General features: G+C 46.0%; 2 protein-coding genes and 2 long non-coding RNA genes across 8 annotated transcripts; 2 read left to right on the top strand and 2 right to left on the bottom strand.

Annotated features, from left to right (window-relative positions):
* Positions 1-168,564: 168,564 nt before the first annotated feature.
* LOC142007504 (uncharacterized) lies at positions 168,565-196,950 on the bottom strand. Its single transcript, XR_012643959.1, has 4 exons — positions 196,870-196,950; positions 180,257-180,344; positions 170,747-170,926; positions 168,565-169,562 (listed from the first exon to the last, which is right to left on the bottom strand). It is a non-coding gene; the product is annotated as an uncharacterized LOC142007504 (long non-coding RNA).
* Positions 196,951-201,635: 4,685 nt separating this feature from the next.
* On the bottom strand, positions 201,636-321,289 carry LOC142025061 (uncharacterized). Its single transcript, XR_012648590.1, has 4 exons — positions 321,271-321,289; positions 299,940-300,008; positions 295,636-295,838; positions 201,636-201,663 (listed from the first exon to the last, which is right to left on the bottom strand). It is a non-coding gene; the product is annotated as an uncharacterized LOC142025061 (long non-coding RNA).
* A 328-nt stretch (positions 321,290-321,617) lies between these two features.
* LOC142025045 (uncharacterized) lies at positions 321,618-450,589 on the top strand. Of its 5 annotated transcripts, none has more exons than XR_012648589.1 (5): positions 321,618-321,854; positions 329,296-329,341; positions 329,422-329,605; positions 341,514-341,726; positions 350,626-351,473. XR_012648589.1 is itself a non-coding variant. In XM_075017455.1 (5 exons), exons 1-5 carry the CDS (start codon positions 321,830-321,832, stop codon positions 415,132-415,134), a joined length of 915 nt encoding a protein of 304 aa, XP_074873556.1. In that variant the 5' UTR covers positions 321,618-321,829; the 3' UTR covers positions 415,135-415,250. The 5 variants fall into 5 exon arrangements, 1 of the variants encoding a protein (XP_074873556.1); XM_075017455.1 differs by lacking the exons at positions 341,514-341,726; positions 350,626-351,473 and adding exons at positions 363,152-363,242; positions 414,566-415,250; XR_012648587.1 differs by lacking the exons at positions 329,296-329,341; positions 329,422-329,605; positions 341,514-341,726; positions 350,626-351,473 and adding exons at positions 363,152-363,242; positions 450,188-450,589.
* Positions 366,338-376,476, top strand: LOC142025056 (uncharacterized). The gene is made up of 2 exons (XM_075017486.1): positions 366,338-374,830; positions 375,648-376,476. Exons 1-2 carry the CDS (start codon positions 374,197-374,199, stop codon positions 375,722-375,724), a joined length of 711 nt encoding a protein of 236 aa, XP_074873587.1. The 5' UTR covers positions 366,338-374,196; the 3' UTR covers positions 375,725-376,476.
* Positions 450,590-576,716: the final 126,127 nt, after the last annotated feature.

Below are 576,716 nucleotides of genomic sequence, written 5' to 3'. Positions count from 1 at the left end.
TGGGTCTGCCTGGTTAGAACACCATGGAATTTCTAATGGAAACACGTGCAATTGATCAATTTGGAAAACCTCTGGCTGTGGAATTGATGAGACTGCATGATGAATTCCATAGGGCCCTTTCTATGACCTGTTCAGTAGAAGTTGTAAGAAAAGGTTTCCAGAAAACTTAGGCTGCACTTGAAGTTTCCCCAATGACCCTAAGATCCAACACAGCATTCTCCAACTGAGGCTCCCAACCCAAAAGTCTGATTGTAGTGGGGGTTGTGAGTAGGGTCACTAGCTATCCAGGTTTTTCCAGCCCTGACCTCTTTTTTTTTTGCTCTCAAAGCATCCTCTGGCCAGATTTTAGAAATATTTAAAAGTTTCGATTTTTTCACCCCACCTTTCCAATTTAAGTGGCTGGAGAGCAGAGGCCGCTGTCTGGGTATCTAATTCAAATGGCAGTGCCACTGCCAGCAGCAGCAGAGAAAGAAAGTATGAGAGGCCATGTAACTCCTGGGCCCCAGTCCTCTGCTCAGGCCCCAGTCCCGCAGCATGGGGGCCCGGTTGCCCCTGCCAGGGGTACAGGCTCTGGTTTTAAGACCCAAAGTGCAGCAGACAAGAGCCCTGCCTGGATCAACCAGGCTCAGCCCCCAGTCCCCTCAGCCTTTGGCTGAGCCCTCAGGTTATCTGCAGGGGGCCACTCCCAACCTCCACGGGCTCTGGGGTGAATGCCCAATGTTTCCACCACTCTCTAACTCCCTTCTAAATCTGTCTGTCACTCTCAGTTCTGTACCATTGATGGTGGTGGCACTGACTTCCCAGCTTGGTATCCTGTGGATGGCCAGGACTTCTCTGGCCACCCTGTTTGGACATCAGTGCTGCTACCAAATAGGAATACAGAAGGATGTGCCACCTGACATGGTATTGTAATGCTTCCTTCTGCACCACGGCCGGTGGCAGCACTGCCTTCCAAAAGGGGTGATCAGAGAACACGCACTGGCCAGGTGTCTACCTCAGATGGCAGTGCCACCACCAGCAGAAGTGCAAAAGGAAGGGTGTCACTGAATATTTATTGCATCTCTTTCTTCTGTTCCATTGCTGGCAGCAGTTCTTCCTTTCAAGCTGGACAGATGGAAAGTCAGTACAGTCGCCAGTAGCGGCAGGGAAGGAAAGGTGGCCTGGTGTGGTAGTGCCCCCCTTCCTTCTCTGCCACTGCTGGTGGCAGCATTGCTTTCTAAGAGGGGTGGCTGAGAATCAGTGCAAACTGGTCAGGCACCTGGCCTGCACGACAACGCCGTCAGCAGCAGCTGTGCAGAATGAAGGCAGCATAATCTGTTACTGCCGACTGTCCTTCTGTGCCACTGCTGGGGGCAGTGCTGCTTTCCACACTTACAGGCTGGAGAGTGGCACTTACTGGTAGCACACCCAGCTCAGAATTCAACTCTGCCACCAGCAGCAGTGCAGAAGGAAGGGTGGAATGGTACATTATTGCCACTTCTTTCTGCAGTGCCACGAGTGGTGGTGCCACCTTCTCAGTCAGGTGGCCACAGAGCAACAGGGTCTGGTCATGTGCCTTGTTCGGAAGGAAATGCCACTGCCAGCAGCAGCACAGAAGGAATCATGGTGTGGTATTGCCACCCTTCCATCTTCACTTCTGCTGTTGGCTCTACTGCCTTTGGATCTGGGCTGCAGCAGAGCAGTGGCTGCTTGTCAGATCACCAGCTCAAAAGTCAGTGCCTTATCTAGCTGCTGTGCAGCACTGAAGGGTGGAATGATATGGTATTGCCTCCCTTCTTTCTGCGCTGCTGCTGGTGGTGGGTGGCCAGAGAATGGGTGTCGCTGGCCAGGTACCTATCTCAGAAGGCAGTGCCACTGCCAGTAGCAGTGCAAAAGGAAGGTGGTCATTGAATGCCAATGACACTCTTCTTTCTGCACCATAGCTGGCAGCAGCTCTAATTTTCAAGCGTTGCAGTTAGAAAGGCAGCACCATCATGCACAGCAGGGGAGAAGGAAGGGTGGCCTGGTATTGAATTATCAAGCTTTAGCTTCTAACCTGGGCAGCTGGAAAGGCAGTGCCAGTATCAGCAGCAGCGGAGAAGGAAGGGTGGCATGGTATAGTATTGCCACCCTTCCTTCTGTGCTGCTGCTGGCGGTGGGTCTAACTTCTAAGCTGGACAACAAGAGGTTGCAGGTGCAAGACAGTCTACCACCACCAGCAGCACAGAAAGTCTGCTACTGCCACCTTCCTTCTGTGCCAGTGCTGGTGGCAGCCCTGCTTTCTCAGCTGAGCAATGAGAGAGTGGCAGCTGCTGGTAGGACACCCCACTCAGAAGTCAATGCTGCCAACAGCTGCAGCACAGAAGGAAGGGTCATGTGGCATGTTATTGCCACCTTTCCTTCTGCACTGCTGCTGGTGGGGGTTTCAACTTCTGATCTGGCTGGTCACAGAGCAATGGCCTCTGGTGAGGGGTCCAGCTCGAATGACAGCTGTGCTTCTAACAGCAGCTAATAAGGAAAGGTGGAGTGGCATGGTATTGCCACCTGTCCTTCTGTGCCATTGCTAGTGGCATCTCTACCTTCCAAGCTTGGTGGCCAGCAAGAGCAGGAGCCCAACTTTGAAGTCAGTGCCACCAGCAGCAGCAGTACTGAAGGAAGTGTAGCAATCTCTGGTACTGCCATCCTTCTGTGCTGCTGCTGGCACTGGCAATGTTTTCCAGATTGGGCGGCTGAGAGCAGCTGCCACTCCAGCCACCCAGCTTTGAAGGCAAGAAAAAATTAGGGACATTTTTTTAATATTTCTCAAGTCTGCCTGGATGGAGATCAGAGGACTAAAGAAGAAGTAATAGCTGGGAAAATGCGAATGGATGGTGACTCTATGAGTGACCCTCCTGCACTGACCCTTTTGAGGCGGAACCCCCAGTCTGAGAAACGCTGCACTAGGGGATTACTTCATGACCCCAAGGTCCAATGCTGTAGTTCTTGGCAGACTCCTTTCCCACAGCTTCCATGGAAATAGTTGTTGATTCTCACAGAATTTTTTTCATTTTTCTAACATCTGTCTGAATGGAGACTGAAGGACCAAAAAGGGGGTTGTGGCCAGGAAAACCCAGGTGCATGGTATGCCTGTAATAGATCAGCTTCCCTTTGTAACAAAACACTATTGCCAGTGTGGTTTTGGATGTCTGTTCTGCTCCCTTCTGTGTTGATAACCTTTGGCCATGTGCGTATTTGCCCTCTCCCAATGCCACTGCTGGCTCTGCACAGTTAGCTTGCACTTCAGTCTTCTGAGGGTCCCCAATAACCCAAAATCAAGTGAGGTACGAAGGAACTGGAATCAGGTTTATTGTCGTTGATGCGTGGGCTCAGCACCCAGGGTATTCCCAGCTTGGACGCTAACAGTTTTACACTAGTGCATGCATAGGCCACGACAATAGACTTGACATGGTACCATCAAAACAACACTACCCATGAAGTTGTCATAACGACCCTGTTCTGAACCTGGGTCACAATGTACCTGATGCTAAGCTGTTATCTATGGGGAGGGTCCTGGTACCATACAACATGTCCAACCTTACTAGAATGTATTTATGTGTATCACTGAGTGCCTGGTGTTTGGTGCTCTTAGATACTTTTAGGTCCTTTTTAGGCACTTTTATCAGCACTCTGTCTCTTGCTGCATTCCTGTGAGCAGAATCTACCTAGCTCACAGTTTTTGCTTTAATCCTATGGTGTTCAGGCTTGAGGTACTTTTAGCTTTAGTCTTCAGGCCTTTAGCTTTGGTGTATGTTAATAAAGCATTGGCTATCACTCAGGCCTTATGCTTTTAGGATGCGCAGAGGCCCTCTCATGACTACACCCATTTATTAAGTGGTTATATACTTCTTTTTACAAATAAACCTGTTACTTACCCAGGAGCAAAAATACTGCATCTACATGCCACTTGTGTCAGCCAGAATTTATACAACCCTCTACTAACTCTGTAGTCTCCTGCCACCTGCTCCCTCCTCCTTAATTCCCTGGAACAGCAAAAATAAAACTTAGTCTCCCAGAGATGCTATGTCCATGAAAAATTCTTTGTTCTGGGAGCATGGCCAACCTCAGGAGGACCAACCTCAGGAGTCAAAGGAAAATCATGAGACAGGCTTAAAATAATGAGATGAAAGAGAAATAAACAATTCAAGTCTTTTTACGTCTTTGCTTTCTGAGCCTTTAGGACACACTCAGATCATGTTTTCAGCCTTTTCTCTACAAACCTGAGGGCTTGAAACACTTTTTACATGAAAGCTGAGGGTGTGTCCGCCCTCCAGAGGTGACTTTTAACTGGCCACCGCCAGCCCCCACCAACCAACCACTGCAGCAAGCAGTCACCGTTGTCTAGAAATGGAAGTGGGGGGAGGGGGAAGGGAACCTGCTGGCCAAGAGGAAGCACTGCAGAAGGGATTACACTGATGGACAAGCAGGGAGAGCCACTGCCCCACCTGCTACTGCTGTGCCAAACCACCAGGCTTGCACTCCCAACCCCATCGGCTGATGCGCTTCCCTCTCCAACACACATATACAAATATCGTGGGGGGGCTTGACAGCTGATGATCGAGGATTTGTTGCGCAACAGGGCCCACAAGAACTGATGGGAGGGGAAAGACAGAAAATACTGGACAAGTGGCCTATTTAAAAAAAATCTGGACACCTACAGGTGGGCTTAAATACAGGACTGTCCCTTTAAAAAAGGGACTTCTGATCACTGAAATAGTGCTGGATTTCTATAAGCTTCTATTCCTAGCTCTGCCGCTGTCCTTGAGCAAGTCATGTCAATGCTTTTTGCCTCAGTTGCTTCATCTATAAAATGGGCTTTAGATACAGGCCTCCTTTCTAAAGTGCTTTGAAATCTGCTAATGAGAAAAGACAGCTATCTTTATTAGTACCTAAGTCCCATTGACCTTCTGTGAGATGTACACACTTAAGTCTTATTTAAAATTACATTTTGGGTTCATTTATATGGCAGGTTCCTTCATGGCAAAGCAGGGTGTGAATGTAAGTACACAACATATTGAGCACCAGCTCACTATGTGGACACTGCTCCAACACAATGAAAACCCCGTATGCTGCTAAATCACATAGGCGTTTAGGATAAAGTTACCTCAGACTTCAATTCCGAATACATAACATGGTTAAAAAAGCAGTAAAGGCATATACTCAGGGATATGCCAGTTCCCATTATTGGATCTTAAAAGGTTTTATGGTTGCAATTTGGCTTTCGATCCTATGTGTAACAGATAGATTTAAACCTTTTTAATTCATTTCAGAAACAAGGACAAAAGCTAATAAAATTAAGAACATAAGAATGGCCATATTGGGTCAGAGCAAAGGTATGCTGTCTTCCAACATAGGGAGTGAACAAAATAGGTAATCGTCAAAGTGATCCTTCTCCTGTCATCCATTTTAATTCTCTGACAAACAGAGGCTAAGGACACCATTCCTAGCCATCCTAGCCAATAGCCATTGATGGACCTAGCCTCCATGAATTTATCTAGTTCTTTTTTGAACCCTGTTAAAGTCCTGGTCTTCACAATATACACATGCTGCCATACTGATGTTCAGGCCAGGAGATAATAACTGTAGTTTCTTCACCCTTGAGATCTATAGCCTGGACAAAAACAAAGAGAAGCCCTGTGGCACCTTACGGACTAACAGAATTTTTAGAGCATAAGCTTTTGCTAGCAAAGACCCACTTCATCAGGTACATATATGAAGTGCGTCTTTGCCATGAAAGCTTACACTCCAAAAATCTGTGAGTCTATAAGGTGCCACAGGACTTCTTTCTGTGAATACATACTAAGGCTGTGTCTACACGTGCCCCAAACTTCGAAATGGCCATGCAAATGGCCATTTCGAAGTTTACTAATGAAGCGCTGAAATGCATATTCAGCGCTTCATCAGCATGCTGGTGGCAGCAGCGCTTCGAAATTGATGCGCCTTGCCGCCGCGCGGTGCGTCCAGACGGGGCTCCTTTTCGAAAGCACGCCACCTACTTCGAAGTCCCCTTATTCCCGTGAGCTCATGGGAATAAGGGGACTTCGAAGAAGGTGGCGTCCTTTTGAAAAGGAGCCCCGTCTGGACGCGCCGCGCGGCGGCAAGGCTCGTCAATTTCGAAGCGCCGCTGCCGCCCGCATGCTAATGAAGCGCTGAATATGCATTTCAGCGCTTCATTAGTAAACTTCGAAATGGCCATTTGCATGGCCATTTCGAAGTTTGGGGCACGTGTAGACGTAGCCTAACACAACTATCCCTCTGATACATGGCCCTGACAGACTCTCTGGATTTGTGCCTCTGATCAAACCACTCTGACGGTCCTTTACTGACTCCTCCTCTCTCTGGAAGCTTCTCCATGGGGATGTCCTGCATCTTATGGTGGAATTGACTGCCACAGGCTGCTGATGATAGCGTTCTGACAAAGGCTGTGTCTAGATTGCCGAGAACAGTTGGCAGATATATGCAATTTGTCCAATGCATTTGCGTAGCTTTTGCTAACGGTTCTGTTGGGAGAAGCTTTTCTGACATTTGGCCCATCCGCACAGGGCCAAATGTCAGAAAAAAAACCCTCTGTAGAAACATCCTTCTTCCTTGTGGAACAAAATTTACAGGGATTTTAGCAGAACACTCCCAACTGGCAGCTCTCTTCTGAGAGATCTGCAGTCTGGACATGCTCTCTGTTGACAAAACTTCTGTCAACAGAAGCCTGCACTCTAGACATAGCCAATGAGATGAGTAGGTCTGGGGGCAGAATTGCCACTCAGGCTGTGTCTATTCTAGAGCATAAAGTTGATTTTAAGTAAGTTAGGTTGATTTTACAATGTACCTGTCTTCACTACAAATAACATTAGGTCGTTTTTAAAGGGTCATAAGATTGACTTTTCTACTTCAGCTTTTTCATGAGGAGTACCATCAAATCTGAATCCAAATTCTCTGTCTTGACCCCTCACACCATGTGGCTGCCAGGTTATCCAGCTGCCTCCTGCACCATGCAGCTGCATTTCCCCCCCACCCCTCATGGTTGCCAGGTCAAAACGAAATTAATCAAAATAACACTGTCAAAATGACACATTTCAACAATACCAAAAACCAACTTTTCAATAGCGTCAGATTGAAACTTTTCAGATTTTTATTTCTTCATTTTACATTTCTCAGGACTGGCCTGCTAGTCTTGCCATGGCATGTGCCAGGGCAAGCAGTAGAAAAGTGGTGAGAAAATGCATTTGACAGTTTGTTTTCAATAGGAGTGGGGCGTGATGGCAGTACACTCTGGTCTGATGACATCAGACACCCACAACCCAGTTGTAGTGCATTTTTTCCCATAACACACTGGTGCAGAAGCCCAGAATGCAACAGGCACGCAGGAAATGTGGGATAGGTACCCACCATGCACTGCTGCCCCAATCAAACTTAGCAAAGGTAATGAGGATACACCATGTCGCCTTTCTAAACGTGTGGACACTCACCATTGACTTTATAAAATTTAGTGGCATAAAGTTGACTTTAATAAATTCAACTTATTTTCCTAGTGTAGACGGAGCCTCTGACTGGGTAGAGAAGAGAGAACTTGGGACAGATCCTCAGTCAGTGCAAATCAGTGTACCTACACTGACTTCAATAGTAAAAGATTAAACATTAATGGGGATCAAGAAGCAAATTTCAAACGTGAACATCCTACTGAACTGAGCCCTGTATACTTTCTGCCTAAGCTTTTATTTCCTTCAAGCTTCTTTTCTTAAAAATTTAATTTGTAGTGGGCCCTGGGACAGCCCTTTCTGATAAGGAGTGACCCACCTGTTTTCCTGTGCAAAAATATACAGAGGGGAACCAATAAACACACAAACTCTGGGGCTCTAGTCCCAGAGCATCTCTTTGAGATACAGAAGTGCATGCCTAACTCTAAGCAGATGCAAGTCCCAGCGACATCAGCATGCTTAAAGTCCAGCAATGTCTTTAAGCACCATGTTTAAACCAGACCTTTCACTGTACAATGAAAGTTTCTGCCATATTTAAGATATTATGCCCAACACATAGCCCCTCTCTGCAAGGGTATTATGACACTTTTATATTCATAATAATGTCAAGTTCTTTTCTATGTATGCAGTGTTGCAGCCATGTCAGTCCCAGGATGTTAGAGACATAAGGTGAGTGTGGTAATATCTTTTCTTGGGCTTATTTCTGTTGGCAGAGCTGTCTTGTCCATTAGCTGGTTTGGGACATTTGCCACAAGCCCTGTGCTTTGGGTTGACAAGCGGCTTGGGCCAGCAGCAGCCCCACAATCCCAGCTCCACTCCACCCTGCCTTGTCAGCTCCCAGAATTGCTTGGGTGAGGAAGGGTTGGTGGCTTTGAAGAAGGGGCATAGTGGGGGTGGGGCAGAGATGAAGAGTGGGGTTTGGGGAAAATGGTGGAGTGGAACAGGAGGAGGCAAGGCTGAGGTGGGGCTTCGGGTGGAAGGGGTGGTTGTCCTGGGCCCCACACCCTCCTAAGGATGGACCTGTCTGTTGCATAAAGAGACACGCCATCAAGCTGACCTAGCACTCTTCTTCAGCTCATCTCTCGTACCAAGGAAAGTGGGTCAAATAAAATACATTACATCATCCACCTTGTCTCTCTAAGCAAGGGCTTTTCATTAGTACATCCCAGGGCTCCTGACAGGGATGGAGAGAGGGTAAAAGGAGCAGCTGCCCCAGGGCACTACTGTGGCAGGGGCCAGAAGCTCCAGGTCCTGTAAATCTCAGTGAAGGCCAGAAAGTGCTGATGGGTTGCTGGGGAATGCGAGCTCTCACTTTACCCCTTCTACCTGAGGCTCCACCCCTCCTTTGCCCAGGGGCCTAGCTACTCTGAGACAGCCTTGGTAGGTCCTTAAGCACTTAATGAAGGATGAAAAATGAAGGCAAAGAGAGGGAGCATAACTTACCCTAGTGTGCTAGCCATGAGGCCACAATGCCTGTAAGAGCCAAGACTATCATCTGAAAGGTGCTAAGTGCGCTCCTCACCCACTGATTTCAATCACAGTTCAGTTTACTTCACTTGTACACTCTTGTGATTACATATATTTAAAGTGCCTAGCACCATAGGGTGCTGCTCCCCAAATGCAGCTTGCAACAGCAACACAAGACATAACAATAAAGGGTGTTCAAAGTTTTTGGAATTTGTTATTTCCATCTATTGTATCCACCGTGTAAAGTCCTGGGCTCAAAAATTCATTAGGTGCCACGCTAAATGTTGGAAATGCCTAATGGGATTAACCTTCAAAAACTAATTACTGAAAAGATCAGCAAATGGCAGCAAGCATCAATACTGGCTAACAACACACCAGAGCTCTGGCATCAGGACTTGGTGCCAGGAATGAAAGATTTCAATATATATGGTCATGTCTGTATGTCATATTATACAGCTATAGAGCTTAAGACATGTTTATTCTAATTTATACTGTTTTTATGTAGAAATGTATTTAATTATTAGGTGTTTATTCCTGGTTATAAATGTTTTCTCTGCTGTATGTAACCCTCAGAATGATAAAGATACGACAATCTATTTACCAAAATAGGTTGCAGTTGAGTGGGCCCCTCTCCTCATGGGAATGGCTGAAAAACATGTCAGACTTCATGATTGATCTAAAAACTCATGAGACATATTCCCCGCTGGCATAAAAAGGGGAACCGCTATTGGCTTCAATAACACTGTACTTGTTGAACCTGTGCCTGTAGACACGTACAATGTAGACAATTGTTTGAAAATGTAACAGGCAAAAATGACTTGCTCTAGAGGAAATTTGTGACAAAGCTTGGAGTTGATGCCTCAAGATGGTATCTTATTCACAAGTCTCTCTCCTTTCACTCTGTGCTGCTGTTACATCTGTGGTGCAGTTCTGCGATTAAAGCACATCTGGCTCACAAAAGCATACGGACCATGCTTGAGTTTCTTTCAGGGAGCATTGACAGAAATATTCATTTCAAACCAACTATACCCAACCTGCTAAACACCCAGGCTGCGTCTACACGTGCACGCTACTTCGAAGTAGCGGCAGTAACTTCGAAATAGCGCCCGTCACGTCTACACGTGTTGGGCGCTATTTCGAAGTTGAAATCGACGTTAGGCGGCGAGACGTCGAAGTCGCTAACCCCATGAGCGGATGGGAATAGCGCCCTACTTCGACGTTCAACATCGAAGTAGGGACGTGTAGACGATCCGCGTCCCGCAACATCGAAATAGCGGGGTCCTCCATGGCGGCCATCAGCTGGGGGGTTGAGAGATACTCTCTCTCCAGCCCTTGCGGGGCTCTGTGGTCACCGTGGGCAGCAGCCCTTAGCCCAGGGCTTCTGGCTGCTGCTGCTGCAGCTGGGGGTCCGTGCTGCATATACAGGGTCTGCAACTAGTTGTTGGCTCTGTGTATCTTGCACTGTTTAATGAAAGTGTGTCTGGGAGGGGCCCTTTAAGGGAGCGACTTGCTGTTGAGTTCGCCCCGTGACCCTGTCTGCAGCTGTGCCTGGCTCCCTTATTTCGATGTGTGCTACTTTGGAGTGTAGACGTTCCCTCGCTGTGCCTATTTCGATGTTGGGCTGAGCAACGTCGAAGTTGAACATCGACGTTGCCAGCCCTGGAGGACGTGTAGACGTTATTCATCGAAATAGCCTTTTTCGATGTCGCAACATCGAAATAAGCTATTTCGAAGTTGGGTGCACGTGTAGACGTAGCCCCATTGTCAAATAATTTAAAAAATCTCACAGAACAGAAACTCATATCCCGCTTAAAGACAGGCTATAAAATCCTCACCAAGACATAATTGCTATGTACTGTTGTAGTTATTTCTTTGTTATTTTTACAACTGTATCTTGAAGACCCATTCATTCAATTTAGGCATTGTGTGCTATTAAGAGTAAGGATTAGACATCCAGAAAGGTACAGTCTAAATAGATGAGGCAGAGAAAGGAAGAAAGAATTATTATCCCTGTTTTACAGTTGGAAAACTGAGGCACAGAGCAACTAAATATCATTCTTGTAACATCTCTTAATTTCTCTCCAGGAGCTCTGCACCAGCCTGAATGAAGTCAGGCAAGATGTTGAAAAGTTGTTTGGTAGTCAGTCTCTTCCTGTTCTTATTTCCTTGCCTAGTGTCTACTCTTAACACATCACAACAAACATCTTTCCATCTCTAGACATAGATACAGCCAGGCTTTTTTGGGGAAAAAAACAAACAAACAAACAAGCAGAATCAACTCAAAATTTCATCAGGTTAGCAAGGAAATCTCAAATTTCCCATACGCTTTCAGGCAGTCCGCATAAAACATCCAACAGAAATGATATTAGCCTGCAGACATGCTAGGAAAGCACAAACACTGTAACATATAGATCTAAAAATAAGGCTAGAAATGCAGATAGTTCCATCACAAGCTGCAGATCAGTTTGAGCTATTACATCTGGGCAGTCTTTAGTTCAGTGGCAGTTCCAACAAAAGGAAAAAATAAAGTTTGGTCCAAATCAAAAAGTGCTGAAAATTTCAGTTAATCAATAGAATCATGTTTGGATCAGGTAAAATGATTAATTTGATGAGAAATTTTCTTTCTGGGTATTTTTAAAGTGCTTGAGTCAGACAAAGCAGGCACAGAAAATCTAACAGATTTTTAAAAAAAAAATGATCAAAACTATTCAGTGACTTCATACCAAATTTTAAAATAGTTTCAGATTAACTGAAACTGCAATTTTAGATAATAAAATAACCATCTGAAAATGTTATCCTGCTTTAACTCTCAAATTAAAAACACACATTATTATTATTATTATTATTAATAATAATAATAATAATAATAATAATAATGAGAATGCATATATTTTTGCAAAATAGAAGTAGAAAAAATAAATAAACTTGGCTATCTGATCCTTTAAGTATAATATATACATCAGACCTTGAGTTCAGCACTTCTTCAGTGAGGTTGGCTAGCAATCAGAGCATTTAATTACCTTTCACATGTTCCCAAGGAAATAAATGGCTATTGAATTTTACCTCCAGTTTAAGGTCCCCCCAAATGCGATTAAATTTTAATTAAAATGAGCTTGTTTTTCCATTTAGTATTTATTTTAGCTTGATTTTTTCATTATTTTTAGAACTGAATAAAGATGCTAATTAAGCATTAGTTTGCAATAACAGCTGACAGGCCCTGAAGGCCCATTCTGCAAACTAATTGCATATGGATGCAGAACAAACCATACGCTAGCTTGAGAAAACCAATCTCCACCTCCAGAAGCAATCAGCTTTATGCATAAACAGCTAGACTGCATGCGACCAGGAGATTTCTGCTGTGATATTCCTATTAGTCAGGCACTGCACACGAACATTTTTCAGATTCCTATTGTTCAATTTGACCCAATGACGTCAATGGGAACTTTCCTACTGTAAGTAAGTCCAGGCTCTCTGTTGGAAATCTGTGCTACTTTATCCTGTTTTAGAATCTGAAGGACAATGTGTCTGATGCTGCCTGCTAGTTATCTCCGTCTCTTGACTGCATTACAGCTTAAGGGCTTTAGAGGTCTTTGGAGTATGAATAAGAGTCAATGTTTCCCTTAGGGGGAGAACACATTAAAACCTTTAATCAAGTCAAGTGGTCATCAGACTTTTCACTTCTCTGAGGAATGCTAAGGAAAGGATTCCAGGCATCTTTATACATTTTTAAAGCATATTTGCAGCTCAGAATGCGGGGAAGAAGGCAGCAACAGGTGAGCAGGCAGCTTCTTAAAGGCCCACCAGTGAATGATGTGTGGACTACATTATAGGAACCTCTGATTCAACATCAGAGGTGTAGCCGTGTTCGTCTGGATCTGTAAGAGCAACAAAGGGTCCTGTGGCACCTTATAGACTAACAGAAAAGTTTTGAACATGAGCTTTCGTGAGCAAAGACTCACTTCATCAGATGCTGGACCAGCATCTGATGAAGTGAGTCTTTGCTCATGAAAGCTCATGCTCAAAACTTTTCTGTTAGTCTATAAGGTGCCACAGGATCCTTCGTTGCTGTTCTGATTCAACACTTACTTCTCAACCTATGACTACACTACCTCAGAAAGTTGACTTAAGGTAGGTTGGAATAAACATAAACCTATAGGGGAACACTCTAACCACTCTGGACATTCAATAATCGACTATAAAATTAGCCATATTCCTATGCAAGAACTTTACCACAGAAGGGCTACGTCTACACGTGCACCCAACTTTGAAATAGCTTATTTCGATGTTGCGAAATCGAAATAGGCTATTTCGATGAATAACGTCTACACGTCCTCCAGGGCTGGCAACGTCGATGTTCAACTTCGACGTTGCTCAGCCCAACATCGAAATAGGCACAGCGAGGGAACGTCTACACGGCAAAGTAGCACACATCGAAATAAGGGAGCCAGGCACAGCTGCAGACAGGGTCACGGGGCGGACTCAACAGCAAGTCGCTCCCTTAAAGGGCCCCTCCCAGACACACTTTCATTAAACAGTGCAAGATACACAGAGCCAACAACTAGTTGCAGACCCTGTATATGCAGCACGGACCCCCAGCTGCAGCAGCAGCAGCCAGAAGCCCTGGGCTAAGGGCTGCTGCCCACGGTGACCACAGAGCCCCGCAAGGGCTGGAGAGAGAGTATCTCTCAACCCCCCAGCTGATGGCCGCCATGGAGGACCCCGCTATTTCGATGTTGCGGGACGCGGATCGTCTACACGTCCCTACTTCGATGTTGAACGTCGAAGTAGGGCGCTATTCCCATCCGCTCATGGGGTTAGCGACTTCGACGTCTCGCCGCCTAACGTCGATTTCAACTTCGAAATAGCGCCCAACACGTGTAGACGTGACGGGCGCTATTTCGAAGTTACTGCCGCTACTTCGAAGTAGCGTGCACGTGTAGACGCAGCCAAGGAGGCATCTGAATTGGAATACATTTGCAAATTTGACACATTTAAATTGGGCCTTAACAGAGATCTCAGGGGTATCTTATGTGTTCCAAGGGCTATTTGTCCACTGTTGATAGTCTCAGGAATGGGACACATTGTACTTAACTGAATTTGCTTCATCTACTGGTCCAACTACCTTTTTCTTTTCTTCCTCCCTTTACATTCCCTTCTCTGTCATATAAATACTGGGTTCTAAGGGTCTACTCCAATCATTTGAAAAAGCAACTCTTACCCATGAAAACTCATGACCTCATAAATTTGTTAGTCTTTAAAGTGCTACAGGACTGCTTGTTATTTGTGAAGCTACAGACTAACATGGCTACCCCTCTGAAATGTAGTTTTAGTTATATATATTAGGCTGAGTTACCGTGAGGTCTAAACTTAGGGGAGTCAACAGGAGAAACTCCTGACTTACTCTCCTCATTAGGGTAGAAAAACAGTGATGACTGCAGAGCAATCTGGGTTCAGTTTGGGTGGACTTCTCAAGACCTGCTTAATCGACCTCTGGTGGATCGATCTCAAAGTGCTGATTTGCACTGTAGCATTGATATAGCCTCAGACTGTAAACTTCCTCTTGTGACTGTCAGAAGAGGCAGGTCTGAAGCAGGGAAGATTCATCCATGCCCTAAGCCCAGCAGCTAATGTGAGTTGGGCTGTGGTAAAAATTGTCACATTGATTCCACAGACAATTCCAGATTCCAATGTGACAATTGTCACATTGGCTACGTCTACACGTGAAGCCTACATCGAAGTAGTCTATTTCGATGTTGCGACATTGAAATAGGGTATTTCGATGAATAGCGTCTACACGTCCTCCAGGGCCGGCAACGTCGATGTTCAACTTCGACGTTGCGCAGCCCAACATCGAAATAGGTGCAGCGAGGGAATGTCTACATGCCCAAGTAGCACACATCGAAATAGGGCTGCCAGGCACAGCTGCACACAGGGTCACAGGGCGGACTAGCGCTTCCAGGGCAACAGCTAGCCACTCCCTTAAAGGGCCCCTCCCAGACACACTCAGCCTGCACAGCACACGGTCTGAGGACCCATAGGCACACAGACCCCAGGCGCCGCAGTCATGGACCCCCAGCAGCAGCAGCAGCAGCAGCAGCAGCAGCAGCAGCAGCTAGAGGTCCACCCAGCCCTCCCGGCAGGAGCAGGGCTTGCCCTGACCCATGCCATGTGGGAGGCAGCTGAGCACCTCCTTGCCCCAGGGGAGGAGATGCCCCCAGGGCAGCAGGACTCAACCCCTACCCCTGCAGCACCCCGCTCCACCCCCCGCCTCACACGCCGGCGGCTGTGGAGCTACCCCACCAGCACCGACTGGTGGGAGCGGCTGGTGCTTGGGGAGTGGGACGACGACCACTGGCTCAGGAACTTCAGGATGACCCGGCAGACATTCCTGGAGCTGTGCCAGTGGCTCACCCCCGCACTCAGGCACCAGGACACTGCCATGCGGCGTGCCCTCACAGTGCAGAAACGGGTCGGCATCGCTGTCTGGAAGCTGGCCACTCCAGACAGCTACCGATCCGTGGGACAGCAGTTTGGTGTCGGAAAGGCCACCGTCGGGGCTGTCTTCATGGAGGTAAGCGAACCCATGGGGGGAGGCCAGGGCAGGGGGGCCAGAGCAGGGCAGGGCAGGGCAGGGCAGGGGGGCCAGGGCAGGGGGGCCAGAGCAGGGCAGGGCAGGGCAGGGCCACGCACACCCTGCTCACCCCTCATTGGTGCCGTCCCATGTGCTTTCTCTGCAGGTTGTGCATGCCATCAACGCCATGCTCCTGCACAGGCTCGTGAGGCTGGGGGACCCAGATGCCACCATCGCCGCCTTTGCCACCCTGGGCTTCCCCAACTGCTTCGGGGCTCTGGATGGGACTCACATCCCCATCCGCGCCCCGCATCACAGTGGTGGACGATACCTCAATCGCAAGGGCTACCATTCTGTCGTCCTGCAGGCCTTGGTGGACAGCCGGGGACGTTTCCAGGACATTTACGTGGGCTGGCCTGGCAGCACCCACGACGCCCGGGTTTTCCAGAACTCGGGCCTGTGCCGCCGGCTGGAGGCGGGGACCTACATCCCCCAGCAGGAGATCCCTCTGGGCGACACCACCATGCGCTTCTGCATCATCGCAGATGCGGCCTACCCCCTCCAGCCGTGGCTCATGCACCCCTACATGGGCCATCTCTCCGCTAGCCAGGAGTGCTTCAACGAGCGCCTGAACCGTGCGCGCCAGGTGGTGGAGTGCTCATTTGGCCACCTGAAGGGACGCTGGAGATGTCTCGTGACCCGCCTGGATGCGGGCCCCAACAACATCCCCCAGATTGTGGGTGCCTGCTGCGCCCTGCACAATTTGGTCGAGAGCAAGGGGGAGACCTTTCTCCAGGGCTGGGCTGTGGAGGCCGGCAGGGCACACGTCCAGCCATCTGCTGCCCCCAGTTGGCAGGTGGACCCCAAGGGGACCCGGGTCCGGGGGGCCCTGCGGGCCCACTTCGACGAACAGGCCGCGGGGTGAACTCTGCCCAGGCCCCCTACTGCCCGCCCCTTCCTCCCCCACACTCCTGCCCCAACGCCCACACCATGGAGCACCCCACCGCCCCCACCCCCACTTGTCCTGGACAAATGACAGCACGCACTTGTGGCTGAACGTAAACTTTTTTTTTTCTTTCGGAACCTTTTTTTTTTTTTGGCTGTAAATAAATATGTGAACCACAAACAGAAAACTAGCTACAAACGTTCAACAAAAGCAATATGTACAAAAATAAAACAATCCAAAGAAACAACTGTGTGCTATAAATAATAAAAAGAAAACCAGGGAGGATAAAGGGGAGAACTATTTACATGGGGGGACGGGGCAAACGGGGGGACCAAAATAACAGGGTCCAACTATATACAAGGGGGGGGCCACATCCCAGGCCCCTCGCCCCTATAGCCCGGCACTGGGCGTGGCCGGCCGGGAGCCCCGCCGCGCTTGCAGCCTGGTCTGTGGCTGGGTGGGAGCGGGCTGGACCGGAAGGTATGGGGGCCGGCGAGTGTCAGGTGGCTCCAGGGGTCCCTCGGCGCTCTGGCCCTCGCGGGTGGGTGGCGGGGCGACGGCGGACGGGCCGGCGACGGGCGGAGCAGCTGGTGGTGGGGCTGCAGGAGCGGGCAGGGCGGGCGATGGTTCGGTCGGCGCGGCATGGGGGGCCAGGTAGTCCACCAGGCGGTTAAATGTCTGCATGTAGGCCCCCCATGCCTCCTGGCACCAGGCCAGCGCCCACTCCTGCAGCTGGAGGTGGTGCTCTGCGACCTCCAGCTGCCGACAGAGGATGGCCAGCAGCTGGGGGTCCGTCGCCGGCGGCGGTTGTAGGCGCGGGGTCCTCCGTCTAGCCCGCCGCGGGACCGGTCGTTCCTCGGCCGAGGGGCTGCCCTGGAGCGATGGTCCCGGAGGGCTCTCCGGGACGACTGACGCCTCGCCGGTGATCTCTTCCGGTCCTTCTGATGGTGCAGGTGCAGGACACAGGAGAGGAGGGGGGGACGAAGAATGGAGACAGGCGTTAGTGTGGGCCCCGAGCCATGGCCTTTGTCCCCCCAGCCCTGTGCTGCAGGTTCCCCATCCCCGTCCCCGGGAGATGCTGCTGTGATGGATGGGGTTCAGGGGTCCCCCTGCCCTGCACCCCATCCCCTGGTGGGAGCGACTCTCACTTCACCCCGCAGGGTCTGAGAGCAGGAGAGGTTTCTTAGGCCACAGATGCCCAGTTTCTGGCAGGAGTGACAGCACCAGCTGTCGGAAGAGACAGTCCTTCCAACCCGTCGTGGGGAGAAGACCCCAAGGGGGGCCCCTCTGGGATGCAGCTTTCCCCCTCCTCAGGCTGGCTGCCTACCAGCTCTCCCTTCCCCTAACCTCTATCTGTGGCCCCCGCCCTCGCCCCCCAATTCCAAGCCAGCTCGGCTCCTCCCTCCTGTTTGTTCAGGGCAGAGGTGTCACCTGCCAGCTGTAGCGCCAGGATCCTCCTTTGGCTCTGGGAGCTCTTCGGCTCTTGTGGCTCATATGTAGCCTGAGTCTCCCTTTGGCACTTCCCCAACTCCATCACATGCTGCTGCTGCGGGGTGTCCCACCCCCTCCTCCCGGGGGCCCCTCGAGTTTCCGCTCCCCCCTGGCCCGGGGATGGGGCATGGCACTGTCATGCGGGGTGGGGGGGGCACGGGCTTATGGCTGCAGTGCTGTGAGGGCCATGGCCCTGGTGTCCTTGGGGCCATGGCCATGTGAGCATGTGGGGGGCCCAGGACACATATGTCTTACCCCCGTGCCTCAAGCCCAGGGGTGTCCACCAGAGAGGGGTACCTACCTGTCGGTCTGCTCCCACGGTCCAGAGATCCCCGGGGGTCGGAGGCCCTGCTGCTGCTCCGGGATGGCAGGAGGAGGATCTGCAGGCTGGATTCTGCGGAGGAGGAGCCCCCCTCCTCCTCCTCCTGCCGCGATGTCCTGGGGGTGGCCTCTGGAGGGGGCCCCCGGGGTGCGGGGCTTGCCTCCGGGGCGGACTCCGTCTGCAGGGCCTGCTGGGGCTCGTCAGCCGAGGTGTCAAGGGTGGCCGGAGGGGAGGAGGTGTGCCGGGAGCCCAGGATGTCCCTGAGCTCCCTGTAAAAGGGGCAAGTGACGGGGGCGGCCCCAGATCGGCTGGCCGCATCCCGGGCCCGGGAGTAACCCTGCCGCAGCTCCTTCACCTTACTCCTAACGTGGTCAGGAGTGCGGGCAGGGTGACCCCGGGCAGCCAGGCTGTCGGCCAGCCGAGCGAACGCATCCGCGTTCCGCCTCTTGCTCCCCATTACCTGGAGCACCTCCTCCTCGCTCCAGAGCCCCAGCAGGTCCCGCAGCTCGGCCTCCGTCCAGGAGGGGCCCCGCTGCCGCTTCCCAGCCTGGCTGCCCCTCTGGCTGGGCTGGCTGCCCTGGCTCCCCTTGGGGGGGGTCCCCTGGGGGCGCTGGGGGGGCTGCCGGGCGGCCATCGCAGCTCTCTGGGGCTGAGGGTGGTGCAGGCTGGCCACGTGTGCAGGCTGCAGCCTGCACGTTCCCTCAGCTTCCTGCAGAGGCAGGGAGGGGGAGGGGACCTTTAAGGGGCCGCTCCACGCGGCCACCAGTGAGCTGAGGGGCTGGAGAGAGCATCTCTCAACCTCCCAGCTGATGGCCGCCATGGAGGACCCAGCAATTTCGACGTTGCGGGACGCAGATCATCTACACTGTCCCTACTTCGACGTTGAACGTCTAAGTAGAGCGCTATTCCTATCCCCTCATGGGGTTAGCGACTTCGACGTCTCGCTGCCTAACGTCGAAGTTAACTTCGAAATCGCGCCCGACGCGTGTAGCCGTGACGGGCGCTATTTCGAAGTTAGTGCCGCTACTTTGAAGTAGCGTGCATGTGTAGACACAGCTATTGATTCCTCTAACTTAGGAGGATTCTGCTGCTGCCTGTTAAGGTGGCACTCTAGATAGTTTTGGACTGGTAGAATAATACATAGTAGCCCCTACGCACCTCGGTATCAGAGCCATTGTTTATAATTAATAGTTTGACTACCTCATTTATCCTGCTGATCCTAATCTTGCAAACACTTAAACGCATGCATAACTTTATTGAATTCCGTAAGCAAAATTATGCACAAACTTACTACTCTGCTCACACATAAGCCGAGGGAAACAGGATCGGGCCCACTAGTTTATTGACTCTTCCACACAGTCTTCCCACCTATCCTATTTGCAAAAAATAAACATATAAGACATGTGGCCTGAAGCTCTAAAGAAAAGGGGAGATCATTATAGACACGTTGGTGAACATGGACTAGAGTAGCCCAGAGCTGCTAAAGAGCTCCGGATAGACAGTTGCTTTATGGTGTAGGAAGATCTCTTCTGGATCTTGCTGGCTAGCAAAAGAAAATGACTGAGTGGGTCAGGCGTCATTTGCATGTCAGTTATATGACAGTTTGAGACATTTTGGTTAAAATATAATTAAATTTTGAGATTGGAGAAAACAAATAGCTCTTATCACCGTCTGGAAGTGAAAGAACCACAGAACTGTACCAAACATGCCTGGGTCAGGCAGCACCCTGATTAAGACCACAGTTGGGTAAGGCAACCTGGACAGTGCTAAAGAGAGAGAGGGAATAAATATACAGACACTGTCTTCTAGGACAGTGGTTCCCATCCTTTTCAGTAACATGACACACTTCAATGAGACAAACAATTCCACAGCACACCCACTTTTTTTCAGCTGAATTGATTGCTCATAAATGTCACATATACTCCCATTTACTGTGGTTACAGTCGTACTAGAGAGGTTTGCGACATAGTAGTGCCTACAACAAGCTAAACAAGGTTCAAATGCATTCATGGTTCACATCCACCACAGAATACACTGTCTTAGACAGCGAGCACAGATACATTTTCAAAATCTACTCAGTGTCAAGCTAGGAATGTTGAGTAAGTGAGTAACCACTGAAAATTTCACTGGGTACTCGATTACTTGTGGATCGGTGAGGTGGCTCCAGAAAGCACCGTTCCCTCCCCACCTGCCTCTTGGAGCAAGAATGCAGCATTTAAACTGCAACCCAGTTCCAACAAGCTCATGCCCTTCCTTCCTCCCCCTAGCCATAGCAGGGTGTGGGTGTGGGGTCTCCCCACTAGGTCGTTCAAGCCAGGAAGTGACATTTTAGTTACCTCCCAGCATGAATGGGATCCTGCAGAATTGGTATTTCCCCTCACAGTGACTCTGCAAAGAGCTGTCGGGGCAGAAATTGATGAACCCTGCACCAACTGGGATGGAGGCAGCCTTCCTGCTTGAGCCCCATCTGGCATGGAGTCATCAGTCCCCTGCCCCCCCCTCACAAACACCCTGGTGGTGCTGCAAAAGCTGCAGTGAGGGGAAGTTGATGAAATTTCAGGGCACACTTGGACATTTCTCATGGCATACCAGTGTCCCATGGCACACTGGTTGAAAACCATTGTTCTCAGAGTTCTTCTGTGGTGACAAGGAGAGGTTCTGCATGCTGCTGATTACTGTAAAGATTCAGCCTGGAGGCAGTGTCAGAACAGATGGCTTTGAGGTAGTGGACAGAGCAGGAATGAGGTGTTTTCAAGGTGGTGGACTTTATGAGCTGGGGTGGCTTCCAAGTGTCAGTCCGGGAAGGAGCAGCGCTGAGGCAGTTGACACTAGTTAGGTGACTTGATCTGAAGTCACAGAGGAGAGCAACCCAATTGAGAGATGCTACTGTGGACTTCCTCACCTGAATCACTTCAGGTAGGTCAGGTGAAAGACTCCCCGGAGAAGCCCAGGCAGCATTTCTTTTAGTGGCTGGAGACTGGCCGGCCTTCTCCATCCCTAGAAGTTTTTAAGTCCTGGCTTGACAAAGTGCTGTCTGGGATGACTTAGATGGAGTTGATCCTGCTTGAATCAGGGGGCAGGACTAGATGACCTCCTGAGGTCCCGCCAGCCCTATGATTCTATGATTCTTGTACTCCACCAAATTCAGACAACAAATTGTGAGTGGGGAGCTTGAGAGAAGTGGTGAGATAATGCATTAGCCACTCACAGACGCAAACGTGCAGAGGTTGGGATTGATATTTAAACATCTGGGCAGTGGTGTTTATGCATTAATTGCTGGCTTTCCCAACTTTACTCTGTTGTCCTGTCTACCTTTCCTCTGTCATATCCCTCCCTTGCAGTACACCTCTGTTTGTTTCAGCTCACAGGACTTTTGCTTTCAAATGGGAAAGTGTTGTTTATCAAAGGCACTCAGGCTGGGAAATAAAGTTTGCCAGGTTTTTGGTTTGGGCTTGTGACAGAGTTGTATGAATTTTCAGAAGAAACCTCTAGAAAACAGAATCCAGCCCTTTTTATTCAGAACACCACCTGACAGAAAGGTTACAGATCGCTTGCAGCATAAATGTGCTCTCTTAATTAGGGATGCTTACACTGAAAGGAAAATAAAAACCACAAGAAAAAACAAAGGTAGACTGATCCATGCTATTACCTCTTTTGGGTTTTTACTCATTTTTCCCTCTTCCCAAAATTTGTATGAGGTGTATTTCAGGGATAGCATAACTGGGTTAATTTGTGTTTTGTTAGATTGGTAAGGAGAAACGTGTTATGCTAAACTGAGGGTTAGATTTGTTTTCCATAATACAATGTAAGGAGTAAACAGAATTCTTACCCCGAGGAGCTGAAGACAGATAAATCATGCAAAATATTCTGAAACAAAGGTGGTTTGCAGAAATGTAGGTTGATTCAGTTTGCAGAAAAATTTGGTAAGCGCATGGGGTTCTGAGCTAAATTCTATGATATGCTTACACCAAACAGTACTTTACTTATCAAGTAATCCCATTGATTTCATTGGGGCTGCCAGAGGGAGAAGGTGCTAATCAGCGTGAGTAAGAGTGTCACACTTTAGATCTGTGTGTTGACAAAACTCTGGGGACAGTCATATTGATGGACTGATGACAGGTCCCATTTTCAGAAGTAACTGAATTTCCTGTTCCAAATGGAAGTGTTACAGTAGACCACCCTGCTGTCAAGTAGCCGGCCTGCACCTTTCTTCTGTGCCATGTAACGATTAGATAGCTTCATTTAACCACTTCATGCTTTCTCCAGTGCTTTGTATTGCTGAGACTCAAGAAGTGAAATAAACAGCAGGGTTTATTTTTTATTTTTTAATTTCTATTTTTAAGCATTTTTAATTTTTAAGCATTTTTAATTTTTCAATTTAAATTTTCACAGTTGTTTAAAATTATGTGTTTTAAGCCTTTTTTAAAATTTCAGTTGGTTTAAATTTTCACCTTTTTAGAAAATGATGCGGGGGGGGGCAGACAATAAGTATTTAACATCAAAAGACTCCAAAATATGAAAAGATAAAGCTTCTAAAGCATTAAAACTCATTGTTAACATCACAGGTCAAAATATACAATGTAAATATTCTGACATTAAACTCTAATAAATTCTCAAGCAACAATTTTCTTCCTTTGATTAGGATACAATGAGGTCCAAAAAAAGGAAGTAAAAGTTAGACAAACTGAGATTAGAAATTCAGGGCCATTTTTTAACAGTGAAGGTAACTAACAACTGGAACAATTAATCAAAGGATGTGGTAGATACTCCATCACTACAACTTTTGAAATTGAGACTGGATTTTTTTAATAAAAATTATGCCATACTTCAAACAGTGATTAATCTAGGGAATCCTATGGCTGGATTATGCAGGGAGTCAAACTACATGAATAACAGTGGTCCCTTCTGGCCACAGAGGCTATTTCTGCACTGCAATTAGGCATCCATGGCTAGCCATCGCTAGGATCGCACTCCAAGCAAGACTGCCTGCACTGTGGTTAAGCAGCCCATTAGTCCAAGCCCTACAAGCTCAAGACAGCGGGCATGGGACAGCCATGAGTGCCTGATTGCAGGACTGATCTACCCGCAATCTGTCAATCTATAATGCTGTGGAGTTCACTGCCGTGTGAGTCTTGCTGTTAAATATACCTAGAAGAAAATAAACATTAATTCATGTTAGTGTTTATAAGGGTATTTGAGACATTGTAATAATGATAATGATACTTGCCAGCTTTATAAAGATCCACTGATGAAAGTGCTACATAGGAGCTAAGAATTAGTATAGGCTAGTTCCTCTCTGTAATAGCTTCTTGCTTGACTAAATCACATTCCTTTAAATACCATCATTATCATAGTTCAATGCTGCATTAATTTTTTTATTATTTTGAAATTCCCATAAGAGAGGCATTGGAAAGATCTGAAAGCCTGCATACTTAATATGCATGCTGGTAGGACAGGTAAATTTGAAATGCCTATTATCCCTGTTTAAATAGTTAAAAACCTAATATTTATAGAAGCAAAATAAATTAACCAAATTATGCAATGAAGCACAAGGAACACTCATTCTCAGTTGGCAATGCCAAACACTCCAAACCATGCTCACATGAGTATATCTTTGCTTATGTGATTAGTCTCAGAGACTGCACATGTTCGCAGGATCAGGATCTGCAATTGCTGCTAGGACCAGGAATCTAGCTTTAATTCATACATATTTTGCAGCTCTAGAATGGATATTGAAATATGGATTTATGTATCTCTCGAATCAAAGAGGAAGCCAAAAGACAAAAATTGCATATGCTATGCAGTGCCCAGAGGAAAGCAGTTAATCATTTGAATCAGATTTCATATGCCTCTGGCATGCAATGGGACATATATCACTGCAAAATGACAAGTCTATTGCTTTATGCATACTCATTCTTCTCACATTCTATTTTTGTTTAAGGCATACGGGCTGTCTAAAACTGTGCTGGATGTGGCTCAAAACAATGAGAAACTTGGGGGTTGTTTTGTCCATTGGGTGACTGTCTGCAACTTATGGGGAATTAGGACTCAAGGTTTTCTGTGATCCATAAACCCCACAATGCCATCTGAGAAGGAAGTACAAGAATATTCTGATCCTGGTCTATACAGTCCAGTTCATCAAAGAATATCATGTGAGGTGTTAACTGAAAGTCAGGGTCTTGCTGGTTATCCGTATAATTGTGTCAAGTATGTACAGGTATTAAAAGCAGAGTTATATATTTGTACAGAAAATAAGTTATTGATATCTGTGCCAAGGCAGAGCTGACACAATTGTTTTTTGCCGGAAAAAAAATGGTTGTAAACCAACATAATGGATGCCTCATTTATGTACAAAGTCACTGGGGAAGTATGAAACCAAAAGGAAAATAGCACGTTGGAGAGTAAACCATATAGTAGGCTCTGGGGGCAGACAATGAACTGTGGGGACATAAGGACAGTAAATGAACAACATATTGATATTCATGAAAACAGTATATCTTGGCTGAAAATGCTGCAGAAGACGTTGGGCATGTGATAAAGCTATTTAGATTGGAAGTTGGCCTATGAAGTGCAATCTCCAGAAAGTAAATTATAATTTTATGGTTATATGTAACCACTGTTTCCATTTTCCTTGCTCATTGTCTCCTGAATATTTGATAATAAACTTTTCACTATAAACATAGCCATGTGCTGTTGTATTAAGTGCTGAGTCTGTGCTGAATCCCACAAGCTGGTCTGTACACTGCTCCCTCTTGTACAGAAGAACTGGTACTTCCATGAGTGTTCAGTGAAGAAGAGATGGGACACTATGGCTACGTCTACACTAGCCCCAAACTTCGAAATGGCCACGCAAATGGCCATTTCGAAGTTTACTAATGAAGCGCTGAAATGCACTTCGAAATTGACGTGCTTCGAAATTGACATGGCTCGCTGCCACTTGGCTTGTCCCAATGGGGCTCCTTTTCGAAAGGACCCCGCCTACTTCGAAGTCCCCTTATTCCTATGAGCAGATGGGAATAAGGGGACTTCGAAGTAGGTGGGGTCCTTTCGAAAAGGAGCCCTGTCGGGATGAGCCATGAGGCGGCGAGCCACGTCAATTTCGAAGTGCCGCGGCCGCCCGCATGCTAATGAGGCGCTGAATATGTATTTCAGTGCTTCATTAGTAAACTTCGAAATGGCCATTTGCATGGCCATTTCAAAGTTTGGGGCTAGTGTAGACACGGCCTATGGGGGACTTTCCAAAGTGGCCTGGAAACCGGGATGCACCTATTGTTAAACTGCAAGGCCAGGTGAGGGCTGAGATGACCCAGAAGAGCTTGTTTGGGTGATTAACATGCTGATGGTGACAGGGATCAGTCAGGAAGGCACAAGCAATTCTCTCTCTTGATGGGGGTTGGATGGGTAACAAGGTAACTCCCATTCCCAAGTACCCCCAGAACCATCATGGTGCTACTCATAGTTCTGTCAATGGTTTGCTGAAAGCTTTATGAAAGCCATAGAGAACTAAGTTGTGCCAGGGTGCTGGGCTGAAGCACAAAGGTGGCGGAGGGTGCAAAAAGCCTTGTGGTTTTATGTGGGCAGTAGGAGTCATTTTAATCCCTGAATTCCCTGGCTTTCAGCTCTGCAGAAGAGATGATGCTACAGCGGAACTATATGCTAGGCTGGTCTGTGGTGCTGGCTCCAAGCCAGCAAAGTGCATCCTGCACCCTCTTTAAGGTTGGGAGAAGAATCTGATTATTGTAACTCTAATAATGGTTATTAATGAGGGGACCCCAGCTACACTGTGCATTAGTTAATTCTTTTTTCCTTCTTTCCCTGAAATTCATCAGGCATTCAGAATAAAGGTATCTTAGTGGCTTAAAAAAGAGCATATTTTATACCATGCTTTGCCAAGATGCACTGTTCTAATGGTATCAAAACAGAAAGCAGTCCAGTAGCACTTTAAAGACTAACAAAATAATTTATTAGGTGAATAGCTTTCGTGGGACAGACCCACTTCTTCAGATCAAAGAAGTGGGTCTGTCCCACAAAAGCTCATCACCTAATAAATTATTTTCTTAGTCTTTAAAGTGCTACTGGACCGCATCTTTTTTTGATAGTGTATAGGCTAGCGCAGCGCTCTCTCTCTGTTACCGTTCTAATGGTATTTAGGTACCCTCCGTCAACATGTGAATCATAGAAAATAAGGGTTGGAATAGCCCTCAGCAGATCATCTTTGTCCAACCCCTGCACAAAGCAAGACCATCACCAACTAAATCATCCAATCCAGGGCTTTGTCAAGAAAGGCTTTGAAAACCTCTAAGGATGTAGATTCTATCACTTCCTTAGGTTACCCATATCAGTTCTTCACCATGCTCCTACTGAAATAATTTTTCCTAATAACCAAATTAGACCTTACACACTGCAACTTGAGACCATTGTTCCTTGTTCTGTCATTTGTCACCACTAAGAACTGCTTCATTCATCCTCTTTATAACCCCCCCCGCCCCCGCAACTTCAGGTGATTGAGGGCTGCTATCAAATCACCCCTCATTCTTTTCTTCTGAAGACTAAATAACCCCAGTTCCCTCAGCCTTTCCTCATGCACCTCCCAGCTCCCTAATCATTATTGTTGTCCTCTTGTTGGATACTCTCCAATTTGTCCTCATGTTTTCTGTAGTCAGGCCCCTGGACTCCAGGGCTATGTCTACACGTGCAGCCAACATCGAAATAGTCTATTTCGATGAATAACGTCTACACGTCCTCCAGGGCCAGCAACGTCGATGTTCAACTTCGACGTTGCTCAGCCCAACATCGAAATAGGCGCAGCGAGGGAACGTCTACACGTCAAAGTAGCACACATCGAAATAGGGATGCCAGGCACAGCTGCAGACAGGGTCACAGGGCGGACTCAACAGCAAGCCGCTCCCTTAAAGGGCCCCTCCCAGACACAGTTGCACTAAACAACACAAGATACACAGAGCTGACAACTGGTTGCAGACCCTGTGCCTGCAGCATAGATCCCCAGCTGCCGCAGAAGCAGCCAGAAGCCCTGGGCTAAGGGCTGCTGCCCACGGTGACCATAGATCCCCGCAGGGGCTGGAGAGAGAGCATCTCTCAACCCCCCAGCTGATGGCCGCCATGGAGGACCCAGCAATTTCGACGTTGCGGGACGCGGATCGTCTACACTGTCCCTACTTCGACGTTGAACGTCGAAATAGGGCGCTATTCCTATCTCCTCATGAGGTTAGCGACTTCGACGTCTCGCCGCCTAACGTCGAAGTTAACTTCGAAATAGCGCCCGACGTGTGTAGACGCGACGGGCGCTATTTCGAAGTTAGTGCCGCTACTTCGAAGTAGCGTGCACGTGTAGACGCAGCTCAGATGTCCTCAATGGTGCTGAATAGAGGGGAGTGATCACGCCCCTCAATCTGCTGGGAATGCTTCTTCAAATGTGGCCCAATATGTCATTAATCTTTCTGGCAACAGGGGCACTCCTTTGACGTCCATCTAGGCTACAAGTGTCCCAGAAAAGAAGACAGGACCCAATTACACTGTAGGTTAGAGATGTTTGGTTAGGAAGAAATCAGTAGATGGATACTCTCCTCCCATTGGGAAGGGAAAACTGGAACACTTCTGATGCATTGACACCTCGCCATCCCCAACTTCTCCTTAGAGGCCAAAGTGGGCACTGTATGGTTTTGGGGGGAAGAACAGGTGAGCTGGGAATGCACACACATATCCTCCCATACTTATCCTCCACAGCTCGTGAGAGAAAGGTAATGCAGACCTAGATTTGCATTTTCATATGAACATAATTTTGGACTGGGAAAATGATAACTTGTCTCCAGCTCGTGATTCACTTATAGCCCGGGGCAAGGATATTTTTAAGATTGTAGGAGAGGGAAGAAATAAGTTTTCACTCTTTTCACATTTGCCATTATAAAAAGGTAGGTAAATGCTCATCTTGTCTTGGTTCCTACCTCCCTGCCCCCTTTTCCCACTAGTAATGTGTATTGGGGTGGGAGGAATAAAGAAAAATTAAGTGAGAAAAAGTAACACTTTCACTTTTAAGTGTTAGTGTTGAAAGTAAAGGCAACATTCCCTCTCACTCCCGCCACCCCCTTTAAGTGGAGAAAATAACACTCTGAGTTTCCTCTTTGAAAATAAAGTGGTGTGGTTTTGTACTCCATTTTGTCTCACGTTTTTAATCCCCCAATCCTCTTTTAACAGTAAGGAACATAAAAGAAAGAGGCAAAAGAAATTAAACAGCAAGAGTGGTATTTTTCAATATCAGCATTCACCAGTGGTTTTTTTTAAGTTTGACTGAGAAACATTTTCAATACAAAGTGGAAATTTCACTATGAATAAATATGGACAAAATGTAAACGTCTTTATAAGTTACATAACAGCAGCAACCATTTTCACCAGCTTTGTTCAGGACTACTAGGCTATGTCTACACAATAACTTAACCTTGAAATAGGCTATTTTGGCATGTGGCACTGCCCAAACAGTGCCCAATGCCAAAATAAAGCTCTATTTTGAGACATCCCTGTTTTCATCATCTGATGAGGTGCACAGGGATGCCAGAATGGTGCACCCATTATTTACAAAACTGTTTCAAGACAATGGGTACCTTTCTTAGACATGGGTCACTGTTTCAGGATACCATTGTATCCCTAAATAGCAACCACCATGTAGACATAGTCCAACAAAGAGTTACATATGCCAAAGATGGCTACACTTTTCTTTTCTTTCAAAAGTTTTTATGTGGGTTTCTGACTCCTTTGATGGCCTTTTATTACTTTGCTGATCTCTCAGATGCTCTTTCATGTCTGCCCTCACCCTTCAGACATATTTGTCTAACATCGATGGCTCCTTTAAATGTTCTTTTCAGAACCTCTATCCTCATTTTTATATCTCGTATCTACTTGACTTATTAGATCTTCTGTTTTTATCTCTCCTAGTATGTATTTTTATGTAGCTTTCACTGTATCTGTTCCTTCTTGTTTGATGCTTCATTGTAACCCAATTGGTTTAAAACTTTAGTTACTCTGCAGTGGAAATGCCCTATTATCTCAGAGGCAGTGCTGCATTCATCATTCCCCAGCCTTGTACCCTGAAACAGCATACACACATTCAGGTTGATTTTGGAAGTTAAGAGACTTCTGGTGATTTTACAGTGCAACGGTCAGGTGGAGGACAAAATATGGAACAAAGGGCCAAAGCCAATTCTTGTACATAAAATATAGATTTTCAAATCAGCTATGAGACCAAAGCCATTAGAAACCAACAACTGGAACCAAAAGAATGAAGTCTGTGTCTTTCAGTCATCTTGGTTAGAGGTGAAAATGGTTGAACTTTCTCTACACACAAACTACAGTACAACCAGTTTCATTAAACCTGATTGGTAAAATCTGTGCAAACCTGTGCCAACATTCTTAGGGCTTGTCTTCTCATCCAACACTGGAGCAGTGCCACTGCACCACTGCTGAATGTTAGTGAAGGTGCCCCAAACCAATGGTACAGCTTCTTTCATTGGTGTAGTTAATCCACCTCTGCGAGCGGAGGTAGTTACTTTGGTGGGAGAAGCCTTCATTGACATAGCACTGTCTTCATGAGGAGGGAGGGGTTAGGTTCATATAACTGCGTCATTCAAGGGAGTGGGTTTTCATGACAATCAGCAATGCAGTTATATCAAGATAGATATATAGCATAGACTTTCCCTCTTTCAGGCTTAATAGTGGCTGATTTTGGTTTAGCTTAACCCTGTTCCTAATCAACTTCACGTAACCCAAAGCAAAACTGGTTTAAAGTGAAATAAGAGCATTTCGAGTGGATCTAGAGAAGTGGTTGTTCCCCTCTATTAGGCACTGGTAAGGCCACATCTGGAATATTGTGTCCAGTTTTGGGGTCCCCAGTATAAAAAGGACGTCGATTTGCTGGAGCAGGTTCAGTAGAGGGCAACAAGAATGATTAAGGGGCTGGAGCACAAGACCTATGAGGATAGGCTGAGGGATTTGGGGTTGTTTAGCTTACAGAAGAGAAGACTGAGGGGTGATTTAGTAGCAGCCTTCAACTTCTTGAAGGGGAGCTCTAAAGAGGAGGGTGAGAAACTGTTTTTAGTGGTGTCAGATGGCAGAACAAGGAGTAATGGTCTGAAGTTAAAGAGGGAGAGGTGTAGCCTGGATATTAGGAAAAACTACTTAACCAGGCAGGTGGTGAAGCATTGGAATGCATAGCCTAGAGAGGTGGTGGCTTCTCCATCCCATGAGGTTTTTAAGTCTTGGCTTGACAAGGTCCTGGCTGGGATGACTTAGTGGGGGTTGATCTCGCTTGAAGCAGGGAGCTGGACTAGATGATCTTCTGAGGTCCCTTCCAGCCCTACGATTCTAAGAGGGTTCACACCCTCTTTGCATCCATTCCAGTGAAGCGGTTTAAAATCACAAGCTTAGTTAAACAAGTGCTACTTTTCATGTAGACCAGCCCTTAAATCAGTTAGAAAAAGGTTTTATGAAAGCAGAAGAAAAACCTTGTCTGAATGTAATACTTCAGTTTGTGACTGCTTATTGCAGTTTAGCCTGAAGGTAAGGATCTACCTTAAGCTAAATTGATAAAAGCAACTTCTAATTAAAATTGAGAGCAGTGAAAGGCTGATTTAGAGGTTAGGCTACTAATTTACACCTTTGGTGTTCAATTCCCTGCTCCAACATGGGTTTCGCCTGTGACTTTAGGCACACTGTTCTGGACCTCGTTTTGCCTTCTGCAAAATGGGGAGAACAGCAGGTCCCTGCCTGTTAAGGGCATTATGCAGTGCTCAGGCCATTATGTGCCGATAATGCCTTGCCGCTATGTACGTTGGACAGACTGGGCAAAGCCTTTGACAAAGAATAAATGGACACAGAGCAGACATCAAGACTCTCAATACACATAAGGTGGTCAGTGAACGCTTCAATGGAGTGGGCCATTCCATTAAAGACCTGATAATTTGCGTCCTAGAGCAAAGAGACTTTAAAAAAAAGATTACAGTGAGAAACTTGTGAATTGGAATTCATATTCAAATGCTACACATTAACACGTGGTATGAACAGAGACATGAAGCACCTCACGCATTACAAGCACTGCTTCCCTTCCTTTGATACTCGTAATTATCTCAGGCAGGACACTTAACATCCCCCATTCATCTGCCACCTACTTCAGTCCTATGTACCCGATTTGTCAGTTTTTATTGCAATTTTTTTTTGGTCCTCTGTACTTATAAATGTCAGGTCCGTATTGGAAATCAGATTGATCTGATGAAGTGAGTCTCCCCACAAAAGCTCGTCACCAAATAAATCATTTTGTTTGTCTTTGAAGAGCTACATTTCTGCTGTTTTGTTTTGTTGGAGTACAGACTCAAATGGCTACCTCTCTGTTACTATTCAGCAAGGAGAGCATTCATGCAGCAGGATTAGGGAACCTTTGGCATGCCGTTCATCAGATTTAGCTGCTGGCATGTCACGAAGAGGGTCTTTGCTCACGAAAGCTTATGGTCATACATTTCTGTTAGTCTATAAGGTGCCACAGGACCCCTTGTTGCTTTTGCAGATCCAGACTAACACGGCTACCCCTCTGATACTTGACACCAGCTGGTTGTTTACTTGAGCATCCTCAGGCCCAGAGATATGCAGCTGGTAGTGGCTGCAGTTCTCTGTTCCCAGCCAACTGGAGCTGCAGGAGGTGTCACAGGCTGATCCACCATTTCCTTCAGCTCCCATTGGCCAGGATTGGTGCACTATGGCCACAGTGAGTTGGGGCTGCATGAAAGCTGCTTTCAGAAGTGCAGGTAAAGACACCATCTGCCAATTGCTATCTCTGACAAATCGCATATGGCTCATGGGCTGGATATTCCTCACCCTTATCTTACAGGGTTTTGTACCATTTTATGTTTGGTTACACCGGTGCAAGTCTGTGTATAGTCAGGCCTATTTATTAGCAACTCAATGGTACTATAAAGTTATCTTTTGCTAAGAGCCAAGAAAGAACAGCAGCACCTCAGAACAAAATATATCCATGCTGGAGAACTCAACATTGGTTAGCTTAGACTGGGTAGACATTAGAAATAGCAAGCCTATGAAAATATAGCAAAGGGGTCTGAGCTGAGATGTTTGCACTGAGATCTAAAATCCCGCAAAGTATGAGGAGGCTACAGTCCTGTGTCCTAGTATAGACCAAGCCACAAAATCAACAATTCTCCATGACAGCATCTTATGTGAAGAAACCAGAGTCTGATGCAGATGGATGCTGAATTCTATGTACAAGAAACAGGCTGACTCACCTCCAATAAAACTTCGTGGTGTATGGTTTGTTTTGGTTTGTAATTGCATTAGCCAGTAACCCCAGGTTGGGTTTGCTCCTCAGCATCTCTAGTTTCAAGGGACAGGAAATAAAATATTACCTCTCAGGCAAATGGTAATATTTCCCTTTTATTACCAACCTCACAGCCAACAAATCCTTTAAAACTCTCAGGCTAAATAAACACAAACCAGAGTCCACAATATAATGACAGGCTGGCCCAAGAGCAAGTCATATGTTGCTTCTTCATCTCTGATTCAAAACAGCATCACTGGACTTTGTGAATCATTTTGGTTGTGTCCAGGATTCAATACCAGCAAAGTGCAGCCATGAAAGTTTCTTTGATTGATAAAGGTGCCTGCGGATGTTGGAATGTTGCTGTGATTGTCAGTTTCACCCTGGTAGGCACATACTAACATATAAAAGAGTCAGTCTTTGCCCTGATGACCTTATAATCTAAGACCACAGACAACAGGCTAAAAAACAGGTTGAAACAGGTTGAAAAAAAAACTGATGCGGGAGAGCATAGGGAATGAATGAGGCTAAACATACAGTATGTTTCTTTTATATTGTACAAAGAAACAAGGATCAAATTTTTGAACTTGAATGGGCAACTAAAATTGAGGTCTCTCATCCACATTTTCTTAGACTGTCTTTTTCTGTTTGTACAGGATCAAGCACAATGAGGCCCTAGTCCGTGACAATATCACAGTGCAAAAATAAACAACATTTAAACACAATAACAAAAATAACCTTGTTACCAAAGACGCTAAACAGTCACAACTCTCATTGAAGTCAGTAGGAGCTATTTATGCTTTAGCAACTCTGAAAATCAGGCCACTTATTCTGATGTCCAGAAGTGGTTTTAAATGCCTGATTTGAGACATCTAAATCTGATCTATTTCATCTTCCTTGATTTGGCGAGGCTGCTTTGCCACGGATGAGAAGCAGATGTAAACCTGGCTTAGCTGGCCAATTATGCAGAGATAAGTGGCTTGTCATAGAAGATTAAGCAAATGATCATGCAAAGCACAGGAAAACATGGGAGTCCAAATCCTGTACTACAGAGAATGAGTCACTCTGCAGTTCAGCAAAGACTTTATGCACATACTTATGGCACTGTTGCCAATCCTGGTGATTTTATGCAGTACCTGGTGATATTTGATAGTCTGCATAAAGCTCCAACTCGTGAATCCCATAATCATAAGAACATAAGAACATAAGAACGGCCATACTGGGTCAGACCAAAGGTCCATCCAGCCCAGCATCCCATCTGCCGACGGTGGCCAATGCCAGGTGCCCCAGAGAAGGAGAACAGAAGACAATGATCAAGTGATTTATCTCCTGCCATCCATCTCCTGCCCTTGTTCTGAGAGCTAGGGCACCATACTTTATCCCTGGCTAATAGCCATTTATGGACCTAACCTGCAAAAATTTATCAAGCTCTTTTTTAAACCCTAATAGAGTCCTGGCCTTCACAGCCTCCTCGGGCAAGGAGTTCCACAGGTTGACTGTGCGCTGTGTGAAGAAAAATTTCCTTTTATTAGTTTTGAACCTACTACCCATCAATTTCATTTGGTGTCCCTTAGTTCTTGTATTATGGGAAAAGGTAAATAATTTTTCTATATTCACTTTCTCCACACCATTCATGATTTTATATACCTCTATCATATCGCCCCTCAATCGCCTCTTTTCCAAACTGAAAAGTCCCAGTCTCTCTAGCCTCTCCCCATATGGGACCCGTTCCAAGCCCCTAATCATCTTAGTCGCCCTTTTCTGAACCTTTTCTAATGCCAATATATCTTTTTTGAGGTGAGGAGACCACATCTGCACGCAGTACTCAAGATGTGGGCGTACCATAGTTTTATATAGGGGAAGTATGATATCTTTTGTCTTATTATCGATCCCTTTTTTAATAATTCCTAACATCCTATTTGCTTTACTAACTGCCGCTGCACACTGCGTGGATGTCTTCAGAGAACTATCCACTATAACTCCAAGATCCCTTTCCTGATCTGTCGTAGCTAAATTTGACCCCATCATGTAGTATGTGTAATTTGGGTTAGTTTTTCCAATGTGCATTACCTTACACTTACCCACATTAAATTTCATTTGCCATTTTGCTGCCCAATCACTCAGTTTGCTGAGATCTTTTTGTAGTTCTTCACAATCTGTTTTGGTTTTGACTGTCCTGAACAACTTGGTGTCATCTGCAAACTTTGCCACCTCACTGCTTACCTCATTTTCTAGATCATTGATGAACAAGTTGAACAGGATCGGTCCCAGGACTGACCCCTGGGGAACACCACTAGTTACCCCCCTCCATTGTGAAAATTTACCATTTATTCCCACCCTTTGTTTTCTGTCTTTGTTTTCTGTCTTTTAACCAATTCGCGATCCATGAAAGGATCTTTCCTCCTATCCCGTGACGGCCTAATTTACATAAAAGCCTTTGGTGTGGGACCGTGTCAAAGGCTTTCTGGAAATCTAGGTATATTATGTCCACTGGGTGCCCCTTGTCCGCATGTTTATTAACCCCTTCAAAGAATTCTAATAGATTAGTTAGACACGACTTCCCTCTGCAGAAACCATGCTGACTTTTGCCCAACAATTCGTGCTCTTCTACGTGCCTTGCAATTTTATTCTTTATTCAGAGAATCAAAGGACTTCAAGTGACCTGGAGAGGTCTCCTCATCCAGTTCCTTGCCCTTATGGCAGAGCTAAGTACTACCTAGACCATTCCTGACAGGTGTTTGTCTCACCTGTTTTTAAAAATCTCTAATGATGGAAATTCCACAGCTCCTTAGGCCATTTGTTCCAGTGCTTAACCAAGTTTTTGGTAATGTCCCACTTAAACCTCCCTTACTGCAATTTAAACCTCTTGCTGCTTGTCCTAAACTAAGAGATGAATGAAAACATTTTTTCTCTCTCCTCCTTGAAACAGTTTTTTATGTACTTGAAAATGGTTATCGTGTCCCCTCTTGTTCTTCTCTTTTCCAGACAAAAGGACCCTGATTCTTTTAATCTTCCCTCACGGGTCATGTTTTCTAGACCAGTAATTTTTTTTGTTTGTTTTTGTTTTCTTTTCCTCTACTTTCACAGACTCATAGAATACTGGGATTGGAAGAGAGCTTGAGAGGTCACCAAGTCCAGTCCCTTGAACTCACGACAGGATCAAGCACCATTTAAGCTACCACTGATAGATGTTTATCTAACTATTCTTAAATATCTCCAATCATGGGATTTTTACCATCTCCTTAGGCCAGGGGTCTGCAACCTGGTCCAGAGCCACATGTGGCTCTTTAAGGACTTCTTTGTGGCTTCCAACACTATAATTGCAAAGTAAATTGCAAAGTAAATCCCCCTTCTGATTATTTTCGATAAATGGTGAATGTCTAAAAGCATCTGCAACCCCTGAGAGTTCGATCGTGCACACCTCTACCAGACGTGCAAAATCGAATCCCAGCAGCTCAACCCTGAGTGGATCAATCTTCCAAGCTAGTGCAGACACAGCCCAAGTACATAAGTGTGTCTAGTTTTGCGGCAATTCAAGAGACTGTGAAACAAGGAAAGCCATTCAAGGATAGTGAATATGTAAAAAAGTGCTTTATCAAAGTATAAGAGCAGCTGTACAATGATTTCAAAAACAAAAATGAAATTGTTCTGAATCTAGTTCCTCCTGTGAGAGAGAAGGTTCAGGAGTGAAAATCAGGAAGACAGTGGTACAAATACACATGTGAAGTGTGAGGAAATAGAATATGTAAAAAATCTGTGAATGCCCTGCAGTAAATATGTCTCATGTTACAAATCATTATGAGTGCACTGTTCTTAAAATAGGGGTTACAAAAAGTATGGTTTAACGAATACTGTCTCATATTCACATGCATTGTGGCTCTTGAAATATTGAATTTTTTTAATCAAATTTGAAAAAAATAGGCTCTTCTTGCTATTTTGGTTGCCAGGCCTGGCCCTTGGCAATTTACTCCAGTACTTACCCACCCCTGACAGTTGGAAGCTTTTCCTAGTGTATAACTTACACCTCTTTTGCTGCAATTTAAGACCATTGCTTCTTGTCCTATCAACAGAGGTTAAGGAGAAAAATTTTCTCCCTCCTCCTTGTAGCAGCTCCTTCCCTCAAGGAGCACAGCTTTTGTCTGGATCTTCTTGCTTTGCACTGCAGTGTATATATTAAGTGGCAGCTCCTGCTCTCTAAACATAATGAATGGAGTGGCATCCTGAGTTCAAGAACAGTGTAATTTTTTCTCACTAGGACACATTAAATCCCAAAACAAATCTACAATTCAGCTTCTTTCTGTGATACAGTTTTAGTTAATGAATCACTAAGACAGAAGCCCTTTGTTACTTCCTTTCAGAATTAGGTATGGGAGCACTGTGGGAATTGTATCATAGACATATTATATTCAACAGCCTTGAGGTACATCTAAAAATAGCTGTGTAGGTGTGGCTTAGGCTGGAGCTCAGGCTCTGAATCCAATTCCAGTGCGAGACATTGGAGCCCAAATTCCAGACGTAGCTGCAACTTGTATACCCCTATTTTTAGTGCCATAACATGAGCCTATGTCTGTGAGTCCAGGAGAAGACTCGCTGCTGTGGGCGACATGGATGTATCCTTAAAGCCTTGCTTTCACTGTGGCCGAAAGTGGCATTTGTCCATAGCACACAGAAAAAGGGATGTATCTTCAGTACAATGAGTGGAACCAGCCCGGAAGATGGGGTTGGGGAGAGGCAAAGGGGGTAGTTGCCACATTCCCAGGGTTTCAAAAGGGCCCAGAGCTCTGGCTGCTGCCACTGCTACTTTGGCAGCAGCCATGGCTTGCGCTCCAGACCCCTTTGATGTGCTGTGGCAGTGCTGCTCCAGCTGCATGCGGCTGTGAGGAAGTGGTGGGGGGGCCTAGTGTTGTGGTCCAGGCAGCACTGAGAGCTAACTGTCCTCGGCCCCACCCTTTCTGGAGTCAACTTTTGCCTCCTCCTAAGGATTTCTTGCCCTGACTGCTGAGTGAGGATGTATGTCTCCCCCGTCTGTATACAGCTTTGCTGACTGGGTTGGGCATACATGTTTTCCTCTCAGATACTGTGTTCTCAAGTCCCACAGTCTTGGGTCAGACTAGATTGGGGAATAGTAACAGAGAGGAAGCCATGCTAGTCTGTACACTATCAAAACAAAAAGCAGTCAAGTAGCACTTTAAAGACTAGCAAAATAGTTTATTAGGTGAGCTTTCGTGGGACAGACCCACTTCTTCAGACCATAGCCAGACCAGAACAGACTCAATATTTAAGACACAGAGAACCTTACTGTATTTGGTTCTCTGTGTCTTAAATATTGAGTCTGTTCTGGTCTGGCTATGGTCTGAAGAAGTGGGTCTGTCCCACGAAAGCTCACCTAATAAACTATTTTGCTAGTCTTTAAAGTGCTACTTGACTGCTTTTTGTTTTGATTGAGGAATGTACGTCCTCCCCCTTTTTGTCTTCCCTTTATCTCAGTATACAGCTTGTACTGTGAACTTAGTGCACACAATGCTGGCCTTAAAGGGACTTGTACTATTCGAAAGTGTTTATATCACGTGCCCATCGGGGGGCTTCTGTCAGGGCTTGCAATGTTACATGCAATGAGGAACTGGACCACCAGTTCATACTGGCTGCTGCCTTGCATGCCCAGCCAGTCCTGGGTTCAACTTACAGCTCAAATGATCCTTGGTGGTTTATCCAGTCCCTCTGTAACAAACCCCTTAGCTTAAACAGTATACTTCCGTCTTGCACTCATCCCCCGCTAACCCTATGCTCGGATCACACACATCCAAGTTCCTCCGGGTTTAAATTTGGAAAAGCGGAACCAAGATGCATCTGCAGGAGAGAGACTTCCATGCTGGCCTAGTGGGGTGGTAAAGTAAACATAACTCACCCCATGTTGAACATCAGTCTCTGGATCCCATGCAGCGCACAAGCTTGAATTGTGGATGAGCCCCCCATTGTTGGAACAAAGTCTGGACACCACGTATGAAGCAGGCAGGAGGGTTTATTACACACAGCACTGGTGAAGTGCCACTTTGCCCATCAGGACTCAGAGGAGCTCTGCCAGACAACAGGTTACACAATTGCTTATACAGATTATTGGTGGGCTGGTGGGAGTGGGGAGGGGGGAAACTATGACATGGACTTCACCCAAGCCTGGCTAGGTCCTAGCAGCAAGATGAAATGAGCACAGTAAGCCAATAATTTGAAAAGGTTACATTTTATCTCTAGTACAAGTGGTTTTCCTTAACAAGTTACTAAAACAAAGCAGACACTAAATGACATCTATGTGTCTAATTGGATTAATGATGCATCTACAGGAGTAATGATAATGCCTTCACACGGGCATATCTAGGGGTGCTTATCTTCAAGATTAAAGCAAAAGAGACAGGAACAGCATAAAGCAATAACACATTTGTTTTGAGTACCAGCCTGGGATAGCAAATGGACTAGTGCTACATCCTGGTTCTCACTTGCCTGGCCTGTTCTTGGAATGTGGTTGCTGGGGCAACTGCCCCTCCCTCCGAACCCCAAGGCCCTGTCTGAGCTGGGACATCCTTCACTGCGTCTTGTGAGTGAGATATGTATGTGTTGGTGGGATGGTGGGGGGAAGTGGGAATAACCTTCCACTCATGCTGACTGCATTTCTGAGCTATAGGACTATAGCCCTACTCTGGACTTTAGGATTCAAATGGGGAATCTTTAGCAGAATACCATAACCTGCCTCAAAAACTTCCATCCTACACTCTCAAAGATCAGCTGCCCCAAAAATATTATTAGCATCCTCTGGCTGCTTCATGACAACATGACTGCCACAGTATTGATCAACCATGGATCCCAAAACAACCCCTTTAAGGTCGAAACAGGAGTCAAGCAAGGCTGTGTCATTGCCCCTCACTCTTCTGCATCTTCATCGCCATGACCCTTCAGCTCATTGAAAGCAAGCTTCCAGATGGCATAAGATTGTCTATAGAATGAACAGTGAGCTTTTCAACCTCAGGAGACCGAAAGATAAAAGCAAGACCACCACGACCTTAATCATGGAGCTCCAGTACACGGATGACAATATTATTGCTGCTTTTTCTCCCACAGCCCTTCAGACTATCTTAAGTTCCTTTTCTGAAGCATATGAGAATCTCAGCCTCACAATGAATATCAAAAAAGATCAAGGTGCTCCACCAACCCTCACTAATGCGATAATCTCATGTACCTTCTATTTAAGTCAATGGAGAAATGTGGGAAAATGTGGAACACTTCCCTTACCATGGAAGTCATCTTTCGCTAAAGTTGACATGGATGCAGAAATCCATCATTGTCTGAGCTGTGGACGTTCTGCTTTCACCCACTTGAGACAAAGGGTCTTCAAGAACCGGGACACCTATCCCAAGACAAAACTACTTGTATATCATGCTGTGGTTGTTCCAACACTACTGTACACATGTGAAACCTGGACAACTTACAAGCATCTTTTGAAGGTACTTGAACAATATCATCTACGCTGTCTCCGGAGAATCCTAAATATCTCTTTGGGGGAGAGGGACATGTTGGACTGGTCATGTGGCTCAGATGTTGATCAATGTGTCCCAAAACATGTTCTGTTTTCCAAGTTGGGGGAAAGACAGAGGAGCATTGGGGGCCAGTGGGAGCGACATAAGGGCATGCTGAAGGCACACATTAAAAAGTGCAGCATGGATGCTGACACTTGGGAAAACCTTGCCCATGACTGTCCCCAGTAGAGAACAGTAATCTGTGAAGGGGTGGCACAATCTGAGAGGTCCCATCACAGCACAGAGAAGGAGAGGCAGGGAAGAGGAAAAGAGCATCAAAAACTGACTGGTGCCCCTCCAACACCTGCCCCTTCTGTGAGAAGACCTGCAGCTCCAGAATTGGCCTGATCAGTCATCAACACATTCACAAATAGTAGGGTGACATGGAGACATCCTACTCATTATTGAGTGACTACCGAGAGAGAGATTGAAACAAAGCGAGAAAGCCAAGGGATCTGCTTTGACACTTTCTCATTAAAAACTGCATCAAAATCAGTATGTTCCTGAAAATCAATTAAATATCAATGCATCTTCATTTTCCATCATGATTGCTCAATCAAAAAATTGTGACTACATGCTCTAGTTTTCAACAACTAGATGTTTCCAGTTTATGCAGATGCTTCAAGCTCCCTAGGAAACAAACACAAGCACACAACTCTCCGGCATGTGAGGCAGAATTGTTGCTCGGTGTGGAACATTAGTGTTAATTCATTCCTGATGTAGGCTATACCAGAGGGGTTAAGTTTCTTCCTTTCATTCATTGATATGAAGCTTCAAAACTAGCAGGGAATCAGCAATTATTCAAACATCATGGATTTAAAGAAAGTTCAGTTTGAATAAGAATGATTCTAATGGCATTAACATCACTTAGGAGAGGCTGTGAAAGAATCAGAGCAGAGAAAGAGTCGGAAACAAATAAATTAACATGAATGCAAACTATGAACTTGTAGAGTGCCCACAGAATACAATAACATTTAGGGGTGGGAAAACTCTCATCCTCACTATGTAACTTAACAGATGGAAGGGCAGAAGGGATCATCTAGTGTTTCTCAAACTTTTTTTATCAAAAAAAATTAAGTACCTCCAGTACCTACAATTTTCACACACACAATGTGTTTTCCACCAGTGCAACACAATTTGTTTAAATAACTTAATTGTGACTGGTTGATTGGAAGAAATTGCCCATATGACCGTGAGAAAAGGGTAAATAAAAATTAGATGAACATAAAATAAGTGCAGTGTTTTTTTCTTCATAAGACATTTTAAGAAACACTGAGTTAGTGTACCCTCTGGAAGAGCTCTGCATAGCCCAAGGGTTACACATACCCCAGGCTGAGAACCACTACTCCACAATGCTGTTCTCTAAACTTGGCCCAGATGTATCTTCATGGTCATATTTTTGCTGCCTAGGCTGTAGGGCAGGGTCCTTTAGGTATCTGCAGAGGCTACCAACAGGGTTTGAAATGTGATATTCTGCATAATATGCACTGTAGAATATACCTGTCTCACAGAAGTGGAAGGCACCTTCAGAGGTCATGGAGTCCAGTTCCCCTGCCCTCACAGTAGGACCTACCACTATGCTTGACAATTTCTTTTAATCTGTTTGCCCCAGACCCTTAAATGGCCCCCTCAGGGACAGAGCTCACAACCCTGGGTTTAGCAGGCCAATGCTCAAACCACTGATTGTGCTGCGCTGCCATTTGAAAAAAATCAGACCCCGTTACTAGGACACCTCATGTTGAGCACCTAAAAACTCGAGCTCCCAATACACCAGTCACTTTGGAAACTTTTGGCCATACATAATGCAATATTTTCTCCCTATTAACTTAATCTTCTAATAAGATGTCAGGCTCTTGAATGAATAAGATGACTTATTGATTATATATTTCTTAAAGTAATTTGTTTTAATTTGGTTCTTTTCTGCATGCTCTCTCCCTTATCAACAGACTGGTGCAGTAATATACGTTATTTCATTTTCATTGCATTGTATTTGTGTCCCACTTCATTAAATATGTAGTAGCTGAGCTGTTCAGTGCATTGGCATCTATTTTTGGATTTTTAAATAGTGATATTAGAAGGTAATGTAATATTAGAGTGTCAGTATAACCCATAAATTTGTGAATAAGCCAGATGGGCAATTGCAGCTAGCTCCTAGGGTTTTATCATGAGTGTGCAGCTCAATGAATTATTTTACAGCAGTCATTTCAAGACACAACCATTTTGCACTGAGAACAACTGCTAGCAATGTAGAGCAAGACGATTTATAGAGAACCAAATACTGTTATCTCTCTGACACATATGTAAATCTGGACTAGATGAAGATGAAGTAAAGCAGTTGCCTTTTTCAGTGAATAGATTTCAACCAGCTCCACTTTACATTTATTGACATAGTAAAAATTTCCACAGTCTCCTTTTCTCAAGAATTTTCCATTTTATTGGAAAGTCCACAATGGGTAATTTAGACTATTTTTAAACCTTTGTAACAAAAATTAAAATTTTCTGTTGAAATTTTTTTTTTCATTTTAGCAAACATTTTCTATGCACATCAGGGTGATTCTGATCAGTTCCATTAAAATCAGTTAACACACCCCACAATTATAATATACAGAAATTTGACAATAATCTATTCACAAGAGGTTACCACAGTATCCCAGATAGCTCATTCCAACTCTTAATGAAATATTACTTTAACGGTTGCCATTCCTGTAGAGAATTCATTGCCTGAATTATGAAATGAGGAGCTTTCAACATAAATATATTTTCTATAAAGAGGATCAATTTTTCATGTGAATTAGGTTGTTTGCTGAAAAATGTCTGTGGCACTCAAGACTAAGGCAAATTCTATGCCAAGGGAAATTCCTAGAACCTTTAAAAAAGTTTTAAAAAATCCAAAAGCTAATGAAAAGTTTAAATTTTGAAATTTTTCACTCTATAGGACTTACAAACAGTCAAAATGTTTCCTAAATGCTTTGGAGACTTCAAAAGCTCCCTGTAGGCCTAACAGTCCATCCAGCAGGAAGACCAATACTTTGGGGAGCCTAAGAATTGATGTCCCTGAAGCTTCTGGGTGCCCAGGAGCTGGATACTCTAGAAATCTGAGCTCCCCAGCAAGGAGGCTGCTGAACAGCAGGAGAGCTGTAGAGCTGAAAATTATTTTCCTCAGGAAAGTTTCCACGTTGAACAAAGTAACTTTACTTGACAACCATTGTGATGGAAAATTCCCACCCACATCTGGTAAGTACCCCTCTAGGCCTGCTCTCTCTTATAGTAGGCACCATTTTGGGTCTCCACAGCTGACTGGAATCCATGGCTGCATCTACTCTAGCAAGTTCATTTGGAAAATCAGGCCCTGTTTTGAAAGAATGCACAGAGCGTCCACACACAAAATGTTCTCTTTTGATCCAAAATCAAAAAAAAATGTGGCTCTTCTTCTGGCTCTTGGCTCAGGAAAAGCGCCTCCTTAAGAAAGCTTCTTTCAAAAAACAAAAAACAAGCATGCTCTGCAGGCCATTTTTTTGAAAGAGCAGTCCTCATGGTGCTGAGTTTTTTGATCTCTGGCCCGTTCGTTTCAAAGAGCAGGGGCTGTGTGGATGCTCTCTATTGAAAGGGTGGACTGATCTTTTGATCCACTTTTTTGTGTGTGGACACACTCTTTTGAAAGACGATCTTCTGGAAGAGATCGTCCGAAAGATCATCTTCCGAAAGATTGCTGTGGTATAGACATAGCCCATGTAGAATAAAATCAGAGTAAAGCTACCTTTGCCCTGCAAACTCCCAGGGCTGTGCTTTTTGCACTGAATGTCTCAAGAGATGCCAGACAGAATCTGGCCCTGAACTTCCTACTTTCAAGACACGTGAGTGAAAAGCTAGTTTCACAAACTCATGTTCCAGTGAGATCAGCAAGAGTCCCGTGTGTGAATTGGAGGCTAGGATTTAGCTTCTTCGTGCATGTACCGGAAAGGCCTTTTAAAGGCAAATGCTACCATTTCCTTTGAAAGAATTATTTCTCACAAACAAAGCACAGGAAGAATATAAAAACCACACAGGGTATCCACAGCAACTTGCTACATTACAAAAGACTCTTGGAGAAGTCTATTATTTTTAATCTTTTTTGTCCCTATGTCCAACCCACTTTAAATTAGAAGGTGGTGTCTTTTATGTCACTCTTTTTAAAGACACCATCAATAACACTCCCCACTGCCTGTCCCAGCTCTTAAATGCAAATTCTGTCACAGCAAGCCCTTGATTCAAAGGTCTTTCAAAGGGACTTTAGAGTGGACGTATTAGTTGCCAAAAGGCAATTATGGAAATGCACATGAAAGAAATAGTTTATTTATTTATACAGTGCGATTTAGAGCAATGTGAGGAAAAGACCAGCTAATTGAGAGTCTTTTAATGTTTTTTTAACGAACATCCAAGAAACGAAGACCAGCAGCAAAACTGCAGCACAGTTCTAGCCCAACACTTCATAGCAGGATGAGGCCTTGTCTTCCTTCTTCAGCTCCCGTTCCCACAAGTATTTAGTACTGCATCAAACCCACCTCTCTGCTGTCACCAAAACAAAAGATGGGTCTTTGAATATTGCCTCTGGTTCTGTGGATGTGGCCAGGATCTGCAGTTCAACTTTTTGCCAATATTCATTATTTTAATTGCAAAGATGATTCAATACCAAAGCATTGCACTTATTCGGAAAGGTGACTGCAAGCAAAAAAGAAAAAGTAGTTGGGCACTGCAGCTTGGTAAACTGTTTGTAACCCACACACCTAGGGGTGTGGTTCACTGGCCCATGTAGTGGCACCTAGACCACTTACATTCTCCCCTACAGCCTTAGCTGAGAGCCAGCTGGCTTTTAGCTCAAACTGTAGAGACTCCTGCACTGATCAGCAAAGGAACTAGATTCAAGTCTGCCTGTAGGTGGCTACAAATACATAAGGATTGCTAGCACAAACACTCCAGGTACCTGGAGATGGAACATCCCAGACTAAAGAAGACATATTAGCATAGAGCAGCAGTTCTCAGACAATAGTGTGTGTCTCCCAGGAATGTGTCAAGGGATGTCCAAGCTGTGTGCTTTTTGTTTTTACAAGACTTCTATGAGTCTCAGGTGGCTGGGCTCATGTAAAAGAGCTATGCACAACTGGAAGGCATGGATAAAAGGCATGGAGCCCTGCCACTTGGGCTTTCCATCCCTGCCCTTCCTATCCTTCACCAGGAGACAATGAGCCTCTAGTTTCCAGTACTCAGTGTAGCTGCAGAACAGAAGGGTGACAATGGGGCATTGCCTGTTGTAAAACATGATATTGACAAATATCACTTTTCACATTGATTCTCTTACTGCTGTGCTGCTGCTGGCACAGAGTCGACTTCAGAGCTGGGCACCCAACCATCAGCTGTTGCTCACTGCTCTATCTTCAGAGCTGGGTGGCAGTAAATGTACTTAGGGGAGGAGCATGTAAATCAATACAGACACAGAGAAGTTGGACTTGATCAAAATAAATTTGACAACCCCTGGCATAGAGCACTGAGGGCATCTAACAGGAACCCTTCCAACTCTCTCTCACCAAGAGAAGGAAGCTCAGTCCAGAGAGGAGCAATCTTCACTGAAAACTATCAGCCACCAGATCACTTTTCATTATGTAACCCTTCTGCCAGAAGCAGTTGGCAGCAACCAGGGCAAGGTTCAATATCTAGGAGTTTCTTTTCATCCATTTCACATTGAACAGGCTTGAGCCCTCAGCCAGTAGCCTGGGAAATTCACACACCCCTGGGTGCCTCCAAGAGGCAATGCTTCCCCTATCACAAACACAAAATCTGTGTAGAAAAAAACTTTTAATGAAAGAGGCAGAGAAGTCACATGGCATTTGCTTGGGCAAATACCACCCCCAGATTTCTTAACCAACCCTCAAGTAATTGTCCCAGCTCAAATGGCTTGGGCACTCTCCTTTGCCTGTCAGGCTTACCAATTCCATACACAAACTTTGTCCATAGCCCCTTTCAAATGCCCCACTTGCAACTCTGTCCAGTCCAGGCAGGCCCTGACACATCACCCTGATGCATTCCCTCACTGAGCTGGGGCAATGCCACCTTTCTGGTGGTCCAGTGTCCTGCTTGCTCCTGACAGCTACCCCACCAGCCACCTACCTGCTGTATTGCAGGTTTCACTATAGTGATTCCAGCTTTTCGTGGCTTCAGCTCTGACGCTAGCCACAGCATCTATCAAGGTGGATTCTCACAAAATAACTATAGACCCCAGATTTAGATTTATGTTTGAACAGGAGAAGAAAGCTAGTCAAACCAGTCTTACTACAATATAGCCCAAAGACTCCCAGCCACCCAGTTCAACTACTATTTCCCCCTCCCCCTATGATGCTCAGATGGAGGGGATCCCTGTGTGATCCATATCTTACAGAGCAATGATGACTGCCATGTATCCCCTACAACAATTTCAAGCATTGGTGAGACTCCACAATTGTTACACTGGTTGGTAGCATAAATTGTGACTTTACAACAACATGTTTTTTACAACAGATGAAATTTCATTGCTTCACCTGCTACCGATCAGGCTTTGTTTATAACACATTACATGCACACACCTTTTCATTTTCATGCAACGGATCTCTAAAGGACACTTTCCCCACATCCTTCAGCAGTATTGAACTCCTGCTGGCACATTCCTTACAACTGTAAAGCAATAGTTAATGTACACAGCCAGCCAGCTTAATAAAGATGACTAGAGCAGCAGCATTCTGGGTTCTGCTTTCCAAAAAGCCCAAATGCAGTTAACCTTCTTCTGGCTTGGGCTACACAGAGCCATATTGCTGGCAGCATGATGCAAAGAGGGGTTTTGAAAATGTAAATGACCACTCATTTGCATATTTATGCAGCTAATTTGCATAGTACTGCAAGATTGCCTTGCTGGCAGGGGCTGCTCCCAACAGAAATCAAGCTGTGTAGCTGTAGTTCTGTCGGAGAAAACCCTCTTTGTCAGCAGCCCCTTATGTATGATTTTTTTCCAGGGTTAAGGGACTACTGACAAAGGGGGTTTTTGCTGACAGAATCATGTCTACACAGCTTCGAGAACAAAAAGAAGTCTCAGTAAAAGGGAGAGGCAGAGCTGACAAGGTCTATTCAGCAAGGTGGAAACGTTAATGTACAGAAGCCTGTGGGGGAACACTTCAATCTCCCTGGACACTCAGTTACAGATTTAAGGGTGGCAGTCCTGAAACAAAGAAATTTCAAAAATCAAATGGAGAGAGAAATCTCTGAGCTTCAATTTATTTGCAAATTTAACTCCATTAACCAAGGATTAAATAGAGACTGGGAGTGGCTCGCAGCTTACAAAAACAGCTTCTCTGCTCTGGGTGTTAATATCTCCCCATTGGACACTGACAATGGCTCATATTCCCCTTCCTGATCTGACTTGTTCTTTCCTCTTTTGATTGATAATGGGCCATTTCCACCCTGCTGAATAGACCTTGTCAGCTCTGCCCCTCCCTTTTACTGGGACCCCACTCTTTAAATACCCCTCTGAAACCACCACCTCCACTCATGCATCTGATGAAGCGGATCTTTGCCCATGAAAGCTTATGTTCCAAAATATCTGTTAGTCTATAAGGTGCCACAAGACTTCTTGTGGTTCTCGAAGCTACAGACTAACACGGCTACCTCTCTGGTACTTGTCCACACAGCTTGTTTTCTGCTGACAGCAGACTCTGCTGGCAGGTTGATCTCTGAGGACCATGCAAATTAACCACACTAGTATGCAAATGAGCATCCATTTATATTTTCGAGACCACTCCTGTGCATCACGCTGCTGGTAGTCTGGCACTGTGTAGCCCTAGCCTCAGTGTTTAAATTTCCCTATTTTCACAAAGCATCTGCCACACCGTCGTAAGGTGGGACCCTGCCTCACTCGCCTCAAGTCTTGTTTGTAGGGCTAAGGGAATGAGTACTGCTCTGTCATGGCTCCTTCCCCACTCTAGCAAGATAAATGCAGAAGTGGGGGTCAGCAAAAGTACCTCCAAAACCTTATCTACTAGGTTTTGGTATAAATTTCCCCCCTCAAAATCCTAAAAACCTTAGATTTAGGGGATAAAATTCACTGCCACCACCCAAGTAATAATAAGGAAACCAGGGAGAGACTACTTGGGAAATCTCAGCCCCCAAAGTAAAAACCAGGACACAAACATTAACCAATCCCAGGTTAATAAAAAGAAAAAGAAAGAACTTTTGTTATTACAACAATATTCGTGTTGCAAGCCTCATGACTAGATGGAAGAGTCACAAAGTAAAACACATGGGGAGTCTCCACCATGGGCCTAGAACTTAATTCCAAGGAGAGTAAAAGAACATTTCTAAGAAGTGCACAGACATCAGACCCCACTTCCCAAACCATAAAACAATAAAGCCTAACGGACTTATCTAAACTTTACCCTACTTACAGAAGATTGGAGGGCCTGTTCTTGGAGGGAGATATTCTGTGTCTCTCTCCCTCATGGCTGGAAAGAAGAAGAAGAAAAGACAGAGAACAGAAGAGGGAGGAGCCAAAATTCAATTCTTACCTACATTCCTATAGGCCAACCCCACCTGGCTGAGGAGGTTAACCCTTTTACTCCCAGGCTGCTGGCTAACCCTCATGATCATGACATGCCCTTTCACTGTAGCACGTCTTACTGCCTTGCAAGCCCCAAGATGACTGGAGTTGCTTCTCCACATATTACATTTTGCTGAACTCACTGGCTGTGCCTAGATTGCTGAGAACTGTCAGCAAATATACGCAAATTGTGCAACACTTTGGTGTATCTACTGCTGACAGGTCTGTGGTCAGAAGCTTTTGTGAAATATGTCATAAAAAAACCCTCTGTTGAGACATCCCTGCTTCTGTCTGGAGTCTAGACATAGTCACTGAGTCTGATCATCAGGTGGTATAAAGAGACATGTGTCCATTGCTTTCATGCATGGCGTCGTTAGTCACAGCCAGTGCTCTCCATTCAGTGGTGCTAGGCTAGTTTATACTAGCAGAGAATCTGGTTCATTGTGTTTAGTAAAATGCAATATGCAGAGAAGCTCCCCATATCTGCCTTTAAAAACTTCAATGGAGTTATGCTAATTTGCACCAACTGATCCTGATTCAGTGAGAAAAATTAATCCCAAGTCTAGCAAGGATTGGTGAGGTGTTTTCTGATCTCAAAGAGAGTTACCTGCATAAGTGTCCCTGCACAGAAGTAAGAATAATGTATACCCAGGTAGGTTTTCCTTTGAAAGATCAGTATTTAAAGGGATTTCTCCAGTCCGCAAGGATCTCAGTGAATGATAGCACTTCATAACTTCTCTCTTGCTTGCTGCCCAATTTAATTAGAGTGTGCTGCTTGCTTTGATGAAAAGAGATTTCTATATTGATTAAAAAGCTTCTGTGAGTAAATCATTTTGTCTAGACAAATTGTCAGTAGCAGTATTAGTACTAGTAGTAGTAGTAGGAATAGTAATAATAATAATAACAATAATAATAATAATAAATAAAATAAACTGGAATCATTTTAGAGGAAGATTCTCGCCAGCTAACAAGCTATTCGTTCACTTCATCACAGTAACCCAGGGGTGCAGAACTTCTAGTGCACTGGCAGGATGCATGCTCCCAAATACTTTGTTTACCTGAGCACAGGGGTGACTCATGAAGGTGACAGGATGGAGGCCTTTGCCATGTAAGCCCTCCTCCCCCAGCCCAGAAAAGGGCTCAGACAATCCACCTCCACTTCAGATTGTGCCTCTCCACACCCCTTCCTACCTCCTCCTCACCCCTGCTCTGCCCTCTCTCCACCCTTCATCTGCCTCAGCCCTTGCCCCACCTGTTCCCCCTCCTCCAAACAATGCAGGCTAGAGGCTAGGGGGGCAGGTTTGGCATCACAGTAGTGGCTAGCCCCACTGAACTCACTGGCAGTGGCAGGGAAGTGGAGCAACATGGCCCCAGCTCACTTTGCCTCTCCAGCTGCATTGAGTGGCTTCCTGCCAGTGAAGGGGGAGGCAGTCCCATCACTCCCCCAAGTGACACAGATGGAGGAGGCCAGAGAGCTGCTGCTATTTTGCTGTGCTTGTACTACCACTGCCAGTGAGTGCAGAGGGGGGCACTCAACCTTTGGGGACATGTAACTCCTCATGCCCTCCACCCTACCATGCGTTGCTCAAACCTAAGCAACAGGCACAGCTGCTCAGAGCTCCCAGTGGCTGTGGTTTGCTGTTCCTGGCCAATGGGAGCTGGTGTAAGTGGCACAGGCTGGGCCACTGCTTCCTGAAACTCCCTTTGGCTGGGAATGGCAGAGTGTAGCCACTGGGAGCCATGAATGGCCAAGCCTCCTCAGCTCTTCAATGCTTCCTCAGCTCTCGTTCCCTAGCACCCGTCTTCTACTTGAGCTACATTGATGACATCTTCATCATCTGGACTCTGAGGAAAAAGGCACTTGAAGAGTGCCACTGGGATTTCAACTATTTCCACCACACCATCAGCATCAGCCTGGACCACTCCACACAAGAGATCTACTTCCTAGACACTACATTGCAAATAAGTGTTGGTCACATAAACACCACCCTATACCATAAACCCCTGGATGGCTATGTTTACCCACATGCCTCCAGCTTCCATCCAGGGCACACCGCACAATCCATTGTCTACATCCAGGCACTAAGGTAAAACTGAATTTGCTACAATCCCTCAGAAAGAGAAAAAATCCTACAAGATCTTTACCAAATTTTCCTGAAACTACAATACTCCATCCTAAAGAAGTGGAGAAACAGATTGACAGAGCCAGCTGTGCACGTTCATCCCTTGCTATATGAGCACAGTTGGTTCCCAGCTTTCTGTTTGTAGGTGAGAACTCATAAGAGGGACACTAAATTACCATTAAAATACATGTAAAATTCTCTCATTGCTTCCTAGTGCTCCTAACTCAGGAAGGAGTGGCAGCAGGTGGCACTGCTTTTGAAAGGTAAGTGAACCTTGGATTGGAAGGGTTAAAGGCTGGAAACTCTGCCATGAAGCCTCTGTGAGCTCCATGCCAGTCCCAAGCCTAGATGAAAGAGGAGGGTTGGACAAAAAGAGTGTCGATGCGCTGACTGTGAAGGCAGACCCCACAGAGAATGGGTAGATGATATAGTAGATTGGTGCAGAGCTAGTCTACAGAAACTAAGCCACTCTGAACCAGATAGGGAACAATGGAAAGAAATAGTGAGAGAGGCATCAGACACCAACAGGCGCTGAGCCCATGGTTATTGATGATGATGATGATGATGATGATGATGAAGGCTGGGGGCAATTTGGGGCTGTGAGAGGGAGGGAGGATTAAAATCTAGTCATTGGTTGGGTCCATGGGAGGGGAAAGGGTGGGGGGGTCAGGATGCTGTGGTATGGGGCCATGGGGCCAGCAGGGGGGTCTGGCTGCCATGGTATGGGGCCGCAGGGCAGGTCAGGCTGCTGTGGTTTGTGGCTGAGGGATTGGTGGGGTCAGGCTGCGGGGCTGGTGGGGGTGTCTGGCTGCTGTGGTTTGGGGTTATGGGGCTGGTGGGGGCGTCTGGCTGCAGCGGGTTGGGTCTGTGAGGCTGGCGGGAAGGTCAGACTATGGGGGTTGGAGCCAGGGGGAGGGGGTTACTCTCATATTAGCGGGGGAGAGTTCACTCATTGAGTGAACTAAGGGTGGTATATGTGTCCTTTGTTTAAGCGAGTACTCGTAAATAAAGTACTTGTTTAACGAGGGATGAGTATACTTAGAAGCCACCTGCTACAAGACAGGTCCATCAACGCAAATAACCGAATCTACAGACCCCAGCTAAAACCTCTCCAGTGCATCATCAGTAGTCTACAGCCCATCCTGGACAATGATCCCTTACTCACACAGGCCTTGGGAGGCAGGTCTGTCCTCACCTACAGACAGCCTGCCAACCTGAAACAAATTCTCACTAGCAACTATAGATCACAACACAGTAACTCTAACTCAGGCACCAATCCCTGCAACGAACCTCAGTGCCAACTCTGCCCACGTATCTACACCAGCAGCACCCTCACAGAACCTAAGCACATCAACCACAACACAAGGGGCTCATTCACCTGCACATCCACTAATATAGTAACAGAGAGTAAGCCGTGCTAGTCTATACACTATCAAAACAAAAAGCAGTCAAGTAGCACTTTAAAGAATAGCAAAATAGTTTATTACGAAAGCTCACCTAATAAACTATTTTGCTAGTCTTTACAGTGCTACTTGACTGCTTTTTGTTTTGATCTACTAATATAGTATAGGCCATCGTGTGCCAGCAATGCCTCTCTGCCATATACATTGGCCATACTGGACCATCTCTAATTAAAAGAATAGATAGACACAAATCAGATATCAGGAACGGTAACATACAAAAACCTGTATGAGGACACTTCAATCTCCCTGGACATTCAGTAACAGATCTAAAAGTAACTATCCTGCAACAACAACAACAACAACAAAACCTTCAAAAACAGACTCCAAAGAGAAACTGGAGAGTATAATTCATTTGAAAATTTGACACCATCAATCAAGGACTGAACAAGGACTGGGAGTGGCTGGCCAACTACAAAAGCAGTTTCTCCTCTCTTGGGCTGTGTCTACATGTGCCCCAAACTTCGAAATGGCCATGCAAATGGCCATTTCGAAGTTTACTAATGAAGCGCTGAAATGCATATTCAGCGCTTCATTAGCATGCGGGCGGCAGCGGCGCTTCGAAATTGACGAGCCTTGCTGCCGCGCGGCGCGTCCAGACGGGGCTCCTTTTCGAAAGGACGCCACCTTCTTCGAAGTCCCCTTATTCCCATGAGATCATGGGAATAAGGGGACTTCGAAGAATGCGGGGCCCTTTCAAAAAGGAGCCCCGTCTGGACGCGCCGCGCGGCGGCAAGGCTCGTCAATTTCGAAGCGCCGCTGCCGCCCGCATGCTAATGAAGCGCTGAATATGCATTTCAGCGCTTCATTAGTAAACTTCGAAATGGCCATTTGCATGGCCATTTCGAAGTTTGGGGCACATGTAGACACAGCCTTGGTGTTCACATCTACACATCAGCTGCTGGAAGAGGGCCACATCCTCCCTGACTGAACTGACCTTGTCAACTCTGGCCTGCCTCTTGATTGGTACTCCCTACTCTTCATGAGCCTGTATATTTAGAGCTCCCTCTGGAACCTACACTCATGCATCTGTTGAAATGGATCTTTGCCCAAGAAAGCTTATGCTCCAAAAATCGGTTAGTTTGCAAAGTGACACAGGACTTCTTGTTGTTCAAGCCTGTGGATGCTCAGGTAAATGAAGCATGTGGTGGCCCAAGGGAGACTAAACCTGGTGAATTGAGCCTAGACCATAGGCCCCAACCTGTAGTAACTCATTACTGCCCCAAATGTAAACATTTTCAATTTTCACTTTCAATTTCTGTAACACTTTCAATCTATTATAACATAATCAGTAATGTACCATAGTATGCTTCAGAGACAGATCAATATAATCCTCATATTATGAACGAGGAAACTGAGGAGAGTTAAGTTGCAGATTTAACAACACAAGACTGGCTGTGGCTGTAGTGCAAAGATTGTGTTGGTCTCATCAGTCCTAGACTTACATTTTTACTACTAGACCATTCCTCCAACCTTGCTGTTAAGAGAAACGTACTAATATTTGAGAAATATTTATGTATTACAGCGGCAGTCACCTCTGTGGTACCCAAGACAGACACTGACACCTTAATGTTCGGCTGATTGGCACTATGTTGGTCCTTAGAGAATGAAGAAGGATAGCTTCTAACTGGTGGAAGTTAGGATTGCGTGGGGTTCTTATGCAAGGTGGCAGTTTTGCTTGGGGTAATTTGAGTTTTGAGGATGTAATTTATGCGCCATGTCCTGATCTTAGATACAAAAATGCTTTCCTCCTCCAATCAACATGGACTAGTCCTAAACTAGTTCTTGTTTTTTAAAGTTTTATATAAATGGATATTGCTGTTCCTAGATTCAGAAAATTTGACAGGAGAAAGAGAGTGGGAAGGAATTTTGTGGTATATTAAGAGTTAGTTCTTGGTTGGGATATCACAGCTCATCTGGGGACTAACTGCTTCCTTAAGCTTGTTTGATCCTGGTGTTTTTGAAGCAAAGGCCACAATATGAATGAGTGACAGCCTTTTGTCCCGTGGAGGCTGAGCTAAAGTTACCAAGCTGTGATCGATGGCAGATTAAAATCAAAGGTATCAGATAATGAAGTGCTAGACCAGGGATTCTCATCTCTACCTTTTTCTTTCTAAGCACCCTTCTCCATAAAGCTCCATGGCTCCCAGTGCCACAACTGTTTTTCTGCATATAAAAGCCAGAGCTGGTGTTAGAGGGTAGCAAACTGGTCAATTTTCTAGGTCCTCACACCACAGGGGACCCAGCAAATCTAAGTTGTTCAGGCTTCAGATTTAGCCTCAGGTGGCAGAAATCTGATTTTATGTCCTGGGCCCCAGCAAGTCTCAAACTGGCTCTGCTTGCTGAACTGCCTGAGATATGTTCATCCCCCAACCTCCAGGAGCCTTAGACTCTGGCAGAGTATCATTGTGCCAGATCACAGTGCCAGTCACCTTTCTAATGTCAGATATACAATCAGGTGACACGGGGGGGGCGGTCAGGGAGGTAAAAGAACCATGCTATTTTCTCTTGACCACTTGGATGCCTTAAAGTAACGCAGTTTGTGCCTATATCTAAACCACAGCCCAGAACAACACTCTGACTTCAATCCACTGGTGGTTGATTTAGTGGGTCTAGTCAAGACCCATCAAATTGACTGCAGATTGCTCTAAAATCAACCCCTCTATTCTATCATGGATGAGAAGAGTAAGAGAAGTCAACAGGAGGGTTTTTCCCTTTGACTCCCCCACCTCATAGACAATGTGGTAACACAACCTAAGGTACGTAAGCCCAGGCTATGTTATTAATGTAATTGGAGCTGTGTAGCTTAGATTGACTTACCATGGTAATGCACATAGGTGATGTATGGGGGGTGAATAGGTGGCCACATGCACCTCCAGTGTCAGTTCCTCCACAACCACTCGCTACTCACCGTCAACCCCATGCCAGTTCTGATGAGTGCAGGGGCTTTCCCAGCATGCACAGAAAGTGTTGCAGTGCTTCCAGGGGAAGAAGCAGGGAGTGGAGGGCATGAGTGGAGCAGGGGTGGGGCAGGGGCATGTGTATAGTGCCTCCCCACTAATCCCTCTGGGAATGAAGATGTAGCCCAAATTAGGCACGTTTTGGTAGACAGGAAAGGAGTTGCTTTGGTAAGGGCAAATATCTTTCTCACATAAATTATGGCAATTAATATTTGCACTTGATATACTAGATATTTACCAAGTAATCTGCAGAATTCTATAGTGGCTGCTTATTGCTATGCTATTTTCAAATAAAATTTCAGCAGAGTTTTTATATGACAAATTATATGCTTGCTGAAGGCATCTGCATAACAGATCTCTTGGGACATGTAGGCTACGTCTACACGTGCAGCCAACATCGAAATAGTCTATTTCGATGAATAACGTCTACACGTCCTCCAGGGCCAGCAACGTCAATGTTCAACTTCGACGTTGCTCAGCCCAACATCGAAATAGGCGCAGCGAGGGAATGTCTACATGTCAAAGTAGCACACATCGAAATAGGGATGCCAGGCACAGCTGCAGACAGGGTCACAGGGCGGACTCAACAGCAAGCCGCTCCCTTAAAGGGCCCCTCCCAGACACAGTTGCACTAAACAACACAAGATACACAGAGCTGACAACTGGTTGCAGACCCTGTGCCTGCAGCATAGATCCCCAGCTGCCGCAGAAGCAGCCAGAAGCCCTGGGCTAAGGGCTGCTGCCCACGGTGACCGTAGAGCCCCGCAGGGGCTGGAGAGAGAGCATCTCTCAACCCCCCAGCTGATGGCCGCCATGGAGGACCCAGCAATTTCGACGTTGCGGGACGCGGATCGTCTGCACGGTCCCTACTTCGACGTTGAACGTCGAAGTAGGGCGCTATTCCTATCTCCTCATGAGGTTAGCGACTTCGACGTCTCGCCGCCTAACGTCGAAGTTAACTTCAAAATAGCGCCCGACGCGTGTAGACGCGACGGGCGCTATTTCGAAGTTGGTGCCGCTACTTCGAAGTAGCGTGCACATGTAGACGCAGCTGTAGACTTCCAGATGCAGCTATGGTTCCAATAAAACCTTCAATCTACAAACTTAAATAATGAAAAGCAGAAAGATTTCCTCACTCGTTCAGCTAGATAGTCCCTCCACCATTTCTTTTGGTTGACTCTCTTCCAGGCCCTCAACATTTCCTCTCAACATTGTTACAGAAATTTTGCTCACTACTCCACAGTTAATGCTGAACCTAGACTTCCATTGTCCAAGGAGGTTTGCACTCTTCTATTTTGTGTTGAGTTCATTTGTTTCAACCAGAACAGAAAACATATATGCCCTGTGCTCACCCTTGCACACTTAATATTAGTTCTTTTTTGTTTTCCCCTCATTAAAATGAATTAATTTGGATTGAAATTCAGTGGCTGTTTTTCAAGCCCAGTAAAACTTGATGAGAACCCCTAAAACTAATGATGTATCTTTGAAAAAATAATTAATGGTATATTTTTATAACACAAGATATGGAATATAAGAATTATGCAAAATTTGTGTATGCTGCAGTGTCCTATTCATGTTGCATTTTGTCGCACATTACCAGGGTTAAAATGTACCCTGCCAAAGAGGCAAGGCTTCTCTTTTGTTTCCCTTCAGACACTTCATTAATCTACTGCTTATTAAATTTACTCCCTTCCTACTGAGAAACCATTGCTTTATCACTAGCTTAAGTAATTGCATTTGTCGGGAAGTGCACTGACTTTGATATACACTGATTTAATCTTAAGTCTTTTCTTTGTGTCTGTGCTCATATGGGAGAGTCTTATTAGCATCTTAGAACATTAGTATGGCCCAACGGGTAGGGTACTAACCTCAGCGCCGAGCTCGTAGCTTCAATTCCCTGATGTACCAGGGAGTTTGTATGTGAGTTTAGGTACATCTATGCTTCAATTTCCCCTACATATCCTCCAGATAGTGTGAGGATAAATGCATTAAAGATGATGAGATACTCAGACATTACAATCCCAGGAGCTACACAGGTACATATAACAGGCATGTCTTTTGACTTTCACTTATCAGGGGTGGTATAGTACTGGCATGAGAGTCAGACCCAGTCCGTCAGGGTTAGTCACTGGCAGACCCACACCTGCATCTTCTCAGGTATTGGACAATCTCAGCTCCTGTTGGCTGCATTGCTGTTTTCAGCTAAAGGGAGAGGTGGGAAGTGGTGTACCTTTCTGTGCCACTCTGGCTGCTCTTATTGCCTGCGAAAGGCAATCTGCAGCCAATGAGAGCTGCAATTGTTCAATACCTGCAGAGCTATGGGTAAATATAAAGAGGTCGGCCCACCAGGGACTAGTCCACATGGGACGCTGCTTTTTTATTGCTCACCCCTGTCCTAGATGCGCACAGTAAAGAGTTATGACGACACTAAGAATTCAGTGAACATCAATTCTAAATTATTAGACTATGTCACTTGCTTGAGAATACCATAAGCTCAGAGATCTACTTTTCCTCAGACATAATATATTACAGAAGCAAATTCTGGGTTTATTTTTTGTTTGTTTGTTTGTTTGTATTTATAACTGCACAGGATTTACCTCACCGATAACTAATGGCTGTTTAAGGTTACTTTTTTGTCTTTTCTCTTGCATTTTATTGAAGTCCTTAATCTACTGATCTTTTTGTCATGAGAGCACTTTACAAAGATAGATTCATTATACAATCTCATCAATCCCATGAGATAGGTAATCATCATCCTTGTTACAACAGAGGGTGTTATACTATAATTAAGTCTTGGGTGAAATCCCATAATTTAATTTGGGAAACTCTGCTTCCAGGAACTACTTGAGAGAGGTATGTATACGTGGAGGAAGGGTTAAACCCTGTATATGACACAGTCTTGACTCTCTCTCTGTGTTTGAATCCTGAATAATTTCCATTTTACAGACAGGTGAACTAAATTCCTTCCGCAAGTCACAGAGCAAGTCCTGTCATTAGAACTCACTAGACCACATGTCTTTGGAATGTTTATGACCATGAGTAGCTAGGAATGTTAACAGACCTCTAAGCTTTGCAGATATTTAAAGCTTCCTAGTCTCGCCAATTTTGAAGTTTTTGCTTGGGATTGATAAGAGTAGAATAGGTAAACACTAGAGCATACCCACTGTTGGGTGGGGTGGGATTCAAAACACAGCTGTTCTCACACTGATTTGAACCACCATTTTATCCAAGATAGTACAGATAGTCTCCGATTTATGAATGGGTTACTTTCCGAACATGGGGTCATAACTCAATTTGGTCATAAGGTGGAAATATCCTTATACAGTAATACCTCAAGGTGTGCAAGGGTCATGTTCCACACAAGCCTTAGGACCTTGAATTTCACCTGGGGGAGGTGAGCTGGGGCATGGGGGTTGAGCTGGAGGTTGGTTGTAAGTAAGAATGGTCATAAGTCGATGTATTCATAAGTCAATGACCGCCTGTATTTGAAAACTCTGAAGATTTTGTAAACCTTACAGTACAATGAGTGGAAGTAAAGAAAGAGGGTCACATTTCAGGAAGGATGTCTTTGGTAAAGCACCAGAGGCTCACGAACACACACAGGGATCAGGCTACCTGCGAATAGAACTCTACTAAGTATGCTGAGCAAACGCAGTGAATATGGTGAAGCTTAAAGACTGTTTTCTCACAACTCTGCTTGGTTATTGAAATATTTGTTGCCAAGGAAACACATCTCGGGAAGGTAGATTTTGCTGAAAATTCAGACTAAAATTTCATTACTTGCTAGCACTCTATTGTTATGTTCATATTTAAAATTTTCCAATTATCTAATCAAACAGCATATCATCTGCCTCAGTGTACAGTCAAATGGAACCCAAGGACAGGAATGGGCTTGCATAAATTCTTCAGTCAATTCCTGAAGTCAACTAATTCACAAAAGAGTAAACATGGGTCCCCAACAACACAAATAATTCACTTTCAATAATGTGATCATTTATAGATCATTCTCATTTCCTGCTTATTACATTTTGCTGCCTGTTTAGATTTTTAACTTTCCCCATAACTGGAATCTACAAAGGGTCATAGGTCCTGCAATGCTGAGTGTCAAAGTGTGTAACTTTTAGGCACCTAGAAAGTGACAGGACCAACACTGCAATACACAAAACTAAATTAGGTGCTTTAGCTCCCTTTGCGGGGCTGTCCTTACCCATACACAGTATACACAGATGTGTAGGATGCCCAAAAATTTGGGGCAGCACTGGATCTTCATGTCCACCTGTATGTCTTTTCCTAGCCCTGTTCTGTGGCTCTGGAGGGGATCTGGTTGACTTAAAAGTAAAAATGCCTGCAGAATATTGAACCTATGAAAGAGCCATTCAAGTAATAACGAAGGCATTTAACAAGCATTTGTCAACCTCAGGTATACATAGTCCATTTCTGACTTTACTCTGTTAGTCTATGGGCCCCTCTAAAATTTTTCTTTAAAAATGTTCCATTAGTGTGTTTATAAAATCACATCTATAAAAAATCCTCCTCCTCCTGACCCCTGAGTGGCCTTTGAACTAGGGGTATTGCTTTGATAGCATTGTACAGAGCCCCATAAATCCTAAGAAGTCCCTACTCTCTAGTACAATAAATGGGGAGAGGCAGGTATGTTAGAATCAGAGCTATGGAAGCCAGCCTGCTAAGGCAGGGAGTGTCCTAAGCTAGTCAATGGGAGATGCCAAGGAGAGGAATGTGGGCTCAGTTAATCCCCTCTTGTGGTGATGGGATTCTAAGTCCAGACCACAAGGAGGCATGTATCTGTGGTCTGGTCTATACTATCGACTTGCATTGGTGTAACTACTTCATACGAGAGTGTGGATTTTTCACACCCTTGAGCAACATAAATATACCAGTTTAAACCCTGCTGTAGACAGAGTGGTGTTAGTGGGAGATTTTACCCTCTCAAAATAACTGCCACTCTCAGGGGGGTAGATTAATGTTGAGAGATCTTTCTTCTGTTGGTGTAAAGGGTCTTCATTAAAGCTACGCCAGCAATGCTGAATTGGTGCCACTACGTCAGAGCAGCCTTGTAAGTGTAGAGTTGCCCTCTGATAATAATCCCTCAAAGGGAACCCAACACCTGGAATCAGACACTTTAGCTGCGTCTATCAGGAATGAATTAGGCACCTACTTTCTTCTACATAGATTACTGGAAAAGGAAGTCACCTGGTAACTTTTCAGCCCACGGTTAGAGCACTTGTGAGAGATCCATGTTTAATTCTCACCTCTCTGCCAGAGGAAAAGAAAGGATTTGAACTGGAAGTGGCCAATTATCAGAAGACTTGTGTAAGCTCTGTTGAATGAGAGATTCTGATGGGGGTGGAGCACCTTCACTCTATCCTAGTGGAACAGTTTGAACTGGAGAAAGAATGAAAGCGTGTTGGGAGCAAGGGGACTGGATCTGGGGTCTCCCACCTTAAAGGTAGCTGCTCCAGTCATTGCAATGCAGAACCATTCTTCCTGTGGGCCTGGTCTCTGCTGCAGTAATTTTACCCACAGTGGAACATTCATGAAGTCAGAGAGAAAGAATAGAATAAGCGGAACACTTCACTGTGGATAATGGGAGAGAATGACTGAAAGGTTCTGTGGGGGAGTGTGACCCCCCGCCACATGTTCCCTCAGCCACCACCCCTGAAACTTGCTATATACACTAGCAAATAACATCTCCTCCTGTTGTCTGTCCTGTGGCTGCCAAGCCATGTGCAGAGCTTGCAAGTATCCTGCCTTGCCTGGACTATCCTGAATCTATCTAGCAAGAGTCCAAACAAGAGCAATTAAAGAGTCAATGCACTTGGGGTGCCCTGTTCTCCAATAGCCATCAGGGCAAGTGGCACGAGTGTGGGATGGTGCTTGGGGCTGGATCATCTCCATTAGCAAAACGTTGGAGATCATCAGCCATCTTTTACTGGAGGCAGAGAATGACACGCCCAGGTTCCCTTATCCCTGCTAGTCACATTGCAGGCTGCAGCTGTTTCACTTCACCCCCTGCACAGCATCCTCATGGGGTCTGTCCCACCTCTCTCGCCCATTCCCTACATGCCTGCTTCTGTCCCTTGGGCTATTGGGTGGATTGCAGTGGGGCTGTACACAAGGACTTGACTCCCTCAGTCAGGAGCCCAGGTGCCTCAGTTAGTTTGTGCACCTTGTCCAAAGTGCCATGCTCCTACAATCCCTTCACTACCCCTACAATGCATCAGATGAATAAGGGCTCAGTTCAGCTACAATTGTGTCAGTTATAAAAAAGTGCCACTTTTAGTGAGGCAGGATATGCTGAACAGCTTTTTCTGTATAAATATGGGAGTTCTTCTCAGGCCAGTGCCACCCACAGCAAGTAACAGGCACTCCTTTAAAGAGCCTGCCTTTGACATGCCCGGAGGCAAAGCACTGAATGGCTTGTGCTTGGAACCCACGGTGTTACAAATGGTAAGTTTCTGCCTGAAGCACGTCAGCAGGTGAGAAAAGAAATTAACTAGTTTATTGTTTTGCTGACTCATGGAGTTGGGTAGGGGCAGTGTTGCAAATATATCAGATACTTAAAGAAGATGCCTACCTTTGAGTTTTCCCATCCTAGAGGAGATGTCAAATTCTAGTGCTATTAAACGTATCCATTTTCTCTTTCTTTCTGAATCTCACAGGCATCTATATGAGAAAATCTTGATGTAAAATTACACAATCAGTGCTTTCATTTCCTTCTGGTCACACAGTGGACATACAGTCCTGTACATCAGACACATTTACTTGATATCCCTCATTTGCTTTGCCCTTCTTTTTCCTGCAGCTTCACTTCTCAGTCGTTCTTTTTATTCATATAAGTGGTGCTTTTTATCTTCTACTGTAATATTTATATGGGAACAATTCACTGAGGTGTGAAAAGTATTTTCAGATGAGAGCTGTTTCATGTGTCTTTTAAAGGTGCAAGGCATATTATACTTGCTGGATTTGAGTAAACATTACTATTATTATTTGTGTTACAGTAATACTTGGACTACATCTACAAGTGCAGCATCTGTCGAGAGAGGTCACTGTTGAAAGAGAAAACCTGGCAAAACTTCTGTTGACAGATAGTGTCTACAAAAAAAAAAAGCAGATCAACAGAGCAATCCACCTTGGTGACAGAGAGCAGCCAGACTGCCTTGCCCTCTCTCGCCACAATGGCTGACCGTAAGCTCTGCAAACAAGTCTGTCTGGGGAACCGGAAGCCCACTCTGTTGACAGAAGCATCTACATGGGCACTCTGTGGACAAAATACTGTCAACAGAGGCATTATACCTCATCAGTAACAGGTATAATGCTGCCGTCTGAACAGCTGAGTTTTGTCGACAGACTCTCGACAGAGAGCTTTAACCGTGTGGACACTTGGCGAGTTTTGTTGACAGAAGCCCAGTTTTGTCGACAGAAGCTACATGTGTAGAGGTGGCCTTGGAGGCCCCAGACTAGATCAGGCCCCATTTTACTAGGCGTTGTACAGCGGTAGATGGACAAGCCCCATCTCAAAGTCACTACAGTCTACAGAGTCTCCTCCTGACCCTTCATCCCTATTATGGAGGAACCAGGAGCTTGGTCACCTCCGTAAATTGGAGGACGACAGACATATACATCCCTGTGAGCCACACATTCATGGGCTAGTTCTTTAGGGCAGTATTTATCATTAGTTTCTCCAGTGGGGACGACAGGCGTCACGGGCCCTGGGGGAAGATGGGAGGGGTCTTGGCTGCATGCTCCAAGGCAGGGCCAATAGAAGAAAGGGAGGAGCCAAGGGCAGTCAGCTCTCAGCACCACCTGGACTGTGAGGTTGGGCCCTCCTTCCCACTCATTCACAGCTGTGTGCAACTGGAGCAATGATACTGCGGCACTTCAAAGGGCCTGGAGCTCTGTCTGCCCCTGCCGCCAAAGTAGCAGCCGTGGCCAGAGCTCTGGGCTCCTTCTGGGGTCAACTACCGCTTTTGTCTCAACCTCCCCGTCCCTGGGTCAGCAGACCTGAGCTTCCCAGAAAGGCCCATGGGACAAGATGCCAGCATTGCTATGGTTACAGCCAGGTGTGTGATTGTGAAGCCACAGAACTGCAGGTTTTTCCCATCACCCAGCAAACTGCTTTCTGGAGTTCTGGCTTTAAAGAGTTACTGAAAGGAAACATGGTTGATCCTGACCATAAACTTCCTTCCATACAGAGATGATGAAAATGTCCCATAGATTCAATCACAGCTAGGAGTTTCTTTGGGGTGGTAAAATAATTTTTCTTAGGAGAATTTAGACTTTTGCTATAATAAGCTACCACCCGATCTAGTGCTTTGTATTCTTGTGTCAACACTGCCCCCAAACCATAAGCACTAGCATCTGTGTCTGATACGAAAGGGGATTTTGAAACATAGCTAGACCAAGACAGGAGTAATCACTGGAGACTTCGTCAACTCTGAAAATGCTGCTATCACCTTTTGCTGACCGATGGAGGCCACTGGTACGGTTTTCAACCAGACAATCCTCCTTCAGAGTAGTCTGTCTTCCACCAGGTACTGAGCCAAAACTAGATAGGGCTTTGTTCTGTTTTGGACAGGTAACGCATCTTTAAGAGCACACTGCTCTTCCCTCTTGTGACCTCAAACCATGTGTGCGTGAGGTCACGGCTGCAGAGGTGGAGTGTCAGGAGACGTTGTTACGCTGACATAGTTACGTTGATCACAGGAGTGTGTGTGTGTATTTACACTTTCTCCTATCATCACACAGTGTCTTCACCAGATACACTGCAATGATGCAGCCGTATTGGTGGAGCTGCACTGCTATTCCACTGAACTTGTAGATTTGGCCAAGACAGAGGGTTGAAGAAAGAGTTGTCAGTGTGGTTCTTGGTAGCTTCTGTAATACAGGGAGAATAGGTTATACCATGCTGTCATAGGTCATTTGCCTCTTGTTTGTGCTTCCTGTAAGATGGGTGTGATGCTTCAAACTTTCTCCACTCTGGCACCCCCTACATGTCTTTGACCTCAGACCATCCAAACTGATGAAAGAACTCCGACTGAGTAACAAATGTTCAACACATAGTCTGCCTTTACCACGTCTTCTGCTCTGCCTCTGGGCCCCTGCCCTTCACTTGGTCTTCCCGACAGACCTTGGTTTCCTCCTTGAGGTTTAGACCTCTTCACTAGTGGCTGGTAGAGGGCTAAGGACCACTCACCAATGTTCCCCCAATTTTTTTTGCATTGGTGTTCAGGATAAATGTGCACTGAGGCATGTGTAGATGTGCACAAGCAGAAGAAACACATGTGGGCTGTCTGTCAATCAGCTGGGTAACACTTGAATCTCTCCTAAGGGGCTTCCTAAGTGCACAGCTTACAGGGTACGTGACCATCCCCTACATCCAGACCCAGGCCCGGCACCCTACACCCAGTAATCAAATACTATCCTTCAGTTTGCTGTTGCTATTCCCTGGGCTTTTTCCCACATAGCCCCTTTCTCTTCACCCTAACTTCTGGGGTGAAGTTCTCAAATGGTCCTGTCTAAATGCAAGTACCAACAACACCTTCCTTCTGCTATTCTTCATGACAGATTCCATGTCCCCGGGGTCCTCATGTCAGTTGTGTCTGGTACTTGTAGTTCAAGGACATACAAGTGAAGGCAAGTGAGGCTAGATCAGAATGAAGGGGAAAAGGAAACACAAAAGTTTAAAACCTGACTCAAGGAAGGGGAGACTATTTGGAGGTGACATTTACAGTACTAAGGACTGCAAATTAAAGTATACTCATACTCAGTCATTTTCTGTTTGCAGCCTTTCCCTAGTTAAAATTGAGTGTGTTAATTTAAGTGATAGTATCTCTAATAGTTGTATTGTTTCTTTGTAGATAGTTGTGTTTGAGATTGCTGAACTGAACTGTGCTTTCTTTCTTAGACAGGAATGAGAGCTGATTCAGAGCCAGGAGGACAACTTTTGTCGAACTCTTTTATCCATTGAGCTTCAATTACAAGGCAAATATTGCACATAAAAAAAAAAAGAAACAAAAAAACCAAAACTGACACAACCTGCAAAAAGGTAGCAAACAAGCAAAACAAAAATTACATGCCTATTGTACAGACTCACTGTGTCATTATACATGGACTCATAGTTCTTTAAAAGAAGCCAGTAATACAACAACAATAATTATGATGGGCATGAATAGATACACAGCTTGAGTTCCAGCTCATGCACATTTGTTTACCAAGGACTGCATACAATCTGTAACTCTATAAAATGCACAGAAACAGCTAATGGCTGAACACAATATTGCAAACATACTGCAGAAGAGTAACAGAGAGTAAGCCGTGCTAGTCTATACACTTTCTAAACAAAAAGCAGTCAAGTAGCACTTCACCTAATAAACTATACTGCAGAAGGGGACTGTTAAAATATGGACTCCTGAAAAAGAGCAGTCTTCATTACTTACATTTTGACTTTCAAAATTTTATGACTCATTCTATTGATTAATATTATTGCTGTATTTTAATACCAAAAATAGAGAGAGGCACTCAGATTACAACCTTATAAAATTCAAACATCTCTAGACTTTAAGGGAAACTTCAACCAATACTGTGATCTAGAGTTGAACTTTTCAGGAGATGATATTGTGATAATGGGTCAAATAAAAACTCCAGCACTGGACACCTGCAAATTCTGGGTCTGTATATGTACCTGCATTTTGCACATCAGGACCATCTCTACTAATTTGTACTGCTAACAACAGAATGTTACATACATTTATGTAAATTGATTTTGACTGGGATCTCTGGCAGCAGTTACCACCGTGGGAGGAAAAACTGCCTAGTACCCTGTGACTACGTGAGACCTGGCCCCACTTTGATTGTTATAGAACATTATGGCTGGACAGGTGGAATTTGAAGTCCAAAGACATATTACTCTTCCTCCCAACACACAAAGACTTTATTTTTCAGAAAGATCTCCATTGTTGGGCCAAACTAATGATTCTATAGGTATCTGATTCATGACTTTTGAGTCTGTGAATTCTATCAGCTAAGGCAATAGGTAGGGCTAGAGGGAACTGTCTCAACTTCCTGCACATTTAAGCCATCTTACTGACCACATGCACTGCTCAAGAAGTGAAGCCCTGCCTTGGCATTGCCAGGACCTAGGAGCAGGAAAGCAGGGAGAGTCAGTGGAGCCTGGCAGCAGTTGACAAAGTGAGTTCACAAGGCCCTGGTCTGGTGCCAGGTCACCATGCATCTGAATACTGGTGTGAGGACCTAGTGTGTCGACACTGTGGGAGAAAAGGAAACACTCAGTGTGCCTGCAAACAAAAGAAAGAGGCCTGTGGGCTGGTGGACCAATAAGAAAAATCTGAATGACCTCAAGCAGACCGAGGACGATCAAGGTGACATCCTGTCTGGAGAAGAAGTGCCATTCCAAGTTTCGTTTTTGGCCGTGGGCTCTCACGAATACAGGGCAAGCCTGTTGTTTGGATGGCAAACTTGTATGCATGGAACTGGATGCAGGTGCAGCAGTTTGACTGGTCTCACACACTGTGGGTAAGGAAAAGCTAAAGCACCTGCTGCTTAAGGCAATAAAGATCATTCTGAAGACATATACAGGAGAATCTGTACCCCTGTTGGGCACTACTGATGCTAAGGTGGAGCTCAAAGGACAGAATGCTGAATTGCCACTGTTTGTGGTGAAAGACCATTACCCAGCCTTAATGGCTTAGGACTATCCAGCTGAACTGAGCAGGAGTCCACCAGATGGCTAAAGAAGAAACAGGCCTGAGTGATCTATTAAACCAGGGGTCAGCAACTCCCAGCACATGTGCCAAGAGTGGCACACAAGCCAGTTTTCATTAGCGCATGTGGCAGGAGCTCAGCCCCACCCCTCTTCCCCTATGTGGCTGGGCTCTTGCTCAAAGCCATGCCACCTGTGGATTGACACAAGGCCAGCTAATATCACCTACCACCTAAATGGTAAAGCTCTGCATCTTAACTTATTTATTAACGAAGCTGTCATAAGCAGGATTATTAGTGACTTTAAAAAGCATCACTAGCGCTCGGACCATACATGGAGATTCAAAAGGTCAAATTTCAGCACCCCGCCTTGGAAAGGTTGCTGACCCCTATATTAAAGAAATGTGCTGCTGTTTTGGGAGATGATCTGGGATGCGTGAGAGGAATCACTGTGAAATTGAACATTAAATGTGATATCCAACAAAAAAACTGAAGGCCAGAACTGTGCTATATTCTATCTGGCCGAAGGCTGAAGTGGATCTGGAATACCTAGTTAAAAATGGAGCCCTAATATCAGTTACCCAGAGCACATCGGCAACTCCAGTCATTCCTCTATTGAAGAAAGATGGCTACATTTGGATTTGCAGAGTTTTTAACTTTAGTGTTAATCCAGGGGTGTGTGCAGAGCAATATCCTTTTCTAGGCATCAGTGACATCTTTGTGGGCCTGGCTGGGGGACAAAAGTGCAGGAAGGTTGTTCTCAGTCACGCACATTTACAGATGTATGTTTATGAAAAGTCCCAAGAGCCATTGACTATTGTGACACATAAAGAACTTTACTGTGGCTGTTGCTTATCCTTTGGAATAATGTCTGACCCAGCTTTAGGGACAGGATAGCCCAGTGGTTAGATCATTTACCTTGTAAACCCAGGGGTGTGAGTTCAATCCTTCAAGGGCCTTTCAAGGGTATAGGGGCAGGTCACAGATGGTGATAGGTCCTGCTGTGACTAGAGGAGACAGGACTTGATGGCCTCTTGAGGTCTCTTCCAGTTCTGTTATACGACAGGTGCCTTAATTCCAGAGGGCTATTGACCAGAGCTGGAGTGGCTTGCCAGGAGTCCAGCACTATCTTGACAACACCCTGGTGACTAGTAGGAATGAGGAGGATCACCTTAAGAAATTTAGTCTTCTGTTGAATATTTGGGACACTTCATTAATGCTACTGGCCTTCTTAAGGCCTCTAAAAAAGTTAAGACCATTGTGGTGGCTCCACCCCCTCAAAATGTTAGTCAAGTCTGCACATTTCTAGGACAATTGAAGCATTATGGAAAGCTTTTCTCACAGCTGGCCACCCTGCTAGAACCACTTCATGGACTACTTGCCCAGAACAAGGCCTGGAAGTGGACTGAAGCCCACAATGTTGCATTTAACAAAGCTAAATGTGCATTGCTAAATACGGAGGTCCTGACACATTTTGATCTATCCTTACCTTTACTGTTTGCCTGAGTTGCCCCCTCTGATGGAGGTCTCAGGAAAAAAGAGACCAATTGCTTTTGCTTCACATATGTTAAGTAAGGCAGAAGCTAACTATGCACAAACTGAGCATGAAGCATTGGGAATTATTTTCAGCCTACTGGGGCGCATTATTAGTAACATTGCCAACAGGTCTTGGGAAGTGATTAGTCCCCTTTGCTCGGCACTGGTGAGGTTGCATCTGGAGTATTGCATCCAGTTATGGGCTCCTCATTATGGAAGGGATGTGGCTGTACCAGAGAGTCCAGAGAAGGGCAACAAAAATGATTAGAGGGCTGGAGCCCACGAAAGTGAGACAGGGTCTCTTTCGTGCCTCCCCTCCCCTGGCATGTTCTTTCCATGCTGGGCTGTGATAAAAAGAGCAGTGTCCCCTTCTCACCCGCCCACCCCAACATCTCCCTCCCCCCAAGAAAGCAGAGCCTGACAGCTCCTCACCTCTCTCTCTAATCACGTTTTTGTTAGCTGCCTACAGACATGGGGAGTTGTAGGTGCTCACTGCACTAAATCATTATTGGGATGTGTGCTTAAGAGCAGGACCCTCTGCAGCAAGAGTGTGGATGCAGGTCTCCTGCTTTAGTGCCCTTGAAAGGGACCTATCGGATCCTAACTGTCTGAACGTGAGCACAAAATCTAGTCTTGGATACTGCACCCTTTGACACTGCTGAGGGAGGGGGACTGAGAGAAAGGAGGGACAAAGGGGAGCTGGAGGAGGGTGTAGTTGGGGTACAACAGGGGACACCATCAGCAAGAATATATACAGTGTTTCTCCACATCACTGTATCAGAGCAGCTGGTACAAGTTCAGGAGGCATCAACAGTCATCAGTCGGCACTTGTCTGTGGGACCCTGGGAGCGGGGTCCTAGGTGGGTGGGATCCAACAGCTGTGGCTGCAGAGGACTGGACCAATAAGCTGTGGATGGAAGGGAAAGACCAATCAGGAAACAGGTCAGCTGGGGTTCTTTGAGCTGCAGCATTTGCTCTGAAAATATCCTAGACATTGTCCGTTTAAAAAATCCACCTGAACAGAGGCCAGAGCATCAAAAATGAGGCAATGCCCAGCAAGGTGGGAACCCAACTCTTGGATGAAACCAAAGGATTGGAGTGGAATTCTCTTACTTTTACCCTGCCTCGTCAATTCGACTTCTGATGCTCAGATCTATAATACCCACAGGCAGTAATCTTTGGGCCCCATGCTTGCCCCTGTAATCTTGATGTGATAAATATATTGCTATTGCACTATGGTGTTGTGACTCTTTAAGGCAAACTGAAGAGCAGAAGACCACTGAATAGGAGGCTGCACATGCACTTATGAGAAGACAGTCAGTTGTCCGTGGCAGACGACCACATGGGCCCGTAGGGTCTGTGCCCAGGGGCCCTGGCTGATTTTTATACTTCTTCCAGAGACTGAATAAAAACAGAGGGGGAGAAGGACTTGTTTTGGAATGGTGGCCCTGCCCTGATCCTCCTTTTCCCCCAACCATGCCACCACCCACTGAGGCTCACTACTCAAAGCATGGGGAGGGGCCAGGGCTCCCCAGAGTGACCAAGGTTCCCTTGGCAAAGAAGCTCTGGCCCTAGCTCTAGCTTTTGGCCATGCCAGAAGATGTGACCTTGACAGAAGAGCAGCAGGGAGGAGGGCCCCATGGCAAGCAGGGGAGGGCAAAAGTTCTTGGGGCATTTCTGACATCATTCCCTGTCTCTGTGTACTTGGCTCCAAATCTGCAGAGGTATTTAGGTTCCTAATTCTCTATGCGCCTAAATACCTCAAAGGAGTCAAACTTCCATCTTTCTCTCCAGAGCCTTTGGCCTTCAGGTACCAGCAGGGACTCTATGGCTGCGTCTACACGTGCACGCTACTTCGAAGTAGCGGCAGTAACTTCGAAATAGCGCCCGTCACGTCTACACGTGTTGGGCGCTATTTCGAAGTTGAAATCGACGTTAGGCGGCGAGACGTCGAAGTCGCTAACCCCATGAGCGGATGGGAATAGCGCCCTACTTCGACGTTCAACATCGAAGTAGGGACGTGTAGACGATCCGCGTCCCGCAACATTGAAATAGCGGGGTCCTCCATGGCGGCCATCAGCTGGGGGGTTGAGAGATACTCTCTCTCCAGCCCTTGCGGGGCTCTGTGGTCACCGTGGGCAGCAGCCCTTAGCCCAGGGCTTCTGGCTGCTGCTGCTGCAGCTGGGGGTCCGTGCTGCATATACAGGGTCTGCAACTAGTTGTTGGCTCTGTGTATCTTGCACTGTTTAATGAAAGTGTGTCTGGGAGGGGCCCTTTAAGGGAGCGGCTTGCTGTTGAGTCTGCCCCGTGACCCTGTCTGCAGCTGTGCCTGGCTCCCTTATTTCGATGTGTGCTACTTTGCCGTGTAGACGTTCCCTCGTTGTGCCTATTTCGATGTTGGGCTGAGCAACGTCGAAGTTGAACATCGACGTTGCCAGCCCTGGAGGACGTGTAGACGTTATTCATCGAAATAGCCTATTTCGATGTCGCAACATCGAAATAAGCTATTTCGAAGTTGGGTGCACGTGTAGACGTAGCCTATAAGTGGAAGAAGGCCTGCAGTGCTACTCTGCCAATGCTTGGCACTACTGAGAGACTTTTCCCTCCAAAAGGACAGTACATTTTTGAAGCATCTCATGTAAAAAACATCCACGGGCAGATCTGCCTTGCCTAGAGCCAAAGTACAGCTAAATCCTGAGCAGGCTTCTACTATCAAAGCAGATGAGTAGCCTAAAGCCTGTGTTTATCCATTATCATCACTAAGGGAATTACTCCCAATGGAGAGCATTAGAGCTTGTCCATCCTATGCTTGCTGATCTGTGGCTAAGGCACTGGCCAGAATAGACTCAGCCCTAAAATGGATTAACTTTCACGGCAGTAGCTTGTGCTTGACTGAACTGGGAGTGTTGTCAGGGTCAAACCCTTAAAGATGAGCTTTAGAAAGAAGCCCTCTCCTCTTGCCCGAGGTTGCAAGCCCCATGAAATAGCCTCAGATTTCCTTCAGGGCTCTCACATCTCTTTAGCAGCCGTTCACTTTCAAATGGGTTGCACACAGTATAATGATGCCCTTAGGACTAGGGTGTCCTCTAATTATTTTTCATCCATGGGAGGAATATTTTTTGTTGTGTGCACCAAGGCATATGTGGATGTGCACCAGCAAAAGAAACATATGTAGCCCACTGTGAGTGCTCTGCTGATCAGCTGGGCAGCATCTGGATCTCTCCTGGGTGGCCACCCTGCTTAGGACAAGAGGCTGAAGCTGAAGAAGCATGTGCTATAGACACTGTGCTGCCATGTTAGTGAATCCAAATTAAGATCATGTCCTGCAAGATGATATGTACTCAGAACTTCTGTTAAAATCAGATGCACATCTTGGATGCTCAGCTCTTTGCAGGAATTGTCTAATCGTGTGATTTGCAATTTAGGGCATGCTGGTTTAATCATAGGGGTAGATCCTTGGCTGGAGTGAATCAGCATGGCTCAACTGAAGTTAATGGAGCTCTGCTGATTCATACCAGTTTAGGATCTGGCCATTACTTTTGTTATGACAGATAACTGGTTTGAATCCAAATCTCTTGCTGTTTCTGCTTCCAGGGCAGTACAAAAGCCAGGCTTACTAACAACCCTTTCTCTCTAGGATAAAGATTTCCTCAAAACTCTGCATCAGCTACCTGTTCTCTTACTCCCAGTTAAAGACTGTCCCACTGTGTACAGCATGTTAATTGTTATGTTTCACTTGTTTAAACCTCCGGTTGTCAAAGAAAATGAAACACACGCAAAACGCAACACCTTCTACCTTGAAAAATACACAGCAATTGGAAAAATCAGTGGGAATGTATGAGGGGGTGTGAGAAAGTGGAAGGACTTAAGAACTGAATTCCCAGGGATTTGGTAACTGCTAAGAGAGCAGTTTTACACGACAGCCCCAAAGCAAGAACTGTAAATTTCCATTTGATTTTTTTTCTTTCACTGGAAGCTTAAACACTGCCAAATGCTGATAATAATAAATCCAAAGAGGCACAACCTTTGCAAAGCAATTTTTATCAATAGTAAGAGGATGCTGCCTCAGCAGCCTGAAAAGCTAGAAAATGCTCAGCTTCTTGTCACAGACATGGTAATTTTTGCTAAATTTTGAGTGGTGGATTTAGTGCCTGTCTATAGATTTCCAGCACCATTTTACATTGCTCTTAATTAAGGAATTCCTTAAAACAGGAAACAAAACAAAACCAGGATTAAAAATACTTAGCTCTTATGCAGCATGTTGTATCCTGGGATAACTGCTGAAAGGTTAACCACACAACAACCCAGTGCAGCATGTGCAGTGCCATTAAAAGAACTTGTATTAACAACATGAACATACAGTTAATGCTGACATGACTTGGGCTTTTGGCAAAGCAGCCAGGCCAGCGTTTTAAACTTTGAGGCTTCAGTGGGCAACAAATCCATTGTTAGGTACCTAAATAAAAGTGATTCTTTTTCAGTGATGCTGAGCAACCGTAACTCCCACTGCAGCCAGAAGCAGCTGTGACTGTGACACTGCACCTCATATTCTTTATGGAAATATGCTTATAAATAGGAATATGACATAACCTGCGTATGCTTTGTGCAAAATACACCTTGTAACACTGGAGAGCTTGTAATCTGCTGAACGTGTGTATTTATTTCCTGTATTTTAAGTTAAAAAGTATAAAGTATAAAACTATTAATTAACCTCCTGCTAAGTGAGGGCTGTTAGTAGCATTCATTGTCCCAAGTAATGGGCCATTCAGTTCTTTGATCAGCGTGGGACATTTTTTGGATTCATTAGCTGGTCCTACTAGCGACCTGAAACCTGGCTTTTCCTCTTCCTTCCCCACTTCCCTTTATAAAAACCCTGGATTCTATTTTCCCACTCCCTTCATCTGAGGAAGTGGGCTTTGCCGAGGAAAACCCTACTTTTTGTGCTTAATAAAATCACTTTTATTTATTAATAAATCCAGCGTAAATAATTGTTTGTGGGAGGGGTGGGGACAACAGCTGTACCTGTCTCTCTTTCTTTGGTAAGTGGACAAAGAAGTTACGAGCTTGCTCCGTATCAGACTTTTATAGAGAGTAAGATGGGCTTGTCTGGGATTCTGGTCCTACTAGGGGTGTGCACCTGGGTGCTGTGTCAAGTCACTTTGACAGAGTCTTCCCAGAGTTAGGTTGATCTCTGTGTCTGTGTTGTTCTGTGGTGGGCTGTGACCCCAACTCTGTGCCACTGCTGGAGGAGACCAGAGGGTCTGGCTTGGCAGGACAGGGTTTTAGGGGGCAGAGGGCAGGTGTTGGGGGGACTCAGTGGTATTTTTAGCACATCAAGTGACAGTGTCAAGGGCATCTCTGTGGCTGGACCCAACACACTGAAAATTCAGCATCTCTGAAAACAGGGCTGTTTTTGTTATGATGGAATTTGATGGAAGTTCTGCATGTGCTCCAGAACTTGATAGTACTGCAGTCAGCCATTTTGTATGCTCAGTCACTTCCAGCCGAAAACTAAACATCCCGCAGGCTTTTTCCATTACAAGGTCAGACAGCTGCATACTTGTCGGTTGTAAATTAGAACGGGAAGATGGGAGAGAAAGTTACAGAATAGAAAGAGTGAATAATGACCTTGGATTTAGGTGCCCCTTATGTCTTTTTGTTCTAGCTAGAAATGTTTCGCGACTATGAGCACTTTGTTGACATGGGGAGAATTGGTGAGTAGAGGTTATTATGGTACCACCAATAAATTGTGTGCTTTATTAGTTAGCTATAAAAGATCAGGCAAAAGCAAATACCTTGGTGCAATCTTAGGCAGTGGCAGTGCAGCTGACATGGGACCAAGGGCAAGGTGGGAAGGAGGCCCAGCTCCGCACGCTGGAAGGGGCATAGTCAAGGGTGGAGGGGCTGGGGCCAAGGGCATTTGGCCTTCAACACGGCCCAGTCTGCAGTGCTGGCCCCTCCTTTCCCTCATAGCCATGGGCAGTGATATGTAAACATCCAAATTAGCTGGAAAGAGGCCCTCTGGAAGCCCTCCCATTCATAGGATGAACGGTGGTGGCCAACTCAGGCCCCATGCTTTTGGTGGCTCTCTGGCAGCTGTCCCAGCCATCGCACAGATGGCCACATGGAAGATTACCTGGGGCAGGGTGTAGCAGTGCTGGTGGAGCATCATCTCCCCTGGTCCTCCCGGTCACTCTTCATGCAGATGGCATGAGCTGCAGCTTGCTGTGCTCCACCCTGCCACTCCCTCCCGGCCCAATGAGCTCTGCTTGTGCATAGCTGTGGGAGGCTCCCTGCCACCAATGGAGAAGCAGGTCTCAGAAAGCTGGAGGGTTGCAGTGTGGTGGAGTGGGACAAGCTGCAGCTCACACCACCCATGTGGTGAGCATGAGGGGAAGTGGCCCCCCGCTTTAGCTGCTGCTGCCATGACCTACCCCAGCTAACGCCGTGTCTGGTTGTTTGGGGAGGGGGGTAAGGAAGCAGTGTGGCACCACAGTGGGGAAGCAGCAAGATCTGTGGCATAGGAGGCTTGCTCTGGTCTCCATGTCTGGGGTCTCTGGGGACAGAGGGAGCCTCACATCCTGCCCCCCACCATCCAGGATGGCCCTGCCAGCTAGTTATCACTGAAAAGCATTTTACACTGTGGGTTATTATATCTGGGATGTTAACCTACTGCGTATGTCTCTCTATGCTTAATAGCTAATACACAATAGTTTGAGATAAATGATTGATATAAGCATGCATGCTCTTATCAGACAGAAGTGCTGTGTTCCCATTGATTTATTTCCGACACCACCTGGAGTTCATTTACCACTGTTTTAGCTTCCGAAAATCCTGGGTAACATATGATACATGTTCAGCTCTGGGAGCAGTTATGAATAATCGGGAGGTGGGGTCTTGGGAAAAGCAAGACATGATGGTTCTCAGAGTCTCTAGGACCATAGTTTCCTCTATTTTTTCCATCCATGAATACATTTTGTTACATGCACTAAGGCATGTGTGGATGTGCATCACCAGTAGAGACACATGCTGCTCATTGTGGGTGGCTCCCGGAACTCTAAAATCAGCTGGACAACACCTGAATCTCAGCTGGGCAGCCACCCAAGCACTCAGCTTACAGGAAACACTGCCTAGGACTGTTGGTTACCCCCTGCTTCTATGTGTTCACTCACATGAAAACGAGCTCTCAAACAGTCTTGGTTGAAAAGGTGCCAAAGACACTGGGTACAACCAAACTTTTTTAGACAGGAAGTTAACCTGTTAAAGTTTAGTCTTTAGGAAGCATGTCATGATTTTGTTTTGTGTGCAATCATTTGTTTACATGATCCTTGCTCACTATCAATCCTGAATTTGTGATAATATACTTCTCTTTTTTTTCGCTATAAATATATTTCAGTTGTGTGGTATTAAGGAAAGGTGTTCAACATGAGTTATATCATACAAGCTGGAACATGTACTGTTCCTTTGGGAAAGGGGTCAACAAACCTGGTATTTCTGTGAGTGCTCACTGGATAAAGGGGCTGGATCTACAGAGGAATGCTTCAAAAGAGCTTGAGGGCTGGGGTGCATCTCCAGTGAGCCTGGCATTGACTAGAAGAGAGCATTTGAGTAGTTAACAGGTTGGTGGTTTCAGAGGACTGATGGACAGCCAAGTATAAGCAACACGCCCTCAGGCTGGGTACTCCAAGAACTGTCACAATCGGGAGTTAGTCATATGACATGAGGAAGGACACACAAGTAAAGGCCTGTTGCTTTCGTTGTGAGGTGCTGGCCTAGGACTTGTAGAGCTAAGGCTAAGACCCTACACTGTCACAAACATTTGTGTGTGTGTGTGTGGGAGCAAATCACATGGGGTAGATCCACAAGGGGCCTTTGGTTTAAGTTTAGCCATCCTGCCCCTAGTGGAATCCAAAGCCCCACGTTAGCTGCTTGGGCTCCCTACACAACGCATAGGCACAGCTAAGTGTCTAAAAATGAGATCCATAAGAGCCAGCATGCAAAGAAAGTAGTTGCCTAAGCTAGCCAATCAGAATTGACAAGGAGCAGGGTGAGATCTAACCTCTTGTCCTGGCAAAAGGAAGGTTCTTATCTTGACTTGGGATTTTTAGATGTGTACCCTTTCCTGGAGAGAGGTGTCTTTAACTGGGCAGCACTCACTTCTCGCACGCACCTCCTCTGGCTGGGTATGTGCCTGTACTTCCTCTTCTTTCAAAGCCTCTTCAGAGATTCAGCCCTGGCCGAGTCACATGCCCAGCCTGTGAATCATAAAGCCCTTCCAGGGTACAACTCTAATGGGCTGCATCTCAGTGCCTTCACTAGTGTCTCTGACTCTGTTCCCTCAGTCTGTTCCCCAGCTCCTTTTATAGGGCCTACCTGGCCCCAGATTGGCTGCAGAGGAAGCAGCCTCTTTAGTCTTCTCAGAGGACTTCTGTATGCCTTCTCTGGGATGGGGCGTGGCAAGGCCTGAAGCCTCCACTGGGAGCTACACAGCCTGGTCCACCCCATCATAGTGCCCAAGAAGATCATTCAAGTAAAAACAACAAGGTGGAGGTCATGCTGTCCTGACCACTGCAACCCTCATGTTATATGTTTTTAGTTCACTGGTTAGAGCACTCTGAATTTCTCTATTTTTAATTTGGAAGAGGGAAATTAACCCAGCTCTTCCACCTGTGTCTTGGGAAGTTTTCTTCCAATCCCCAAGTTCCCTTCTTCTGCTGGGTTTTCTGAGCCAGATTAAACAATAATGAGCAGCCCAGCACGAGTCAAAGTGGCCAACTTTCAAGTTAATATCCTTCACTTTCTGCTGAGAGTCATCTCTCAGTTCTTGTCCCCCTTCCTGATGATCATGCTATGGAATTAACTCAATATACATGTACAATAAACCTTTGGCTATCCAGGTCACATAGTGCATTTGTAAATTACAGAGGAGCTCCAAGTCCATCATATCCTTTTCAAACTGAGCGTGTTCATTGGGTTCACTTAAGTATTACTATACTTACTCCTCTGCTACCAATCCATCATCTTCATTACCAGACACTCCCAAACTTGTAACAATGTTCTCTGTCTAAGAGGATAGCAGTGCTCTTCTGCAGACTCTACCTGTTGACAAGTGTTGACTCTGTCAGATGATGAATGAGTTCTGTTGATAACTGCTACATGTGTAGCTCATTAAACTCTGCTTTGGCTACATCTGACTGGAGTGTCTTTTTGGAGTGAACAGTGGTTGGGGGTCAGCTTTAGGAGCTGCCAACCAGTATGAGGAGAAAGATGAGGTTAAATTTGAGTAAATTATTCATATAGTCGAATGACAGAAGGATGTGGGTGGGCAGGGTATATTGCGACCCCCATGCAGCATATGAAGATTGTGCCATGGTGCAAGTTGTGGAAAATTATGCTTCCAAGAGGATATTCATTTGTATCAAGGGGAAGAAAGTAATAAATATGTGCAATGTTAATTGCTGTTGTACTAATGTATGGCACGCTTGGCAGATGATGTTTCCAGGGGAGTCAGCATTAAACGTGTCAGCAGTCATTGTTGACTGGGACCTGCAATGCTGGTTTATAAATGCAGAAACTGAGGCAGTATGTCAATGTTTTCCTTCAACCAACCTGAAATCAGAGCTGGGATTTTACTGAAGAATTCTGGTCTCCTAGGCCTCCACCAGAGGTCATCTTTCTCTCTTCCAGATATTAACAAGGTTATAGTATTAATTTATATTGGGGCTGTCAATTAATCACAGTTATCTCATATGACTAACTCAAAAATAATAATGATTCATCTCAGTCTGGGACCAAAAAAAAAAAAAAGCCATCAAGACCTTCAGCTTTTTCCACAGCATCTATCACTAGGTTCATTAAGGGTGCCATGTTTTCCCTAACCTTGTTGCTAATGTATATTTTCATTGTAGGGTTTTGAAGCTTTGTTGAGTGTTGCTGGTTTCTTGATTGCTTCAACGGGCTCACACCAGATGGAACACCAACTTTTGTGAAGTCTCAGAGCTGTTGGCAAATGACTTTCTAACAGTGACAGAAACTAGCTGTCTACAAGTAGCAGAACATGGGCTTGATAAGGAGGCTTTCTTTTTTATGTGTGCTTCAGGAAGGAAAAGAGCCTTATAAACACTGTTAGACGTGGAAGATACACTGAATAGCTTCCAGTAATGGCAACTTCTTATAAAAATCTTGACCTGTTACAAGCTGAAGTTTTTATATGTAGCAAAGGGCCATAACATCGTTGTGAACCTCTTGTTCTCTTGAATCTTACAAGTAATGTCCTCTAGTGTATCCTCTTGTAGGGGAGATAATCAGGGCAGGGGATCTCGGGGGGGTTGGGGGCGGAGCATGATGCAACAATCTCTGTAAGAAGTTTAAGTGTGTGGTGAAGGGCTCAAGGCAGGGGGCTGGAGGTGTGGGGGGCTCAGGGCAGGGGGAGGAGGGTGTAGGGGGAAGTGCAGGAGTCAAGGCAGAGGGTAGGGAATGTGTGGGGAGGCTCATGGCTGGGTGTGTGCATGGGTGGCTCAGGAGTCAGGTCATGAGGCTGGGAGTGTGAGGGGACGTGCAGGCAGGGGTCTGAGGTTGTATGTGGCATGCAGGAGGGGGATGACATGTTGGGAGTTGCAGGAGTCAGGGCAGGGGGCTGGGTGTGTGTTTGGGTGTGAAGGAGTCAGGACAGAGGGGTGGGTTGTGTGGGACAGCTTAGAGCAGGGGCTGACCCGAGGGGGTGTGTGTAAGGTCAGCGTGAGGTGTGTGTGGGGGGGTTCTCTTTTACCTTATCTGGCTACTATGGTGCTCTTGTTTTGCTGCCAAAGGAACTGTGGGACAGCTGTGCATGAACACTGTGCTGCTTCCTTCTCCTGGCTTCTGCTCAGGGAATGCCAGTAGCAGTGCACGCTGGGGAGTGAATGTGTGCTACCCCGCATCCACTGAGAGATGGAGCAGCAGGACAGGCATGGACGCACCAGGAGCCTGGCTGGGAGTGCACACACTTACCCTACAGCATTCCCCCAAGCTAGCCCCTTTCACCTGCTTGCCTCTTCTTGCCTGTGGTGCACGGGGCTGCTAGTGTGAACCTGGAGCAGGAGGTGGCAAGAGCATGGCTGGGAGACCATATCGTAAGCTGCTCCACACAGCCCACCTCCAGCAGAGCAGCTCAGCTGGCTCTTAGCAGAGTGCCGTACCAGGGTGCATGGGCATACTTTCACATCTGCTCTTGTCTAACAAGAATATTGTGCTCCTCTTCAGATTTCTGGGATTCAGTGCCTAACGTAGCTGATCTGAAGAATATTTCTGTCATTGCTTTTTTCTCTACTTTGCAATAATTCATGTGAATTTATCAGTGCAGTTGACCAAATCCTGGGTAATGAGATTTGACTACAGACTGAACATCTCTCATCCAGCATCTTTGGGACCTGACCAGTGCCGAATGAGAGAAGTCGCTGAACCACAAGAGGTCAATATTTTCTAGCACTTTTCCAACATTTCCACTCCTTACTGGGCTCTTAGAAGACATTTAGTGGTAAATTACAGCTAACAACAGCACAGAACACTGAGAGCTAGGGCTGGTGTCTGTAAACAAACTTTACAGGACCATGGAAAACTTGACTGCACCCACGATAAGTGGTCATCCGGCTAACTAAAATCATATCAGATTACAGAGTTTGCCAGATGAAAGAGTTCTGTGTTAGAGAGGTTCAACCTGTACTATGTACTGTGTGTTGTACTTTACTACACTCACGTCAGAAACCCATGAATCATGAGAAGTAAAAGGATTAATGTGTTGCAGCACTCATGGAATTCCACAAAGAATAGGGAGCAGCTTGGGGTAATTCATGGTGCATATACTTTAAGGGGTACACAGTCTTCTTTTCGGGTACAAAGAGCCTAGAATGACTTATTGTCTCAAGGACCATTTATTATATATTGTATATTAGAAATATTAGAAATGCTGGGGAGCAGGATCTTATCTGGTCATCCGTGGGAGGGAGTTAAAGCTGCTGCTATAAGCTGCCTAACTTCTGGGTTGCCAGCCAGATGTTATTCTTCATTTCACATAATTGCATTGGCACATTTTGGGTGGTTTCCCCAGTAACATAGTAATGAACCCATTCACCAGCACTTGGCTGGATGGAACAGTGAGGGCCTGGTCCCCCTACCCCACCCATTCTCCCTTTAGCGGGCAGCCCACCAAACCTCTCTTACTGACTCTGGCCATTGGGTCACACTCCTCTGCAAACTAAAGGGAGCTCCTATTGACTCTGGCCATTGGTCAACGGGGACCTCAGGATAAGGAGAGCCATACTGAGGTAACTGTGGGGCTAACACCCTCTGGCTCCTACCCCTAGGGTGATGGGATATATTTCCTTCATGCCAACCAGTTATTCAAAAACAGCCTAACACAAGGTCTCTTGCACTTTGCTTATTTTCTCCTTTGTTCCTTGTATTGTGCCTTTTTTACTATTTGTCTGACTCAGTAATGTACCATAAACGCAACGTGATTCACTTCAAGCCATCAACCTCCTCTCATGCAACGTTTCCCTTTTTTTTTTTTTCCCCTCCAGGTCTGGCTGTATTTCATGACCTTTCCATCTGCATGTGTTTATCTTACTGATGGGAACAGAATGCTTATGAATCCAGGGAATAGTACTGTCAGCAACGTGCTCTCAAATGTGAACAATAGGTCTCAAGGCCCATCTTGCAAGACACAAGCCTGTTACACAAGTCTCACATGAGTGTCAGGGGCGGAAGCAGAGCAGTGGCAGATGCCTGTCATGCTTATCTTCCTATTGAATCCCTGGGAGCTGTCTGACAACACTGACACTATATCTTACTCCACAGATGGCCCTATTGATTTTGACTGCTCAGTAGAGCCCGATTCTTATTTACACTAGAGGTCTTTTGTATTGCTACCCCAGACAAGCAAAATTGGTTCCTAAAGGAATTTAGCTCATTTGTGGCACTGTCTGAGAACAAAGCAAGCGAGCTGTCAGTGGAAATCATCTGATAAAGATATTATTATTATATATTTTAGTATTAAAAGCTCTGCTACCATCCGTGGTGATTTATGAGCCTGTCATGAGCCGTGGACAGCTGCCTTTTTATTTTTATTAAACAGAACTTTGCCAGAGCCTGGACATTATACCAGCACCAAAGCAGTTTCCTGCACTTTATTTACTTGCCCACTTCCTATTTATCAGGGCTTGTCCACCCAGCTAGGTCTTGGAGGTGAGATAGAGCATCATTAGCATTAGGGAGGAAGCAGAGTGAGAGGGATAGATGTGGCTGCTGTCTGTTTATTTACATTGATTTTTCTTCACTGGTTAAGATCAGCTACCAAAACCAAAAGAAAGGGGAAAAGAGTGTGAAAACACTTTTTAAAGAGCTATTTAGGTTTATGTAAGTGAGAGCTGCAAGATCTGAGCCTGTTGCCATTGAAAATAATGATGGGTTTGCCAGGGATTTCAAAGGGAGGGAGAGGAGGAAAAGACCGAGCCAATCAAGCGTGTCTTTGTTCTGTAGATGAATTCTCAACTGGCCATCAACTGAGTGTTCCCCCTTCCATGATTGCATCCGATCCCTGAAAATAATACAGGGACCCAAAATAGCTTGAAGAAAGAGAAGATAGGAAAGTTTTTCAAAAAAGATAGTTGCTGAGGGGAGAGTTTTAATAACAGCATTGCCAGCAGTCTTACCACAAGTGTGCAGGTATTTGTGCTCTTAAAGCCCCAGCTTCTAAAGTCCTGGGACTGTTTCAAAATACTCAGTTTCTACCCTTGTGATTGTAGAGAAAAGCTTGCATACGGGAACGCTAGAGGCTTAAAAAGGTGATAGCAAATAAAAAGAATATATTACTTTTAGTCCAACTTAATAACTTTGGGGGGCCTGATTCATGAGTTTCGGATGGTTGGACTTGATATTTGCGTACAAACAGTGAACTCTTTTTGTAAGATTTGAGAAGTTGTAGGTCAGCCTGGCTTCTCCAATTGAAAGATTTCCACTGACCTAGGCCAATGTACACCAGCTGCAGATTTAGCCCTATAACTGAACTTCCCCTATGTCTTTCCTTCTACCTGTGCCTTTCCTCTTCCTGCACTCCACATTTCCTTTGTTGTCTATGAAACTTCTCTCTACTTAAAATTTGTCCCTCTTCATTTCAGGCCAATTTTCCAAATGCTTCCTGTTTTTAAAATGTTTCTGTCTCTAAAACCCTTCAGTGCTCTTCCTACAAGACAAAGATTATTTTCACTTGCTCAGCTCTTCTCCCCTTTCATATTTTGCCTTTAAATTTATCTTTGCTCTTCTCTGGCCTCAGACCTGTGATTGTTCATTGATGTCTTTCTCTTCCACCCCAGTCCTCTTCCTTTCTCTCCTTTCATCTGATGTGTGTGTATTACAGACAGCATCTAGTAACAGACAGGTAGCTGTGTTGGTCTGTATCCTACCAAAACAAAAAAGCAGTCATGTAGCACTTTAAAGACAATTTGTCCATTGTCCACATATATATTCTGGAGACACCATCACTGGAGCTAACTACATTAGTTACAGCATTAGGGACACACACTCCTGTACCTCAGCCAGTGTTACATTTTAGGACCGGTTCTGTTCAATATCTTCATTAACAATTTAGATATTGACATAGAAAGTACACTTATTAAGTTTGCAGATGATACCAAGCTGGGAGGGGTTGCAACTGCTTTGGAGGATAGGGTCATAATTCAAAAGGATCTGGATAAACTGGAGAAATGGGCTGAGGTAAACAGGATGAAGTTTAATAAGGACAAATGCAAAGTGCTCCACTTAGGAAGGAACAATCAGTGTCGCACATACAGAATGGGAAAGGACTGCCTAGGAGTGAGTACAGCAGAAAGGGATCTGGGGGTTATAGTGGACCACAAGCTAAAGATGAGTCAACAGTGTGATGCTGTTGCAAAAAAAGCAAACATGATTCTCCCTCTCTACTCTGTGCTGGTTAGGCCTCAGCTGGAGTATTGCATCCAGTTCTGGGCACCGCAGTTCAGGAAGGATGTGGAGAAATTGGAGAGGGTCCAGAGGAGAGCAACGAGAATGATCAAAGGTCTAGAGAACATGACCTATGAAGAAAGGCTGAAAGAACTGGGCTTGTTTAGTTTGGAAAAGAGAAGATTGAGGGGGAACATGATAGCAGTTTTCAGGTATCTAAAAGGGTGTCATAAGGCAGAGGGAGGCAACTTGTTCTTCCTTGCCTCTGAGGATAGAACAAGAGGCAATGGACTGAAATTGCAGCAGGGGAGGTTCAGGCTGGACATTAGGAAAAAGTTCCTAACTGTCAGGGTGATCAAACACTGGAATGAATTGCCAAGGGAGGTGGTAGAATCTCCATCACTGGAGATATTTAAGAAGAGATTAGATAGATGGCTTTCAGGGATGGTCTAGAAAGTGCTTGGTCCTGCCATGAGGGCAGGGGGCTGGACTCGATGGCCTCTCGAGGTCCCTTCCAGTCCTACTCTTCTATGATTCTATCATTCTATACCCCAGAAATGCTATCCCAGCAATGCTATCCCACTGCTATGTATATTGGACAGACTGGACAATCACTTCTCCAAAGAATGAATGGACACAAAGCAGACATTAGGAATCTAATTACACATAAACCTGTCAGTGAGCATTTCAATGGAGTGGGACATACTGTTAAAGACCAGAGAATACGCTTCTTACAAAGAGACTTTAACAGAAGATTACAAAGGGAAACATGTGAACTGCAATTTATGCTCAAATTCGATACGTTGACACTTGGCCTTAATCACAATAGCAACTACCTGATGCATTACAAAGACAGTTTACCCATCTTTGATATTTGTAATGATCTCAGGCAGGACACTTACAGTCTGTAATTTGCCCCTGTCCTCTGCCCCGCCCTTGCTCCTCCTTTTGTCATATGTATCTGATTTGTCAGTTTTTATTTCAGTTTTTTTTTTTACTCTGTGTTATAAAACCATCATGACATTTCCAGTACAGCACAATCTTCAGCCCTGAAGAAGTGGGTCTATCCCATGAAAGCTCATCACCTAATAAATGATTTTGTTAGTCTTTAAAGTGCTACATGACAGCTGTTTTGTTTTGTGAGGCAGTGGCTGCGTCTACACTAGTTGATAAATTTAAATTTATTAATACCAATTTCGTAATTCTGGCATTAATAAGTTTGAATTTGACCATCCTCACCTCCTCATGTGCTCCTCACAAAGTCAACTTATTTCTGCCACCCTCAATTGGCATACATCGACTGTTGCAGCAGTGCATTGTGGGAACCTATCCCACAATTTCCTCATCCCCGTAGCATTCTGGGTATGCTCATTGGTCTTTGACATTATCTTCCCACATTGCATTTTCCTCATTCCCCTCCCATGCTAAACAAACGTCCACAGAGGAAACATCGAGCTTCCACAGAGATGGCAAAAAAAGTTTACAGAAATGTCTTTGTTTTGTAGTTGAATTTTCAGCTGGCCATCCACTGAGTGTCCCTCCACTCATGACTGCATCTGATTCATGAAAATAATGCAGGGGCCCTGTAGGAAGTCCTACACTGTCCGGCCCTTGGCCTAGGGCGGTCGGCAACCAAAGAGGGGTTATAACACCGGCCCGCACTCAGTTGGGGCGGTCAGCAGTTCCCAGTGCAATACAATACAGGCCCCAGCCCCTCAGTCCAGGGCGGGGCAGCAGTTCACAATAGCAGTGCAATCTCAGCCCAGCCCTCAGTCCAGGGCGGGGCAGAAGTTCACAATGGCAGTACAAGCCCAGCCCAGCCCTCAATCCAGGGGGGGGCAGCAGTTCACAATAGCAGTGCAATCCCAGCCCAGCCCTCAGTCCAGGGTGGGGCAGGAGTTCACAATGGCAGTACAAGCCCAGCCCTCAGTTTGGGGCGGGGCTGCAGTACAAGGAGGTTTAAGCACAGGCCCAGCGCAGGCTGGCCCTGTCAAGGAGGGGGTAGGGGGTCGCAGGCCCTCCCACTCCACTGCGACTCGGCCCAGGGCCCTGGGGGTCGCTCACACACGACCACGGCAGTGGGGATCCAGGCCGCAACACACTGCCATGGGTTCGGGAGCGTTGTTCCCCGGGCCACTTCTTACCTTTACCTCCGCTGGCAGAAGGTCCCAGTCCATCTGGTCAGGGGGTCCCTCTAGGTCGGTCTCCTCCAGGTCATCCACCTTCGGGGGCTCCGGCCAGTCGCCCATCTCAATGTCATTGGGATAGTTGGGCGGCGGTAGCACAGGGGACCCGAGGCGATCCTGGGCCTGAGGGCTGTAGGGGTCCGCCGGGACTCTGGGGCAGACCGCTCCCAGGGCTCCTTCCAAGGCAGGGCGTCTCCGCCGGCGTGAAGGTCCTGGCAGGTCTGGGAAGTCTGGGTAGTCCCCCTGGGGCATCTGGATTCAGGGTTGTTGGGAGCCGCTGGGGGCTTGCTCCTCCAGCCTGGCTGGGCGGCGACAGGCCCTCTGCCCTTGGCGCCGGGGAGCTCGGGCAGGCACATCCTCCCTGCCCGGAGGCCCAGCCTTTAATGAGCCCTGCGCCCCGCCCTGGGCTCTTCTAGCCCTGGGCTCCGCCCTCTGAGGGGCGGGCCTCTGGTATTGTAGCTCTGGGCCCGCCCACCAGGGCCTCTGCGCAGCCTCTTCTGCCTCTGAGTCTGCGAGAGGCCATACTGACTCACTACAGGCCCTGAAAAGCTTGAAGAGAAGTCAGGAAAGTTTTTCAAAAATGAGAGTTACTGAGGGGAACAGTCTTTGGCTCTTTGGTGCACTATAAGGCTTCTGTGCAATGGCTGTGTTCACAACTGGTTCCCACACCTGAGATTGCATCTGACCCCTGCAAATAACACAAGGAAAAGACTCTCAAAGTTAGAAGAAAGAGGATAGAAAAATGCGGGAAAGAAGATAATTTGCTTCCCTCTTCACTACACAGACATTGCGAACACAGAGATTCTGGTGGGGGGGCTGCTTCCTAGGAGCATGAATGGGGTTCAAAGGGGAGTTTCCCCCAGGGTGACAGAAAGCCCCTGAGTCTCTTAACAGCCGTGGGACAGTTCCCCTGGTGGCAGCTACCACACAACATTGTTTTCTGTCAGGGCAGACTTACTCCGGAGTCATAAAGCCACTGAAGATATTGTTGGTGGGGGGCCAGTTGCCAGAGGCATGGGAGTGGGTTCAGGGGGGGCTTCCCCTAGCACCAAAAAGCCCATGACTATTGAAGCCACTAGTAGGCATCCTTCAGTCTGCATAGACTATGGATCGCGCCCTTTAAAGTTTCAATTGAGGACTTCATTTACAGCGTCTATTGTGACTATAAAGACCCACACGAGAGTGACAGTCCTTGTTGCATCTCTTGCAGATGTAGTGGGTGTCTGGCAAGTCCTTATTGTGCTTTCTGTGCGCTCACTTCTCCTCTGCTAGCTGTCTGATCTTCAACTCGCCCTTCTGAAGGCCCTTGTGTAACCCCTGCCTCCATCTGCTGTGGTCGTCTGTTAGATCTTCCCAGTTGTCCAGCTCGATGTCTACCTCTGTGAGGTCTCTCTTGCAGACATCTTTGTAATGCAACTGGGGGCATCCGGGAGGTCTTTTGCCAGAGGCTAGCTCACCATACAGGATGTCTTTTGGAATCCTTTCATTGTTCATCCTGTGGACGTGGCCAAGCCAACGGAGTCGACGCTGCCTGAGGAGGGTGTGCATGGTTGGGATTCCAGCTTGTTCGAGGATGGCAGTGTTGGTCAATCTGTTCTTCCATGATGTTCCAAGGATGTGCCTGAGGCAGCGCAAGTGGAAGACGTTCAGCCTCTTTTCCTGGCGGGCATACAGGGTCCAAGTCTCGCTGCCATAAAGGAGGGTGCTGAGGATGCAGGCTCTGTAGACTTGCATTTTGGTGTGAGTGTACAGCTTGTTATTCCACACTCTCTTGCTGAGTCTGGACAGAGTTGTGGCCGCTTTTCCGATCCTCCTATTTAGCTCAGTGTCCAACGACAGGGTGTCAGTGATGGTGGACCCGAGGTAAACGAACTAGTGGACAACCTCTAACGTATAGTTGTCAATGCTGATTGATGGGGATTCAGCAACATCCTGACCGAGTACATTTGTCTTCTTTAGGCTGATGGTAAGCCCAAAGTCCTTGCATGCTTTGGAGAACCGATCCAGCAGTTTTTGAAGCTGGTCTTCTGTGTGAGACACTACAGCAGCATCGTCTGCGAACAGCATGTCTCTGATGAGGACTTCTCCCACCTCAGACTTTTTTTCAGCCTTGCAAGGTTAAACAGTTTCCCATCAGATCTTGTGTGCAGCAAGATTCCCTCTGTTGAAGATCCAAAGGCATGCTTCAGGAGGAGTGTGAAGAAGATCCCAAACAATGTCGGAGCAAGCACGCATCCTTGTTTGACGCCGCTCCTGATTCTGAAAGCATCTGATAATGCACCGTCATATTGCATGGTTCCTCTCATGTTTTCGTGGAATGATTGGATCATCTTCAGTAACCGTGGAGGACAGCCTATCTTGTGGAGCAGTTTGAACAGACCATCCCTGCTGACCAAGTCAAAAGCCTTGGTCAAGTCGATGAAGGCTATGTAGAGTGGCTTTCTCTGCTCCCTGCACTTCTCCTGCAGCTGCCTTAGAGAGAAGATCATATCAACGGTAGACCTCTCTGTGCGGAATCCGCACTGCGATTCGGGGTACACCCTCTCAGCAATCTTCTGAAGTCTGCCAAGGATGATGCGAGTGAACAGTTTACCAGTGACGCTTAGGAGGGAGATTCCAAGGTAGTTCTTGCAGTCGCTTCTGTCTCCTTTGTTCTTATACAACGTTACAATGTTAGCGTCATGCATATCCTGTGGAACCTCACCCTCTTTCCAGCACAGGCACAGTAGCTCATGCAGGGGTTCCAGGAGTGTGTCCGTGGCACATTTGATTACCTCTGGTGGTATCCTGACCAGGGGCCTTTCCTGCTGCAATGCTGTTGATGGCTCTCTTCATTTCATCCACAGTAGGTTCTTGATCCAGTTCATCCACTACGGGTAGGAGCTCGATGGCATTGAGGGCTGCGTCAACCACAACGTTCTCGTGTGAGTACAGCTTGGAGCAGTGCTCAACCCAGTGCTCCATCTGTTTGGCTTTGTCAGCGATGACTTCACCAGATTTGGATTTCAGAGGTGCCATCTTGTTCTGGGTGGGTCCTAATACCTTCTTCATACCCTCGTACATTCCTCTGAGATTACCAAAGTCGGCACAGGTCTGAATGCTGCTGCATAGCTGGAGCCAGTGGTTGTTGGCACAGCGCCTGGCTGTCTGCTATACTGTTCTTCTGGCCTCTCTCAGTGCTTCCTGGGTACTCTGGCTCAGTGACTGTTTGTACTCCAGGAGTGCAACGCACTTCTTTTCAATGACTGGAATCATCTCATCAGAGTTAGCTTTGAACCAGTCGTTTGTATTTCTAGCTCTTCTTCCAAACACCGACAAGGCCGTGTTGTAAACTGTATCCCTCAGATGTTGCCATTTGGATGTCGCATCGATGCCCCCAGGGCCGCTGCGCAGATTTTCCTGGAGGGTCTCTCTGAACTTTTCAGCTTTCTCCAAGTTTGCTGTCTTTCTGGCGTCAATGCGGGGCCTTCCAGCAGGTTTAGAGCGGTACAGCTTCTTGGGTCTCAGCTTGAGCTTGGAGCAAACTAGCGAGTGATCTGTATCACAGTCAGTACTATGATAGCTGCGTGTCAGAAGGACGTTTTTGAGGTTATTACGCCTAGTGATGACCACATCTAGTTGATGCCAGTGCTTCGAGCGTGGGTGTCTCCACAACACTCTGTGCTGTGGCTTCATTTGGAAGAATGTGTTTGTGATGCACAGATTGTGGTACGTGCACAGTTCAAGGAGATGCTGTCCATTGTCATTCATTTTTCCCACACCAAAGTGCCCTGAGCAGGAAGGCCATGAGGCCCAATCAGCTCCAACTCTTGCATTAAAGTCAGCCAAGATGTACAGTTGTTCATGAGCAGGTATTTGCGCTACAGCAGCACTAAGCACGTCGTAGAACTTGTCTTTTACTTCTGGTGTGGCGTACAGGGTTGGAGCAAAAGCGCTGATCAGGTGGACAGGACCGGCGCAAGTTTGAAGCGTGATCCGAAGAAGTCTTTCTGATCCGTCCATCACTAAATCCACCATTTGTAGAAGCCACTGGGAGACACATTACCCCAGGAGCAGGAAGTGCCTCTAGTCCCTTGCTAAGGCTGTAGGGGTGGCTTAGCCACTGGGAGAGACTTACCCCTGGTAGCCTCAAGCCCCTGACTATGTTAAACGCTGTGGGAGACTTCCTCTGGGTGTCTGCAAGCCCTCGATTATCTTTGCTGCTGGGGGAGACTTCCCCCCAGTGGATGCAAGCCCCTGAAATTCTCTCCTGCCCTTGGAGCCCAAAATGTGCACAAGCTATGACATGGTGCTGCCTGGCAGCATGGTCAGCACCGAACAGCAGGCACATCCTTTTATTGGGTCAGGGGCTACCCACATGATGTGGCTGAACATGGGAAAGACCCCAACTGCGTGACGCCTGTGGGAGAGGGATGGGGGTTTGTGCACAAATGTAAACCACAGAGAAGAAGTTTCTCAGTGTCTTATGCAAGAATGACCCCCACAATAGCCTTGTTGCCACACAGTGCGACATGGCAGTGGCTGGCACTAGGCAGCACAGAGAACAATAATAAGTGCAGAGACAGAACCATGAACTCCCTGCAGGGGCTATTTGTAATAGGTAGATGTGCTCACAGTGCTAATTGCAAAAAAAGAAAGACATTTCTCAGGCTGTCGTACAGACATGAGCCCACAGCCACAGGCTTGCTGCTCCTGCTTTGAAATTCATAGTGTTCCAGTTACATAATTCCAGCGCACCTGGAGAGCAGCGGCCAGAGCAGAGCAGTGAGAGGCATTGTGGGTTACATACAGGACGCCTCTGAAGGGTAATAAATTTGATTTTAAGATGTGGCACTTCCACACTGGGCTTTCATCAAACTTTTGAATTCGAGCTTGACACTATACGTGTCAGGTAACGGAGATCTTGTAATTTCAAAATTAATGCTCCCTAAATCAAGCTAATGGTATTTAAAGGGAAGAAAGACTTGTTGTAATACCAAGCTAACAGCCTTAAATTCAAATTTATCTTGTACTGTAGATGCAGCCAGTGTCTAGATTACAGTAAAATGACACGCTGTTAGAGCAAATTAAATAGCTGGGACTTACATTTAGGGTTTAGCATGACCAGTTTAGCACATTATGGCAGTGTCTACACTAGCCAAAAACTTCGAAATGGCCATGCAAATGGCCATTTTGAAGTTTACTAATGAAGCGCTGAAAGACATATTCAGCGCCTCGTTAGCATGCGGGGGGGCCGTGGCACTTCAAAATTGATGAGGCTCACCACCGCGCGGCTCGTCCAGATGGGGCTCCTTTTCGAAAGGACCCCAGTTACTTTGAAGTCCCCTTATTCCCATCTGCTCATAGGAATAAGGGGACTTCGAAGTAGGTGGGGTCCTTTTGAAAAGGAGCCCCGTCGGGACGAGCCGCACGGCGGTGAGGCGCGTCAATTTCGAAGTGCCGCGGCCTCCCGCATGCTAATGAAGCGCTGAATGTGTATTTCAGCACTTCATTAGTAAACTTCGAAATGACCATTTGCATGGCAATTTTGAAGTTTTTGGCTAGTGCAGACATAGCCTATGAAGTACAACTGCTTTGCCTTGGCTAATTTTAGTTGTTAGAGTTCGCTAAACTGATCTAACACCACACTGTCTAAAGAATGACAGAGAAGGAGGTGGAAGTGGGGGGGGTGTTATATTACCATTAATGTTGAAATATATTTTAGATTTGAAACTTACCTACGCGCACACACACGCACACACACTGAGTTTAAGAACACTTCCATGCCAATTCACAAAATGTTCACTGATCTGCAATGGTGACTCCTGACAAACTCACTGCTCCTGCACATTGCTTGTGGTGTGTTTATCCAAAGAGGACCGAGTGAGGGAGCTAATAAGTGCTTATGTCATATTCATAGACTTTGAGGTCAGAAGGGACAGCCAGGATCATCTAGTCTGACATTCCACACATTGCAGGACACAGCACCTGAGCCCACTCACTCCTGCAATAACCTCTGGCTGAGTTATTGAAGTCCTCAAGTCATGACACAAAGGCTTCAAATGACAGACCCTTCACCTGGGTAGGGTTCCCTAGGGTTAGAGGTCCTATGTGTAGGGTACTTGGAGCTAGAATCAGGGTTTTTATAGGTAAGGAACCTGGACCTATGGTAGGATTTCTATGAGTAGGGCTACCCATTATAGAGTTAAGGTTCCTAGGAGTAGACTATCTGCTTTAGATTTAATGTTCCAATGGGTAATATTCCCAGCTCCAGCATCAGGGTTAGCATTAGTAGCCTACTCAGATGTATAGTCTGATTTCAGGCACTAGGAATTAGTAGCCCACTCAGATGTATAGTCTGATTTCAGGCACTAGGAATTTGTGGCCTACTCAGATCTATCGTCTGATTTCAGGCACTAGGCACCTATTTCATAGAATCATAGAATCATAGAACAGTAGGACCGGAAGGGGCCTCGAGAGGCCATCGAGTGCAGTCCCCTGCCCCGACGGCAGGACCGACCACTATCTACACCATCCCTGATAGACATCTATCTAATCTATTCTTAAATATCTCCAGCGAGGGAGATTCCACAACTTCCCTTGGAAACTTGTTCCAGTACTTGACCACCCTGACAGTTAGGAACTTTTTCCTAATGTCCAACCTAAACTTCCCTTGCTGCAGCTTAAGTCCATTGCCTCTTGTTCTCTCCTCAGAGGCCAAGAAGAACAAGTTTTCTCCCTCCTCCTTATGACACCCTTTAAGATATCTGAAAACCGCTATCATGTCCCCCCTCAATCTTCTCTTTTCCAAGCTAAACAAGCCCAATTCTTTCAGCCTTTCTTCATAAGTCATGTTCTCCAGACCTTTTATCATTCTAGTTGCTCTTCTCTGGACCTTCTCTAATTTCTCCATATCTTTCTTGAATTGGGGTGCCCAGAACTGGACACAGTATTCCAGCTGAGGCCTAACCAGCGTAGAGTAGAGTGGAAGAATGATTTCTCGTGTCTTGTTCACAACACACCTGCTAATGCATCCCAGAATCATGTTTGCTTTTTTTGTAACAGCATCACACTGTTGACTCATATTTAACTTGTGATCTACTAGAACCCCTAGATCCCTTTCTGCTGTACTCCTTCCTAGACAGTCTTTTCCCATTCTGTATGTGTGAAACAGATTATTCCTTCCTAAGTGCAGCACCTTACATTTACCTTTACTAAACTTCATCCTGTTTACTTCAGACCATTTCTCCAATTTATCTAGATCATTCTGAATTATGACCCTATGCTCCAAGGTAGTTGCAACCCCTCCCAGCTTGGTATCATCTGCAAACTTAATAAGCGTACTTTCTATGCCAATATCCAAATCATTAATGAAGATATTGAACAGAACTGGTCCCAAAACAGACCCCTGCGGAAACCCACTTGTTATGCTTTTCCAGCAGGATTGAGCACCATTAACAACTACTCTCTGGGTATGATTAGCCAGCCAGTTATGCACCCACCTTATTGCAGCCCCATTTAAGTTGGACTTGGCTAGTTTGTCGATAAGAATATTATGCGAGGCTGTATCAAATGCTTTATTAAAGTCTAGGTATACCACATCCACTGCTTCTCCCTTATCTATGAGTCTCGTTATCATGTCAAAAAACGCTATCAGGTTGGTTTGAAATGATTTGTTTTTTACAAAACCATGCTGGCTGTTCCCTATCACTTTACTACCTTCCAAGTGCTTGCAGATGACTTCCTTAACTACCTGCTCCATTACCTTTCCTGGCACAGAAGTTAAGCTGACTGGCCTGTAATTTCCTGGGTTGTTCTTGTTCCCCTTTTTGTAGATGGGCACTATATTTGCCCTCTTCCAGTCTTCTGGAATCTCTCCTGTCTCCCATGACTTTCCAAAAATGAGAGCTAACGGCTCAGCTACCTCTTCTATCAGCTCCTTGAGGATTCTAGGATGCATTTCATCAGGCCCTGGTGACTTGCAGACATCTAATTTTTCCAAATGGTTTTTAACTTTTTAACTTTATTTGTGTAACTCAGTGCTCCCATTGGTAGCTTAGGTGTCTCCTTTTGCAGTATTATCAATTTTTATAAGCTTCAGCACAAACTGTATAGATTATAGGGGGCTTTACCTATTGCTTACCATCATGTTGTCTGTAGTAATCAAAGAGCACCCTGAAGAGAATGCAGTTGGTCCAGAACAGCACAGACACATCAAACACTCCTCTAAGGTCAGGACATATTAATGCTGCAGTGTCCACTTCCTCTCTTACACCAGCAACTTTTTCGGGCAATTCCAGATGCATGATGACGTTACCTTGGTAGGGATATTCATTCAAGCCAAGGCCACACAGGCCGAGTCCCATCAGTGGTTGTGTAGGCAGCTAGGTATCTGTTGGTAAAAGGACTGAAACCTAATAGTCACTTGAGGTAGTCACTTGAGCACTGCTTTACATTCTTGTCTCTTCAATCTTTACAGTGACCTCTACTTAAGGCCCTATCTCTCTTGGGCTGTGCCTACACTAGCTCCCAACTTCCAAGGGAGCATGGTGAGTAGGATGTTGGGAGATTACTAATGAAGTGCTGTGGTGCATATGCAGCACTTCATTAACCTAATTCTCCCTCGTGGCAACTTCGAAGTGGCAAACAGTGATGCTAGGCCACTCAACGAGAGTGGATGGTCTCCTTTTCCCAACCCTTAGTGGTTGCAGAATCCAAAAGGACCCTACTAGAACATCAGAAAAGATTGTTTCTCCCTCTGTCCCTGGGAGTGGGGCCCTTTCCTCTGCCTTTATCTGTGCTGTGTCTATGCATAGGGGAGTACAGCATGTAGCCCTGTGTTTTTACTTCCAATTGAAGAGAACATTGGGCTGTGAAGAAAATATGGCAGCAAAGATGTTCCTTAAGAAATAGAACTAGGTCAGACTCTAATGCTAAGGGTGAAACATTAGTCATTTGTTTTTCAGGGAACTGCAGGAATTGGTGTGACCCAAGGATCTGTTGAGGCTCCTGGGACAGGGCACAGAGATACATAGCATTACAGACATCCTCTGGAGTCACCAAAAGGGGCCATGAAACCTTGTGTCTTACTGGTCATAACAATCACTGCAAGGGCATGTGCAGATAATGTGCAAGGAGTTATGCTTATATACTGAAAATTCTGTTCTCTAGGCTTTGAAGTAACAGCAGTGACTTCAGAGGCAGAATTCACTGGGACAAACTTCTCCAGTCATGAGGTGACAAGTATCAGAGAGGTAGCTGTTTTATTCTGTATCTGCACAAACAGCGAGAAGTCCTGTGATACCTTATAGATGAATACATTTTTGGAGCATAAGCTTTCATGGGCAAAGACCCACTTTGTCGGCAAAGACCCACTTTGTCAGAAAAGACCCACTTCGTCAGACGTGCATTTGCAAAGTGGGTCTTTGCCCATGAAAGCTTATGGTCCAAATCTCTGTTAGTCTATAAGGTACCACAGGACTTCTCATTGTTTCGACAGGGAGTGAGAGGTGCATAGCTCTGAGGTTGACCCTTCTGTGTTTTACAATGCAGGTCTATTTGTATATGGAATTAAATGCTAATGAACAGATTGGGAAGACTACAGGAAAAAGCACAAAACCAACCAGTGGTATCCCTTTTATGCATAATAACATACTTCTTTTAGAGGGTACAGAGCTACACCATGGGTCCCTCAATCAGCAAAGACAAGCTCTTATGAAAGGAGGATCTCAATGATCCTGGTTGAAAATGCTGAAAAAAGGACTTGGGGTAAGCTATCCTGAAGGAGATTGGGAATGTCTTATGAAGTAAACCTCTATCAAGAGTGGTATGATGTTGTTTTACAAATAACCATAGGTTTGCAATATTCTGACTTACTATCATTCAAATCACTTTTCTGTGATGGGAACCTTATTCTCGTTCTCGCTGTAAATCTATCCAAATGTTGTGGGTTAAGCACAGTGGTGAGCCTAAGGATAAACTGGTAAAACAGGTGCACATTATAGCTGTGGCCACACTTGGCTAAAACTTAGAAATGGCCATGCTAATGACCAAATCGAAGAATCCTAATGATGCTCTCAATTGAATATTCAGCAGCCCATTAGCATTAGCATACTTCCAGCCGCAGAAATGTGCAGGGTCCTTTCAAAAGCGAACCCCATATAGCCGCACTGAGCTGCACACTACCTCGTTAGTATTCTTTGATTTGGCCCTTGGCATGACCATTTCGAAGTTTTGGCCAAGTGTGGCCACAGCCTATCCCTTTGGGAATTTGCTGCAAGTGGTCAATGCACATAGTCTTGGAGTCTGCAGGGAGCAATCTGAGCATCTGGGATTTGGTGTGTGCCTCTTAGTAACCTTTGCAGCAGGGATGGGGAAACTTCTTTGGGTTGTCAGCCATTGACCCACAGAAAAATCAGTCAGGGTCACATAAAAGTGAGAAGCAATTTACAACAACAACAACAACAACAACAACAATAACAACACACTGATGTGGCCCTGACTGAGACAGCAAAGGGCTGGAAGGTAGTGCTTGCATTGTCAAAGGATGACGGAATCTGGGGTATGATCCACAGCAGATACAGACAAAATTTCCTCATGCTAAGGACAGGTGGTTACAAGTTGCCTCACAAGCCAGAGAACCTCTGGGAAGCATCATATACGGTCCCTATGCTGCTTTGGGCTTTAGCTGGCTCCCATTAAAACACTGGAAACCCCATTGCTAAAACCCAATCTGAGACAGTTTGAAGACCTCCTATAGCAACAGGAAAACTAATAATTCTGTTTTCCTTGGACACCTTGGCTACGTCTACACGTGAAGCCAACATCGAAATAGCTTATTTCGATGTAGCAACATCGAAATAGGCTATTTCGATGAATAACATCTACACGTCCTCCAGGGCTGGCAACGTCGATGTTCAACATCGACGTTGCGCAGCACCACATCGAAATAGGCGCAGTGAGGGAACGTCTACATGCCACAGTAGCACACATCGAAATAAGGGTGCCAGGCACAGCTGCAGACAGGGTCACAGGGCGGACTCAACAGCCAGCCGCTCCCTTAAAGGGCCCCTCCCAGACACAGTTGCACTAAACAGCACAAGATACACAGAGCCGACAACGAGTTGCAGACCCTGTGCATGCAGCATGAATCCCCCGCTGCAGCAGCAGCAGCCAGAAGCCCTGGGCTAAGGGCTGCTGCACATGGTGACCATAGAGGCCCGCAGGGGCTGGAGAGACGGTGTCTCTCAACCCCCCCAGCTGATGGCTGCCATGGAGGACCCCACAATTTCGACGTTGCGGGACGCGGATCGTCTACACGGTCCCTACTTCGAGGTTGAACGTCGAAGTAGGGCGCTATTCCTATCTCCTCATGAGGTTAGCGACTTCGACGTCTCGCCGCCTAACGTCGAAGTTAACTTCGAAATAGCGCCCGACGTGTGTAGCCGCGACGGGCGCTATTTCGAAGTTAGTGCCGCTACTTCGAAGTAGCGTGCACGTGTAGACACAGCTCTTGTGAGATGTAGTCAGGTGGCACCAAATACTTTAAAAAATCATATTGACCCAGAGAAACTGATGTAAATTGATGTAGATTCAATTGCTCCAATACCACTACAATGATTTACATCAGGTGAGAATCTTGTCTGTGCTCTTTCCACAGTATTTGGAGAGAGGTTTCTAGACCTGTGACCTAGGAAGGACAAAAGCTGATGTTTATTTGTTTCTGCCAGATTCTTCTCATTAATATCACCCACAAATCTGCATAAATGAAAGACTGCTGCTCCATAGAGGTAGAGATTGAGAAAGTGACAAACAAAGCTGCTTTTGCTAACAGAGCAGACTGTCAGCCAGAAGTGAGTGACGATACCAATTACTGGTCACAAATAAGCTAGTGTTCATAACTATCACTTATTTTTTTCAAACCCATCATTGTCAAAATTTGCTGCCATTCAGGACTGATTCTACACTTGGTTAAACCCTGTGGAGCTGTAGGTTTGATGAGCCTCTGTAAATCTTTTTTTAGATTTGCAAAACTTATTCATGTTTGAATTCCCAGATTGTTCTTTTTCCCAGAGGAAAACGCTCAGTACCTTTAAAAAGCAGACGACTTATTTAAGTTTTCCAAGCAGAGACACAAGAATTGTCATATTGGACCTAGTCCAATAACAGATGCTTCAAAAGAAGAATGCAAAAATCCTTGCAGTATGCAGCTATGTGATAATCTGTCTCCTGGGAAAATTCCACCTGGGGATCAAAACTGATACATAACTAGGCACTAGAGTTGTGTGAAATTTTTCAGATAAAAGTTATTTTTTGACAAAAAATGCAGATATTGTCCACATGGAGGCATTTCACAAATCCTCACTGGTTCCAAATTATTTGTGTGAAACCTTCTTTTGGTTGATGTTCAGATGCAAAATTTGTGTTTTCTCTGTGTTCTTTCTATGCTCTGCACCAGCTCTGTGCACATACCTAGCACAACAGACCTTGAGCAACCACCCAATGACCACAAGTAGACTCTACAAGACCATTAATACATATGTGCCTGTCACAATGAACCAGTTCAATGAGCTGTGTCACTTTGCATTCCTCCCTAGGCCAGACAATACACTTTATAGCTTTACATTCCATTACAAAGTATTGCCCCTCTGACAGAGGTAACAACAAGAAGTCCTGTGGAACCTTATAGACTAACATATTTTGGAGCATAAGCTTTCGTGGGCAAAGACCCGCTTCACCAGATGAAGTGACAAAGTGACAAACAAAGCTGCTTTCTTTCTTTGTTCATCTGATGAAATGGGTCTCTGCCAACGAAAGCTTATGCTCCAAAATATCTATTCGTCTATAAGGTGCCACAGGACTGCTTGTTGTTCTTGAAGACACAGACGAACATGGCTAGCTCTCTGATACTTGTCTGACATAGGTAATTACTATCCCCTAACATGGCTAGTTGTCACCTATTATTTGTACATGTTGGTTCAATTAAAACAGCTTTATTTAGGAATGTCTTTCTGATCTTATCTATCAGCAGGGATCAGTGTTCCTGTTATATTTGGGGAATAATTTTGTACTAACTTTGATATCAGGATGTTCTGGTACAACTTGATATTGCGATGTGTTTGGGTGAGTACTTTGTGCTTACCACATTTTATGAGTGTGTATTTTTGCAATATTAGCTCTGTTCCTGCTGGATTCTGTGAGCAGGTTCTCCTCTTGCTTACAGCTTTTCTTTGATTTGACTGCTACTTTAGCTCAGGCCTTAGACCTCATAGTAGGATTTTGATACAAGGACTCATGTCTCAGGGCAGGTCTACGCTAAAGGAGAAGGTCAAATTAAGGTACATGACTCCATAGTTTGAGTTGATGTACCTTAATTTGGGCTTCCATGACATTTCAACTCTGGGAGGTCGACGGGAACAAAGGCTCCCATCAACTTCCCTTACTCCTTACAAGGGGTTGGGGAGTACTAGTGCTGACATGGGCTCCCTGTGAGGTTGATTTAATGCATCCCTACCAGCTGCGCTAAATCGAGCTCCAGAAGATCACCTGCAGCGGTATCAATTTTCCTAGATGTGAAGATGCAGCAACTTATGGTGCTTTCCTCCAAAAAGAAAAAAAAACCCAAACGTCAAATGTTTCATTTTGACATTTTGAAAACATTTTTCTTTTTTCAATCTACTTTGTCTTGAAATTTTCTACAAAATTCTTTTTAAAAATGTAAGCCAGAAAAGATGTTCATAATCTAAATGAAACATTTCATTTAACTTCAAATGATTTTTTTCAATTCACTGAACATTTTGAAAAACAGTTCTATGTAGAGACAAATTTGTACAAAAAACAAACCAAACCAAACCCAAAACGTTTGACTCCTCTGATAACACACAACGTGAAATCTTGGACCTGCTGGAGTCAATACCAGAACTCCCATTGACTGCAATAGGATCAGGATTCTACCTCAACTGTCCCCAAACTTTAAAATGGCAAAAAAAGTCAAGCTGCCATGTTGTAGATTACCACTGAGAGAAAATGGCATCCATGTGAATTTCATGCAGCTGGTTCACTTCAACTTCATTCATACTTGTTAACTCACATGCAAATATTTGCCCACATAAACATTTGGCAAGTGGCTTTTTGACACAAATACCAAAATTCACACTTATCTAAATATAGTCTTACATGAATAACACTGTTTCCTAGATTACTGTTTAAGGCATTTCATTTGTATAATAGAGTAGCAGAAATAATATAATACCATGAAAAACTAGCAGTAACGTGGCACTTTAAAGATTAACAAAATAATTTATTAGGTGAATAGTAACAGAAAAATAGCTGTGCTAGTCTATATACTATCCAAACAAAAAAAGCAGTCCAGTAGCACTTTAAAGACTAACAAAATAATTTATTAGGTGATGAGCTTTCATGGGACAGATCCACTTCTTCAGATCTGAATTATTTTATTAGTCTTTAAAGTGCTATGTGACTGCTGGTTTGTTTTGTTAGAATACAGACTAATGTTGCTACCTATCTGTTACTATTAATGCCATGAGTGTGTCTTCACTGCAGAATTAACTAAAGTCATCTATGTTAGAATTTCTCAAGTGTTCAAGTTACTCCTCTGGAGTTTAGGCAGGCTTCAGGGAAAGTAACTATGATGTGAAATAGCACTCCAGTTGCTGTACCCAATCTGGCTAAATCTCTTGGATAATTTATTTCAATCATTCACTCAACCAGCTCATTGTACAATAAAATGACTGTTAAAGTAGGTGCCTGAACTGAACAAAGGAAGTTGAAGAGAGCAACAGTAAGCTACTGGTCCCCAGCATATCCGTACAAGCTCCTCAGAAACCGACTAGCCATGTGATTGATTAACATGGCTGGTTTAATTAACAAATGACAGAAGGATGAATTTTCCTGTTACATTAATTCAACCCCATGAACTTCAGTGAGGTTACACTGGTGTCAGTGTCGGAACAATTTGACCTTCCGATTTTATGACTCTCTAGGGAAAGTAAATAGGACCGGTGTTAAAATTTTGAACCTGTGACTATTATTTATCATTTATGTGGAGCAGCTACCTGGACACAAGCCTCAGGATACAGCTGTGCTAAGCTCTACATACATTTATAATCGTAAGCTGACCCTTGCCCCAGAGAGCTGATACTCTAACAGCTAAAATGGAAGTTTTTCCCCAAGTGGATAAAGAAAGAGAACACATTCTAAGAATCAGATCTGAGTTTCTCTTATAACAGGGCAGGTGCTGCTATATCCCCCCTTGCTGGCCTTCCTCGATGTTTTCTACTGTAAGAAAGGAAGATAATTGGCACCGGAGCAAAATTGTGAAAACTGTAACTCATTTATGAAGTCATTGTCAGCTGTTCTCTAGCAACATTAGAGCTGAGTATATTTCACTGCATGCCGCAATGTCTGTATTTAGTAGATGCAATCCTTCTGACTAACCAAGTGATGGAAATCCTAATCTGTGTGTGCCATGCACTATGCATCATCGTAAGGGGAATCTCTAGGGACTCATTATTAAGGAGAGGAAAGCAACAGCATTATTACTATTATTTATGACTTATATTGAACCACAGATGTGCACTCCCCTTTATAAAGCAAATGAACATGGGGTCTCTGCCATAAAGTGTCAAATTCAGGGGTCAGATTGTGTCCTGCATTTCTGAAGGGGCACAAGGGGGAGGAAGGAGAAAGGTGACAAGAAGTCAGTGGGGGTTCCAGTTAGGGAGGACAGGTGGCACTTGTGACACTGGTCTTCCCTGTATTGGTAGAGAGGGGAAGGGGGGCAGTGCCCCCCAACTGGATACATTGGAGAGGTGATGCACGCGGGGAGACATCCAGAATTCTGCCTTCCATTTGGTTCTTCTCTGGCCCTGTGTCCCCATAGGGGGGCTTGTCTCAGACAGAGCCCCCAGGGGTTATATAAGAAAGATCTGGTGTCTGGGGAGGCGGGGAATTGGCAACACCAGATGCTCTGTGGATCCAGATAAATTTCCATATTGGGACTTGGAAATGGCAGCTGCTCCCACTTGGCTAAGGTAGGTGTAGTCCTCTGTGCCTCTTGGTGCCAGTGGCTATGGTGACACACGCACACACACACACACAGAGGCCAACCAGGAGCAGAGCTGCCCCCATTGGGCTTCTAGGGGCTGAGTACAAAGCTAGACTGGCAGTGGCAGAAACCCCTCAGACATAGCCCCTACTAGCATTGTCAACCCAAATTTTCAGAAATCATAAGTGTGGCTTTAAAATAATCATGAGCTTATGTAAAAGTAGTGGATTTGGTTTCCTTTCGATTTGCCTGCTGCTGTCTGAGCCTTTGGAACGCACTGGGCTCATCTCGTGAAGCTTTTCCCATAGCCACAAGGGCTAGAAACTTACTTTTTCTTGAAGAATGAAGACTTGACTTCCTGAGCTGAGGCTTGAAGTAAAACAATAATTATCAAGAGACTCATGGTAAAACCCTGAGAGGTGGCAAAAATGTCCTTTCTGTACCCTCAGCTCCCTGCCTCTCTACAAACTCCCTATACCTTCCCTCTGCCTACACCCTGAGCTACATCACTCCTGCCACACAGCCCCTAGCTCAGGATGATACTGACCTCCTGAGCACTCCATGGGAAAAACATGGGGGTGCTGAGCACCCACCAGCTATCCCCTATCATCACCTCCCCAGTGCTTTCACAGTGCTGGTCAGCACCTCCACCACCCCCAGCACCTTCTACCCAGCACCATGAGCTATTCTGTGGCATGTAGGACGTGCTGGGGCCAGGGCTACCTATGAGGAGGGGATAAATTGGGAAGTGACTTAAAGGCCAGAACCCTGGGGTCCTTTAAATTGATATTAGAGCACCGCATTGTGTGTTCCACAGCACTCTCAGGGCTGGTGGTGGGGGTTGTCTCGCAGTCTGGGCACCACTCAGGACTAGCTACCCTGGCCCCACTCCTACTGGGGAATGGAGCTGAGGCCCCTCCCCTGCAACTTGCCTAGAGGCCTGTGGAACCTGTCATACCCACCCAGCTGGGGGGCAATGGGAGAGGAGTGAGGGAAGAGCGCACTCAGGGGAGAGGACAGAAAGAGGGGCAAGGCTGGGGTGAGGCCTTGGGGGCGGGGGGGGGTGGAGAGTGGGCTGAGAGTTGGCACAGACCTGGGAGGCAGAACAAACCCTGGAACATTAGAAAGTTAGCACCTTTGTGCTAGCTACTCTCCTGTTTGCACCCTGAGCTACCCCCTGCCTGCACACAACCCCTAGCAACCTCCTGGCAGAATGCTGAGCTACTCCCTCCCCGCACACAGCTATAACACCCCACTACCTGCATGCTGGACATTTACATGGTTTCTGAGCTGAGTGCCCTCTTTGAGATATACTTGTGGGTTGTGGCCCACCCCAGTCGAGAGAGGCTGAGTGTTGAGTGAGTCAGAGATGGAGTGACACTCCCTTCCCAGGCTTCCCTTCCACGTGCATGCCTGATGTGAACTCTACTAGATCATACCCCTTCAAATATCGATGTCAGAGTATACGTAGGTTAAAAAAAATTAGAATTTGCATTGCCTAAGTAGCCACTGTCCCCCAACGGATCACTACCTTGTTGCGGTTGTTAGGGCTCGTGTGTCTCAGTGATCCCTAGAGCTATGTACCTACCAGTATCACAGCTAAAATCAGCATGGTATTGCATCAGTCTACACAAAGAGCAGTGAGGCTTGTCTGGGTTTCAATGATAGGAAGAAGAGGAAGGAGTGGATCAAGCCTGATAATGGAAAGCCATCAAAGAGAGATGGGACATAGAGAAGAGACTGACAGATGTTAAATCAGCCAGCATTCAAGAAAGATAGAAGCAGAATTAGAGAGAAAGAAACTGAAAAGTGAAGATGCTAGTGAGGGCAGACAAACAAGCTTTCATGGAGTACCTTGCAACAAAAGCTGAAGATACACCTAATCCAGGGGAGCAAAGAAATGTATAGAATCACCAAGCTCGTTGTGGCAGGTATCATGGCAGGACAAGTGCTCCTATCGAGGACAAACAAGGGCAGTTATTGACAACAGTGAAAGAGCAAGAATCACCCTGGACAGAACATTTCAGAGAAGTTCTTAATAGACCACCACCTGAAGAAGAAGTGAACATCCAGCAACCTGAGGAGGACCTTGATATGAACATTGATCCACTAGAGAAAGGAGGAATCAGTGCAGCCATCAAATCCCTGAAAAATGGCAAAGCTCCAGAACTTGACAACCCAAACGCGGAGTTGTTCAAAGCAGACTCTACTTTGCAGCCACCATTCTCCAACCATTGTTTACAGCAATTTGGGAAGGACAACAGATACCCAAGGACTGGACCAAATGAGTCGTCCTCAAGATTCCCAAGAAAGGAGCACTCATAGTGGCATGGGATCACCCTTCTATCTGTACCCAGCAAGATCCTAGCCAAGGTCATCATCCAGCAGATCTCAGATACCGTCAACAAGTCTCTGAGGAATGAACAAGCTGGATTTCACAAGGGAAGAGGGTATGTAGACCAGATTTTCACTCTGAGAGGCATCAAAGAGCAGTGCACGCAGTGGCAGAGACAGTTGTACATGAACTTTGAGAAGGCTTTTTACAGCATACACAGAGAAAGCCTTTGGCACCTTCTGAAAGCCTGTGGAATCCCTCTACAAGTGTTCCAGCTCATCAGAAGTTTTTAAACCAACTTCACATGCAGCTTGGGATGCTGCAATCTGTCTTTCAGAGTCAAGATTTGGATCAGACAGGGATGTGTCATGTCTGCACTATTCTTCAACATGGTGATCAACTGGATGATGTGGAGAACAACAGCAGATGCGTGAAGGGATATCAGATGGACACCCTTTTCCCCAGTGGAAGACCTTGACTTTGCAGACAACCTTGCATTGTTTTCCCACACCCATCAACAATTGCAGGAAAAGACAGAATGCCTATGCACCTTCGGATGCCAGGTTGGACTAAGAGTTAACCAAAAAATAAAAATAAAACAGAGATTATGACTCTCAACATAGAGTCACCAGCACCAATCAAGATAGATGATGCACACTTACCTAGCACAGACAGCTTTATGTACTTAGGCAGCATCTTCCACCATGATAGAAGCACTAAGAACAACATACGGTGCAGACTAAGCAAGGACAGAAATGTCCTCAGAAGTATGAACAATGTATAGAGATCTACACGGTGCAGTGTCCACACCAAGCTTAAGGTGTACCAGAGCTGCGTCAGACCAAGACTACTATACGACTCAGAGTGCTAGAGGATGACAGGGTGCCATGTTGTTGTCAAGCTGTCGTCCTTTCACAGCACTAACCTTCGTAAGATACTTTCCATCTTTTGGCTAAAGACAATCTCCAACCACAACCCACGCCTGTGATGCCATAAGGAGGCTATGACTACTATCATCATGAGAAGACGCTAGAGGTGGATAGGGCACATGATGAGAACAGAGGCAGATGCCATTGTAAAGATAGTACTTCATTGAATGCCTGAAGTACGATGGAAATGTGGGAGTCCCAAGACAACATGGTGACATACTGTTAAGGCAGACATGAAGAGAATGAACTACAACCGGGACACGCTGGAGAAAATGGCCAAAGACAGAGGTGGATGACCTTCGTTGCTGCCTTACATGCCAGCAGGTGTAATAGGCTTCAACTACCTAAGTAGCCACTGCAATTGAAGTTGAAGTTGTGTCCCCTACCAAGATTTGAAATGGTGCCAAAAGCTCGAGGTCCAAAGGAATAAAGGTCCACTGAAATCAATGAAGTACACAGGGTGGTATGGGGAAGCCATGTAACTTCTCAGTGAGGCTAATGAAAATAGAATACCTGCCTCAGAAAGCCAATGAGGAAGTTGATGAATGAGAACAACAAGGTTATAAGGCTGAACTACAGTCTCCTCTGGTCAGTTATGTATACAGATCACATTTATCAACAGAGTGGAGAAAACGATTTGTGTAAGTTGCTGCTGGAATTTTAACATTAGACTAAATTGAGTATTAGCTGTGAAAGTTGTAAAATGCATAAAATTAACACAAAATACAGCTCCATACCTTACAAACTACCATGAAGGGAAAAAAATATTCAGCTGAGGCAGATCACAATTGTCTTTGTTCTCAGGACTGTCCCTTATTCCAGTATGAGCCACAAGACAGCATATCTCAGGTGTTGTAGGCTTATTCCAACTTAACTTTATCCAGCCCTGGTAGCAGAGCTGCTCCAAGCCCTGGTACTATGGAAGCCTATAGGGATACATAACACCCACTCTTGAATTTTCACATGACAATACAGAGATAACCATCTGACACAGAATGTCAGTATCGGAGGGGTAGCCGTGTTAGTCTGGATCTATGACAGCAACGAAGGGTCCTGTGGCACCTTATAGACTAACAGAAAAGTTTTAAGCATGAGCTTTCGTGAGCACAGACTCACTTCATCAGATGCTGGACCAGTGGATTTTGAAGTCTGTGGATCCTTTTGAAAAGGACACCCGTGTAGCTGAGCCACACGTATGAGCGAAATGCGGCACGTTCGAAGTGCTGCAGCTGGCAGCATGCTAATGAGATGCTGAATATTCATTTCAGCACCTTATTAGTATCCCCCGATTTGGCCATTAGCATGGTCATTTCAAAGATTTGGCCAAGGGTGGCCACAGCTATGGTGGTGTAGCTGGGCCAAGGCAGAGTTTTAAGTGTAGACCTGTCCTCCAAGAAGCCAGAATTATGTGAGATCAGGAGGTGGGACTGATTTCTCATGTCTGGACAATGGTCTTGGGGATTATTGTATATTCACACAGGGCCTGATCCAAAACCAAGTCAATGGCAGACTCCCAGTCACTTCAGTTAGCTTCCACACAGGCCTTAAATCACAAGCAAAATCAAACACAGGGAAAACGGACCCAAATCTTTGCAGAATCAGAAGGGTTCTAGGGCCACAGTACACTCCTGGTGTATTAATTAGGATCTATACTAAGTGGGGGCTGCTGATCACATCCCAGGAGGCTGAGCACATCCTGCACAGACAGGCCTGCCAACAGGGGTGGGAGTAAAGAAGGTAGTTGCTCTGGGGCCTGGTGATATAAAACGTGCAGAAGCTCCTGGCTGCTGCTGCTAGTACAGCACTAATGGTGGCTGGAGGCCTGGGCCCTTTAAATTGCTGTTGGAGAGCTACATGGTGCACTGTGGACAGCTCTGTGGGTTGTGAGAGAGGGTCATGCCATGGGCCCCCAGTCCTGCTCCTTCTTCCTGATACCCTGCCCCTTCCAGGGGTGCAGAGTAGGACCTCTCAGCCATCTTGCCCAGGAACCCAGAAAGACTGTCGGCCCCCTCGGCACATAGGATAAGGAGCTTCCTGTTTCCTTTGTGCCTGGAACTCTCTCACCATACAATTGAATTCCATTGTAGCAGCAGTGTGTTTTCTAACTGTCAGGGTTAATTCTCTATTTCCAGCAGACCAAAGGCCAAATTCTGATCTCGGCTCCTCCCTTCTACCCCCCTATGTCACCCAGGTCTCTCCCAGTGAAAACGAGCACAATCTGGCCCATGGAGTTTAGATCCCACTCCCCTTTGAAAGGTCCCAGTTTTAACACTCACTTTCTGTCTTTCTTCATTCCATAACTCTCCTGCGTCAAAGAAATCTAAAGAGCAAACTCACCTCCAGTGGAACGCTTCAGAGCTGTGCCAGAGATGAATTTGCCCCTGACTTTTTGCCTAGGCTTTGAGTTAGTCTTTGACTGTTATTTGATTTATTTATTTTTGGAGTGGGAGGAAGACTGAGGCTAGGATTTTACTGAGATGTGTGAAAGCCGTGTTTTAAAAATATATTAAAGAATGCAGGGAAGTAGCTTTGACTACATGGTCTGAGAACAAAATGAGAGGATTCAATTTTTAAGCACAGTTCTTTGATCCTCCCTTTGTTCTCACTTTACCGAGATTTAATTGGTTGACTAATGCATATTTAGAAAGGGTTGGTTGCACATCTGAATCAGAGAGAAGTAGAAAGTAGCTGGCAGCCTTCTTTCTGTTATTCTCTCTGGATGGAAACAAAAAGCTTCAACAATTGGGGTTTAATTGACTAGTTAAAGAATTAGCCTGGCATCCTGATCATTCAGCAGAAGGACAAGTCATTTATACATCTGGTTACTCAATCAAGCCATTTAACTTTTGCTACTCATAGTAATCCCTTGTAACCCAGAAAAACTATTAAAATAGATATAGAGATGGCTTCTCTGCTGAAGCCCATGCAGATTCCCTGCACAGTGAGGTGAGTGTGGAGGGTTGGGGGACCATCGCTGTGCTGCCTGAATCCTGGGCGGCTCTGGGGACTTTGGCAGCTGTACACTGGCTGCGTATGGGGAAGCTAATATCTTTTATTGGACTGGTTTCTGTTGGTGACAGAGAGAAGCTTTTGGGCTTTGTCTGCATTGGCAGATGTAAAGCCCTGGCAGTTACAGGGCTGCTCCCAGAGCACTGCAGGGAAACCAGTGCTATGTGTCCACACTGTCAGCTGCCGGAACAGTAGCATGACCACACTTGCAGCGGCATTTGAAGCAGTGCACTCTGGGCAACCACTCACTCACAGAACACCTCTTCCTCTTCTGTCAATGAGACTTGTGGGAAGGCAGAGGGGGTGTCCAAGTAGTGCTCCCTCCAATTTTTCCATCAATGTCCAGGATAAATTTTGTTATGTGCACTGAGGCATGTGTAGACGTGCACCACAAGTAGCAATACATACTTAGGTGGCTGCTGCTATCTGTGGGCACTCCGGTAATCAGCTGGGAGACATTTGACTCTCTCCTGGGTGGCCACCGAAGTGCACAGCTTACAGGGATCACTAGTCACAGTACGTCCTGGGTCCTGTTCCAATGCCCCGTGGTGTATCTCTTCGTACTCCAGAAACCCATCTGCTTCATCCACATTAGGCATTGTGAAAGGGCATGTATGGAATGCAGAGGGTGATGGCTGGGGACAGGATGATGGCTCAAATGTGTTGGAAGTGATGGGGGAGGTGGTGCATGGAAAACACTTTTGGGACGTCGGCTGCAGGAGGGCAGGCAGTTGCAAAGCTGTTCTGTTTGCAGTGTAAGCAGCCACTGGATTGTGTTAAATTGCCATTCCATAATGTTTAAGAGATTCTCCGTGGCTTCATTCAATTGCTTAGCATTCTTTTTCCATTCCTTCCTCTCATTGTCCCTCAGCTTCTTCAGTTGCTTCTTTTTGTGGCAGCCTGTGGCATATCATTACGCAGGAAGTCCTCTTTACTTTTCCAAGACTGCTTCCTCAACTGGCAATCAAAAGGAAGGCTTGGATCTCAAGGTTATAAATTTGTGAAGCCAAAATATAACATTTTACAGAAGGACCATTGTTGACCGTAGACAGAGCACAGGCATGACCCAGTTTAAACCCAAGCAGTGCTCACGTATCTGGCTGTCCCAGTGCGAGTGTACATAACACACAAGACTCTTAAAATGGTGAGTTAACCATGGAGGCAGGGGGATTCATTGTTGTAGGGCTTTACGGTAGTCTGGGAAGGTGAGTATTGTGGGGAGCCAGCTCTGCAGGAAGGATGAGGGCTATAATCAATAATGGCCACACATTTGCCACAGACTATGTTCATCCTAGAAGATACCTCACCACTGAGGGTGAGTAAGGAAGCAAGTGGGAGTTTTCTGCAAGACTGCAACTTCTGTCCTGACCCTTACACACCTTGCCTGTGTGCAGAAATAACACTGCCTTCTCCCCATGCTCCTTATAGCATAGTGGCATGGAAATGCTACTCTTAATGGGATAATGAACACAGAAGCTCTGCAAAAGAACCTGCAGGGGTGAATAGCCTAGCATGCCCATGGCAATTCTGAGGAGACCTGTGAGGCTGATTACAGTGAAGTGAGAGAGTCTAACATCACCCTGTTCTGTATCTGACTAGCTCTGTGTGGGCACCAGCACTGCACAGACCCAAACTTTCTGCAAACTACTTTCTGCAAACTTTTCACTAACAAAAACTTGTTTCAGAGCTTCCAAGAATAAAAGTTACTTCCCAGGACAAACTCTGCTGTCTGTGCTTCCCCAGCCTCTGACTGCTGTGAGACTGGCCAGCTTCCCCTGGTGTAGAAAATAGGTCCTGACTGAATGCACCTGTGGCTGCCGAGTCATCCCCCGGGTCTTATCCCCTGCAGCATCCTTATTCACTATTTCCTCTTGGTTTGGCCCATTCTGGGAGAGCTTTGAGGCCCCGAAATATCCACAAGGGTCTTTGAAGTGGAGGTGGGGTCACCCCCAGGAAAGCCATCCAGATCTTTGCAGAACTGGCAGCTTGTGGGCTCAGCACAGGAGCAATGAATTACATCACTCACTGGCTACGTCTACACGTGCACGCTACGTCGAAGTAGCTAATTTCGAAGTAGCGACATCGAAATAGCCTATTTCGATGAATAGCGTCTACACGTCCTCCAGGGCCGGCAACGTTGATGTTCAACTTCGACGTTGCGCAGCCCAACATCGAAATAGGCGCAGCGAGGGAACGTCTACACGCCAAAGTAGCACACATCAAAATAGGGCTGCCAGGCACAGCTGCAGACAGGGTCACAGGGCGGACTAGCGCTTCCGGGGCAACAGCTAGCCACTCCCTTAAAGGGCCCCTCCCAGACACACTCAGCCTGCACAGCACGTGGTCTGAGGAGCCATAGGCACACAGACCCCGGGCACCGCAGTCATGGACCCCCAGCAGCAGCAGCAGCAGCAGAAGCAGCAGCAGCAGCAGCCAGAGGTCCACCCAGCCCTCCCGGCAGGAGCAGGGCTTGCCCTGTTCCGTGCCATGCGGGAGGCAGCTGAGCACCTCCTTGCCACAGAGGAGGAGATGCCCCCAGGGCAGCAGGGCTCAACCCCTAACCCTGCAGCATCCCGCCCCCCACCGCCTCATACACCGGGTGCTGTGGAGCTACCCCACCAGCACCGACTGGTGAGAGCGGCTGGTGCTCGGGGAGTGGGACGACGACCACTGGCTCAGGAACTTCAGGATGAGCAGGCAGACATTTCTGGAGCTGTGCCAGTGGCTCACCCCCACACTCAGGCACCAGGACACCGCCATGCGGCGTGCCCTCACAGTGCAGAAACGGGTCGGCATCGCTGTCTGGAAGCTGGCCACTCCCGACAGCTACCGATCCATGGGGCAGCAGTTTGGTGTCGGCAAGGCCACCGTCGGGGCTGTCTTCATGGAGGTAAGAGAACCCACGGGGGGAGGGCAGGGCAGGGGAGGGGGGCCCGAGCAGAGGAGGGCAGGGCAGGGCAGGGCCACGCACACCCTGCTCACCCCTCATTGGTGCTGTCCCATGTGCTTTCTCTGCAGGTTGTGCGTGCCATCAACGCCATGCTCCTGCACAGGCTCGTGAGGCTGGGGGACCCACATGCCATCATCGCGGCCTTTGCCACCCTGGGCTTCCCCAACTGCTTCGGGGCTCTGGACGGGACTCGCATCCCCATCCGTGCCCCGCATCACAGTGGAGGACGATACCTGAATCGAAAGGGCTACCATTCTGTCGTCCTGCAGGCCTTGGTGGACAGCCGGGGCCGTTTCCAGGACATTTATGTGGGCTGGCCTGGCAGCACCCACGACGCCCGGGTTTTCCGGAACTCGGGCCTGTGCCGCCGGCTGGAGGCGGGGACCTACATCCCCCAGCGGGAGATCCCTCTGGGGGACACCACCATGCCCTTCTGCGTCATCGCAGATGCGGCGTACCCCCTCTGGCCGTGGCTCATGCACCCCTACACGGGCCATCGCTCCGCTAGCCAGGAGCGCTTCAACGAGCGCCTGAACCATGCGCGCCAGGTGGTGGAGTGCTCATTTGGCCGCCTGAAGGGACGCTGGAGATGTCTCCTGACCCGCCTGGATGCAGGCCCCAACAACATCCCCCAGATTGTGGGTGCCTGCTGCGCCCTGCACAATTTGGTGGAGAGCAAGGGGGAGGCCTTTTTTCAGGGCTGGGCTGCGGAGGCCGGCAGGGCAGACGTCCAGCCACCTGCTGCCCCCAGTCGGCAGGTGGACCCCGAGGGGACCCAAGTCCGGGAGGCCCTGCGGGCCCACTTTGATGAAGAGGCCGCGGGGTGAACTCTGCCCAGGCCCCGTACTGCCCGCCCCTTCCTCCACCACACTCCTGCCCCAACGCCTACACCATGGAGCACCCCACCGCACCCCCCCTCCCACTTTTCCTGGACAAATGACAGCACGCACTTGTGGCTGAACTTAAACTTCTTTTTGTTTCAGAACCTTTTTTTTGTAACTGTAAATATTTGAACCAAAACCAAACTATGTACAAACATGTGGAAAAAAACTAATATGTCCAAAAATAAAACAATACAAAGAAACAAGTGTCCTCAATAATAAAAAGAAAACCAGGGAGGATAAAGGGGAGAACTATTTACATGGGGGGGACGGGGCAAACGGGGGGCAACAAATAATAACTTTAAACTATGTACAAGGGGGGGGCCACGTCCCGGGCCCCTTGCCCCCATAGCCCGGCACTGGGCGTTGGCGGCCGGGAGCCCCGCCGCGGTCGCAGCCCTGTCCGGGGCTGGGTGGGGGCGGGCCGGACCGGAAGGTAGGATGGCTGGCGTGTCTCAGGTGGCTCCAGGGGTCCCTCGGCGCTCCGGCCCTCGGTGGTGGGTGGCGGGGCGACGGCGGACGGGACGGTGACGGGCAGAGCAGCTGGTGGTGGGGCTGGTGGAGCAGGCAGGGCGGGCGATGCGGTGGCCGGTGCGGCATGGGGGGCCAGGTAGTCCACCAAGCGGTTAAAAGTCTCCATGTAGGCCCCCCATGCCTCCTGGCGCCAGGCCAGCGCCCGCTCCTGCAGCTGCAGGTGCTGCTCCGCGACTTCCAGCTGCCGACGGTGGATGGCCAGCAGCTGGGGGTCCGTTGCCGTCGGCTGGTGGTGGCGCGGGGTCCGCCGTCTAGCCCGCCGCGGGGCCGGTCGGTCCTCGGCCAAGGGGCTGGCCTGGAGCGATGGTCCCGGAGGGCTCTCCGGGACGACTGAGGCCTCGCCGGCGCTCTCTTCCGGTCCTTCTGATGGTGCAGGTGCAGGACACAGGAGAGGAGGGGGGGAAGAAGAATGGAGACAGGCGTTAGTATGGGCCCCGAGCCGTGGCCTTTGTCCCCCCAGCCCTGTGCTGTAGGTTCCCCATCCCCATCCCCGGGAGATGCTGCTGTGATGGATGGGGTTCAGGGGTCCCCCTGCCCTGCACCCCATCCCCTGGTGGGAGCGACTCTCACTTCACCCCGCAGGGTCTGACAGCAGGAGAGGTTTCTTAGGCCACAGATGGCCAGTTTCTGGCAGGAGTGACAGCACCAGCTGTCGGAAGAGACAGTCCTTCCAACCCATCCTGGTGGAAGACCCCAAGGGGTGCCCCTCTGGGATGCAGCTTTCCCCCTCCTCAGGCTGGCTGCCTTCCAGCTCTCCCTTCCCCTAGCCTCTACCTGTGGCCCCCGCCCTTGCCCCCCGATTCCAAGCCAGCTCGGCTCCTCCCTCCTGTTTGTTCAGGGAAGAGGTGTCACCTGCCAGCTGTAGCCCCAGGATCCTCCTTTGCCCCTGGGAGCTATTCGGCTCTTGTTGCTCCATATGTAGCCTGAGTCTCCCATTTTGCACTCCATCACATGCTCCCCCACTCCATCACATGCTGCTGCTGCGGGGTGTCCCACCCCCTCCTCCCGGGGGCCCCTCGAGCTTCCGCTCCCCCCTGCCCCGGGGATGGGGCATGGCACTGTCGTGCGTGGGGGTGGGGGGGGCAGGGGCTGATGCAGTGCTGTGAGGGCCATGGCCCTGCTGTCCTTGGGGCCATGGCCATGTGAGCATGTGGGGGGCCCTGGACACATATCTATTACCCCCCGCCCCTCAAGGCCAGGGGTGTACAACAGAGGGGGGTACCTACCTGTCGGTCCGCTCCCACGGTCCAGAGATCCCCGGGGGGCGGAGGCCCTGCTGCTGCTCCGGGATGGCAGGAGGAGGATCTGCAGCCCGGATTCTGCAGAGGAGGAGCCCCCCTCCTCCTCCTCCTCCTCCTCCTGCCGCGATGTCCCGGGGGTGGCCTCTGGGGGGGGCCCCCGGGGTGCGGGGCTTGCCTCCGGGGCGGACTCCGCCTGCAGGGCCTGCTGGGGCTCGTCGGCCGAGGTGTCAAGGGTGGCCGGAGGGGAGGAGGTGTGCCGGGGGCCCAGGATGTCCCTGAGCTCCCTGTAAAAGGGGCAAGTGACGGGGGCGGCCCCAGATCGGCTGGCCGCATCCTGGGCCCGGGAGTAACCCTGCCGCAGCTCCTTCACCTTACTCCTGACATGGTCAGGAGTGCGGGCAGGGTGACCCCGGGCAGCCAGGCCGTCGGCCAGCCGAGCGAACGCACCCGCGTTCCGCCTCTTGCTCCCCATTACCTGGAGCACCTCCTCCTCACTCCAGAGCCCCAGCAGGTCCTGCAGCTCGGCCTCCATCCAGGAGGGGCCCCGCTGCCGCTTCCCAGCCTGGCTGCCCTTCTGGCTGGGCTGTGAGCCCTGGCTCCCCTTGGGGGGGTCCCCTGGGGGCGCTGGGGGGGCTGCCGGGCAGCCATCGCAGCTGGGTGGGGGGCTGAGGGAGGTGCAGGCTGGCCGCGTGTGTAGGCTGCCGCCTGCACGATCCCTCAGCTTCCTGCACAGGAAGGGAGGGGGAGGGGACCTTTAAGGGGCCTCTCCATGCGGTCACCAGTGAGCTGAGGGGTTGGAGAGAGCGTCTCTCAACCCCTCAGCTGATGGCCGCCATGGAGGACCTGGCAATTTCGACGTTGCGGGATGCGCAATGACTAAACGGTCCCTACTTCGACGTTGAACGTCGAAGTAGGGCGCTATTCCTATCCCCTCATGGGGTTAGTGACTTCGACGTCTCGCCACCTAACGTCGAAGTTAACTTCGAAATAGCACCCAACGCGTGTAGCCGCGACGGGCGCTATTTCAAAGTTAGTGCCACTACTTCAAAGTAGCGTGCACATGTAGACGCGGCTACTATGTGGTAGGTGTTCCACAGAACCTTCTATTGCATCCCAGTCCTGACCCCTTTCCATCATGCATCTCAATATGTGCCAAGAGGTATCATAACTCCTACAGCTTGCATGCAGCTGGAAGTAAATAACTTCCTCTCTCTAAATGCAAAGAAAGTCCTGAACTTCGGCATGGCTCCAAGGAGTGGACTGCTTGATGTGTGGAGCAGGCTTGGCCACCTGGAGAGAGATACTGAGAGCCCACCACACACCACCGAGCAAACAGGAAAAGGAGTTTCAAAATTCCCACGACATTTAAAGGGCAGAGCTAAGGATTGGTCATCTGAGGGCAGGGCAGTACAATTCAAACAGGTGACCAGAGAGGTGAGAATAGGCATTGTGGGACAGGTACCAGAAGCCAGTCACAGGGCTGTAGTACAACAGGGCATTAAAACAGTGCTGTAGTCAGAGTGCAGCAAACTTCATGCCCCTTGTTGAAGCAGTATACCTAGAGCATAGCAACTATTGAGCTACTGTGCGCTCAGTGCCTTGTCAGTATGGATACCTCTGGAGTTACAGTGCTGGGAGCTGATTTACTGCACTGTAACTTGCCAGTGTGAACAAGGCCTGATGCACCAGGACCTCCGTGCTGGTTCAGGATCCACAGATCACTGTTCTGCCCCTCCACCACCCCACACTCTTAACATGCTGCTTCCCCTCTCTGCCCGGATATTCCTTCAACAGCTCCCTGCAGCTCCTGAAAGGTGAAAATCTTGGTCGTGCCTTCAGGGCAGCTGTGTTACTGGAAGGACAAATAGCCATCAGCATCAGGAAATCATAGGGTTAGAAGGGATCACAATGGTCATCTGCTCTAATCCCCTGTGAAGATGTAGTGTTTGTTTGGTCTAGACCATCCAGATCACATGGCTTTCTAGCCTTCTTTTGAAAATGTCCAGTGATGGAGATACCACAACCATTGTCCTCCTGCGCTTACAGTTAAGAAGTTTCTTTTTCCCCCTGAAACTTAAACCAAATCTGCTCTGCTATAGTTTGAACCCACTGCCCTTTGTCCTGCCCTCTGAGATGAGAGAGAACAATTCTTCTCCATCTTATTAATTGGCAGCCTTTGAAATATTTCAAGACAGCCGGCCTGTTCCCTGCACCCTTAAACACCTCTCTTCCAAACGAAACATAACTTGCTCCTCCAGTCTTCGCTCATGTGGCTTGAAATATATCCCTTTGATCATCTTGGTCACTGGATTTTTCCAGTTTCTCTACATCTTTTCTATACATTGCTAAGCAAAATTGGACACATTACTTCAGCTGGGACCTGACCAGCCTGGAGTACAGCTATAGTATTACCTCCTTTGCATCCTGTGATCTGCATGCTCTGCCTCTATTAATGCAACACAAAAATGCTTTCTTTTTTTTACCACTTTGCCACATTCTTGGCTCAGGACCAAGACCCTGGTCCATAAGATTGAAATATAACTGTAAAAGTTCCTGCAATAACTTTCTCCTGCGTCATCACCCTAACTCTTTGATTTTTCACATTCAGTGGTTATATACTTAAACATCCTTCAGCCGCTCAATAATCTTTTTAAACAATCTTAGATGAAGTACCTATTTTCCAAAAGTCATGACACACCTGTGGTGCTTATATCAACGTCCCAAGTACATCTGACAATGCTAATGGACTGCTTTCCCATGGGGAGTGCTGCTTCTTGAACTGCTAATTGAAAGTGAAGATTAAAATATTTTGTATAGTTATTAAAACCCATTTTGTATATATTTGAATATTATCTCTGCCATGGAGCAGAATTGTTTTAAAAGAAACACAGGAATTTCCAGATCAATGGTACACCTCGTCCAGTATCCTTGTCTCTTATATCAGTGTTTCCCAATTTTATTTGGCAAGGAACCCTTTTAAACTCAAAAGCATTTTGCGCAGCCCCAGATAACTGTCTTATATATGGAGCTGAAAAAGTAAACTGCAAATAAGTAAAGATAATAATAAACAAATGCTAAACAAGGTCATGAGTGCAACATTTAATGTAATTGAACATATTTTAAAAACAAAAATCACATATAATTTAATACATTTAATAGAGTGAGTACATAGATTTATGAACAACACAAAGTTTTGTGGCACCTTATAGACTAACAGACATTTTGGAGCATAAGCTTCCGTGGGCAAAGACCCGCTTCATCACACGCATCTGATGAAGTGGGTCTTTGCCCACGAAAGCTTATGCTCCAAAATATCTGTTAGTCTATAAGGTGCCACAAGACTTCTTGTTGTTCTTGAAGCTACAGACTAATATGGCTACCTCTCGGATACTTGTCTACATGGATTTATGGTGGTATATAACAGGTGATCTCATCACTGACTGACTGTGTGAGCACAGCTGATTAGTGACATCATCCTCCCCACCCTCTGGCTAAGCTGGCATTACACAGGGACACTTATTGTGGCAAACACACCAAGAGAGTGGTGAAGCACTGGAATACATTACCAAGAGAGATGGTGGAATCTCTATGACTAGAGGTTTTTAAGTCCCAGCTTGACAAAGCCCTAGCTGGGATGATTTAGTTAGGGTTGATCCTGCTTTAGGCTGGAGGCTGGATACAATGACCTCTTGAGGTCCCTTACAGACTTATGATTCTATGGTTCAATAGAAAATTGTTTTTTAAGAAAATACATAAATGCTTAAATATTAATTAGATTTAAAAAAACATAATATTGCAATGGAGTTTTCTGGCAGAACCCTTATTTCCACTTCATGGAACTCCAGGATTCTGTGGAACACCTTTTGGGAAACACTGTCTTATATTGACCTCAGAATATATAAAAACCCTGCAATTGGGGGAGACACTGTGAATAATTTACCAAGGATTATGCTGAGTTGTCCATCACTGGCAATTTCTAACACAAGTGTGGATGTTTTTCTAAGATATAGACTTAGTTCAAACAGAAATTGGTCCAGAGCAGTCCTATGGCCTATACTATTAAAGGAGTTCAGATCAGATGTTCACCATGGTCCCTTTGGACTTATACTCTATTAAATAATATGCCTGACCTAGAACTTCCTCCTCCTCCTCCACCTTCTTGTGGCTGTTTATATCTTCTTTTGCTCTTCTCCTTCTGCAGCAACCATACATCTTACTTCTCCTGCCTACCTCACAGTACTTTCTAAAGGCAATGGGAGCAGTTCTTTTATGCAGAATCTTCTTGCAAATTCTCATTAGTGCTTTTGACATGTTTGTTTTCAGTGAACAGTTTGGTTCTCTGAGGCTATGTCTACACTAGCCAAAAACTTCGAAATGGCCATGCAAATGGCCATTTCGAAGTTTACTAATGAAGCGCTGAAATACATATTCAGCACCTCATTAGCATGCGGGCAGCTGCGGCACTTCAAAATTGACGTGGCTCGCCACTGCGCGGCTCATCCAGACAGGGCTCCTTTTCAAAAGGACCCCACCAACTTCGAAGTCCCCTTATTCCCATCTGCTTATAGGAATAAGGGGACTTCGAAGTTGCCGGGGTCCTTTTGAAAAGGAACCCCATCTGGACTAGCTGTGTGGCGGCAAGCCGTGTCAATTTTGAAGTGCCGCGGCCACCCGCATGCTAATAAGGCGCTGAATATGTATTTCAGCTCTTCATTAGTAAACTACGAAATGGCCATTTGCATGGCCATTTCGAAGTTTTTGGCTAGTGTAGACACAGCCAGCATGACTAAAATTTTAGTACTGAAAGCAGCCGTGTGGACACAGGCTGATTCTTCTCTGCCTTAGCCATTGGTGGATGTACTATTGTTTACAGCCTTAAAGAAGAGCTTGGTATCAGCTGGACGACTTGCCTTTCTCAGCCACAAAAGTTGGTTCAGTGAAAGATATTACCTCACTGACCTGGTCTTCTCAAATTACCCATTGATGGTCATTTGCACAATGCATGCTTGGTATCAAGCACTAGTTTGGTAGCTTTTGAGGGCAACTCACTCAGTTTGTATTCACATGTCCAGATATAAATACTTGCATAAAATGCCAAGTAGTAGCAAATCATATCTTTGAACTTTAAAAACACTGCTGGGTGGCCACAGGCCTCTGAAAATATGACAATCATAATTTATTTTCTGTTACTGTCACCCGCCATGAAAGAAGCCCAGTAAACAGCAAACCAAGTAGTGGACAAAGCACAGTGATGCTCATTGGGTATAAATTGGAGCACTTCTTCTAAGGTCAGTGAAGCTCAGTGGAACTGACAGCCTCACTGGGCCCCTGAGCAGAGCCTGAGGCAGAAGGGGTGGGGCTGGGGCAACCAGCCTCAGCACCACCTGGACTGCAGTGGGTCCTCCCCAGCTGTCGGTGCTGCCCAGCGCATGCTGTGCTGTGCTCCAGCAGAGATTTAAAGGGACTAGATCTCTGGCCACTGTCACAGTAGTAGCAGCAACAGCCATGAGCTCCAGATCCTTTTGTATCATCAGGCCCTGAGGCAGTTGCTTCGTTTGCTTCCCTTGTTAACATTCCTAATAAAGCTATGGTGATTTATATCAGCCAAATATATATGTACCCGGTTCACAGCCTTTTAGGAGCCAGGGGTGGGATACACCAATCCATCTTTCTGCCGATGGAGGATTGTTTCCTACAGAGCATTTTTAGTGCTTTGTAACCACATGCGTAACCAAATCTAAATATAGATATGGCTTGCAATATAATGAAACAGACAATGGAGCAAGGCAATGCTAGATGCAGGAACAGTCTACATTACATCAAAGTATGTTAGATTACTTTGTCTTACTTTTACTTTAGTCCTCTTTTTCCTTTTTTCCCAGTTTTGTTTTAAAATATGCAAAATGAGACATATTTTCTTCAAAAAGAAATCAACCCAGAAAAGAGAATCCCTTAAGCTCCATGACATTTTTTAAAAAGTGCTTCTTCTCTTCCCCCCTCCTGCCCACTGTTTTTTTGACCAGCCTGAGGCTGGGACTTTGATCTATATTTCAGTCACCAAGGTCCTTATCACAGAAAACACAAGAAAGGGAAAGTGAGAGCTACAGACAGAATGACAAATAGACGCACCCTGAGTCTCCATGGGGAGACTTCTGAGCACTTCAGTTTCTATCACACACAAATTCAATCTGAACAAAAATAAAGAAAATATACCTGCAATAGGAAAGCATCTGAGGGGCAAAGACAGCTCTGCCACAAGGTCCGGTCTAACCTCCTCAGGTTTCAAGGAGCTTCTTTTAGATACAAAGAAGATTGACTCATGTAACTACAATAGGACAAAAATTATATGTATTTTATTGCAAAGCTTTATAGATACACCTCTTCCTATTTCTTCACTGCCAAGCACAGCCCATTCTCTCTCTTTCTACTGTCATCATCATCAACAACCATGAGCTCAGCACATGTTGGTGTCTGATGTCTCTCTCACTGTTTCCTTCCATCTTTCTCTGTCCACTGCAGGGAGGCTTAGCTTCTGTAGACTAGCTCTGCACCAATCTATTATATCATCTCCCATTCCCTGTGGGGTCTGCCTCTCCTATTCAAACCATCCATTATGCTGAATACCAGGGTCTTGGTTTTTCATTCACTTCACCTCAGTACGTCTCCGTCTCCTCCTGAAGCAGCTCTAATTTTCCAGTTTGTCCACAGTGTTTGGACATTCCATGTTCCAATTGATAGTATATTTGTTAGTTGTAATTATCTTTTGGTAGCCTACTTATCAACCAATAGCTCGATTGGTGTCACAAACCTTATTTATCCAGGTGAAGTCCGAGCTGGCATCTTTTGTTATTTAGTCGTAGTGGTATCAGATTTCATTCTTATTGTTGTTTCATGGTCAGCATATTGTCACTCATCTGACCAACCGTCCTCCTTAATCCAGGAGTGGCACAGGCCGGAAACCCCAGAGGCTTCATGGTGGAGTTTTGTCTACTCTGCCTACTTGGAAATCTGTCGCTGGGGTGAGCTCAGCCAATGGCTCCAGGAATTTGGTCTTGTGTGTCTGAAAGTTTGTCAGCCACATGGGTGGCTGGTAAAGACCCCCTTGGGGAAGGCAAGTCCCAGTTCTGTCCCTTCCACCCCATGCCTCACCCCTTCAGGCCTAAGACCTGCCCTGTCAGCAACCTCCCCCACCCCAGATCCAAACCCATCTGATCCTAGCCCAGTCTTTCCTGGTCACCTGAGGGGCCAGAGCTGCTACACTGCATCCCCCACCCTTGCAGGTGCCCAGGTACCTGGGCTGCCTCACTGCCCTGTGGTCCGAGACTTCTCTGGTAGCCAGGAGGTGTATGCAGTTTAGGGAAGGCAATGCCTTCCCTTGCATATGTTACCTGCCACCCATGCTCAGCCACTGCTTATCCTCCCAAAGCCTGAATTAAAGTGCAGTCCCACCAATTAGTGTGGTACTTCTTGTGCCTCTGCACATACTAGAGGACCAAGTTCCCTTTGCTTGCAATGCTCAGGAACTGTGCAGAGTCCCTGCTTCTGGTCAGTTATGGCAGACAGTGACAAGTCCACTGTGCATTTGTGAGAACATGAAAACAGGCACAAAAATTATGAGCTAGAGATTCCATGTGAGATGGAGAACACTGCATTATGGGAAGTTGACCCCTTCCTCCAATTCCCTCCTGAGTCACGTGCTTTTTCCCTAATAGGCATTGTCTAAACCACCCAAAACAAAGACCATGAAATCGTGGTGGGTTGTACATAGGGATGCCTACCAATGGTACATCATACTGTACATCAGAATAAACACCCCTGGTGAATACACGCAGCACCAGTGCAAGGAGCCAAGTATGAATGCGCACAAGTGATATAATAACTATGGTGGTGGTAAGACAACTCAGTGGTGATGGCAAAAGTTTGTACTGTAGATATTGCTCAGTTACCATGATTTCTTTAGGTCTTTTAGGACTTCTGTATAGTCCTTCTGATCTTAACTAACCTCAGCATTTTTGTGACATTAGCATATTTAGCCACTTTACTATTCACTCCTTCCAGATCATCAATAGAGGGCCAAATCCTTCGATCCTTTTTTCAGTCTGAGACACAGACTTCCATTGATTTTTCAGTGTGAGCTGTTCCTGAGTACGGACTTTAGGATTTGACATCAATTATAGTACTGATCCCTTAGCCACTGAACTATTAACCTCTTTCCATTACCCCTTCTTTTTATTTCTTTTCTCTTAAACAGATTTTAATCTAGGACAAGCCTTATGTCCCCTGGTTACCATGTTTGCTTAATAGCTCCTTGTAAAGGTCTTTTTTGAAAGTCTTTTGAGAGCCTGAATAAATTTCATCCATCATTTTGCCTTCATTCAATGTTTTGTTAATGCTAAATGAATCCTAACAGCTTACAGAGGTACAATTCACCCTAGTAAAAGCACTTCTTTTTGTACCACACATTTACTTAATTTATAACTCTGTATTTAATCATTTTCTCAACTGTTTTTACTGAAGTAAGGGTCACATGTCTATAACACAGACCATCATCCTCAATTCTTTTAAAAAAATTGATAATGCTGTGTTGATTACATCGCAGTTCTCCAAAACAAAAAAGCAGTCCAGTAGCACTTTAACAACTAACAAAATAATTTATTAGGTGGTGGTCTGCTCATGGGAATAAGGCGACTTTGAAGTAGGCGGGGTCCTTTCAAAAAGGAGCCCCGTTGGGACAAGACGTGCGGCAGCGAGGTGTGTCAATTTCGAAGTGCCACAGCCACCCACATGCTAATGAAGCGCTGAATATGTATTTCAGCGCTTCATTAGTAAACTTTGAAATGGCCATTTGCATGGCCATTTCAGAGTTTGGGGCTAGTGTAGACACGGCCTTGGTGTCCAAGACTCACTTACAGACTATGCAATTGCTTGCTGTTATGCCTCTTTTACAGGTGACAAATTTGGTTCTGCTTGTGTAATATTTGGTTTGGTTTAGCGACAACTGTTTGAGGATGTAAGAGCTGTGTGGAGGTAAACAGGAAGAATTATCTCTGAATGTTTTCAAAAGGCTCATCCTTAATGCTTCTAACAGCAAAGGCAGGGTTGTTATAGTCAAAAGCTCGAGAGGATTAGTGGGGATTCTGCAGTGCACAGTAAACCATCCTTATCACTCTCAGAATGTCAGGGCATTTTCTATAGTACAGTTAGTTCAAGTACTTTTTAAAGAATGTCGATTTTCAGAGGCTTGTAAATGCTGAAATTTGGTCTTAACCATTTTGAGACTAAAAATTGGCTCATATTCAGCTGGTACATCACCTGTGAGACTGGTGAGAATGGCTGCTTGTTAAAAGAACCAAAAAAGCACTGTTACACTTCAGTTTCATCTGGGTGTTTGATCGTTGTCTAAGTTTCCCCAGTGTAAACTGAAAGTCAGTCCAGAGCAGTTTATTGAGCTAAGCAAGTGGACAGCCAGTATGAGTGAGATCTGTCCAGTGCAGTGAATTTCAAGCAGGGGCTCAAGTTTTTCAAAGCACTTAAGCACATGCTTAAAGTTAAACATGTCGTTTGTGGGTACACACACACACACACACATTTCTTTGTAGGAATGGAATACAAAACAGCTAAACCAAAAAAAAGAAAATTTTAAAGGAGAAAAATTTTGAACCTACCCACACAGTTTTCTCTCTGGGGAAAGTGAGAGAGAACAAAGGAATGGGCAGAATATGATAGATGCCACTCATGTCACTTCAAGCACTATTGGAGGTGCTCATATACCTCGGTTATCAGCCTAGTTTGAGAGGCTGAATGGAACAGAAAGCCCCAGTTGTACAACTGGCTGTGTACAGGCAGTCTTCTGAGTCCATGCATAACCAGTTTCAGGATTGGATTCCCTGAGCCAGATTGTCCAACAACTTTTATCCCGCCACTCAGCAAGGCAGAGCAGAGCTCAAAATAGAACCAGTGCTCTAGTGCTTGGGGTGGAGGGTGCAGGGGGGCGGGAAGTGGTGATAGTCTTCAAATTCATCTTCCTAACATATCCCCCCCAACCCTTTTTCTTTACTTGCACCACTCAAATGTGAGGCTAACACATGGCGAGTCAAAATTCAGAAACAGAACAGTATGCAGAAGTTCTGACTCCAAGATCAAGGCTCTGCCTCTTAGAAACTGTTCTCTAGTAACAAAGGCAACACCCACCCAGTCATATGAATCCTTAATTTGTTCTGGTTCCCAAGACAAGTGCAAACTTCTGCTTTGTGGTGAGACAACTTTAGGAAATTGGTGGTACTGGAGCATAATTATGGTAATTGGAAGTAGAAGTATGGTAATTGAAAACTTCTGTGACAGGTATTTCTAAACCTCTAGGATTCTGCGACTGCTCAGTATCACGATGTATGGTAATTAGTGTTATTTTTGCAAAAATGATTGAAAGGTCATGCAAATGTTACTGTTGTTTGTATAATAAACTTGTTACACTTATAGACGGAATTTATTTTTTAAATGTGTGGTTTGCAGTCCGGTGAGAGGTGCTAGCCCGACAGTCATAACGGGACAAATTGCTGTTCAATGTACAGCATGAGCACTGCAATATTTACCCATAAACTATGTCTACATCACAAAGTTTCGTTGACAGAAGAGGCCTTCTGTTGATAAACCTGGGGAGCATCCATACTACAAATGCTTTCTGTCTGGAATCCATCGACAGACCACAACTGTTTTCCACAGAGTTATGCCTTGAAATTTTGAGGAATAGCACCTCTGTTAACAGAGAGGGCTTCCAGTTCACCCGGCACCCCTATTTGCAGAGCTTCTGGTTGGCTGTTCTATCAACAGAGGGCTGGGCAGTCTGGCCACTCTCTGTTGGCAGAGGGTGTTGACACAGGAAGCCCCTATTATCAGGTGTGCATGTGATCTGTAGGTGGAGGTTCTGTCAGGAAATATCTGTTGACAGTGACTTCTGTCGACAGAACTCTGTAGTGTAGACACAACTTAAGTGTGCCAACCATGACCGGGAAAGAGCACCTCAAAGAAGAAATGCGTAATTTGAGCCTCATGTATGTTTACACTGTAGCCTTTTGTCTGAGACTACCAGCAAAGCATCAGTTAGTGTCAATGGTGGAAGTCTCTGTGATGAGGACATTTGTGTAATAGGAAAAAGTCTACTGTATTGTCTACTCTTGAAAGTGCACTGGTTTAATTGTAGTTAAAGCAGTGTATAATGGGGTGCCCACACCCCACACTGGACAGGAAGGGGTTAAAGAGTGGATCCTGGCCTTGTCAGGTCCTCTACACCACACCAGTGATCTGTGCACAGACTGAATACAAAGCTTAGAAGGGAGATCAGAATGGAAGAAGACAGCCAGGGGAGAAGAGCAGACCCAGAAGGCTCTGGAAAAGGAGTGCTGTGGGAGACGCAGCTACCAGTGCACTGGACTATTGATGGTCTACCTGCCTTGTTGAAGGCAGAGCCCTCTGGGTATTTGCAAGAATGGAGACTTCTTAAATTTTGTGTATAAGACTTTGCTTTTTCCCCTTGCATAGTGAGGCTGGGAGGCATATTTGGGCCATGGGTCAGAACCCAGTGAAGTGGGTGGATCTGGAGTCCTCTACCCACCACTGATGGGGCTGGAGGTAAAACTTATCCCTGATACCAGAGATTCAGGACTAGGAAGATCCCTTCCTAGGGAACCCAAAGTCTTTGATTTTGCCTAGGCAGAGCCTGAAGCTCCTTGGTGGGCAATGCAAGGTCTGGATCACAGAAGGGAACAGACCACCACAGGATCAGAGTAACTATCCACAGAGGGTGCCACGACAGAAAAGCACTAGTTGTATCCTTGCCTGACCACTAGGCAGCACCTGTGGGAAATAGATCCTTTAACACTGTACAACCCTTCCACCTTTACACACAGTTGTTATCAGTATAATATATATCAGTGTTGCTATTCTCACACAGAAATAGTAACAATCTGTATCCATACAAACCGCCTTTACTTCAGTAAAATTACTTCCAGGCTAGTGTGTGTCCAATACAGTGTGGCAGGACACCTCCTTGGCCTCACTGGGTGCAGTAGTTCCTTCTAAGGCAGTAAAGGCCTATGGTAAATCACTAGTAGCAGTGTTAGTCTGTATCCACAAAAACAATGAGAAGTCCTGTGGCACCTTATAGACCAGCAGATTTTTGGAGCATAAGCTCTCATGGGCAAACACTCACTGACGTGGTCTTTGCCCATGAAAGCTTATGCTCCAAAAATCTGTTAATCTATAAGGTGCCACAGGACTTCTTGTTTTTGGTAAGTCATTCTCACTCTGCAGAATTTTTATTACTCCATATTTACAAAGAGGGCCTCTGGGTCAGCCCAAGAGAAAAGTACATGCTACAGAAAGCGATTGTCTTCCCTCCCTGTGGGGTGTTGACTTGTTATGCTGGCCTCTCAGTGCTCCCCCCAACAGTCCATGGGATTGCTTCCCCTGCAAGAAGGAGAGCCACCTTCCACGAAGAAGAAACCTTTCTCCCAGCTGCTACTCACCCTTCTTCAGTTTGTCTCCCATCTCTCCCCTCTCTTACCAGAAGGGGAGCTTTTAAAAGTCACTGGCAGACCTTAACTGGCCTCAGGTTTCTCTAGTTAATCAGGAGTAACCATTTTCTTAGATCCTATGGAATATTCCTTTCACTGTTACAGTCGTGATATATCTGCCCTTCATTAGTCTCTCATGTTTCTCCAGACTGTTTTTGCCACAATAGCTATACTGGTTTAAAAAAAAATCAGTCCTAACTGCCACAGTTATACTGGTACAAAAAAGGTGTGTAGATAATGTGTGATACTGTATGATTAAAATGTGTCCATTTGTCTCCTTAATATTGCCCTGTTAGACAATTGCAATAAATCTTGTACAAAGAATGTCATGTAAGATTTGAATGGAAAAGTTATAATCTATCACATACGATTTTGTATGCATTTATCATCTTTGTACCTGCAGATATGAATATTGACTCTACAGCAATATTTCAAATATGTTTTCTGCTGGGGTAACACCAGCTGACATCCAGTCTAGCCAGCACATTGTGAATAGACCATTCAAGTTGCTGGTCCATTGAAGAATACAAAGTACCATAGAAGAAGCTTGTCCCCCCACTGAGCCTCACTGTGGATGTGCTAGCCCAGATATGCTAAATAGCTTCTATAATGAGCCATGCAAGCATGCAAGGGGATGTAACTAATTCAGGTGAACCTGGATGGATTCCATCTTGCGTCTGTCATTTTCCACAAAGTAAGACTGAAATCATTCTCTCCACATAGTAGAAGATATAAAGTACCCTGAAAACATCTCCATTTTGCTGGTTTGCTGTTGTGATCTCTGAACATAAACTAAAAGGAGCCTATTGACTATGGACTGAGGACCTTCCAATCTTTTGGATATTACCAGAAATTTGACAAGCAAGCAGTCTGTAACATCACTGCTACAAAACTGATCCAAGGACTTTGCAAAGACTCTGTATAATTCCTTTGATTATTTTAACTCTTTTCTTCTTTTCTGATACAATTAACCCTTAGATATTAAATATTAAAAGATTGTGAAGAGCATGATTATTGGGTAAGATCTGATTCATCTGGCTATGTGGCTGATCGTTTGAGATCAGAAGACCTCTTTATTTGATGAGGTTGCTTTTCAATAACCGCTCATTATAAACTTTAGAGTAGGGATGGTGAAATAAAGGCTGAAATGCCTACTCAGACTGCATTTTTGATGTCTTGTTAAGCAGAGTAGTGAGAAAGAAGTTTATTTTTGTTTCTGGCTTGCTGTCTCTAAGAGGATAACCACCAGCTTGGGATGAGTATGCCCTATTTCTCAGCAGTTGGCCTTTTACCTAACATACTCAGCTGTGACCCAATGAAGCATGAGGACAAACAAATCAACAAACTCATTTTAATCACATGTATTTGTGAACTCCTTTGCAGATTGTCTGGAATGCTATATGATAACAAATGTATAAGTCACAGCCCAGATCCTCTTGGAATCAGCAGCACTTTTGTTGTTGTCGTTGTTAAAATAATGTTTAGCAACTAAGCAATTTCTTCCATCATACAATTTCAAAGAATGCTTATAAACGTCGGTGAAAGTAGTCTCACAATACTTATTTATTCTTCCAGGGTACAGTATTTTTAATAGTATTATTCCTTTGAAAGAGGGGGAAACTGACACCAGGATAGGTTAAGTGTCTTGTAGGAAGTGATGTTGGGGTAATTTATTTAGGCTTGGGATGATTTAGTTAGAGTTGATCCTACTTTAGGCAGGGGGCTGGACTTGATGATCTCTTGAGGTCTCTTCCAGCCCTAGCATTCTATGATTTGATAAAAGTAATGTAGGAAGTTTATGGCAGAGTTCAGAAAAAATTAGTAATTGTCTGGATTTCCATTCCTGTGCCTTAAACAAAAGACATTCTTTTCTTGCCATTAGTGTACCTTTGCACACTTTCCATTGATCTTTGGTAGACACAAGGGTTCAGTATCATCTGCCTGAAACTAGGAAAACTGAGGTGACTTAGTGGTGACACTTCATCCCAGTATTCATTTAGCTCTGTTTGATTTTTTGGTGACTCTCAGGCTCCTTGGGACAACCCAGCAAGCAGCAAAGTGTTTATTCACATCTTCCATATTTTGTATGATGTTTAGCCAGCCTGTAAAACATCTCCTTGTGGTGATCATCTCCAGATCCGAATTGGTAATTGTCAGGTTTGTAAAGCAGGTGTTTGAAGGGTAAAGTCATTATCTCCTTACCATTAACAAATACGATTAGAGCTGTCTGCTGGATGACAATTCCATTTCGCATCAATTTTTGAAACATTGCCTGGCTCTGCTCCCCAGGGCTCACTGAGTCGTCCCTCCCCCTCTGAGTCAGTAGAAAGCTGCTCCACCTCAGAACAGGTTTGAAATGTTTTGCAAAAATGGAATTATGGTAAAAAAGTCTGTTTTCAGATCAAAACCTGACCTTGTTGATTTCCAGAAGTGAAAGATTATGTTGCTTTGTAGCCTCATGGTTGGGGCATGAGCCTATGATGTGGAAGACTCAGACACAAGTTTTTCTTTTTTTTTTTTTTTTTATCCCAGATCATTCTGAAACACTCAGAGCAGAGTTATTCACCATATCCAAGGCCAGTTCCTTAGCCAAAGTCTATAGAGTGTCAATGAATGTTTCTCTCCGTCTCCCATACATGATGCAATTTTGATTGAAACCTGTACATTTCAATGGAATGTTTCACCTTTGATGAAAACGTGGCTTTTTTTCAAAGCTTTCTGACCAGCTCTAGCAGCTACACACAACTGATCACTTCAAATACCTTATTATTGGTCAACATATATGAAAATTTTTCAGGTAACAATTGCCATCTACTTCCTGGTTTTTTTATTTGTGGAGGAAAAGTCTTATCTAACTGCTGTGCTCCATGCTAAAAGTTAGCTACAATCATATGTCATCATAGGTGAAGTCCATGACATTCTTGACTTGAAGGTACTTGCCCCATAACTTTCAGGGTAATCTAATAATCCATGGTATCAAATAGTCTATGCTGACTGTGTTGGTTGCCTCCACCTAAAAGACAGTGGACATTATACCTAAAAGACAGTGTTACATTTTTAAAGCCGTGTCTACACGTGCACGCTACTTCGAAATAGCGGCACTAACTTCAAAATAGCGCCCGTCACGGCTACACGTGTTGGGCGCTATTTCGATGTTAACATTGACGTTAGGCGGCGAGATGTCGAAGCCGCTAACCCCATGAGAGGATGGGAATAGCGCCCTACTTCGAAGTTGAACGTCGAAGTAGGGCACATGTAGACAATCCGCATCCCGCACCATCGAAATAGCGGGGTCCGCCATGGTGGCCATCAGCTGAGGGGTTGAGAGATGCTCTCTCTCCAGCCCCTGCGGGGCTCTATGGTCAACCTGTGCAGCAGCCCTTAGCCCAGGGCTTCTGGCTGTTGCTGCTGCTGCAGCTGGGGATCCGTGCTGCATGCACAGGGTCTGCAACCAGTTGTCGGCTCTGTGTATCTTGTGTTGTTTAGTGCAACTGTATCTGGGAGGGGCCCTTTAAGGGAGTGGCTTGCTGTTGAGTCCGCCCTGTGACCCTGTCTGCAGCTGTGCCTGGCACCCTTATTTCGATGTGTGCTACTGTGGCATGTAGACGTTCCCTCGCAGTGCCTATTTTGATGTGGTGCTGCCCAACGTCGATGTTGAACATCAACGTTGCCAGCCCTGGAGGACGTGTAGACGTTATTCATCGAAATAGCCTCTACATCGAAATAAGCTACTTCGATGTAGGCTTCACGTGTAGACGTAGCTTAAGTGTTACCAAAAGATAGTCAAGATAATAGTAGAATGCCATCTTTATTGAACATAGGTGATCTGCTTCTCTTTGGACCCAGGGATACTTACCCATGTCTTTCCGGCTACTTACATAGTTCTAAAGGGTCTGGCTGTTACTGCAGTGTCCTTGACATGCACTTCTGCAGACTGAGACAGAGGGTGCTGCATTATTTGACACTCTTTAATGTTCCTGAATACTTAATGTCTTTTGTAGCCTCTCATCTCCTTAGAATAGTGTTGAAAATGGAGGAATATATCCAACAGCAATTCTTAGAGATGTAATTGCCATTGTTTCCTTTCATGTTGGCAGCATCTGCTTGCCAATCGACAAAAAATAATGTAGGTCAGATAATTTCTTCCGTGCTTGATGAAAAGAAACAAATTGTTTTTATTTCTCATAATACTGCAGTTGTCATCAGTGCAGAATGTGACTTTATTTCAAGGTATATTTTTGTCTTGTCAGTGGTAGCAAAGGTGTTCACCTCTAACATGTCAGAATGTCTAAAATCTAGCTAGTGTTTGACCTATATCTTTCTCACAGAGTTTCACTAGAATTACAAATTCTGTCTCCTGTCTTTGATCACTGCTCTCATCCGTCATTGGACAGAATAACACATCATTTCTGATGTTCTGCTGGACTAACGGAGCTTTTTCACTGACTACCATTGTTTTCATGCATCCGTATCTAAAATCTTTAACAGCACTGCCGGGGAGTGTTTCTTCAGTGTTTAAGATTTTATATAATACCTATCACCATGGTATCTAAGATTACACAGTTTTGTGAAATGATCAACGGCTGCAGATGGTGAGTTATGTTTGGCGACACAATTTGAAGACGGTACTTCTGTTTTTACTTCATTTCCAGCACTGACATGTTTATCAAGTACAAAGACCTTGATTATCTCAATCAATAAAGCAAGCAAATCATAACAAAGAAGGGAAGTGTGGTGCCATATTTAGAAAAGGCATCTGTAAACTATTCTCTGACTTGCTGGGTATATTGGACAAGCCACTTAACCATTCCATACCTCACTTTACACATACGTACAGCGAGGATTAGTGAGCTTTATATTTATTTATATTACAATAGCACCTAGAGTCCCCAGTCTAGGATTAGCATTGCATTGTGACAGGCACCAAACCTACAGAGACTGCCTGAAGAGGCTTACACGCTAAGCTGTATCTGAGCTTTACCACTGTAATGTGATCTGAGAACCAATCATAGAGAATGGTATGTAAGTGGAAAATATTACCATATTTTGGCTTGTTCTGGTTCATAACTTGCATGGTTGCTTTTATCACAAGAGGCAGGCTGCTGTGCACATTCAGGATCAAAAATAGACATTCAGTTTGCCACATTGACTTTTGCCGCCCCATAGGAAACGATTCACCAATGTTTCATTGTTGTCCTTGTATTGTACCCTGCTCAAATGGCCCTACGCAGCCCCAAGCCCCTCTTTGTTGGTTGTTATTCCAGGAGAAAAGAAGACAGAGCTCTGCACCAAAAAGCAGAACATCTAGTTTAGAGCAGGCTTTTATTTCCTTTTCCTTTTGCTTCCAACAGCAAAACTTATGTGTGTGTCAAAACCATTTGTCTAGCTATTTATACCACACTAGTGAAAATACTTATGACTACTTTGTGACTGGTGAGTAGTAACAGAGAGGTAGCTGTGTTAGTCTGTACTCTAACAAAGCAAAACAGAAATCATGTAGCACTTTAAAGACTAAAAAACATGATTTATTCGGTGATGAGCTTGACGAAGTGGGTCTGTCCCACAAGAGCTCATCACCTAATAACTCGTTTTGTTTGTCTTTAAAGTGCTACATGACTGTTGTTTTACTTTGTGGCTGATTCAAGATATCGCTACTGTCTTACAGAAATCTGCACATCTATGGCCATTTCTTTAAATACAATCCAGATGGGAAGTGACCAGATTCTGCTGCCTTCTGATCGGTATGTGATAGTGTATGTGAGATAAGTTAGTGACCTCAATCCATTTTCTAGGGGATAAGTGTGCACTTTCTGAACACATCACTGAATGGATATCCTAACCCTCTTGTTAACACAGATAATCCTTTCTAAACACAGCGGAGGTGCCAGGTCAGGGCAGTGTGATAAAGCTTGTAATTTCACTGGCCATGATGTATCTGGACTGTGGCTAAACACGAGACTTTGATCTCTGGGGGTGTCATTCTAGTACTGTTCACAACCACTGACTTTCCAGGGCCATGCATTTTGCATCATCATTTACACCTGGGCAATATGAGTATACAGTTCTACTATTCAGGTTTAGCTGTATTCACTTTCATAGACATCAGCTGCCAAACTAGCAAACTGATTAATGTTACAGCTATATTGTAAAAAGGAGAAAATCAGCAATTTTTCAATAATAGTGCATTGTGACATTTTTGTAATTTATAGCTGATTTTGTAAGGAAGGAGTTTTTAAGTAAGGTGAAACTTGGGCTAAGTTAGACAAATAGATTCCTGAAAGGGGTACTGGAGTCTGGAAAGCTTGAGAATCACTGGTATACAACTAATTATAGAAAAATGAGATTTTAAAAGTCCCATTCTCTGAATTTGCTACTAATGGGCCGTGTCTACACGTGCCCCAAACTTCGAAATGGCCATGCAAACAAAAAATCAGTGTTCCATTAAGATGTGTTATAACAGACATTTTAATTGTAAATTGACATTTTGAAATGTTAATTTTTGTTTCAACTTAAAATGTCTTTTTTGGTTTAACAATTAAAAAAACAAAATGAATTGATGACATTTGATTTCAGAAGCTCAGCTTAAGGTGAAAATTTTGCATCAGGTTATGGGTCTTTTTGGAATATTTCATTACACGAAAGTTTTCAGTGTTCCAACTTTCCATTCAGATTCAGAACTGAAACTAATTCCAAAATATCAAAATTTCCCATAACTAGAAAGGTCAATTTTCCAAACAGTATTGATTTTAAATGTGTAAGTTGGTAATATCGCCAATCAGCACGTGTTCCGCAGAACGGGCAAAGTATAATAGTGTTGTAAGATATTAGAGTTTGTTAGATACCTGCATTTTTGAAGCTGAAAATTATGGCAGAAGTTACTTTTGCTGAGAACCACGTGAAATGCCTGGGTGGGGAGGATCATGCAGGGTCAACTGCATAACCCCAGATTTCTGCTTGATCTGTCTGTGGGAGAAGGATGGGAGAAAAGCTCCTTTCTCTCACTGTGTCTGCATTCCAGTGTGCTCATCTCTTGTGCCTGGTATCCAGGCCTGGGGGAGGCATGGAAGTGAGGGCCAGTTGATTCTCATGCTCTGTGTAGTGGGGCATCAGCGGTGGCACACCTCCTCTGCTTGTTGCCTGGCCCTGGTTGTTGGAAAAAGAGGCCAACTGAGCCAAAGTTCCCAGCCTGCGGAAGATTTTTGGCTTGCTTGGCCCTTGATCCTGGCTGCTGGGTCCAAGCAGGGAGCGGAGGTAATGGGGTGGAATGATTCCCCAGCCAGGGTCTCTCTCAGGCATCTGTTCATCTGCATAGACTCTGCAATGGAGAGACCAGCTTTAGCCAGCATGAGAAGCAGCTTTCTACTTGCTCCCAAGCTGCCAGGGAGAATGACCAAATATTGGGTGGGCCAGGTGTTCAGGAGAATGAGAGAGCTCCCCTACAGGTAACTCTGAGGAGGACAGCACAACAGCCCCAGGCTGGGCACAAGATGGGGGATCTCTGTGAGTGGCCCAGGGAAGAGGATCCTTGGCCCTACAGCCTGAGGTAGTGGCACTGCCCATGCCGTGTTCCTCTACTGCTGAGGTGTCCACAGGCTCCTGAGAGCACGCTAGTGTGATGAGTCTATCCTGGCCAGGTTTGGCCCCACCAGTGCGCAGAAGCACATGGTCCCTGCACCTCAGGCCCGAGCCCCCTCCGGAGCTGGAGGTATTGGCTGCCTTGGCTCAGGGAGGTGGGACTGACATTTTCTCCCAAAGGAGTCACGCGGTCAACTTTCTAACTGCTGGAAACCAACAAAACAAAGCAGCAGAAATGTAGCACTTTAAAGACTAACAAAGTGATTTATTCGGTGATGAGATGTCATGGGACAGACCTACTTCTTCAGATCAAATTCGTGGCTCTGTACCACGAAAGCTCATCACTGAATAAATCATTTTTTTAGTCTTTAAAGTGCTACATTTCTGCTGCTTTGTTTTGCTGGAGCACAGACTAACAGAGCCACCTCTCTGCTACTGCTGAAAACGAGACATTCTTGCTCTGCTCATTCCACCAGTGATCCTCTGCCCCGGGCTCCTCCATGGTCGCTCCCGTTCCAAACTCCCTCCATCCTTTGCTCCTCTCAGCTCATTGTGTGCCCCACACCCTCTCCCTCCATCCTGCAACTCACCTACCACCTGCAGAGCCAGACTGGGAGGGGGCTGTCTGTCTGCCCAATTTGGGCATGGTGGGATGGAGGAGGGGGTCCATCCCTGGGGTGAGAGACTGAGGTGTGAGCACTGTAGGAAGATGGGGAAGGGCATCATTCCCTGGAGCTGGGTCTGGGAGCCAAAAAACCACTTATTTCCCTCAGCAGCTGAGCAGCAAGCAGTCCCTCCAGGCTCCAGCATCTGCTGCTGCTGTTCCTGCACTCTCAGTGGGAAGAGATAATGGTTAATCCGGTAACCAGAGATTTAGTGTCTGGTCAGCCGTACTGACCAGACACTGTCAGATTGCCTTTTCAGCTAGACTTTCTGGTTGAAAACTGGACACCTGTGGGTAGTCACATGTATTCCCCTTAACATTGTGCACCTCCAGTAACAGGAGGCAATTATGGTGTCTATACAGACAACTGAAATGGACAATTATGACATGCCCTTTTTCAAAATTAAATGTCAGCTTCAAAAATGGGTCATTAGTCATCAATATACTATGTAAATCAGACTTATTTAAACAAGGGTAATAAATAATAATAAATAATGAAATGAATAATGAGAACACTGTTTCTCATCCTCCTTTTACAGTCCCTTATTTCCTATATTTCACATGTTTTTCTCTGTGATACAAATCAGAGTTTAGTTTATTCTCTTTATATATCAGAATTAAATCTCTAAGGGCTTGTCTATAATAGCTCCCTCCTTCGAAGGGGGCAGGTAAACAAGCCCGAGCAGTGAATAGCAATGAGGTGCTGTGCTGTATGTGCAGTGCCTCATTAGCTTAACTCTTGCCATGGGAACTTTGAAGTTGCTAACTTTGAAGCACCAGCAAGCCATGTAGCCAGGGGCACTTCAGGGCCAGATGAATACCCAGAGGCCAGTTGCTCCAAGATAGGCCCAAAAAAGCCAAGAACAGCACACCACTGGTCATTTCCTACATCCCCCCAGCTCAAACCACTGCAATGCATTATTGAAGACCTACAACCCATCCTTAATCAGGATACAAACTTCAGAAGTCCCTAGGTGATAGGTGTTCTCTCCTACAGACAACCTCCCAACCTTATGAGGATTCTTACCAACAATCACAGTCTATACCTCAGGAACACCAGTTCTGGAACTTTTCCTTGCAATAAAGCCCGTTGCCAGCCTTGTCCACATATCTATTCTGGAGATACCATCATTGGACCTAACCAGGTTATTCACAGAATCACGGGCACATTCTCATATTCCTCAACTAACATCATATATGCCATCATGTGCCAACGACGCCCAGCTGCTTTGTATATTGGACAGACTTCAAAATCTCTTAGACAAAGAATTAATGGGCTCAGAACAGACATAAAAACACTCTTGGTCCACAAACTGATAAGCCAGCATTTTAATGGCGTAGGCCATTCTGTTAGTTACCTGAAGGTTTGCATCTTACTGAAGAGGAATTTTCACAACAGATTGGAAAGAGAGGCTGCTGAACTCTTTTATATTCAAATTCGACACATTAATATGTGGTTTGAACCGGGATGGGAATTTTTTAGGTCATTATAGGGGCTCTTTTGCATACGTGGCTTAATCTAATTCTTCACTCCGCCCCCTTCCCCCACCCCTTCTACCCCTCTACTCTCTGATTTGCTCACCTTGATAATATTTTTCTGATTTGTCAACCTTGATTACTATTTTTGGTTCTCTGTGCCTTAAATATTGGGTCTGTTCTGGTATGGCTATGGTCTGAAGAAGTGGGTCTGTCCCATGAACACTTGTCACCTAATAAATTATTTTGTTAGTCTTTAAAGTGCTACTTGACTGCTTTTTTGTTTTCATAGTATAAAGACTAGCATGGCTATCTCTCTGTTACCATTCAAAGTACCTGTGCAACTTTAAAGTGCCCTTACTCTCAAAACCTTTTGAGAAAGAGAGTGTCCCAATCTATAAAAGAAAATATCTTGTAATCTAAATAGTCTCATATACATGTATCTGTTTACTTATAACCTTTAGGAAAAATATGGATTTTTTGTCAATAATATTAAGAGACAAGTTTCAAAGGAGTAGCTGTGTTAGTCTGGTTCAGCAAAAACCATGAGGAGTCGATTTTATTAGGCCATAAGCTTTCTTGAGCTACGGCTCATTTCATTAGATACATGAATGGAAGGAAAAAAGCAGTCAAGTAGCACTTTAAAGACTAACAAAATAATTTATTATTACTGTTACTGTTATTGTTATTATTATTACTGTTACTATTCATGAATGGAAGGCTTCAGTTAGCAGGGATCTATACATACATACAAAGATGGGAGTGTTACAATAGTGCTAATGAGGCTAATTCAATCAGAATGGATGTTGTCCACTTCCAAAGGTTGCTAAGAAGGTGAGAATACCTAAAGGGGATAATTACTTCAAGAGAAAATATTTTCAATTGATCTTCATGCTCATTTATAAAACACCCTCCAAATGCATGGACATGCATGCACATTCTTAGGGTGTGTCCTCACTACTGAGAAGATCGACTCACTCAGGGTTGATCTTCCAGGGTTCAATTTTATTCCCTTCATGGGGATTCACGAAATCAAGCTATCAGGGATCGACTGTAGACTCCTATAGTCTTCAATCTCGCCAGGAGTAAGAGAGGTTGACAGGAGTTTCTCCCATTGATCTTCCTCAGTGAGGACGGCCAGGTAAGTTGATTGTAGATGAGTCAATTCCAGCTATGCAAGTGTCGTGACTGGAACTGTGTATCTAGGATTGACTTTAAGGTCTAGTGCAGACCTGGCCTTAGCCTCTCTTGAGAGGATAATTGAACCCTTTCTCAGAATCTGCAAAGTGGTGTCAAACCCCATATATGACCTGTCAGCTCTCCAGAGCGAAAGGAGGAATAATTGTGTCAATCTTTTTTTCTTTTCAGTTTCTTTATGGGCCTCTATATGTCTGTCTGTAATTCGCACAGTCCACAGCCAAGCCAGTCCCACTCTTCTTTTCATCAAGGACATAAGGGAGCTCAGATAGAATCTGGCTGTCTCTGTGTCATGACCCACCCAGCTGATCTTTCAGATTTATCTCCTTCACTGAGGATCCAATCCAGTGTTCCAGATCCTTCTCCTCAAAGGCTCCCTCACAAACCCTCACCAGGTTTCTTGCCCACAAGGTGTTTTCCAAAATAGCCTCACATCACTGCAGAGCTTTTCAGGGTTCACCCCACCCATCTTCTTGATTGTGGTAGCCCCTTCAAGCTGATTCTCCACTGTCTGACTATGGCTGATCTGCAGGGACTAAAAGCATTACAACACAAAACAAGGAAACCACTGTATTCCTCCTGCCTTCTTCACACCACTACAAGCTGAATTGTAAGCTTGTGGGTTTCAATAGCACTTCCTTAAATGGAAATTTCTGAATCAGTGAACTGTTATTTCATGCCTAGGAATGGTTATTTCATGTTTTCTAATTCCTTTTGTCTTATAGCTGTGTAGTTCAGTAAAAGGGTACAGTCCATAGTATGCTGAAAATCTCTTGTAATTAAATATAATCAGCTTTTAAATGTGTAATTTTAAACTGCATCCAATTTTCTTTACCATGTTTTAGCTCAATAAAGTTACATTATTATGCCATGTGTATTTAATTTAGAGCTTGGAGACAAAGGAAGTGAAAAAAATTATGCAGCTGGAGTCTCTCTCACTGGCCAAAGATCCCTGGATCTGTTTAGGAGTGAGGCACCCTGTGAGCCAGAAATAAGATTTAAGGGAGGCATAGAATTCATGCTGGCTCTCTTCACAAGTGTGGATTTCACCCTTTGTTAATGAAACAGAATTATGGTGCTGGTAGGGTGAGAGGGTGTTTCTGGGCTCATCCTAAGGGTGTAGCTATTTCCAGACGGGAAGGATCCCTGTCTCAGAGAGGATCTGAGATGAAGTTTGGGGTGTGCATGTGCTCCCTACTTTGGGGAGAAAGCAGAACTGGTTTTGTTCAGCCACACCAGTTGCATGAGGGGAGATGCATTTGTACAGCCTTCCTGTAGTAAGTGAAGGTAGTTCTGTAGTGCCACTGTCATTCTAGCTCACCAGTAAGGACATTTCAGGGTTATGTACCAAAACTAGGGTCTTAGGGGATGGACCCTAAATAGGTACAGCTGGTCAAAAAATTGAATTTCCACCCAGCAAGAGCTGGAACAAAATAAAAGCAAAACATTGATGTTTTTTATGTAAATGCTGAAAAAAACTGTTTTGGAAAAAAATGACTCGTTCTGTATTAACTGCATTATTTTGTTTTACTAACCCTGCTCAGGTCATGGAGATGTGTTTCTCTGGGGGGAAAAATCCCTCTGCTTTCCTAAGTGCCGTTCTGCCAGGCTGATCTATGGACTGCATGTTGGTTTGATGGAGGGGCAGGGGGCTATGGAGAGGGCTCTTTGTGCTTCCCTCCCCCCTTTGCTCACAGGGCTGTTACAATCTGGTCCTTTATTAGCCAAGTAAGGATGTACACTGTAGATATTCCCCCCCACCCCCCCGGTGTCCCCCAGCAGGATTGCAAGTTTAATCCAGGAGGCCAGGAAGGCCACTAGCTGGGCGGGGAAGAAATTGGAACAAGTACAAAGGAAAGGGGGGGAAAATTGGCTTGATTTAAAAGTCCCAAACATCCCAGCTCTAATTAAATCTTCAAATGAAGGGGAAGGGCAGAATGTGGGGAGGAAAACAGTCAGATCTGAAGTGACCCTAGAACCTCCCCTTGAAAAAAACCGTGTCCCAGGGAACCTATTCTTCTTTAGGCCAACATTCATCTTTCACCCCTTACAAAGCTAGCCCCCTTTGGCACCAGTCTTTACAAGTCCTTGCTGCTCATTAAATCTCAGTTGAGCTGCTGAATGACCTTGTGAGCTGTGATTGAAGGTATTTTGGCATAGCTGCGTGTGGTAGCTCCTGCCGCTCCTGCCTGTGCTGTAATTGACAAAAGGGAGTATTGCGGGTGCCTGATTTTCCAGAAACTGCTTCTCGTCTCTCAGATATTCATTGAGTTCCAGTTCTGAGGTTGTTATTGTCCCCCTACTGTGGGATAACTCCCCTGAAATCACTGGGCAGATGAAGGCCAGATCCTGCTCTCTCTGTCTGTGACACGTATTCTCTGTGCAGATACATAATTGGTTACAGACAGTCCAAGCTGATGCTAAGGAAAGACAACTCAGAGCACAAGAGGAAGAAGCAGTATTTCCAACAGCCACTGTGGGCCCTGGGGAAAGGTGAGGGGAGGCAGCTTTGTACCCTGGAAGGGGCGGGGCCAAAGGCAGAGGGGTGTGGCTTAAGACAGTCAGTCCTGGCTCCCCAACGCTCTCTAAGACCTTCATGTGGAATGACAGCACAGCACTTTGTGGTGTTTCAAAGGGGCCCAGAGCTCTGGCTGTGGCTGCTGCCAAAGTAGCAGTGGTGGCAGCCAGAGCTCCAGGCCCCATTGAAAGGCCGGGTCCAGAGGCAATGGCCTCTTTTTCCCCATTGCTCCTCCATATCAGAAGGTCTGCCTCCACTAAAGGGACTCAGAAAAGAACCCCTCAGCAGGGGTATCAGAGAGGTAGCCATGTTAGTCTGTATCTGCAAAACCAACAAGAAGTCCCGTGACATCTTATAGACTAATAGATTTATTGGAGCTTAAACTTTCATGGGCAAAGTCCCATGTCTTCATATGTGTGAGTTCTCCCTCAGCAGGGGAGAACTCATGTAAAGCAGTTGCTCCCCCTCCTAGTTAGTCATTAGTCCTTACATGAATGTTTCCTGTAAATTGTGCAGCTGCTCAGAGGAGCATAAAATGCTTCCCACTGATTAGCTGAGCACTCACAGCTGGGTTGTTGTTTCCACTAGCGATGGGACATTCTCACTGGCTTCGGTGCACATAAAAATGTGTTCTACGTGTGGGTGCTAAAAATCCACACTTGGATGGAAAAGAGGAGAAGGAACATTACCTGACAACCCCCCTCTTTCTGTCTGGAAGAGGAAGAGAGGGCATGGGATTAGCCTGGTCCTATAACCCCTGCAAGGCTCAGTTAGGCATGAGAGAGGTGGGATCAGAAGGGGTTGCTTTCATTTGGAAAGGGGACTCTAGTCTCCTTTAGTCTCATGGAGCTATGAGCACATGTGTTGCCTCCCTGATGTCATAAGCCAGGGTGAAAGATGACCAAGAGATATCAGGGAGGCAGTGCCTCCTTCCTGGTTCCAGCCTCTCCATGGCTTCTCAAGGTACTTTGAGTGAAGAACTGAATTTCACCCTGCCCTGTGCATGAGGTCTAGAAACGAGAAGGCTCTTTCTACTCCCTTCCTGCCTTTACACAACTATGCACGAGTAATGCACATATGGGAATTTGGACTGTTTAGTCTGCAGAAGAGAAGACTGAGGGGACACTTGATAACAGCCTTCAACTTACGGAAGGGAGGTTGAAAAGAGGCTGGAGAGCGGCTGGTCACAGTGGTCACGGATGGCAGAACACGGAACAATGGTCTCAAGTGGCGGTTGGGAAGGTCCAGGTTGAACATTAGGAAAAACTTTTTCACTGGGAAGGTGGTGAAGCATTGGAATGGGCTAACCAGGGAAGTAGTGGAGTCTCCATCCCCAGAGGTGTTTAAGTCTTGCCTCAACAAAGCCCTGGCTGGGCTGATCTGATGGATTTGGTTCTGCTTAGAGCAGGGGGGCTGGACTCGATGGCTTTTTTAGGTCTCTTCCAGCTCTATTGTTCTATGATTCTATGATTCTATGGCACAATCTAGACCAATGCCTAATAAATGTATTTCTTTGTGTTACAATATCACTTTTCAGCTGAGTTGAGGTCTTTGCTGGGCTAGGTGCTGTACAAGCATATGGTAAAAATCAATCACAAAGGGCTTACAGTCTAAATAGATGAAATATTGATATTTTTCAGGAAAGAACCCCTAGGATTGGTTGATATCTTTTAACGGCCTATGATGCATCTTGTCTGGAAAGCTGCAATTTAAAAAAAAATTGCATTCTGAGCTGTCCTTAGAATTCAATATTAAAACAATAATAAAAAAAAGAAAAAAATGTGTAGAGAAACTTGCCCAGGCTTAGGCATGGCACACTTACTTGCTACTTACTTCTTAAACCCTTGTGTTCTGAGTAGAGCATAGTTCAACTACACATCCCCTCCTCTTCACTGTCTTGGGACAAAACCACCAGCTGACTCCAGGAGTACCTCAGTTGTGCTTCAGTCTCAGTAGATCTTCTCCACATTGTCTGAGGTCTTCCTTTTTTGCATTTTCCGTGCGGGTTCCATGTGAGGACTTGACAGGTTATGCTGCATGATGGTTTTCTGAGAGTGTGGCCCAGCCATAGCCACTTTCTTCTCTTGATTTGAACATCAAGTGGTTCTTGCCCTGCTCTGTTCCAAAGCTCTTCATTTGTGACAAAGTCTTGCCATTTGATGTGAAGGATGTACCCCAGGCATCTGTTTATCAATGTCTGTAGCTTGTGATTTGAAGAGGTTTTAGTATGCCAGGTCTCACTACCATACATGAGCACATGCTTCACATTTGTTTCATCTTTGCAGATATTATCTGTGAACTCCATATAGGATGGAGAGTCCTGAATGTGTCTTTCTCAAATGTCTGTAGAAGAGGGGTGAGTAAACGTTTTGCCTGGAGGGCCACATCAGGGAATTGAAACTGTAGGGAGGACCATGAATGCTCATGAAATTGGAATTGGGGTGTGTGTGCCAGGGTGAGCGCTCTGGCTGAGAGGGTAGGCTCTGAGTTGGGGCCAGAAATGAGGAGTAAAGGATTCAGGAGGGGCTCTGGGATAGGGCAGGGAGTTGGAGTGTGTGTGTGGTGGGGGCGAGGGATCCAGTTGAGGGAGTGTGGGCTGGAGTAGGGCTGGGAATGAGGGGTTTGGCATTAGAAGGGGTGCTCAGTGCTGGGACCGAGGGGTTTGGAGGGCAAGAGGGGGATCAATATAGTGCATAGGGTTAAAGTATGTTAAGAGGTAAGAGGGGAGGCCTCAAGAGTGCAGTATCTCTGCTGTGCTTACCTCCTCAAGCAGCTCCCAGAAGCAGTGGCCTGTTGCTCTTCTGGCTGGCTCCTATGTAGAGGTGCACCCAGGTGGCTCTGTGTGGCACTGCCCCTACAGCTCCCATTGGCTGCAGTTCCCAGCCAGTAAGAGCTGCAGAGGCTGTATTTGGGGCCATGGCAGTGCACAGACCCCTCTGGCTTCTCCTATATGTAGGAGCCAGAGCAAGGACATACTGCTGATTCCAAGAGTCAGGTGGAGCCATGACATGCAAGCAGCAGGGCAAAACCCAGACTTCTTTCCCCATCAGCAGTTTAAGGGCTGGATTAAAATGGCTGACAGGCCAGACGTGGCCCAGAAGCATTAGTTTGCCCACCCCTCTTTATTGCTAAATTCAGTATAGACACATGATGATAGTGTGTATAAGAGAAATATAATATATAATAGTTTTTTCACTATGTGCAAAAGTGCAGAGTCCTAACACTTGGAATGGAGCCTGAATCAGTCACGATTCTCTTAACACTATTTCTATGCAGCTTTTTAACAGTTTTTAACTTCCTCCACAATATGATTACTCCATCCCACCCTTCATTAGCACCAGAGCGCTGCTTAAGTGTGTGAGAAGATGAGACAGCTGGTTATGGGTTACTCAGTTGGTGATGTTAACAAACTCCTTTTAGCTACAGAAAAATGGGTCATGTTGTGAACATTAACATTAATTCTCACCCAAGGCTATGGGAGGATGTAGGTCACTTGACAAGGTGTTTATACCAAATATGCTACAGCACTAATAACAACTGCTAGCAAGGATGATGCCTGCTTACCACAAAGAATTTTATTATACACCACCTCTCCGAACATTACTCAAGAAGACTGAAAACTAGCAAGCTTGGCCAGAAAGCTTTTCAGAGGGACTGACAATATAGGAAAACTTTTGTTCAGTTTCTCTTTTTTTAAAGGCATCTCCTTTCAAAAAAGCCACAGAATGAAATCTCCCAATAATGCTATTGGAGTGCCTTATCGGTTACATATCAGCCTCACTGCAAATAAATTCTTAAATCTAGTGGCAAAGGTCTAGTGCTAAAAAAGACAGCTTCACTTCACCGAAGATATTTTAACACCAGTATTTTCTGATAAGTACATAATCCAGAAATTTAGAAATGGGTATCATGTACAAACAGGACTGTCTTCTGATGGAATCTTCCATTGGAGACTTTCAAAGAGCTTTACAAATATTATTCATTCATTTTTACAACCCCACTGAGCTTCCATTTTACAGACACACAAAGAAGTGAATCAGACTGTGAATCTGTGGAAGACTCTTAGCTTTGAGCTTTAACTGTGAGATCAACCTCTCCTCCCTAGAAGTGTCCCCACATACAGGAACAAAATCCGAAGATGAAGTGACTCATTCAGCTGTGGACAGGTTTATTTGCTTGTAATTATATATGTTTGCAAACAAACAGCTGTGTAAATGCAAACTTCTGTCTGTTATCTAGATATCCTGCTATTTAAGTGATCCAGAAAGGGTGTGCATCTGCATATGCCTTCAGCTACAATTCTAGAGGCTCAGGTTCTTAGGTTGTGGGCTCAATTGCTGAAAGTAATGACGATGGCCAGAGTTGTTGCATATGTGCAAATTAAAGAGCTCCTCTCCAAACATTCATGTGTCAAAAAAAAAAGTTGTGTAGACTTGTGTCAAAATTAATTGAAAAATGTTTGAATATGATTGGATTGACACTGTGCTTGCAAATAAGTTAATATTGATACAATTCTAATAGCTTAATTCAATTCGGTGTCATTATAGCTCCAAATAGAAATACAGATTAAGGGCATAGTCCTGATAGACACTAGGCATCCACCTCAAAGGTTGTTACAGATATTCTGCACTTCTCAGGAACAGACCCTATAAATCAGGCTTGGCAATGCAGATGGTGTAAGAGATTTTATTCCTTGTCTTTAAATTATATCTTAGCAAGAACATAGCCAGTGTGTTTTATAGTCTCTGACTATAGCAAACTATTCTTTAGCTTTTTTCTTTTTAACTGTTACCTTTTTATGGAAAACAAAAATCAACACAAACCTTCCAAACCATCAGATGTGCAGTGCTGACACTAGATGACCAGAGGGGGTATAGTCGAAACTGCCCAAAGGCAAAATTATCCGCCAGAGCCTATTATTAAAAAAGAACCTTCTCATGTTGAAGATGCGGCTTCACCTCACGTTCCTATTAGAACCCACAAGGGTACCATTCAGACGTGTAATTACTTGGCTGCAAGTGCAATCAAGTGTAGCAAGCCTGGATTGGAATGTATCCTTAAATGGAAACTTTGTATTACTATGTATCCCTGTATCACCCTGTATCTTTTAACAGGAGCTTTGGCTCACTTCAAACCTTTGCAATACTCTTTATATTTGTTATTTTATACAACTTTCTATCTTTGTATTATTCTTTATAGTTGTTATTTTGCATTCATAGATATTTTGTACCCAGCTCCATATTGTATCTAAGACTCCATGCTCTGCTGTATTAGTCCATAAACCTCGTGCTATCTCTGTGTGAAGATGGGTTTGTGTGAGATGCATCTGGAAGGGTGTGTCTACACTTGCATTCCTCTTGTCTTACTCCTCTTAAAAGATCCTGTGTGCTTCTTATAAGCATGACACAACTAGACTGATATCTAAATTGGTACAACTCACCAATAACTGTGCCAAAAAACCTGAAGCTGCAGATAAGGACCTGCTAAAAATCAAGCCCCCAAAATGTTCTCTTTAAAGTCCCCATAACTTACAACCTTAAACACCAAGGCCCAGGCCAGGAATGGCCTCTCTGTGGGAACAGGGTTAATCAGAATTCTCCATTCTTTTTCTTGCGTGATTGTGCAGGATCCACTTGCCATTGGCATCCCAGTGCTCTGTGGAGGAAAGGGGCTGCCTGTTCTAGGAGTGGAATGCTGAAGAGAGGACAGGAGGGATATGGTCAATAGCCTTCCCTTTCCACATCAGCCCACGCAATGGAACTGACATGACACATCAGCAGAAGGATTGGTGCCCACCTAGTGGCTAGTTGTATGAGCCGCACTGTGGGAAATGTGCCTGGCAAAGGTAGTGCAGCTCTACACTACCCATTACTCCAGACTTGTAGGGTGATAGCTGAAATTCATAGCACAGGCAGGAAGTTCACCAGTACCATGCTTTGCCCATCATCCATACCACTGCATGGCTGCATCATCAAATATGGTTATGCTGTCAGCATGACAAGCCCAGAGGCTCAGCTTGTCCAAGTTCCTTCTGTTTGCACATGCAAAGCATAGTTCAAATAGTCAGCTAGCTTGGAACTGCAACCCAGACTATTCTTTCCCGCAAGACATTCCCAGTCTGTCCATAACATCCTCCTCCTTTCTGCCTCTCCCCAGGTAATTTCCACTCTCCTACCTCTCCTGATGTCTTGGGGCAATGTGATATATTTCAAGGGTCTGCAGGTAGGAGGCTACTCCAGTAGGCGAGCAGATCTGCTGCCTTACATCACCTCAGCTACTACTGACCACAACTTCTGCATAAAGCTTTCCCCATGCAATGGCTCCTCTCACTTCGCTACTCAGCTTCATTTCCCTATGTTGCCTGCTGCGGCAGGCTGCGTTACCTAGCACAAGAATCACCATTATAAGGCTTTGTTAGTATAACAGGTAAGAATGGGGAAATGTTAGAGCCTGTTCTCATCCCTTTCTGAGGGACAAAATCCAGGGCCTGGAGATGAACATCCACATCAGCTGGTCAGAAAAAACAGGTCTTAGCACCATTCCTGCTCAGCAAAGGGGGCACAGAGGGACAAGCAGCAGGGCTCCATGCTGAAGTGGCCTATGCTTTTCTGGTGACATCCCATGGCTAACAGTTACACCCAGCAAAGTCCTGTTTGTTACTAAAGCTCTCGATTCAGAGATCCAAAGGAAATATTAACATGTAGATGAAATTTGAGTATAATCATGTTATTGTTTATATTTCTGTTTGAAGTTCTCTTTGAACAAGGAGAAGTGTAGAGTCCTGCACCTGGGTTGGAAGAATCCCAAGCACTGTTATAGGCTGGGGACCAACTGGCTAAGCCGCAGTACAGCGGAAAGGGACATAGTGGTTAAGGTGGGTGAAAGACTGGGCATGAGTAAACAGTGTGCCCTTGTAGCCAAGAAGGCTAATGGCATATTGGGGTTCATTAGGAGGAGCATTTTGACCGGCTCTAGAGAAGTGGTTGTTCCCCTCTATTCGGCACTGCTGAGGCCACATCTGGAATAAGGTGTCCAGTTTTGGGCATCCCAGTATAAAAAGGATTTGGATATGCTGGAGCAGGTTTGGATATACTGGAGCAGAGGGCAACAAAATGATTAAGGGGCTGGAGCACAAGACCTATGAGGGATTTGGGCTTGTTTAGTTTACAGAAGAGAAGACTTAGAGGTGATTTAATAGCAGCCTTCAACTTCCTGGAGGGAAGCTCTAAAGAGAAGGGTGAGAAACTGTTCTCAGTGGTGTCAGATGGCAGAACACGGAGTAATGGTCTGAAGTTAAAGAGGGAGAGGTGTAGGTTGGATATTAGGAAAAACTACTTCACCAGGAGGGTGGTGAAGCATTTGAATGTGTTGCTTAGAGAGGTGGTGGATTCTCCATCCCTTGAGGTTTTTAAGCTCTGCCGTGACAAGGTCCTGGCTAGGATGACTTAGTGGGGGTTGATCCTGCTTGAAGCAGGGGGCTGGACTAGATGACCTCCTGTAGTCCCTTCCAGCCCGATGATTCTATGTCTGTGAACTGAATGCTACCTCGACCTTCAAGTGCCACCTTGTCAGTTCCAATTTGCTGTGGCTCCTAGCTAATGAAAGCTGTGAAACCAGTGCTTGGGGTAGGCTGGGGACAACATGGAGAGCCTCATGGATGCACCTCTGCCAGGTGCTGCAGCTACAGATCACCACTTGTAGGGAGCAACTCAAGGTGAGAGCCCTCTGGATCTGGCACTCTAAAACCTGTCCCATGCCCCAAACCTGTGCCTCAAGCCCCCTCCCACACTCCAAATCCCTCTTAGCTGTTCTTCCACCTTAGAGTTGCAAGGTTGTGTCTATTCTTCTTTCCGGGAGTCATGTAGAGTCAGATAGGGAGATTACCAGCCCCGCACCAGTCAGACTACAAACTGGATTTTCTATGAAGCTTATAAAAGCTGGTTTATAGAGATTTCCTATTGAAACAGAGCTGGATAACACAGCTCTTCTGGTACATAAAATAATATTAAAATTGTGTTCAGCTTTAACAGGCTGTTATTAATTACATTCCTCTGAGGTGATGCAGAAAGTTGGCAATTTTGTCTAGGATATTCCATGAGAGAAGGCTGACAAATGACTGCAAAAACTATAGGCTATGTGGATGTTTGAGACAAGAGGCTTAAAAATGAGGAAATGTTCATTTTGCTAGATTGCAGCTCTTTGTTTGCAAATATTGAGGAAGCAATCAGCGAAATGCATGGGAAATTTTTGTTAAGGCTTTGGAGATGGAAATCCAAATACTGCTTGAATAGCAGAAATGTCCCATTAATTTATTAATGTCCCACTAGTTTATTTCAGCCTCCATCTTCTTCACGTCCTTTGAGCTTGTCCACAGAAAACCAGAAAAACCTCACAAAATCATCTCATATTTTCTATGTGTAATGCTGACAGACCTGGGTCACCAGCAACAGGGATGGAACCTGCAATCATAGGGGCTAAAGCCCTGTGCCCTATCATGTGAGTTAAAGGCCTGTTGGCTCATGCAGTAGTGCACAGGGCTTTTAGCTCCTATGATTGCAGGTTCCATCCCTCATGCTGGCAATGTGGGTCTGTTGGTGTTACTTGGTGCATTGGCTGGAAATGAACTTCTGGGAGGTCTCAGAAGCTCAGGACATGCTTCGTCAGTCCAGGGAAGCATGTAGTACCCGGAGGCACTGAGACCTCTTATTAGGGTGAGAGAAGTCTCTGCTCTACAGGCTTGTCTAAGAGCTGGCTGGCCTTTCACTCATGAAGTAGAGTACAGGGCTTTAGACCCCTTGCTTGCAGGTTCAGTCCCTGGCATTAGTGACCTTGGCTCTGTCAGCATTACACATAGATCACCCACCTGGTAACAGTATTCAAACTGTAAGGCCTAGGTTAGATTTGAAATATTTAACTCCACCTAAGGAATATGTACTTACCCTGATGCATAGGGATTCGGATATATGCAGTTACTACTGGTACCCAAAAGCATTAGATAAAGTGAACTCTGTAGTAATAGAGGCCTGGTGTGAGGCCTAAGGCCTGAACAACAGTTAATGCTTTCCTAACATAAAGAAAAGCTAAGCTGTGAGCAAAAGACAGGTTCTGCTCACAGAAATTTGGCAAGGACAGAGCTGCTGAAATTGCAGAAATACACATACCTAGGAGGTACTAAACACATAAACATTCCAGGAGGATGGTAACAGAACAGCTTGGTACCAGTACACTCCCCATAGATAACAGGGACATACCAGCACAGGTTTGGGATGACAGCATGAAGGACAATGGTGTTTGGATTGAACAACCATGTACAAGGTAATGGGTGGTATGCAGGTATGTCAAGGGGTGTCAACCTAATATGTTTAAGGGTAACCCATTCATACATAACTTATTTGAATCTGTGTATAAAAGTGTATCTCAGAGGGCCTGCCTTGTCCAGCTGAGGGGATAGCGAAAACTCCTGTCTGCTAACTGAGCTGCACCCATTGCCACGGTGTACACATATACTAGTGTAAACAGTTGACATCTGGTCTAGATGCCCAAGATGCTAGAGACTGTATGTTGTTTGACAATAAACCTGGTTCCTTTACCTTCGCACCTTATCTGATTTGTCGTTGTCGGAGACTCTCAGAAGGCTGTGGTGCAGACTACCTGCACAGAGACTGCACATCATTCAGAGAGAGAACATGCACGCAGCCAAGCAGCTATCCATACTGAAGGGCAGAACAGATATCAGAGCACCACTCCAGTGGCAGCATCTGACTGCAAACACTTCGCATTAGACTTCTAAGAACATGTTAACTTTTCCAGAAAGCAAAATTACTTTCCGGAAAAACAATAAAATATCCTTTCCATTGCATTTGACTCTGCTATATAATTCATATAAATGGTGTGATTCTACTTTGATTTCTGCTGGCTTATTGAATTTGGTCTCCTACAACACAACAAAGCCTTTTGCTGCAAAAAAAACCAAAAAAAAAACAAAAAAAAACCCATGTGTAACACCCTGGTGAGTGTATGTTGTTATAGCCAGGAGCTACAGAGGCTTGCCTTTCTAGCTCGAACTGTGCCAGACTGTGCTTTTAGCTCTGAAGGTTCTTTCTTTAATTCCCAGTGTGCCCTCTAAAAGGGCAGCCACCACAGACACATCATAACTATCCATAGCAGGTCAACAGCAAAAACATTTCAAAGTGACTTTGTAAATAAGAAAAAAATAAATAAAACACAGACCCCCCAAAATACATAGAATTTAGGCTAAACAGGAAGACAAATCTTAAATAATAAAATACACTTATCAAAAGTACAAATCATGCCTTATTAAAAAGAGCAGAAATGCTATATTTAAAGCAGTAAGTCTTTAAAGTTCCAGTTTCCTATTAAGGTCATCAGACCACCCATGCAAATATTCAGTATAATCCTACCATATTGTCTCAATGATGTCTTGATGACTTCAGTAGTGCTGCACAAATGAACAGTAAAGCTCTGTTATCTGGCATTTCAGGTATCGGTTAAATGAATTTCCTGATTAACTGAACATAAAGTACAACTGTACTTTACCTATGGATACCTATTTTTAAGAAGTGGAATCAAATAACATGAATAAATTATGAAATAGCACAGCTTGAACCTCTCTGGTCTGGCACTCTGCCGTCCAGCAATATCTGCAATCTGGCATGATTTGACCACTTAACATGGGTGTGGCGAATTTCCCCTTAGTCTTTGTCTATAATAAGTCACAGAAGACAAGAGAAATTCAAGAGGACTGGAAAAAGACAATTAGAGTTTCAGTCTGTAAAAGAGAAAATAAAGAAAACCTAGGGAATTATAGACCAGTGATCTTAAATTCAGGAACTGGAAAGGTAATTGAGCAAGTAATTAAGCAATCAATTTGCAAACACCTTGAAAATAAGATGATAAATAAGAGGCAGTATAAATTTGTCTAGAATAAATTGTGTCAATCACTCTAATTGGGTTCTTGAAAAGGGTAACAAGCCTTGTGAGGGGGTGAAGTGGTAGTTGTGATATATCTTGGTTTTAATGAGGCTTTTGATACACTTTTGTATGATCTCATAAACAAACTAAAGAAATACAGTTGATTAGAAAACTATTCCCACAAAGTAGTTATTAGTGGTTCCCAGTCAAGGTGAAAGGGCATAACGAGTCCTTCAGGGATCAGTTCTGGGTCCAGTTCTGGTCCATATTTTTTATCAATGTTTTAGATAATGGCATAGAGAGTACACTCATAAAGTTTACAGGTGATGCCAAACTGTGCAGAATGAAAAATGCATTGGAGGCTAGGACTGAAATTCAAAACGAACTGGACAAACTGGAGAAGTGGTCTGAGGTAAATAGGATGAAATTCAGTATGCACAAATGCAAAATAATTCACTTAGGAAGGAGCAATGGATTGGACACATAGGCTGCATCTACACTCGCAAGTATATTTGAAAGTAACATTGAAAGAAGGATTTCTTTTGAAATTCCATGTAGAGCATCTACACAGACACTGTGGTCTTTCAAAATTAACTTTGAAAGAACAGGACCATTCCATCAAAGTCAGTGCTCTATTCCCACAGTGGGACGAGCACCCCCTTTCGAAAGACTATTTTGAAAAAGAGCAAGTGTCTATGCTCCATGGACGGCTCTTTCAAAAGAGGGAGTCCTTCATGGTGCCAATCAGCTGGCAGGCAGTGGCACTGCTCACAGCATAAGCGGAGCTCTACGGCTCCAGCATTTGTCCATGTTTAAAGATGCAGGCTCTCACAAACCCCCAGGCAGAAAGCTAAAAGTGTGCAGGCAGCAGGTAGCCCATACTGCTACGCTGACCACTGCCAGACGCAGTGTTCCAGCCAGCCCACTGCCCTCACAGGACCCATGGCCAGTTAGGCAGACCCCTGTCCATCCCAGGAACTCCCCCAAAGACACTGGGGAGTCCTCCCAAGAGGTGAGCCAGGCCATGAAGGATTGGGCACTCTCCTCGACTGAGGCCAAGCTCCAGGACCTACTCTGCCTCTGAGAGGTTGAGGAAGTCTTGCATCAAATAGGGGTCTGGTGCCACAATGCTGCGGCCTTTGAATGGCTGTCCAAGGGCCACATCAGCCAGGGCTGCCCCACCCACACCCTGGACCAGGTCCACTCAAATGTTAAAGAGCTCTACCAGGGCTACTGCAAGGTCTGGGACATGGCTGGGCAGTTGGAGGTAGTGCCCACCAGCTGCCCCTCCTTTAAGGAATTGGATTGCCTCCTTGGGCCCAAGGAGGTGGGACCTCTGGCCATTGTGGTTGACATGGCTGAGTCTGAGCCAGAGCCAGAGCCAGAGCCAGAGCCAGAGCCAGAGCCAGAGATGGTGATGGAAGGTAAGGATCACCTGGGACCAGCGGCTGGCACTAGGCAACCAAGGAGGCCAGGGTTGCTGGAGACCATCAGTGATGATGGGGGCTCAAGAAGGGGTCCTTGGCATTGATGTCGTGTCCGGGCCTTTCTGCCAGGACCTCTCCACCCATGCCTTTTCTGAGTTCCTGCAGGGACCCCCAGGTAGGTGTCATTCATGCCAGTTGCCCCGGGGCCTGGGAGGGGGCACTCAGTCCTGCCCAGCTCTGCCCACACAGCTGCCTGCCCTGGTGCACGTAGAACCCCAATGGCCATGCTCACTGAACACAGGGGGGCCAATGCACAGCACTCAGCACCACGCAAATGAGACAGCACCAAGGGCCTCACAGCTGTGGAGGGACCTGCAGAGAAGAGGGAAGTCTGTGCCCACACTACCCATACAGGAAACCCTGGGATGCAGACATCACAGGACTACCAGCACATGGAGTAGAGGGGCGGGGATGCAGGGGTGATGGCACAGGAATAATGGACCGTTCTGCTCTCCACTTTTGTCTCCATAGCTCCAGCATCCAGCAGCCAGACAAGCCTTATCCAGGGGCCAGGGAGCCCGACTTCTGAGGGCAACGGGGAGCAGCATGGACCATGACTGGGGACAGCCAGGGGTCACCACCAGGATGTCTGCCAGTGCCACCAGACCAGAGAGGAGGAAGTGGGGGACTCATGGATGTGCTGCAGGAGGGTCTAACCATGGAACAGCAGGCCAGGGACCAGGTGGTGGCCAACTTGGATGCCCTGACCCAGGCCATGACCAGCCACCTGGCCCAAGCTACTGCCCCCTCGTGAGCCACTCCCACCCCTCCTGCCCCTACCTCACCATCCTTTGTCACCTGGCCACCCTCCCATTCCCCCTGACTCCCCCTTGCCCCAATCCCCCTGTCACCCTCTTCCTCTCTAATGTACCACCTGCTACAGTCTCCCTATCACCATCCCCCCTCTGATATCCCCCGCCATTCCATCCATTCACTGATCTCTCACCCTACACTGCCCTCCCCACAACAAGCCCAACCTCATTGTCCTGGTCCCAACCCAACTTCCCCTGGCCAGCTCCATGCAGCTGGTCTACATGCGCCTGGCCAGGGCTGGCCATGAGGAGGAGGCTGGGTGTGACCCATGTATGGCCTCATGAGCCAGGCCTCCAGTGGATAGGCTGCATCCACCACAATGCCGGGTGGCATTATGGTGTCCCCAAACTGCTTTGGGGCACTTGATGGCACACACATTGCCATCTGGGCCCTGGAGCACAGCAACCCTCCGGTGGCCCAGCCCTGAGTTCCAGAACACCCTGGCTTCATGCGCACAGCTAGACCAGCCCACACAGATGTCCTGGAACTGTCCCTTTGTGTTTGTGAATGCATGAAGGACCAGAGAGTGGTAGCCCTTTTCATTCATACAGATCCATTGCTGTGCTCTTGGGCCCAGATGTCAGTGTGTGCCATCAAGTGCCCAAAGCAGTTTGGGAAGCCCAGCTCCTTAAAGCCCCGGATGGCATTGTCCAGGTCCCTGATGTAGATCAGCTGCCTCAGAAGGACCTTGTTGATGGCCCAGATGACCTGCGGAGGACGGGGTGTGAAAGCGCTCGTGAATGTGGGGTGGGGAGCAAAGTGTCCACCCATGCCCCCCATCAACTACAGGGCATGCCTCCCTGGGGCACTGTCCCCCAGCCCCCTGCTTGAATGCCCACCCTCGACCCCTCCCTCATTCTCTAATGGGGGCCACCCTCCCAGTTCCTGACAATGCCCCCTTCCCCCTGCTGTTGGTGGGAGTGTGACATGGGCAGTGCTTACCTCATTCAGGATGGCCCCGATTGTGGCCCTGCCTACCCCAAACTGGTGGCTGATGTATCAATGACTGTCCAGAGTGGCCAGTTTCCATAGCGCGATGGCCACCCACTTCTATAGTGGGAATGGTGGCCTCATGCAGGTGTTGTGGTGCTGGAGGGCCGGGACGAGCCAGTGGCACAGCTCCAGGAATGTTCCCTTAGTCATCTGGATGTTCTGTAGCCACCAGCCATCACCCCAGTCCTCCAGTACCAGCTGGTCCCACCAGTCATTGCTTGTGGAGAAGCCCCACAAGTAGCAGATGACTCAGGAGACCAGGTGGGGGTGTCGTGTCCTCAGGATGGCCTCTGGTGTGTGGCCAATGCTGCTGGAGCACTGTGGCCAGCACTGCAGCCAGTGCCCTGGCCACGGCCTTGATTGGAGGGGGGGGAGCTCATCAGGGTTCAGGGGACCCCAGGGTGCCTCCTCCACTCGGACTCCATCTGCCTGCCTGCCTGGGGACAGCTAGCCGGCCCTCTGTGTGTGCAGGCCAAGGCTCTGAGGCCCCTTTAAAGGGACAGCTGATGATGGCCCCGGAAGGGCTTGGCCACCATGCCATCCTGCCCACAGCGTTTCCTGGCCCTGTACTTTTCAAAGGGCACCCTGGGAAGTGTGGATTCTCTCTTTTGAAAGTGTGGTGGGGTCTTTTGAGGGGATTGGTTGGATCTTCACTCTCCATTTGCCAACATGGATGCTCCTTTTTGAGAGGCCAACTTTCGACATTTATTTTCAAAAGCCATCCTTCAAAAGGGCATTGTAGTGTAGATGCAGCCATAGAAAGTGGGATATTACTACTTAGGAAGAAGTACTGAGGAAAGGAATCTAGGGATCATTGTGGACCACAAGCTAAAGATGAGTCAATAGCATAACACATTTGTAAACATAGTTCTGGGATGTATTAGTAGCAGTGTTGTAAGTAACACATTAGACATTCAGCTCTTCCCCAGGCTGATTATGTGTCGACTAAAGTATTGTGTTCAGTTCTGGATGCTGCATGTCAGGTAAGAAATGGACAAACTGGAAGAGAGTCCTAAGAAAAATAATATGAGCTACTAAAAATCTAGAAAACACGACTTAAGAGAGATGATTGAAAAATATTGGGTTTGTTTAGTCTGGAGAACAGAAGGCCGAAAGGGGACAGTTTTCAAAAACATAAAAGTTTGTTATAAGATTGATGAAAAAAAAGCAATGGACATAAATTGCAGAAAGGGAGTTTTAGCCTGGACAGTAGGAAAATCTTCCTAACTGTTAAAGTGGTTAAATACTGCAATAAATTGCCTAGGGAGGTTGTGGACTCTCTATCGTTGGGGACTGTTAGCCGGTGGCTGGGTAATGTGCGGTGAGGTACCAACTATGCCCTTGTTACCATCCGAGTCTTTAACTGCTAGAGCACCGAGCTCCGTGCAGCGGGCAGCCCAGGCCAGGCTGACGGATTCCCCTGGGTCCTAAACACCCCAGTTTTTTACTGCTAGAGCAGGGAGCTCCTAGCAGTCTCACCTATGGCCAGGCTGTGGTAACCAAATGGTTAAAGTTCTTTTTATTGTGCCGGCTGTGTTGGAGTGACAAAGAGTAACAGCAGTCAGGCTTAGATCTTAACTAGTTACAAGTTTATTTAAGTTACAGTTATAAGCATGCGGTTACAAAAGGCTATTGTCTACTTCTTATATGCTAGCAGAGTACAGGTGTTAACAGGTTACGTTACAATCCAATACAAAGATATCTGTTACCATCTAACAAAATGATATCTTAATACAACAACATCTAGTTACAGAGCTCTAATTCTTTATCTGTGTACACTAAAAGGAGACCTTGATGTGGGTGTATCTTACCCTCCTTGCGTCTCTTGATACCTGCGTAACCAAGCCAGGATCGGTCACGCAATTCCTCAGAAAGACGAATACAAGGTTGGGCATCCCCTTTGTGGACCTCGGGAGGCAATCACCTGATCTGACCTGTAGGTAGTTGATGGAAATGCACTCAGAGTCAGAGTGCTGCTGGGCCCATCTTTATACCCCTTGGGTCACATATCCTCTTTCTTATCTGTGGTGCCAGATCGTACTGGTCTGTCTTTTGTGATGTCCGTTTTCACAAGGGCAATTCTTATTTAATTTGCACTTGTAAGACAGGAGATAAGCAATTTGGGAGTACAGGACATTCTTTTACAAGGGCAGAGATTTCTCTTCTGGGATGGCTGTGTGGGTGCGTCAAACCCATCAATTGCAGCTGGGGTAATTTCCTGAGGCCCCCCCTTATTGACAGTTAGCCTGCTAGCCCTCTATCTGTGTTTTCAGTTCCTCAGGGTCACGATGAGCCATCACATCTGGGCCCCTTTAGGAAGGCATCGAAGACTGTGCTGTTGAACTGCTGTTCAGTGCTCTGTGTGCTCTGAGGCAACATAGAGGGGAAGCAAAAGCTGGTCTGGGGGTGGGAGGCAGATTTTGTCTGGCTACAGGGACTGAGATAAATATTACCTTACACATAATGTCTCTCTAGTACAACTTTCTGGCAGTAAGTGATATGCATTGAAACCTTAGTGGCCTTCAAAACCACTGAAAAATGATGTCCAAAAGTGAAGGATGTGGAAATTTTACTCTTTTTGTTTATGCTGAGTAATACTTTACATTTGTTTCAATGGTACAACTTCTAGAGTAATGTTCTAGTTAATGTGTGAAATCCATGGTCCATTGAAGACAATGGCAAAACTTCTGTTGAGCTCATCAGGGCTAGACTTTCATCAAAGTGATTATGGGAGTCAGACTGGACCTACAGTAAAAGTTATGATGTAAAAAAATTTATTCAATAAAATATGTAACCAAAAAAGAAAAATACAGCAAAGAACACTTTCCTATCAGCTGTTTAGAATCCATGCCATGATGAATGAAATCTGGATCTAGTTAGGTGAGGGACCAGTGGCTCCAAAATACAAATCTGCAGGGTGACTGTTGAGAGACAAGGAGCTGAGCTGCATGGTGTAACCCTGAGCTCTCATCCTCTTGAGTAAACCTCTGTTTCTTGCAACTCTGCCTGTCTGTTTTGCTATATATTGCAATGTAACCAGATTTCACAGGAATATTGGGATGTGGAACCATATAGAAGTAATAATACCATTCAGAAAGGAAGATGAGGAACATGTGGGATTTGTTTTTGTATAAGGATTTCCCAAGACACATATGTTCAAAGCTAATATAGATATAAGTTCATTATACTAATTATATTCTCCTCTAGAAACTGATTATGTATGTTCTTTCATATGAAAAACCCATCAGGATCACAGGACCAGGTCTAGAGAGACATTTTTGGGTATTACAACATGACCAAGGTTGGGGCAGTGTAGGACTGTATCTTACAGATAGGCATTCTCATTTACATACAAGTACATTGGCATAATTTGTTTTTGACATAGTGGGTAAAAATAGGACACAGTATGTGTGGGCTGTATTAGTGAGAAATCCAAAACAGACATATTTCTTGTTTTCCTTTCAGCAATCTAATAGTCATTTTTATATCCAATAAAATAATCTGCAGCAGTGATAGGAAATGGCTTTCATACATATTCTGGTTGCTGAATTGCTCTGTTTCATTACACTGCCCTGTGGATGACTGACAGCTCTGAAATCAACTCCAGCTTGGATTTAGTTATTCCACAAACTTTTTTTCTCATTAATTATTAAAGACATTTTTCTCTGCTCAGAATGGCTGACACTATAAAGGTCACCAGTATTCCATGAGGTCCTAACTGCATTCAACAGCAATGCTGTGCCAGGAATTGCTGCTAATACTACTACTACTACTACTGATAATAATAATAATAATGTAGATTTGCAAATATATTAATGAACGGATGAGCCAACTTTACCCCACTGCTGTTTGAAAGATTGGATTATTTATAATTTGCCAGTGTTTGGCTGACAGCCAAATAGTTGCAAATATCTTGTTGCCTGAAAGTTTTGCAGATTTTATCATAAATATTTATTTGAAAATTTGTATCAGAAATGCATCCATCACCTCCATCATTGTGTATTTCCCTGTTTTAATTAGCCATTCAGTCCAGAGGCAGGAATAATATTGTGTGACTGAGGGGATCAATACATCCCACACAAATAACACAGAATCAAAAAGGGATAGAAAATGAGACCTGGAAGTGAACTCAAGGGCTGTTACTACACACACCACTTATTTTGACTCCAAAACAACGTGTAGAAGCACAGCTCTCAGGGGCCAAGCTTTCACAAGCTGTTTTGGAGTCTGGAAGAGCTTCTTTTAGGCTCTGAATCATGTGACCATATGCTAATAAGGCACCAAAATTTACTTCCATTCCTCATTAGCATTTTCCCGGCCCTTTATTAGCATGCCACTTTCAGAACAAATGGTATGTGTAGAAATGGCCAAGGAATCAAGTCCAAACCTTCTGAGCCAAGGGTGAAATAAACCAATATGAGATCTGTCAGGTATTTGTCCAAGCTGTTCTAAAAATCTGCAAGAAGGAGAATTCCAGTTTCCCTCAGAAGTCTAGTCAAGTGCTTAACTACTCTTTAGCTAGACTATTTTTTCTTACTATCTAATCTAAATCTCCCTTGTGACATTATTTCTTGCCCTACATTCAGTGAACATGGAAAAGAGCTGATCACAGCCTTCATTAACATATTTGAAGACAGTTAGAAAGTCCCTCGTATTCATCTTTACTCAAAACTATACATGCCTGTTTTTCAAAACCTTTCCTGACAAGTCACTTTTTCTAAAGCCTTTAACTGTTTTGTTGTGCTCTTCTGGAAGCTTCCCAATGTGTTCAAATCTTTGCTAAGGTGTGGTGGTGCCTAGAGCTGGATACAGTACTATAGCTCAGGACTCACCAGTGGCAAGTAAAGTGGAATAATTACTGTCCTTCTCTTACCTGCTGTTAATACATCCCAAAATAGCATTCACCTTTTTTACAATATCACCTTTTTACTCATATTCAATTTGCAATCCACCATAATCCCCAGGTCCTTCTGAGCAGTGCTACTGCCTAGCTGGTCATTCCCCATTTTGAAGATGTGTATTTCATTTTTCCTTCTAAATGAAGTAGATGGCACTTTTCTTTATTGAATTTCATCTTACTCTTTCCAGCCTAATTCTCCAATTTATCCCGTTGGTTTTAAAATCTAAATCTAAATTGTCCTCCAGTGTGCTTGCAGCCTCTCCCAGGCTGGATTGTCTTTTGCAAGTTTTATATGCATACTTCGCACTTCATTATCTAAATCGGTAATGACAATATTGAATAGTACAAGATCAAGCACTGGGAGTGGCTGGCCCCTTAAAAAAGCAGTTTCTCTGCACTGAAAGTTCACACCTCCACATTAGAATCTGACAATGGGCCACATCCTCCCTGACTGATCTGACTTGTTTTTTCTCCTCTCTTGATGTATACTATTGATAATGGGCCGTTTCCACCCTGACTGAATAGACCTCATAAGCTCTAGCCCTCCCTTTTACTGGGAACCCACTCTTTAAATACTCCTCTGAATTCCACCCCCACACCCATGAATCTTACGAGGCGAGTCTTTGCCCACGAAAGCTTGTGCTCCAAAATACCTGTCAGTCTATAAGGTGCCACAGGATTTCTTCTTGTTCTCACATAATATGAATAGTGAACCAGTCCCGATATTCAAAGTGAGTTGCTTATAGACACCTGGTATCCTGAAAGTGAGTTTCCCAGACAATTCTATGAATAGGAGTGATGTGTACCTGAAACTTGGGAGACTGGGGAGACTGATGATTAAGTTACTGATAGAATAGCTAATTAGTAGAGGGAAATAGCCAATGATGTGGGTGAATGATTCATTTCTGACATGAATTTTCAGATGAATAATTATGATGCAATTTATAAAACTTTCAGGCAATGAGAATAAGTTTTCAACTAGTTGGCTGTCATCCAAACACTTGCAAATAATGAATATTATGATCTCTTGAATGGCAGTGGTGAGAAGTTTGCTCATACATTCATGACTATACTTGCAAATATAAATTATTATTATTATTATTATTTATTGTCAGTTCCAAGCGCAAAACCTTTACTACTACGTATAAGTAGAATGCAAATAGAAGAGTGTGGAATACTGATGACCCTGACTGCATCACTCCTTCTGAGCAGAGCAAAATGATTTTGGTAACTAATATGGGAGACAGTTGTGAAACCACCAAATTCATCCAGAAGTTGATTACAGAGCTGTCAGTCATCCACAGGGTAATATAATGAAACAACAACTGGGCAGCCAGAATATGTATGATGTCCTTTCCTATTTCTTTCTCTATTCCTCAGTGTCCCATCTGTATTCCTCAGTCTACCCAATGGATGTTGAGAGAATAATTAGTAGCCTAGAATGAAGAATGAAAATTCCATTCTCCAGAGAATTTCAAAATTTCAAAATCTGTTATTTCAAAACCACCAAATTTTGAAAATTTTCACCAAAGAAAAATCAAAAATACTGATTTGGCTCAATGGAGCCTTTCAATACGACAAAATCAAAACTTTATCTTTTAAAATTATTTATATTGAATGTAAGGTAATAACTTTTCTAAAAAGTGTTGAGATGAAAAGTCATTACCAAAAAATGAAGAAATATTTAATTCAAAAATATTCAAATGGTACATTTTGATATTGTCATGACTTTTTTTCCATTTTCAGACTGCTCCATCAAAGTTCTATCATCTATAATGCATACATTAAAGATTGTGAAGTGATTAGTCATCATAATAATGGGGCCACATAACAACTTAAGATAATTAAAATACTGGACCCATGGGAAGGAGTTACTGAACTCAGTAACTTTATCCTCACACACAACTATTTCAGATTTGACGACAATATATACCTTCAAATCAGCGGCACAGCTATGGGTACCCGCATGGCCCCTCAATATGCCAATATTTTCATGGCTGACCTGGACCAGCGCTTCCTTAGCTCTCGTACACTAACACCCCATTTCTACTTATGCTACATTGATGACATCTTCATCATCTCGACCCATGGGAAGGAGACTCTGGAGGAATTCCACCAGGACTTCAACAACTTTCACCCCAACATCAACCTCAGCCTGGAACAGTCCACACAGGAGACCCACTTCCTGGACATCACGGTGCTAATACACGATAGCCACATCAATACCACCCTGCACCGTAAGCCCACTCACCGCTATGCCTACCTTCATGCCTCCAGCTTCCATCCCAGACACACCACACGATCCATTGTCTACAGGCAAGCACTGAGATATAACCGCATTTGCTCCAACCCCTCCGACAGAGGCAAACACCTACAGGATCTCTACCAAGCATTCTTGAAACTGCAATACCCACCTGAGGAAGTGAAAAAACAGATCAAGAGAGCCAGACATGTGCCACAAAGCCTCTTACTGCAGGAAAAGCCCAAGAGAGAAACCAACAGAACACCACTAGCCACCACCTACAGTCCTCAGCTAAAACTTCTACAGCGCATCATCAGGGATTTACAACCCATCCTGGACAATGATCCCCCACTTTCACAGGCCTTGGGAGGCAGACCAGTGTTTGCCCACAGACAACCTGCCAACCTGAAGCAAATCCTAACCAGCAACTATACACCGCACCACAGTCACTCTAACTCAGGGACTCATCCATGCAACAAACCTCGTTGCCAGCTCTGCCCACATATCTACACCAGCAACACCATTACAGGACCTAACCAGATCAGCCACACCATCGTGGGTTCATTCAGCTGCACATCTGCCAAAATAATTTATGCCATCATGTGCCAGCAATGCCCCTCTGCTATACACATCGGACAAACTGGACAGTCTCTACGTAAAAGAATAAACGCACACAAATCAGATATCAGAAATGGCAATATACAAAAACCCATAGGGTAGCACTTCAATCTCCCAGGCCACACAGTAGCAGACTTAAAAGCAGCTATCCTACAGCAAAGAAATTTCAGGACCAGACTCCAAAGAGAAATTTCTGAGCTACAATTCATCTGCAAATTCGATGCCCTCAGCTCTGGCTTAAACAAAGAGTGCGAATGGCTGGCTAAATACAGAAGCAGCTTCCCCTCCCTTGGTGTTCACACCTCCAGATCAACTGCTGGTAGTAAGCCTCGCCCCTGCTGACTGAGCTAACCTTGTTATCCCCACCCTTGCTCTGGCTTATTTATACCTGGCCCTGCAGATTTCCAAGACCAGCATCTGATGAAGTGAGTCTGTGCTCACAAAAGCTCATGCTCAAAACTTTTCTGTTAGTCTATAAGGTGCTACAGGACCCTTCGTTGCTGTTACAGATCCAGACTAACATGGCTACCCCTCCGATACTAGTCACCCATATTGGCACTCAGTGCTCTGTGTGGTTATTTAGCTCTAATATACCCCTAATTAAAAGTCCAGTAAGTACAGGAAGTATTGGAGATGCTGCTAGACAATATTGACCTCACATGGTTTGGCAAATTCTCTGGTTCGGCACTGGTCAGGCTGGACTAGAGATGTTCAACCTCTATTGAAATCTCTGTCAGAAACAAATCATTTCATTTCTTAAACATTAACATTAGTTTGGAATGAGGGTGTAAGAAGATAAAGCATCTGTTTCCCATTGCTCTCAGACAGGAAAAGCCTTATTTTCACTGGAATGCACTGTTGGAGGTCCCATTCTGCATGGCTGCACCTACACTACAGAATTCTCTCCAAAGATGATCTTCTGGAAGATGTTCTTTTGAAAGAGCATATCCACACACAAAAAAGCAGATTGAAAGATTGATCCACTTTTTTGAGCATCCATACAACCCCCAGTCTTTCAAAAGAATGGGCCTGGGATCAAAAAACCAATGCCATGAGGACTGCTCTTTCAAAAAAAGGGACCACAGAGCTTCTGCACATGCCTTTTTTAAAAAGAAGCTTTTGAAAGGAGGCGTTCTTCCTGATCGAGGAGCAGAAGAGAGCTTCCAGAAGTAAAGTCTTTCTTTCAATTTTGGATCAAAATAGTGGATTTTGTGAGTGGTTGCTCCACACGTTGTTTCAAAAAAGGGCTGGGTTTCTGAACGAACTTGCTAGTGTGGATGTGGCCCAAGTGTATTTCAACTCCTGAATTACTACTGCCTGAAAAATGAATTCAAACATAATTACACAACAGTAGGAAAGTCATACTAATAAATGGGAAGGCTTTGCTAATCTCACTTTGATTTCTCTGTATTGCTAGTGTCATGTTAAAAAGCAATTTACATCCCTTTGACCTTAGAATAATTAGCACATTTGAGAGCTTTGTAGCAAAATCATTACTGACTCTTCAAGAATCTTTACAAGTGGTTTTCTTAATGGATTTCATACACAATGAATAATACTCCCTTGGGCTTTAAAGAAAGAACAGCAGATCCTACTGGAATGAGTCCAGATCAGAGGTATACCCTGAGAATGTAACTAATGTTTTAGAGAAGAATGGCTATAGGATCAGGTAATGCATAGCTTGTTTATGAATGTTTGTGTCTTGTGTTTCAGAAAAATCCCTTGCAAAAATCAATGCACCCAACTTTGTACTGGGTGCTACCTGGCTTAATAAAAGCATAATGATGGAATTCTCTCGTCTGTAATATAAAGTGAACAGTGATCTGCACTGGAGAATTCCCTGAGTTTATATAGAGTCTGTGCTGGATTAAAGCCATTTTCTGCCTATACCCGTGTCAGTTCTTCCACATGGCTCCTCTGCCTTCTATTGGAATTGTAAGTTCTGCTACAGCAGAAATCAGAATCCATATTATCCCAAAAATGCGCATGGAAGTTGAACAACCCTGATTATATTAGAGACATGCCCATCAAAATGGTTTGCTTGCATTAATTTATATTTGTAGTAAAGTTAAGAAATGGAGCTTATCCCTATGATCAAGGTACCCTTGATGTAAATTAAAAATATATCAGTATTGCAGCCATACAATTTATTATACCCATCACCCACTCATTGGGGAATTTAAAGACTCCATGGCTGTGTCTACACTAGCCCAAAACTTCAAAATGGCCATGTAAATGGCCATTTCAAAGTTTGCTAATGAAGTGCTGAAATATATATGCAGTGCCTCATTAGAATGTGGGCGGACGTGGCGCTTCAAAATTGCTGTGGCTCACTGCCACGCGGCTCATCCTTTTCAAAAGGACCCCGGCAACTGCGAAATCCCCTTATTCCTATCAGCAGATAGGAATAGAATATGTATTTCAGCACTTCATTAGTAAAATTCGAAATGGCCATTTGCATGGCTGTTTCGAAGTTTTGGGCTAGTGTAGATGTAGCCCCCGAGTTCCATTGTTATGCCAGCCTAGTGCACTGTGTAGACACAGCTCAGTTGACAGAAGAGGGCTTGCTTTTCAAATTCAGCTTGAAACAATCTAAAACACACATCAAACAAGAAATTCTCTGTCACAATTTATGTTTACTTAATTACCTTTAATTTCAAGGAAATGGAAACCTATGTGCTATAGAGACCACATCTACACTGCAGCACTATTTTGAAATAAGATATTTCAAAGTTGCTATTTAAAATATTTTATTTTGAAATAAAACAGCTACACACCATGTGCATTTCAAAGTGGCACCCAGCTACTTCAAAATAGCTATTCCAGACATATTACACTATTTCAAAATAGTGCCATTGGAAACTATGGCTACGTCTACACGTGCACCCAACTTCGAAATAGCTTATTTCGATGTTGCGACATCGAAATAGGCTATTTCGATGAATAACGTCTACACGTCCTCCAGGGCCGGCAACGTCGATGTTCAACTTCGACGTTGCTCAGCCCAACATCGAAATAGGCGCAGCGAGGGAACGTCTACACGCCAAAGTAGCACACATCGAAATAAGGGAGCCAGGCACAGCTGCAGACAGGGTCACGGGGCGGACTCAACAGCAAGTCGCTCCCTTAAAGGGCCCCTCCCAGACACACTTTCATTAAACAGTGCAAGATACACAGAGCCAACAACTAGTTGCAGACCCTGTATATGCAGCACGGACCCCCAGCTGCAGCAGCAGCAGCCAGAAGCCCTGGGCTAAGGGCTGCTGCCCACGGTGACCACAGAGCCCCGCAAGGGCTGGAGAGAGAGTATCTCTCAACCCCCCAGCTGATGGCCGCCATGGAGGACCCCGCTATTTCGATGTTGCGGGACGCGGATCGTCTACACGTCCCTACTTCGATGTTGAACGTCGAAGTAGGGCGCTATTCCCATCCCCTCATGGGGTTAGCGACTTCGACGTCTCGCCGCCTAACGTCGATTTCAACTTCGAAATAGCGGCCAACACGTGTAGACGTGACGGGCGCTATTTCGAAGTTACTGCCGCTACTTCGAAGTAGCGTGCACGTGTAGACGCAGCTTATGATGGCCTATTTTGAAATAGTGATATTCCACGTCTTACTAGCTCTTCTTAGCTACGTCTACACATGAAGTCTACATCGAAGTAGCCTATTTCGATGTAGAGACATTGAAATGGGCTATTTCGATGAATAACGTCTACACGTCCTCCAGGGCTGGCAACGTTGATGTTCAACATCGACGTTGCGCGGCACCACATTGAAATAGGTGCAGCGAGGGAACGTCTACACGCCAAAGTAGCACACATCGAAATAAGGGTGCCAGGCACAGCTGCAGAAAGGGTCACAGGGCGGACTAGCGCTTCCGGGGCAACAGCTAGCCGGTCCCTTAAAGGGCCCCTCCCAGACACACTCAGCCTGCACAGCATGTGGTTTGGAGAGCCATAGGCACGCAGACCTTGGGCGACACAGTCATGGACCCCCAGCAGCAGCAGCAGCAGCAGCAGCCAGAAGTCCACCCAGCTGCCCCTGCAGGAGCAGTGCTTGCCCTGCTCTGTGCCATGAAGGAGGCAGCTGAGCAACTCCTTGCCACAGAGGAGGAGATGCCCGCAGGGGAGGAGGATGCAACCCCCAACCCTGCAGCACCCCGACCCCCCCGCCACCTCATATGCCGGCAGCTGTGGAGCTACCCCACCAGCTCCGACTGGTGGGAGCGGCTGGTGCTTGGGGAGTGGGACGACGACCGCTAGCTCAGGAACTTTCGGATGAGCCAGCAGACATTTATGGAGCTATGCCAGTGGCTCACCCCTGCACTCAGGCACCAGGACACCGCCATGTGGCGTGCCCTCCCTGTGGAGAAATGGGTCGGCATCGCTGTCTGGAAGCTGGCCACTCCAGACAGCTACCGATCCGTGGGACAGCAGTTTGGCATCGGCAAGGCCACCGTCGGGGCTGTCCTCATGAAGGTAAGAGGACCCACGGGGGGAGGGGGGAGAGGCAGCCCTGGCAGGGCAGGGCAGGGCAGGGGAGAGGAAGGGGGCCCTGGCAGGGGAGGGCCACGCACACCCTGCTCACCCCTCATTGGTGCTCTCCCATGTGCTTCCCCTGCAGGTCGTGCATGCCATGAATGCCATGCTCCTCCACAGGCTCGTGAGGCTTGGGGACCCAGATGCCACCATCGTGGGCTTTGCCATGCTGGGCTTCCCCAATTGCTTCAGGGCTCTGGATGGGACTCACATCCCCACCGCGCCCCGGAGCACAGTGGAGGACGGTACATCAACCGGAAGGGCTACCACTCAGTGGTCCTCCAGGCCTTGGTGGACAGCCGGGGCTGTTTCCAGGACATTTATGTGGGCTGGCCTGGCAGCACCCACGACGCCTGGGTATTCCAGAACTCGGGCCTGTGCCGCCGGCTGGAGGCGGGGACCTACATCCCCCAGCGGGAGATCCCTGTGGGGGACACCACCATGCCCCTCTGCATCATCGCAGATGCGGCTTACCCCCTCCGGCCCTGGCTCATGCACCTGTACACGGGCCATCTGTCTGCCAGCCAGAAGCGCTTCAACCAGCACCTGAACCACGCACGCCAGGTGGTAGAGTGCTCATTTGGCTGCCTCAAAGGGCGCTGCAGATGTCTCCTCACCTGCCTGGATGCGGGCCCCACCAACATCCCCCAGAATGTGGGTGTGTGCAGCGCCCTACACAATCTGGTGGAGAGCAAGGGGGAGGCCTTCTTTCAGGGCTGGGCTGTGGAGGCCGGCAGGGCCGATGTGCAGCCACCTGCTGCCCCCAGTCGCCAGGTGGACCCCGAAGGGACCCGGGTCCGGGAGGCCCTGCGGGCCCACTTCGATGAGGCCGCAGGGTGAATGCTGCCAGGCCCCCCACTGCCCCCCCATCCTCCACAACACTCCCTGCCCCTACGCCCACACCACGGAGCACCCAACAGCACACCCCCCACACACTTTTCCTGGACAAATAAAAGCAGACACTTGTTTGTGAAATCAAACTTGTTTAGTTGGAACTCTGTTCTAACTAATACTAACTATATATAGGAACTTCTAACTAACTTAATGTTAAATATGTATGTATATATTAACCAAAAAAACCCCAGGGATAACAAGGAAGCGGAGAACTATTTACATGGGGGGGGGGGAAGGATCAGACTGTGCAAATGGGGGTCACAAATAAATAAATACAAGCTATATACAAGCCCGGAAAACAAAACAGTGGGGGGAATATATACAAGGGGCGGGGGGCACGTCCTGGGCCCCACGCCCCTATAGTCCAGCACTGGGGGTGGGCGGCCGGGATCCCCACCTCGGCCGCAGCCCTGTCCGGGGCTGGCTGGGGGCCAGTCGGACTGGTAGATACAGCCGGCAAGTGTCAGCTGGCCCCAGGTCTCCCTCGGTGGAATGGCCCTCGGTAGAGGGTGGCGGGGCGACGGCGGACGGCGCGGCGACAGGAGCAGCGGGTGGTGCGGTGGGTGGAGCACCCAGGGTGGGCGTTGCTGCGGCCGGCGCGGCATGGGGGGCCAGGTAATCCGCTATGTGGTTGAAGGTCTCCATGTAGGCCCCCCATGCCTCTTGGCGCCAGGCCAGCGCCCACTCCTGCAGGTGGAGCCGGCATTGCTCCACCTGCAGCTGCTGCTCTGCGACCTCCACCTGCCGGCGGTGGAGGGCCAGCAGCTGGGGGTCCGTCACTGGCGGCTGCTGCTGGGTCCACCGTCTTGCCCGCTGTGGGGCCGGTCGGTCCTCCGCCGAGGGGCTGGCCTAGAGCAATGGCCCCAGAGGGGATTCTGGGACCACTGACGCCTCGCCAGCACTCTACAGTCCTTCCGATGGTGCTGCTGCGGAACACAGGAGGGGGGGAAGAAGAGTGGAGACAGGCGTTAGTGTGGGCCCCGAGCCGTGGCCCTTGTCCCCCCACACCTGTGCTGCAGGTTCCCCATCCCCGTCCCCGGGAGATGCTGCTGTGATGGGGTTCAGGGGTCCCCCTGCACTGCACCCTGTCCCTTGGTGGGAGTGACTCTCACTTCACTCAGCAGGTCTGACAGGAGAGATTTCTTAGGCAACAGATGCCCAGTTTCTCCTAGAAGTGACAGTACAGCAGTCAGAGACAGTCCTTCCAACCCATCCTGGGGAGAAGACCCCGAGGGTTGCCCCTCTGGGGTGTAGCTTTCCCCCTCCTCAGGCTGGCTGCCTTCCAGCTCTCCCTTCCCCTAGCCTCTAACTGCGGCCCCCGATTCAAAGCCAGCTCGGCTCCTCCCTCCTCTTTGTTCAGGGCAGAGGTGTAACCTGCCAGTTGTAGCCCCAGGATCATCCTTAGCCCCTGGGAGCTATTCAGCTTGTTGATCATATCTAGCCTGAGTCTCGCATTTGCACTCCCCCCACTCCATCACATGCTGCTGCTGCTGCTGCTGCTGGGTGTCCCACCCCCTCCTCCCGGGGGACCCTAGAGGTTCCGCTCCCCCCTGCTCCGGGGATGGGGCATGGCACTGTCGTGCTCGGGGGGGGAAGGGGCTGATGCACTTGTGTGAGGGACATGCCACTGCTGTCCTTGGGGCCATGTTCATCTGGGCATGTGGAGGGCCCTGGCCACATATCCACAGGGCATGTGGAGGGCCCTGGCCACCCTCAACCCCGGGGGTGTATACCGGGGGGGTACATACCTGTAGGTCCACTCCCACAGCCGGGGGACACCCAGGGGGCGGATGCCTGGCTGCTGCTCCTCGATGGCAGGAGGAGGATCTGGAGCCCAGTCTCAGTGGAGGAGGAGTTCCCCTCCTCCTCCTCCTCCTGCTCTGGTGCCCTGGGGGTGGGCTCCAGGGGGGGCCCCCAAGGTGCGGGGCTTGCCTCCACGGCAGACTCCGCCTCTGGGGCCAGCTGGGGCTCCTCAGCCGAGGTGTCAAGCGTGGCTGGAGGGGAGGAGGTGTGCCAGGGGCCCAGGATGTCCTTGAGCTCCCTGTAAAAGTGGCAAGTGACGGCGGCTGCCCCAGATCGGCCGGCCGCATCCCGGGCCCGGGCGTAACCCTGCCGCAGCTCCTTGACTTTACTCCAGACATGGTCTGGAGTGCAGGCAGGGTGACCCCGGGCAGCCAGGCCCTCAGCCAGCCAAGCGAACGCATCCGCATTCCGCCTCTTGCTCCCCATTACCTGGAGCACCTCCTCCTTGCTCCAGAGCCCCAGCAGGTCCCGAAGCTCGGCCTCTGTCCAGGGGGGGGGCCCCGCTGCCGCTTGCCAGACTGGCTCCTGCCCTGGCTGCCCTGGCTACCCTGGCTCCTCTTCGTGGGGGTTCCCTCAGGGCGCTGGGGGCACTGCCGGGTGGCCATCGCGTTGGGTGGGGGTGTGGGTGGCTGTGGAGGAGCGTGCAGGAGAGCCGCGTGTTATTGCTGCTGCCTGCACGCTCTCTCAGCTTCCTGCACAGAAAGGGAGGGGGTGGGGACCTTTAAGGGGCCGCTCCACGTGGCCACCATTGAGCTGAGGGGCTGGAGAGAGTGTCTCTCAACCCCTCAGCTGATTGCCGCCATGGAGGACCCCCGCAATTTCGAAGTTGCGGGACGCGCAACGACTACACGTTCCCTACTTCGACGTTGAACGCTCATGGGTTTAGCGGCTTCGACGTCTCACCGCCTAATGTCGATGTTAACATCGAAATAGCGCCCAACACATGTAGCCGTGACGGGCGCTATTTCGAAGTTAGTGCCGCTACTAACGACACGGCTCTTATGAACTAAATATTTTGAAATAGGCATTATTCCCCCTGAAATGAGGATCACCAGTTTCAAAGTAATGTACCTACTACTCAAATTTGTTTTGAAATGATGTGTGCATAATCTAGATGCTAGCAAAGTTGTTCTGGAATAACAGCTGTTATTTCAAAATAACTCCATAGTGTAAACATAGCCAGAGACCAGCATTGATACTAAAACCAAGTCTATTCTAATGTGGGAGATCGAAGTAAGATGATCATCTCCAGCTGTATTAATGATGTGCCTGGAGTCGATGTACCTTAATTCATACTTCTGCACACACTCCACTACAGGAGTTCGATAGTAGTGAACACTCCCTTTGATGTCCCTTACGCCTCACAAGGAGAAGTAGTACTGGTGCCAATAGCTGTTTCTACACTAGAGAGTTTTGTTGACAAATCTAGGGTTTTGCTGACAAAACTCATGGAGCGTCTACACACAAAACGTGTTTTGTTCACAGAAATTGACAACAAAAAAGCTATGTAGACACACCAGGGGGCCCTTTTGTTGACCCAATGGATCAAATGATCAATCTGGTTTTATGAGTAGATGCAATTTTTTTGACAGATATTTTGTTGGAACATCTCTTCCAACAGTAACTTCTGGAGACAGATGCTTCTATTGTAGACATAGCCCATGGGAATGCCCTCTGAGTTAAATTTAGCATGTCCCTACCAGAAATGCTAAACTGAACTCTGGAAGATTGACCACAGTAGTGTCAATCTTTCACTGAGTGTAGACAAGCCCTTAAGATGAGAAGACATTTCATTTTACTTTTTCTATAGAGGTATTTGGTACACAGCACAAAGACTTTGAGTTCCTACAAATGGTCAGTCTAGACTTATACTTACTTCATTATAACAGCTTCACTCATGAGTGTGAATTTTTCCTTATCCACCATGAAAAGAGAAGCTCTCCTGTTTGTCTTCATCAAAGTGCTACAGCAGTACAGCAGCATCATGCAATATTTGTAGTGTAGATCTGCCTCACCTTCTGCAATGAGTTTTCCTTCTGTTCAGAATTGTTGAGTACTATAAATCATACACAGTAATCATTATCAGAAAAGGACCTGAGTCACAATCTTCATATATAGGGCAGTGGCAGTGTTATACTTTCCTCAGCTTTGGAGATGTCAGATATCAGGGCTTTGGTTCAGACCATGACAGACATATGGAACAGTTGAAAAATTCAGGCCTGGCTGCAGGTGATTTGGATACTGGCAAATACTGCCAGTCAGAAATCCCAAATGAACCCAACTCTGTTAGAAATAGCATAATTCTGAGTGATCGACACTGGCCCAGAGTGACTGGTTTTGAAGATCCAGGTTTTCTGACCTGTGTTCTTCTCTAACCATTGAAGTCTTCGTCAGCAACATCCATTACGGCCTAATGACTTCAGAAGAAAAATGACTATTCATGGAACAGGTTCACTCTGAAGAACCACGTTGATGAGTTCCAATGTAGATCAGGTAACTCTAGTTTCATGCATCTAAATTAAGTATTATTGAGATGTGATTTTACTTCCTCATTTAAACTGGTTTGCAGAAGTACTGATGGATTTGTCAGATCTGGAGAAGTGGGTCTGTCCCATGAAAGCTAACAAATTGTTTTGTTAGTCTTTAACTTGCTACAGCTCTGCTTTTTTTCATTTTGTGAACCTATAGACTAACATGGCTACTTCTCTGTGACTATTCATGGATTCAGTTGTTCTCACAGGGCATCCATTGTATTGAGAGTTTAGTTGTACTGAGGCTGGTCCCTGGATGCTAACAAAATATCTGCCATGACCAGTATCTTTGAAGGAAACCCCTTCACCGTGCTTTTGATAGCTTTAATTGTAACTAGTGGATACGTATACATTTGGCAGGGAAACAAAACATTTGTTTGTTTTATGCCTTGCTGTGTCTGAAATGACCACAATTATACAGGGTATTGGTAACATATACTCCCTTTTCAGGGAATACAAAACAACATGCATCATGCTGTAAAAACAAACGTGTTTCTTGTTATGCATTGGCATTCATTAAAATTGGAAAAAATGTGCATTGCAATCAAATTAATTTTATAACTACTGTACATCAAAGATAAGCAATTACACATAAAACCAAACCACCGAGAAATTTAATAGGCATTAGATGAAGGCGATCCCAAGACTATACTATCTGCACTAACTTGAATATTGGCCAACTGACAGTAAAATCCATTTACCTTCAAGGCCACAAACCTTTCCAGTATGTCCTAGGGGAAATATGTAGTTTGAAGACTTTCATAATCTAAATAATAAATCTTCTTGTGTTCTAAAGCAGCCATTCATATGAGTAATTGTATTAGTCTTCTTTATGTTAATGATGTGCCTCTTTTAGGCTTGCTGTTTCCCTGCTTTAGCTAATGCAGTTTCTTTTCATTATGAGGGGGTAATCTGGAGATTTCAATTAAAATGTTTTCTTTTCCCTTCTTCAGAGAAATTATTTAGCTCCTTTGTGTTGTAATTTTGTGTGGAAATTTTAGAAATTCCAGACTTGTAGTAACTTTATCTTGATGTAGATCCTAAAAGCTGGATCCTAGAATATTTCAGTCTCAATCCTAATAGATTGTGAGGAGTTGCATCTATACTGTAATTAAAGACTCACGGCACAGCCTTGGCTGACCTTGGCCAGTTGACTTGTGGTTATGGGGTTCAGGCAGCAGAGCTATAAAATTGCCATATAGATATATCTTTGAATGAGGGACTGTCTCTCACTGTGGCTAGGGTTACACTATAATGGTCCTTTGAAAGAAGTTCTTTCAGAAGATCTCCTTGGAAAAAAAATCGTTTGAAAGACTGTGGCCACACACAATAAGCAGATTGAAAGAGCAATCCGCTCTGTCGAGAGGGCAGTCTGGCTAATCTTTTGACAGAAAGGACAAGTGGACATTCAGGAAACAGGTGTGCCTGGTGAACCAGAAGCATCTTCATGCATTTTTTTTAAAGATTCTTTCAAAAAAAGCACTCTTCTTCACCTGGGAAAGGAAGAGGGTCTCCGGAAAAAGCACCGTGTCCTTTTGATTTAATATCAAAAGGACACATTTTGTGTGTAGATGTGCCACAGGTTTTTTCTAAAAAGATCTTTTTTTTTTTTTTTCAAAAGAACCATCTAGTGTAGACATAACCTGTATGTTTGTACAATGAACGTTAGGGTCATTACTTGCTACAGTAATACCACTACTACCAAATTCTTTGGATATGCTTATAGGATTTGGTTTTCTTTCTATAGCAGTCTCTTTACGCTCTCTGTTATCTCTCGATGTTTTTAAGTTGTTATCTCTCTGTAACTTCCAGGGAAACTTGCTTCTAGTGTTCCATCCACATGTCCCTTTCAACTCCAAGTCATCATCTCGCTCTCTCCCCACCTTCTGCCACACATTGGAATATAGAGGGCGGGAGAAAATAGTATTTTTCACGACTGGTAAAGTCAGTACAAGAGATATTATGGGCAATATCTGTGAAAGGCCAGTCTCAGTGCATCCATTGCAGATGCAGAAGCAGCAGAGGAAATGAGAAGCACTCACAGTAGTGTATAGAAATTGGATAGTATCCCTTTAAACACTATGAGCCTTACAGTACCATTCAGTGTGTTCCCTGTTTTAGAACTTGCCAAAAGGTAGACAGAGCAGTGGTACATCTGTAGCTATGGCCTTGTCTATATACACAGTAGATCAACGCTGCAGCAATCGGTCCACTCCCCATCAATTTATCAGGTCTGTTGTAGATGCAATAAATCAATCTCCAAGCTCACTTCTCTTGATGTTGGTACTCCACAAAGATGAAAAACAGCTCCCTCCCCACCCCCTGCCCACCAACCTAACTACATACAAGACATTACAATATGTCGAGTTCAACTATGCTATTTGCAGAGCTGAAGTAGATTAACAGTGCTGGTAAGTATAGACAAGGCCTTGGCCTGGGATCTTTGTGCATATTTAGAAAATGGCTATTATCTCGGACTCAGCAGTGCCCTTGTGATCATTGTTGTACAAATTAAGACAAATTCAACATCATCAGGAAACAAGTAGTGCACAGTTCAGCACAGGAGATGAAATTCATGATATTTTATTTTAAGTCGTGATTTATAATTTTTTTTAAATTAGGTTTTTACTGATGCTAATTCTTTACTTTGTTTCCATTTTATATTCTGAAATTGTGGAAGTGAACATATTGTACTTATTTATGCAATTAGTTTCCTAGACTTTTTCACAGAAGAAGTTTCACACTTAAAATGCTTACATATGCTGAAAACGATAAGTCCAGAGCCTCACTGAAAGCCTTACATTGAGAACAACACCAACTCAGACCCAAAATAGACAAGCAAATAGTCGGTGCTCTCTTTGCAATCAACATAAACTACCAATACATTGACATAAGTACATTGACATTACACGAGTCAAGAAAGTTCCAATGCTTTCATCATAATGTCATCCTCTAGGACAGGTTGCAGTGGAAAGTCAATGAGAATTAGGCTCCTTTATCATTTTGGGGTACCTCTAAACACCAAAGAAAAATCTGCAGCTGACTGAAGCCACCCAACTCGGGCTCACAGCACCCAGACTATAGGAAAGTTTTACTGCTGTGTAGATTCATGGGCTCAAGCTGATGACCATGCTGTAGTATGCTGTGGGATGGGAGGGTCCCCGGCCTCAGACTCCAGCCAAAGCCGAGAAGTCTACACTACAATGAAACAGCCCCTGAGCCCTGTGAGCCCAAGTTGGCTGCATGGCATGGGCCAGCTGTGGCTTTTTCTTCATTGTGTAGACATACCCTTAGTTACTTCTGAAAATCTTATGCAGGGCTCCAATTACGTGGAATGAAGTAGTGGGCAGGGGGCAAAAGTCAAGTGGCTTGCCTTAACTAAAGAGTACTGAGCACTAAGAAGGCCATAAGCCAGACTTGAGGCCAACCCTAAGGGCTTGTCTACATTGCCACCTGCCTTCGAAGGAAGGATGGTAATTAGGGTGTTGGGAGTTTACTAATGAAGTGCTGCCATGCATAGGCAGCACTTCATTAAGCAAATTCCCCCTGCGGCAACTTTGAAGTTTTAAACTTTGAAGTACCAAAACATGTCTAGCCGCGACTCACCTGCCAGTACTTCAAAGTTCTGGGGCAACTTCAAAATCCCTTTACTCCTAGTAGACAAGCCCTAAGAGTAATACAATTCCTATTTTCAAGCCCTCCCATGATTCAAACACTAATATTGTTTTTTTTTCTTTTGTTTTTCTGCCTAGATGTGGGTTTTCTGTGTCACAATGCTGGTCATATTGAAAGTTTAAACAATTTTACATTGTTAACAGTGAATCAGTTGTGTTTTGAAAAATGTGATGAAGTGTACACATCCTACTCTGGGCAATGTGGGGATCATGAACTCATTTGGGCTCAAGTGTCTCTGCCCCTTCACATCTGCAGGAGACTTAAGAGGGAGAGTCCCAGCTCAGTTGATTGCAGACATGGAAGGAGAGGAGACTCCAGTGCTCACCCCTGAAGAGACAGGCGACAGAAGCAGAATCTTTCCAGATGACTGTTCTTCAATCACCCTGTCAGAGCTGGTCTAGGTGGTGCATGGTCCTACCATGAGTACAGGGGACTGGACTTGATGACCTCTTGAGGTTCCTTCCAGTTCTCTGATTCTATGAAATATAGACTAGACAGAGTGACTATAAGGTGGGTGAATAACTGGTTGGAAAACTGTATCCACGGTGTAGTGGTTCTTAAAATCCATTTCACCAGCTCCACACAGATCCTTGCAGGCCCCAAAGGGTCCAGCCACAGTCCCCGATCAATATATACTTAGATTTTACCCAAAAAAAACACTCTTACCAATCCTTCAGATCTAAACATCTAAAGATATATTAACAAAAAAGAAATAACATGGTTAGAAAGAAAAATTGTCAACATGATACTTTATGTGCATCAATTACAGCTATCGATGCAGGCCAGAGATATTATATGCTGATTCTTGAAAGCCTCTGAAAGTTCATCCCATAAGGGATATAATTCCAGGTCACATATCTTTAGTTACTGGAGAAGTGGAGATCTGGTGAGCTGACGTGAGCATGCTAGAACACTGATCCTTTGAAACAGGCACAGAAACAAAAGACAAAGGTCCAAGACAGATGCTGCTAGGTCCACCACATAGTTCGCCCTTGCGTCCAGGGACCAAACCCTTTCTTCTTCCCATCAGGCCCATGAAACTCAATGTCATGTGACCCAGGTGAGCTGCTGTGGCAAAAGCCATTGGTTTCTGGTTTTGCAAGCACCCCCCAGTCATTTACATGGCAGGTGCAGTGGATATCTGGGTATCTGATTTCAATTTCTTTGCTCCGCCCAGGTTGCCTGACAAGTGGGCTACATTGCATTGGCAAGTCCTAAGTTTTGGAAATGTGGATTCAGCATTTGAGTATCTGATTTCCGTCCCATTGTTCATCCCAGTATTCTGGCTGGGGCTGAGTTCACACCTCCTGTTGTGAAGCTTAGTACTAAAACATTGCTAACACAACTACACAGCTAAAATCTATAACTTTACCTCCCAATGGCTGTATTTACACTTGCCAAAATCTTCAAAAAGGCCATGCTAATGGCCAGATCGAAGAGTACTAATGAGGCGCTGAAATGCATATTCAGCGCTCTATTAGCATGCCGCCAGCTGTGGCACTTCGGAAGTGCTGTGGTTTGCTTCCGTGCAGCTCGTCTACACCGGGGTCCATTTTGAAAGGACCTCACCAACCTCGAAATCCCCTTACTCCTAGAATAAGGGGATTTTGATGGTGGTGGAGTCCTTTTGAAAAGGACCCCGGTGTAGACGAGCCATGTGGAAGTGAACTGCGGCACTTCACGACATGCTAATGAAGTGCTGAATATGCACTTCAGTGCCTCCTTAGTACTCTTCGATCTGGCCATTAACATGGCCATTTTGAAGTTTTTCCTATGTGTAGACATAGCCAATATGATACAGACACATAAGTAGCACATACAGATTCAGGACATCATTAGCTTTCATTAGACACTACACACGGCACCCCGGCAAACTATTTGGGGACAACAGATACAACAGACACATCAAATGGCTTCCATACTCAATATAAAAATCCAGTCATGTGACCGTCTCCTATTACTAGTCAGGACTAAATTTAAATAAAGATTGTGGGAATTTCAGGAAGACAAAAAGAATATTCTGAGGTAAATATCAATGATTTGCTCTATTATGGTACAAAGAAAACACCTGAGCATCTTAACAGAGGAGGGAAATGGACAGACGTTTGCTTCAGGAAAAAGGTGTCTGAACCAGGCTTGCTTGAAAAACAATGAAGAAAACTTTGAGCGAGATAATTTTTTTAGATGGGAAGTTAGCCTTTTATTTAATTTCAGTTTCAAAGTGTGCTATGATATTTTTTATGTAGCCATCTGTTTCAAATATTCTCTCTACCACATATGCTTGTTTTCACTACAAATATATTTAACTATTATGGTGTTCAACAAAATGGTGATCTCAAGTTAAATCTTATTAGCTGGTGTGTGCTGTTCTTTGAGAACAATAGGTCTGGTAATTCTGTGAGGGTTCATTGGATAAGATGTTGGAGATTTCAAGGAATAGTCAGAGGACTCCAGGTTTGATGTGTGCTTATTATTGCCTGACTCTCAGCTGTCACTCAATAACAAGTAGGATGTCTACATGTCACCCTCCTATTCGTGAGTCTGTTGATGGCTGATCAGCCCAATTCTGGAGCCACAGATCTTACCATAATAGAGAGAGGTGTTGGTAGCTGTTGGAGGAATGTGGGGCAGTTTTTGATGCTCTTTTCTTCATCTCCACCTCTCGTTGTCTGCAATGTGGTGGACATCTCAAATTATGCCACTCACTCACAGACTGCAGTTCTCCATGGGGACGGTCTTGGGCAAGGTTTTCCAAAGTGTCGACACCAATGGTGCACTTTTTCATGTGTGCCTTCAGCATGTCCTTGTATTGCTTCCACTGGCCCCCAATGATCCTCTGTCCTTCCTCCAACTCGGAAAACAGAGTCTGTTTTGGGAAGTGCTGCTCAGCCATCCAACCTACATGACCAGTCCTACTCAGTTGTTGATGAATGATAATGACATCAATGCTGGTCATGTTTGACTCTTCCAGGATGTTGGTGTTCATATGCCTATCCTTCCAAGAGATATTTAGGATTCTCCTGAGGAAGTATTGATGATATTGTTTAAGTGCCTTCAAACAACGCCTGTATATTTTCCAGATTTCACATGCATATAGTAGCACTGGAACAACCACTGAAAGATGTTAGGGTCAGAACAGGGTCCCTGTTGTCCCTGTTGTCCCTGGCCTCTGATTGTAAGAGGCTGGAGATGGATGACAGGAAACAAATCGCTTGATCATTGTCTTCGGACCACTGCCTCTGGGGCAACTGGCACTGGCCATTGTCGGCAGACAAGCTACTGGGCTGGATGGACCTTTGGTCTGACCCTGTATGGCCGTTCTTATGTTCTTAAGGTATACAAGGGACTTTGTCTTGGGATACTTGTCTCAGTTTTTGAAGACTTATTGTCTCAGGCAGGCAAAAACAGAGCTTTCACTTCTCAGACAATGCTGGATTTCTGACTATAGCAAAAAGATGACTTCCAAGGTATGGGAAGTGCTCCACATTTTCTATCAGTCCTCCATCAATTATTATCTGTATATATAAAGAGAGGACTGCAGAGGCACAGGAGGTAGAGCTTCTGCTGTCAAAAAGCTGGTGGTTTCAGGGAAATGATCAGGCACAGACAAAACTGCTTCACAAAACTGCTTCACACTGATGCTTATGACTTGCCTTAAAGATACTTATGGGGTGTATCTTTTCCAAGGATCAGATGTAATACATCCATCAATGAGACTGAGCTATCTAAATTCAATGTCATAGGTGAATATACAACTGAGCAAGACTCAGGACTTCGGTATTGGATAGATGGAAACCATGACAATTCTTTGGTGCTGGGTGAAAAGCTGCAAGATCACTACTAATACTGAATGATGTTTCCTTAATTATTTGGAGGACTAATGCTTGCCTAATGGTGGGAAGTAGATACATTTTTCCTTCAGAAGATATCCTTTATTAGCAGAGACCTCAGATACTTTTACATTTTTGGATGGGTCTGCTTAAGTTTCACAGAAGGTATCTTGGATCTGTGTTCGGGCTTTAAAGACTTCCTTCTTCAATACTCTCCCGGTTGTTTATCTTAACCAAGAGAAGGTTAAGGGATGACTTTTTCTATAAGTACCTTCCTGAGGAAGAAATATTTGTGTAGGTCTCATATCAGCTTCATTGCCTCCTTTAATTTTCTTCTCCTTATGGACTTGATGGACAGAATGAAGTCCATCTAGGTCCTGCCTACAGCTCAGCATGGTTTTAACTTCCTTATTTTCATCCCATAGGAATGTATTTGGCAGTGTGTTCACCGCTGTTGCTTCTACCTGTCACCAAAGCAACTAGGAAGGAAAATGCTAACAACATTTACTTGCCAGATAGTTGGAGACTCACAACATATTCAGTAGAATAATGATATTAAGCAGGAAGTAAATATAACACAACGGGTAAAACACTGGTCACAGGCACCATTGCTCAGACTGAAAATGCCCATGAATTTCCCCAGTCATATCACCCAATAGAGAAAGGGTAAAATTTAATATCCCATTGGTACATATACTTCCTAGGAGCCCTTGATGACCTGTGACAATGATTTATTTTGTAGCAGCAATAAACGTCCACATGGTTCAGTACAGACCAGAGAACTCCACGTAGGATAAGATGGTGAGTGCCTCTATCAGTGTAACAGGAAGGAGGTGTACTCTGGTTTCAGCACACATTTCGAAGAACAGGGGGTCTCCCAAACAATTCCCCTGACTATCCCACTAAAACTGGTACATATACAACTATGTGAATGAGATAGATCTGAACTCCTCAGCCAGGCGGCTGACAATCACAGCCAGCAGGGATCCTCTTTGTGCAGGGTCAGGCTGCTTCTGATACCAGGATTTCCCTTTACCACAAAGGGATGCAGGGACCAGGTGCAGATATAGCAACTCTGCTAAAAATCCTAATTCCCAATCTCCTCCTGGAGCTAAGAGATACTCACAGCAAACAGTCTTGAGCTAGTAGTCAGTGGAGAACTTGCCAGGTGGTAACTGATTTACTGAGAGAGTTGGAGGGCTAACTCAGTCTGGCTGAGTGGAGAGCACTGTTCCCAGTAATCTGAGCACTTGGGTGGTCACACGAACCAGGAGAGATTCAAGTGCCGCTCAACTGGTTAGCTGAGTGCCATCGTCACTGTTTCTCAAGCAGCAGGTATTGTCTACTTACTCATCTGAGCTCTCACAGCAAAATTCCTTAGATGTGGATTGTATCAGAGGGGTAGCTGTGTTAGGTGTGGATTGGCATCCATTAAGACCTTGAATAGTGACAGAGAGATAGCCGTGTTAGTCTGTATTCTATCAAAACAAAACAGCAGTCATGTAGCACTTTAAAGACTAACAAAATAATTTATTAGGGCTACGTCTACACGTGCAGCCAACATCGAAATAGGCTATTTCGATGAATAACGTCTACACGTCCTCCAGGGCCAGCAACGTCGATGTTCAACTTCGACGTTGCTCAGCCCAACATCGAAATAGGTGCAGCGAGGGAACGTCTACACATCAAAGTAGCACACATCGAAATAGGGATGCCAGGCACAGCTGCAGACAGGGTCACAGGGCGGACTCAACAGCAAGCCGCTCCCTTAAAGGGCCCCTCCCAGACACAGTTGCACTAAACAACACAAGATACACAGAGCCGACAACTGGTTGCAGACCCTGTGCATGCAGCATGGATCCCCAGCTGCCGCAGAAGCAGCCAGAAGCCCTGGGCTAAGGGCTGCTGCCCACGGTGACCATAGAGCCCCGCAGGGGCTGGAGAGAGAGCATCTCTCAACCCCCCAGCTGATGGCCGCCATGGAGGACCCAGCAATTTCGACGTTGCGGGACGCGGATCGTCTACACGGTCCCTACTTCAACGTTGAACATCGAAGTAGGGCGCTATTCCTATCTCCTCATGAGGTTAGCGACTTCGACGTCTCGCCGCCTAACGTCGAAGTTAACTTCGAAATAGCGCCCGACGCGTGTAGACGCGACGGGCGCTATTTCGAAGTTGGTGCCGCTACTTCGAAGTAGCGTGCACGTGTAGACGCAGCTTAGGTGATGAGCTTTCATGGAACAGACCCACTTCTTCAGATCATAGCCTTACCAGAACAGACTCAATATATAAAGCACAGAGGTCCAAAAATTGTTATCAAGATTGACAAATCAGAAAAATTATTATCAAGGTTGGACAATCAGAAGAGCAGAGGGACGGTGGGGGGTTTGGGGTGGGGAAGTCAAGAGTTAGATAAAACAAACAAAGTATGTAAAAGAGTCCTTATAATGGGTAAGGTAATTGCTGCCCCTGTTCAAACCATGTGTTAATGGTTCGAATTTGAATATGAATGTTAGTGCTGAGCATTCCCTCTGTAGAAGGTTGTTAAAGTGCCTTTTCAGTAGGACACAAACTTTCAGATCTTTAACAGAATGGCCCACTCCATAAAAGTGCTGGCTGACAGGTTTGTGTATTTGGAGTTTTTTGATGTCTGTTCTATGTCCATTCATTCTTTGTCGAAGAGTGTTTGCAGTCTGTCTTATATACATGGTGTGTGGGCGTTGTTGGCACATGGTGGCATATATAATGTTAGTTGAGGAACAGGAGAATGTGCACTAAGACCTTTTGTTAGTTAAGTATAGTTATTCCCCTGACAAGCCATCATCTCACAATAGGCAAGCCACCTCTCTTGCTGAGGTCTTCACAAAAGCAAACATTTGGAATGGGATCAAAACAAAAAGCAGTCAAGTAGCACTTTAAAGACTAGCAAAATAGTTTATTAGGTGAGCTTTCGTGGGACAGACCCACTTCTTCAGACCATATCCAGACCGGAACAGACTCAATATAGCTGGTCTGTTACCTGTTATCAATATATCTGGTCAATATCTGGTCTGGATATGGTCTGAAGAAGTGGGTCTGTCCCACGAAAGCTCACCTAATAAACTATTTTGCTAGTCTTTAAAGTGCTACTTGACTGCTTTTTCTTTTGATAGTGTATAGACTAGCACGGCTTACTCTCTGCTACTATTTGGAATGGGGGTAGGGGTGGGGGTGGGGGTCTGTCACACTACTCTCTGAAGAGATTATCTTGAATGCACTTACCTAGATACCTAGTTTTCTGACTATACTAATCAGAAAATGCAAGCACAGAGACTAGGTGATTTGCCATTGGTCAGTTTGGAAGCAGAATAATGGTCTCCTGACCTTCTTTTTCCAGCTAATGCTATTTTCTCAGAAAGCAATATGGATAGAGCGGTTTGCTACATTGTATCTCCTCACAGTTGTCACTGTGAATTATGGTTGTCCATGAAAATGAGTGATTGATATTGATCAAGTGAGGTCTTTGCCCAGCAGGTCTTCAGCTGTAAAGTGTCCATATAAAATCTTATTTAATACACAATGAGTCAGACTTTTCAGATCCTTTAAACAAAGAATCACTTAACCTATACAAGCAAACCATCAACCATGAGGCTATAAATCACTTGAGTGTAAAGCTTTGATCTGTAGACTCCTTCAGTCCTGACTGCCCACTGTTATATTCATTGTTCAGCTTTCCTGTGCAGAAACTGCTGTTAACACACTCACCTCTTTTCTCCTCCAATCCAAGAAGACTGGGACAGAGAGTTAGTGCAGGGTGAACTCTTTTGCAATTTATTTCACACAACTTTCCTTTAGAAGCAAAGTGCTGTAAGAAATGTGGACAACTTTACATGTTTTCTTAAAATGTCATCAAATTATGTTTTTTCCTAATCATTGAAAATGAACAGAAATTATAGAATGACCAAATCCTCATTTTTAGGGATTCAGAATCTTCTTCTGTGTCATTCAAAGGTGTCATGTCCCATATTATCTTCCTTTCACAGCCTCATGGCAGGACTTAGGGGATTGATATCTACACAGAGGTGATTTCCCCCCTTAACAACTTATCCAAAGAACTGTCAGCCAAACAATTCAGTCAACATTGAAAAAGTTCTTTGTATTCTGCCAGGGCTCGCACAATGAAGTAAATATCCTTTAACAGTAGGTGCTAATTCTGCAGATGGATTTTACATTCACCCCACAAATTGATCTTTAATCTCTTTTGACTGGAGATCTCTTAGTAGAAATCAACAATAATCAATATTTTGCTGTTAGGCTTGAAAGGAGTAGGATGTTTGACCATGTTTAATAAATTCAGCAGGCACATCAGTGTACAAAAGTGGATTTTATTTCAGTTCACACTGGTTCATCAAATGTTGGGCTGGACCTTGTGTTCTCCAAGCTGCTGGTGTAAATCCAGACTGACTCCTCTGAAGCCAAGTTCGCTAGAGTCAATGGGCTTGGATCTGCAGTTGAGTGACTCCTGGTTTACTTTAGTGTCATTGATGACAGAATGAAGCTAATTGATTTGATTTGTGTAGCTTAGGGAGCTGTGTTTGGACTCATGGCCAATTTTACCCAGCTTTGCTGAACATTTCATTCTGGGGCAATGTAAATGAAAAGTTGCCTCCAGAAGTGAATGTATATAAGTTTCTTACAGATACAGTAGTATCATAATCCATCCTGGGGGGCCCCTCAGGGCGGGAGGTTGGGCAGGGGGTTGCGATAGAACCAGCGCTATTTTTATGCTGGCAGTTGCTGGTACTAAGTACCAGCCCCTCTGCAGTCCCAGCCATGGGATTGGCTAGTGGGAGGGAGCAGGGAGCCGTATGAGTGCTGACACCTCTTTATTCTTACAAAAAATGCACTGGATACAGCAATACCTGTAAGAAATGTGAGCATAGGGTGGAGCAGGGGGAGCTCAAGTCAGCCGGCTGGGGAGTGTTGGTGGTAGGGGGCTTAGGGCAGGGGTCTGAGAATGCAGGGGTGTGGGAATCAGGGTGGGGGTTGAGGAGGGGCAGGGGGCTGAGAGCATGCAGTGCAGGAGTCAGCATTGGAGATGAGGAGGGGATGGGGTGTGTGTGTGAAGGGGGTGATCAGGGAGGCAGGAAGGCTGAAGCCTCCTGCCCCCAGTATTTGTGTGAGGATGCTGCTTTCTCTTCCCTTCCTATGCTGATCAGGGGGTGAGAGCAAAGTGCACAGCTCATCTGTCCCCTTCCCTCCCCAGCCAGAGTGAGAGAACTGCAGCAAACTAGGGAGACAGTTTACAACACGGCCTTGTCAGTGTTTGGAAGAAGAGCTAGAAACACGAACGACTGGTTCGAAGCTAACTCTGATGAGATGATTCCAGTCATTGAAAAGAAGCACGCCGCATTCCTGGAGTACAAAAGCTCACCGAGCCAGAGTACCCAGCAAGCACTTAGAGAGGCCAGAAGAACAGTACAGCAGACAGCCAGGTGCTGTGCCAACAACCACTGGCTCCAGCTATGCAGCAGCATCCAGACCTGTGCTGACTTTGGTAATCTCAGAGGAATGTACAAGGGTATGAGGAAGGCATTAGGACCCACCCAGAACAAGATGGCACCTCTGAAATCCAAATCTGGTGAAGTCATCACTGACAAAGCCAAACAGATGGAGCGCTGGGCTGAGCACTACTCCGAGCTGTACTCACGCGAGAACGTTGTGGTTGACGCAGCCCTTGATGCCATCGAGCTCCTACCAGTAATGGACGAACTGGATCAGGAACCGACTGTGGATGAAATGAAGAGAGACATCGAAAGCATTGCAGCAGGAAAGGCCCCTGGTCAGGATGGTATACCACCAGAGGTAATCAAGTGTGCCGCAGACACACTCCTGGAACCCCTACATGAGCTACTGTGCCTGTGGTGGAAAGAGGGTGAGGTTCCACAGGACATGCTCGACGCTAACATTGTAACGTTGTATAAGAACAAAGGAGACTGAAGCGACTGCAACAACTACCGTGGAATCTCCCTCCTAAGTGTCACTGGTAAACTGTTCGCTCGTGTCATCCTTGGCAGACTCCAGAAGATTGCTGAGAGGGTGTACCCCGAATTGCAGTGCGGATTCCACGCAGAGAGGTCTACCGTTGACATGGTCTTCTCTCTAAGGCAGCTGCAGGAGAAATGCAGGGAGCAGAGGAAGCCCTCTATATTGCCTTCATCGACCTGACCAAGGCCTTTGATTTGGTCAGCAGGGATGGTCTGTTCAAACTGCTCCACAAGATAGGCTGTCCTCCATGGTTACTCAAGATGATCCAGTCATTCCACGAAGACATGAGAGGAACCATCCAATATGACAGCGCATTATCGGATGCTTTCAGAATCAGGAGCGGCATCAAACAAGGATGCGTGCTTGCTCCGACATTGTTTGGGATCTTCTTCGCACTCCTCCTGAAGCATGCCTTTGAATCTTCAACAGAGGGCATCTTGCTGCACACAAGATCTGATGGGAAACTGTTTAATCTTGCAAGGCTGAAAGCTAAGTCTAAGGTGCAGGAAGTCCTCATCAGAGACATGCTGTTTGCAGACGATGCTGCTGCAGTGTCTCAGAAAGAAGACCAGCTTCAAAAACTACTGGATCAGTTCTCCAAAGCGGGCAAGGACTTTGGGCTTACCATCAGCCTAAAGAAGACAAATGTACTCGGTCAGGATGTTGCTGAATCCCCATCAATCAGCATTGACAACTATACATTAGAGGTCATCCACGAGTTCGTTTACCACCATCACTGACACCCTGTCGTTGGACACTGAGCTAAGTAGGAGGATCAGAAAAGCAGCCACAACTCTGTCCAGACTCAGCAAGAGAGTGTGGAATAACAACAAGCTGTATATTCACACCAAAATGCAAGTTTACAGAGCCTGCATCCTCAGCACCCTCCTTTATGGCAGCGAGACTTGGACCCTGTACGCCCGCCAGGAAAAGAGGCTGAACGTCTTCCATTTGCGCTGCCTCAGGCGCATCCTTGGAATATCATGGAAGGACAGAGTGACCAACACCGCCATCCTCGAGCAAGCTGGAATCCCAACTATGCACACCCTCCTCAGGCAGCGTCAGCTCCACTGGCTTGGCCACGTCCACAGGATGAATGATGGAAGGATTCCAAAAGACATACTGTATGGCAAGCTAGCCTCTGGCAAAAGACCTCCCGGACGCCCCCAGTTGCGCTACAAAGATGTCTGCAAGAGAGACCTCAGAGAGGCAGACATCGAGCTGGACAACTGGGAAGAACTATCAGACGACTGCAGCAGATGGAGGCAGGGGTTACACAAGGGCCTTCAGAAGGGCGAGATGAGGATCAGACAGCTAGCAGAGGAGAAGCGAGCACACAGAAAGCACAATAAGGGCTTGCCAGACACCCACCACATCTGCAAGAGATGCAGCAAGGACTGTCACTCTCGTGTGGGTCTTCATAGTCACAATAGATGCTGTAAATGAAGTCCTCAATTGAAACTATAAAGGGTGCGATCCATAGTCTATGCAGACTGAAGGATGGCTACTACTGTGCACTTTCCCCTCGCTCCCTGATAGGGCCAAAGGGGAACAATGAGCAGTATCCCTGTATGAATCTCAGGTGATGGGAGTTTTAGGCCTCCCACTCTCCCTAAATGGCTCCTCTGCAGGAGGGCTCAGGGCCTGGGCAACCACAGATTGGTGCAGGGCATACATGCCCAGCCAGCTCCTTTCACCTGCCTGGCTACCTGCTGCTTGGTGTGGCAGCCTGCAGCAGAGCCCTGGGAGTCAGGCTGGGGTCATGCACTGTCTCCCTCTGTAGCTGAGCAACCCCACCAGTTGGGTCCTTCTTACTGGATGCGTGCACCATCTTACTTCACCTCTAGTTCCCCAGACCAACCCTAGTCCTGAGCTGATAAGCTATTGGCCTCCATATACTGTAGTTTGCTGAGTCTGAGAAAAATTTGCATTCTCTTACTTTAGTTTGCATAGAGGAAATTTCTTGACAGGTTAGAGCAATGAAAGAAAGTGGAAAATAGATCAATTAATTTAATTGGCATCCTCTTCTCAACTAGAAATGGAATCATTTGTAACCGGCCTAGCACTTTAGGCAGGGAGTTCTTTTTTTGTCACTGCAATTCTGTTGAAGCACAACAGCAGTTGCCACCGGAGGGCTGCAGCTTTCTTCGCTGCAATCATTATATTGAGCACAGATTCCTCTAGACAATTTAAATGTAGCAGAACCTTACCAGCATGCTGTACACAAACCTGAGTTTTGCTAACCTGGTCAGGAATGCTTTGGACACTTGAAATCAATACTTTCTTCCAGATGAAGATTATTCAGAGCTCAATGTAGGCATTTGAAAACTCAAACTGTTTGAATTCATTGAGCCAGCAGAGATCTGGGAAAAATCAGTCCCCCTTCCTCTAATTGATAAAACTAATACAATCACGCTCCGTCTACCCTTGCATTACTTTTTTGAAAGAGGAATGACAATGAGAGCAATGGAAAATGCAAATGAGGCATTGATTTATATATCTTATGTTTTATTTGCATAATCTCTTTTTGGAAGAGATTCTTTCAAAAGAAAAAAGACAACATATATGGGGTTCATTTGAAAATAAACCCCATCTTCAAAAGAACACTTCTGCCTATTTTGTTTCCGGAAGAAGGGTTCTTTCAAAGCTGAGGTTTATTTTTGAAAGAACCCTGTCTACACTGCTTTTTTTCTTTTGAAAGAACGTCTTACAAAAACAGATTATGCAAATGATGCACAAGATATGTAAATTAGAGCACATTTGCATTTTGATTGCCCTCATTTGCATCCATCTGTCGAATGAGGAATGCAAGTGTAGACATGGTGTCTAGGCTGTGTCTATACTTGCCTTCCTCTTTCGAAAGAGGTATGCAAATGAGGTGTAAATATGCATATCTGACACCTCATTTGTTTATTCTAATTTTGAAAGAGCTTCATTCGAAAGAACAAAACACCTGTGTCTACATGATATTAATGAGCGGGTTTGAAAGATGCTAATGAGGCGCTGCCATGAATACACAGCACCTCATTAGCATAATGGCAACCACAGTGATTCAAAGTGCAGCTGGTGTTAGGAAGAAGGGGCTTTCAAAAACTGGGGACGGGTCCTTTCGGAAGGTTCCCATCTCCATGGGTGGCATGTGATTCAAAAAGCTGCACTTTCAAATCACCGCGGCCGCCATTATGCTAATGAGGTTCTGCATATTCATGGCAGCGCCTCATTAGCATCTTTTGAACCTGCTCATTAGCATGCCCCCTCCAAAAGGTCTCATAGACCCAGCCAACCAGTGTAGACACTGCTCTTTTGAAAGTAAACCCCATCTTTGAAAGAATCCTTCTTCCCACAAAAAAAGGGAAGAAGGTTTTTTTCAAAGATGGGGTCAACTTCTACTTCTACACTGGTTTTCAAAAGAAGCTCTTTCGAAATTAGACTATGCAAATGAGGTGTCAGATATGCAAATCCACACCTCATTTTCATTTTCAATTTTCCTCATTTGCGTGCCTCTTTTGAAAAAGGAATGCAAGTGTAGATAGAGCCCTAATGTTTAATCACCCTGGTAGGTAAAAAGTTTTTTCTAATGTGAAACTCAGATCCCTCCTGCTCCAGTTTAAGCCTATTGGTATTTCTTCTTCCTCCTTGTAACAGTCTTTCATGCACTTGAATACTGTTATTATGCAGTCAAGTGGCACCTATGAGATTTACAAATTTACGAGGTCATGATGTTTTGTGGGTAAGACCTACTTCTTCAGATGCTAGGAGTAGAAAACAATAGAATCCATAAAGTTTCATAAAGTAGGGAGGGAGGCGAAGGGAAATGTTTTCGAACCCTTTAGTCATGTTTGTTGCTGTTCTTACCACTTTCTCCCTTTTGTCCATATCTTTCCTGACACGTGGAGCTCAGAACTGGACATAATACTCCTACTGAGGCCTAACAGCATGGAGGAAGGCAGAAGCATTTCTTCTCATGTCCTGTTGCAACTGTACTGCTAATATATCCCAGAATTATGTTTGCTTTGTTTTCCATCAGTGTTACACTACTGACATATAATTAACTTGTTATCCACTATGACCTTCCAATCCCTTTCTGCAGTCCTTCTTCCTAGATAGTCATTTCCCATTTTGTAAATGCACAGTTGATTGTTCCTTCACAGAGTACTTTGCATTGCATTTACTTCAGACTGTTTCTCCAGTTTCTCCATATCATTTTGAATTTTTATCCTAGCCTCCTGTGGACAGCTTTTCATTATTTAAATCACAGATGAAAATATGAAACAGAATGGATCTCCACTCCTTATGCCCTTCCAGCTTATCTGTGATCCACTAAAAACTACCCGCCGGGACTGATCCTCCAACTAATTATGCACACATCTTATCATAGCTGCATCTAGATTGTACTCCCCATTTTTTATGATAAGGTAGGCAAAACAGTATCAAAAGCCTTATTCAATCAAGATATACCATATCTACCACTTCCCACCCCACCCACAAAATTCATTACCCTGTCAAAGAAAGCTTACTAAGCTGGTCTGATTTTAGTTGTTTTCGACAAGTCTATTCTGCCTGGTACTTACTGCCTTATTATCTTCCAGGTATTTGGAAATGGATAGCTTGAAAATTTGCAATATTGTCTTTCCAGGTACTCAAGTTAAGCTCATTAGTCTGTGAGGGTATGTCTACACAGAAGCCTTATTTTGAAATAAGCTATTGAGGAAGAGCTGTTCTGGAATAGCTTATTTTGAAATAACGCTGCTACACACATTCCCTTTATTTAATGGGAAAAAGGATTCTTTTGAAGATGGGGTTTACTTTTGAAAAAGCAGTGTTTACACTGGCTTTCTTCTTTCAGAAGAAGCTCTTTTGAAATCAGGATATGCAAATGATACATCAAATATGCAAATTTATACATCATTTGCATTTTCTATTTTCCTCATTTGCACACCTCTTTCGAAATAGGAATGCAAATGTAGATGCACCCATAGACCCTATTTTGAAATAGAGCCATTGGATGCACTATGGCTTGTTTCAAAATAGTCTCTATTACCTTTTCCAAAATAGGCTCTGTTCTTTCAGAAGAAGCTGGGTCTAAACATGCCCAATCCATTCAGAAAGGGGGAGGTTAATGAGGCAGTTCAGAAGATGCTAATGAGGCAATGACATTAATATGCAGTGCCTCATTAGCATAATTGTGGCTGAGTGTGATTTGAAAGTGCTGCTTTTGGAATGCATGTCGCCTGGGTAGATGGGGGCCTTTTGAATGGACCCCTGGACTTTGAAAGTTCCTTCTTCCTGTTGGGTTTTAGGAAGAAGGGGCTTTCAAAGTTGGGGGGGCCTTTCAAAAGGCCCCCGTCGACATGGGTGGCATGTGTTCTGAAAGCGGCACTTTCGAATCGCACGCAGCTACCATTATGCTAATAAGGCACTGCATATTTATGTCAGCACCTCATTAGCATCTTCTGAACTGCCTCATTTACATGTCCCCTCCAAAAGGAAGGGGCATGTGTAGACTCAGCCAGAATGAGTTTAACTATTTTGAAAAAAGCCAACCCCCCTTTCAAAATTATTTGGAAATAGAGGATGCATTGTGCAGATGCTAGCACAGTTATTTTGAAATAGCTTTGCTATGTAGACCTACCCTAATTGCCTGTTATCCTTATTTCTCTTTTTATGAATTGGTTTTATATCTGCCCTTTTCCAGTCCTATCATGTGCTCTACTTGAATACACAAAACAAAATAATAATTATTATTAGATGTGCATTTTTAACTCCTTCTCTACAAACTCTAAAAAATCCAGAGTACTTAGGCCTTATCACTTGATCCCATCATCATCAGCATTATGCTCTGTCAAACTCATGGAAAAAGCAAATTTGTGGTTGACAGCTTTCCACTGAGAATACCTAACATCAGCATTCTTTCTGACAAACAAATCTAAGGATTGCCTGAATAGAGAGAGAGATGGTGTCTAAAACATACACAATTCAAGCCATATAGAACACAGCAGAAATCAATGAGAAAGTCATGCATATGGTATGATGGTGTCAGATGCACCCAATGGCTGTTTCTACACAGAAGGAAGTGGCATGCTAATACCCAGAGTGAAAGATGCTAATAAGACACAGATGCAAATTCCCCATGCTTCATTAGCATAACATCACATGATTTGGAGTCTGGAAGACCATTCTTCTGAACTCCAAAACTCCGTGTAGAAGCAGGTGGTGGGGGGTGCTTCTGGAAGGAAGGCCTTCTTCCGGCAGACCCTTCTTCCCGAAAATTTTTGGGAAGAAGGGGGCTCTGGAAGGACAACTTCCGTACGGAAGCCCCTCGGGGGCCATGCTTCTACACAGTGTTTTGGAGTCTGGAAGAACAGTCTTCCAAACTCCAAATCACATGACATTATGCTAATAAGGCACAGGGAATTTGCATCCATGCCTCATTAGCATCTTTCGCTCCGTGTATTAGCATGCCACTTCCGAAAGAAGTGGCCTGTGTACAAAGGGCCAATGTGAATAAATTGCCTAGGATGCTTCTAGAATCCTCATCATTGGGCATCTTTAAGAACATGTTAAATAAATATGTAAGAGATGATACAGATGGTGCTTGGTTCTGCATGAGGGCAGAGTACTGGACTTGATGACCTTCAAAGGTCTCTTCCAGTATTAGTGTTCTATAGCTCTATGAAACTGCAGAAAACAAGCTGCATTCTATACTCGCTGATTTTTTTCCACGTAATCCTCAAAGAAAGAAAAAAAAGCAGAGTGCCCTGCAATGATCTAGTCTGGAAGTGAAGGCAAAAGTAGTTCAGAAAATCCTAAATATATTGGTATCCAAAAGATTAAAAAGTAACCAGAAGTATCAAAATGAATACAAGAGAATTGAATATTAAGGCACAATGAGACTAAGCAAAATTCACATAAAAAGCCTTCAGCAGAGCCAAAAATTGACGCTATATGCTGGGTCCCAGTCCAGTACCTTTACCACAAGTTCATCCTTTCTCCAACTCTAATCTCCTATTTGTCTTCTGTAATTTAAGAATTAACAGACACTCCTCATCTGACAAAGCAGGTCTTTGCTCACTAAAGCTTATGCTACAAAATATCTGTTAGTCTATAAGGTGCCATAGGACTTCTTGTGTTTTTGAAGATACAGACTAACTCAGCTACCCCTCTGATACTTGTCAGTTATATTGAAAGGCAAAAGAAATACTTTTTATCACAATGTGCAGCTGACCTGTGGAACTCATTGCTGCAAGGTATTATAAGACCCCATTAAGATTCAAAAGCTAGACAATGATGTGGATAATGAGAACATCCATAGTTACACAAACTTGGAACTATCATCCAATCAATGACAGAGAATGTTAGGAAGAAACAGTGTGGACAGAAGATCTCTGTTTTGAATCTTAGAATACTGGTTCCTCTGAGACAGGGTATTAGTCTGACCCAGCATGGCAAGTCATATGATCCTAACAGTAACTACATAGCATCCATGCTTACCTTATATCAGAGTTTATCAACCAAATGTGTGGCTCGCCATCCAAGACTTCCCCCTGCTTTTGATATCCCTGGCAATGCAGTTAATGTTTAAAAGCAGGGTGAGAGTTACAAATTCACACATACAATGTGTTCTTCACACCCCCCAACTTGATAGTTTAGGTTTTTCTTAGGAATGTCAGTTGTGAGCAACTTTAGACAGCAGCTCTCAGTGTATGTCCTGATTTCAGTCAGTGAACAAATGACATGGAAAACACAGATACTGGGAGGACAACCATACGACAGGAATTGTTAGGTCCATGGACATCACAACCCTGGCCTCCTAATTTCACTTGTGTGCCTCCCAAATCTTATCTACCCATTTGGCTCCATTATTTTCCTTTTCTCACCAACTTTGTCCAAGTTCAGTAAGACTTTTCTCCATTTTTGGGTGTTTATAGGAAGCAGAAATTCAGATTTTAAAGTTTACCTACAACTTTCCATTCATGATGTGGATTTCATTTCATTTTGTTAAGTGGACAGTGGCGAGGTGGCAGCACATGCAGCAGCAGTACAACTTCCACGTCCTCCTCCCCACACGTCACTGTTCTTCACCAGGGCCCATTTCCACAAGATGGGTTAGTTCAGTTTTCATGTTAATTCTGCCCTTGGCATTTCAGCTATGGCTTCTCTTCATTAGATTAAATATGTCCCTGCTAGAATGATTAATTGTGTGTCAAATACATATACACATTTCTTGTGGCCTGTTTTTTTTTTTTTTTTTGCTTTCCTTTATTCTCTTTTGGATTTAATTAAGCTCCTTGTTTTGGCTAGCAAACTTGAACTTGACGAGGAAAGAGCTTGATGATCTCAAAGTGTTAATGTATATTCTAGTCAGGGTGAGTGAACTTTTTACATCAGGCCCCACTTTTAGTCCCTGCAACTAGTGCCCCCCCGCCACCTGTCTAATATAATCCAAACCTGTGAAAATTTCAATTATGGTCATATAAAAAGAAATCTTCTTGGCACGTGTAAGAAATATGTATGTAGAATGTAGAAACTTTAGTAAACAATATAGAAATGTGAATATACATACATAAAAACAGTAACATAGTTCAACGTTTTTAATGAGGTAGGTGAGCCTGAGATCCAGCAGCCAATCATGCTGCACCCATTAGGAAATGTTATGCCTCCTAAGGGGGGCCCACCCCCCTACCACTTTGCACCCACCTGCTCTAGTCTTTTACCAGTGTGGGAAGAGCTGTAGTCTAACAGTTAAGGTACAAGCCTGGGAGATGAGAGCCTTGGATTCGATTCCTGGCTTTGCCACAGACCTGTTGTACAGGAAGTCACTTCATCTCTTTGCCACTTGCTTCCCCTCCCCACATTTTGTCTTGTCAATGTAATAGGTTAAGCTATTTAGTACCGGGTTTGTTTTCTGCTATTCACTATACATTGTCTAGCACAGAAAGGATCCAGATCTCAGCTGGGGCATATACAAGCCAATGGGATACAACTATAGCAATTTTCTGGTTTCAGAAAATCAGAAACTTCCATTCTTTGTTTGTGGCCAATTTGAGTGGGAAAATTTCTGACCCCACAGCCAGGGCTGAGGGATTGACCCTTAATTTCTTTTACATAAGAAAAGGATTCCAAAGCAGACTGAATGAAGACTTAGCTGCTGCCATTGCCACCTGGCAAAAAAAGATTGATGTAGCTTATTTCTGCAGGGTAGAAATGAAAACACAAAGAAAAATGGGTGTGCAGTATTATGTCAAGTTCAGGGAGTAGATTTTAAAGTGGTGTAAACCAGGGTAGCTCCACTGACATCACTTCTACTGGAACAGTCATTGCTAATAACAATTGATGAATAATTATTAATACCCATGCCCTGTGCAGCCAGAGTTTCTGTTAACCACAGTAGGGGTTATCCGCAAACTGCAAAGTCAAGCCCAGGCGAAGTGTGAATATGGTTTATTGACCATGATTATCTCAAATTCAAAGACTGATCTCTTGAAAAATGCAAACAAGCAATAAAGTTTGCTCATCCTCTCTTTTAGCTTTCTAGTCCTGTTGACTTGTTTCTCTAATTGATATTACTTTACCATTTGTGGGGGTCTGTAACTAATCCCTTTCTGACACACATTCAGCTTTTCAAAATAAACACAAAATTTTCAGGAGTTTTTCTACACTTCCTAAAGCTCATATACAAAGTAAAAGCTATAGCCTTCTAATAAATGAGACAAATGAGCAAAACTCTGGTATTCTATTAAGTGAGGTGTGCTAGGAGAATGGGGAGTATTTGGGTTATTAATGAGCAAAGAAAAGACAGTTAGCTTGTGACAATTATTTGCATTCCATGACCAGGATTGTGAGTGGGCCTACATACAAATGTTCCCTCTAAACTTTTCCATCCATGTATGTATTTTTTTCATCCAAGTGCAGAAGAAATTTTTATGTGCACCAAGGCGTGTGCAAATGTACACCACCAATAGAAATACAAAACCTCGCTGTGGGCCTTCTCGTAATCAGCTGGCTGACATCTGAATTTCCATTGAGTGGTCACACAGGTGCACTGCTTCCAGGGAACACAGCTGTACACCCATGCAAAGGAATACAGGAGAACAAGCTGCTTTACTCTTTCTCCACTTTCCAGGGTTACTCAGTTGTGGCACTAGATGCATATGAAGAAACACGTGGTACGTGATTCAGAGTAAAGAACCGAATCCAAAGCCAAACGATCCTGTTAGCTCATCTAGTGTGAACTCCTGTGCATCACAGACCACAAACAACACCCAGCACCCACACACTAAGCCTGATAAGCAGACTTTAACTGAAGTATTGAAGCCACAAAGGGACTCGACTATTACGTGTCTATAATAGTTCTTGAGCTATCTCGTTATTCTCTGCCTCCAGCAAGGAGTCATCTAGTCCCAGTAGCTAGAGAAGTGTGCCCCAGTTGACCTGTTATACCTTAAACCACTGCTCCTGTATCCACTGCTCCTGTATAACATTCCTCACTTGTGAGCACAACAGGGAACAAAAAGATTTATTTTGGGAAGAACAGAGACTCAGCAAAAGGTGACCAGATGTCCGGTTTTTAAAGGGACAGTCACATATTTAAGCCCTTCTGCAGATGTCCTGACTTTTTTTTTAAATGGGTTAATTGTCCTGTATTTTCTGCCTTTCCCCTCCCATCAGTACTGGTGGGCCCTGTTGCTGGCTATATCCTTCATCACTAGCTGCCCACCCTGCAGTGGTGTGGGGCTGGGGAGGAGTCCAGTGTCTGATGAGGTTGGAGTGCAAGGCTGGTGGTTTGGCACAGCTCAGAGTATGGGGCCCGTGGCTTCCCCCTGCTTGTCCATCGTGCAGTCCCTGCTGTAGTGACTCCTCTTGGCCAGCAGGTTCCCTTCACCCCACATCCCATTTCCAGTCAACAGTGGCTGCTTGTGGCAGTGGTTGGTGGGTGGGGCTGGCGGTGGCCAGTTAAAAGTTGCCTCTGGAGGGTGGACACACCCTCAGCTTTCATGTAAAAAGTATTTCAAGCCCTCAGATTTGTAGTGAAAAGGCTGAAAACATGATCTGAGTGTGTCCTAAAGGCTCAGAAAGCAAAGACATAAAAAGACCCCAAAGGAATTGTTTATTTCTCTTTCATCTCGTTATTTTAAGCCTGTCTCATGATTTTCCTTTGGCTCCTGAGGTTGGTCCGCCTGAGGCTGGCCATGCTCCCAGAACAAAGAATTTTACATTGACATAGCATCTCTGGGAGACTAAGTTTCATTTTGGCTATTCCAGGAAATTAAGGAGGAGGGAGCAGGTGGCAGGAGACTGCAGAGTTAGTGCAGGGTTGTATAAATTCTGGCTGAAACAAGTGGCAAGCAGACATAATATTTTTGTTCCTGGGTAAACAACAGGTTTCTTCATAAAAAGAAGTATATGACCACTTGTCAGGGGTCCCTTCCCCCACTCCACACTCCGAATGCAGACAGTTGGGTCCCATGGAGACAAAAACACCTTGCTTTTAAATAGGCTTTACCTTAACCCTTCCCAGGGTCAAAGATTTCCTGGCCCTTGGGGCAGTTCCGCTGCCACCACTGAATGAGAAACCTCCTCTTGCTCCCAAAAGACACACTCGGATGTCTTCCTCTGGGGGTATCACAAGCTCTTAACCCTTCCTCTGGAGAGAGCTCAGACACAAAAAAACTGCAATTGAAGAGCTGACAATTTGTCTTCTCAGGACACAGAGATCAGATTAGTTGCTTAAAAACAGAGATTTATTCATAAAACAAGAGGAAATAAATCATGGGTTGCACACAGAGAAAAATACCTGAGATTTAGCTTAAAAGTTACAGGGGAAAACATGAAATCAAACAACAGCATGAAACTGAATACAGAGCAGAGAAGTCTAACCAAATTTCAAATAAAATGTAACTTGAACGCATCAAACTACACTTTTCCCTCGTACTTACACATCTATGGCTGATGGTCAGGGTATTTCTGATTTTTCTTTGCAATTCCCTAGGAGACATTTTCTTCTGTGTCTTTCTCCCTGTCCCATGCAGACACAAAAGGTCACTGCAATTGTTCTCAGTTTAAACAGAATTACTTCACTCCCATTCACTTACCTGGGATTCAGGTTACCTAGATGATTAACCCCTTCCCTGCACTTATTCATGACAACACTTAATACAGGGGATGCTGATGTATTACAGGCATACCATGCACCTGGGTTCTCCTGGCCATAACCTCCTTTTTGGTCCTTCAGTCTCCAGTCAGACAGATGTTAGAAATATGAAAAGCTTCCCCGAGAATCTACAGCTACTTCCATGGAAGTAGTGGGAAACAGTATGCCAAGAACTACTGGCAGTGCTGGACCTCAGGATCATGGAGGTATCCCCTAGTGCAGTATTCTTCAGAGGTCCTACCTCAAGAGGGTCAGTGCTGGGTGGTTGCTTGTAGGGTCACCCAACTATGACCTCTTTTTGAGTCCTCTGATCTCCACCCAGGCAGATTTTGGAAATATGAAAAAATGTGCATGAATTTCTTTTGCCTTGAGAGCTGGGTGTCTGGAGTGGCAGCTGCTCTCAGCCACCAAGTCTGGAAAACATTGCCAGTGCCAGCAGCAGTGCAGAAGGAAGGGTGGCAATACCAGAGCTTGCTCTACTTCCTTCTGTGCTGCTGCTGCTGGTGGCACTGACTTCAGTGTTGGGCTCCTGCTCTCTCTGGCCACCCATCTTGGAAGGCAGAGATGTCTTAGTAGTGGCACAAAAGGATGGGTGGTAATACTATGTCACACCACTCTTCTTTCTGTGCTGTTCCTGTTGGCAGCCTTGACTTCTGAGCTGGGTGTCCTACCAGTAGCTGCCATTCTCTCGTTGCTCAGCTGGGAAAGCAGGGCTGCCACCAGCACTGGCACAGAGGGAAGGTGTCAGTAGCAGCCCACTGTGCTGCTGGTGGTGCCAGACAGCCTTGCACCTGAAATCTCTTGCTGCCCAGCTTGGAAATTAGAGCCACCACCAGCAGCAGCACAGAAGGAAGGGTGGCAATACCATACCATGCCACACTTCCTTCTCCGCTGCTGCGGGCGCTGGCACTGCCTTTCTGCTGCCCAGGTTTGAAGCTAGAGCTTGACAATGCCACACCAGGCCACCCCCTCCGTTGCCACTGCTGCTCATGATGGTGCTGGCTTTCTGACTGCCCAGCTTGAAAGGTAGAGCTACTGCCAGCAATGGCACAGAAAGAAGTGTGTCTATACCATTCCGTGACTGCCTTCCTTTTGCACTGCTGCTGGCAGTGGCACTGCCTTCTGAGACAGGCACCTGGCAAGCAACAGCCACTCTCTGGCCACCCAGCACCAGCAGCAGTGCAGAAAGAAGAGAAGCAATACCGTGTCATTTCATCCTCCCTTCTTTTTGCACGGCCGCTGGTGCAGGATGGCCAGAGAGTCCTGGCCACTTGCAGGACACCAGCTGGGAAGTCAATGCCAGCACCAGCAGAGGCACAGAATTAAGATTGACAATACCATACCAGCTGGGAGCCCCAGGCTCCTAGCAGCCTGGGAAGATAAGATTACATCATGCAGAGCAGATTTCATGGTCTGGGACACATTTTTCATGTCTGTGAGATTGATAAGGCCCTAGTCAGATTCTCAAGGACCTTTTTCCCTGTTATGGTCTGCACTGGGTGGTAGACTCTGTTGGAGTTTTCTGGCAACGCTACAAACACTTTCAAGTTTGGCAGCAACAATGAAGCCTCTCCTGGTTTAAATTTTCACTTTTGGGTCCCATTGTTGTCACCCTTTTCCTGATTCTGAGATTTCAGCACATTCTCCAACAACAAATCTGCTGGGGTTCAAAGTTTTCCCTCTGAGAGAACATAGATTATGGAGTGTTGGTTGCCCTTATGGACAAGGCCTAGGATCCTGTGGTGGCTGCCTCTCATATAGCAGCTCCAACGGGGTTAAGGGGAGGCATAGGATCAAACAGGCTTAGTGACAGGTATCTGATGCCTTGGCCTTCTGGCTGGTCCTCAAGTTGAGTTCCAGATTACCAGAGTGCAACAGAATGTACAGTTCAATGTCCCCATAAAAAATGCGTTCACAGCCCACATCTTGTTCATGTGAAGAGCTCAGGGCTTTACGTGTCTCTAACTTCTCCTCCTGAATGGATGAAAAAGGGTTCCGGGTCCCACCTTCACTGGGCATATGGACACATGCCTCACCCAGGATCCTCCAGATATGAGAACTGTTATTACCCTGTCAGTCAGCTGTGGTTAGCAATGCCTGGATTAACCTTTTGGTTTCCAAGCTACTGCATGGGAACTTATACCCCACAACAGGCTCCCTTTGAAACTCTTCCTCCAGCTGGAGCAGTTTCTGCAGGGATGGTGGGGTGGGATCCCAGCAGCCCAGGCCTGCTTTCTAAACCTTCCTGGCCCAGTATGGGGCTCTACATCTCATCAGAGGCTCCTAAGATGTGCATCCCCTGCAGAGCTTTGGACAACTGGTGACAGCTTCAGATGGAGTGGAGCTGGTACAACACCATGGCCATGATTCCTCCTTTCTGAAGAGAACAAGGATGTGTCAGATACTTAGATGCTCCCAGGCATCAGGGAGGATTAATGGCAACTGGTGCTCTGGGCAACTGATGCTCTCTAGTGACTTAATGCCAGACTTCCCCACATCATTGTAGGAGGAGCTTCTGCCTCCATTTCCTCCTTCTCCTTATGCCAGCTGCTCCTTAGCAGCTTATCACTGTCAGATTGCTGTGTGTGGTTTTGGTATGTGTATTCTTCCATTCTCATTGGGCTGCATCTCTGACCCCACAGAATAGCAGGGCTCCCTACAGTGGGTGGAGTATCCTTGGTGCCTGTGGGTGGGTGGAGTTGAACCTAAAGGGAGTTGGGAGGAAAAGAAAAGAGAAACTCATCCTCCACTTAGAGCCAGTCTCAGAGGATTTGGTGGACTTCAGCAGGGCTCCCCTTACCCAAGGGGGGACAGTTTCAGATGGGAGGTGGCTCATTTCTTCAAGGGTCCCTTTGCCTGCTTCTGTCAGTGTCACTTTTTTATTGGGTCCCATTTACAGGCTAGCTTCTTTGCCTCTGCACAGCACCAGTTTGTAGAGCTGATAAATCCCCTCCCCAAACTGCTGGCCAATGTCCTTGGGTGGATCACTGATTAAGAGCTGCAGTTAAGCCACCAAATTCCCTCATTTGGGGCATTCAGCTGAGTTCTAATGGAAGGAAGGGAGAAGGGGCTTCATCAGCATCCTCTTGTCAGCTTCCAATTTCCCCTTGGCCAGGAGTCTCTATCCCAAGTCCCTCTGCTGTGGGAGAGGAGCTAGTGTTAGACCCTCAGCTCTTTCTGCCTCAAGGGATCATAGACCCAAGGGATGGGGGGCAGGCCCTCCACAAGGACTTGCACCCCCAGCTACTCCAGGAGGATGTGAATGGACCCAAGGCCAGGCATGAATCCGGATGTAGCAGGAATTGGAAGATGGTCCCCTTAAAGTCCCAGGATCTCCACTGAACCAGGAGAAGAGAAACTTGAGTCAAGTTTATCTCATTCCCTGCTCTGACTTTGCTTTCCTAGGGGGAACACTTCCTCCACATAGCCCCTGCAGCTGCAGGTCCTGCAGCCTATCAGAGCCAGCCTGCCTCTATCTGGCATCAGGTAGCCAGAGTCAGAGATCACTTACATCAAATTCAGGAAGGACAATGGTGAATCAGAATGGAGCTCTGCTGCTCCTGACAGCCTTTGCTCTCTCCTTGGACTCTCTGGATCTGATATATAAGCTGTCACACTGTGGGGGAAAGAGTCAGGCCAGGATCAATAAACCTGTGCACAAGTGCTCAGTGTGGAATATCCTATTAATTGGTCATGGTGCTTGAGAAGAGGATTGTCACAATTTATCTTTATCTCTCTAGAATGGGACAAAGTTTAATACCTGGGTGGGTCCAATCCTTTCTGAACTCCTGATTCATGAGCAGCTCCTCAAGGTGGAGACGGACCCAGGCCTCTTGCTGGCTCAAAAGTCAGAGGAAAGGAATCACTGTGAAGACAATTTCCACATATACCCCCTGTGAATCTCAGAGCTGGTAGGAGAGAAGAGCTGATTGCCTTTAGGCCCTCTTGCTCCTCTAGGAAGGAGTCTGTGATTCTTCTGTAAGACCCCTCTCCTGGATCTCATGGCAGGAGCAGGGGAGGTTAGACAGGGGATCTGAGGCTTTCATGAACAGCTAGGACCCTGAGTTGAAGTTCCATTTCCTTCCCTTGTCCCTGAAGGAAGATGGACCCAACATAGTGTAACTTTCCACAGGTGAACTCAAACCTGGGACCTCAGGAGCTTAGTGCAGGAGGCTCCACTGTTTAAGGTAAAAGCCAGCTGGCTCTCAGCTAAGGCCCTAGAAGAGACTCATTCTTTCTCTGTGAAAGTAAAACCACATTCAGTATGTGTGTGGGTTCCAATAGCACTGCCCTGACCTAGAATGGCCCACTGGGGTGCAGGTTAGCATGATGGACGGGAAAATGAATGTCCTGTCTCTCCCTCAGTTCTCCCCAGCACTAAGATAAAATCATCCCCTGCCCCTCCTGACCATAGAATCACAGAACACTAGGACTGGAAGGGACCTCGAGAAGCCATTGAGTCCAGCCTCTCTCACCATGCTCACTTCCAAGATGTATTGGAGCCTGTCTGTGTCTGGGGATGCTGCCAGAAGGTTCCCCAGCACGGCATGGCTGGGGTCAGACAATCCTTGTGCAGAGGCTGCAAAGAAAAGGACAGTCAAGGGTCACAGGTGAGAAACTGGGAAAACTTCTCCTCGTCAATAGCCCCTTGAGATGTGTCAGCAGGTCTCTCAAAGGTCACCACCAGAGTGGATGAGTCTCAAAGCAATTCCAGTCCCACCTCTTTGGGACGGCCTCCCACAAAGCCATAATGGGGGTTTCTGAGATTGCCCCTGCCTGGCTGCTCTCTGCTGTCTGTCTAATGTCAGGGTCTCTGTGAGGTCAGCACCACTCCAGCACTGTTCCCCAATAGGTTGACATCCTGCAACTGGCCTTTGTGATGTCATTACCACACCCACCCCTCCCCAGCAAGGCTGAAGTCCTGCCCGTAGCCAGCCCCTTGGGATGAACCGCCTGATCAGAGTAAAGTTCTCACAAATGAGTTTCAGGCCAACAACAGTTCATAGTCATTACTGATGAAGTATTAGAGAAGAACTGGAACATCAGAGAAAATCAGGACCTGCGCAGATACAATAATTGCAGAGAAGCAGCACCATCAATCAAATCCATGGTCAGATGATGCTCCCTATTTGGTCTTAAAAGAAAACAAAAGGACCTGAGTCTTGCCAGTCAATAGCCACCTGCTTGGCCAGTCACCATTGAGACTCTGAAAGTGGGAGGCAGAGGGGTCTCAGCAGAAGTCCAAAAGGATGGCCCAGGTCACCACAGGTGGGGATCAGTCTCTGAGCACTTTTCCAACCCCATCTCTTTGTGAGGGCCCTCACAGTGACAGCAACCTCCCTGGCCAATGCACAAACCCTTCCTTGGTGGAGGAAGGGAGGAATGGAAAAGGGGGAGAAAAAGCAAGAGAAGATGAGAAAGAGGGAGTGAAGGAGGAAATGGGAAACCTAAAAGGACAAACTCCCAGTGCCCTCAGTGATTCTATGAGATAAAGTCCTTGGTAGGAAATAAACCACCTTAATCTAGTGATCTCTGAGCCTAGCATTCAGCTGGTACCAAGTGGATCAGACTGAGCAGATTCCAATCCTCTCTGATGTTCTTACCTTCTAACCAGGGACTACAAAATCAGTAGTTTGGGAAGAAGAAAACTCTCAGGTTCCTCCTCATGTTCATGCACATGAATTCTAATTCTCCCTCAGTCCTCAAGGAAAGACGCAGAGAAAGAGTCTTGCTGCTGCAAAGCCATGGAAGTCTCTGAGGCTGCCTCTATTTTGCCCCTCTGCTCTTCCTGGCTGATGCCAGGGTCTGTCTGTGAAGTCACCACCTCCCCACCACTGTCCTCCAATTGATCAAGCTGGTTGCACGGTAAAGCCCGAGAGGATGTGCCCTTGGCCACACTCAGCTTTCCATTAAGTAGTAGACTTTCAGTCCAGAAAGGACCATTAGAGCATCAAATCTGACCACCCGCATCTTCCAGCCTTCTGGTATATCACAATAACTAAGTTTTGATCCAAGCACGCACCAGAAAGGCATTGAGTCTTCATTAGAAGACATAATCTATCACTTGCTGTCGTAGTTTGTTCCAGTGGTGAATCATCCTCAGCATGAAATATTTGTGCCTTATTTCTAGTATGAATTAGTCCGTTTTCACCACCGTGGCCTCCTTGTACCCCTGCCCTGAACATCTCCCCCATATCTTCCAACGCTTGCCTTGACTCCTGCACTCCCACACCCTTCAGTGAACCCCCCTGCACCTCCCCACCCCCTTCTTGATTCCTGCACTACCCATTATTCCCTGCCCTGAGCTTCCCACAAGTAAATGTGCTAGTACCCTATGAGCAATGAATTTGATGTGCTGCGTCTCTGGGTCTCTAAGGCCTGAGACAAGACCTGTTTCCAAAGAACAAGGGACACTGTCAAGCGGACTTTGTATCGTCACGCCACAGACAGAGAATAGGAGGGACTTAGGTGCACCAGTGCCTGAAACTCCAACAGCAGCAGGGAATTAATGAAGTATGATATAAATAAGTGGTCCAGGCAAGTAACTCACACCCCATGTTGTGAAAGAAGAGACCTGCCCCCCCTTCCCGCCCGAAGGTCACAGCCCATCTGTCCTGAGGGGAGAATTCCTTCCTGACCCAACATGTGACATGGATAGGAAGGAGTGGACACTGCATACAGCCCTGTGCTGGCTATGTCATAATTTGCTGTTTTAGGCCAGTAACAATTTCAAACAAAAACCTGTCTCCCCTGAGCCAGGAGGAAGCAGGGGCTGAACTGTCTATGGCTACGTCTACACATGAAGCCAACATCGAAATAGTTTATTTTGATGTAGCAACATCGAAATAGGCTATTTCGATGAATAATGTCTACACGTCCTCCAGGGCTGGCAACGTCGACGTTCAACTTCGACGTTGCGCAGCACCACATCGAAATAGGCGCTGCGAGGGAACGTCTACATGCCAAAGTAGCACACATCGAAATAAGGGTGCCAGGCACAGCTGCAGACAGGGTCACAGGGCGGACTCAACAGCAAGCCGCTCCCTTAAAGGGCCCCTCCCAGACACAGTTGCACTAAACAACACAAGATACACAGAGCCGACAACTGGTTGCAGACCCTGTGCCTGCAGCATGGATCCCCAGCTGCCGCAGCAGCAGCCAGAAGCCCTGGGCTAAGGGCTGCTGCCCACGGTGACCATAGAGCCCCGCAGGGGCTGGAGAGAGAGCATCTCTCAACCCCCCAGCTGATGGCCGCCATGGAGGACCCGGCAATTTCAACGTTGCGGGACGCGGATCGTCTACACGGTCCCTACTTCGACGTTGAACGTCGAAGTAGGGCGCTATTCCGATCCCCTCATGAGGTTAGCGACTTCGACATCTCGCTGCCTAACGTCGAAGTTAACTTCGAAATAGCGCCCGACGCGTGTAGATGCGACGGGTGCTATTTCGAAGTTAGTGCCGCTACTTCGAAGTAGCGTGCACGTGTAGACACAGCTTATGAGTTCCATTACTTTCATGGGCTACTCCTGAGCTGATGCAGGTTATGCAAGTCCCCTTGCCTGAAGTCACAATTTAGCCCTAACTTTCTTTCAATTATTAGAGCAAACAGGATGTCTGGGGCCAAAAAATCTGAAATACTACAGTTGGCACCAACAGTATTTGCTTTCACACTTCCAGGGACATTTCTGCAGAGATCTCATTCCTTCAATATTACTACCTTTTATTTTTGCTTGTGTGTAATTGATCTCATTTTCTTAGCCATACCTTTTGTTGTGTTAATATTTCTGAGTGCAACCCTATCTTAACTGCCTGTAATGTTATTCACTTTATTTCTTTGCATTTCTTGATAGAACACAAGATAATTGATCCCATAAACAACCTGGCTGTGCCTGAGGGCTAAAAGAATTATTCTGTGGTGTACTTGAATAATAGCAACATTTAACAAAGACACAGACTTTCGTATTTGTTATTTAATTGAAAAAGTCGGAAAACCTAGGGTGTGAAAATGGAGTTAAACTCCTTTTTAAAAGTATTTTTTTTAAATCACAGATTTCTTTCTGTAGCCTTTGCTGTTTGTTTTATGACTATTATGTTTTCCAGATTTTCTCATAAATAATTGAAAAGCAACATGCCTTTCTAAAACAATATGTTCGGAGTTCCTTGTTGAATGATAGTTCAGTAAGTAAGAGTGGGCCTTGCTTAGCAAGTGCGTTGGAAACCTCGTTTCTCAATGAGCCACCAATACATTTCATGTTGAGGTAGTTTTAAAACAATAGGCTCCATACCTCCAAAACCTCCATGTTAGTGGGAGAAAAGGGAAACATAAAAGGAACTCAGCGTTTAGCACAGAGGGTAAAAATCCATTGCTCTTGTACCTGCCCTTTGGTGATGTAGTTAAGTCACATGTTACTGATGAGGAAATTTATTTTTTTCTGTTGGTGGGAATGGATCTTTTTGGGTACACTATGGAACTAAAGTCATCTCTCATATAAATGGTTCAATTCAACTGACTTCAAGAAAAACAAGGAGTTCTGCATTTTAAAGAATAAGAATTTTATTATTGCATAAGCTTTTGTGAATTCAGTCTCACTTCTTCAGATGCATGAAGAGAAAGAAAAGAAAAGAAAAGAAAAGAAAAGAAAAACAGATCCTAGGGACAGAGAGATGGGAGTGTTACATCACAACTAATTCTATCAGGGAGGATGTGGATAAAAAGGTGAGAATACCTGAAGTGGAAAATTACTTATTGTAATGCGCAATCCCGTGGCACCTTAGAGACTAACAAACTAATTAGGTCATGAGCTTTCATGGATGAAACCCATTACAGAATGCAGGATATATACAACAGCAAAATATGTCAATTGTGGGGCCAGTGTTAATTAAACAAATTAAGTCCGGCTGGACATGTCTCATTCATAGCATGTGACATGGAAATATGAATGTCAAAGGAGGGGAAATTGCCTTTGTAATGCATTAAGCCTAAATTGATGTGTTGAATTTGTAAATGAACACCAGTTTAGATCTCTCCTTCTATAACTGGGTGGTAAAATTATTTTGTAGAAGAATGGCTACTTTGAAATACTTTAATGTCAAGGGAAGTTAAAATATTACGCTACAGGTGCAACCATTCCCGATGTCTGATTTGTGTCAGTTAATTCTTTGGCTAGGGAATATCCAATATACATGGCAGAGGGTCATTGCTTCCACCTGATGGCATATATTACATTCGTGGGTATGCAGATATATGAGCCCTTGATGTTGTAGCTTATGTGGTTAGGTCCTGTGGTGTATAGATATGTGGACAGAGTTGGCAACAGGGTTTGTTTCAGAGGTAGGTTCCAGCGTAAGTTTAATATCTGTGATGTAGTATGTGGCTGCTCACAAGTATTTGCTTCAGGTTGGTAGCAGTCTCTAGACAAGGATTCATCTGGCTAAATAGGTCTGAGAGCGTGCCTCTAACCTGGAACTCTCTTGTACAGCAACATCTGTAATTCAGCATGATTTTAGTTAGCAGGATGTAGCAGGATGACCACTTATCATGGGAGTCACCATGTTTTCCATGGTCCCATGTGTGTATATATATATATATATATAGCCATCATTCCTGGCACTTATTGTTCAGTGCCATTATTTAGCTGTAATTTACCCCTAAGTGTCTTATAAGAGCCTAGCAAGCAGTGAAAGTTTTGGTGATGTGCTAGATAATATTGAACTCCTGTGGTCCAGCAAATTCATCCAGCACTAGTCAGGTCCCAAGGGTGCTGGATGAGAGAGGTTCAAGCTGTACCATGGCTACTTGAATAATCAGTTTTGTTCAATGAACTTTGCTTACAGATAAAAAAATTGGGAGAAAACAGTGACTCACCTTCTGTTCTACTTGAGTTCTTACAAAGGTGCTTGAGCATTTCATACAGCCACTGTACAGATAGAGCCAGATTCTACCTCGGTGAAACCAATATGAGTTTGCATTGCCTTCAGAGGGACCACAATTGGGAACATAGTTCCTGATCCAAAGCCCATGACAGTCAATGGAAAGATGCGTATTAAGTTCTGTAGCTTTGGATCAGACCCATGAAATGTTCATATAGCTGTGACTGAGCTTCAGTAATTGGTTAAATTACAAATATGGACACATTATTGGCTGAACCTGAAAGGAGATTTTTTCTAAGAAAAGACATTTAATAATCTCCTCAGCTCTATCTGCTTAGGCATTTCTATGGAAAAATAATAATCTTTCTTTGATACAGTACAAGCAGACCTTCACCTTTTGGAGTAGAAAGAAATTCAGCTCATGAAATCTGTGAGATTTTATGAAGCAGTTTGTAATTCAGAAATGCTTGTAATGCAGTGTCTTCAGTGCAATCATTTTCTAACTGTACAGTTTTTAATTGGCTCCAGCCTACATACCTTGGAGAAACATTCTGGAAACTAATAAGTATACCTATTTCTCAAGAAAAATGAAAGGACAAAAATGCAGTCCTCACATGTCAATTTTTTATAAAATGAAATTAATTGGCTGGGAAGAGCATCATACCTTCCTCCTTCCTAAGTTAAAGACCATACACTTTCTTTGCATTTTCTTCACATCTACTGTGAGCAGTTGTGTTAGTTCTACCCCTAAGAAACGTGTGTCCTTTCTCAAACCGACAACTGCTCCAACACCCAGAGTTTTTTTCTTCTTGTTACTTTTAGTGCCTGGTTTTCATCCTGGCTTTGATTCCCTGTGCTTGATGTCTCCAATGGCACACCATTTTTGTCATGATTTTGTTAATAAAATACCAGGGCTGCTTGGAAAAATCTGCTGTTCTTTGCAGGCTGTTGCCTACATTTCCAGCCTGAGTGGGATCTTTTGTCACCTTCTATCTCACAGGTTATCATGTTTTATAACTAACTTGTCATGAAAATCATGAGTCTCTCTGGTCCTGCTGCAACTGTGTTTTCTCATATATCCTCTCATTGTCTTCTCCCTGTCCCACGACCTTGTGTAACTTAGCATCAAACCATCACCTTACACCAATGATAACTTTCATCTATATTCTGTTTCATAGTAATAGATAAATAACAATTCCTGTTTATATCTATTTGTAACCAAGTGCCTCTGTTTCCAACTCTTCTATATCTTGTTGGGTTGCAGAGAGTGTTACCTTCTATCTTTCAATCAGGTTTTCCTCATGTGGTTATCTACCAGAACCTATTCCTCAAACATTTTTAAGTTAATTGTAGATTTACCAGGAAAAAAGAGGAAAAAAACATTAATTTCTCACTTGTTTCACATTTGGTTGTGTCATACATACGCAGGTTGAACATCTTCCATCAGGCACTCTTGGGACCTGACCAACGCTGAATGAGAGAATTTGCTGGACCATGGGAGGTCAACATTATCCAGTAGCATGGCCAATAATTTCTCTGCTTACTAGGTTCTTAGAAGACATTTAGGCATAAATTATAGCTAAATAACAGTACAGACCACTGAATTGCCACGACTGAAGACTGTAAACAAACTTTGTGGGACAATGGGGAATTTGGACATATCCATGATTAGCAGTCATCCAGCTAACTAAAATCATGTCATATTATAGATGTTGTTGAACAAGAAAGTCCCTGAGTAGAGAGGTTCAACGTGTGCATTCATTTTCCAGTTTATCATGAATACTTTGCCCACTGGAATAGCCATTAAAGGGTGGGGCACATCCTCTAGCAGCCTGTAAGGCTGTGGCCACACTAGCAGCTCATTTTGAAAATTATTTCAAAATGAGGGGCAATTTTGAAATGAGCAGGAGAGCGACTACACAGCAATTGCTCATTTCAAAATTAATTTCAAAATTAAAAGGCGTTCATTTTGAAATGGTTATTCCCCTCCCGTTTCGGGAATAATGCCTCCTTTCGATGTTAATTTTGAAATTAAATGTGTATAGCCACATCCTAGCTGCCATTTCGAAATCAAAAGTCCTCCACAGAGCCAGCCCCTCCCACCAGCAGCCAGAGCTCTATGGCTGTCAGCTGCGGGTGCCTTAAAGCTGCAGAGACACAGAAACCCCATGCAGGAAGCTGAGAGTGTGATGGCAGACGTAGGAGCATTAGGTGGCCAGATGACACTCCCTAGCAGCCTCAGAAAGTGACACCCCACCATGGCTGGACCAATGGACAGCAGACAAGACCCCCACGATCCTCGTGGAGCCAAGGGGTCTGAGCGGCGGGGCTCCCAGGGCTCTGGGCAGCTCCCAAAGAGGAGGGGGGCCCTCTGGCTGGAAGCTGAATTCCAGGACCTGCTGGCTGTCTGGGTGGAGGAAGACATACTGCTCAGCATGGAGGGGTGGAAGAAAAATGTGGACGCCTTCGCCCAACTCGCCAACATCCTCACCTCAAGGAGCCACCCCCTCCAGACCCATGACCAGGTCTGCTCCAAAGTCAAGGATCTGCGTCAGGGCTATGCCCGAGCAAAGGACTCAGCCAGGCAGTCAGGGGCAGTGCCGGCCACCTGCCCCTACTTCAGGGAGCTCCACCAGCTGCTGGGACCCAGGGAGGCTGCACCACTCAAGGAGACTCTGGACACGGTGGAGCTGGAGGGGCAGGGCAAGGAACCCCAGCCAGGACCCTCAATGGCCCCCACTACTGCGGGCCCCGAAGTACCTGATGGCACCAAGGACAGCGACAGCAGGAAGGAGGGACTGCTGTGCATGGCCTAGCCCTCCGAGGACCCTAGCCGGGCTACCTTCACTCGGGCCTCCCTGAACCACTCGAGGAACCCTCAGGTAGGTCCGAGCATGGGGTGCCCTGGTCATGCGGGAGAGGGGGCAGTCCCTGATGCAGCCGGTATGGGCCTGGGCACACGGCCACAGGCCAGAGACCCAGGGATGGCCATCATCGTTGCTGGGTGGGGTGGGGGCTGCATGGGGCCATGGGCTGCCATGAGACTCAGAAGCCTGGGAGGGCTGGAGCAGCCACTCTAATGGCCCCGCATTGACGGACCCCACAGAAGACAGGCCACCCCAGAGCCCCTCACCACAAACAGAGTGGGATGGTGGTGGGGACAAGGCCACTGGCCCATGGTACCCGGGCTCATGACTGACGGGGCACCACCCTCTCGCCTTATGTCTTCACATCCTTGGCATCTGCCAGCCACCCCAGCCCCCTGGATGTTCCCGGGAGCCCTGCACCACCAAAGGAGGGTGAGGGGGTGATGCCTTCCTGAACTGGGCACCGTGGTGAGAGGAGCCGCTGCTGCAGCTGGGCAGATGATCTGGCGGCAACCCACACAGCTGCATGGCGGGAGCAGAACTGCTTGCTGTGGGCATGGCTCTTCATGGAGTGGATGGCCTTGGACCGGTTGGCCGAGTATCTCAACTCCCTGACCCAGACTATCGGCAACTGCCTGGCCCATCCACCTGCGCCATGGATGGCCTTTCCCACAGCACCCCCCTCTGCCCCAGGCCCCGCTTTTCTCCGCTACCCTCCTCTTCCCTGGCACTCCCCTCCACCCCAGCCTCCCCCTCTTCCCCCCCTCCTCAGCTCCTCCTTGTTCCCCAGCCCCCTTACACCCCTTCTGCCCCCACAGCCCTTGCAGCTCGGCTCCCAGCTGACATGACCCCGGCCGAGTGGCGGGAGCTGGTGTGCTGGCTGTGGCCAGGTGAGCCCTGCCTGTTTGTGGCTCCCCCTCCGCCTCCTCCCTGTGAGTCTGAGCCCCTAGATACCCTGGTCCATCCCTACCTCCCTGTCCCACCTGCCCCATCCCTGCTCCGCCATGGTCCCCGGACCCAGGGTGGTCATGGGTCCAGGAGCCATCATGGCTCCCGACCAGCCACTCTGATGGAGGATTGAAGCCCCCCCGCCTCCCCATGTATATAGTTCACTCCTGCCCCCCATGTAAATAGTGCAACCTGCCTCCCCCCGTAAATAGTCACACATTCTTTATGTTCCAAACATAGCAGTTAAATTTATTGAATGGTGTATGTGTCCTGCCTCAGGTGGGGATGGCAAGGGGGGTGCTGGTGGGCCAGGGGTGAGAAAGGGGGTTGGGGGTTGCATGGAGTGAGCCAGGCCAGGTCATGGGGGCCCCCGGGCAAAGGTCTTCTGGAGGCACTCCCACATGCGCACCCCATTCCGGTGCACCTGGCGATATGGGACTGCACCTGGCTGCTCAGAGTGTGGAACGGCCTCGGCTGCCCAGTGTGTCACAAAGAGCTCCTGCATGCTCTCCACGATGTTGTGCAGTGCACAGCAGGCACCCACGACCGCGGGCATGCTGGGCAGGCTTACCTCCAGGCACACCCAGAGGCACCTGAAACGTGCCTTCAGATGGCTGAATGCCCACTCCACGCTGTTCCTGGCCTGGTTGAGGCGGGCATTGAAGAGGTCGTGGCGCTCATTGGTGTGTCCCATGGAGGGGCAGATTAACTAGGCCTGGAGTGGGTAGGCAGCATTGTCGACGATGCATGGGAATATGTTCACGTCCCCCGCTGGCAGCTCCCGTGGGGGATGTAGGTGCCTTCTGCCATCCTTTGGCCAAGCCATGAGTTCCACAGGATGCGGCATCGTGGGCCCTGCCCAGCCAGCCCACGCAGATGTCCGTGAAACATCCTCAGGAATCCATGAGGGCCTATAGGATGATGGAGTGGTATCCCTTTCAGTTGATGTACCATCCCTGGCTGTGTGGTGGGGCCCAGATGGTGGTGTGGGTGCTGTCCAATGCATTGATGCTTGATGCACTTGGGGAATCCCAGCTGTTGGAAGCCGGCCATGGCAGTGTCCACGTCCCTAAGGTGGATCAGGCACTGCAGGAGGATCCTGTGAAGGGTGGCGACAACCTGTAGGGTAGAGGGAAGAGGTGCCCATGATTGTGTGGTAGTATATGGGGGGTCCCTTTCCTGGGACCCCACTCCCTGGGGCCCCACACCTTGGGACCCCCCTTCCCAGGATCCTGCTGTGGGTGCGTGGCCCCCGGTGCCGTACCTCAAGGAGGACGATCCTGACGGTGGCCTTCCCCATGCCCAAAGTTGTGGCCAACTGAGAGGTTGCTGTCCAGGGTAGCCAGCTTCCACAGAGCGATGGCCACTCGTTTCTCCAGGGGGACCGTGGGCCGCATGCAGGTGTCCTGGTGGTGAAATGCTGGTGCCAGCCAATGGCACAGCTCAGTGAAGGTGGCCCGGGTCATCTGGAATTTGCGGACCCACTGGTCATCATCCCACTCTCCAAGGATGATGTTGTCGTACCATTCCCCACTGGTGGGGTACTGTCAGAGGCGACAGCAGGGCTGGAACAGGGGGTACTCCGGATGCACTGTGGGGGAAGCCTGCAGGAGGCTGGCCACATGTCGGGCAGCACGTAGCCTCATATGTCATACTGTCAGGATGGTCATCAGGCTGGTCACGATGTCCAAGGTGTCCTCGTCAGTGAAGTGCTGCTGGTGCATGGCAGGCAGCGGTGTGGTGGCTAATTAAGGCTCTGCCGAGTGCTGTGCTGGAGGTCGTGTGCTGCAAGCAGCCAGGGTCATCAGCATGTGCACAGGAGATGTGTTTGGGAGGAGCCCTTTAAGGGGTTGGCTCATCTGTGCTCCAGGAAGGGCTTGTCGGCCATTTGACCCTGCCCTCGCCATTTCCTGCCCTGTTATTTCGAAATGAAGCTGTGGCTGTGTAGCCGCTCCCTTTCGAAATGACTGGGAGTCTTTTCAATGTTGTGGATCGCAACGTCAATCCGTATTGCGTGTGTAGTCGCTTCCGTGCCACTTATTTTGAAATAGCTTATTTCAAAATAACAGAAAGGGTAAGCCATTTCGATGTCACTCTCTAATGTGTCCACAGCCTAACTGTGTGGGTGCATCTACACTAGGAACTAACTTTGAAGTTAAGCACTACATCAAAGTAGCCAGCAGAGAGTCTATACACATTTTCTCTTATTTCAACGTTAACTTCGAAGTGGGGAGCCCAACTTCGAAGTCCTTACTCTATTCCTGGGAAAAGAGTAGTGCCATACTTCAAAGTTTAACTTTGAAGTAAAAAACTTCAAAATTATTTCTGAAGTGTAGACACAGCCTATGGGGCCGTGTCGACACTAGCCCAAATCTTCAAAATGTCCATGCAAATGGTTTCAAAATGGACATGCAAAACGTTTTGCTGCTGCGTGGCTCATCCAGATGGGGCTCCTTTTTGAAAGGACCCCACCAACTTCAATATTCCCTTATTCCCATCAGCAGCAAAATGCCACAATTTTGAAGCTCTGCGGCTGGCAGCATGCTAATGGGGTGCTGAATATGCATTTCAGTGCCTCATTAGTAATCTTCAAAACGGCCATTTGCATGGCCATTTCAAAGATTTGGGCTAGTGTAGACGTAGACTTTTCATCTTTTCAAGCACATCATGTGACTGAGAAAAGAAGGGGTATAACACACATTTTCACATGGCACTGGATACTATGCCCACACTGCACGCACACCCAGCAGAAGCAACTGCTGTCCCATTGGCTGGGCCTGGTTTCCCATCTAGCTGAGAATGCCATAGAATGCCATAGATGCCTTAAAAGACCCATCCCTCTCCACTACACTCTACAGCTTCAGCAATGAATCCACAGCCTGTAGGTATAAATATAGATAGGGAGCAATGTAGAGCATTGGGAAGTTTTAAGGAGAGAAAGAGTGTTCATCATCTGGTTAAATTCCCTTCCAAAACTTACCTGGATTTCCCTCCCTCTCTTTAGAAACCTCCGTCTCTCACTGAGACTATCCTTTCATATCCCAGGGGAGATGCAGCTGGGGATCAATCATGAAGCAACAGGCTGCTTTAATACATCAAAATAGTGATGTTTCAGCAACCACACACAGTCTTTCACTAACCCCTGGCAATGCTTTGTCACTCAACAGCTATTGCAAAAGGGTGTGAAAAGCCAAGCAGTTTCAATTTTCCTCACAGAATTTCTGACTAAAGGGTTCTGTCACATCCCATTATCATTTTGCTCTGTTACATTTACTTTGAATAGATTATAGGAAGCATACGTGGAAGTTTCAGTTTAAGATTTACCTACATTCACAATACATTTCAAATGGCATTTCACTAATGCTATGTCTATACTAGCCCCCCCTTTTGAAAGAGGGATGCTAATGAGACACTTTGGAATATGCTAATAAGGTGCTGCAATGAATATGCAGCACCTCATTAGCTTAATGGCAGCCACAGCACTTTGAAAGTGCCGCTTTCAATCTTGCATGGCTCATCCACTCAGGGTCCTTTTCTTTTCAAAAGGACCCCACACACTTCAAAATGCCCTTACTCTCATTTGATGATAGGAATAAGGGCATTTTGAAGCGTGCAGGGTCCTTTCAAAAAGGACCCCATGTAGACGAGCCGTGCTTGATCAAAAGAGGCAATTTTGAAGTGCTGCAGAGCCCATTATGCTAATGAGGCACTGTATATTCATTGCAGCACACCATTCGCATATCCCAAAGTGTCTCATTAGAATCCCCCCTGGAGGGGTGGCTAGTGTAGACAGAGCCTAAATGTCTTGAGTATTTGGAGCATTGGAATTTCAGAGCCTATTGTCCACCCGCTTCTATTGGAATCAGTGGGCATTGTGGGTTCACAATACCTCTGAAAATCAGACTATTTAACTTGGTGCCTAAGTAGGCATTTTGACTAACAGATACTTTGGAGCATAACTATCCATGGACAAAGACCCACTTTGACCATGTCTACACTAGCTTAAATCTTCATAATGGCCATGCAAATGACCATTTTGAAGATTACTAATAAGGTGCTGAAATGCATATTCAGAGCCTCATTAGCATGCTGGCAGCCACAGCTCTGTGAAATTGTCGCTTTCCACTGCTGTGCGGCTCATCCAGACAGGGGTCCTTTTCGAAAGCAGATTGGAATAAGGGGATTTCAAAGTTGGTGGGGTCCTTTTGAATAGGAACCCCATGTGGACAAGCTGCGCGGCAGCGAGACATGGCAATTTTGAAGAGCTGTGGCCACTGGCATGCTAATGAGGCACTGAATATGCATTTCAGTGCCTCATTAGTAATCTTTGAAATTGTCGTTTGCATGGCCATTTCGAAGATTTGGGCTGGTGTAGACACGACCTTCCTCAGATGCATGAGATGTCAATCCAAAATATCTGTTAGTCTGTAAGGTGCCACAGGACTTCTTGTAGATTTTGAAGATACAGACTAACTCAGCCACCCCTCTGATACTTTTGGTTCTTTGTGTTTAATCTATAGCTCTGCTGTCTAATTTCCTCCATAAAATGGCTCACATGCTTGTTTATGTCGCCTCTGAACTTGCCCCTGGTCTCATACTGAGGACTGAGAGAAGTTTTGAAGTTTTGGCTGAACGATATATTTGGCAATTATTTTTGAAGCTAATGACCAGTCAATAGCTTCTATTATTTGCTAAATATATTATCTTATGATTAGCAGAAATGTTGGGAAAAGATGCAGAAAAAATATTTTTTGACTGTTTGACTAGTTGTTAAGTTGAATTTTGAAGGGCCCACTTCAAAACCTAGAGAAGTCTAGTCAAAACCTGACATTGATTATATTTGGGCTTTGGAGCAGGCTAAGGCATGCATATTGAAAGGTATCCAAAGGTACGGTTGCTATTTTATAATTAACTGCTTTATCTTCCTCTGTTTATAATTTTTTTAAATGTATACTACATAAAAGTGCTTCTGAAGTCTTTGACCTCCTCGCCCAATGATGGATCAGCCTATGTCACCATACCAGCCACAGCCTGGTGGAAAATGGTTTTCTTATTCTGGGAAAACTAGAGCTAGTTTTAGGGAAAAAAGCAGCAAAGCACACATTTCAAATCAGAATGAAAAATCAAGCCTTGAAAAGTTTCATCAACCATCAATGAAGAAAAAAAATGGTTTGGGGTCAGTCAACATATTTCATGGTAATTTCAAAATATTTTAATTTTGTATTTTGACCATTTAAAATGTTGATAGCCTTTTTATTTTAATTAGCTTAATTTTCCAAATTAAAAGCTGCTTTGAAAAACAGAAAAATGGATTTTTTTATTTCAAAAATATCACAGTGGGCAATTTAAACAAGTTAATTTTTTTTCCAATTTTAAAACGAGAAATTTGTCAAAACTCTCCCTTTCTTGCAAACAGTTTTGGTCTTGATGAATCACCATTTTAAGATGAAAAATAGTTCACCAAAAATTCTTGAGAAGCTGTAATACCAACAAAGCCTTTGACAATAAAACGTGACCCAGATTTGTTCTCCAAAACACTGAAAAAGTCATATCAGGAGTTACGGCAACATCACTTTATTCCAATTGTGTGCTAATATGAAGGCTGAACACATGCATGTTACAATCACCTGTCCATGTGAACACCCTCTACTAGGAAAGGATGGCAAGAAGCAACACCACCACCCAGTGGTGAAAATCACATTGTAGCATTTTGCAGCAAAGACACAGGGTTAAGAGCTGGTAGCCTTTGAAAATACCCTGGGGAAGGAACATTCCTTTCCTGAAACTGGTGCTCATTTTACTTGTCCGAATTCTTTCATCATAAGCAATGCCTGTATACCTGCAGAACACTGGAATCCCACGCATGTGCATTATTTACTCTGACATGCAATTTACTTTAGTTTTTCTGTGAAGTGTCTGGCATAGTGGGGTCTTGGCCCATAACCACTACAGATCCTAGGAACTACAATAAAACAAATTATTTTTTACTATTACAGGAGCATGTAGAGGCCCCGGCCAAAAAAAAAGTTCCCATTGTGCTAAGTGATATAAACACAAAATAAGAGACAGGCCCTGCTTCAAGGATTATGCAGTCTAAATAAACGAGCCAGGTGGACCATAAGGAAGCACTATTATCTCTGTTTTGTAGATGGAGAAATGCAGTGCAGACCCGTGAGCTGTCTTACTCAACATCACAAAGCTTGGAACTGAAGGCAGGTCTGCTGAGTTCCAGTCCAGTGCCTTAACTACATGTTTGGTGCTCCCTGTTCATTCATGCCACTATAAATGCGGTGTATGTCAATCAACGCTGGATTTGCAAACATTAATAGAATTGGAGAGGTAGCTGTGTTAGTCTGTATCTTTGAGAACGATAAGTCCTGTGGCACCTTATAGACTGACAGATATTTTGGAGCATAAGCTTTCATGGGCAAAGACCTGCTTCATCAAATGCATGAGAGTTGGGGGGTTTCAGAGGGGTATTTAAAGAGTGGGGTCCCAGTAAAAAGGAGGGCCAGATCTGACCATGGCCTATTCAATCAAGTTGGAAATGTCCCATTATCAGTTGTATGTACCAAAAGAGGGAAAAACAAGCCAGCTCAGATGGGGGGAATGGTCCATTGTCAGAGTCGAATGTGGAGCTGTTAGCACCCAGGGCAGAGAAGCTGCTTTTGTAAGGGGCCAGCCATCCCCAGTCTCTGTTTAATCCTTGGTTGATGGAGTCAAATTTGCAAATAAATTGCAACTCAGAGATTTCTCTCTCCGACTTTTGAAATTTCTTTGTTTTAGGACTTCTACTTTTAAATCTGTTATTGAGTGACCAGGGAGATTGAAGTGCTCTCCCACAGGTTTCTGTACATTACCATTCCTGGTGTCTGATTTGTGTCCATTTATTCTTTTACACAGAGACTGTCCAGTTTGGCCAATGTAAATTGCAGTGGGGCATTGCTGGCACATGACGGCATATATTATATTAGTAGATGCGCAGGTAAAGGAGCCCCCAGTGCTATGGTTGATGTCAAGTCCTGTGATGGTATCGCTGGTATAGATATGTGAGCACAGTTGGCAGAGTGGTTTGTTGCAAGGATTGGTTCCAGGTTTAGGGCTACTGTGCTGTGATCTACAGTTGCTGGTGAGAATTTGTTTAAGGTTGGCAGGCTGTCTGTAGGCAAGGACAGGCCTGCCTCCCAAGGTCTGTCACAATGAAGGATCATTGCCCAGAATGGGTTGCAGACCCCTGATGATGTGTTGGAGAAGCCTTAGGTGGGGGCTGTATTTGATGGCCAGTGGTGTTCTCTTGTTTTCCTTGTTAGGCCTGTCTTGTAGCAGGTGGCTTCTGGGTACCCATCTGGCTTCGTCAGTCTGTTTCCTCACTTCCTTAGGTGGGTATTGTAGTTTGAGGAAAGCTTGGTAAAGGTCTTGTAGATGTTTGCCTCTGTCTGATGGATCAGAGCAAATACTGTTGTACCTTAGTGCCTGGCTGTATCCAATGAATCGTATAGTGTGCCCTGGATGGAAGCTGGAGGTGTGTAGGTAAGCATAGCGGTCCATGGGTTTTTGGTATAGGGTGGTGTTTATGTGACCATCACTTATCTGTACAGCAATGTCCAGTAAGTGGATCTCTTGTGTGGACTGGTCCAGGCGAAGGTTGATGGTGGGGTGCAAACTGTTGAAATCAGGGTGGAACTCTTCAAGAGCCTCCTTTCCATTTCCAGAGGCTGGGTCAGCCTGGGTCCAGATGATGAAGGGTCCAGATGATGAAGATGTCATCAATGTAGTGCAAGTAGAGGAAGGGTGCTAGTGGACGAGAACAGAGAAAGTGTTGTTCCAGGTCAGCTGTAAAAATGTCGACATATTGTGGGACCATGCAGGTGCCCTTAGCAGTGCCACTGATTTGAAGGTATATATTGTCCTCAAATCTGAAATAGTTGTGGGTGAGGACAAAGTCTCTACATAAAAGAGTAAATGGTTAAATAAATAAAAACTCCACATTTGACCCTGACAATGGACCATTCCCCCTGTCTCATCTGACTTGTTTTTCTCTCTTGTGATACATACTACTGATAATGGGCCATTTCCAACTTGATTGAATAGACCTTGCCAGCTCTGGCCCTCCCTTTCACTGAGACCCCACTCTTTAAATACCCCTCTGAAACCCCACCTCTCCATGCATCTGATGAAGTGGGTCTTTGCCCACGAAAGCTTATGCCCCAAAATATCTGTTAGTCTATAAGGTGTCACAGGACTTCTTGTTGTTCTCATTGCTCTCCTAGCCCCTTACTGGAGCTGTTGTTCTCTTCCCCATTCATCAGCACTCAGGAGGCATTCTGGAATGGACTGGAGACCACAGGTGCTCAGCTCTGTTGTTGTGTGATCAGCTTTTATGGCAGTGCCCCTTTTAGGAATCTGAAGCCTAAGCCCCACTGCACTGGTCTGAAGCATGTAATTTAGCTTTGTGGGGCTCCTTGTGGCCTGGGGCCCAGGCGACTGTCTTGATTGCTACCCTCTAATACTGGCCCTGCAACTGTGATGCACCTTAAACCCATTCCACAACCTCCTGTGTGTTTATGATGCTCAGGTAGAGAAACACAGATTTAAATGTGTTGACACACCCCCTTGGAGGACCTCTGTGTATCCTCAGGCATACTTATATCGCTGTTTGAGAACCACTGTTCTGTCATGTTTCACTGGGAAACAGAGAGTGATTTAAATAAGAAGCATTAGGATAAATTCAGCTCTCTATTACCTTGCTGGAAATCTAGAGTCAATGAGAAATGGAGTCCTCTTACAACCTAAGCTGGTGGATTCTGAAGTTTCTTCTACACTCGGATTTTGCATCTGGAAGACAACAAATCACTGTTCATAATAACTTAATAAGGAGTAGGTGTGAAATAATCCTTTAGCCTCACACTAAAACAATTAGATAGGAACTGTTTTGTTTGAACATGATGAGTAGATTGGGATACAAGCAGTATTGGAAAAAAGTTAAGATGACAGCAAAAGCTAAAATAGTTGCACCCTCAGTTTGAAAGTACAATTGCCATAAAATTTAGAAATATAACAAAATTTTCTGCCCTGCTTGAAGAAACAGTGTTGTCCAAACCCTATGTGGGCATATGAAGTTGATATAGAGAAGACGAAACTGAATGCTGTTTTCTGTGTGGTCTCTGATGCATGAAAGTCATTGTAAAGTTTAATTGAAGTTGGGAGAAGTCAGCCTTTGACAAAAGGCATTTGTTTTAACCATTGTATTTGAGCAGAATGATAGCTTTCATTTTTAGCACACAGAAGATTCAGGCATTTGTAGATAAACATGGGATTATTGAAATTCTCTCATTTCCCAGTGATCAGAAACACAACCATTCACTGAATGCTTCATTATAAAGCAGGAGGCTAGCAATACATTTCCTTCCAACTGTATCTGAAGAAGGAAATTCTAATGTCTTTTCCGTTGTAGTAACTACAAAGCACTCAACAATGGCTTGATTGTTGGTGTGCTCTGGATATTGCTGAGATTACTAATGATAATAATATCACTTTCACTTTGTACTCTGGTCAAATCTTGTTACTTAGATTGTAAGATCTGTGGTGCAGGGACTATCTTTATGCATTTGTACATTGCTCAGCACAGTTGTCCCATGACTGAAGCCTCTAAATGCTCCTGAAATTCAAATAAAGAAGAATCCATTTATTGTAGCCATCTGCTATCTCTCGTCAGTGCTACAAGCACTAACATGCTTGAATATTTATAGAAAGTTTCAGTGAGAGGCAATATGACCTAATAGATACAGCACAGTTCTTCAAACATTCAGGGCAACTGCACCTGTTTCCCTTCTGTGGTCCTTCAAGGGAACCCACTCCTGGCTCCTCAGCTTTTACCTCTCTTGGGTAAAGACCTGTGTCTCTTATTTCTGACCATGGTTTTTCCATGCTGCACAGTTCTTTGTCCACACTGTGATACTTCAGTGTCATGAATGAATGCCTGTAAAGGGTTCAACACAGAGACAGGGCAAACAGCCAGGTGAGCCAATGGGAAGAGAGAGAGATCTTTTGAATTGAAGCAGTTACCTGCTCAGGGGGTCTTTTTATTTTGTGTGGTTGGAGAATGACAGAGATGTTTAATCCTGAGCAGACTTAATGAATCCAGTAAATATTCAAGCCACAACATGATCTGGGAATACAGATATAGAAGTAGAAAGAAAATGTTTAGTCAGACACAATCAGGCTACATTTTATTTTGGGTTTAGTGTGGGACTTCTCAGGTTGGCTGATGTTTTCCCCCTGATGCCAGCATACACTTCTAAACTGAATTCCAGGGAAGTGATTCTCTGCATTTATCCACCTTTTTTATATTGCTCTGTAACACCTGTGACAAAGTCTTGACGTATTCTTTGTGGGTCCTGCGCTTTGTGGCAGTTAGAGATCCCTCAGAGGCTCTCTGTTTCCCTTTTCGCTCTACCTCCCAGTATTCCCAGGGGCAGGGCACAGCCTATTGAGCCCTTCTCATCATTGGCACGGTCATAAATGGAGGGAAGGCCCTCATGGATGATGGGTCTCCTCTTGCCCCTTCCAAACTGCCCCAGAGGGTGTGGAATAGTCTGGGTGGAACCCAGTCGCCTCCCACTCAATCCAGGTTCCAGCTGAGGGATGCTGGGTAGCTGCTGCTGGAGGGGCTGCCTCCCTCAGCCCAAAGAGCACCAGCCTCCTCCCTGGGCCACATCCCCAGACACTTTCCTCAATACCTTCTACTGACTGCTGCCCTTCCTTCTTGCAGGCTCTCCTCTGCAGTTCTTCCCCGCTTCCTTGTCTGTCCCCTTCCTTTTTCCCCCTCTCTATGAGGGTAAGTCTCATAAAAAGGTTCCACAGGCCTTAATTGGCTGCAGGTGCTTGATTAGCCCCCTGTGTTGGCTTAGCCTTCTGCTGCAGCCTGATCCTTGACATGCTTCAGTTTTGGGGAAATGTAAAGGCACTGACCCAGCTGCCCACATGCTTGTCCTCCCTCAGGTCACTATAGTATGCTGTAGAGTGTGATCCCCCACACACCTTGCAGCCAAGTATGCCGTACCACTTTATTTTTATACTTCTTATCTTTTGTTTTGATAATAAATCAGTTTTTTAGGGCAATGATTTGATCCCTGTGTCCTAGAAAAGGGTCTGTGTGTATACATGGCTAAGACTGAAAGGTCAGCTATCAGATTGCAGCTTCAATTCTTCCTCTTTGTTTTCAAGCTCTCTCTTGAGGGAGGATTAGGAGCTCAGGGTTACCCCACAGGGAGATATCCCAAGTGTGTTTTTCTAGGTTTTAAAAAAGTTTTTTTTCTCACGTGGGTGGTAGCTGCTGCCTCTCAGGGTCAGGAAATCTCTGACCTTGGGAAGCTTTTAAGCAGAAGCCTATAGCAGCAAGATATTTTAAGATCTCTTGCAGGCTCTTACCTTCATTCAGAGGCCATCTCCACACTTGGCCAAAATTTCGAAAGGGTCATGCGAATGGCCAAATCAGAGAATACTAATGAGGCACTGAAATGAATATTCAGTGCCTCATTAGCATGCTGTTGGCCGTAGCACTTCAAAAGTCTTGTATTTTGATTGCGTGCAGCTTGTCTACACAGGGCCCTTTTTGTAAGGACCCCGCAAATGTCGAAATCCCCGTATTCCTATCAGCCCATTTAGACGAGCTGCGTGTGGTGGAAATGCGGCACTTTTGAAGGGCTGTGGCCAGCAGCATGCTAATGAGGCGCTGAATATTCATTTAAGTGCCTCATTAGTATTCTCCAGTTTGGCCATTAGCATGGCCCTTTCGAAATTTTGGCCAAGTTTAGACACGGCCAGAGTGTCAGAGTGGGGATCAGCCCCCACACGCAGTAAGCCAGGCTGACTAAACAAACCATCTGTGTTTTGCCCTTTTCATTCAAACGTTATAAGCAGCTGTAATTGTCAGCAGTTATCAGTTGCAATGTACCTTTTTCTAAGAAAGGATGTTTATTCTTAAGCTAAAAGCACTGAAGAAAAATTGTATTAAAAACTATAAAAGTATGTGTGGGCAAACTAATCATCTTGCCGGAGATATGCCACCATTAGGATCCAGAATTTCTGTGAGTAGCCAGTGTTGGGGACTCAATATCACAAGAGGCTAATTCAAAGAGATCCAGCCACTGGGCTGCACACTGCTATTATTAGTCTGCAAGGCAAAGACAGGGCTGACGCAGAACTGTGGAGAGCTCTTGAGTAGCCAAAAGGCAGGTGGTGTCAAGAAACTTGACAGCTAGGCACAGGCAAGATTCCCTCAGCCTGAAGGCCAGGAGTAAGAAGGTGACTCTTAGACCTGAGTACTCTGAGGACCATCACAAACACATATTTGAATGCTATTTCTTTTCCCCAGCTACCACACAGCAAGGTTGCATGACTGTGGCTATGTCTACCCTAGCATTCTTCTTTCGAAAGAGGAATTCAAATGAGGGAAATTGAAAATGCAAATGAGGTGCAGATTTCCAATCTTTCGACAGAGGAATGCTAGTTTAGACGTAGCCTATGTGAACATGGCTCTGTGATTTTATTTCTCCCTGGTGTTCAGTTCTTAGTATACTGTATCTGGCGAGGCTCACAAAATGAATAAACACGGGTCATTTGCCCTTTTCCATTCTTATTATCATCTTTGTCAGGAAAATGGATTACCCCTTTGCCATTTTCTTTTCTTATTACACCTTTTGTTGAGAGTGTGAGCTAGCTTGTATCTGTTTTGTATTGCATCAATTAAGGGCAAGGAGTACTCTGCTTCTCTGACCTTTTCAATGTTTTGTATTTTGACTGGGGAGCATTTCCATTCTTTGCATTCCTCAGCCTCCACTGATGAGGCTGGACTGGCAGACAATCAAATGCCAATTATGAATGCAAAATTAATTGTTTTTGCTTCCAGACTCTACCCCAACCTCAATACTTTTGGACTAGTCTGCTGTAGTGCATTATAGAAGAACTTTCAGTTTCTTTAAAGACTGCTTTCCTGTCTGAACCACAGGGTTCAGTGGTGCTCCTGCCTCTGCCACTGATTGAGCTGGCCAATTAAATATCACTTAAACCTGTTAATGCAGCTTCCTATGGGTACAGTGCTTTATAAGCAACCTAAGGATCAGGGAGCTTCAAACAGACCATTTGTAGATCCCTTCCTACTATGCAGTCATCAGAGAATTTCTCCCATCATCTCTTCAAGTCCGAAATTAGCTTTGTTAAAAACAAACAAACAAACAAATGCTCCGCCCTTATGTTTAGACCCTCTTCAAATACACCCAAGCAAGTCCAGAGAGCCCCGTGATTACCACAAATAATTTTACACCAAGGTAGAATATTTTTGAGATGTTTGAGACAAAAATTGGAGGTCATTTTGGATATGATACAGTTATGGAACATTTCACTAACTTTTTATTCTAGCTTGAAAGCAGACTGGACTCCAAAGTCTCACTTTGTTTCCAAGCTGTTAATCTTGGTGCCTCTGACCTGCTTGGGGGAGAATTGGGCTAGACTAGATTTACAGGACCCACCCAGGCCAAAAAGGCTACATCTACGCTATAGAAACCAAAGCAAGCAGTCCTGTAGCACCTTAAAGACTAACAATTTCTGGAGCAGAACTCAGTTCTTTCTCAGTTCTGCTCCAGAATCTGATGAAATGGGTCTTTCCCATGAAAGCTCATTACCTGACAAATAACAGTGCTAGTCTTTAAGGTGCTGCAGGACTGCTTGCTTTGTTTTACAAAGATACAGACTAACACGGCTACCTCTGAGACTACACTAAAGAGTTATTTTGAACTAAGATATTTTGAAACAGCTGTTGCAAAATAACACAGCTACACAGGCTGCATCTACACTAATGGAAGGGGAACACCCCACCCTCCAGGCCGGTAACTGGAAGGCTGGGGAGAGTTTGGTAACTCTGAGCCTTGGCTCCGGGCAGGGAGGAAGAGGATTAAGCAGAGGATTGAGGGAGAGATCTGAGCAGGGACTGGAGTGGAGACCGGGCCTCAGAGGGAGGGGGCAGACCAGGGGTGTCCTCCTTCTAGAAATTGGAAAGTCTGTAGCTCTAGTCTTTCAAAAGGCCTCCTACTTGAAGGTGACTTTCTGCTCTTTATGAGTGTGGGGTAAAGTGGCACTGAGATTCTGTGACGATTGGTTTTGCTCTTGTTTGTTTGTGTAATTGTCCAAAATACCAAAAGATTTAAAAAAACCTTTTCCTCCTGGAGCTGAAATTTACTAAAACTCTGTCTCATTCAGAATATATAGTCATTCCATGGCAATAAGTAACAGAACATTAAATAGTATTTTTTACACCTTGTAGGCAGATACCAAAATGTATAACTGTAATTCTATTGCTGTTGTAACCACAAATTTAATAATAAATATTTAGTGAGATATCCCCTTTGCCCACGCAGCAGACAAATATGAAGAATTTCTGGTTCCTGGTTGGATGAGTAATCATTTACATAGATTCAGGGTATTTTCTGAGTATAATTGGTTTATTTACTAAAATGTATACTTGTCCTGTTTCCTTAACATTACAATTAGTCTTATACTCCAAGTGGATCATAGGTTATCTACAAGTCTTCTCCACTTCAGTCTGTCTCGGGACAAAACTTCTAGCTGATGCTAGCAGTGCCTCAGTTGTTGTCCATCAGTCGCAGTAGATCTTCCCCACATTGTCTGAGGTCTTCCTCTTTTGTGTTTTCCTTGCAGGTTCCACGTGGGAGCTTGATGGACTATACTAGATGATGGTTTTCTGATAGCATGGCCTAGCCATCCCCTCTTCTCTTGATTTGAATGTCAATTGGTTCTTGTCTTGCTCTGTTCCAAAGCTCCCCATTCGTGACAAAATGTTGCCATTTGATATGAAGGATGTACCTCAGACATCTGTTTATGAATGTCTGTAGCTTGTGATTTGAAGACTTGTTAGTATACCAGGTCTTGCATCCATACAAGAGCACACTCTTCACATTTGTGTTGGATATCAGCAGTTTTGTCTTTGCAGGTATTATTTCTGAACTCCATATGGGATGGAGAGTCTGAATGCAGCTGTTGGTTTCCCAATCCTGACCTTGATGTCCTTGTCTGTATCTCCATCTCTGTCCATAATACTCTCCAAGTAGGTGAATTGCTTCACATATCAAGGTCATCCCCACCCAGTGTGATGGTGTCGTTTTTGTGCTGGTTGGTCCTGACTGTCTTGGTCTTTCCCTTGTTAATGCTCAGTCCAGTTATTTCAGCAGTTTTTCTAGTGTTGTGACCTTTTCTTTCATGATTCCATGTCAGAGTGAAAGGAGGGTGACATCATCAGCAAATTTAATATCCTCTACTTGTTTGAAAAGTGTCTGCTGAATGTCTCATTGATGGCCATCTGCTGTCCTGTTCATAATCAAGTCCATTGTAATCAAGAACAGGAAAGGTGACAATAGGCACCCTTGTCGCACTCCTAAGAATATGCTGAAGGATTTTGTCCAGACACCATTGTGAACAACTTGGCACGCTGTTTTCCTTAACCATAGCAGGAACAAGCTGCATAGGCAACAATCCTCTTCGCTTCTCTCCAAGGATCTATAGCATCCCCTTTTTTGCTCACTTCAAGTGTTCAACACATAGTGTTATCCCAAAGTCTGTTAGAACCTGGGAAATGATGTTAGCTCCATGCTACTCAGATGGGACCATATGGCTTCTAGAGGTGAGCATTTTCTCTTAAGCCAGGAGTCCACAAAGTATGGGGGAGGGGCAGGCCCCCACTGGGGAGCACGAAATTTCATAAGTGGAGGACACAGCACAATTGGCTGCTGGGTCTCAGGCTCATGCATCTCATTAAAAATGTTGAACTGTGTGACTTTTAATGAATGTGTATTCATAGTTATATACTAATAAAGTTTTTACATTCTACACACTCATTTTCTTACTCATGACAAAAGTGCTTTTTTTTCATACGAACATAACTGAAATTTCCATTTGTTTAAATTCCATTAGACAGGTTGGGGGGCCCTGCTAATTGCAGGGATGAAAAAACTTTGCTCACTGTTGCTTTAACTTGACAACATAATTTTCTAATTTCCCACTAGCTGGTTACATGCATTGAATCTATTCTTTTTATAGATAATTTCTCCCTGAGTGACTGTCCCAGTGGGATTTTGTGCCTCTTTATGTATAATAAATAAGTAATAGATTCTAACCCCAGTTCCCAAGTCACAATCCCACTGATCGTTTGAGAGATATGAGCCATTTTGTGGTTTTCATTCAACAGCATTTTGAAGTTATTAGTATAATTTATAATGCATTTTTTTAAAAAAATAGGTTCCCTTTATTGCCAAGCAAACACAATATATAAATGACATGATTGAAATCACATTTGGAAAGCTGCATGCTGGGTACATTAATGAACTCTGATGAGCTAAGTATGCAAACTGTGTGGGCACCGTTTACATTTTTGAATAAACCCAGAAAAAATATTTGAAGGATGTCAAAAATAAAGAGACTGAGTGTCCCCAGGAGGGAAATGGCTAATGTTTCTCATTATCTGCAATTTCCAGAGGAGGACTAGCTCCTTGAAAAGCAATCAAAGAAAGAAAGAAGGTGATACTCCTCTTTAAAAGCACACACTTCAGTTTAAGGTAGGGCCTGTTCTGTCAGGGACACAATAGCAGATTTTAAAATTGTGAACATTTGATTGAGAATAGATTGTTAGCAGGAGAAAGATTGCAGCCTTAGGACTTTTGTCTTTGTTAGTAGAGAGAGCTCATAATGACAGCAGATTGCATAGCTGTTATAGATTGTTCTGCTCCTTTTTATGGAGGTAGAAAACTGCTTGAGGGGCTGGTGATTAGATAATATGTAAATATTTCTTGATTATGAATATGTATGTTAAAATTTCTTTTAAAATTTATATAAATATAAAGCTTCAAGTCCAGAAGTGTTCACTATCTGGCTCACAAGAGTTAATTTATATTGAGAGAAATTGATCCTTGTTATAAGTAAATCAAAATACAATTTTAAAGAAGTACAACTTAGAAATTATATGAAATTTTCCAGATGGTCCCATTCAAAGAAGGTATTTATGAATGTAGCTAAATTAAATCAACCTAACTTACACAGGCATGCAGCCACAGCCATAGTTACGTGGTTTGTGCATATGTACCCTGTGCTCCTTAGGTTGGATGAGCACAGGCTAGGTATTGCTGGAACATACAGTCATTGGGAAGTTGAGGGGTCTGAATATGGATTAGAACAGGAGATTGGAATTGATGACCTCCAGAGGTCTGTTCCATCCCTAATCCTCTGTGATTCTATGATTAATCATACCAGGAGAAACCACGCAGGAAAACAGACAAAGTTGCTGTGTGACTGTATTAATTTTTTTTCTTGGCAGTGTACCTGTGATGTCTGATGCACTAGTATTATTCTATAGATTATTATATAGCTAACAATGGATTACAATGTGCCATCAGTGGAAGGGTTAATACACTTTCACTCTGGCAAACATAACGTTTATAAGCTTATTGAGAGTAGCAAATAATGGAGGCACCACAGCAGAAATCATCATTTCTCCCCAGGGAAAATGCTATGACTGTTTTCATCTATACAGCATAGCTGGAGGAAATATTCCAGTCTCAAACAACTCACCCCTTATTAAGCAATATATTTTCTGTGTTAAAATTCAATAAGTCACTATAGGGCTAAGAGATGAGACAGATAAAATCCAATGAAGTGTATGAAGGTCCATTTTCAAATGTAGCCCTTTTGTATTTCTGCAACTTCAGCTTATTAACAGCCCTATTTAAATATCTCCAGTGAATTGCTTAAATTCAGAATTCCCCACCACTCATGCCATCTTCCTGCATGGGTAAATTAAATATAAATGCTCACCCCCTTAATCCATATTTTCTTTGGAGTAGAGAACATATCCCTGTTTAAATAGGGTTTAAAGCAACAAGCAAACAATATGATAGTCTACTCTGATGTCCTCAATGACCCTGGCCATGAAATTTATCTCAAGAAATAGGAGGGGAAACAGAGGGGAAAGCAATTTCCCCATGATAACATGGTAGCTCTGTCAGTTGAGTTATGGTCTGCTGACTCTGGGTCCAGTTTCCCATCTGCTACCCCATAGATTTTGCCCCACTATACAACTTGCAGCTGATTTCAGTCTATTAGCCAACTTCTTCTGTTGGATAGCTCAGATATTGTCACTACCGGCTGGTTTCCATCTGCTGTGTTTATACTTAGTGTGTTAAGTTCTTGGGACAGGGGCCATCTTTTTCTCTATTTGTAGATCACCTTGCACGATGGGCTGTTGGTGCAAGATAGGGTGCTAGTTAAATTAAAAGTAATGTCAGTGTGTTGAAATTATTGTGCAGAGAAAGTACAATCCATCATGCTCATTTCCTATCAGTCAAATTCATGGTGGCTGCTGGTTATCATTTTGACAAATACAAGAAATTAATTAGAAGCGGAGTGTGTATAGGAAAAACATTGTAAGAACATGATCAAAATTGACATTTTCTGCAGAGAGCTTTTTGTAATATTCCCTGTCTTTCTCTCTCTCACACACATAAAACTCCAAGTTTGCATAATAATTTAAAATCATCATTCATTTTTCCAATTTGATCCTGTCTAAAAGGGCACCATGACATTAGAACGCATTTCAAAATCCAATAGGTTTATGATTGCAAAATGGAAGTTGCAAATTGCAAGAAAATATTAGATTCCCTACATGCTGTATAACATTCCCTGTGATTCAGTGACAGGCTGTACAGGAATGATAAGATGGAAAGCCTATGTAAATATTAATAATCCTGCCCTTGTGCCTGATTGCTACCAGCCGTTCCAAAACATTTTAGGGCAAACAGCTGTCTATAAATGACTGGTTCAGTTACACTGCACCTTATCTATAAATTGCCTACAAATCACAGAGCACCTGTGCTTATCAGAGCAAGTCATTTTAGCTAGTTCCCCTCATTTATCTTTGAGGAGGGAAGTGTCATATGCAATGTAGGATCTTCTATGCTATCTCTGCAAAGAGATCTTAGCCAGCCCACAGTCAGACTCAATATTGATCTCCCAGTGAGGGAGTTTAATAGCTATAAGTGCCCTGTGTTGTGGTTCACTGGAAACACTCAAACAGAATTGGCTGAGTATTCTGGGTCTTACCCAAACATACTTCAAAAGTGCAACCTTATGCAATGGAAGTGCTTGGAATCACACAGCAGTCATTGACCATCTTGTATGTTCCAGGAAATAGAATGTAGTCACAAATCTATGTTGCCTTTCTCCTCTTGTTCAGTGAGTTACATAGCAGCTACTACCAGAATAGAACATGGGTAATGTCACTATATTTTCTACTGTTCAGTGAAGAACAAACATCCCTATTTTGAACATACATCTGAATATATTCTCGGTAACCAGTCCAACAGAATTTGAATGAGAAGGACACAAACAGAAGTTTCCCCTACACGTAAAGCAAGTCACAAGAATATAATAGAATAGTATTTTGGGCTTTGGAAAGGATATTTTCCTCCATGAAATCTGGGATTTATAGCCACACTTACCACATCTGAGATGTTGTGTTATTAAAACCAGGATCTCAGATACCATGGCAACAAGCATGGTATTAAATGGCTATGGAGATAAATAAGAGAAGTGCTCTAGACATTGCTTGTACTGTGTCATCTTTTTGGAGAGGAGATAAAGAGAAAGCACAGGGGCTGAAGAGAGGATTTTGTGTGATTGGGAATCTTGGTCCAGATAGGAATCTTCTCCTTTTCTCATCTGTCACTCATCATTTTTTATATCTCTCTCCTCTCCTGCCATTTTCTCTTTCCATTCCCTTCACCTGCCATTTTCTATTTCGTTCTTGCCCTATCCTTCCCTTGCCATAGAAGGTACCATGCCTGTTATTCTAGCAGGCAGGAAAGAGCATAGTCTCTGAACCTTTCTTGGTAACAAATCTCTGCCTAATTCTAGAAATGCAAGGGAGACTGAGGCATTTTCTTTGGTTTTATTCAGCTACTTCCTGAACGAATAGTGTGAGACCAAAAGCTGCGGCCACATTAGACAGTGATTTCAAAATGGCTTATCCCTATCCTTTATTTCGAAATAAGCCATTTTGATATAAGTGGCATGGAAGCGACTACACACAAAATGTGAGTCAACGTTGTGATCTGTAACATCGAAATGATTCCCAGTCATTTCGAAATGGAGCGGCTACACAGCCACAGCTTCATTTCAAAATAACAGGGCAGGAAATGGAAAGGCCAGGGTCAAATGGCCGACAAGCCGTTTCTGGAGCACAGGTGAGCCAGCCCCTTCAAGGGCACCTCCCAAACACATCCCCTGTGCAGATGCTGAGGACCATGTCTGCTTGCTGCACGTGACCTCCAGCACAGCACTCAGCAGAGCCATGGTTAGCCACCACACCACTGCCTGCCATGGACCCGCAGCACTTCACTGGCAGGGACACCTTGGACATCATGGCCAGCCTGATGATCATCCTGACAACATGCCATATGAGGCTACGTGCTGCCCAACTTCCTTCAGGCTCCCCCTCACGGTGTATCCAGAGCACTCCCTGTTCCAGCCCCACCGTCGCCTCTGGCGGTACCCCACCAGCGGGGAATGGTAGGACGACATCGTCCTCAGAGAGTGGGACGACGACCAGTGGGTCCACAATTTCCGGATGACTTGGGCCACCTTCATGGAGCTGTGCCATTGGCTGGCACCAGCACTTCACCACCAGGACACCCGCATGCGGCCCGTGCTCTCCCTGGAGAAATGAGTGGCCATCGCTCTGTGGAAGCTGGCCACACCGAACAGCAACTGCTCAGCTGGCCACCAATTCAGGGTGGGGGAGGCCACCATCATGGTCATCCTCCTTGAGGTAAGGCACCCGGGGCCACACACCCACAACAGATTACTGGGGAGGGGGTCCCAAGGTTTTGGGGCTTGGGGAGTGGGGTCCCTGGGAGGGGGGCCCCAGGGATTGGGGCGCCCATATGCTACCACACACTCACGGGTGCCTGTGCCCTCTACCCTACAGGTTGTCACCGTCATCAACAGGATCCTCCTGCGCCACCTGATCCGCCGTGGGGATATGGATGCTCCCATGGCCGGCTTCCAACAGCTGGGATTTCCCACGTGCATCAGTGCATTGGACAGCACCCACATCACCATCTGGGCCCCACCACACAGCCAGGGACGGTACATCAACTGCAAGGGCTGCCACTCCATCATCCTCTAGGCCCTCGTGGATGCCCAAGGATGTTTCACCGACATCTGTGTGGGCTGTCCAGGCAGGACGTACGATGCCCGTGTCCTGAAGAACTTGTGGCTCAACCACAGGATGGCAGAGGGCACCTACATCCCCCCACGGGAGCAGCCAGTGGGTGATGTGACCATGCCCCCGTGCATTGTTGACGATGCTGCCTACCCACTCCGGGCCTGGCTAATGTGCCCCTACATGGGACACACCAATGAGCGCCAGGACCTCTTCAATGTCTGCCTCATCCAGGCCAGGAACACTGTGGAATGGGCATTCGGCCATCTGAAAGTGCATTTCAGGTGCCTCCTGATGCACCTGGAGCTAGGCCTGCTCAGTGTGCCCGTGGTCGTGGGTGCCTGCTGTGCACTGCACAACCTCATGGAAAGCAAGCAAGAGCTCTTTGTGACACACCAGGAAGCCAAGGCCATGCCACATTATGAGCAGCCAGGTGCAGTCCCATGTCGCCAGGTGAACCGGGAAAAGGTGCATGTGCAGGAAGCCCTCCGGGAGACATTTGCCCAGGAGCCCCCATGACCTGGCCCCACTCACTCCATGCAATCCCTCCACCCCGGTTCTCACCCCTGCCCCACCAGCACCCCCTTGCTATCCCCACCAAAAGACAGGACACATACACCGTTCAATAAATTTAACTGCTATGTTTGAAACAGAAAGAACATGTGACTATTTACGGGACGGGGGAACTATTTACATTGGGGGTGGGGGTGAACTATATACATGAGGAGGTGAGGCGCCTCAATCCTCCACTGGAGTGGCTGGTTGGAGCCACGAAGGCCCCTGGAACCGTGATGGCCCCGGGTCCAGGGACCATGGCGGGGCTGTGATGGGGAAGGTGGAACAGGGAGGTAGGGCTGTACTGGGGTACCTAGGGGCTTGGACTCATGGGGGAGGGGGTGGCAGGGGGAGCCACAGACAGGCAGGGCTCACCTGGCCACAGCAAGCACGCCAGCTCCTGCCGCTCAGCCGGGGTCATGTTGGCTGGGAGCAGAGCTGCAAGGGCCGGAGGTGGGGGGGGCAGAAGGGTCCTGGGGTAGCTGGGGGACAGGGAAGAGCTGAGGAAGAACGAGGTGGTGGGGAAGAGGGAGAGGCTGAGGTGGAGGGGGTGGGGTAGAGGGGGAGGCTGGTGCAGAGGGAGGTGGCCGGAAGGAGAAGGGTACTAGGGAGGAAGGGGGGGCTGGGGAAGATGGGGGTGCTGTGGGAAAGGCCATCCATGGGGCGGGCGGCTGGGCCAGGCAGTTGGTGGTGGCCTGGGTCAGCGTGTCAAGATACCCAGGTCACCCTGTCCATGGAGAGCCATTCCCGCAGCAAGCAGTTCTGCTTCCATCATAGAGCCATGTGGGCTGCTGCCAGATCATCTGCCCAGCTATGGAGGTGGCTCCTCACACCACGGTGCCCAGTCCGGGGAGATGTCACCCCTTCGCCCTCCTCTGCTGCCGTGGGGCTCCTGGGCACATCCAGGGGACTGGGGTGGCTGGCAGATGCTGAGGTTGTGAAGACATAAGGCGAGAAGGTGGTGTCCCGTCAGTCATGAGCCCGAGCACCGTGGGCCAACGGCCTTGTCCCCATCACCATCCCACCCTGCTTGTGGTGAGGGGCTCTGGGGTGCCCTGTCTTCTGTGGGGTCCATCAATGTGGGCCATTAGAGTTGCTGCCCCAGCTCTCCCAGGCTTCTGACCCTCATAGCAGCCTATGGCCCCCTCAGGCCCCACCCGGCAGCAATGACTGCCGTCCCTGGGTCCCTGTCCTGTAGCTGTGTGCCCAGGCCTGTACAGGCTGCATCAGGGACTGCCCCCTCCCCCACATGACCAGTGCACCCCACGTCCCGTCCTACCTGAGGGTTCCTCAGGTGGTTCAGGGGAGGCCCATGTGGAGGTATCCCAGCTAGGGTCCTCAGAGGGCTCGGCCATGCACAGTGGTCCCTAGCTCCCACTGTTGCTGTACCCAGTGCCAGCAAGTACTTCGGGAACTGCATTGGTGGGTGGCATCAAGGGTCCTGGCTGGGGCACCTTGCCCTGCCCCTCCAGCTCTGCCCTGTCCAGGGTGTCCCAGAGTGGTGCAGCCTGCCTGGGTCCCAGCAGCTGGTGGAGCTCCCTGAAGTAGGGGCAGGTGGCCGGCGCTGCCCCTGGCTGCCTGGCTGAGTCCCTTGCTCGGGCATAGCCCTGCTGCAGCTCCTTCACTTTGGAGTGAATCTGGTCAGGGGTCTGGAGGGGGTGGCCCCTTGCGACCAGGTTTCTGGTGAGGTGGGCGAAGGCGTCTGCATTTCTTTTCCACCCCTCCATCTTGAGCAGGATGTCCTCCTCCCCCAGCCAGCCAGCAGGTCCCGGAATTCAGCTTCCAGTCAGAGGGCCCCCTCCTCTTTGGCAGCTGCCCAGAGCCCTGGGAGCCCCGCTGCTCAGACCCCTTGGCTCCACAAGAATCCTGGGGGTCTTGACTGCTGGCCATTGGTCTGGCCACAGTGGGGTGTCACTTTCTGAGGGTGCTATGGAGTGTCGTCTGGCCACCTCGTACTGCTATGGCTGCCAGCACACTCTCGTCTTCCTGCACGGGTTTTCTGTGTCCCTTCAGCTTTAAGGCACCCGCAGCTGATGGCCATAGAGCTCTGGCTGCTGGTGGGAGGGGCTGGCTCTGTGGAGGACTTTTCATTTCGAAATGACAGACAGGGAGCGGCTACACACATTTAATTTCGAAATTAACATCGAAAGGAGGTGTTATTCCCAAAACGGGAGGGGAATAACCGTTTCAAAATGAACGCCTTTTAATTTCGAAATTAATTTTGAAATGAGCAATTGCTGTGTAGTCGCTCTCCTGCTCATTTCAAAATTGCCCCTCATTTTGAAAATTATTTCAAAATGAGCTGCTAGTGTGGCTGCAGCCAAAATAAGATGGAGAGTATGAGGAGATGAATCAGAGTACAATTCAGAACCACAGAAGATGAGTGGGGATGTTAAATTAGTGGTATAATGATATTCCAAGTGGGGAAAAAGAATCATCCAAATCTGCTTTCTGTTTAGAGATATTGCTGATTCTAAATTCTCTCTCTCTCTCTGTCTCCATTTCAATAACTCAGGTTACGGTAGAGTTTAGCTGATGCTAATGTATCCAAAGTTCTGAGACCATTATGTAGAAAAAAAATAAATTACCCAGAATTATAAGAAATTCAGCAATAATTTTCCATTTCTAATTCTACATGTGTGAAACAATATTTGACTGATACTCTGTCTTGCTGTCCCAGTGTTCTGAAGTCCCTGTAACAGCACGGAGGGCTCAAATGCATTGGTACATGATGTAAATTTTGCACAATACAGACATGTTTCCTGTAGAGTGAGCTCAATAAATTAGGACTTTTTACATGGGAAATTACTTGAACATCCACGCCAGCATCTGACTTAGGATGTGCAAATGCAGAAGGAACAAAATGTTATTTCCAAAAAAAAAAAGCTTTGGAAAGGAGAACAGCAAGAGGCACAGACAGCTATAACTGCATTGGCATCTCTCTGAGTCTTTCTCCCTCAGTTGTGATGTTCGTTCTGTATGAAAGAATAATAGTTGAAACACTAGGGTTGATTTTTAAAATGTGCAGCTCGTCCTTTTTTGACAGATAGACAAGGGTGGTTAGCACAGCAGACTTTGTACAAAGGTAAGTCATTCAAATGAAGAGTGGTTTGTGTTATCAATGAGAAATGAACATTTTTCTTCACTACTTGTTGCAACAAATATTTACAATTTTTGCCAGAAGAAACATATGTTCATTGTTTTCTCACTGAATCTGCTTGTGCAGATCATTCATTTAAGAAGCGCAAAGCCTGTATGTGCTTAACTTTACCAGCATGAGTAGTTTTGTTATTTATGGAGTTGTTTGCAGGGTTGGATCTGACATTTTGGGCAGCTGAATATGCATCTCAATATTTCCACTGGTGTTATTAAAACAGTGTATGCCTGTCTCAACGGGTTTGGTTTGTGGATTTCTTCATGAATGAAGCCACCAAACTGAAGTCCTGATTCTCTGCTTAACCAGAGGCAGAGTGGCAGAATCACACCTTGTTTTCTGGTGTGTTGGAAGTCAGAAGCAACTTGATGGGCACCTAGATGATGCACTGGCCAGCACTACGTCTCTATCACACCTTATTATTCACTGAAAAAGGGTCACATTTGGTTAATGGAAACCCCTGAGCAAACTGTCCTCATAATTGATTTGCCCTTCATTGTTATTACATGTTCTTATTAGTTCCTTCTTTAAGAATCTCTTTGTTATAAGTTTACCTTTTAAAACCAGCTAACATCTTGGGCAGCCTTCAAGTTCATTACTAGCATCCACTTCACACCTTCCTTGAGCATGACAGTTTCTTGGGTCAGCATCTCTGAAAGAACCTGTTGGTGCTGTACTAACTAAATGAAACCCCTCTTCTTAATGAGACAGGATTCCTCTTGTGGGCAATCAGACTCCTACCATTGCTGGGGGAGATAATGCAGTGGATGAGCTGCAAAACAGGCAATTAGATGGGGGAAACATCTAATTTGCAGTTCACTCAGGCCTGTGCTGAAAGATGCTGCCAAGGTTATTCAAAAATGCACTAATGTGCAGTGTTTATTATAGTCTATAAAGGAGGCCTATAAAATGGCTGATATTCACAGGAAGCTTCTCTTTTTCTGCCCACAACCCAGCAGTGCTTAGCCTTCACAACTCTGGTATTGTTCCATGACCCTGTTATTTATGGGTTTTCTTGCAGCTGCAAACCTCCATTAAGCTCCCTCCAAGTAATTAATTCAGGTGTCTCATACAGGGGAAGCAGACTTTCCAGAGCTACAGCATGTTTGGCCTTGCACAGGTGGGGGCAAGGAATAGGTAGAACCTGAACTCTGCTTCTCCTCCCCCTGCACCCCCAAGTGTGCCCAGTGACGTAGATCACAGAATCACAGGGCTGGAAGGGACCTCAGGAGGTCATCTAGTCCAGCCCCCTGCTTCAAGCAGGATCAACCCCTACTAAGTCATCCCAGCCAGGACCTTGTCCAGCCGGGACTTAAAAACCTCAAGGGATGGAGAATCCACCACCTCTCTAGGCAACACATTCCAATGCTTCACCACCAGCCTGGTGAAGTAGTTTTTCCTAATATCTAACCTACACCTCTCCCTCTTCAACTTCAGACCATTACTCCTTGTTCTGCCATCTGACAGCACTGAGAACAGTTTCTCACCCTCCTTTTTAGAGCTCCCGTTCAGGAGGTTGAAGGCTTCTATTATATCACCTCTAAGTCTTCTCTGCTGTAAACTAAAAAAGCCCAAATCTCTCAGCCTATCCTCATAGGTCTTGTGCTCCAGACCCTTAATCATTTTTGTTGCCCTTCGCTGAACCTTCTCCAGCAAATCCACATCCTTTTTATACTGGGGGCCCCAAAACTGGACACAATATTCCAGATGCGGCCTCACCAGTGCCGAATAAAGAGGAATAATTACTTCTGTAGATCTGCTCGAAACGCTCCTCCTAATGCACCCTAGTATGCCGTTAGCCTTCTTGGCTACAAGGGCACACTGTTTACTCATATCCAGCCTTTCATCCACCATAACCCCTATGTCCCTTTCCATCATACTGCTGCTAAGCCAGTCTGTCCCCAGCCTGTAACAATGCTTAGGATTCTTCTGCCCCAGGTGCAGGACTCTACACTTCTCCTTATTGAACAGCATCAGATTTCTTTTGGCCCAGTCCTCCAATTTATCCAGGTACCTCTGGATTCTCTCTCTACCCTCCAATGAATCTATCTCTCCTCCTAGTTTTGTGTCATCCGCAAAGTTGCTGAGGGTGCAATCCAGTCCCTCATCCAGGTCATTAATAAAGATGTTGAATAACACAGGCCCCAGAACCGAGCCTTGTGGCACTCTGCTTGAAACAAACCACCATCCAGATATTGAGCCATTGACCACTACCCATTGGGCCCGACCATCAAGCCAGCTTTCTATCCATCTTATAGTCCAAGGATCTAATCCATATTGCCTTAACTTATGGACAAGAATGTTGTGGGAGACGGTATCAAAAGCCTTGCTGAAGTCAAGGTATATCACATCCACTGACTTCCACTTGCCTTGACACATTGGGGAAAGTGTACTCCTTCAGTGATTCACTGGGCTATGTCAGGAGCAGCACAACACCATGCTGAAACCTGAAAATCTAGTCCTATTGCAAATGTCCTTGGACTCTATCACCCGTCAGTACATGCAACATTTCACTAGACCAGGGATCAGCAACCAAAATAGCAAGAACAGCCATTTTTTAAAATTTGGAATAAAACTCAATAATTCTCGAGTTGCAATGCATGTGAGTGAATATGAGATAGTCCCTAATAAATAACACCAAACCATACTTTATGCAACCCTATTTTAAGAACAGCACATACTACCTTATTTGTAATGAGATATATGTTTACCGCATGACATTCACAAACTTTTTACACATTCTATTTCCTCACACTTTACACGTGTGTTTGAACCAGTATCTCCCTGCCTTTCATTCCCAAACCTTCCCTCTCTCTGGAGGATGCTGGATTCTGAACAATTTCTTTTTTGTTTTTGAAATCACTGAACAGCTGCTCTGATGCTTTGATAAAGCACTCTTTTATATATTTGCCCTCTGTAAAGAGCTTTCCTTGTTGCATGATCTCTTGAGTTGCCACAAAACTAGCCATAGTCTTGCTACTTGGTGATTTCACCCATTTAGCCAAAGTGTTCTTACTTTGCTCTGTTCTGCATAGCAGCTCCTCCACGGCTTTTTTTCTGACAACTCCAGCTGGATACTATTCAGAAAAAGTAGTGTATTTTTTGAGAAAATGCCTCTCGAGGTTGCATTTTTTGTTGGTGAATTTCTCATTCCAAATGAGGCATAAAGGAAGCCCAGAAGAACTCTGAAGCTACAGCTACAGAAGAGGTTTTTTTCTGGCAATATTGGGCTTTTGTCAGGAAAAAACACGGAGCATCTACAGGAAAAATGCACTTTGTCAACAGTGTATCGACAAAACCTGGCTCAGCAGCTTCATACCTCTCCCTGTTCAGGTATAACACCTCTCTTGACAGTGTTCTGCCAACAAAATAGACGTGTAGATGCTCTGTGGTCCTTTTGTTGGTAGACACTAATCATGTAGATGTAGCCCATATAAATGCAAAGGATTGGGTCCATTCAGATTGAAATTCTGTTATCATCTTCAATTTTCCTCTTTTTTCAAAGTAATTCCAATCCCACTTTAATTATGCCAATTTTACTTCAGGTTTAGTTTCCATTGTCTTTCTTAAAATGTGTGTTGACCTTCACAACAGGAATGCCACAAGCTTCCTTTTCCTTTTCAAAATCAAGACTTTATTAGTAACAACATGATCAAAACACAGATACAATATTGAATTCCACAATACACAGCACATATTAAAGGGGAGTTATCCAACATTTCTAGATCACATGATTTACTATTTGGATATGGGTTGTTCATTGCTGGACTTGCTGATGTTCATCATTTATCAAAAATAAGCAGGAGGTTTCCTTTCTTTTTACTTTGCAATTATAGCGTCGGAAGCCACAGCAAAGTCCTGAAAGAGTTGCATGTGGCTCCAGAGCCCCAAGTCGCAGACCCCTGCCCTAGACACATGCATGCACACCCACAAGCCACCATAACTCACCATCTTACTCTACCCTAAATTCATCTCACAACTACCCCTTCACTCCCTCCTTGTGTCTGCTCCCAAACCCTCGCCTCCATTTCTACCTTTATTTTTTCTCTTTCTTCTCTCCCTTCTTTTCTGTCCCTTGATCCTCCACCTTCCCTCATTCTCCTTCTTCTCTGTCTTTCTCCTTATACTCTCATTATACACCCTAGGAGGTGGAGAGAGAGGATGTCAGACAGGAGGCCTGTCAGTCTGTAACAACCAGAGGTCATGGTGGAATTCTATGGAGTTGGAGACAGATGAAAGTAGATGGGTTGTGGTGGCCAGGCAGAAAAAAGATGAGGGAGAATTCCATACAGCTAGAAAATTCCAATTAATACCTGGTCCTCAACATGAAGACTGTGGAAGGTATCTTTCACTATCAAGATGACCCAAAGGAACAAAGAGATGTACAAGACACATCTGTAGATTACAGCTGGTTTCAACTTACAAAAAAAACAAAACAAAAACAACAACAACAAAAACCAACAGAGGAGAAGAAGAGGCACTTAGTGCCAAAAATGTCATTATCTGATTCTGAGTCACTCATAATTCAGAAGAAAAGGATCTTGAATGCTTATGAATAAATATTGTTACGGATAAAGCACAAGATGGAAGTATGACTCTAAAACTCCCTCATTGCCAATGGGCAAAGAGGTCATTGGTTTTTTTGCAGTTCTTATCAGGCATGATAAAACCACATCACCTAACACATTCTTGTTTCATAATAACAGAGAGATAGCCTTGCTGGTCTATATACTATCAAAACAAAAAAGGCAGTCCAGCAGCACTTTGAAGACTAACAAAATAATTTATTAGGTGATGAGCTTTAATGGGACAGACCCCCTTTTTCAGATCATAGCCATACCAGAACAGACTCAATATTTAAGGCACAGGGAACCAAAAATAGTAATCAAAGTTGACATATCAGAAAAATCTTATCAAGGTGAGCAAATAAAAGAGCAGAGGGGTCGGGGAGTCAAGAATTATATAAAGCCAAGTATGCATAAGAGCTCCTATAATGACCTAAAAAATTCCCATCCCGGTTCAAACCACATATTAATGTGTCGAATTTGAATATAAAATAAAGTTCAGCAGCCTTTCTTTCCAAACTGCTGTGAAAATTCCTCTTCAGTAAAATGCAGACTTTCAGGTCATTAACAGAATGTCCCACTCCATTAAAGTGCTGGCTGACAGGTTTGTGAATCAGGAGTGTTTTTGTCTGTTTTATGCCCATTAATTCTTTGTCTAAGAGAGTTTGAAGTCTGTCCAATATACAAAGCAGCTGGGCATTGTTGGCACATGATGGCATATATGGTGTTAGTTGAAGAACATGAGAATGTGCCCGTGATTCTGTGAATAACCTGGTTAGGTCCAGTGATGGTATCTCCAGAATAGATATGTGGACAAAGTTGGCAATGGGCTTTGTTGCAAGGAAAAGTTCCAGGACTGGTGTTCCTGTGGTATAGACTGTGGTTGTTGGTGAGAATCCTTATAAGGTTGGGAGGTGGTCTGTAGGAGACAACAGGCCTGTCACCTAGGGCCTTCTGAGGTGTGGCATCCTGATTAAGGATAGCTTGTAGGTCTTTAATAATGCGTTGCAGTGGTTTGAGTTGGGGGCTGTAAGTAATGACCAGTGGTGTTCTGTTCTTGGCTTTTTTGGGCCTATCTTGGAGTAGCTGGTCTCTGGGTATTGGTCTGACCCTGTTGATTTGGTTTTTTTTATTTCTCCTGGTGGGTAATTCAGGTTTTTGGTCTCTGTCAGTAGGATCAGAGGAAATGTGATTGTACCTAAGGGCTTGACAGTAAACAATGGATCTAATTGTGTGTGTAGGATGGAAGCTAGAAGTGTGTAAGTAAGTATAGAGCTCAGTGGGTTTCCAGCAGAGTGTGGTACTGGTCAGGCCAACCTTGATTTGTACTGTAGTGTCCAGGAAATGTATCTCTCATATGGAGTAGTCAAGACATAAATTGGTGGTAGGGTGCAGATTGTTAAAGTCTCTGTGAAATTCTTCTGGAGTCTGTATACCATGGGTCCAAATCATAAAGATGTCATCAATATATTATAAGTAGAGGAGGGTTAATAGGGGACGAGAGCTGAGGAATCATTGTTTCAGGTCAGCCATAAATATATTAGCATATTGGGGGCCATGCGGGTGCCCATACCAGTTTCACTAATCTGGAGGTATAAATTGTCCCCAAATCGGAAATAATTGTGGGTGAGAACAAAGTTACAGAGGTCAGATACCAGACTGGCTGTGGTAACATCAGGGATGGTATTCCTGATTGCTTGCAATCCGTCTTTGTGTGGAATATTAGTGTACAGAGCCTCTACATCCATGGTGGCAAGGATGGTGTTGTCAGGAACTTTTCCGATGTTTTGTATTTTCCTCAGGAAGTCAGTGATATCTCAGAGATAGCTGGGAGTGTTGGTGGCATAGGGTTTGAGGAGGGAGTCCTCATAACTGGATAGTCCAGTGGTAATGGTGCCAATACCCAAAATGATAGGGTGTCCAGGGTTTCCAGGTTTGTGGATTTTGGGAAGTAAATAGAATAATCCAGGTTGGGCTCAGATGTTCTGTCTGAGTGAATAAGGTCCCAAGTAGCAACAGGGAGTTAGTTCCTTAAGTAATTGTTGTAATTTCTTTTGGAATTCCAAAGTGGGATCAGTGGAGAGAGGTCTGTAAAATGTGGTGTTGGAGATTTGTCTGGCTGCCTCCTATTCATAGTCTGACTTATTCATGATGACAACAGCACCCCCGTCATCAGCTGGTTTGATTATAATGTCTGAGCTATTTTTGAGACTCTGGACAGCATAGTGTTCACCATAGTTGAGACTGTGGTATTTTCATTTGATATTGTTTGTGTATAAAGTCAGTCTGAGCATGGCTGTGAAGAATTGTACATAGAAATCCAGACTTTCATTACAACTGTCAGGGGGAGTCCACACAGAGTTCTTCTTCTTTTGGTGTTGGTAGGGGGCGTCGAGAGAGTCAGATTGTTGTTCATAGGTGTGTTGGAAGAATTCCTTCAGACAGAGGCGGCAAAAGAAGGCTTCAAGGTCACCACAGAATTTTATTAAGTTCGTGGAGGAAGTGGGGCAGAAGAAAACACCCCAGGGATAAGACAGACTCTTCTTCTGGGCTGAGTTGGTACCTGGAAAGGTTAATAATATTGTTACTTGAGCTGTCGTTGTTGTATCCTGAGGCATGAAGTAATTTAGAAAATGTATTGTCTTTTCTTTTTTATAGAAAGTCGAATTGTCACAGTGTGTACCTGTAAAGTTTGTCCTGTGACGTATCAACTGACTACTGGAGACACACTGATAATTAATATTATGGTGAAGTGTACGTATTAATTAAAACAAAAGAGCAGTCCAGTAACACTTTAAAAGCTAACAAAATAATTTATTATGTGAGCTTTCGTGGGACAGACCCACTTCTTCAGACCATCGCCATACCAGAACAGACTCAATATTTAAGGCTCAATATTTAATATTTAATAATATTTAACCTTAAATGTTGAGTCTGTTCTGGTATGGCTATGATCTGAAGAAGCGGATCTGTCCCACGAAAGCTCATCACCTCATAAATTATTCTGTCAAGTATCAGAGGGGTAGCCGTGTTAGTCTGGATCTGTAGCAGCAACGAAGGGTCCTGTGGCACCTTATAGACTAACAGAAAAGTTTTGAGCATGAGTTTTCGTGAGCACAGACTCACTCCATCAGATGCTGGTCCTGGAAATCTGCAAGGCCAGGTATAAATAGGCCAGAGCAAGGCTGGGGATAACGAGGTTAGCTCAGTCAGGAAGGCTGAGTTGTACTGTCATCAGAAGATCTGGAGGTGTGAACTCCAAGAGAGGGGAAGCTGCTTTTGTATTTAGCCAGCCATTCACAGTCTTTGTTTAATCCTGAGCTGAGGGTATTGAATTTGCAGATGAATTGTAGCTGAGCAATTTCTCTTTGGAGTCTGGTCTGGAAATTTCTTTGCTGCAGGATAGCTACTTTTAAATCTGCTACTGTGTGGCCTGGGAGATTGAAGTGCTCTCCTATGGGTTTTTGTATATTGCCATTTCTGATGTCTGATTTGTGTGCATTTATTCTTTTACGTAGAGACTGTCCAGTTTGTCCGATGTATATGGCAGAGGGGCATTGCTGGCACATGATGGCATAAATTACATTGGTAGATGTGCAGCTGAATGAACCCACGATGGTGTGGCTGATCCGGTTAGGTCCTGTAATGATGTTGCTGGTGTGTATATGTGGGCAGAGCTGGCAACGAGGTTTGTTGCATGGATGGCTCCCTGAGATAGAGTGACTGTGGTGCAGTGTATAGTTGCTTGTTAGGATTAGTTTTAGGTTGGCAGGTTGTCTGTGAGCAATGATAGGTCTGCCTCCCAAGGCCTGTGAAAGTGTGGGATCATTGTCCAGGATGGGTTGTAGATCCCTGATGATGCGCTGTAGAGGTTTTAGCTGAGGACTGTAGGTGATGGCTAGTGGTGTTCTGTTGGTTTCTCTCTTGGGCTTGTCCTGTAGCAGGAGGCTTTGTGGCACACATCTGGCTCTGTTGATTTGTTTTCTCACTTCCTCAGGTGGGTATTGCAGTCTCAAGAATGCTTGGTGCAGATCCTGTAGGTGTTTGTCTCTGTCGGACGGGTTGGAACAAATGCAGTTATATCTAAGTGCTTGGCTGTAAACGATGGATCGTGTGGTGTGTCTGGGATGGAAGCTGGAGGCATGAAGGTAGGCGTAGCGGTCAGTGGGTTTATGGTACAGGGTGGTACTGATGTGTCCATTGTGTATAAGCACGGTAGTGTCAAGGAAGTGGATCTCCTGTGTAGATTGGTCCAGGCTGAGCTTGATGTTGGGGTGGAAGTTGTTGAAGTCCCGGTGGAATTCCTCCAGAGTCTCCTTCCCATGGGTCCAGATGATGGAGATGTCGTCAATGTAGCGTAAATAGAGCCGGGGTGTTAGTGGACGAGAGTTGAGGAAGCGTTGTTCTAGGTCAGTCTGAGCTACAATTCATGTGCAAATTCAATACCCTCAGCTCAGGATTAAACAAAGACTGTGAATGGCTGGATAAATACAAAAGCAGCTTCCCCTCTCTTGGAGTTCACACCTCCAGATCTACTGATGACAATACAACTCAGCCTTCCTGACTGAGCTAACCTCGTTATCCCCAGCCTTGCTCTGGCCTATTTATACCTGGCCTTGCAGATTTCCAGGACCAGCATCTGATGAAGTGAGTCTGTGCTCACGAAAGCTCATGCTCTAAACTTTTCTGTTAGTCTATAAGGTGCCACAGGACCCTTCGTTGCTGCTATAAATTATTTTGTTAGTCTTTAAAGTGCTACTGGACTGCATTTTTGTTTTGCTAGTATATAGACTAGCATGGCTTTCTCTCTGTGTGTATTAACAATATGTAAGAAATGATGCATTGCTAGTTATATTAAAGTCTTTAAAGTCTTTAACCAAACGAAATGAGAAATAGATTTCTTCCACCACAAAGAAAAGGTAATTATCCCTGTTACATGTAGAATAAGCATAGTTAGCCAAAACACAGTGGGAACTATATTTGCATGTAAAGTCAACAGGAAAAACAGGTTGACAGGAGAATGTGAACTCAGCATGGTGCCAGCACACTGGAGAATAAACAGGAATATATTTTTAACTATCAGAGGGGGTTCCAATGCAACACCCTGTGATCATTAATTGAGGGGCACACTTGATGGAGAGGGGCAATTTGTGAAGGAATGGATCCTGGATTGACTGAGAACAGGAAGCAATACAGAAATACTTTAAAAGGGAGAAACTACTTTATACCAGGGTTGCAGCATGTTAAATTTTGCCTTCTAAAAAGTACATTATGCCTTGAGTTTATTCAGGGGAAGTGGGGCCAACAATTGCCACGGGCTGCAAAGCAAGGTAGAGTGGGTCTGGTATTGTGCCCTGGAAGGGGCGGGGCCATTGGAGGAAGGGCTGGGGTCGAGGGAAGTCAGCTCCCAGTGCTGCCCTGGCTGCAGCACTGGACCCCTTCCCCACTCCCTCACAGCTGTGCACAGCCAGAGCAGTGCTGCCATAGCGCTTCAAAGGGGCCCAGAGCTCTGGATGCTGCCCATGCACCTGCCTGAAGTGGTGCACCTCTTCCATGGGAAGAAGTAGGCAGGGGTAGAGGGTGGGGGAGGAGGGTGGATGGGGGGTACTTGAGGGCAGCAGTGGGGCAGAGGTTGGGGACAGGGCGGGAATGGAGCAGAGGCGGGACTTGGGGGGAAGTGTCTGGAATGGGGCAGAGCAGAGTGGGAGGGGTGGGGCCTTGGGGGAAGGTGTGGTGTGGTGTGGTGTGGGGACCAGGGCAGAGTGGGAGATGGGTAGGGGGGAAGTGAGCGTGTATGCTGGGAATGACTCCCCCCACCCATACTGGTGATGAGGGCTCTGGCTGGGAGTCTTTAATGGCTGTGAATGGCCAAACCCTGTTTTCCCTTTTCCCTCCTTGTCTCACAAGCAAGTACCACAGTGATGCGCTGCAGCACTGGACCCCTTCCTCACTCCCTCACAGCTGTGCACAGCCAGAGCAGTGCAGCCATAGCACTTCAAAGGGGCCCAGAGCTCTAGATGCTCCCACCCTTCCTCCCCAATTTTTGGGCTGAACCTCTCCACGTTGGGAGAATTGACACTGTATATATTGGAAATGGCATGGCCCTCATGGTGAGTGCAGAGGTGGGGTGGCAGGGGGGTGCATATGGCTGCCTGTGCACCACCATGCATCTCCTGTGGTTTTATTTCTAATTACTTGATTCCATTATTCCTGCTCAATACGCCTTTCAAAGTCTCAGAGGAGTAGCTGTGTGAGAATGTAGCCTCACGAGAGAAAAACAAGCAGTCCTGTAGCACCTTAAAAACTAACAATTTTATTGTTTAGGTCACGAACTTTTGTGGATAAGACCCACTTCAATAGATTTGGAGCAAAAATAAGAATCCAGGGATTGTGTAGTGGGGCAGGGGAGGAAGAAGCAGAAGGGGAAAACAGAGAGCGGGGTAGGGAGTCACCTGTCCTTAATAAGACCGGTGGAAGAAGTGAATTGAGTTAAGTGGGATGCGTGCAATTATTGAGACTATCAAAGGTGGAGAAATTGCCTTGTAATGTGTAAGATAACTGAAATTCCTGTTAAGCTCCACATTAAAGCTGTGTCTACACGTGCACGCTACTTCGAAGTAGCGGCACTAACTTCGAAATAGCGCCCGTCGCGGCTACACGCGTCGGGTGCTATTTCGAAGTTAACTTCGACGTTAGGCGGCGAGACGTCGAAGTCGCTAACCTCATGAGGGGATCGGAATAGCACCCTACTTCGATGTTCAACGTCGAAGTAGGGACCGTGTAGACGATCCGCGTCCTGCAATGTCGAAATTGCCGGGTCCTCCATGGTGGCCATCAGCTGGGGGGTTAAGAGATGCTCTCTCTCCAGCCCCTGCGGGGCTCTATGGTCACCGTGGGCAGCAGCCCTTAGCCCAGGGCTTCTGGCTGCTGCTGCGGCAGCTGGGGATCCATGCTGCATGCACAGGGTCTGCAACCAGTTGTCGGCTCTGTGTATCTTGTGTTGTTTAGTGCAACTGTGCCTGGGAGGGGCCCTTTAAGGGAGCGGCTTGCTGTTGAGTCTGCCCTGTGACCCTGTCTGCAGCTGTGCCTGGCACCCTTATTTCAATGTGTGCTACTTTGGCGTGTAGGCATTCCCTCGCAGCGCCTATTTCGATGTGGTGCTGCGCAACGTCGAAGTTGAACATTGACGTTGCCAGCCCTGGAGGACGTGTAGACGTTATTCATCGAAATAGCCTATTTTGATGTTGCTACATCGAAATAAGCTATTTCGATGTTGGCTTCACGTGTAGACGTAGCCTAAATGTGGTAAACTTGCAAATGAGTTCCAACTCAGATGTCTTCTTTGTAATCTAGTGGTAAAATACTTTTGTAATGGAATGGCCACTCTAAGGTCCATTATTGGACGTCCTTGGAGGTTAAAGTGTTCATAGAACCATAGGACACTAGAACTGGAAGGGACCTCGAAGTCATTGAGTCCAGTCCTCTTGTACTCATGGCAGGACCAAGCACTGTCTAGTCAGTCCTTGACTGCTCTTATATATTGCCAATGATGGAAATTCTACAACCTCCCTAGGCTCCTACAGGCTTATGTGGGACTGTCCAGCTTGTCGAATGTACATGGTAGAGGGGCTTTGCTGACACATAATGGCATATATGACATTAGTGGATGTGAAGAGGTACAATCCCCTGATTATGTGGCTGATGTGGTTAGGTCCAGTGATGGTGTTCCTGGAATAGATATGTAGATAGAGCTGGCAACAGAGTTTGTTGCAGGGATAGATTCCTGGTTGAGTACTTCAGTGGTACGGTGCGTAGCTGCTAGTGAGTATTTTATATATAGAAGTCAAGACTCACAGCAGCCAAAAGTATTTTATCTGCTACCCGGATCCATAAATCTGAAAACCCCAGCTGTCCCATCATTTCAGGTATTGGCAGACTTACTGCACAACTAATCCGCTACGTGGACTCCCTCCTCAAACTCTATGCTACTCCTAACTATCTCCAAGACACCACTGCCTGCAGTTGAAGCATTTCCCCCTCCCTCACTGTCCATAGTGGCTGGGAGCTGTGACTCATCCCAGCTGCCTACAGGGGATGGGAGCTGAAGACCTAGGACTTCCAGGACATCTATGACAAAATGATAGCCTTACTCACCACGGAACAATTGGGTATCTAGCAAGGTCCTTTTATCAGTGACCTGGAATAAATTATAAAATCATTCCTCATAAAATTTGCATATACCACAACAATTGGAGGAATGGTAAATAGTGAAGAGGACAGGTCACTGATATTGAGTGAACTGGACAGCTTGGTAAACTGAGTGCAAGTAGGACCTATGCCTGCTTGGTGTGGCATTCTGTCCCCCTCGGGTGGCAGCTGGACTAGCTAGAGATTGATGAGCTTGTTACAGCTGTGGCTAAGAACACAAGTATGTTAAGTGAATGTGTTAAGCTCCAGAGCTCTTAGGCTTGATCCCATCAATGATGATGGTGTGATAAGTGGTGGATCATCCAGGATATCAATTGGGAAGTCTCTGAGGCTCAGGATGCACTTCCTTAGCTAGGGGAAGTATGTAACCCATGTTGCTTGGTGTGATGCTCTGTTCCCCTCTAGTGGCACGTAGGTCAGCTAGAGATTGATGGGTGTGAAACAATCTTGGTTAAGTATCAGAGAGGTAGCTGAGTTAGTCTGTATCTTCAAAAACACCAAGAAGTCCTACGGCACCTTATAGACTAACAGATATTTTGGAGCATAAGCTTTCATGGGCAAAGACCTACTTTGTCAGGTGCATCTGATGAAGCAGGTCTATGCCCACGAAAGCTTACGCTCCAAAATATCTGTTAGTCTATAAGGTGCCACAGGACTTCTTGTTAATCTTGGTTTAAAGACATATCATTTAGCACATGCATGAGAGGGTTACGCCATAAATTCCAGAGGCTCCATGTGTAATCCCAGATGACAATGACCTAAGCATGTGTCAGTGTTAAAAAACAAATTATATTTGCTTTAATATGGCTAAACATAGTTACTAGGAACAAAGATGTAGGGCAAGTTTCCGGAATGGGAGATTCTGTCCCAGGAGGCAGTGACTCTGAAAAAGATTTTGGGGGTGTAGGTGACTACTGATCCAAACATGAACACCAAGTGTGGTGCTGAGGCTGAAAAACAGAATCCTGAGTACCAGCAGAAAAACTATTTTACCTCTATATTAGGCACTGAGGTGATTGCTGATGCAGTAATGTGTCCAGTTCTTACGCTTATAATTCAAGAATGTTGCTGATAAATCGCAGGGAAAAGCCATCAAAAAGATTAAAGCATTAGAAAACCTGCTTTTTAGTGATAGACTCAAGGAATCACAGAATCATAGAATTGTTGGACCGGAAGGAACCTCAAGAGGTAATCTAGTCCAGTCCTCTCAACTCATGGCAGGACTAACTATTATCTAGAATATCCTTGAGATGTGTTTATCTAACCAGGGCTACGTCTACACGTGAAGCCTACATCGAAATAGCTTATTTCGATGTAGCAACATCGAAACATCGAAACGTCTACACGTCCTCCAGGGCTGGCAACGTCGATGTTCAACTTCGACGTTGCATGGCACCACATCGAAATAGGCGCTGCGAGGGAACGTCTACATGCCAAAGTAGCACACATCGAAATAAGGGTGCCAGGCACAGCTGCAGACAGGGTCACAGGGCGGACTCAACAGCAAGCCGCTCCCTTAAAGGGCCCCTCCCAGGCACAGTTGCACTAAACAACACAAAATACACAGAGCTGACAACTGGTTGCAGACCCTGTGCCTGCAGCATGGATCCCCAGCTGCCGCAGCAGCAGCCAGAAGCCCTGGGCTAAGGGCTGCTGCCCATGGTGACCATACAGCCCCGCAGGGGCTCGAGAGAGAGCGTCTCTCAACCCCTCAGCTTATGGTCGCCATGGCGGACCCCGCTATTTCGAAGTTGCGGGACGCGTAACGACTACATGGTCCATACTTCGACGTTGAACGTCGAAGTAGGGCGCTATTCCTATCCCCTCATGGGGTTAGCGACTTCGACGTCTCGCCGCCTAACGTCGAAGTTAACTTCGAAATAGCGCCCGGCGCGTGTAGCCGCACCGGGCGCTATTTCGAAGTTAGTGCCGCTACTTCGAAGTAGCGTGCACGTGTAGACACGGCTCAGGTCTCAAAAATCTCCAATGGCAGAGAGTCCACAAACTCATTTAGCTATTTACTTATGTGCTGAACTGCCCTGACAATTAGGAAGCTTTTTCTAATGTCCAACCTTATCCCTCACTCCTGTTAAGCCCATTGCTTCTTGTCCTATTCTCAGACGTTAAGAGGAACAATTTTAATCTCTCTTCCTTGTAACAACCTTTTATCTACTTGAAAACTGTTACGAAGTCCTCTCTTATTCTGCTTTTCTCCAAACAAAACAAATTCCAGATTTTTCAGTCTTCCCTCATGGGTCATGTTTCATGGAAACATTAATTGTGTTTGTTGCTCTTGTCTGTATTTTTTGCAATTTGTTCACATCTTTCCTAAAATGTGGCTCTCACGACTGGACTCAATACTTCAGTTGAGGCCTACTCACTTCAGAACCCTTTACAAAACTCTGACTAAGGCATCCCAGAATATTTTTTGCAATAGTGTTACACTGTTGGCTCATATTTAACTTATGGTCTATTATGAGCCCCAGATTTATTTCTGAAGTATTTCTTCCTAGGAGTCATTTCCCTATTTGTATGATGCAACCGATTATCCCTTCTTACCTGGGGTACTTGGCATTTGTAGATTTTGAATGTCATTCTATTTACTTCAGACTATTTTTCCAGTTTGTCCAGATCATTTTGGATTTTAATCCTATTTCCAGAGCATCTGCAAAGCCTTGCCTGCTGGCATTACCTGGAAACTTTGTAAGTGTACTCCCTGTGCTGTTAACTAAATCAGCAATGATAAAACTGCATACTTTGATGAAATTTCATTTAACGAAAATGTTTCAATCAGTTCTAAATAGGAGTTGACTTTAATGGGAGCAGATGGCAGTCCAATGCTGAGTGTTTTTGAAAATGCTAGTCTTTCTGCCCTTCAACTTTCATTTTAGATATAACCGGTGCACCTAAATGTCCTTCATTCATTCATTTGCTTAAACAGCTGGATACTATTTTACTAACCAAAGTATCTTTAGATGTCGTGCCCAAGATGCCATGCTAGGCCATGTCTGTTTTTAGCTCTTCTCAACTAATTGAGAATATCCACTAGAAACACATGCATTTTGATTCCCAGAGACTAAAAATCAGAACTTTGACAAAGAGTGGACCTTTCATTGATTAAATCCAATAGCAAATGAAGCTGCTGCCTCATCTTCAGTCAGATACCCTATTTAGCAATCCTATGACCCACACCACAATATTTGAGCTGCCAGCTTTGCTATCTCATTTCAAGGTAATCTGTGCAGAATCTAGTGAGAAACTGCTTTGGATAGTGCAGTATGGAATTAGGATGATTTACTCTCATTGTTTCAAGCTAGCAGACTCGATGCTGAAAATAAAATACATTTTGCTGTCAGTCTGCCTCCTTTATTGAAAACCTAAACTAGAGCATGTTGTACAGAGGCTGTTTGACATTCTAGAAAGAATTGATTGTAATTGCATTCCAGTCAATCCCTTAATAATGCCACCCGAGATCTTAATGCCATCTACCTTTCCCAGTAGCAGACGGTTGTAGTTGATTTTTCCCTCCATAGTTAAATAAACATGACACTTTACAGCCATTACAACCTCAATTAAGTAATAGCCTATTCTTCCAATGGAACATAATCAAAATTGCTTGAGCTTAAATCCATTTTATTGACTGTCAGATCAATGAGAGAGTCATCTGATCAGCTGGCTTTTGATAAGTGTCTTGTGGAAGGCAGTCCTAAATCAAATGAAAGAGAAATGACTGCCTTGGAAATAAGTTCAAAAGATTTCTCAGTCTTGCTTTTGTTTCTTTAAAGCTGACAGAATTTCCTTTAGATGAGCTGCACTAGGGTATTAAAAATCCTTGATTACTTTCCATCATGAAACTTCTGTCAGGTTGCTTCACTACAATCATGTGCGGCCTTGACAAATATGCACATGTATCAATTAGAAGCTGGTGTGTAGGTACCAACTGGAAGAAATCCATCCAATAAGGAACTGTCTGTTTTTATGAATAACTGTTTCCTGAGACAGATTTGTTTAGCAGAAATATTTGCAAAATTTAGCAAAGCTGTAGCGCTGGTTGGGATCATGAAAAGTAACTCATCATTAATTTTGGAAAATGCACAAGCATAATTCAGAAGCGTATAACCATGCACAAAACACCTACCCCACAGTAGCTTGGGCAATGTCCTCTGCCTCAGATTCTCATCTTGTGGTGAGAAAGTCCAACCAATGAAAGTTCTTTCCAAGTACCAATCACAGTTCTTGTCCATGATCAGTGAAGACTCAGAACTCAAAAGTACTTTCCTATGAGTTCACTTCTCACCTGGAGAGGAAGGCAGCTCTACTCAGTCTTCCTTGGTCACTCTGCCACTGCTTATTTGTTCCCCCACCATTTGCTCATTTGGCCCATCATTCGCTGCTCGCTCACTCTGTTGTTGGCTATTTCATCACTGCTCATTAATTTGCTCTGCTGACATTTGGTCCACTGCTGCTTACTCATGTCACTGTCAGTCACTCACCCTGCAATGGCGCTCTTGACTGCAGCAAACTGGGGAGAGGTGACATCTTGCTGTCCTACTACTTAATTTTAGCTGGTAGTGAGGGATCTCACTACTAGTGCAAGCAAGGGAGTCTCTTTCACCAGAGAAACTATCTCATCATAGGTCTAATGCTTAGGTCTGGGTATCAGTGATTTGATCTCTAGTGATCTTCAACAAAAGACTCTCCAACAACACTTAGCCAGCTTTATCATCACACAGTGGAGGCAGAAGTGTCAAATGGTGTCTAGGACCCTCAGGTATGGCCCCACACCACCAGATACAAACAACTGTCTCCACCCTCTCTTCACCTCCACTAGGTTTAGGCACCCAACCCACTGCTTAGTGAGTGCAGTTCAGTTCAGGGTGAACCCCTCAATCAGGGCATGCCAAACACAGTTCTGCTCCACTTGATTCACACAACAAGAATAACAATACTTCATTAGTCTGCACCCATTAGCAAAGGTGCCTGCAATCCAGCACCCATCAAAAGTGATTCTCTTGGCAAAGCGACCCCACCATACTGCACTCCTAGGCAGAGAAAGCCTGTCTTTGCAAGCCAGGTCAGTTTGTGAGGACTTCTTCCCCAGCTCATCACTAGATGTCAGGAGAAAGCTCACTCAGACCCTGACTTCATGAGGAACATCCCTGGAAACCATCCACACTGTATTTAATATAGATTCTATAGGCAATGTTGACATCATCTCTTTGTCTGGGTAACTTTCAGTCTAGCTAACATGTTCTGAGCCAGTGTGGAACCTAAGTTCACACCATCAGAGGTAGAGCAGCCATCTTGGAGATGTTTTATGATTATTTGTTATTCATAGTCCAGTCTGTGGTGGCTCGGTTTAAGCAATGCACAACTGGTTGGACTTGTAATGACATCCCGCCATAGCCTTAGGTTCCTCACGGTACGATCAAAGAATGGAGGGGCCCAACCCCAAAAATGTCTGTAGAGTTCAATTACTCAGTTTAGTCATTGCTGGGTGCTGCTTCATCTCCTCAGAAGTGTCCTCTCAGTCAGGGATATAGCACTTCTTCCTGGTGATTGTCCCAGGATTCATGCTGCCTGATGATCCCCTCATGCAGGAGACAGCTAGCTCCTGCCTCTTGCTCCACCCCAGATGAGCCAAGTTCTCTCCTTTCCTTCTCCCTCCAGGCCTGGCACAGGTTATAGGTGTAGCAGGGCAGAGCTGGCTGGGCCCATGCACTGTCTCTAATCCTTTTTTGTGCTGGTGTGAGGTTTCATAGTTCATCACACTACTTGTGTTTTACTCCTTCCCAAAAGTGATGCTCACACTTTGGCCACTTTGCTGTCAGTGAGTCTCAAGCTCTTCTTTCATGCACCTTTGCCTTCTATTATCTTTGCCCTCTGCTAAGTTTTCAGGTGCTCCTGTAATGGTGAATCTACTTATGCTGAAGAGCATAATGTTAAACTGTGACTTGGACTGCAAATCCATTCAGAGGAGTAAGGCCATCACCAGACTACTAGGGCTGGATGAGTTTTATTATTTATTTGCAAAGAAAAAATTAACCAAAAACTGCATTATTCAAGACTCTAAAAGCATGTGTAAATAGGACACATTTCTGAGGAGAGGGACTGAGGCACCATAAAACTATGAGTGCCAGAGGAAATGGGGAAGTTACCTTAATTATAAGTTTTAACCCTGTGGTCAGAGCACTTACATGGAAGTAGAAGACTCTCCCCTCCCCCAAACACACACCTCAATTCACCCCTGCTTGAGTTGGAGAAAGGGTTGGCCCATGGGTCTCCCATGTTGCAGAAGAGTGCTCTCTCCATTGGGATAGCCTTCCTCTTTCAACTCAGAGTTGTTCCACTGTAAATAAATAACTAAAAATTGATTGGAGAAGGAACATGAACTTGGATCCTCTTCCTACTCCAGACATTTTGACACTCTACCCAAGGGGGTTCTCAAACTTCATTGCACTACAATCCCATTCAGAGAACAAAAAATTACTACACAACCACAGGAAGGGGAGCCTAAAGCCTGAACCTGCCTTAACTCCAGTGCCCTAGGTGGAGGGCACACAGCCCAAGCCCACAGCCCTGGGATAGGGGCCAATGCTGAAGACCAGGGGCTTCAGTCCCAGGTAGGGGGCCTGTAACCTGAACTTCACTGCCCAAGGGCTGAAGCTGTATCTCAAGGCAGTGGGGCTAATACTTTGGCCCCAGGCCTCAGCAAGTCTAATAGCAGCTCTGATGAATTCATTAAAATGGGGTTGCAACCTACTTTGGGCAGCAGTGGCAAGTTATATAGGCCCATGGTGCCTGGGTTCCGGAAATATTCCAGCAAAATTCAGGGCTGGGTCGCTTTCTCAGCCCAACCTGCCATCCCCATGCCTCTGCAGTGTGACCCCAGCTGTGCCTGCCGCCCCACTGTAACCTCCTTTCCAGTGTGCCCGAAGTCCTAACTGCCATCCCTGGGCAATTTAATGGCCCTACTAGCAGTGTAGTGGTGCTAAAGTGGCTTCCCGCCCATTCACTCTGCATGGTTTCTGGCATGTCCCTGCAGCCTGTGTGCGTGTCTCTGCATGCTGCCCCCCACTCAAGCACCTCTGCAGCCAATGGGAGCCACAGGGATGGTGCCTGCAGGCAGCAATTTATGGCCACCTCCTGCACCCCCCAGGAGCACTGCACCCTACTAAGAACTGTGCCCCTTCCCATCACCCCTCATCCCTGCCATCTTCCAGAGTCTACACTCTCACCTTCACCCACCGTCAAACTCCCTCCCATTGCCTTAGGCAGGTGGGAGGAGGGAATTTGAGTTGCGGGGGTTGTTCTGGGCACCACGAAAATTTCTGCAAGTTTGCTGCCCTGACGTTGGGGTCCCAACCCACAGTTTGAGAACTGCTGCTCTAGCCCTTTAAAACCATAACCATCTGAATGCAACATTTCATTCACTCTGAAATGGATTTTTCAATTTGCCAGCACTTGCAAATTCAATTGGACTTTTTCTTTCTTTCTTTCTTTCTTTCTTTTCTTTCTTTCTTTCGTAAGAAATGGAAGTTATTTGCTGAGCTCTAGGCTAGGTCCCCAGGAGCACAGAGGCAGCATGTATTGCACACCTGCTACTGACTACCAGTAAGCATGGAGTGGACTCTGTTTCTAACACACAGAACAGCCCAGCTGAACCAGTTCCAGGAAGTGTGCTCTCCATTGTCAGGAGGTGGGGGGAATAGAGAGCTGTAACCTCAACAGGGGATATATTAAGAGAGTGGATCTACTTTCCCTCCATTCTTGCACCCTCAGCCCTAAGTTTCAGTAATTCTTGATCCTCCTCCTTGTCCTCACTCATTTCCCCCTTAACAGGCAGCTTTCTGACCCCTTCTTAACCACTGGCTGCTGGTGTAGGCTACATGCTCCTTTCACTGCAAAAGAAAAGCAGAGAGGAAAATGTGCCCCACAAGTTTGTGTCTCCCAGATCTGTATCTGGAGCGTCCAGTTTCTGCACCGTCCCTTGCTCAGTGCTGCACCAAAAGGCACAATCTAGTCGGCAGACTTAGTCCTGTTCTACATAGGAAGTGAAGTCATTTTAACAATATCACTTAGGATTGTGAGGAAGCCACACCCCTGAGCAGTGTCCTTAGACTGACCTAACCCTAGCATAGACCGAGCTAGGTCAAGGTAAGAATTCTTCCATCAACATGGCTACCACCTCTTGGGGAGGTGAGTTACCTAAGCTGTTGGGGGAACCCCTCCTGTTAGTTTAGGCAGTGTCCACATAGAAGCAGTCCAGTGGGCAGCTACGGCATTACAGCTGCCCCGTGGTGGTGTTTTAAATGTAGACATACCCTCAAGTTTCTTTAAGTATATCGAAAAATGCCTTCATCCCCTGACTGAGATCTTCATTAGCCCTTCACATGGGCCCATAGCCTTTATTTATCCAATCTATACCTCTAGGAGATTTGTTCTTCTGTGAGGTATAGACAAGTGAGCTTGCACAGATTAATGGTGCTAACAGGGTAACATAGTTCCCACTTCTCTGTATAATTCCACTGTCTTAAAATCCACAGCTTTTCCAAACAAAGAGAAATACAGCATTCTTTTTTAAGGAAGCTTTCACCTTAGAATACATGGGTACAAACCAATAAGAACTAATGGTCAAAAACTTTTCCCACAAATAGCATTTATGGTGAATTTTATCCCCTTTTTTCTGTTCATAGCTCATTTGAAACCAATCCAGATTGTTGTGAATGCTTTTGTTACGTATAAGAGATCACAAGTAGTTTCATGAACAATATTCAACCTATGGAGGGTTCACTTTGCTCTAGACATCCTTGCCTCAGGCCATGTCTATACTAGACACAGAAGTCGACCACTGGTACACAATTTTAGCTATGCCAATTGCGTAACTAAAATTGTCTTACCAGTGATCGACTTCAATGTCTGTCCCTACTGAAGAAAGTTGATGAGAGTGTTTCTACTGTTGGCCTTCCTTAATCCTCGCTGTTTTTGAGGCATTCCAGAGTTGATGTTGGCAATGGAAAGCACCATTTCATGTATGCATGAAACAAAACCCTGATGATCAACCATGAGCAGGTCACTCTTCCACAGTGGTGTAGACCTAGCCTCAGCAAGCTTTAATAGTAATAAAATGGGATGCCAATATCACAGTCCAGCAAAGCACTTAAGTATGTGCTTAAAGGAAAGCAGGTGAGTAGACCAATTGACTTCAGTGAAATTTCTCATGTTCCTAATATTAAGCATGTACATAAATGCTTTGTTTGGCCTTGGTTCAAACGAGTAACTGTGGGACCGAATCACACTATCTGTGCTGTGATATGCCTCATCATCAAAGTCACATGACATTGTTCTGCCTCCCTGACTGAGTGATGTATGAATGAATAACGAATGCATTTGTCTTACAAACATCAGGATGAATGTTCATTTGTTAGTGTGTGATCCTAAAGTTTCACTCGTATGTCCTGGTATCTGATGGCAACATGGTCAACCTCAGCATAAATTACAGATGCTTCAGCTCTTGTGACCAGAACATTCTGAGGGAACTTAGTCAAATTTCCACCAATTTGTCCTCTGCCATCCACTCTGCTACACCTGCTCAGGTAGCAAGTAGCAGAAGAGAATTATCCATTTATCCTTGCGTGCCCCTTCCCATGGTAGCACAAGGATGTAAGGACCTTTCTCCCTTCAATTCTCCAGTGGCAAGCATGGTTCCTGCCATCTTGGCCAACACCCTGGGGATCTCCATCATAAAAAGCATGAGCTGCTTTATCTTAGGTTGAAAGAAAACCATCCTTTGTTAACTGGAGCTGTAACAGGCTCATCCTTTAAGGCCGGGCACAGAAAGGCTTTTTAAAACACTCACTGGTGGGTGAAACCTACATGCACAATGACTCGCAATTTAACCCTAATGGTTTTGAGAAGTCAGAAAAAGAATTGAGGCAAGAAAAAAAGATATCTGAAAATTACAGCTCAACAATTCAAATTGTGTCCAGTGTGTTGTTCAGACTATCTCAGAACATTCCCTGCACTAGCTGATATGGAGAATTACTGGAATCCAGTATTGCTATGTGTACAAAGACCTCTGGAAGTGATAACAGATTCTGGTACATATTCTAATGCCTGTAGGGGCATATAAATGCAGCGGTGAGAACTTGGGAAAACCCAACAGGAAGGAAAACGCTCACCTTTTTGTGTTAAAATACATTTGCGAAGTCCATGAGATGACATGACAGCATGTTCCTGTTATGGCACCATGTCACCCAGCATTCATTAGGTCCGCCAACAGTGGGACAAAGGTGCCCAGGTTTCCTGGTCTCCATGACTGCTACTGTGGCAATGCTGATACCTCGTGCCCTGGGTCCTTTAAATCCCTGCTGTAGCACCACACTGCATGTTCTGTGTACTGCTGAAGTCTGGGGGCTGGAGGAAAGGTGTGCCACACACCAGGTAGCACAGAGGGCTTCCGTGGTCCAGCCGCTTTCATTTGAAGTCCCACCCCTTACAGGAGTGTGGAGCCAGCCTCAGACAGACACCTTGCCTTGTTTGTTCCCCTGTCATTCATGTATGGTTGTGGTATCTCATACAAAGAATACTGGGAAAGATGTTATATGCAAGGTCATGATCTGTTGAAACCCATTGTTTTGCTGTGCTCCCTCAACATTCCAGTCTGGGTGTCTCTCACACTGGTTTGTGAGTGACAAGAAGCAAACCCTTCCAGACACAGCTGTCACTCAGCATCATAGCATGTGACACTCCTCACCCAGGTAGATTTCATCAGTGCTCCCAGAGCCACTTGTGAATTACACTGTGAAAAGGACCAATTCGTTCTCATTCCACCTTTCCAGCCTTTCACCCTTGTGCTGGACCATTCATAGAATTTAGAATCATAGAATTCTAGGGCTGGAAGGGACCTCAAGAGGCCATCTAGTCCAGCCCTCTGCCCAAAGCAGGATCAACACCAACTAAATCATCCCACCCAGGATTTGTCAAGCCAGGACTTAAAAACCTCTAGGGATGGAGATTCCACCACCTATCTCGCTAATGCATTCTAGCCCTTCACCATCCTCCTGGTAAAACAGTTTTTCCTAATATCCAGCCTACCCCTCTCCCTCTGTAGCTTCAGACCATGGGTCCTTGTTCTCCTATCTGTCACTATTGTGAACAGTCTCTCTCCATCCTCTTTAGAGACTCCTTTCAAGAAGCTGAAGACTGCTATCAAATTGCCTCTCAGTCTTCTCTTCTGCAAGCTAAATAAACCCAAATCTCTCAGCTTCTCCCCTTAGGTCATGTACTCCAGCCCCCTAATCAATTTGTTGCCCTCCATTGAACCCTATTCAATGCGTCCACATCTTTTCTATACTGGGGGAACCAGAACTAGACACAATACTCCAGATGTGGCCTCACCAGTGCCGAGCAGAAGGGAATAATAACTTCTCTAGATCTGCTGGAAATGCTTCTCTTAGTGCACCCCAATATGCTGTTAGCCTTTTTAGCTACAAGGTCACACTGTTGACTCACATCCAGCCTCTCAGACACTGTAATCTCCAGATCCTTTTCTGCTGCACTCCTACTTAGCCGGTCAGTCCCCAGCCTGTAACAGTGCTTGGGATTCTTTCATCCCAAGTGCAGTACTCTGCACTTGTCCTTGTTGAACCGCATCGGATTTCTTTTGGCCCACTCCTCCAATTTATGTAGGTCACTCTGGACCCTATCCCTACCCTCCAATGTATCTACCTGAGCCCCTACCTTAGTGTCATCTGCAAATTTGCTGAGGGTGCAATCCACCCCCTCATACAGGACATTAATAAAGATGTTGAACCGTACTGGCCCTAAAACTGATCCTTGGGGCACTCCGCTTGAAACCGACCACCAGCCAGACACTGTGCCATAGACCACCATCCGTTGGACCCGTCCATCAAGCCAGTTTTCTATTCATCTTATGGTTCATTCTGACCCGGTCTGAAGCTTGACTAGTGTAGGTTTATAAACCAGTCCACCCCTCCCTCAGTATGAAGAGGACTTTGTAACCTGAGCTGAGATTTCCCTTATTTTAGGTAAAATATAAAACAGATGTATTAACTATGAAAAGATAGGTTGTCAGTGATTGTAACTGGTAGGCCTAAGCAGTCAGAGATAGTTACCATAGAAAATAACAGATGCGCCGTCTAAATCTTCAACTGTATTACATTAAAATATTTAAAGTAATTTTCTTACTTCATTGGATGTTACAATTCTAATACAGAGGTTTCCCTCTCAAAACCTGGATCAGTCTCATCAGCTGAAGTTTTCTTCTTCTCAACATTCTTATAGCTTCCAGGTTAGGTGAGGGAGGAGAAAGGCAAAGGCATATGATTACTGTTCCTTATTTTATGTCTTTTGTCCATGTGCCTTGGACACATTTGCCCGGACATATCCTGGTAGACTTGCTGAGTCTCTGGGTGGAGCAATTCCCTCAGTGTGGTCTTGTGCAACTTAGTCATAGAGCTGAACAGTCACCATTACATGGTGCTTGGGCAGCTGTCACTGAATTGTAAAACCCTTGATTACTATTCCCCACATTGATTCATGGTGACTGAGCGCTCTCCTGGGCAGTGTGTCCTTTGTATGTCACTAGCAAACTTATAGCGTATTCAGGTAACAACCGTACAGCAAAATCTCATAATTTGATATATACTAAGGCTGGACTTCCTAGATTTTTCTTACACAAGCGAGAAATACCTTTAGCATGAGTCCAGCACTTCCCCCAGTTCAGTCGTTATTCCTCAGGAGTTTTCAGGTGTCCTCTTGTGTGGGAAGCGAAGAACAACAGATGATCTTACTCCTTGTCTTATATACTTTTAGCATATGGAGGAAACCCATTATTCCAAACTCAGTTTGTGGGAAAGCACTGGTATCCAAGGGTATGTCTACACAGCAGCCTTATTTTGAAATAAGCAATTCCGGAGGAGCTTAGTTTAAAATACGGCTGCTACACGCAAAAGCTGTTTCTACATGTGCCCCCTCCCTTCAAAGGCATTTCAAAAGATGCTAATGAGGTGCTGACATAAATATGCAGAGCCTCATTAGCATAATGGCAACTGCGTGTGATTCAATAGTGCCACTTTAAGATCAACCACCACCTGTGTAGATGGGAGACTTTCGAAAGGATCTCCCTGGCTTTGAAAGCCTCTTCTTCCTATTTGATTTTAGGAAAAAGGGGCTTTTGAAGTCAGCGGGGTCCTTTTGAAATGTCGCCATATACACTGGCGGCAGCATTCCAAAAGCAGAACTTTCGAATCAGGCGAAGCCACCATTATGCGAATGAGGAGCTGCGTATTCATGTCAGCACCTCATTAGCATCTTCTGAAGTGCCCCATTAACATATTCCCTCTGAAGGGAGACACAGATAAAATGCATTTTGAAAAAAGTCATTGGATACGCTATGGTTTATTTTGAAATAGGCTCTATTCCTCGTCTAAACAGCCCCATCTTGAAACAGCGGTTGCAAAATAAGCACTATTCCTTATACTATGTGGTTTACCTATTTCAAAATAAGCTAACCATGTGGTATAGATGGTAGCAAAGTTATTTTGAAATAATGTCTGTTATTCTGAAGTAGCTTTTCTGTGTATACATACCCCAAGATGGAGTCCAGGCACATGTGATCTGGTAACCTGCTCTGCAATGTCATAGCAGTCATTGCTTACAGGCTGTCAAACTTCGCATGGGAAATTTAAGTTATTCCTCAGCCCATTGCCTTTGTTGATGAGCTATTAGCACTGTTTGGCTTCTCCACTGTTGTACCTGAAAGGCTGTGGATGTTTTCCTGAGCAAGCCTATTTGCAATACAGATGCCTAATCAACATTCATAACTCCACATGCAAAAATAATACATCTACACAAACAGGATAATCATATTCAGCAAATCATAATTTTTCCAATGACACCTTACATGTCCCATCCTGTACAAAATTCATCATAATTATGTCATTTTTTACTATGAAGAATATAGCGTGCAGTGTCACAGCATGCTTATTTCATCGTGGAGTAGAACTACTCAGGCTAATAGTATCTATTTGAATGTGTTTTCATGTGCAGCTGTTTCCTTCTCATGCCTAAAACTAGCTCTAAAGAGAGGAATGATGCTTTTAATTTGTGGTTATAGATATAATGGTGAGTTTTGTTTGAGATACTGAAGAAGATAACTGTTTACTACTACTATGCCTAACTCTATTTTCTGGGAATAACAGAAATAGACTGATGAAGTCCAGGATGCTGCAATGGGATTCCAGGGAACAGCCTGAAGTGGAGAATATACATCCATATGCACAAAAGGGTTTTTTTTTAAATTTCTTCCAAGTTCTTATGTAATAAATAAGAGCATCCCAGTGAGATGACCTGTCGAGAATTTAAGAAAAACAACAAAGCCCAAGGCCATTAAAAAGTAAAGCAGGAGCTCAAACCTAGTTGCAAAGGGAGATAGAGAAGCAGAAAGAAATAGACTGCTTAGTACAAAATCTGTACTTTCTCTGAAAAAGCTCTTGAAAGCCCTGAGGCTGCAATGAGCTCCATGCAGGCTGGTCTCTGGAGCCAACAGGCATCTCCGATATAGAAGCCTGTATCTGATGGGAAACATGAGAGGGCATTGACTTCCCAGAAATTTCTATGACTGCCTGTCAAAATAAGTTATGTTTCACCTTCCCCACCATTTTCTTAGTTTGATTTGCCTCATATGAGTGATCGTAAGCTTAAGGCAACACAGCAGTAGTCACAATTCTAGTAGTCAGCTGGGGCGGGAGTGTTTATTACTGAAGATGTTTCAGCTAAGCAAAGTGTAGAGACCACATTATGGTGTGGCTCTAATTACAGATAAAAAATGGTAAAAAAATGACTATAGGAAGTCCTCTGTAGAAGCGCACACTACAAAGTTAGCAAAGTGGGGACACCGTGTTCCAGACTGGATTTCTATGCCCAGACCCTGACAATATATTTGGAGGGAAAAGAAGGAGTGAGAAGAGGTCAGTGTTTCTTTCAAACAGAGGACATGGATACACTTTTACAGCAACATAGCTACATGGACACAAGCATGCTCCTGTGTTTAGTGAAGACCCTGCTGCCGTTGATAATGGAAGAGTTTCTCCTATCTCTGTGGGTACTTCACCTTCCAGAGATGCAATAGGTATGTAGATGGGGAAGCTCGCTTGTTGGCATAGCGCTGTCTACACTGTGAGTTCAGTTAGTATAACTGCATTGCTCATGTTGTTATACTGACATGAGTCTGTAGTGTGGAGCAGAGCTGAGAGAAAAGGGAAAGCTCCTTTCCATTTCAACTGTTTGTTTTGAAAGATGTATGTGATGAAGCATCTATGTGAAAGTCTTGTCTTCACATACAGTGCCACAGTAATGCGGCTGCAGCATTACAGCCATTTTTTATGAAGATGCCACTATGCCAGTGGGAGAGCTTCTCTCAATGGAGTCATTGATCCACTTCCTTTAGAGGCAGGGCATGACTATTTGATGGGAGACGCTCTCCTTTCAGCATTGTCTACATCTGTGATTACATCGGTATAACTCTGAGGGATGTAGTTATATCAATAAAGTTCTGTAGAGCAGATAAGCCTTAAAATATGTCAGGAATTGCCCTCACAATCCTTAGGCACTGAGCAGCTACCAACAGTCTAAAGTGTAAATGAGCATGAATGGTCCAAATTTATCATAAATTGTTGATGTTACAGGCGATGTACAGCAGATATTTTTCTGAACATGTTTTTTAAACCTTCAAAATGAGACTTTATATTTTACAAAGTACATGGAGTTCTGAAAGCTATCACAATTCTCCTTCTTGTTCCGTCCCCTTTGACAGTGTGCTAGCAGCAAACCTTCCTATCCAGAACTCATTCCAGAATTAGGGTCTAAAATGGCATACCAAATAGAGAAAGGAAAATTCCATGGATTTTAAGTTTCCACAGGTATGTGAAGACAAAAGACCTGATTTTGTTGTCATAATTCGTGGAGAGTAGTATATTGCTACAAGACTGTATGTCAAGATATTACATTACAGGGAGTGAGTAATGGTAGCATCTTTGGGTCACAGTTTTGGGAAGGAGAATGCAGTTAAAAATTGAAGAGGTTTTTCTGGTTCTTTTCTCTGCCTCTGTCACACATAAATCTGAAAAAACCAGTGTGGAATAAGTTGTCTCTTTTAAAATCAGGAGGCCTGTGCCAGAAATGTGATTGAAAGAAAAAATGGTTATGCTTCCATAGATATTTCAGCTTCATCATTCTTTCCTGTTCTTTTAGCAGTCCCTTTAAGAAGTGAATAATCTTACATGCAACTCCTGAGACAAGTTCTGTTCTCAAATATTTATAAAAATAATATTATTGGAGAACTGAAAGGAATCTCACAAGGTCACTAAGTCCCCTGCACTCAAAACAGGACCAAACTCTGTCTTGACCATCCCTGCCAGGTATTTGTCAATACTGCTCTAAGAAATCTCCAATGATGGATACTCTGCAAACTCACGAGGTGATTTATTCCAGTGCTTATCCACCCTGACAGTTAGGAAGATTTTCCTAATGTCCAACTTAAATCTCCCCTGAGCCAATTTAAGACCATTGCTTTGTGTCCCAGTCTCACAAGTTAAAAAGAACAATTTTTCTTCCTCCTCCTTGTAACAACCTTTTAGATATTTAAAGCTGGTTCTCATGCCCCTCTGAGCCTTCTCTTCTCCTGACTAAACAAATCCACTTCTTTCAACCTTCCCTGACAGGTCAAGTGTTCTAGACCTTTAATAACCTTTGTTGCTCTTCTCTGGACTTTTTCCAATTTGTTCATATCTTTCCTGGAACATGGCACCCACAACTTGGCACAATACTTCAGGTGAGGCCTAATCAGTCTGGAGTAGAGCTGATGAATTAATTCTCATGTCCCGCTTGCAACACTCCTACTTATACATCCCAGAATGTTTGCTTTTTTTTTCCAGCATTTTTCCACTGTTGATGCATATAGAGCTTGCAGTTCAGTATAACCCCGATATCTCTTTCCACAACACTCTTTCCTACACAGTCATGTCTCAGTTTTTTGTAGGTGTGCAAATGATTGGTCCTTCCTAAGTAAAGTACTTTTCATTTGTCCTGATTGAATTTCATCCTATTTACTTCATATCCCTTCTCCAGTTTGTCCCGATCATTCTGATTTATAACCCTATCCTTCAAAACACTTGTAACCCCTCCCAGCTTACTACCATCCTCAAGCTTTATAAGTGTATTCCATGTGCATGGGAAGTGGGCGACCCAGTGGGTTGGGGAGACAAGCCTCTCCCTGCCTCTTCCACACCCACCAGAGCTCAGCTCTCCACCCCAATGTGACTGCTGGCCCTTGTTCTTTCCCCCACTGCCCCAGAGTAGCCTCCCCAGCCTCTCACAGTCCCAGAGCTCTAGAGAGCCAACAGGAGGTGTGGCAGCTACCAGCCCCAGTCCTGAAGTTCTGGAAGCCAGTTGGCAGGCACGGCACAGGAAGCTGGGGCTGAGCTGCTCTCACCCCCTAAACAGCAGAGCTTCCTCTCCCCCCACCCCCACAGCAAGCCACTATCTCCAGCACTGCAGAGGCAGAATGGTCCCGGTGAGAGAGCACCGAGAGGACAGGTGGAAAGGTGCAGCCCCAACCTGCCTGCCCCAGCCTCTGGCATAACAACAGCAGGCTGTGGAACAAATCCAGGCTCCCTGGTGCTTATTATCTTCCAATTTTTTTGCACATTGATTCCCTAATTATAATTATGTTTTCTAGTACAAAAGTTAAGATGATTGGCTTGTAATTTCCTGGATTGTCCTTATTTCTCTTTTTTATACAGGCAGTACAGTTGCCCTGTAGAATCTCTCCTGTATTCCATGATTTTTCAAAGGTAATATTTACTGGGTCAGATATCTCCTCAGTCAGCTCCCTGAGTATTTGAAGATTCATTTCATCAAGCCCTGGTGATTTGAGGACATTCAGCTTGTTTAAGTAATTTTTAATTTATTCTTTCTGTATTTTAACATCTGAGTCTACCCTTGTCACTAGCATTCACTGCTAAGTGCCCAGTCACCACCATCCTTCCAGGTGAAAACCTAAGCAAAGAAGTCATTAAGCACCTCTTGACGTTTCCACATTTTCTGTTATTTTTCTCCTTTCCATTGAGTAAGAACCCCACACCCCACCCCATGTCCTTGGTCTTCCTCTTGCTTCTAATTCATTTGTAGAATGCTTTTGTGTTATCCTTTCTGTCTCTAACTAGTTTGAGCTCATTTTGTGCCTTGGTCTTTCTAATTTTGCCCCTTACATACTGGTGCTATTTATTTATATTCATGCTTTGTAATGTGACCTAGTTTCCACTTTTTGTAGGCCTCTTTGGTTTTTAGATCATTAACAATCTCCTGGTTATACCAATATCAGAGAAGTAGCTGTGTTATTTTGTATCTTTGAAAACAATAAGATATCCTGCGGCACCTCATAGACCAATAGATATTTTGGAGCATAAGCTTTCATGGGCAAAGACCTGCTTTGTCAAATGCATGCATCTGATGAAGCGGGTCTTTGCCCACAAAAGCTTATGCTCCAAAATATCTGTTAGTCTATAAGGTACCACCCAACTTCTTGTTGTGATTAAACCAGGATAGTCTCTTGCCTTTCTCCCTATCTTTCTTGTACAGTGCAATTGTTTGGTCTTGTGCCTTTAATAGTGTCTCTTCAAAAAATTCCCACCAGTTTTCAGGGTTTTTTGCTCTTAGATTTGCTTCCCTTTGGGTCCTATCTACCAGCTCCCTGAGTCTGCTAAAACAATGAATGCCATGGGACATTCTTCTCCTTCTACCCCTCTGCATGGTAGAGCTCTATTCCTTCACTGAAATACATATGTTTTTTGCAGCCACAAGGAATATATATTGTGGGGCCATTGACTGTATGCTCTTTTGGGCAGGAAGTCCACCTTTGTTAAGCACCATCCACATTAATGGCCTCAGTCTGCAATGGGACTGTTCACATACAATGTGTTGTTGGATCAGGGCCTGGGAGAGAAAAGTATTCTTATGGTGGTCACCAGATGGTGCTGTTAGATATAGTCCTACACATTCTCTTTGCATGTGTGCACGATTTCAGTCTTTGAAGACCATGCTGTGTTTGTGATTTTTAATGCAAAGGCATTGTGGCAAGAAGCAAAGGAGTTTGCTGTCTCCCTCATTCTCTCTAACCAGGGATACTTTTTGGAGCAGAGTTTTTTCCTTGGGCAGGGCATTCATTTCTGGCTCTAGAGCTTGGACAGAGGAGATTGCCTGCATAGTGTTTGTGAGAACCTCTGCTCCCAAACTGATGTATAGCTTTAAATAAAACATGTTGTATTAACAATATATACAGGCTGTGTGCAACTGATTTCCCCTCTGGTGGGGAGCCAACCTGCAAGCCCTTAATATTTGCCACTGCTCAGTAGATGGGCATCAGTCTAGTTATTAGTTACAGATGGCTTGGTGAAATATCTGAAATCATTGATGGCTTCAATCCAGTTCCTAGTGCACCCAATATCCACAACACAAAAATTGCCACCAGAGTTGCCAGCTATTTGCTCCTTTATTAGCAATACTGCAAGAAGTCCCAGAAAAAAATAAGCATTTCATATGATAATCAGTTATGATAGAGACTGCAGTAAGCAATACATTATTTACTTATTATGCAACACTTAATGCAAATAGTTACCCAACCACCCCAGCAGCAAACAATTAAACTTAAAGCATTTTAGACTGATTAGACTGACTGGTGAGGAAAAAAAACAAATCCTCTTCTGCTCTTCCATCTGCTGTCCAAGAGATTATGATTCCATGGTCTCTTTGTTTACAACTTCATTGCCAAAATACTATAAACGTGATTTCAGTGAGATTGTGACACAGATTCAGTGTTTTGAAACTAAATGAATCTGAGCAATAATTTCAGTTATAACTCTATGTTCTCTCTCTGTCTTTCGTTCTTTCTTTCTTATAGCATGAATACTCACTGTTCTGGTATGCCTATGATCTGAAGAAGTGGGTCTGTCCCACCAAAGCTTATCACCTAATAAATTATTTTGTTAGTCTTAAAAGTATTACTGGACTGCTTTTTTGTTTTGATAGTATATAAACTAGCACGACCTTCTCTCTGTTACTGCTCTAGAGTGATGCTTGAAATAGTGATTTAAATGTAATGAATGATTCATGATCAATTAGATAAACAATACAGCTAGAATTCCTTGGGATATATAAAGCAACACTTATTTGGATGTAAAGAAACCTACAGGTAACATCTCTGGGCACTAGACCTTAAAGTCAATTGTAGATATCAATTCCAGTCATGACAATTGTGTAGCTGGAATTGACTTATTGACAATCAACTTACCTGACCATCCTTACTGAAGGTCGAATTCTCCCATTGACCTACCTTGCTCCTACGGAGATTGAGGAATACAGGGGTCAACTCTCAGATTTTGCACATCCACACTAGGAGCATGAAATCAAACCCTGGAAAATTCATCATCTGGCTAGTGAAGACATACTCTAAGGCTTTTTTCAGGTATTTCCTCCAGATTTCAGTCTAGGTTTTCTCATTCATTCTAAGATTTCACCTGTGTAACACCAACAGACTGAGATCAGCAACAGAGAGGATTGAGCCAGAGACCATATGGGCTAAAGCACTTGTGTTCTACCACATGAGCTGAACACCAGCTAGTTCCGAGGCAAGGCTGTAGAGGAGAGACTTCACTCTCCCTAGTACATGGTCTCTGCTTCTGGAGTTACACTTGTAAGACCTCATGTTATATCACATGCAATTAGCTCTAAATGCAAAGGATGGAATGCAAAGATTTCAAAGCACCCAACTTCTTGAGGATGGACAGAGTAGAAGGAGCAACAAGTATGAAGAATATTAGCTGTTAATAAAAGAGTAAATACTCGTCCCCCAAATAAAGCCAGAGGGAGAGGTTTTGAATAGATTTGTGTGACGAGCATTTGGCCCTATGCTGTTTCAAGAGAAGAAAAAATGCTTCTTATCCAGGACTGCTAATGGGGACGTGTGCGTGTAATGCAGGCAGTTGCCCTAGGTCCGGTGATTTAAAAGGGCCTAGAGCTACACGTTGCCACTGCTGCTACCATGGCAGCAGAAGTAGTTGGGACCCTGGCTCTTTAAATCACTGCTGGAACACCATGTGGCATGACACAGGCAACACTGAGGGCTAGATGGGGGTGGAATGGTATGGTCACTAACTCTGCCCTTTCCTCTTGAGGTGACACCCCTTCCTGGGGGCCTGGAGCCAAAGCCCGCGGCACATTCACCAGAGCTAAGAGAAGCCTGTTGCCAGCCCCACTCTTACCCTTGAGGGGGCAGCATTCTTAATGAATGGAACTATGAACCCTAGGACGACAGAAGTTAATTACTGTACTTAGAAACACCGCTACCCAGCAGTGAGCAGCTACTAAGCTGTGAAAGAAAATCACTTGCATAACATTGACTACCTCAGACTGCCAAGTGCCAGATTAATTGAACTAATCTAGAAATACGGCATTAAAGCAATTGAAAAATAAACCAGTGTTAAACTGAAGACACTCAAATGGACTAGGTCAAATGGACTCCATCAAGATAGCAATTCAGATACTCCTCAGAAGAAGGTAAGTGGTGTACATTAATATATCCCACTTCTCACCCAGAAGAAACACCACGTGCTTTGAAAAACTAACTGTCTGTTTTATGAACTATCCACAAAGGGTAATTTCATGGACCATTGGTATATAGCAACATCTAAAAGTGATAATTGGTAGCTGCTGAAAAGCCCACAAAGCGCCACTCAAAAGTAGCTGAAAGTTCCTTTTTCTGGGGAATAGGAAAAGCGTCCTGGTTAAATTCAAACTTTAAGTAAATTATTCCTTAATCCATATTCTAAAAACTTAAAAAAAAAAACATTGTACAGTACAGCTGCCAATTCCCACCCAAGAGGTAGTTGCAATTCACTCATGGGTCCATGACAACTATACAAGCAATATGAAAAAAACTGACTGTCCTCCACATGACTGTCCCTATACAAATATACAGTTATTACTATATTTAATCTTACTTTACTTTGTTTAGCTTAAACCACATTGTGACATTTTTCCTCCATTTACTTCCTTGTTGGCAAAAACACTCCTATGGAAAGAAAAAAACCAGTGGAGTGGAAACAATGACAAATCCGTCTCTGCAAATTTTCTGAAGTGCCAGCACATGCAATGCTTTTATGGGTTTGTGAAATGTGCCTGTGCTCAAAAAGCTGAAAAGACTGAATGCTTATAGGTGACCAAGGTTATGCAGCTTCCAAAGCAAAAACTGATAATTAAACCCCATGTTTCCAAGAAATATTAAGCTTGTCTTTTTCAGCACTTCAAGGTTAGAAAGTGTAAATCTGCCAGTAAAAAGTCCAATTTTATGGTCTAACCTTGTATTTCAATGACACTTTCAAACTGTATTTTTATAGGTTATGTTAGCTAGATAACCAGAATGTCTCAGTACACAAGACTGCTGATGCATCAGTGGTGGAGGAGGAGAGGGCTCAGGGTGGACACTGGCATCTGGTTACTTTTGGCATTAGGCAGTGCTCTACCCCTTCTCCAAACCCTCCAATGGTACAAGGAAACTGTTGTACTCTGTTTGATACAGGAGACAAGGAATCACCCTGTACAACAGAGGAGAATCCTCATACCCCCAAAGGCTGGGAGGTCAGCTGCCACCACTGAAAGGAGGAAACATAGAGTAGTGGTGGTTGAAAATTCTCTTCTGAGGGGGACAGAGGTGTCCATCTGTTGCCTGGACATTTCATCCTGGGAGGTATGCTGCCTGCCCGGGGCCCATATCCGCGATGTTACGGAGGTGTTGTCATGGATTATCTGGCCCTCTGATTACTACCCCATGCTACTCATCCATTTGGGCACTAATGATATGGCAAGGTGTGACGCTGAGCAGATCAACAGTGACTAGAGGGCTCTGGGAATATGGGTGAGGGTGTTTGGGGTACAGGTAGTATTCTCTTCAATCCTTCCTGTCTAAGGTAGGAGCCCAGACAGATGCAGGTGCATCCTGGAGGTGAATGCCTGGCTACAAAAATGGTGTTGCCAGGAAGGCTTTGGCTTCCTTGACCACAGGATGCTATTCCAGGAAGGACTGCTAGGCAGAGATGGCATTCACATTTTGAGGAGAGGGAAGACGCTATTTGGACACAGACTGGCTAACCTAGTAAGGCAGGCTTTAAACTAGGTTTGATGGGGACAGAGGAGCAGAGCCCAGAGGTAAGTGGAGAACATGGAGACCTGGGAGATGGGTCGGAAATGGGAGGGACCACAGGCTATAATGGCAGAGTAAAAGGAGGGTCAGGGCAAAATTGGGAGGCACGATCAAATCAATATCTTAGATGCCTATGCACAAATGCAAGAAGTATGGGTAATAAGCAGAAAGAACTGGAAGTGCTAATAAATAAATACAGCTATGACGTTGGCATCACAGAAACTTTGTGGGATAATAAACATGATTGGAATGTTGGTATGGAAGGGTACAGCTTGCTCAGGAAGGATAATAAGGGGAAAAGGGGAGGAGGTGTTGCCTTATATATTAAAAATGTACACGCTTGGACTGAGGTGGAGATGGACATAATAAATGGATGTGTTGAGAGTCTCTGGGTTAGGCTAAAAGGGGTGAAAAACAAGGGTGATGTGTTGCTAGGAGTCTACTACAGGTTACCTACTCAGGTAGAAGAGGTGGATGAGGCTTTTTTTAAACAACTAACAAAATCATCTAGGGCCCAGGATTTGGTGGTGATGGGGGACTTCAACTATCCATATATATATATTATTATCCAGATATCTGGATATATATTATTATCCAGATATATGTTGGGAAACTAACACAGTAGGGCACAGACTATCCAATCAGTTTTTGGACTGCATTGGAGACAACTTTTGATTTCAGCAAATTGAAAAAGTTATCAGGGAGAAGCTGTTCTAGATTTGATTTTAACAGATAGGGAGGAACTGATTGAGAATTTGAAAGTGAAAGGCAGCTTCGGTGAAAGTGATCATGAAATCATACAGTTCACAATTCTAAGGAAGAGTAAAAGGAAGAAAAGCACAATAGAGACAACGGATTTCAGGAAGGCAGATTTTTGGTAAACTCAGAGAGCTGGTAGGTAAGGTTCTATGGGAATCAAGACAGAGGGGAAAAACAACTGAGGAGAGTTGGTAGTTTTTCAAAGGGACATTATTAAGGGCCCAAAAGCAAGCTATTCCACTGCATAAGAAAGATAGAAAATACGGAAAAAGACCACATTGGCTTAACCAGGACATTGTGCATGATCTCAAAATAAAAAAAGGAATCATATAAAAAATGGAAACAAGCGCAAATTACAAAGGGTGAATATAGGCTAACAACACAAGAATGCACGGGCAAGATTAGAAAGGCAAAGGCACAAAATGAACTCAAACTAGTTACAGGCATAAAGGGAAACAAGAAGACATTTTATAAATACATTAGAAGCAAGAGGAAGACCAAGGACAGGGTAGGCCCATTGCTCAGTGAGGCAGGAGAAACAGTAACAGGAAACTTGGAAATGGCACAGATGATTAATGACTTCTTTGTTTCAGTCTTCACTGAGAAGTCTGAAGAAGGAATGCCTAACATAGTGAATGCTGGTGGGAAAGGGGTAGGTTCAGAACTTAAAATAAAAAAAGTACAAGTTAAAAATCACTTAGAAAAGATAGATGTCTGCAAGTCACCAGGGCCTGATGAAATGCATCCTAGAATACTCAAGGAGTTGATAGAGGAGGTATCTGAGCCTTTAGCTATCATCTTTGGAAAATCATAGGAGACAGGAGAGATTCCAGAAGACTGGAAAAAGGCAAATATAGTGCCCATCTATAAAAAGGTTAATAAGAACAATGCAGGAAACTGCAGACCAATCAAATTGGTTGGATAACCATACTCTGAGAGTAGTTATTAATGGTTCTCAATCCTGTTGGAAAGGTGTAACAAGTGGGGTTCTGCAGGGGTCTGTTTTGGGACTAGTTCTGTTCAATATCTTCATCAACAATTTAGATAGTGGCATACAGAGTACGCTTATTAAGTTTGCAGATGATACCAAGCTAGGAGGGGTTGCAACTGCTTTGGAGGATAGGGTCAAAATTCAAAATGATCTGGACAATAAGTCATTCTTCTGTTCCACTCTGTTCTGGTTAGGCCTCACTTGGAGTATTGTGGCCAGTTATGGTCACCGCATTTCAAGAAAGAGGTGGAGAAAGTGGAGAGGGTACAGAAAAGAGCAACAAGAATGATCAGAGGTCTAGAGAGCTGACCTATGAGAACAGAAGAACATAAGAATGGCCATACTGGGTCAGACCAAAGGTCCATCCAGCCCAGCATCCCATCTGCCGACGGTGGCCAATGCCAGGTGCCCCAGAGAAGGAGAACAGAAGACAATGATCAAGTGATTTATCTCCTGCCATCCATCTCCTGCCCTTGTTCTGATGGCTAGGGCACCATACTTTATCCCTGGCTAATAGCCATTTATGGACCTAACCTGCAAAAATTTATCAAGCTCTTTTTTAAACCCTAATAGAGTCCTGGCCTTCACAGCCTCCTCGGGCAAGGAGTTCCACAGGTTGACTGTGCGCTGTGTGAAGAAAAATTTCCTTTTATTAGTTTTGAACCTACTACCCATCAATTTCATTTGGTGTCCCCTAGTTCTTGTATTATGGGAAAAGGTAAATAATTTTTCTATATTCACTTTCTCCACACCATTCATGATTTTATATACCTCTATCATATCGCCCCTCAATCGCCTCTTTTCCAAACTGAAAAGTCCCAGTCTCTCTAGCCTCTCCCCATATGGGACCCGTTCCAAGCCCCTAATCATCTTAGTCGCCCTTTTCTGAACGTTTTCTAATGCCAATATATCTTTTTTGAGGGGAGGAGACCACATCTGCACGCAGTACTCAAGATGTGGGCGTACCATAGTTTTATATAGGGGAAGTATGATCTCTTTTGTCTTATTATCGATCCCTTTTTTAATAATTCCTAACATCCTATTTGCCTTACTAACTGCCGCTGCACACTGCGTGGATGTCTTCAGAGAACTATCCACTATAACTCCAAGATCCCTTTCCTGATCTGTCGTAGCTAAATTTGACCCCATCATGTAGTACGTGTAATTTGGGTTATTTTTTCCAACATGCATTACCTTATACTTACCCACATTAAATTTCATTTGCCATTTTGCTGCCCAATCACTCAGTTTGCTGAGATCTTTTTGTAGTTCTTCACAATCTGTTTTGCTTTTGACTGTCCTGAACAACTTGGTGTCATCTGCGAACTTTGCCACCTCACTGCTTACCTCATTTTCTAGATCATTGATGAACAAGTTGAACAGGATCGGTCCCAGGACTGACCCCTGGGGAACACCACTAGTTACCCTCCTCCATTGTGAAAATTTACCATTTATTCCCACCCTTTGTTTTCTGTCTTTTAACCAATTCCCGATCCATGAAAGGATCTTTCCTCCTATCCCATGACCACCTAATTTACATAAAAGCCTTTGGTGTGGGACCGTGTCAAAGGCTTTCTGGAAATCTAGGTATATTATGTCCACTGGGTGCCCCTTGTCCACATGTTTATTAACCCCTTCAAAGAATTGTAATAGATTAGTTAGACACGACTTCCCTCTGCAGAAACCATGCTGACTTTTGCCCAACAATTCGTGCTCTTCTACGTGCCTTGTAATTTTATTCTTTACTATTGTTTCTACTAATTGGCCTGGTACTGATGTTAAACTTATCGGTCTATAATTGCCAGGGTCTCCTCTAGAGCCTTTTTTAAATATTGGTGTTATATTGGCCGTCTTCCAGTCATTTGGTACCAAAGTGGATTTAAAGGATAGGTTACAAACCACTGTTAATAACTCCGCAATTTCACAATTTGAGTTCTTTCAGAACCCTTGGGTGAATGCCGTCTGGTCCTGGAGACTTGTTACTATTCAGCTTATCAATTAACTCCAAAACCTACTCTAATGTCACTTCAATCTGAGTGAGTTCCTCAGATTTGTCACCTAAAAAGGCTGGCTCAGATTTAGGAACCTCTGTAACATCCTCAGCCGTGAAGACTGAAGCAAAGAAATCATTTAATCGCTCCGCAATGGCACTGTCTTCCTTGATCGCTCCTTTTATATCTTTATAGTCCAAGGGCCCCACTGCTTTTTTAGCGGGCTTCCTGCTTCTAATGTATTTAAAAAACATTTTACTATCATTTTTTGAATTTTTGGCTAGCTGTTCCTCAAAATCTTTTTTGGCTTTTCTTACTACATTATGACACTTAATTTGGGAGTGTTTATGTTCCTTTCTATTTTCCTCACTAGGATTTGACTTCCACTTTTTAAAAGCTGCCCTTTTCTCTCTCACTGCCTTTTTAACATGGCTGTTTAGCCATGGTGGTTCTTTGTTAGGTCTCTCAGGCTACGTCTACACGTGAAGCCTACATCGAAGTAGCCTATTTCGATGTGGCGACATCGAAATAGGCTATTTCGATGAATAACGCCTACACGTCCTCCAGGGCTGGCAACGTCGATGTTCAACATCAACGTTGCGCAGCACCACATCGAAATAGGCGCAGCGAGGGAACGTCTACACGCCACAGTAGCACACATCGAAATAAGGGTGCCAGGCACAGCTGCAGACAGGGTCACAGGGCGGACTCAACAGCAAGCCGCTCCCTTAAAGGGCCCCTCCCAGACACACTTGCACTAAACAGCACAAGATACACAGAGCCGACAACGAGTTGCAGACCCTGTGCATGCAGCATGAATCCCCCGCTGCAGCAGCAGCAGCCAGAAGCCCTGGGCTAAGGGCTGCTGCACACGGTGACCATAGAGCCCCGCACGGGCTGGAGAGACAGCGTCTCTCAACCCCCCAGCTGATGGCTGCCATGGAGGACCCGGCAATTTCGACGTTGTGGGACGCGGATCGTCTACACTGTCCCTACTTCGACGTTGAACGTCGAAATAGGGCACTATTCCTATCTCCTCATGAGGTTAGCAACTTCGACGTCTCGCCGCCTAACGTCGAAGTTAACTTCGAAATAGCGCCCGACGCGTGTAGACGTGACGGGCGCTATTTCGAAGTTGGTGCCGCTACTTCGAAGTAGCGTGCATGTGTAGACGCAGCTTTACTGTGTTTTTTTATTTGGGGTATACATTTAAGTTGGGCCTCTAGTATGGTGTCTTTAAACAGTTTCCATGCAGCTTCCAGGGATTTTAGTTTAATTACTCTACCTTTTAGTTTCTGTTTAACTAGCTTCCTCATTTTAGTGTAATTCCCCTTTTTGAAATTAAATGCCAGAGTGTTTGACCGCTGCGGTGTTCTTCCCAACACAGGAATATTAAAAGTTATTATATTGTGGTCACTATTTCCAAGTGGTCTAGTAACAGTTACCTCTTGGACCAGATCCTGCGTTCCAGTCAAGACTAGATCGAGAATTGACTCTCCCCTTGTGGGTTCCTGTACTAGCTGCTCCAAGAAGCAGTCATTTAAGGCATCAAGAAATTTAATCTCTGAATCCCGTCCCGAGGTGACATGCACCCAATCAATATGGGGATAATTGAAATCTCCTATTATTATTGTGTTTTTTATTTTGATAGCCTCTCTAATCTCCCTTAACATTTCAGCATCACTATCACTGTCCTGGTTAGGTGGTCAGTAATATATTCCTAATGCCATATTCATATTAGAGGAATGAATTGTTATCCATAATGATTCTATGAAACATTTTGATTCCTTTAGGATTTTTACTTCATTTGATTCTATATTATCCTTCACATATAGTACCACTCCGCCACCCGCACGACCTGTTCTGTCTTTCCGATATAATTTATATCCCGGTATGATAGTGTCCCACTGATTGTCCTCATTCCACCATGTTTCTGAGATGCCTATTATGTCAACTTCCTCCTTTGATATGAGGTACTCCAGTTCACCCATCTTATTAGACAGACTCCTAGCATTAGTGTAAAAGCACGTTAAAAAACTACCACTATTTATATGTCTGCCTTTCACAGACACGTTGGATTTTTTTATATGCGATTGTTTCACATCTGATCTTGCCCATATATTATTTCCCACGTTCCCTATCTGACTAACTTCTAGGGAATCCCTATCTATGGAGCCTCGTGTAAGAGAAGTCTCCGTCCGATCCAGGTGCTCCCCCGCACCAATCGGCTTTCCCCCACCTCTTAGTTTAAAAACTGCTCTACGACCTTTTTAATGTTTAATGCCAGCAGTCTGGATCCACCTTGATTTAGGTGGAGCCCATCATTCCTGTATAGGCTCCCCCTACCCCAAAAGTGTCCCCAGTTCCTAATAAATCTAAACCCTTCTTCCCTACACCATCGTCTCATCCACGCATTTAGAATCTGAAGTTCTGCCTGTCTATCTGGCCCTGCGCGTGGAACTGGAAGCATTTCAGAGAATGCCACCATAGATGTTCTCGATTTCAGTCTCTTTCCTAGTAACCTAAATTTGGCCTCCAGAACATCTCTTCTACCCTTCCCTATGTCATTGGTACCGACATGTACCACGACCACCGGCTCCTCCCCAGCACTGCCCACAAGTCTGTCTAGATGCCTCGAGAGATCCGCAACCTTCGCACCAGGCAGGCAAGTCACCATACGGTTCTCCCGGTCATCACAAATCCAACTATCGATATTTCTAATGATCTAATGATTGAATCCCCCACTACTAAAACCTGCTTCTTCCTAACAGCTGGCACTCCCTCCCCCGGAGAAGTATCCTCGGCACGAGAGGATACAACAGCACCCTCTGGAAGGAGGGTCCCAACTATGGGATGGTTTCCCTCTGCTCCCATTGACTGCTCTCCTTCCCTGAGCCTTTCATCCTCCGTAACAGCATCAGGACTGTCAGATTGGAGGTGGGACAGCCCTACTATGTCCTGGAAAGTCTCATCAACAAACACCTCTGCCTTCCTTAGCTCCTCCAGTTCAGCCACCCTGGCCTCCAAAGCACGCACTCGGTCTCTGAGGGCCAGGAGCTCCTTGCATCGAGCGCACACATACGCCACCCACCCACAGGGTAGGTAGTCATACATACTGCACTCGACACAATAAACAGGATAGCCCCCACTCTGCTGCTGGGCTTCTGCCTCCATTTCCTACTCTAATTATATATGAGGGTTAATTAAATGTTTCGGATAGAGGTTGTTATAAAGGATTTAAGTTTAAGGGCAATAGAAGTCACTGGCTCCCTCCAAGCTCCCCCTCTAAACTCCCCTCTCAAAACTCCCTCCTGTTAGCACGCACCCTGTTCGTGAGGGTACAGAAAAGAGCAACAAGAATGATCAGAGGTCTAGAGAGCTGACCTATGAGGGAAGGCTCAAAGAATAGGGATGGTTTAGTTTGGAAAAGAGAAGACTGAGGGGAGACATGATAGTGGTTTTCAGGTATCTAAACGGGTGTCATAAGAAGGAGAGAGAAAACTTGTTTTTCTTGGCCTCTGAGGATAGAACAAGAAGCAATGGGCTTAAATTGCAACAAGGGAGGTTTAGGTTGGACATTAGGAAAAATTTCCTAATTGTTGGGGTGGTCAACACTGGAATAAATTGCCTAGGGAGTTTGTGGAATCTCTTTCTCTAGATATATTTAAGAACAAGTTAGATAAATGTCTATCAGGAATGGTCTAGACAGTACTTGGTCCTGCCATGAGGGCAGGGGGCTATACTTGATGATCTCTTGAGGTCCCTTCTGGTCCTGATATTCTATGATTCTATGAATGTAATAAGACTGTATATGCAGTCTGCCTTGTGGGTTATCCTGGGAAGGAGCAAGGCTAAGTGAGTAAACCCTGACAGAAAATCCGGAGGGGAGTCCTTTGGCGGTTCTGTGCCAACTGCTGGCATTGACCCGGCAACTCCTGCAGCTGAGCTGGTACCAGATGTATAGGTTATCCTCTCCTTTGGACCATATCAGTAAAGCCGAGAGAGGAACACTGGCTTCTGGGCAGCCCAGGGTCCCAAAAAATTGCCCAGGCTCGTGCCTGGAGAGGTACTCCAGCATCGCTTAACAGTGTTGAACCAACACGGGAGGTAACAGATACCAGTTATAAGCTCTTGCTTGACTGGCGTAAAGAACAAGTGCCAGGGGTTGCCTTCGATGGTGGGAGAGATTGTCGCATCTCACTGGACAGTCACCGCCCGCCTCAAGCTGGGCAGCCCCCAGCCAGTAGGGTACTGTCCCGCCACAGTTCACCTGCCTCACTGGGTGCGTGAGGCTTAAGGTTCCCAAACCTGACAAGTGACTGAAATTTGAGCACCAGGCAAACCAATAAGAAAATCAACAAGAAAAGGAAACCATCAAAGTTTTAAGCTTGCTTGCTAGAATGTGCAGACTATGCTGACTGGTTTGACTGAAGATCTTCAGGACATCAGTGACACCCGGAAGACGGCTGTCATCAATGAGGAACTGAAGAGGCTCCAAGTTGACATTGCTGCTCTGCAAGAGACATGACTCACAGATTCGGGAACTCTAAAGGAAAAGGACTACATCTTTTTCTGGCAGGGTAAAGCCCAAGAAGAAGCCAGGGAGCATGGTGTCGGCTTCGCCATCAGAAACACCCTTCTACAAATGGTGGAATTAGTCATGGGTGGATCAGAAAGACTCCTTCAGGTCATACTTCAAACTTGCTCTGGTCCTGTCCATCTGATCAGCGCTTACGCTCCAACCCTGTACGCTGCACCAGAAGTAAAAGACAAGTTCTATGATGTGCTTAGTGCTGCCATAGCGCAAATACCTGCTCGTGAACAACTGTACAGTTTGGGTGACTTCAGTGCAAGAGTTGGAGCCGATCGTGACTCATGGCCTTCCTGCTTAGGCCACTTTGGTGTGGGAAAAAAGAATGAAAACGGACAGCATCTTCTCGAACTTTGCATGTACCGCAATCTGTGCATCACAAACACATTTTTCCAAACGAAGCCACAACACAGAGTGTCATGGAGACACCCACGCTCAAAACACTGGCATCAACTAGACGTGGTCATCACTAGACATGATAACCTCAAAAACGCCCTTCTGACACGCAGCTATCATAGTGCCGACTGCGATACAGATCACTTGCTAGTTTGCTCCAAACTCAAGGTGATTCTCAAGAAGCCGTACCACTCTAAACCAACTGGAAGTCCCCACATTGATGCCAGAAAGACAGCAAACTCAGAGAGAGCCAAAAAGTGCAGAGAGACCCTCGAGGAGAATTTGCACAGCAGCCCTGGGAGTGCCAATGTGACATCCAGATGGCAGCATCTTAAGGATACAATTTACAACATGGCCTTGTCGGTGTTTGGAAGAAGAGCTAGAAACACAAATGACTGGTTTGAAGCTAACTCTGATGAGATGATTCCAGCCGTGAAAAAGAAGCGCGCTGCACTCCTGGAGTACAAATGCTCACCAAGCCAGAGTACCAGTACCAGACCAGTGCTGACTTTGGTAATCTGAGGGGAATGTACGAGGGCATCAAGAAGGCATTAGGACCCACCCAGAACAAGATGGCACCTCTGCAATCCAAATCTGGTGAAGTCATCACTGACAAAGCCAAACAGATGGAGCGCTGGGTTGAGCACTACTCTGAGCTGTACTCGCACGAGAACATTGTGGTTGATACAGCCCTCGATGTCGCTGAGCTCCTATCAGTAATGGACGAACTGGACCAGGAACCAACTGTGGATGAACTGAAGAAAGCCATCGACAGCATTGCAATAGGAAAGGCTCTGGGCCAGGATGGTATACCACCAGAGGTAATCAAGTGTGCCACAGACACTCTCCTGGAACTCCTACATGAGATACTGTGCCTGTGCTGGAGAGAGGGAGAGGTTCCACAGGATATGCACGACGCTAACATCGTAACCTTGTATAAGAACAAAGGAGACAGAAGCGACTGCAACAATTACCATGGAATCTCCCTCCTAAGCATCACTGGTAAACTGTTTGCTCATGTCATCCTCGGCAGACTCCAGAAGATTTCTGAGAGGGTGTATCCTGAATCACAGTGCGGATTCCGCGCACAGAGACCTACCGTTGACATGGTCTTCTCTCTGAGGCAGCTGCAGGAGAAATGCAGGGAGCAGAGGAAGCCACTCTATATTGCCTTCATTGACCTGAACAAGGCCTTCGACTTGGTCAGCAGGGAAGGACTGTTTAAACTGCTCCACAAGATAGGCTGTCCACCACGGTTACTCAAGATGATCCAGTCTTTCCACAAAGACATGAGAGGAACCATCCAATATGACGGTACATTCTCGGATGTTTTCAGCATCAGGAGCGGCGTCAAACAAGGATGTGTCCTTACTCCGACATTGTTTGGGATCTTCTTCATGCTCCTCCTGAAGCATGCCTTTGGATCTTCAACAGAGGGCATCTTTTTGGATACAACATCTGATGGGAAACTGTTTAATCTTGCAAGGCTGAAAGCTAAATCTAAGGTGTGGGAAGTCCTTATCAGAGAAATGCTGTTCGCAGATGACACTGCTGTAGTGTCACCCACAGAAGACCAGCTTCAGAAACTGTTGGATCAGTTCTCCAAAGCATGCAAGAACTTTGGGCTTTCCATCAGCCTAAGGAAGACAAATGTACTTGCTCAGGACGTTGCTGAACCTCCATCAATCAGCACTGACATCTATACGTTAGAGGTCATCCACGAGTTCGTTTACCTTGAGTCCACCATCACTGACACCCTGTCATTGGCGTCTGAGGTAAATAGGAGGATCAGAAAAGCAGCCACAACTCTGCTCAGACTCAGTGAGAGAGTGTGGAATAACATCAAGTTGTACACCCACACCAAAATGCATGTCTACAGAGCCTGCATCCTCAGCACCCTCCTTTACGGCAGTGAGTCTTGGACCCTGTATGCCTGCCAGGAAAAGAGGCTGAACGTCTTCCACTGGCACTGCCTCAGGCACATCCTTGGAATATCATGGAAGAACAGAGTGTCCAACACCGCCGTCCTTGAGCAAGCTGGAATCCCAACCATGCACACCCTCCTCAGGCAGTGGCAGCTCTGCTGGCTTGGCCACGTCCACAGGATGAATGATGGAAGGATTCCAAAAGACATCTTGTCTGGTGAGCTAGCCTCTGGCAAAAGACCTCCCGGACACCCCCAGTTGCGCTACAAAGATGTTTGCAAGGGGGACCTCAGGGAAGCAGACATTGAGCCGGACAGCTAGGAGGAGCTAGCAGACGATCGCAGCAGGAACTACACAAGGGCCTTCAGAAGGGTGAGATGAGGATCAGACAGATAACAGAGGAGAAGCGTGCCCACAGAAAGCACAGTAAGGACCTGCCAGACACCCATTACACATGCAACAGATGCAGCAAGGATTGTCACTCTCATGTGGGCCTTCACAGTCACAGTCGACGCTGCAAATGATGATCCCAAATGGAACTACAAAGGGCGCGATCCATAGTCTGCGTAGGCTGAAAGATGCGACTCCTGTACGTGCAGTAATGTAGTAGACTGCCAAACATCTCACTTAGAATTTTTTTTAGTGTTAAGTATGATTTTTTACTTACTTGGTGTTAAATACTTATACATTGAGTATATTAATCATGTTTATTGTGGTAATGCTTAGGGATATGTCAAGATCAGTGCTAGGCACTGCACAGAGTGATAGACAACCCTTGCTCGCTGATCAGTTGACAATTTAAACAGACAAGATAGACAAGGATGAAGGCAAAAGTTGTAATAACTAAGTAGAGTGAACAATGTCATGCCAGTTGATTTTTTTTCTTTTTTTTTTTGTGGCGGGGGAGTGGTTCAGTAGGAATTACATAACAGTCTGAATACTTTACTGGTTTAAATAAATGTTAATTAAAAGTGCCTTGAAATGGTCAAAATACTAGAAAATCTGCTAAAATAATGATCAGTCTTCTTTTCTTATATGCATAAGTTTAAGCATATGCATAAGATATTTTCAAGACTGGGGATTAATATGATTGCTTTTAATTGGTCATGGGTGGTAAACAAATAAGGCCAAAATTTTATGCAGCTTCAAAACTAGACTCCAAAATTGTGCCTGTCAATATTGCAAGTCACTGGGTGCATAAAACTAAGGCAGGTTTTCCACATTCACCTTTCTACAAACTGAAGATATATATCCTTCTGCAGAGGTCATTGTCTTACATGGGAAACTACAAAAAGTCCTGTGGCACCTTATACTCTAACAGACATTTTGGAGCATATGAAGTGGGTCTTTGCCCACGAAAGCTTATGCTCCAAAATATCTGTTAGTCTATTAGGTGCCACAGGACTTCTTGCTTTTGAAGATACAGACTAACACGGCTAACTCTCTGATACTTGGGAAACTGTGTTCTCATTTTAGCTCTAACTCTGAATTGCTGTGTGTGACCTTGGAGAAATCAATTCATTTTCCCTGTGTCTACATCTACACTACAGCGATCTGTCAACAGACGTTACTATTGGAAGAGATCTTCAGGCAGAACTTCTGTCAACAGATATATCCACGCACAAAAGCAGATCACTCTGTTAATCTGCTCTGTTCACAGACAGCATCTGGACTGCCTGGCTGCTCTCTCAACAGAACAGCCAACTGGAAGCACAGCAGACAGGGCTACCGGGTGAAAAGGAAGACCTATCTGTTGACAGAGGGCCCCCAGAGCGTCTACACAGCTTTTTTGTTAACAGAAACTGCCAACAAAGGCATTCTTCCTCATCACCGAAAGGCAGAATGCTGTCGGTGGGAGTGCCGAGTTTTGCAGAGAGGTTGTTGACAGAACACTTTTGTGTGTAGATGCTCCACGAGTTTTGTCAACAAAAAATAATGCTTTGTCAACAAAGCTCTCTAGTGTAGATATAGTCTATGCATATAATGACACCAATAATGCTTGCCTCCTTTGTAAATTTTTTTAGCTCTGTGGCTGAAAAGTGCTATATACATGCAATTATACGTGCAAATTCACATGTAGGAACCTGGGTATATATTATAGTAGCAACACAAAGCACTATTTCCTGATTTGAAGAAGTGGGTCTGCGCCACAAAAGCTCATCACGTAATAAATTATTTTGTTAGTCTTTAAAATGCTACGGGACTGCTCTTTTCTTTCACGAAGATACAGACTAACAAGGCTCCCTCTCTATAACAAAGCAAATGTGTTGCTCATGATCTAAGACTGCGTTTGTTTGTAAAAAAAAGCAATAATTCCTTCTAGCAAGACATGCATTTTACATGACGCTTCATCTATTTTGCACCCTGGGCATCTGCCATGTCAGGAAACATACCTCTGTGCTCACCCATGTATCACAGGGGTGTGAAATAAAATGATTACAGGGATGAGTGCGGAGAATAACCTGATGGAACTGGGAGCAAAGAGGGTTTGAATGGGTAAGGGCTGTAGGTAAACTTTGGACAAGTATCTGACCTTTAGGGCTATCTGAATCTGACCTAATGTCTGAGGGTCCATTATAGGTACTAATATTGAGAAACAATATTGCTCCCAGGAAAAATATTTATTTATCACAACCATAATCACACCTCTAGTTTTATAAGATCAGATTCTGCATGGTATGAATTGAGGGAAAGGCCTAGAACACAGAGAAATTTCCATTTATATTGGTATAAAGTGGCATAACCAGCTTCAAATGTGTGGATGGAGTTATACTAGATGGCTTATTCTCCTTCCCAAACTGGTACAACACTCTGTTGTGTCAGTGCAATTGTGTCTGCACTATGGCTTATTCCAGTAAAACTATTGCAGTAAAAAATCACAGCCCAGCCTGAAATAGTTAGACCAAAAAAGCTTTCTAATGTAGAGAGAATGAAGTGGATCCCTCAGTAATTAAAATTTCAATTTTGGAGTAATTAATTCAGTTTACTTGCACACAAACTACGACTCTCAAGTAAAAAGTTACACTTGTCTCTGATTAATAAGTGGACTTGAATTCAAGTATTCATTTACATAAAAACACTAGAACAATCTTGTATAAATCCCCATCTCATTAGCACATTCCAGCGATATATTCAGGTTTCATTTCATACACTTATACTGTAGGCTTTATAGCACTTAAAGCTACAGAAATCCATGGGGACTCACATTCATAGCAACACTCTTCAGGTTAAAACAAAAATCAAAATAAAACAAAACTCAACAACTTTTAGCAAGCTAGGCACTCTTGCATTACTCTCCTTTATCTCTTTGCTACCTTTCAGTTTATTCCTAATTGGCCCTGATCTCAAGGTTCTAAGAATCCTCTGTGCTTCAGTGGTTGATTATGTATTCAGATTCCTGGAGTTTTCAAAGTACTTTATAAACATGTAAGAAAGCGTAGCTGCCACCAGATAGATGCCAGCCTGGGATATCAAGAGCATAGTACAAGCACCTGTACAGCTTGAGCTGAAGGACAGCTGCCACTCAGCTTAAGCTATAGAGAACACTTATTTTTGATCTCTGAAGTGGCCTATATAGCACTATGTGGGACAGTTGACCACACATATGTGTGTGGGTTATAAAAGCACAACTCTTCAACAAAAAGTTTACGATCAAAGTAGAAAAGAATGGGAAATATACAAACACAATGGATGAAGTGATTTTGGCAAACTTCTTGCAGGAAAAATACTGGAGGGGAAGTCAAGGGGGAAGATACATCTCCATGCCAAAGAGATAAAATGTCTGTTATACAGATCCAGAAAAACCAGTCCCTTGTGTCTTTGTTTCATCTAAAGGTGGAATATGTTTTGCTTTCAATGTTACCTTTCTAATAAGCTTTACACAGAAAAGCTACTCTGAGACGAGTGGCTGTCCCTATGTTTGTTATTGTCATGTAGTGCCACTAACAGTTTACATTGCACATGCAACAAAAAGCAGTTTGTGCCCCATTCTTGGGGTCTGTTCACCTCATGCTGGTCCAGCAGCCGAAGGTTTAATAAGTAACTGCTTAACTGCTGAGCCAGAGCTTATTAGTTGCCCCACAGCCACTCTGAGGATAAAAGTTTTGTGGGCAGAATGATGGAGTGGCTGCTAAGGAAGCCAAGTAGAGCAGAGAAAGGATCCCTATAGCAGATTGATAACATGGGGCCAGACAAACCAAGACTCCCCAAACATGTGAAGCAGAACAAGAGGCTGGAATAGGTGAAGTAGGAAGTAACACAGGGAGTATCATGGGTTGGAGAAGCTCTGGCTGTCCCAGACAAGAACCCTGACCTTTCACTCAGTGGAGTGGGTACGCCCCGGTTCCTGCACCTATGCCAGCCAGAGGCCTTTGAAAAGAAGGTCCAAAACCCAAGAAATCTCAGGCCAATCAGTGTTAACTACTGTGGAACTGGATGTGGTGACAAAAGAGGATTGGGCCAGCATGACATAATGCTCTGTCATGGCACATGGGACTGCTAACAGACAAACCCCCATATTCTAGCTCTGAAGACCATACAATCTGCCTACTGAACACAGTCATTGTAATGTGTCATATACATCTTTTTATTGCCTGTTTTTTTAAGAGAACTGTTTTTATAGCATAAAATTCTATGAGGTTGGCATTACTGATATTTCTGACATTTAGCTATCCGAACTAGAACCATTTCCCATGATGTAATGTCCATTCCCGCATCAGTGTCCTTATGTTTTACTCACGTGTGGTTGAAAAGTGGTGTCATAATATTTCATAATCACTTCAACATTAACATTATAAGTATATGATGATGGCTAATAGACATATGTAAAGATATGTGGATTCACACAGATCATGGCCATAGTGATTTTTTTTTTACAAATGGTGCTAAACCTGTAAGAAGGCAGAGATGAGTCATAAGAAAGGTAGTCCAGTCAGGAATGCTCACAGATATGAATGAGAACGCGAATCAACCAAATCACAACTTCCATAAGACCTTGCGAGAACATCTTCAAAATAGAAACATGTTGCGTTCCACCAGAAAATGTTTCACCAGCTCTGGTGCATGGTTTAGCTTATTTTCTCTTTAATTCTTTGTTGGGTACAAAGAGCTACTAAAAGCGGGAAGAGAAGGAAAGGAGATTGATGACAAGAAATCAGAGGAAACATGTTCCTGTAGACATAAGACATAATCATGATGTTGCAATACCCACTGACTCCAGTGGCCACTGAATGAAAACAAAGCTTATATATCTTTTAAAGCTGAGCCAATTTTACCATTGGCATAAGCAAGCAAAACTTCATTGATATCTGTGGTGCATTTCATCTTATATATTCCATTGTTTTGAGTTTTAGTCACAGTTTTTGTTTTCCTAGTCAAATTCTAATGACGGTGTTGGAGAATGTAAAATTTGGAGGTATGGGAAATGTCAAAATCATAGGAAATGGACATAAAACTGAGAATAAGTATCAAGCATAAATCTTCTAGACAGGAGCAGGAAATTATCAGTATCAAAAGGTAATAGCTTATACATGACACTCACTTAGGCCACGTCTACACGTGCACGCTACTTCGAAGTAGTGGCGCCAACTTCGAAATAGCTCCCGTCACAGCTACACATGTTGGGTGCTATTTTGAAGTTGAAATCGACATTAGGTGGCGAGACGTCGAAGTCGCTAACCCCATGAGGGGATGGTAATAGTGCCCTACTTTGAAGTTCAACGTCGAAGTAGGGCACGTGTAGACGATCCGCGTCCCGCAACATCAAAATAGCGGGGTCCACCATGGCGGCCATCAGCTGAGGGGTTGAGAGATGCTCTCTCTCGAGCCCCTGTGGGGCTCTATGGTCATCGTGTGCAGCAGCCCTTAGCCCAGGGCCTCTGGCTGCTGCTGTGGCAGCTGGGGATCCGTGCTGCATGCACAGGGCCTGCAACCAGTTGTCGGCTCTGTGGATCTTGTGTTGTTTAGTGCAACTGTATCTGGGAGGGGCCCTTTAAGGGAGAGGCTTGCTGTTGAGTCCTCCCTGTGACCCTGTCTGAAGCTGTTCCTGGCACCCTTATTTCGATGTGTGCTACTTTGGTGTGTAGATGTTCCCTCGCAGCGCCTATTTCGATGTGGTGCTGCCCATTGTCGAAGTTGAATGTCGACATTGCCAGCCCTGGAGGACATGTAGACATTATTCTTCGAAATAGCTTATTTTGATGTAGCGTGCACGTGTAGACGTAGCCTTAGAGTAGTAGGTAATTAAATGGTTATGTAATGCTAATAGAGGAGCTGATTTGCAATACAGAGTATAAGAATAGCAAAAGACTTTTATAAAATAGTATCAGAATATTAACAAGAGTTCAGAGTTCCTCAGGATAATGTTATACTTAGAAATCTTAATACAAAAAGATTACTGTCAAGGATTCACAGAATCACAGAATCATAGGGCTGGAAGGGACCTCAGGAGGTTATCTAGTACAGCCCCCTGCTTCAAGCAGGATCAACCCCTACTAAGTCATCCCAGCCAGGACCTTGTCTAGCTGGGACTTAAAAACCTCAAGGGATGGAGAATCCACCACCTATCTAGGCAACGCATTCCAATGCTTCACCACCTGCCTAGTGAAGTAGTTTTTCCCCTTTTCCTCTTCAATTTCTGACCATTACTCCTTGTTCTGCCATCTGACACCATCTGAGAACAGTTTCTGACCCTCCTTTTTGGAGCTCCCCTTCAGGAGGTTGAAGGCTGCTATTAAATCACCTCTAAGTCTTCTCTTCTGTAAACTAAACAAACCCAAATCCCTCAGCCTATCCTCATAGGTCTTGTACTCCAGACCCTTAATCATTTTTGTTGCCCTTCGCTGAACCTGCTCCAGCAAATCCACATCCTTTTTATAGTGGGGGCCCCAAAACTGGACAGAATATTCCAGATGTGGCTTCCCCAGTGCCGAATAAAGAGGAATAACTACTTCTCTAGATCTGCTCGAAATCCTCCTCCTAATGCACCCTAGTATGTCGTTAGCTTTCTTGGCTACAAGGGCACACTGTTTACTCATATCCAGCCCTTCATCCACCATAACCTCTAGGTCCCTTTCCACCGTACTGCTGCTGAGCCAGTTGGTCCCCAGCCTGTAACAGTGTTTGTGATTCTTCCGCCCCTTATTGAACTGCATCAGATTTCTTTTGTCCCAGTCCTCCAATTCATCCAGCTCCCTCTAGATTCTCTCTCTACCCTCCAACGTATCTACCTCTCCTCCTAGTTTTGTGTCATCCACAAACTTGCTGAGGGTGCAATCCAGTCCATCATCCAGGTCATTAATAAAGATGTTGAATAACACAGGCCCCAGAACCGAGCCTTGCGGCACTCCGCTTGAAAGAGACTGTCATCCAGATATTGAGCCATTGACCACTACCCGTTGGGCCCGACCATCAAGCCAGCTTTCTATGCATCTTATAGTCCAAGGATCCAATCCATATTTCCTTAACTTATGGACAAGAATGTTGTGGGAGACCGTATCAAAAGCCTTGCTGAAGTCAAGGTATATCACATCCACTGACTTCCCCATGTCCACAGAGCTTGTTACCTCATCATAGAATCTAATCAGATTGGTCAGGCAGGACTTGCCCCTGGTGAATCCATGTTGGCTACTTTTGATCACTTTCCCCTCTTCCAAGTGCTTCAAAATGGATTCCTTGAGGATTCCCTCCATTTTTTTCCCCAGGGATTGAGGTAAGGCTGACGGGTCTATAGTTCCCTGGATTGTCCTTTTTTTCTTTTTTAAAGATGGGCACTACATTTGCCTTCTTCCAATCATCCGGTACCTCCCCCGATCTCCAAGAGTCTTCAAGGATAATGGCCAAAGGTTCAGCAATGATCTCTGCCAATTCCCTCAGTACCCTGGGGTGCCTTAAATCCAGACCCATGGACTTGTGCACATCTAGTTTTTCTAGATAGCTCAGAACTTGTTCCTTCCCCACAGATGGCTGCCCTCCACCTTCCCATTCCTCATCATCTAGGACTCTCATGGGGAATTTGACTTTGTCCATGAAGACTGAGGCAAAAAAAGCATTTAGTACTTCAGCTTTTCCTGCATCATCTGTCACTAGGTTACCTCCCTCATCCACTAATGGCCCCATACCTTCTCTGATAACCCGTTCATTGTTCACATGCCTGTAGAAACCCTTCTTGTTACTCTTCACATCCCTTGCCAGCTGCAGTTCCAATTGTGCTTTTGCTTTCCTGATTACTGCCCGGCATTCTCCAGCCGCATGTTTATACTCGTCCTTAGTCAACTGGCCATTTTTCCATTTCTTGTATGCATCCTTTTTGAATTTAAGCTGCCTAAGGATTTCCCTGTTAAGCCAAGCTGGTTGCCTACCATGTTTGCATTTCTTACTATGCAGCGGGATTGTTTGTTCCTGTGGCTTCAGTAAGACTTCTTTAAAATACTTCCAGTTCTCTTTAACTCTTTCCCACTTCATCTTCCTTTCCCAAGGGATCCTGCTCATCTGGTTTCTTAGGGAGTCAAAGTCTGCTCTTCTGAAATCAAGGGTCTGTATGTTATTGCTTACCCTTCTTCCTTTCGTCCTTATCCTGAAATCTACGATCTCATGGTTGCTGCAGCGCAGGTTCCCTCCCACTTCTATTTCTTCTACTAGTTCTTCCCTGTTTGTGAGCAACAGGTCAAGTTGCACACGGCCTCTGGTCAGTTCCTTCAGCACTTGTACCAAAAAGTTATCCCCAACATTCTCCAAAAACTTCCTGGATTGTCTGTGTGCTGCTGTATTGGTCTCCCAACAAATGTCTGGATGATTAAAGTCTCCCATGAGAACCAGGGCCTGTGATTTGGAAGCTTCACTGTTCAGATAATTCAGATAATTGACATTGTTAATTGGAAAACCAATAAAATATCTTAGAAAACCCATTGTCTGGTCTGTGCCGCAAATACCTGCTTCTATGAAGTTGCATCTAGGTACAGTATAACTTTGTTATAAGAGTTGTTACTTGGGAAACCTAAATATATGCAGCATTTTGATCTTCAGTAATGTAGGTGACCTAATAATTTCTCATAGCATGGAAATAGACTCATGATCATTGACAAGAGAAGGCTCCACAGAAAAAACAATTTCCTCCCAAAATTTCATTTTTAAATGTATACTTTCTCTAATCATTTAATTGTCATAGAATAAATCCCATTTCTACAAATTCTTACATGTAAAAAGTCACTCACTAACAATAGTGCCAAATTCAGAGGAATCTAGAAGTACTCAAAATTGATACGCACAAAACTTGCAGGTTTTCGTGTTTGCCACTCTAGCATAGATTTAGATTCTTGCACCTCTTTATTACCATGTACCCTATACACCACTTCTGAATTTACTTCAATAAGTTAGAGTGGTTAAGGGGGGGTGCATCCCAAAACAAGGAAGGAGCACTCCAAGAACGCAATAAAAAAGTAAAATGTAAGCATTCTTGAGTGGGACCTGATTATCACGATTTCATTTTACATCTTGTGCCTCTGTTCCTTTCCTTGGCTTGTAAATGTTGAATTTAGGCAAGTTCAAGGAAGTCTAAGGGAATTTAACTTGCACCTCAACACTAAATTTGGATCAGTGGAAATATTAATTTGAATATCTTTACACATGTGGCTATAAATAGAGGATTGTTGCCTATGCACCTCATACATATTCCATGGGGATTTTTCATTGCACTTTAAAAGGTTTGGATCAGATTATAAGAGTAGGTGGATGTACACATATATGCATGCAATACCCACTAAAACATTCTATTAAATATAACCAATATTCAGGAATTATCATAACAAATATCTTGCACTCACACTAGTAAGACTCATAACGTACTAGTTATGCTAACTAGTAGGACTCATGTTGACTCAAGATGACTTTACCTGTCAACTTGTTGCTAATGAACATGAGACAAATTTCCCAGGTGAAACTCACGATGCAAACTTTCATATATAGTTCTGTCAATGACCTTCAGTCCTGATGTGCAACTCCCCCTGCAGGGTCTGTTTTCAGCTGAAACTGCCAATCATTCAATTTTTTCTTTTCTTAAAAGGAAAAAAAAGTCAGTTCACTAGCAGTAAAAGTGTGTTGTATTCAATCATCGTGGCACCTGACCTTTCCAAGGTGGACTCTGGCATTCCTAAACATCTTGTTATATTGCTAGAAGTCTAATTTTTTTTTTTTGGTCCAAGATAATTTGGGCAAATTCGGAAGTGGAGAAAAACAGAACATACTGATCACCCATCAACCTGTTACCCATCACCAAAACATTGGAGCACCTTACTCACAAAACCAATAGCAAAGTCCCCAAAGGACTTCAGGGAGTCCCTGGATCTCCTTCTCCTGAGTTAATTCTGCCTGAGACAGGGTTTACTTTGCCAGAATTGAGTTTCAGGTGTCACCTAGAGTGGAAAGGCTTCTTCAAAGAGGAAGGATTTGCACCATTTCCTAATGTTGGTGAGACTCAATTCACATGCCAAAACTCACAAGAAGCAAGTCTGATTGGAGCAGGACATGGCCAGTTGATAGGACAGTCATAAGTATGGAACATAAATTACCAAGACCTCAGTAATCCTTGTGGGGGAAGTGATGTGTTTGAATTATAGAATCACAGAGTACTAGGACTGGAAGGGACCTCAAGAGGCCATCGAGTCCAGCCCCCTGCCCCAATGGCAGGACCAAGTACTGTCTAAACCATCCCTGATAGACATCTATCTAACCTGTTCTTAAATATCTCCAGCGATGGCGATTCCACAACCTTCCTTGGCAATTTATTCCACTGTTTGACCATCTTGACAGTTAAGAACTTTTTTCTAATGTCCAACCTAAACCTCCCTTGCTTCAGTTTAAGTCCATTGCCTCTTGTTCTATCCTCAGAGGCCAAGAAGAACAAATTTTCTCCCTCTTCCTTATGACTCCCTGTTAGATACGTGAAAACTGCTATCATGTTGCCCCTCAATCTTCTATTTTCCAAACTAAACAAGCCCACTTCTTTCAGCCTTTCTTGATAGGTCACATTCTCTAGACCTTCAATCATTCTTGTTGCTCTTTTCTGGACCGTCTCTAATTTCTCCATATCTTTCTTGAACTGTGGTGCCCAGAACTGGACACAATACTCCAGCTGAGGCTTAACCAGTGCAGAGTAGAGCAGAAGAATGACTTCTTGTGTCTAGTTCACAACACACCTGTTAATACATTCCAGAATCATGTTTGCTTTTTTTGCAACAGCATGACACTGTTGACTCATATTTAGCTTATGGTCCACTATAACTTCTAGATCCCTTTCTGCTGTAGTCATTCCTAGACAGTCTGTCCCCATTCTGTATGTGTGAAACTGATTGTTCCTTCCCAAGTGGAGTACTTTGCATTTGTCCTTATTAAACTTAATGCCGTTTACCTCCGACCATTTCTCCAATTTATCCAGATCATTTTGAATTATGACCCTATCGTCCAAAGCCATTGCAACCCCTCCTAGTTTGGTATCATCTGCAAACATAACCAGCATACTTTCTATGCTGATATCTAAATTGTTGCTGAAGATATTGAACAGAACCAGTCCTAACAGACCCCTGCAGAACCCCACTTGTTAGACTTTTCCAGCAGGATTGAGACCCACTAAGAACTACTCTCTGAGCATGGTTATCCAGCCAGTTATGCGCCCACCTTATAGTAGCCTCATCTAAATTGTATTTGCCTAGTTTTTTTTATAAGAATATCATGCGAGGCCGTATCAAATGCCTTACTAAAGTCTAGGTATACCACATCAACCAATTCTCCCCTATCCACATGGCTCATTATCCTATCAAAGAAAGCTATCAGATTGGTTTGACATGATTTGTTCTTTACAAATCCATGCTAGCTGTTCCCTATCACCTTACCACCTTCCAAGTGCTTGCAGATGATTTCTTTAATTACCTGCTCCATTATCTTTCCTGGCACAGAATTTAAGCTGACTGGCCTGTAGTTTCCTGGGTTATTCTTATTCCCCTTTTTATAGATGGGCACTATATTTGCCTTTTTCCAGTCTTTTGGAATCTCTCCTGTCTCCCATGATTTTCCAAATATGATAGATAAAGGCTCAGATATCTCCTCTAGCTGCTCCTTGAGTATTCTAGGACACATTTCATCAGGCCCTGGTGACTTGTAGGCATCTAATTCTTATTTTCCTAAGTGATTTTTAACTTGTTCTTTTTTTATTTCAACTTCTAACCCTACCCCTTTCCCACTAACATTCACTATGTTGGGCATTCCTTCATCAGACTTGTCAGTGAAGACCGAAACAAAGAAATCATTAAGCATCTGTGCCATTTCCAAGTTCCCTGTTACTGTTTCTCCCTCCTCACTGAGCAATGGTCCTACCCTGTTCCTGGTGTTCCTCTTGTTTCTGATATATTTATAAAAAAACTTCTTGTTTCTCTTTGTGCCTGTAACTAGTTTGAGCTCATTTTGTGCCTTTGCCTTTCTAATCTTGCTCCTGCATTCTTGTGTTGTTAGCCTATATTCACCCTTTGTAGTTTGTGCTTGTTTCCATTTTTTATATGATTCCTTTTTTATTTTGAGATCATGCAAGATCTCCTGGTTAAGCCAAGGCAGTCTTTTGCCATATTTTCTATCTTTCTTACACAATGAGATAGCTTGCTTTTGGGCCCTTAATAACATTCCTTTGAAAAACTGCCAACTCTCCTCAGCTATTTTTCCCCTCAGTTTTGCTTCCCATGGGACCTTCCCTACCAGCTCTCTGAGTTTACCAAAATCTGCCCTCCTGAAATCCATTATCTGTATTTTGCTGTGTTCCCTTCTTCGTTTTCTTAGAATTGTGAACTCTACGATTTCATGATCACTTTCACCAAAGCTGCCTTCCACTTTCAAGGTTTCTACCAATTCCTCCCTATTTGTTAAAATCAAATCTAGTACAGCTTCCCCCTGGTAGCTTTTTCAACCATTTGGAATAAAAAAGTACCTCGTGTCATGGGAGTGGTGGGGAAGAAAGACTGTAGTGAGCCAGACAAGAAATCTGGAGTAGGAAAAAATTCTGGTGTTACAACAGAATCCCAGAGTGGGGATGTGGGGAAACTGAGAATGTTGCATCAGGAGACTGGGACTAAGCTGAGGGAATAGGGATGGATGTGGGCAGGCTGGAAGGAGTGTTTGTGAGAGTATGCTTACCTTCTAGAATGGAACCGTAGAATCCAGAGGCTCTCTGCTGTCATGCAAAATCAGTGAAACCCACTGAAGCTCCGGAACATAATGCTTCTGTCTGTTAATTTGCTTAAGCAGCAGACATCTGTGCTGTGGACCTCAAGATTCCAATGCTGCTGAGAAGCCACAAAGTGTCAGTATTGTGAGATTTCCACTTCGGTTTCTGAAGCCTGAAAAGTTACACACAAACTGCATTAAAAACCAATACCATTGCAAAGCCAGGCACTCAGGTTAGGAAATGACAGATGTAAGGTTTCCTGTACAGCATTAATTTGTCCACCTTGTGCCTATGAATTATGATGGTCTTTACCTTAATTGTACAACTGGAGATTAGATTTTTTTTCCCACATGCCCCTGTTCCAGTGCACAGCATGGATGGCACTCGGTGAATGAATGCTGGATGGGAATGAGACTATGTGTAGAGGGGGTGGCCTCATTTGTTGCAGTAGTTGGAAGGCATGTAGTAAATGAAGAGGGAAAATACAGAAAGAGGCTGGTCTCTTAGTTAAGGAATTTGAATGCTACCCTGAAGAATTAGATTCTTTCTTTGTCTCTGCTAAACAGTTCCTCTGTGATCACTTGTAACCAATTGTGAAAATTTGGTTTTAATTGTGTACACATGAAACCCGAATGAACTTTTGAGTTCTTGACTTTGCAATAGTATGTTCTTTTAATGTAGTACATAGGTTGTCTTGTAAAATATTGCCCATGCATCTCTTAGGATGCAGTACTCCCATAAAATTTTATTCCCCATGTTATCTTCCCCTAAGAGTAGGCATCATAATAGCCAAGTTGTATAATATGCCCACAACAGAAATTCTTGCCACATTTTGACTAAGGCTGGTTACAGGATATGTCAAACTGTATGGGAACACTTATTGAAAAATTGCAACAGCTTTTTTATTGCAGATGTCATTAAACATTTGCTTAGTGAACCTGATTTTAGTAAGCACAGAGTTAATGAGTTTCAATAGCTTTTAAAGTAACAGAGGGGTCGCCATGTTAGTTTTTATTTGCAAAAACAACAAGAAGTCCTGTGGTACCTTATAGACTAACAGGTTTATTGGAGCATAAGCTTTTGTGGGCATCTGACAAAGTGGGTCTTTTCCCATGAAAGGGCTATCAATAAAGAGACTGCACTGTCTGAAGACTACTGCGCAATAGTTAGAGCTGCTGCTGTGAATGTGATGAAGTCTCCTGAATACCAAGAAGCTTTTGAAACTTTGGTCAGCCTTCCTGTGAATAAGTACTTGCTCCAAAGCCAAAAGATGCAAAACAAAGTCTGGGGTACAGATGTCGAGCTCTTCACTCTTGCCACAGTTCTTCAAACTCCCACAGCTGTCCATTACCAGCCATCAGGAGCATTGAGCAAGAACTGGTATTTTTACAGGCCAGCAAAGGAGAACATTGACAGATTTGAAACAATTGCATGAGGAAATGGAGTGTGGCTTTTATTTATCCAATTCTTGGACTCATTTTGACTGGGTGCTGGGTATTACCAGTGTTTAATCTCCTCTCTTTTTTCTGCATTTTCCTATTAAATGAATGAACGTGATGAAGACTGTGAATAGCCATTTCCTTGTGTTTTATGTTTTTCTTTGTGGTTTTTCTTTTGGTTATGTTTTATAGCTTTAATCCCTGCTGCCTAATGTCAGTGATTCTCACCAAACAGGCACGACAAACTATATAGTGAAATCTAGCCAGACACAGCTGGCTGTATAGTGATTTGTACCCGGGTAAGTTGCACTATATAGCACCACTTGACTTCAGTCACAAGGCACTCTATATTGCAGTTTACCTGCAGTGCTCTGTGACTGCCACACCACTGTGTTCAATAGGAGCCTAGGCACCTTTGCATTGCATACTTTATTTGTTTTCTTGCCCAGTCACTTTCAGAAAAGTACAGTTACACTGCCACACTGGTCTTTCAATGATGCTTTTCTTAATCTTTCCCTACATATCTGTCATTTGGTAATTGATTCACTGATGGAATATTACTGCCTCCCACAGTCTGTTTAGTAAGTGATCATTCTGGAACAGTGCATTGCAATGAACAAGATTGCTGCATATGCATTGTTCAGGCAATATCCAGGGTCTTCTTCAACAATTGTTTTGCCCTCTGTGGGTTCAGATACCCTCATATCAATTTAGGGGAACCCTACTATTAGTTCAGCCCATTGTTTCGAATGGAGATACTTAAGGAGCCAGGTACACATAAACATAGGTAATGATGAAAGCATCTGGGTCATATGAAACCAGAGGGACATTCTAAACTTTTCAGAGTCTAGGTTAATGTCCAAAAGCGTTGCCCTTTATTGTGTTACATGGATCTAATTGCATATCGTAAAGTTTGCTGCAAGGTTTATGAACTTCCTATTTGGTATGGCTGCTCACATAAGTAATATCACATACAGCCTAAGTAATAGATTTCATGAATTAAGTTAGAACAATGCTTGCTCTTCTGTTCATACCTGAGCTATAGATCCTGAACTGAACGTGTAACAAAACTCATTGGAAACACTAGCCCCATAATCTTCTTTCACTTGATCCACTGGGATATCATTATCTTCAATGGAGCTACTTCTGAGTCTCATTGAATGCAGCATATTCAGGCCCTCAAAGCGTGATGCTAATGCATAGGTGCTTTCAATATCTAACTAAGAGCCCTTATTACATTAGTAATCTTTCTGAAGTCAGTGGAACTATTCAATTGAATAAGATGTTACTGAGTGTACAAATAAGACTATCAGAATCTAGTCCTTAATACATAAAAAAAAAGTTCCCAATAATTTTATTCTGTGTGTAACCCCGAGTGCCTGCACAGTCAATTGTATAATCAGAGCTCAATCTCCCCTCTCCTTCCTGGATTCCAAAATGTAATGAAGAATGGAAATCTTCAGGCCAGTTTCAGAAGTAACGTATTCCACCCTTGTCTTTTGCACTATTCATGCACGTTGTAACTTTTTATCCAAAGGAGGAAAAAAGAAGCAAACAAAAGGAGCATCATGGAAAAGAATATTGAATATAGCATGTAGCAAAATGTCAAAATTACAACAAACAATTATTTTTTGCAGTTGAATAAATTCTGTTAGAAAATACAATGAGCATCAGTCCTTTCACATACACGAGATGTTGACTTGCAATACTTCATTTGTTTATGAAACTGACCTTGATGGTCTTCTCATCCAGACCTATAGGCCCTGGTCCTGCAGTCTGCATGCATGCAGATCTCTCAAGAAGAACCAAATTAGAATTGCATGTGTGGCTCCATTAAAGTAACTAGTGTAAATAGGTGAATTTTTTAGGTGTGAACTTGACTCATAGGTAGCTGCAGAATCAAGTCTACATAGTACCAACTGAAAAGCAACTATCTCTTGGGAAGAGGATACTTCCAACCAGCCCGAGGAACATGCATGATAATGGTGGACAAGGGAGGAGGAGGTCTCCTACTATCAAATATTAATGGGCCTTGAATGTCCATCCATTGTATACATGACAGAAGTTTTATTCTATTTAAAAGACCATCACAGTAAATGACATGTGTCTTCATGAATGGATAAAGGATGGAATTTATGTGTATGATTTTGAACATGTGGTTGAGGAGTTGTGTATCTCCCATGTACTGCTTAAGTTACTTCCATGTCCCCTCCAGTAAAAAAATAGTGGTGAGCAGAGCAAGTTTTCTATCCTAATATCTGTCCTGAAGCAAGCTCGTGGAGTGAAAAGGCTGCATTAGCTTGAAAAAGGGGTAAATGCATATAAAAACAAGAACTACTGCTATACAGCATAGAGTCCTTCCACTGTCCAATTGACTATAGTATTTCAATTGGACTAACTTCCCCCACAGGGGCTGAACAGGAATGATGGAGCTACCATGACATACCTTTCTGATAGGGAATGCTGGCATATTTGAAACCCAGCTTTGACCTTCAAGGGTTGGGCCTATCCCTTCCCTTCACACCTATCCACTTTAAATTGTCAGTGTAGAGTTTAGCTTTTAAAAACTCACACATTTTCCAATAGGAATGTTAAGGGTCTTTTCTGGAGGGGAAAAAGAGAAATACGTAAAACAGTGCAGCCTTAGAGGCAAAGGTATAAAGAAGCATTTGGCAATTTTTAGTTCAGTCTGTGTGCAGAACTTTCAGTCCAAAATTTTGTTTGTGCACTTACTGCAACCTGAACTGAAATAGCTGCTACAGCTTTCCATCTGAGGATAAATATTAGTAACATTATGTTGTTAATGTGTTTAGACATGAAACATGCTGTCTTACCTTGCTCTTCCACCTGTTTCGGTTGTCTTGGCACTTGTGAGACTAGAATCTTAAATTCAGGTTAACCTGCTGAAGAGAGAATTTTCACTTTGAAACGTACGTTTTCTGTAAGAGCAGCCCATTCTGAATAAGAGATACCTCTAAGGATAGAGTGAATGAAACCTGATCCTGATCCTGTCCTCCAAATTCCCAGCTAGATTTAAGATTCCTCAGGAGATCTAATTTGTTAAGGCAACAAATTGCTTTCCAATTGTACCAGCTTGGAAAAATGAATTACCAGTGGCTACTGTCTTGTAAAGCCTATTGATATGTATAACATTAAAAAAACCCATAATCTTCTATGAATTTAAAATTGGTTCAGCCTGACTGATACAACCATTTTTCAGAGGGATAGCCACATTATTCTGTTGCAGCATGTCCTGTGGCACCTTAAAGACATAAGTTTCCATGGGAAGAAAGGTGCTTTCAGAAATGGGATTTACTTTCGAAAAAACAGCATCTACACTGCTTTTTTTCTTTCAAAAGAAACGCTTTCAAAAGGAGAATATACAAATGAGATGCCAGATATGTAAAGCTGCACCTCATTTACGTTTTCAGTTTCCCTCATTTTCATGCCTCTTTTGAAAGAGCAATGCTAGGGTAGACACAGCCACCATGACTTATTGCAAAATAGGCTGTATTCCCCATCTTAACAGTACCTGTTTTGAACTAGGTCCTATTCCTTGTAGAATGGGTTTACCTATTTTGGAATAAGCCAACTGCTATTTCAAAATTATCTTGAAGTAATTAATGGTTGCTTTGTGTAGATGCTCCAATAGCTATTTCAAAATAATGGCTGTTATTTTGAAATAACTTTGCTGTGTCGACACACCCTCAGGCTGTGGCTACACTGCATTCTGTTTTTGGAAGCGGAATGCGAATGAGTGAGATTGGGCATGCAGATGAGGCACAGATTTACATATCTTGCACCTCATTTGCTTATTCTCACATGATCTCACTTCCCGAAGAGCCTTTTCCAGAAGCAAAACCAGCTGTGTCGATGGGGTTCTTTAACAAACAAACCTCATTTTTGAAAGAACCCTTCTTCTTGAAACAAAGTAGGATTAAGGATTCTTTTGAAAATGGGCTTTATTTTCAAAGGAACCCCATCGACACATCTGTTTTTGTTTTCAGGAAAGGCTCTTCCAGAAGTGAGATTCTGCAAGATATTCAAATGAGGCACTAGATATGTAAATCCACACTTCATCTGCATTTCTGATCTCACTTATTTGCACTCCGCTTCTGAAAGTGGAATGTAGTGTAGTTGCAGCCCATGTCTTTAAAGTGCCACAGAGCTCTTTGTTGTATTTTTTTAAATCAAATAACTGCTTCAGTGGGATAGGTGTGTGGCTGGTGTGCCTAGGATACACTCACTGGAAATGTGGAGGTCAGGGCAGGGTGCAACAGGGAAATCAGGAGATCAGATCCTCCTGAGACTGGTGGGTAACAATGAAGTTAAACTGCACAACCAATCACAAATTGTGTTTTTGATCTCTCATACTAGTTTCAAGAAGTCAAAAAGAAATCACATAGCCCCCTTTATTGCATTCCAGTTCTCTGACTCCCTGCGAGCACCTTAGTCCAGTACAGTGAGAAGTTATTTAAAAGACTCTGTTCACATATGCAAAATGTTCTTCTGATCCTAATGGGTCAGCCACATGACCAGATCAGGTATAGGTCTGGATTTTACCCAAAATAACACATTAACAGATAATTCTTTGATTTCAAAAGTTAAAGGTTTATTAGGAAGAACAAAAGAAAGAACAAGAAGAGAGTTGTTAAATGGAAAAGCAGTTACAAATACACTATGTCTACACTAGCCAAAAACTTTGAAATGGCCACTCAACTGGCCACTCAATGGCCACTAATGAAGCACTAAAATTAATATTCAGCACTTCATTAGCATGCGGGCAGCCGCAGCACTTCAAATTGACGCGGCTCGCCGCCGCGCGGCTCGTCCGCACGGAGCTCCTTTTTGAAAGGACCCTGCCTACTTTGAAGTCCCCTTATTCCTCTGAGCAGATGGGAATAAGGGGACTTCAAAGTAGGCAGGGTCCTTTCGAAAAGGAGCCCTGTCTGGACGAGCCGCATGGCGGCGAGCCACATCAATTTCGAAGTGCCGCAGCAGCCCGCATGCTAATGAGGTGCTGAATATGTATTTCAGCGCTTCATTAGTAAACTTCGAAATGGCCATTTGAATGGCCATTTTGAAGTTTTTGGCTAGTGTACACACAGGCCCATTTCTTCCAGGTCCTTGTATCAGATTATTAGCATTACCCATGAGTTTGCTGGTTTGAAACTCCCTCTGGCTTAGCACATCCAGAGCTTCAACTTGTTCAGAGCTTCAGTTTGTAGAATAGTCACTCAGAGGTAAGAAGCAGGATTACAGGCAAAATGGAGGAGATGCAGCCGCCTTTTATAATTTTTTGCCATTCAGTTTGTATTCCCTTTGTTCCAAACTCAAGCTGCCCAGCACTTGGCATAGAAACCACAGCCTACTGGCAGTAGGTATGCCTTAGCATGTCTTGCTGAGTCATAAGGTGAAGTCTTGTTCTTTTGAATGGATTCATTGCACAGCTGATGTTCTTTGATGGGCCACCAAGCAGGCCTACAGATACTTCAATCTGTTTGGGGTACGTTGCCCAGAAACACAGAACAAGTTTGGAAATACAGATATGCCATACACATCTGTAACTCATAATATAAATGTGATATTCACATTGGAACAAGATCCTCATATTTGAAATTCATAACATTTCCACAGATATCTTACATGATATGTCTGGTCAGATTCCTTGCAATTTAACCATATTAGTATGCATGATATCCTAAAGTGTTACCCAGGTTCCACACAGCACCGCAGGGTGCTAACACAGTTCCATATAAAACTAATATTCTCAATTCTCTGTTAACCTTTTTACTTCATTTCCAATTATTACTGTACCTCCTCTACAGCAGAACTTACCTACCATGAAGAAGGATGCTGTTTCATAACTTTTAAGAAATTCAAAATTAGGAAGACAAATAAACAACTCCCCCATGGGTTACTAAAATTATATTTAAATGGAGGGTGGTAATATTAGTTATCACCATTGTTTGTTGCCACATAGTGCTGACTCTAAGTAATGGTAATAGTGATTAAATGTCAGCTTTCCAGCCGTGCAGGTGAACAGAATGTAAAAAAATGATTAGAATGCTAAGCTTGCGAAAGCAAGCACTCAGAATTTTAAAAATGCCACCGGTAACATTGACTGAGCAACATTAATTCTACCTCCTTGCCCTTGGGCAAATTACAGAGTTGCATTCGATTTCCTCGGTGGAAGACAGGGTAACGGAGAGAATACAGACCATGCAGGAAAGATTTCTTAGCATGAAGAAAATAGCTGCAATACTCACATAAGACAAACAATATGGAATAATTGCTCATACTTCTGCTTTAAAGAGAACCTGAGGAAAAATTAAGTGAATTATCCAAACCTGTAGCAAGCTGGGGTCAGACATGCGAATAAATAAGATGCAGATTTCTTATCCCAGGTATATATTCTAACTACTAGTATTTCATTCTGTCATGCGTGGCAGGTAATGTAGGCAAGGGAAGGCTAAGAGTTATTTCAAAATGCATTTTCATGGGAAGCAGCGGCATTTCAAAATAAGCTATTCCAGAAGAGCTTATTTTGAAATAAGGCTTCTGTGTAGACATACCCTAACAAATTTATTTGGTCTGAAGCTTTCAGGGGATGAAGCCCATGGAAACTTATACCCAAATAAGTTTGTTAGCCTTTAAGGAGTCACGGGACTCATTATTTTTTGCAGAAACAAAATAATGTGGCTACTCCTCTGAAAAAATACTTGTATCAGTGAGGCTGAACCAATTTTAAATTCAGATAAGATTATGCTATGTTTTTTTTTAAATTTATAAATATCAATAGGCTTTAGAAGACAGTAGTTATTGGTAATTCACTTTTCTAAGCTGATACAGCATTACCTTCCCAAAATTGCCTGCACTCCCCAGCTGATGGGGAACGCAGGGGTCCAGAATGTCTTGGCTCCAGGGTAAGGAGGGAGCAAAGGTTGAGGAAGGGGTAAGGTCTCGGAGATGGGGATTCAGAGTGAAAGAAGGACTGGTCTTGCCTTTCCTAGGTCTGCCTTCACCAGCCATCCACACGTTCTGTCACTACAAAGTTATCCACATATGGTAGGATTGTGATACTGGTGGAGTTACCGAATATAGTCCTTGCCTCACTCTGCTTAGAAGAGCTTCTTCAAAGAAAAACCATTTCCACTTTGAATATGGAAATCTGTTTTATAGTAAATGACTTGGAAAGATTTTAATTTTCACACTGCTGAATGTTTGGTAATGAGGGAATTCTCACATGAAAGATTTATGTTGCATGAGACAGATTAATCCATGAGAATTCTACTTTCAGTTACCATTGGAGGGAATGAAAACCTTTTCCTCCAGGGTACTGGAGGTGGACTAGCTTTTAAGTTTTCCTTTAGTGCCTTGAAAAGAACTTCTGCTGGCTGCTGGGGGAATATAGCCAGATATTTCAGTGTCAGAACAGAGAAAATGTAAATGGCTAGCAATCTGTGGAATGGATTTGCTCCCCATATGGTGGCACACAAGGTGCAATCATAGTACTAGCCTGCCTGAACAGAAGAGGGGGATTACAGTCTCAGGGCTGGATTGTGCTTTGATGACCGTGTCTGAATAAATGGAAAGACATAGCTTTGTAGCTCCGGGAGCAAACCAGTGATGATAATGTGACTGTCTCAGCATATTGCTCCTAGTGCACTCCAGGGGGATAATCTATAGGCACCACCCCCTTTGGCGGGTGCAGGTTACTTTTTCTGTCACACCTGATGAACTGTGCAGACTGGAAGATTATGGTGTGGAGTCTGGGCAATTTCATCCCACATTAATAGTGCCAACTCATGTATTTTGGTAGAACAGGGTAAATTCTATCCCCAGCAGGAACCTCATTCAAGTCACAAAATCACAGAATTGGAATTCTAGGGGTGGAAGGGACCTCAGGAGGTCATCTAGTCCAGCCTCCTTCCTACAGCAGAATCAACCCCAACTAAATCATCCAAGCCAGGAGTTAAAAACCTCTAGGGATGAAGATTCCACCACATCTCTCGGTAACTCATTCCAGTAGTTCACTACCCTCCTGGTAAAATAGCTTTTCCTAATATTCAGCCTACCCTCCTCCCTCTGTAACTTCAGACCATTGCTCCTTGTTCTGCCATCTGTCACCACTGTGAACAGTCTCTCTCCACCCTCTTTAAAGCCCCCTTTTAGGAAGTTGAAGGCTGCTATCAAATTGCCCCCAGTCTTCTCTTCTGCAAACTAAATCAGCCCAAATCCCTCCGCCTTTCCTCATAGAAAATGTGCTCCAGCCTCTCCAGTGCGTCCACATCCTTCCTATACTGTGAGGGGTGGAGGTGGGGGGTGCAGAACTGGATGCAATATTTCAGATGTGGTCTCACCAGTGCTGAGTCAAAGGGAATAATAATGTCTCTAGATCTGTTGGAAATGCTTCTCCTAATGCATCCCAATCTTCTCTTAGCCTTCTTGGCTGCAAGGGCACACTGCAGACTCATATCCAGCCTCTCATCCACTGTAATTCCCAGGTCCTTTTCTGCTGCACTGTGACTTAGCCAGTCAGTTCCCAGCCTGTAACAGTGCTTGGGATTCTTCCATTCCAAGTGCAGGACTCTGCACTTCTCCTTGTTTAACTGCATCAGATTTCTTTTGGTCCAATCCTCCAATTTATCTAGGTCACTCTGGACCCTATCCCTACCCTCCAATGTACCTACCTTTTCCCCTAGCTTAGTGCCATCTGCACATTTGCTGAGGGTGCAATCCACCCCCTCATCAAGGTAATTAATAAAGATGTTGAACGGTACTGGCCCTTGAACTGATCCTTGGGGCACTCTACTTGAAACCGACCACCCACCAGATATTCAGCCATGGACCACTACCTGTTGGGCCTGTCCATCAAGCCAGGTTTCTATCCATCTTACAGTCCATGTATCCAATCCATACTTCCTCAAATTTTGGGCAAGAATGTTGTGGGACACTGAATCAAAAGCTTTGCTAAAATCATAGTATATCACATCCATTGACTTTCCCATGTCCACAGAGCAAGTTATGTCATCACAAAAGGTAATCAGATCGGTCAGGCGCAACTTGCCCTTGGTGAATCCATGTTGACAACTTTTGATCACTTTCCCCTCTTCCGAGTGCTCCAAAATGGATTCCTTGAGAATTCCCTCTGTGATTTTTCCACGGACTGAGGTAAGGCTGACCAGTCCATAGTTCCCTGGATTGTCCTTCTTTCCCTTTTCAAACATGGGCACTACATTTGCCTTTTCCAACCATCTGGGACCTCTCCCGATCTCCCTGAGTTTTCAAAAATAATAGCCAAAGGCTCCACAGTGACATCTGCCAGTTCCCTCAGTGCTCTTGGATGAATTAAATCTGGGCCCATGGAGTCATTACTCACTTTCTGAACTCCTTCAGGGAGCCCAAGTCTCCCTCAGTGCAGAGTCTTCTCTCTGTCTTCCCCACAGAGTGCATAAGCCAGTGTTACATGAGTCATGAGACTCCCCTGCGCTCTGCTCTAGGAACAGGCTCCTTGCTCCATGTCAGAATACCATTCTGCCCAGCCATCCCCAGCTCTGCCCCTTCCACTTGAGGTGCCACCCCCTCTGGAGGTGCTGAGGAGGGCTCCCCAGAAGAGCAGTGAGGATGTTGTCTCCAGTGGCTACCCTTAGGTTTGAAGGGAGAGTAGCCAGGTTACTTTTCAGGGGTGTTGTGACCCCTAAACCAGAGCAACCCTCTAGCAGCAGCTATAGCACTTTGTTACAGGATCATTGATGCAGGGTGGTCAGGCCACTCCCACCTGAGTTTTGTGGTCTAAGGATCCTTGAGTAAGTGCAAAAACCTTAGGGGCATGGGCATTCTGCCTACACACCTCAGTTGCAGCCATTGGCCCATATGCACAAGGTGGGGAAGTAATGGCCTTACAGAGGTTGCTTTTCACCCACAGCTATAACCCACAACACTGTTTACTATAAGGACAAAAAGCAGTCAAGTAGCACTTTAAAGACTAGCAAAATAGTTTATATTACACTGACTATTTACTATAAGGGTGTTTCTTGACATAGTTTCTGCATCAGATTTTTGGTATAAACCATTTCCAAGGCTTAAGTCACATAAGCTGTGTCTACACGTGCCAGCTACTTCGAAGTAGCCGCGCCAACTTCGAAATAGCGCCCGCCACGTCTACACGTGGTGAGCGCTATTTCGAAGTTGACATCGATGTAAGGCGGCGAGATGTCAAAGTCGCTATCCTCAAGAGGAGATGGGAATAGCACCCTACTTCGACGTTCAACGTCGAAGTAGGGCATGTGTAGCCCATCCGCGTCCCGCAACATCGAAATAGTGGGGTCCGCCATGGCGGCCATCAGCTGAGGGGTTGAGAGACGCTCTCTCTAGCCCCTGAGCTCTATGGTCGCCGCGCGCAGCGGCCCCTTAAAGCTCCCCGCCCCTTGCCTTCCTGTGCAGGAAGCTGAGAGAGCGTGCAGGCAGCAGCTGTAACATGCAGCCAGCCTGCACACCTCCCTGCAGCCCAGAGACACCCCACCCACTGCGATGGCCGACTGCCAGCCCCCCAAGCGCCCCCATGGCACCCCCCCAAGGGAAGCCAGGGCTCCCAGACAGCCAGCAAGCCGGGGAAGAGGCAGCGGGGCCCCTCCTGGATGGAGGCCGAGATCCGGGACCTGCTGGGGATCTGGAGTGAGGAGGAGGTGCTCCAGGTAATGGGGAGCAAGAGGCGGAACTCGGATGCGTTCGCTCGGCTGGCCGAGGGCCTGGCCGCCCGGGGTCACCCTGCCCACACTCCTGACCACATCAGGAATAAGGTCAAGGAGCTGCGGCAGGGTTACACCCGGGCCCGGGATGTGGCCAGCTGATCTGGGGCCACCCCCGTCACTTGCCCCTTTTACAGGGAGCTCAGGGAAATCCTGGGCCCCCGGCACAACTCCGCCCCACCGGCCACTCTTGACACCTCGGCCAACGAGTCCCAGCAGGCCCCGGAGGCGGAGTCCACCCCGGAGGCAAGCCCTGCACCCCAGGGCCCCCTCCAGGAGCCCACCCCTGGGATGCCAGAGGAGAAGGAGGGGGGAATCCTCCTCCAGCGACGGGGGGCTGCGGATCATCATGGCTTCCCGGAGCTCCAGCAGGGCGTCCGCCCAGAGGGTGTCCCACGACCGTGGGAGAGGACCATCAGGTATGTACCCCCCCCCGGTGCACACCCCCAGGGTTGAGGGGCGGGGACAACAGACATGACCAGGGCCCTCCACATGGCCAGATGACCATGGCCCCAAGGACAGCAGTGGCATGTCCCTCAGAAGAGTGCATCAGCCCCTGCCCCCCCAGCAGGACAGTGCCATGCCCCATCCCTGGGGATGGGGAGAGTGGAATCTAGGGTCCCCCGGCGGGAGGGGGTGGGACACCTATCAGCAGCAGCAGCATCTCCCAAGGACGGGGATGGGGAACCAGCAGCAGAGGGGTGGGGGGACAGGGGCCACGGCTCGGGGCCCACACTAACGGATGTCTCCACTCTTCTTCCCCCCCGTGTTCCGCAGCTGCACCATCGGAGGGCCCGGAAAGTGCCACCGAGGTGTCAGTGGCCCCGGAGAGCGCACCGGGGCCATCACTGCAGGCCAGCCCCTCGGCGGAGCACTGCAGCCCCAGGGCGGGGCCGATGGTGGAGCCAGCACCACCACTGGACGGTGACGGACACCCAGCTGCTGGCGATCCTCCGGTGGCAGCTGGAGGTCTTGGAGCAGCGCCTGCGGTTGGACAAGCGGCGCCTCCATCTGCAGGAGTGGGCGCTGGCCTGGTGCCAGGAGGCATGGGGGGCCTTTATGCGCACGTTTGAGCGCATCGTGGACTACCTGGCCCTCCATGCCACGCTGGCCGCCACTCTGCCCTCCATGCCTGCTCCACCCGCCGCTCCACCCGCTGCTCCACCTGCTGTCCCACTGCCGTCTGCCACCGAGGGGCCTTCTGCCAAGGGGGACCTGGGGCCTGCTGACACCCGCCGGCTGTATCTGCCGGTTCGCCCGGCCCCCAGCCAGTCCCGGCCAGGGCTGAGGCTGAGACGAGGGTCGTGCCCCGCGACCCCCAGTGCTGGACATTAGGGGGTGCAGGGCCCAGGATGTGGCCCCCCCCTTTGTACATATCCCCTTTATGTTGTATATAGTTTGTATTAGACCCCTGTTATTTTATGATACCTGCCCCCACATGTAAATAGTTCTCCCCTTCCTTGTGTTCCACTTTTTGTTTATCATATAATATATAATATTTATATTTGTAGTAATAATATAATAAGAATTCACCTTTTTGTGGTTTCACGAAACAACAGGTCTATTTTTATTTGCAGGAAAAGTGGGGGCGGGGTGTGCTCTTGGGTGCTCTGTGGTGTGGGCGTAGGGGCAGGGAGTGTTGTGGAGGATGGGGGGGGTGCAGTGGGGGACCTCCCAGCGTTCACCCCGCAGCCTGGTCGAAATGGGCCTGCAGGACCTCCAGGACCCGGATGCCCTTGGGGTCCACCTGGCGACTGGGGGCAGTGGGTGGCTTCATGTCAGCCCTGCCAGCCTCCACAGCTCAGCCCTAAAAAAGGGCCTCCCCCTTGCTCTCAACCAGGTTGTGGAGTGCGCTGCACGTGCCCACAATCTTGGGGATGTTGGTGGGGCCCGCATCAAGGTGGGTGAGGAGACACCTCCAGCGTCCTTTGAGGTGGCCAAATGTGCGCTCAACCACCTGGCACGCATGGTTCAGGCGCGTGTTGAAGCGCTCCTGGCTGGCTGACAGATGGCCTGTGTAAGGGTGCATGAGCCAGGGCCGGAGGGGGTACGCTGTGTCTGCAACGACGCAGAGGGGCATCATGGTGTCACCCACAGGGATCTCCCGCTGGGGGATGTAGGTCCCTGCCTCCAGCCGGAGGTACAGGCCCGAATTCTGGAATACCCGGGCGTCATTTGTGCTGCCAGGCCACCCAACATAAATGTCCAGGAAGCGGCCCCGGCTGTCCACCAAGGCCTGAAGGACCACCGAATGGCAGCCCTTCCTGTTCAGGAAGCGTCCTCTGCTGTGCTCTGGAGCTCGGACGGGGATATGGGGTCCCATCCAGAGCCCCAAAGCACTTTGGGAAGCCCAGGGTGGCAAACCCCGCGATGGCAGCATCCGGGTCCCCAAGCTGCACGAGCCTGTGGAGGAGGAGGGCATTGATGACACGGACGACCTGCAGGGGAAGGACATGGGAGAGCACCAATGAGGGGTGTGCAGGGTGTGTCTGGCCCTCCCCTCCCAGGGCTCCACTCCCCTCCCCTCCCAGGGATCCCCTCCCCTCCCAGGGCTGCCTCCCCCTCCCAGTGGGTCCTCTTACCTCCATGAGGACAGCCCCGACGGTGGCCTTGCCGACGCCAAACTGCTGCCCCACAGATCGGTAGCTGTCTGGAGTGGACAGCTTCCAGACAGTGATGCCGACCCGTTTCTCCACGCTAAGGGCATGCCGCATGGCGGTGTCCTGGTGCCTCAGTGCAGGGGTGAGCCACTGGCAGAGCTCCAGAAATCTCTGCCGGCTCATACGAAAGTTCTGGAGCCAGCGGTTGTCATCCCACTCGCCGAGCACCAGCTGCTCCCACCAGTCGGTGCTCGTGGGGTAGCTCCACAGCCGGTGGCGTGTGTGGCGGGGATGGCGGGGGGCTGCAGGGTCTGGGGTTGCTTCCTCCTCCCCTGGGGGCAGCTCCTCTTCTGTGACTAAAAGGTGATCTGCTGCTTCCTGCATGGCACTGAGCAGGGCGAGCACTGCTCCTGCAGGGGTGGCTGTGTGGACTTCTGGCTGCTGCTGCTGCTGCTGCTGCTGCTGCTGCTGCTGTTGGGGGTCCATAACTGCTTCGCCAAGGTGTGCGTGCCTATGGCTCTGCAAACCGCATGCTGTGCAGGCTGCGTGTGTCTGGGAGGGGCCCTTTAAGGGAGCGGCTAGCTGTTGCCCCGGAAGTGCTAGTCTGCCCTGTGACCCTGTCTGCAGCTGTTCCTGGCACCCTTATTTCGATGTGGGCCGCTTTGGCGTGTAGACGCTCCCCTGCAGCGCCTACTTCGATGTGGTGCTGCCCAACATCGATGTTGAACGTCGACGGCACCAGCCCTGGAGGATGTGTAGACACTATTCATCGAAATAGCTTATTTCGATGTCACTACATCGAAATAAGCTATTTCGATGTAGCGTACACGTGTAGACATAGCCATAGTGTTAACCCAGCCTTGTGTTTTTGTTTTGAGTCTAATGCAGTTCAGTGGTGAAAGACAGAGCATAAGAGCAGACATTTGCGTTAAAAAGCTAAAGGGAGAGATGAAAAGAGGACACACTGTAAAAAGAATCTATTTAAATACAGTGTGTCTTTTAAAGCTCTACAGTAAACTCACACTAAGAGCTACAGAAGTAGGATTTTTTTTTTCAGTTTACTGGCAGTTTCAACCAAAGCCAATTGTTTTGGGTCAAACTAAACATTTCATTTCAATTTGGAGGGTTTTTTAAATACCTTACTTTGTTTTAGTTTAAGTTAAATTAGAAAAACTTGCTTAAATTAAACTAATTAGTTTAAATGAAAAGAAAAACTTGAAACATAGTCACTTCAAATCAAAACATTTTATTTCAAAAATGTCAAAATAAAGCATTTCAGTTCTTATAAAATTTTAGCTTTGTTTTCAACAGAAAAAATTAGCACAATCAAATGAATTCACAAAATGGTTTTGTATTGTATAAGCAGTTTTTCTCTAGAAAAACTGGTATTTTTTTTTGCCTATCTCTATTCCTTATTGTTTTGGGAAGAACATTCAAAATAATTGATCAGACTAATCAGTTTTTCATGTTTGCTGGGTATAATTATAAATTCTGTATCATGAATAATAATTTATTTGATTTCCAAAATCTGGACAAGTCCCATTTTCCTGAGGTTTAAAATCAGGCTTTTTTCCCATACAATAATTCTTCTCTCCCTCCCCCTTCCACTCCCAACTTCAGTTATCTAGCTACCGTTTTTGTAGTTTCAGTGTTCTAACCTGTGTGTACAGTAAAAGCCGTGTTACCTGGAATTCAGATAACTGGCATTCTCTATTAACTGGCATCTGCTTTGTTGGTGGCTGCCCAGCTGCGGCTGGCAGAGCAGGGCTAGTGGCCTTAGGGCTGAGGGCCAGCTGCCCAGCTGGTGGCAGCGGGGCTGGGGGATGGGAGCTGGATGCCCAGTCACTGGCAGATGATGCTGAACTGAGGCTGGCTGCCCAGCTGACAGCAGTGGTATTGGAGGCCAGCAGCAGACTTGGGGGCTAGGGGCAGCTGCCCAGCAAGCACTGGTGACAGTGGGCCTGTAGAGCAGGGCCAGTGGTCCCACTCCACTAAGCAGCAAATTTGATAATCCAACACTCCCTGTTCTACAAAGGTGCCAGATAATAAAGCTTCTATTGTATTTAGCTCACATCTGGTGCACAGTGCAATTCCGGTATAGTGGTATCAACCAATACAACAGTGTTATACACATAACTGGGCTTTAGATTCATATGTTTAGGCACACAGATAAGGAGTTACCCAGCACTTACCATTGACCAGATTATGACCGCTTTACATTAACGAACAATTCTCAGCCAAATAGCTATATTTACCTCAGTGAGTCAATTTGTGTAGATAAGTGGAAACTGCTGTGATCAAGGGATGACAACTTGGCCCTGTACAGAATAACTGTCTCTCTCGGCTGCTGATAGAGAAGGGGGTGAATTGAATAATATGCTCCTATCCACTGTTTGGAAATCATTGCTCACAGAAATACTTAACTACTCTGAACTTAACATCTGTGTCTTTTCCTAAGTAAATGCTCTAAAAGTACATATTCTTGATATCATGTTTATATCATACAAACAGAAATTAGATTAAAAACATAAAATAGCTCATTAGGAAGGGTTACAATGCAACGTTAGTTGATATCTTAAAATCTATCTCTAACACAAATAAAAGAGAGGGACAATGCAGGCTTTTTACTAAGGCAGAGAAGCACAGCTTACCCTGACTCTGATTTTATTTCACACCTCACTCCCTACCCTATAAAGTCTCCTAGTATACAAGGTGGACTAGGAAGCCCCTTGTTAATTAAAGTGACAGCATACAATTCGAACACAGTTTTCAAATACACAACAGATACATATTTAATGGTTCACATTACTATACCTTGTGCAACCACGGAAGAGCCTTCTGTTCAAATGTATCAAAATATTACAAAGTCTATTGAGTGCCTATAATAATAAGATATTTGCTTCTATTGTAGAGCATATTTCATCAGCGGAATTTACCTTCCCTTCAATTAAATGTCTCCTCTTATTATATCCTTTATGACCATGTAAGAAAAGATGATCAATGCATCTACCATGACAAGAGAAGAATGTATCCTCATATCTTCGTGCTAGCACACGCCTTTCATAGTGGCGTGGTGGGTGGTGGTGGGTTTTTTGTTTGTTTGTTTTTTTAGGAATTTTCTTTTATGCATCAATGCTTAAATGTATAGCGCATTTCTAGTCAGTAGGTCCCAATGGAAGGTTCAGCCCTTCGAACCACAATGTTCATGTCTACGGCTCCAGACTTAATAAAACTAGAAACAGAGCTTTGCTAATAACAAAACAAAACAAAACAAAACAAAAACCAATGGAATTACAAATTTGTAATGTAGTGAAAACTAAATTCAATGGAGGAGGTGAGTTTGCAGGAAAGTGTAAAGTGAATTTCTGGAGTGGTGGAGAAAATATTGCTAATAATTCAGAATTACAGATAAGAAATAGACAATAGGTCTGATTACCAGTCCATGTAGCTTTTATAACCCACACGCGTAACAGAGGAGAAATCTCTTTAAGAGAGTTGGAGTGCCAGGACACAAAGGAATGAGTTTTGTAGTTGAGTCATTGTTATGTGGCATATGCACAGTGGATGAGACGATGGTGTAGGGAAGAGGGGTTTAGATTTATAAGGAACTGGGGACACTTTTGGGGTAGGGGGAGCCTATACAGGAATGATGGGCTCCACCTAAATCAAGGTGGATCCAGACTGCTGGCATTAAACATTAAAAAGGTCATAGAGCAGTTTTTAAACTAAGAGGTGGGGGAAAGCCGATTGGTGCGGGGGAGCACGTGGATCGGACGGAGACTTCTCTTACACGAGGCTCCATAGACAGGGATTCCCTAGAAGTTAGTCAGATAGGGAACGTGGGAAATAATATATGGGCAAGATCAGATGTGAAACAATCGTGCATAAAAAAATCCAACGCGTCTGTGAAAGGCGGACATATAAATAGTGGTAGTTTTCTAACATGCTTTTACACTAATGCTAGGAGTCTGTCTAATAAGATGGGTGAACTGGAGTACCTCATATCAAAGGAGGAAGTTGACATAATAGGCATCTCAGAAACATGGTGGAATGAGGAAAATCAGTGGGACACTATCATACCCGGATATAAATTATATCGGAAAGACAGAACAGGTCGTGCGGGTGGCGGAGTGGTACTATATGTGAAGGATAATATAGAATCAAATGAAGTAAAAATCCTAAAGGAATCAAAATGTTCCATAGAATCATTATGGATAACAATTCGTTCCTCTAATATGAATATGGCATTAGGAATATATTACCGACCACCTAACCAGGACAGTGATAGTGATGCTGAAATGATGAGGGAGATTAGAGAGGCTATCAAAATAAAAAACACAGTAATAATAGGAGATTTCAATTATCCCCATATTGATTGGGTGCATGTCACCTCAGGACGGGATTCAGAGATTAAATTTCTTGATGCCTTAAATGACTGCTTCTTGGAGCAGCTAGTACAGGAACCCACAAGGGGAGAGTCGATTCTCGATCTAGTCTTGACTGGAACGCAGGATCTGGTCCAAGAGGTAACTGTTACTGGACCGCTTGGAAATAGTGACCACAATATAATAACTTTTAATATTCCTGTGTTGGGAAGAACACCGCAGCGGTCAAACACTCTGGCATTTAATTTCAAAAAGGGGAATTACACTAAAATGAGGAAGCTAGTTAAACAGAAACTAAAAGGTAGAGTAATTAAACTAAAATCCCTGGAAGCTGCATGGAAACTGTTTAGAGACACCATAATAGAGGCCCAACTTAAATGTATACCCCAAATAAAAAAACACAGTAAGAGACCTAACAAAGAACCACCATGGCTAAACAGCCATGTTAAAAAGGCAGTGAGAGAGAAAAGGGCAGCTTTTAAAAAGTGGAAGTCAAATCCTAGTGAGGAAAATAGAAAGGAACATAAACACTCCCAAATTAACTGTCATAATGTAGTAAGAAAAGCCAAAAAAGAGTTTGAGGAACAGCTAGCCAAAAATTCAAAAAACAATAGTAAAATGTTTTTTAAATACATTAGAAGCAGGAAGCCTGCTAAAAAAGCAGTGGGGCCCTTGGATGATAAAGATATAAAAGGAGCGATCAAGGAAGACAGTGCCATTGCGGAGCGATTAAATGATTTCTTTGCTTCAGTCTTCACGGCTGAAGATGTTACAGAGGTTCCTAAATCTGAGCCAGCCTTTTTAGGCAACAAATCTGAGGAACTCACTCAGATTGAAGTGACATTAGAGGAGGTTTTGGAATTAATTGATAAGCTGAATAGTAACAAGTCGTCAGGACCAGATGGCATTCACCCAAGGGTTCTGAAAGAACTCAAATGTGAAATTGCGGAGTTATTAACAGTGGTTTGTAACCTATCCTTTAAATCCACTTTGGTACCAAATGACTGGAAGACGGCCAATATAACACCAATATTTAAAAAAGGCTCTAGAGGAGATCCTGGCAATTATAGACCGATAAGTTTAACATCAGTACCAGGCAAATTAGTAGAAACACTAGTAAAGAGTAAAATTGCAAGGCATATAGAAGAGCACGAATTGTTGGGCAAAAGTCAGCATGGTTTCTGCAGAGGGAAGTCGTGTCTGTCTAATCTATTAGAATTCTTTGAAGGGGTTAATAAACATGCGGACAAGGGGCACCCAGTGGACATAATATACCTAGATTTCCAGAAAGCCTTTGACACGGTCCCACACCAAAGGCTTTTATGTAAATTAGGTGGTCATGGGATAGGAGGAAAGGTCCTTTCATGGATCGGGAATTGGTTAAAAGACAGAAAACAAAGGGTGGGAATAAATGGTAAATTTTCACAATGGAGGGGGGTAACTAGTGGTGTTCCCCAGGGCTCAGTCCTGGGACCGATCCTGTTCAACTTGTTCATCAATGATCTAGAGAATGAGGTAAGCAGTGAGGTGGCAAAGTTTGCAGATGACACCAAGTTGTTCAGGACAGTCAAAACCAAAAGGGATTGTGAAGAACTACAAAAAGATCTCAGCAAACTGAGTGATTGGGCAGCAAAATGGCAAATGAAATTTAATGTGGGTAAGTGTAAGGTAATGCATGTTGGAAAAAATAACCCAAATTACACGTACTACATGATGGGGTCAAATTTAGCTACGACAGATCAGGAAAGGGATCTTGGAGTTATAGTGGATAGTTCTCTGAAGACATCCACGCAGTGTGCAGCGGCAGTTAGTAAGGCAAATAGGATGTTAGGAATTATTAAAAAAGGGATTGATAATAAGACAAAAGAGATCATACTTCCCCTATATAAAACTATGGTACGCCCACATCTCGAGTACTGCGTGCAGATGTGGTCTCCTCACCTCAAAAAAGATATATTGGCATTAGAAAAGGTTCAGAAAAGGGCGACTAAGATGATTAGGGGCTTGGAAAGGGTCCCATATGGGGAGAGGCTAGAGAGACTGGGACTTTTCAGTTTGGAAAAAAGGCGATTGAGGGGCGATATGATAGAGGTATATAAAATCATAAATGGTGTGGAGAAAGTGAATATAGAAAAATTATTTACCTTTTCCCATAATACAAGAACTAGGGGACACCAAATGAAATTGATGGGTAGTAGGTTCAAAACTAATAAAAGGAAATTTTTCTTCACACAGCGCACAGTCAACCCGTGGAACTCCTTGCCCGAGGAGGCTGTGAAGGCCAGGACTCTATTAGGGTTTAAAAAAGAGCTTGATAAATTTTTGCAGGTTAGGTCCATAAATGGCTATTAGCCAGGGATAAAGTATGGTGCCCCAGCCTTCATAACAAGGGCAGGAGATGGATGGCAGGAGATAAATCACTTGATCATTGTCTTCTGTTCTCCTTCTCTGGGGCACCTGGCATTGGCCACCGTCGGCAGATGGGATGCTGGGCTTGATGGACCTTTGGTCTGACCCAGTATGGCCATTCTTATGTTCTTATGTTCTTATGTTCTTATGATTCAGTGCAATGCTTCTAGGCATGTTTACTAGGCATCTTGTAGTTGGATTAATAGACTCTATTGAGGGCAGGTAATTGGGGCAGGTACTTTTCATAAGGGCATGTGACTTGTGTGGTTTGGAAGAGAAGCTGAGTCTTGGGAGCAGAAAACAGACTGTTTTTCCTTAATTCTAAATCAAGATTATTCATTTGCTTACTTAATTAATACTAATTGGTTGGTTAATTAGTAGCTGACTATATAACTGAGTGATTCCTCAGTCCAGCAGAGGCAGAGAAACTCTGCATGGGTCCCAGTAGGTGACTTATGCAAGAAAGATAAGGGAACATATTGTTGCAGTGCTTTGATTCAGTGGACTGTACAGAGTTAATGAACAAAGATGAACTCAGTTTAAGCTGTTGGAACTCTGAGTTACTTTTCTCAGTGCTTCTGAGGGGACTGATCTGTTTGGACTTTTCTGTACATATTTATGTACACCTGAAGATAATGTTTGTGGATTACAAAGTAGACTTGCTGTTTAGTAGAAATCAAGTTATTTATCATTAGAAAGTTGGTACTTAAGAATTAAGTTAATGTGTCTTGTTGCCTGAATTCTGGGTCTCTCTGTGTTTTTTCGTCCGAGTTTTGTTGACAGATTAGAAGAGGGATGTGAAAGTAAAATCTAGCCTATCCGAACATTACACTTTCATAGCAGATATACATAACTCAAAGAGCTGGAAGGGACATTGAGTGGTCATTGAGTCCAATCCCCTGCTCTCGCAGAGGGACCTATCCCCGTATCTGACCAGTTTGTTTTTTCTTTTTTCATATCCCACCTGCCCCAGACTCTTGAGAGGCCCCCTCAAGGGCTGAGCTCACAACCGTGGGTTTAGAGGGTCAATGCTCTTGGCTCTTCAGCTATTCCCCCACACAGTGTAACTCCAATGTGCAAGATTATGGATGAGATTCTATACTGCCCAGCACAGAATATTTGCAGTGGGCCTGGACCTCCTAGAATTACACCTCTATTTGGGCTTGAGATGTTTTCATGGCTGAGCTCTCAGGAAAAGTAGGCTGCCTTGCACAAAGCCTAAGGCAGGGCTAATTCTCCTTGGAAGATTAAAGGGTCATAATAGCTTTTTTACTCATCCAAAAAGGCAAATCCCGCTGGAAAGAATAAATTCATCCAAAAACCCTTGTATGTAAGAGTTATGCTGGATTTATGTCAGTGCAACTGAGAATACACTGTGTCCCTCATTCTTTTAATAATCTACTTTGTCGTGTGAACAAAACAATGTTTTGCCTCCCTGCCTTAACTAACTGAATTATTTCTCTTATCCAAAAATGGCTAAATAATAGCATGTTACTAGTTTTAAAAGTGGGCTTGCAGGCTGTTTTTAACAGCTTTTTCTGGAACTAAGTGAGAGATGCAGTGCTTAGTAAGTCAACCTAAAATTATCTAGTACTATAAAAAGGTCTGTTAACACAAAGCATTGCCTATTTTCATAACTAGCCTTTGCTTTTGGACATGCATAAATGGGTCCTACTGCACCTCGTGTCAAATGAATCCAAGGAGAGAATTTGGCCTTTGCCACACTGTGAAATCAAATTAAAAAATGTCCTGTGTAATTTCTTCCAGTTCTGTTTAAAGACACATTGAGATTACAGGAATTTCTAAAAATCCACTGACCCAGTTATCCACTGTAGACTTATGACAGATTTGTTAGAAAGCAGAAGAAATTTTCCAGTATTCTACCTTTTTATACCAATATGATCACACAACATAATTCCATAAGTTAATATTTTCTGACTGCATCACCTATTCATCTGATCAGTCCTGATCTAGTCTGGTCATAGCACTGCATTTGTGCTGGAGTGAAAGAATGTGTGAGTCATTTTCCTTCAATCGCTTCCTCAATCACGGTAGAACTATCTCAGGCAAGATGACACTGTAGCATGTCACTGGGAAATATCCCAGGCAAGTCAGCAAAAGCTACAAGCATGCTCTTTTGCAACCAGACCCTTTTGGCTGTCACTTGGCAGACATCTCATGCTAGAAGTATCATTTTATAGTATTGTGACTTTCAGCATTAGGTGAATACATAAAAAACGCCGTAATGCTAAAAGTGGTGATGGGGGAAATAGCAATATTGAATGGCAGTATACATTGTCAGCTTGGAATCAATTGTAACTTTACTTGTATGACACAGCTAAGACTAACACTTCTATTAGAAGGACAATGGGGAGAATGATTTAGATTCTCTTCTGGATGCTGTATTATTAATAGATCTGTTGAACTAGACTGAGATACATGTAACTGTCAGTCTTATACCTTTTTAGGCTGCCTGGTATGTCCATGAATTCTCAGATCTATTCTCACTCTGCAGAGCAATTTGTGGTCAGCGAGTGATGGATAATCAGAGGTTTGCTGAGCCAATATGAAGTAAGGGTGTCTGGAAGCTGTTGCCGGGCCTATACCAGCAGCAGGAGCAAGAAGGAAGCAGGGGAGGAATTCTGACTATGAGGAATGTCTCAGGTATGATACTTCCCAGGACTACTCCTGATATTACCCCTCGCTCAGGACCACTCTTACTTTAAGGGCTCAATTGGAACATTAAGAACAGAACAGAGAGCCCCATCTTGACTCCATAAATCATGCTGAATAGCACCATATCTGTGAGACCAGATGAGAGGTCAGTGGCGCTATGGAAAGGCAACATTCTAGAATGTGAGTACCCTTGGAACTCTTTAATCCGGCAGCCCTGGGAAACAGAATTTGCTGTATTAAAGATTTTGCCAGGCCAGGGAGGGAATGAGGGGGCAGGGCTGGGGTGCTTACCTGGAGCTCCACATTCCTGCTGCTCCCAGCAATATCTCCTTCCTGCCTACTAATGGAGCAGCAGGGAAAACCTTCCAACAGAGCATATCTATGCACTGCCATTCACCCTGCTGGAGGGGGAGGTCAGAGGCAATGCACAAAGCTACTTCCACCTCCACCTGCTAGGGTGTTCCCAAACTAGGGACACCCAGAGTGTGGAGGTTATAGTGTATTTAATGATTTCTCCATGTAAGTACGGGTGTCAGAATCTGGCCCTAGTGATCCTGTCTCTCCTACTCTAGGGCCAAATTTTGGGACTCTTACCAAATCTGAGATGCACTTTGCCCTGTAAACTGTTCCCCCCAAACCAGTTGGACCATTGGTGGAATAACTGGCATCTCTGTCTTCTTCTGTTCCCACGTCTCCAGCAGGACTAATCATTTTGTGAATAGTTAATCTCATGAAGTAATGAGTTACCAGCCTGACTTGCTTTGGGCTTTCCTAATTCCCAAACGCAGCCTATTGCACGTAAGTTCTGGAACTGGGCTGTGTGGGCTGCTGCAGTATCCCCTGGCTTAAAGAGATTTCCGTTGTATACAGTGTTTACAGTTTGGTTTTATGCCTGTCAGCACCCCCACTATCAAAATTGCTCCAGTGCCCCACTACTGAGCAATGAATGGGATTAGTATTGCAAGAATCCTACCTAAATATTAGTGAAGACTTGCAATTAAAAGAACATTGTTTATCTAATATGCCAACACAGCACATCTCAAGCAAGTGGCAGATAAGTTTCTTGACTAAGACACCAACTTTTGGGACTGGAGAACAAGTGCCAGAGAATGGCAAAGCATGTGGTTCACCTTCTGTGTCTTCCAAATTTCAAACTTGGATAAATAACCTTAAGTGTTAGGTTTCGGGGGAAGGTTTCCAAGTTCCCACAGCTCTATTCAGTCACAGCTCATTGCTCCTAACCTTGTTTTCTCTCTGTATATATTTTATCAACCCTCCTCCTTATTTCACAGCCCACATGCTGTGCCAGCTGTCCTTTCATAATGCAAAATGCAATGCACTTACCAGCTCAACTCCAAAGCAGTCCGTACATCCCTTCGCAACCCACTACCCCCACCCTAGTTTCTAAAAGGATCTGAAAAATCATCAATGCAGATGGATCATAAGAAGTTAATTAAAAAATCAGCCAATCAAAGCAAACAAAATCTATGCATATAGATTTGATTGCAAGGCACCTTCTGTCAGCAGCATGTTTCAACTGGAAGGAGTTTTTGACACTCTTCATGCTTCAGTTACCTAATAGTCTCTTCTGTCAGAAGTAAATTGGGTTCCTAGTAAAACATTTGCTCTAAACCTGCATAAAAATTAATGACTGTGTCAAGCTATGTACATTGCCAGAAGCCACAGTATGCCGGGAGAATTGCTTTGTATTTGGAGTTTTGATATCATGCTGTCAAGGGCTTCAGATTGGCTGTTGGCAGACAGGGCAATGAGTTCAATGTATATTTTATCGAAGGAAACTGCAGCACCAGCATGTGGCTTTATCCCCTGTGACTGCCGATCATTTTAAGTGACGATTCTCGTGAAACTTGCAGACCAAAACTTTCTTTCAGGAGGTTGCCAAATGCCTAGAACTCAAGGAATAACAGGTGGGTACAGTGATGTGAGAAACCTAATGGCTAGCTGCTGTTTCCACTACTGCTTAAAAAAATGTGGTGAGGGGCATAGGAAGAGAACCTAAAATGCAGATAGTAAAATGCATCTTTCATGTAACAAAGATGAAAGTTGAATATCACAATGCAGCTGTGAAAACTGCCAGAAACTAGAAGAATTTGGAACTGAACTTTAGCCTAATGTTCATAATCAGTGATTCCAAAGAATTCAATAGCATTGTGTGAAAGGATCAAACTGTAGCACTCCACAGGTTTGTTTACATTAGAAGATGCCTTTATTCTGATACTGGAGCTAGTAATAGCTTTACCAGTAGTGAAGGCTCTACATGGCTGTGTCTATACTACAAAAATAACTTAGAAGTTGCTTACTTGGAAGTATAACTTCAAACAGACTTTGAAATTGAGCATCTACACATACCCCACTTTAAAGTTAAATTTTGAAAGAAGGCACTGCTCCATTTCTGGGAATGGACTAAGGATTTTGAAGTTGGGCTCCCTTATTTAAGGTTAACTTTGAAGTAAGGGGAAATGTGTAGACTCTCTGCTGGCTACTTCGAAGTAGCGCCTAATTTTGAAGTTAACTTTGAAGTTAGTTCCAAGTGGAGACGTACCCCATGTGTTACAAATCTTTGTCAAGCCATCTGCAGTGCTTCATAAATGTGGGTGTTAACTTGGCAGATTTTCAAACCAGGGCACAACCCCTAAATTAGATGTGTGTTCTATAAGTATATTTTACCAATCTAGTATGACCTGATTAAGCACTGTAACAGCCTTAATATGGAGTTAGACAGTCCTCTTGGGCAACCTGGTCTAACTCGCTTACCAGGCAAGACTTCCACTGTGATGAATGGTCTCTTATGCTATGTCTACACAGCTGTGTTATTTCAAAATAAGCTATTCTAGAAGAGATTTTCCAGAATAGATTATTTCAAAATAGCACATCTGCACATAAAATGCGTATTGAACTAGCACTCAATTGTTTCAGAATTCAGCATCCATACACAATAGAACCTATTTCAGATACAGAGCCCTTGGACACTATAACTTATTTTGAAATAGCCACTATTCCATGTCTACACAGTCCCTATTCAAAAATATCTATTTTGGAACAGGTGATATTCCTTGTAGAATGAGGTTTACCACATTTGAAATAAGCCATCTGCTGTTCTGGAAGTATTTCAGAATAGCGGTTGCATTGTGTAGAGGCTCACAAAGTTATTTCAGAATAGTGTCCATTATTCCAAAATGACTTTGCTGTGTAGACACACTCTTTCACCAAAAATTACAACAACATTTAGGTTACTTCTAGTGCCCTAGGACAAGTAGCTTGCTCCAGATCAAGCATACCTCAGATCATGCACCAAAGACAATACTTGCAGCCAATCCTGTAATATAATAACTAAAGAATTATTAAATGAGAAAAAGAAGCCAGAATTATTTACATGGTTAAAACAGACAACAACCAATTCTGTAGCACCTTAAAGACCAACAAGTATGACTTTTCATGGGTAAGAACCACTGCCACAGATTTTGGAGTAGCTTTCCCATGAAAGCTCATAAACTAATAAATTTATTAGTCTTTAAAGTGATACAGGACTGCTTCATATTTTTGGAGCTTCAGACGAAGACTTGAGAAGGTTAAAACAGGTAAACACACACATACACGCTCTGGCATTTTCAAACCACAGGCATTTTCAAAACAGGACTTCTGGGCTGCGTCTACACGTGCACGCTACTTCGAAGTAGCGGCAGTAACTTCGAAATAGCGCCCGTCACGTCTACACGTGTTGGCCGCTATTTCGAAGTTGAAATCGACGTTAGGCGGCGAGACGTCAAAGTCGCTAACCCCATGAGGGGATGGGAATAGCGCCCTACTTCGACGTTCAACATCGAAGTAGGGACGTGTAGACGATCCGCGTCCCGCAACATCGAAATAGCGGGGTCCTCCATGGCGGCCATCAGCTGGGGGGTTGAGAGATACTCTCTCTCCAGCCCTTGCGGGGCTCTGTGGTCACCGTGGGCAGCAGCCCTTAGCCCAGGGCTTCTGGCTGCTGCTGCTGCAGCTGGGGGTCCGTGCTGCATATACAGGGTCTGCAACTAGTTGTTGGCTCTGTGTATCTTGCACTGTTTAATGAAAGTGTGTCTGGGAGGGGCCCTTTAAGGGAGCGACTTGCTGTTGAGTCCGCCCCGTGACCCTGTCTGCAGCTGTGCCTGGCTCCCTTATTTCGATGTGTGCTACTTTGCCGTGTAGACGTTCCCTCGCTGTGCCTATTTCGATGTTGGGCTGAGCAACGTCGAAGTTGAACATCGACGTTGCCAGCCCTGGAGGACGTGTAGACGTTATTCATCGAAATAGCCTATTTCGATGTCGCAACATCGAAATAAGCTATTTCGAAGTTTGGTGCACGTGTAGACGTAGCCCTGGAGCTTAGTTCATGAGCCTCTGCAGTTAGAGGTAAAAGCCAGCTGGCTGTCAGCTAAGGCTGTAGAAGAGATCCATTCTTTTTCTCGGTAAGTGGTCTAGGTGCCAGTGCATGAGACAATCAACCACATTCAGCTGTTGTGTGGGTTACACACACACACACACACACACACGATTTAAAGTCTTAGGTTTCAAAAAAATAAAAGAAGCTCCAAAAATATAAAGGCTGATTATGGCCTAACCTAATGCAAGGAGCTTGGGGATCCCTTGTCTACAGTTAGAAATGTTGCCCTCTCCATTATCCAAGCAGCATAGTGATGACAATTTCTTTCTGACTGGTATTTTGTTTACTTTTCCCTGAGTTCAAGCTGTAATGGGACAAGCATTTATGCCTATGCCCTATTCAGAGGGGTTGGGAATATTACTCAACAACACAAGTTGTTCCACACCAGTTGTTTCACACCCCTTTATCTAGGGTCCATAGGCCTTTGTGTGGGTGACTCCTCTATTGGTAAACTAGTATTTCCAACTGGTAACACTTCTCTCCCTGACTTCAGGGTTTCCAGTTGCATACAAAACAGTTTTACAAGCTACAATGCAAACAGTAAAATATTACCTTATAACATAGGATGCAGATAGTATAAGTGAGATTAATGCATGCAGCAACTCATAAGCATTTCATAAAGTTCAAACACTAAACACATCTCTGTAATTCTAGTACCTATTTTAACAATGCTAGCACATAGATGAGCCAGACTGGCTTCCAGCTATGCATTTTGTCAGTGCTTAGTGGGGCTTGGGGACCTGGTCATTGGCTGGCACTTGGTCTGACATCATCACAACCTTAGTATCAAATACTGGTAAGGAGCTAGTGGCCTCAGTGTTGTCATCTGTAAAATAGGAACAATATTAGAGGTGTATGGAGACTGACTTGCTTGACTTCATGGGGAGTCATCTCAACAGGAGACAGAATTCTAGAGTCCCTGTGGCTATGTCTACATGACAGGAGCTATTCTGGGATACTGGAGTATCCCAAAATAGCTGCCCATGTATATGCAATGCATCTGTTGTCTCAAAACAGTTTTTGAAGTAATGGGCAGACTAATACGGCATCCCTGGACACCTCATCGCAGGAGAAGTACAGGGATGCCTCAAAATAACTATTTCGGCATGTGGTGTGTTTAGACAGTGCCACGTGCCAAAATAGCCTATTGTGAGGTTTGGGCGTTGTGTAGATATAACCTGTCTGTCTAATACCTAGACCACTCTCTTCTCTCATCAGGGTTTGAATCTCTAGCTCATAGCTATATGACTTGTAAGTAAGTTTAGATAGGGACTTGCACTTCTTTAGGTGCCTAAGTGGGATATAGAGCAAAAGGGTCTTCTGTGTTGCCTCAGGAGTCAGGCACAATTGCAGTTTTCCCCAGTAAACCATATTACAAGAATGTCCAGGTGATGGTGGGGGCACAACCGTGAGGCAAAATTGTGCTCCTTGCAAAAGTTATGTAGTACTCTGGAACACGCATTCCCAGAACTGCTCTGGTGGAAACACATTGCCCACCCCCGCACCAGAAGCTGGAGTATTATTGGTACAATCTGGCTCTTAGCAGGTGTGCTTATTTAAAAGGAGAGGAAAATTATAACTTGCCTCACTTAATTGAGTTTCCTAGCTTGAGGCACCCACCAACCTATGCAATGTTTCTGACCTTGTCTGTGTGACATCATCTCCCTTGCTATTTTTGAGTAGCCATAGTACATGCCTGGGTAAATGTGGCTCTGAGGCTAAAGCGCAGGTGTAAATTTGCTGCTGGCTTTGATAATAAAACATTTGGGCTAGAGTGCTCTGAGAAGAACCCAGCTGGTGAGCAACTTCAGTGTAAAAATTCATTGCAAAGGATCCTTGTGGCAAACTTAATTAATGCAGGTAGAGAAAACAGTGTCCCAGCAGACCTTGAGGCAGAGAAAGATGGGAGATATAACAGGAATTTGTGTTTTCTGTGGATATTTTGTCTTCTACACACATAGGCTGAGTCTACACATGCCCCCTCTTTTTGGAGGGGGCATGTTAGTGAGGTAGTTTGGAAGATGCTAATGCAGCACTGGCGTGAATATGCAGTGCCTCTTTAGCATAATGGCGGCCACGCACAATTCAAAAGTGACGCTTTTGGAATGCACACCACCCATGAAGACAGGAGCCTTTCAAAAAGACCCCTTGACATCTAAAGCCCCTTCTTCCTATTTGGTTTTAGGAAGAAGGGGGTTTCCAAGTCAGGGGGGTCCTGTCAAAAGGCCCGTGGCTACATAGGTGGCCTGTGTTCTGAAAGCAGCACTTTGAATTGCATGGTTCTGCTATTATGATAATGAGGCACTGCATATTCATGTCAGAGCCTCATTAGCATCTTCCAAGATGCCTCATTAACATGACCCCTTGGAAAGGAGGGGGCATGTGTAGAACCAGCTACAGAGTGGGACTTCCAAATTCCTGAGAAAGTCTCATTCTTAACTGCATCTTTCTTTCTATTCTGGGTGCCCGCCTGCCTTTATTTTTTTCAATAAAGGCTTGCGGCACAGTTCAGTTCTTGTTTCACGCTGTCTCTGAAAAGCTGTCCTCTTGTTGCATACCTGTAACTCTTATTACACAAAGAAACTGAAAGGCCTCTTTCAATATATAGAATGACAGACAGTAAAGGACCAGTCTTTTACTCATGCATGTTTTAAGCTTGTTTGCCCCTGGACATGGAGTTTGATACATGGGGCTACCTCTACACAACAGCCTTATTTTGAAATATCTTATTTCAAAATAACACAAAAACATGCAAATGCACCCAGCTGTTTCAAAATAGTATTTCCAGGTACACAGCGCTATTGCAAAAACACAGTGCAATTGGAGCCCAGTACGGCCTATTTCAAAATAGGTAGTATTCCTCAGGAAATGAGGTTTACAAGAACCAGAATAGCTGTGTCTATATTTGCATTCCTCTTTCAAAAGAGGAAGGCAAATTAGTGAAATAGAAAATGCAAATAAGGCACTGATTTACATATCTTGTGCTTTATTTGCAAAATCTCTTTTTGGAAGAGATTCTTTCAAAAGAAAAAAAGCAATGTAGATGGGACTCTTTCGAAATAAACCCCATTCTCAAAATAACCTTCTTCCTAATTTGTTTCAGGAAGAAGGGTTCTTTTGAAGAATGAGTTTGTTTTCAAAAGAGCCCCATCTCCACTGCTTTTTTTCTTTCAAAAGAATCTCTTCTGCAAATAGATTATGCAAATGAAGTACAAGATAGGTAAATCAGTGCCTCATCTGCTTTTTTATTTCCCTTGTTTGCATTCCTCCTTTGAAAGAGGAATGCATGTGTAGACACAGCCAATCTAAATAATGCATGCGTTATTTCAAATTTATTTCAAAATAGTGTGTGCATCATTTAGACAATGCCAGAGATATTTTGAAATAAATGCTGTTTTGAGATAACTAGGCTATGTAGACATAGCCTGGGAAAGACTTTCAATCCGGACACAAGATCATCTGTGGAGTGAAGAAGGAGAAAGTCAAGTGTACCAAAAGCCTCTGGTGGACCAAAAATGGCTTATCAGGTAAAATGCTTCCCACCAACCCTTGAGTTTAAATTTCAAGTTGTCATCAAAAGCAAATTATCTTATCTCAAATCACAAAAATAGAGATGGTGCATAGATCTTTGATTCTTACATTAAAATTCTGAATTGTACTCGAAAGCAACTACAACCCCTTGACATAAGTTTAGTGCACTGATGTAAGTTTGTGCAAATTTAGCACTGGTGAACAAATAGATTGGCATGTCCTGAAATAGCTGGAGATTCCAGGCAGTATACAAGGAGAGTTTGAAAACATCTTTCTCATTCAGAGGTGAGAAAAGCACAGATAACTGTGGTAAGGTCTGCTACAGAAAATAATTAGAAATGGCCTGTGTGCTTACATGTCCAGAAAGTATTCGCTTCCAACTGTGCAGTGTTGATGAAAGTTTGAGCAGCTGCAGTCTCAATAGCCTAGTGGTGAGGATGTGGGCCTTGCATGCAAAAGACTTAGCTATGTTAGAGTACCCTGTAGTGGAAACCTCTATCCTGAAACAGGAGGAAAACAGAGTTGAATGTGGGTCTCTTACATTCTTGCTCAGTACCTTAATCACCAAACCATAAAAGACCTGGGAGGTATTATCCGTAGGCTTGGGGTTTTCCTATAGGATTCCAGCTACCCATATGCATTATGTCATTTATTTGGAATGAGCTTCATGTAACTTGCCCTTTCCAGGCCTGTGGAGAGACTGAGTATACAGCACCTACTGGAGTGAGTCTTGTTGAAACACATTGCACCTTAAAATCACTCTCATTTTTCCACCTAAACCTACCTAGTAGCCTATACATTTAGCAGGAGAATCATCCGGTCAGAGCTCTACAGAGAAAGGGTTTAGGGTGGGTAAGTATTCATCTTGCTTCATCTTCTGGAACATATTGGGGGAAAACATTGAGCCACTGGAATGAAATCTCAACTGTTTCCGTCACAGTCAACCTCACCTCACCATACCACAGCAGCCAACAGACATCATCAAAAAATTCTGTGGTCAGCTGCACTCTGACCATCCATAGGAGTGAAATTCAGATCTTTTTGATTTTCACCGCAGAAATCTCACTGGCCAAGCATACTGCACCCAAACCAGATCAAAGAAACAGGAAGGATTAAATTAACCCCAGAGCTGCTTAGTTCACCACAACTTTCTCATTTGCTTTCTTGATTGAAGTCCAGTTGGCAACTATCTGCATTGTTCAATAAGCCGGCCTGTGCAGCTGGCAGCGTGTGGTGTTATTCCTTCAAATGTAGAGAGTGATGCTACAGTTCTGTCTAGGTAGATGGATAGCCTGAATCCAAACATGTCACAGTCACATGCCAGTAAAACCTGCTATGTGCTGTTTTTGTGTTTCTGTGTGTGTGTGCATGTGCGTTTGTTTTGTTTTGTTTTGTTTTAGTGTGGAGGAGTTGGAAAGGACAACTTATGGAGAACTTATGGCACAAGTAAGCTCAAAGTAAGATAATACAGGTTGAAACTCTCTCATCTGGCACTCTCTCAGCCAGGAACAACACTTATCCTGCAGGGCAAAGGAAGTTGCTGGACCAGAGAGCACCTGGAGCAGAGAGCTCCAGCTGTGTAGGGTGGAGCAGAGCCCTGATGGCAGACCACTCTGTGGACCCCTAGGGCAGGAAGCAGGTCATGGAGCTTCACTACCGGGAGTGCAGCTGGGCTTGGGAAGCCCTGCTGTGGGGAGCCCAGCCTGTCAGGTGAGTCTGGCAGCCCCACAGCGTGGAGACTGCTGGGGTGGGGAGCCCCACCAGCAGACCCGTAGCCCTGGTGGCAGAGAGCCAGCTGGGTCATGGAGCCCAGCCAGCAGCCCTGTAGCTGTGGGAGACCTGGCCAGGGTGGGGGATCTCAGCAGCTCCATGGGGGATCCCTGCAGGATGGGGCCCTCCCTCACGCAGCCCGGGGCCTGACCTTCTCTTATCCAACAAATTCCCTCATTTGGAACCACTCAGGTCCTGAGGGTGCCAGAGAAGGGAGTTACAACCTGTAATACTATAAAGTAGTTAGAGACCAATCCCATATAAGTGCTCCACCCAAACCTGTATCTTCTTCAAGTGGCATTCCCTAACTGACTGTAAGCAGGATTTGCACACCTAACCAGTAGTTAAAGAGCCCTCTGTACTGGATTCATATCAGACGTGTGTTATGTTGCAGGTATAAAGTGAACAGAGCAGTGGGCCGCTAGCAGGGCTCTGCTGTGCCCTATCTTTTGCATGACTTTGAATTCTTCAGTGACTTTAGTTAACATCACAAGGCCAACGAAGTTGGTACAACAGCTTCTTAAAACGATAGCTAACACCTGGGTAAGTTGCCCAGAGCCTGTCTGGTTGCTTGGTAGAGAAGAGGCAAAACAATTAAAACATTTAGGGCAGTTGTGATTCAGCTTTATTAGTTTTAAATAAAAGGCGAACAACCAGAGCATCAAGTTCCGTACGGGGTACAGCTATAAAAACTGAAAACAAGCATCATGCCCTTGTCAGCTTGAAATAATGTGTCTGCCATAGCCTCAAGCACTCTATTACTCACTGCAGTGTTTCACCTTTTGAAACATATCCCTGTGTATGTAATGCAAAAAATGTCAGAAAAATGAGAACAGCTCTCTCACAGCCATAGGGCAGGTCTGCACGACAGAATTAAGTCGACCTATGTAACACCAGTGTACAGCTACCGCAGGAATTCAGTTGCTTTTGCATGTGCACACTGTGCTTCTCGTGATGGTGATATATGTTGTACCAGGAGCATTTGTATTAATGTAGCTGCCAATGTGGAGCACTGTGGGACAACTTCTGAAAGGCAGCAACAGCTGATGCCAGCAATTGTCTGTATTGTCTGTACTGATGCTGTGTGGACCTAACTGCATAGACCTAATCAGTGTGCATCCTGATAAGTGAAGTTATTGTCAACCTAGTGAGCGAGTTACAGCCGCAGGAGCACTATTTTGGTGCACCCCAGGGGTCAGCAACACCTGGGACACACACCAAGAGTGGCACTTGAGCTGATTTTCATTGGCACATGAGGCGGGAGCTCAGCCCTGCCCCTCCTCCCCCATACAGCCAGGAGCTTGCTCAAAGCCACGCTGCCTGTAGATTAACAAAAGACCAGGAAGCACTACCAACCACCACTTAAACAGTAAAGCTCTGCATCTCTATCTATTAATGAAGCTGCTGTAAGTAGGATTATTAGTGACTTTAAAAATATCACAGGCACTCAGACTGTGCATAGAGGTCAAACAGTCAAATTTCAGTATTCTGCCTTGGAAAGGTTGCTGATTCCTGGCGTAGGTCCAATCACAGGATTGACTAGGGGTGCGGGGTGGAGAGCCGGCTGAGTACCGGCTCCTCTTTTTGACAAAAAAGGCAATGATTAGACTCATAGGCTATGACTACACTAGCCCAAACCTTCGAAATGGCCATGCAAATGGCCATTTGGAAGTTTCCTAATGAAGCGCTGAAACACATATTCAGCACCCCATTAGAATGCTGGTGGCCGCGGCACTTCGAAATTGACGTGGCTCACTGCCGCTGTTAGCCGGCTCATCCAGATGGGGGTCCTTTTCGAAAGGACCCTGGCAACTTTGAAATCCCCTTATTCCTATCTGCTGTTAGAAATAAGGGGATTCAAAGTTGGTGGGGTCCTTTCGAAAAGGAGCTCCATCTGGACGAGCCGCATGGTGGCGAGCTGCATCAATTTTGAAGTGCTGCTGCCGCCAGCATTCTAATGAGGCACTGAATATGTATTTCAGCGCTTCATTAGTAAACTTCCAAATGGCCATTTGCATGGCCATTTCGAAGGTTTGGGCCAGTGTAGACACAGCCATAGACTGTAAGCCCAGAAGGGACCGTTAGGATCCTCTCGCCTGCCTTTCTACAAATCATAGGTCACAGAGCACACCCAGCCTCTCTTGTAATAAGCTCAGAATATCTGACTTACCAAAGTCATCAAATCATGATTTGAAGACTTCAAGTTACAGAGGATTAATTTTTTATTTTGGTTCAAAACTGCAAATTATGCATGCCCTATGCTGCAGAGGAAGGCAAAAAGCCTTCAGTGTCTCTGCCAATGAGACCTGGGGAAAAATTCCTTCTTGACTCCCAGAATGGTGAACAGTTGGACCTTGAGCATGTGAGTGAGAACCACCACTAAGGCTGTTGCCACAGTTGGCCAGTGTTTTGAAATGGCCATGCCAATGGCCAAATCGAAGAATACCAATGAGGTGCTGAACTGAATATTCAACACCTCATTAGCATTCGCACGCTTTCCGCCGTGGCACTTTGAAAGCAGCGCTTTTGAACATGTGCGGCTCAGTGAGGCTACATGGGGGTCCTTTTTGAAAGGACCCTGTACATTTTGAAATCCCCTTATTATCTTCAGCTGAGAGGAATAAGGGGATTTCAAAATGTTCAGGGTCCTTTAGAAAAGGACCCCCGTGTAGCTGCACCGAGCCACGCGCATTATTTGAAAGCGGCACTTTCGAAGTGCCATGGACGGAAGCATGCAAATGCTAATGAGGTGCTGAATATTCAGTTCAGTGCCTCACTAGTATTCTTCAATTTGGCCATTAGCATGGCCATTTCAAAGGTTTGGTTAAGTGTGGCCACAGCCTAGGAGACCCAGAGAAGAATCATCTGTAATAACTCAGAACCATTCCCATCCCTGGCTGTTGGCGATATTTGATAAGAACTTAAACCCTTAAACCCTTGCACTCTGGTTGGAGCATAGGTCATCTATAAGTTTCCACATCACTCTGTCTTGGGACAAAACTCCTAGCAACCCCAAGGGTATCCCAGTTGTTGTCCTTTGGTCTCAGTAGGTCTTCTCCACATTGCCTGAGGTTTTCCTATTTTGCATTTTCCTTGCAGATCTCATTTGACAGCTTGACAAACTATGCTGAATGATAGTTTTCTGGGAGTGTGGCCTAGCCATCCCCATTTTTGTCTCTTGATTTCAATGCCAAGTGGATCTTGTCCTGCTCTGTTCCAAGCTCTTCAGTTGTAAGTAGGTCTTGCTGTTTGATACGAAGGATTGTCCTCAGGCACCTGTTTATGAATGCCTGTAGCTTGTGATCTGAAGTTGAAGATCTGCAATTTCATCTTCACAGATACTATTTTTGATCTCCATAGTGGACAAAGAGCCTTGAATGCAACTGCTGCTTTCGCTATTCTGGCACTGACATTCTTGCCTGTTCCTCTGTCTCTGTCCATAATACTCCCTAAGTAGGTGAATTGCTCCACATCTTCCAGTGTGATGGTGTTGTTTTTGGACTGGTTGATCTTCATTGTTCTGGTCTTTCCCTTACTAATGCTCAGTCTAGTCATTGAGACAGTTTTGCCTAGTATTGCGACTTTTTCTTCCATGCTTTCATGTTGCTGTGAAAGGAGGTTGACATTGTCAGGAAGATCAATGTCCTCTAGCTCTTTGAAAAGTGTCCATTGAATACTATATTGATGGCCATCTCTTGTCCTGCTCATAATCAAGTCCATTGTGATCAAGAAAAGGAAAGGTGACAATAGGCACCCTTGTTACATTCCTGAGAGTATACTGAAGGATTCCGTCAAGACACTGTTGAGTACAACTGGGCATGTCGAGAGTTTGTACGTTGAATGGGTCAGGTTAATAATTTTGTATCAGCTACCCTTGTGTTGCAGCAGTTTCCACAAAGCGCTTCTGTCAATGCTGTCAAAGGCTTTTTGAAAGTCTATGAAGGTTATGTACGGGGGGGAGTTCCACTCAAGTGACTGTCCTGTGATCACTGTGAGAGTCGCCTTTAGGTCAACACAAGATCTCTTGCTTCAGCAGCCGGCCTACACTTCCTTGGGATGTCTGTCAGTTTCTATCTTCATTCTCTCCAAGAGAACGATGAATATTTGATAATAGCCATCTTAAATATCAACACTATGAACACAGGGTGACATATATCATTTATTTTATGGAGATAAATTAGAAACAGAAAACAAAATAAACTGGTATATGGTTAGGGTATGAAATTAAAAGTGATTTCTCTTGCCTTCCAAAAAAATTGGCCCTAGAAACTATCATTCTAAAATTAGATTGTTTCTAATGAACCTCTTTCAGAATTTGACACGACCTACTGTAGGAGTATGAGAGGGAGGCCAGGCAAGGTAGGGGTTAAACAAGGCCTGTTAGCCCAATCAGCCCCACCGTGGTTCACCTGCAGCCAGTGTAAGGCCTGGAGGGGTAAAATGGGAGGTAAGCCAGCTCAGTTTGGAGCTGACGAGCTAAGAGGCAGGAGCTGTCTCTGGGGCAGGAGGCCCCAGGCCAGAGCTGACACCTGGTTAGCTGCCAGAGGATGCAGCCCAGGACCCTCTCCCAGTTACCGAGGGGAGTGGGGAGCCCCACCCCAGGGAACCCATCTCCTGCTAAAAGAGGGAATGAGATTCTTGGGGCCACACCTCAAACTCAACTCATAGACTCTTGGGTGGGGGCTGCGGACCCACCCAACAAGCCCTGGCCGGGGGACCTAGCCACTGAGCCACCTGGGACCAGGTGTGAACTGCTCAGACGTGGTGGAGAATGTGGGTATAGCCCGGCCCTGTGGAAGGGCCATACTACTGTACCAGCCATAGACACAGCAAGTTGGAACCACTGAAGCAATGGAGCCCCTGCTGAAGTGGATGGTGGACCAAAAGGCCAGCCAGCAGCAGCAGCAGTGACAGCAGCAGATGCTTCAACAGGTGGCTCAGCAGCAGCAGCTAATTGGGCAATTAGCAACCCGCCAGCAACAGCTGATGCAGCAGGTAACTTCCCTGGTACAACCCCAAACCCCAGATGGGCTGCCAGTGCCGGCACTGGCACCAATCAAACTCACAAAGATGGGCCTGGAAGACAACCCAGAGGCATTCTTGGAGACATTTGAGCGTGTGGCCACTGTAGTCCAGCGAGGGCAGTAGTTGGCCATAACGGCATCTTACTTGACGGGGGTTGCTCAGACTGCCTATCAGGCACTTGACACAGTAGCTGCTCAGGACTATGCCCAGGTCAAGGCAGCAATCCTGGATGCTCTGGATATCTCTGAAGAGACTTTCCACCAGCGCTTCCATGGAGAAGTATGGGCACCCAAAACCTGACCCTGCTTCATTGCTCAGAAGCTTCAGGATGGCTGCTGGAGGTGGTTGAAGCAAACAAAGTCCAGGGTCTAGGTAACCGAGCAGATTCTGCTTGAACAGTTCACGCAGATTCTGCCCTCTGCGGGAAGGGAATGGGTGATGAAGAACTGTCCAGAAGATGTGACAGCAGCCATCCAGTTGATAGAGAATTATCTAGAGGCCAAGTGTCTGGGGATGACTCCCTCTGTAGCTCCCACATATGTCAGAGGCACCCCAGCATGAGGGATAAAGGGGAGCCAGAAGTCACAAGGCCATGGTGGACCATGGCACCTGCCACTCCTTCCTGGGCCCTGAAAGGCTGGGAGTTACTGGGCTAACCCTGGGCTTCAACCCCTGGGCCCTGAACCAACCCACCAGCTCCCCCAGAGGGAACCCAGCCGCCTCTTGGACAAAGTAACTGTGCCCCCACTCATGCCCAGCCTGGAGATCGGGTTCCACATCCATCCCCACCATATGCCCCTCAAGGAGACCCCCTGAAGGCCACCCTAGAACGGGACTCCTGCTTCACTTGTGGGGGGGGCAGTGGGCACTGGTCCCGAGACTGTCCATACTTGGAGTGAAACTTTGGGAAGCTCCAGACCCCACAAACACGGGTGCACCTCCAAGGGCCTGCCAAGCTGACCATCCAGGTGTTTGTCAATGGGACAGAGGGAATTGGGCTGATCGACTCAGGGTGTGCCCGGACCCTGGTTCGGCAAGCGCTCATGCCTGATGTAGGGCCTCCCCAAGGCACCATCAGGCTGCAGTGTGTCCATGGGGATGCGAAGGCCTATCCTTGCACCCGGGCGATCCTACGAGTGGGAAGGCACAAAGAACCAGAGAAGGTCAGCCTGGCCCCAGCTGTTGCCTATCTGATAATACTGGGTAGAGACTGGGGACATTTTCATGAACTTCTAGCAGGACTTGGGAAGCCTTCAGCTGGGGAGCAGCAACCCAAGCCATTGAGCAAGAGAAAGGCAGGGACCATGAATCTGGCAGAAGTAGGGAGGTGGCGGACCCAGGGGAAGGGAATTTTCCAGGGACCAGGCCCAGCCCAGGTGGATCTGAGCCCCCATCAACTGGAGAGGGAGCCACCCCCACTGCCTGAATCTGCAGTCCTCAGATGGCCCTTGGACTTTATAGGGGAACAGCGGGTGGATGAGACCCTGAGTCAAGCGTACAATCAGGTAGCAGAAGGGGAGACCACCGGAGCCCATCCAGTGGGACAGTTCCCCCATTTTGAAACCCAGGGAGACCGTCTCTACTGCGTGGAGAAGGACCCACAGATAAGAGAAGTGCACCATCAGCTCCTGGTCCCCCAGCCATATCGGAGAGAGGTCATGTGGCTTGCCCACACCATCCCAATGATGGAACACCTGGGCAGAGACAAGTCCCTGGCCTGGATCCTGGGCTGCTTCTTTTGGCAAGGCATCCACAGGGAGGTTTCAGACTTCTGTGCCTCCTGCCCAGAGTGCCAGCTCACAGTCTCTTGGTCCGTGGAGAAAGCCCCATTAGCTTCCCTCCCGCTTGTGATCATACCCTTCGAGTGGATTGGCGTTGATGTAGTCGGCCCCCTGGAGAAGAGTGCCGCTGGGTACCAGTTCATACTCATTCTTATTGATTATGCAACTTGGTACCCGGAAGCTGTGCCGCTACGCTCCATGGCTGTGTCTACACGTGCCCCAAACTTCGAAATGGCCATGCAAATGGCCATTTCGAAGTTTACTAATGAAGCGCTGAAATGCATATTCAGCGCTTCATTAGCATGCGGGCAGCAGCGGCACTTCGAAATTGACGAGCCTTGCCGCCATGCGGCGCGTTCAGACGGGGCTCCTTTTCGAAAGGACGCCACCTTCTTCGAAGTCCCCTTATTCCCATGAGCTCATGGGAATAAGGGGACTTCGAAGTAGGCGGGGCCCTTTCGAAAAGGAGCCCCGTCTGGACGCGCCGCGCGGCGGCAAGGCTCGTCAATTTCGAAGCACCGCTGCCGCCCGCATGCTAATGAAGCGCTGAATATGCATTTCAGCGCTTCATTAGTAAACTTCGAAATGGCCATTTGCATGGCCATTTCGAAGTTTGGGGCACGTGTAGACATAGCCCATGAGTGTCAAGAGGGTGGCAACTGAGCTCATGAACATCTTTGCTCGGGTCAGGATCCCAGAGGAGATCCTAACGGATAGAGGGGCAAACTTTATGTCTCAAACGGTACAACAGCTTTGCTGGCTGCTAAAGATCAAGACTCGCTGAACATCTGTCTACCACCCCCTGACAGACAGACTAGTAGAACACTTAAATCGGACGTTGAAGGCCATGCTCCTCAAGTTTGTGCTGACAGATGCATTTCACTGGGACCAGCTCCTCCCCACCCTCATGTTTGCAATTTGGGAGGTTCCCCAGGCCTCTACAGGGTTTTCACTCTTTGAACTCCAGTATGGGAGGCAGCCGCGGGGGATTCTGGACCTAGTGAGAGAGATGTGGGAGGAACAGCCCTCCCAAAGAAATAACGTGGTGTAATATGTGCTCAACCTACATGAGAGGCTTGAAGCTGTACGTACATTTGCCCAAGAGAACCTCCTCCAAGCACAGTGGGCCCAGGAGGCAACTTACAACAGACAGGCAAGACTGTGAATTTCAGACTGGGGATCAAGTGCTACTGCTACTGCCAAGTGCCAACTCTAAGATCCTCGCCCACTCCAGCGAGTGGGCCCAGTGAACTATGAGGTAGAACAGCCAGATAAGCATAAGGGGTAGCAGATCTATCATGTAATTCTCTTAAAACCCTGGAAGGCCCAGGAAGGGCGACTAATCACCCCCTACCCACCAGACCCAGAACTTGAGCCCCAGGCAGCAGAGGTGACAAACTCTGGGGAGGTACAGATTGGGCCCATTCTTACCCTGGAGCAGAGACTGCAGGCCCAGAATTTAGTGGCCAACTTTTCCTCAGTCTTTTCAACAAAACCCAGATGAACTCACCTAGCTGTCCACCACATCCAGACTGAACCCAGGGTTAAGGTCTGAGAAATGCCTCGACCCCTTCCCCAGAAGTTGAGGGAGGTGGTAAAGCAAGAACTGCAGTATATGCTAGTGCTGGGGTAACTGTTAGCTGGTGGCTAGGTAATGTGTGGTGAGGTACTCCCCTGGGTCCTAAGCAACCCAGTTTTTTACTGTTAGAGCAGGCAGCTCCTAGCACTCTCACCCATGGCCAGGCTGTAGTAACCAAACGGTTAAAGTTCTTTTTGTTGTGCCGGCTGTGTTGCAGTGACAAAAGGGTTAACAGCAGGGTCAGGCTCAGAGCTTAACTAGTTACAAGTTTATTTAGCTACAGTTATAAGCGTGTGGTTACAAAAGGCTATTGTTTACTTCTTATATGCTAGCAAAGTACAGGTGTTAACAAGTTACGTTACAATCCAATACAAAGATATCTGTTACCATCTAACACAACGATATCTTGACACTAGTTACAGAGCTCTAATTCTTTAGCTGTGCACAAAAAAGTCAGAGACCTAGCATGGGTGTATCTTACCCTCTCTGCGTCTCTCGATACCAGCGTAGCCAAGCCGGATCGGTCACTCAATTCCGCGGAAAGACGAATACGAGGTTGGGCGTCCCCAGTAGTGGATCTCGGGAGGCAATCACCTGACCCGACCAGCAGGTACTTGGTGGAATGCACTCAAAGTTAGAGTTCTGCTGGACCCATCTTTTATACCCCTTTTGGGTTACGTATTCTCTTTCTTATCTATGGTGCCAGATCATACTGGTCTGTCTTTGTGACGCCAGTTTGTTACAAGGGCATTTCTACTTAGTTTGCACTTGTAAGACAAGAGATAAGCAATTTAGGAGTACAGGACATTCTTTTTGTGTGGGCGGGGCACTTCCCCTTCTGGGGCGATTGTGTGTGTGCATCATATTGATCAATGCCAGCTGGGGTGATTTCTGAGGGCCCCCCCCCCTTGTTGACAGTCTGGCCTGTTAGCCTTCTAGCTGTACTTTCTGCTTCTCAGGGTCACGATAAGCTAGCATATCTGGGCCTCAATGAGGGCATCAAAGACTGTGCTGTCAGCAGCCATTTCCATGCCCTGTGTGCTCCTCAGTGGGGCGGGGGGGAGCAACGAGCAAGCTGGCTTGTAAGGGGGAGACTTTGTCTGGCTACAGTAACTGAGGAATATTTCAGTGAATGGAAAAGCCCAGTAGTCCTAGTCCCTAAACCAGATGGGAGCACTCAGTTTTGCGTTGACTTCCGGAAGTTGAATGCCATATCCAAATTTGATGGCTACCCAATGCCCCAGGTAGATGAGTTGCTCGATCGCTTGGGGAAGCCGAATACATCACTACCCTTGACTTGACCAAGGGCTATTGGCAAATCCCCCTCAAGCCTGAGTCCAAGGAGAAGATGGCTTTCTCTACTCCCTTTGGACTCTTCCAGTTCCAGACCATGCTCTTCAGGCTGCATGGTGTCCTGGCTGCATTCCAACGCCTAATGGATTGGCTTCTATGTCCCCATAGCCAATACACTGCAGCATATGTGGACAATATAGTGATCTATAGCTGTGATCGGCAGACCCACCTACAACATGTGTCTGCTGTATTGCAGTCCCTCCAGGAAGCAGGCCTGATGGCGAACCCAGCAAAATGCCACATTGGAAGGGATGAGACCACCTAGTTAGGGTACACCCTGGAGAAGGGCATGGTATGCCCCCTAGTGGGAAAGGTCCAAGCTCTCCAGCAGTATGCCCCTCCATCCTCGAAGAGACAGGTGTGCCAGTTCCCGGGGTTAGCCGGGTATTACCACCGCTTCATCCTGGGCTTCTCTTCCATCACTGCCCCTCTTACCGACCTCCTCAGGAAAGAGGTTCCCAACCACATCCCATGGACCCCAGCATGTGAGGAAACTTTCCAGGCCCTAAAGACCCATCTCTACCAATAACCAGTCCTGTATAGCCCTGACTTCTCCAAGGAGTTCCTGCTACAAACGGATGCCTCAGATGTTGGGGTGGGAGTGGTGCTCTCCCAAACTGTGTGTGTTGAGGAGCACCCAATTCTTTATATCAGCCGTATGCTCTTCCCAAGGGAGAAGACCTACTCAGTAATAGAGAAAGAGGCCCTAGCAATCATATGGAACATAGACTCACTCCGATACCACCTCCTGGGCAGACACTTTACCCTTGTCACTGACCACGCCCTTCTGCACTGGCTACAGGCAATGAAAGAGATAAACCCAAGAATCATGAGGTGGTACCTCTCCTTCCAACCCTTCTCCTTCCAGATCCACCATCATGAAGGAAAGGATCATGCAAACGCAGACTTTTTTTCCCAGGGAGAAGGAACACAGTTGGCGGAGGGGCAGACCCCTATGGGGGTCTTGTGGGGCGTGTAGGAGTATGAGAGGGAGGCCAGGCAAGGCAGGGGTTAAACAAGGCCTGTTAGCCTAATCAGCCCTGCCCCAGTTCACCTGCAGCCAGTGTCAGGCCTGGAGAGGTATAGAGGGAGGAAAGCCAGCTCAGTTTGGAGCTGACCAGCCAAGAGGCAGGAGCTGGCTCTGAGGCAGGAGGTCCCAGGCCAGAGCTGCCACCTGGTTAGCCGCCGGAGGGCGCAGCCCAGGACCCTCTCCCAGGTACTGAGGGGAGTGGGGAGCCCCACTACGGGAACCCCTCTCTCTCCAGAAGGGGGAGCTAGATTCTCAGGGCCATGCCCCAAACTCAACCCGTAGACTCTTGGGTGGGGGCTGTGGACCCACCCAACAAGCCCTGGCCAGAGGACCTAGCCACTAGGCCACCTGGGTCCAGGTGCAAACCACTCACACTCACATAGAAGAATGAACACATATGGAAGTAGTAAAGTTGATCTATTGTACACGTTGGCCATTCTTGCTTTATACAACCACAGCATAGTCCAACTACTGCCTCTGAAACTGCAGTCATGCAATTGTCTTTTATTCCTGCTAAAATAATATAGAAAATTAAATACAAAAACCTATAGTCATACAGTGGGACGTCTGTCAAGCTAAAGAAAAAATCAAGATGCATTACAATACATATTTCAATGCTAACCTTTTGCAACATTCATTACGATAGTATTTAGTTATATAAAAACAGATGGAACTAATGGGAAACTTCCTGTTCTGCATCTGCATACACCTAATACTTCTTGAAATGTTTCAGCAAAAAACCTGGACATCCCCAACCCACACATAATGAGGCAGGATATGAAGGCAGGTGTCCTATATCCCAGCTGAGTGCTCTAATTGTCAGACTATTGTGTGGTGGGCTTTTCTCCAGAAATTCCATCCTGGACACAAAGCTTCCTTCAAACCTGGTTATTTCACCAGAATTCCTGACCAGCTATAATTGTGAATTGCCCTGTAGATGTGTGAGGAATCTGAGGTAATAAAAAATATACCACATTGCGTTCTTTGCTTAGCAATATTTGGTCAGGTAAGTCCAGACATATTCAAATTCTACAAAAATGTATGCAAAGCTTCAACCAACTTTCAATGTCTTGCCTTCAGCAAGCAAGACCCATCAAACGACATGTGGCTGAGGAAGCCTGAAGATGCAGATTATTCTTCTGCATTTCTGGTTTTTTTTATGAAACCCTACAAAGACTGGCAATCTTTGGTCACATTGGAATCCTGGATCCAATCGTCAGTGCATAGCAAGAAAACATTTACAGTGCTGACTTTCTGCAGCTATGAATAAAGAAGATAGGCCCTTGCTGAACTGTAAGTATACAAGTAGTTCCACTGGGTTTGTCCTTAGCTAGTAAGGAACAATGTCACTATAGGGATGGAAAACCCATATGATATTTTCAGCTCCTGCCTTCTACATATAAAAGTAAGTGTAGAGATATTTTAAGGTAACTAAAGTTTACCTTTCCTGCTTCACTCCAAGGAGATAGTTCTAGAGCTGGTTGCAGTGTTGTATCATGTGTGCATAATTAGCTAATGATAGACACATCAATATACCTGTGATTATAATTAACTTGATTAATTAAGAAGTAGAGATTTCTCTACTTCTGTGTTACGGGTCATCTTCTCAGGGTCTTTGTACCTTTCTAGTATCAGAGGAGTAGCTGTGTTAGTCTGGATCTATAAGAGCAATGAAGGGTCCTGTGGCACCTTATAGACTAACAGAAAAGTTTTGAGCATGAGCTTTCGTGAGCAAAGACTCACTTCATCAGATGCTGGTCATGGAAATCTGCAGGGCCAGGGATAAATAAGCCAGAGCAAGGCTGGGGATAACAAGGTTAGCTCAGTCAGGAAGGATGAGGCTTACTACCAGCAGTTGATCTGGAGGTGTGAACCCCAAGAGAGGGGAAGCTGCTTTTGTATTTAGCCAGCCATTCACAGTCTTTGTTTAATCCTGAGCTGAGGGTGTTGAATTTGCAGATGAATAGTAGCTCAGCAATTTCTCTTTGGAGTCTGGTCTTGACATTTTTTTGCTGTAGGATAGCTACTTTTAAGTCCGCTACTGTGTGGCCTGGGAGATTGAAGTGCTCTCCTACGGGGTTTTGTATATTGCCATTTCTGATATCTGATTCGTGTGCGTTTATTCTTTTATGTAGAGACTGTCCAGTTTGTCTGATGTATATAGCAGAGGGGCATTGCTGGCACATGATGGCATACATTATATTGGTAGATGAGCAGCTGAATGAACCCACGATGGTGTGGCTGATCTGGTTAAGTCCTGTAATGGTGTTGCTGGTGTAGATATGTGGGCAGAGCTGGCAACGAGGTTTGTTGCATGGATGGGTCCCTGAGTTAGAGTGACTGTGGTGCGGTGTATAGTTGCTGGTTAGGATTTGCTTCAGGTTGACAGGTTGTCTGTGGGCAAGGACTGGTCTGCCTCCCAAGGCCTGTGAAAGTGGGGGATCATTGTCCAGGATGGGTTGTAAATCCCTGATGACGCGCTGTAGAGGTTTTAGCTGAGGACTGTAGGTGGTGGCTAGTGGTGTTCTGTTGGTTTCTCTCTTGGGCTTGTCCTGTAATAAGAGGCTTTGTGGCACACGTCTGGCTCTGTTGATCTGTTTTTTCACTTCCTCAGGTGGGTATTGCAGTTTCATGAATGCTTGGTAGAGATCCTGTAGGTGTTTGTCTTTGTCGGAGGGGTTGGAGCAAATGCGGTTATATCTTAGTGCTTGGCTGTAGACAATGGACCGTGTGGTGTGTCTGGGATGGAAGCTGGAGGCATGAAGGTAGGCGTAGCGGTCAGTGGGTTTACGGTACAGGGTGGTATTGATGTGGCCATCGCGTATTAGCACCGTGGTGTCCAGGAAGTGGATCTCCTGTGTAGACTGTTCCAGGCTGAGGTTGATGTTGGGCTGAAAGTTGTTGAAGTCCCAGTGGAATTCCTCCAGAGTCTCCTTTCCATGGGTCCAGATGATGAAGATGTCATCAATGTAGCGTAAGTAGAGATGGGGTGTTAGTGGACGAGAGCTAAGGAAGTGCTGTTCCAGGTCAGCCTTGAAAATACTGGCATATTGAGGGGCCATGCGGGTACTCATAGCTGTGCCGCTGATTTGAAGGTATATATCGTTTCCAAATCTGAAATAGTTGTGTGTGAGAATAAAATTACAGAGATCAGACATCAGATTTTCTGTAGCATCATCAGGGATACTGTTCCGGACAGCATTTATTTCATCTTTGTGTGGGATGTTGGTATAGAGAGCCTCTACATACATGGTGGCTAGGATAGTGTTTTCTGGTAGGTCATCAATATATTGAAGTTTTCTCAGGAAGTCAGTGGTGTCTCGGAGATAGCTGGGAGTGCTGGTGGCATAGGGTCTGAGGAGAGAGTCCACATAACCAGACAGTCCTTCAGTGAGAGTGCCAATGCCCGAGATGATGGGGCGTCCAGGATTTCCAGGTTTGTGGATCTTGGGTAGTAAGTAGAATAGCCCCGGACGGGGCTCTAAAGGTGTGTTGGTATAAATCTGTTCTTGTGCTTGTGTAGGGAGTGTCCTGGGTAGATGGTGTAGTTTCTTAGTGTATTCCTCAGTGGGATCTAAGGAAAGTAGCCTCTAAAATCTGGTATTGGAGAGTTGTCTGGAAGCCTCCTTCTGGTAGTCAGACCTGTTCATGATGACAGTAGCTCCTCCTTTATCTATCTCTTTGATTATAATGTCAGAGTTGTTTCTGAGGCTGTGGATGGCATTGCGTTCCGCACGACTGAGGTTGTGAGGCAAATGATGCTGTTTCTCCACAATTTCCGCCTGTGTACATCAGCGGAAGCATTCTGTGTATAGGTCCTCACACACAACTATTTCAGATTTGGCGACGATATATACCTTCAAATCAGCGGCACAGCTATGGGTACCCGCATGGCCCCTCAATATGCCAGTATTTTCAAGGCTGACCTGGAACAGCACTTCCTTAGCTCTCGTCCACTAACACCCCATCTCTACTTACGCTACATTGATGACATCTTCATCATCTGGACCCATGGAAAGGAGACTCTGGAGGAATTCCACTGGGACTTCAACAACTTTCAGCCCAACATCAACCTCAGCCTGGAACAGTCTACACAGGAGATCCACTTCCTGGACACCACGGTGCTAATACGCGATGGCCACATCAATACCACCCTGTACCGTAAACCCACTGACCGCTACGCCTACCTTCATGCCTCCAGCTTCCATCCCAGACACACCACACGATCCATTGTCTACAGCCAAGCACTAAGATATAACCGCATTTGCTCCAACCCCTCCGACAAAGACAAACACCTACAGGATCTCTACCAAGCATTCATGAAACTGCAATACCCACCTGAGGAAGTGAAAAAACAGATCAACAGAGCCAGACGTGTGCCACGAAGCCTCTTATTACAGGACAAGCCCAAGAGAGAAACCAACAGAACAGCACTAGCCACCACCTACAGTCCTCAGCTAAAACCTCTACAGCGCATCATCAGGGATTTACAACCCATCCTGGACAATGATCCCCCACTTTCACAGGCCTTGGGAGGCAGACCAGTCCTTGCCCACAGACAACCTGTCAACCTGAAGCAAATCCTAACCAGCAACTATACACCGCACCACAGTCACTCTAACTCAGGGACCCATCCATGCAACAAACCTCGTTGCCAGCTCTGCCCACATATCTACACCAGCAACACCATTACAGGACCTAACCAGATCAGCCACACCATCGTGGGTTCATTCAGCTGCTCATCTACCAATATAATGTATGCCATCATGTGCCAGCAATGCCCTCTGCTATATACATCGGACAAACTGGACAGTCTCTACATAAAAGAATAAACGCACACAAATCAGATATCAGAAATGGCAATATACAAAACCCCGTAGGAGAGCACTTCAAACTCCCAGGCCACACAGTAGCGGACTTAAAAGTAGCTATCCTACAGCAAAAAAATGTCAAGACCAGACTCCAAAGAGAAATTGCTGAGCTACTATTCATCTGCAAATTCAACACCCTCAGCTCAGGATTAAACAAAGACTGTGAATGGCTGGCTAAATACAAAAGCAGCTTCCCCTCTCTTGGGGTTCACACCTCCAGATCAACTGCTGGTAGTAAGCCTCATCCTTCCTGACTGAGCTAACCTTGTTATCCCCAGCCTTGCTCTGGCTTATTTATCCCTGGCCCTGCAGATTTCCATGACCAGCATCTGATGAAGTGAGTCTTTGCTCACAAAAGCTCATGCTCAAAACTTTTCTGTTAGTCTATAAGGTGCCACAGGACCCTTCATTGCTGTACCTTTCTGGCTTTCTTTCAATATTTATCTTGGATCTTTATTATAATGTAGGCATGTAATTCTGGTCCATTTCAGCAACATAAAACTTGAATAACTTCACTGATATCACACCTGGGCTGTGTCTACACGTGCCCCAAACTTCGAAATGGCCATGCAAATGGCCATTTCGAAGTTTACTAATGAAGCGCTGAAATGCATATTCAGCGCTTCATTAGCATGCGGGCGGCAGCGGCGCTTCGAAATTGACGAGCCTTGCAGCCGCGCGGCGCGTCCAGACGGGGCTCCTTTTCGAAAGGGCCCCGCCTACTTCGAAGTCCCCTTATTCCCATGAGCTCATGGGAATAAGGGGACTTTGAAGTAGGCAGCATCCTTTCGAAAAGGAGTCCCGTCTGGACGCGCCGCGCGGCGGCAAGGAGCGTCAATTTCGAAGCGTGGCTGCCGCCCGCATGCTAATGAAGCGCTGAATATGCATTTCAGCGCTTCATTAGTAAACTTCGAAATGGCCATTTGCATGGCCATTTCGAAGTTTGGGGCACGTGTAGACACAGCCCTGATGATCATTTTTCCCCAGCTCTAGTATTGCAGAATCCCTCTATGTGAATTTTTGCACTTTCTGCACACATTTTTTCGGATTTTATTTACCAGTAGCAGATTTACCAAATGTTGCTTGGGTCCTTAACTCAACTGAGATTTATTTTAAATGTAAAGAAATTGTTGATTAGTAACAGGGAGAAAGCTGTGCTAGTCTACATACTGTCAAAACAAAAAAGAAGTAAAGTTGCACTTTAAAGACTAATAAAATAATTTATTAAGTGAGCTTTCGTGGGACAGACCCACTTCTTCAGACCATAGCCATACCAGAACAGACTCAATATTTAAGGCATAGAGAACCAAAAATGGTAATCAAGGTTGACAAATCAGAAAATAAAATTATCAAGGTGAGCAAATCAGAGAGCAGGGGTGGGGAGGCATGAGTCATGAATTAGATTAAGCCAAGCGCTTTTGCAAACTTTTTGTTATAGACCAGCATCTCACCCTAACACTGCAGGAACTTGTGATGTGGGAGTGTTGTGGCACCTTCCAGATTTTGCACCCTGTGTTGAGGTCCTAAAGTTCAGTCTGTGCCCAGGACCTTGCAGCTCTCTGGAGTTCCAGCCACCAGCTTCAGGGGGTCTTGTCTGCCAGCCCAGTCTCCTCTGGGGCCCCCAGTCACCAGCTTTACAGGCTTTGCTGCCACCCAGGGTTCTGGCTGCTTGGTTGCAGATTCTGGGCCCCGGCTATTTGCCCTGTGCCTGGGGTTCTGGAACCACCCCCAGCTGTGACCTCAGGTTGAGAAGGTGAGGATTGTGACAGGGAAAGGTGTGTGTGCGTTGGTGGGGGTCAGCTCAATTCACCCCCTCCCCCAGAAATTGTTCCTGTACCACTGTCTCACCCAGGATTCACTGGGTGTGATTCAGTTTCATCAGTCCCCTTATCCTGCTTCATTAAAGTAAGCCATTATCTCACCTCCTTACTTATCACTCTGCCGGACTGAGGTAGACCAGAGAAAACTTTGCATGTGGCACCTAGGAAAAAATTAGCATTTTCCTAGCTACAGCGTCTTTGATTCAAATCATCCCTGGTGTCATTCCACTTACTGTGCTGAACTCACCCCAGGGAGGTGTTCAGTCCCCTGAATTCAGTGTATGTGAATGCTTATAAATAAAATACTTTCTACTAATTTGGGATGCAAAGTTGATTTTAGTCAATGAAGCAGTGAAAGAAGAGGTGGAGGAAGAAAAAGAAGGGCTGGCACATTTTCAGGGCTGCAGTTCTACTCATGCTTTTTTTCTTTCATCCAACATGTGGGAGTTCAAAGGCAAACTGCTCACAGAATGAAAAATAATGGTATCTCAGATGCAAGAGATGACTTGATCATGTTTATGATGTGCAACCAGAATAAGGTCCAGACCAGGAATGTATAGATACCTGGGGCTTTAAAAGGGCTAGTTTCATGAAGCTGAAAACTATTGTGAGCCAAATCAGCCGAGAGGCAGAGTTAAATGAAAAAAATGTGATTTTTTATTGGTAATTGTTTGAGAACACAGCACTAAATACCCTCAAATATACACATGGCCACTGGCCATACTGTTTAAAAAATATTCCAGCTTCGGGGGGCGGGGTGCAGTGAAGATAGCTATAACAATACCTCATACAAGAAATGGCAGAAAGGGGCAGTTGATAGTAATAAATATAATTAGACGCTCAGGGCAGTAAAAAATTGATAAGATACACAAAGAAATGTCTATGGACAGCAGAGGTGAGTATATTAGGAACAAAAAAAATCTGAACAGTTGGATTAGTTTGTTATGAGATAAGAATGGTAGAATTATCAATGATGTAGAAAAATCAGAAGTGTTCAATAAATATTGCTGTTCTGTGTTTGGCAGGGGAAAAGCAGATCGTATAGTCACATCATATGACAACACTCTTCCCATTCCTTTAATAGCTCAGGAAGCTGTTAAACAGCATCTCCTAAAGATGGGCATTTTAAAATCACATCTGTGTAATTTTCATCCAAGAGTTTTGGAAGCACTGACTGAGAAGCTTTCTGGACAGTTAGTGGTGATTTTTAATAAGTCTTGGAACTGTGCAGAAGTTCCAAAAGACTACAAGAAAGCCAATATTTTAAAAATGGAACAGCAGTGACCTAGGTAATTATAATCCTGTTGCTGACCCTGTGCCCAGACTCCTGGCTGCCAGACTCATGCCTGGGATTCCAGCTGCAAGACCCATACCTGGGATCTCAGCTGCTGCCCCACACCTGGGATATAAAATGCTATCCCGTGCCTGGCATCTGCTCTGCTATCTCAGAACCTAGGGACTCTACTGCTGGCCCTCACCTGGGATTCCGATGCTGACCCAGCACCCAGAGTCCTGCCTGCTGTGTTTGTCACCAAGTTCCTGGCTGCCCCACTTCACCCACTGCACCCTGATCCTGAGTGCTAGCCCCCAGCTGTTGCCTTAGTCTTGGCCCCCTTCCTTCTTGCCAGATGCCCCTCTCCTAGTCACATGGCCCTGTTCCCAGCCCCAGTTCTGGGTTTCAGGGTGGACAGAGGTCAGGGGACTTTACCCTCACTATTAAAAATATTCCAGTGCTACCGTCCTTCTCTACTGAACATTTGTATCCATAACTTGGAATAAACTATAACATCATCACTGGTAAAGTTTTCAGAGGACACGTGGATGGGAGGAGTCGGAAATGTAGAGGACGAGTGACTGGTAACGTGCCAGCTGTGTCTCTTGGTAAGCTGGGTACAAGCAAGTATGTATTTTACTATGGCTAAGTGTAAGCCTAGATACCTAGAAAGGAGGAATGCAGGCCAGCCTTACAGGATGGGGGACTGTCTCTTGTGGAACAGTGTGACTGAAAAAAAGATTCAGGTGTCCTGGTGGATTATCAGCTGAAATGCTGTGGCTAGAAGAGCTAATACAATCCTTTTGAGGAATGAACAGGGAATGTGTAATCACTGCTGCTGGAATACTGTGTCCAGCTGTGGTATTAACAGTTCAAGAACAATGACGATGATAAACTGGAAAGGATTCAGAAAAAAAGTAATGAGAGTGATTAACCACTTAGGAGACTGGACTTAAAGTGATGAAGCCAAGAAGCTCAATCTACTCAGTTTAATAAGGAAGAGGTTAAAGGGTCACTGAAGTAATCTATAAGTACCTGAATGGGGAGCAAGTATTTAATAATAGCCTGTTCAGCCTAGCAGAGAAAGATATGATAATCCTATGGGTGGAAGTTAAAGCCAAACAAATTCAGACGGGCAATAAGGGGTAATACTTTAACAACGAGACTATGTAAACAGTTTATCAAAAGTTGTGTGGATTCTCCATAATTGGGACATAAACCAAGACTGGATTTTTTTCTAAAGGTCTGCTATAAGGAGATGTTTTGGGGAAGTGTGTAAGACAAAAACAATGAGAAGTCCTGTGGCACCTTATAGACTAACAGATATTTTTGAGAGTAAAATTTCATGGGCAAAGGCCCCCTTCATCAGATGTGTCTGACAAAGCGGGCCTTTGCCCAGGAGATTTTACGCTCCAAATTATCTGTTAGTCTATAAGGTGCCACAGGACTTCTTATTGTTTTTGTGGATACAGACTAACATGGCTACCTTTCTGATACTTGTGCGAGACAAAGGGTCAGACTAGATGATCTCAGGGGTCCTGTCTGGCCTGGTAATCTCTAACGCTGTTAGGTGGAGAAAACCCTCAACTCACACAGCAGTGGATGGAACTATAGGACAAATGCTTCTAATTTTTCATGGTCACAAAATAAGGTGAGTACCTTTATTGAATCTTAAATTATTGCCTCAGAAAATATGGTAAAAGCAATGAGGGGTCTGGTGGCACCTTATATGGTAGTAACACAATCAGTTTTATTTTCTGTCTTTAAAACAGTATTTGTTTGTATGATGCGAACTGCATCGGTGATAGTAAATGCATTAATTATTTACTAACAGTTGTCACTGATTAGGTATGCTTTTCCTCCCTCCAGCTTGTAACTGAAGCACAGAGACAAAAATGATTCTACACAGGGCCACCAGCCCAGGGGGGCAAAAAGGGGGAGTTGCACCTATGTGAGGCATTTCAAAGGGTCTGAGAGCTCCAACAGCTGCCCCAATAGCGGTAGTGGCTGGAGCTCCGGGACCCCTTGAATTCCCACTGAGCATTGTGCCCCACTCTATGCATGGTGAGGAGACGATGATTGTTCTAAGCCCTGACTCTTCCTCCCCTGGCCTTGCCCTTTCCAGGGCAGGGAGCTGGGCTGCCTTTCCACCTTACCCTGTGCCTGCAGCAGCTGTTGGTATCACTGATTCTACCCTGTTCTTTCTTTCTCTTTTTTTTTTCTGTGAGAAATGAGATTTAAAACAAACAGATCAGAGTCAGAGGAGCTGATCCTGCAACCAGAGGTGGTGTTTGCCTGACAGCGGAGGAGAAGGACTGTAAAGCTCAATTCCAGGGCCTCTACCAGTGACTTTTAATGTACGAAGTATGCAAGGTCACAGTCACACTGTGTGCAGGATCCCATTTTGAGCTGTGGGCAGCACTGGACAGGATGGGGAAAGATGACTTCCCATGCACCACATCTGGCTTTCAGGGGCCTCTTGCTGCCTTCCAGTCTGCTGCAATTGCATGTGCTGGAGGTGCCTAATGCAGCCATTACCTGCAATCATTATTTTCATGAGCAGCCTTACAACTTCAAAGAAGACCTAATCCAAAGTCCACCGAAGTGAATGGGAGACTTTCTGTTAATGCCAATGGAATTGACATCAGGCCCCTGCTAGCTAGCTAGCTTCGTAGCCTAAGAGGGATTGCTAAAGGCATTTTATCAGCTACTTCACATATTTTCTCATTTGGCATTTGGTTTAGTTCTCATTTGTTAGAAGTTTGGCAGTGAAAAGTAAAACCTCTTCCATTATTCCCTGTCAAAACTGTAATAAAACTATTTCTTAATAGCTGTATTAGCCCAAGCAAACATAAGGTTATATCAGACACTGATCTGCAATAAAGATACTTCTGATTCTGCTGATGCTTGACAAATATCAGCTTTTACTGGTATATAAGGACGCTACTACATGCATACACCCCAGACCTTCAAATATGTGTGAAGGAGAATATCCACCCTCACACAGCTGAAATAATTGCCTCCACAGCTTTATATTTGAGATGTAGTAGGTTGTTTGCAGGCTTTTCAACATTACACTCCATTAAAGTCTTGTATTTCTAAAGTGTGCTTCATCTGCGTATTTCAAAGTGGTCCACAAACTTTCATGAATTAAGTTACAATCCCCCTGTGAAAATCAATACATACAGCAGAACAACCCCCTGATTTTTTTGGCTTACTGACATTCATGAAAATGGTTTGGCTTGATCCAAAACAGTATCTTTTTGAATTTAGATTAAGATGTTGGGAATTTCATTTTAGCTCAAACAAACCAATTAGTTTGATCAACACCTTTGGTTTGATTTGGGGAGATGAGGAGGGGGCAGGATACAGGTGAGTGTGTATAAGTAAGTGAAACAAAGGTTTGCTGGCTACTTGTTCTGTACTTTCAGTATCTATGACTCAAGGAAAGAGCTGATTTTTAATTCTGCCCACGTGTCTGAGGTTTGCAGTAGGTAAAGCCTGGGTGGTTGCATCAAAGGCATTTCTAATCAGTCTTGTTCATCTTTTTCAATGGTCATCCTGGCATTCTAATCTCTCTCTTTCAATGAGCCCTATTTCAAATTAGAATGGAGATGGGCTATGCTGCAGAACTTTGAGGGGCAGAATTCTGATCTAGATACAGATTACACACAGGCTAAAGCCAATGGCCGTCATTTGTGAATCAGAACCTCACATTCAGTCTTTAGACAGCAAACAAATCTGTGTTTCTGTCTAAATCCAGAGGCAGTAGTTGACTTATAAAATAGAAAAATGTAGGGTTCACAAGTCTATTTCATTGTGTTCAGTAGGTTCCTTACTCATTACACAGATTGGATGGCCCCTTTTCTTTCCACAATGCTGCATTTTCAACCCATTTATTATAACTCAATGTAAATGTCATGCTAAGACATATGGTATGAATACAAATCTTGTCTCCACAGAAAATCCTGACTTGTACCTTGCTATTAACCTGTGTACAGGCTCCTCCTGGAGGAGTTAGAAATTATTACACTGCAGAATTGGGATGCATTTCCTAAAACAATGTTTTGAACTTTAAATAGTAATGGTCAAACAAATTTTTATATTAAGAAAATTTTGCTGTTACCAAGGGAGAACTCTGAATTCTGTCCACTTAGCTAGGTCCTCCAAACAAGCCTGAAACTAATGCTCATGAACTGTTCTTGCTCTGGTAGCCATGGCCCAGACTACCTGTAAAAAGCTGGAAGCCCAACTTTGATGGGAATTGATGAAATTTGATACCTTGGCAAGAGGTTTTTAACTCCTGGCAGCAGGAAGCCCAGAGATTTCCATTTGAAATTCAAACTAGATCTACCATTCGGAGTTCTAAGAACTAAAATGTGCATTTAAAAGATCAAAGACTTCCTCTGGTCCTCTATTTAGAATATGCCAGTATAGGGAAATCAAGTAAGCAGAGACCTGGTAAAGTTTCCCCTCCGAAGCCTCCTGTGCTGGGCAGTGGTAGCACAAGGTGAAGATATTAAATCATATACTTAATCTTGTTTTAATTTAGAAACATGTGCTCCTGCAAACACTCTGAAAAATCTGCCAACAGTTTAACAAGATGTGCATAATTGCTCTCTGTAAGGGCCTCAGGTCTCCAAAATATCCCCCTCCCAATACCCCCTTGACATATACACATACTCGTGGTCTGATAGACTCCAGAGGTTAGAGCCTATTTTTCAAAAAGACCTTTGAAGAGAGTCAAGGGGATAAATATATAGGGTGTTTATACCCACCTGCTGGTAAAAGGGATAATTTAGGCCTGGTGCTCTTATAAAAAAGGCCCTGCCAACTGTCAATCACTGTTATATTGAAGATGTCAGCACCTTTGCTGATATTTTGTCATAGCACATAACCTTTATTTATGTGTGTGTGAGCAATTGACAGAGCAGTTGGAAGAAAATAAATGCACCTAGAATCATAGATGAATGAAGCCAAGTTGGGTCTCATTTTGCAACACCAGAACCAAAACAAAGGGCCCTTTATATAGAACTCAAAAGGATTTTCTATAAAGGGTTGCTTTACAAAAATAGGGCTGTGTCTACACTAGCCCCTAACTTCGAAATGACCATTTCAAAGTTTACTAACAAAGCACTGAAATACATATTCAGCACTTCATTAGCATGGGGGCGGCCGCGGCACTTTGAAATTGACGCGGCTCACCTCCAGGCGGCTCGTCCAGATGGGGATCCTTTTCAAAAGAACCCCGCCTACTTCGAAGTCCCCTTATTCCTATGAGCAGATGGGAATAAGGGGACTTCGAAGTAGGAGGGGTCCTTTCGAAAAGGAGCCCAGTCAGAACGAGCCGCGCGGTGGCGAGCTGCGTCAATTTCGAAGTGCCGCAGCCGCCCACATGCTAATGAGGTGCTGAATATGTATTTCAGTGCTTCATTAGTAAACTTCAAAATGGCCATTTACATGGACATTTTGAAGTTTGGGGCTAGTGTAGACATAGCCTAGGAGTTGTGAATCATCCTCTGAAATTTAATAATAGTAATAATTCCTATGCTATAAAATTCTACAGGACTGTTCAAAATGCCTAAGGAATAAAACTTCTTTCTATTAAGTTTTATACAAAAGCTTATTAAATGTCAGGCCACTCATTTTAGATTCATCCTTATTCAATTCTGTAGGATTTTTCCAAATGGCTGGTTTGATTTTATATTATCCAAACTGAGCCTGATAAATTTTTGCTTGTGGCTAACTATTCTATTAAATACAGAAAGAGATTTTCCATGGATCTGTATCATTTTTTTAAAGCTACATTTATAGCTGGGTGAGCAGGAATAGCTAGAAAAGATGTTCAAATATTCATTAGCATTTTGAGATGAATTCACATCCACTCACTTGCCATCTTCTTACTGTTTGCACCCCTTCAACACTCTGAACAAGTTTCGTGGTAGAAATATTTTGGGTGACTATTACAGAATATATGTTTCTAGTTAATGTCAAAGTTGTAATCGAGTGCTTTCATGACAGAAACCTAACTCAAATTGCTATGAATCCAGTCAAAATAAGACACATGTGACTGCGTCTAATCAAAAATTTAAATGTAAGTAACATACAACATAAAAACATTTAAACAAGCTTCAGGACAATAATAATTTACAAAACTTTTTTGCTTCCCGTTAGCCAAGAAAACCACCAAAATTAGTCAAATACTCTGAAATTTATTCAGATTAAAATCAGTCAGTTCAGTTCTCAATATTTGCTTTGTACAAATTATTTGAACACAAAGACTGTATCTGTGGTTTATTAGAGTACTTTTCCTAGCCTCTAGTATGTTGTAGTAAAACAGAAGCCTAGAAGATGAAGATACTCCACTGACTTGCAAGTCTATCCTTTGCCATGAATAAAGACTCCAGATAACCCTGGATCTAAAGCCAGTGTAAGGAGTGCCATTGATTGCAATAGCTTTGGATCAGGGCTCAGAAGTGCATGTATTTTACAGTTATTGTGAACTGCTGAAGGAGAACACCAGGCAAGGAAGACAGACTGGTCATTAACCTGTGGCCAGTGCTGATTAAATTAATAGGCAGGGAGGGAGGGAGGTATAAAACTACTAAAATGTCAAAATTCATAGCACTTCTTATTTAAGGGGAGACACTTCCATGGTATTTCAAATGCAGTGATGAGTTACTTATATTGATTGCTGTTATGGACTTCAAATACATTCCCACACTATTTGAGATGGGAGGATAAAGGATAGAAATCCAGCATCCCAGAAAAAATAGAGAAAAAAAGATCAAGCAAATAGCCGGAGAGACAAAATTCTCAATTAAAGTTGCCGTGATACCTGCAGCCCAGTTCCACTGTGGCTGATACTGAAAAATCTAAATTGGGAAATCAAACAGAGGTCTTTGTTTTACAATTATATGCTGCAGTGAACTGACAGTCAGGTAATTTGCTGATGTCATTCTGAATTTCTGGACTTTTCTAAGTTTTTTATCTCAGCAGTCCAAGGAAAAGGGCAAGAGAAGGAAGTAATTTCACTCCTCATGATCACAAAACAACAGTTGTATGCAGATTACTTCTTGCCTATTATTATAGCTTTGGTGGTTCCAGTCACAGACCAGGACCCATTGGTGCTAGTCTCAGTATACACACGGAACAAAAAATCATTCTGTGTTCCAAGTCTAGGAATAAGAATGAAACAAATGTATCCAGACAGACTGGGGAAGTACAAGGAAAAAACAAGCTATTGTCTCAGCATCTTAAAAAAGAAATGATATTGCTCAAAAAAGCATTTTATTTCAGCCCTGATCCTGGTTGTAGGCAGACACCAGTTCCTTCAGGGACCCTTACTGAACTTAATACTATGCCTGTAGTGCAATGTGTGGAGTTAATATGTCCAGTGTAGCCATTTTAGGTTAAAGAGGAGGATTTATGGAGCCTAATGACAGGCTGGAGTACACCAGGTGCTGGTTGATGGAGGAGGATGGTTAGATGACAGAATTATCTGATTTCACTGCCATTTGGAAACCTGTTGTTACCGATGAGGAGAAAGTTGGGCATAATGTTATAGATTGAGGATAAACATGGTGCCTGTACTTATATGGGAAAAGGAAGCTGTGACAGAGAGGATTAACTGCTGCAGGTCTGTGGCCTGTAATTTAAGAGATTGCAGCTTCCTGCTTTCTTAACAGAACACATAAAATAGTTGTCACAGAAGGTGTGCAAATGGGACTATAGCAAAGTACGTAAATAACCTCCCAGCTGCATAACGCAAAGATGGATGGTTGTTCTCCAACCTCTGCACCGCTTCTTGTAGTATAAAGGCAGTTTGAGAATGGGGAAGCTGGAGAAGGGAGATCTTATCAGTACCCCAACTAAAACATTGCCAAGGTTGCTAAAATCAATTTTCCATCTTGTCCAGGATTACACACAGCTACATAATTTACAGTGCCCAAAAAGCCCCTGTCAGCGCTGACTCTCTACTACTTTGTGATGAGCAGGGGATAAGTGAATCTACAATGAGATTTCTCTAGGTGGAGATCCAGAAAGTTCTCACATGTCCTTGACTGTAAATGTAATATCTTTTTGTGATCAGCTTTCCTTTACCCATTGGGACATTCAGCCACCTTGCAGAGGTTAAAGAAGGTCAGTGGGAGTCTGTGCAGAACCCTCCAATTAGAAGAGGGCTTGTTGGGTGAGCCAATTAAGTGGTGGCTTACTGCATCAGTCAGTCGAGGCAAGCAGGGGTCATATTATATGGGTGACCAGCTGTCCAGTTTTAAAGGGACAGTCCCATTTTTAAGCCCTCCTGCAGGTGTCTTGATTTAAAAAAAATGGACCAATTTTCCTGTATTTTCTGTTTTCCCCTACCATCAGTACTGGTGGGCTCCATTGCTGGCCAGATCCTTGATCACCTGCTGCCACCCACCAGCAGTGAGTGTGTGCGTGGGTGGGGAGGGGGTGGAGTCCAGTGGCTGCTGGGGTTGGAATGCGAAGCTGGTGGTTTGGCACAGCTGCAGCACGTGGGGCCAGTGGCTCTCCCTGCTTGTCCATCACTTCAGTCCCTGCTGCTGTGCCTCCTCTTGGCCAGGAGGTTCCCTTCACCCCACTGTCCCATTTCCCGCCAACAGTGGCTGCTTGCTGCAGTGGTTGGTGAGTGGGGACTGGCAGTGGTCAGTTACATGTCACCCCTAGAGGGTGGACACACCTTCAGCTTTCATGTAAAAAGTGTTTCAAGCCCTCAGGTTTGTAGAGAAAAGGCTGAAAACATGACCTGAGTGTGTCCTTAAGGCTCAGAAAGCAAAGCCATAAAAAGACTTGTTTTGACTTGAATTGTCGATTTCTCTTTCATCTCATTATTGTAAGCCAGTCTCGTGATTGTTTTATTTGGTTCCTGAGGTTGGCCATGCTCCCTGGACAAAGAATTTTGCATTGACATAGCACCTCTGGGAGACTAAGTTTCATTTTTGCTATTCCAGGGAATTAAGGAGGAGAAAGCAGGAGGAAGGAGACTACAGACTTAGTGCAGTGTTGTATACATTCTGGCTGACACTAGTGGCATGTAGACACAATATTTTTGAAACAGGTTTCTTTGTAAAAAGAAGTATATGGCCACTTAATACAAGGGATGCTGATGTATGACAGGCATACCATACACCTTGGTTTTCCTGGCCATGACCTCCTTTTTGGTCCTTCAGCCTCCATCCAGACAGATATGTGAAATATGAAAAAAATCCTTGAGCATCTACAACCATTTCCATGGAAGTTGTGGGAAAGTGTCTGCCAAGAACTACTGTCAGTATTGGACTTTGGGGTCATACAGGAATCCCCTAGTGCAGAGTTTCTCAGACTGGAGGTCCCAGGTCAAAAGGGTGAGTGCAAAAGTGTTGCTCATATGCTCATCATAGCTTTGGATTTCCCAGCTACGACCTCTTCTTTAGTCCTCTGATCTCCATCCAGGAAGACTTCAGAAATACAAAAAAATCCCCAAGATTTTTCATTGCCTTCAGGGTTGGGTGGCTGGAGTGGCAGCTGCTCTCAGCCGCCCAGTCTGGAAAACATTGCCTGTGCCAGCATCAGCACACATGGAAGGGTGGCTATAACATACCTGGCTACACTTCCTTCTGCTGCTGCTGGTGTCAGTGACTTCAAAGTTGGGCTCCTGCTCTCTTTGCTTGCCCAGCTTGGAAGGTAGAGACACCATGAAAAGCAGTACAGAAGGATGGATGTCAATATTATGCCACACTTCCCTTCCTTCTGTGCTGCTGCCATTGGCAATGTTGACTTCGGAGCTGGGTGTCCTACCAGCAGCTGCCACTCTCTCATTGCTCGGCTGGGAAAGCAGGGCTGCCACCTGCACTGGCACAGAAAGAAGGTGGAAGTAGAAGACCTTCTGTGCTACTGCTGGTGTCAGGCTGCCTTGCACCTGTAATCACTTGCTGTCCAGCTTAGAAGTTAGAGCCACCTCCAGCAGCAGCGGCATGGAAGGAAGGGTGCAATACCGTACCATGCCACCCTTATTTCCCCTTTACTGCTGGTGCTAGCACTACTTTTCCAGCTGCTCAGGTTAGAAGATAGAGCTTGACAATGCCACTCCAGGCCAACCTTCCTTCTCCACTGCTGCTCATGGTGGTGCTGATTTTCTGACTTCCCAGATTAAAAGGTGAATTGTGAATTGGAATTCATATTTAGATTTGACACATTAACACTCTGGTATGAACACAGAGATCAATTATCGCACACATTACAAGGACTGCTTCCCTTCCTTTGATGCTCGTGATTATCTCAGGCAGCACACTTAACATCCCCCACTCCCTTTAGCTCCTTCCTTCAGTCCTATGTACTTGATGTGTCAGTTTTTATTGCAACTCTTTTTTTGGTCCTCTGTACTTATAAATGTCAGTCATTTCCTATTGGAAATGAGATTGATCTGATGAAGTGGATCTGTCCCATGAAAGCTCATCATCTACTAAATCATTTGGTTAGTCTTCAAAGTGCTACATTTCTGCTGTTTTGTTTTTTTAGAGTGCAAACTAACATGGCTACCTCTCTGCTACTAATACCATTCAGTGAAAGTCTTCCTTTTGCACTGCTGCTGGCAGTAGCACTCCCTTCTGAGATAGGCACCTGGCCAGCAACACTCACGCTCTGGCTACCTACCATGAGCACCAGTGCAGGAAGAAGGGAAGCAATACCATATCAATCAATCCTTCATAGAATCATATGATCATAGAATGCTAGGACTGGAAGGGACCTCAAGAGGTCATCGAGTCCAGCCCCCTGCCCTCATGGCAGGACCAGGTACTGTCTAGACCATCCATGATAGACACTTATCTAACCTGTTCTTAAATATCTCCAGAGATGGAGATTCCACAACCTGCCTAGGCAATTTATTCCAGTGTTTGACCACCCTGAGAGTTAGGAACTTTTTCCTAATGTCCAACCTAAACCTCCCTTGTTGCAGTTTAAGTCCATTGCTTCTTGTTCTATCCTCAGAGGCCAAGAAGAAGTTTTCTCCCTCCTCTTTATAACACCGTTTTAGATACCTGAAAACCACTATCATGTCCTCCCTCGCTTAATCTTCTTTTTTCCAAACTAAACAAGCCCAATTCTTTCAGCCTTTCTTCATAAGTCATGTTCTCTAGACCTTTGATCATTCTTGTTGCTCTTTTATGTACCCTTTCCAATTTCTCCACATCTTTCTTGAAATGCAGCACCCAGAACTGGACACAATAGTTCAACTGGGGTCTAACAAGCGCAGAATAGAGCGGAAGAATGATTTCTCATGTCTTCTTCACAACACACCTGTTAATGCATCCCAGAATCATGTTTGCTTTCTTTGCAACAGCATCACACTGTTGACGCATATTTAATTTGTGGTCCACTATAACCCCTAGATCCCTTTCTGCCATACTCCTTCCTGCACAGTTGCTTCCCATTCTGTGGCTACGTCTACACGTGAAGCCTACATCGAAATAGCACATCGAAATAGGCTATTTCGATGAGTAATGTCTACACGTCCTCAAGGGCTGGCAACGTCGATGTTCAACTTCGACGTTGCGCGGCACCACATCGAAATAGGCACTGCAAGGGAACGTCTACATGCCAAAGTAGCACACATCGAAATAAGGGTGCCAGGCACAGCTGCAGACAGGGTCACAGGGCGGACTCAACAGCAAGCCGCTCCCTTAAAGGGCCCCTCCCAGACACAGTTGCACTAAACAACACAAGATACACAGAGCTGACAACTGGTTGCAGACCCTGTGCCTGCAGCATGGATCCCCAGCTGCCGCAGCAGCAGCCAGAAGCCCTGGGCTAAGGGCTGCTGCCCACGGTGACCATAGAGACCCACAGGGGCTCGAGAGAGAGCGTCTCTCAACCCCTCAGCTTATGGTCGCCATGGCGGACCCTGCTATTTCGAAGTTGTGGGACGCGCAACGACTACACGGTCCCTACTTCGACATTGAACGTCGAAGTAGGGTGCTATTCCTATCCCCTCATGGGGTTAGCGACTTCGATGTCTCACCGCCTAACGTCGAAGTTAACTTCGAAATAGCGCCTGGCGCGTGTAGCCGTGACGGGCGCTATTTCGAAGTTAGTGCCGCTACTTCGAAGTAGCGTGCACGTGTAGACACGGCTTGTATGTGTGAAACTCATTGTTCCTTCCTAGTGGAACACTTTGCATTTGTCTTTATTAAACTTCATCCTGTTTGCTTCAGACCATTTCTCCAATTTGTCCAAATCATTTTGAATTTTGACCCAATCCTTCAAAACAGTTGCAACCCCTCTTAGCTTGGTATCATCTGCAAGCTTAATAAGTGTACTGTCTATGCCAATATCTACATTGTTGATGAAGATACTGAATAGAACCAGTCCCAATACAGACCCCTGAGGAACCACACTTGTTATATCTTTCCAGCAGGATTGAGAACCATTAAGAACTACTCTCTGAGTACGGTTATCCAGCCAGTTTTGCACCCACTTTATAGTAGTAGCTCCTTCTAAGTGGTATGTTCCATGCTGCACAGCTGCTAGAAATGTCACTGCCTTCTGAGCTGGTGACCTGCCAACAGGCCCTGCTCTGCTTCCACCCAGATCCAAAGGCGGTGCTGCCACCAGCAGCAGTGAAGATGGAACAGTGGCAATATCACACCATGCTTCCTTCTTTGCTGCTGCTGGCAGTGGTTCTGCCATCTGACCTGGGCACATGACCAGTTCCTATTGCTCTGTACCTGCTTAACTGAGAAGGCAGAACCACCACTAGCAGCAGTGCAGAAAGAAGTGGCAATTCTACTCTGCCACCCTTCCTTCTGCACTGCTTCTGGTGGCAAAGTAGAATTCTGAGCTGGGTGTGCTACCAGTAAATGCCACTCTCCAGCCTGTAAGTGTGGAAAACAGCACTCCCCCAGCAGTGGCACAGAAGGAAAAGTGGAAGTAGCAGATCATGCTGCCTTCATTCTGCGCTGCTGCTGATAGCGAGGTTGTCATCCAGGCTTGTTGCCTGATCAATTACCACTAATTCCCAGGTCCTCCCACCTTTAGAAAACAGTGCTGCCACCAGCAGTGGCAGAGAAGGAAGGGGGACACTACCACACCAGGACTCCCTTCCTTCTCTGCTGCTGTCAGTGACTGAACTGACTTTCCATCTGCCCAGCTTGAAAGGTAGAACTGCTGCCAGCAATGGCACAGAAGAAAGAGAGGAAATAACATTCAATGCCACCCTTCCTTTTGCACTTGTGCTGGTGGTAGCACTGCTGTCTGAGGTTGGCACCTGGCCAGTGGTGCTCTCTGATCATTCTTCCTGGAATGCAGCACTGCCACCAGCTGTGTTGCAGAAGGAAGCATTGCAATACTGTGCCAGGTGGCACATCCTTCTCCACTGCTGTTGGTAGCACCACTGATGTCTGAGAAGGGTGGCCAGACAGTACTGGCCACCTTCAGAATACCCAGCTGGGAAGTCAGTGCCACCACTAGCAGTGGCATAGAATTCAGAGTGACAATACCATACCATGCTACCCCTCCTTGCACACTGCTATTAGCCGTAACACTGGCATCTGAGCTGGGCACCCAGTCAGAGGCCACTGCTCTCAGGCCACCCAGATCAGCAGGCAGCAATGCAGAACGAAGTGGGGTGATGCCATATCATTTAACCCTTTATTCTGTGCTGTTGCTAGTGGTAGCAGTGACTTCTGAGCTGGGTAAGCTGCCAAAGTCCACTGCTCTGCTTCAACCCAGATCCAAAGATAGTGCCACTACCAACAGCAGTGCAAAAGGAAGGGAGGCAATACTACATCATGCTACCTTTCCTTCTGTGCTGCTGCTGGCAGTGGCACTGTCATCTGAACTAGGTGCCCAGACAGTGGTCACTGATCTTCAACCACCCAGATTGGAAAGCCAGGAAGAGTCACAGGCTTTGCTTTTAGTATTTCCAAAATCTGGCCAGAGGAAGATCTGAGGACCAAAAAAGAGGTCACGGCTGGAAAAACCTGGATGAATAGTGACCCTAGTCACAAGCCGCCTGCACCAGCCTTTTGGGTTGGGAACCCCAGTTCGAGAACGGCTGCACTTGAAGATTATCCATTGAGCCTAAAGTTCAACACAGCCAAAGTTTTTTAGCAGACAGTTTCCTATAACTTCCAATTAGCAGGTCATACAAAGGGCCCTATGAAATCCATCATGCAGTCTCATCAGTTCCACAGCTGGGGGTTTTCCAAATTGATCATTTTCATGATTTCAGATGTTTACATTGGAAATTTCTTAGTGTTCTATTCATGCAGGTCCAGATCAAAAATAGGATTGTGTGTGGTGGTGTGATGGAGAGTTTGCAAAGTTGATGTAGGCAGATCCCAAGAACGACACCTTTAGTTTTGTGCTACCTTCAGGGCAGGGCTAGGGTAGGTTCCACCCTAATTTTTTTTCATCACCTTTCAAAGTGGCTCTGATCTCAGCACCAAGAGTGACTGTGTAGCGGAAGGACAACTCTTGTCCCTCCCCAGCCTGGCCAAACTAGCACCTGGGAGCCTCAGGCTCCTAGCAGCATGGGGAGATTAGATTTCACAGTGCAAGGCGGCTTTCATTGTCCATGACGCATTTTTCATGACTTTGAAATTGATAGGGCCCTAGTGAGATTCTCATGGACCTTTTTCCCTGTAATAGTCTGCACTGGATGGTAGACTCCATTGGAGTGTCCTGGCAATGCCAGAGACACCAAGGGGAGATCTTCAATTCATTGTATTTTCTGGTTTTTTTTCTTTCCAGACTCCTGGATTCAGAGTGCTGGCAGCCCAAGCTCAGGTTCTTGTTGAAAACGGCATGATGAGGAAGCCCTCTTGGTCTTTTCAAGTCATCAGTAGGTTCATGTGGTACAAATTCTGTCTCACTTCTCTTCACTGTACAGTGGATTTCATCAACTGTCTTTGCCCTGTTTACAACCTACCACTTGACCAGCAGTTTTCTTTCATGTCTGGCAGCAATAACAAAGCCTCTCATGGTTTAAATTTTCACGTTTGGTCCCATCCTATTCCTGGTGGTGAGATTTCAGCACATTCTCCCACAACAAATCTGCAATTTTCCCTCTGGCAGAAAACTGATCATACCATGTTAGTTCTCCTGTGGCCTGGCTCCTCCCATGCCTTGTGGACAACATGTAGGATCCTGTGAGGGCTGCCTCCCATATAGCATCTCACATGAGGATAAGAGGAGGCATGGGATCACACAGGCTGAGTGAAGGGTGTCTGAGGCCTTGGCCTTCCGGCCAGTTCACTCCACTCCAGTTGAGTTTCACATTAACAGAGTGCAACACAATGTACAGTCCAATGTCCCGGGGTGGCTCCCAAGCGATCTGCTAACCAGAGTTTCTTCCCCCTGCCTCCTCACTTGTCTTTTGCAGACCTGCCAGTCTGCTTCCCAGACCTCTTGTCTTTCCAGGTGCTGCTACCCTGCCAGTCAGCAGTGACTGGCCGTGCCTGGAGGAACCTTTTGGTTTCTGAGCTAGTGTGTGAGCACATACACTCCATGACAGTCTCCCTTTGAAACGCTTCCGCCAGATGCAGCAGGTTCTGCAGGGATGGTAAGATGGGAACGCAGAGGCCCAGGCCTGCTTTCTAAACCTTCCTGGCCCAGTGTGGGGCTCTACATCTCATCAGACACCCTAAGGTGTGCAGCCCCTGCAGAGCTTTGGGCACCCGGTAACAGCATCAGATTGAGTGGAGCTGGTGCACCGCCATGGCCATGATGTCCTCATGTCTGAAGAGAATAAGGGCATGTCAGAGACTTAGATGATACCAGGAATCAGAGAGGATTAATGGCAATTGGTATCCTGGGATGGACTCACTTTCTCTCTAATGACCTAGTGCCAGACTCCCCAGCTCATTGTAAGAGGACCCTCTGCCTCCATTCCCTCCATCTCCCTATGCCAACTGCTCCTTAGCACTTCTTGTTGTGAGATTGCTCTGTGTGATTTTGTCTGTATTCTTCCATTCACATAGGGCTGCATCTCTGGCCCCACAGACTAGCAGGGCTCCTTACAGTGAGTGGATTACTCTTGGTTCCTGTGGATGTGGGAGATTGATCCTAAATCGAGTAGGGGGAGAAGGAAAGAGACAGATTCTTCCTCCACTTACAGCCAATCTTAGGGGCTTTGAGGGTTTCAGCAGGGCTCCCCTTACCCAAGTGGGGGACAGTCTCATATGGGAGGTGGCTCATTTCCTCAGGGGTCCCATTGCCTGGCTTCTGTTAGTGTCACTTTTCTATTGGGTCCAATTTCTCAGCTGGGTTTCCTTACCTCTGGCACAGCAGCCGGTTGTAGAGCTGGTAAATCCCCTCCCTGGACAGCCAGCCAATGTCCTTGGATGGGTCACTGATGGACTTTTGCAGCTAAATCACCAAGTTCCCTCATTTGGGGAACTGAGCTAAGTTCTAATGGAAAGGTGGGAGAGGGGGATCCATCAGCATCCTCCTGTGAGCTCCCAATCTCCCCTTCACCTCTGCTGGAGACACTGAGGGAGAGGAACTAGAGCTAGACCCTCAGTTCCTTCTTCCTCCAAGGGATCCTGGGGCCCAGGGATAGAGGGCAGGGCCTTCCAGGAGGGCTTGAACCCCCAGATGTACCAGGAGGAGAGGAGAAGAAGAGACCCAAGGCTACTACATGGCACCGTGAACCACACCCATTAGGTGTGTGCATTCCAAGAGCACTGCCATGACAAGGATGGCCCGCTGGGGTTCAGGCTAGGATGATGGATGGGACAATTAATTTCCGGTCTCTCCTTTCCAGCTCTCTGATAAGATAAGCACTAAGATACAACTGTCTGCGGCCCCTCCTGATCATGCTCACTCTAAGATGTACTGGAGCCTGTCTGTGTCTGGGGTCTCTGCCAGCAGGTTCCCCAGCGTGGCATGACTGAGCTCAGATGATCCTTCTGCGGGTCATAGGTAAGAAATTGGGAAAACTTCTCTGACCTGTCAATAGCCCCCTCCTGGGCCAATCAACACTGAGACTCTGAGAAGTGGGAGGCTAAGAGGTGTCAGCAGGTCTGCCAAAGGCTGGCACAGGTCACCAACAAAGGGAATCCATCTCAAAGCAATTCCAGCCTCACCTCTTTGCGACAGCTCCCACAAAGCCATAATGGGGGTTTCTGACACCAGCCTGGCACCTCTCTCTTGTGAGGTCAGCACATCTCTAGCACTGTTCCCCAATAGGCTGAGATCCTGCAACAGGCCTTTGTGATGTCATTACCACACCCATCCCTCCCCCACAAGTTGAAGTCCTGCCCCAGCCAGACCCCTTGGGATATGCTGACTGATCAGAGTAAAGTTGTCTCAAATGAGTTTCAGACCAACAATTGCTCATAGACATTAGTGAGCAAGTATTAGAGAAGAACTGGAATGTCAGAGAACATTGGGAACTGCGCAGACAAAATAATTGCAGAAAAGCAGCACCATCAATCAAATGAATAGTAATATGATGCTCCCTATTTGGTCTTAAAAGAAAACAAAAGAACCCAAGTCTTCCTAGTCAATAACTACATCCTTAGCCAATCAGCATTGAGACTCTGAGAACTGGGAGATGGAGGGGTCTCAGCAGAAGTCCAAAAAGATGTCCCAGGTCACCAAAGGAAGGGATCATTCTCTGAGCACTTTTCCAGCCCCATCTCTTTGAGAGGGACCTCACAGTGACAGCAACTTCCAGCGCCCTTCCTCCCCATCACACAAACCCCTCTTTGGTGGAGACAGAGAGGAATGGAAAAGGGAGGAAAGAAGTAAGAGGAAAAGAAAAGAGAAAGAGGGAGTGAAGGAGGAAGAAGGAAAACCTAAAAGGATATTGGAGCAAAGTGTGGACACCATGTATGAAGCAAGCAGGAGGGTTTATTACACACAGTGCTGGCTGAGTGACACTTTGCCCATCAGGACTCAGTGGAGCACTGCCAAACAATAGATTACAATTGATTATACAGATTATTAGTGGATGGGGGGAAACTATGGCAAGGGTGTTACCCAGGCCTGGATAGGTCCTAGCAGCAAGATGAAATGAGCTCAATAAACCAAGAGTCTGAAAAAGGTTACAGAGTATCCCCATCCATAGTTTATAGAACATCTTATCTCTAGTACAGGTGTTTTTCCTAACAAGTTATTAGAATAAAACAGATAGACAATAACATATATGTACCTAATTGGATGCATGATGCTTCTACAAGAGTAATGATGGAGCCTTTACAGGGGCATATCTAGGGGTGCATTATCTAAAAGATTAAAGCAAAAGAGACCGTAACAGCATACAGCAATAACACATTTGTTTTGAGTACCAGTCTGGGGTGGCAGAGGAGAAAACACCATAACTCGGTTCTCATATGCAGGGCCTCTCCTTGGAACGCGGTTGCTGAGGCAACTATCCCTCTCTTCAGACTCCAAGGTCCTGTCCGAGCTGGGACGACCTTTCCTGGGTCTTGTGAGTGAGATGAGGGAGGGTGGACCCAACCACCTTAACCTAATGATTTGTATACCTAGAATTCTGCTGGTACCAAGTGGATCAGACTGAACAGATTTTCAAAACCTCTCTGAGGTTCTTACCTTCTAATTAGGGACTACAAAACCAGTAGATAGGGAAGAAGAAAACTCCAAGGTTCCTCCTCATGCTCGGGCTCATTAATCCTAATTCTCTCTCAGTCCCCAAGGACAGACTGAGAGAAAGAACCTTGCTGCTGCAAAGCCACAGGAGTCTCTGAGGTTGACCCTAACTTGCCCTTCTGCCCTGCCTGGATGATGTCAGGGTCTCTCTGTGAGGTCACCACCTCCTCACCACTGTTCCCCAATAACCTGGGGTCCTGCAACAGGCCTTGGTGATGTCACTGCCACACCACACCTCTCTTGTAAGGTTGATGTACTGACCCTGGCCAGCCTCTTTTGGAGGTTTGAGTGGCTTCCCCTGGATCATCTCACTTAATGACGGTGGAGTCTGGGGATCAAGTTGGCTGCACAGTAAAGCCCCAAAGGATGCCCCTCGGCCACACTCAGTTTTTTATTAAGTAATATATTTTATGGCAAGAAGGGACTCTTAGAACATTGAATCTATCTGCTGCATATCCCAGCTCTCCAATGTATCACAATTACTAAGTTTCATGATCCGGTCAAAAGAAAAAACGGTGAGCAGTAACATACAGACCCTTGATTTCAGAAGAGCAGACTTTGACTCCCTGAGAGAACTTATGAGCAGGATCCCTTGGGAAATGAAGATGAAGGGGAAAAGAGTTGAAGAGAACTGGCAGTATTTTAAAGAAGTTTTACTGAAGGCACAGGAGCAAACAATCCTGCTGCATAGTAAGAAACGCAAACATGGTAGGCAACCAGCTTGGATTAACAGGGAAATCCTTAGTCAGCTTAAATTTAAAAAGGATGCATACAAGAAATGGAAACATGGACAGTTGACTAAGGAGGAGTATAAACATACGGCTGGAGAATGCCAGGCAGTAATGAGGAAAGCGAAAGCACAATTGGAACTTCAGCTGGCAAGGGATGTGAAGAGTAACAAGAAGGGTTTCTACAGGCATGTGAACAATAAACAGGTTATCAGAGAGATGTGGGGCCATTAGTGGATGAGGGAGGTAACCTAGTGACAGATGATGCAGGAAAAGCTGAAGTACTCAATGCTTTTTTTGCCTCAGTCTTCACGGACAAAGTCAACTTCCACATGACAGTCCTAGTCAATGCAGTATGGGAAGGTGGAAGAAAGCCGTCTGTGGGGGAAGGAACAAGTTCGGAGCTATCTAGAAAAACTAGATGTGCACAAGTCCATGGGTCTGGATTTAATGCACCCCAGGGTACTGAGGGAATTGTTAGAGGTCATTGCTGAACCTTGGGCCATTATCCTTGAAGATTCTTGCAGATCAGGGGAGATACCGGATGACTGGAAGAAGGCAAACATAGTGCCCATCTTTAAAAAAGGAAAGAAGGACAATCCAGGGAACTACAGACCCGTCAGCCTTACCTCAATCCCTGGGAAAAAAATGGAGGGAATCCTCAAGGAATCCATTTTGGAGCACTTGGAAGAGGGGAAAATGATCAAAAGTAGCCAACATGGATTCACCAGGGGCAAGTCCTGCCTGACCAATCTGATTAGCTTCTATGGTGAGATAACAAGCTCTGTGGACATGGGGAAGTCAGTGGATGTGATATACCTTGACTTCAGCAAGCCTTTTGATATGGTCTCCCACAACATTCTTGTCCATAAGTTAAGGATATATGGATCGGATCCTTGGACTATAAGATAGACAGAAAGCTGTCTTGATGGTCGGGCCCAACGGGTAGTGATCAATGGCTCAATATCTGGATGGCAGTCTGTTTCAAGCGGAGTGCCGCAAGGCTCGGTTCTGGGGCCTGTGTTATTCAACATCTTTATTAATGACCTGGATGAGGGACTGGGTTGCACCCTCAGCAAGTTTGCGGATGACACAAAACTAGGGGGAGAGATAGATACATTGGAGGGTAGAGAGAGAATCTAGAGGGACCTGGATAAATTGGAGGACTGGGCCAAAAGAAATCTGATGTGGCTCAATAAGGAGAAGTGTAGAGTCCTGCACTTGGAGTGGAATAATCCCAAGCATTGTTACAGGCTGGGGACAGACTGGCTCAGCAGTGGTACGATGGAAAGGGACCTAGGGGTTATAGTGGATGAAAGGCTGGATATGAGTAAACAGTGTGCCCTTGTAGCCAAGAAGGCTAACGGCATACTAGGGTGCATTAGGAGGAGCATTTCGAGCAGATCTTGAGAAGCAGTTATTCCTCTTTATTCGGCACTGGTGAGGGCACATCTGGAATGTTGTGTCCAGTTTTGGGCCCCCCAGTATAAAAAGGATGTGGATTTGCTGGAGCAGGTTCAGCGAAGGGCAACAAAAATGATTAAGGGTCTGGAGCACAAGACCTATGAGGATAGGCTGAGGGATTTGGGCTTGTTTAGTTTACAGAAGAGAAGACTTAGAGGTGATTTAATAGCAACCTTCAACCTCTTGAAGGAGAGCTCTAAAAAGGAAGGTGAGAAACTGTTCTCAGTGGTGTCAGATGGCAGAACAAGGAGTAATGGTGTGAAGTTGAAGAGGGAGAGGTATAGCTTAGCTATTAGGAAAAACTACTTCACCAGGAGGGTGGTGAAGTATTGGAATGCGTTGCCTAGAGAGGTGGTGGATTCTCCATCTGTTGAGGTTTCTAAGTCCTGGCTGGGCAAGGTCCTGGCTGGGATGACTTAGTGGGGGTTGATCCTGCTTGAAGCAGGGAGCTGGACTAGATGACCTCCTGAGGTCCCCTCCTGCCCTGTGATTCTGTGATTCTGTAAGTTTTGATCCAAGCACACACCACAAAGGCATCAAGTTTTCATTAGAAGACACCCAGAAATAGAGACTCCTTCACTTGCTGTGGTAGTTTGTTCCAAAGGTGAATCATCCTCAGTGTGAAATATTTGTGCCTTATTTCTAGTACAAATTTGTCTATTTTCACCTTCCAACCACTGTGTTTGTTCTACTTTTCCTTGCTACATTAAATGGGCCTTTTCTTTTCTGACATGTTCTCTCCAGGAAGACACTTCAGCTACATCAATGAAGTCACCTCTCAGCCTTCTTTTGTAGAAGCTAAACAGATCGGGTTCCTCTCAGTAGCTCACAAGAAGGGGTTTTTCTTTAGCACACAAAACATTGGAATCTTTTCCATATCTTTTTAAAATGTGGTCCCTAAAACAGGCTGCAGTATCCAGTTTCAGTCTCACTGCTGCTGTGCCACCTCCCTGCCTGACTCACTCCTCTGCTCATGGGTCTAATGATGCAGAGCCCTGCGTAGGGCTGGTTTGGGTCATGTCAGTCAGTCACTCCCATCCCTGTGCGAGGGAGATCCGTGGGAGTGTTTGTGTGTCACCTCTCCCTGTACAGACCTTAAATAAGGTAAATAAAAGACTCCAGCTGTGCAGTGTTTCTTTTTAACAGGGGCTTCATCACCTTGGTGTTAATTTGAGTGCTTGAACTGCATAGTTCTGCTTGATTTCCATTGAACTCACTTGAGTACAAGCAACTTTACCAGGTGTCCCATATTCAGCATAGGGAAGTACGATCGCCATAGTCATATATAAAAGGCTGCTCAGCTGAGCAGAAGGCAGTGTCTCTCTCTGACCTGCTGGAGAGAAGGACTGACTGCTGGGGAACACCACAGCTAGAGCAGTGCTGGGCAGGGTAGCAGAGCAGAAAAAGCTTTTGCCTGGGACCTTCAGTCTGACAGTTGCCATACAGAGGCCCTGGAGGCAGGAGAAATAAGGTCCTGAGGTACAGGGTAAATGACTCACAGGAAAGATGCAGCAGCAGAATTGAAGGAGGGGAAGTTTGTGGCTCCTAGCTATAAGGTCCCTGGGTCAGGACACTGAGTAGTGGGCAGGCTAGGGTCCTCCCACACTTGCCCTGGTAGAAGTGGCCAACTCAGACTGCAGTTTGCCCCTGGAGCAGAGGACTAGACTGGTGACTGCAGAAGGCCACTGATGTCCGTGGCTGGATTATAGACTGCTGGTTCCCACAGAAGGGGAGAAACAGCAGAGTGGGACACATCTGGAGGGCTGTTCCTAAACGAGGATGCTGTGATCTGGAGGGCAGTGTGGGTCTCAGAGTAATGGAGACTGCAGAAGTGATAGTGGCAAGACACCACGTGAGGAGGGTGCACTGGCACCAGAGAGCTAATTTCCAGAACAGCCAGTAGGAGGCACCAGTGGTGATTCCTGCCCTGTTACATGGGAAAAGAGTGGAATGTTAAAAGTTGGCATCTCTTCCTGTTTTTATGGTGCACAGATGAAAACCCCATCCTGAAAGTTTGAAACAACTTGCAGAGCGGCCTAGATTCTTACTCTGTAGCTTAGTACCATAGGTAGAAATAATTTCTTTTTCTGCTTTACCTGTAAATAATTGAATTGGACCTGTAGGGAATTAAGTCCATAATTCTTACTGTATCTGAATTAATTTAATTATCTCTATACAAAGTACAGCATAAAAATGCTATAAGACAACCTATTAGGCTAGATCCTCAGCTTGTATAAATGAACATATCACTGCTCTTCAGTGATGGATGGAGTTGCACTTTTTTTTTTTCACTCATTGAGGATACAGCCACTTTCACATTCTCACATTAGATTTTCTCAGGGACTATCATTTCCAAAGAGGCTAAACAACTAACTCTAACCATTTTGGGGGCTGAATGGAAGCCTGGGGTTGTAGTTTTGATGTTCCAAGTTACAACACATTTTGTGTAGTGAATTGTGTGCATTTGGGTAGTTGTCTAAATTTTGACATAGTACCTATAATATCTAGCTTAAACAGAACCGTCAATAGTCCCAGGGTAACAAGGAATTTTCTTTTCCAATGTTTAGGCAACATAACCGTTTCCCACGTGCTTCCATGATTGCTTAGCTGTATAATGACTTGGTGCAGAGCACTGTCTTCCCTCCAACTCTTCAGAAAATAGATGCAATGGCAATAAGAGTGTATGGGCTAAGTCTCATACGATCAATATGCATAGTGGAGCCTCTCTTGCCCTACTGCAAAGTTTCTGTATTAAACAATCAGTGTGAATCACAGCAGCAGAGTATCTAGCCTGGGAACTAAGGGTCTTGGGCTTTAGGCTATAGGCCCAGTTATGATCTTATTTATAGCATTGTCCTCAGTGGAGTTATACCAGATCTATATTGCTGCACCTGAAATTAGAATCTGGCCTCTTGTTCCACCACTGACTTTCTGTGTCACCTTGGAAAGATCAGTTAATGTATCTTACTCCATAGCTGCTAAGCCTAATTACTTATCTAACAGGACAGCTATGACATTAATTTTAGCAGTGTGGTTCGCTCGGTAATAGTAATAGTGCTGATTTCTACCATATTTTGCAGCATGTTACTGAAACACTTGGAAAACAGTAATCTTCCCAAAACCACACCTGAGGGCAGCTATGTAATGTTACATCTATTTTTCTAGATACACAATGTTGCAACATTTGCCAGTAGAACAGGGATTTGGTGTCAGAGAAATGAAAAGAATGAAATAGCATGGGCTTCTATCTTGCAAACCCTAAGGTACATAGAACAGCAAGGAATGAACAATGTTGATTATTTTTAAAATTAACAGTTTTGTCAAACACAACTTGTCAAGAAAAATTGTTTCAGCAAAAATTTTCATTTTCATTATTTTTAAAAAAAGGCTTTGGCAACAGAATGTCTTAATTTTTCAACCTGTTTTTCGTGGTTTTTTTCAAGAAATTCAAAGTGAATATTTGTTTCCTTTCACTGAAAGTCTAACTCCCAAGCAATTCAAATTGTCAGCTTTGCTGTGTGAGTTCAATCTGACTGATTTCAGTTTCAAACATAGAGAAGGGATCCTCTGTTGGTGTAGCAGTATGCCACCTTCTGACGAACTGAAGATATCTCAAACTATGAGGATGCACATTATACATCTAATATTCCAATAAACCAATTTTTGCTTTTCTTTACAATTTGTGACCCCCCACAGATGGACATACAAATGCCCTCTGCCAAAAAACAGAAAAAGAAGCTCAGCTTGTAATGTCTACATTCATTTTAGCAGAGTTATAACATATCAAGACATGTCTTAGGTAGTACCATGGAGAGCTACTCATACATTTAAAGGTAGCCTTGTAAACAGCCTGGCAGAATGTCTGCAGACTACACATACGCTTGACTTCTGAATCTGGGAAAAGGGGCAGTTTGGCAGTTCTTAAAGTGAGATTCCAATTCAGGATCAATAGTGTGAGGCCAGCAAAACTGTAATAAAACATAGTAGAAAATACCTTTTGTAACTTGGTCAATGCATAGTGATGCTCTCTGGAGCAAGAACCATCCTGCTATCTTAATCATGCTACATTATGCCCAGCTGTGCAGTGGTTCAGTGAACTCTTGGTATTTAGGTCAAAAGAATCCATTACTTTAATTTACAAATTAAGGCTGATTGGAACCCGGATCTCTGGTGTTGAAAAGCTTCTTCAAGCTATGGGTCTTTTATTCTTCTGTGACCACCTGAATAAATGATTGGTCAGAAAGCTAGACAATGGATCCATGAGGGAACTTCTCATAACAGAATTCCACAGCAAGAGCATGTGAAGGACTCTTTTTTTCTCGCCTTTTTACTTCCCATACCCTATATGCCCAGCCTTGAATATGTGTTTACGGGTAAGGAAAGGAAGCTTAAGATACTAACTCAGAAAAGTTAGCCGAAGTCAAATTTGTGTGATATCTTGGATGAATTCAAAATCATTCAGCTTCAAACTCATTCTCGCCAGTCAGCTGTGATCAGGAATATCAGTGTGAGTAGTGTGTGCTAAAGTGGAGGTCCACACACAATAACCATGTCTACACGTGCACGCTACTTCGAAGTAGCGGCACTAACTTCGAAATAGCGCCCGTCACGGCTACACGTGTTGGGTGCTATTTCGATGTTAACATCGACGTTAGGCGGCGAGATGTCGAAGCCGCTAACCCCATGAGGGGATGGGAATAGCGCCCTACTTCGACGTTCAACGTCAAAGTAGGGAATGTGTAGTCGTTGTGCGTCCCGCAACTTCGAAATTGTGGGGTCCTCCATGGCGGCCATCAGCTGAGGGGTTGAGAGACGCTCTCTCCAGCCCCTCAGCTCAATGGTGGCCACGTGGAGCGGCCCCTTAAAGGTCTCCTCCCCCTCCCTTTCTGTGCAGGAAGCTGAGAGAGCGTGCAGGCAGCAGCCCAGACACGTGGCCAGCCTGCATGCTCTTGAGCAGCCCCAACAACCCCCAACCAACCTCATGGCTGCATGGCAGCCCCCCCCAGCGCCCCCAGGGGACCCCCCGCAAGGGGAGCCAGGGCAGCCAGTGCAGCCAGGGCAGCAAGCGGCAGCAGGGCCCCTCCTGGATGGAGGCCGAGCTGCGGGACACTGATGGGGCTCTGGAGCGAGGAGGAGGTGCTCCAGGTAATGGGGAGCAAGAGGCGGAACGTGGATGCGTTCGCTCAGCTGGCCGAGGGCCTGGCTGCCCGGGGTCACCCTGCCCGCGCTCTGGACCATGTCCGGAGTAAAGTGAAAGAGCTGCGGCAGGGTTACGCCCGGGCCCGGGATGCGGCCGGCCGATCTGGGGCCACCCCCGTCACTTGCCCCTTTTACAGGAAGCTCAGGGACATCCCGGGCCCCCGGCACACCTCCTCCCCTCCGGCCACTCTTGACACCTCGGCTGAGGAGCCCCAGCAGGCCCCGGAGCCAGAGTCCGCCCCAGAGGTAAGCCCCGCACCCCAGGGGCCCCCCCTGGAGCCCACCCCTGGGGCATCGCAGCAGGAGGAGGAGGAGGGGGACTCCTCCTCCGCTGAGACAGGGCTGCACATCATCCTCCCCTCCCAGAGCAGCAGCCGGGCGTCCGCCCCCCGGGTGTCCCCAGACCATGGGAGTGGTCCTACAGGTATGTACCCCACCGGTGTACACCCCCTGGGTTGAGGGGCGGGGGTAATAGATATGTGGCCAGGGCCCTCCACATGCCCAGATGGCCATGGCCCCAAGGACAGCAGTGCAATGTCCCTCACAGGAGGGCATCAGCCCCTTCCCGCCCCCAGCACGACAGTGCCATGCCCCATCCCCGGGGCAGGGGGGAGCGGAACCTCTAGGGTCCCCCGGGAGGAGGGGGTGGGACACCCCGCAGCAGCAGCAGCTGCAGCAGCATGTGATGGAGTGGGGGGAGTGCAAATGCGAGACTCAGGCTAGATATAAGCAGCAAGCTGAATAGTTCCCAGGGGCAAAGGATGATCCTGGGGCTACAACTGGCAGGTGACATCCCTGCCCTGAACAAAGAGTGGGGAGGAGCCGAGCTGGCTTTGAATGGGGGGGGGGGGGCGCAGGTAGAGGCTAGGGGAAGGGAGAGCTGGAAGGCAGCCAGCCTGAGGAGGGGGAAAGCTACACCCCAGAGGGGCACCCCTTGGGGTCTTCTCCCCAGGACAGGTTGGAAGGACTGTCTCTGACTGCTGTACTGTCACTCCTGGGAGAAACTGGGCATCTGTGGCCTAAGAAATCTCTCCTGTCAGACCCTGCTGAGTGAAGTGAGAGTCACTCTCGCCAGGGGACGGGGTGCAGTGCAGGGGGACCCATGAACCCCATCACAGCAGCATCTCCCGGGGACGGGGATGGGGAACCTGCAGCACAGGGGTGGGGGGACAAGGGCCACGGCTCAGGGCCCACACTAACGCCTGTCTCCACTCTTCTTCCCCCCCTCCTGTGTTCCGCAGCTGCACCATCGGAAGGACCAGAGAGCGCCAGTGAGGCTTCAGTGGTCCCAGAATCCCCTCCGGGGCCATCGCTCTAGGCCAGCCCCTTGGCGGAGGACCGACCGGACCCACGGCGGGCAAGACGGCGGACTCCGCGACACCACACGGCGGCGACGGACCCCCAGCTGCTGGCCATCCATCGCCGGCAGCTGGAGGTCGCGGAGCAGCGTCTGCGGGTGGAGCAACGCCGCCTCCACCTGCAGGAGCGGGCGCTGGCCTGGCTCCAAGAGGCATGGGGGGCCTACATGGACACATTCAACCGTCTCGTGGACTACCTGGCCCCCTGTGCCGCACTGGCCGCCGCAGCGCCCGCCCTGCCCACTTCACCAGCCGTGCCACCCACTGCTCCGCTCGTCGCCGCGCCGTCCGCCGTCGCCCTGCCACCTGCCACCGAGGGCGGGACCGCCGAGGGACACCTGGGGCCAGCTGAGACTCGCCGGGCGTATCTTCCGGTCCGCCCGGCCCCCAGCCAGCCCTGGACAGGGCTGCGGCCGAGGCGGGGCTCCCAGCCGCCCACCCCCAGTGCCGGACTATAGGGCAGTGGGGCCCAGGACATGCCCCCCCCGCCTTGTATATAGTTGGACTTATGTTTTTGTGCCCCCCGTTTGCCCAGTCCTCCCAGCTCATGTAAATAGTTCTCCCCGTCCTTGCAATCCCTGGTTTTCTGTTTTTTGTTACATGTAAATATATGGAAACTTTTTTATTATTCACTTGTTATGCTTTAGTTAGTAGGTCTTGTACATAGTTTTGTCATTATTAGTTCAAAAACCAGTTGAAAAAAGAAAACCAGTTTCATTTTACCAACAAGTGTCTGCTTTTATTTGTCCAGGAGAAGTGTGGGGGGGTGTGCTGTTGGGTGCTCCGTGGTGTGGGTGTAGGGCCAGGGAGTGTTGTGGAGGAAGCGGGGGGGGTGCAATGGGGGGCCTGGCAGAGTTCACCCCGCGGCCTCCTCGAAGTGGGCCCGCAGGGCCTCCCGGACCCGGGTCCCTTCGGGGTCCACCTGGCGACTGGGGGCAGCGGGTGGCTGCACGTCGCCCCTACCGGCTTCCACAGCCCAGCCCTGAAAAAAGGCCTCCCCCTTGCTCTCCACCAAATTGTGTAGGGCACAGCAGGCACCCACAATCTGGGGGATGTTGTTGGGGCCCGCATCCAGGTGGGTCAGGAGACATCTCCAGCGCCCTTTGAGGCGGCCAAATGAGCGCTTCACCACCTGGCGCACGTGGTTCAGGCGCTGGTTGAAGCGCTCCTGGCTGGCAGAGAGATGGCCTGTGTACGGGTGCATGAGCCAGGGCCGGAGGGGGTATGCCGCATCTGCGACGATGCAGAGGGGCATGGTGGTGTCCCCCACAGGGATCTCCCGCTGGGGGATGTAGGTCCCCACCTCCAGCTGGCGGCACAGGCCTGAGTTCCAGAAAACCCGGGCGTCGTGGGTGCTGCCAGGCCAGCCCACATAAACGTCCTGGAAATGGCCCCGGCTGTCCACCAAGGCCTGGAGGACCACTGAGTGGTAGCCCTTGCGGTTGGTGTACCGTCCTCCACTGTGTTGCGGGGCGCGGATGGGGATGTGAGTCCCATCCAGAGCCCCGAAGCAATTGGGGAAGCCCAGCGTGGCAAAGCCCGCGATGGTGGCATCTGGGTCCCCCAGCCTCACGAGCCTGTGGAGGAGCATGGCGTTGATGGCACGCACGACCTGTAGGGAAAGCACATGGGAGAGCACCAATGAGGGGTGTGCAGGGTGTGCGTGGCCCTCCCCTGCCCTGCTCTGCCCTCCCCTGCCCTGCCAGGGACCCCCTGTCCTGCCCTGCCCTCCCCTGCCCTGCAAGGGCCCCCCTACCCTCCCCGTGGGTCCTCTTACCTCCATAAGGACAGCCCCGACAGTGGCCTTGCCAACGCCAAACTGCTGTCCCATGGATCGGTAGCTGTCTGGAGAGACCAGTTTCCAGACAGCGATGCCGACCCGTTTCTGCACTGTGAGGGCATGCCGCATGGTAGTGTCCTGGTGCCTGAGTGCGGGGGTGAGCCACTGGCAACAGCTCCAGAAATGTCTGCCGGCTCATCCTGAAGTTCCTGAGCCAGTGGTCGTCATCCCACTCCTCAAGCACCAGCCGCTCCCACCAGTCGGTGCTGGTGGGGTAGCTCCACAGGCGGTGTCGTGTGAGGCGGGGCGGGGGGGCAGGGTGCTGCAGGGTTGGGGGTTGAGCCCTGCTCCCCTGGGGGCCGCTTCTCCTCCGGTGTGGCAAGGAGGTGCTCAGCTGCCTCCCGCAGGGCATGGATCAGGGCAAGCCCTGCTCCTGCAGGTAGGGCTGGGTGGACCTCTGGCTGCTGTTGCTGCTGCTGCTGTTGCTGCTGGGGGTCCATGACTGCGTCGCCCGAGGTCTGTGTGCCTATGGCTCCTCAGACCACGTGCTGTGCAGGCTGAGTGTGTCTGGGAGGGGCCCTTTAAGGGACCGGCTAGCTGTTGCCCCGGAAGCGCTAGTCCGCCCTGTGACCCTGTCTGCAGCTGTGCCTGGCATCCCTATTTCGATGTGTGCTACTTTGGCATGTAGACGTTCCCTCACTGCGCCTATTTCGATGTGGTGCTGTGCAACGTTGATGTTGAACATCGACGTTGCCAGCCCTGGAGGACGTGTAGATGTTATTCATCGAAATAGCCTACTTCGAAGTAGGCTTCACGTGTAGACGTAGCTAATGTATTTATGAACCATCCTTTGGGGAAGCTGTCTTCAAACCACAGGGGATTATGCCAAATGTGCAAGCAACATTAAGGGCAAATCCATGGATTGCTTAGAGGAAATATGTTTTTTCAGTTTTTGCTGACGATATGTTCCTCTTCACATCCAAACATGCCTGTCATCGTGAACAAGTGGAAACCCTGACATTTTAATCTTGGCTGCTTCTAGCATCTCGTGTCCATTTCTCTTCTTATATGAGGGGGGAAATGTATTATTCTAAAGAGGAAAATAAAATCATTTACCAGCAAGAAATGACTCAACAGTGACAGGGCTCAGTCAAAAGCCCTCATCTTTTATGTTTGTTTGGACAGGACCTCCAGTTCTCTTCCTCTGCTGCTTCATTCAATGTCATTTTCACAGACAGAGTGCCAACATTCCTGAGACAGTGGAGGCAGGACTGAGGATTTAGGAGATCCCATAAAAGCTGAAGTCTCAGGATAAAAAGGAAGTTAACCATTCCCTAGGTTTTATATTGTAGAGAAGTCTTCCTTGAATTCCCAACACTGAGATTTTTGTCTTCTTCCACACTTATCAGGGAATGCATTTTAGGGAAATTAACTTGTGTAAATTAAATACAGATGTGTGATATTGTGGCTGCAGGCTAGTGAGTGGTGTGGTCCAAGCCTTAAGGTGCTAACTTGGGAAATAAGAGACAGCTTTAATTCACAGCTGTGCCACAGACTCCCAAAGTCACCTCAGGCAAGTCACGTACTTTAGCTGTCTCATTTTACCCACCTGTAAAATGGGATAATAATGCTATTCTACCTTAAAGGAGTGTCTTTAGGGTAAGCACATTAAAATACCAGGGAAGGAGGAGGCAGGTAAGTACTATAAATACAGAACCCCTGAATTTCTAGTTTAGGTACTGATTCTATGTTAGGATATGGGTGTGTCATGTGCCTCTGTTTCCTGATGTATTGAGATGAAAAGCACGTGGTGAGCCTTGAGCAATTAAAGCATGCAAAATGACTTGACCATCCTTGGTTTAATATAAGTGGAAGGTGTTACCAAGAGTTGAGAGAACCTGAATTTCTCTTCACACTGTAATCACCACATTATTGCAGTGACACATCTATTGTATGAATCCTGCTTTGCTTCCTTTTTCAACCCCATAATTTAAGCACTGCTTCTCTAAGGAAATATCTCTGGCAAAGGAAGAGACAAGCTGTCAAGCAAACAGACAAACAACTCTGTCACTTCCGTACATTTCTGTGCAGGTAACGGAACAATGATATGCTGCTATAATTACAAATGAATTATGACAGAGGATTAATAAAAGACATGCCAGATGTCACTATTTCAGTCTAAGACACTAGATTCGAACAGGCAGGTGGAACAATTCTATGGAAAGCAGAAACGTATAGTGAAGAGGCAGCATAAAAGGTGCTTACTATCGTGAGCTCTGCTGCATCGGTGGAGGGAAGGGTTGACAAAGTCAGACAGCAAGATAGATGGCTTAACTTCAGGCAGAGCAGAAGCTCAAACCTATGGGAGGAAATAGATGACAGTCAGCTGTAATCTGAATTTTCTGAGAAGGAGTCTACTATACCCCCAGTTTCTAGGAGCTGAGCACTGTGCAGGCCCCTGGCTGCAGGATGGTCCACTTCAAGTAGACTCCTGTGAACTGTGAGGTTCCATGTGGGTGCAGGAGCCCGTGCAAGTACACTAGTTTTCTGGTTTGTGGCCTAAGACCAAATCTTGCAAAATTTTAGTCCTGGACCCAGGATTTCAATAACAATAATCACTGTAGGAAATCGTGTACCTGGCCATTGTAGGTTGCATGATTGGGGCTGTCCATAGAGTTCTGTGAAGTAGGATGTTTTATACTAGTGTAAGAAGAAGACTCCCAAAATTTAGCACATTTGGCCTGACTCACAAATGCTGTAAACATTCCTAGCTCCAAGTCCATGTGACTCTGATGATCACAGAGCCAGCCAATTCTAAGTCAAAGTGAACTATGCAAACAGATTTTAATTGGAATAGAGAATTCAAATTAATGCAGAATCTAGACCAAACCCAGGGGAAGTTGAAGTTCCATTAGCTTGTATATTGAAACAGATGCTCAGCTAGCATTGATAGGCATAAATCCATTGATTACAGCATATACCAGTTAAAGATTTGGAGAGCTGGAAGACATAAATTCTATACACTCAGATTAACATGAATTTACGTACTGAGCATCTTTGTCTCTTGTAAGTACTGTATTTTTGATAACATGAAGAGGGAAAAATTATCTGCAGCATTACTGAGCTTCATTTCTGATGCTGGAAATCCACAGAACTGTGCCTATTTAGATCAGCAGTGGATCTGCACCAGGATGATCTGGTTTCTCTGGAAATATGGAAACCAGAGTGCCAATCTTGCCTAAATGTTTAGATTTTATAACTTTTAAAGAGGCAAGACTCCTGTTTGTGCCACAATGTTGTACAGAAGTGCCCATTTAGAACAAATGTATCACTCTGACAGAAGTATTAGCTTAGCCTTTTGGCATGTCGTAGTCTGTCTTTTGACCTTCCTTATACCAGATGTGTGTTCAGATAAACTGCTGCTACTTTGCCTTCAGCGAACAGGGGCAGCATCTAACAGGGAAGGGAGTTTCCCTCTGGCCAAAGCGTCCTAGAGGAGCTTGGGTGAGTGTGGGATTTGAGGGGCTGTGTGGTGAGCTGGTGGGTGAATGTCTGTCTGTGCAGCTATGTCACTTTGCAGAGAAGGGCAGTTTGATCAGCTGCCTGTATGCCTGAGCTTGTGTTGTGCAGAGAGGAGCAGTTTGCAAGGTGTGAATTGGGGGAGTTCCCTGCCAGGTGAGCCTTCAAGGGCTGATTAGACTGGAGGCCAGGCTTTGAGCCAGGCCGAACCAGCTAGCAGCTCTCTCTATAAGAAGGGAGCTTTCAGCGAACACTGAGCAGCGAACAGGGGCAGCAGCTAACAGGGAAGGGATTTTGCCTCTGGGAATTTGCCGACGGAGGAGCCCCGTGTTTGTTGTCCTTTTCAGGTATGGTGTTCCACCTGTGCCCTGCAAGGCAGCACTACCAGGAAAAGGAGTCTCTGAAGAGAAGAGCCTGAAGAGCGATGGGGGAAGGTGGACCTGGGGGCACTGAGAGCAGCTGTGGGGAGAGGGGCCAGTGCAGTGAGGAGGGCGGACATGGGAGCAGATGGGGGTAGTGGTTGGGGAGGGTTCTATGGTGATGGTAGCTGTGGGGGGGAAAAGGTGGGGAGGAGGGTCCTGGGGATATGAGGTCATTGCTCTACAGGGAGCTATGGTGACTCATGGTGACAGGGAGGTATAAAGTAGTGGGATCCTTAACCACATTCTCCACACCCCACTGCCTTGTGGGTTATCCTGGGAAGGAGAAAGGCTAAGGGAGTAAACCCTGAAAGAAAATCCAGAGTGGAGTCCGAAGGCGGTTCAGTGTCAACTTCTGGCACTGTCCCGGCAACTCCTGCAGCTGAGCTGGTACCAGACGTGGAGGTTATCCTCTCCTTTGGACTATATCAATAAAGCCGAGAGGGGGACACTGGTGTCTGGGCAGCCCAGAGTCTCCATAATAAGTGCCCAGGGTTGCGCCCGGAGAGGTACTCCGGCATAGCTGAGCAGCGTTGCGTCAACACGGGAGGGAACAGATACCGGTTATAAGCTGTTGCTCGACTGGCATAGAGAACGAGCGCCGGGGTTGCCTTCGATGGTGGGAGAGATCCTTGCATCTCACTCGACAGTCACCGCCTGCCTCAAGTTGGGCAGCCCCGAGCCGATAGAGTACTGTCCCACCACAGTTCACCTACCTTACTGGGTGCATGAGGCTTAAGGTTCCTGAACCTGACAAGTGACTGAAATTTGGGCACCAGGCAAACCAATAAGAAAATCAACAAGAAATGAGAAACATCAACAATTTAAGCTTGCTTCCTGGAATGTGCGGACCATGCTGACTGGCTTGACTGAAGATCTTCAGGCCATCAGTGACACCCGAAAAACCGCTGTCATCAACGAGGAACTGAAGAGGCTCCGAGTTGATACCGCTGCACTGCAATAGACGTGACTCGCAGATTCGGGATCTCTAAAGGAAAAGGACTACTCCCAAGCCCAAGAAGAACCCAGAGAGCATGGTGTTGGCTTTGCTGTCAGAAACACCCTTCTACAAATGGTGGAATTAGTCATGGGTGGATCAGAAAGACTTCTTCGGATCACGCTTCAAACTTGCGCCGGTCCCGTCCACCTGATCAGTGCTTATGCTCCAACCCTGTACGCCACACCAGAAGTAAAATACAAGTTCTATGATGTGCTTAGTGCTGCTGTAGTGCAAATACCTGCTTGTGAACAACTGTACATCTTGGGTGACTTCAATGCAAGAGTTGGAGCTGATTGGGCATCATGGCCTTCCTGCTTAGGACACTTCGGTGTGGGAAAAATGAATGACAATGGACAGCGTCTCCTTGAACTGTGCACATACCACAATGTGTGCATCACATTCTTCCAAATGAAGCCACAGCACAGATTGTCGTGGAGACACCCACGCTCGAAGCACTGGCATCAAATAGACGTGGTCATCACTAGGCGTAATAACCTCAAAAACGTCCTTCTGACACACAGCTATCATAGCGCTGACTGTGATACAGATCACTCGCTAGTTTGCTCCACGCTCAAGCTGAGACCCAAGAAGCTGTACCACTCTAAACCTGCTGGAAGGCCCCGCATTGACGCCAGAAAGACGGCAAACTCAGAAAAAGCTGAAAAGTTCAGAGAGACCATCCAGCAAAATCTGCGCAGCGGCCCTGGGGGCACCGATGCGACATCCAAATGGCAACATCTGAGGGATACAGTTTACAACACGGCCTTGTTGGTGTTTGGAAGAAGAGCTAGAAATACAAACGACTGGTTCGAAGCTAACTCCGATGAGATGATTCCGTCATTGAAAAGAAGCGCGCTGCACTCCTGGAGTACAAACGCTCGCCGAGCCAGAGTACCCAGCAAGCACTTAGAGTGGCCAGAAGAACAGTACAGCAGACAGCCAGGTGCTGTGCCAACAACCACTGGCTCCAGCTATGCAGCAGCATCCAGACCTGTGCTGACTTTGGTAATCTCAGAGGAATGTACGAGGGTATGAAGAAGGCATTAGGACCCACCCAGAACAAGATGGCACCTCTGAAATCCAAATCTGGTGAAGTCATTGATGACAAAGCCAAACAGATGGAGCGCTGGGTTGAGCACTGCTCCGAGCTGTACTCACGCGAGAACGTTGTGGTTGACGCAGCCCTCAATGCCATCGAGCTCCTACTAGTAGTGGACGAACTGGATCAAGAACCGACTGTGGATGAAATGAAGAGAGCCATCAACAGCATTGCAGCAGGAAAGGCCCCTGGTCAGGATGGTATACCACCAGAGGTAATCAAGAGTGCTGCAGACGCACTCCTGGAATCCTTACATGAGCTACTGTGCCTGTGCTGGAAAGAGGGTGAGGTTCCACAGGATATGCGCGACGCTAACATTGTAACGTTGTATAAGAAAAAAGGAGACAGAAGCGACTGCAACAACTACCGTGGAATCTCCCTCCTAAGCATCACTGGTAAACTATTCGCTCGCATCATCCTTGGCAGACTCCAGAAGATTGCAGAGAGGGTGTACCCTGAATCGCAGTGTGGATTCCGCGCAAAGAGGTCTACCATTGACATGGTCTTCTCTCTAAGGCAGCTGCAGGAGAAGTGCAGGGAGCAGAGGAAGCCACTCTACATAGCCTTCATTGACCTGACCAAGGCCTTTGACTTGGTCAGCAGGGATGAGCTGTTCAAACTGCTCCACAAAATAGGCTGTCCTCCACGGTTACTTAAGATGATCCAGTCGTTCCACGAAGACATGAGAGGAACCATCCAATATGACGGCGCATTATCGGATGCTTTCAGAATCAGGAGCGGCGTCAAACAAGGATGCGTGCTTGCTTCGGCATTGTTTGGGATCTTATTTGCACTCCTCCTGAAGCATGCCTTTGGATCTTCAACAGAGGGCATCTTGCTGCACACAAGATCTGATGGGAAACTGCTTAATCTTGCAAGGCTGAAAGCTAAATCTAAGGTGGGGAAAGTCCTCATGAGAGACATGCTGTTTGCAGACGATGCTGCTGTAGTGTCTCACACAGAAGACCAGCTTCAAAAACTGCTGGATCAGTTCTCCAAAGCGGGCAAGGACTTTGGGCTTACCATCAGCCTAAAGAAGACAAACGTACTCGGTCAGGATGTCACTGAATCCCCATCAATCAGCATTGACAACTATATGTTAAAGGTCATCCACGAGTTCGTTTACCTCGGGTCCACCATCACTGACACCCTGTCGTTGGACACTGAGCTAAATAGGAGGATCGGAGAAGCGGCCACAACTCTGTCCAGACTCAGCAAGATAGTGTGGAATAACAACAAGTTGTACACTCACACCAAAATGCAAGTCTACAGAGCCTGCATCCTCAGCACCCTCCTTTATGGCAGCGAGACTTGGACCCTGTACGCCCGCCAGGAAAAGAGGCTGAATGTCTTCCACTTGCGCTGCCTCAGGCGCATCCTTGGAATATCCTGGAAGGACAGAGTGACCAACACCGCTGTCCTTGAGCAAGCTGAAATCCCAACCATGCACACCCTCCTCAGGCAGCAGCGGCTCCTCTGGCTTGGCCACGTCCACAGGATGAATGATGGAAGGATTCCAAAAGACATCCTGTATGGCAAGCTAGCCTCTGGCAAAAAACCTCCCGGACTCCCCCAGTTGCGCTACAAAGATGTCTGCAAGAGAGACCTCAGAGAGGTAGACATTGAGCTGGACAACTGGGAAGAACTAGCAGATGACCGCAGTAGATGGAGGCAGGGGTTACACAAGGGCCTTCAGAAGGGTGAGATGAGGATCAGACAGCTAGCAGAGGAGAAGCGAGCGTACAGAAAGCACACTAATGACTTGCCAGACACCCACCACATCTGCAAGAGATGCAGCAAGGACTGTCACTCTCATGTGGGTCTTCATAGCCACAGTAGACGCTGTAAATGAAGTCCTCAATTGATACTATAAAGGGCGCGATCCATAGTCTATGCAGACTGAAGGATGCCTACTACTACTACTACTTTGCCTTCCCATCTCACCCATTATGTTTCTATCATTGCTCTACTGTATTCTCCCTGACATAGGCAGTGAGCTCTTCAGGGCACAGACCCTTTTTACCTGTCTCATGTGATGAGGCTTTGAGCCTTGATGAGGATCCTAGTTTCCACTTTCAATATGAAAAATGGCTTTGGGAGATCACGTCAGCTCTAAAGTGAATGGAATGCTATTGGAAGGTGCTAGACCTACAGTTTTCCAATCAGGCTCTTTTTAACCACAGAGAGGCCCACTGATGGGGGAGAAGGGGAAGGTGTCAAAGAGGGCAACTGCCTCAGGGCCCAGCAATTCAAAAGATCTCGAGTTTCTTGGCCACTGCTGCCACTACTGGGGTGATGCCAGTGGCCAGAATCCCCATCCTTTTAAATTACCATGGGAGCTCTGGTCACGTAGTCTGAGTGGCACTGAAGAGCTGGTAGAGGGAAGCTCGCCCTCAGTCCCAGACCCCACCCCTTTCAGGGGGCCCAAGGACCCGGGAATTCCATCAGCCCCCTGACCACAGAGCATGCACTACCCAGCAGTCTGCAAGGTCAGCTTCCCTACAGTGTGCTGCCCAGGTTTCCTAATCTATTTGTGGAGGTCCAACCACAGCAGACAACAGATAATCCTTTATTTAGTGCTTGAAATATTAATGGGCCTGAAATGCCACATACGTCTGGAGTGAGAGTGGTGAATCATGCCGTACAATTTCAAAGTGCTTTGCCACGCTTAGGTAACTATCATCCCCTTAGTCTGTATAAGAATGCTGAGGCCAAGAAGCCAAAGCTTTCAGACAAGATTTATTAAGGACAGGCTCCTAAATCAGCCTTGAATGTGTGTTGCTATGCACCTGCAGCTCAGGTGGTATTTATGTTCATTGTTCTCATTCCGTCAGGAATTTCAGACACAACTGGTCTTGCTTCTACTTAGGGATTAGAATTTGTTGTTGCTCATTCTGATCTCAAAGGAGACCTAGACGATCTTCAGAGTATGGGGGGACTCCAGGTCATTTAGGTGTTATGAAATGTTTAACTAAATTTGCTATTCATACCCAGTTCTTAAGATGGGTTCTAATTAGTACTGTAGGTGTCAGTACCACAAGAAAAGCCATTCTGTGAGTATTTCTGTCCACCAGCAGATAACAGTGGAGAGGGGAAAAGCAGCCCCACATGACCATCTTCCAAAGTTAGGAATCTACAGGCCACACCTTGAAACAAAAGGGAGTGAGTATGCTAGGCTGGGGGTGCTCAAAGTCAGGGAAGGGCCAGGGGTGTGTGTGAAATTTCCTAAGGGGGGACACAGAATGATTGAATGCTTGGTCTCAGGCTCATCCATCTCATTAAAAATGTTGAAATACGTTACTGGTTTTATGTATGTGTATTCATATTTGCATACCGATTAATAAAGTTTTTACAGTCTACATAGTTATTTCCTTACATGTGCCAAAAGGGTTTATTTTTCATATGAACATAACTAATATTTCTGTCGGTTTAGATTACATTAGATGGGCTTAAGGAGAACCCTACTAATTGCAAGGGCCTGACGTAAAAATGTTTGCTCAACCCTGTGCTAGGCCAACCCAAGACTAGACTGAAGAGAAATACCAGTGTCTGGATGGTTGCTTTGCTGTGACCACTTTTTCTCATGCTGACCAATGCTGTCCTTCTGCTTCCCTTTCTTTTTATTAAAACAACTTCATCTATTGTCTCTTTTATACTTTTGAGGCAGGGATGATCTGGTGTTTTGGTAACATCAGTGAGAAATAGCCTGATGTAATTATCTGTAAAGACTACGAGTGGGGTAGAATACATCTGCTAGGCTGCTCCCTGAAGGATGTTAACAGGTTGTCATTGTATATCTGAAAAAAATATAGGATGGGGACTGGTGTTCCCTGTAAGCAGAGGGCTTGGACAGCTGCACAGGAGTGATTTGGGTGCTGCCTAACTAATTAGCAGAGCACTCAGGTGTATTTCTATTGATGGTGCACATCCACACATGCTTCGGTGCGCATAACACAATTTGTTTTGTACACAGATGGAAAAAATAGAGGGAACACTGGTAGGAACACATTGTTTAGCCGCACCTCTTATCTGTAAGGGGAAGCTTCTTCTCCTCGTGGCGAAAAAGATTCTCACTGTTCTGCAGTCTTGATATCTTTATATAGTTTTGTTATATATTGTATGTATTCATTGGGGCACACTAATTCTTTGATGTGATCAGGTGACTGAGAAGGCTCAGCACATAGCGGGAAGGGATAGCTCAGTGGTTTGAGTGTGGGCTTGCTAAACCCCTGGTTGTGAGCCCAGTCCTTAAGGGGGCTGTTTAGGGATTGAGGGCAAATAGATTTAAAAAAAAAACAGTGCTTGATCCTGCCAAGCAGTCAGGGAACTGGAGTCAGTGACCTCCTGATATCCCTTCCAGCTCTATGAGATGTGTGTACCTCCCTAAGAACAGGCCTATGTCCTTATCTAGGAGGAAAATAGTGGAGAAGTGAGGTAAAACTGTCTTTTAGCCACTAGGTGGTGGTAATACATTGCATTTCTGTACACTGACACTGTTGATTTAACTTCTGTGATAAAAATAACTAGGACTAATTTGGTAGTAGATGTTCTTCAGTTTACAATTTTGCCTTGAGGCTAATTCTTGATAGTTTAGTTGTTAACCTCTACAGTAATAAAAAAAAAAACAGCCTCCATTTTTAGTCCTCTTCAGCGAAACATATGCTTTCTGTGTCTCTGATTCTGAATTCTGACATTTTTTAATAGTGTATTTAATTAACAGGCTTACAATATGAACAGGCTTAAAAATCCTTGCCATGCAAATAGCAGAAACGCAATCATCACTACACAAGTGATTATTGTTGTTTTAAGAGACACTACATAGACCTATAGTTATCAGCTCTGACTGTTGAACAAGGTGCTACCATGTTAGAGCATCGTTAATTAGTACAACTAAAATGCTGATTGTTTGCAGACAAATCTGCTTTGTCTGCGTATCAAACAGAAAAAGTAACCCAATATCTCTAGTCTCTATTTGAATCTGTCTGCTTTGCTGGCATATGAATATGTTAATTTTTCCATAACCACAACTTCCCATATTTTTGAAGCATTCCTCCACAGTGGGACTATATTTCATTTTCCCATTAGAAGCTCTCAGCTGAGCAGCTGCTAGCAGACTAGAATATTTTTTTTTTCCATTTCCTCTTGTGGGATGATTTCCATTGGGAAACCCCAGGAGGATTATGGAGGGATCATTTGGTAATAGATAGCCAACAGTTGGTGATATGTAGTTGCTGTCTTGCTGCCCTTTAAACATATCCAGCATGTCTGCTTAAAATGGACACTTTCACAACAGTTTCTCCTGCGCATAGCCCGATCCAGTCTCTCTCTCTATTTGAATCTGACTAATGGGAAGTACCACTTAAACAGTATCGTCAAAGATCTTTTTCTTTTCTAATGTGCTGCAGGTTGAGGGTTTTTTTGGACTGAACCTCATTCCTCCTTAGTAAAGGTGACCATCTTTCCTGGTTTCTCTGGGACAGTCCCGTATTTGTGATGCCAGGATGGTGTCCTGATTTATTTTCTCAAAGGGGCTAATTATCCTGTATTTTCAGGTGGCTGCTGCCGCTTCCCCTAGCTGGGGAACTGGGAGATGGACCTGTGCCGTGGCTGTCCCCCACACCCTTGCACTTCTCCGGGTGGGGGAGCTGGAAGCTGTACCTGGCTGTGGCTGCCCCCCGCACCCAGCTTCCCCCAGCAACTCCACCATGGCTAACCAACTTCCCCCAGCAACTCCACCATGGCTAACCAACTTCCCCCAGCTTGGGGAGCCAGGAGGTGGAGTGGCAGCCGAGTGACCCCCCCGCAGCTTGTAGAATCCAGGAGCTTCACTGGGAGGGTGTCAGCCCCCACAGTGCAGCCACCTCCTGACTCCTAGATAGGGTGACCATCCATCCCTTTTTGGCTGGGACGACACCATTCCCGTTGGCCCATATTTGGGCAGGGGAGATATGGTTACCCTTTCTCTAGCGATTTGTCCAGCCATGTCCTTGAGGCTGAGCTTTCACTGCACACTAAGCCCAAGAGTGTGGGATCCAGGTTTTTGGACTCAGTGTTTCCAAATCTCTGCTTGAACAAGCATGCTACTTTGTAAACCTGGGTTTGCAATTGCTGGACCTGGGACTCGTAGCCATGCTACCACACTCAAAGTGGGTTACACCGACCTTCTGACTCAGGTCTGCAGCTTAGTCTGCGTTCACTCTGCAAAATGCTGAGGGTTGGATATGACGCGCAGGAAGTTTCTGGCTCTGACTCTCCTCTCGCCCAGCAGGACCGTAGGTCTGCTTGTTGACCCAGACGGACTAGGTGTATGGATGGAAGTGGGACTTGGGCTCAAACATTAGCCAGAACCTAGGTTTAGAGTGCAGTGTAGACACTAGGTAGGTTTCCTCTTTTCACCCACCATTTTTGTCTGGCTTCAGAGCGTGAGTGGTCGGTAATGTTGGCAAACTGCCTGTTCCCCTGCTGCCTTGGCTGGCTGGAGCCACAGCATGGCTGACCCTCTCTCTGGCCATGGAGGAGGGCTGCGGTCATGCTGTGGCTTCCCTTCCCTCTGGCCAGCCCAGAAGGATTAGGCTGCAGCATAGCTCTCCAGGTCTCCAGATGCCAGGCATTCCAGCCAGCTGGGAAGGGTGGGGCTGTGCCAACCCCTGGGATGGGTGAGACTTGGATGTCTGGGGATGACCAGTGGCTGGGGGCAGTAGCCTGGGGTGGGGGCCAGCCACTGCTGTGGGGGCTGGGCTGGGTTGGGGTCTGGAGGGGGGTGCTGTGGAAGGGGAAGGACCTCAGACAGAAGGGGTGGGGCTGCGACTTGCCTTCCCCAGCTGGCTGTTCACACGCTGCCCATCCCCACTTCAGAGTCTGATCTCCAGCCTGAGCTGGACTATCTACATGACTATTTTAGGCCCATAGCATGAGCCTTGTCATCTCTAATCTGTAGATCCAGGCCCTGAAACTCACTGCCACGGTTATTTAGTGTATGGTGGGCAGGGGTTTTGTTCCATGTAGACCTACTCTTGGCAGTATTTGTTCTAGTTTCCATAGGGTTATATTGGACCCAGATAAGTTACATCTGGACCCAGATGAGTGATAGCTACTGACATATTATTGTATTGACTGGATTCCTCTGACTCATGGGGAGAGAACATGTAAAGAGAGGTCACGTCAAGATAACCATGTTTGACAAATTACTGCTACTGAACTGTCCCTTTTTCTGTTACTTTTCAGCTATATTCTTTCTGCTGGTAAAAGATAATGCAGTGGGACAGTTCTTCTAACTATCAGGATTGTCAAACAATCAGCACGGTGGTGACTGCACCATGCTCATGTAGGGCTCCCCATGACAATGGGGAACTTATGGAGGAAGGTACTGCACCAGATGAGCAAGGGTGGCTTTTCACAAACTCATACCATGGAATCATACCATGTTTTCTGGGCTGGTGTGTAGTGGGGTACTGGGTATGTCTACGCAGCAATCAGGAGACGTGATGGCTCACAGCGTAAGCATACCTGTTCTAGCTGACTCAAATAAGATCAACGAATCGGTGGCAGTACAGATTAGCCACTCACGTGTGTACTTAAGGGTTGCAATCAGGACTAGACATACAGTCATTTTCTCTATTCAGAGCCCCAACTCTGTAGCTAATAAAGCTTAAAGGATATGGCTCCAACATGCAGGAACAAGCAGAATGTGTACAGCCTTCCTTTCTAGGTGTTCTGTCTGACATAGGCTCTGATACAAAGGACTCCTAGTGTGCAGGACAGTTTGCAACTGAGGCAAGCTTGGGGACTAGTGGACTGGCAACTATGTGCAACATCTGTCCCGTGGAGGATGGATGTAAAGTGAGTTAGTGGCTTCTCTATGGCTTGGAAAGGACAAGATGCCATCCCCTTTCCAGACTTCTGTGTATCTATTCAAACCATTTTCTGGCAAGAGGACTTCCCTTAATCCTTTCAGACTCCTGAGAAATTTTCACTGGTAACTAATCTTCTGTCAGTGAGTGGTAAGCAGCACTGTTGTGTAAAGGGACTGGACTATAAAGTTAACATAATAAAACATATCCTGAGGGAGCACTGAGCCTACACATCCTTCCAACTTCTTGCTGACTAAACATTTATTGTATTTTTACTACTTTTCGGGGTTGCTGTGGCACTTTTCCAGCAGGCCTGTCACTTGAAAGCTCTTCATACCATTGTGCAAGGCATGAATTTTCCTATTGCTCCAGACATGCCATATTGTTTTAGATCTCAGTTCTTATTCAGTGCAACTACTTATGTGTTTAAAGTAAGGCCTCTCCATAAATACCTTCTAAAATGGCATCTTAATCCACACAGTCCTGTCAACTTTGGAGGTGACCCATAGGCAGCTCAGCTTTTGCTGGAAGAGGATTTTTCTATCTCACATAATTTCTTGTACTTAGTAGAAGTGAAAATTATCTGTGAAATCCCAGAATCCTCTGCTTTCATATGGAAGGCAGAAATTTTGAATAAATGATAACCACTGAAATGCCAGGTTCTCTGCATGATGGAAGATCTGGCTCACCATCCACTCAACGTGGCAGTAGGTGAGCACTTTTTAGCAAACTGTATTGAGCTGCTGCAACTTCAAATGGCTGTGATGGCTGCTTCCCCCAAATTTTCCCTCCCCACTTCCCTAGCAATGAGGGAAATAGCTAAAATCAGTAATGCTGTGGGGGGAGGGATAGCTCAGTGGTTTGGGTATTAACCTGCTAAACCCAGGGTTGTGAGCGCCATCCTTGAGGAGGCCATTTAGGGATCAGGGCAAATAGGTACCAGAGATGGTGCTTGGTCCTGCCCAGAAGGCAGGGGACTAGACCTCCCAAGGTGGGTGGGTGGGTGTGTGTGCACATACGTGTATTCTTCCTCTCTCTCAAGATAAGCCTCAGGCAGGAGGGGTGGATATGTTTGCTGAGGGGGCATGAGGAAGAGATGATTGGGGAGGAAGGGAAGCATAGGCTGTAACCAACAAAGGAAGCAATACAAAAGGGGAGACAAATTAGCTAGGGCGCTTTTGCTGGAAATGGTTGTTTTGTTCCTGAAAATAGCAGATGCTGTGTGAGGGTGGATGATGAACATAATGATCGCCTCCTCAGGGGAGAATGCAAGCAGTAAGAGTTAGCATAGCAATGTTTAGTGTTATATAACTTGAAGCAGGAGAATGGGAAGGAGGGCAGAGATGGAGAACGTTTGGCATGCTGGTCACACACAGCAGGGTCAGCTGCTGGTAGGCTGCCAAGTGCTTTGTTTACCTGAGTGTCTGCAGGCATGGTTACTTGCATCTCCCAGTGGCCACTGTTTGCTGTTCCTGGCTAATGGGAGCTGCAGGAAATGGTGGCCCAGTCTGTGAAGCTTTCTGCAGCTCTCATTTCCTGGGAATGGTGAACCACATCCCCATGACTAATGTTGATGAACAGTGTCTGGCCTGTGGGTTGGAGAATCCTCATCCCTGTCTTAGAGCACATAGGGAAGGGAATCTCTTCCTGACAAAAGATTTTTTTTTCCTTTTGTCTCACACCTGGGCTATTGGTGCATTTCAAATAATAAATACTGCTCTTTAAAAATAGCCACAGAAATGAATGATCTGGGAAATTTGTCCTAGCAGTTAGTTCCGTGGAGCAGCTGATGAACGTGGTTGACTGAGTTCTTCGGTGGTCTAGAAGAACTGCGTCATGCCACTGAAAATGCCATTGCTTGGCTAAATGACTATGCCCATGGTAAATAAATATGCTGGAACAGGGCATAGAAGATCTGGGTTCTATTCTTGATTCTGCTAGGTGGCACAGGGCAGGACACTTCATAGCATCATAGAAGAGTAAGGTGGGACGTGACTTCAAGAAGTCATCTAGTCCAACCTCCTGCTCAAAGCAGGACCAACCCCAACTAAATTGTGTTCCTGTGATACTGATCTTTTTACTGCACTTTGAGATCTACTAATGAGAAAAGTTATGCAAAAGTTGAGTATCACTGTATGGCCTTCATCATTGCAGTTTCTGAACACCTCCCAGTCTTCAAGTATCCATGCTTATGGTGCCTTTGTGAAGTAGTGAACAGCTCTTATCTCCATATTACAGAGAGAGAACACAGCAGAGCTGGAAAGTAGGAGCACTACCGCTCCTCCTCCTTGGCAGGGATGATAATACACTTCAAAAAGGTGGTTAAATCACCTGGATTTCTCCTTTACTTAAGGGGGTAAACTTTTTAACAAGAGTTTTTCTGGAGCTGGTGGTGAGAAGAGTATAAAAATACATAGATTAGGCAGAGCTTCCTGTTTATCACTGCATACAAGTAGGCTGAAAAAGGAAAAGAAAACACTTTTAAAAACGTAGATTCAATCTGTAAATGGTATAAGAGCTATGAGGAGTTTTCTCTTTGGCACAGAAGATGGCTTAAACATCTCTAAAAGCATTAGATCTTAGCCCCTGCCAGGAGGCTTCTAGACTGGGTGGCTACAGAAGATAAGAATATCTCCTCTCTTAGGAACAATCAACCACATAAATGCTAATGTGAGCTATGATGCAAGGAAGCAATACTTGGTAGCCTTGAACTGCTCTTTCATGTACTTTGCAACATCTGCTTTTCATCTTCTTGGTGGTAGGAAAGATATAACTGGCCTATTTTTAGCACCTGATTATAGTGAGTAGACATACAGCTCACGTCCCACCACATACTGCACTTTTGCACTATTTTCACCATAGTTACCCTGCGGGGAGAGTTGTCCCAAACAAAAGCCACCTGAGAGAGTTCCTCTAAAGGTAATTACAGCATAGATTATACAGGATAAGATGCAATTAGTGGTTTACCTCATGACTTGTAAACTCTGGCAATCATACCTGTATAGGATCACCTTAGAAATTTATACTCTGCATCTCCTGTTTTCTCATAAGTTAACTGGGTTCAATTAAGTTGAGAGCACCAAGAAGAAGGATCTCTTTGTGCGCTGCTGTAATATGGATCCAACAAATCTAAGGCCAGAACCTAAGATCTGTTGAGTGACTTATGCAACGCACAGAGCAGCTTCAGCTCTAATGGAAATCAGTGGGAGGGGAAGGGACTCAGACTCAGATTTTCAAAGGTATTTAGGTACCTAGCTGCCCATGATTTTAGCCTAACTACTTTTAAGGGTGTTGGCTGCAGACCTTGCAGGATTGGGCCAATTGTACAGAAGAAAGCTTCTATAAGAAGCTGTGTCAGTTAAAAGACCAAGTCTCCAGAGGTTTTAGGCAACTAAAGAAGCAGAGAAGTGCCTAGTGAGATTTTAAGAAGCCCCTAGGCACCTAACTGCCATTGAAACAATGGACAATCAAAAGCTTTGTTAATCTGGCCATAGCTTCTGTCATGTCAGTCAAATATCCTGATAATAGAAAGTGTTGCAACTAGTGCAGCCATTCAACAGATAAAAACCAGTACATTCACATTAAACCAAGGAGTAGCAAAAACTCGTTAGCATCGTTGCAAACAACTGTTCCCAATTACACATAGTCTAAATCCCTATCAGCCACCTTCTGTCTCTCTTCTTTCCATCTCCCATCATGCTTTATTTGGAGTATGATAACCCCATCCTCTAGTCATATGGTCAAGGGCTAAAGGCAACCTGGACAGTACTGGGAAGAACAAATGCAGGCCACAGAGAGAGAACCTGGGAGGGATGGAAGACAACTATGCAAGAAGTTCAGATATTCAGAATCCAATTGGCCAGAGGGAAACCATTGGCTAGACTAAGGCACATAACTATTGAGTAGTAATCTGTGAAAAGCAAGCACTGGAAGCTTCAAAAATCAGTGTATATCCATAAAACTGGCCTTCTGGGATTATGGAGAATATTTTCATGTGAGGAAAGGAAGAATTTGGCCATAGGATGTGGGGTTTTGTTTTCCAAAAGCTTTCATTGCTCTGGTCTGACAAAATGAGAGCCAAATGACTCCCAGATATAATTATTTTATAAGGGCTGTTGAACAGTTTTCGAGCAGCTAGAGGACATTGATTTTGCTGATGATGTCACCCTCCTTTCACACCAGTATGAAAGCATGAAGGAAAAGATCACAACACTAGACAAAACTACTTCAATGACTGGACTGAACATTAAGAAGGGAAAGACCAAGACAATAAGGATCAGCCAGTCCAACAACACCACCATCACACTGGAAGGGGATGACCTGGAAGATGTGGAGCAGTTTGCCTATTTGTGGAGTATTAAGAGCAGAGACAGAGGAACAGACAGGATAACGGTGCAAGGACAGAGAAAGCAACAGCTGTATTCAAAGAGTTTTCATCCCAAATGGAGTTTACAAATAATATATGCAAAGATAAAACTGAGGATCTTCAACACAAATGTGACGATTGTGCCCATGTATGGATTTGAGACATGGCATACTAAAAAGTCTTCAAATCACAAGCTACAGATATTCATAAACAGATGCCTGAAGTACATCTTTCATGTCAAACGGCAATACTTTGTCACAAATGAGGAGCTTTGGAACAGAGCAGGACAAGAACCACTTGACATTCAAATCAAGAGCTGAAAATGGGGATGGCTAGGCCTGACTCTCAGAAAACCATCATCCAGCGTAGTCTGTCAAGCTGTCATATAGAACCTGTAAGGAAAACACAAAAAGAGGAAGACCTGAGAGAATGTGGAGAACATCTACTGAGATTGAAGGATGACAACTGGGGTACTCCTGTAGTCAGCTATAAGTTTTGTCTCAAGGCAGAGTAAAGTGAAGGAGACTTGTCGATGACCTGTGCCCCACTTGCAGTACAAGGGTTTAAGAGGAAGAGGAAGAAGCTGTTTAACAGTCATTAGAACCTTCACTATTGTTATCTTAGCTTAACCACTGCTTGAAATGAAGGAGAAGACTATGAAGTCTTAGGTCTTTCTGGAAGAAAACCTTTCAATTTATAGATAGAAAATCACTTAAAACTGGAAACTACATACAAATCATATTCTGTAGAGTCTCTTTAAAAGCATTTTCTCTTGGTCTCCTATATGTATAATACAAAATTAGTGAATATGAAATTATTTCTCTTTGTTGGTGATGAGACTGCAAAAGGAGTGGCAGTCTGACAATAGAACCTGGATTTAGAAACATGGCATTAAGAGCCTTCAAAATAATCTCCCTCCTTCAGGCAATGGAATTCAGTGTCTTTTGTTTATTAGACATGTGAAATGAAATGGTAAAGGGAAAAAAATCCACCTACTTTAATGGAGGGATTTATTGCATAATAGAGGGAGGGCAAGAAGCAACAGGACATATTTAAGACACTAAACACTGTTCCAGCAAAAGATGCTGATGTTTTACTGATTAGAAGTTATTGATGGATAAGCCCTCAGGATGAAACTCTCCATAGCCTTAAAGCTGGCATGCAATAATTACTTCCAGAGAGTTGCTGCAGGGATTGTGTGGGTCACAAGTCTCTTCTTTGCTTAGCTGTTAAACATTTATGGTCTATCTTTTCCTTGCAGGGCACCTAAGCAAAAGGATTGTTGCCACCTTTCCAGGATAGGCAGTCCCAGAGGATCTTGGGTCTGAGAGTTTCCCAGGTATGAGACTGCACAGGCTCAGGAAAGCAAGGGGGCACAGAATTTATAAAACAGTTAGATCTGTGCCATAGCTTAGGCAGAGATCAATTCAAAGGCAGCATTTTCTGGAAACAAAGCAGGAGTGCCTTATCGGAGGCTTCTGCAACAGCCTGTTACAAGTTGCTCCAGGAAATGGGTTGTATACATCCTGTAATTAAAAATAACCTGAAAAATATCTGACTCCACATCACTGATTTCTGCTCCAAACTGCCCTGCAAGGTTCTGAATTCTGTCATTGCTCAGCAAAGAGTGACACTTAAAACATATCCATCATCATCATCATCATCGCTGTCCCTTATGCCTAGTGGTATGTAGGGCAGCAACAAAGGTCCTCCACTTCTGTCTGTCACTGACCAGCCTCTCGATAGTCCCCCACATGTGATTCATGCTCTCCATTTCTACTTCAACACACCCTTGCCCCTCAAAAACTGTGAAATAACAACAGAGGTTCTTGAACCAGATTTTCTTCTGCTGTAAGTCTATTAGCGTCAGTGATGTCTCATTAGTGTGAGTGAAAGGAGGAAGGCCCCTGGGAAAAGGGCACTCACTTGGGTATCTAGAAGAGGCTGATCATATTTAAGATTTAGGAACTGTATTACTTATTTAGAAGATTAAAGAGCTAGTGCTTGTTAGTCTTCCATAAATAATATAATGAGGGTCTCTTGCTTGGCCAAGACCTTTAGGAAATGAAACTAAAGCCGTGTCTACACGTGCACGCTACTTCGAAGTAGCGGCACTAACTTCAAAATAGTGCTCGTCACAGCTACACGTGTTGGGCGCTATTTCGATGTTAACATCGACGTTAGGCGCCGAGACGTCGAAGCCGCTAACCCCATGAGGGGATGGGAATAGCGCTCTACTTCGATGTTCAACGTCGAAGTAGGGACCGTGTAGTTGTTGCGCGTCCCGCAACTTCGAAATAGCGGGGTCCGCCATGGCGGCCATCAGCTGAGGGGTTGAGAGACGCTCTCTCTCCAGCCCCTGCGGGGCTCTATGGTCACCGTGTGCAGCAGCCCTTAGCCCAGGGCTTCTGGCTGCTGCTGCTGCAGCTGGGGATCCATGCTGCATGCACAGGGTCTGCAACCAGTTGTCGGCTCTGTGGCTCTTGTGTTGTTTAGTGCAACTGTGTCTGGGAGGGGCCCTTTAAGGGAGCGGCTTGCTGTTGAGTCCGCCCTGTGACCCTGTCTGCAGCTGTGCCTGGCACCCTTATTTCGATGTGTGCTATTTTGGCGTGTAGACGTTCCCTCGCAGCGCCTATTTCGATGTGGTGCTGCGCAATGTCGATGTTGAACATCGACGTTGCCAGCCCTGGAGGACGTGTAGACGTTATCCATCGAAATAGCCTATTTCGATGTCGCCACATCGAAATAGGCTACTTCGATGTAGGCTTCACGTGTAGATGTAGCCTAAGTGAGACATACTCCAGCATCAGGAAGCCATAGTAGGGTGCATAGCAGGAGAAGGTCAGAGCACTTGTTACAAGATTCCAGGAAGCAGACAAATGAAAACTGTACTAAAGAATCCAGCTTCCTTTTCTACGGCAACTTGCAGGCTGCTCTGTGGGACATCGAGGCTGTGTCTACGTTACCACCTTCCTTCGAAGGAAGGATGGTAATGAGGCTGTTTGGAGTTTACTAATGAAGTGCTCCTGTGCATAGGCAGCACTTCATTAGGCAAATTCCCCCCCTGTGAGAACTCTGAAGTTTTAAATTTCAAAGTACCGACGCGCGTCTAGCCACGGCGCTCCCGCCAGTACTTCGAAGGGCCGGGGCAACTTTGAAGTCCCCTTACTCCTCAAAATTTTGCCTGGCTAGACGCGTGCCGGTGCTTCCAAGTGTAAAACTTCAGAGTTGCCGTGGGGGAGAATTTACCGAATGAAGTGCTGCCTATGCACAGCAGCACTTCATTAGTAAACTCTGAACAGCCTCATTACCATCCTTCCTTCAAAGGAAGGTGGTGATGTAGACACAGCCATAATGAAACACTAAATGAAGTTCTGGAACTTTCTTGGCAACAATGTGTTTTGTCTATTCCCTGGCCTCCCCATCCTTTAGGAAAATAGCAGACCTGCCGTTTTAAATGTGTGTGTGTGTGAGAGAGAGAGAGAGAGAGAGAGAGAGAGAGAGAGAGAGAGATATTAACCTTATAGTTCCTGGATTAAATCATTGTGCAAATTGGGGCAGTTTCCTTTGTTCAGCATTATTAGAAATGTGCACTTTACACAAACTATTTGTTGCATTCTTTGGTTATAAATTACTTAAAAAATCTCAAAGGCAAATGTCAGACAAGGTAATTCTTCTCTTGTATGCAGGAGGTGGTGGCTTTTGCTCTGAAGGTTCCCCAAAAATATTACTGTCCCATAGACAGCAAACCAACAAAATCCAGTGGGAACCCACAAAAATTTACAAAAACATCGGCCCTACCAAGGGAAATATGCAGCCATCAATAATATATGTGTTGGATGGTTTCAGTGGTTTACTAACAAGGGAAAGGATGATGTACCTCTTTCAGAGCTTACCCCTGATGTTCTGGTGTTTTTCTTAAAGCCTCAGCTCTCAGATTCATGCAATTAGGTGACAAATTTCAATGCTCATTTTGAAAAGAAAAAATTTATAAGCCACATGATCATGGAGTTTGAAATGTCATCCGTGTGTCTAAGGCTCAGAAAACCAGAAGACAAATAAAAAGAACCTCAAAACATCAAAAAATCTCAAGGGTTTTTTAGTCCGGATTTCTGAATTGTTATTGCTGGGAGTTGGCAACACCCCAATTGAGTCACTGAATCCAGACTCCTGCCATGCACTAAAGTATTTATTAACCATTTGTTAACCTGATCTATATCATGGGACAGGGATAAGGAAGTAAAGATGAGAATCTTCTCAGCATTCCAGTGAGCAGGAAATAAACCATGCAGTACATGCATATGGGAAGTAAAGAGGGATGGGGAAGAAGAAGTTATGAAAGATTTCCTGTTCAGAAGAGACAGGAAGATTGCTCAGACTTATTTGTCTTTGAGAAAGGTCTGTGTAGTCTCTATGACTCTTTCATTCCAAGCACATGTGGACTCTTTCTAAGTCATGAAAAAAAAAAGTAGTCATTAAAGACCCATATTATACAACATCCTGAAATGAGCTACTATGTTATACACCAAGGCTGTGACTAGACCAGAGGTGTTTGTCAGCAAAACAGGCATTTTTTTCAACAAAACCCATGGAGCATCCAGATTCTCTAGGGCATTCTGCCAACAGTAAGTTGACAGAACACAGAACTTTTGTTGGCAGCTGTACCCTATTCACCATGAGGAATAACACCTCTGTCAGCAGAGCTCTGTCGACAAAAGGTTGGTCTGGATGTTGCGTGAGGCCTTCTGTAGACAGAAGGGTCTTCTGGGACACCAGGCAACCCTTTCCGCTGTGCTTTTGGTTGGGCTGTTTTGCCAGTAGAGTAACCAGGTCGTCCAGCCTCTCTTTGTCAACAGAGTGAATTGCTCTTTTGATTTGCCCTGTGGTCTGGCCCACGATTTGTTGAGAGAAGTTTTGTAAGAAGATATCTTCTGACAAAAACGTTTGCTGACAAATCCCTCTAATCTAGACATAGCCTGAGGTGGCACTTACTGATTTGTTGTGGAAATCTTTACCTTGTTGGAGCAGGTATTTCTACTGCCCTTGTTTCTTTTACTCGGTGTTTTCCACTGTCCATAATAGTTTGTAATAATAAAATCCATTCCCTTTTAAAAAGTAACTTGCTGCCAAAAGTGCTGTTTTTCTCTGATAAATACTTCCTGCTTTTTAACAGTCCATGCACATAAGAATTTGAAAACAACAAGTGGAATTTCTTTGTGAGAAAAGACTCGGATTTGCCAAGGCATTCAGGCACCTACATCCTGGGAGTTAGGTCTCTAAATACAGTTGAGGATTTGGCCTAAAAGCCTGCTCCAAATCTCAGTGAAATGTTTGGATCAGACCCTCTGGCCTTCTTTTGACTAGGAAACCAGGTGTGTTCTTAAGTTAATTAACACGGTAAATTCTGAGTGAAGACATGACAGTTTGTAGCTCTCACACAAGTTAGCAGGTTTACTCATGTGCCCTGTTTTCTAGGATTTAAGTCATATTTGCTAACTTGAGTTAAGAATGCTTGTTTTTCCTTAGCCAAGAGTCACACATCTACACTAGGAATTTTATCTTGTGTTACTTGATTATGAATCGTGTTGACGTGGAGCTAATCATATCTGTTCTAACTGATCTGCATTTTCCTCACGACACTCAAAGTGTTGCTTAGGGAGGTGATAATTATATACTAAGTTTTCATGGAAATCAGTCTCCTAGGGCACGTCTACACTACAGACTTGTTTCAAAATAACAGCTGCTAGTTTGGAATAACTTTGCTAGTATCTACACTGTGCACATGCTATTTTGAAATAACTTTGAAATAGCAAGTGCGTTATTTTGAAATTGGTAAACCTCATTGCAGCTATGGTGACACTACCCCACCCTTTTAGAAGGGGCATGTCAATCATGGCCATTTGAAAATGCAAATGAGGCACTGATATGAATATCCAGCACCTCATTTGCATAATGGCAGCCTTCTGTTGTTGAAAATGCTGGTTTCAAAATAAAAATAGCTGTGTAGCCAGGGTTCCTTTAAAAGTGTGCCCTGATTTCAAGAGCACCCTTCTTCCCCCCCATAAACATGAGAGTTCATGAAAAACAGACAAAAATAAGCCTCATAATGTTGATTGATTTCAAAGGACTTAAAGGGTCTACACACCTTCAAAGGCCTGGGCCTTAATTCCTTTCCGACTTCCAGTGAGAATGTTTTGGGTAATGGAGGCCTTCTCTTCGAATTCAGCGGCCAGCGCTATCATGATATTCCCATTCTGTAATGGACAGTGAAGGGGGTGCCTTTGCCTCACAAGTGGACTTATGGGAAACCAGGGAAGGATGTTTTCCACCAGAATATTTCAATGGGAGGGCAGACAGATCTCTTCTTCCCAGAGAATATAAATGGGAAACTAGCAGATGCATTCCAGCTACTGGATGAGTTTTAGACCAATAGTTCTCAAGCAGGATGGCTGGTAAGTAGTAGTATTCCAAGGGGCACTTCATCACCTCCTGATGCTTGCCTAGTTTTACAACAGGCTGCATAAAAAGCACAAGCAAAGCCAGTACAAAACTTGAATTTTAGTGCCTTAAATTTGAATATCACAGACAATGACTTGTTTATACTATTCTGTATATGATACACTGAAATGAAAGTACAATATTTATATTTCAGTTCATTTATATTATACTTATATGGTAAAAATGAGAAAGTAAAAAAAAAATTGGAAGCAGCTTACTGTGACCCTTTTGCATTTTTAGGTCTGATTTTGTCAGCAAGTAGTTTTTAAATAAGGTGGAACTTGGAGGTACATAAGACAAATCAGACTTCTGAAAGGGGTACAGTGGTTTGGAAGGGTTGAGAGGCCCTGGCCTAGACCAGGGGTGCATAAAGTGGAGGGTGGGTCCCCTCGGGGGCCAGTGACATTTCAGGAGCGGCTGCAGCATGATTGGCTGATGCATCTCAGGCTCATCCATCTCATTAAAAATGTTGAACTATTGTGACTGTTTTTATATATGTGACTTCACATTTATATACCAATTAATAAAGTTTTTACATTCTAGTTACTTACTTATAGATGCCAAAAGGAATTTTTCATATGAACATAACCAAAATTTTATCAGCAGTGAGTGTTAGGGGAAGATATAGCTTTTCCCCTCAGCTTTTCCCTGTATGGAGATGACATGTGATGGCATATGGCCCCTAGGGCAATTGTGTGTTCACAAACTACAATGTGCTGATGATAGCTGCGTCTACACGTGCACGCTACTTCGAAGTAGCGGCACCAACTTCGAAATAGCGCCCATCACGTCTACACGCGTCGGGCGCTATTTCGAAGTTAACTTCGACATTAGGCGGCGAGACGTCGAAGTCGCTAAATTCATGAGGAGATAGGAATAGCGCCCTACTTCGACGTTCAACGTCGAAGTAGGGACAGTGTAGACGATCCGCATCCCACAACGTCGAAATTGCCGGGTCCTCCATGGCGGCCATCAGCTGGGGGGTTGAGAGACGCTCTCTCCAGCCCCTCAGCTCATTGGTGGCCGCGTGGAGCGGCCCCTTAAAGGTCCCCTCCCCTGCCCTGACTGCAGGAGGCTGAGGCAACGTGCAGGCTCCTGCCTGCACATGCGGCGAGCCTGCACAGCCCTCAGCCCCTGACACCGGCCATGGCTGCCCAGCAGCCCCCCCAGCGCCCCCAGGGGACCCCCCCAAGGGCAGCCAGGGCAGCCAGCCCAGCCAGAGGGCCACGCAGTCTAGGAAGCGGCAGCGGGGCCCCTCTTGGACGGAGGCCGAGATGCGGGACCTGCTGGGGCTCTGGAGCGAGGAGGAGGTGCTCCAGGTAATGGGGAGCAAGAGGCGGAACGCAGATGCGTTCGCTCGGCTGGCCGACGGCCTGGCTGCCCGGGGTCACCCTGCCCGCACTCCTGACCACGTCCGCAGTAAGGTAAAGGAGCTGCGGCAGGGTTATGCCCGGGCCCGGGATGCGGCCAGCCGATCTGGGGCCGCCACCGTCACTTGCCCCTTTTTCAGGGAGCTCAGGGACATCCTGGGCCCCCGGCACACCTCCTCCCCTCCGGCCACCCTTGACACCTCGGCTGACGAGCCCCAGCAGGCCCTGCAGCCGGAGTCCGACCCGGAGGCAAGCCCCGCACCCCGGGGGCCCCCCCCGGAGGCCATCCCCGGGACATCGCGGGAGGAGGAGGAGGAGGAGGAGGAGGAGAGGGGCTCCTCCTCCGCAGAATCCAGTCTGCAGATCCTCCTCCTGCCATCCCGGAGCAGCAGCAGGGCCTCCGCCCCCCGGGGATCTCCGGACCGTGGGAGCGGACCCACAGGTAGGCACCCCTCTCTGGTGGACACCCCGGGGCTGGAGGGGCGGGGGGAACAGAGATGTGTCCAGGGCCCCCCACACGCTCACATGGCCATGGCCCCAAGGACACCAGGGTCATGGCCCTCACAGCACTGCAGCCATCAGCCTCTGCCCCCCGCCACCCTGCATGACAGTGCCATGCCCCATCCCCGGGCCAGGGGGGAGCGGAACCTCGAGGGGCCCCCGGGCGGAGGGGGTGGGACACCCCGCAGCAGCAGCATGTGATGGAGTGGGGGGAGTGCCAAAGGGAGACTCAGCCTACATATGAGCCACCAGAGCCGAGGAGCTCCCAGGGCCAAAGGAGGATCCTGGGGCTACAGCTGGCAGGTGACACCTCTGCCCTGAGCAAACAGGAGGGACGAGCTGAGCTGGCTTGGAATTGGGGGGCGAGGGCGGGGGCCACAGGTAGAAGCTAGGGGAAGGGAGAGCTGCTAGGCAGCCAGCCAGAGGAGGGGGAAAGCTGCATCCCAGAGGGGCCCCCCTTGGGGTCTTCTCCCCACGACGGGTTGGAAGGACTGTCTCTTCCGACAGCTGGTGCTGACACTCCTGCCAGAAACTGGCCATCTGTGGCCTAAGAAACCTCTCCTGCTGTCAGACCCTGCGGGGTGAAGTGAGAGTCACTCCCACCAGGGGACGGGGTGCAGGGCAGGGGGACCCCTGAACCCCATCCATCACAGCAGCATCTCCCGGGGACGGGGATGGGGAACCTGCAGCACAGGGCGGGGGGGACAAAGGCCACGGCTCGGGGCCCACACTAACGCCTGTCTCCATTCTTCTTTCCCCCCTCCTCTCCTGTGTCCTGCACCTGCACCTGCACCATCCGAAGGACCGGAAGAGAGCGCTGGCGAGGCCTCGGTTGTCCCGGAGAGCCCTCTGGGACCCTCGCTCCAGGGCAGCCCCTCGGCCGAGGAACGACCGGCCCCACGGAGGGCCAGACGGCGGACACCGCGCCTGCTACCGGCGGCGGCCACGGACCCCCAGCTGCTGGCCATCCTCCGCCGGCAGCTGGAGGTGTTAGAGCAGCACCTCCGGCTGCAGGAGCAGGCGCTGGCCTGGCGCAGGGAGGCATGGGGGGCCTATATGGAGAGCATCAACCAGCTGGTTGACTCCCTGGCCCCCCGTGCTGCGCCGGCCGAGCCACCGCCCGCCATGCCCGCTCCTGCAGCCCTACCACCAGCTGCTCCAGCCGTCGCCGGGCCGTCCGCCGTCGCCCCACCACCTCCCCGCGAGGGCCACCGCACCGAGGGACCCCTGGAGCCACCCGAGACTCGCCGACACCGCTACCTTCCGGTGGAGCCCGCTCCCACCCAGCCGCGGACCAGACTGCAGGCCCGGTGGAGCTCCCGGCCGGGCACGCCCACTGCTGGGCTGTAGGGGCGAGGGGCCCGGGACGTGGCCCCACCCCCTTGTTGGACATAGTTTTTGGTGGACTGGTTTCTGTTGTTGTTGCCCCTGTTTGCCCCGTCCCCCCCTGTAAATAGTTCTCCCCGTTCTCCTCCCTGCTTTTCTTTTTTGTTGATGGCGCACAGTTCTTTGATTTGTTGTTGTATATTGTTTTATTTGTGCACATCTTGCTTTTGTTGAACGTTTGTCCCTCCTTTTTGGTTTCTGTGTCACATATATATTTATTTTTAAAAAAAAAAAAATCGTTAAGACAAAAAAAACATTTACGTTCACCCACAAGTTCGTGCTGTCATTTCTCCTGGACAAGTCGGGGGGGGCGGTGGGGTGCTCCATGGTGTGGGCGTTGGGGCAGGAGTGTGGGGGAGGAAGGGGCGGGCAGTAGGGGGCCTGGGCAGAGTTCACCCCACGGCCTGTTGCTCGAAGTGGGCCCGCAGGGCCTCCCAGACCCGGGTCCCCTCTGGGTCCACCTGCCGACTGGGGGCAGCAGGTGGCTGCACGTGTGCCCTGCCGGCCTCGGCGGCCCAGCCCTGAAGAAAGCTCTCCCCCTTGCTCTCCACGAGGTTGTGCAGGGCGCAGCAGGCAACCACAATCTGGGGGATGTTGTTGGGGCTGGCATCCAGGCGGGTCAGGAGACATTGCCAGCATCCCTTGAGGCGGCCAAATGAGCGCTCCACCACCTGGCGCGCACGGTTCAGGCGGTCGTTGAAGTGCTCCTGGCTGGTGGAGAGGTGGCCCGTGTAGGGGCGCATGAGCCACGGCCGGAGGGGGTAGGCCGCATCCGCGATGATGCATAAGGGCATGGTGGTGTCCCCCAGAGGGATCTCCCGCTGGGGGATGTAGGTCCCCGCCTCCAGCCGGCGGCACAGGCCCAAGTTCCGGAAAACCCGGGCGTCGTGGGTGCTGCCAGGCCAGCCCACGTAAATGTCCTGGAACCGTCCCCGGCTGTCCACCAAGGCCTTCAGGACGACTGAATGGTAGCCCTTCTGATTGAGGTATCGGCCTCCACTGTGGTGCGGGGCGCGGATGGGGATGTGAGTCCCATCCAGAGCCCCGAAGCAGTTGGGGAAGCCCAGGGTGGCAAAGGCGGCGACAGTGGCATGTGGGTCCCCCAGCCTCACGAGCCTGTGCAGGAGCATGGCGTTGATGGCACGCACGACCTGCAGAGAAAGCACATGGGACAGCCCCAATGAGGGGTGAGCAGGGTGTGCGTGGCCCTGCCCTGCCCTGCCCTGCCCTACCCTGCCCTGCCCTGGCCCCCCTGCCCTGCCCTGCCCTGCCCTGCCCTGCTCTGCCCTGCCCTGTCCTGGCCCCCCTGCCCTGCCCTGCCCTGCCCTGCCCTGCTCTTCCCTGCCCTGCCCTGGCCCCCCTGTCCTGCCCTGCCCTGCCCTGGCCCCCCTGCCCTGCCCTGCCCTGCCACCCTGCCCTGCCCTGCCCTGGCCCCCCCGCCCTGCCCTGCCCTACCCTGCCCTGCCCTGGCCCCCCTGCCCTGCCCTGCCCTACCCTGGCCTGCTCTGGCCCCCCTGCCCTGCCTGGCCTCCCCCTGTGGGTTCTCTTACCTCCATGAACAGAGCCCCGACGGTGGCCTTTCCGACACCAAACTGCTGCCCCACGGATCGGTAGCTGTCCGGAGTGGCCAGCTTCCAGACAGCGATGCCGACCCTTTTCTCCACAGGGAGGGCACGCCGCATGGCAGTGTCCCGGTGCCTGAGTGCGGGGGTGAGCCACTGGCACAGCTCCAGGAATGTCTGGCGGGTCATGCTGAAGTTCCTGAGCCACTGGTCGTCGTCCCACTCCCCAAGCACCAGCCGCTCCCACCAGTCGGTGCTGGTGGGGTAGCTCCACAGCCGCCGGCGTGTGAGGCAGGGGGTGGGGCGGGGTGCTGCAGGGGTAGGGGCTGAGCCCCGCTGCCCTGGGGGCATCTCCTCCCCTGGGGCAAGAAGGTGCTCAGCTGCCCCCAACATGGCATGGGTCAGGGCAAGCCCTGCTCCTGCCGGGAGGGCTGGGTGGACCTTTAGCTGCTGCTGCTGCTGCTGCTGCTGCTGGGGGTCCATGACTGCGGCGCTCGGGGTCTGTGTGCCTATATGGCTTCTCAGACCGCGTGCTGTGCAGGCTGAGTGTATGTGGGAGGGGCCCTTTAAGGGAGCGGCTAGCTGTTGCCCCGGAAGCGCTAGTCCGCCCGTTGACCCTAGCTGCGTCTACACGTGCACGCTACTTCGAAGTAGTGGCAGTAACTTCGAAATAGTGCCCGTCGCGGCTACACGTGTTGGGCGCTATTTCGAAGTTGAAATCGACGTTAGGCGGCGAGACGTCGAAGTCGCTAACCCCATGAGGGGATGGGAATAGCGCCCTACTTCGACGTTCAACATCGAAGTAGGGACGTGTAGACGATCCGCGTCCCGCAACATCGAAATAGCGGGGTCCTCCATGGCGGCCATCAGCTGGGGGGTTGAGAGATACTCTCTCTCCAGCCCTTGCGGGGCTCTGTGGTCACCGTGGGCAGCAGCCCTTAGCCCAGGGCTTCTGGCTGCTGCTGCTGCAGCTGGGGGTCCGTGCTGCATATACAGGGTCTGCAACTAGTTGTTGGCTCTGTGTATCTTGCACTGTTTAATGAAAGTGTGTCTGGGAGGGGCCCTTTAAGGGAGCGACTTGCTGTTGAGTCCGCCCCGTGACCCTGTCTGCAGCTGTGCCTGGCTCCCTTATTTCGATGTGTGCTACTTTGGCGTGTAGACGTTCCCTCGCTGCGCCTATTTCGATGTTGGGCTGAGCAACGTCGAAGTTGAACATCGACGTTGCCGGCTCTGGAGGACGTGTAGACGTTATTCATCGAAATAGACTATTTCGATGTCTCAACATCGAAATTAGCTATTTCGATGTTGGGTGCACGTGTAGATGTAGCCGTCAGCAGTTTCAGACTATGTACAGTTTGTTGAGATTAACTGTTGTATGAGGGAAGGTGCGGGAAGAAAGGATTCATTTGGGCTTCTCAGAAATGTTTGGTGACCATCTACTCTGGCTGGTGAATGCTCTAATAGTTATACTTGCCCCTCGCCCTCTCTTCTCCCCCACACTGTCTGAAGTGCCCTTCTGCAGCCGTGCATCCCAAACTCATGCCATTCCTTGACTCTTATCTACAGTGCCCAGTAAGATTGGTCCTGGCTGAAGCCAAGGGAGGGAGCCCCATGGAACTAGAGATAAGGGAAAGGGTGAAGACCACCCATAAAGCCTCTGGCTAAACCCAGGGTTGCCAACTTTTTAATTGCACAAAACTAAACTACCTGACCACTCCCACAGCCTGTGGTGACTCCAAGGCCCTAACTCCTTCTCTTCCCCTTCTCACTCCAGCTCCCCCATCTCCACTGCTCACTCTATCTCTGCATCACTCAGTCTCCACCATCCTCACTCACTTTCACTGGGCTGGTGCAGGGCTTGGGATGTAGGATGGGATGAGGGCCTCAGCGGGGGTTGTGGGCACAATGATGGAGTCAGAAATGGGTGGTTCAGAGTGCAGTAGAGCACTCTGAGCTAGAGCAGAGGGGCGTGGAAAGCAGAAGGGTGCTGGGGCAAGATGTGGAGATGTGGGAGGGAGTTTGGGGTGTGGGCTCCATGAGGGAATTCTGGTATTGGAGGGGACTCAGGGTTTGGGGTGCGAGAGATGGTGTGAGGTGCAGGCTAAGTGAGGCTTTTTGGGTGCAGTAGCACATTCTGACCTGGGCAGAAGGTATGGGGTGTGGGCTCTGAGAGGATGTTTGGGTTCAGAAGGGGGTTCTGACCAAGGGCAGGGTGTTAAGGGTGTGAGCTCTGGCCAGGCAATTCTTACCTCAAAAGACTCCTAGTCTGCAGTGCAGCGGGGCTAAGGCAGGCTTCCTCGCTGCCAGCAGGTCCATCTTCTAGGTGACGTGGCAAACAGACAGCTCTGCATGTTTCACTCTGCCTGCGCACACAGGCACTGCCTCCACTGTTCCCATTCGCTATGGTTTCTGGCCAAAAGTAGCTGCAGAAATGGTGCTTGAGGCAGGGGCAGCATTCAAAGCTTCTATGGCTGTCATGGTGCCTAGGGACCTCAGAGAGCTGGGATTTGCTGGATGATTACAGGAGCTGTGCAGAGCCAGAGCATGGAGCCCACCTTAGACCTTTGGGCTGCCAGCTGGACTTTAATGGCCTGATCAGCAGTGTTGTCCAGAGCCACTAAAGTCCCTTTTTTACTAGGCATTCCAATCAAAAACTGGATGCCTGGAAACCATGGCTGAACCGGGCAGAGGGGAGGAGCAGAGAAGGTGGACAGTCTGGAGACCTCTCCTGGACCACTTGGGTGCTGCAGGGAGGAGCTACTGCTTTGCTCCCTCCCCATGTCTGTCCAAAAGGTTGTTGTAGCTGCGGGAAAGCCCTCAGTGACCGCATGAGGCCATGGCGGTTGCATTTGAGAAATGCTGTGCTAAACCAGTGGCTCTCAACCAGGGATATGTGCACCCCTAGTAATACTCAGTGTCATTAACTCATCTAAATATTTGCCTTGTTTTAAAACAGGCTTCGTAAAACTCACTAGCCAAAACATTACAACTAAAATTTCATACTGGCAAGTACAGTTTATACTTCTCTGTATACTATACACTGGAAAGCAAGTGCAATATTTACGTTCCAATTGATTTAGTTCATAATTATGTGGCAAATATGTGCGAGTCGTCCAATTTCAGTAATAGCATATTGTGGTATATTTGTAACTTTATGTCGGACTTTCTAAGTTTTTAAATGTTTTGAGGGCTACACAAGACAAAACAAACTTTTGAAAGGGGCACAGTAGTTTGGAAAGGTTGAGATCCACCGTACTAGACAGTCCACAGGCCCCGATAACAGCCTGGACTGCAGAAAGACCAAGCATAGACTTCATAACTGATCAGTGGACTTTCTATTGTTTTCCACCTGCACCTGCAAGAACTCACCCCTCCTGTCTACGTTAGCATCCTCTGAGTAATGTAGACAGCCCTCTGTTCCTAAACTACTTTACTCCTACAGCTGATTACCCACAGAACAAGAGTGGCAGAATAATGTCTTAAATTAACAGGATGAAGTGTGCAGAGAACCTCAGTTATTATTTCATCTCAGACAATCAGAGTCTGACCGTGTCACAGAAAAAATTTTACTCTATATATGCAGGTAAGAAAAAGGAAATCAAAAAAATTCTTAGTTGGCTTGATCCACACCCCACTGACGTAAATGGAATTTCATTTTCTTACAACAGGTCTGAATGTGCCACCTTATGTTGGAGTCCATGGTTTTTAAATTCAGGAAGAGACTTTGCCAAGGATTATGGGAAGTGATTATTTGATCAACGAAGACACTGTACTGTGCTGTGTTTTTAAAAACATGTTTACCACAAGATGGCAAACTATGTCTACAGTTTTGAGTTCCAACCTGGATCGTGTGGGTGTTAAAGTATCCAGAAAGCTATTTCATTTCCTGACTAGAAATAGTATCATGTCAGTATCCAATGCATTTTTTTTCACAGACTGCACATTAGGACGAAAAAAAAGTAGAACTACCAGAATTATCCATTGTCTTCTCCCTGTACCCTCTGCAACATAATCAAAGGAAACATCTTCAGAATGCTCATTGCTTTTGGTACTTTACAGTGATACACTATAAAGGGCACTACAAAATAAAATAAAATAAGTGACAGTAATTATAAATAATATTAATTTATTTATATAGAACTTAACCCAGCACCCCTGGACTCAGTGGAATTAGGGTTGGAGTCTGATCCAAACCCCATCAAAGTCACTCAGAGTCTTCCCTTGACTTCAGTGGGGAGCTGGACGACATACAAAAGTGCAGGTAGTGCTTTACAAACAGGTAATAGGACAGGTCCCTGTCTGGAGGATGATGAAATGTACAGACTGCTATGGAGTCCTGAGAGAATTTCAGGAGAGATTTAAGGCAGCCTTACTGGGACTATAAGTCAAGTGGAACCTGAAGTCTTCAGCAAAATCCCCATGGGGGTTATTGTAAGTGAATAAGTGCTGTACTAAAGCTGATAAATAAATTCCAGACCAGCCATGTACTGAGTATGCCAACAACCTGTATTAATGTTGCTCCATGACCTTGACAGGACAGGAAAGAAGTACCCTGCAATTTCATAGGGGATGAGCGTAGTGAGTCTGCCTAGACAAGAGCTTCTGGATGTGTTGTAAGTTGCCAGTTAAGTAGAGTTAACTGATATGGCTCTGAAAGCTAACGTAGCCGCTGAGCCTCAGGCTGCGTTCTAGGGTGAGCTGCCACTATGACCCAGTGTGAGTGGAATGTCTATGTACAAAACAAGCTATGTCTTCACTGACAGAAAACTTTTGCTTTTCACTATGGGGTAACTCATATGCTTTTGCTATCCCACTGTAAAACAAAGTGGAATGAAGGTGCGTCTACTTCTATTACAAGGTAAACTGGGAAAAGTCAGCCATGGATGGGAATAGGAGACTAACCTTGCCTAGCTACTAAAAACTACCAGTGCCTTGTCTCCACTGCAGATTCTATAATGAGATAACTAAGGGGCAAGGGTTCTCTCACTACAAAATGTCATCTTTGGGTCAGTGAAAACAAAGCCCTGTTCTGAACTCTGCAGAGTTCAGATCTTGTGGGAGAAAGAAAATGGAGTTCAGAAAGACAGTGGAGTTTTATTGTTTGGCAATACAGACTCCTAAACATAGCACTGTACTATTACTTGACATGGTAAGCCATTTGCTCAGGGTCCCAGAAAGCAGGAAAGTTTTCCAGCAGTTATTCCTTTGTCCAAAGTACTATCCCTTCTTCCCTAGCAACCCAGGAAAGCCTGGTTGTGCATGATCTCCTGGAAGTGGTTGTGCAGTAGGGTGGAAGTGTGAAGGACCTTGAGATGGTGTCTCCTGAAGACCCATAAAACTTTGTTCTTTGTATGGCTGCTACTAAACATCACTAGGGAGAGGTACCCCAGGCTCCATGAGAAGTTATGAAGCAGGAAAGGGGCCAGAGGTTGGCAGTACCATGTGGACTCTGTCTTTCTGGCATTGTTAGCTTGAGTTATATATGCTAAGGTTAATTGTTCAATCTGTCTTGCCAAAGCTGCTCCACTTTGTGTAGAATATTTGAAAAGTGATTAAGCAAGAGAGTGACAATGAGTCTGGACCTGGTGTTCAGAAGAGTCACCTGAGAGAGACCTGTCCTCAGTCCTTCTTCAGAGCTGAGTGTTTTAATCCTAGGCCTAAAATTTATGTGGTGGGCAGCCCCTTCTCCACACATTTTGTGTGCTGAATATGAAGATATGAAAAATTCATATAAATTCAGAAATGCTTTCCAGTCAACTAAAAATATGCTTTTGGACAGGAGATACAGGGTGAAATTGGTGGTGCCCTTCCTAAAGAAAATCTGGAACCATCTCACCCATTTCAGGCCCCCCCTCCCCCCTCCCCCAAGCTCACCATTGTACAATGTAGGGATTTGCTGGAGAAACCTTTCAAAGCTTTTCTGCCTCTCTGACGAGGGCAACCTGGAACAGGAAATCATTTGCTCTTAAGACTGTCCCTCCTGCAGTGTAGTGTTCTGAGTGTTGTGCTGAAGCACTGCTTTAGGAATAAATTTGAATCTGCCAGCTACTGAATTACAAATGCTATAGGTGTGTTTGCACTAGAATACAATATCGAAGTAGCAAGCCCAACTTCGAAATAGCGCACGCCGCTTCTACACACGGCACACGCTACTTCAAAGTTGAAATCGAAGTTAGACGGCAAGATGTCAAAATCGTTATTCCTATCAGAAGATGGGAATAGCGCCCTACATCGATGTCTAACATCGACGTAGGATGTGTGTAGACTTTCCGTGTCCCGCTACTTTGAAATAGCGAGGTCCGCCATGGTGGCAATCAGCTGTTAGGCGGAGATGTGTTGCCAGTCCCTGTGGGGCTCTATGATCTCTGCGCCCAGTGGTTCTTAAAGCTGCACGGACCCGGGAAACCCATAGCAGGAAGCTGACACTGTGCAGGAAGAAGCTGTGCCATGAGGTGCCCCTGCACAGCCCAGAGGGAGACCATGGCAGCAAGCCAGCCCCCCGAGTGCCCCCAGAGCTCCCCCCCCGGGCCATCCCAGGGCTCCCAGGCCTCCAGCCTGTGGCGCAGGAAGAGGTGCCCCTCCTTGACCGACTCTGAGCTCCGTGACCTGCTGGGGCTCTGGGGTGAGGAGGAGGTGCTCCACGTAATGGGGAGCAAGCGGCAGAATGCAGAGGTGTTCGCCTGGCTGGCTGAGGGCCTGGCCACCTGGGGTCACCCTGCCCGCACTCCTGACCATGTCAGGAGTAAGGTCAAGGAGTTGAGGCAGGGTTATGCCTGGGCCCAAGACTCAGCCAGCCAGTCTGGGGCTGCCCCCGCCGCTTACTCCTATTACCGGGAGCTCAGGGCTATCCTGGGGCCCTGGGACACCTCCTCCCCCACAGCCACCCTTGACACCATGGCTGACGAGCCCCAGTAGGCCTTGGAGCCAGGGTCAGGTCCAGAGGCCAGCTCTGCACCCCCAGGGCCAGAGCCAGGACCCTCCACCCCGGCCACAGAGTGGTCCAGTGAGGATGGGGAGCTTGTGCTGGACATCCCTTCCAGCAGTTCCAGCCAGGCATCCGCCAGCCAGGTCTCCCCTGACCATGGCAGTGGACCATCGGGTATGTACCCCACAGGGCACACACCCCCAAGGCATGGGGCGGGGGCACCACTTGACTGAGGGCCCCCAACATCCCCAGAAGACCCCAGTCTGCCACGGCCTGGGCAGACTATGGCCCAGGGATGGTGTCACAGCCACCAGTACCCACCAGTACCTCCACCCATGGACAGTGCTGTGCCCCACCTCTGGTGGTAGGTGGGAGGGGTAGACCACTGGAAGGGGCCACCCACAGGGTCACTGCACTCACCAATGGGGGATGGGGACCAGATGTCCTTGAGGGGATGGGGGGTGGGCCACGGGTCAGGGTTGGGTACTCATAGCCTCCCTCCCCTCCTTCCCCTCTGTTTCCGCAGCTGCACTATCCGTGGTCCCAGACTGCCCCCCAAGGCCCATGGACCACCACTTTTCAGGGTCACCGCCTGCACCGGCACAGGCCTACCCCCACTGGGGCCAGAGGCACACCACGCAAGACCCTGAGGTGGCTGCTGCCCTCTGGCACCAAGCAGACATCATGGAGAGGAGACTCCACTTCAAGGAGCAGGATGCCATCTGGTACCAGGAGGCCTGGCAGGACTTTATGGCCGCCTTTAACCAGGTGGCCACCACATTCGAGGAGCTGGTAGCCTGGCTGCCCCCACCCCCGATGTCCTCCGTGATGCCCTCCCTGCTGCCTTGCCTGATATTCTGCCTGCCACCCTGCCTGATGTCCTGCCTGCCACCCTACCCACCAGCTCCGCACCCACCGCACCTCTTCATCCTCCCAGCCTCACCGGGAACCCCGGCTGAGTGGAGGGACCGGCCACCCAAACATGGCATGGGTTGCGCCCTTCCACCCCCGCCCTGGAATGATGGGCCGATGTCTGGCCTGCCCACATCTCCCCGTGTATATGGTTGTCCCCACCCTATATATAGTTATGTATAACTGCTCCCCTATATATAGTTTATTATAGTTGTCCCTACCTGTATATAGTTATTTTCCATGATGCTGTTTGTATCAGTTTTATATGCACATCAGAGGTGAGGTTTTTGGTTATTTAAACAATGAGGCAGTTTTATTTTTCAAAAACCCGTGTCCTGTGTGCTTTCGGTAAGGGCAGGGTGCGGGTGCTGGGGCGGTGTGCAGGGGTCCTACCAGGGATGGCCTGGGTGGCCCTCACTAGGCTCCCTGGTCAAAGTACTCACAGAGGGCCTCCCAGACCTGGACCTCATCCCAGTGGGCCTGGCGGCTAGGGGCAGCAGCCGGCTGGGGGTATCCTGTTCCGGCCTCCAGTGCCCAGCCTTGCACAAAGGTCTCCCCCTTGTTTTCTACCAGGTTGTGGAGCGTGCAGCAGGCACCCACAAGCTGGGGGATGTTTGGGAGGCCCAGGTCCAGGTGGGCCAGAAGGCAACACCACTGGCCCTTCAGGCACCCGAAGACCCACTCAACCACTTGGTGGGCATGGTTGAGTTGTGTGCTGTAGCGCTCCTGGCTGGCATTGAGGTGCCCTGTATATGGCTGCATAAGCCAGGGCTGGAGGGGGTAGGCCGCATCCACCACAAGGCAGAGGGGTACGGTAGTGGTATCCCCCATAGGAATCTCCCTCTGGGGGATGTAGGTCCCCACCTCCAGTCAGCAGCATAGTCCCGAATTACGGACCATGTGAGCATCATGGGTACAGCCGGGCCAGCCCACGTATGTGTCCTGGAAGCGGCCATGGCTATCCACCGTGGCCTGCAGGATCATGGAGTGATAGCTCTTCCTGTTTATATAGCGCCCACCACTGTGGTCTGGGGCGTGTATGGGGATGTTGGTCCCATTGAGGGCCCCAGAGCAGTTGGGGAATCCCATGGTGGCAAATCCCACAACAGCCGAGTCCAGGTCCCCAACTTGGATGACCCTCTGCAGCAGCAGGGCATTGAGTACATGCATCACCTGGGAGGAATGGACATGGGTGCCTGTAAGGGTATGCAGAGTGTGCCCCCCCCCCACCTGGGCCTCCCACCTGGGCCCCCCTCCCCAGGCCTCCCTCCCTAGGTCCCACTCCCCGGGCCCCCCACCTGGACCCCCTCCCAGGCCCCTCTCCCCAGTGGGTTCAGGCCCAGACCTCCTTACCTCCATCATGACTGCCACGACTGGCCTTGCCAACACCAAACTGCTGGCACATGGAGTGGTAGCTGTCTTGAGTGGCCAGCTTCCAGACAGCTATTGCGACCCTCTTCTCAATGGTGAGGGCGCGCTGCATCCAGGTGTCCTGGTGCCTCAAGGTGGGGTTGAGCCACTGGCAGAGCTCCATGAAGGTCTTCTGGCTTATGAGGAAGTTCTGCAGCCACTGGTCATCACCCCATTCCCCCATAACCAGGTGCTCCCACCACTCAGTGCTGGAGGGGTAGCTCCAGAGCTGGCAGGGCACCCGGTTGGTGGGGGAGCAGGAGAGCCCAATGGCCCGGGGCGTCCTCTTGTGCCCCTGGGGAGGGCTCCCATTCCAGGAGCTGCTGGGCAGCCACCCATGCAGCATCTAGCAGGGCACCTGGTCTGTGAGAGGCAGCTTGGAGGGCTTCCAGCTGCTGCTGGGCATCCATGTCTGTGGGCTTGAGGTCTGCGAGGCTTGTGTCACCAATGCAGGGCTTGTGCAGTGCAGGCTGGGTGTGTCTGGGATGGCCCCTTTAAGGGAGTAGCTTGCTGTTGCCCCAGAAGGGCTAGTTTGCTCTGCGACCCTGTCCACAGGCTTTCTTGGCCCCTTATTTTGAAGGGGGGTGCTTGTGTGTGTGGATGATCTGCTTTTCCTTCCAGGGTGGCCCCTTTCAACTTTCCCCATCGCTACTTAGATGTTGTACATCGACTGCACCAGCCCTGGAGGGTGTATGGACAATATGAGTCGAAGTAGCCTATTTCGATGTCGTTACTTCGAAATAGCCTACTTCAGCGCAGCGTCCTAGTGTAGACGTACCCTATGTGTGGTCTTCTCATGTATTCTTTGTGGCTGCGTCTACACGTGCACGCTACTTCGAAGTAGCGGCAGTAACTTCGAAATAGCGCCCGTCACGTCTACACGTGTTGGGCGCTATTTCGAAGTTGAAATCGACGTTAGGCGGCGAGACGTCGAAGTCGCTAACCCCATGAGCGGATGGGAATAGCGCCCTACTTCGACGTTCAACATCGAAGTAGGGACGTGTAGACAATCCGCGTCCCGCAACATCGAAAAAGCGGGGTCCTCCATGGCGGCCATCAGCTGGGGGGTTGAGAGATGCTCTCTCTCCAGCCCTTGCGGGGCTCTGTGGTCACCGTGGGCAGCAGCCCTTAGCCCAGGGCTTCTGGCTGCTGCTGCTGCAGCTGGGGGTCCGTGCTGCATATACAGGGTCTGCAACTAGTTGTTGGCTCTGTGTATCTTGCACTGTTTAATGAAAGTGTGTCTGGGAGGGGCCCTTTAAGGGAGCGACTTGCTGTTGAGTCCGCCCCGTGACCCTGTCTGCAGCTGTGCCTGGCTCCCTTATTTCGATGTGTGCTACTTTGGCGTGTAGACGTTCCCTCGCTGTGCCTATTTCGATGTTGGGCTGAGCAACGTCGAAGTTGAACATCGACGTTGCCAGCCCTGGAGGACGTGTAGACGTTATTCATCGAAATAGCCTATTTCGATGTCGCAACATCGAAATAAGCTATTTTGAAGTTGGGTGCACGTGTAGACGTAGCCTGTATGATCCAGGTCAGCCAGTCACACATTATGCCTACCTAATTTGTGAGATCAGATATGATCTCAGTTGGAGCTGGCAAAGCGAAGTTTGATACTTACAATACCTTGAAGGGACAGGGAGAATTCATAGGCTTGTCTCTTCTGGCTAATCAGAGCCATAGGTGCTGATGTGGCTGGTTGATTGCTTAGTAATTGGTCACATATTAAAGAGTCCTTCCTAAGACGTGATACAGAGACTAGGGGGATATTATGCCAATGATAATCTTAATAGAGAGTCCCTTAGTAAGTAACTGAATGACAGACTCACTGTAATGGCTTTGCCAATGATCCATATATAAGGAGTCTCTAAATAGTCATTTCCATTTACTTCATCTTTCACTCTCCTTGTTGAGGCACTCCAACACCGATGGAAAAACAGATTGGAAAGAGTCTTATTCATTCCACAGAGATCTCTTATTTTATCTATGTGATTTATATGGCATATCAAACCTTAGCAATGTTAGATACCTTCTCTACTAAGGAGTTAAAAACTAGGCAGAAATCCAGTTTTCCGTCTTATTCTTCCTTCTTAAAAGTAATCATAAACCTGAAAGTAATGAACTCTGTGTAGCTTAGTAAAGCCAGTGTGGTGATGACTGGCATTCACAGACATCTGTGGTAAGAAAAGGTAAGTTTTCTTGCACACAAGGGTGTAATTGTGTTTGGAGAATTAATATTTCATTATTACTTATGCCAAAATTTTCAGATTTTGATGCCAAATGTTTGGCGTCTTACTCCATATTGAGGCAGTATAGTGGTGTGGCCTCTCTCTGAGCGAGGGGTGGAGGAACCATCCTCTCTAAGTGGGAGAAGCCAGGACTGCCTCAATCCCTCCACTGGATGTACACCACTGGAAGTATAAAGGGTAGGGCCTTCTGCTTAGCTGGAGTGGAGATATTGAAGAAAAAAGACATATTCTACTCACTCCTGGATGCTGACCCCACTGCTGAGCCCAGTAATGCCTTGCCTTCTGAGGAACATGCTGATTAGCGGCTGGATTCTGCTGGCTGTGCTGCAAGGGCATAGGACTAATTGACTATGGGCTTGTTCTGGCTGTGCAACAAGAGCCCAGAGCTAAGTGATTACTGGGTGCACTGATCTCGGCATCAAGAGATGGCCATGGCACTTGCCTGCCCCCTGATCCATGAGCCTCGGGTCGATAGCTCATTGACTATCCAGTCCTGTTTTAGGGTGAAACATATGGACTCCCTGGAGAACCAGTTCTCACATAAGAAACCAAAGATAGCTGCTTATTTGGAAGCTCAATTCTGTTAGGTCTGTCAGGATACTAATGCCAATGCGCGAACTCCCCAACAGCAGGTTGAAATCCTGACAGTGTAGTGAGGGAGGAACATCTACCTCCTGACTACAGGCACCTAGTAAATAAACTGATCTTGGAAGTGCTGAGCAATCACATTAACAGGCTCTCAGGTTATTGCTATATGTGGATGTTCATTATCTTCGAAGATCAGGCGAGGTTAGGTTCAGCTGCTGTGAAACTTCTCTCTCACAAATCACAAGACTCTCATTGGTGGCCCACAGAGTAATGGTACCAGTTGAGTGTATGTAGGTCATGGTCACAGAAGGATAAGATATTTCTCAAATAGCTATGGTGAAGCCCATTGACTCTCAGGACAGTCATCTTAAACAGGATCTATTCAATAAGGAGACCGTGAAGATGGCAGAGCATGAGAATGTGCTTATTGTGACTTGTGTAGCTAAGTAGACAAATACCTTGTGTTAGTTTGAACTTTCTCCAGCATGGGGCTTTAAGCTGAGATAGTAGAGGCAATAATCAAATCTTGAGATCATAACACCCTGTATCACAGTGCCTGGGTCTGTGTATGATTGTTTGAGACACAACATTCTGGACAATTGAAACTAGAAGTGTACATTTTTTTGTACCGTAACTGTTTTGGTCCCCAATTCCAATGAAAGCGTCAACAAAGTCGCCAAAGTATGGAATGATTTTACATCTCTCTGCCAATGGGGAATGTTACAAAGAAGGCAGGTTATTTGAAGTACTTTTCTCCACTTACTAGTAACCCCCAGTCTTGGCTTATTTCTGCTCTAGCTGATTTTCACCCAGATTCAGGTTTGAATTTTGTGTTTTTCTTTGGACTTTTTTTCATTTACTTTTTGAGCCAGCTCTGGCTACACGTAAGCTCATGCCTTGTTGCTGTATTTTTTTTTATCTCATTTCCTATGTGTAACCCCATGACTTTCAGCCTTTTTCACGTGTGGGCCCCTAAAAAATTTTGAACAGAGGTGTGGACCCTTTTGGAAAGCCTAGACTCAATCTGCAGATCCACAGGGATCTGTAGATCACAGGCTGAAAATGATTAATGTAGTCTAACTAAAAAGTCTCAGAGAAGTAGCAGTATTAGCCTGTATCTTCGCAAAGCAAAGAAAGCAGTCCTGTAGCACTTGAAGGCTAACAATATTAGTTATTAGGTGGTGAGCTTTCTTGGGAAAGACACACTTCAGTTCTGGAGAATTACTGAGGAAAAAAACTGAGAGAAAACTGAGGAATCAGCTAAATGGGGGGAAGAAAGAAGGGGGGGAGAGGGAGAGAGAATGAGAGAGAGGGAGGGAGGGAGGGAGAGATACCCCTGTGAAGTGTCAGTTAAGTTTAGGGGGATGTTTCCCATCATTGCAAATATAAATGGTGGGGAAATTGTCCTTTTAAAGCATAAGATAATTGAGATCTTTGTTGAGTCCAAGGTGATATGTGTGAAACATGGAAATGAATTCCAATTCCAATGTCTCCCTTTGTAATATGGTGTTAAAATCTCTTTGTTGTAATACACAGACCATTAAGTTATTAATAGTGTGTCCTCCAAAGTTGAAGTGCTCACTTAATGGTTTTTGCATATTCAGATCCCTAATGTCTGAGTTGTGTCCATTCTTTCCTTGGCAAAGGGAATGTACAGTTTGTCCAATGTACATGGCATACGGGCATTGCTGGCACATGATGGCATATATCACATTAGTGGAAATGCAAGAATTTGAGCCCCTGATAATGTGACTGATGTAGCTAGGTCCAGTGATGGTGTTTATTTTCAGTTCCCTCTTTAAAACTTTATTTTTCACCACATTGCAACTGGTTCTGTCACCTTGAAGTCTTACAAATAGGTTTCAGAGGTAGACTGTTTCAGCAAAAACAACTGGGCCTCTGGTGGCACATTAAAGATGAATAATTTTATTATGGCACAAGCTTTTGTAAGTTGCAATTCACTTCATCAGAGACATCTGATGAAGTGAGTCTTAAGAATGTTACCTAAACCATAAAATTGAGGATTTAGAAATTTTACAAGACATTCTTTTACCTGAATTGTCTCACCCTTGACACTGCTTAGCAGTGAAAGCGGAGACAATATGCAAGGATAAACACCTTCTGGATGTTTAGCTCAGTATGGGCACTGACCCATCAATCAGATGCAACATTGGAAAAGATCTGCCTTCAAAAGACAGAACACCAAGTAGCTCACAATGAATTTTTGCAAGGTAATTCTAACAACTAGGAAAAATCTTGGCACCTCTGAAACAAAGCTGCTAGATCTCAATGGTAAAACTACAATGAGAGAGGAAGTTCAGTATAATTAATTCATTAAGAAAAGACATTCAGACCCTTTGGGGAATATTGACATCTTGCCCAGCAATTGAATTTACATAGGATGTGGCTGTTTTTAAAGTTAAGGTTCCAGCATCGATGTTAATTCATTTATATTGTACATATGGTCAGGGTTTTTTCCTAGCTAAATGTGCAACTTAATATAGTACTATGCATGTCAGGAAACATGCTATAAAACATCCATTATGTCCTCTGCAGCTGAGTTAATATTGCTGTTGGAGCCTGCATTCTTCTAACCCAGCCTTTTTTTACACTCTCCTGGTGACTTCCACTGTGTTACCCTACCATGGATACTCAAATGTTTTTTTTTCTAATTTAGTATTACAGAAAGCTGTCAAGAATTGTTAAGAATTTATACATGAAAAAATGAGATCTTTCTGCTTGTTTTCTTCAAACAATATTAAAGGGAAAACTCTTAGTTCCGGCAGTATATTGATTGATCCTATGCCATTGTGTGTCAGGTACACCTACATAGTTTCAGCTGTAATGTGCTTTCATGGTCTTTAACCTTAACATGGTGTTTTCCTCGACAAAATACTGTCATCTCTGCTCCAGAAAACTGTTGTCTGAGATGAGCAAGACTGTCACTTTGAAGACTTTTTTTGGGGGGGTAGGGGGTTGCTGGGGTCTTGAGTTGAATGCAAGTAACAGGAATATGAACCTATGGCATGTACCACATATTGCTATGCCAGAGATTTTGGGCCAAATTTAGACCTGGGATAAAATATTTAAAAGCACTAAGTCCTAATTTCAAAAGTGACTTAGGCATGTAAGATCAGGTCTTCAAAAGGCATTCCTAAAGTCCACTGATTTCAAATGGAACTTAGGAGCCTAAACACCTGTCAGTATCTGGGACTTAGAAGTCTATGCAATATTGAATGTCAATGAGCTGAAGGTGCCTAAGTCACCTCATAAAATAGGACTTAGGGTCATTAGTCACTTAAAAGTCTTTGAAAATTGTATCCATGTAATACACCACAAAAGGCACTAGAATTGTTTCTCCTTACCCAAAGTTTGAAGCTCTAACCCTCTTGAAAACCCTCCCTTTGGGGTGATGGTTAATTCATGAGTCACTTGGACTAATATTAATGAACATCCCCCAACTTTCTTAAAAGCCTTTGCTGCTGTACCTCCTATCCAGATCTGCTAAGTTTTCCACTTCAGGATCTCTGCTGTATCTGTGTTTAAATTACGCTGGACTTTTATTGCCTTTAGAGAGCAATGAATATCTTTCTGATACAACACAGTCTGTAATTTTGGATACAAAAGGAATTTTGACCTAAAAATTTGAAATACCTTTGGATCACTTGTTAGAAAAACAGAGGATCATAAAGCTTTATTTATTTTATTATTTTTTTACCAAGATTCTTTCATGAGGCTAATGCCAAACCAAAGAGTGTCTGCAGAGGAAAATAGAGTAAAGAAGCACATTCTCCAGCTGGGGGGGGGGGGGGGGACGGGGGATAAATAGAAGGGTACGACTAAATAACTAAGATAACTTTGGAACTTAAGTTGAAGCTACAGAATGATGGATTTGGTGTCAGCTGTTAAAATATGGGAAATAGTATTCTTTCCCACCTTGAACTGAAAAGCTGAGTATCTGAAAGTTGAGGCCCTCAGGAAATGGATGAGAAAAGAGGAGTCCATTTGCAAATTATAACAGCCCTTTGTAGTAAAGGCATCTATGACATGAAAGGGTAAACAACGTAGAGTACTGTATTAAAAACAGATAAGGTGATGTCATTTGAAAAAGTGGTGGTAATCTTAGTGTTGTTTATGACCATGCACAGGGACCAAGGGTGAGACCAGGGCTCTGTTGTGCTAAGCACTGAGCAAGCACTTGGGTACACAAGACTGATACCCTGTAGCATGTACACTGGCATAGGAAATGTGTGAGCGAATCCCCCAACTATAGCATGATGGTTTTAAATGGGTCTGATTGTAGACTGCTCTGGTGATTTTTAGGGGCATATCCCTTATGTAATCTATATGTCAACCCAAACCAGGCTGTGAGCTCACTGAGTTGAGCAGAATGGGGAGAAAACTTGCTGGTTTCCTTTAATACAGTTCCTGGGAAATTTTCATATTGTCTTAGGAAAATAAGTCCAAGGAAAGGAATTACACAACATGCCAGTGAAGGAGTATTGTTTTCCACTCCTACTGCAGAAGAAAAGAAAGGCAAGCTAGCTGTCTTGAAGAGACTTCAGAGCAGAGCAAGGCCACCTTGCTATCTCCTTCAAGTAGAATGAGAAGTCCTGACATTGATGACATTCAATGGAGAAAGATAAAGTCTATTTGTAGGATAAAATACCAGAGATCAGATGCCATATAAGATTAACATGGTGGTAAGTGACCCAATATGTATAACTAGATAGAGAGAAAGATAGAAGTGAGAAATATAGTCCTGAACTGAACTCACTGTAAGCCTAGCCTCCCCATCTTGTGGAGAAAATTTGTATTAGATGCCAGGGAAAAGTATGAGTATCCCAGGATTACAACCACTGCATTATCACTACTTAAGGGAGTAAGGAGCAATAGGCATACATGCAGAGATATTGATATATTTGTGATACTACATCTTGAAAACTTCCTGCTTGCAACAGTGTCCTGTACAGCACGTCACGAAAGATACAGCTAGTTCAGCATGTACGTGCTTATGCATCTTCTTCACTTAAAATAAATTAAGATTTTTTTTCAGGAACTTTTATAGTCACACAGCTTTTCTATGACTCCAGTCAACAAATATTATGTTGCCATGGATGCCAGCCCTTTAACACCAGCAGTTTGTCCATCACAATCTAAATAAAAGCTTAAAGAAAAAGTGCTTTCTGCACAACGCGTTGTTCTGTTGCCAGTAAGTACCATCCTGGTTACTCAGCTGTGTTCTCTTTAGGAAGCAGGAGCAGTGGTAGAGGGTGAAGATGAGGTGCAAATCCCTCAGATGTTGCCTGAGAATGACGAACACACAGACCCATAATGGGAAGTAAATAAACTATGTTGAACCCCTCTCTTGAGGAGTTAGCGTATGGCTAGAGTCACGAAGAAGAGGGAAGAAAAACAGCAAGTGAGTTGGCTGGCTGGATACCTCCTGCAGCTGGACTGTTTGCAGTCATCTTAAAAGTTACTACACTTGGATACACAGCAGATGTGCTAAGGCATAATGGGCTTTTCAGAAACCCATGTGCATGTTTCAAAGATCAGAGAAAAGAAAGGGCCAAATTTGACTCCAGTTAAAGGCAATCCATTGACTTCAGGAGAACTGGATACTTAATAAGGACATTTGTCTCCTCAGATCACATGGCAATTTTACCCCAGGGAGCAGGGTGGATTGTGACTGGGAGTTTGATGGTTCCAGCTTGAAGGCTGGTATGGAACATATGCTGATAGGTGTTCTCAGGAAGCTGTTGTTTTGGGCTACGTCTACACGTGCACCCTACATCGAAGTAGCTTATTTCGATGTTGCGACATCGAAATAGGCTATTTCGATGAATAATGTCTACACTTCCTCCAGGGCCGGCAACGTCGATGTTCAACTTCGACGTTGCGCAGCCCGACATCGAAATAGGCGCAGCGAGGGAACGTCTACACGTCAAAGTAGCACACATCGAAATAGGGATGCCAGGCACAGCTGCAGACAGGGTCAACGGGCGGACTAACGCTTCCGGGGCAACAGCTAGCCGCTCCCTTAAAGGGCCCCTCCCACATACACTCAGCCTGCACAGCACGCGGTCTGACGAGCCATATAGGCACCCAGACCCCGAGTGCCGCAGGCATGGACCCCCAGCAGCAGCAGCAGCAGCAGCAGCAGCAGCAGCAGCAGCTAGAGGTCCACCCAGCCCTCCCGGCAGAAGCAGGGCTTGCCCTGGCTCTTGTCATGTTGGGGGCAGCTGAGCACCTTCTTGCCCCAGGGGAGGACATGCCCCCAGGGCAGCAGGGCTCAGCCCCTACCCTTGCAGCACCCCGCTCCACCCCCCACCTCACACGCCGGCGGCTGTGGAGCTACCCCACCAGCACCGACTGGTGGGAGCGGCTGGTGCTTGGGGAGTGGGACGACGACCACTGGGTCCACCACTTCAGGATGACCCGACAGACATTCCTGGAGCTGTGCCAGTGGCTCAGCCCCGCACTCAGGAACCGGGACACTGCCATGCGGCGTGCCCTCCCTGTGGAGAAACGGGTCGGCATCGCTGTCTGGAAGCTGGCCACTCCGGACAGCTACCGATCCGTGGGGCAGCAGTTTGGCGTCGGAAAGGCCACCGTCGGGGCTGTGTTCATGGAGGTAAGAGAACCCACAGGGGGAGGCCAGGGCAGGCCAGGGGGGCCAGGGCAGGGCAGGGCAGGGCAGGGTAGGGGAGCCAGGGCAGGGCAGGGCAGGGAAGGGCAGGGGAGCCAGGGCAGGGCTGGGCAGGGCAGGGGAGCCAGGGCAGGGCTGGGCAGGGCAGAGCAGGCCAGGGGGGCCAGGCCAGGGGAGCCAGGGCAGGGGGGCCAGGGCAGGGCAGGGCAGGGGGGCCAGGGCAGAGCAGGGCAGGGCAGGGGAGCCAGGGCAGGGCAGGGCAGGGGGGCCAGGGCAGGGGAGCCAGGGCAGGGGGGCCAGGGCAGGGGAGCCAGGCCAGGGGGGCCAGGGCAGGGCAGAGCAGGGCAGGGGGGCCAGGGCAGGGCAGGGCAGGGCAGGGGAGCCAGGGCAGGGCAGGCCAGGGGGGCCAGGGCAGAGCAGGGCAGGGCAGGGCAGCCAGGGCAGGGCAGGCCAGGGGGGCCAGGGCAGAGCAGGGCAGGGGGGCCAGAGCAGGGCAGGGGAGGGTAGGGGGGCCAGGGCAGGGCAGGGGAGGGTAGGGGAGCCAGGGCAGGGCAGGGCAGGGCAGAGCAGGCCAGGGGGGCCAGGGCAGAGCAGGGCAGGGGGGCCAGGGCAGGGCAGGGCCGGGCCATGCACACCCTGCTCACCCCTCATTGGGGCTGTCCCATGTGCTTTCTCTGCAGGTCGTGCGTGCCATCAACTCCATGCTCCTGCACAGGCTCGTGAGGCTGGGGGACCCACATGCCACTGTCGCCGCCTTTGCCACCCTGGGCTTCCCCAACTGCTTCGGGGCTCTGGATGGGACTCACATCCCCATCCGCGCCCCGGACCACAGTGGAGGCCGATATGTCAATCGGAAGGGCTACCATTCAGTCGTCCTGCAGGCATTGGTGGACAGCCGGGGACGGTTCCAGGACATTTACGTGGGCTGGCCTGGCAGCACCCACGACGCCCGGTTGTTCCGCAACTCGGGCCTGTGCCGCCGGCTGGAGGCGGGGACCTACATCCCCCAGCAGGAGATCCCTCTGGGGGACACCACCATGCCCTTCTGCATCATCGCGGATGCGGCCTACCCCCTCCGGCCGTGGCTCATGAGCCCCTACACGGGCCACCTCTCCGCCAGCCAGGAGCGCTTCAACGGGTGCCTGAACCGTGCGCGCCAGGTGGTGGAGCAATCATTTGGCCGCCTCAAGGGATGATGGCGATGTCTCCTCACCCGCCTGGATGCCAGCCCCAACAACATCCCCCAGATTGTGGGTGCCTGCTGCGCCCTGCACAACCTCGTGGAGAGCAAGGGGGAGAGCTTTCTTCAGGGCTGGGCTGCCGAGGCCGGCAGGGCACACCTCCAGCCACCTGCTGCCCCCAGTCGGCAGGTGGACCCAGAGGGGACCCGGGTCCGGGATGCCCTGCGGGCCCACTTCGACGACCAGGCCGCGGGGTGAACTGTGCCCAGGCCCCCTTCTGCCCGCCCCTTCCTCCCCCACACTCCTGCCCCAACGCCCACACCACCATGGAGCACCCCACCGCCCCCCCCCCACTTGTCCAGGAGAAATGACAGCACGAACTTGTGGGTGAATGTAAATGTTTTTTTTGTCCTCACGATTTTTTTTTTTTAAATAAAAAAATATATATATGTGAGACAGAAACCAAAAAGGAGGGACAAACGTTCAACAAAACCAAGATGGGCACAAATAAAACTATGTACAACAATAAAAATGAAAGCACTGTGCGCCATCAAAAGAAAAACAAAAGGCAGGGAGGAGAACGGGGAGAACTATGTACAGGGGGCGACGGGGCAAACAGGGGAAACACCCACACCACCCACCCAGTCCCCAAAGTCTGTCCAACAAGGGGGGGGGCCACGTCCCGGGCCCCTCGCCCCTACAGCACAGCAGTGGGCATGCCCGGCCGGGAGCTCCGCCGGGCCTGCAGTCTGGTGCGCGGCTGGGTGGGAGCGGGCTCCACCGGAAGGTAGCGGCGCCGGCGAGTCGCGGGTGGCTCCAGGGGTCCCTCGGCACGGTGGCCCTCGGGGGGAGGTGGTGGGGCGACGGTGGACGGCCCGGCGACGGCTGGAGCAGCCGGTGGTGGGGCTGCAGGAGCGGGCATGGCGGGCGGTGGCGCGGCCGGCGCGGCATGGGGGGCCAGGGAATCAATCAGCCGATTGATGGTATCCAGAAAGGCCCCCCACGCCTCTCTGCGCCAGGCCAGCGCCTGCTCCTGCAGCTGGAGGTGCTGCTCCGACACCTCCAGCTGCCGGCGGTGGATGGCCAGCAGCTGGGGGTCTGCGGCCGCCGCCGGTAGCAGGCGCGGGGTCCGCCGTCTGGCCCTCCGCGGGGCCGGTCGTTCCTCGGCCGAGGGGCTGCCGTGGAGCGAGGGTCCCGGAGGGGTCTCCGGGACGACCGATGCCTCGCCGGCGCTCTCTTCCGGTCCTTCGGATGGTGCAGGTGCAGGTGCAGGACACAGGAGAGGAGGGGAGAAAGAAGAATGGAGACAGGCGTTAGTGTGGGCCCCGAGCCGTGGCCTTTGTCCCCCCCGCCCTGTGCTGCAGGTTCCCCATCCCCGTCCCCGGGAGATGCTGCTGTGATGGATGGGGTTCAGGGGTCCCCCTGCCCTGCAGCCCGTCCCCTGGTGGGAGCGACTCTCACTTCACCCCGCAGGGTCTGAGAGCAGGAGAGATTTCTTAGGCCACAGATGGCCAGTTTCTGGCAGGAGTGTCAGCACCAGCTGTCGGAAGAGACAGTCCTTCCAACCCGTCGTGGGGAGAAGACCCCAAGGGGGGGCCCTCTGGGATGTAGCTTTCCCCCTTCTCTGGCTGGCTGCCTACCAGCTCTCCCTTCCCCTAGCCTCTACCTGTGGCCCTCGCCCTCGCCCCCCAATTCCAAGCCAGCTCGGCTCCTCCCTCCTGTTTGTTCAGGGCAGAGGTGTCACCTGCCAGCTGTAGCGCCAGGATCCTCCTTTGGCCCTGGGAGCTCCTCGGCTCGGGTGGCTCATATGTAGCCTGAGTCTCCCTTTGGCACTCCCCCCACTCCATCACATGCTGCTGCTGCGGGGTGTCCGACCCCCTCCGCCCAGGGGCCCCTCGAGGTTCCGCTCCCCCCTGGCCCGGGGATGGGGCATGGCACTGTCATGCAGGGTGGCGGGGGTCAGGGGCTGATGGCTGCAGTGCTGTGAGGGCCATGGTCCTGGTGTCCTTGGGGCCATGGCCATGTGAGCGTGTGGGGGGCCCTGGACACATCTCTGTTCCCCCCGCCCCTCAAGCCCCGGGGTGTCCACCAGAGAGGGGTACCTACCTGTGGGTCCACTCCCACGGTCCGGAGATCCCCGGGGGTCGGAGGCCCTGCTGCTGCTCCGGGATGGCAGGAGGAGGATCTGCAGGCTGGAATCGGTGGAGGAGGAGCCCCCCTCCTCCTCCTCCTCCTCCTCCTGCCGCGATGTCCCGGGGATGGCCTCCGGGGGGGACCCCCGGGGTGCGGGGCTTACCTCCGGGGCGGAGCCCGGCTGCAGGGCCTGCTGGGGCTCGTCAGCCGAGGTGTCAAGGGTGGCCGGAGGGGAGGAGGTGTGCCGGGAGCCCAGGATGTCCCTGAGCTCCCTGTAAAAGGGGCAAGTGACGGGGGCGGCCCCAGATTGGCTGGCCGCATCCCGGGCCCGGGCATAACCCTGCCGCAGCTCCTTGACCTTACTCCGGACATGGTCCAGAGTGCGGGCAGGGTGACCCCGGGCAGCCAGGCCACCGGCCAGCCGAGCGAACGCATCCATGTTCCGCCTCTTGCTCCCCATTATCTGGAGCACCTCCTCCTCGCTCCAGAGCCCCAGCAGGTCCTGCATCTCGGCCTCCGTCCAAGAGGGGCCCCGCTGCCGCTTCCCAGACTGCGTGGTCCTCTGGCTGCCCTGGCTGCTCTGGCTGCTGTGGCTCCTCTTTGGGGGTGGTCCCCTGGGGGCGCTGGGGGGGCTGCTGGGCAGCCATGGCTGCTGTCAGGGGCTGAGGGCTGTGCAGGCTTGCCGCCGCGTGTACAGGCACGAGCCTGCACGTTGCCTCAGCCTCCTGCAGTCAGGGCGGGGGAGGGGCCCTTTAAGGGGCCGCTCCACGCGGCCACCAGTGAGCTGCGGGGCTGGAGAGAGCGTCTCTCAACCCCCCAGCTGATGGCCGCCATGGAGGACCCGGCAATTTCGACGTTGCGGGACGCGGATCATCTACACTGTCCCTACTTCGACGTTGAACGTCGAAGTAGGGCGCTATTCCTATCTCCTCATGAGGTTAGCGACTTCGACGTCTCGCCGCCTAACATCGAAGTTAACTTCGAAATAGCGCCCGACGCGTGTAGACGTGACGGGCGCTATTTCGAAGTTGGTGCCGCTACTTCGAAGTAGCGTGCACGTGTAGACGCAGCTTTGGTGTGTCTGAATTAGTGAGTGTGGCACCAGTGGCACCAGTACCGGGGGGCAATCTGAATCTTAGCTTTTGGTGCAATACAGATGTTACTTTTAGATATTAAAAGGATTAGCCTTCTAACAAAGTATGCTGTTTGGAAAATAGAGGAGTAATGCACCTACAGCAAAGTAGCTTCTGGAATCAAAGTACTTCTCCATTGCATTAGGAGCGTTTAGGGATCCAAATACTGATTCACAGATAAATGGGAACAAAAATATTTAAAAGACACTCCACCCTCAGGTATCAATTATGAATACTTTACCTGAATTTTGATGTTCATGTCGGGGCATAGGTATTTGTACATTTAATGGAAGTGATGACTTGAGCCCCCACAAGTAACATTTTTCATACTTTCAAACTGGCCATATTGGCACAATGAAAGTGTGACTGGGGCACCTGAGTATGACAAAGAGTTAAATAATAGAATAATAATGTTAAAAATGGGCCCAGACTTTCCTTAGTAAATTGCTTGATTGGTACAAGGAATAAAGAAGAAAAGAAAAGTTCATCCCTGAATCAAAAACAGGACAACTTGCTTGATTCAGAGGTAACTCATGTCACTCACTAACCATTTTTTTTTCATCTGGAAGATGTCATACAAAGTAAAGTTCTTTTTCTTTGTTTACGACAATACCCTTTCCAAAGAGTCTCCCTTTTGGGAAATATAATGGTTCTGTTTCTAACCTAAACCACTAGACAATTAGAAAGATCTCATGTAATACTAATCAAAAGGAATGCAAATAGCCTAGGGAAAGGAAAGTCTGGAAGGAAAGTCCTATGATGATGAGCAAGAGAGTCTCTGTGAAAGTGAAGAAGAGAGACAAGGCCTAAGAGTTTATACAAGAGCTGACAGGTCGCCTGCAGTGGGGTGAAGAGAGTTCTATGTTGTCAACCAAAAGCAAGCTTTTGGAATTACCTTCAAAAGCTGTTTCCAATATTTCCATTTTCTTTTTCTAATCGCCGTTGGTGGAGGACAAGAAATATGAACCTTTTAATTGAGAAATATAAATTAGATAGCCCAGTATAGCTTGTAATAGGATGGCTACAATACAGTACTGTTGGATGCAAATGTAAGGCAGATCTTCTGAAGCCTACGAATCAGTTAATTTACTTTTGTGTGTGTGACTTCATTTACCTTTGTGTGTGTATTTGTGTTAGATGTTCTGTTGATGTTTCGAGGCTGTCTACAATGCACTCCCAGAGGAAATAGTTGAAAGATCCAGCGTGGTTTCTTCTTAAATGCGAAAACATCTCAGCTCTTTCAACATTTGTGCAGAATGGGGAATAAATGACAGATGGAGACTGTTTCATATCACTGTTAATTATTTGATTTTATCTCCTGGAGTCTTTTGCTTTTGCTCAAGCCTTGGCTTTTGCACAGGTACCCCTCTCTCACACACAGACACATTATATACGTATACAGTCATACCCTGAGATACGCCCATTCAGGTTACAAGAATTAGACTTTACAAGGAGTTTAATTTAGTACCCCTACTTCGGCTTATGAGGCATTTCTTCGCATTTACAAGGACTGATTTGGATTTTGTGTGCCTCAAGGGGACACAGCCGCCCTGCAGTGGGAGCAAGGCCACAGCAGCTGTCTCCTGCCCAGCACATCTCTGTGCAGAGCCTGGTGGCGGTTTCCCTGAGCCCCCGGCCAGCCGCAGCGTGCCCACCTAACCCACTCCTGCCTTTACCTTAACACTGCTGTGGCTGGTCTGGGTCTCCACCTCGGCGCTGCAGCGGTGGTGTGCTCTGGCCCTGCCAGTGGCTGTGGGCTCCCTGCGCTCCTGGTCGCGCGGGCCAGGGCCGGGCAAAGGCTGGCAGCTCTGGTAGGTGAGCACCGAGGGGATGGAGTTGGCTGCATCGGTCTTGATGAAGAGGCCGTGCAGGGGGGTGGCGGTACCCTGTGGGAGGACAGCGGTTGGTGTGGGGAGGTAGACTCGTCCAAGTCCCAGTAGTAGATCACACCACTCTGTGAGACGTGGATGCTGGGCGTGCAGCCCATCCCAGCCCCGCTGCTGCCGCTTGCTCCACGGTCGGCTAGGGGGCCGCCGCCACCCACCCTGCGCAGCTGTGCCTCAGGCACTGCTTGCCGCCTGCGTCATTCAGTCCCATTTAGCTCCTGGCTTGCCTGCCGCTGCCGCCTCGGCCACTGCTGTCGGGGCCTCTCTGCCACGCAGCCCCACACGAGCAAGTCATCGCCCAGCTGGGGGCCCCCTATGCCTGCCTAGCTCCATGCGTGTCCAGCCTCTAGCACCGCCCCCTCCCCACTTAACCTAAGCTGTGCTCAGGCTGGGCTGCCTCCCCGTGCCCTTCTCTGTCCTGCCTGCCCCCTTACACCGGCCCTGCTTCTGCAGCTGTGGGTAGCTACCCAGTTTTGCATCCCCCTCCCCCGCCAGGCGCCCTTTGATTTCCGTTCCCCTCACAGCCCTGTCTCTGCACCTGGGACAGCCCCCCGAAAGCAGATAAACAGCCACATTATAGAGTAATTAATGAAGGGAAAATGCCTTGTTAGGTTGTGTTATGATAACTAATGTTAACTATTGAAGTAATTGTGTTCATTTTAATGGGATTTGGTGCTGTTTTAGCATAAATGGATGTAAATTTTGGGGCTCAGGAACACATACAATTTTTTCTGATTGAAATTAATGGTAATTACATTTTTGACTCACAAGAATTCACCCTAAGAGGGGTTTTTCAGGAACAAATTACCTTCATAAGGCAGGAGAAGACTGTATCATATAACAGAAGTGGATTCCAAAATTTAAAATTTAGAACTTCCTTTGTCAAGTCATGCACAACAGTGATAGTCATAACTTAATGGCTATAGGTCTGCTTACATGGGATCTGCAAAATTTCAATTTAAAAAAAAACCAAGGGCTCTTTTTTTTTCAAAGAACATTTGAGATTTGAGCTGGGACTCTGCACCTCTCCATTGTATGTGATGAATAATTAGAGGCACTGCTTGTAAGACATTATTGGGCAAAAAGAAAAGGCATGTCATAATAATATGATAGCTAAGGAGTTCATTCTACTGTGCAGTCCCTCTGCATTCAGCCTTGTTTTAAAGACACTGGAAGCTTATCTGATCTACAGGAAAGTCCGCTCCCAGAGCATGCTAACTGCACTTGAACACCAAACAGTATCATTTAGTGTGAGGAGGAAATAGTTCAGTGGTTAGCACATTAGTTTATATACCCAGAGTTATATCACCTTATATTCCCAATCCTTGAGAGGGCCTTCAGCAATCTGGGATAGACTTTGAATGTTTAAAAAAAAATCTGTCAGGGATGGTGATAGGTTGTGCTGTGAGGGCAGGAAACTGGACTTGATAACCTCTTAAGGACCCTACCAGTTCTGTAACACAAACAAACACACACACACAACAACAACCACAACAATTCTTTCTGGGGACCCCAGTATAGAAAGTATGTGGATTCATTGGGGCAGGTTCAGCAGAAGGCAACAAAAATTATGAGGGCGCTGGAGCACATGACCTATGAGGAGAGGCTGAGGGATTTGGGTTTATTTAGTTGCAGACAAGAAGAGTGAGGGGCTATTTCACCTTCTTGAATGGAGGCTCTAGAAAGGAAGGAGAGAGGCTGTTCTCAGTAGTGACAGATGGCAGAACAAGGAACAGTGGTCTGAAGTTAGAGAAGGAGAGGTGTAGGTTGGATATTAGAAACAACTATTTTACCGGGAGGGTGGTGAAGCACTAAGAATGCTTTACCTAGAGAGGTGGGGGAATCTCAATCCGTAGAGGTTCTTAAGACCTGGCTTGACATAGTTCTGGCTGAGATGGTTAGTTAGGGCAATCTTGCTTTAGGCAAGGGGCTGGACTATATGACCTCCTAAGATCTCTTCCAGCCCTAGAATTCAATGATTCTGTGATTCTATGGTTTACATACATAAGCAACACTGCAACATCTATTTAAACCTTACAATGCTTATACTCTCTTTGTTCTTCATGGTTACAACAGGGTTTTACATAAATAGAAATGGGTAAAAAATGGAAAAACAATATCCCCACCCACCAAAAAAAAAACCTAAATATTGAACTAGCTTCTATTTTGCAAAATTCAAAAGGAACAAAAGCTTTTTTTTAATTTATGAAATATTGCTTTTTCCCTTATCCTTTTAATCTCACTAGCCACCAAGTTCAATAGAATGAAAGATGTCTAGGATTGTTTGACTTTTTGTTCATTTTCCCCCTTTTTATATGCTAATTTTTCCAGTTTAGGAAATTAGAATGAGAGAAAAACAACAAGCTAACAAACATTTGATTCTTTTAATTCACTGTCAAAAAAAAGGAAAAAAATGAAATGTGTAAAGCTAAAAATCCAAAAGTTCAAAAAAGGTGTCTTTTGAAAATTCAAATCAAATTAAAATTACAAGCCTTTATGAAATTATGAAAGGTTTTTCTCCTTTAATTTTTGTTCAGTAATTTCCCATTGATCATATTTAAAAAAAAATCCAAAGCCTTATCTACCCTTTGTTTTATTTGACACGTCAATTTTCATTATAAAAACCATTTATGAGCTCTAACATCGTCTCAGTTTGGCATGTAAAGAGGGGGAGATGCTTTGATCTGTTCCACAAGGTACCTGAGTTAGTCACTTACACTATTTTTTCCCTCAATAAATATTCTTCAAAGACTCACAGCTGCATAAAGCCACTACTACAATTCTGAGGCACGAGTAATTCTGGTGCCATTGCCCAAAGTGTTAGGGTCTCTAAATACCAAGCCTAACACACGTATATTTTCCATTCATCTCATTTGCATTTATGCCTGAATGTCATACAGTGCTGCAGCCGCATAAGAGGGGTTGCAGCTATAACATGAATTTCAAGGAGCAGTTACTCTTGGCAAGTGTCCAGAGTTTTTGAAACTTCATTAAGAATATGCAGATATGTTGCCTGATAATATCAATTCTGTTTCCTTCCTATGGCACCACCCATCAGAAGATCACAAAGCAGTTAACAAATAGGCTGTTACCCTCACAGTACCCCTCTGGGGTGGTCATATCACCCATATTGAAGACAGGAAGACTGAAGCATAGAAATAATGGGGTGACTTACAGTTTGCAAGGTCATGAGAAAAAGTAGGGCATGAGACCCAAGTGCTGAGAGCCTAGGGCTTCGTGCTCTCATTTCCAGGCCAACACTCCAGGACCTTGCCCCATACAGTTTGATTTGACTTAAGTCATTGCTCTTCTGCCACTTCCCTTGGGAAGCTGTTATGTTGTCAAGCTAAATTGTTACTGGATCTCGATAGACCCTACTGTTAGGAATGTTTTCTTTTGTCGTATATATATTTCTCTTCACTACACATATTTTAGTTAACATAACCCACAATGCACTCATTTAGTTTATCCTTAAGGATGGGGCGGTGTATTGAAGATCTATATCATTTTTTATTGCTAGAACTGTTTGATGCCTCTCCCATCATAATTCCCACTCCATCAAAATTATTCCCCACTCACCTCTCGCCAAAAGAGATAAAATAGCTCAGAATGCTGAATTTGCCTGCAGCTACAGAACTCCAAACTTATCAAATTCATTCAACATGTCTTAAAAGAGCCACATGGATTTACCAAGCACTGGAAGGCTTTGGCAGAATTTAACCATTCATACTAGAGCCTGAATTCAAATGAGAGTTAAACTCATCAACACCCGAATTCTAAAATGTTTCCAATATTATCTGAACAGCTATGTTTCAAATAGCACATTTGTGCACTTAATTAATCCTGTGGATGGAATAAGTTTTCTTCTGTATATTGAAATAATAGTAATTATGATTGTACACTAGCTTTTGCCCAAGCAGGTGCAATCCACAAAGATAAACACCGAACCCAGGGTAGCTCTAAGCAGAAATAGCAACGAAGGATCCTGTGGCACCTTATAGACTAACAGAAAAGTTTTGAGCATGAACTTTCGTGAGCACAGACTCACTTCATCAGATGCAGCATCTGACGAAGTGAGTCTGTGCTCACGAAAGCTCATGCTCAAAACTTTTCTGTTAGTCTATAAGGTGCCACAGGACCCTTCGTTGCTGTTACAGATCCAGATTAACACGGTTACGTCTCCGATTCTAAGCAGAAATGTTGGCTGTCTGGTTTTAGTTTTGTTTGTGGGCACATATCTGTCTTTGCCAACATCCCAAAGCTTACCTGTGCTGCCCCCAGAGAAGTCCCTAGTCACAATGTGGTTCTTGGCTCCCCACCTTGCTCCAAGCGGGTGTAACCTAGTAGCAGTCTATAGTACAGGCAGATGACTTCTCTGTAGTTCCAACATGCAGAGCTGAGCTGATACATTGTGGGGATGGATGAAAGCCAAGGTTCCTCTTACTCTCCAAGCCTGCCCAACTACCCCATGGCCATCTGTGTAAGAGGGGAAGTAGTGGCCACATTGAATACGTCTACATTTTAGTGTGACGCTTTGTTCAGACTCAGACTTGAGCCATAAGCCCTCTTTCATCTACACACAAACCTCTTGGGCTTGAACCTAGGTCCTAGGATCCTGTGACGGGAGGAGCAGGGGGTGAACAGTTGGAGGCTAGGCCCTAGGATTAAAGCCCTCTCACTTTGCAGTGTAAATGCAGCCCCCTAGATTCAAGTCCTGGCAATCTGACAAAAGTATCTCATAGTCCCACGGACCAGCTTCTTCTATCCTCTTTCTTCCAAGAATCTTCAGTTAGCTCCAGAGAAATGGGCACAACACCCCCTCATTGTAGTACAGTGGCTGGGTCGCTCAGTGTTTAATCCTTCCGTTTATTCTGAGCACCCAGCTGCAATTTACAAGAGCCTCTTGCATTTCCAATGGACACTGGCTAGAAGTCTTTTGCAAAACATACCACTTCTTGGTTGCAGACACACAGCCAAAGTCTGGTCTTCTCTGGTGCAAAGCCAACAGAAGAGCTGATTTTAGTTTGACCAGTGATGGGTAGCATGGTGCTTTTCACAATGCAGTATGAACTGGTCAGCCAAGGTGGCAACCTGATGGCCTCAGACTACAGCGTGGATATTGATGGGAGCCAAAGGAGTGACTGGGCTACTAACAGTAGTTCCTGGAGAGGCTTTGATACAGCAACAGCAGCAGCACATCCTGGGTCTATACTTGCAGAGTTTTTGATGGACTGTAGGCTGGCCATGGAACTGGCACCAGTGAGGGAAGAGGCAGAAGCCTCTTTGGAGCCTGGTACATTTCTGCATCCATTTGAATGTTTATTAATATAGGAAAATGATGTAAGTGCCAAGTTTGCAGCAAACATGGAAGGAAGGAAAAGAATGGGCACAAGGGGAAAACAGTAGGAGGGTTCTCTCCATTCTGTCCATTCTGCCCATGGCTTCACTTTTTGCACTTGTTCATGCACCGAGTTCGTTTTAAAAGACTTAATTGTTATTCACGTTTTGGTATAGTAATTGCAGCCAGCCAGCCAGGCAACATGTTAATGTTGTAGTTTTCCAATAGAAGCTTGTAAATAATGCTTTTATTTTATTAAGAAAGTTGATTGCTATCATTGCATCACATCATATAACATGTATTTCAGATAATACAAATCAACACACGATCTGGGACAACTGGAAATTTGTGTGCAACACTATTTCTGAATACATTTAGCTACATCAATCCAGACATCAATTGCTTCTTTACATCAATACATTCTTTCAACCAATGCACCTTCCACATTTTATAACCAGCTGTGCTGTAACAAGGGTGTGGAGAGAGAGGTATTTGCCTCAGGTGCATAGCTGAGGAGCCACATATATAGAGAGATAGATAGATAAATAGATAGATAGATAGACATAGATATACATATATACACACATACATATATATGCATTAATGATTGTTTACGCAAAGCTCAACTATAATAAAGATTTTTTGTTTATTATTATTATTATTTTTATTATTATTATTATTATTATTATTATTATTATTATTATTATTATTATATATGTAGTTTTCCTTTCTCTATAAAATAACTACTATGAATATATAAACAGGAGGGGGCACAATTTTATATTTTTGTTTTAGGCGCAAAATTAGCTAATTATGGCACTGAACCAGTCAGGTCACTCATGGCTATGTTACACAGAAATCATTCCTCTCCCACCAATCTCAAATGTTACCCTACTTCTACTAAAGAACACACCAGGATTACACTCATATGTGTTTTATTAAATGCCACTGTTGGATTAAAGGAGAAAAAGGGAACTAGCTTTCAAGCACACACCCACAAACACTCCTACCCTCCTGCACTCAGACACCTGCACAGACAAACTCACGCAGGCCAAGAATTACATAGAGACAGCAGAGGAAGCCAAGGCATGGTGGATCCAGTGTGTCTGCCTGCAGTCGTGAATCCAGCACAGTGAGCTGATTTCAGGACCAGCTTGTCACCTTGCTCTTTTTTCAGCTTGTGCTCTCTTGTCAGTGCATTACTCTGGAGCAGTCAATACTATCCATCCTGGAGAGAGTAGGAGGAGTCTAGGGCCATGGTCCTGGGCCTCTTGCCTCTCATGCCAGCTGAGATTAACTCCTGCAAAGTGGTGATGGGAAGAATTACTAATCTTATATCATTGTATTCATTTTTGTTTAAATGTTTCAGTCCATAGCTTTTGTCCTGTCCCACTGCCCCAGCATGTTGTGTGACTACGAGTTATCACTACTGTCCCAGGACACTTTATGACTATTAGTCACCAGCTAACAGCAGATGGGACTTTGAACTTCTGTTGATAGGGCCTCATTTGCTTTCTTGAATGGATTATTTTGGAGGGCTCAGCTCCTATTAATCTGGGGCCACCGAGGGGCTGCTGGCAGCTGGTCGTCCAGACAGGCTGGCTTCAGGGACTGATTCCATTACACACAAACACACACACACACAAAGGACAGATCATTTCAGAGAAAGCTAGGATTTATTACAAACTTATAGCATCTAGAAACAATTTCTTACTAACTTGTAATATCTAATATAGACCTAGAAGCTGCCACAAAACAAAGTTTACAGAAGGTTACAGGACTTAAAACCAAAGATGACTGAAAGTTATTGAACTTACATCCACATTATACTGAACTGAGTGGAGGCTTTATACAACACCAAGGACTGAAACCTCTCAGAGGTATCCTATCACTTCTACACCTTCCATCCCAACAAGCAATTTACTAAAGGTACTAGTCTCCTTCTTCCCTTGGCCATGCAGGACATGTGAGAGCACAAAATATCACTGACTTCTTTTGCCTAGGTGCATCCAACTTCATCTCTGGCACATTTTGGCTGAGGGAACCATGTTCATCACTCCATCACTGTCATAGCCCTTTCTTGGGAAAATGGCTCCCTTTTTGCTTCACAACGATTGTGAAGATCACAGCAAACCACAATAATGCACACAGTATTGATGGCACTTGAAACAAACAGTGTGTGTAAACATTTCCCGTGGGCTTGAAGTTCCCCAACACATATTCAACAACCTAAAGCTTCTGAGGGTGTATTTAAATCCTCTTTTGTCAGGATCTCAAAAATCAGGGTACTATTTTATAAGCCAAAGCAAAAGCAGATCTGAGGGGATCCTTCAGAATAATGGTGTGAACAATGGCTCTGTATATGACAATGCCATTTGGTAGGAATAATGTCTGACCCTCTCCATGGCTGTAGACTCCTGATGGGTAAAAAATCCTGCCATCATGAACTTTTCCAATACAGCCAACATTAATGTTTATAAATTGGCATCGTTGGTCCATGAGGGCCACCATAACAATGGAATAGTATTTTTTGCAGTTTATGCACACGTGCTCCTTGAGGAGGACATGATACGAGCAGATGAGTATCATGCAGGCATTCATTGTCTCAAAGCTAGTAGTCACCTCAAGACCTTTATGCACAGGACTTGGGGAAAACTAAATCCCTGACTGACTCAGAAACATTTGCTACTACTTTACCTGCTGTTGACTTTCCAACATCAATCTGTTTGGCAAAGGACCTATAGTAGTCAGAGTAGCCAGCTTCCAGACAGTTATAGCAACCCACTTCTGGACCAGAATGGCTGCCGCCATTCATGTGCCTTCATCTGGGAGGATCAGGACAAGTTAGTTACAGAGCTCCACAAATGCAGCAGGCTTTATGCAGAACTTCTGGACATGTGACTGATCATTCAGTATCTACAAGGACAATGTAATTCTACCAGTCTGTGCAATTGGACCCGCACTAGAACCACCCATTTACACCGGAGACATCAGTGACTTGCTGAGTGTTGTGAGCCTAATCAGCCAGTCTGAGTGGGTCATGTTTGCATCTTCCTCCTCCTGTTTCCCTCCTGCTCTTTGATTAGCTTTGTAAGATGCCTTCACTCAGTCCAAAATTGCTGCCAAAATGTTCATTAGTAGTTAATAGCAAGCTCTGCCCATTTTCTGAAACAGAAGTGAAAGTGCAACAGGGACAAGTACTTCAAATGTCTCCTCCTACATATTGCTGGCTCAGACCAAAGTGACAGTTCAACGGGCTGTTCTGGGGGGCCATGCAGAGGGGTGGGGAAGATGCAGTTTGAACTTCTTGTAACAAGTGGGTTGGACCATCAAGTTTTTCTGCACTTCACCAGCAACAAAGTGCTTTGACAGCCATATTTTAGGGGGGTGCCATGAAGTCCAGGATAATGTTGATTGGATTTCATTCTCTGAACTCTTATGTGGACAGTTATGTTATGTTATTGTGGATGACACAAAACTAGGGGGAGAGGTAGATTCATTGGAGGGTAAAGAGAGAATCTAGAGGTACCTGGATAAATTGGAGGACTGGGCCAAAAGAAATCTGATGTGGTTCAATAAGTAGAAGTGTAGAGTCCTGCACCTGAGGCAGAAGAATCCCAAGCATTGTTACAGGCTGGGGACCGACTGGCTAAGCAGCAGCATGATGGAAAGGGACCTAGAGGTTATGGTGGATTAAAGGCTGGATATGAGTAAACAGTGTGGCCTTGTAGCCAAAAAGGATAATGGCATACGAGGGTGCATTGGGAGGAGCATTTCGAGCAGATCTAGAGAAGTAGTTATTCCTCTTTATTCAGCACTGGTGAGGTCACATCTGGAAAATTGTGTCCAGTTTTGGGCCCCCCAGTATAAAAATGATGTGGATTTGCTGGAGCAGGTTCAGCGGAGGGCAAGAAAAATGATTAAGGGTCTGGAGCACAAGACCTATGAGGATCAGCTGAGGGATTTGGGCTTGTTTAGTTTACAGAAGAGAAGACTTAGAGGTGATTTAATAGCAGCCTTCAACCTCCTGAAGGGGAGCTCTAAAAAGGAGGTTGAGAAACTGTTCTCAGTGGTGTCAGATGGCAGGACAAGGAACAATGGTCAGAAGTTGAAGAGGGAGAGGTGTAGGTTAGATATTAGGAAAAACTACTTCACCAGGAGGGTGGTGAAGCATTGGAATGCGTTGCCTAGAGAAGTAGTGGATTCTCCATCCCTTGAGGTTTTTAAGTCCTGGCTGGACAAGGTCCTGGCTGGGATAACTTAGTGGGGGTTGATCCTGCTTGAAGCAGGGGGCTGGACTAGATGACCTCCTGAGGTCCCTTCCAGCCCTGTGATTCTGTGACATTGGAGCCCTTGATTTTGCCTGGGGATAAAAAAGTCTTAAGCTTGGTTTGGCAAGCAGTGTAGACACTGAAGCCCTGGGTTCTCCAACTAAGAGTGCATTGATTCTTGTCCAACAGAACCTGGGCATATACTGCAGTGTGGAGATACACTTTCATGGCTCGAGCTGTGATCTTGTAAAACTACAGGCATGGGCTGGAGCCTGGATTCTGGGACCCTCTCTCTACTCATGGGCCCTCAGAACCCAAACATGATCCTCTATTTTGCAATATAGATTGGGTTGCTCCTGCAAAGGTATAAAGAGGAAATAATATGCCCCTCTTGCCTCATAAATCCAGTTAAAGATTAAAAACTCTGAATTTTGCTCCTGGTTACACTGACCTAACTTAGGAGTCACTCCTTTGAAGCTGGAGATATACATATCTCACAGAACTGGAAGGGACCTTGAAACGTCATGGAGTCCAGTCCCTTGCCCTCACAGCAGGACCTATGTCACCATCCCTGACAGATTTCTTTTTCTTTGTCCCAGACCCAGCAATGGTCACCTCAAGGATTGGGATCACAACCCTGGGTTTACCACTGAGTTGTCCCTTCCCTCCACCCCCTGCCCCCTGCAAAGAGAGATGGGCCAGGTGTAATGTTTAGTTTCGGAACGAACTCATTTCAAATTTCAGGGTTAGTAAAGCTGGGTGAAAATTTTCAAGCTATTCTGGTCCACTAAAATTTTACCAGTTTTGTGTCAATTTCAGCAAATTGTGTTGGTCAAAACAATAAAAAGGAGAATAACAAAATGTCAATGTGATTTTTCTGACATTATCAGAAAAAAATCAGGATAGATTCACAAAGGGGCTTAGGCATCATTTGAGGGCATTTCTCTCTTACAATCTTTAGTCATTAGTGCATTCATTGTTTTACCAAAAAAAAAAGATTGAAAAAGGCTTATCTTGAAAGATCCAATAACCCAGGAGTTAGGGCACTCATCTGGGAAAGGGGGGGCACCTGGATTCAAATTCCTGCTCCGAAACTGGGATTTGTACCTACCTCTTCTACATCTTAGGCAGGGGTGTTGACAGCCTCTGTAAGTCCTTAGACTAGGTGAGGAGTCTTGGTTCTATGCTCCCAGAAGGGGCAGAGCCTCAGGCAGAAGGAACAGGGCCAGGGGCAGCTAGCCCTTCCCATTACGTGGAGCATACCATACTGACCCCCTCCCAGCCCTTAGAGCTACCTAGAGCATGCAGTGCAGTACTCCAGTGGCAACTCAAAGGGCATGAGGCTCCAGGCGCCACCATGGCCCCTGTAGCAGCAGTGGTGCCCCGTGCCCCAGGCCCCTTTGAGCTGCTGAGCTCCAGGGCAACTGCCTCCCTTTGTGTTCCTCCTCCAGCCCCCACTACCCTCCATTGGAGGGCCTGATCTCAGGTGAAAATAAAACACTTAATTTTGAGTCCACAAAAATGTTTTGGTCGATGTAAAACAAAAAAAATTACTGACTCCTTCAATGTGCTACACATGCTATGAACCATCTGTTTTGGTTTAACCCCAAACATTCTTTCTTCCTCACCTCCGCAGAACTTTCAGTGGATTGAACAATCAGTTATTCACCCAGTTCTATTCAGAGTTTGGTATGGATTGTTCTTCCCCTGCAATTAAGGAATAATTATCCACAGTAGAGGTGGCTGAACATTTTTTTTCAGCAAATAACAAATTCTCAAAAAAACTGGGCTTCAGTCTGGCTCTAGAGATTACAATTCTGTGGCCTATGATTGAATAGACCACTTCAAGGCAGGTGTGGAGTTTTTTTCCCAGTCCATGTACTGCTTTGGGAAGCTAAAGCCTGCTGCTGGGAAGCCCTGCAGAGAAGGGACAGTTAATGTCCTTCAGGGGCCAGCTCCAGTGTCAGAGAGGCTGGTCAGCTTGTTGTCTTGCCTGGACTGACACACAGAACCATCACTGAGCTGTCTGCAATCCAGTGTAATACCAGCAGCACACCAACACAAGCGAGTATCTGTAACTGATACCTAAGGAGCGTACATTCTGGGATGGGAGAACTGATGGCAATACACATGCCACTTAGATGGGTTTCATTTATTTCTGTGTACTTAGTTAATTGATTTTATTCAAGTTTCCTCCATAACTCTGTTTCCTTAGGTGGTTAAGTGGAGGTGTGTTTTAATTCTAATTTGATCCATTAGAGACATACTATTTATAATTGTTTGGGAGTTAAACCCAGATTATTACTGGAATAAGTATTCGTGGATGTTCCTAAGGCACACCATTAAGTGTGCACAGAGGCCAGCCAGGTGGAGGCCATTTTACATGCTTTTGGAAACAAAGGACTGCAGCAAAGGGGTGGGGATTACCAACTATCCAACATGACTACCAGGACACTCAGGAGATCCTTTAATATTTTAACCCATCAGGTGCACAGGCACACCAGTAAGTGTTGCCTGCTCTTAAGTTACCCAGTGAGGAAAAAAGGTGGGTTGCACAGGTATGTTTAAAAGTCTAACATAGGTAAAAGCAGCCCAAAACAAAGCAAAATGAAGACTCAGGGAAACAATTTTTCTGAAGAGAACTATTTTTTGGAGGGAGTAGGATTTTTCACTTTGGCTCTAGACATGAAGAATCAATTATTTGCTAAGTCTAATTGTTAGAGGCATTAGCAAGCCTACATTCGGTATATACAAACACACTGTAAAATTCTCAGTTGCCAAACTACATGTAGAAGTAGAATGTTTTACAAGAGGTGAAAAAATAGAGCAAAGTATTTGACAATGTCTTAACATCCGATTGCATTCTAGTGAATATAACACAAACAACGTGTATCAGACAAAGAACAGTATTCACTGATATTTTTGTCTTCCTATTTCTTAAACATCATCATTAGTATCAGTACATGTGTTAGGGCTCAGGTACTGTACCTCCCTACTTCAAAGGGAGGATGGTAAGTAGGGTGTTGGGAGATTATTAATGAAGTGCAGCATTGCATATGTAGCACTTCATTAAGCAAATTGCCCCCACATGGCAACTTCGAAGTTTTAAACTTCTAAGTGCCAGATTGCATCTAACTGCAGTGCACCCGCTGGTACTTCGAAGTGCCCTGGGTACTTTGAAGTCCCTTTACTCAGGAGTAAGTACTCAGGAGTAAAGGGATTTTGAAGTACCCCGGGCACTTCGAAGTACTGGCAGGTGAGTCGCAGCTAGATGCAAGCCGGCACTTAGAAGTTTAAAACTTCTAAGTTGCCACAGGGGAGAATTTGCTTAATGAAGTGCTGCATATGCAGCACAGCATTTCATTAATAAACTCCCAACACCCTACTTACCATCCTCCCTTTGAAGTAAGGAGGTGGAGTAGACACAGCCTTAGTGATTTAAAGAAATGCAAATGTATGAGCCTAACCCAGCTGTCCTCACTCGGGCAAAACTTTGCTCTTCTTCCACTTCTTTGAGACCTCATTGCAAGTTATGACTAAATACATACTGCAGGATTTGGCCTCAAACGATGATAGGCAGCCTCAGAGAAGTTATCCTAATTAAAAAGAAGGGATTGTTTACCTTTAACTGTAAAAGTATAGATTGGGTCACATCCTGAGCTGGTCTAAACTGTGTTGAGGTTGCGCCTCCCTGGTCCAGTATGGCTGAGACCTGACCAATCCTGAATGAGAGAATTTGCTGGACCAGGGAGGTCCCCAGCCACCCACCCTTCCCCCGCTCACCTCTTTGTCCACCTGCTATGTCCTGGGAGGCCAAGGCCTGAAGTGTTGCTCTATGGCTCCCTGCTGCCCCAGCCCTTGCCACTCCTCTGGCTCCATCCTCCTCTCATGGGGCTCTGACCCCGGCTCAGTATCAGAACTGTTGCCAGGGAACTCTGGTATGTCCCAGGAGTGGGGCTTCTGCCCTGGCCCCAGACACTCCAGGACTGCAGTGAGGTTCTGGTCCACCCCATGCACAGGCTCCAGTCCCAACCCCTGGCTCTCTGAGGCTTCAGTGGGGCTTTGGTCTTCCCAACATGCAGGGCACTTTCTGGGGCTACAGCAGTGTCCTAGCCCCAAGTTCTCTGGCCTCAGGCTTCCAGTGCTGCAGCAGGGCTCCAGTCTTCCCCACATGGGGCTCTGGCTGGACCGTGGGTGGTACTTGGTCACAGAGTGCCAATTTCTGGAGGTGTAACCTGTAAGTGGAAGGTATCTTGAGTTACAGCAGTTAAAAGCTGTGTCTACACGTGCACGCTACTTCGAAGTAGCGGCACTAACTTTGAAATAGCGCCCGTCGTGGCTACACGCATCGGGCGCTATTTCGAAGTTAACTTCGACGTTAGGCGGTGAGACGTCGAAGTCCCTAACCTCATGAGGGGATCGGAATAGCGCCCTACTTCGACGTTCAACGTCGAAGTAGGGACCGTGTAGACGATCCGCGTCCCGTAACGTGGAAATTGCCGGGTCCTCCATGGCGGCCATCAGCTGGGGGGTTGAGAGATGCTCTCTCTCCAGCCCCTGCGGGGCTCTATGGTCACCGTGGGTAGCAGCCCTTAGCCCAGGGCTTCTGGCTGCTGCTGCGGCAGCTGGGGATCCATGCTGCAGGCACAGGGTCTGCAACCAGTTGTCGGCTCTGTGGATCTTGTGTTGTTTAGTGCAACTGTGTCTGGGAGGGGCCCTTTAAGGGAGCGGCTTGCTGTTGAGTCCGCCCTGTGAGCCTGTCTGCAGCTGTGCCTGGCACCCTTATTTCGATGTGTGCTACTTTGGCGTGTAGACGTACCCTCGCAGCGTCTATTTCGATGTGGTGCCGCGCAACATCGAAGTTGAACATCGACGTTGCCAGCCCTGGAGGACGTGTAGACGTTATTCATCGAAATAGCCTATTTCGATGTTGGCTTCACGTGTAGACGTAGCCAAAGTGACAAATAGCTCAATAGCTTGCCTCTTTTCTGAGGGTGGCTTGTTGGTGTATGGTTGTCTCACCTTGTGTCTGAGAGTGCCTGGGTTCAAGCTCCCGATAAGGGTTTCCTTGCAGGGGGAGTGATAGCCCAGTGGTATAAACATTGACTTGCTAAATGCAGGGTTGTGTGCTTAATCCTTGAGGGGACCCTGTTAGGGATCTGGGGCAAGTTGATTGTATCGTCTTTTTAAAAAAATCAATCAGGGATGGTACTTGGTCCTGCTAAGAAGGCAGGGGACTGGACTCAATGATCTTCTAAGGTTGCTTCCAGTTCTGTGACATGTGTATCTCCATATATCTATATTAGCTAAGGATCAAGTTCTCTAAGATATACAGCAGTGTGTTGTTAAGCAGAATAGGAGATCAGGTACATACAAAATGAGAACTGACAGATATTTGCGCTCAACTTATATTACTGCTCAGGAGCATTTCAGTTACACATTTTTTTTCTGGGAAATGCTGATTCATCAAAACTGAAACTTTTGTGGAAACAGGTTGGTGTCAGCAAAACTATTGGGTCCAGGGTGAAATGTGGGGGAAGGAGAGAGGAAGAGAGACTCCAGAATAGACAGTTGATCAGTGGTTAGGGCACTCCGTCTCTAGCTGTTAGACATGACTACCCATAACCTGGTCATGACATCCCCTGCTGCTCTTGAGATTGAGGATGACTTCAAGGTGCGTTTGGAGCAATTTAGCTTTGCCTCACTGTGTCCATCTCAAACTGTTAACAATTTCAATCATGCACAGTTACATCAACATATTCAACAAATGGGAAGTGATTCCCATATAACATGAACTTTCACCATAAAGCATTACACAGCAGAATTCAGCTCTCTCATACATATCAGGAGAGAAAAGTGTCGCTTCAGATTAGATCAGTTTTAGCCAGTCCCATGGGAACCTTCCACAGAGAGTCAGAAAGGGGTGAGGAAGACTTATGCCTCCTTTCATTCCCCCAAACCTTTTTAACCACCCTCACCAGCCACATGGAATAGGTTAAAATCATCATGGGAAAAAGCCTGGAAGTCAGTATTAGCAGAGCCCTTTAATAGAAAGCCTGTGTGTTTCTTCTTTTAAAAAATCTGCTGGAGGGTTATTTTTATCAGTCATCCTTCAAGATAATCATCCATATGTGCATGCCAGGGTTGTACTCTCCCAGCACATGTTCAGTTTGGACATTTTGTGTGTATGTTATCTGTTTGGGCTGTATTCTAGGCAGGAGATAGCTGCATTTTCATTAATCAGTGGTGCAAATAAAAGTCTGATGCCTCACTCTGCCAGTGACATCAAGACATAGTGTTTCTTCTAAATCATGCTCAATTTCTGCTCCTCTCAAGGTGCAGAAAAAACACAGGTCTAGCTGGTTGTTTTTAAGCAAGCACAGAAGTTTTTGAAACATATTCATTCCTTTCATTTGCTAATTGAACCAGTTTGGGGCTTTTTGAAACTGTGGATGGAAGTTGGATTTTCTCAGCCATTTTTAAAATCAGGAATCATTCAAGGAGAGAAATCTTTCATTGAGAGAAAAGTCCCACCATGAGATTACATTGACTGGTCACAAATGGCCAAAAGCAACCAAAGAACAAAAAAACAAACAAACAAACAAAAAACTGAACGAGAGATTAAACCATGCAATAACATTAAGTGAACTGTGGATATTTTTGATGAAGTTACAGAGAACTCACACAAACATCCAGTTGCAGAAATAGGGCTCCCTTGGTCTAAAAAAAATTAAATTAATTTTTTACTCAGATTCAGATGGAGCTAAATGAAAGCTTTGTAGCAGACATGGGCTACGTCTACACGTGAAGCCAACATCGAAGTAGCTTATTTCGATGTAGAAACATCGAAATAGGCTATTTCGATGAATAACGTCTACACGTCCTCCAGGGCTGGCAACGTCGATGTTCAACTTCGACGTTGCGCGGCACCACATCGAAATAGGCGCTGCGAGGGTAGTTCTACACGCCAAAGTAGCACACATCAAAATAAGGGTTCCAGGCACAGCTGCAGACAGGTTCACAGGGCGGACTCAACAGCAAGCCGCTCCCTTAAAGGGCCCCTCCCAGACACAGTTGCACTAAACAACACAAGATCCACAGAGCCGACAACTGGTTGCAGACCCTGTGCCTGCAGCATGGACCCCCAGCTGCCGCAGCAGCAGCCAGAAGCCCTGGGCTAAGGGCTGCTGCCCACGGTGACCATAGAGCCCCGCAGGGGCTGGAGAGAGAGCATCTCTCAACCCCCCAGCTGATGGCCGCCATGGAGGACCCGGCAATTTCCACGTTGCAGGATGCGGATCGTCTACACGGTCCCTACTTCGACGTTGAATGTCGAAGTAGGGCGCTATTCCAATCCCCTCATGAGGTTAGCAACTTCGATGTCTCGCTGCCTAACGTCGAAGTTAACTTCGAAATAGCGCCCGGCGCGTGTAGCTGCAATGGGTGCTATTTCGAAGTTAGTGCCGCTACTTCGAAGTAGCGTGCACGTGTAGACACAGCTTAATGCAGCTAAAAGCATCAGCTTCTTAATAAGATCTGAACTCCTAAATTTCAGTCTCATCTGGAAATTGCCAAATCAGGATTTATGTGGGGAGAAATTCCTGGTTTGACATTCACCTGTGGAATCCCTCATTAAACTAAGGAAAGTTGGTTATTGCAGTGCAGGGCAATCACCAGAAACTTCTGGATTGGGAATTTCTAAGAAATGTCAGGACAGTAGGAGTCCAAATCTCTTTAAAAGTCCATGGAATTTAGGTGCCTAATTCCCTTAAATAACTCTGATAATCTCACCCCTAAAGAGCCAATTTCCCTGAGCTCACTATGTTGAACATTTTTTTCACACATCCCTGCTAAGAAGAATATTAGTTACAGGCAGATAAGAAATAATCCTTTGGCTCTGGTTCAGATGGATTTGAAAAGTATGATTTTCTTGGAAGAAAACAAAAAACCCTTAACTGTTTTCTCCTGCCACCACAGCACAACTACTGATTTATGGCTGCATGAGGTCTAGTTTTCCATCTGCATAATATTTGGAGAAAGTTTATGGCAAACTAATGTGTAAATGAGTGTAAGCAGAATTTGCTTGCTTGCCTGCCTGGCTAAAAATACAAAGAGGACTCCTACAGTATCATTTCTATACTGCATACGAAGCCAGGGATTTTTTTTATAGCAGTGTTTATATTGTGGGTAATCTTTATTCATCTTTTAGGAATAAGGGCGCAGTTTGAACCCTCATGAACCCATACAGGCAGCTGCACCAGGAGAGGCATTCATTCCCAGGGGACTGCAGGCAGCAAAATTGCCTCTAGCTTCCCTATGGATGTTTACCAGGCAATGGCTGCTGTAAGTCCTGGACAAGGTTCAAGTGTATTACAGACCTGTGTTTTTTTAATTACAGCATCCTGATGTCTGTCCTTGATGTCTTCCTTGATCTCTTGTGCTGCTGCTGCTGCTTATAGGTGATCCTGAAGACTGATTGTCCAAGAAGCTTTATAGAGGCCTCTTTGAAGAGCAGAAGAAACAAAATCAAGGCACTCCAATAAATAGGCTGAGACTCAAACTGTAAAACTGCACAATGCCTGACCTGAAGAAATAGCAAGAAGTCCTATGGCACCTTGTAGACTAACAGATATTTTGGAGCATAAGTGGAATGAAGTAGGCCTTTGCCCACGAAAGCTTACACTCCAGAATGGCCGTATCTCCACTAGCCAGAAATTTCGAAATGGCCATGCAAATGGCCATTTTGAAGTTTACTAATGAAGCACTGAAATACATATTCAGCGCCTCATTAGCATGCAGGCTGCTGTGGCACTTCGAAATTGATGTGGCTCGCCGCCGCACGGCTCGTCCAGATGGGGCTACTCTTTGAAAGGACCCTGGCTACTTAGAAGTCCCCTTATTCCTATCTGCTCATAGGAATAAGGGGACTTCGAAGTAGCCGGGGTCCTTTCGAAAAGGAGCCCCATTTGGATGAGCCGCGCGGTGGCGAGCCGCGTCAATTTTGGGCTAGTGGAGATGTAGTCAGTATCTGTTGGTCTATAAGGTGCCACAGGTCTTCTTGTTTTTGAAGATACAGACTAACTTGGCTACCACTCTGATATCTGAAGCGATAGAATAGTTTTGATATGAAATACCCCAGGAATTATTTGTAATGCTGATTCTTTTCATTGTAGTTTAGCTTTTTAAATGTTATATTGGAAGCTGTTAGAGCATCTCATGAATGCTAGAGGTAAGGAGTACTTTAAATCAGGGATGAGCAAAATGGGGGGTAGACCCATGAGGTGGGGCATGTAATTTCCAAAGTGTGAACACAGCATGGTCAGCTGCTGGGTCTCAGGCTTACCTGTTTCATTAAAAATGTTGAAATATATTGCTTTTTTATGTATGTGTATTCACAATTATATACAAATTAATAAAGTTTTACATTCCACATACTTACTTTCTTACACCCGCCAAAAGGGTTTTTTTTAATTCATATGATCAAAACCAAAATGTCTGTCGGTTTGGATTACATTAGACAAGTGGGGCCCAACATAAAAAGTTTGTCACCCCTGCTTTAGATGACACTGTGCTAACTGCTTATGCTCCACAAAAGCTTGCAAGCATTCATGTTTCCCCAATGACATCAATTTGACTTAAAGTAAACAGGGTTGAAAATGACCTCACTGTAAAATTAAAACAACGATTAAACATTGCATGTGAAAGGATCTCATTCAGAAAATATTTGCACAGTCTTTAGTGATGAACTTGCTCAGTGGTGGTTCTGTTTGAAAGTCATCTACTAAAACCCACATCTGATTCAGTCTATTTCTATGTATTTTAAATGCCAATAATTCTAGCATCACCTCCTTTCTGGCCAACCTCTTCTTGATGATTCAGTTCTGACCTCTTTGCAAAAGAAGTTAGTAACTGGAAAAAATGTGCATATCTTTGTGCACTGAAAGAACATATTGGGGTTTGCTCACTACAGGGAGGAAGAGGTCTTTGGAAGTTAAAGATCTGATACAGTTCCCGCAGAAGTATTGGGGTAATAATAATAAGTGGAGATACACATCGTGTAGAACTGAAAGGTCATTGAGTCCAGTCCCCTAATCTCTTGGCAGGACCAAGCACCATCCTTATTTATTCTATTTTTTCTTTGACATCTCTTTGCTCCAGATCCCTAAATGGCCCCCTCAAAGTTTAAACTCAAACCACTGAGCTGCTCTTCACCCCTTGCAATTAAGCACTGGGATACAAAACATCTGGAGTCTAGATGAAAATTTACGGCTGTGACTGATTATGTGATTGTATGTAAGCAATTTATTTTCTCTGTACTTCACTTTGCCTATCTGTAAAATGGTTACAACAGCTCATAGCAGCAAGACATATGTTCTCCCTGAAAAAAAAAATCTTTCCACTTTCAGGCTAGCAGTTGATGGTCCAATGTGCTGAAGAGATGTGGAGAATGATTACAGATTAGAAGCCTACATAAAATCAATGGTGATTTTGCTGAGCATAATTTCAGGAGATATGAAGGGCAAAAAGGTAGAATGAAGTTCACCCAGTGGCGACCTGGCAGGCAGAAAGCCAGGACCACAGTCAATGAGTTCAGAGAAGGAGAATTACAGAAGTAAGTGGAGAGGCAAGAGCGTGGAAAGAGAGTTTATGTAGGATTAGGGAATGTGGAGTGAAATATGCCAGAGGGGACACAGAAGTTTAATTATGTGATTACACTTGAATCAAATTGGATTATGTTTCCCTATGATTTGCATGATAAAGCTAAGTCCTGTGGTAGACTAATAGATTTTTTCTGACCCACTTCATCAGAAAGCTTATGTTAAAAAAAGAACAGTTAGTCTTTACGGTGCCACAGGACTTCTCGTTTTTGCAGACTAACACGTTTACCCCTGTGATTCATGAGAAAGCTGCAACCTCTAAAGACAAGAGGTTACTAAATAGGGGCTCATCATTTAAAATCTGCATAGTCATTTTATTTTCTCAGAATACAAATTTTTCTGTATAAATTGACAAGGATTAGAGGAGATGGTGAAATACTGGGCTGGGTCTGGTTGAAACTCTCAACCCCATTTCCCCTGCAGAAGCTCCAACTTTCCTGGACATTTGGAGAGGGGGTGGATTTTTTTGCAAAGGCATTGTAGTGATTTTGCTATTACAATATTAACATTTGGGCTGTGTTTAGGAATTAAGTTCCACCATGTTAAAATAAGCCTGGTATCAACTTGCTTCAAGATGTCTCCTCTTGATTGGCTTCAAAGCAGCCAAGGGGAAGGAGTGGTTGTATTTTTGACAAGTTTAAAGAGCTCAGTGTTCTGATGAAATCATCATTTGTGACCTCAATGGCCTAGCAAGATGCCTTGTAATTCTGTCTCTCAACTGAGCTCTCTTACTCAGCAGGTTGTCTCAAGCTCCAAAGGCTACTTTCAGTAAAAGCAGGAGCCCAGCTTTCAAGATGGCATCAAAGATGTAAAGTTTCCTCTGAATACAGCATCAAAGCAGTGACTTGGTAAACATAACTTAAAGCCTAAGTAAAATGAACTGGGCCAGAGCCTAGCAAGTGAATGAAGGTCGAACCTGCTGTTACTTTGTCAGACCCCGGGTGTGTTCACTAGAGTTGGAATCACTAGTGATGAGGGCTTTTTTCCAACTGCCATGTTCTCTTCTTGCTACTGAAACAAAACCATTTTGAGATGCACTCAGGCCTGTGGGGCTGAACCCCCAGCTGGGGTGATTCAACAAGGCACCACCAAAGACACTGGAGCGATGCCAGTTGACACCACTTGAAAATCTGGTCCTCAGCCTGTCCAGATCCTCCCCTGCAAAAACCTGCCCAATCATGGCAAGGGTAAGGACAAGTTAGCCAATCAGGGACAGACTGAGCCCTACAGAAGGCTTCAGGGCTGAAAGGTGCTCACACTTTCTCTGGCCATGAAGGATGAAGGACTGCCTCTCAGAAGGATGGCTGCACCCAGGACAAAGTGATGTTTGACAGAGTAACAGACAGTGAGCACTCTGGCTAGCTACTGCCAGATTGCAGGACTAGATACAAGGGCTGAGCAGGTGGAAAGGGCCTGGGGAAGTGGCTCATGGGGCACCAGCAATGAAGGGGAGTGAAAGAGGGCAGGACATGGCTGCTGCCAGAGAGTCTCTGGGGCAGGATCCAGAGTAGTAGGTGGGCCTGGGTCCCCCCACACCTGCTGTTTCCTCTTGCACAGCACCTACCCTCTCTGGAATGTGGGCTGTAGAGACTGTGGCTTGCCTCTGAGGTGAGGGGCTAGATCTTGTCTACAGCTAGCCATGGAGTTAGGTGGCTAGGACTGAGGACTGCTAATTACCCTGTATGGGGAAAAGAGAAGGGAATAGTGAGCACTGCTGGACAAGAGGACACTGCAGTCCAGGGAGTGATGCTAGTCCTGCTACAGATTGTGGAGATAGAGGGAAGCAGACAATGGGCAAGTCATCAACCACAGGGTGGTGCACTCCACAGACTGATCTAAGTCCCAGGTTTGACTGAAAGAGGAAAGTGCCAGGAGGATGACTTGAATGCATTATAAGGATCTTGTCACAGGCTTTCTGAAAGGCCATAAACACTGTATTCAACGAATGTGCTTGTTGACACCCTCAAAGATTCTAACAGCCAGGTTGAGTCTTCCCCAACCTATTATATTCACTTATGGTCAGATAATTTTCTTGTTTATTGCATTTTCAACTTATTTACCTGGTACTGAGGTTATGCTTACCAACCTTACCAGGATAACCTCTAGAGCTCCTTAAAAAAATCCGTGTTACATTAGCAACCCTCCAGTCATTTGGTAAGGAGCGAGATTTAAGCTGTAGGATACATAGCACAGCTAACAATTCTGCAATTTCATGTGTGAGCTCCTCTATAACTCCTGGGTGAATAAAATTCAGTTCTGGTCACTGAATATTGTTTAATTTATCAATAAGTTTCCAAGATTTATCACAAAATGAAAGCCTCAGACATGGGAATCTCCCTTGCATCCTCTGCAGTGAAGACCAATGCAAAGAATTCATTGAGCTAATCTTCAAAGCCCTGGTAGAATACTGATTTGCAGTGTCCCCTCTTATTACTTACGTTTCCTGTTTCTGATATGTTTTGAAAAAATTCTGTTAGTTTTTTTCTGTCTTTTGCTAGTTACTCTTCAAATTCTATATTTAACATGTATAATTATACACCTACACTTGCTAGAGGTTATGTTCCTTTCTATTTTCCTCAGAAGGATTCAACTTCCCCTTTTAAAGGATTTGTTCTTTTCTCACACCTTTTACCCTATTGTTTAGATATGGTGACATTTTTTGGCTTTCTTACTTGTTTTTCTCAGGGTTGGGTGTTGAGGGGGGCAAGTGTACATTTAGTTTGCTCTTCTAATTTGTAGTAGGCATACTTCGATCCTGAGGCATCATGGGTTTGTGCCCCAGTTGGACTGATTTGAGCAACGTCTTCTGTGGCTGTGCAGTCCAACCCGGGAGTGGCAGTCCTTTCCAGACTGTGAGCAGCGGTAGGCAGATTTCACTCTGGTATCACGGGCACGGATCTTCCTGAGGGCTCTCCTGTCTTCCGCTTCCTTCATCAAGGTAGTTTCATACACAAGAGCTTCCTTCACTCTGTGTTTCCAGGCATGCCTGTCTGAGGTGAGCGAATGCCAGGTGTTCACACTGATAGAGAGAGCGCTGAGGTCACACATGCACGTGTCCTTGTAGCGCAATTTAGGTAGCTCTTTCGGCCTCTTTCCAGATGCCAGTTCGCTGAAGAGGAGGCCCTTCAGTATTCGGCCATCCATCATGCATGAGACATGGCCCAGCCAGTGCATACGCCTCTGTTTGAGAAGGGTGAACATGGAGGCGGTTCCTGCCCTCTCAAGCACTGTGCTATTGGGGACCTTGTCCTGCCATGAGATACTGGGTATGCACCTAAGGCAGCGCATGTGGAATGTGTTGAGCCGCTGCTCTTGTTTTGAGCACAAAGTCCATGTTTCACTGGTGTACAGCAGTGTGCTCAAAACACAGGCTGAGTAGACCTGCACCTTGGTGTGTACAGTGAGCTTATTGTTAGCCCATACTCTCTTTGTCAGCCTGGAGAACGTTGTGGTGGCTTTTCCAATGCACTTATTGATCTCGCTATCAAGTGACAAGTTGTCTGAGAGAGTCGAGCCTCGGTACACGAACTCATGGACGACTTCCAGTTCATAGTCGAACACGTTGATAGATGGCTCGTTACCCATGTTTTGGCCCATCACCTGGGTCTTCTTTAAACTGATTGTGAGGCCAAATTCCATACATGCATCCGCAAAGCAAGTTATGAGTGACTGCGGTTCCTGCTGAGTGTGAGCAGCAATAGCTGCATCGTCAGCAAAAAGGAACTCCCTTAGATGCTTTGTAAGCACCCTGGTCCTTGCTCTAAGCCTCGACAGTTTGAAGAGGTTGCCATCCGTTCTCTTGCGGAGAGAGATGCCCTCTGTAGCAGTTCCAAAGGCATATTTGAGCAAAACTGCAAAGAAGATGCCGAACAGTGTTGGAGTCAGCACACACCCCTGCTTCACTCCGCTGAGAAGCTCAAAGGGTTCGGATGTGGATCTGTCATATACAATGGTCCCCTTCATGCCTTCATGGAAGGCCCTAATAATACTGAGCAGAGTTGGGGGACAACCGATCTCAGCCAGAATCATGAACGGACCTTTTCTGCTGACAAGGTCAAATGCCTAGGTCAGGTCGATGAAGGCAATATACAGAGGTTTGTTCTGCTCCCTGCACTTTTCTTGTAGTTGCCTAACAGAGGAAACCATGTCTATGGTGGACTGTTCAGCTCTGAACCCACACTGAGACTCAGGGTAGACTCTCCCTGCAAGAACATTGAGCCTCTTCAGAACACCACGTGCAAATAGCTTCCCCACGGTACTGAGAAGGGAGATGCCGTGATAGTTGTTACAATCACTTTTGTCACCTTTGTTCTTGTATGTTAGCATCCCTCATATCTTGCGGTACGTTGCCTTCTCTCCAGCATTGGCAAAGTATTCCATGCAGCTCTGAAACTAGGGTACCACTGGTGCATTTGAGGATTTCTGAGGGTATACCGCCTTTCCCTGGGGCTTTTCCAGAAGAGAGTGCTCTTAGCACATCGCTGAGTTTCTCCAAGGTGGGCTCAGCATCGAGTTCAGTAATGGTGGGCAGGGGCTCGATGGCATTCAGGGCTCTCTCTGTAACTAAGGTCTCTCTGGCGTACAACTGTGAGTAGTGTTCCACCCAGCATTCCTTCTGCTTGGTTCTGTCCTTCAAGACCTCGCCTGTGGTTGACTTAAGCGGGGCAGTCTTTCTTTGTGATGGACCGATGGCCTGCTTGATCCCATCATACATTCCTCGCATGTTACCAGTGTCCGCGGCCTACTGAATCCTGGAGCAGAGTTGAAGCCAGTAATCGTTGGCACACCACTGAGCAATCTGTTGCACTTGACTCCGAGCAGACCGGAGAGCCTGCAGGTTCACCTCACTGGGAGAGGACCTGTATGCAGCCAGTGCCTGTCTCTTCTTCTCAATGAGGGGCATCAGCTCTTCAGTGTGGGCTTCAAACCAATCAGTAGACTTGACTGTCTTCTTCCCAAAGGTAGATATTGCAGTATTATAGATAGCGTCCCGTAGTTGTTCCCATCTCTTCCTGATATCAGTGTTGTCTGGGCGGGGCAAGGCCTCTTCATGTGCATGGACAAACTCGCATACTTTTGAAGGGTCACGAGTCTTGCCAGTGTCAATGAGCGGCCTCCCTTCCTTTTTGGAGCAAAAGAACCTTTGCGGCTGGATGTGCACCTTACTACACACGAGCAAATGGTCAGTGTCACAGTCTGCGCTGTGGTAGCTATGTGTCACCCTGACATTACCTAATCGGCTGCGTTTGGTGAGGACGAGGTCAAGCTGGTGCCAATGTTTCAATCTTGGGTGTCACCACAAAACTTTGTGCAGGGGTTTGACGTTGAAGAAGGTATTGGTTATGCAGAGGTCATGTTGGGAGCAGAGTTCAAGGAGGCGCTGTCCATTTTCATTCATTTTCCCTGTTCTAAACTCTCCAAGACAGGATGGCCAGCTGGGGTGGTCACTGCCAACTCTGGCTTTAAAGTCGCCAAGGATGAATAGTGGCTCATGGGAAGGTACCTCACTGATGGCAATGCTAAGTTCATCATGGAACTTGTTCTTAACTTCCTGGGCAGAAGTTAAAGTAGGCACATAGATGCTGAAGATAAAAAGCAGTCAAGTAGCACTTTAGTGCTACTTGACTGCTTTTTGTTTTGATAGTGTGTAGACTAGCACGGCTTACTCTCTGTTACTATTCAAGATGCTGAAGATGTTGACCATGCCCACTAGTGTTTGAAGCTGGATTTTCAGCATTCTCTCAGTTCCCATATTTGGTGGTATGACTGAGCCAACTAGGCTGTTTCTGATTGCGAAGCCAACACCATGTTCCCGGGTCTCTTCTGGAGGCTTCCCATGCCAGAAAAAGGAAAAGTCCTTCTCCCTGAGACATCCAGAGGATGATAGCCTTGTTTCCTGGAGGGCCATGACGTCCATCCACAGTCTTCTCAGTTCGTTGTTAATGATTGCTGTCTTCCAGGGGTTACTAATGCTCTGTAGGTCTTCTGTAAGACCCGGGGTCATGGTCCTTACATTTCATGTGCCCAGCCTGAAGGCTGGATTATTTTGTTGTTTGTTTGTTTTGCCTGGTGTAAGGTTAATGATCCACCTGTCAGTGATTCCCTAAGCCCCACACACCCAGTGGAGCAAGTGGACGGTGGCGAGGCAGCACCTACTTGGCTGGGGGCTGCCCAGCTTTAGGCAGGCGGTAGCTGCCCAATGAGATCCGAAGACCTCTCCCACCGTCGGAAGCAACCCCTGGTGCCTCACTCTATGCCAATTGAGTGCAGTGGCTTAATACCGGTAACTGCTGCTTCCCGTGTTGTGTCACCGCTCAGAAAAAAATGCCGGAGTGTCCTCTCCAAGGTGCAGGCGTGGGCAACTAAGTTTGAAGAACCAGCTGATGCCCAGCAGCAGGGTCCCCCTCTCCATGCCACTGATGTAATACAAGGGAAAGGCGGAAGCCAGTACAGCTTGGCACCAATGTCGTCGCAAGAGCTGCCAGAGTGAGATTGAGCACAACCTCAAACTGCCTTAGGGGCTCCATCTCCGGATTTTTCCTCAGGGTTTACTCCCGAAGCCTTTCCCGTGACTAGGTATCGCCACAAGGCAGCAGAGGTTTTAAATCAGAGTTTCCTTCTCCTAGGTGGGCGGTCTTCCCAGGCTGACGAGCCCCATCTGCCCGAAGCAGCTGGTTTTAAGGAGCCAGTCACCCGCCTTCGCCCCTTCTCCTGTCAGTGCAAACAGTTTCTCCAGGCTTAGAAACTAAGCCACACGTGAAGGCCAGGAGCTGGACTTCGGTTGTCAGAGGCTATTGGAGACGCATGCCCTGGGAGCATTTTATAGATAGTGGGAGCTTATCCCTGCTACCACCCCCGGCTATGAGAACCCTTGAAACCGCACTTCTAATATAGAGTTTTTAAACAGTTTCCATGAAGCGTGAAGACATTTTGCTCCTCTAACTGATAGGCCGTTCTAATATTCCTTATTCTCTCTTGCACATATTCTTTTTGTAATGCTGTATATATTAAATGTTTCATCTAAACAGACGTTGACACTGATACAATTTCATACTCTTCTTTGCTCACACAGGTATTCCTGTAGACTTACCCAACAGCAACGCACGGATGACTCTTAGTAAAAGACCGTAAATAAATGGAGGGTTATCAGGGAAGATGTGGGGCCATCACTGGACAAGAGAGGTAACCTAGTGACAGATGATATAAGAAAAGCTGAAGTAATCAATGCTTTTTTGGCCTCAGTCTTCATGGGCAATGACAATTCCCACACTATGGTGCTAGACAATGAAGTATGGGAAGGTGGAGGGCAGACCTCAGTAGGGAAGGAAGGAGATGAGATCTACTTAGGAAAACTAGATGTATACAAATCCATGGATCTGGATTTAATACACGCAAGGGTCCTAAGGGAATTGGCAGATGTCATTGCTGAGCCTTTAACCATTATCTTTGGATATTCTTGGAAATCAGGGGAGATCCCAGATGATTGGAAAAAGGCAAATGTTGTGCCCATCTTTAAAAAAGGAAAGGACAATCCACGGTACTATAGACTTGTCAGCCTTACCTCAGTCCCTGGGAAAATAATGGAGGAGATCCTCAACAAATCCATTCTGGAGCACTTGAAAGAGAGGAAAGTGATCAAAAGTAGTCAACATGGATTCACCAAGTGCAAGTCATGCCTGACCAATCTAATTAGCTTCTATGATGAGGTAACAGGCTCTGAGGACATGGGGAAGTCAGTGATGTGATATATCTTGACTTCAGCAAAGTTTTTGTTACAGTATCCCACAATATTCTTGCCCCTCAATTAAGGAAATATGGATTGGTACATGGATTATAAAATAGAATGAAAGCTGCCTTGATGGTTGGGACCAATGGGTAGTGGTCAATGGCTCAATATCTGGATGGTGGTCAGTTTCAAGTGGAGAGCCCCAAGGCTCAACTCTGGGGCCAGTGTTGTTCCATATTTTTATTAATAGCCTGGATGAGGGACTGGATTGCACCCTCAGCAAGTTTTTGGATGGCACCAAGCTAGGAGGAGAGGTAGATACATTGGAGGGTAGAGAGAGGATCCAGAGTGACCTGGATAAATTGGAGGATTAGGCCAAAAGAAATCTGATGCAGTTCAACAAGGAGAAGCGTACAGTCCTGTACTTGGGACGGAAGAATCTCAAGCATTGTTAAGCAGTAGTACAGTGAAAAGGGACCTAGGGATTGTGGTGGATGAAAGGCTGGATATGAGTAAACAGTGTGCCCTTGTAGCCAGTAAGGCTAACAGCATATTGGGGTGCATTAGGAGGAACATTTTGAGTAGATCTAGAAAAGCTGTTATTCCTCTCTGTTCGGCACTGGTGAGGCCACATCTGGAGTATTGCATCCAGTTTTGGGCCCCCCAGTATAGAAAGAATGTGGATGTGCTGAAGCAGGTTCAGTGGGAGGCAATGAAAATGACCTGTGAGGAGAGGCTGAGGGATTTGGGCTTATTTAGTTTGCACAAGAGAAGACTGAGGGGTGATTTAATAGCAGACTTCAACTTCCTAAAGGAGAGCTCTAAAGAGGATGGATAGACACTGTTCTCAGTGGTGACAGATGGCAGAACAAGGAGCAATGGTCTGCAGTTAGAGACGGTGAGGAGTAGGTTGGATATCAGGAGAAACTACTTCACGAGGAGGGTGGTAAAGCACTGGAATGGGTTACCCAGAGAGGTGGTGAAATCTCCATCCCTAGAGGTTTATAAGTCCTGGCTTGACAAAGTCCTGGCTAGGATGACTTAGTTGGAGTTGATCCTGGTTGAGGCAGGGGGCTGGACTCAATGACCTCCTGAGCTCCTTTCCAGCCCTATGATTCCATGATTCAATGAAATGTCTGAAATAGAGCACCATTCACAAAGGCTTCATAAAAGAGGCAGTTTGGACTGATGGGTGTGGCAAAAGAATGGGGTTTGAGGGACTTCGATTCTTGTCTAGCATCTGCTAGTTGGGGAAGTCAGCTCAATTCAACACTTCTTGTATTGAGACTACTTTGAGATCTATAGATAAAACGCTCACTACTATTATTTGCGCTTTATATAAGAGGTACTACGTGTAAATGGTATGTATGTAGAAACCCAAATCCACATGGTAACTCCAGCTATCCTATTTAAAGAAGCAAGCCAAGTCACACAACAAACCCCATACTCAAGATTTTCCTACCAAGGAAGAACCATTACCATAAAAGTAATCAGAGCCACAGTGAATATCTTGTTGATCTTCAAAAAACACACACAGATGAATAATGCCATTTCCACTGATTCATAATGAAAAACATTGGTGCAATCACCTCTAAATTGTCTGTGGGTAATATGAGAGGCCCTCATTTGTTGAACCATGACATTTTATGTTTCCTTGGTCACCAGTCTCTGCAATAATTTATTATTGTACACACAGTGACTTTACTGTGGTGACACAAGTCACTTAGTGCTGGTTCAGCATTCTTCAACTTCAAGTTCATATTACCTGGCATAGGTAGCAGGGTATTTTTCCAACTTTCCAGAAGAAAACATGTTGCTAGAATGTGGAAACTTATCCCTCAACTCATCTGAAATGGAAATTTTATAGCTGGTAGCCTTTGGCCTGTCATGGTAAACTCATGATGAAATCCCCAAACCAATAAAAATGACAATCTCTTTTTCCACTCAGTCCAGCAGTACACCTTAATTAAAGCAAGTTGTGATAGCAAGCAAAAATTGAGATTTAAGAGCTTGCTCAAATGCACTCCTACCTTGAATTTCAGAGACTAAAATTTGACTTTCTTGTGTCCTTAGAATTCCAAATGACTTTATCAACTTTATATTGATTTGATATTGGAAAGTTAAAAAGGACTTCTTTTATTTTATGTGTGCCTTATAAGTAAAACTATAGTGTACATTTTAGATTATATGAGAATTACCTCTGTACCACCTTCATTACAATCAGGGAAGAGATGGTAGCATCTGTATTAAGAGATGGTTTCTTGAGCAAGAGCCTAACTACTGCTTCTCTGAAAGAAGCAATCACCTGGCTATCCCATATTATTTATGTCCTCTATCAATAGCTGTAGAATCCCCCTGTTTAATTTTATAAGCTATATGTCCAAGTTGCAGATATCCCAAATATAGATTCCATTTTGCTTCTAATCTTAGATATCAAAACTCCTTAAAATTCAAACAGAAAACACATTTTTATTTCCCTTTTTTCTCGATGATAAGCTATTTCTATAAAGACCTCCAATCCAATCCAAATTCAATCAGTCTTGACCACGATGTAGATGGAAAATTTTTAATCATGCCAAAAATTTGGTAGTCAGCAGACCCAGAAACACTCCACAGATATAGAGCTAGAAGCACAAATTATTTTCTTTGTCTTTTCTATAACCACAGTATGGAATGCAAAAATACTTCTGAGGCTGGAGCAATTTTGTCAAAAGTCTGCCTCCTGGCATAAATAAAGTTAGCTCTTATTGATGTTAAATGTTGTCTGGTTATCAGATAAGAATCTGGTCTATAATGATAAATAAAATGGCCAAACAGCTGCAAAGTATTCTCTCTTAGAGAAATCTAATGTTCAACTGGGCCCACCAGGTACTTTGGGTGAACCAATTCAATAGGTCTTAAGCCTGAACAGAAACTATAGGAATTAATAGATCGATCATGATGAAGTGTCCTCTACTTCCCCATAGTCACCAAACCCTGTCCTAAATAAAAATCAGAGCACGCCTTGCTCAGCATTTAGGATCAGAAGTTACCTGAATGAAGCCTGTGATATACCAGGGTAGATCTGAGATTTCAAGTGTATCTAGATAAAAACAATGTCCCATCTATATACGTAATAAATTCATCCACAAATGTAAGGTAAGCCCAGAGACAAAATTGGAGCAGCTTAGTTAGTGTTGCCTATCCAACACTGTTGTTGCCTTCTCAACCTCTGCTCAGACTCCTATATAAGGTGAACAGACTCAGACACAGTATTTTTCTCCCAGAATCTTCAAAAATATGCATGTTTGGACTAAGGTTCAGGATGCATGTTATTTTTGCAAGACTGATTTGTCCATCCTGATCTCATTCATAAATGTATATCATCACACAATTAACAAAGTCATACACTCTGGGGCTCTGTCTACACGTGTATGCTACATTGAAATAGCTTATTTCGATGTAGCGACATCGAAATCAGCTATTTCGATTAATAGCGTCTACACATCCTCCAGGGCTGCAGCCGTCAATGTTCAGCGTTGAAGTTGGGCAGCACCACATCGAAATAGGCGCTGCGGGGGAGCGTCTACACGCCAAAGTAGCACACATCAAAATAAGGGTGCCAGGAACAGCTGCAGACAGGGTCACAGGGCGGAGTAGCACTTCCGGGGCAACAGCTAGCCACTCCCTTAAAGGGCACCTCCCAGACACACTCAGCCTGCACAGCACGCGGTCTGCAGAGCGATAGGCATGCACACCTCGGTGAAGCAGTTATGGACCCCCAGCAGCAGCAGCAGCAGCAGCAGCCATAGGTCCACCCAGCCGCCCCTGCAGGAGCAGTGCTCGCCCTGCTCAATGCCTTACAGGAGGCAGCTGATCACTTTTTATTCGTGGAAGAGGAACTGCCCCCAGGGGAGGAGGAAGCAACCACCGGCCCTGCTGCCCCCCGCCCCCCCCGCCGCACATGCCGCCGGCTGTGGAGCTACCCCACGAGCACCGACTGGCGGGAGCAGCTGGTGCTCAGCAAGTGGGACGATGACCGCTGGCTCCAGAACTTTCGTATGAGCTGGCAGACTTTTCTGGAGCTCTGCCAGTGGCTCACCCCCGCACTGAGGCACCAGGACACCGCCATGTGGCGTGCCCTCAGTGTGGAGAAACGGGTCAGCATCGCTGTCTGGAAGCTGTCCACTCCAGACAGCTACTGATCCATGGGGCAGCAGTTTGGCATCGGCAAGGCCACCGTCGGGGCTGTCGTCATGGAGGTAAGAGGACCCACGGGGAGCGGGAGGCAGCCCTCGGAGGAGAGAGGAGGGAAGGCAAGGGGAGCCCTGGGGGTGGAGGGCCAGACACACCCTGCTCACCCCTCATTGGTGCTCATCCATGTCCTTCCCCTGCGGGTCGTCTGCACCATCAAAGCCCTGCTCCTCCACAGGCTCGTGCGGCTCGGGGACCTGGATGCCGCCATCACAGGCTTTGCCACCCTGGGCTTCCCAAAGTGCTTTGGGGATCTGGATGGGACCCATATCCCCATCCATGCCCCGGAGCACAGTGGAGGACGCTTCTTGAACAGGAAGGGCTACCATTCAGTGGTCCTCCAGGCCTTGGTGGACAGCCGGGGCCGCTTCCTGGACATTTATGTTGGCTGGCCTGGCAGCACCCATGATGCCCGGGTATTCCGGAATTCGGGCCTGTGCCGCCAGCTGGAGGTGAGGACCTACGTCCCCCAGTGGGAGATCCCTGTGGGGGACACCACGATGCCCCTCTGCGTCGTCGCAGACGCAGCGTACCCCCTCCGGCCCTGGCTCATGCACCCTTACACGGGACATCTGTAAGCCAGCCAGGAGAGCTTCAACATGCGCCTGAACCACACGTGCCAGGTGGTTGAGTGCACAATTGGCCTCCTCAAAGGGCGCTGGAGGTGTCTTCTCACCCGCCTTGATGCGGGCCCCACCAACATCCCCCAGAGTGTGGGTGCATGCAGCACCCTCCACAGCCTGGTGGAGAGCAAGGGGGAGGCATTCTTTCAGGGCTGGGCTGTGGAGGCTGGCAGGGCTGACGTGCAGCCACCTGCTGCCCCCAGTCGCCAGGTGGACCCCAAGGGGATCCGGGTCCGGGAGGCCCTGCGGGCCCATTTCAACCAGGCCACGGGGTGAATGCTGGCAGGCCCCCCACTGCACCCCCCCATCCTCCACAACACTCCCTGCCCCTATGCCCACACCACAGAGCACCCAAGAGCACCCCCCCTTTTCTTGCAAATAAAAATAGACCTGTTGTTCGTGAAACCACAAAACGTTGAATTCTTCTTATTATATTATTACAGCAAATATAAATATTATATATTATATGGATAACGAAAAAACAGTGGAACACAAGGAAGGGGAGAACTATTTACATGGGGGGGCAGGTATCATAACTTAACAGGGGTCTAATACAAACTATATACAACACAAGTAAAAGGGGATATGTACAAAGGGGGGGCATGTCCTGGGCCCTGCACCCCCTAATGTCCAGCGCTGGGGGTGGGCGGCCGCGACCCTCGCCTTGGCCTCAGCCCTGGCCAGGGCTGGCTGAGGGCCGAGCGGACCGGAAGATATGGCCAGCGGGTGTCAGCAGACCCCAGGTCCCCCTCGGCGGATGGCCCCTCGGTGGCGGATGGCGGTGGAACAGCGGGTGGAGCGGTGGGTGGGGAGGGCAGGGAGGCAGCCGGCGCAGGATGGGGGGCCAGGTAGTCCACGATGAGCTCAAAAGTGCGCATAAAGGCCCCCCATGCCTCCTGGCACCAGGCCAGCTCCCGTTCCTGCAGATGGAGGCACCGCTCCTCCACCTGCAGGCGCTGCTCTGAGACCTCCAGCTACCGCTGGAGGATCGCCAGCAGCTGGGGGTCCGTCGCCGTCCGGGGGTGGTGCTGGGTCCGCCGTCGTCCCTGCCCTGGGGCTGGTTGGTGCTCCGCCGAGGGGCTGGCCTGCAGTGATGGCCCCGGTGGGCTCTCCGGGACCACTGACACCTTGCCGGCGCTCTCCGGTCCCTCCGATGGTGCAGCTGCGGAACACAGGGGGGAAGAAGAGTGGAGACAGCCATTAGTGTGGGCCCCGAGCCATGCCCCTTGCCCCCCCACCCCTCTGCTGCTGGTTCCCCATCCCTGTCCCCAGGAGATGCTGCTGCTGCTGATGGGTGTCCCACCCCCTCCCCCCGGGGGACCCTAGGTTCTGCTCTCCCCATCCCCAGGGATGGGGCATGGCACTGTCGTGCTTGAGGGGCAGGGGTGATGCACTCTTCTGAGGGACATGCCACTGTTGTCCTTGGGGACATGGTCATCTGGGCATGTGGATGGCCCTGGTCATGTCTGTTGCCCCTGCCCCTCAACCCCGGGGGTGTGCACTGGGGGGTTACATACCTGACGGTCCGCTCCCACGGTCGGGGGACACCCTATGGGCAGACGCCCTGCTGGAGCTTCGGGACGGGATGGCAATCCGGAGCCCCCTGTTGCTGGAGGAGGATTCCCCCTCCTCCTCCTCTTCCGGCATCCCAGGGGTGGGCTCCTGGGGGGGGCCCTGGGGTACGGGGCTTGCCTCCGTGGCAGACTCCACCTCCAGGGCCAGATGGGGCTCGTCAGCCAAGGTGTCAAGAGTGGCCGGCAGGGAGGAGGTGTGCCAGGGGCCCAGGATTTCCCTGAGCTCCCTGTAGAAGGGGCAAGTGACGGGGGTGGCCCCAGATCGGCTGGCCGCATCCCGGGCCCGGGCGTAACCCTGCCGCAGCTCCTTGACCTTACTCCTGATGTGGTCAGGAGTGCGGGCAGGGTGACCCCGGGCGGCCAGGCCTTTGGCCAGCTGAGCGAACGCATCCATGTTCCGCCTCTTGCTCCCCATTACCTGGAGCACCTCCTCCTCGCTCCAGAGCCCCAGCAGGTCCTGCAGCTCGGCCTCCGTCCAGGAGGGGCCCCGCTGCCGCTTGCCAGTCTGGCTGCCGGCCTGGGAGCCCTGGCTCCCCTGGGGGGGGTGCCCTGGGGGCGCTTAGGGGGCTGGCGGGTGGCCATCGCAGGGGGGGGCGGTTCTCTGGGCTGCAGGGAGACGTGCAGGCAGGCCACGTGGCTGTGCTGCCGCCTGCACACTCTCTCAGCTTCCTGCCCAGGAAGGCAGAGGGTGGGGATCTTTAAGGGGCCGCTGCACGCGGCGACCATCTAGCTCAGGGGCTGGAGAGAGCGTCTCTCAACCCCTCAGCTGATGGCCGCCATGGCAGACCCTGCTATTTCGATGTTGAGGGACGCGGATCAGCTACACGTGCCCTACTTCGACATTCAACGTCGAAGTAGGGCGCTATTCCCATCTCCTCATGAGGATAGCGACTTCAACATCTCGCCGCCTTACGTCGATGTCAACTTCGAAATAGCACTCTCCATGTGTAGCCGTGGCGGGCACTATTTTGAATTTGGTACTGCTACTTCGAAGTAGCCGGCACGTGTAGACGTGGCTTGGAGCTGATACATAGCCAGTAATCTAATCTAGCCGAGTCTATCTTTAGCACTCCCCACTGTAGTAAGAATCCATAGTAAGAGGCCAATATCAGAAATAGGCTTAGTGTGAAAATATAATCTCACTATTGTCTTTTTTCTGCTGTGGCACTTTTATAAACAAAGCAAGGCTGAATCTGACCTACAGAACATCATTGTTCTCAAATGCAAATTGGCAGAGCAGAACTTCTGCAGTGTAAAAGTACCACTGAATAATCAAAAATTTAAGTAAGAAAATGCAACTTAGTTGTAGAGTGATGGAAGTTATTAGAGAATTCGCAAAGGAGAGTTGGAAAGGCTGTGGCAAGCAAGTAGCAGTCCCCTAATATCATATAAGTATCATCTGAACTAATTGTTGGGATGTTATGTTACAGGATATGAAAATAAAGTTTCTTTCAATTTTTAAGCCACTGAGTCCCAGAAAATTATGTAAGCTATTACTATGTGAACTTTGGAAAACTGAGTGCTGGAGCGTGTGCTTAGTCAATAGACGTCTGTCTCACTAAATGAAGGAATAAAGGGTCTGAGTGTGTCACAAAGACACTGCTTGACCTTCAGGATGACCTAGTCCTTAGCACCACAGGAAATTCCTTGACAGGCTATTTGCAGCAGTCAAAGGGAGTGGAGCTATACAAAGGTGATATAAGGAGCAAACTACAACCAGCATTAAAGGGTCACTGAAAATGTAATGTGCTTTATATCACAGAGTCAAAATTGTCCTCCTGTGGGACAGAGGTCTCCTGGCATATGGACATTACTACTGCCATTGAGGGGACCAGCTTGCTCTAAATCTTCCAATGAGAGTTTGGAATGAAATATATTATGCCCAAGATACTGTCTGACTTCCTTTCCTAAGGGCAGCTTAGAATATGTTTGGAAGGAACTCTTTAAATAATTTCTTTTCCATGTTTTGTCCTTATCTATCCTGCATACTTCACTTTGTGGCTTGCTCCAACCAACAATTTGCCTGGTTTTCCTTTGATATGGTTTTGTTATATGCATCTTTTCACTGCGCATTTCTTAAAGCAGAATGGCCATTTGCACTGTATCACAGTTCTGGTAGCATAAAATAGGTTCCACTTATTTGCTGTCTTTGAAGTTTGACTCAGCACAGAGCATGCACTTCAAACAGGAGCCTTAGGCTCAACTCCCCTACCCAGTTGTGATGTACATCCAGGATTACATCCAGGAACTTGGAAATCCACCAAACTTTTCTGGTCCTTTAGGAAAGAAGCAGAGTACATGAAACAAATGCCAAACAATGTAGACCTTTTTATGTATGCATTCTGTTTCTTATCTTGTGCCTTCCCATATTTTCTACATCACATTGTATCAATGATTCTGAGATAATAAAGCTACAAAATGTATGTTAATTCTATTCTAGTTTATAACATTAAACACCTGAAGTCCTTTCAGGGGTGGAAGTGGGATTATATGCATTATATGCAACACACAATTTTCTAAGAGATTACTGAGTGTATGTGAGGGGTCTATTCTCTCAGGGTTATTGTTATATAGTAAATGTGAGGCCAGTATACTTCTTTGATGAACACTTTTCTGCAGAAAAGGGAGTATCTCACAACTGTGAGAAAAGACCTTACATGGTCTACTTGGGATATAGCCATTACCTGTAATATGAAATAATAGAGTTTATGTTGAGTGGAACCTATGCAAAATATGCTAATACTGTAATTGGAATCTTGCTAACTGGAGCACTGTGTTTTGTAGCCAACTGTCATACCAAATTAGCTGTACAAATTTAGGAAATTTTTTTCTGCACAAGGTCATGCATAATTTTATTCATATAGGCTACGTCTACACTAGCACACTATGTCAAAGCAGCCTATTTCAATGTAAGAACATTGAAATAGGCTACTTCAATGCATATCGTCTACGCATCCTCCAGGGCTGGTGCCATCAATGTTCAACGTCGAAGTAGAGACGGAGAACATTGAAAGGAGCTGCCCCAGAAGGAAATGTGGAGCATCCACACAAACAAGCGCTCCCCGTCAAAATAAGGGGCCAACAAAGCCCCAAGCCACTTCCTTAAAAGGCCCCTCCCAGACCCACGTGCCCTGCACAGCACGAGATCCACAGAGCCGACAACTGGTTGCAGACCCCGTGCACGCAGCATGGACCCCCCAGTTGCAGCAGGAGCAGCAGCAGCAGCAGTAGCCAGAGGCCCTAGGCTAAGGGCTGCTGCATGCAGTAACCATAGATCCCCGCAGGGGCTGGACAGAGCTTCTCTCAACCCCTCAGCTGATGGCCGCCATGGAGGACCCTGCTATTTCAAAGTAGCAGGATGCAGATCATCTACACATACCCTATTTCGATATTGAACGTCGAAGTAAGGCGCTGTTCCCATCTTTGGATAGGAATAGCAATTTTGACATCATGCCGCCTAACGTCGATTTCAACATCGAAACAGCTCACGCGACGCGTACTATTTCGATGTTGTGCTAGCTGCTTCGAAGTAGCTGGCTAGTGTAGACGCACCCATAATGTGTGTGTGTATTGGGGAATAAGTTTGTATTTTGTTATCTTTTTACTTTTAGGTTAAAGTTGACAACATTGCTACAGTATTTCACAGTGCAGCTTGAAAAAACAGGAGCTGAATGGACACTGTCCTCCTGTCCCTGTGCTACGTTTTTCATCATATTTTTACTAGGCTCTTTTACTCTGAAGTTTAAGCATGTAAGAACATAAGAATGGCCATACTCGGCTGGATGGATGGTTGATATGACCCATTATGACTGTTCTTATGTTCTTTAATTTCAGAGTAAAAAAGCCTAGTAAAAAATATGATGAAAAAGAGTAGAACAGGGATAGGAGGTCAGTTAAACAGCTGTAGCTAACAATTTTACCACTTACCTCTGCATTAACCAAAAGGAAGCATTTTACCTGTATAACATCCTCATCCTTGTCTGACAAAATTAAACCTGGCACCTCTGGAGCTTGGGCTATGTGTAGACTAGAGGTTTTTATTGACAAAATGGCCGTTTTGTTGACAAAATCTGTGGAGCATCCAGATTCCCAAGGGCATTCTGTCGACAGTAAATAAACAAACATAATACTTTGGTTGACAGCTGTATGCCGCTTGCCATGAGGAAGAACACCCCTGTTGACAGAGATCTGTTGACAAAAGGCTGGTCTGGACATTGTGGGGGCCTTGTGTTGACAGAAAGGCTTCCTGGACACCAGGCAGCCCTGTCTGCTGTGCTTCTGGTTGGTTGTTTTGCTGATAGAGTGGCTGGGAAGTCTGATATAGCGACTCTTAAGGCCGTGTCCACACTAGCCCCAAACTTCAAAATGGCCTCGTAAATGGCCATTTCGAAGTTTACTAATAAAGCACTGAAATGCATATTCAGTGCCTCATTAGCATGTGGGCGGCCGCAGCGCTTTGAAATTGATGTGGCTCGCCGCCGCACAGCTCGTCCCAACAGGGCTCCTTTTCGAAAGGACCCTGCCTACTTTGAAGTCCCCTTATTTCTATGAGCAGATGGGAATAAGGGGACTTCGAATTAGGCGGGGTCCTTTCGAAAAGGAGCCCTGTTGGGACGAGCTGTGCGGCGGCGAGCCACATCAATTTCAAAGCGTCACGGCCGCCTGCATGCTAATGAAGCGCTGAATATGCATTTCAGAGCTTCATTAGTAAACTTCAAAATGGCCATTTGTGTGGCCATTTCGAAGTTTGGGGCTAGTGTAGACGTAGCCTTAGTGACTCTTTTGATCTGCCCTTCAGTCTGGTCACAATCTGTCGACAGAAGTTGAAGTTGAATATACCCTCCAACAAAAAATCCTGCCGACAAATCCCTCTTCTAGACATAGCCTTAGTGTATGAGGGAGAAGCCAGATAGTGATAGCTAATGCTGTAGAGAGGACTTATTATTATGTCTGTAAGGGGTCTTGTTGACACTACATTACATGACACCCAGAAGGTGTGTGTGTTACACATGTAGATTGCTTAGAACTAGAAACTTGCTTTCTCTGCACCACTTGCTAGATCACTTTGCAGCACAACTCTGGATCAGCTTGAAAGCAAAATATTTTCGCCATGCCCAGGTGAAGCAGGATTAAAGACCTGTCTCCTCTGGAAGTTGGATGGGTTCTCGCATTGCTATTCAGTTTCAGCCCAGGGGTCCCAAACTATTTTGCAGCCAGATTATGGCTGTTGCTGCAGTGGCACGTTGAACCTTGCAGCTAGGAAAGGGGTTCTGGGTCCTCTCAACTGGAGCTACATTTACTCTAGAGGGTGATACTCTAAGATCAATCCGCCAGTGGTTGATTTAGTGGGCATAGTGAAGACCTGGCAAATTGACCAAAGATTGCTCTCCTGTTGACCTTAATCTACCCTGGGTGAGGAGAAAAAGGGAAGTCAATGGCAGAGTTTCTCCTATGCACTGCCTGTCTTACAGACCCTGCGGTAACTCAAGTTAAGGTACATCAACTGCAGCTATGTTACTTGAATTTCTGCTGAAGGGTGGCTATAGCCCTAGACCAGCCCATCCCTGCAAAGTAGCCATATCTGCCTAGACATCATTGTTTGAGTAATGGTCACGCTTGCAATTATAATTTTAGGTTAATCATGAGTGTTAATGTGAATGTTGTCTTACACTCCTACTTCATGTGACTGTAATAGCTCTTTAACCATAACAATAATACTTTTTACCTCCCTGGTAGCATTTATGGCTGGCTAATAATGACAACTGACATTGAATTGAACCAGATCTTCAGCTGATGTGAGATGGCTTAGCCCCACTGAACTCACTAGAGCTAGGTCAGTTTACAGCAACTGAGCATCTAGCTCATATATTTGTGTCAGCTATGTGAGCATGCAGAAGGAATGAACTAACAGGGTCATAAAGAAATCTTTTTAACTGTTATTTAGAATAAAATGTGTGGATGGTCAAAAGCAGAAGTTGGCCAACATCTTGCCTCCTTTATTGTTCATGTTTATGAACCTCTTTCTTTGATGTTCAAACTCACTTTAATTTCATATTAATGTAAGTAAAGGAAGTCTCTCTTTCTGGACCTTTTAGCCAATATTCAGAGACTGATTCCCATGACATGGGCACATCAACTGCTGTTTGCCAGAACTTTTTAAAACGCATGCCCTCCTTTCTACTCTAATCCTGTTTATTCTTTGACATTTTTGGCCTTTCACTTTTTGGATGTCTCATGCCTGTTTTTATGACTTGTTTATAAGGTTTATAGTAGTTACATATATTCTAATGGAAGTGTATTAGAGTGAACTTTTATGTCCAGAATCTACCACGCCTATTCCGGCTGCACAGTAACAGATCAAATTGCCATAATTCGACTTACTCGACCAAGAAGTTGGTTGTCCATTATTGTCCACAAGTAATGATTTCAATGGCACTCGTTGTGCAAATAGCTATCCAGCAAACATGACAATTTAAGGTCAGTAAAAGTACAGCTCAATCACCACTAACCACTCTGAAAATAAAAAGAAAATGGATCCTTTTCTCTCAGTGTCTGCTAAAAGCAACAAAGGCTATTGTTTCAAGGGCTTTTGAAAGCTTTTGAAAGCTTGAAAAATATCCACCTCCACTTCCCTGCATCATGGAGCACAATTTGCATTTGAAAATGAAAGAAGGAAAATTGATTGATTTGAGTGGTATGAGTTTTAATTTGTCCCTTTTCGTCCTATACTGTACCTCCTGTAAAACAATGTCAATACAGTCCCACTGTGAGGTTTTTAAGGCCAGGCCTTACAAAGTTTAATTGAGATGGGTCCTGCTTTGAGCAGCAGTTGGACTTAGATTACCTCCTGAGGTCTCTTCCAAACCTAATCTATTATTCCTTGATTTTAACTTCTTTGCGCAACTCCAAGGATGCAAAGCATCAGGTTGACCAAATAATACATTTTTCCGTCTGCTCAGTGAAGCCAAAGTTTACCAGTGAATCTTGCCATGTGAGAGAGGATGAGATAGAGAGATGCTGTTTGACACAAACAAAGTCACAGAAACTAACACAGGACAGAAGATGAGAAAAATAAAGAGTCACAAGCTCTTTGGATATTTTGCTGCCTCTCTCTCTACAAAAAGGTCCTTTTATCATAGACATTAAATCTTGACAAATAATAGTATGTTTCAAAAAATCAAATGCATCCAACCCTGAGTAGAGAAACAGTCCCCAAAATAACTAAAGATGATGACCATTGTTAGCAACTCTCTTACACTTTTGTCTAGTGACAGGCAAAAGAATAACAAACAGAATATGTATGTGGTAAGCTATACTGTCAAGGCTCCGAGCTCAAAATTTGACTGACTTTTTGTTTTTAAAATCTGTTTGCAACATCTAAGGATTTTAAAGGTTTGTTTCTCTTTCTCCCGTATTCCCAAGGAACACAAGCATTTGGTGCCAGCAGCTCAGCTGTCAAATATAAATCTATGTGTACGTGTATATGTGTTTGTGTGTAAGAGACAGATGAATGGAAATAATTTAAAAGGAAACATTTTCATTTCAAGGTTTCCCAGTGTTTTTATTAATAATAACAGAAAGGGTAAAAGTCACTTGAAATTATCAATACCTGCTTAATGTCATTTGCGAAGTTCAAGATTATTAATTAAAATTTATGGAGTGTCACATTTCTAAGACTGTAGGGTAAGAGAAGATGCTATCTGCCACAGATTACAAGATAATACAATAAAATAAAAAGCAAATTCATCTTTGCACTGATTATGTAAAGAACTGGAAGAACACATGAGACTTTTCATTGGTATCAGTATAGGAATGTCTTATTAACCTCAAGTACAATAGGTATATGAGGCTTGTGCATGCCAATGACTCATTGGAGAATAAGGGATTTAAATGAGTTGGCAAAAAGTTGTGCAATAACCTGAGAACATCTGCTAACTCAGCAGTCTGTTAAATACAGTTATGATAATGCTCTCATGTGCTTTCAGATCTGCCAGGCTCCACTTATTTATTAAGAATGGTTAATGATTTTGGATAATTTATTTACAAAGCTGGGTCACTTTCCAAGTAGACACTTAATTGAAGTAAACAAACAGCCATAAAAATAGGTCTCCCTTTTCATCATATAATTCTGATAATCAAACTATAGATACTTAGCACTTGTGGCTAGCAGGGATATCTTTAGTTGCATGACATCAGCCCTTAATCTTTCTAAATCTTCATTGTTTTCCCACTCATTAAAGAGGAGTGATTTTCTATAAACCTCCTTGTTCTACAGTGATTGCACAGTATCATATAACCCTGTTATGACATGTTGCCTTAGAACACAAGACTCATGATTATGCCACCCCCAGCTCCTGAACCATCATTCGCCCATTAAAGGGGAGACTTGTGAGTTCAGACATCATGACTAAGATTTTTAATATTTGATACAGATCTTTGGACATTGACTTCTATATACAGGCATATAAATAAATGTTGGGCATTCTGTATGTCTCCTTGGAGTACAGCACTTTGAAAATCAAACCAGATGATTTCATAAGTTCATAGACTGGAAGTCCGGAAGCACTGAGGTCTTGCGATGAGGGCAGAGAAGTAGGTTTCAGGAAATTGCATACTCTTCTAAGTTTTGCTCTACACTTTCTGTATAACAGTGAACAAATGCTATCAGAATATATTAGTACAAACCTTTTCAAGATCTTCAGCTAACTTCAGAAGTCTGGGTGGGGGTTCCTATTTGAATCACTAAGGGCATTATTTACAGAGATGCCATTTTCTTCACTCAGATTTCTCCTCTGCTGCCACTTTCAAAAACATTGATCCAGTTTTTCCATCTCCTTATGTCTTGACTTCATCACATGATATAAAATCCAGTTAGGTGTCAGTGAAGGGCAACATTCATTGTCAACAGTGCCCAGGATCAGGCAAGGTCAGAGTAGTTATTTTCTCCTTGTGTGTATTCCCATTTTCAGTCATTCTAGTCCTGCAAAGATCTGTGCTATCAGTGACTCAACCCTCCAGTTAGGTCATGTGTCCAAGCCCACAGGTCACAAGGGCTACGTCTACACGTGCAGCCAACATCGAAATAGCTTATTTCGATGTTGTGACATCGAAATAGTCTATTTCGATGAATAACGTCTACACGTCCTCCAGGGCCAGCAACGTCAATGTTCAACTTCGACGTTGCTCAGCCCAACATCGAAATAGGTGCAGCGAGGGAATGTCTACACGTCAAAGTAGCACACATCGAAATAGGGATGCCAGGCACAGCTGCAGACAGGGTCACAGGGCGGACTCAACAGCCAGCCACTCCCTTAAAGGGCCCCTCCCAGACACAGTTGCACTAAACAACACAAGATACACAGAGCTGACAACTGGTTGCAGACCCTGTGCCTGCAGCATAGATCCCCAGCTGCCGCAGAAGCAGCCAGAAGCCCTGGGCTAAGGGCTGCTGCCCACGGTGACCATAGAGCCCCGCAGGGGCTGGAGAGAGAGCATCTCTCAACTCCCCAGCTGATGGCCGCCATGGAGGACCCAGCAATTTCAACGTTGCGGGACGCGGATCGTCTACACGGTCCCTACTTCGACGTTGAACGTCGAAGTAGGGCGCTATTCCTATCTCCTCATGAGGTTAGCGACTTCGACGTCTCGCCGCCTAACGTCGAAGTTAACTTCGAAATAGCGCCCGACGCGTGTAGACGCGACGGGCGCTATTTCGAAGTTGGTGCCGCTACTTCGAAGTAGTGTGCACGTGTAGACGCAGCTAAGGTGTGTGAAAGGAGTCCAGCAACAGGATAGGCTTTGGGGTTAGGCAGGGAATCCCAGAATCTCCTTCGGTAGGAGTCTTAGGAGTGGGTGGGTGAGAAGAGACTAGCTGGTCATGGTGACCTCTTCTGGCCCTAATATCTCGGAGTCTGGAGCTCACCTTCCCTCTGCTTGATTCTTCACACCAGAGATAACATTCAAAAAGCAGCTCCTCCTTAAGAATTGATAAGGGAGCCTAGATTCACCCTTTCCACCAGGTTCCAAGTCAGGGCCTAGTAGTAAGCAGCAAAGTCCTACATCCCAGAGTGCTTTGCAGAGGACTGTAGGTCCCTTGTTTGTTCACTTGGCAATGTCGCTATTCCAGGCTTCCTGCAGCAAGAGCTCCTGCTGAGCTACTTCTCAGGAAATGAGAGCACAGGACAGTTTACCTCCATCACCTGTCTGCTACCAATCTATCCTGTGCCACTTTTAAGCACCTCCTCCAGCCTGCATAAGCTTTGCACATTTGGCAAGGTGGAGTCACCTCGCCGCAGAGCAGCTCTGTAACTCTATCCTTTCCACAGTAACAGAGAGTAAGCCGTGCTAGTCTATACACCATCAAAACAAAAAGCAGTCAAGTAGCACTTTAAAGACTAGCAAAATAGTTTATTAGGTGAGCTTTCGTGGGACAGACCCACTTCTTCAGACCATAGCCAGACCAGAACAGACTCAATATTGAGTCTGAAGAAGTGGGTCTGTCCCACGAAAGCTCACCTAATAAACTATTTTGCTAGTCTTTAAAGTGCTACTTGACTGCTTTTTGTTCTATCCTTTCCAGTGTTAGTTTTATGCTCCCTATCTGAACCTCCAAGCTCTATCAAATTTCCTTTCATGATTGGAAATCCAACTCAGTTTTATCAAGCCTTTGGACTCCTTTTTCATCACTGATGTCTGAACTTTGGACTTCCAGGATGGCTTTTATAATAGTTTTCATCAGCAGCTGATATCAAAATAATCTATTAGGCTTTTTTTGTTTTTGCTTGGTAATTTACTTTCCACTGTGTTTGCCAGGCATCTTTTTGCTTGCAATAGGGCATTCCTAAGGTTGCAGAATACCTTTATTTCTCTAATTCATATTTCTCCAGAAAGATATTTCCTATTCTGGAGAGGTGTTGATGTTACAGAATTCTCATTTTCATAGAAGCCTTTTCCCAGCTGTCAACATTGATGCAGTTTATCAAATTCTACTCTGTCATCTCCAGTCCTGTTTCACAGGACAAATAACCTGGAGCAAATGTATCCACAAACTATCAGGAAAACACAATTTTTCTTTCACCTGTTGGACTTCACACCTTTATACTGAGTTCATATCATATTCTTTCCTGTGGTTCATGATCAACAGAACAAAGTCCTTTTTCTAAAGCCCATCAAAATCAACAGGCCTTTTCCTGTTGGTTTCAGTGGGCTTTGGATGAGTGTCAGCAGGGAATCTTGATTGTCTGTGTACCATAAATATGTCTCAACAATCAATTTGAAGGCAAAACCGTCTATTTTTCATCTTTCAATTTCAGTTTGTAATCAAATAGATTCAATATGATTTCTCTATGGATTTTATTTGCATAATGTGAGGTTTTACACTAGAGATAAGCTACTTAATTGTGTCCATATGTATGTTCCTGGCAGTAAAATACAAGTGTCAACATGCTTTGGGTAGCTTCACTTGTCCAGAATAAATTCTCATTCTGGACAATATTGTTCTAGCAAGAATGCCTGTCGCATTACCCAGCAAACCTTGAAACAAGAAGAGTGTCTAACGGGAGGTGTTGGGGAGGGGAATGAGGCTGTTTGCAGTATTTACATCAGGCACAATCTCAAGTTTAACTTTTATTTTCTTCAAAGGTAGATATGTGGGATTTCAAAGACAGTGTTCACAACTCCCATTAAAATGGGTGTTAGCTCTTTCAGAGAGAACTGCATATCTTAACAGCCACATTTAACTCAATACATTCCAGATAGGCACAGACCATCTTACACATATGTAACCCCAACAGACCCAGGTTGCCAGCACCAAGGATTGAACCTGCACTCATAGGCTACGTCTACACGTGAAGCCTACATCGAAATAGCTTATTTCGATGTAGCAACATCGAAATAATCTATTTCGATGAATAATGTCTACACGTCCTCCAGGGCTGGTAACGTCGATGTTCAACTTCGACGTTGCGCAGCACAACATTGAAATAGGCGCTGCGAGGGAACGTCTACACGCCAAAGGAGCACACATCGAAATAGGGATGCCAGGCACAGCTGCAGACAGGGTCACAGGGTGGACTAGCGCTTCCGGGGCAACAGCTAGAAGCTCCCTTAAAGGGCCCCTCCAGACACACTCAGCCTGCACAGCACGCGGTCTGAGGAGCCATAGGCACACAGACCCCGGGCGACACAGTCATGGACCCCCAGCAGCAGCAGCAGCAGCAGCAGCAGCTAGAGGTCCACCCAGCCCTCCCGGCAGGAGCAGGGCTTGCCCTGATCCATGCCATGCGGGAGGCAGCTGAGCACTTCCTTGCTACGCCGGAGGAGGAGCTGCCCCCAGGGCAGCAGGGCTCAACCCCCAACCCTGCAGCACCCCGCCTCCACCCCCGCCTCACACGCCGGCGGCTGTGGAGCTACCCCACCAGCACCGACTGGTGGGAGCGGCTGGTGCTTGAGGAGTGGGACGACGACCGCTGGCTCAGGAACTTCAGGATGAGCCGGCAGACATTTATGGAGCTGTGCCAGTGGCTCACCCCCGCACTCAGGCACCAGGACACCACCATGCAGCGTGCCCTCCCAGTGGAGAAACGGGTCGGCATCACTGTCTGGAAGCTGGCCACTCCAGACAGCTACCGATCCGTGGGACAGCAGTTTGGTGTCGGCAAGGCCACCATCGGGGCTGTCCTCATGGAGGTAAGAGAACCCACGGGGGGAGGGCAGGGCAGGGGAGAGGAGGGGAGGGCAGGGCAGGGCCACGCACACCCTGCTCACCCCTCATTGGTGCTGTCCCATGTGCTTTCCCTGCAGGTTGTGCGTGCCATCAATTCCATTCTCCTGCACAGGCTCGTGAGGCTGGGGGACCCAGATGCCACCATTGCGGCTTTTGCCACCCTGGGCTTCCCCAATTGCTTTGGGGCTCTGGATGGGACTCACATCCCCATCCACGCCCCGCATCACAGTGGAGGACGCTACATCAATCACAAGGGCTACCATTCTGTGGTCCTCCAGGCCTTGGTGGACAGCCAGGGCCGTTTCCAGGACGTTTATGTGGGCTGGCCTGGCAGCACCCACGACGCCCGGGTTTTCCGGAACTCGGGCCTGTGCCGCTGGCTGGAGGCGGGGACCTACATCCCCCAGCGGGAGATCCCTGTGGGGGACACCACCATGCCCTTCTGCGTCATCGCAGATGCCGCATACCCCCTCCAGCCCTGGCTCATGCACCCATACACGGGCCATCTCTCCGCTAGCCAGGAGCACTTCAACCAGCGCCTGAACCACGCGCGCCAGGTGGTGGAGCGCTCATTTGGCCACCTGAAAGGACGCTGGAGATGTCTCCTGACCCGCCTGGATGCGGGCCCCAACAACATCCCCCTCATTGTGGGTGCCTGCTGCGCTCTTCACAATTTGGTGGAGAGCAAGGGGGAGGCCTTTTCTCAGGGCTGGGCTGTGGAGGCCGGCAGGGCCGACGTGCAGCCACCCGCTGCCCCAAGTCGGCAGGTGGACCCCGAAGGGACCCGGGTCCGGGCGGCCCTGCGGGCCCACTTTGATGATGAGGCCGCGGGGTGAACTCTGCCAGGCCCCCCACTGCCCACCCCTTCCTCCACCACACTCCCTGCCCCTACGCCCACACCACGGAGCACCCAACAGCACACACACCCCCACTTTTCCTGGAAAAATGACAGCACGCACTTGTGGCTGAACTTAAACTGCTTTTTCTTTTAGAACTTTTTTCTTTTAACTATAAATAAAACAAGAACAAACTATATACAACATGTGTGGAAACAAAGTAATAGGTACAAATAAAACAATAGTAAAAAAAAGTGTGTTCAGTAATAAAAAGAAAACCAGGGATGATAAAGGGGAGAACTATTTACATGGGGGGACGGGGCAAACGGGGGGCACAAAAAAATAAGTCCCAACTATATACAAGGGGGGGGGGCACGTCCCGGGCCCCTCGCCCCTAAAGTCCGGCACTGGGCGTGGGCGGCCGGGAGCCCCGCCGCAGCCGCAGCCCTGTCCGGGGCTGGCTGGGGGCGGGGCGGACAGGAAGATATGCCCGGAGAGTCTCAGCTGGCTCCGGGGGTCCCTCAGCGCTCCGTCCCTCGGCAGTGGGTGGCGGGGTGACGGCGGACGGGACGGCAACGTGCGGAGCAGCTGGTGGTGCGGCGGGTGGAGCAGGCAGGGCGGACACTGCAGCGGCCGGCGCGGCATGGGGGGCCAGGTAGTCCACCAGGTGGTTGAAAGTCTCCATGTAGGCCCCCCATGCCTCTTGGCGCCAGGCCAGTGCCCGCTCCTGCAGCTGCAGGTGCTGCTCCGCGACCTCCAGCTGCCGACGGTGGATGGCCAGCAGCTGGGGGTCCGTCGCCATCGGCTGGTGGTGGCATGGGGTCCGCCATCTAGCCCGCCGTGGGGCCGGTCGGTCCTCGGCCGAGGGGCTTGCCTGGAGCGAAGGCCCCGGAGGGGTCTCCGGGACCACTGATGCCTCGCCGGCGCTCTCTTCCGGTCCTTCCAATGATGCAGGTGCAGGACACAGGAGAGGAGAGGGGGAAGAAGAATGGAGACAGGCATTAGTGTGGGCCCCGAGCCGTGGCCTTTGTCCCCCCAGCCCTGTGCTGCAGGTTCCCCATCCCCGTCCCCGGGAGATGCTGCTGTGACGGATGGGGTTCAGGGGTTCCCCCTGCACTGCACCCCATCCCCTGGTGGGAGCGACTCTCACTTCACTCCACAGGGTCTGACAGGAGAGGTTTCTTAGGTCACAGATGCACAGTTTCTCCCAGGAGTGACAGCACCAGCTGTCGGAAGAGACAGTCCTTCCAACCCGTCGTGGGGAGAAGACCCCAAGGGGGGCCCCTCTAGGATGCAGCTTTCCCCCTCCTCAGGCTGGCTGCCTTCCAGCTCTCCCTTCCCCTAGCCTCTACCTGTGGCCCCGCCCTCCCCCCCAATTCCAAGCCAGCTCGGCTCCTCCCTCCTCTTTGTTCAGGGCAGAGGTGTCACATGCCAGCTGTAGCCCCACGATCATCCTTTGCCCCTGGGAGCTATTCGGCTCTTGTTGCTCATATGTAGCCTGAGTCTCCCTTTTGCACTCCCCCCACTCCATCACATGCTGCTGCTGCTGCAGGGTGTCCCACCCCCTCCTCCCAGGGGCCCCTTGAGGTTCCGCTCCCCCCTGCCCCAGGGATGGGGCATGGCACTGTCGTGCGGGGTGGGGGGGGCAGGGGCTGATGCACTGCTGTGAGGGACATGGCCCTGCTGTCCTTGGGGCCATGGCCATGTGAGCATGTGGGGGGCCCTGGACACATATCTCTTACCCCCCGCCCCTCAAGCCCAGGGGTGTACACCAGAGGGGGGTACATACCTGTCAGTCCACTCCCACGGTCCAGAGATCCCCGGGGGGCGGAGGCCCGGCTGCTGCTCCGGGATGGCAGGAGGAGGATCTGCAGCCCAGATTCTGCGGAGGAGGAGCCCCCCTCCTCCTCCTCCTCCTCCTCCTGCCGCGATGTCCCGGGGGTGGCCTCCGGGGGGGGCCCCCAGGGTGCGGGGCTTACCTCCAGGGCGGACTCCGGCTGAAGGGCCTGCTGGGGCTCGTCAGCTGAAGTATCAAGGGTGGCTGGAGGGGAGGAGGTGTGCCGGGGACCCAGGATGTCCCTGAGCTCCCTGTAAAAGGGGCAAGTGACGGGGGCGGCCCCAGATCGGCCGGCCGCATCCCGGGCCCGGGAGTAACCCTGCCGCAGCTCCTTCACCTTACTCCTGACGTGATCGGGAGTGCGGGCAGGGTGACCCTGGGCACCCAGGCCGTCGGCCAGCCGAGCGAACGCATCCATGTTCCGCCTCTTGCTCCCCATTACCTGGAGCACCTCCACCTCGCTCCAGAGCCCCAGCAGGTCCTGCAGCTCGGCCTCCGTCCAGGAGGGGCCCCGCTGCTGCTTGCCAGCCTGGCTGCCCGCCTGGCTGGGCTGGCTGCCCTGGCTCCCCTTGGAGGGGGGTCCCCTGGGGGCGCTGGGGGGGCTGCCGGGCAGCCATAGCAGGTGCTGGACCTGTTCTGGGTGGCTGAGGGATGTGGAGGCTGGCCGCGTGTCTGGGCTGCTGCCTGCACGTTCCCTCAGCTTCCTGCACAGGAAGGGATGGGGAGAGGACCTTTAAGGGGCCGCTCCACGCAGCCGCCATTGAGCTGAGGGGCTGCAGAGAGCGTCTCTCAACCCTTCAGCTGATGGCCGCCATGGAGGACCCCGCAATTTCGACGTTGCGGGACGCGCAACGACTACACGGTCCCTACTTTGACGTTGAACGTCGAAGTAGGGCGCTATTTCTATCCCCTCATGGGGTTAGCGACTTCGACGTCTCGCCGCCTAACGTCGAAGTTAACTTCGAAATAGCGCCCGACGCGTGTAGCCGTGACGGGCGCTATTTCGAAGTTAGTGCCGCTGCTTCGAAGTAGCGTGCACGTGTAGACATGGCTATAGGGAGTGAAACCTTGTGCTCTACTGCAGGAGTTAAAGGCCAACTGCCTCTCAGTCAGGGCTGTAGAGCAGAGACTTCACTCACCCTCGTATGAGGTCTCTGTTCATCTGGGTACTACACATATAATTCAGATAGGTTGTCTCCAAAAGTTTCAGAGATGGGCCATATCCTCAGACTGGGTAAACCAGTGTTGCTCTGTAGACCTCAGTAGAATTATACCAGTTTTATGCAAACTGAAGATCTGTCCCTTAGTGTTGTTTTAGGTCATTATTATTTACTATATAGTTTGCAAAACTGGTCAGGAAAACCCAACAATATCAGCCTTCTTGTTCCAGCTAGGGAGTAATTACCATGAGAGCAACGTCTCTTGCTATTTTGGTGTTTCTGCTTCTGATCCTACCTGGAAAAAAAGAATGGGGATGAAAGTTTAGTCCATCTTCTTCTAGCTGAAAAACTTGATTTTGATTTTTTACTCTGCTGACTTGTGCCCAGGTCCGTAGCAAACTAAGGACTAGAACACAGGCACACGAGCCTCTGTGAAGTCAATGGGAGTTATGCCACTGAGTGCAACAAATTCAAATTTCACCCCTTGACTTGTGCATTGAACCCCTTGACCATGTTCTCTTCCTCAGAAGGAAGCTCACAGGAGATGGAAAGAGACATGTTCTTTCAGATGTATGTTGCTTTTAGAATTTTGAAATTTTATGGGCCAAATCTTGTGTTAAATCCACACAGCCCCCACTGAAATCACTGGAGTTACAAAATTGTACATGACAGCAGAAGGTGGCTTTCTGAATGTGTTTCAGACAAAAACTGCCATCTCAAAACATGGAGTCGAAGAAGGATACAGTAAACACTTTACAACCATTTCTTCCGGTGTTTACACATTAGAATACATGTTTTGTTTTAATGGCATACTGTGCACTGCTAATCTGAGGGGACAGAAAAAGTAATAGGGAATATGTACCAAACACATGGAATAAAAACATTTTCAGACTGAAGCTGCTTCTTTTTCTTTCTTTTTTTTTTGTTTTAAAGTATCAGCCCTAGGAAAAATATGTTTTGGACAGCAGTCTTTGCTTGAACCCACTTCTAGGGCAAATTATATTGCAGTAATATCATTGATTGCAATAATTTATGACTGTTATGTATATAGCCAATGGCAAATACAATGCTGGACAATTAATGTCAGCATAAATTAAACAAAAATGTGCACTCACTTGAACTGCAAGCGTCAAGTCAGTGGAAGCCTTACAAAAAGGTAAATAATAGGCTGAAGTGCAAAACCAGCCACAGATTTCCATTTGTGTAATAGCTTTAAAACAGATTGTATTTCTCAGTCCTAGATAACACAGCAGATTTTTTTTTTTAAATGTGAAAAGCTACAGCATGCGTTGGCCATGTAAGGTACACTTTAACTTAATATCTATAAGAGCATGAAGGTCTTTTGTGTTCTGGAGGAATATACACATGATCTAACACCATATTTCAGAAGTACATGGGTTAATAGGCACTGCAATAACTCTCTTGTTAGATTTTTTAAGTTATTTTTACCATGAAAACAAAATGGAGTTTTCTGTAGCATTTCTGACTAGTATGCAGACATTTGCGAATAATTAAGCTCACATTTTAAATGTGTCAACTTTCACTTACAAGAATGTGCAATTATGAAGAGAAAATTGCATTATGTAGGAAAGAGACATGTCAGCACTTATTTATAAAATAAACCGTTGGGAAGAAATGCAAATATTTTTGAAAATGGGCATAATGCCTTCTACCCTGACAGCACGTCCTAGCATCAGGGCACCACTGTGTAGTGCAAGACACCAGCTACTGGATGTGTCACTATGTTCCTTCAGATCATATCTGTGCTCAAAATTAGATCCTGCCTGTTGCACTGTGTTTGCAGTAATACCTGATAGCTACAATCTCTATTGGCCTATTCTTGGGAATCTGTGATTGTATATTTTTCCAGTAATCCAGATGGTACCTATTACAATTTGGCCTATCATGGCAATATGAAAACATGACCTTTTTTTCCTTTAAAACATTCTGCTTTCTTTACTCCTTGCACCATGAATACTACGTTCTCTTACACGTTACAAGGACAATTTCTCCACCTTTGTTATTCACATTAATGCTACCCATCCAACTTAATTTACTTTTTCCAGGGGTCCTATTAATGATAAGTGACTTTACTTGCCCTTCTCCTTCTCCTTCTCCTTCTCCTTCTTTCCCCCCTTCTTGCTATACAGTGGTCCCTTAAGTTATGCAAGGGTTGCATTCCCTTGAGTTATGCAAGGGTCCTCAAGCACTCTCGCATAACTCGAATTCTACATAAGTTAGAGGGGACTTTCTTCTCTGGCGGAATGCATGTTCTGCAGCTTAGGAAGCAGAACGAGCACCTGGAGCTCCTTTTAAAAGGTAAGTCCTGGGATGGGGGAGGGCAGCTGGGGAGGATTAAGCCTAGCAGCCTGGTAGTGGGTGGGGGCTGTGGGAGGGGGGCAGCGGGATTAAGCCTGGAGTGGGTGAGGGCTGTGAGGGGGTGGGAGGATGGAAATGAACTGGGGCCACACAGCCCTGCAGAGGGTTGAGCCAGAACCATGTAGGAGCAGGGTGGAATTGAGCTGGAGCCAGGTGCAGGGGAGGGTGAGCTGGGGCCGAGAGGGGTGGAGTGAGCTGGGGCCGCGTGGGGGTGCGTCAGTGCTGGTCACATTGGGAGTGAGATGGAGCCATGTGAGGGTGGAGGGTGATCCAGAGCTGGGCATTGGGTTGTGGGGTGAGCTTGAGTTGTGCGCAGGGGCATTTGAACCAGGGCCAGGGTGTTTGAACCAGAGCTGCGCAGTGGGGTTGAACTGGGGCCATGTGGGGTAGGGGGTGAGCTGGAGCCACACACAGAGGGGTTTTAACCAGGGCCATGGGATGGAGGGGGTTGCACCAGGACTGCGGGGAGCAGGGTTTTGAGTTGCACTTAACTCTCATTAGTGCGAGTTAGGTGCAACTCGCAATTGCGCATTTCGAGGGATTACTGTATATATACCCTGTATTCTCATTTTTGCGCCCGTAACCTGAGGTAGTGGGTCGTACCCATCAAAGTTCATTACCTAACAAATAAAACTGTTAGTCCTTATGGTGCTACAGGACGGTTTATTTTTTGTCAATTGTTCACTGCTCATCGCTATGTCTATATATGGGATTTACAAGTCTATGCCTCTGTTTCCCTGTTTGTAAAATGGGGACCAAAATACCTGCTTCATAAAGTTGGCTGTTTTGGATGCTTTGAGCACAGCAAGCATTATTTTAATGCCAGTTTTCTTCAAGTACAAATAGAGCAACCAATGTAACTGACATGCAAGCATCCTGGGTTTGAGCAACCCCCTTTTCTTTTTACTTATTTAATATTGTTCAGCTGAAGACATTTCATTGCTGCAGTTATAGCTGCTATTTCTACTTGCCCAGAGATGACATGGAAGCATTCTTAATGAAGGCAGTGTTGAGCCTTGAGTGGCCTCCTAAAAGTGAAAAAGCCGTCATGGAGCACTTTAGAGACTAACAACATAAGTGATTAGGTAATGAGCTTTCGTGGGGCAGACTCTCTTCTTTGGCTTCGGAAGTACTTCCTATTCCGGCACACTGGAGGGAATGCAGAACATTGTTGACTGTGCTCGGTAGCTGTTTTGAAGCTGGTAAGGCAGGCTTTATTAAGGGCAAACATTCCTGCATATACACAAATACAATGCCCCTTCCCTACCAATTAGAAGCTAGAAGCCCCTAGCAAATCTGAAGTGAGTTCCACGCCAGTCAGATCCAGCCCAGTCCTGATGGAGAAGATAGCACTTGCTGAAGTGACCCAGGCTGAATCTATGAGTTGAATCTCAATACAGTTTCCTGGAATTTTACAGCAATCAGTCGGATCGAGATTGGGAAAACATCATAGAGGAAGAATCATTAACTGGAAGCCAAATGTCTTCATGAACTCAGTTGAACATCATCGAACCAAAGACAGTGAATGAGCCAAACAGCTTCAGTAACTGTCAAGTTTTTTTTATTCCTGTTTTATTTGAAGTTGCTCAGTAATATGGACAGTAAAACAGCTGGTTATATGTGTTACAGCTCAATGTTTTATATAATTTTCAAGGTAAAACTCAGAGTGAACCTGTGTGAAAGCAGAAGATTTCTGTCATATGTCCTAATCCCTGTATGTAATTTGTAAGGCACTATGAATAAATATACTTTTGGGTTTTACTCCTGTGTTATATACTTCCTATTAAACGAAAATAACAAATCTCTAGTTATTGCTGTTAATCTAGCCAAAGTGCATTGCAACTGTTGTGCTGAAAGATTTACTTTTGGAGGGTTATTCATACAAAAGAATTTTCAAGGTATTAGTTGTGTGTTTGTGTTCACACTTAGCTGTTTTATTGTAAAAATAGGTATTGGATTCCTAACAGGGAAAGAAAGTGAATGCAATTATAATTTCCACTATTAGTACTGCAATAGGTCATCTTGGATGTGACTGACTAGCCCTGAACTTTGAGGGGTAAAGGGACTTCGGAGGAGCATGGGCACTTTGAAGTACCGGTGGCTGACCCGTGGCTAAACTCAAGCCACAACTTCGAAGTTTCACACTTCAAAGTAGTTGCAGGGGAGATTTTGACTAATGAAGTGCTGTATATGCACTGCAGCACTTCATTAGTAATCTCCCAACACCCTAATTACCATGCCTCCTTCGACGTTCGGGGCTAGTCTTGAAACAGCGCTTAATTCTTACTTAGGAGAGTAGATGACAGAGGGTTTTTAGAGAGTTTCTATAGAAAATCCAGCAGTAACCTCTTGCAAGCATATGAATTCATGATCAGTGCAAATACTTTTAACTTAGATAGAGGAATTTCACAGTAAGTACATTGACCTACCTCCCCTCTGCATTAGTTTCATTTACCATTTACTCCAGAAGCTATCATCTACTCTCCTTAGCAAGAAGTAGGATGACCTATTGCAGTACTAATGATTCTACTGTGCTATTCACGATTCCAGACTTATAGTGAAGTATTACGAATGGTAAAAGCTCTAGGGAAGATAAGAAACCTAAGTTATTTCAAAGAAATTAAAAATCTCATTTATTATTATTAAAAAGATATTTGGCATAGAAGTACATAGCCCCAAAAAATGAGATCCTCAGCTAGTGTAAATCAGTGCAGTTCCATGGACTTCAGTACCACTAATAGGCCGAGCACATGCACACCAGTTAAGGATCTTGTCTGCTAAACTGGATGGTTGAAGAAAGTGATCGTGGGAAAAAAATTCTTTGCCATTAGATGACTTATCCAGTTGAAGGCCACACAAGTGGCAACGTAGGCACAGCTTACCACGAAAAGATTTGGAGGGCCCAGCTTCCTAGTCCTAAATGAAAAGTACTCATATCACTAGGAGGGTTGGGAAATTTGTGATGAACATTATTTTTGTCAAAAGATAGATGTTCAATGAAAACAAAACGGTTCTTGAAGCAGCATCTGTTTCAATGAGTCTCCTGGCTTGAGAAATTTTTGGCAAAAGAAATTATGAAATTGAGAAAAATCCAGTTCAACATTTTCCAATCCAGAAATTTCAGGTTTGTGAGTCAACATAACTTTGTTTTGAAATTTTATTACATTTTGACAAAAAAGTTTTCTTTTAATAAAAATAGGTATAAAACATGAAATTATAAAATAATTTGACAGACTAAAACCCAGAATTTTCAGTTGGGGAAAAGGTGTTGATCAACTTTTTGACCTGATTCAATAAGAGACACTTCTGGCATATGTCTCAATTGTTCACAGAATGAGAAAACCATTTTCCACCTAAATCATTATTACAGGTGCCTCACTTGGTGCCATTAGAGGGAGTGATAACTGAAGAGTATGGTAGCTTCACAAATCCAGGCACAGGAAGACACAATTTTATGGCAATATTGAGATGCACTGACACTGTCTATGTTAGGCATCAGGAACCTTTCAGAGGCAGAGTGCTGAAATATGACCTTTTGACCTCTATGTACAGTCCAAGTGCTGGTGATACTTTGTAAAGCCACTAATAGTCCTACTTACAACAGCTCCATAAATAAATAAATAAAGATACAGATCTTTATGGTTTAGGTGGTGGTTTGTAGAATTAGCTGCTTTTTTGTTAATCCACATGTGGCATGTGTGCCTGGAGCAAGTTCCCAATGCATGGGGGAGGAGGGGTGGGACTGCGCTCCCGTCATGCATGCCAATGAAAATCAGCTTGCATGACACTCTTGCCATGCTTGTCGGGGGTTGCTGACCCCTGGTCTATGTTAATGATCAGTGTTTCTGAGCTGGTGGGTCTCATCTTCCATAGGGAGTCACGTAAGGTAATGCAAATGTAGCCGTGAAATCTCACTCCCTCACATGGTTACCCTTCCAGATGAAGTGTTTTTCTAAACTATTTGAAGTACAATTTCTAGAAACTTAGCATTATGTTCATTGATACACATTTTTACTCTTACCTCTATTCATCATTAACTACAGATAAATAAGACATCGATTTCAGGCTGGCAATTTGATGCTCTTCATGCAGACTGGCTTCACAAATGAACTTTGCTAAAGCAAACAAACTTGCTATTTCTTTGGGTGTTCATTATACACATTATCACAATTTACTATATGGATTTACTTTAACACACAGTGTACGTGAAATTCTGCACTGGCTCACACTGCTGTAAATATGAAGAAACTCAAGTTATACCTAAATAACTGAAAATCAAAACATGGTCCTTAATAAAGCATTTAAGGCATTTCCCCAGAAATAATCATCATAGTAAAGACAAAATGGATTCTAATCCTGCTGCTGACAGTGATTTACTATTCCATACCTAAATATTTATAAATCAAAACATGATCCTTCATAAGCCATTTCCTCAGAAATAATCATCATAGTAAAGACATAGCCTGTGTCTCCACATGTCGCTTCTTCTGGAAGTGACATGCTAATGAGCTAACTAGAAGATGCTAATGAGGTATGGATGCAAATTTTCCATGCCTCATTAGCGTATCAGCTCATGGTTCAGAGTCCGGAAAAAGCTCTTCCAGACTCCGAAGTACATGTGGAGACGCACAGCCCGTGGGGCTATTCCAGAAGGAAACCCTCCTTCCGGAAGCCTCTTCTCCCCCATATTTTGCCTTCCCAAGCGTGACATATGCCTACCTTCTTTAGCTCTACATATTTACATATCCCATATTCCAGGGGTCCTCAGCAGGCAACTTTATGACTGTTTTCCTACGCTCCTGCACCAAATTTTGGGGAAGAAGGGGCTTCTGGAAGGAGGGTTTCCTTCTAGAAGGTCCCCACGGGCCATGTGTCTGCACGTATACTTCGGAATCCAGAAGTGCTTCTTCTGGACTCTGAACCATGTGCCGATATGCTAACGAGGCACGCAACATTTGCATCTGTGCCTCATTAGCATCTTCTGGTTAGCTCATTAACATGCCGTTTCTGGAAGAAGTGGCACATGGAGACACAGCCATAATGAGTTCTAATCCTGCTGCTGACAATGACTTACAATGCTATACCTAAATAATAATTTTAAACCATAAACTATCCATTGGAACAATTTAACAAGGGTTGTGGTAAATTCCTATCATAGGAAGTTTTTGACTCAAGATTGGATATCTTTCTAAAGGAGTTAGTCCAATAAATGATATCACCTCACTCACCTTGGGTCTCTTAAATACTATAATTTAACCACAGTTTTTATATTTTTGGGGAGAAATTCTTTGCCCATTTTCTGCTTGGTCTACATTATATAATGATCCCTTTTGATTTTAAAATATGTTGTAGATCTTCACCGCCTCTCCAGTTCCTACATGCAAAATAAAAGTGTTGGAACAGTGTACAGGGGACTTAAACACCCCAGTTTTGGGTGGAAAATAATATCTTGGTGCAGGTACTTAGGAAAACAGGCCTAAAGTTGCCTGCTGAGGACCCCTGGCATATGGAGTATGTAGACATGCAGAGCTAAACAAGGTAGAAATGTGTCAGGCTTGGGATGGCAATTCCTTGGAGGTGTCAGGCAATGCCAGAGCACATTAAAAAAGCTGGCAGCGGGTGGCAGCAACTACAATTTAGACTGGCCTCCAAGAAATGTCTAAATTAGGATGTGGGCTTCTGTAACCCCTGATTCAAGATCAGGAGGGGCAAAGGTAAATTACTTTTTTTGTACTGTGCCTCTTAAAAGCACAGCACTTACTCTTTTCATACAGACCTATAGGACAAGTATGCATACATATAAATTCAAACACATTTCCAGACCTTACTAGGTGCTGTAAATTGTTGGAACCAGCCTATCAGTTAAATACATACTTATAAATTGCTTTTCACAATTCATACTTTGTTATCATCACACTCTATAGGAACAGTAGATATGTAGGCAATTTATGATGTGGATATATTGCTGGGGTGTTACTTATTTAAATTACACAAACACATGGCTAACATACAGAACATGTAAGAGACTGGAACCACTCCAGAAAAGCCTTATCTAAGCTCTCTGGAAAACAGAGAGCTTATATATATATATATATATATATGTTAAATGTATATTATTTACTTAGTGAAGTCTTCTGATCTGCCTTATAAATCAATGTTAATAGAGATATTTTAAATGAATGTTTACCCATGTGCCCACAGGAAAATATCTGTCCTGCAGATACTACACATGTAGGCACATGAGAAAAAAAAATCATGTGAGATATCTTTGAAGTACAGTAGCTGGGCATGTGCCAGAGTAACTTTTCAAAGTGAGAAATACAAAATGTCAACATTTCTTTTCAAAGAGCTGCATTAAAGGCCTCTACCAAAGTGATCTCTTATTTGATTCATGCTAATAAAATCAAAGTCTTTCTTGAAGTAATACAAACAGGAAAAGCATCCAAAAATAATTGTCTATTTCATTTCAGCTTCGAAGTTGAACTTTTGTAACTAGAAGAGAAAGTTTTACCCTGGGTTTCAGAACTTACTCATGCCACCTTAACCTTATATTAAAACATACGATATATTCCTATCTCTAGTTGGAGGCTTCTGTAACACCTGTCTCTGTTCACTCTGTAGTAATTTATGAAAGTGGCATATATTTAAGTATGCCACTCCATCTCCATAAATCAAACACTAGCTCCTTAAATATTTTGTTTTACTTTTCTTTGAGTTTCTTACAGTTTGTCATCAGCTTCCTGGCAATGAAGTGCCAAAAAACTGTAGGGTATATTGAAGCCATAGCCTTATCTCAGTTCCCAGGGCACACTGGGATACCACAGAATGAAATGGTATACAAAGCAGCTAAAAACACTGCAAAAAATGAAAGGCCTGACATAGGAATACTCTTGAATAAGCAGGAAATCAACCCCCCAACCAAAAAAAAAAAAGAGAGAGAGAGAGAGAGAGAGAGAGAGAAGTAAGGAATGACAAAACACTTGGATTACTCAGAAAAGAAGAAGATGATTTTTTGAATAGGGCCCCAGAGGTGAAGGTCACCAGTCAGCATGGATTCATCAGGAATAAATAATGTCTAGCTAACCTAACAGCTTTCTATGACAGGGTAACAGGCCTTGTGAATAGGAGTGAAGTGATAGATGTGATATATCTTGACTTTAAAACAGCTTTTGATACTGTCTTGCATGATCTCAGAAACAAGCTAGGGAAATTCAGCCTAGATGGAGCTACTAAAAGACAGAGAAAAACTAATTGGAAAATAATTCCCGGAGAGCAGTTATCAATGGTTCATAGCCATGCTGAAAGGCATAATAACTGAAGTCTGACGCTAATCAGTTTTGGGTCCGATTTTGTTCAACATCATCATCAATGATTTAGATAATAGTATAGAGAGTACCCTTTAAAGTTTGCAGATGACACCAAACTGGGAGGGTTGCATGTGTTTTGGAGAATCAGATTATAAGTCAAAATGATCTGTACAAACTGGAGAAATGGTCTGATATAAATAGGATGAAATTCAATAAAGACGAATGAAAAGTACTCCAATTAGGAAGGACCAATCAGTTGCACACTAACTAGGAAGCAGTACTGCAGAAAGGGATCTGAGATGGCAGTCATAATGGACCATGCTCCAAATATGAGTAAACAGTGCAATGATATTGCAAAAACACTGAACATCACTCTGGGCGATATTAGCAAGAATATTGTGAGCAAGACAGAAGAAGTAATTCTTAGACTCTACTCTGTGCTGATCAGGCCTCAACTGGAATACTGTGTCCCCTATGGGCACCACATTTAAGGAAAGATGTGGCCAAAGTACAGAAGGCTCAGAGAAGAGCAACAAAAAATGATTAATGAGCACACAGCCTTTGAAGGAAGATTGAAATAAAAAAAGGTTGTTTAGTCTGGAAAAGAGAAGTTGGCGTATGATAACTGTTGTAAGTACATAAAAGGTTGCTACAAGAAGGAGAGAGAGAAGTTGCTCTTTGCTCCTGATGACAGAACAAGCAGCAATGGGAGGTTTAGGTTGTACATTAGGAAAAACTTCCTAACTGTCAGGAGAGTTAAGCACTAGGATTCCCTCTAAGCTGTGCAGCCACTCAGACATACAGCTGCCTAATAAGTCTCACACAGGGGCTCAGGGCTGCCCAGAACAGAGCTGCCATGGCCTGAGTAGAGGCCCCTTCACTGGCCATGGTAGCTCCTTTTTGGGGGTGGAGGTAGGGAGTTGCTGCAGCCCAGGGAGGGGAGTGCTGAAGCTGCCACAGCTGAGGAAGGGGCAACCCCTCCCCTGGCCCCAGCAGAGATCTGCCACAGCTGCGGGGAGGGGCATGCTCCGCTGGCCCCACAGAAGTGCCACAGCCAGGGGAGAAGCATTTTCTCAAACTTCTTCCCGTGTTGTGCCCAACAGCTGTACCTGAGAAAAAGATATCCTTCTTTCAGCCCAAGCAAGTCTCACTGGAGCTGCCACAGCTGGCAGAGAGGCACCTCTCACCTGGCCCATAGCTGCTGTGGTGAGAAATGGCTGAGGGTGAGGGAGCCCTCTCTCCCAGGAGAGCCTGTACTTAAAACCCCTCATCCCCATCCCAGATCTCACAACCCTGACTACAGCTCTCATCCCTTCACCCCAAGCCTTTACCCTCAGGTGCACTCCAAACTCTTCATCCCCAGCCTTACCCCAGAACCTACACCCACCAGTCAAAACCCTCCTTCCTACAGACCCTGAGCTACTCTCACACACCAAACCCTTCATTCCCACCTCCGCCACTAATTGTCCATGCGCAGAATGAATTTAGTTATGTGTAGCAACATGAAAGGGATGTCATGCATCATCTCCATATTAGTGCACATAACAAAATTTGTTCCACACATGGACATAAAAATCAAAGGGAAAAGTGTTAAGCACTGGAATAAATTGCCTAGGGAGAGCGTGGAGTATTCCCATTGGAGACTTAAGAACTAGTCAGACAAATACATGTCAGCAATGGTCCGGATAAAAGTTAGTCATGCCCTGAGTGCAGGGACTAGGCTAGATGACCTGTTGAGGAACCTTCCAGTCCTATGGTTGTATAACAACATACCTGAGGTCCTTGGTAGCACTAATGAAGTGCCATTACTAGATTACTCTTTAGCCATTGTGGCTCAAATAAAAACTTTTTTTTTGAATTAACAGATGTGAAGAGGGACTGTGTGCTCATTAAAATGGAAGAAACAATTTTATAGGTAAGTAAAGCCTTTGAGAAAGAAAGAGGAGAGATATCTAAGTAATTCAAACAGCTTAAGGTAAAAATACATAATGTTTTTCAGTAAAAAACATCAGTGAAATGGGGCATTATTAAAAAGATGTTACACTATGGCTACGTCTACACGTGCACCCAACATCGAAATAGTCTATTTCGATGAATAACGTCTACACGTCCTCCAGGGCCGGCAACATCGATGTTCAACTTCGACGTTGCTCAGCCCAACATCGAAATAGGCGCAGCGAGGGAACGTCTACACGTCAAAGTAGCACACATCGAAATAGGGATGCCAGGCACAGCTGCAGACAGGGTCACAGGGCGGACTCAACAGCCAGCCGCTCCCTTAAAGGGCCCCTCCCAGACAAAGTTGCACTAAACAACACAAGATACACAGAGCTGACAACTGGTTGCAGACCCTGTGCCTGCAGCATAGATCCCCAGCTGCCGCAGAAGCAGCCAGAAGCCCTGGGCTAAGGGCTGCTGCCCACGCTGACCATAGAGCCCCGCAGGGGCTGGAGAGAGAGCATCTCTCAACCCCCCAGCTGATGGCCGCCATGGAGGACCCAGCAATTTCGACATTGCGGGATGCGGATCGTCTACACTGTCCCTACTTCGACGTTGAACGTCGAAGTAGGGCGCTATTCCTATCTCCTCATGAGGTTAGCTACTTCGACGTCTCGCCGCCTAACGTCGAAGTTAACTTCGAAATAGCGCCCGACGCGTGTAGACGCGGCAGGCGCTATTTCGAAGTTGGTGCCGCTACTTCGAAGTAGCGTGCACGTGTAGACGCAGCTTATCTGAAAGACACAGGGCAGAGCAAGAGAATATGAACCATGAAGTATTGAGGAATTACTGGTGGGGGTAGTTATACAGACAAATCTGCTTCACAAGAAATAAAAGAAAAGAAAAAAGAAAAGAAAAGAAAAGAAAAGAATGAGCAGGAGCTCAGAAGCTGAGCCAGTGAAGGAGAAAAAGGTTTGTGAAAAGCTCTGCTGTTGTAGACCTGTGTGATGCTCTGCAACATTTAGCAATTGAGCATGAAAGGGACATGTGATGAAGGAGAAACAGACATTAGACCAGGCAGCGAGGTTCATGGACTTGCTGAAGAAGCACCTTGTGACAGGGACATAATATTACCTGTTGGTAAGTAGATGTCAATCTAACTGGGGTCAGAACAGATGATGTCAGTGGGGCAGAAATATGGCTCATGGAGTTGAGCTGGCGCATAAGCTCGTTCCATGAATACATTAAGGTGCCAGAAAAGGGTATTAGAAGCACGTCAGAGTGTGTAAGTTAAAGCATGTTACCCCAACTTTACTCTTTTCTGATGCGCTAATATATGTAGAACCATCTTATCCTCACTGCCACATGCTGCCATATGCAAGGAAATCTAAAGAAGACTTGTCCAGCACTTCTATGATCATGAGCACAACGTTCAGTATTGCTCTTTTATTTGCAGCTCAGTTGATTCCTCAGTACAATGTTCAATGCTTAAATGTTACACGCAGTATGATGCTTGTCCTATAGGAAGCATTCTTCCCACCTGAAGAAAAATGCAGAGGAAATGGCTCGCTTCAAGAGCAGTTTCAGTTTGGCTGTGGTTCCATGGGTTTTGAGGGGATTTTGTTTTCACATGATGATGAGATGCTTTTTCCATTTAGGAGCATAGGAACTGCCACACTGGATCAGAACTGGAGTCAGTCTAGTCCTCGAATATATTCCTGACAGTGGCCACTACTAGATGTTTCAGATGACAGTGTAGAAACCTCCACAGAAGGCACACTGGGGGATAATTTCTCTCCTGTGTAGAGCTAGATCTACACTGGCTGCAGAAGATCCAACACTTAGGTTCGATATTCCAGGGTGTAATTTCGTGCATGCACAAAACAGCGCATTCTGGGGTCAATGTTGCCCCAGAACTCCTCTTAAGCCACAAGGATTAAAGAAAGTTGACAGGACGAGCAACATTCTGCACAGGAGAGGGACCAATGTTGGCGGCTGCAAAATCAGTTTTAGGTACATAATTGGCATACTTAAAATTGCGTAGCAGTCATTGACATTCCCTGTAAGTGTAGATGTAGCCTAAATTTGGAGATTGATGTAATCTCTGAAGCAGAAGGAGATCTGAAGTAATGACTCTCCTTGCAACATGAAGTGGTACAGCTGTTCCACTAATTTGCTGCAGAAAGACATACGCTTTGACTGCCACACATTGTGAATTTGAAATTAATTTGCTATGCTTTAATGCTGACTGCTAGCTTTAACGCTGGCTGCAGCCTCTTTAGTATCTTCTTTTTTAAAGTGCTTAATTTATCATAGAATGGAATAGCATAATTCAGAGTGATGTCAGTATGTGGATTCCTGTTTTTTGTTTAAGTCTTTAAAGTTAATGAATTATGAATATAACCACTAATTTCTGTGAAGTACACATGGAAGCAATCTTCATAGAATTATAAATAATTACCACCCTCTTGGCTACAAAAAGTGTAATCTGAGCTTGCTAATTGATCTCAGAAGCTTAATTAAATGTTCTATGAATGATTCTCAGTAAGTCAAATGGCTATATGATATCCAAGCAAATACAAACTCTGGAGATACAAGGGCAGTTTGCAGACTTTGCTGCTGATCCTGTGGATGTCAACACACCTAGCTTTGACATTTGGCGTGCCGCATATCCTACTTCTATGCTTCCCACCTCTGGCACCATGAATAAATAAGAAGCCTGGGCTTGAAAACCATTGCTCACATTTAAACCATGTGTTAATGTTCCAAATTTGAATATAAATGTCAGTTCGTCCACTTCCCTTTCTACAAAGAAGCGATAATTTCTTTTCAGTAACACACATACCTTGAGGTCATTGACAGAATGCCCCATTCAATTAAAACGTTGACTAACTGGTTTGTGGATCTGGAGTGTTTTGATGTCTGTTTTGTGCCCGTTGACACTTTGTCTAAGGGAGTTAGAAGTCTGTCCAATATACAAAGCATCTGGGCATTGTTGGCACATGATGGCATATACGATGTTAGTAGAGGAGCATGAGAAAGTGCCCATAATTCTGTGAGTAACCTGGTTAGGTCCAGTGATGGTATTTCCAGAGAAGATATGTGGACAAAGCTGGCAGCGGGCTTTGTTGCAGGGAAAGGTTCCAGGACTGGTGTTCCTGAGGTATAGACTGTGGCTGTTAGTAAGGATCCTCATGAGGTTGGGAGGCTGTCTGTAGGAGAGAACAGGAATGTCACCCAGGGCCTTCTGGAGTGTAGCATCCTGATTAAGAATAGGTTGTAGGTCTTTAATAATTCCTTGCAGTGGTCTGAGTTGGGGGCTGTAAGTGATGACCAGTGGTGTTCTGTTCTTGGCTTTTTTGGGCTGATCTTGGAGTAGCTGGTTTCTGGGTATGCGTCTGGCCCTATCGATTTGGTTTTTTACTTTTCCTGGTGGGTAATTCAGGTTTATGAATATTTGGTAAAGTTCTTGTAGTTTTTGGTCTCCGTCAGTTGGATCAGAGCAAATGCGATTATACCTAAGGGCTTGACTGTAAACAATGGATCTAGTCACGTGTGCAGGATGGAAACTAGAAGGGTGTAGACAAGTATAGCGATCAGTAGGTTTTCGGTACAGGGCCAGATGCATACCCAGAAACCAGCTACTCCAAGATCAGCCCAAAAAAGCCAAGAACAGAACACCACTGTTCATCACTTACAGCCCCTAACTCAGACCACTGCAAGGAATTATTAAAGACCTACAACCTATTCTTAATCAGGATGCTACACTCCAGAAGGCCCTGGGTGACATTCCTGTTCTCTCCTACAGACAACCTCCCAACCTCATGAGGATCCTTACTAACAGCCACAGTCTATACCTCAGGAGCACCAGTCCTGGAACCTTTCCCTGCAACAAAGCCTGCTGCCAGCTTTGTCCACATATCTTCTCTGGAAATGCCATCACTGGACCTAACCAGGTTACTCACAGAATCACGGGCACTTTTTCATGCTCCTCTACTAACATTGTATATGCCATCATGTGCCAACAATGCCCAGATGCTTTGTATATTGGACAGACTTCTAACTCCCTTAGACAAAGGGTCAATGGGCACAAAACAGACATCAAAACACTCCAGATCCACAAACCGGTTAGTCAACATTTTAATGGAATGGGACATTCTGTCAATGACCTAAAGGTATGTGTGTTACTGAAGAGGAATTATCACACCTTTCTGGAAAGAGAAGCAGCCGAGCTGGTTTTTACATTCAAATTCGGCACATTAACACATGGTTTAAATCGGGATGGGAGCTTTCTGAGTCACTATAGGGGCTCGTCTGCATACTTGGCTTAATCTAATTCTTGACCTTCTCCCCAACCCCTCCACTCTCTGATTTGCTCACCTTGACTATCTTTTTCTGATTTGTCCTCCTTGCTTGCTGTTTTTGGTTCTCTGTGTCTTAAATATTGAGTCTGTTCTGGTCTGGCTATGGTCTGAAGAAGTTGGTCTGTCCCACGAAAGCTCACCTAATAAACTATTTTGCAAGTCTTTAAAGTGCTACTTGACTGCTTTTTGTTTTGATAGTGTATAGACTAGCACGGCTTCCTGTCTGTTACTATGTAACTCCAGTGGCTTCAGAAGGACTTCTTACCATTCTTGTGAGTTACAGGATCACAGCTGTAATTTTTTTAAATTAATGACTAATCATCATCCTTGCTCTGTGTTACTGAGGCAGAACATCAGGGTGACAGGAAATGGCATACTGTCATAGTGAGCTCTCGGGTATGGCTGCAGCTTATGTAGCTTTTTAGGGAGAAGAAAGGGCATAAAACTTCCCTGTCAGTATTGCAAGATCTTTCTGTATACAGAAGGATGGGAGTGGACAGAGCCTTAGGTCTACTCATCCTCAGTGCAGTTGCCAGCACAGCTCAGCCGGCATGAGCAGTAATAATCTGATACTAATAAAAGCCATTAGAAATTACGATGTCACCTAATGGCGCTGCACTCCTTAGAATAGTTAAGTTGTATTCCTGCAGTCTAGCCCTTGGTGAATAAGTGTTTTTCAGTAAGGGCCAGGTTCTGCTACCCTTAATTACACTCAGAAGGAACTCATTTTATGGGTCACCTCACCAGGTGTAAACAACCTCGTAGCATGAATAGGGATATCATATTGAAAAAATTGTCAGGTAACATCTGTGGGGGTGATCACCTGAAGGCATGTCCCAATGTTAAATTTAGACTGTGACTTGCACTGAATGGATGTGAAAACAACAAATTATTGTGTGTTACCCATTATTAAAGTAAGCTTATGTATGAAATGACTGGAGGATAGCTCACGTGATGCCAATTGTTGGGAAGGGCTCCAGAGGTGATCCTGACAATTACAGACCAATATGTCTGACTTCAGTACCAAGCAAATTGGTGGAAATTATAGCAAAGAACTCACTTGTCAGAACAACGAGGAGTCATGTGGCACCTTACAGACTAACAGATTTATCTGGACACAAGCTTTCAAAAGTAAAATGCACTGTCATCAACCCACAAAAGCTTATGCACAAATATATCGGTCAGTCTTTAAGGTGCCACAGGACACCTTATTGTTTTTGCAGATACAGGCTAACACAAATACCTTTCTGGCAATTGTCAGATACATAGATGAACACAATTTGTTGGGAAAGATCAACAGTGTTTTCTGTAAAGGGAAATCATGCCTCACCAATCTACTAGAATTCTTCAAAGGTGTCAATAAACATGTAGACAAGGGAGATTCAGTGGATATAGTATACTTAGATTTTCAGAAAGCCTTTGACAAGGTTCCTCACAAAAGACTCTTAAACTAAGTAAGATCTCAGGTGAGAAGAGAGAAGGTCTTCTTGTGGTTTTGTAACTGGTTAAACGACAGAAAACAATGGCTAGGTATAAATGATCAGTTTTCAGAAGGGAGTGAGGTAAATAATAGTGCCCCCTCCCCAGGATATATATTGGGATCAGACTTATTCAACATACACATACATAATCTCAGAGGCTGCGTCTACACGTGCACGCTACTTCGAAGTAGCGGCAGTAACTTCGAAATAGCGCCCGTCACATCTACACGTGTTGGGCGCTATTTCGAAGTTGAAATCGACGTTAGGCGGCGAGACGTCGAAGTCGCTAACCCCATGAGCGGATGGGAATAGCGCCCTACTTCGACGTTCAACGTCGAAGTAGGGACAGTGTAGACGATCCGCGTCCCGCAACATCGAAATAGCGGGGTCCTCCATGGCGGCCATCAGCTGGGGGGTTGAGAGATACTCTCTCTCCAGCCCTTGCGGGGCTCTGTGGTCACCGTGGGCAGCAGCCCTTAGCCCAGGGCTTCTGGCTGCTGCTGCTGCAGCTGGGGGTCCGTGCTGCATATACAGGGTCTGCAACTAGTTGTTGGCTCTGTGTATCTTGCACTGTTTAATGAAAGTGTGTCTGAGAGGGGCCCTTTAAGGGAGCGACTTGCTGTTGAGTCCGCCCCGTGACCCTGTCTGCAGCTGTGCCTGGCTCCCTTATTTCGATGTGTGCTACTTTGGCGTGTAGACGTTCCCTCGCTGTGCCTATTTCGATGTTGGGCTGAGCAACGTCGAAGTTGAACATCGACGTTGCCAGCCCTGGAGGACGTGTAGACGTTATTCATCGAAATAGACTATTTCGATGTCGCAACATCGAAATAAGCTATTTCGAAGTTGGGTGCACGTGTAGACGTAGCCAGAAAGGGATAAACAGTGAGCTGGCAAAATTTGCATGCAAAACTACTTAAATGGTTAAGTCCCAACCATACTGTAAAGAGATTAAAAAAAAAACTCATGAAATTGGGCAAGTGGACAACAAAATGGCAGATGAATTTTAATATTGATAATACTAATTAATGAATATTGGAAAATATAATTCCAATTACATATATAAAATGTTGTGGTTCAAGTTAGCTGTTACCACTTATTATAGATAGTTCTCTGAAAGCTTCCACTCTGTGTTCAGCAACACTTAAAAACAAAAACAACAACAAAAACCATACAATGATAGGAATCATTAAGAAAAAGATAAATAATAAGACAGGAAAGATCTTATTGCTTCTAAATAAAGCCATGGGACGCCCACATCTTGAATACTGTGTGCAGATGTGCTCACCTCATCTCAGAAAAGATATATTGGAATTGGAAAATGTTCAAAAAATAAAAACAAAAAATGATTAGGAGCATGGAATGGGTTCCATATGAGGCACAATTAGTAAGACTGGATCTTTTGAGCTTGGAAAAGAACAACTAAACAGGGATATGATAGAGGTCTATAAAATAATGTCTGGTGTGGAGAAAGTAAACAGGGAAGTGTTATCTACAGATAGAATCTGTCTCATCAGGCACTCTCTTGTCCAGCAGTAGCTGTAATTTGACATGATTTTAGTTAGCCAGACAATCCACTTACCATGGGCATTGCCAAGTTTCCCATGGTCCCATAAAGTTAGATTACAGCTACTAATTCTACCTCTCAGTGTTCTGTGTTGTTATTTAGCTGTAATTTACCCCAAATGTCTTCTAAGAGCCCAGTAATCAGTGGAAGTGCTAGTAATGCTGCTGGACAATGTTGACCTCCCATGGTTCAGAAAATTCTTTCATTCAGGTCTCAAGGGTGCTAGCTTAGAGAGGTTCAACCTGCACTCCTGCTCATAACTCAAAAACTAGAGGACACCAAATGAAATTAATACTCAGGAGGTTTAAAACAAACAAAACGAAGTATTTTTTTTTTTTCATACACCACACAGTCAACCTCTGGAACTCCTTGCCAGAGGATGTTGTGACATCCATGACCATAGCAGGGTCCATAAAAGAAGTTGAGAAGCTCATGGAGGATAGGCCCATAAATGAAAATTAGCTGGGATGGGCCAGGATGGTGCCCCTATAGCCTTTATTTGATAGCAGCTGTGAATTTGCAACAGGGGGTGGATCATTTGATGATTATCTGTTCTGTTCATTCATTTTGGGGCACCTGGTATTGGCCATAGTCAGATGACAGGACACTGGGATAAATGAACCTCTTGTCTGGCTTAATATGGCCATTATTTTGTTCTGACGTTCTTAATAGTGGGAAGAAAATAGCCCACTTTCCATTCCCTGTTGGACTCTGGGAATGGCTATTCTGGAATAAGCTGGCATCTCCCTACCCAGTTAGTTTCCCCAAGAGCAGCTGGTGCAAATGGAAGTCTGGACTTCTTCCTGTAGTCTAGTGGTTTTAGAGTTGCTGGCAATGTTCTTCTTTCAGATCTCCTAAGCATTCACACCATGCATAAATGTATATTATTTTCAGTAGCAGTGTAGTTGACACATGCCACTAAAATACTACTGCTGAAAGTGTTTCTCCCATCAGAAGGTCTTTGGAGCCTCGGGCCTGAGATATTAAACTGTAGCTCTATTTTTGTCATTAAGATAGTTCGATTACAGCATGGTTCTGCAGTTCTGTCTCTTGAGTCTTGAGAAACATATGGAAATAGTTACTGGTAATTGTGCAAAAGTTACAATTGCAAAGTTATTAAAAATAAAAGGAACTCATTCCTCCTCTGTACTTTCTCATTAGTATGCTTTGGTAAAACATACCACAAAATAGCATGGAACATATCTGAAGCACACCTTATGTGTTTGTATTTCAAATCTTAACTCTATTGCTGGGTGTACCCTATTTGAACAGTGTTTGGAAGCAGTACAAAAAATAGAGGGAGCTGGGAGGTTGGAATTACTGTGACAGATCATATTTTCAGATCTGCTTTGCAGGATATTTGGTGATTTGTTTCCTCAGTAATAGTGGCTACATAATGAAAGTACAAAGTTGCTTTGATCTAAAAAATCATATGGGATTTAATAATTTATAGCTGAATTTAACAGCCCAGTGGAAAGCCTTTTATACAGTGAATTTATTTTGTTTCCCCTTGACAGATCAAGTGCTCTTGAAACAGAGGTCAACTATAAATAATCGAATTGTACTATGCATATTTCAAAGCACTGAAATTGGGGGGGGGCGGTGTTTAGCTTACTATGTTCTCGATATAAACTGGTTTTGTTCTCTAGGCTCTGACTCCACCAGACTCTTAAGCATGTGCTTAAATCCTTTTATTTTAATACAATCAAGGCACATGTTTAAGTGCTTTGCTGAATCAGGGCCGATACATGGGTTCTTGTCTATAAGGTGTAGAAGTAAATCATACAGAGCCAGACATTGCCATCTTTACTCGTCACCTGTGTTTACACTCATAAAGGTCTTTTGGAAAATCAGATCCTTTTTCGAAAGAACACATGGAGCATCCACACACAAAATGCTCTCTTTGCATCCAAAATCGAATGAATGTGGCTTTTCTTCTGGAAGCCCTCTTCTGCTCCTGGATCAGGAAGAGCACCTCCTTTTGAAAGCTTCTTTCAAAAAAAACAAAGCATGTATAGACATTCTGTGGGCCCTTTTTTCATAAGAGCAGTCCTCATGATGCCTGATTTTTCGATCCCTGGACCATACTTTCGAAAGAGTGGGGGCTGTGTGGACACTCTCTATCAAAAGAGCTGATCAATTTTTCAATCTGCTTTTCTGTGTGCAGGTGTGCTCTTCTGAAAGAAGATCTTCCAGAAGAGATTTTCCAAAAGATTGTCTTTCAAAAGATTACTGTAGTGTAGACGCGGCCATCTTGAGTAGCACCTTAGTTCACAACAGTTCTATTGATTTAATGTGGAATAAGGAACAAACACAAAAGAATAAACTCAGCAGAATCTGGCTAATAAATGTAACGGTCAGTATTTGCCATCCTCATTCACATGAACAGTGATAATTATTTGTATGGCACTGCTCAGCTGAGTAAGGTTTGCAGGGTTAGAGTTGTGTAAAGAGAAAATTAACAATGACAGAGGCACTAGCCTTCACTGGTACGAAATCCCTCTCATTTATATAATGAAATATACAAGACAGACTACATTGGTTCAGAACCTTTATTCATTGCTGTGGAGTTTCCCTGGTGTAATTGATTGGGCTTTTGTCAATATATTTCACATACAATTTATTCATAATCCTAATATTGTTTCAAATATTACAAAAATATTTAGAAAAAATAACCAAATATGGTAAGTAAAATTTCTTCCATTCCCATCTTTAAAAGTGCAAATTTCATATTTGGAGGTAAGGGCATTAGGACTCAGGAAATGGGAATTGGTGTGCATTGCTTGAATGATAATAGCCACAATGTCATAATTGTGATTGTTTTGTTTTAAATTAGCAAAAAGACTTGCCTACAGGGACCCCACCAAATCTAATGGCTCCAGGCACACAGAAGACTTAATATGGCTCTGATTTTCTGGTTACACATGTGCCATAAGTGAAGAACATATCTGTGCCAATATTTAAAAAAGGCTCTAGAGGAGACCCTGGCAATTATAGACCGATAAGTTTAACATCAGTACCAGGCAAATTAGTAGAAACACTAGTAAAGAATAAAATTGCAAGGCACGTAGAAGAGCATGAATTGTTGGGCAAAAGTCAGCATGGTTTCTGCAGAGGGAAGTCGTGTCTAACTAATCTACTAGAATTCTTTGAAGGGGTTAATAAACATGCGGACAAGGGGCACCCAGTGGACATAATATACCTAGATTTCCAGAAAGCCTTTGACACGGTCCCACACCAAAGGCTTTTATGTAAATTAGGCGGTCATGGGATAGGAGGAAAGATCCTTTCATGGATCGGGAATTGGTTAAAAGACAGAAGACAAAGGGTTGGAATAAATGGTAAATTTTCACAATGGAGGAGGGTAACTAGTGGTGTTCCCCAGGGGTCAGTCCTGGGACCGATCCTGTTCAACTTGTTCATCAATGATCTAGAAAATGAGGTAAGCAGTGAGGTGGCAAAGTTTGCAGATGACACCAAGTTGTTCAGGACAGTCAAAAGCAAAAGGGATTGTGAAGAACTACAAAAAGATCTCAGCAAACTGAGTGATTGGGCAGCAAAATGGCAAATGAAATTTAATGTGGGTAAGTGTAAGGTAATGCATGTTGGAAAAAATAACCCAAATTACACGTACTACATGATGGGATCAAATTTAGCTATGACGGATCAGGAAAGGGATCTTGGAGTTATAGTGGATAGTTCTCTGAAGACATCCACGCAGTGTGCAGCGGCAGTTAGTAAAGCAAATAGGATGTTAGGAATTATTAAAAAAGGGATCGATAATAAGACAAAAGATATCATACTTCCCCTATATAAAACTATGGTACGCCCACATCTTGAGTACTGCGTGCAGATGTGGTCTCCTCACCTCAAAAAAGATATATTGGCATTAGAAAAGGTTCAGAAAAGGGCGACTAAGATGATTAGGGGCTTGGAACGGGTCCCATATGGGGAGAGGCTAGAGAGACAGGGACTTTTCAGTTTGGAAAAGAGGCGATTGAGGGGAGATATGATAGAGGTATATAAAATCATGAATGGTGTGGAGAAAGTGAATATAGAAAAATGATTTACCTTTTCCCATAATACAAGAACTAGGGGACACCAAATGAAATTGATGGGTAGTAGGTTCAAAACTAATAAAAGGAAATTTTTCTTCACACAGCGCACAGTCAACCTGTGGAACTCCTTGCTGGAGGAGGCTGTGAAGTCCAGGACTCTATTAGGGTTTAAAAAAGAGCTCGATAAATTTTTGCAGGTTAGGTCCATAAATGGCTATTAGCCAGGGGTAAAGTATGGTGCCCTAGCCTTCAGAACAAGGGCAGGAGATGGATGGCAGGAGATAAATCACTTGATCATTGTCTTCTGTTCTCCCTCTCTGGGGCACCTGGCATTGGCCGTCGGCAGACAGGATGCTGGGCTGGATGGACCTTTGGTCTGACCCAGTATGGCCATTCTTATGTTCTTATGTTTTTATGTGCCTTCTAGAGCCTTCAGACAAGAGACTGAAGCCACAGGTGTCCACCAAAGGCCTTGCAGAGGCAGAAAAACTTGTGGCCGCAGCCCACGAGGTAACATCTTTTACAATTCAACGTGAGACCAAGTTTAGCAGGAGTTTCTTCGTTGCTTTATTTCATGTCTAGTAACTTCATTTGCATATAAAATTCACTCTGAATTGCTCAGCTCTTACACTGAATCCAATTGAGCATACATGCCATGAAAAGATGAGCCAAGCTTTCAGGATAGGACCTAGGCTTTCTGTACAAGCTCCCTGGTGGGACTGCAGTGCCTTCTTGCCACTCTCTGGACACCGAGTTATGTGGGGCACTCAGCTGTGTCAGTTAGCCACCATCCTGGAGAGGGTGTGATGCAGAGCTTCCCTGCCATGAAGGGGCCTCACTGCACCTTCTTTCTCACCCTAGTGCACCCATGCCTCGACATTGCCTCTTGTGGGACACTCTGGTATCCTCTATGTGCCTGTCTCTGACACAGTAAAGTGGCCATTGTTTGCTCCATCCTCTGCATTTCCCCTTTTTGGTGGCTTGGGACCATGATGGTACCTGAAGAAGGAATTCTGTTAGGGAGGGCAGAGGGACTCTGTCAGGTACTTGGGCTTGAAGCTAAGCCTGGGCCGGCAGCTAGCTCTGTGTTCCCAGGGGGCAAAAGAGGAGTTGCAGCTAAATCATGGCTGGCTAACAGCTGAATCCTGTGATTGGCCAGACCACCTTCTTGGCAGCCATGACCTGCAGACATGTTCTCAGGCCTAGCAGTAGTATTTAGTCAACAGCAGCTCAGCACTTATACTTGCGCATTTGATTTTCTGTGCCTGCTTTGTTCCCAGACTTATTCCTGCCCTGTCCTGCTTTGCTGATCTGTGTCTGTCAGCCACTTCTCAAACCACTAGGCCTGACTGCCCATAACCTGGAGTGTCTTACTTTCCACATCATTTTTTTAGAACCCACTCAACTGTGCAGTGCCTGGGCATAATCTGGTCCCCTGCAGCTCTGAAAATGTGCACTAGGAGGTCTTGCAAGTGTCCTTGCCTAGTTTTAATGAAGTGGATTTAGTTCTCAGGGAAGGTGCACAAAAGAAAGGGGTCCTGGGTGTTTTCTTAGGACAGTTATAACACAGGTAAGAAGGGTTCACACTTCTCTATGTTGTTCATTCAAAGGGCTACATTCATCCCTTTGTTAACTGCAGAATTTGATGTCAGAGCTCCTTGATGCTGTGCCACCATAAGAGGATTGTCCAGCTCATTTGAAGCTTGTCTTTCTCTTGAGATAGTGTGGTGACAGCCTTTGATGGGGTGTATCAACCCCACATTGGGCCTGAAGGGGTTAACTTGGCTCACCTAGCTGAGGAAGCCCTGCCTTCACAGCTCTGCTGGGCATGCTCTATTTGGAGGCTGGCTATAAAGGCCTGTGGCACTGTTCATTCAGGGCTGAGTGCTGCAGGAGCTCCAGAGGAGGAAGCACTGATGTACTGAGCCAGGGCTGCCAGGCCAGGCCAGGAGAGACTGCAGGAGGAGCCCCAGGTTGATGTGGAGGATGGACAGTATTACCCTCAGAGACTGGTAGGAAGCAGCCTGGGGTGAGGAACTGTAACCCTGGGAGCTTGACATGTTGCAGTAGGAGTCCCTGCAGAGCTAGTGATGGACTACTCCAATGCTGACAGGGTCCTAGGCTGAGACCTGGTGGAGATGGAGGGCCTGGGTCCTTCTACCCTCTCCTCATCAACTCCATGTATGGATTTATGCTTTTGATTGGTTGCTGACTGCTAGGCCATACCAACCTGGGATCATAGGTGCAACTGAGTTGACTAACTTTGGCCAGTGGCTCGTATTGCCCTGCCGACTGAGAGTGAGTTGACTGAATCTGGCTGGTGGGATGCACAGCCCTGCAAGGAAGTGGGTTGGATACAGTGTGAGGGACTGCAGGGGGCCTGACATGTCCCTCAGAAGGGAATAGGTAAGGCGCCCTTGATACTGCCATAGAAACTTCATTAGCAGAACTGGGACTGAGGACAGACACTCTGCTCAGGCCACACATGAGATAGTAACAGTTCACAACCTCACCCAGCTGGGCTGGACTCACCTCAGTGACTACCCCAGTGAGCTTATTTGTAGCTCCATTGGTGAAAGCAATGATGCTCCACCTGCACAGGCTGCAACATGTCAGGCACTTTAGAAATAAGTGATACTAAACTGAATGGCTAAAATTAATCCACATTATTTATAAATGTAGGGGTGAGGCACCCACAACACATATGAAATTACATTACTTCTTTAGGTTCCTAATGAGACTATGATGCTCTTTATTCACCCCAAGAAGTATCTAACTCCTAAGTAACTCCCATTGAGAGAAAGCTGTTCTAGTCTATATACTATCAAAACAAAAAAAGCAGTCCAGTAGCACTTTAAAGACCAACAAAATAATTTTAGGTGTGCTTTCGTGGAACAGACCCACTTCTTCAGATCATAGCCATACCAGAACAGACCCAATATTTAAGGCACAGAGAACCAAAAACAGGAATCAAGGTGGACAAATCAGAAAAAAAATGATCAAGGTGAGCAGATCAGAGAGTAGAGGGGCAAAAGGGTGTGGGGGAAGTCAAGAATTAGATTAAGCCAGGTATGCAAATGAGCCCCTATAGTGTCCCAGAAAATTCTCATCCCAGTTCAAACCATGTGTTTGCATATTTGGCTTAATCTAATTCTTGACTCCCCCACACACCGTCTGCCCCTCTACTCTGATTTGCTCACCTTGATAATTTTTTTTCTGATTTGTCCACCTTGATTCCTGTTTTTGGTTGTCTGTGCCTTAAATATGGAGTCTGTCCTGGTATGGCTATGGTCTGAAGTAGTGGGTCTGTCCCACCAAAGCTCAGTTAATAAATTAGTTTGTTAGTCTTTAAAGTGCTACTTGACTGCTTTTTTGTTTTGATGTTATTAGGATGACCTGTGTCATCAGGTGCTGTTAAACCGCAGTCAGGGTACCTGAGTCTGCATTTAGGCCTCTCTGCTATTAGACAGCCAGTTTAGACCATTATGGGCAACAGATTACTTTTGAATCTTATCTGTATGCTGACTACCTTATCTGTCACACTGGGTTGTTGAAACACTTTGTGAACTCTATAGAACACCATGTATATGCATGAAAGTCATTGAACCAGACTGTAAATCCAGAATATAACAAAAACCATTTCAAGCCAGAGGGCATGTCATCAACCCCTCCCTCCCAGTCCAACTCTCCCACTGGTACAGAGGGACTTGAGCTAGGCACCTCCAGAATTAAATGCATAAACCCCACTGCAGGTTGAGTTAAAGAGCCAAAGCACGTCAAAGAGGGCTGTGACAAATGCACTGTGTAGGATAGCAGAGAGGACTGTAATATGCTCACGGCAGTGGGTTAGACTTGCAAAAATGTTGCTTGTATCATTTGAGTGTTTTACGAATACTTAGTAGAATCAGAGGTGAGCATTTTAAACAGTATTGTATGTAGGAAACCACTACGTGAAATGAGCATGGTGTCGTGAGATGAAGCTGGAGGAATCTCTTTGACTTGCTTCTGCAATAATGCTTCTGTTTGGCTTTCAGTCCCTGTGGCTTATAGCTTATCAGATGCAGACAAATGGAAAAGAAACAGTAGAAATGAAAACGGTCATTGGTCCACACAGAGTATGATGCTGTGTGGATTGAGATTTAAACATATTCTTTAATAATGAGTAGAAAAGTCAACACTAGTAATGGCAACAGCAGATATTGAGTTTTCCTTTCATCTGAGGGTCAAGAGGTAATGTCAGATCTCAGCTTAGAAGTACACACCATTTATTACCACTGGAGTGTGTCAGAGGCCAACAGAAAACCACCCTTCATGAAATCCCACCAGGCAGTAGCCTACCTGAAAATCCCCAGTTACTTCTCAAGTAGAGTTTGCCACAATTATTTCTCAGGTAGAGTTAACCACTACACCTGTTCGCTGCCTGTCCCAGCTCTTGATCTTGATGGTCTTGCTTTCTTCCTTCTCTTCTTTTGCACACCTCATCTGTTTAATTTGTGCACAAATACAGGTTGGAACTGTCTCTTTGTAAATGTGAAGACAATAACACAACAGGTCCTTGGTTTTGATTGTGGAGCTAATAGCAATCAATAAAAGGAAGAGAACAAGTTCATATCTTTTCAGTGAAAACTCATGCAAAGCTTAAGTTTTAACACACAGCTCTTTGTGGAGTGCAAATTCATAGCTTGCATGATAGCTGGGCAAATCAGCAGAGTGGTATGTGTGGAACACATATTGCATGTGCTGCATCAGTCTAGGAGGCAACGTGCTATAAGGCAACTGCCTTTCTCCGCTTATCATCTGTGTTTTTCATGCAGCAAAAAGTGAAAGGACATTTTCCCCAGAAACTTCTGAATAACTCATTTAGGCCACATCTACACTACAAAAATAAATCTGAAGTTGCTTACTTCGAAGTTGGTGTCTACACACATCATACTTGGAAGTAGGGCACTACTCCATCCTGGAGAAAGGACTTTGAAGTTGGAAAAATGTGTATAAACTTTCTGCTGGCTACTTAGTAGTGCCTAACTCCAAAGTTAATTTCCAAGTTAATTCCTAGTGTAGATGCACCCATAGTTATTTCTAGTTTGGCCAAGGCATTCTTTATAAAGTCAAATATATTTTATATACCTCCACAGGTGCAGAGGTTTGGGTTTCTTCAGAATTTGCATGATACCAGTGCCCATCAGGTGGCTTCCAGGGGCCTGTGAAAGTGCTGGCAACTTTGAACATGGATGCTTTCCCTTTTAAACTAGAAATGAACATTAAGAGTGTGCAAGCTAGAGATGTACACAATCTGCCTTAGTACTTTTAGGGGATCTCTGTAACTCACAATCACTAATGTATTTATCCTCACAACACTCCTGTGATGCAGAGAAGTGCTATCCTGTAGCACAAATGAGGAACCGAGAGACTAACTGACTTGCCTGAGGTCACACCAGAAATCTGATAGAGCAAAGACTTGAACACAGGTGCTGAGCTGGCATTGGAGCACACCAGCATGAATCCAACTGCGTTGTGTAGCAGCTTTGCAGACCTGAGGCTACAGCAATGTAACAGCTTTGCCATCCTGCTGGAGCTGTGGAGATGAAGGCTCCATCCCCTTAGAATGCTGAGTGCTAAGGCATTCTGATTGCCCACAGTGAGCCAGGACTAGGCTTTGCCCGGCCATGCCTGCTTACAAGAGTTCTGCAATAACCACTATAGGGTCTGAGCAGTAATGCATTTCCCTGAACTGAATTTCAACAGTGTGATGAAGATGAATGGCCACTCACTGTAGTCTTTTAGGTGAAGTTATTAAACGGAATGGGAATGGCATATAGCCAAAGTTCTCACTGTGCTCCCTACAGTTGTTCTTTCATTTCTCCTCAATTTGGTGGCCCTTTGTATTACCTAGCAAGTGCACTTCATAAATTCCCCACACGGTGTGAGTGCAGTGACAAGCAATAAATTAATCTGAGGCCTGAAGAAAAGGCAAAGTACCTCATGAATATGCCTCAACAGTGTTTGTTGAGCTGATAGCAAAGAACATAACAGACATTTTGATTTTTACTTCTCATTCCTGTCACCACTTTGATAGGAACATGCCCTTACTGTTGCAACATAGAGGTCGGTCAAGCGGGGCATATACTGTACTGTGAGCCAGATGCTCAGCTGCTCAAAACCAGCATGGTTGACAGGACTATTACAATTACGAGAGTGGGCAAGTCCCATGTTCAAATCAGTGTAATGTCCTATTCAGGATTTTTTCATGAAAACATTCTTCCACTTGCAATTTGTTCTGTAACTCGTTTTCATTTGGTCATGGGAAAATCAAAACAAAATATTTTGTATTGAGGAGCATTGACCCAAACTAAAGTTTCAGTTTACCAAACTGTACTGAAATGTTTGACTTCTGGTCAATCTGTTATGAGTCTGTGTTCACCTGATCTGCTCTGGTGCCTTTTTTGAGCTAGATTTTGAGTGCTTCATTCCCCCATTCTCCTCTATTGATTGGGTCCCCTGGCTGGAGTAGATCTCCCACGATGCATGTCAATCTACCCGATTGAGCTGAGGTGCTGCATTATAATATGCATATGGTTGAGACTGCCTTAACCCTTGAAATATAAGCTTAACATCCTTTTATAATGTACATTGATAGTATTAGTTATCGTTAGCAAATTGACCCAGTGTTGCTTGGGTAATTAAGTGAATTAAGTTCTTTTTTTTTTTCCTGTTTGGAAAATGAAAGAGAAAAAGAATATGATTTTTGCAAATGATTGGGGGCACCCCAGCACTGCACTTTGACTAAACGGAGAGGTTGGAAGTCATGGTAGAGGGGAACTTACCTCTCCCAGCAAGGGGGTCAGCCCTGTCTCCATATGGCCACTGCTTTGACTATCTTGCAGTGGTCACTCTGCCATATCACTATTTCCTGCCCCCAGTGACAAGTCTGAAGTATGTCATCCCTCCTGTCAGAGCCCTTTCCTTTCCATGTTCTGGGAAATCCTGGTATTTCAGGCATTTCCCACTTTCCCGGCACAACCAAACCTTGACCCTGGTTTAAGTTATGCTAAGAGGAAGCTGCATACCTAATTCATGGTCATAGCTCTGACAGTTTAAGAGGTGCTCTTCAACAAATGTAGCACCAACAGACAGATGCACACTAAAATGTATAGTAGAGAATATTATTCTCATTATCCCATGCCCCCTTTGTGTCTTGCAATGTTTTTGACCACAACAACTTTGTGTAGGACTGAGTTCCATATTTTGTGTAGGTATTGTCAGAAGTGACATCAGTGGAATTCTACAAAGTGAGAGTCAAGCCTTGTATTTTGTGGCAATATCACATATAGGTTTATATTAAGCTGATAACTCTCACCGTGTTAATCATTCTGTATGTGATGCAAAGTGTGAAATATGTAGTTCCCAGCTGGTCAATCAAGTCTGGCATTCTAGCTCTGACAAAACCATCTCTAGAGCTACGTCTACACTGGGATGCTACATCGAAATAGCTTATTTCGATGTAGTGAAATTGAAATAAGCTATGTAGATGAATAGCGTCTACACATCCTCCAGGGCTGGTGCCGTCGACGTTCAACGTCAACGTTGGACAGCACTACGTCGAAGTAGGCGCCGCAGGGGAGCGTCTACACACCAAAGCGGCCCAAATCGAAATAAGGGTGCCAGCAACAGCTGCAGACAGGGTCACAGGGCGGACTCGCACTTCTGGGGCAAAAGCAAGCCGCTCCCTTAAAGGGCCCCTCCCAGACACACTCAGCCTGCACAGCACGCGGTCTGCAGAGCCACAGGCACGCACACCCTGTGTAAGAAGCATGGACCCCCAGCAGCAGCAGCAGCAGCAGCAGCAGCAGCAGCAGCAACCAGAGGCCCACACACCCACCCGTGGAGGAGCAGTGGTTGCCCTGCTCAGTGCCATGCAGGAGGCAGCTGACCATCTTTTGTTTGAGGAAGATGAGCTGTCCTCAGTGGATGAGGAAGCAGCCCCAGACCTTGCTGCCCTTTCAGCCCCCCCTCCACCCACCGCACACACCGCCGGCTGTGGAGATACCCCACGAGCACGGAATGGTGGGAGTGGCTGGTACTTGGCGAGTGGGACAATGACCGCTGGCTCCGGAACTTCCAAATGAGCCAGCAGACATTCCTGGAGCTCTGCCAGTGGCTCACCTCTGCCTTACGGCACCAGGACACCCACATGCGACGTGCCCTCACCGTAGAGAAACAGGTCAGCATCGCTGTCTGGCAGCTGGCCACTTCAGACAGCTACCGATCCGTAGGGAAGCAGTTCAGCGTGGGCAAGGCCACTGTCGGGGCTGTCCTCGTGGAGGTAAGAGGACCCATGGGGGGGGAACTTGGGGGGGGGGGCCCTGGGGGGAGTGGGGGAACCCGGTGGGGGAGGGCCAGACACACCCTGCACACCCCTCACCGGTGCTCTCTCATGTCCTTCCCCTGCAGGTCGTCCGCACAATCAATGCCCTGCTCCTCCACAGGCTTATGCGGCTTGGGGACCCGGATGCTGCCATCATGAGGTTTGCCAGCCTGGGCTTCCCAAATTGCTTTGGGGCTGTGGATGGGACCCATATCCCCATCCGTGCCCCGGAGCACAGCGGAGGATGCTTCCTCAATAGGAACGGATACCATTCCCTGGTCCTCCAGGCCTTGGTGGACAGCCGAGGCCGCCTCTTGGACATTTATGTTGGCTGGCCTGGCAGCACCCATGACGCATGGGTGTTCAGAAATTTGGGCTTGTGCCGCCGGCTGGAGGCAGAGACCTACATCCGCCAGCAGGAGATCCCTGTGGGAGACACCACCATGCCCCTCTGCATCATCGCAGACACGGCGTACACCCTCCGGCCCTGGCTCATGCACCCTTACACGGGCCATGTCACAGCCAGCCAGGAGCGGTTCAACATGCGCTTGAACCATGGGCGCCAGGTGGTCGAGCGCACTTTCGACCGCCTCAAAGGGTGCTGGAGGTGTCTCCTCAACTGCCTGGATGCAGACCTCACCAACATCCCCCAGGTTGTGGGCGCGTGCAGCGCACTCCACAATCTGGTGGAGAGCAAGGGAGAGGCCTTCTTCCAGGGCTGGGCTGTGGAGGCTGGCAGGGCCAACGTCCAGCCACCCGCTGCCCCCAGTCACCAGGTGGACCCCGAGGGGATCCAGGTCCAGGAGGCCCTGCAGGCCCATTTTGACCAGGCTGCAGGGTGAACGCTGGCAGGGCCAGCTGCGGGTCAGCCACCCACTGCACCCCCACATCCTCCAGAACACTCCCTGCCCACACCACAGAGACCCCAAGAGCACCCCCCCCACACCTCTCTACAATAAAAAAATGGATTTTTTTTTAAACAAAACCCTGCAACCCTTTGTATTATTAAAATGAAAACAGAAGAAGAAGGGGGGAACTATGTACATGGGCAGGCAGGTACAAAACAGGGGTAGAACAAAAACTATTTACACAAACATGGGGGGAATGAGTACAAAGGAGGGGGCCTTGGGGACAACATCCTCGGCCACGCACCCCTATTTTCCTGTGCCTGGTGTTGGGGAGGCGCTACCCACGTCTCGACCAGAGGCCCAGTTGAGGCTGTGTGAGGGCCGGGAGAACCAGCAGATATGTCCGGGAGGTGTCCGGAGGCCCATGGTCCCCCTCGGTGGCAGGCCCCAGGACGGCTGATGGTGGAGAGGCGGTGGGTGGAGTGGCAGGGGCGGCCAAGTGCCACACGATGGCATCGAAGGTGCGCATGAAGGCCCCCCAAGCCTCCTGGCGCCAGGCCAGTGCTTGCTGCTGGAGGTGGAGCCACCGCTCGGACACCTCCAGCTGACGCCGGAGGGTGGTGAGCAGCTGGGGGTCCGTGGATGCCTGCAAATGGCCCCGCCGCTGTTGGGCTCATCCTGGGGCTGGTCCATGCTCCGCCGAGGGGCTGGCCTGGTGGGATGGCCCCGTTGGGCTCTCCGGGACCACAGACAGCGCGCCAGTGCTCTCCGAGCCCTCCGATGGTGCAGCTGTGGAACAGAGGGGGGAAGAAGAGTGGAGACAGCCGTTAGTCTGGGCCCTGACACATGGCCCTTGTTCCCCCCACCCTTCTTTGCTTTGCGACCGGGTGCTGGCAAACAGGGTGCGTGCTAACAGGAGGGAGTTTGGAGAGGCTCTCCTGGAGGAGGAGAAGGAAGGAGCAAACTAAAGCACCTTGGGGTAAGTGGCTGCTTATATTTGGAGGTTTTGGGCTTGTGTGTTTGTTTGGAGTTTGGAGTTTGTTTGTTTGGAGTGCTGAGCTGAGTGTGTGTTTGTTTGTTTGTTTGAAAGGCCGTGTGCTCAGGCAGGCAGGCAGGCAGTTGGAAGCTGATTAGGTTTGAATTGAAACATCGTGTGCTGATTGGCTGAGCTGTAAGCAGAGGGAGGAGCTATCAGGGAGGCTGAGCACTTAAACCCTGCTAGTAAGCGACCAGGGAGCTTTGCGACCGGGTGCTGGCAAACAGGGTGCGTGCTAACAGGAGGGAGTTTGGAGAGGCTCTCCTGGAGGAGGAGAAGGAAGGAGCAAACTAAAGCACCTTGGGGTAAGTGGCTGCTTATATTTGGAGGTTTTGGGCTTGTGTGTTTGTTTGGAGTTTGGAGTTTGTTTGTTTGGAGTGCTGAGCTGAGTGTGTGTTTGTTTGTTTGTTTGAAAGGCCGTGTGCTCAGGCAGGCAGGCAGGCAGTTGGAAGCTGATTAGGTTTGAATTGAAACATCGTGTGCTGATTGGCTGAGCTGTAAGCAGAGGGAGGAGCTATCAGGGAGGCTGAGCACTTAAACCCTGCTAGTAAGCGACCAGGGAGCTTTGCGACCGGGTGCTGGCAAACAGGGTGCGTGCTAACAGGAGGGAGTTTGGAGAGGGGAGTTTAGAGGGGGAGCTTGGAGGGAGCCAGTGACTTACTTCTGTTGCCCTTAAACTAAATCCTTTATAACAACCTCTATCTGAAACATTTAATTAACCCTCGTATATAACTAGAGTAGGAAATGGAGGCAGAAGCCCAGCAGCAGAGTGGGGGCTATCCTGTTTATTGTGTCGAGTGCAGTATGTATGACTACCTACCCTGTGGGCGGGTGGCGTATGTGTGCGCTCGATGCAAGGAGCTCCTGGCCCTCAGAGACCAAGTGCGTGCTTTGGAGGCCAGGGTGGCTGAACTGGAGGAGCTAAGGAAGGCAGAGGTGTTTGTGGATGAGACTTTCCGGGACATAGTAGGGCTGTCCCACCTCCAATCTGACAGTCCTGAGGCTGTTACGGAGGATGAAAGGCTCAGGGAAAGAGAGCAGTCAAGGGGAGCAGAGGGAAACCATCCCGTAGTTGGGACCCTCCTTCCAGAGGGTGATGTTGTATCCTCTCGTGCCGAGGATACTTCTCCGGGGGAGGGAGCGCCAGCTGTTAGGAAGAAGCAGGTTTTAGTAGTGGGGGATTCGATCATTAGAAATATAGATAGTTGGGTTTGTGATGACCGGGAGAACCGTATGGTGACTTGCCTGCCTGGTGCGAAGGTTGCGGATCTCTCGAGGCATCTAGACAGACTTATGGGCAGTGCTGGGGAGGAGCCGGTCGTCGTGGTACATGTTGGTACCAATGACATAGGGAAGGGTAGAAGAGATGTTCTGGAGGCCAAATTTAGGTTACTAGGAAAGAGACTGAAATCCAGAACATCTTTGGTGGCATTCTCTGAAATGCTTCCAGTTCCACGAGCAGGGCCAGATAGACAGGCAGAACTTCAGAGTCTCAATGCGTGGATGAGACGATGGTGTAGGGAAGAGGGGTTTAGATTTATTAGGAACTGGGGACACTTTTGGGGTAGGGGGAGCCTATACAGGAAGGATGGGCTCCACCTAAATCAAGGTGGATCCAGACTGCTGGCATTAAACATTAAAAAGGACATAGAGCAGTTTTTAAACTAAGAGGTGGGGGAAAGCCGATTGGTGCGGGGGAGCACCTGGATCGGACGGAGACTTCTCTTACACGAGGCTCCATAGACAGGGATTCCCTAGAAGTTAGTCAGATAGGGAACGTGGGAAATAATATATGGGCAAGATCAGATGTGAAACAATCGTGCATAAAAAAATCCACCATGTCTGTGAAAGGCGGACATATAAATAGTGGTAGTTTTCTAACATGCTTTTACACTAATGCTAGGAGTCTGTCTAATAAGATGGGTGAACTGGAGTACCTCATATCAAAGGAGGAAGTTGACATAATAGGCATCTCAGAAACATGGTGGAATGAGGACAATCAGTGGGACACTATCATACCGGGATATAAATTATATCGGAAAGACAGAACAGGTCGTGCGGGTGGCGGAGTGGTACTATATGTGAAGGATAATATAGAATCAAATGAAGTAAAAATCCTAAAGGAATCAAAATGTTCCATAGAATCATTATGGATAACAATTCATTCCTCTAATATGAATATGGCATTAGGAATATATTACCGACCACCTAACCAGGACAGTGATAGTGATGCTGAAATGTTAAGGGAGATTAGAGAGGCTATCAAAATAAAAAACACAGTAATAATAGGAGATTTCAATTATCCCCATATTGATTGGGTGCATGTCACCTCAGGACGGGATTCAGAGATTAAATTTCTTGATGCCTTAAATGACTGCTTCTTGGAGCAGCTAGTACAGGAACCCACAAGGGGAGAGTCGATTCTCGATCTAGTCTTGACTGGAACGCAGGATCTGGTCCAAGAGGTAACTGTTACTGGACCGCTTGGAAATAGTGACCACAATATAATAACTTTTAATATTCCTGTGTTGGGAAGAACACCGCAGCGGTCAAACACTCTGGCATTTAATTTCAAAAAGGGGAATTACACTAAAATGAGGAAGCTAGTTAAACAGAAACTAAAAGGTAGAGTAATTAAACTAAAATCCCTGGAAGCTGCATGGAAACTGTTTAAAGACACCATACTAGAGGCCCAACTTAAATGTATACCCCAAATAAAAAAACACAGTAAGAGACCTAACAAAGAACCACCATGGCTAAACAGCCATGTTAAAAAGGCAGTGAGAGAGAAAAGGGCAGCTTTTAAAAAGTGGAAGTCAAATCCTAGTGAGGAAAATAGAAAGGAACATAAACACTCCCAAATTAACTGTCATAATGTAGTAAGAAAAGCCAAAAAAGAGTTTGAGGAACAGCTAGCCAAAAATTCAAAAAACAATAGTAAAATGTTTTTTAAATACATTAGAAGCAGGAAGCCTGCTAAAAAAGCAGTGGGGCCCTTGGATGATAAAGATATAAAAGGAGCGATCAAGGAAGACAGTGCCATTGCGGAGCGATTAAATGATTTCTTTGCTTCAGTCTTCACGGCTGAAGATGTTACAGAGGTTCCTAAATCTGAGCCAGCCTTTTTAGGCGACAAATCTGAGGAACTCACTCAGATTGAAGTGACATTAGAGGAGGTTTTGGAATTAATTAATAAGCTGAATAGTAACAAGTCTCCAGGACCAGATGGCATTCACCCAAGGGTTCTGAAAGAACTCAAATGTGAAATTGCGGAGTTATTAACAGTGGTTTGTAACCTATCCTTTAAATCCACTTTGGTACCAAATGACTGGAAGACGGCCAATATAACACCGATATTTAAAAAAGGCTCTAGAGGAGATCCTGGCAATTATAGACCGATAAGTTTAACATCAGTACCAGGTAAATTAGTAGAAACACTAGTAAAGAGTAAAATTGCAAGGCACATAGAAGAGCACGAATTGTTGGGCAAAAGTCAGCATGGTTTCTGCAGAGGGAAGTCGTGTCTGTCTAATCTATTAGAATTCTTTGAAGGGGTTAATAAACATGCGGACAAGGGGCACCCAGTGGACATAATATACCTAGATTTCCAGAAAGCCTTTGACACGGTCCCACACCAAAGGCTTTTATGTAAATTAGGTGGTCATGGGATAGGAGGAAAGGTCCTTTCATGGATCGGGAATTGGTTAAAAGACAGAAAACAAAGGGTGGGAATAAATGGTAAATTTTCACAATGGAGGGGGGTAACTAGTGGTGTTCCCCAGGGCTCAGTCCTGGGACCGATCCTGTTCAACTTGTTCATCAATGATCTAGAAAATGAGGTAAGCAGTGAGGTGGCAAAGTTTGCAGATGACACCAAGTTGTTCAGGACAGTCAAAAGCAAAAGGGATTGTGAAGAACTACAAAAAGATCTCAGCAAACTGAGTGATTGGGCAGCAAAATGGCAAATGAAATTTAATGTGGGTAAGTGTAAGGTAATGCATGTTGGAAAAAATAACCCAAATTACACGTACTACATGATGGGGTCAAATTTAGCTACGACAGATCAGGAAAGGGATCTTGGAGTTATAGTGGATAGTTCTCTGAAGACATCCACGCAGTGTGCAGCGGCAGTTAGTAAGGCAAATAGGATGTTAGGAATTATTAAAAAAGGGATCGATAATAAGACAAAAGATATCATACTTCCCCTATATAAAACTATGGTACGCCCACATCTCGAGTACTGCGTGCAGATGTGGTCTCCTCACCTCAAAAAAGATATATTGGCATTAGAAAAGGTTCAGAAAAGGGCGACTAAGATGATTAGGGGCTTGGAAAGGGTCCCATATGGGGAGAGGCTAGAGAGACTGGGACTTTTCAGTTTGGAAAAGAGGCGATTGAGGGGCGATATGATAGAGGTATATAAAATCATGAATGGTGTGGAGAAAGTGAATATAGAAAAATTATTTACCTTTTCCCATAATACAAGAACTAGGGGACACCAAATGAAATTGATGGGTAGTGGGTTCAAAACTAATAAAAGGAAATTTTTCTTCACACAGCGCACAGTCAACCTGTGGAACTCCTTGCCCGAGGCGGCTGTGAAGGCCAGGACTCTATTAGGGTTTAAAAAAGAGCTTGATAAATTTTTGCAGGTCAGGTCCATAAATGGCTATTAGCCAGGGATAAAGTATGGTGCCCTAGCCTTCATAACAAGGGCAGGAGATGGATGGCAGGAGATAAATCACTTGTCTTCTGTTCTCCTTCTCTGGGGCGCCTGGCATTGGCCACCGTCGGCAGATGGGATGCTGGGCTTGATGGACCTTTGGTCTGACCCAGTATGGCCATTCTTATGTTCTTATGTTCTTATGTTCTGCTGCTCGTTCCCCATCCCTGTCCCCTGGAGATGCTGCTGCTGCTGCTGATGGGTGTCCAACTCCCCCCCTGGGGGACTCTAGGTTCCACTCCCCTCATCTCCAGGGATGGGGCATGGCGCTGTCCTGCTGGGGGGCAGGGGCTGATGGACTCTTCTGAGGGACATGCTACTGCTGTCCTCGGGGCCATGGTCATCTGGGTGTGTGGAGGGCCCTGGTCATGTCTCTTGTCCACACCCCTTAACCGCAGGGGTGTGCACCGGGGGGTACATACCTGAAGCTCCACTCCTACGGTCAGGGGACAGCCATCGGGCGGATGCCCTGGTGGAGCTGCGGGAGGGGAGGGCGATCTGGAGCACCCTGTCGCTGGAGGCCCCCTACTACTCCTCCTCTTCAGGTGTCCCGGGGTGGGCTCCTGTTGGGGCCCCTGGGGTGCAGGGCTGGTCTCTGGGACGGACTCCATCTCCGGGGCCTGCTGGAGCTCGTTGGCTGATGTGCCAAGGGTGGCCGGGGGGAGGAGGTGTACCTGGGGCCCAAGATTTCCCTGAGCTCCCTGTAAAAGGGGCAAGCGGCGGGGGCGGCCTCAGATCGGCTGGCCATGTCCCGGGCCTGGGCGTAACTCTGCCGCAGCTCCTTCACCTTACTCCTGACGTGGTCAGGAGTGCGGGCAGGTTGACCCTGGGCAGCCAGGCCCTCAGCCAGCCGAGCAAACACATTCGTGTTCTGCCTCTTGCTCCCCATTACCTGGAGCACCTCCTCCTCTCCCCAGAGCCCCAGCAGGTCCCGGATCTCGGCCTCCGTCCAGGAGGGACCCCGCTGCCTGTTCCCCCACTGACTGGAAGGCTGGGAGCCCTGGGTCCCCTTGGGGGGTGCCCTGTGGGTGCTTGGGGGGCTGGCTGGCTGCCACAGGGTGCAGGGTGCTGGCTTGAGGCTGCAGAGGGACGTGCAGGCTGGGCACGTGGCAGTGCTGCTGCCTGCGCGAGCTCTCAGCTTCCTGCACAGGAAATAAGGGGGCGGGGAGCTTTAAGGGGCTGCTGCACATGGCGACCATAGAGCTCAGGGGCTGGAGAGAGTGTCTCTCAACCCCTCAGCTGATGGCCGCCATGGAGGACTCTGCTATTTGGATTTTGCGGGATGCGGACCGTCTACACTTACCCTACTTCGACGTTCAACTTCGAAGTAGGACGCTATTCCCATTTCCTCATGAGGATAGCGACTTTGACGTCTCGCCGCCTTACGTCGATTTCAACTTCGAAATAGTGCTCGCTGTGTGTAGATGTTGTGGGTGTTATTTCAAAGTTGGCACGGCTACTTCGAAACAGCCGTCTAGTGTAGACGCGGCTTAGATGTTTCATAGGATGGGACAAAAATCCCTAAATAACTATAGAATAACCTACTCTGCTCTTCTCAATGGTTAGTTTTGTTCATGAAGTTTTAAGGAAGATCAAAACATGGGAGGAAGTGGCCCATTAACCTATTTCAATAACATTACCACATGTCATTGGTGGAAATGGCCATCCCTCCCTAAAAAAACTTGAAAACTAATGTCAAATACCATGCTGGATATGGTCACCTGTAGAAGAGTTTGGAGAAAGGATAGTCTCCATAGTCATGTACAAAATACTGAAATATGAGGCCAGATCCTCAGCTAAAAAAGAATGGTATGATTCCTTTGCTGTTGTGGGAACTGTGCCATTTTATACAAGCTGAAGATCTGGCTGAATGGTCCACGTGTTTCTGAGTGTACCAAATACATCCTGATATACCATTGAGTTCAGCAACATCAGATTAAGGGAATGACTAGCAATGAATGGCTTAAAGCAGTGGCTCTCAGCCAGCTGCCTTTAAGCCACTTTTGGCCCAATCAGTGATACCTGTGATCCATGTGACATCCTCAGAGCGACAGATGAAGTATTGAATGTGGCCCATAGACCACTTTACAAGCAACGTACGCAGCCATAACCGTAAATAAAAAGCAGTCAAGTAGCACTTTAAAGTGCTACTTGACTGCTTTTTGTTTTGATAGTGTATAGATTAGCACAGCTTACTGTCTGTTACTATATAACAGTAAATAGGTTAAGAAACACTGGGTTAAAGTAACACTGAGTCTAATTTGAATCCTGAAATGTTAATGTAAGGAATGTGCCAGCAGGAAGTCCATGCTGCTGAAGGCTGGGAGGAACCTGTCTCCCAGAGATCATTTGCATGAGAATGCAAAGATGTGCATTTGTGATACCTTGCAGACAAAGCCTGATGGGTAGCAAGGAAGCAATGAGCTTGTGTATTGTAAACTCATTGTTGTAAAATTACATTTTATGCTGGCACTCAGTGCGGGAAATGTAAGACCTCGCCAATGCTCTGGGTTGTTGTCGGTGACAGGGCAGTTGCCATAATTGCATAACACATTGATTACACAGGGCTCCCTGGTTTAAAGCACTGTAAAGCAAGAGAGGATGGGTAGTGGTTGAACTAGTTTGCTGGGTGTCTTGTCCCTGCCTATGCCTTAGTCATATAGCTATAAGCCTGGTTTCACTAGTCTTTCCCCACCTGTTAAAAGATAGAGCAGGATACTAGGGTTTTCTTATGCGATTCCACATTGGTAGATATTAAGAGCTGAAATCACTGAGTGGCGGCTGAGACAACCAGGAGCTGAAATCACAGGGTTTTGCTTCAGTCCAAACCCAGAGCAGATGGTGTGACTGGCAGGTGGCCGGTACTGGGAGCAGCGGACAGACAGATGGTGTGTGTGGCTGGTAGGAGCAGCAGATGGATGGTGCGACCAGCAAGCAGCCAGTAGGAGGAGCAGTGGGCTGCTGGTAGGAGCAGCAGCCAGCAGATGGCAGTCAGTGGGATGCTGCAGACAAGTGGACAGCTAGTACTGCCCTGGTGATGTATCTGTGGGCTCTGGGTCTGAGACTGCACAGTGAGAGGTACACCCTGTATGGTGTGTGGGGTAAAGGCAAAGAGACCCAGCAAGAGATTTGGTTCTGTAAGGTATGGGGATGTATCTTGTTAAAGCGGTGTATCTCTCCTTTGCTTAGATATATTGCATATGTCACTATGTAAACTTAGGTTAGATTATCATTATTAAATAAGCTGTTTCCATCTCAGACTTCGTGCTTGCAGGGGGTCGGGGGGAGAACTACCTTACAGGCACCCAGCAAGTGGGGTGAGATTGTCCCAGGCCACTGAGTGGGGGCTCAAGCCAGTTGGTTGTATCCTTGACAGAAAACCCCTTGGAGCTGAACCCCAGACCTTCTGGCAGGCACCTGGCATTAATAGAAGGGTTACATTAAGAAACAGGGAAGGCCTATTGGCCCAGGGACCTATTGTTGTTTGGTTTATGATACGTATAAAACCACAGCAGATTAGTGTTAGAAGAGACCTCAGGAGGTCATCTAGTCTCACGCCCAGCTCAAAACAGGACCAATCCCAACTATAGCATTCCAGCCAGGGCTTTCTCAAGCCTGGCCTTAGGTACATGTAAGGATGGAGATTCCACCCATCCAGTTTGCTTTATTGTATACTTCAAGCCTCCATTCTAGAAACCGATTTAGGTGTGTCTATGTCATTTAGACTGTGTCTCTAGTAATATATTCCATATGTCTTTCGCTCGAGTGAAATAACCTCCTACTTTCCCTATTTCCTCACTGTTACCTAATATTTCAATGATGTCTTCTAATTTTCCATTTAAAGTAATTTTAACCAAATGTCATCTCTCTGCCCATTTTATAATTTCCCTTTATCTCTTTTCTTTATTGAAAACGTTGCTTATGCCACCTCAAAGATTCTCCTCTTGAAGGGGATGAGCTTCCACTGCCTTTCTGTGATTTGTATTTAAAAAAAGCAAAAACAAAAACCCTCTACAAGGAAAAAAAATCTTGATGGGAAAATGAAGACTTTTCCTTTATCCCACACTAAGGACCTCATCCTGCAAACTTGGGTAACTAGCCCCATGGTCAGAACAGAATTGCCACGTGGGAGGTGTTAGCAGGCAAAAGTTAATGTTGTTCTTGGCATTGATTTGAGGCACTGAAGAAACAGGACACATGTACATCATGGGGAATCAATTGCTGGCAGATGCCTCAATGTGCCAATCTGCCAGAGATGGGACGGGGGTTGAAAATTGAAGAACACAGAAAAAAAAAAACATTCTTGCAAATTCCCTTGAATTTTGGGGCTGGTGTCTAGTTCCCCATTGATCCACAGTTTCCAATTAATGTAAGACTTATGCATCCTACCCCATGAAAGATGCCTGCGGTTAAATTCCTCCTTGCAGAATTTCTGAGCCCCTTTGCTCTCCTGCAGTTTGTTTCTTGGGAAGGGAACACATGATCTAAACTCCTTTCTTCCCTCCACCAAATTGTAGTGCTAATGGAAAAATTTCAACAGTTTTTATATTTAACTATTGAATTACAATGGACCTCTAAAACATGATCACTAAAACTAATGGTTTAGAAGGGGAGATGACATTTCATAGGATTAGCACCAGAGGGATTGGAAATTCTATAGTGTGTGCAAAAAGTAAAGATAAATAAAATAAAACTTTTACAGCCTAACTCTCCTATTACATGACATTCACATTGGAGTAACACCACCATGTTACAGATTTATATTGCTGCAAGCAAGCTGAAGTTGTGAGAGGGACAACTGGTGGTGTGGCAATGGCATTGGCTAAGAATTCAGGAGACCTGTCTTCAGTTTCCAACTAGTCCATAAAAGTCCTAGTTGCTATGGGTAAAATTTTCATAAGTGACTTAGGATCCTCAGTCTTATTTTCCTAAGTGACTTGGGCATTTTGTGCCCTTGATTTTTCACTGAGACATAGGTTTCTAAGTCACTCTTGAAAATGGGACTTAGATTCCTAAATCAATTAGGCACTATAGAAAATGTTACCTTAATCTCTCTATGCCTCAGACCACATCTGTAGTATGGGAGTAATACTCACTGACTCCCACTTATTGGCTGTGTCTACACGTGCCCCAAACTTCGAAATGGCCATGCAAATGGCCATTTCGAAGTTTACTAATGAAGCGCTGAAATGCATATTCAGCGCTTCATTAGCATGCGGGCGGCAGCGGCGCTTCAAAATTGATGAGCCTTGCCGCTGCGCGGCGCGTCCAGACGGGGCTCCTTTTCGAAAGGACGCCACCTTCTTCGAAGTCCCCTTATTCCCATGAGCTCATGGGAACAAGGGGACTTCGAAGTAGGCGGGGCCCTTTCGAAAAGGAGCCCCGTCTGGACGCGCCGCGCGGCGGCAAGGCTCATCAATTTCGAAGCGCCGCTGCCGCCCGCATGCTAATGAAGCGCTGAATATGCATTTCAGCGCTTCATTAGTAAACTTCGAAGTGGCCATTTGCATGGCCATTTCGAAGTTTGGGGCACGTGTAGACACAGCCATTGTCTGTTTAGGTCAAGGGTCAGTAACCCTGGCACAGGTGCCAAGAGTGGCATATTAGCCAATTTTCATTGGCACGTGAGATGGGAGCTTAGCCCCATCTCGCCACCTTCATGCAGCAGCGAGTTTGCTCAAAGCCATGTCACATGTGCATGAACAAAAGACCAGCTAATGCCACCTATATGGAGTTCACAAATAATATCTGTGAAGACAAAACTGCAGATCTTTAGCGCAAATATGAAGAGTGTGTTCTTGTATGCATGTGAGATCTGGCCTGCTAAAAAGCTTTCAAATCACAAGCTATAAACTTTCATAACTGGGTGCCTGAGGTATATCCTTCACATCAAATGGCAAGACTTTGTCACAAAGGAGGAGCTTTGGAACGGAGCAGGACTAGAACCACTTGATATTCAAATCAAAAAAGGAAAGTGGGGCTGGTGAGGCCACACTCTCAGAAAGCCATCATCCAGCATAGTCTGTCAAGCTCTCACATGGAGCCTTCAAGGAAAATGCAAAAGAGGAAGACCTCGGACAACATGGAGAAAATCTACTGAGACTGAAGGACAACAACTGGAGTCCTTCTGGAGTCAGCTAGAAGTTTCTGTCCCAAGACAGAGTAAAGTGGAGGAGACTTGTAGAAGGCCTATGCTCCACTTGGAGTACAAGGGTTTAAGAAGTAAACTACTGCCACCAACCACCACCTAAACCGTAAAGCTCTGCATCTTTATTTATTAATGAAGCTGTTGTAAGTTGGACTATTAGTGACCTTAAAAAGTATCACCAGCACTAAGATCATGTATGGAGGTCAAAAGTTCAAATTTCAGCACTAGACCTTGGAAAGGTTGCTGATCCCTGGTTTAGCACCTGAGGCTGTTTGTTATGTTCCTAGCACTGTTATTGTTTGGGTCCTGTATCAGCTGCTGAAGCATGAGCAATAATACAATCAACTGCTTGGAAAATTTACTTAGAAACGCTATAATGAAAGATTAATTTCTCTCTCCACATCATGCTGTGGTAGATGGCCTCCCAGGCATGAACTATGGAACAGATTGTAGCTGTCATCTAATGTGGCAACAGCTGTTAAAATGTTATTATGTACTATGACATGTTGCGGATACAAAATAACCCTACGATACCTTTACGCAACAAAACCTTAGTTTGCATTTGTTCATTTCATGGTACCATGAAGTATACAATACAGTTGCTTTCCATTGTCAGCGAGGTCCAGGACTTCCTATCATTCACCTTATTAACAAGAGCTATAAAAACAGCATAACAGTCATATAAAAACACCCCATAGCATACTGCATGCCCTCCTTTATGGGAATCACAAAATTTTACGATGGAATTTACAGCCAAATTACTACTTGATATTTTCACCGGTAATGCACTTACTGTTGCATGTCCAGCTTCTTTTAAATTTACTGTAGTCTGTAGGCATTGGGAATTCCTGCTTGCTTTCCTGAGTTGGCCTAATTCATCATCTAGAGGAAATTCATCATGTATTGAACTGAGCTGCATCACAGTCTGTGACATGGTACTACAAAATCTCTTAACTCAGTGGAGCCCATGCAAAGAATTAGAATATTTTAACTTTTAACAGGGCAGCAGAGTGCTCTGAGTTGGACAAAGTGATGCTTTTATGTGCCTTTTTATTTCTGGACCTGCAAATTTTAACTTAATAATTGCATTTATCCACAGCCCAGGAACCAGCTTTTAGACAACGAGGATCTGATTTTCAGCTGGTACAAGTTGGAACAGCTTCATTAAATGCAGTGGAGCCAGGATGATTGACACCATATGAAAATTTGACCCAAGTACTATGATTATGCCTTTAAAAACTAAAGAATGTGATTGAGAGCTCCTTGGACAGAAAGTGTGGGCTTTTTTTTATTTGATGTAACAGCATGCACAACTAGATCCTGCTTCTTAGGCAGTGGTTGTCCCCTCAAATCAGGCTCAGACATCAGGGTTGTGCAGCACTCGTGTCTTTATTCACTGAAGGTTTATCTCACTACGGGTGGGTCTATACGTGCCCCTTCCTTTTGAAAGGGGCATATAAATGAGAAGGTTTGAAATATGCTAATAAGGCACTGAAATGAATATGCAGTGCCTCATTAGCATAATGGCGGCCATGGTGATTCAAAAGTATGGCTTTTCAAATCACGTGCCGCCCATGGAGACGGGACCTTCCGAAAGGACCCCCCTCCCAGTTTTTGAAAGCCCTTCTTCCGATCACCAGATAGGAAGAAGGGCTTTCGAAAACTGGTGGGGGTGGTCCTTTCGGAAGGTCCCATCTCCACGGGCGGCGAGCAATACGAAAAGCCTCACTTTTGAATTGCCGCGGCTGCCATTATGCTAATGAGACACTGCATATTCATTGCAGTGTCTAATTAGCATATTTCGAACCTGCTCATTAACATGCCCCTTTCGAAAGGAAGGGGAACGTGTAGACCCAGCCTACCAGTGACAAACTACAGTCTTTGTCCCTCCTACAAGGAGACTCAGTCCTCCAGCTCTCACCCTCACTACCTTAACTGCTTACCCCACATCTGACTCCTTCCCAGACTATATAGCCCATGGCCTGCCAGGCTGGCAGGTGTTGCCAACCTGCAGGCCAGCATTAGGCCTTTTTGTCAGCCTCCATCTGCTCCCCTTGGTAAGCACTGACCAGGCAGGGGGTAATAAGATACTCTTGCACTCACACCCTGCTAAACAAGTCTTAGGGCTTCATTCTGCTCCTTACTCTGGAGTAAATCTGGAGTAATTCCATTGACTTCACGGTTAAGTCTACTGAATTATAGCAATGTAAGATAGGATCTCTCCCTGCTATCTGTTGATCAACTGGGGGTGGTGTGGGGGGGGGAGACCTCAGGAGCAGACTATTTCCACACACAGGACTCTTTAAGCACAGGGATTCACAAATAGACTTGTTTTGTCTACATGAGCACTTTTGCATTACAATTCACTTTAGTCTTGAATTGGGGTAATGAACAGTTTTTATCATGACTGTGATTAAAGGGCACCAGAACTTAGTTTCATTTGCACTAGTTACCTCAACTTTAACCTTACTCCTTAAGGATGGGAATAGAGATGGCAAAGGCCACTGGATGTTGCCAGGGAGGGGCATGCAATAGGCGTTTTTACCTGATGGCATAAGGAGTCATTAATACCATTTGATTGTCCTCTTCTAGGATTAGAAGCTAAAGCTAATTAGACTCAACTGAACATCCTTGTTTCTGCTCAGTGATCACGGGAGCTCAGACCAGTGATGAGCAGGCCAAGGGGGCTGAATCTTAGGCCTGGTGTGGAGATGAGATTGTAATGAAGGAGAGATCAAAGTTAGAATCCCCACTGGCATGAAGGCACTAAGGGCTGAAATCACTCAGAGCTGGGCTAAGTGGTAGAACCTCAGAATATGACATCACAGTGGCAAAAGCAGCAAAGACAATACTGAGGGACAGTAATAATAGGAGATTTCAATTATCCCCATATTGATTGGGTGCATGTCACCTCAGGACGGGATTCAGAGATTAAATTTCTTGATGCCTTAAATGACTGCTTCTTGGAGCAGGTAGTACAGGAACCCACAAGGGGAGAGTCAATTCTCGATCTAGTCTTGACTGGAACGCAGGATCTGGTCCAAGAGGTAACTGTTACTGGACCGCTTGGAAATAGTGACCACAATATAATAACTTTTAATATTCCTGTGTTGAGAAGAACACCGCAGCGGTCAAGCACTCTGGCATTTAATTTCAAAAAGGGGAATTACACTAAAATGAGGAAGCTAGTTAAACAGAAACTAAAAGGTAGAGTAACTAAACTAAAATCCCTGGAAGCTGCATGGAAACTGTTTAAAGACACCATACTAGAGGCCCAACTTAAATGTATACCCCAAATAAAAAAACACAGTAAAGCTGCGTCTACACGTGCACGCTACTTCGAAGTAGCGGCACCAACTTCGAAATAGCGCCCGTCACGTCTACACGCGTCGGGCGCTATTTCGAAGTTAACTTCGACGTTAGGCGGCGAGATGTCGAAGTCGCTAACCTCATGAGGAGATAGGAATAGCGCCCTACTTCGACGTTCAACGTCGAAGTAGGGACAGTGTAGACGATCCGCGTCCCGCAACGTCGAAATTGACGGGTCCTCCATGGCGGCCATCAGCTGGGGGGTTGAGAGACGCTCTCTCCAGCCCCGCAGCTCACTGGTGGCCGCGTGGAGCGGCCCCTTAAAGGGCCCCTCCCCCGCCCTGACTGCAGGAGGCTGAGGCAACGTGCAGGCTCCTGCCTGTACATGCGGCGGCGAGCCTGCACAGCCCTCAGCCCCTGACAGCAGCGATGGCTGCCCAGCAGCCCCCCCAGCGCCCCCAGGGGACCCCCCCCAAAAGGAGCCACAGCAGCCAGAGCAGCCAGGGCAGCCAGAGGACCACGCAGTCTGGGAAGCGGCAGCGGGGCCCCTCTTGGATGGAGGCCGAGATGCAGGACCTGCTGGGGCTCTGGAGCGAGGAGGAGGTGCTCCAGGTAATGGGGAGCAAGAGGCGGAACGTGGATGCATTCGATCGGCTGGCCGATGGCCTGGCTGCCCGGGGTCACCCTGCCCGCACTCCGGACCATGTCCGGAGTAAAGGTCAAGGAGCTGCGGCAGGGTTATGCCCGGGCCCGGGATGCGGCCAGCCGATCTGGGGCCGCCCCCGTCACTTGCCCCTTTTACAGGGAGCTCAGGGACATCCTGGGCTCCCGGCACACCTCCTCCCCTCCGGCCACCCTTGACACCTCGGCTGACGAGCCCCAGCAGGCCCTGCAGCCGGGCTCCGCCCCGGAGGTAAGCCCCGCACCTCGGGGGTCCCCCCCGGAGGCCATCCCCGGGACATCGCGGCAGGAGGAGGAGGAGGAGGGGGGCTCCTCCTCCACCGATTCCAGCCTGCAGATCCTCCTCCTGCCATCCTGGAGCAGCAGCAGGGCCTCCGACCCCCGGGGATCTCCGGACCGTGGGAGCGGACCCACAGGTAGGTACCCCTCTCTGGTGGACACCCCGGGGCTTGAGGGGCGGGGGGAACAGAGATGTGTCCAGGGCCCCCCACACGCTCACATGGCCATGGCCCCAAGGACACCAGGGCCATGGCCCTCACAGCACTGCAGCCATCAGCCCCTGACCCCCGCCACCCTGCATGACAGTGCCATGCCCCATCCCCGGGCCAGGGGGGAGCGGAACCTCGAGGGGCCCCCGGGCGGAGGGGGTCGGACACCCTGCAGCAGCAGCATGTGATGGAGTGGGGGGAGTGCCAAAGGGAGACTCAGGCTACATATGAGCCACCCGAGCCGAGGAGCTCCCAGGGCCAAAGGAGGATCCTGGCGCTACAGCTGGCAGGTGACACCTCTGCCCTGAACAAACAGGAGGGAGGAGCCGAGCTGGCTTGGAATTGGGGGGTGAGGGCGGGGGCCACAGGTAGAGGCTAGGGGAAGGGAGAGCTGGTAGGCAGCCAGCCAGAGGAGGGGGAAAGCTGCATCCCAGAGGGGCCCCCCTTGGGGTCTTCTCCCCACGACAGGTTGGAAGGACTGTCTCTTCCGACAGCTGGTGCTGTCACTCCTGCCAGAAACTGGCCATCTGTGGCCTAAGAAACCTCTCCTGCTCTCAGACCCTGCGGGGTGAAGTGAGAGTCGCTCCCACCAGGGGACGGGGTGCAGGGGAGGGGGACCCCTGAACCCCATCCATCACAGCAGCATCTCCCAGGGACGGGGATGGGGAACCTGCAGCACAGGGCGGGGGGGACAAAGGCCACGGCTCGGGGCCCACACTAACGCCTGTCTCCATTCTTCTTTCCCCCCTCCTCTCCTGTGTCCTGCACCTGCACCTGCACCATCCGAAGGACCGGAAGAGAGCGCCGGCGAGGCATCGGTCGTCCCGGAGAGCCCTCCGGGACCCTCGCTCCAGGGCAGCCCCTCGGCCGAGGAACGACCGGCCCCGCGGAGGGCCAGACGGCGGACCCCGCGCCTGCTACCGGCGGCGGCCACAGACCCCCAGCTGCTGGCCATCCACCGCCGGCAGCTGGAGGTGTCGGAGCAGCACCTCCGGCTGCAGGAGCAGGCGCTGGCCTGGCGCAGAGAGGCATGGGGGGCCTTTCTGGATACCATAAATCGGCTGATTGATTCCCTGGCCCCCCATGCCGCACCGGCCGCGCCACCGCCCGCCATTCCCGCTCCTGCAGCCCCACCACTGGCTGCTCCAGCCGTCGCCGGGCCGTCCGCCGTCGCCCCACCACCTCCCCGCGAAGGCCACCGCGCCAAGGGACCCCTGGAGCCACCCGCGACTCGCCGACGCCGCTACCTTCCGGTGGAGCCCGCTCCCACCCAGCCGCGCACCAGACTGCAGGCCCGGCGGAGCTCCCGGCCGGGCACGCCCACTGCTGGGCTGTAGGGGCGAGGGGCCCAGGACGTGGCCCCCCCCCTTGTTGGACAGACTTTGGGGACTGGGTGGGTGGTGTGGGTGTTTCCCCTGTTTGCCCCGTCCCCCCCTGTACATAGTTCTCCCCGTTCTCCTCCCTGATTTTTGTTTTTCTTTTGATGGCGCACAGTGCTTTCATTTTTGTTGTTGTACATAGTTTTATTTGTGCCCATCTTGGTTTTGTTGAACGTTTGTCCCTCCTTTTTGGTTTCTGTCTCACAGATATATATTTTTTTATTTAAAAAAAAAAATCGTGAGGACAAAAAAAACATTTACGTTCACCCACAAGTTCGTGCTGTCATTTCTCCTGGACAAGTGGGGGAGGCGGTGGGGTGCTCCATGGTGGTGTGGGCGTTGGGGCAGGAGTGTGGGGGAGGAAGGGGCGGGCAGTAGGGGGCCTGGGCACAGTTCACCCCGCGGCCTGGTCGTCGAAGTGGGCCCGCAGGGCCTCCCGGACCCGGGTCCCCTCTGGGTCCACCTGCCGACTGGGGGCAGCAGGTGGCTGGAGGTGTGCCCTGCCGGCCTCGGCGGCCCAGCCCTGAAGAAAGCTCTCCCCCTTGCTCTCCACGAGGTTGTGCAGGGCGCAGCAGGCACCCACAATCTGGGGGATGTTGTTGGGGCTGGCATCCAGGCGGGTGAGGAGACATCGCCATCGTCCCTTGAGGCGGCCAAATGAGCGCTCCACCACCTGGCGCGCACGGTTCAGTTGCCCGTTGAAGCGCTCCTGGCTGGCGGAGAGGTGGCCCGTGTAGGGGCGCATGAGCCACGGCCGGAGGGGGTAGGCCGCATCCGCGATGATGCAGAAGGGCATGGTGGTGTCCCCCAGAGGGATCTCCTGCTGGGGGATGTAGGTCCCCGCCTCCAGCCGGCGGCACAGGCCCGAGTTGCCGAACACCCGGGCGTCGTGGGTGCTGCCAGGCCAGCCCACGTAAATGTCCTGGAACCGTCCCCGGCTGTCCACCAAGTCCTGCAGGACGACTGAATGGTAGCCCTTCCGATTGACATATCGGCCTCCACTGTGGTCCGGGGCGCGGATGGGGATGTGAGTCCCATCCAGAGCCCCGAAGCAGTTGGGGAAGCCCAGGGTGGCAAAGGCGGCGACAGTGGCACGTGGGTCCCCCAGCCTCACGAGCCTGTGCAGCAGCATGGAGTTGATGGCACGCACGACCTGCAGAGAAAGCACATGGGACAGCCCCAATGAGGGGTGAGCAGGGTGTGCGTGGCCCTGCCCTGCCCTGCCCTGGCCCCCCTGCCCTGCTCTGCCCTGCCCTGGCCCCCCTGCCCTGGCTCCCCTGCCCTGCTCTGCCCTGGCCCCCCTGGCCTGCCCTGCCCTGGCTCCCCTGCCCTGCCCTGCTCTGCCCTGGCCCCCCTGCCCTGCCCTGCCCTGCCCTGGCCCCCCTGCCCTGGCTCCCCTGCCCTGGCCCCCCTGCCCTGCCCTGCCCTGGCCCCCCTGCCCTGCTCTGCCCTGCCCTGGCCCCCCTGGCATGCCCTGCCCTGGCTCCCCTGCCCTGGCCCCCCTGGCCTGCTCTGCCCTGCCCAGCCCTGGCTCCCCTACCCTGCCCTGCCCTGCCCTGCCCTGGCCCCCCTGGCCTGCCCTGGCCTCCCCCTGTGGGTTCTCTTACCTCCATGAACACAGCCCCGACGGTGGACTTTCCGACGCCAAACTGCTGCCCCACGGATCGGTAGCTGTCCGGAGTGGCCAGCTTCCAGACAGCGATGCCGACCCGTTTCTCCACAGGGAGGGCACGCCGCATGGCAGTGTCCCGGTGCCTGAGTGCGGGGCTGAGCCACTGGCACAGCTCCAGGAATGTCTGTCGGGTCATCCTGAAGTGGCGGACCCAGTGGTCGTCGTCCCACTCCCCAAGCACCAGCCGCTCCCACCAGTCGGTGCTGGTGGGGTAGCTCCACAGCCGCCGGCGTGTGAGGCGGGGGGTGGAGCGGGGTGCTGCAAGGGTAGGGGCTGAGCCCTGCTGCCCTGGGGGCATGTCCTCCCCTGGGGCAAGAAGGTGCTCAGCTGCCCCCAACATGACAAGAGCCAGGGCAAGCCCTGCTTCTGCCGGGAGGGCTGGGTGGACCTCTAGCTGCTGCTGCTGCTGCTGCTGGGGGTCCATGCCTGCGGCGCTCGGGGTCTGTGTGCCTATATGGCTCGTCAGACCGCGTGCTGTGCAGGCTGAGTGTATGTGGGAGGGGCCCTTAAAGGGAGTGGCTAGCTGTTGCCCCGGAAGCGCTAGTCCGCCCGTTGACCCTGTCTGCAGCTGTGCCTGGCATCCCTATTTCGATGTGTGCTACTTTGACGTGTAGACGTTCCCTCGCTGCGCCTATTTCGATGTCGGGCTGCGCAACGTCGAAGTTGAACATTGACGTTGCCGGCCCTGGAGGACGTGTAGACGTTATTCATCGAAATAGCCTATTTCGATGTCGCAACATCGAAATAAGCTACTTCGATGTAGGGTGCATGTGTAGACGTAGCCTAAGAGACCTAACAAAGAACCACCATGGCTAAACAGCCATGTTAAAAAGTCAGTGAGAGAGAAAAGGGCAGCTTTTAAAAAGTGGAAGTCAAATCCTAGTGAGGAAAATAGAAAGGAACATAAACACTCCCAAATTAAGTGTCACAGGCTACGTCTACACGTGAAGCCTACATCGAAATAGGCTATTTCGATGAATAACGTCTACACGTCCTCCAGGGCTGGCAATGTCGATGTTCAACTTCAACATTGCGCGGCACCACATCGAAATAGGCGCTGTGAGGGAACGTCTACACGCCAAAGTAGCACACATCGAAATAAGGGTGCCAGGCACAGCTGCAGACAGGGTCACAGGGCGGACTCAACAGCAAGCCGCTCCCTTAAAGGGCCCCTCCCAGACACAGTTGCACTATACAACACAAGATACACAGAGCCTACAACTGGTTGCAGACCCTGTGCCTGCAGCATGGATCCCCAGCTGCCGCAGCAGCAACCAGAAGCCCTGGGCTAAGGGCTGCTGCCCACGGTGACCATAGAGCCCCGCAGGGGCTGGAGAGAGAGCATCTCTCAACCCCCCAGCTGATGGCCGCCATGGAGGACCCGGCAATTTCAACGTTGCGGGACGCGGATCGTCTACACGGTCCCTACTTCGACGTTGAATGTCGAAGTAGGGCGCTATTCCGATCCCCTCATGAGGTTAGCGACTTCGACATCTCGCCGCCTAACGTCGAAGTTAACTTCGAAATAGCGCCCGACGCCTGTATCCGCGACGGGTGCTATTTCGAAGTTAGTGCCGCTACTTCGAAGTAGCGTGCATGTGTAGACACAGCTATAATGTAATAAGAAAAGCCAAAAAAGATTTTGAGGAACAGTTAGCCAAAAATTCAAAAGCGATAGTAAAATGTTTTTTAAATACATTAGAAGCAGGAAGCTCGCTAAAAAAGCAGTGGGGCCCTTGGACGATAAAGATATAAAAGGAGTGATCAAGGAAGACAGTGCCATTGCGGAGCGATTAAATGATTTCTTTGCTTCAGTCTTCACGGCTGAGGATGTTACAGAGGTTCCTAAATCTGAGCCATCCTTTTTAGGTGACAAATCTGAGGAACTCTCTCAGATTGAAGTGACATTAGAGGAGGTTTTGGAGTTAATTGATAAGCTGAATAGTAACAAGTCTCCAGGACCAGACGGTATTCACCCAAGGGTTCTGAAAGAACTCAAATGTGAAATTGCGGAGTTATTAACAGTGGTTTGTAACCTATCCTTTAAATCCACTTTGGTACCAAATGACTGGAAGACGGCCAATATAATGCCAATATTTAAAAAAGGCTCTAGAGGAGACCCTGGCAATTATAGACCGATAAGTTTAACATCAGTACCAGGCAAATTAGTAGAAACACTAGTAAAGAATAAAATTGCAAGGCACGTAGAAGAGCATGAATTGTTGGGCAAAAGTCAGCATGGTTTCTGCAGAGGGAAGTCGTGTCTAACTAATCTACTAGAATTCTTTGAAGGGGTTAATAAACATGCGGACAAGGGGCACCCAGTGGACATAATATACCTAGATTTCCAGAAAGCCTTTGACACGGTCCCACACCAAAGGCTTTTATGTAAATTAGGCGGTCATGGGATAGGAGGAAAGATCCTTTCATGGATCGGGAATTGGTTAAAAGACAGAAGACAAAGGATTGGAATAAATGGTAAATTTTCACAATGGAGGAGGGTAACTAGTGGTGTTCTCCAGGGGTCAGTCCTGGGACCGATCCTGTTCAACTTGTTCATCAATGATCTAGAAAATGAGGTAAGCAGTGAGGTGGCAAAGTTTGCAGATGACACCAAGTTGTTCAGGACAGTCAAAAGCAAAAGGGATTGTGAAGAACTACAAAAAGATCTCAGCAAACTGAGTGATTGGGCAGCAAAATGGCAAATGAAATTTAATGTGGGTAAGTGTAAGGTAATGCATGTTGGAAAAAATAACCCAAATTACACGTACTACATGATGGGATCAATTTTGCTATGACGGATCAGGAAAGGGATCTTGGAGTTATAGTGGATAGTTCTCTGAAGACATCCACGCAGTGTGCAGCGGCAGTTAGTAAAGCAAATAGGATGTTAGGAATTATTAAAAAAGGGATCGATAATAAGACAAAAGATATCATACTTCCCCTATATAAAACTATGGTACGCCCACATCTTGAGTACTGCGTGCAGATGTGGTCTCCTCACCTCAAAAAAGATATATTGGCATTAGAAAAGGTTCATAAAAGGGCGACTAAGATGATTAGGGGCTTGGAACGGGTCCCATATGGGGAGAGGCTAGAGAGACAGGGACTTTTCAGTCTGGAAAAGAGGCGATTGAGGGGCGATATGATAGAGGTATATAAAATCATGAATGGTGTGGAGAAAGTGAATATAGAAAAATGATTTACCTTTTCCCATAATACAAGAACTAGGGGACACCAAATGAAATTGATGGGTAGTAGGTTCAAAACTAATAAAAGGAAATTTTTCTTCACACAGCGCACAGTCAACCTGTGGAACTCCTGGCCGGAGGAGGCTGTGAAGGCCAGGACTCTATTAGGGTTTAAAAAAGAGCTCGATAAATTTTTGCAGGTTAGGTCCATAAATGGCTATTAGCCAGGGGTAAAGTATGGTGCCCCTAGCCTTCAGAACAAGGGCAGGAGATGGATGGCAGGAGATAAATCACTTGATCATTGTCTTCTGTTCTCCTTCTCTGGGGCACCTGGCATTGACCACCGTCGGCAGACAGGATGCTGGGCTGGATGGACCTTTGGTCTGACCCAGTATTTCCATTCTTATGTTCTTATGTTCTTATGTAGGGGCAGCGGAGGCTCTGCTTGGCCCAGATGATCCCAGGAGAAGGCATCCGTGAATTCTGGGACTTTGCTGACATCAGACAAGCATCTGTGAGGGGTACAGTGAAGGCAAGGGGCAGTGGTATGTTAAAGGAAGGTAAACTGAGGAAAAGAACACTGTCCAGTGCACTCCGGCGTGGGTGTTTTCTTATGGTTTAGATTCTTTTGAATAATTGTGTTTTCCCAAATCATTGAGTCCCCACTCCCTTTTAAAAATTGTTTTCCTTTGTTATGCCCTGATTCAGTGCATGTGGATGGGGAGTTACTGCCTCCTGGGCTATATCCACATAGCAAAGAAAAATCCACAGCTGGCCTGTGCCAGCTGACTCTGGCTCATGGGACTTGGGCTGTTTCTTTGTGTAGACTTCTGGACCTGGGCTGGATCCTGGACTCTGGGACACTGAATGTTGGGAGGGTCCCAACCAGGTCCCAACCCAGCCCAGAATTCTACACGGCAAAAGAAACAGCCCTGCAAGACCCAATTGGCTATTCTTGGTCAGGCTTATGTTTTTCTTTGCTGTGCAGACATACTCAGAGAGGTGACCAAGGGAAGTGTTTCATTTTCCCAGTATTCTGGGAAGGAGCTGAAGCTGGTTCTGTTTTGAAATGTTAGGAGGAACACCCGGATATTGAAATGAGTACTTGCTGTTCCCAGTGCCACTGGGAACAAGTGTTACAGAGATGCGGGACAATGTTTCTTCCAAATTTCACCTTCTAAAGGCCAAAGAACTAATTGACATTGGACATTACCCAGAGTCCAAACCTCACGTTGGTTTCAATGAGCATTACATAAGGTCCTAAGATATCATTGCTTATTATGGACACTTTTTTATAAAGTTATTTTAAGTTAATTCCTACTTAACATATACTTATGAATCCATTCCAGCTTTCTCAATATATATCTTTCTTCTGCCTTATATTTGATGTCTGCTGTCTGGCTAGAGAATAACTTTTTTTTATTGCAAGCAAAAAATGAAGTGGACAAGAGGTATTTAAGATATGGAATTTGGAAAAAAGTCTGTTCAGTTTTTAAGTATCCTCCTAACTCTTGTGCGCTCATAAGTCGGAGACATCATGATGTAATACATTGTTTGCAGTGTTGTTGCAGATGTGCTGGTCCCAGACTAGCAGAAACTAGGTGGGTAAGGTTTTGTCTGGTGAAAGAGAAAAGCTTTTGAGCTACACAGAGTTCAAAGCCTTGTGTCTTTCACCAACAGAAGTTGGTCCAATACAAGACATTACCTCATCCACCTTGCCTCTATGATATAATATGGTGTATTAATCACTAATGAAAAATAGCAAATTAATGCAAGGGACTATTTTTATTAAGGTTGGGTAGAAAAGTTTAGCATTATACTTAGTCAGAATTTGCTCTCTGGGAAATAACAGAAGGTCTCTGGCAATTGTAGCACTTCTGTGAGTGGCTGTGTGGAAGTGATTAACATGGAAAGAATCTTAAAAAATAAGTCCTGTGAAACATGCTTAGGCACGTGGTAGAACTTCATGGGCCAGAGCTTCAGCTGGTACCCTCTACATAGCTCTTTTGACTTCACTGCAGGAAGGCCAGTTTATGACAACCAAAGTTCTGGCCCCAGGAAATTTGGTAGGATTCATAAAACCTATAAGCTATGCCAACTGCTCCAGCAGAAAATATATGATCTAGGAGACAAAGCAGCAGGGCTATCTTAGTGTAGCCTCTATTAGCACAGGTGGGCGAGTTTTTAAATTCCCTGAGGCACAGCTGGAGAACTTAGGATTCACTGACTTTTCTAGGGAGAGATCAGCTGCTAGTATGAAATATACTTTCCAAGCTGGGAAAGTTTTTTAAAAGCTTAGACTTACTGTGTTTCCATTAATCCTCATCTGTCTATTTCACATTGTCAACTGTGCTGGTTTCCCACATGGCTTTTTGCTTTCCAGCAGTTACACATGCCTTTAACACAGAGGCAGAGGATCCAGAGTGTTTCCCTACATGCTTTATTCCCCAGTACTAAGCCTTCTGCTTTCCCACACTGCCTGCTGTGCTCAAACCTCTATGGCTCAACTGTGCCATTAAGCGGATTTCCTCTAATCTTAACGCATGCTGAATGCAGCTCTTGAAAGGCATGGTTCAGCTCACATTGAAGCTTCCAGATATACAGAGATGGCTCTTCTGTAGAAAATGTATTACTTAGAAAATGTTTCCTCTATCGGGCTAGAGAGGAAAAGATTTTGACTGTGGATTGGATAAGAAGACAGTGATTCTTTATGACATCAAAACATGATGAGGGGGTGGATGGCATTGCATTTTGGGGTTCCCAAAGTGGGCCAGACTCACTAGACGAGAAAATGAAGTCTCCTTTGTTGTCCTGCTTTTCTGACTGAGGGCAGAGCTTTTCCGACATCAGAGCCACAGTCAATACTGTGGGAAGGACCGTCTGCTCTATGCATCTTCTATTCTGGCCCAGCTGGTGCAAAGACAGCTGAAGCCCCTCCCACGTCTGCTTGTGAGGCAGTTCCCAGCAATCTTGTATGTGTCCTAGTCAACTCCTTCACCTGACTCCCCACGACTTGTGGCACAGGTTGCATATTGTGGGTAAGGAGAGGGAGCAGGTGGGCAGGGCCACAGCATATCCTCAGGTGGCGTATGCTCTCTTGGGGCCTGCTGACAGCTGACTAGATCAGCCTGTGGGCAGTCATTACTGGGTGCTGTTTCATGACAGTGCTCTTTTCCCTACTCCTCGGTTGTGGGTAGCGTAACAGCATCAGCCAGAGGAGTGAAGTGGGGCGGAGCACAGGTGTTCTGGGGCCACCCACCAAGGTCTCTGGGAGGTCTCCTCAGCCTCCAAGTCAGGGGAAGGCCACTGTACCTCACTACGGGCAGTGTGGACCTTCACTTCAGTCCCCTATACAGGCTTTTCCCTGATTTAGGGTTTTAAAAGGGACAATGAAGTGTTGGTGTAAGGGGTGGTTTCCAGTCCCTGGGGCCATGCCTACACTAAAAAACTAAGCTGCTGTTGCTCATATCAGCATACAACCACCACCACACCACTTGTGAGGGTCCACACTTTGTTCCTAGTGTCAGTTGTGCATCTCCTCACCAGGACTGTGTGCATCATTTCCTGTCAGTGTGGAGTTTTGTGGGACAGGTCCAGAAAGCAGAAACAGTTGACATGAGCAATACAGCAACTACATTGACTGCCTTGCCCTAACTAAAGCAAACTTGATTCTACACTGCTCATGGTAGCATTAATTCAGAATACTTGAGTAGTTACAGTGACAGGAGAAAAAACTTAAGTATAAACCCTCTGGACAAATTGGAGAAATGGTCTGAGGTAAACAGGATGAAGTTTAATAAAGACACATGCAAAGTGCTCCACTTAGGAAGGAACAATCAGTTTCACACACATACAGAATGGGAAGCAACTGTCTAGGAAGGAGGATGGCAGAAAGGGATCAATGGGTTATAGTGGACCACAACTTAAATATGAGTCAACAGTGTCATGCTGTTGCCAAAAAAAGCAAACATGATTCTGGGATGTATTAACAGGTGTGTTGTGAACAAGACACAAGAAGTCATTCTTCTGCTCTAGTCTGTGCTGGTTAGGCCCCAGTTGGAGTATCGTGTCCAGTTCTGGGCACCGCATTTCAAGAAAGATGTGGAGAAATTGGAGAGGGTCCAGAAAAGAGCAACAAGAATGATCAAAGGTCTAGAGAACATGAGCTATGAAGAAAGGCTGAAAGAATTGGGCTTGTTTAATTTAGAAAAAAGAAGGTTCATGTGGGGACATGATATCAGTTTTCAGGTACCTAAAAGGGTGTCATAAGGAGGAGGGAGAAAACTTGTTGTTCTTGGCCTCTGAGGATAGAACAAGAGGCAACGGGCTTAAACTGCAGCAAGGGAGGTTCAGGTTGGACATTAGGAAAAAGTTCCTAACTGTCAGGGTGGTCAAACACTGGAATAAATTGCCTAGAGAGGTTGTGGAATCTCCATCTCTGGAGATACTTAAGAACAGGTTAGATAAATGTCTATCAGGGATGGTCTAGACAATACTTGGTCCTGCCACGAGGGCAGGGGGCTGGACTCGATGACCTCTCAAGGTTCCTTCAAGTCCTAGCATTATCTGATTCTATGATTTCTTAATACAGTTGACATAAATTGCCTCGCATAGACCTAACCCTGTAGTGAAGGCCAGGCCTGATACACCCTGGGGAATAGCAAGGCAATGTTCTCATGCTGCCAGCCCCCACTTCTAACAACTTATCTAACTGCCATGACAGAACTGTCCCCCTTAGAAAGGACAGTAGAGCTGGGCTCAGTGGTTTTTGAGTCCTTTGCCTCTGTTGCATCTGTGCAGTCACCCTATACCTCCATTCCCCCAGGAACCAGAGCAAGACTGCTCATTCCACACAGCCAAACAGACGCCCAGCAGGACTGGGGGAGGTGAGCAGGAATGCAGCTTTCTGGCTGCTGCTGTGGACAGCAGAGAGAAGTTCCCCCTCCTCCACTCTCTGCAAGGAAACTTGTTTTGTACTGTTCCCCAGCCCAGGCAGAGTCAGCTAAGCTCCTCCCTTGCTCTGTCTTGGGCTTCTGCAGCCTGGCAGGGTGGGAGTCAATGCAAAAAATCTTCTTGACTTGCCAACAAGCAGGTGAGCAGAAGGACAGCTTCAGAAAGGAAAGACAGACACAGCTAATCTGAGCACTCCCAGCTCCTACCAGAGCAGCTGCTGAGGCTCCAGAGAAGCGGTGAGAGGCAGACTGGGAGTCCTGGTTCCCGACCCCAAAGGCTGTGTTGACAAAGCTTATTTCAAAGTCCCAGGGAATACCTCAAGGAACAAACACATTCACCTGAGAGCAAACACTTATTTTCTTCTTAACATAGCTGCCTCAAGGCCCAAAGTTTACCCGCTCACTTGTGAGATACCCCTGAGCTTTGGCATGGGCAGTGCAAGTTTCCACACTCCAGAAGGCTTGATGCTGAGCTGCATGTGCAGCACCACTATTCTCAGGAAATTGTCATGTGACCAGCTAGTGCTCCAACCCTGCAATTCAATGCACACAGTCCAACACCTGTGTCCATGCAGAGCCCCCAGTGCAATCACTGGGGTTCTGCCTGTGCTCAGTACTCTGGAAGATGAAGGTCTTAATTAGCCACACACTTCTGATTCACCAGTATTTTAACCCCAGAAATGAAAGTGTGGGTCATGGGATGAGACAGGTAGGCAGTCATATGGCTGTAAATTGACCTCCAGGGTCTGGATGATTGATAGGTTGACATTCTGCTGTAATAAAAACTGACAGCCTGCAAATGAATGAGCCAGTTGCACTTTGAGTTACTGCTATTATTGGTTACAATCAACTACCAATTCAAACCAATGTCTTCTAAAGTGACTAGTAACCTTACATGCTACAGCTCATGGTGACTCAGTGCTATTCACATTGACAAACTCCCATTGGCTACACTGCTGTTGGATTGTCTCAACTTCCTATGTCCTTGGGCACCTCAGGACACTTTGAAAAGGATTGTGCAACTTACAGGATCATGTCTCATCCTCAGTTCTGCCAAGCTCAAGGATTCAAAACTTTTTACCCTGGTGCTCAAAACTCATGAAGTTGAATTACAAATCATGAATTCTATAGAAAAATACATGTGGGGTTATTTTTAATTATCTCATGTTGTTTCACCTTTCAAGGTTCATAGGTTCCAGTTTCTCTCTGAAACTGTAAGGGCCAGAAACAAGCCAAGAGTCCTGCATAATCACCTGATTCCAGGATCTGGGGCTTTAAGGAACAACACGAGATTCAAGATGAACTCCAAAGTTTGTACAGCACTGCTCAGTAACTGGCAAAATTCCTTTCATTTTCAATGGGTTGCATGGTCATTAGTGTGTCTTACCAAAACACTGCAATGCTCATGTTCCAGGCATTTAGCTTGATTTGCATTTGTTGACCCATGAAACATTCCCACGTATTTTCCGACCTATAATGGTAAAAGTCTGAAACACATACTCAGCAATATCATGTTACAGAAAATACCTAGATTAGCACTGATGGAATGTGATTTGAGCCCTCCAAAATATATGGCGTCACTGTCTCTCAGATCCTCCAATTGTGAGCTAGTTCATCAGCTGGTGTAAATCAGGATAGTCTCAAGAGGGCCATGTTTTGCTACCTTTACACAAGGCTGAGGATTTAGTCCTATGTCTTTTTTACTTAAAGGATATGATCTGAAAGCGTAAAGCTTGTGAGCAAAATCATTTAAAATCATTGGTATGCTTCTCTCACAACCCTTTCCCACAGTTCTGAAAGCTTTGTTTTCAGATGATAGCATGCAATGCGTATTTTATGAAAAAAGAACATTTCTGTGGCTTTTATAGAAGGACCTTCAGCAATTCCTGGATTCTCTTTGATGAATAAGAAGCATTGACCACAAATCTGATATGTATGATTCTAAATTTTTCAGGGGTTATACAACAACTTTTGCCAAACACCTGTTTTAACGATGATTGCAAAAAACAAATAAAACTAAAACAAACAACAACAAGAAAAATCTCACGGCATGCTAACGTCATGTTGCTCTCATTCATTGCTTACACCTCAGCAAAATTAATGGTTTTGAGGTATGTTTCACTCCAAAACATGGGGGGAAGTATAAAAATGTCCACTTTTAAGATGAACAATGGTAATGCAACAATCAACGAGTGGGAAAATGTATTTGAGACTTTAAAACCAAAAGCAAAAGGAAAATCTGGGTATAAATGAAAGCACTGACTTCATTGTTCCTTTCTAATTTAAATAAGGAACAAGAGTTCCCTGAAGAACTGCCACTCAAGATACAAAGGGGAACTGAGTTTGCTAAAGACTCTGTTCCCTTTACCTTGAGGAATATCTTATTTTTCTAATAGCCTTGTGAATTTCATTGGGATTACATGTGAAGCCAGAAACTACCCAGTATGGGAAACAGTGTCCGAATGGAGGTCTGCAAATATAGTTATCAAAGGTATTAAATCATCAGACTGTACCCAGTGCTGTTTCACTGCTATATATTCAATCCACTGCTGTTGACGAACCTGACCCCACAGGTCAATAGTGCAGGCTCATTGATGGGCGAGGAACTGAGGTGAGGAGGGACACAAGAGGGCAGCTGTACAGAGGCTTGGCTTCTGGAAGGGGCCCAGAGCTCATGCTGCTGCCACCACAGTTACGTCAGCAATGGTGGCAGCCAGAACTTCAGGCCTCTTTGAAACTCTGTGCCAACACTGCTCCACAGCACCACACAGCTCTGAATGTGTGGGGCAGTGCTATAATCCAAGTGGCACTAAGGGATGACTGTAGTTGGCCCCGCCCCTTCCTCCCTTGGCCCCACCCCTTCCATCCTGGGTCCTGCCCCTTCCAGGGCATAGAACTAGGCTCCTTCACCAACCTTGCTGCAGTGCCCACAGTGGCTGTCAGCCCCACAGCAACAGTATGAACAGCTCAGCATGCTACCCTCAAAACCCTGATTGGGTGAGGGAACTGTCAGGAAATCTCACCCCTATTCTCTACAGCCAGATCTCTGATGGCATGGGCTCTCGCACACAACACATGAGATAACTTCAGAGATGCAGCAGGCTTACAGTATGCTTGGCTAGTCTGAGCTTCCCCTGCGAAGCATGTGAATCGGCTGGATCCCAAAGGGGAGTAAGTCCCTTAGCTGCAAAGCGGGGCCTGACTCTGAAGGGTACTGTAGCTGTTTACTGATGATGGAGGTGACTTCTGCTGATAAAGACATTGGAGTGATTCGGGGGTGAATTCCTGCCTCCCAAAGGCCTTTGGAGGAGTCTTCACCCCAAAGCTAAGGGTGGGAATTTGAAATGTACTAACAGAAAGGAAGTGCTGAAGTCCAGGGAGTTACAGCATTGTACAACTGGGGTACCACAACAGTTGAGCAGGTCCCATGCCTGAGCTATGAAATGGGTGTTAGGCTACCATAAAACACACATGCTGCTGTTTGCTTCATCCTTCCATTTGCAAAAGCTCATTCTAATACAATAGCCCATAACATAGCATGTTGTAATTCTCACCCCATGGCTCCCGAGGTTTTTAAGGGTAAAACAGTTGAATGTTGTCTTGGACCATTGGTTTCTATCTGTTCCTACTTTGGCCCAAGCAATTACCTGGGCTGTGTCTAGACATGCCCCTTCCTTTTGGAGGGGGCATGTTAATGAGGCAGTTTGGACGATGCTAATGAGGTGCTGACATGAATATGCATTGCCTCATTGGCATAGTTGCAGCCGGGCACCATTCGAAAGTGTTGCTTTCCGAACGCACACTGCCCATATAGACGTGGGCCTTTTGAAAGGACCCCCCCGACTTTGAGGGCTTTCAAAGTCTGGGGTGTCCTTTTGAAAGGCAACCATCTACATGGGAGGAGTGCATTCCAAAAGTGTCACTTTCAAATCATGTGCAGCTGCCATTATGCTAATGAGGCGCTGCATATTCATGCCAGTGCTTCACTAGTATCTTCCAAAGTGCCTCATTAACATGCCTCCTCTGAAAGGAGGGGGCATGTGTAGACACAGCCCTAGTGTCCTGGGCCTTTAAAAAGAGAAATTGGTGATATGAGTCATATGTAATCATTTCTGAAGAAATGGGTCTTACCCATGAAAGCTCATTATCCAATAAATACATTTCTTAGTTTTTAAGGGGCTACAGAACTACTTGTATATGTAGTCAAGTTTATCTGCAAAAAATAGATACCAAATCACAAGTCCTAGAGCGTAGTAGAAAAAAAACAGCAGGAAGTCATCATGATGAAAAATCCCCAACTCTGCCATTGGAATGAGCAATGTGCCCAAGAAGTCATGTCTGTTTGCTTCACCTCGGTCTTCATGAGACAACTTCATCAGCCATTTTTTATGCCAACAAGCTGCAGTGCACTCTATTGCAAATGAAACCAGGGTTCCCTCTGCAAATGGCAACAGCTCAGGTCAACACTAACCCATTGTCTTCTGATCATTCTGCAGGCACATATGGGAGACCCTCCAGGGTTTGAAATGAAGAGTGACTAGTTCAAACCTTTTGCAAAGTGAACTGCTTACTGGTGCCTTGAGCACATCCAGATTTTGGTGAATCTGTGGTGCAAAGCCAGCAAAACTGCAAACTTTAGCAAAAGCACCACAAATGACCACATGGACCAGTAGACAGCTAAAAAAACTCAGAGATGTGTAGCTTTTCCAGACTGCTAATCAATTCAGGGAGCAAATTAAGAAGCAAAAGAGTGAACACAGGAGAACCAGGGATAAAAATTGAATTTTGAGAGTCTCAGCAATGAGATGCCCATTTCAGGGTGGCTTTGACTCCTGAGCACTGCTCCCAGCACAGAGACAACTGTTCTTCATGATGATGTGGTGAACTGAGGATTCTCTGTTTGCCCCAAATCCACTACAGGAACTGATGGGAGCCAGCAGCAGCCTCCCAGCCAAGATCCTGAAATGAATCTTTTAATGAATCTAGTCCCAGGACCAGCAGCGAATTCTTGGTCTCTCGTAAGAAGAGCTGTTAGATCCCTCCCCAGGAACAGCTGCAAAGAACCAGGTGAAGATAGAAGCTGCCCCAACGCCTGGTTTAAGTGCATTATTCAAATTAAAAGTTTATTATTACAGTAATGGATGGGATTTCTGCTTTAGGAAGCAATCCATAAAAGGTAAGCCCTTGTTACTGGCATTTGGCCGATTCTATCAGGGCATTTAGTTTTTTCCTTGCCATACTATACACTCCCTCCTCATCAGTAGTAGTTCAAAATGGCAACTTGGAACTTCTAACTTCCATACATGGCTGTCGAGTTTATTTTCACTGTTAAATCACAGAGGTTTGCTGTGGTCATTCTTGTTGTCCTTTCAGTAATTAGAAATTTGCCGCTCTGCAGTCGCTCCTAAATCAATGCTTGTAATTTCCAAGTCTAGCCCAGGTCTGTGAGAGGTGATCCATGCAGAGGTGGAGTGAAGTAGCAGGTTTTGGAGTTTAATGGGCAGCAGCACCAGGGTAAGCCATGTGTGTACTTACACAGGATCCTTCTTCTGTCATGGATTAGAATCCAATCCTGGCTGCTCTTAGTGGCAATTTTTTCTGGAGCAGGAACTCCGAAGAGCTTGTCACAGTGAGGGAGAAGCATATTTTCCAAGGCCCCCCACCCCCAAGTAGTTCACTTCCCTCAAAAATGTACATTGGGTCGCCATTCATTTGAAAACTTCTGCTGCAGACATTACAGGTTTCCCTCCAGCTACTAGGAATAACCGCTTATTGGAAAATTTGTAACCATCTTTGCCAGCAGGGCACCACAAGAACTATTATATCTTCCACAATATGAAAGACCTGAAATGAGAGAACAAGTACGTTGCTACAAGGGCGCCATGTCTCCTATGGCAATTCGTTAGGAAATGTTTATGAAGCAGAAAAAAAAAAGATTTAATTTTAAACTTACAGTTGAGTCTGCACTTCTGCAACTACAAGTAACAAAGATGTTTCGAGAGACAGTGTGAGTGCTGAAGCATCCCCTTCACAACATGTGCAAGCCCCCTTTAAAACTGTTACATATTGTGTCCTTGAGTTTCCACGGTCATTAATGCGGTGCTCCTCCCGACATCTACTTTCAGCAATAACCCTCTGTTTATTGTCCTTTATCAGGACTCTCTGCCTATTCTGCCAGCTGCTCCTCATGCACTTGATCCCTGACCCAACATACTCATATGGACCCTTTTTTAATAAAAGTGTTTTGGTGATGAAGTCATGGTGGATGTTACTGAGAGGACTGACCAGTTTGTCCAGTACTCAAAGAAGAGGGACCAAAGACCAATCTGCCTGCCTGTCAATAGGCCAGAGGCAGAGTCTCACCATGCAGGTGGAGGGGAATTTCACCACACGAGTTGTCACTTGCAAAGCAGTTCCTGGAACAGGAACGACAGCTCATGCAGGAGGATTCATCTTAAGAGAGAGAACTGTTCACATGGCACACATCTATTGGCTTCCAGAGCACAGGTTGCTGCTCTGTCCCATACACCACGACGACTCAGCAATGTGCCTTCAGCCCAGCAGCTGGTGGACACTTCCAGGCTGGGTAGCCTCATGAGCAAAGAAACACTGTGTAGACTTCTTTCTTCAACCCTTCCATGGCGGAAACTTTCACTCCACCTGCTCTGCTACCAAATGAGGCCTAAAAGTCTAAAGGGAAAGGAAAACTTGGGGCCAGGGACATTCTGTCGTAGGGAGATTGTGCCGATTAATGGCTATTTCTTGCTTGGTCTCACAACAATTATTTCATGATGAATTATTTAAATCCTATTTAGAGCACATATGAGGACAGGGTGAGTGGTTGGTTGGTTGTTTTATTTTGTTTTGTTTTGTTTTGTTTTATTTTGTTTTGTTTTCTATAAAGTGACCAAAATTCAAAGTGAATTCCATCTGCACTTATTTATTTGATTGTAAGAAGGTAGTTTTATAGCTCTTATGGCCTGGTCATATCCAGGAAATTCTGCAAATATCTCCAAAAATCTTCATGTCCTACCATTTCTCCAAAAATATCGGCATGAGTGATTCTGACAATCCTCCATACTTTTAAATAGAGGCTGAGATCCTTCACTGGTGTAAACGGGCATATTACCATTACTTCACTGAAGCTGTAGTTATGCACATTTACAGCAAGAAAGGATTTTTCTCGAATTTCCAAACTTTTTTCAAGCTTTCTCTCTACTATTAACCATCTTTCTAGGAGCAGCTATTTTAATTATTTGCGTTTACTTGTTCTGTTCTAAGCCAATCTTGCACAATTTTTTTGTTAGTAGTCCAATGCTGTCTCAAGTTATTCTAAATGAAGATGTAATTTGCCCCTTTGGCCATAAGCTTTTCAGGGCAAAAATCTATGTAATTGCATCAATAGAGTTATAAAATTATACTAAACTTTTAACCATCATTGACTTTTAATATTGTAAAAGCTTACAGACAGTGATAAGTGTATTTGCAATTTATTAAGTCCCAGATGCATAAGCACTACAGAGTATGCAGCCTTCTATACCTATACTTTGGTGTCATAGAAACCATCAGTTGTTGCCATGGATTTTAATTCTAGCTTACACAGGCCTTGGATCACAGACATACTAAGCAATAGAGAAATCTGTTATATTTGTATGTTGGGCCAATCAAAATTTTTCTACCTAAACCATTTTCTTCCAACGCAAAATTGGATTTTTGATCGCATTTTTTGCAGCCAGCATGTGTTTCCCTGGAAAGTGTGAGACTGTGTTTGTTGGAAAACCCTAAACCCCCAAACTGACAATTTTTCCAAACTTTTTAGTCAACAAATAACAACCCTTACATGTATTAATAAAAAGTCAAAAATTTACTACAGATTGAACCTCTCTAGTCTGGCACTTTGGGACCTGACTGGTGCCAAATGAGAGAATTTGCCAGACCACAGGAGGTCAATATTGTCTAGCAGCATTACCAATACTTGCACTGCTCACTGGGCTCTTAGAAGACATTCAGGGGTAAATTATAGCTAAATATCAGCACAGAACACTGAGAGCCAGGGCTGGTGCCTGCAAACAAACTTTATGGAACCATGGGAAACTTGGCCACTGTCATGATAAATAGTCATCCGGCTAACTGAAATCATGCTGGATTATGGATGTTACTGGACAGGAGAATTTCAGATTAGAGAGGTTCAACCTGTACTGAAAAAAAAATCCAATCATCTGTCATTTAGATTTGGATGATGTAATCATTCCATCAGGGTATAGCACAGCTCCTTCTCACTGACTGTAAAGCACTACGATCAGCTTGTTACTCTTCAGCTCACATTTGGATCTCAACAATATCATGGAACTGCTTCAGCATTTCAAATCTCAGTTATTTTAAAGCCAAATTCTACAATAATGTGTTTTGTTTCCATCCTCATGGAACATTTTGTGGCCTCTGTTTGATTCATGTGACACAGCCAAGGACCGTCTCTTGTTAGAACAGCTTTGCAGCCTCAATAGCCTAAATCACAAAAGCCTTACAGCCACAGTAACCATATGTGTATTGGTTGCTGCCATGTGGATTAACAAACTATATACAGTAACAAGCAACAGTCAGTGGGTGAGGTTGCAATTGTGAGTGTACAAGAATCATTGATTTGGCTTTGCATAAAATAAATAGAAATATGAAAGAGCAGACTGACAAATCATGGCCAGACAACCACTGAAATGAATAGTGTGTGTGCAGGTTTACACTGGGTTTGGATTAATGAAAAAAAAAAACCAAAAAACCCATGGGATTTTAATGGCTTGAAATGAAAACTCCTGTATCAGAAGGCTATGACTAAGTGAAGCATGGACTTATGGTATTAAGTCTGTTTCAGGTTAGTGTATTTGTCTATCAATGAGAATCCACAGGGGAGGATTCCATAGCTCAAGATGAAACTCTCTTGTTTAACATACGTACAACATGTACTTGCTCCTCACTAGCCGCATCTACACTAGCCGGCTATTTCGAAGTAGCCGTGCCAACTTCGAAATAGTGCCACCGAGCGCTATTTCAAAGTTGAAATCGACGTAAGTCAGCGAGACGTCGAAGTCGCTATCCTCATCAGTAGATGGAAATAGCGCCCTACTTCAACGTTGAACGTCAAAGTAGGGCACGTGCAGACGATCTGCGTCCTGCAACATCAAAATAGCGGAGTCCTCCATGGCGGCCATCAGCTGAGGGGTTGAGAGACGCTCTCTCCAGCCCCTGAGCTCTATGGTCGCTGCATGCAGCAGCCCCTTAAAGCTCCCCGCCCCCTTATTTCCTGTGCAGGAAGCTGAGAGCTCGTGCAGGCTGCAGCACAGCCACGCGCCCAGCCTGCACGTCCCTCAGCAGCCCCAACCCACCACCCTACACCCCATGACATCCAGCCAGCCCCCCAAGCGCCCACAGGGCACCCCCCTCAAGGGGACCCAGGGCTCCCAGACTGCCAGCCAGTGGGGGAAGAGGCAGTGGGGTCCCTCCTAGACGGAGGCCGAGATCCAGGACCTGCTGGGGCTCTGGGGTGAGGAGGAGGTGCTCCAGGTAATGGGGAGCAAGAGGCGGAACGCAGATGTGTTCATTTGGCTGGCCAAGGGCCTGGCTGCCTGGGGTCACCCTGCCCTCACTCCTGACCACGTCAGGAGTAAGGTAAAGGAGCTGCAGCAGGGTTACACCCGGGCCCGGGACACGGCCAGCCGATCTGGGGCTGCCCCCACCGCTTGCCCCTTTTACAGGGAGCTCAGGGACATCCTGGGCCCCCGATACACCTCCTGCCCCCCGGCCACCCTTGACACATTGTCCGATGAGCCCCAGCAGGCCCCGTAGATGGAGTCCGTCCAGGAGGGCAGCCCTGCACCCCAGGGGCCCCCCAGGAGCCCACCCCTGGGACACCAGAGGAGGAGAAGGGGGCCTCCAGTGACAGGGGACTCCAGATCGACCTCCCCTCCCGCAGCTCCAGCAGGGCGTCCACCTGATGGGTGTCCCCCGACCGTGGGAGTGGAGCGTCAGGTACGTACCCCCCTGGTGCACACCCCCAGGGTTAAGGGGCCATCTGCAGGCATCCACGGACCCCCAGCTGCTTGCCACCCTACGGCGTCAGCTGGAGGTGTCCGAGTGGTGCCTGCAGGTGGAGGAGCAGCAGCTCCATCTCCAGAAGCGAGCGCTGGCCTGGTGCCAGGAGGCTTGGGGGGCCTTCATGTGCATGTTCGATGCCATTGCGCGGCACTTGGCCCCCCCCCGCCGCTCCGCCTGCCGCTCCACCCGCCGCTCCAACCACTGCTCCGCCTGCCGTCCCTCCACCATCAGCCGTCCTGGGGCCTGCCACCGAGGGGGACCATGGGCCTCCGGACACCGCCCGGCCGTACCTGCCGGTTCTCCCAGCCCCCATGCAGCCTCGACCAGGCCTCCGGCTGAGACATGGGTCGTGTCTCCCAAACACCAGGCGCAGGACAATAGGGGTGCATGGCCGAGGACGTTGCCCCCCAAGACCCCCTCCTTTGGACTTATTCTCCTCATCTTTGTAAATAGTTTTTGTTCTACCCCTGTTTTGTACCTGCCCCCCCATGTACATAATTCCCCCCTTCTTCTGTTAATAATTAATACAAGGTTGCAGGGTTTTGTTTAAAAAAAATTCCATTTTATTGCACAGAAGTGCGTGGGGCGTGTGCTCTCGGGTTCTCTGTGGTGTGGGTGTGAGGGCAGGGAGTGTTGTGGAGGATGGGGGGTGCAGTGCGTGGCTCACCCACAGCTGGCACTGCCAGCGTTCAGCCCGCAGCCTGCTCAAAATGGGCCCGCAGGGCCTCCCGGACCCAGATCCCCTCAGGGTCGACCTGGCGACTGGGGGCAGCGGGTGGCTGGACTTCGGCCCTGCCAGCCTCCACAGCCCAGCCCTGGAAGAAGGCCTCTCCCTTGCTCTCCACCAGGTTGTGGAGTGTGCTGCACGCGCCCACAACCTGGGGGATGTTGGTGAGGTCTGCATCCAGGCAGGTGAGGAGACAGGCAGCCGAAAGTGCGCTCGAACACCTGGCTCAAGCGCATGTTGAACCGCTCCTGGCTGGTTGTGACATGGCCCATGTAGGGGTGCATGAACCAGGGCCGGAGGGAGTATGCCGCGTCTGCGACGAGGCAGAGGGGCATGGTGGAGTTCCCCACAGGGATCTCCCGCCGGGGGATGTGGGTCCCCGCCTTCCGCCGGTGGCACAGGCCCGAATTTCTGAATACCCGGGCTTCGTGGGTGCTGTCAGGCCAGCCAACATAAATATCCAAGAGGCGGCCTCATCTGTCCACCAAGGCCTGGAGGACCACAGAATGGTATCCCTTCCTATTGAGGAAGTGTCCTCCACTGTGCTCCAGGGCACGGATGGTGATATGGGTCCCATCCACAGCCCCAAAGCAATTTGGGAACCCCAGGCTGACAAACCCCACAATGGCAGCATCCGGGTCCCCAAGCCACATGAGCCTGTGGAGGAGCAGGGCATTGATTGTGCGGACGACCTACAGGGAAGGACATGAGAGAGCACCGGTGAGGGGTGTGCAGGGTGTGTCTGGCCCTCCCCCCCCGGGCCCCAAGACTCCCCTCCAGGGTCCCCCCAGGGCTCCCTCCCGGGGTCCCCCCCCAGGCTCCCCCCCATCCCCCCAGGGCTGCCCCCCGGGCTCCCCCCCTCCCCCTGGGTCCTCTTACCTCCATGAGGACAGCCCCGACGGTGGCCTTGCCCACACCGAATTGCTGCCCTATGGATCGGTAGCTGTCTGGAGCGTCCAGCTGCCAGACAGCTATGCCGACCCGTTTCTCTACGGTGAAGGCACGTCACATGGGGGTGTCCTGGTGCCATAAGGCAGGGGTGAGCCACTGGCAGAGCTCCAGGAATGTCTGCCGGCTCATTCTGAAGTTCCGGAGCCAGCGGTCATTGTCCCACTCTCTGAGCACCAGCCGCTCCCACCAGTCCATGCTCGTGGGGTATCTCCACAGCCGGCGGCGTGTGTGGCAGGGGGGAGGGCTGGGAGGACAGCAAGGTCTGGGGCTGCTTCCTTATCCACTGAGGAGAGCTCATCTTCCTCAAATAAAAGATGGTCAGCTGCCTCCTGCATGGCACTGAGCAGGGCAACCACTGCTCCTCCACGGGCGTGTGTGTGGGCCTCTGGCTGCTGCTGCTGCTGCTGCTGCTGGGGGTCCATGCTGCTTACACGGGGTGTGCGTGCTTGTGGCTCTGTAGACTGCGTGTTGTGCAGGCTGAGTGTGTCTGGGAGGGGCCCTTTAAGGAAGCGGCTTGCTGTTGCCCTGGAAGTGCTAGTCTGCCCTGTGACCCTATCTGCAGCTGTTCCTGGCACCCTTATTTCGATTTGGGCCGCTTTGGTGTGTTGACGCTCCCCTGCAGCGCCTACTTTGATGTAGTGCTGTCCAACGTTGACGATGAACGTCAACGGCATTAGCCCTGGAGTATGTGTAGACACTATTCGTCGAAAAGCTTATTTCGATTTCACTACATCGAAATAAGCTATTTCAGTATAGCATCCCAGTGTAGACGTAGCTACTCAGTGAGCTGCCACAGGAGTTCAGCTGTGGATCACAAAAAAAGGGAAACCAGCCCTTTTCCTTGAATTATGTTTTTAATACATTTCTCCATCAAGACTTCAACACTTTTCTGTCATGTAGTAAATTCTATTTTGTTCCTAGAGGAAATTCAAAAGTCATTTTCAAGTTTATTCACATTATGAGATGGTGAACAATTTGGTCAGGATATGCAGGAGAAGCATAGAAGCCACATGTTAAGAATGCCTGTGTGATGTTTATTGTATTATATCCAACAACAGTGAGGATATGCATACACTGGAGTACAAGATGGAGTTAGAGGGCTTTGTGTCAGCTGATCTGTATCTGGGAACTCTGGGCTTGAACACCTACACTAAATTTTGCCTTAATTAAGAATTAAATTAATAGGTAGCAGGTTTAAAACAAACAAAAACAAGTATTTTTTTTCACACAATGCACAGTTTACTTGTAGAACTTACCAGAAGAGCTAGATAAATTCATGGAGAATAGGTCAGTCCATGGTTATGAGCCAGGATGGGCAAGTATGATCTCCCTAACCTCTGTTTTTCAGAAGAGGGAAATGGGCAACAGGGGATAGATCCCTTGATGATTACCTGTTCTGTTCATTCTCTCTGGGGCACCTGGCTTTGGCCTCTCTCAGGAGACAGACTGTTTGGCTAGAGGGACATTTGATCAGACCCAGAATGTCCATTCTTATGTTCTTAAAAAACCTCATCCCTAAATAGTAAGGTTTGCATTAAAAATGTCCCAAGACTACCAGTTCCATGACCATGGATTGCTATCACTGTCACCACTCAAATGCCAAAGCCCTTTAAGAATCTAAGGATTCCTTCCTGTGAGGTACCCTCAAGACTTTAACCCATCCTCTGGAGAGAACATGAACCCCAGCTGTTGAGATCAGCTGAAAATGAAACTTTAGTTTCTCTTAGTAGTTCGGTTGTATGGTGTAAAGCACATATAAACAGAACCTCCCACCTTTTAGGACACAGCAATCCGATCATGTTTTCAAAAGGGTGATTTTTATTTAATCAAGCACATTTAGTGAAACATTGCTTTGTTGTTAGTTGTTATAGTGCAACTAAAACAAGGATTAAAATCACACAGAATTGCTTCCCTGGAATTCAGCTTGAAAGTTACAGTGTAATGGGGTAGCTAAATGTACTCAGAACAGAGAAATCCAACCTATCACAAAAATAGAGAAAATAATCTGATCACATCTAATAAAATATTCCCTGTTCTGTAATTTCAAGATTGAGGCTATGTTTCCATTAGCCTGGAAGATTGTCCTGCTCAGGTTCTATCTTCCAAGGTTTGATTTTGTGCATCTTGTAGAGACGTGCAAAATCAACCTTTCAGGCGTCACAGTTGACCCTTGTATTCTTTGAGAGACACAAAGAGTAAGTAAGGTTGATGGGAGAAAGTAAGCTGAGCCAAGTAAGCTGAGCATAGGCATATTGATTCTAGCTATGCAATTGCTGTAGCTGGAATTGTGTGTTTGCAGATGACTTACTTTGCTTAGTGTAGACGTAGCCTTAGTCCTTCTCTAGGCATGGATGTCACTAGATTTTTCCCTGGCTCCTCACAGATCCTGCCAGGGGCTTTTCTTTAGCCACACAGTAAGGGATACAGCTTCCAATTCAAAAGCTCATACTTCATTTTCATTGGCTGTTCTGACTCACTTCCTGCATCCTTAAACATTCCTCGGACTCTGTAGGTCTCATTGGCTATGGTTTTAACCCTTACAAGCAAGATAATAAGGGTAAAGTCTACAGAGTTAACACTACTGGGGACCAACTAGGTAAGCAGCAGTACAGTGGAAAGGGATGTAGAGATTATGGAGGACGAAAGGCTAGATAAGAGTAAACAGTGTGTCCTTGTAGCCAAGAAGGCCAATGGCATATTAGGGTGTGTTAGGAGAATCATTGCGAGCAGATCTAGAGAAATGGTTGTTCCCCTCTATTCAGCACTGGTGAGGCCACATCTGGAATACTGTGTCCAATTTTGGGCCCCCAGTATAAAACAATATATGGATGTGCTGGAGCAGGTTCAGTGGAGGGCAACAAAAATGATTAAGGGGCTGGAGCACATGACCTCTGAGGAGAGGCTGAGGGATTTGGGCTTATTTAGTTTACAGAAGAGAAGACTAAGGGGTGATTTAATGCAGCCTTCAACTTCCTAAAGGGGTGCTCTAAAGAGGATGGAGAGAAATTGTTCTCAATGGTGACAGATGGCAGAACAAGGAGCAATGGTCTGAATTTACAGAAAGAAAGGAGTAGGTTGGATATTAGGGAAAACTACCTCACCAGGAGGGTGGTGAAGCACTGGAATGCATTGCCTAGAGAGGTAGTGGAATCTCCATCCCTAGAAGTTTTTAAGTCCCAGCTTGACAAGGTCCTGGCTGCGATAACTTAGTTGGGGTTGATCCTGGTTGAAGCAGGGAGCTGGACTAGATGACCTCCTGAGGTCTCTTCCAGCCCTATGATTTATGATTAAATTAGGTTAGTTAATCAAATGAGTCAGGATTTTTCTTGTGGAAGGGACAGGGTAAGGAGTGGTCTAGCGAAAACATGTTTTGCAGGCCTGGTAAAAGTGGTAAACACACTTCCACATTTTGTTGATAATTTATGATTTCTGGTTGAATTAATTAGTGCTGAAGTTGGGATTATATATGGAAGCTTTTAAAGCCAATAGAAGCCCTTAAAAATGTTGCATGGAATTTTGCTAGTGGTTTTGTCATTTTTATATTTCGATTGAAAATGAAATGACCAAACTGAAAAGAATTCTGCTTTATTTTAGCCAACATTCTGCAGAAAAGAACAAGCAATTTCTTTTCTCATCCACCGTGCCAAACAGCAAAATTATATATACATATATATTTCCCATTGTAATCCATTAATCTATGGCTGTCTTGTGCACTGTATCATATGAGCATTGTTCAGGGATGACATAATTTTGTTTTAGTATGTTTTTTGACTGGTTGGCACATTGTGTTAAAAATAACAGACTCAGGGCAACTCATTTACTGAATTATTAGATGAAAATATTATTCACTTCCTGACATGTATTACTAATAGCGTCTGTCTAATTGGCCTATAGAGTACATATGTGTTATACTGCGTATGCTGATCTGTGGACCAGAGTAAAGTGACCAGATGTTCAAGGTTCCGCTGAGCTGTCAAATGCTGAATGGTTCATTTTGATGTTCTACAGATTTTTTTTCTGTGACAAAGAACCTCAGTGATGATGACTTGAAATTGTATCAAATATTTAATAAGGAATGGGATTTCCTTATATCATATTTCTTCATGTTTAAGAACACGGGAAGCATTCCTGACATATTTCCCATTCAACCAGTTAATCAGAGAGAGAGACATTTCTTAACAACATTCCTGCTTTTTAAAAGGGCCCAGCATAGTTCCAGGAATATATCGAAACTTTAAAAGTGTAGTAGTAGTGTTGAGTACAATGTGAATAATTATTTAGTAGGAAAATGAATAGGTTAAAATGAATGTGTCAAAATTGAGATAGACTCAAGCCAGCAAAACAGAGATGAATAAAAGGTAAATATGATTAGTAGAACTGCACATAATAGGTTTTGTTTTATTCCTGCAGCAAATTTCAAAGGCAATGAAAGCATAAATATTTTTCTCAAATTTCAATGGGAAATTTCAGCACTATATCAAAAAACAAAAAATGTTTTAGTTTTCCAATAAAAATTAAAGCAATGCAAATATATTTCTCATGACAATTTTTATTATGTCAAAATAGTCCATCATTTTTATCCTTCTCTAATATATATCTTCCTCCCCTGCCCTTCTCCACACAAACACACCTTCTCATGCACCTGAGCAGCCAAATGTATGCAGAGTGCTTCCATCCTACACTGCCTTCCTTTGGATTGTCACACCACTCCTTGTGCCTCTTTTCCCATGCTGGATGATAAATTCATCCAGGCAGGAGCTGTTTCTCTATGTTTTTACAGCACTCAGCACAATGGAACCCAGTGGCAGTAAGAGGTTTAAGAAAGGCAATACAGGTAATTTTACTGGGCAATTTGTAGGGTGGCATTTTCAAAAGCATCCAAGTGATTTAGAAATACAAATCAATGAAAATTCAACTAACAATTCATCTTTCCGCTGTACAGAAGTTGATTGAGAGCAGCCCTAGATGACAGCAAGGGTTAAAAAGAGCTCCTAAAACCATGTGTGAATGTACAAAAGGGGTACACCAATTGTGCAGTGTGCTGTGTACTGCTTCAATCTCTGTTGCCTTTTGTAAAATAAATAAATGAATGAATAAAAAAGTGTTAATCTAGAAAAATTGCCTTTCCTCAGAGTGCCCAGGATGACTAGCTGCTGTGATTGTTGATAAACCTCCCTGAGGCTGAGTCTGTAGCTAGACTACAGCCCTTTTCCAGGATACTGGAGGTTTCCTGGACAAGGTCTGCTGCATCCAAGAACACTTTGGCTATGGCTGCACTAGAGAGATTTTTTTGACAACATTCGGGCTTTGTCAACAAAACTCATCTCACATCCACACACAAAATGCACTTTGTCAACAGTCTCTTAACAAAACTTAGCATTTCTGCTGACAACCTTCTGCCTCTCCCAGAAGAGAAAGAGTGTGTTTGTTGACAGATTCTGTCAACTAAAGAACTGTATGGGAGCTTGGTGGGGGGCGGAGGGGGTTGACAGACAGGGCTTCCAGGACACCCGGCAACCCAGTCTGTTGTGCTGCCAGTTGGCTGTTTTGTCAAGAGAGTGGCTGAACCATCCAGCTGCTTTGTCGACACAGTGGATCACTCTTTGATCCGCTTCACTGCAGGGTCGCACTGTCGATGGATGTTTTGTTGGAAAATCTCTTCCAACAGAAGCGTCTGTTAACAGATGCATCTAGTGCAGGTTTAGGCTTTGGGAAAAGCAAACACGTTCTATTGCCATCTCTGTGAACCTTGTTCTACGAGGAAGAAGGGATAGCCTGAAAGAGAAGGGTTTTCTGAAATTTGGCATCATGTAGAGGGGGCCAAATTTTAGAAAAGCCACTCCTGTCAGAAAAGCAGAAAAAAATGCACAAATTGTGGTGCATAATTTGCATATCTTTTTCCGTCACTTCTCCATAGCCTAGCCATAGCGGGAGGGGAAATGTTATAACACCAATTTTCTCTTTCAAGGATCATTTCAACTCACCAGCACAAAAGGGGTCATGTTCATGTTGTAAAGCTCCCCACATTTCTGTCAGACTCAGCAAATGCACTGCCTCATATTCCAAGCTTGGTGCTTGTTCCCCCTGAAAATGCTTAAGAACTGAAAATGTTGGCTGCGCTACCATGGCAAAAGCAAATGTGGTCAAGATGCTGTATGTTCAGAAAATCTGAAATCCAACAGTGTGTGAATCCTGCAAATGCTTACACAAAGGTTTAGCTTTAACCCCATTGACTTTTCATGTTCGATGTTGGATGTGTTCAAAGGCAAGGGCGTAGGATGTGTTTCTTGATTAGATCAGATGGATGTCTGGCAGACTGGCTGTGACCAGCTCCTCAGTGACAGAAGACTGGCATTTTGGGGTAGGCCTTTCGAAGTGTGACTTAGATGGGAAAGAACTGACTGAAAGTTCCTGAATTTGGAGACAAAAAGTTCCTGAAATAGAGACTGGTTCCTATAACTTTCCAATATTTGTATCTATTTGGATCCAGAGATTTCTGTTTAGAGCAGTGGTTCCTGCTCTTTTTGCTAGTCACTCCCCCAAATCATTCACAGACCCCCATCAAAGCCAATTCTGGACTCTCTGTACACTTCATTAAAGCTATGTCTACACTAGCCCAAAACGTCAACGTTTACTAATACTAATGAAGCGCTGAAATACATATTCAGCACCTTATTAGAATGCGGGCAGCTGTGGCACTTTGAAATTGCTGTGGCTCATTGCCACACAGCGGTGAGCCGCAGCAATTTCAAAGCGCCAGAGCCACCTGTATTCTAATGAGGCGCTGAATATATATTTCAGTGCTTCATTAATAAACTTTGAAATGGCCATTTGCATGGCCATTTCAAAGTTTTGGGCTAATGTAGACACTGCCTAAATGAAAAAGGGGACCACAACATAGATTTTCATATATCAATTAATAACATTATTGGAAGATATTCAATTTAAAAATAATGCTTGTATATTTGCAATTTATTTAAAACTTATTTTCTGGGATAATTTTTCTTTTTCTTTTAATTTTTTCACAGACCCCCTGCACTATCTGATGGCACACAGACCCAGGTTGGGAACCACTTGTTTAGAGTCGTCTGTAGGAGTTTATATGAATTTGAGGAATAGGGTCTTTGCTCTGAGCATTATCCATTATTATTGGAGGTCAAAGCACTGGGAGATGACACATAGAGGAATGAATCTGCATTCATTAATTTGTTTTTGTGCATTGAGGGCACTTAGTGTATTACATTTGAGAGGCTGTGCTTCATGTCCAAGCCTAGATCTAGACCTTATCATAAATAAGTAGTCTCTAGTTAAAAGGAAAACTTCATCTGGGGAAATAAATCAAGAAATTTCAAAGATAAGACAGAAAAATCAAATAAAAAAGAATCTGAGCAATGCCAAAGTGAAACTATTTTTCCTCTCCCACATACATGTAAGCACTGTTTGATTTTGAGTCTTCTGAAGCTCACACATTCTTCCTTTTCTGCTTAACCTTTTCAAACCTTCAAACTGTTCTAATACTATCTGAGCCTGTCTGAATCCTACACAACATTTGGCATTTGCTTGACTAGCAACTAAGATGGATGAAGAGACAAAATCGTTAGCTCATTATCTCATTTCTACAGTTTAAATGTCCTGAAATGATGTCAACCAACGATAAAAATGAATCCCTGCTTCTCACTGGTTTTTCACCGCAAACTCAGTTTCACCTTGAGCTCCAGCACTTCATGCCTTTGGCTGACAAGCAAACGAACTCCAGCCTTTGTGCTGAATTGAAGAATTCCGGGGGGGATGGAAGCAGCTAATTAATCTGATGTGTAATTCATGTGAAAGGGCAGATGGAAGTGCTTGCAGAGATAATTGTCTCTTTTGATTATATTCTTGGGTCCCAGTTCTGCTTGAACAGGAATAGTTTGTTGAATTCCAAGGAGCATTTCGCTGAAGTCAGTGGAGTTACTCACATGAGTAGAAATTAAGCAGCTAAGTAATCGTTTGTGGGGCTAGCACCTCAAGTTGTATTTTCCCACTAGCAGCAGATTGGAAGAAATACTGTCCATTATAAAAACAATTACGTTAGTAAAAAAAAGGGAAATAAGTATTTAATTTTCCTGTGTGGCTCTGACTGAATAATTGATTTGAACTCGATTCATTGTGAAAGAGGGCAAGATTTGAACTATTATTCATTAACACGTTTTAAGTTGTAAAACATCTCAGAATTCAAACCTGTGCCGTGAAAACTGCACTGAAAGTTCATACCCAGTTGAAGAACCCTAGTCCTGCCATTTTGTGTGTGCTTAACTTTATGTAACTAGAAATAGCCAAATTCCATTGAAAGGGTCAGTGGGGCAGACAACCACCAGGGGCTCCAGGGCAAGGTAGGATGGGGCCACAGCTCTGAGCCCCAGAGGAGGCCAAGGGCACAAAGGGTAGGACCTAGCGCACTCAGCCCTTAGTACTGGTCACACTGAAGTGCTCCCCCACCTGTTAGAGCCATGCAGAGTGGAAAGAAAACACTGCCGCAGCCTTTCATTGGGGCCCTGTACAGAGGCCCCCATTGTCCCCCATCAGCATGGCTGAGGAAGGTAACTTGTAAGGAAAAGGATTCTTCACATGCAGTATATTTAGCATTGGGCCTAACTTTTTGCAAAATCAGAGACTATAGAATGTTTTTTTCATTGGTGCTTCCATTTTTGTGTGAAAGATGGACAGTTTTGCAGAAACTTTGTACGCTAAAAAGGAGGTGACTTTGCCATGAATAGTATTCAGCAATAGTGCTGAGTGCTACAGACAAGGGCCGTGTCTACACTAGCACCAAACTTCAAAATGGCCACGCAAATGTCCATTTCGAAGTTTGGGCTAGTGTACACACGGCCAAGGAGATACAAAAAGCATCAGTGTCGTCAGAAGCAAAGGAAACTGCTGGTTTTCATACCTGAGTTGCAATGTGGATTGCTGGCTTTCGTAACTTTAATCTGCACAAGGCAGAGTGAAGGGTTCTGGTTTTTTACTCTGTATGCATTGCGGATTGGGGGTGATGGTGAAACGGCAAGCCCTCTCTCTCCAGCTGTATGCCCCTGACAACTGTAACACAGGCATAAAATTGGGGTTTGCCATTTTTGGCTTATATCCATCTTTCTTCTTGTGCTTTTTGTAACATTTTACTTAAACATAAACTGTCTGCTAGTATCTAAACAGGAAGGAGACATTTACAAGTAAGAAGAACCTGTGTGCCAAGCTAAATAACATTTGTTTTACTGGGCGAAAGAGTCAGAACAAGACAGATCTGTTTTTACGTTTAGAAAATATTATAAATGTTTGAAAGGAAGCAAGAGTAACCTCCTGCCGTTTTTTCTGAACAGTGTGCGCTGTGTCACATGAATGCAGCAGTCACAGCAGCAGTCTCCCTCATGCCCTTCCCCTGTATTTCTCTTACTGGAGAGGATTCACAGACAAACCTTAGCCACTATAACTCAATCAGTGTGCACGTACCCCAACCGCTAGGTGCTGAGTGCCCTCCTGCCAGGTGCTGAGAGCTGAATACTGTTGAAAATCTAATGGCCTCTTTTGGTGCGTTAGTGGGAGCTGAACTCTTGAAAATCCGACTCTAAAAGTTTGCTTACAATGAAACTTGTCCCAAGAAAGTGTTTTATGATTGTTCTGTCAGCAAAATTCTCCTGTAACTTTAGTTCTGTGCTTTCCCTTGTCCATCTGAACTCTTCTGAACCAGACTATCCTGAATTTGTAAGAACTTGAATGCTGAATATGTTTCCTGTTTAAATGTGTTCTTTTCCCTCTGAAATTAGAAGCAAACCAATCCAAAAGAAGGAGCATGCCATTTTCAGAAGAGTAGTTCTTTTATCTGAAATGGATCATTTATTTTTAAGTGCCTTTACTCTGCTATGCATTTTTAGGCACACTTCCCAAAAAAAAAAATCCATTGACATAGTTATTTTTTAAATATTGTGTCTGCTAGGAACAGATATTTCATGCTGGAGACATTAAAGTGCCTGTTAATTTATATTTGGTTTTAACATGTGGCTGCACTCGCGTCTGTGTAGAGTTTGGGCATGGGTCCCTGTGTGATGAATACGCCATTTTCCCCCATATAGTGCTGTGGGAGTTCGGTTATTCATGGAACTGAGGGCACCTTACAGCTTTTCCTTATTTCTAGCTCATAAATTGCCTTTCGTTAGGCATAACGATAGGATTCTTGCCAAAGAATATTTGTGCAAAATAAAGACGGTATAAGTCATATCACTTTATGGGATATGAATTTTGTACAAATTGGACTCTTTGCCTCTCACTATTTTTTTTGCTAGCCAGTTTGTCCCCCATTTGTTTCCTTGACTATTCCCCCACCCCAAATCTTCAACAATGAAAGAAATAATCATTCAAAGTGATTCACATGGGGGAGTGTCGGATAACAAGTACTCTCAAAAGGGAGCTATTTTAAGGAATGGCTTTTCTTGAAATCCAGACATGATGACCAACTGCATCTCTCATGGGTTTATGACGCCTCAGAAAATTCAGACCAAGCAATTCTTGAAAAATATATTTCAAGAGGGAATTCTTTTCCTGATTATGGCCATCAGCTATTCTTGAGCCTCACATTCCACCTTTCCCTGTCTAAATGGTATGCCCAGTCTAACACTCGGGCGCCATGTCCGTCACATCTATGATTTCTTGTTTCCTCAGATTTCTTACATACCTTACCTCACAGAGGAAGAGCTTTCTAAAAAGTTGCACGAGCAACTAAAGTAGTGTTAATAATGTTTTATCTTTTTAGCCCCTTTTCTCCCACAGGTGTCCAAAATATTGTAAACAGATGAAATGCAATCACTTCACCAGGCACTGAGAGGTTGCTAGTTGTGGAGTGAAACAGAGAACCTATTTAATGGCACACAGCAATACCACACAATAGAATACAATAGAAAGTGAGGAAACTTGGGTAGTAGTTCAGGAATACACTCAAGCGTGTGCTTAAATGCTTTCCTGCATCAGAGCTCTAGGCCTTTGTTTTCCAAAAGGGAGGGGTGTGATATTTGCACCTTTAATTGGATAACAAGTACAAATGGGAATGACCTGCCAATTACAAAAGCAGTTTCTCTGCTCTCAAGGTTCACACCTCCCCATTCATTATCAATAACTGTGGGCTCAGCCGCCGTTGGTGTCTGATGCCTCTCTCACTATTTCCTTCCATCTTTCCCTGTCCAGTGCAGAGTGACTTAGTTTCTGTAGACTAGCTCCGCACCAATCTACTATATGATTCACCCATTCTCTATGGGGTCTGCCTCTCCTGTTCAAACTGCCCATTATGCCAAATACCAGGGTCTTGATTTTTCGTTCATCGTTCATTCTACAAATATGCCCAAATAGTTGTAGCTTGTGTTTTATAACCTTCTGCAGAGGGTTCTCTTTCGGCTGTATCTTTCTATATAATTCCCCATTGGTGACCTTCTGCATCCATCCTATTCTAAGAATCTTTCTATAACAACTCCTTTCAAATGCCAATGTTCTTGTTTTTAGATCTTTCATTATCACCCATGTCTCACATTCATACAATAATGCTGCTGAATACACACCTTTTCAAGACACTCAGCTTTGTTCTTAAGCTAATTGCTTTGCTTTTCCAGATCTTATCCATCACCTTCAAACTTGCTCTTGCTTTCACTATTTTAGTCGCTATTTCCTTCTTACAGTCTAGATTTTACATTATGTTGCTCACCAGATATGTGAACTTCTTTACATTTTCTAGTTCAATACCATTGACACTGATCTTCCTTCCTATTTCCTTATCTCCAAATACCCTTGTTTTTGTTTTATCAATGTTCATAATCAGTCCATACCGCTTCCCTTCGTTGTTCAACACCTGCACCATTTTCGCTAGCTTCTCCTCATCTTCCTTAATGATAACTATATCACCCGTGAACCTCAAGTTGTTAATTCTTTTCCCGTGCACAGTTATCCCTTCTACCTCTTCTTTGATCTAGTCCATCACTCTCTTCAGATGTGCCATGAAGATACTGGGCAATATTGGATCTCCTTGTCTCGTACCTCTACTTGTTTTAAACCAACTTCACAAGTCCCGTATGCTCTCACTGCTACCTTCGCATTGTCATTGATATTCCTCAACAACTGTATCAGTCTGCCATACACTCCATATGACTCCAACGCCACCCAAGTCACTTTCTGATCTATACTGTCCAATGCCTTTTGAAAATCGATGAAGCAAGTTTAAACATTCTTATTATTTCTTCAAGCTTTTTCCACTATCAGTATTAGTGCCAATATCTGCTATATGGTACTTCTATCTTTTCTGAACCCTGCTTGCTCATCTGCTATATGTTCTTCTATCTGCGATCTGAGTCTCTCTGTCAGTATCATCATCAGCACCTTGCCTAGATGACTCGTTAAGGCAATCGTTCTGTAGTTCTTGCACTCCAATGTACTTCTTTTTGGGGTATTGTCACTAGCACAGATCTTGTCCATTCCTTAGGTGCTTCCCTTCTTTCCATGCTATATTACACAGTCCGTATATTTCCTGAATCATGCTTTCTCTGCCATATTTGATCATCTCTGCTGTGATCTTATCATTTCCAGGGCTCGTGTTGTTCTCAAGTCGTTTCACTGCTTTTTCTACTTCCTCTTTCGAAATATTAGTCTCGCTCTCGATGCTCAGTGGAGATATCTCTTTCAGTACTTCCATCAGTCTCTCTGAGACACTTGGGTCCAACTGTGCTTTGCATATATTGGTGCAATAGCTCATCCATTGCTGCACAATCTTCTCCCTGTTCATGAGCACTTCTTCATTCTCATCTTTGATCACCATCTGCTTCAGTTGCCACTTCCTATTAATATTCCTAATTGCTTTATACACCTCCCTGGTCTTACATTCACCATAATACCTCTCTGTATCTTCACATTGCTCCTCTAACTATTTCTCCTTATCCTTTCCGGTTGCTTTCCTTACCTCATTTACCCCTATATTGCTGTTCTGCCGTCTCAGAGACATCTCTTCTGATCTTCAACCCTCTCTTCTCTTGGACCAACTTCAGTATCTCCTGGGTAATCCACTTCTTATTGATCTTTTCTTCTTCTGGTACAGTCTGCTCAATTGTCTCTTCTGTAGTGATGGCTATCTCTGCGACTCTCTTATCTAGGTCTTTCTCTGTGGAGATATTCTTAATCTTCTCTTTGAGCACTGCTCCGTATGCATTCTTCCTCACAGAGTCTTGCCACGTCTCTTCTTTTCTTAAACTGTCTAACATTTTCTTATGAGTTTTATCTTGATGTTTGCGGTCATGAGACTGTGGTCTGAGTCTATATCCACTCCTTGGAAAGTTCAACACTGCTGTACTGATGTTATCCATCTTCTTATCAAAATCATATCTATCATGTTCTTGAACTTCCTGTCATTTGATCGCCATGTGCACTTCTACAGTCCTTTGGTTGGAATCTCACATTGCAGATCACCATCTCACGCTCTCTAGCAAAGTCTAGTAGTTTCTCACCTTGTTCGTTTCTTTCTCCATATCCAAACCTTCCTGTGACTCTCTCCCAACCTTCGTTATCTGTTCCAACCTTCACATTCCAATCTCCTCCGATGATCAACACATCTTTTTTTGGTATCTCCTCCACTGTCTTTTTCGAGTCTTTATAGAATAGCCCAATTTCTTCCTCCGTATTGTCCAACATGGGTGCATATACATGAAAGACTGAGATGTTGAACAGTTTTGCTTTGAATCTCGCTGCCATCGTTCTTGCAGTCTCTGGTTTGTATCCTAATAATGCTCTTCCATCTGTTTTGCTGAGAAAGAATCCAACTCCTGCTTCATACTTCATTTTGTTTCCTGACCAAATGACTTTGCAACTGCATATCTATCCTGATCCCATCCTACGCAGCTCTACCAGTCCAAGTACATTGCATCAATATCTCTCCATCTCCTTCTGAAGCAGCTCCAATTTTCCAGTTGCCCATAGTGTTCAGACGTTCCATGTTCCAATGGATAGCATATGTGTTAGTTGTTATTTTCTTTTGGTAGCTAACTTATCAACCCAACCCTGATTGCTTGATTGGTGTCATGGGCCTTGTTTATCTGGGCAACGTCCGAGCCAGCATCTCTTATCATTTAATTGTATTAGCATCAGATTTCATTCATATTGTTTGACAGTCAGCACATCGACACACATCTGACCAACCCTCCTCCTCCATCCAGGCTTGGAACTGGCATGGAGCTCATAGAGGCTTCATGGTGGAGTTACCTCCACATTAGCTACTGATAATGGACCACATCCTCCCTGGCTGAATGGACCTGATTTCTTCTATCTTGATGTTCACAACTCCACATTAACTGCTCATAATGGGCCACAGCCTCCGTGACTGAACAGACTTCGTCAACTCTGGCCCTCCCCTTGACTGAGACTCCCTCTTTTTCATAAGCCCATATATTTAAACCCTCCTCTGGACCCCCCCACTCACGCATCTGATGAAGTGGATCTTTGCCGACAAAAGCTTATGCTCCAAAATATCAATTAGTCTACAAGGTGCCACAGGACTTCTTGTTGTCTTAGAAGGTACAAATCTCATTAGCTGCCTCTTTAACTCCTTGAATATATTGTAGTTAGAGGAGCAGGAATTCAGATTCACACTGCTGTTTGTTTCTTTGTTTATTTTTTCCTCAAGGTATTTTTGAAAATTTACCCCAGAATGTCTCCTCTTGAAACTGCAATGGGAATATTAGATAAATTATACAATACCATTATCTACATTGTAACGTGGCCAGAGTCACAACTTAGTGTTGAAAAAATAGAATGGGATCATTAATACATACAAATGATCCAAACTTTGGTCATCTGAAAGACGGTCCCACAGCTCTGGTACTTCAGTGGAATATTAATGCAGTAGTTCCTCAGAAGGAAAAGTACCACCCACTGACTTGTGGACAGTACTCACTGTAGCAACTGTGTCCCTTTGCAATTTTTCCAGCCAGTTACAGCCCTATGTTAAAAAATATATATACCTATCACACAGAGTTGGAAGGGACCTTCAGAGATCATTGAGTCCAGTCACCTTGACTTGCAGCCAGACCCATCACCATGCCTGATAGATCCCTAAATGGCCCTTTCAAGGGTTGAGCTCACAACCCTAGGTTTAGCAGGCCACAGCTCAAGCCAATGAGCTACCCACTGCTCACTTGTGATCACAAACAATCTGAGAAACTGCAGCCGATCTACAATGAATCTAAAAACATGCAATACTGATGTGTCCTTGCAAACTTACAAAATCACTGTGAGCTAAGCAATTAACACATGCTTTCTGGTGATTAAATGCCCAATTTTCTCTGCTCCAGAATTTTTAATTTTTAAAACTTAGATTAAAAGAGAGAATGCATTTCAGGAAGCAAAACTCCACATTAAAGTGAAAGCTGAAAGATTAGAAAAGCAGGACAAGCAATCACCTTAATGGTCAAAATAAGAGCTCTGAAAATTAAAACAAGTCAGTCAGCAAAATACCAAGCAAGAACCTAGTCATTTAGGACCAAATCTTGTTCACAGGACTTAGGTGCAATTTGGTGAGGATCTTGAAAAACCAATCCCTGACCGTGTTAAAGCAAAGGTTTTGACCCCCAAAGTGAAACTTCATGCACTGTTCAGGGTCAGTAGGAGGCCTCTGCAGCACTTAAATATCCACTAAGCCATTCTTTGAAAAGGTACGTTAAGTATAAGCCATTTGCTTGCCCATGGAGATGTGTGTTGGAGATGTGTGTTGTTCCAACGGGGTTAATCTAGTTGTCACACATCTCTGCAAAGGGATTTAATCCAAGGATTGTTAAAATAAATCAAAAGACCGTTGAGTTCAGATCCATGAGCTTTTGTGTTAAAAATATAAGACAAAAGAGAAAGAAGTAGAAACTTTGCTTACAATTCAGTTCAACTGCGTGTTTAAGAACATTTAATTGTAAGTAATTGCAGTTAATGAGGCTATTCATGTGTTTAAAGTTAGGCAGGTGCTGTATGCACCTTGCTGAATCAGTGCCAATTAAAAAAAGAAAAATATGGCTCAAATTATGACCCATAGACTTCAGTTGACTAAACCATTATCCTTATGAGCGGCCATTCAAACCTTTAATATACATGTTGCTCATCCAATTAAAAGGCTGTTTAGCATCTTGGTCTTTGGTCACATGCTAAGCTTAATCATTGCTTCCTAAGGGAAAGAAAAACCTCACTCTTTCACAAGCAGTTTCACAATCCCTGCATCAGTGTTCCAAATTCAGTGTTCCCTGCATTTTGCCCATGGACACTGATTTTGTTCACAGCTAGGTTTTGAGGGAATGTTTTTGCCATTTAGTCTCATATTTCATCTTTTTTTTTTACTTATTTAAAATTAACCTTTTTTTCTGATAAAACAGTTTGCAAATGAAATCAAACAGGGCCTGAAACATCACACATTAAAATGCAGTTTGATCCAGCTCCAAATTCAGGTGCTTATAATAAACAAATTAGAGAAGGAACATTATGCTATTTACAGTAATTTAAAATTAAAGAAATACATCCAACTTTATAGCCAATTTGGAGGGAATGTGATCAGGGTCTGGGCATGTGTTCCATATATAGGGATTTTTCCAAACAGAAGTTCTTTTAGAATTAAACTCACATTACATTGCTCCATGTTCTCCCATTTACTTGGTTCTGTACATGTTCTAAATGAAATGTGCACATTTATATGTTAAACTTCAAAATATTGCCTTTATTTAAACTTGCAGCTAATAAAAAGAACATCTGTACCATAATTGCAATCTGTCTGTTCAGTGGGTATAAATTTATGTATTGTGTAATAGATTTCAATATTTATGATCCTTTACATTTCATAGTACACATATTACAAGCTTTAATCGGGGAGTGGGTTTTAAGCCACATCGTAATATGATAAATACACAGAGACTCACAAAAGTTCTCTGCTTAAGCCAATATAATTTTAAATGGGGTGTACTGACCTTTGCATGCCTTACCCCCCGTCCCATCCCCACTTCCACCCCTGCCATGCTACTTCCTTCTCAAGAAACAGTGAGCTGAGAGAAAGAGAGCAGAAAATATGGTTCCTCCAATCTTACCTAAAGAGGACTCCCTAGAGCATCCATTTTGGAAACCATAGAGACGTGGTCCTTCAAAGCTAGAGCCATTCAGAGACCTGCAGACCCAGATGAAAGGAGCTGCAGTTCCTTAGCAGTCCAATTCCTGTCTGGGATTGGAGGAGTAGTGAAGATGTTTGAGCCTTTCTGACTAAAGGAACCAGATAGCTAGGTAGTTTATGACTGGTTTTCAGAAAGAAGGACCTAAGGATACTGGCCCTAAGGCTAGGTCTATACTACCATGGAAGTTCAATGCACTCCGGGTCAATCTTCTAGGGTTTGGTTTCATGAATGCATGAAATGGTGCTTTCCAGAGTCAAAGTCAACCCTGGAAATCCTTGAGAGCAGCGAGTATTAGGGAAGGTTAACAGGAAAAATACTTTGGTATAGCCAGCCATTGAAGTCAACTACTGATAGGTAAAGTTTAGCTACACAATTGGCACAGCTACAATTGCATATCGGCAGTTGACATCTACGTCTAGGATACACATAGCCTGAGTTAGGGATGGAGATAAAGGGCCCAGCAGGAAGAGACCTAGGGAAATAGCAACAAAGGATTGGAATAAGCAGTATGTGGCTTCTGTGCATAGGTTTCCTGGGATGGAACCTAACATAGTGGTTAGGCCTAGGCTCTCCTGTTAGATAAACATAAAGGCTACGTCTACACGTGCACCCAACTTCGAAATAGATTATTTCGATGTAGCGACATCGAAATAAGCTATTTCGATGAATAACGTCTACACGTCCTCCAGGGCTGGCAACGTCGATGTTCAACTTCGACGTTGCTCAGCCCAACATCGAAATAGGCACAGCGAGGGAACGTCTACACGCCAAAGTAGCACACATCGAAATAAGGGAGCCAGGCACAGCTGCAGACAGGGTCACGGGGCGGACTCAACAGCAAGTCGCTCCCTTAAAGGGCCCCTCCCAGACACACTTTCATTAAACAGTGCAAGATACACAGAGCCAACAACTAGTTGCAGACCCTGTATATGCAGCACGGACCCCCAGCTGCAGCAGCAGCAGCCAGAAGCCCTGGGCTAAGGGCTGCTGCCCACGGTGACCACAGAGCCCCGCAAGGGCTGGAGAGAGAGTATCTCTCAACCCCCCAGCTGATGGCCGCCATGGAGGACCCCTCTATTTCGATGTTGCGGGACGCGGATCGTCTACACGTCCCTACTTCGATGTTGAACGTCGAAGTAGGGCGCTATTCCCATCCCCTCATGGGGTTAGCGACTTCGACGTCTCGCCGCCTAACGTCGATTTCAACTTCGAAATAGCGCCCGACGCGTGTAGACGTGACGGGCGCTATTTCGAAGTTACTGCCGCTACTTCGAAGTAGCGTGCACGTGTAGACGCAGCTTACGTGGTATAAAGAGGACAGTTATTATTTGGGGGTCTGAACAAAGCATTTAAAGGGTCAAAAGCCAAGGCTAAGAGAGGACAAATAGGTTGTTCATTTATGGGAAGGGTTCCTTTGTGTTTTTGACATGACTAGAGAGCCACACCCCTGAAAACTCAAAGTGGGTCAGCAACCTAAAAAGGACACCAGATTAGAGAAAAGGATTGTGGTGCCATACCCAGCTGCTTACAGGTGTTTAGGAGGTAGAGTGCTCCTTCACACATATTCCTTCATTGTTCCTATATATGTATACCATTGTTCATTCCACATAGACATGAAATCTAATTATCGTCCCACTGTGATGACTGAGAACTCTCCCACTGATTTATATGAGAGGAGGATTAAGCTCAACTGTGTCTGCCAACGAAAAGTAAAAGGTAGCTCACATTGTTTAATTCTAAACTTTAAGGGCTGTTTTTTGTCCTTTAATACTGTATTTTTTGTTCCTTTTCCCCATTTGGCTTCAGTTGTTGTACTTACGAAAACTTTGTCTCAGAATGGAGCAGTTAATTGGCTTGAATGATCATGATTGTGTTATGCCTACTTCACATTCTTTATGCTGCTCAGACTCCATTAACATCTGTGGACATTTTTGACTGACTTCAGTGGGCTTTCAGCTGGGCTCATAGAAAGAAGTTAACTTTGACCACATTCAAGACCTGCTTCTTGTACCTTCTTTCACAGGCTGTGGCTACACCAGTGAGTTTTGTCAACAAAACTGGAGTTTTGTTGACAATACTCACCGCACGTCCACACGCAAAATATGTTTTGTTGACAATCTGTTGACAGAACTCGGCACATCTGCCAACAACCTACTTCCTCCCCCAGATGAGGAAGAGCACATTTACTGACAAATTTTGTCAACAAAAATGCTGTGTGGACACTCTGGAATAGACAGGGCTTCTAGCGCACTGGGCAGCCCTGTCTGCTGTGCTTTCAGTTGGCTGTTTTGTGGCTGTTGACAGAGCAGATTGCTCTTTTGATCCACTTTAGTGCATGGTCACATTTGATGGACAGACATTTTGTTGGAACATATCTTCTGACAGAAATATCTGCTGACCAATGTTCTGGTGGAGCCATAGACACACAGTATGCACAGGTTAATTTTACACCATAACCATGGAATTTAACAGGCAAACGCATATTTCCTGTGGTTTGGAATATGCTCTGCAACGACCCCTCTGGGAAATGCTGAGTGCCTTCAAATCCTAATGAAAACAATGTAATGGATTCTGTTATCAGATTATACCAGAGTAGATAGGTGCAGTTTCAGTGAAGTCAACCAAGTGACTCCATGTAAACACTAAAGTGTTTTGGGAGCAGAATCAGTTACTCTGGGAGTAGAAGGCAATCATCACTTCTTAGGACGTTTTCAGCATCTTGTCAGATTGACCCATATGGCCTGGATTCCACATTTTTCCTTGCACACTATACCCTATTGCTAAGATCTGGTCAAAATGTTTGGGATGATATGGTGGTGATTAAAAAATTGTCTTTTTAAAAATTGATCATTTCTTTTTGCAACCCCCCACCAATGTTGAAATTACTAGGTTTTGGGGTGGGGGTTGAAGGGAGAAAAGTGGTTCCTTATTTAAAATGTTTTTCTTCCAGAAACATTTATCAAAAAACTTGTCAGCCTTTTCAACAGTATATTTAATAAATGTATTTTAAGACTTCGTAATATACCCAAATGTTTGAAAACATAAAATATGGATCTGGTCTGCACACTTCAAAACTAGAACTGTAAAACTTCAAAATGCTTCATGTTTATTCTTTGACCAATTGTTTCCATGAGTAATTCCCATTGAAATAAATGGTCTTGTCTGGAGGGATGTAGCCTGCTAAGAACCCCACGATGCTCCTCTACACACTTGAAGTGCATTGTATTCATGGGCAGTGGGTAAACATAGGGAAGGGGGAAGCAAGGCTTCCAACCCTGCCTCTGCCACCCAAAACCCTGCCTCAGCTGGCCAGGACCCCAATATGTGGAGTGTGGATGCATCCTCCCTCAGATGGAGCGTGGGCAAGTGAGAGCGCAGTCAGCGTATGGCTGCAGCCTTCCCTGGCCAGAGCACAGTGGGGAAAAGCAGGTGGCCCCAGACTTCTCCAGCTCTAGTCCTAGCCAGAGAATGGGAGGGGGAGGTTAGGTGATGCATGGGTCCAGCCTTCTTTGGAGCTGGTCAGAGCATGGGGTGAGGGAGATGAGGGGCAGGAGGTGGCACATGGTCCCAGCCTTCTCCAGCTGAATCACAGTGGGGGAGAACAGGTGGCCCCAACCTTCTATAACCCTGGCTGGAGCACGGGGAGAGAAGAAGGGTGGCGGTGTACAGATCCAGCATTCTCCAGTACATGGGGCCTTGGAGAGCATTCAATGGGCATCTCCCCTTGCTCTGGAGTGCAGGCAGTGCCCAGCCCCAGCTTTCTCAGCCCCAGGAGAGCACGGGCTGCAGCTGCAAGCCTTGGTTGAGTTCAGGCCTACACTGCCGTGAAAGACTGGGGAAGACGTGCTGCAAGGGGCTGGTAGCTGGGGTCAGAGTGTGTGAGCAGCATCAGCTGGCAATTTAGGAATGCTTTGTCTTCCCCTGATTTTTATAAAGGCTGCCCAGGACTATATTGATACAGGAAAGAAGAAAAGCTTTCATTTCAGTGTGTCTAGCTATAACTTGAACCACATTGGCCTGACTCTGCTCTGTGTCAACATGGATAACATTTAAATGGTACAGGGAGAACAACCATTTCAGATAGTCCTCCCATTGCTGTCTCAATAGGCACCGGATGCCTTTCTAACTCTTCTAGAACTCAGTGCTTCTGGGATCTACCCTGAGAAATGTTGGCTGGATGTTGCAGCTAATACACTGCACAAGAGCATGAGTGTGGGTGCAGCGTTTCAAAACACAAAACATTATGACTAGTGGAGATTACTGATTCTTCAACCCTTCCAGACTGCAGTAAACCATGCAGGAGTCTGATTTGTCTTCCATACCCCAGGTTTCACTTCATTTTAACACAACTTGCTTACAAAATCAGCCATAAAAGTCCTAAAGTGTCTCGTTTTGCCTTGAAATTATAAAATAAATGAAACGGAATATAAATATTGTATTTATATTTCAGTGTATAGTAAGCACAGTGGTGTAAAACATAAAAACAGCCCTGTAGCATTTTAAAGACCAACAGGATAATTTATTAGCTGATGAGCTTTCATGGGACAGACCCAGATGTGAAGAAGTAGGTCTGTCCCATGAAAGCTGTTCACCTAATACATTATTTTGATAGCCTTTAAAGTGCTATAGGAATGCTTTTTGTTTTGTGAAGGTACAGACTAACATGGCTACCTCTCTACAGCAGTATAAACAAATCACTGTCTGTATGAAATTTTAC

This window comes from Carettochelys insculpta, chromosome 1, assembly GCF_033958435.1.
Source record: "Carettochelys insculpta isolate YL-2023 chromosome 1, ASM3395843v1, whole genome shotgun sequence".
NCBI classification, from domain to species: Eukaryota; Metazoa; Chordata; order Testudines; family Carettochelyidae; genus Carettochelys; species Carettochelys insculpta.
This window is presented reverse-complemented; position numbering and strand designations above follow the sequence as displayed.

What these genes read in the sequence shown, in the direction of transcription:
- LOC142025045 (XM_075017455.1), top strand. Translation starts at nt 321,830, where the DNA reads ATGCCTAGAACTCAAGGAATAACAG. An exon ending in ATGGAGAACTTATGGCACAA is followed by an intron (nt 329,342 to 329,421) that starts GTAAGCTCAAAG and finishes CTTATCCTGCAG; the next exon opens with GGCAAAGGAAGTTGCTGGAC. An exon ending in TTGGTCTTTTCAAGTCATCA is followed by an intron (nt 363,243 to 414,565) that starts GTAGGTTCATGT and finishes CTGTTTCCGCAG; the next exon opens with CTGCACTATCCGTGGTCCCA.
- LOC142025056 (XM_075017486.1), top strand. Translation starts at nt 374,197, where the DNA reads ATGGCAGCCCCCCCCAGCGCCCCCAGGGGACCCCCCGCAAGGGGAGCC. An exon ending in CCATGGGAGTGGTCCTACAG is followed by an intron (nt 374,831 to 375,647) that starts GTATGTACCCCA and finishes TGTGTTCCGCAG; the next exon opens with CTGCACCATCGGAAGGACCA.